The 576,716-nt window shown below is 36.0% G+C and overlaps 2 protein-coding genes, 1 long non-coding RNA gene and 1 pseudogene across 5 annotated transcripts; 3 read left to right on the top strand and 1 right to left on the bottom strand.

Annotated features, from left to right (window-relative positions):
• Positions 1-133,031: 133,031 nt before the first annotated feature.
• ZIC4 (Zic family zinc finger 4) lies at positions 133,032-152,925 on the bottom strand. Its single transcript, XM_012782814.3, has 5 exons — positions 151,115-152,925; positions 149,824-149,908; positions 143,255-143,872; positions 138,386-138,704; positions 133,032-136,258 (listed from the first exon to the last, which is right to left on the bottom strand). Coding segments are annotated over exons 2-5 (1,008 nt in total). The 5' UTR covers positions 149,894-149,908; positions 151,115-152,925; the 3' UTR covers positions 133,032-136,257.
• A 3,547-nt stretch (positions 152,926-156,472) lies between these two features.
• On the top strand, positions 156,473-161,228 carry ZIC1 (Zic family zinc finger 1). Its single transcript, XM_012782810.3, has 3 exons — positions 156,473-158,239; positions 159,687-159,850; positions 160,532-161,228. The coding sequence occupies exons 1-3, from the start codon at positions 157,258-157,260 to the stop codon at positions 160,727-160,729; spliced, it is 1,344 nt and encodes a 447-aa protein (XP_012638264.1). The 5' UTR covers positions 156,473-157,257; the 3' UTR covers positions 160,730-161,228.
• Positions 161,229-168,601: 7,373 nt separating this feature from the next.
• Positions 168,602-457,690, top strand: LOC105881236 (uncharacterized). Of its 3 annotated transcripts, none has more exons than XR_012920078.1 (6): positions 168,602-168,860; positions 286,050-286,110; positions 410,971-411,122; positions 428,258-428,359; positions 437,755-437,804; positions 446,855-457,690. It is a non-coding gene; the product is annotated as an uncharacterized LOC105881236 (long non-coding RNA). The 3 variants fall into 3 exon arrangements; XR_002223325.2 differs by lacking the exon at positions 446,855-457,690 and adding an exon at positions 438,682-446,439; XR_012920076.1 differs by lacking the exons at positions 168,602-168,860; positions 286,050-286,110; positions 446,855-457,690 and adding exons at positions 377,790-378,069; positions 378,673-378,721; positions 438,682-446,439.
• LOC142871896 (histone deacetylase 2 pseudogene) lies at positions 302,531-307,565 on the top strand (annotated as a pseudogene).
• Positions 457,691-576,716: the final 119,026 nt, after the last annotated feature.

Here is a 576,716-nt window from a genome sequence, read left to right as displayed (position 1 = left end):
AGAGCCACTGTGATTCACATCTAGAGAAAAGCCATTTTCAATCTAATAGCAGTACCCCAAAATAAAAGAATAATTGGCTGTAGCAATTGCCAGCAGCAGGTTTAGCTAGGCCAAAGGAGACTATTGCCAAACAAACTCATTTAAGAAAACTCATTCAAACAATTATTAAATATGCTATAATCTGGGTTTCTTTTAAAGTCCATTGTTATGGCTCTTGACAGTCTCTATCTGCTTTTGTTTGATCCCTGAACCTATCCATTCTGTAATGGCATTTATCATACTCCCTAGCTAACTAATAAATAAACTGTGTCTGAGAGGGCAGTGTCTTGCCCATGTTTACTCACCCAATAAGAAAGAGACTTGAGAAATCCAAAACTTAAATCCAAATATATCTGACTCAAAAGCCCTCATGTTCTCTGCATTATGCTATGTTGCCGTAAGAAATCCCAGTCCTCTAGCCACCATTCTTTTTCTAACTTCTAAGTCAGATACACCATGTAGGCTTGCATTTACTCTGTCTTTTCTTATATACCCTTCCCTCTCTCTCTCTCTCTCTCTCTCTGATTACCATCTGAGTTCTATGAGGCCTCAGCCTGCCCACACCACCTCCTTTGCTCTCATTAACCCCAGGGAGGGCAGCCTTTAAGGGCAAAGAAAGTGCTCGCTAGAAAGGGCAACAGAAGACAGTTTACACAAGTGTATGCTCACCAACTCTCCACAGCACCCACCAATTCCTCTTCAGCTAGCTAAACAATGAATCAGAAGCCAGAGGAAGCTTAGGTTTCTCTGTGAACCAAAGTCCCTCCCTGGTTCTTCCTAAACCAGGAAATACTTCCCTGGCTACACTGCCATGACCTGGGATCTTGTTAGGACCATAGAATCTCAGCCTTCCAGATTTACTGAATCAGAATCTGCTTTTCCCAGATTCCTGTGCACATCATGCTTTGAAAAACATCACTAACTTGGGACCATAAGAAAGAAAGGAACTTCTGCAGCAAAAAAAGTCTTGCACAGGTGATAGTTATCAGAGGGATACACTTAGGTAGTCAGTTGACAAATGTACAAAAGGATGGGGTGTAAGGTAAGTCTTGTCCCTGGCTGTTCCAATTAGATGATTGTGATACTGTTCTCTTGCTTATAAACCACAAAAACAAGCATGCTGGATCCAAAATCTCATTTTATGGCCAGGCGCGGTGGCTCACGCCTGTAATCCTAGCACTCTGGGAGGCCGAGGTGGGCGGATTGCTCAAAGTCAGGAGTTCAAAACCAGCCTGAGCAAGAATGAGACCCTGTCTCTACTATAAATAGAAAGAAATTAATTGGTCAACTAATATATATAGAAAAAATTAGCCGGGCATGGTGGCGTATGCCTGTAGTCCCAGCTACTCGGGAGGCTGAGACAGTAGTAGGATTGCTTGAGCCCAGGAGTTTGAGGTTGCTGTGAGCTAGGCTGATGCCATGGCACTCACTCTGGCCTGGGCAACAAAGTAAGACTCTGTCTCAAAAAGAAAAAATAATATATGTCATTTTATACAATGGATACTCACTGTATTGATAGGTTAGACATTCGAGGATTTCTTAGCTGTTTACAAAATCCCTGGAAAATGCCTTATCATGGCTGGCATTTGAAGAAGACATCAAGACTCTTGTATTTTTTAGAATCAGATAGGACTCTAGGAGAATAGGGTACTTTACAACCCTATAACAACTATATTGTGACATTTTACCAAGCCAAAGAATTTTTTGAGGCCTACAAACATTTAATTTTTCTTGAACATGATACAAAATCTTTGTTAGAATAAGAAATATGTGATTAAAATAGTTGGTGGATTTGAGTGAAGACTGACAGAAGTAAACTGATTCCATTACAAGTTTCTTAAGCAAACTCAAATGTACTAAACCAGAGACTGCATGGAAATGCAATAATATATAATTTCTGTTACTATATTAAGAGCTATTCAAATGTAATCTCTACCTTGAATCTACCTTGAAATTACCATTGAGATTTAATGATACATGAACTTGACTTTTTTGCTACATAAAGTCTGACTAGATTTTTGTTTTGGCTTTCAGTAAAATATATTTTTCAAACATTATAACCATATTGTTTTGAAAGTTTATTTCCTGGAAAAAAATGAAAGCTATATATGGCTATATCTGTAATTAAAAGTTACTGCAAATTATACCCAACACATCTTTTACTGAATCGGTGTACATTTTCTACTGTTGAATTGGTTTTGGCTAGATAGAAACATAACAAGAATGTCGTCTTCCTGTGGTAAGCATTGACTTTTCAACCTACAGGTTATAAAGTCCAGATTGTCAGCAAATGGAAGAGGAGATAAATCCTATTATGATAAAACTAATTCCCATATCGGTTTTCATAATACCAAGAGCAGAATTACATTCTTTGAATCATAATCACCACATATGTTGTTGAAGCCTGATACAGCAGTATTCATCCACTAAAAAATATATAATGCTTAGTACCTGTTTGCAGAATTTATAAAAAGTTTCTTCCATAATAAAATACACAAAAAGAAAACATGATATAAAAGAGTACATCTTTTTCAGCACTTTAACTTTATAAAGACTAGAATTTTTGACAAATTCAACTTATTTAGGTGATACTTTCCATGACACTTTTTGAAAAGTGTCATTCCTTGCAAGGAAAAAAATTTAATTAATATCCTGAATATATATTATATATATATGCATAAATATAATAGCTAATATTTATAAAGTGCTGAAATGTGTCAAGTACTTTCCTAAGAACTTAACACACACACACAAGGTTATCTCCTATTTAACAATCTTGTGACATAAGTACTATTATTAGTATTATTATCTTTTATAGATAAAGAAACAGAGGGACAGCCATATTATGTAATTATCCCTAGGTCAACAAGTAGTAAGAAGTAGAACGAGGATTTGAGCAGAGACAATCTGGCTTCAGAGGCTATACTCAAACATGTCACTTAAACACCTCTCACTTGCAAGTAAAAAATATTTTAGTGATTATTTCTTTTACCAGTAATTTACAGTATTCCTAAGTACTTTATTTCTAATATAGGTAGATATAAATGGCTTATTTATAATAGAGTTTTCTAAAAGAAATGTATTAGCATTCTAAATTTACAGCAATTTGACTCGCTCTAGAATTTCTCTATGTACATAAATCTGCACAAGTGTATACCCATATACTTCCAGCGCATCGATATATATTTAAGACAAACTCAGAGAGAGAGAGAAAGTAAGCATATGATTAGCATCAGAAAATTAAAATATGCTTAAAGGATTTTTAAGTTCTTTAATGATATTATTTTCTTCAAGAGTGAAAATTAAGTGCTTGCTAAATTCTCTAGTAATACAGTCCAAATCTATGATTATTTCTGTTTCCAGAAATTTGCCAAGTTTCATTTTTGCATGAGCTGGTAGAGAACAAAGTAGATACAACATCAAACATGTGTTAGATGGGGATCGGGGGCTTTAATTGCATTTACATATTCAGTCAAAAATTCATCCTTATATATTTGACTCTGGGTTTATGGCTGCTCACAATTAGCTTGGGAGACTTGACAAAAGATTATTTCCAAAGACAAAGAATATTGAAACACTACAAAAGAAGAATATTTTTCTACCACATGCTAAAAGGATATTATCAGTATGGCAAGGAAACACAACTGCTGAAACACTATTGAATTTCTGAAGCCATTGCTTTGGCTGTCTTTAAAGTCAGGAGCAACAGCTTTGAACAGCTAGATAGTTCATTTATCTCATGATGTTCAAAGGCAGCTGTCAAAAAGATTTCAATTGTATATAAAAATAATAAAGTTTTGCTAATTTCCATGTTAGTTTTAAATTGTTCAATGAATCTATGTTAACTTTACCATTCTCAGTGATTACTCAGAGACTCTTAGTAAGCAAGGGAGATTTTACATTAAAGATATTTAAAGGTGTCTAAGTAAATCACATTGTGTTAAATAGTGTTCCCCAAACTTGCGTGATCTTTAGAATCACCTGGATTGCTTGTTTAGCATACAGGCTTTGGAGTACCTTCCCAGACCTAATAAATCCTAGAAAGGTATGGGGAGGGGCAAGGGCAATATATGTAACCTTAACCTTTGTATCTCCATAATATGCTGAAATAAAAAAAAAAAAAATGTGTTCCTTAAGCAGTGACACCAGGTAATTCGTGTGATTGAGGAAGTTTAGGAAACACTGATTATGTAATCAAATTCAACTTAGACCCTCTTTATGTGATCGGCACTTGAGTCTGAGTGTCAACACCATCTTTGGGGAAAGGTGGTTTCTGGGACTACAGTGGATTGTATTGAGAAGTGAGGCTGCTAAATATTTCTACTTATGTTTTGACTAATATAACCAAATCAACTGACCCTTTGAAGTTCTACACTAGCACAAATAAGCATTTTCTCCAACATAAAAGCAATGACTTCGAATACCAACAATCTTTTCCATTTGCTTCCATTCCCACATAAAAATTCAGACATACTTTTATTAATGTTAAAATTCAAATTTGTTAAATAATTTTTACTGATATTTAATAATGATAAGAATTGTGTAAAATAAGTAGTAAAATCAAAAGCATTAAGTACTTTTACATTAGTATTCTGTCCAAGTAACAGCTGAAGATTTTATTTTTTAACCCTTTCTTCTTATAGTCACTTTTCTTAAATCCTCCAAAATTCTGGCTCTTTTACTTCTGAGATCCAAAATACCATAGACTTTCATGTTAAAGTAAAATTAATTCTCCCATGGGAAAATATTAGTAAGTTTTTTTAAACAGAAGGTTTTTTAAATCTATCAAAAATTAATACTATCTTTCAAACCTATTTGTACTCTCTCTATATAAAATGCCAGTATCATGGCTGTAAACATTGTTATTGAACTCAAAATATATGAAAAATCTCAAAAATGTTTGTAATTTGGGGAAGATGAATAATTACAGTTGAATTTAATTGTTTCATTTTCCATGATGGTGTTTTAATTTATTTGGAATTTATAGGAAAATGGCATTTGCAAACTCACTCAATGGTTATAAAAGTAACATGCAGATGATTGCCTCATCTGAGATAAAATTGGTTTCTTCATTATAAAGAGGTACCTGGAATAGTCAAACAATTAAATTTTAAAATGAATTCCCATAAATCTTCTAGATACATTTATTGTATGTACAAACAAAAAAATTAAAGAAAAAAAAAAGAAGTACCTGTAAATAAAAGATAAGTCAAACCCTCTCATGTACATAAACGAAATACACAGTCCATTATCATTCTTTCTGACTTAATAACTTCAGAGCAGGGGGCTTTGGGCACTTTGAAGAGAGAACAGGTCAGTCATTTTTGACCTACGCATAGAGAGCAGAACCTTAGGTTTGAGATATGACACCTAGATACGATCTCAGTACTTCACTTAGAATGGAATGCCATCTTTGTCCCTCTGTTTTATGAAATTGAATTGCACTGGATTGTAGAACTATATATATTGCATCTCCCTTCTGTGAAGCCCACCAGGGCACCCATGAAAAGAAGATGTATCTCAGTAGGGCTTTCCTTGTAAAATATTTAAATGAAAAATTGAGCATTTTAAGGCCTTCACAATCACTTTTTTCATCATGCAATAAAATATTCATAAAATGCAAAAACGCTGCAGTTGTAACAGCATTTTAATTTAAAAAATAAACAGTACAATAGTGATCTCCAAGAATGCCATGCAATAGGATAAAGGAAATACCAAGAGAAGGAAAGGAAATTATATTGTTAATCTCCTAGAATTTAATATTTAACAAAGCTACCCTTCAGTTTTATTTCAAACAGAAGCCTTGTTTATTAGAGAAATCAAGAAAAATTTAGTAAATGAAGCACAGATTATTTATTTGTTTTATAGGTTCTCAGTCTTGTAAAATAGCATTATCACTTTTATTACTTCATTGCCTTATATTATCACATGACTAAATCTACAAACCCAGAAAGACTTCTCCATTAACTTCTTAAGAAATAATTTGGATTACTTATTGAGTTTGAGTGCTGGAACATTCGATTATAAAGAGTGCTGGGGAAGACAGTTCTATTAAAAACTGAAAATATTATACAACAAAAATATTTTAGAAGTTTCTCAAAGAAAGTCCTCTTATAGATATATTCCATAACTCCTATTTGCATTGATGATATAGTGAAAGGCAGTAGACTGAGCTCAAATGCAAAGAATCTGTCAACAATTTATTTATAGAGTATGTCTAAATATAACAATATAATGAAATAATATAACACAAATATTTTAAGTACTATAGAAACAAATGTCAATGTATATTCAATCTCCATAGGGGAAGAGTAAGTAACTCATGGTCAAAGAAATTAGATTTGGGAAACATTAAATCCTTAGGTCACTATATAAGTCAGAGAAAAATTAGTCTATTTCCTACTTTAAAATTTGCAAGCACCACCACTGTAGTATACATCAAGTAAAGCCTATACATTGTTTGAACTAAATTAGCAGTTGTTTATAAGGGTCAGCCCTTTCAAAGTCACTAGCGTTCTTCAATTTAAACATGTATGTGTGTTTATATGTATTTATTTCTCATTAGGCATCCAGTTATTTGGATGTTTGCATTTTGTTTCTGGAAATAATCTTCCTAGAATATGATATATAAAGGGTAAGATCCTTAATGTTTCATCACACAAGTAAAAACACATAAACCACAGGCTATTAAACACAGGACATAAGGTTGCCTTTGATGTCACCCAACTTTATATTAAAATTAAATGTTAGAAGTCTTCAGGAAGTAGGCATACTGGGTGTGCAGGAGTTAACCTAAAAGCCAGGGTCAGAAGGAATTAAAGTCAGTAGGGGTCACCAGATGTTCAAGAAGCCCAGGACTCACCTCCCAGTTGGTGATCTGCTTCTTTGGCCCCACCTTGTCCCAGCCTGTGTGCTTGAATCATGGTGCTTCCCATTGCCCTCCTGACTCTGACCTCCAGGGCTCCTGACCTTAGTTTACTAACCTGGCTTTGCTCTGTTGTGAGCCTGACTTTGACCTCACAATCTGATTCTAATGTTCTGCTCTGTTTCTGATCTGGTTTCCTGTGTGCTCTGTCTACAGTATCCCAAGTCTTAATCTATTTTCATAACGAAATCTTTACTCTTGACCACTTTTTGTTTGATGCTGTGGCATTTTTATGGCTAAGCCTGCACCCTAGCTAATTTTTCTATTCTACAAAATAAGGAATGACCCTAGACTATCCATTCACAAATTTTAGATTCCATTGGTGTATCAAAGTTTCTAGGTTTTTAAACTATGTATAAACTATATACATTTATAGTGTATAGATTTAGGTAATTGGCCCTTAATCAACAGATTGAAGATATCAAGAGATAAGTTTTGAAGAATGTTTCATTTTCTCTATCTACTAAGCCTGATAGGATCAAGTGTGTATTTCAAAACATGTAAATCACTTTCTTTTATTTATCTTGAGATACTAAACACAAAATGTGTATAAGACAAAGTAGAAGTTCTCTTCCTAACAAATAATTAGACATAATGAAACTTCGTATCATGTGGTGCCCTTTTTGGAAATATGATGTGAAATAAAGGTGTCACACTGTGAAATTTTAATTAAAGCATAGATAAAATTCCAGTGCTTGGCCAATAATTATAACTATCCTGACTTTGCATGTCAGTCAAAGTTTCCTATCTAGTATAACTGCCAAGTAAAAGTCTGTGCATTTTTTAATACAAGTAATGAAAAAAGTCCACTATGGTTAAGTAATTGAACTAGGTTATTGCTTACACACTTGAAACTGCGATAACTGAGTAAATCCAATTCAACCTACAAGAAATCAGTCAGCAAACCCTAGATGAGTTTGCCATATTCACCACTCCGAAGAATAAAATTTATGCATATTGATAAGCCCCACATAGGGTCATAAAGTCATCACATCTACCTAGCGTTATTTGTAAATAATTGCAATTTAAATGAGCTGACAAAACATGAAGTCCAGAAAACTCCATGTTTAAGTGATGTGAGTTATCATATATCTCTGTGACAAATCTTAGTTCAGAAAATTCGGGGACCCAAATTGTGTGCTCTGACAGTCATATTGACCTATACGTGCATGCCTGGGAGTCCAGTCACAGACAGATGAACAAGATACAAAAGGGTGTAAATACTAAGGATGATTTTAGAACCACACTGAAGTATATTGTGAATATTTGTTTGTAAGCTAGCTAAAGAAGGAAAGTCTGTGAGAAAATAATATCTACTCCCTATTCGGATAAAATGGTGGTGTTTTGCAGCACCCATCAAAAAAATATAAGTGTATTTCACTGGACCTCACACTAGCCCCTAACTCTGGTATAAAAATCAAATTATAACTTTACCTCTTACAAGCCATTAATTTCTTTCTGAAAGCATAATCTTCCACAAATCTTGGAGTGCTATTAAATAAAAGAATCTTCTTTAAAAGAGGGAAATTGCCACACTTTACCGCAACTAAATAGAAGATGTAATGAAATGCCTCCCACGGAAAACAGAAGCAAAGGAAAATAGGCCAAGGATAATCTCTCACTAGAACTTGGCAGGTACTTACCACAGCATCTTAACCAGAATAGATGCTTACTGTATTTATTTTCTTCATATCCTGACTTAGTCCTAAATGAAATTTTTATGTTCAATAAGAAGGGACAAAATGAAAGAGAGGGGACCAAAAACGCAGTTGCAAACAAAGAGATAATTCCTTCAAGAGAGAAATCACTCTATGTTCTATGTCTCCCCTCTCTGGATCTCTTGCCTGCCTGGCTTAAGCTGCCTAGAACTGTCTGTGGGAGACGCAGAGGGGCGCCCTAACCCTCCATCCAATGTAACCAGGGCTATCAATTTTCAGTCCCAGTCTAGCTTAAGAAATACAATCTTGAAAGGATACAGGGCTGCAGTGACATCCTACATCTGCAAATGACCTGGCCAAGGTGGTCTTTGAAAGGCTGATGGAGAAGCTAGAGGTCACAGACAGAAGCTGCCATAGCACTCATATGAACAACCACACTGTAAACTTGAGAATGTATGCCACTGTCTTTTCTGGGACTGCTCTGTAGTTTCTAGGGGCTCCAAAGAGCAGAAACAACATAGAGGACTTCACTCCACCTCACACCCCCACAACACAGTTCTGTTGCTATTTTTTTTTTCATGTTTGAAAACTGTTGAGTAATTAGAGAATATTTAATAGAGCAAATATGTTAAAATTTATGTAAAGTCAAATTTAAGAAGAAATGTTCCAGCTGAGGAGAAGGGTACTGTATTTGCTTATGAAGCCAGTGAAAAAATCAGAATGGTTCAACCATTTTATTTAATATCCTATATTTAAAGAAACCTCATATTTTTAAATGGCTTCCCTCCCCCCCCCCTTTTTTTTTCAGTTTCATTTATATCTGAAAAAACATTCCTTAAACCTCCACCTGGAAGAAAGAAAAAAAAAAAAGGCACAGACTTGGCACCCTTTGTATATTGTGTTGGCCTGAAAAGAACCAGACCACGCTGCTGGTCCACTGGTAGCTGGTAGCTGCTTTGGTGTTCACTAGCCTTGTTTATTTTCAACCATGGCCTTGGATAACTATTACAGCTATTGAGAGTCTTCTGACCACTGAGAGAAGTAAAACCTCTTCATTCTTTTAAAGCATCTCCATGTTCTAATAGTCAGTGTTTTGTAGCCCTATAACTCTTTCTTCTTTTTAAACTACAATCAGCCTTTCCCCCCATTCATTTCAATAAGAAGTGAACAGGAGTAAAAATTACTGTGGTAATAAACCCAAAGTAAAATATCGTTGGGGCAGGGTGGGGGGTGTCCTCTAGGACAGTAATGTGGGAGAACTGGAATTGTGAAGAAAATTTCAGGGCAACTGCAGTTAAATCTGAATTGGGCAATTTCTGTAGGTTTCCCCCCCTCTTTTCTTAATTAAAAAAAAAAAAAAAAGAAGGAATACTTGTTTAATACAATGTTTGTAAGCACTTTATTTTCTCCATAACCCTTTAGAGAGATTTTGTAATATATCAGCAGAAAAAAATCTAAGCTACAAAAGTATAGTAACTTTTTGGATATGGTTAGTCACTTTTTAAAATTTTAATTTCTTGGTATATATATTATGATCCAACTTCTAAATGTTAATGTGTCTGACTATGTTTGCAAGTACTTGATCAACAAATGTCCCCTGCTTTTTCACCTATTTTTTTCATAACATTATATAGTTTATGTCCTACCTGTATTTACCTCAAGCATTTTCCCCTAATTTGATGACTAATAATTACTATTTAATTTAAATCAATCTCTTATCACATACTCTCAATGAATTTAAGAAGTAAACATATCACTTCTTTGATGTATACCATTTTAATTGTATATAGATAAATATAGATAAAGAAGGTTTTTGAGGCAGAAATGCTTTCCAACAAAAATAAGACAATTTATGATTGTGTATTCTGTCATGTAGCTTAAAAACTGCAGGTTAAGCAAATTACCATAGGGACTTTATTCTTAATTCTGCCCACCACCTAAGTGAATTATTAAGTCTGAACCTTTCAGTTAGAGCTGCATTTCTTTCTAAATACCTTCCTACTTAGCAGCCTAAAGGGACCCGTCACATCAGTAACACCTTCTATGCGCTGTTGCGTCCCAGCTTGAACACACTAAACTCGGGGGCCTTTGAAATCTTTAAAGCCAATCATACATAAGACAGATTCTATATTGCAGGGCTGGATGGCTACACTTCAGCACAAAACAATATTTCAAGCTTTCTGATATACATGTGTCACCTCTTTGTGACAAATAGCTGGTATTAATTAGGCACTAGACTTGGTGAGATTGCTGTTATTAACTGAGAGAAGATGGGTTGGATTTAATTGTGTGTGACATCAAAGTCAAGTGACTGATATTTCAAGCATCATTTAAAATGTTTGATATTGAAGTCATTGTATTCACATAAAGACTGTCTAAAAATATAAAGGAGACTGATGAGAAAAGAACTGAAATGCATTTGTACATCTATCTTATGAAGTGTATTTGATGTCATTTTACTGGTATTTTTGACCCACATATGTAATATTTATTTGTTTAGCTGCATAAAATTTTCATTTCATCATGGCCTTTAAAGTTCTCAAAATTAACACTAAGCCAAACATAATCTGTTCATACTCGTAGCTGCTCTTAAAAAGACAAGTTATCAATTTGCTTAAAATATGTTTTGATGTAAACAGAAATAAAATATGAATATTGAAAAAATTATTTTCATAAAATTAGGCTATCTGTAAAAGATAATTGAGACTACAAAAATAACTAATATACATAGGAATTTTTTTTAAAACTAGAACTTCATTAAGACTTTTATGGAAAAAGCAATTTTTCTACATTAAAAAACTGAAATACCATCACTTGAATTATTCAATTTTGATCAATTTTGCTACATTGTATTAATACAAGAAAAAAACATAAGTTAAGACCAATCTAATAAATCCAATAAAAAGTATCATTATTGTTTGTTTAATTACTTTCAGAGAAAAGATTAAGATATTTATTTATTTGACAGTTGACATAAAATACACAAGACAATTACATGAAAATCTGCTTAATTGAAATGTAATATATTGCAACAAAATACCCCTTGGGTATTGTTTTAAGAACAGAAATATAATTCATGATAGCCAAAAGTTAATGATATCTAACCTACATATCACCAAATGCTCTAATAAAACGCTAAGAAAAGTTATCCAATGTTGAATCATTCCATTTGAATAATTTTTTTATTTTTCTTCTCTTTTAATCATATAGATATGTCCTTGTGAAAATTTAGCCAAAAGGCTATAATTAAATGTTTTAAGCACACTTTAGATTTTGAAGTATGTATATAATTTCCCTTTTTTATTCTCAAAGCACTCTGAATTACTTACAAAAGTAATTATTATTAATCAGTTAATTTTTTTGAATATACTTGACTAATGATTAAAAATATAACTGTAGGAAAATATAGAGTGGTTTTTCAAATAGTAGTGCTAAAACTTCATCTTTAAAATAACATTAACACTCCCCAAATTGTAAAGCTTTATTTTAAGGTGATCATATACCTTTAATTTCATAGACAAATAGTAAGATATGCCTATGCATATATATCAATTTATATACAATAAATTCCAGGAGTAAATAAGAAGAAATCCATAATCTTTGCTTTCTGTAAACTTGATTGAAATATTATAATGAAAAAGCAAATTTTACTAGAGCCATGAACTTAACATATATTTTTTAAATGTTAACTAAATGCTTTCTAAAATTCAAGATTTTTAAAAGAATATTGAGATAAAAATAAGCTATGTGTTAAAAACTATTTATTATCAATTATTACTTTGATTTTATAAATTTATATTTTTTATAAATTTATAAAATTATAACAAAAAACAATTCTGTGATAGCTTCACATTGTCACATTTGGCCTTCAAAAGAGCTGGTTTCAAAATTACATCCAACTCATAATTAAATAATTCAAGTGATGATATTTCAGTTTTTATATGTAGAAAAATTGCTTTCTCTATAAAACTTTTAATGAAGTTTTAGTTTCAAAAGAATTTCCAATGTATATTAGTTATTTTTGCATTCTCAATAATCTTTTACAGATAAGATGATAATTTTATGAAAATTGTATTTGTAAAATAAAATCTTATTCAAATGTAAAGTACTATTAATATAAAAATCATAGGAATAACTTCCTCCTTATAATATTAAAGTCTCTGGCTTCTAACTCAGTACAAGGATACTTTTATTAACAAAATGAATCAAAGTCATTTAATAACAGTGCTTTGGATCCTCCATCCACTAGATAATAATCATATTAACTTTGCTTTACATATCATCCTATTGTTTACAAAGTATTTTCATTTTATTTTATCTGATGTTCACAATATCCTTGAAATAGGTAGGAATGTTTATGTGTCCGTGAACTATATATGAATTTTTGTTTTTCCTTCACACCCCCCCATCTCCTTCTTTATGAAGGAGACTGAAAAAAAGAGACAAAAAAAAAAAGAAAATTGTGTAGAGGTATTAAAAAGAGGTATTAGTTTAATGTGGGCCTATCCCAAGTAAACTCATTTCAAATAGGACCCTTGGAACTTAACCCAGAGAAATACTGAATGTTGAGGCCACCTGATAGCATGACATTTTAATGTGGCAGAAATGTTGGGGTTAAAGGACTTTGTTGCACCCCTCAAAAGTGGTTGTGGATGGGTCCTATTTCCCTGTGTACGGAGCAAGCCAAGGTCTAATGGGATTGGGTGATTTTTCCCCTCCATCTTTCCTAATTTTGTCCTTATCAGTGGTGGATTAGGGAATGTAGCTAAAGAAACTATGTTCACAAGTTTGATCTACTCATAAACATAAGCATGTTTCTAGATCTTTCAAACATCTTATAGACTTGTATTCCTGTTATATAGTGAGGCAGATGGATGAGTTGCCAATTCTTTCTTTCTATAAGAATAGCTAGATAGATAAACAGATGGGTAGATTGATAGATTTCTAAAACAAGACATAAGTGCAGGGAGCTAAAAACCAATTAAGGAGAAGTGTCAGTCTGATTACTCCTGGAGACAATAAAAGCTCAGGAAACTTACACTCAACCTTCAGCTGGTGCCACAGGTGGGCACCTAGGGGCATTGCCCCGGTACCTTCAAGCCTGTCAGCCTTGCCAGCCAACCTATCATGGCTTCTGCATACCAGTCCACATATCAATATCTTCCTCTGGTCAGAGCAGATCACAGTAGAACAAACAGTGGCCTGACCTTGGCAATGGCACCACGAGAGGGAAAGACCCAGTGCCTATCTGCACTTACAATAACCAGGCTATTGGTACATATCGCCAATCAGCAGTCCCTGAAAGTCTCACTCACATGGCTGCTCATGATATCTGAGCCTCCACAGTTTACAGTATCAGTTCTTAAATATTTCAAATAGCACCCTGAGTAACACTATCTATATAAAGACATTCCTCTGTCAAAGACAAAGATAAATCATAGTACTAGGACTAGGAGTGACACAATATGCACCATCTCTTTTTTTTTTTCTTTGAGACAGTCTCACTCTCTTGCCTGGGGCTAGAGTGCTGTGGCCCAATTAGAGCTCACTGAAGCTGCAAACTCCTAGGCTCAAGGGATCCTCCTGCCTCAGCCTCCCGACTAGCTGAGACAGGCATGTGCCACCACACCTGGCCACTTTTTTCTATTTTTTTTGTAGAGTGAGGGTCTCACTATTGCCCAGGCTGGTCTTGAACACCCAGACTCAAACAATCCTCCCACCTTGGTTTCCCAGAGTGTTAAGGTTACAGGCATGAGCCACCCCTGGCTATACCATCTTATCTCAACTACTAATGTCACAAATTAGGAAATTCAAATTTAAGAAAAGCTTAGCAATTTGTCTAAATTCACACAGGAAGTAGCAAAAAGAAAAAAGATATTACAGAGAAATATATGCATGCATTTTCAAAATATTTCTTTATTTGGGTCTAAATTTTTTTAATAAAATTACTTATGAAAGCTATTAATAAATGCACAAAGAGAAATAGAAATTTCAACAACCAGCAGCATAATGCCTTTTTACATTTCTGTAATACATTTTAGATATGTAAAATGCATTATAAATGTTGTATCATAACTGCCTCACATTTATCATAAATATATATTTAACAGCATTAGAAATAAAGAGATATTTGAAAATGTCTAGGAAAGTCCCTAATATATAATAGGTGTTCAAAAATATTAAATGAGTTGCTAAACTATTAATATATTACTTAGTATAATTTCTTTTGACATTTTTCTTTAGATTTATTTGCTCATGATGAATGAGCCAGAAAACCATATCTTAACCCTAACAAAAGACTCTTTCTTCCTATGTACCCACCCCTGATCCTAGCACAGGGCACTGTCACTGTCTCAGTCTTAAGATGAATGAGGCAGGTGGTGGATTCAATGTTACTGATCCTTAGAGAAACATGAGTTTGTTCCACTGCGTCAAAGCTCCACTCTAAAGAAAGGCACAAGAGGCAGATAAGACTTCAGGTTTCATCTAAGGAGGAAGGTTATGTGAACCAAAAAGGATTTTACCATTCTTTCAATATTTCACTAAGAAGAATGGTCTCCATTTCCATCCAGGTTGTTAACAAAAGATACTAGATTACCATTTCTTCTTATGTTTGAGTAGTACTCCATGGTAGAATGGAAAAACAAACACCATATTTACTCAGTACTAAATTGGAACTAATGGATCAACACTTACGTGCACATATGAAAGTAAAACTCATGGGAAATCAAGTAGGTGGGAGGGGGAAGGAGAGGATGTGTAAATTCACACCTACCAGGTACAATGCACACTAACTGGGTGAACGGCACACTTATAACTTTAATTTAAACTGTACAAAAGCAAATCATGTAACCAAATGTGTGTACCTCTATAATATTCTGAAATTTAAAAGCAAAAGTATTTCGCTTCCAATGAGCTCTTATATATCATCATAAGAAAAATTTATTTCTTAGAGGTTTGTTTCTTCTTAAGGTCTACCAAACGAAACAGAGAACTAATTGTAACTGGTTTAACAATCTTTAATATTATTAATTAAAGTATTTGTATTAAAAACAGTACAAAACTGTTAGGAATTTTTATTTTGAAATAATATATTTGAAGTTAAAATATACTGAGCAATGGAATCTGGACATAGTCAATATGACTCATTTCACAGCAAGCTAATTTAATAATATTCTTTAGGACTTTCCCCTTAAATCTGTGTCTTACACATTTCCCCCTTATATTTCTTCCCGTAAAAAAATGATAAAAATAATCATTGTAATAGGAAAAATTTACTTAATGGTTAAACAGTTCTGAGAACAGATAGGTCAAAGACTATTTACATTTAGTACCTTGGATATTGTTGGCTAAAGTTTTAATGCAGGATCCTCATTAGTTAAAAATCTCATCCATTAAGGTTACCCGTTAATATGTCTTAAATTAAATTCATTGCTTTGGGCCATCATGAACCCAAAATTCTTTTATCAAGTTGCTTACTACAATGGACTGGATTCATTGCTTTTACTATTTAAAACCACCCATTAAACAAATATTTATTAGGGAAACACTGCAGTCATAACAGCAAATTAGATAAACATCTTATTTTCATGGAATTTATATTATATTGGGAGAGAGAAATGTAAAAGTAAGCACAGAAATATTCAAGTATAGATAATTATAAAAGCATAAAAATAAAAATATACTGTAGTAGAATTATAGGACAGTGGGGCAACTAAGGTTTTTGGGAAAAATATCTCTGAGAAGATGATATTTAAGTGGTGTTCCACGTGACACTAAAAACCTATGTATGAGAAAATATTGGCAAAAAGAATTCCCAGTGAAGAAAATAGTATATTCAAAGACCTTAAAGAGGATACAATATTTAAAGCAAAGAAGCCTAGGCATGCAATGTAAATTAATCAAAGCAGGGTCATTGAGGTATCCATCACCTCAGGCATTTATCATTTCTTTGTGTTAGAAATGTTCCAATTCCACTCTTTCAGTTATTTTAAAGTATACCCTAACTTGTTGATTATAGTCACTTTGTTGATTTGATTAATTTACATTATATTCATGTATCAAAACAACTACCATTTGATCTAGCAATTCCACTACTGGGCATCTACCCACAAGATCAAAAGTCACTTTATGAAAAAGACACCTGCACTCGAATGTTTATAGAAGCACAATTCACAATTGCAAAGTTGTGGAAACAACCCAAGTACCCATCAATTCACGAGTGGATTAATAAAATGTGGTATATGTATACCATGGAGTACTATTCAGGTTTAAGAAACAACAGTGATATAGCACATCTTGTATTTTCCTGGATAAAGCTGGAACCCATTCTATTAAGTGAAGTATCTCAAGAATGGAAAAACAAGCACCACATGTACTCACCAGCAAATTGGTATTAACGGATCAACACCTAAGTGGACATATAGGAATAGCATTTATCAAGTGTTGGGCAGGTGGGAGGGGGAAGGAGGGAATGTGTATATACAAACACAATGAGTGAGATGTGCAACATTTGGGGGATGGTCACACTTGAAGCTCTGACTCGAGGGGGGAGTGGGGCATGGGCAATATACATAACCTTAACATTTGTACCCCCATAATATGCTTAAATAAAAAACAAATAAATAAATAAAAGGAAAATAAATAAATAAATAAAAGCAATGAAAGGTGAAATATCAGAAAAAAACCCTCATTGCACCCTATAAAATATACAATTATTATACGCCCATAATTAAAAATTTAAAAGAAACGCATTTATTTATAGATCAGTTTCTCAGCCAAAAAGAGCCTTTCATTTTGAAGATGGGAAAACTATAGATGACCTGCTCACCCAAGTCACTCCATGAGCTAGTTCAGCAGCCAAGCTCTACTAACGGTGGAAATTTTTTCCTCTTCATTGTTATTTTTCTATGACTTTGGGTAACTTAGGAAGGTGCAGACCCAACAGCTGACTTATTTTGTTGTCTAAATAGAGAGAAAAGGAAGGAAGGGCAGAAGGCAAGGAAAGAATCCAAGTGCAAACTGCAACTAATATATACCTACTATTTAGCTCACAAAGAGCAAGACAGTAAACTGGAAAATATCTGCTTGGCAACCCAGAGTCCTCTTCAGACTTAACTCATTGTAAGCTTCTTACTGCAATGTAAAACACTGACTCAATAATTAAAGTCCTTAAGATCATGAATGAATGTAAGCAACAATTTCTGACACAGAAATGGTCTGACGTTGACCCTGGGATCTAGGTGAACTTTTAGAATCTAATTCCTGTTACTTCTACTCCTACTTTGTTTCTAAAGTTAATTACATATATTTAATGGCTGTATTTTATTCTATTAAGACAAAGAATTTTTTAACATTTACAAATTCTAAGACTGGGCCATCATAATATACTTGACATGTATGTTATGGGCATGCATTTGCTTTCATAGAATTATGTTAACCAAGCATCTGAATATAAAATTGAGATTGTGTGCTTTTGAGTGCATAAATTCAGAGGGCACTATAGACAGCTTTAAGTAAAAAACCTCTGGTTAGAAGGAAAACAGATTTGAAAACCATAAAAAGAATGTTTATCCTGTCTTGACTATCCTGAGATATAAAAGATATTTTCCTTCTGTTTCAGAAAGATGCAAAATAAAGTCATGTGGCCAAGGAAAGCAGAGTATAGACCTTATTAGTTTATAGCGCAAGAGGATTCTTGAGCTTTGGTGTGTTGTGGTTGTTTCTTTTAAAGCATCTGCCTTGAAATTTTTATTACATAATTATGTAAAACAAACTATTATGCTTTGTAATATTTGCTCTGGTGATCGTAACATCTTGCAATTCTGTATAACATAAGAACATCCAGGCAGCTATTTAAATTGCAATCCAAGGAACTAAAGGGAAAAAATCAAGTAACGCATACTAAGTTTTTACACAGGAACCAAACTAACGTTTTAGAAATATCCCTAGACCTTATTTGTTTATATTTAATTTTTAAATTTTAATTATTATGAGTACATAATAATTGTACATATTTACAGGGTACATGTGATGTTTTGATACAGGCATACGATGTGAATTAATCAAATCAGGGTCATTGAGGTATCCATCACCTCAGGCATTTATCATTTCTTTGTGTTAGGAATATTCCAATTCTACTCTTTTAGTTATTTTAAAGTACATCCTAATTTATTGTTGATTATAGTCACTTTGTGTTATCAAATATTGTTCTATCTATCTATATTTTTGTACCCATGAACCATTCCCACTTTATCTCCCACTCCTTACTACCCTTCTTAGCCTCCAGTAACCATCATTCTATGCTCTGTCTCCAGAAGATAAATTATTTTAATACTTAGCTCCCACACATAAGTGAGAACATATGAGATTTCTCTTTTTGTGCTTGGCTTTTTTCACTGAACAAAATGTTCTCCACTTCCATCCAAGTTGTTGCAAATGGTAGGATTTCATTCTTTTGGTGGCTACATAATATTCCGTTGTGTATATTTACAATTTCTTTACCCATATATCCATTGATAGACACTTAGTTTGATTCCAAATCTTTGTTTTTGTGAATAGTGCTGCAATAGATATGGAGGTGCAGATATCTTTTCAATATACTGAATTCTCCTTTGGATATATAGTTAGCAGTGGAATTGTTGGGTCATATGGTATTTCTATTTCTAGTTTTTTGAGGAAACTCCATACCGTTCTCTATAGTGGTTGCACTAATTTACATTTCCACCAACAATGTATGAGGGTTCCTCTTTCTCTACATCCTTGCCAGCATTTGTTTTTGCCTGCATTTTTATATAAAAGCCATTTTAACTGATATCTCATTGTTTTGGTTTGCATTTCTCTGATAATTAATGATGTTGAGCATCTTTTCATATATCTGTTGACCATTTGTATGGCTTCTCTTGATAAATGTCTGTACAAGTCTACTGTCTATTTTTAATTGGATTATTTTATGTTTTCTGATTGAGTTGCTGGAACTCCTTATATATTCCATTTATTAATCCTAATGTCATATTTTCAGGTTAACAAATTTGACACACATACATATGAAACACAAACACAAACACTTCATAAATCAGGCAATACATAATACAAACTGACAAACTGAATATTCTTGAAAACTGCTAAGTTATGTGTTTCGGTAAGGTTATGCCTATACACACATATATGTATAAAATATGTAAATTTTAACACATATTCACACATTCCAGTTAGCTTTGTTTTGAGGGGAGAGGGAAGAGTAAAATTCACCCAAGCAACAAGATATTGACTTAATTCAGGTGACTGTGTATCAATCACAGCCTCAGCAGACTCCAAACAGTATTTTTTTAAATGCTATTGAACTTTTTTGGCTCCTTTTTCTATTGTTATTTTTTATTTTTTAAATTACAGTGTTCTTTAACCATAAAAGTTATACTTACTGTATGCATAAAACTTTGAATATATAGAGATGCACCAAAGAAATATTCAAAGCCTATAATCCTACAACTCAGAAATCACTGCTATTAATATTTAATGTATTTCTGTATGTGGTATCACCTGGATGCTAATCTCCCTACCTTAAGCCCATCACTATAAAATTTTGATGTGTGTACTTCCATTCTCTTTATTATAATATTGTTTGGCCTGTAGACAAGATGCAAAGCAAGCTGGATCCTTCAGGAACCAAAACCATTAAATGCCCATTAACAATGAGCAGCCTCTGTGTCAGCCAGCCCTTCCAAAGAGCTTGAGGTGCTGGTCATACTCAGAGACAGAATCACCTTTTCTTCCTGACCAGCACAACCAGAGAAGAAAGCCCAGAGGTGCTGCAACCTGTGAGTCCATGTGCAGGACTCACAGTGCACCATTAATGTTGCATTTCAAAGGACAACACCAAGATCTAATGCCAAGCTCCTGCAAGACCTCAAGTCACTTCATGTATCACAGCCTTACACTGAGAAGTGAGTTATTACAAAGTTAAAATGAGATAATACACATAAATGATGACGTACTGTAAAAATATAAGGAAGAAAAAATTTAAAAGTTGCTCCTGGGTGTGCTATTTCCCAAAACATAGTATGTCAGTGGTAAAAATAAATAAATAAATAAAGCTGATTATCATTTTCTTATTTTATTCAATAAAATCATCAAAGGTAAAGAATGAATGTTTTTACTTGAAAAAATAAAGCTAGTTCCTATTGAATTTATTAATATGCCATTTAAAAACATTTTTAAGGCCGGGCGTGGTGGCTCACGCCTGTAATCCTAGCACTTTGGAGGCCGAGGCAGGCAGATTGCTCGAGGTCAGGAGTTCCAAACCAGCCTGAGCAAGAGTGAGACCCAGTCTCTGCTATAAATAGAAAGAAATTAATTGGCCAACTAATACATATAGAAAAAATTAGCCGGGCATGGTGGTGCATGCCTGTAGTCCCAGCTACTTGGGAGGCTCAGGATTGCCTGAGCCCAGGAGTTTGAGGTTGCTGTAAGCTAGGCTGATGCCATGGCACTCACTCTAGCCTGGGCAACAAAGCAAGACTCTGTCTCAAAAAAAATAAAAATAAAAACATTTTTAATTTTTCTAAGCTTGTCATCATGTAAAAAATGTTGTAAACCATGATTTTAGAATATTAAATCACCTAATCGTACCTACTTTTCACTGATAGTGACTTATCAAAATAGACACAACTGAGTTCCAATTGCATAAGCATTTAACATGTGAAAGTTTGTAACCTTCTGAAGTAGAATTTCTTAATGAGAAATAGCATTCTAACTTTCTAATAAAATCCAAAGTGACAATCACACATCCTGTCTAGAAATTTCATTGCTGGCATGTCAGAAATTGCATGTATTCTATTTTTCAAAAAAGCCTTGGAAATATGAGAAGCCATGGGATATTTTCCTATTTTATTTAAATTACATGAGGCCCATTCAGGTTTATAATCATGAACTGACATTTCTACATTCTATTATATACAAAACTTGGTATATTATTTAAAATAAATCAAAATTTATCAAATATAAGCACTTTATCTCTACCTATCCACTTAGATAATACTGATAATTTTCTACAAAATTACAAAATTATTATTATTTGACTGTCAAAGTGGATAAAAATCCACAAGCCTCATATCTGCTGTCTACAGGAAACACATCTAACCCACAAAGATGCCTTCCAGCTGAAGGTCAAGGGATGGAAAACTATCATCCAGGCAAACGGACGTCAAAAGAAAGCAGGGATAGCTATACTATTTGCGGATAACATAAGCTTTAAAATAGAAAAAGTAAAAAAGGATAAAGATGGCCACTTTATAATGGTAAAAGAGATGATCCAACAAGAAGATTTAACAATTCTTAATATTTATGCACCCAATGCAGGAGCACCCAATTACATAAAGCCAACCTTGTCTGATCTAAATAGCATGTTACACAATACTGCCATAGTAGCAGAGGACTTCAACACTCCACTGAATGAACTGGATAGATCCTCCAAACAAAATAAGCAAAGAAATAACGGGCTTAAACAGAGCTCTGGAACAAAAATGTCTGAGAGATCTCTACAGAACATTCCACCCAAATAAAGTTGAATTTACATTCTTCTCAGCAGCCCATGGATCATTCTCCAAAACTGACCACATATGAGGCCACAAATCAGATCTTAGCAAATTCAAAAAAATAGAAATTATACCATGTGTTTTCTCTGACCATAGTGGTATAAAATTAGAGTTCAATTCCTATAGAAACACTCAACACTTCACAAAGCCATAGAAACGAAACAATCTGTTATTGAAAAATTATTGTGTCAAGGAGGAAATTCATAAGGAAATTAAGAGTTTCTTCAAATTAAATGATAACAGAGACACATGTTACCAAAACCTGTGGGATACAGCAAAATCATACCTGAGAGGAAAACTAATAGCAATAAATGCCCACATTGAAAAAACAGAAAGCTTAGATACTGACAACCTAAAGAATAGACTCAAAGAATTGGAAAAAGAAGAGCAAACCAATTCCAATCCTAGAAGAAGAAAAGAAATAACTAAGATCAAAGCAGAACTAAATGAAATGGAGAACACTAGAATTATATGGAAGATCAACAAAACCAGAAGCTGGTTTTTCGAAAAGATAAATAAAATTGATAGCCCTCTTGCTAGATTGACAAGAACTCAAAGGCAAAGGACTTTAATAAACTCAATAAGAAATGAAAAAGGAGAGGCCACAACAGACACCAAAGAATACAAAACATTGTTTTTGATTACTATAAAAAACTATATGCCCCAAAACTATAACGAGGAGGAAATGGAAAAATTCCTGGTAACATACAACCTCCCTAAATTCACCCAGGAGGTAACAGAATTTCTGAACAGACCAATCTCAAGCTCAGAAATTGGAGCAATAATTAATAACCTCCCAAATGGAAAGTCCTGGACCAGATGGCTACACTTCAGAGTGTTACCAAACACACAAAGATGAACTCATACCTATACCACCCAAATTATTCCACAACATTAAGAAGGATAGTATCCTTCCTAATTCATTCTACAAAGCTAATATCACCTTGATACCAAAGCCAGGGAAGAACGCAACAAAAAAAGAAAATTACAGACCAATATCCCTCACGAATGTAGATGCGAAAATCCTCAACAAAATTTTAGCAAATATAATTCAGCAGCACACCAAAAAAATAATTCACTGTGACCAGGTGGGCTTTATTCCAGGGATGCAAGGTTGGTTCAACATACTTACGTCTATAAATGCAATTTGCCTCATAAATAAAAACAAGAACAAAGACCATATGATTCTCTCAATAGAAGCAGAAAAAGCATTTGACAAAGTCCAACACACCTTTATGATAAAAGCTCTTAACAAAATAGGTATAGGCAGCTCATACCTTAAAATTATCAAGTCCGTTTATGACAAACCCACGGCCAATATCATACTGAATGTAGAAAAATTGAAACCATTCCCACTTCAAACCAGAACTAGACAACGATGCCCACTATCTCCTATTCTATTCAACACAGTGCTCGAAGTCTTAGCTATAGCAATCAGGCAAGAGAGGGATATTAAGGGCATCCAAGTGGAAGCAGATGAGATCAAACTCTCGCTCTTTGTAGATGATACAATATTATGTCTAGAAAACCGCATAGATTCATCCAAGAGACCTCTAGATTTGATATATGAATTTGGTAAAGTCTCAGGTTACAAAATCAATACACACAAATCAGGGGCATTCATATACGCCAATAACAGTCAAACTGAAACTCAAATCAAAAATGCTATACCTTTTACTATAGCCCCAAAGAAAATTAAATATCTACAAATATATTTAATGAAAGATATGAAAGACCTATCCAAGGAGAACTATGAAACACTAAAAAAAGAAAGTATAGAAAATGTAAACAGATGGAAAAATCTACCTTGTTCATGGATTGGTAGAATCAATATCATTAAAATGTCAAAGTGATCTACAGAATAAATGCAATCCCATCAAAGTACCATCATCATTCTTTACAGATCTAGAAAAAATAATTCTTCACTTTGTATGGACCCAGAAATAAAACCTCATATAGTCAAAGCAATCTTAAGTAAAAAGAACAAACTGGGAGGCATCAGTCTTCCTGATTTCAAGCTGTACTATAAAGCAATAATAATTAAATCAGCCTGGGACTGGCATAAGAACAGAGGCATCGATCTTTGGAACAGGACTGAGATTCCAGAGATGAAACCATCTGCATATGGTAACCTAATCTTTGATAAAGCAGACAAAAATATACATTGGGGAAAAGAATCTCTTTTCAATAAATGGTGCTGAGAAAACTGGATAGGTACATGCAGAAGAATGAATCTGGATCGCCACCTCTCAGCTCTCACAAAAATCCACTCAAGATGGATAACAGACTTAAACCTAAAGCATGAACCTTAAAAATCCTAGAAGATGTTGGAAATACCCTTTCAGACATCAGCCTAGGCAAAGAATTCTTGAAGAAGACCCCCAAAGCCATCACTGCAACAACAAAAATAAACAAAGGGGATCTGATCAAATTAAAAAGCTTCTGCACAGGCAAGGAAACTATCAAATAAACAATCTACAGAATGGGAGAAAATATTTGCTCTCTACACTTCTGATAAAGGTCTGATAACAAGAATCTATCTAGAACTCAAAATAATTAACAAGAAAAAATCAAACATCCCCATCAAGAAATGGGCAATGGAATCAACAAAAACTTTTCCAAAGAAGACAGAATAATGGCCAGCAAACATATAAAAAAATGCTCAACATCTCTAATCATTAGGGAAATGCAAATCAAAACCACAATGAGATATCACCTAACCCCAGTGAGAATGGCCTCTATCAAAAAATCCCCAAACAACAAATGCTGGCAAGGATGTGGAGAGACAGTAACACTCTTACACTGCTGATGGGACTGCAAATTAGTGCAACCTTTGTAGAAAAGAATTTGGAGATACCTCAAAGAGCTAAAAATAGAAATACCATTCAATCCAGCAATAGCATTATTAGGCATCTACCCAAAAGAGCATAAGACATTCTATTATAAAAACGTCTGCACCTGAATGTTTATGGCAGCACAAGTCACTATTGCAAGGACGTGGAAACAACCAAATGCCCGTCAATTCATGAGTGGATTATTAAAATTTGGTGTATGTTTATAATAGAATATTACTCAATTCTAGGAAACGACAGTGAGCTGGTACCACTTATATTATCCTGGATTGAGCTTAAGCCCATTATCCAAAGTGAGGTGACACAGATCGGAAGAGTGGTATCCACATGTACTCGCCATCAAATTGGCACTGACTGATTAACACTATGGTGCTCAAATGGTGGTGGTGTTCACCAGGGATTCAGGGGCTGAAGGGTAGACCCACATCTGACAGATGTGGTGAGCATTGTGGAGGGGAAGGGCATACCGCTAACACTTGCTAGGGAGAAGCAAAGATATAAAATGCAACCAAAATAAATTAAATAAATAAATAAATAAATAAATAAATAAATATTTATTTTATTTAAATAAAATAAAATAACAGAATTGCATAAGCAAGTGTTTCCCTTAACCAAACTCCAACAGTGTATCCTCACACTGGCCCGCATGATGACACTGTTTGCATGTACTTTGTTAAACGCAATGGGGAAGGATGGATTATGATTGAATTGTGAGGTGTTAAGGAGACTCCTGGAAGGACAGGTAGATGAGGAATATGGGAAATTTAGTGGCCCAAAATAAAGAGAATCAGGTATTGGGAAAAAAAATAAGAAGTACTAAAATTGACTCTAATAAACTATTAAATATTGATTCAATTATTTTAAAAATATTATAATTAAAAATACTAGAGCTATAATTTCATGCAAAGCATCAAGAAAGAGATAATTTATGGCTTATAAAAATTATTCCAAATTGCTTTTTAAAAAGATTGGAGGCTAATTAATTTTATGAGTATAACATAACCTTAATACCTCATAAGGCAGAACCACTATTTAGAAAAAGGATTGAAAAACCTCACTGGAGAATACAGGAACAAATTTTTAAAATTAAATTATTAGTAAATCAAATCATAGTTACAATGACTAAATAAAATTTACACCAAGAACAGAAGATAATCCTGAATCAGAAAAACTATTAATAGAATACAACATACTGCCAAATTAAAGATGAAAGTCATATAATCACCTCCATAGTAATAAAACAAGAACAATAAAATTAGTAAAATGTAACACTATGATACTTAACCTAATAAAGCATCATAAGCAAAACCTATGGTAAATATTATAATGATAAGTGTTTAGAAGCATTGCCATATCATTCTTAGATATTCATCAAACAGAAATGTATACATATAACCATCAAAATATATATGCATATGAATGTTAATAGCAGTATCATATGTAAAAACCCCAAATGGGAAACTACTACAATGTTCATCAGCATCAGAAAGTATAAATATGGTATATTCACTCGAAACACTATATAGCAATAAAAATGAACAAACTACATCCACATAAATCAGTGCATTCATTTTACTTAAGATTTTTATTCTTTTTTTAAAAAAATACATAATGCATAATAGAAAATATCATTTATTTTATTATCAGGTATACTGTTTCATTAGATGTTCTAGGCCACAAAAAATTATCCTAACTCCAATGAAAAAGTCTCACAAATAATGTTGGGTAAAAACACCGTATACATATATCCTGTGAATTCCATTTATATGACATACAAAACCAGGAAAAGTTAATCTATGGTATCAGGATACTGATTATTCTTGGGAAGATACAAGACTGAAAGAGGACACAACAAGGACTTTCTAGGTGCTGATGATATTCTCTTTCTTGATTTCAGGGCTGTTTAAACAGATATGTTCAGTTTGTAAACAGTCAAGATGTACACTTGTGATTTGTGTATTTTTTTTCTGTATATGTATTACATTTCAATAAAGGTTTCCAACAACTCAACTAAGAACTGTTGGCATATTTGAATGAGGAAGTATCTCTACTTTGTTTCTACATGAATCACATTTTTTCCATAAAATATGTCTGGATCATGTTATATATTGTTGCACCCCCTCCAAAAAATACTGAAAAGATAATGATCAATTTAAAGACAAGCTTTTGCAAGAAGGCTTTTAATTTTGTTTTAAACCTAGCTCATTTGAAATTCTTTTCCTCTGGAAAACCTGTCAGTGCCTTGGGAAAACCTGTGTGTGTGTGTGTGTGTGTGTGTGTGTGTGTGTGTGTGTGTGTGTGTGTGTGTGTTTGTGCACGCATGCCCATACACAATAGTAGAGAAATTCCACTCTAATTTTTTTGTTTTACTATTATTTAACTTAATGCTGATACACAGAAAATAGAAAAACACATTTGAAACCCAAATTGTGTTAGGACAATCAGGGAAACTATAAATCAAAGAATCATCAAAGGGTAAAGGAAACACATGGGAAAGCTAGTAAGAAAATCGCACATTAATTCCTGACTGGTCCCCTTAATAGCTCTGTGACTTTAGAGAAAATGCTTCACCTTTCGCAGTCTCAGTGCTCTCACCTGCACCAGACTATTCACTAAAAGAAAAAATAACTCTGGGCAAGGAAAAGTTCCTTGAAATAAGAATAGAGTATTTCAAATGAGTTTCATGAATCACTTAAGTTAATAATGCTACAATTTATATGAAATCCAACATCTGTATTTTATGGACAACTACTCTGAGATCATATTTGCATAACTTAGTTTTGTAGCATGTTATCTATGTATGTGTGTATGGTCACTCGTAAGTCCACACCCATTCTCATATTAAATGGGGAAACTGTGAGAGCACTCTATTCATTCTGACCAATTATTTGAGAAAAGGGAGAATGTTAATGTAATAAGCAAAGTTTTAGTTCATATTGATAAAAATGATACCTAACTGAATCTAGACATTTTATAAGGAACTCCCAATTTTGATGAAACGTTCAAGATGGAATTCTCATTAACCTTGGACATCGTCCAGATGCTTCTTTGATAATATTAACTACCTTAAACAACATGTGGTTTCAGCCCACTGACCCATACACTACATGGTGTGAATACACATGTGGAAGCTGAAATCAAAGTTTGAGGAAGATGGGTTGTCCAATTTCAGATGAACCTCTACAGACTCAATATTTTTGTTAGCCCTTGTCAAGTAAAATTCACATGATGGTTCTTTCTTTCTTTCTTTCTTTCTTTCTTTCTTTCTTTCTTTCTTTCTTTCTTTCTTTCTTTCTTTTCTTTCTTTTTTTTTTTTGTTACTTACCCAGATGATGGAATCTCATGTTCAATGTTGTCTTTAAAGTCAGTGGAATTGTCTGCATAACAGGAATATAAAGCCCCACATAAAGAGTTTCTGCAGCATTTTTGTAGCCAATGATGGTCATAGTTAAAATAATTTGAAGATATTTCAGCTTTAAAATTACAATTAAAAATAACAATCTGCTCTGATCATTTAAATTTCAAGAAGCAAAAAACAATGGAAGCCCCATAAAGATAGAAAAGTTTTGCATTTTTCTTTTCATTTCTGTATCTCCAGCAACCAGTACAGTGCTTGGCACATAGATGCTCAATAACTATTCATTGAATGAATGAATGATATTCTTCACTAGCAGACAGGGAAATTAATTTACATTGCTGGGTTTTGATTTCTCTACCAGTTCATTCTAAAAATTTAGATATTATATCCTTTTCCTTTTGATACTTTTATTTCCTGGCTTTCCTCCAATAATTTGTACTATTTATCATTTGAAAGAATTTTTAATCATGTACTTTACCAATTGTCTTCTTATTAAATATGATGCTCAGAACTAAACTCAGTTCCACAACTATGGTATAACCAGAAAGTGTATAGTGAATCTATTTCTTTTCTTATTCCAGACACTGTACTTTTTTTTTTTTTTTTTTTTGAGACAGAGTCTCGCTTGTTGCCCAGGCTAGAGTGAGTGCCGTGGCGTCAGCCTAGCTCACAGCAACCTCAAACTCCTGGGCTCAAGTGATCCTGCTGCCTCAGCCTCCCGAGTAGCTGGGACTACAGGCATGCACCACCATGCCCGGCTAATTTTATATATATATTAGTTGGCCAATTAATTTCTTTCTATTTATAGTAGAGACGGGGTCTCGCTCTTGCTCAGGCTGGTTTGGAACTCCTGACCTCGAGCAATCCGCCCGCCTCAGCCTCCCAGAGTGCTAGGATTACAGGCGTGAGCCACCGCGCCCGGCTCAGACACTGTACTTTTAACTTTTCATAAAAAGAATCTTCTAATTATACCAGTTTTTTGTTGTTTTTGTTGCTGTTGTTGAAAACACTATAGTGTTAGTTTATGTTGAAATTGGAGTAAACTAAATTCTTTTGACCGGATCTCACCAATATAAAAATATGCTGATGACTTTATTGGAACCCAAATGAAAGGTTTTACATTGATCACTATGATTTTAAAAATTCAAGTTTACAATTCTTACCCATTGAAATCTTTTACAAATTATCAATGCTAAAAATATTAGCCATCGTTGTAGAGTAGTACCATGCATGCCTTAATCTAAGGCCCTTACTTATAGGTTAACTGTACTTGTTCAAAGCAATTTGCCCTCTTAGAAACAATGGAAGGTTTGGAAGTCCCTAAGTAACTATAGATTTTACAACTAATCCCTAAATTCTTTCATTGATTTTGGCTAGAACTTTAGGTATTAGGTAGGATGTCTGCATTGTTAAGTTCAGAAAGTGCAAGATCACACAGAAGAGCCAAAGAGAAAAATCTGAAAAGGCAAAGGGCAACATTCAAAAGGTTCCATTTACTGGCACTGAAGCTAGAAGGGAAGTTTTGTTTACAAATGTTCAATATTCTTCTAGCAATACCTTGCATATGTGGTCTCCTCTCTTTAGTCCTAACTTCCTGCAACTTCAAAATAATGGAACACAGGGTATCATCCATGGTTGCACACCAAGTCTTCCTTATGCAAAGAGCCAGTGAAATCCTATGGAATGTTTTCATACTAACCAAAAGATTTTTCCTGAACCTTTTTAAACCACAAAAACTCTTATGATAGATTTCTTATCTTCATACATACATATATATGTGAATATATATACTTATTTAACTTCATATATATGCAGACATATATACACACACATATTTTTGGATTTTAACCTCTGTATCATATATTGATATATACATAAAGGGAGATTCTTAGTGTCTTTATATTTTCCTACTTTCTTTTAAATGGTGAATATTTTGTGTCCTACTGGGTATGGTGGCTCACGCTTATAATCCCAGCACTTTGGGAAGCAGAGGCAGGAGGATCACTTGAGGCCAGGAGTTTGAGACCAGCCTGAGCAACACAGCAAAATCCTATCTCTATAAAAATTGGAAATATTATACAGGTGTGGTGCCTCATAGCCATAGTTCTAGCTACTCAGAAGACTGACTCAGGAGGATTGCTGAAGCCCAGGAGATCAAGGCTGCGATGAGCCATGATCATGCCACTGCACTCCAGCCCAGGAAACAGAGTAAGATCCTATCTCAAAAAAAGAAAAAAGAAAAAAGAAGAAAGAAAGAAAGGAAGGAAGAAAAGAAAGAAAGAAAGAAGAAAGAAAGAAAGAAAGAAAGAAAGAAAGAAAGAAAGAAAGAAAGAAAGAAAGAAAGAAAGAAAGAAGGAAAGAAAGAAAGAACAGAACTGTGTCTTAATAATACTAGAGGGTAACTACTTAATGCATTATGATGATGATAGTGGTGGCAATTATGAAGTATATATTAATTAGCAGTATATTCACAAAAATTTTCATAAAGCAATATTTTAAGGAAAAGTGTCACACATAGAGTTATCAAAGATATTGTTTGTAATGTCAATTATAATTGCCAAAAAGGAAAAATAGTTAAAAATATTTTTAATCATGTAACAAATATTTGTTGAACACTAGTCTTGACACTAGGGATATAGAAGTAAACACAACTGGCAAGTTGCTGTCTACATAGAACTTCCATTTCTTTCTTGCCTCCAGCTCCATCCTCCTCTTGTTCTTGTCCTTCTTTTTTCCTCCTCCCTATCCTCCTCCTCCTTCTTCTTTTTCTTTCTCTGTCTCTCACTCTCTTACCTCCTCTTTTTCTGCCTCTTCCTTCCTAAGTGTTTTCTACGCAACAGGACAAATATTTTTAGTATCACTTTAAAAATAAGCATGAAAAATATTATAAGCCATGTAGCCTACATTTAAATGTAAAAATAACTATAAAAGGGTATTTGCTATTTTCTTAGCTATGACACCTTGGCTTAGCTATGTTGAAAGTTCTTTTCAACATATTGAGTCAATGTTCTCATCTAGTAATAAGAGGATAACAGTGAATGTAAAGCTCCTAATATGTTGCATTTTATGCAACATGCAACAAATCACAACCACAATCATTAGCCTATAGCAGAATGTGCTTACCAAAGTTGGCCACATGAATACTCCCAACCCCATCATTCTTCTACAATGAGACCTTGTTACTTCCCCATCAAGAGAAGTGTATTTTTTCACCCCTTTGAATTTAGGTAGGCCCTATGACAGCAAAAGTTACACTGTGTCATATCAATGTATAGTCCTTATCTAGCCTGGCAGTTTATGCTTTCTTTCTATGTAAGTAGTCTAAGCTACTCTTCTGAAAGAGAGAGGCCACAAGGAGGAGCACTAAAGTATCACACATGTAAGGGCAGAATCCATCTTTGATGTCCTTCCTACCTGATCAAACCTTCAGATGACCCAGCTTCAGTGATATTCTGACAGCCCCACCGAGCCAAATCCACTCCAAAATCATGAAAAATAACAACCAATCAGTGCTTTAAGCCACTAAGTTTTGGAGTGCTTGGTTACAATGAATAACTGGAATAGTACTGTGTGTTAAGTAGCATAGAATCTTTTCAATCCTCATTTATTTGACCTTTCTGAGTATTTATTATAGCCAAGCATTTTTTTTTCCTAAAACATCTTTTCCATTCTTTTCCACTGTCCCTCTCTTTTTCTCTCACTTTGTCTCTATTCTTCAACTTTGTCATTATTTGAGGCTCCCTACTAGATACTCATTAATCTAACTCTATATATACACATTCCAAACCACTTGATCTCAAGATCCAAACAGTCAACCACCTAGTTGATATCACTCTTGGTTGTCTCACAGTATTGGATAAGAAATGCATTACTTCTTTTCTTCCATTACTCCCCACCTTACTCAAGACTTTATCCTCTCTCTAAGCTCCTTACCTTGTAAATGCAAAAATATCATTCATCTAATTGTTCAGGCTAGAGGACTGTGTGTCCTGCTTCTCTCTTCCCTCTCACTTACCTCTTCACAGCATATAATTAGCTGACAAATCATTTATCTCTCTTAAATATCCTCCAGATCCATTTACTTCTCTCTACCTCCATACGCCTAGCTAAAGATTTCCCACTATTTATTTAAAAGACACTTTCTTTTTCTACCACTTTCATACTAGACTAGGTCCTGGCATATACTTAGATAGCACTCTATACCTTTCTTTTGTAACACTGATTATACTCAAATGAATTTTTCCACATCTGTCTTCTCTGCTACACTGCAAGTTCCAGAAAGGTAGGAATCATATATGTTTCTTTTAGTTTCATTTTTATTCCCATTTTAAGTACCCAAAGAATATTTATTGAGTGGATGAATAGATTATTGTGCACATACATCTGCCAAGTTCTTTAAATTGCTGCAAATGACTATCTAGGAGCACCAGAAGTGGTCAAGGGCTCAGTCTCTAAATGTCAATCTAAAATTTAGAATTTTATCTTAATAACACAGAATGAACACACATTTTTCCCATTAGTAGTCAGAATGCTATAGTGTTATCATCAGTTCCATCTGATATAACAAAGTATCATACACTGAGTGGCTTAGACAACATCTTCTCACAGTTCTGGAAGTTGGGAAGTCTAAGATAAAAATCCTAGCAGATTCAGTATCTGGTGAGGGCCTTTTTCCTGATTTGTAGATGGCTACCTTCTTGCTGTGTCCTCACATTGTCAAAAGAGAAAAAGAGTTCTGGTCTCTTCCTTTTCGTTAAGGGCACTAATCCCATCATGGGGTTCCACCCTCATGACTTCATCTAAGCCTAATTACTTCCAAAGGTACTGCTGCCAAATATCATGATGTTGGGTATTAGGGCTTCAATAAATGAGGGGGGCACAAACATTTAGTCTATAACATATAGAAACCACCAAAAACAAACTATGGAGAGTTTTCCTTGACTTCTGAACTTATCATGTGCTACCTTGCAAATTTGGTGTTATTTTTCTCCTACTGTGTATTTTTTGTTCTGTTTTTAAACTTTACCTTGTATTTTGGCTTTATCTTCCCAACTAGATGTGAAATTTCTTAAAAGCAAAGGCTATGACATTTATATCTTTATACACCTTTCCACTACCTCAGACGTTTGCACATAGTAAGTGCTCAAAAATAGTATTGATTTAAAGTTCCGGCTGGGCGCTGTGGCTCACGCCTGTAATCCTAGCTCTTGGGAGGCCGAGGCGGGCGGATTGCTCAAGGTCAGGAGTTCAAAACCAGCCTGAGCAAGAGCGAGACCCCGTTTCTACTATAAATAGAAAGAAATTAATTGGCCAACTGATATATATATAAAAAATTAGCTGGGCATGGTGGCGCATGCCTGTAGTCCCAGCTACTCGGGAGGCTGAGGCAGGAGGATCACTCGAGCCCAGGAGTTTGAGGTTGCTGTGAGCTAGGCTGACGCCACGGCACTCACTCTAGCCTGGACAACAAAGTGAGACTCTGTCTCAAAAAAAAAAAAAATAAAAAAAAAATAAAAATAAAAAAAAAAATAATAAAGTTCCAAATAACCCAAAGTCAATGAAATAATAATCAAAAGGAAAAGAAATCACTACATATATTATGGCCTGTTGACTTCAAACAATAGATATCCTTGATTCATAGTACTAAGAAGTCTTTAAATCCTTCAAAGGATCCAGATTGAATTTATATCAGTTTCATTTCAGAATAACAGCCTTTCAGTATTCGTGCCACCATTCCCTCTTTTCCAACTTCAGGAGTACTTCAAACCTATTGCCCTGTTCAAAGTTAAATTCATCTGGCTCCCTTAGGCCTTCCAAACAACAGACAAAGAGAAGGTCCTCTTGAGATTTCACCATAACTATTAATTCCTTAATGGCTGGACAGTCACCATGGTTTCCAAAGCACAGGGTCCATATACCTTTAAGGAAAAATGTCAAACTCTGTCTTAAAGCTGATTTTATGATTTAGTTTTTCCTGGATTTGAATGCTTTCAGCCGTGTTCCCCTCTATTTCCTTACTTATTAAATCTAAGTAATAGTTTTCCATATTCATGGAACCCAGAAATTCTATCTTCTTTTCTAAATTATAAGCACCTGTGCACTGTGATAAAGTATTAATAGATTTCCCTGGGAAACCTAGAGCCAGTGTCTCCTGGATGCCACTCTCAGGCAAGCCCTGCTGCAAAGTCAGTAGTGTGTCTTGTGTGCTCTGAAATGGGTTCATAATAGTACTTTCTCTTGATTCCTTCTACTCAACTTCAAGCTCTGGGATGGCTTTTCCACCTCTTCATCTTTATGCTACTTCAAGCCTCTAATCTTCAGAGGTTTTTTTTGTTTTTTTTTTTTTTTTGGATTCCCAATGAACCAAGATCTACTCTTTAAACTGTTACATCAGAGTTTGATGTTGTCAAGTGACTGTCTTAATAAATGGAAGCTTCTGACTTTTATAAGCAAGGAGAATGAGGATTTTTTTGTCAAAAAAAAAGTCAGCTGGAGTTTCCCAGTGAGAGTATAAAGTCTTCATATCAAACATCAATTCATGTATATAACATGGGCTACAAAGAGTCTTCTATCCAATAAATGTCTTATTAAAACATAAAATTGGGGAAAACATATTGTCTGATATTTGAAATATTTATAAGATTTCTGGGAAGAAGGTACATACCATTCTACATTAATCTATAAAACAAATTCCGTGGGGAAATATGTAAAAATATTAGAGGAAGATCGTATACTATCTTATACTTCCAGCCTTTATATCCAGAAAAGAAACAGTTCTTTCTTCCTAATTCAGACTACTTGCAATGATACTACTGTATCAGTCTCTGCTATAACATAATGTTACAAATCACATGTGTAAGAATTTCTGTTACATGTGAAAGACACTTCATTTGTTCAGGCCAAAACACATGGAATTTTTTTTTTCTATCACATATTTACAATTTTTGTGTGTGAATACAGCCACAAATTTATGTGGTGGTAAAAATCCTTTTAGCCCTTTCAAAGCTCACAAAATTGATGTCTGACATCATTTTCCACATATATTTTAACCATATATGTTAAATCAATTTAAATAAAGCATCACAAAGCAACTAAAAATATTTAATCATTGGGAGTTTTGATTGTTCAATATGTGAATGTGTTTAAGAGTCAAACATGGAAAACAACTTTAAAACACAGTCACATCATTCAAAAACCCAAGAATAAATTGATCAAGTGATGACTGAGAGCAACATGTGCCAGTCCTACAAGCTTTAGTGGAAGGAGATCGTTTGGAAGAAAAGAGTAGCCTCATGTGGACACTCCTGAGTGGCTGTTTTATTGAGCTACATCTGGCTTTCATTGTTTCTTTTTCTGCTTTACATCTATCTCACTTCCTGCCTTTTTTCATTTCCTAATTTCAGCATCTATTTTCCTTACATTTCATTCCTGTGTTAGGAAGAGAATAGAATTTCTACGTTCATGAAATGTAAAGTGCCCTGTCAGCTTTTCTCTAAATCTTTGGAAATTAATTATATATTGAGATGGTTATAATGAGAGACAAAAAGAGGAATTCTGAAAATGTACCTTTTAAAATCCAAAAATAATCAAATTGAACCTTAACATAGGTAGAAAAATCTAGTATATTCCTATTTTAAGGCTTTTCTTACTTAAAATTGTAGTGCCCACACAGTATAAAATAAAAAATAGTCTTCTAATACATTATTGTCAAAAAAGTTGTTTGTATTTATTAATTTGTATTTTGAAAGAAAAATTCTAATGTAAATATATTTAGTAAAATACAATTTTCAGTATATTAATTTTAAGAGTAGAAATACAACAAAATGTTATATTTTTCTTAGCCAGATTTATAGATTTAGCTGATAATTCATTTTTAATACAATGCCAATATCCCAAGCCAATACACACCTCATGCTTTTTAAACAAATCTAAAGGACATAAGTATACTATATGAAGCTAAACCAAGTATAGGTACATGGCTATTGAGATAAATAACCTATATATTAATAATCACTTTCTTTAAATGAGTAATAGAATAGGTAATAGAATATTGTAAAATAATAACCACATTGGTATTAACGCTTTTTTAAACATTTTTTTTTATGCCCAGACTTCTGTGAAACACTGTAACAACAAAAAAGATTAATTCGAATTTCTTGAACTAACAGTAAGGACACTTTGTAAATGTTTAGAAGCTGCCACATACATATCTACAGGAATCTACCCTCTTTGACATATATGCATGCTGCCACATCTTTTTTTGATTGACTGTTTAACAAGTAGACTTTAGTGAATTATTGATTCACATTCAAAACCTCTCCTCATTTTTATTGTCACCATAATATCATAGACCATGATAAAGTAGAAAGAACATTGGACAAGAAAAATAGGTAATATGAGGTTTTGTTATGATCTTAAGTTCTGTGACCTTAAGATCCTGTGACCAGAGCATTATTATCAAGAAACATATGGCCAGACGTGGTGGCTCATACCTATAATCCTAGCACTCTGAGAGGCCGAGGCAGGAGGATCCTTGGGCTCAGTAGTTGAAGACCATCCTGAACAAGAGTGAGACCTGTCTCTACTAAAAATAGAAAAATAAGCCGAACACAGGATCATGTACCTGTAGTGCCAGCTACTTGGGAGAAGCAGAAGGATTGTTTGAGTCCAGGAGTAAGAGGTTGCAGTGAGCTATGATGACACCATTGCACTCTATCCTGTAGCCTGGGTCACTGAGTGAGACACTATCTCCAAAAAAAAAAATTTAAGTTGAGAAGATGTGGTGTGAAAAAGGCTAACCAACACTATGAAGCAGCATACAAATATATCATAATAGCTGTGCACACAAAAGAGAAAGGAATGTTGGTTAGTGGTGAGAAAGGAATGTTGACTACAGTGGCTTGGATTGGGCATTGAGGAAAGTACATGACTTAGTTTTGCAGAGAGAAATGAGAAAAATTTCCAAACACATTGAACATAATAAAGAAAGCTAGGAATGAACATGACATATGAGGAGTTCAGACAAGGACAAAAGTAATTTAGTTATTGTAAAACCTGAGGAAACTTGGTGGATGCAGAGTTTTAGTTTTCTTAGTATAAAAAACTAAGACTTAAAAAGAATATGCTTGAGTACAGAAAATAACTAAATGAAAATGTGCAGTTTTAGAGTTTAAATGAAATGTATATTTAAATTAAAAATAAAAAGGTATATATTTGTCAAGTTTATCTTTCTACATATTAAAAATATATGCATTCCTTATTAATAAAAGCCAAGGGATCATATCAAATATTTCATGCATTTCCCAGTGGTAGAATCAGTGAGAGAATAAGTAAACAAAGGAATCTAAATTAATTTAGAATTGTAAAATTATTTGCTGCTTTGAAGCACAACTACCACAGAAGCCTAATGTGGTGAGGTCTGTTGTCACCAATTTTCTTGGAAGAATATTTCACAACAGTTTACTCTCTAACCTGCTCTTCCAATATTTCTGTTTTTATTAGAGAACAGCCAGGAAGCTAAATAAACCTGTGCAAATTCTTAAGATCATTACTAATAAGTTGACCCTGCTTTTAGATTTCTATACTTTGATCAGATACATAAAGGTTAAAATAATTTTTCTAGATAATGTTTTCTTCAATAGTTATATAAACAAAGCAATAAAATTAGAGAGCATAGAAGAACATGTTATTAAACTGCTATTATAATTGTAATATCTACGAACTGTGTAATAGGAAACAAAGCATATTTTGATAGCAAGAAAACAAAACATATTAAAAGTTAGAGTCCTGGGGAACCTGTGGCCTTGAGGCCACATGTGGACTTCTGGATCCTTGAGTGGGGCCTTTTGACTGAATACAAATTTTACAGAACAAATCCTTTTAATGAGGGGATTTGTTCTGTGAAGTTTGGATTTGGTTGGGGGGCTGCATTTGGGGATCTGGAGGGCCATATGTGGCCTTGAGGCTGCAGGTTTCCCAACCCTTAGTACTATTGTTAAAAAGCATATATATTTTAGAGACAAAAATAAAAGTTTTCTGATTGCCATGATAATACTGTCTTAGATTTGAAATATGATTTCATATAAAATCCAGTTTTAAATTTTTACTTCAATATAATATTATCTTTAAAAATATATCTAAAAGATAATAGTACCATGACCTTAGGTTCAGATAAAAAGTTTATGTCACTAACCATTTCTAGTTTTCTCTAGACTTTAACCTACTTAGATAGACTATAGGGAGTGTTAACTCTTAGTAACTTCTAAGAGTTTAAACAGAGTTTTATTAATAATAAATCCATAATTTTTAAATGGTCAATATTAGATATATTTTAAATAAAAAGCACTTTGCTTTCACTTATCATTACACCATCATGTATCTATAAGTTCATATTGTTTTTAAAATACAAATGTAAAAATCTAGAGAATCTGCTTAAAACTTCACCATTAAAGCAAATCATCATTGATTTGTTTTAGATAACATGCAAATATATTTTTTCTTAAAACAATATTTTTATTGCTTCCTTCTTATGACTGCAAAACAATCTCAAAAATTGAAATTACTCTGAAATTTTATAAAAGTCTCAAAGAATATAAACCCCTGAGCCTCTTCTCAATAATGTGCAATATTCATCTTGCTGTTTTAGGCACAGTTTTGATGATCTAACTAAAAACACACTGTCAATTTTTAAAAGGGAAAGCCTTCTAAAATGCTGCACATTCTTTATCTTAATTAGTCAAATTTTCAAAAGAGAACTAATGGCAATTTGAATTCTTATTTCACCCTCTCATACTCTACCTTTATTGTCATATTTAATCTCTTAAGTTAGTTTCAATACTTTAAGTTAAATGTAAGAATTTTCAACTTATTAGCATTCAAATAGGATCAATCTAAAAAGTGAAAACCAACTTGAAGTTTGGATAAAATGTTACCAAAAGAGAAAACAGAGTAATACCTGGAATTTTAAAATGTGATAAATGAATGTACTCTGTTCAGTGTATTCTCCATATCCTGTGTCACTAGCAATGGGTGATTTCCATTTAAAATAGATTTTTTATTTTTATATCATTATATTTCCAATATACATGAATGATTTACTTTACTAAACTCATTTAAACTATAATTTATTTATAGTAAAAAGTAATTCTTAATGATTTCAGACTTTTACTCAAGGTTCACATTTTGTGGTATTACATTAACTAATTTGGTATGCTGCACAGTACTTGTATTTACCTAACATTAATATATATTCTCAGGAACTTGGATTACAGCAACATAACTAATATTGACTATTACAGTACTTAACATGCTTAATTAAATAAATCTCTATTTGTAAAATAGGGGAAAATATGCGTGACTAGTACTGCAAATTTCAGTTTTAAGAGAAAATGGATATATTTTCTACTAGCTCAAAGATACAAGGGAAAAATTTATCTTGTGTATTATCTAATAGGCCTTCCAGAACTAAAGACCACAGGAGGTAAGGCTAACAAAATTAATATGCAAAGAAGCTCAGCACTGGGGACCTATAATTTTCTTGCAAATGGTTTCGCTTTAAGGATGAAACAGCACAAGACAATACCAATTTCTTTCTTTTTTTGCAAATAGATGAAGCTTTAAAAAAAATTAACACATGACAGCAGGTGGGAAGAATCTAGACAAGTAGATATTCAAAGTAGGGGGAATCCAAATTTGATTTGCCTAACATTTTACAAACTAATTTGAATTCATTGGTATGTTTTTTAAAAATCAACTTGGATACATATATTTAATAAATGAAGAATTGGCTATCTGTCAGACTCGAAATAAGCATTTAGAAGATTTGGTGAGTCATTATACATTTGTGAATATGAAAGGGTCTACAAAAATAAAGTTGGTGGAAAAATATTTTTTAAATATTTATATGTAATTTTATCTGTAATGAGATTTTAACTGCTATGTTTTTACTGTTGATCCTTTTATTTAACATAATATTAATGTGCTATTAATTACAAATAACCTAGGGAAATTAGTAGATAAAGAATCTTCAAATCCATTTTAAGTATTCATTCTAGCCAGAGTTTTAAAAGGTCACACAGAAAATGATATACTAGTATTTTATTTATTTATTTATTTTTATTTCGGCATATTATGGGGGTACAGATTTTAAGGTTTCAATAAATGCCCATTTCCCCCCTCCCCCCAAAAGTCTGAGTCTCCATCATGACCATCCCCCAGATGGTGCACATCTCACTCATTATGTATGTGATATACTAGTATTTTAAACAACTAATTCCCTTTACATCAATCTTCAAATGCACTAATTTAAAATTAAATAATTTGCTTTTAGTTATGGAATTAGTTCATCTTTACATGCCATTTCCACTTTTGTTCTTAATCAGTTAGCAAGATGTAGGTGTTACCTGTCTTGTAGTAAAGAGCTCACTATTATTAAAATTTTTAGATGTGCACACCCAGGAATGGTTCCATGCTGCATTATTCCTATCAATTTAAAATAGTGTCAGACAAGCCTTGAAAATAACAATTTAGTTCAATATAATTTGAAATTTTAAAATCTGGGCTTTCAAAAGGAAGGAATGATGTGGCAGATTGAATATCTTATTTCAACCTTCTCTAATTTGATTATCTAATGTGTCCAAAAACGATCTGTTATAACAATAATAGAAACTAGTTTACAACCTAATAACCCTAAAGGTAGAGCAAAATCACATGCCCTTTGTGAATTCTTCTGTGAATAAATGATTAAATTTAATTGACCGATGGTCTACATACTAAAAACAATTTAATGGAGCACATTTGAGGATTTTGTTGTTTCAATAATTAGCTTAAAAATAATTGATACAGTGGATATTAAAACATAACTATATTTTTCTGAATGTAACAGAAAAATAATAATTTTACTACTTTTTGTAATGTTTTAAACTTCTTACTTAAACACATCAGACATATTTTTACCTCTCAGTGATGCATTTATAATCAAAGATATTCATATACTAGTTTAATATAGTGTAATGTACTTTACAAAAGTGTACTAAAAAAGTCTAAATGATTCATACCCCAGGGAAGAGTTGATGCTATCAATTTAAAGTGTTTAATATACATTTATTTAAATGTGAAGTTGCGCTTTGCCTGAGGAATGAGTATTTAAATTGACAGCCTAATAAAATTCCTAAGTAATGTAGTCTTTCTCCCCCATTTACTTATTAGTCATATTTTAAAATCATTCATTTAGAGACACCAGAAAAGCATGTGAACTAATTGTTAAGGGATATAATAATTGTTTAGGGAATTAAATGTTAATTCTATGGCTATCTTCTATTTCATCATAAGTATAGAGCTTTTGTCTTCAGTCTTACTTCTTGAGACCAAACAAATTCCTGGATTAATGGCTCCAAATGAATGGTTTCATGAATAGGAACAGCCAGAATATTTTAAATAAATAATATATATTATTAACAATATGTAGAACTGTCCAAAGTTGTACTCAAATTTCATTTCTTAAACTAAAAACAATATAATGTTTAATTATAAAATAATGTTTCTAAGAATATATAAAAACAAATACTCTTTTACAGAAACATTTTAGTTAAAATTTCCCACATTATTATGCTTTATTTTATTCTCATAATATATGGGCTTTGATAAATTTAATTGTTGTAGACATCACAAAATTGAATTACTTTTCATGTAATCAAATTAGTTACATTAATTATTTGCTAGAGCTATAAATATGGAAATCCAGCAAAGAAAACTGTTTTAGCTTTTCCAAGTAAACAATTATAAATCTATTTTCCCTATGTTTTGAACAAAATGGAAATTGTCCTAATAAATAGGTTGGAATATTAAATAATTCATTAATTTAACACGTAGCATTTGTATGCCTTGCCCTCACCAAGAGTTAGCTACTAGTCAGCCAAAATCGACTAAAGTATCCACAAGCTATATGTGGTAAATTTCTACACTATTTGTAACACATCAGTCTCTCTGAAATCTAGAATTGCCAGTGTGGAAGGGTTCCAACAAGTTATGGTGCCACTTCCCATTCTCCATCTATTTAGGCACTTCATGGCCAGAAACTTTGAATACACACACACACACACACACACACACACACACACACACACACACACTTACATAGACTATATAATGCTAAAGTTTCAGGGATTACTATGCAGTAACCCAATCAGGTAAATTTAGCCTTCAAAAAGATTTGCTTTGGCCTCACAGTGGTTTTTAAATTTCTCAATTTGCTTGCATCTACGTAGGCATGCCCTCGCTAGTTAGTTCATCACAAGCCCACCATCTCCTGTGGTCTTATATTTGGCCCAATTCACCAGAGCCAGGTGCAAGTAGATATTTGGATTTGTTACCCCTGCTTTGGCCTGACAAGTACCATGTTCTCACAAAAAGACTGAATTCTCTTGACTTAGAAATAGCTCCATTGTTTTCACGCCATTCTTTCTAGCCACTTCTTTCGTATCTTAAAATAATTCCCTGCTTCTTCTAATTCTGATGGTTGACACAGAATGAAGATAACTTTATTTTTGTTAGTCTCTGGTATAGTTACCACAAGCTGTTCAGAAATATGAACCATAGTGAACAGTAACAAAAAAGATACTTACAGTGGAATATCACTTATTACTGAACAAAAATATAAAAATTAAACTTTAAGAGTGATGTTATATACCAATTGTCTATCAAGAAGTATATACCATTATTTATCAAGCAGAACATTAAATTGTTTCTCTTTCGAAAGAAAACAGTAGTAGTAATTTTGTTTTTGTGCTGGAAACAAATAATGTTCTTATAATAGAGAAGCTTTATCATTATGAAATACCATAACATTGTATATTACCAAATTTTCATGATACACTTAATAAAATAAATTTAGGAATGTATCAAAGTTATCTTTCTTTTTTCTTAATATTATCCCACAAATACATATAAAGTCATATGGAATCACTTTAACATATAAAATTAAATATGACAAAATAACATCTTTGCTTATGCTTCCTCATATTATAGTGATTTTAATATTATTAATTTTTTCAAATCATTGGACAGAATAATTTATATCTGTATACTATCCAGCTTAAACTTAATTATCTATTTAATAATTCTTTTTAAATTATGAAACATATTTCAAATTTGTATGGGGTCCATTGGACTTTCACACTGCCATAATACATGTAAACATAACAACAGATTTTCACAGATAAACTATATGAAAGTAATAAAAAATCAGAAATACAGTTTAATAAAAGTATACTTTCATAAATTCATCGTTTTTTCCATTTTCAAAGAGAAGAAATTGGCAGGATGAAAACATATTCATTCATAGCTAGGAAATGCAGCACCCAAATGTCTTCCTGGAATTATTTAGTGTAAATGTAATATATATGTGTCAATTCATAACAATATTGGGTTAAATAAATGTTGCTGTTAGTATAGTGTAATTTTCTTTTGTGATAAATGCCATTGACTTGCTGTTTACTTTTCAATTGATTTTATTTGCCAAATTATATACCAAACATTCCCATGGGCTTACTGAATATATGAAGACTAACAATGAAATATGTGCATAGTTTTAGCACCAACTTTGTAAATTGCCTTAATAATAGCTGGTATAATGTAATAGTATTTTCAACCAGTACTTTTAATTTCTAGCTCATAAAGCCTTTTCATTGAACCCCAAGGGTGTAGCTATAAAAGTAAGATTTAATTTTGTATATAATGTGGCCTAAATTAGCTTTAAAGCAATAGGAGAAACATACAGCTACAAAAGATAGGCTGAAATTATTATAACTTGATATGAATTTGTGTAACGGAATTAATTATTGTTTCTATTGTAACATAATTTGTAGTGAAAACCTGTCTATTCACAGTATACATTTTAAATCTTATTATTTTTAAAACTGTAACACATGTATAGGAAAACTTCATGGACATATAAGAAGAAGAAATCATGGGCCAAACATATTTTTTTCTATCCCTTCAAACATCCAGGTAGTCATGAAGGGCAGAGATATTTATGTAAAGTTAACCTTCTTAAAATATCTTTCCTACTTTAAATTCCTGCTAATTATTTTCCCACTGATACAAAACTGGGCAGGTTAAACATTGTCCTTTTATATGTTACATTTGCTTATAAGTAATAAAACACTTCCTTATGTTTGTATGATGCTTTACAGTGTGCAATAAATTCCTATTGTGATTTCATTTTGTCCATCTGTGAATGTTTGTGACAAGCATTATTATCTCCATTGATAAGTTTAGTTACTTGTCCAAGATTAATGACATAAGATGATTAACTCATATACCAAATACATAGTATAATTTTTAAGTATGTAATAACCTGCCAGTATTTAGTTCTAGGAAAAACTCACATGTATTTGAAAAAATGTATGACCAATTCTAATACACTATATTTCTTAGGAGTCACCAACAAATTCACATTAATCACTAACAGTATTACAAGTCTTTTCTAAATGACTATAACTTACACCCTTTTTTAAATTTCTAAAAGAAAATATTATTCAATAAGGCATAGCCATTCTTATGATGGTGAATGATAGCTATAATAGTGTTTAACATTTGTTGACCTGTATTTTTATATTCTAGACAAACATTTACATAAAGTCTCTTTCTAAATAAATTTTGATCTTAAAAAATAAGTGAAGGAAAATATTATGAATGCAGATTTCTATTTTAAAATGGTATTACCGTTTTAGTCCTTTCCTTTCTAAATTTTAATACTCTTTAAATTGTGTTTTGAAGTCATCATATTTCTGTATAAGAAACAGGCAAAAATAACATGTAAGTATTGATAAATCTAAAATCCTAATTTCTGAGTTTTAGAGTCAGCTAATAAGAACAATTAGTTAATTCATTTCATATTTCAGGGTCTTGATTTCTGCAACTCTTATGTAAAACAACTGAGATATATAAATTCTAAGTGCCACCTACAGTTCCAACATTTGTATAAATGTAAAAAGAGGCTTACATGTTTTTTCAGGACTGATGCTTTTCAATCTTTGTTAGCTTAATTCATCCTTTCTCAAAAATGAAATTGCCATATTATTTAACTCTTAATCAAATTTTAAATATTAATACACAAAAAAATCTGTAATGGGAGGATAGTAAAGAATCTGAAAGTCTGTTTAAAATGCTATGATTTTCCATGTGGAGGAGGAAATTTCCACAATAAAAATATTTAATCTCAATAAATATGGGAAATATTCAAATCTTATATACTGTAAGGAACAAAATATTTTGTCATGCTGCTTATATTACTATCATAAAATATGATACATACTTTAAAATGTGATAAGAGAATATCTAAAATTGTTTTTTTTAAGGTGGCCATTACTGCTGCATATATCAAAGTGGTGCTTAAGCAGTGGTGTGTGGGTATAGTTTTTGTCCTGGAGACTTCCATGACATGGCACCATAACAGTGCTTTGAAGGTCTGGCTGTGAGCTCACTAACTAAAAAGCCTGACATGGCATTAATTTATTACCAATCTGGGGATTTTCTTCCCCTTACTCATTTCTTTCAGGCTTGTCTTTAACCGAACATTTAATTTGTTTAGTTACTGTGATTATGCTTTGGTCACATTTGGCAATGGGAATGATCTGGAAAGCTTAGAGGGAATACATTATGGTGCCATAAATTTGAGATGGAAATATGTTTTTGTATTTCTGCCAGGAATATCAGACAGCAAGTTACTGTTTGAAAATCTGCTTTTTCAGTCTGCTCTGCTAATACAGGGGTGGGTGGTCCCAAGGTCATCTCATTCCATCCTTAAAAAGACAATCACTATTCCTGATGTGTCCTGCTTCTGTCTTTCCTGATGACTAAGAGAGGAAGAGATGAGATTTGAGTTCAAGACTTTTAGGGTTTTCTTTCTATCACTGAATTGATTTTATGAATTAACTTGGGAGCCGGTTGTTTTCTTTTTGTTTTGTCTTGCACCAACATAGATTTCTCATCACCCTAGCTTTTCATGTTTATAAAACTCTCTGCAGAAGTTGCACATTCCACACCTGAAGTGGGATGCCCGCAATCTCTCCCAGCCCTAGACCGTGAAGAATGTGTTCCTGATCTGCATCTCATCCTGACTTCCTGCAAGATAAAGAGGGATTCAGACATAAAGACTGGGAATTCCCATGAAGAGACAAAAACAAATGATGTGGTTCAAAGGAGAAGTTGTTACAAGAAGAGATGCATTCCTGATGCCCTGCAAAGGATTGTGAGCATTCTCTATCCTGCAGAAGTTGCCTAAGAGCAGTTATGTTTGCCAATTCAGTGTCTCCATGACTTATCCGACTCACAAGTGTTTATTGTGAAAAGATATGTTGCCTGGCAACAGCTTTAACATGGTGAAACTGACTTTTCTGCACTTCTAAAAAGATGTTTTATTCATTAGTTGCCTTCCTTTGCTTATTTGTGTGGGTATACCCTCACTTTCTGTATCAAATTCCATTTTCTGGTTGTGAACATCTCCCTGTGCATCTATGCTAAATGTGCCATTGTTCACCATTTATACATATCCACATTTGTATGACAAATGTGAAATTAAATGGCTGAGAGGGCCATTTCCTGGTATGTGGGGAACAAGCAGCCATCATTGAGAACTACACTGGGTTATATCAAAGATGCCTTAGTATATAAAAGTGTTTTCTAAAATCCACACATATTTATAGGTCAAGAAAGAGAGAAAGAGAGAGATTGAGAGTCTGGTGGTGCCATCCATTCCCTACGAGATTGTATCCCAAATTTCTATCCATAACAATGAGCTTTGTCAATATGGAAAAATGTCAAATAATAGCAAATGAGGTGTTTTAGACTTCAGGATGTTACAAGCATTATTTAACCTTATTGATATCATAGCCAGCCCTGTTATATTTTTTCCCAGGGCCTCAACTTATAAAAGCAAACTTGTCATTGCACTTAACAGATCTCAAAGTCTGAAAGAGCAATTGTGCACCTAAGGAATGATGACTTAGACATTTGAGCTACAATCATAAAATTTCCATTCTGAGATTATTTTGTCCGAGCCCTTTTTTTAAGTAGACTAGAATACCAGGAGAGTTATATCACTCTGTTAGTCACACAATTGCTTAGTAACTCAAGTCACAAAAGCAGAGTCCCATGCTGCACTTTCAACAATCTCATGAGATGTTCCTCCTTGTGATTTACATGAAATATGAAAATATTTTTTGCTGTAGAAAGCATAACATTGTCGAAGAAGGAAATCTGGCCACAATGGCTACCTGATATTGCAACCACTGTACTAGGTGCTAGAGATTCTACTGCTAGTAATATTCATTGTATAATAACAAAAAGAAACAACATACACTTACTTACTACCTAACATATGCCAGCATCACTTTATACACATTATTTCATGTGGGTTTCACAGCATTAGGAGGAGAGCTTTATTATCTCCATTTTACATAAGAAGACTTTAAATATTTAACTTAAATCATGTAGCTAGTAAGTGACACACAACTAGGATTTGTACCTGAGCATTAAACTATACTAAGAGTACAGAATGAGCATGTAAATATAAATGAATATAATTATTAATATATTTGTACATGAGTATATGTTACATAAAACACTTTAAAATTTAGAACTGAAAAAATTTGGGGAACAATTTATTTGCTTAATAACTGTTTCTTTGGCATATAATTTTCTAAACATTCATTGTATTAAATGCTGGGAGATTCATTCAACAAGTACATATTATTCTCCTGCAGCATTCAAGATATTACACCCAACAATGGGGACATAGTCACCAACAAGGGAAATTTGCATCCTATCTTCTCTATGTTCACACTCTTACAACTGAAGTAGACAATTGTAATGACAGCTAAATATGAGAGGAAATGGCTCTTCTGCTGGGAGTTGATTAGGTGGAGTAGGAATTAGCTAAGGCTCTGAGACAGAAAGGAATGGAGTGTGCTTCAGGGGCTGAAGAAGGTAATCATGGCTACAGTGCAGTTAATGAGAGGGAGGATAGGAGGTACGTCTGATGAGGAAAGGAGGATGCAGGGCACGAAGGCTGGGTAGGCCGAGGTAAGGATGACAGGATGGTCCATACCTTCATGGAGATTGCAGCCCAGCAAAGCACAGGATTATTGACAACTACATATTTTATAGATGGCACTTCATAAATTAGAGACCATTTTCCTCAAAATATTTCATTGCAAACATAGTATTTTTCCCTTTTTGGCATAGATTAGCAACCTAAAACATTGACAAACATTTTCAAAGACCTCAATTTCCAAGTCAATCTAATTTTTTAAATACATATACATTTATATTTGTATATAAAATAAATATGGTCTCATTTGCAGTTCTTATAGTCCTTTTTCTTTTCTAGTTTTCCTGCTCTCCTGAACTATAAATTATGTTAAGGGAAATGTATAATTGATGGAAAAATTACAAAATGTGAAATACAAATTATATTATGGTAAACTAATAATTGTCTTACACTTAGTGCTATATCAAAAAATGTAGATTTATTTTTATAAACTTGGATAATAACAACATGAAATGAGTACCCACCAAATTTATGGAAAGATAGTCATGAAAAGGAATAATCAGTTTGGTAAACCCCATTAATGTTAAACTAAAATAGAAAGAAGCGTTAAAATGGCATGTGTATGCAGCATTATATCTGCTTCTCAGTGTCCAGCTTTGTTCTTAACTTGGTTTAAAAACAACTTATTTTATATAACAAAAACAAAAATAAATAAATGTGACAATTTAATTTAAAAGATTTTGTATAGCAATAGAAATAATCAACGAATAGACAATCTACAGAATGGGAGAAAATATTTGCAAACTGTATATCTGACAATTGAAAAATACCCAGAATCTACAGGGAACTCAAGCAAATCAGGAAGAAAAAATAAATAATCCCAGTAAAAAGTGGTCAAAAGGCATGAACATTTTTCAAAAGAAGATAGACAGCCGAAAAATGTATGAAAAAAAGCTCCACATCACTAATCATCAGGAAAACACAAATTAAAACCACAGTGAGATACCACCTTATCCCTGTCAGAATGGCCATGATTAAAAAGTCAAAAAACAATAGATACTGGTGCAGATGTGGCGAAAAGGGAATACCTCTACACTGTTGATGGGAACGTAAATTAATACAACCTATATGGAAAACAGTATTAAGATTTCTCAAAGAACTAAAAGTAGACCTACCATTTTATCCAGCAATCCAGCAGTCCCACTATTAGGGATCTACCCAAAGGAAAAGAAGTTATTTTATAAAAAAAAAAGACACCCGCCTCCATATGTATATTGCAGCACAATTCATAATCACAAATATATGGAACCAACCTAGGTGCCCACCAACTGATGAGTGGATAAAGAAAATGTGATATACACACATATATGCACACACACATACCATTCAGCTGAATACTATTCAGCCATCAAAATGAATGAAATAATGTCTTTTCCAGCAACTTAGATGGAACTGGAAGCCATTATTCTAAGGGAAACAACCCAGGAACAACAACAAAATACCACATGTTCTCACTTATAAGTAGGAGCTAATCAATGGGTATGCATGGTCATACAAAATGACTTAATAGACACTGGAGAGTCAGAAGGGGGAGTCTTGTGGGGGAGGCAGGAAGAAAATTACCTACTGGATACAATGTACACTATTCACATGATGAGTATATTAGAAGCTTAGACTTCTTCACTGTGCTTTTCATCCACATAACAAAAAAACACTTATTTATCCTCTAAATCTATTTAAATATAAAAAAACTTATTTTAAAACTAAAAAGTAAATCAATTAAGAGAAAAAAAGCCATGGGTTATTATTTTGGTTTTGTACTAAACAAAGGCTAATGATGTAGGTTTTATTACTGTTACAAACTGGACTTTACTCTAAATTCTTGATGTAAAAACCAATTCAGAAATAATTGAATCTATATTTGCAGAAACCACTAAAAGTTGTTTTTAAACTACTGTAGTATTTGCATTCATAGTAGAATACTCAGACTATTCAAAACTCAAAATGTAGAGTCAATATCTGACTTTAGTGTACCATGTTAGAACTTTAATTAGATGACTACATTTTAGAATGTTAAAATTAACAGTGCCAGCACATCTATGAGAAGAATAGTTTTCATCTGCTCTTCTAACATCAATAGAATTTTTGTACATATGTTTCATCATGTTTTTATGTTTTAGTAATTCAGCTGCAGAGCCACTTTTTCATTGGCTTTATTTTTCGTGGCTGCAAGTTATAATGAAGGTAAATAAAAAATTAAATTTTCTTTTCTGAGCCCTACCTTGCATATATTTTATAGCATACATATTGCAGCCAAAGTCAATGAACAAGATAATTGCCCCAAAATTAGGATATTGTGCCTCTGCTGACATTTAAGTTTTGAATCTCATGCTTTCACTATTTAACTGACCTTTGTTCTACTAATTATGGGCATTTATAGTATCAAAAATTTTTTAAGGCCAGGCGCGGTGGCTCACGCCTGTAATCCTAGCACTTTGGGAGGCCAAGGCAGGTGGATTGCTCAAGGTCAGGAGTTCGAAACCAGCCTGAACGAGATCCCGTCTCTACCAAAAATAAAAAGAAATTAATTGACCAACTAAAAATATATATACAAAAAATTAGCCGGGCATGGTGGCACATGCCTGTAGTCCCAGCTACTCGGGAGGCTGAGGCAGGAGGATCACTTGAGCCCGGGAGTTTGAGGTTGCTGTGAGGGAGGCTGACGCCACAGCACTCACTCTAGCCTGGGCAACAAAGTGAGACTCTGTCTCAAAAAGAAGAAAAAGAAAAAAAGAAAAAAAAAAATTTTAAGGTCAGTACATTGCCTAGTTAGGGGAAAATACTAATATAATATAATCAGCACTATTTTGATATGTAAATATTCAATAATACTGACAACAATCCTCAAAACTCATAAAAACTAGATAAGAAACAGGAAACAATTTTAACAAAAGCCCAACTTAGTAATTGGCCAATGTTTTATGGGTATTAGCCAATTTATAGTCACAATGTGTATATATGTCTATGCTTTCAATACATATTTTTGAAGAATCTGCACAAAGCAAAAGCTGTCTTAATACTACCTCAAAATGGCAGGTAGAGCTAAGTCCGAGGTGGTACAGAGAGCAGGCAAAACAATAGCTACCGTCGTTTGGTACTTAGTATGTGGCAGACACTTTTACAAGCACTATTCATGCATAATCTCATTTATCAAATCCTCACAATAGCCACAACTAGGTAGGTAGTAAGTTTGCTATTAAAATTTCACTTTATAGATGAAGAAACCGAAGTTGAGAGAGGATAACACCACAAACAGAACTCCAAGACACTGCTGCAATGCCTCTTTGCATGGAAAGCAGAGGTTTTCAGCCATCTATTCTTTATTTGCTAAAGGCCTACTCTGAAATATCTTTAAATTGATTTTTTAATTTCTTTCTTTTTGTTTGTTTGTTTGTTTGCCAGCTAATTTGCAGAGGTATCATTCTCTGGGTGCCTGCTACCAAAAATATTCTTTTCAATATAGCCATCTCATGCTACTGTAAAAGTTGAACACTAGTCATCTGATATGCTGCATTTGTTGTGGATTCACTTATTGGATATGTTACTTACTAAACAAGAAAAAGGTACAAAGTATTTCAGCAGGGGGAAAAATGGTCCTATTTTTCTCTGCAGAGAAATTTCTTCTCTGCAGTCACAACTATGCAAGGTCTAAAAAACCATGACTTAAAATTCAAAGCTCCCACAAATTGGATTAAAAAAAAAAAGCAAAAAATGTCCTCAACATCCCTCTCCATAGCCATAGAGTGGTCTGTATTGAGCATCTAACTTGTGAGCTCTGACAGGATTTATCCCGCAACTGAAGGCAGTTTTTAAGACTCCTAAGAGCCCCTACTAGAGATACCTAACTAACCACTTGCACACCAATTCCCCTAGCAGGTGTGTTTTTAGTTTCCCCCCGAAATACATAAAGAACATATAGAAATCCAGGGATTTCACAGCAAATCTGAATTTACAGTATTCTCTTGAAAAATGTAATGATCAGTCAAATTTGGGTAGACTCCCACATAAGAACAATCAGCTATGAGCCAACACCTCTCCTAGACTGGTCATTGTATCTCTTGTTGATGACTGCCTTCATCACAATAGGATCTGATGCAAGATCCTATGTCACATCCTATTGTCTTACAGAAGGACCATTTTCATATGGTCCCATGGTTACCTGTGGCTCATCAGTCTAGACACTTTAGTCTGTGAACTTACTCTAATCCAAGACTTCTTCCAGCCCTGAAATTCGGTTTGTTTTAACAGAAAAGAAACTGAAATGTGACTAACACGGGTTCAGTGACTTACTCAAGGTTCCCAGTCTAGGACTAGGTAAGAGCATAACCAAAATTACTACTCAGATCTTCTGAAGTCCAGGCTTTTGCTTTTTCCAGCACACCTACTGCTTCTTATTTGCACATGAAGTGATGTGATTTCAGTACAGTGAAACGTGGGAATATAGTTCTTGAAGTTATCAAGAAAACTTACGTAGGCTCCTTATGGAGTAAGAAAACCTGGGAGTTAGGTTAAGATTCAGACAGTGCACAGTATTCCTACAAATCTAATTTACAGAAAAGATTTTAAGAGCTGACAGTGTGTATTATGAATAAGAAAGGCTATAAATGTTGGGGGGCAGTAAAGGGAAGTCATCCATATAAGTTGGGCTGCTTCTAAGACACCAACAGCTCCTCATGTGGCCTGGAGTCTTTTGCATACAGATGTGGCTATAAGGCTCTCTCCATCCCAGGGGGGGATCTTGGCTTCCTAGTGTTCTCTAAGGAGGTCTGAAGTGCAAGCTTGAATATGTGCATCTGACATAAAGCTAAAGCTAAGATATGCCTAAAGTTCATCTCAAATATTAATATAATCTTGTCCAAATTTTTATAATAAATTACTGAGCAAATGGATCCAGAACTTAAAAAAAAAATTCAGATCCTCTGTAAGAATCATACACAACAATTTACAAATGGCTAGCTAGCATACATAAAATAATCTGCTAATTCTTTTCCCAGAAATATTATCATTCAAACAGGATTTCTCACTAATTACTTAGTATTTTTATTCAGAAGCACCAATTAGGCTAGAAGTTACTAGAGAAGAAAACAAATTTAAACAGTTCCTGAACCAAAACTCTGTTGATATAAAAACTAACATATTTATTCTTGTAATAAAAATTTTACACTTACATGTTTGCACATATTATTGTACCCATATTAATTCAAACTAAGCTGAATGTATGCATGTACTTCTAGAATGCTAAATTTTAATTTGTATACAGACCAGGTAAATGAAAACAAAACCTTTATTGTCATTTATTCAATTAGTGTTTTTCTAAATGCAGAACAAGAACCTAGACTTTAATTCCCTAAGTAACTAACTATTAAATTGATTTGAAATCTGCAACACAATGCTCTCAAATATTCCATGGCTCTATAGAGAGAAGAACAACTCCAGTAAGCTGCACAATGTTGCTTAATCTTTTTGTTCTGGTTGGAGTGGGAGTGCAAGGCAGCTTACCTTCACATTTTATAAATCATCTGTGTCTTCTCAGAGGAAAAGCACTAGATTACTATAATTATTAATTTGTAATCCAAATTTTCTGAAAACCTGTTGCTTTCTCTATTATAAGTCCTTTGTTCAAAAAACATGTTCTGTCTTTAAAACCTTTAAAATATTCTCAACTGAATCAAAGTAAGAAACTATACTTTTTCCAAGTGATATCTCACTGAAGAAAAATGTGAAGGGAAATGAGTCTTCCAGTCAACATTGGGTCGTATACCTCAAACATCTGTTTCTCATAAGCTAAAGCTCCATATTTCACTTATCCTGGTGCCATTAAGATATTATGTAGGAAAAATGTAGGCTTTGTTAAATAAAAAAAAAAATTGAGGCAATAATGCCTAAGATTAAGGCGATGGGCTTTGGAGTTATTTAGACCTAGGTTCAAATCTAAGTGCCCTCCCAACACTGCCACTAAGTTTTCAACTTCTTTAAACTTTGGAGTTCCGTGCATAAAATAAGGTGATAGTATAAAGTGTTCAGCATGTTACCTGGCACTGAAAGTCATTCAGTAGATGAAAGCTCTATTGTCATTTCCACACGATTGTCATACTACAGAGAGTACTGGTAAGGCTACCATCAACCAAATTCTCATCTCATCCAACGCTGGAAGGGAATAAATAGTTGCACCTTCATTTGTTATGTTATGCACTAACCCTCCTATTAATTTACTTACTAATAAAACAGGTAACAATGATTGGAAGAAGGAAACATACAAAGTTGAACACTCCCTTACCAAAAAGTGGAGAGGCCAACGTGAAAGGATAGCAGGAAAGCAAAGAAGATATCATAGAAAGGGGGGAAATAAAAGGAAAAAAAATGCAAAAAGGAAGGGTAGTATGAAGCATCCTTAGAGTTCATTCTATCTGGACAGTCTTCCCAGTTTAGTAAAGACTTAGTTCCCAGATGCCATGCATTAGTCACTGGGCAGAAGAGTTACTGTCAACAATACTGGGAGATAGGGATGAGTGGAAAAGCTGGAATAAGACTGTATACACACACACACATGGACACTACCTTGTTCCACCAAAAATTATAGAAATATAAATATTTATATGAATGTTAAAGAATGTATATATTAATATGTATACATGTATCACACATATTTACTTGTGAGATATATATTAAAATATATATTAGAATATATATCTTTTTAAAAATCCAGATCAATATGTGCACTTAGGTCTTGATAAATTAAAACCAATTTGATGGTAAGTACATGTGTTGAAATAAAAAAAAATCCAGATCCATAGATACAAAGAGATTATGCTTTTAAAATGGCCTGTGCCTGATTTTTTAAATTTCTGTAATCACAGCAGCAGTACTATCATATACATATCTGAAGACTGAAATGCATCCTCTATACTAATGAAGAGTCCACCATGCTGATGTTCCTGGACTTGAAGCTTTATGGATAGGTGCATTTAAATTGCTCAAGAACTATTCTACAGGTGGCAAAGAATTCTTACAGATAAGGCAACCTCACTGGAGGTATACAACCTACTGTTGATGAAATTTTAGTTTTTGTTGTACTATAATTTTTTTTCTTTTTCAATAGCCTTTTTTAAAGATAAAATATTTACATTCAAATAATATATACATAATTATATATAACATAATCACATATATAGTATTAGGGTCAAATGTTCTTTAAAGAGACTTGATATCAGAGCCTAGTTGTAAAGTTTTTTTCAACTTGAATTTCTTTCTACTATATTCTCTTAAATTATATTTAAATTAATAATGTTTACTAAATAACACATGTTTTCAGGGATTATAATATCTGCAATAATAATGTGATCTGGTCTATTTAATATAACCTTTATACCACTTTGCAACTGGCATTTTTAAATATTACTTTATTATTATTGTTAATATTATTATATTACTAATAATAATATCATTTGTGATTAGATATTATGCTAAGTCCTTTACATATACCATTCTATTTTAATCATTATGCAATCCCTATGAGGTAAGGTCTATTATTATTCCCATTTCACAACAGAGAAAACTTAAACTTGAAGTAAGTGGCTTGCTTATAGTCATGTAGCTAGTAAAAACAGTCTGGTTTGAACACAAAGCTGTACAATATCAAAGCACATGAACATCACCATTCTGACTACAGTTAGTTCATATGTTTTAGGTAAAACAAATCTCCTCTTTTTGTTATTACTTAATACACTTTCCTTTTGTCCACATTAAACTGCAGAAACAATTTAAAAGAAAAATTAAATTTAAAATTGGTCAAAAGGTATCGTAATTATCTGTTTCATATTTTTGTGTATAAAGCATTTTTATCTCTTCCCACCATTTTGTTCTGGCTCCCAGGGGAAAGCAACAAAATGGCTGCTAGATTCACATATTGTTGTAGAACCAATTATGGTTTGCAGAATCATTAACTCAGTGCCTGTTCTGCTTTTCACAGTCTCTAAATGTTAAACTTAATGGAGATACATTTGCTTTGCTTTCTTATATTATAACCAGCAGTACATGCTTCCTGAAGTTACATTTCAAAACACTTTATAGATAAGGGAGGAAGAAAACGCCTACATTAGTTAGTACCTTGTTCAAAAGAAGAGTTGTTCGATTTGAAGTGACCAGTGGGTAGTATATTATTTGTCAATCCAAAGAGTTTTCTGAAAAGGCATTTATTGTTTGATGACTTATATATAAAATGACACATTTTAAACAAGTTTTATGTCTGAAACAGATATTTTCCTAAAACAATTTCCCTGCAATATTCCTAAAACTATTAATAGCTTCTAAAGTGAGGTATTCATCATTCTTGAGTGTTAAGTTACATCTATAAAATTTAGTTTTTGAAATATTCTCTAAAGGAAATAGCATGTTTAATTTTATATATTAGATTTTATTTCAGTAGATTATTTTATTTTATTTCAATAGATTATTACTTGGAGATTTTAAAATATTATATAAACTTTAAAATTTGCCTAATTTAAGAGATTAAGCAATTGTAATAGTCCAAATTTTCATTGGATATGTAGGAGATAAATGATTTCATATGTTTTAAAACATTAATCTATTTAACCTTTAGTTTTTCCCTACATATAGCTAAGTCATTTTACTGTGTCCAAGAAAAGAATTGCACTCTCTGTCTCTCTCCATTTTCTCTCTTATACACCCATGAACACTCATATACTATTTATCCATAAAATTTTTATAGATAAAACTAAACAAGAAACAGGGAAAGTTACAAAGAGTGAGAAAAACAACCTGATTAATATTATTTTTAACAACATAAGTTTTTTTAATATTATGATCATTTTGCATACACTTACAAAATAAAATAAGAAAGTATTTGGGGAAGAAAAAATACATTTTGGTGTTGTGTAAATACCTTGAAATATGTTATATATATATTTGCATGATTTTAAAATAATTTTAAGCATTATTATTTGTAATGCTATGAAACTCATCAGGTGCTTTTATGCCTCTTTATTCTAGATCCTGCCCCCTTGATTTTCCCCCTGTTGAAAGTCTATGCTCCCATCCAGACCCAATTCATTTGCCACCAATTCGATCCCACTGTGCACTCCCATAGTACTTTGCTCCACCTTTCTTAGAGGGTACCCTTATTTTGCTTGATTCCTAGTTACTGACATGTCAGTTTCCCCACTCCTTAAAGAGTTCCTTAGTAGCTTTGCTGTATAATCTTAGCACTGTGCCTGACATAAACATTTATTTGATTTAACTGACATTAAGTATAATAATTTATTTGTTTTCTAACAGATAGCCCTTATTCAGATCAAGAAATTACTAAGTCCCACAAACAGATACTTGGGAGGGGGATGATGGAGAAGGTCTCAATATTTTAAAAACCTACATTCTTAGTTTTTAATATTTAGATGAATATTTTTGTCAATAAGCTTTTAAGGACTCTCTGACCAAAATTAAACAGGCAAGCCATAAGTTGAATTCATTCCAGATAATGAGTTTACAAACCAGCTTTTCTTAAAGTTCTTTAGGTGGAGAATAACAGTTTTACCCATTTTCTGGGTTTCATGCGTATAGAAAAAAAACTTTTTAAAAGCAGACTGTTCCCTTTAATGCACATTACAAAAGCTTTCTGAGAGCAAATTAACTAGGTCTAGATTGTTCAAAAAATTGTATAGATCATGTGTGAAACCAAAAGAGAATCTTTATCTTTTTTACATGTTCTTCTGAGCTCTTCACTCTGGTTTTGCAAACCATATCCTGGAAAGCCTGCTCACTTGTCTCTATTTTCTATCTATATCTAAAGATCATAGCCAGTAGGTCTTTTTAACTAGCTTTTACTGAGAGGTTGTTATGTGCTAAGCACTGTTCTGACTTAATCTTCACAACAACCTGATGAGGTAGATGCTATTATCTTCCCCATTTTACGAATAAGAAACTGAGGGCTTGAAAGATTAAGTCATTCCTCAAAGTCATGTGGTTAGTTTTGGAGAAGAGAGAAGGTTCACACCCACATCTGTCTGACTCTGAGTGTGAACTTTTAACCACTGCTCTATAGCGCCTTCTACTGTGAATGCCTCATGGCAGAAATTATGAACAATTACTAGCTGCCTGAATGCATGAATTATTTCATCTGCTCATTTCATCATTTAATGTGCGCATGTCCATTTCTTCCAGAATGATTGTCAACGGTGTGGACCAATTCCGACCAAATTTGGCAAAAAAAAAAAAAAAATATATATATATATATATGTAGATAGACAAATATAGATATAGATAGTTATATATAGTTCCCTTTGTTATTTAGGCCATTTTCTTAAAATAGTGCTCAAGAAGAGTGTGGGGACAGAGGAAACTTCTAAAGAAGACAGGAAGATAGAACAGCTGGCAAGAACCTGAATGCCTGAAAAGAAACCGGTTAAAGATTAACTCTTAGGATAAGAGGAAACTAGGTTGGGCAGTGCCAGATCAGACTGGCAGCAAGGCTGCTGAATTATTATACAAGCTGCCCATGGGGGGGAAATCTGTGAATCACACTGTGATTAGTTGTAAGGTTTAATAATTGTCCAAATTATTAGTTAATTCCAGGAATTGTGAGTTAAGTTTAGGATGAACTCTAATGACCTTGTCTTAAATATAGAATCTCCATAATCTATTATTTGAAGTGGAATTCAGTTTTGACCAACAAAATGTAATAAAACATTTTTTCTCCACTTATGAATGAAAGAACAAAGTCTGGAATAGATGTTTAGTAATATTATAAATATAATATTTCATATTGTTCAATAAAAGTATAAGTCATTTTTCAATGTTGTCTTCGTAATAGACACTTTTTAAAAAACAATTTGTTTTACAAATTGTTATTTTATTATATGTACTTATTCTCAAATTATTCATAAAACCACTAATATCTGAAATCTTAATTTGGTTGTGCTGATGCTGTATAATTATCACCAAACATTAGATGTATAAATATAAATATGAATAGAAGCATTATGTTAGATTTGTTAATTATTTTATTGGTTAATATTTTTTTAATGAGAGGAAAGGTTCATTATTAGTAAGGAAAATTTATTATCAAATACAAATGAAAATAAATGATATTTCTGTAGGCTGGTTACCTTAACCAAAGCACAAAACCTTACCTAAGTGAGCAAATTACTGGCCTTTCTCAAGTTACAAAAATGATTATTCTATCACATAATTTTACATTATTGAAACAACTTAAGAAACATTTAACCAAAAAAAATTAGAGAAAAATTCAAGAATATTTTTGACTAGGACTTAAGGCTGTCAATCAAATTCACAGTCCATCTATGTTACTTTCTCATATTTATTAGCTAAGAGATAATAAAGTAACAATTGCTGCTTTTACTACATCAGGGCAGATATGAGTAATATCTGTAGGCCTTATCCATTGTAAATATTATAGGATTTGCACTATACCCAAGTGAATATCTTTATACTGGAATAGACCAGAGAATGCTCACTTTTTCCCAAATGTATTTTTTGTATTAGAGATAATGATACTATGCAAATTAGCAAGGCTTAATGTTCCTACCAATATTTGATGATTTGAAATCAGCCCCTGGTTAACAGATGGCCCCATCATTCTGGAACATAATTGATATCCTCTTTGAAAATCTCAGCAGAAAGGCCAATGGACATGTATTCCACCTAGTCCCTTGAGGACCTATCATTTTCAGATAGGAAACTTTTCTACACAATGGAGTTTATTAACAAAATCTTAAATTTCATACTTACTGAAAGCAAATATGTTCATACCAAATTTTTCCCAGCATTTTGATTTTTCATATTCTTTAATTTTTTAAAAAAAACTTTGTGTTGTTCTATGAAATTGTTTTAAGATTTCTAAAAAATATATTTATCATAGTAACTCACCCAGGGGTGAATTTCCTGACAAAAGTCCATGAACTTATTGAGATTTGCAGATGAGAAAAAAAAAAAAAACTGTGTAATCAAACTGGGTGTGCACCCAAAGTTCTGACAAAGCAATTGAAGCCTGGCGTGCACGCAATGATTCAAATCAAAAGAATTCATATAGCTGTTATAGCATTTTGTGGGGTGATTGTACGACATGCGTGCACACCTGTTAACTAGGAACACAATTTCACATCCAATGGCTGCCCAGTGAACAGAAACAGCTTGTGTTTGCCGTTGAGTGAACTGTCAAGACCAAATTTGCACAGGCACAAATATCAACCCAACAGTTCACTCTCACCACCAAACATCACCCAGACTTCCGGAAATAGGGGCTATCCCTGAGATCTTGAGAAAGCATGAGCCTTTCAGAGAAAGAGTGGCTGAGACCAGGTGTGATTGATGAGGCCTCTCATTTATACAATGAGATTCAATTCTAGGCTGAAATAACTAATGAAATGAAAGGAAAAAGACTAGTAAAGATTAATGAGTTTTAAGAACTGTACCCTCTGTTTCTGAAACAAATGTGGTAGTAAAATTCTTACCATGTCAAAAGGAAAGTCTTTTTTATTTTCCTGTTTTCAATCTTAGAAACTTCTAATCCTTTTGAAATTTCAACTATAATGTTTTAAATTCAGTAGTCATGATTTTGTTGGAGGAAAATAGACATATGGAAAAGAAATACAATAATGATAGAAAAAAGTATACCTCTTCTACCAGGAGAAAATCATACATTAACATCTTGGACCACAAACACCACTATGTATACGACTTTTAGCTACAATCAGTTGAGGTACAGATAATAAATTCTCAAGCATTTGGCAGTTTATCGAAGAGAAATACTCACAACATGAGCTACATAAACTCATTCTCCAAATGAGAATATTTTAAAAGATATTGACTACAGATGTTTCAAAGTAGAATTTAAGGTCTCACTGGGTGTCCCCAACTGGTGATCACTCTATTGTAAGCTTAACTCTTTAGTGAGGTCGTTCAAATTTCTGTTTTCCCTTCTCAACTTTTCACCCAGCAAGCAGTCATTGTTACATTTCAACACTTCTTTACATCAAGCACCTAATGTAAAATGGGAACAGCTGCAATTTCACTGCCCAGCCCTCTCTTCCACCCTTACAACATTTGTTCTGTTAATGTAGGTTAATTCTGCAAATAACACTTCTGTAAATTGTTCTTGCAAACTGCTACATCATTTATGTAAGGACTTCTGTGAACTTTGAAAAATTAATGCCTTTAATTTTGGTTGATGGCAACATCAGCAGAGCTCTGTAAATTGCACTTTAATGAGATTTTGCTACAGGGGATAATCTGCTACTGACAGAGGAACATCTTGAAAACATCTGTAGACCTATAATTTCTCTATGACGATTAGATCCCACCACAAGACTCCAAATACAAACCCAAAATAAAAGGGGAAAATGTAAAGTTCTAAATGAGAATACAACCTGTTCTTTAAAAGCAAGAAGCTCACTATGAAAAGTTTCATGCACTGAAAATAAATCAATTTTTTGGACTAATTAACATTTAGCTTTATTTAATTAAGAAAGACTATTACTGTCTCCACTGCTGTGCATCTGTATATAATGAAGCAAACAGCAGTAGGTATAAGACACCACTGAGGGATATGCCCAAGTAACCCAGCACTATAGGTGCAAAGGAACGTCTATTATTGTTAAGTAACTGACATCAGAGTCTTACTCTAATGTTGTCATAAATAAAAGGAAGATTTCCACAGATGCCTTCACATATGGTTTCTTATTTGTCTCTGATGGAGACTGGGAGTTGGATTAGATGCCAAAATTAAATGATTTAAATAGACAGCTGCATAATGGAAACTACTAAATAACACCTTTTAAACAGTTTCTATTTATAGCAGATCTAAATCACAGAGGGATGACAAATTTTATTTTGCTAAAGCTAACATTGTTGGTTGCTCTGATGCCACTACTTCTAACGTCCCATGGTTATGTTACCTTAACATTCACTCTAGCTCATGTTTGTGAACATGCTTTATTTAGATTGGTAACTTTTGAAATCAAATCTCATTTTCTACAGTCAAATACTACACTTGCAAAAATCTGCTTTAGAAGTATACCACATTTATTACCTTGCATAGGCTGAAATAAGCAGAAAGTGACTCAGATGCTATATTAACCTTCTATGCCATGAAATTAATTGCTACTTGTTAGAATATCAACTTCCAGACCATAATTTCCTGTCTATAATGCTTATGATTTTGTCAATTTTCATAGAAAGGAAATTAAGTAAAAACTGCAGAATTAAATGAGTACATAAAGAGACAAAAACACTTATTTATGAAAAACAAATATATCAACAGGTTTATTTGCTGTTTTGTTTGATCCTTGGGAGGCCTAACTTGTGAGTATATTCTAAAACATAAATAACAAATAAGAACAATTTAATAGATTCTCATAACTGAATCTGAACAGTCTCACTGTGTAACAAATGAGGGGAAAATATCATTACTCCATTAGCAGAGCATTTTTGCATTTTTGTGTCTACCACTTTTGTGTATGTATTGAGTACCCTGCATACTCTATGATTCCTCCACTCCGAGCAATGATCAGAGCCCAAGACAAATAACAGTTTCTGCTTTTATGCTGTATGTAAAATTGCAGCAGAAAGGGAGTGGGGTGGGATTGAGGTGGGGGTCTTGAAAGGGAAAAAAATACATAAGAAGATGACCAAAAGCAATTTTTACCTGGAAAATGTGAACAAATCAGAAGGAATGATGTTGTATGAACTGGGTATTAGGCTTAAGCACCTATATCCTGCTTCTGTCCATCCCCCGTCTGGTATTTGTGGGTGTGACAATGGGATCTCCCCCAATACTCTGAGGTCAGCTCCAGAACTTCACTTTGAGCATCATCTTTGGATGATCATTATGTTCATTTCCCTCTCTCATCCCCTTCTGAGATTTTTTTACTTGTCCTGCACCTAAATCCATTCATCAAAGGCCCTGTTCCTATCTCTACTCACATGTATACCTAAGGAGTTTGTTACACATAACTAAATAGACAGCAAGTACAAATAAACATTTGGTATTGTGGGTATCCCTCACAAGTAATATATCACTAGCTCCAGAATGAAGACATTTGGGGAAATAATTTAGATAATCTGGTAGGGTACATCTCTTAGGCATTGCTAGGTGCTCTTTAACCCAAAGAAAAACCTATAATCATAAAATTGCTTATTACCTTTCCTTCTTAGAATTAAACTTTCTCAAAATGTGACTTCTAAAGATAAAGAGCAACCACCTTTGCATTCAGTAACTAATGGCATTGCATTATGTTCATTATTTACTACAAAGAATCTACTACCCTCAAAAACTCATCCTGGAAAAACAAATGTTGTCAATTGTTTGCTATATACTATAGGTCCTACCACATTGACAAGCTTTGCTACCTTTTTCTCCCTAAAGTGGGATGGAGCCACTTGCTACACCTGCAGGATTAACCTTTTATATGAGTTTACAGATGTATTCTCCTTTTAGGCAAAAAGGATTTAAAAAATTCTAGCCAATCCTCAGGACCTAGCACCTTATAATAATGAAGTAGACTTTAGAGTTCAACAAACTGTTGTTTGAATGTCATTTTAGCCACTTCTAAGCATGGAAACTTCCCCAAAAACTATTTAATCTCCCTGAATGTTGGTTTCTTAAGCTTATGAAATGAGAATAATAATATATACATCACATTTTGGAGGATTAAATATGATTATATATGTAAAAAAGAGAACCACATATGTAGAAGAGTATCAGTAAATATTAGTTCATTTTAGCAGCACATTTCACAGTTTTCTTTTTTGTTGTTTTTTTGTTTGTTTTTATTTCAGGATATTATGGAGGTACAAACAATTTGGTCACATAAATTGCATTTGCACCACCCGACTCAAATCTGCAAGCATGCCCATCCCACAGACAATGCACCACTACACCCATTAGGTGTAAAGATACCCATTTCCTCTTTCCCCCTCCCAATCCCAGACCCATTCCCCAGAATGTTACTTCCATATGTGCACATAAGTTTTGATCAATTAGTACTAATTTAATGGTGAGTACATATGGTGCTTGTTTTTCCATTCTTGTAATATTTCACTTAGAAGAATGGGCTCCAGCTCCATCCAGGATAACACAAGAGGTATTAGTTCATCATTTTTACGGCTGAGTAGTACTCCATGGTATACATATATCACATTTTATTAATCCATTTATGTATTCATGAGCACTTAGGTTGTTTCCATATTTTTGCAGTTGTGAATTGTGCTGCTATAAACATTCTAGAGCAGATGTCTTTTTTTTTTATTTTGGCATATTATGGGGGCAGATGTCTTTTTTATAGTGTCTTTTTTTTCATTTGGGTAAATATCTAGTAGTAGAATTGCTGGATCACATGGTAGTTCTGCTTTTAGTTCTTTGAGGTATCTCCATACTACTTTCCGTAGAGGATGTACTAGTTTGCATCCCCACCAGCAGTGTATGAGTGTTTCTATCTAATCTATGCCAACATTTGTTGTTTGGGGACATTTTGATAAAAGCCAATCTCCTTGGAGTTAAGTGATATCTCATTTTGGTTTTGATTTGCATTTCCCTGATGATCAGAGATATTGAGCATTTGAAAATATGTTTGTTGGCCATTAGTCTGTCTTCTTTTGAAAAGTTTGTGCTCATGTCCTTTGCCCACTTTTTAATTGGGTTGGTTGATTTTTTTTTTCCTGATTTTCCTGAGCTCTTTATAGATTCTTGTTATGAGCCCTTTATCGGATATATAGGATGCAAATATTTTCTCCCATTCTGTAGGTTGTCTATTCATTTTAATGATTGGTTCCTTGGTTGTGCATAAGCTTTTTAATTTGATCAGGCCCCAATTATTTATTTTCGTTGTTGCCATGATTGCTTTTGTGGTCTTCTTTATAAATTATTTGCCGAGGCCAATATCTATAAGAGTTTTTCCAACATTTTTTCCTAGAATTCTTATGGTTTCATTTCATTAGTTTTCTTCCTTCTCTCATCTTTCCTCCCTTCCTAGCCAGTTGTTACTAGTTACTGCTAGGGTTACACATCCCCTAACCTAGTATATGTTTTCATCCAGCAGCTATGTCTTTTTACCAATCATTTTCAGGACCATGGAGAGATCTCATGTGCCCTTCACCACAAAATGTATTAGTTCTGCTGTGCCAGGTTTGATATGTTGATTCATTCGGTAAATTTATTCTGAGGCCATATATAGGCTCTATATTAGGTTGTGGGGAAACAGCATTCAACAAAAACAGACAAGCCCCAACACTATTTATGCTTATAATCTAGTAAAGTAGTAGACCTTAAACAAATCATTGGGCTCTTCCACCCACCCAACCAAAAATACACACACACAAATACCAGCTTGATAGGTAATATAAACAGAAAGTTCAAAGTCCTATAAAAGAGATCCTTCCTAATCTTGGAGGGGGAGGGAGTTGAGAGAAGTGACTTGTCAGGAACAACTTTCCTGAGTGGTGACATTTTTGTTGAAATCTCAGGAATGAATAAGAAATAACTGAGCAAAGAGAATGATTGAAGAAACATTTGAAAAATAATCATTCAAATAACTTAAAAAGTCCAGTGCAGCTAGGTACAGTGGTTCTCTCCTATAATCCCAGCTACTCGGGAGGCTGAGGTGGAAGGATCACTTGAACCCAGGAGTTTGAGACCAGCCTGGGCAACATACTAAAACTCCCATCTCTAAAAATCAATCAATCAAACAAACAAAAAAACCCCAGTGCAGCTAGTGTAGAGTGATGAAGGAGTAGCACAATGAGAGAAGAGTGGGAGATGAGGAGAATTAAGTAAGCAGGGCCTTGGGGCCTTGCAGGTCATGCTAAACATATAGTATAAAGACTTATAAATCTGACCCATCATTTTTACCTACCTTCTGGTTTTTTAGTGCATATTAATTATTATTTTTAAACTATAAGATCTGGCCACACTAGACCTATACAATAGATAACTACTTCACTAGGTAGACAAGGCATGAGCTCTGTTTTGTCACATTATAGTACCCATGCCAAATTCATTCATATGGATTTTCTGCTCATCACCTGTTTTTTAAGTATACAATTCCAGATTTTGGTTCCTCCTTTATCTGTCAGATTCAACCATGATTTATGTCTCAGTATGGGGAATGACTTACTGCCTTTCTCCTTGTAGTTACTACATCTTGTTGGCCAACATCTCCAAAATATTTTCCAAGATAACAGTATCATCATTTCACACTTTCAGCACAAGGATCTCTGAGCATGGCTATCTACTCAAGTTGCTATGTTCCACCCATCTATTAGGAGATTCTTGCTATGTTTGTTTGTCTTATGAAATGTTTTCTTTGATAAGAAAAAGAAATGATACTCTCCAGATACTCATTTCACTTTTTTGTGGACTTACAGTTCAGCAGTAGTTCAATGATACACCTATCCCAGTCAACAGATGTAATTACAAACCTCAATCTCATCCCATTTGTCTTTTTCATCTTTCATTGAAAAGTTACTTCTGAAATTGTCAAGTGGATTAGTTTCAAACTGCATTCTTTTAACAGAATAACCAAATATATAGAGAGAGGATGAGTTTGAGAGAAACTCTCAATAATTTGGAACTCAACTGTTCAGATCTCCCATTTAACCAAATATTCCTTAGCACTTTACTTCTAAGGCAAAGAAGCAAATAAAAGGGGGAAAGGTTTCAAACACAAAGGTAATATATATTCAGAAATAATCACAAATTTCAGTACAGTATCCTTAACCTTACATTCTTATCTGAACTAATTTTTAATGACAATCAATATTCAGAATTGTGACAATAGGAGGCACTATGAGATGCCAGACCATCAGTCATATTTACTGCATTTCTCATATACTAAGAAAGGAAAGGTCCTGGTCAGCTGCCATGTGAATAATAATACCCTCATATTTGATGAACAGAATGAAATACAGACTAGTATATTTTAGAGCTGTGGTCTAGTATAATCCGCAATTTCTAGAGAAGTAGAGATTTTATCAGGCATTGAATAGTTTCTATCAAAGATATTATTAAGCAAGCAGATATCAGAATAATAGCATAATTTGAAGCCATTTGTCAAAGAAATGTTACCCAAAGAATTTCCTTTAGAGACTGATTGAAAGCACTTCCTGTTCTGGCAGAGGCCACAAAGTCTCATTTGCTGTACATCCCCCTGATGTACTTGTTAGCATCCTACTCACAGCCCTTTTTTCTGTTTGCCAATGTTAATGGCCCTTTTCCTAACCACATCCTAAGAGAGTCCCAAACCCCATCAGTTTTCTGTCCCCTCGCCACTGTGGTTAAAATTCATATTACTGTAGTCTTTACCAATTCGCCCAGAAATCCTGAGGTAACTGCATTTCGGGTGAGTGCTAACATTTGTCTCTTGCTATAAAGAGCTTTAGGGACAAATTTATTTCAAATGCATAACGGATGTTTTAGTCACTAAATTTCTTGGGAGTTTAAATTAAAATAAAAATGATACGCTTTCTACATGGATTTTCTTGTACTTAAGCCTTTAATGCCAGCTAAATAACAAAGGGGGCCATTAATGTAAAATTCAGCCTAAAGTCAATTGTATTACAAGCACTCTTAATGCTTGTACATTCTTAATGTAACAAGAAGTCTGAAAGGCACTTAACTGGATACAGCTGTATGCAAATTTGCTTTAAACTACTGAAGGTTAGAAACAGACATTATTTTAATCTTGAAAAATAAACCACTGAATGTCTAGCATTTGGGTCTGTTAAACTCATCTACTAATGATTCCCCCATTAAACCATAATAAAGTGTTTGAAAGTTGATCCAGTCCTTTGCACATGGTAAACAAAGAGATTGGAACTATATAGTAGGCTCTGCCAAAAACCAGCAAGATGATTCTTGAATATATACATCCTCATGCAGCTGTCATTCACCCCTGCTATATTATATATTTTGAGATAACTAAACAAAAATACATGATGTTTATCTAAAACTCACAAATTTGCCTTCTGGGAATGTAGCACAATCTAGTCTGATTGAGAAAGCTATTATCCAGTTCAAGGTGAATTAGGTTTGTACAGATGAAAGAATAAAATATTCACAAATAAAAATGTGTGTCAAGATATAAAAAATTTACTTAATCAATTATAAGTGTGGTCCCACAAGGAAGTACAAAAATCAACACTATCATCATTTCCAAGCATACTACATTATGCTACCTATAGTTTTCAAGTGGAAAGCTAAGTTATACCTCTGTGTATCCATAAACAAATTATTTATTAAATAATGAGTTATATATATGGTTTTCTAAAAGAAACTAAACAAAAATCTCATTATGAAAAAGGAGGTAAGTGATGATCTCATAGAATAGAGAGCAAGAAAGGGATCATTCCTTGCTGGGTGTATTACTGTCCTTAAGAAAGAAAATGGAATATTGTTCATATTTTTAAAATGATGCCAAGTTAAAGTTCATAATAACTTGAGTTTGCTTTTTTGAAATTCTAAGATATATTTTGTACTATAAATCCCAAATAAATATACCTCAAAATTAAACATTGCTACTATAATGCCCACTGTAATTTATAATCATTTTATTAACTGAAAATCCAAAGACTTTTTAAAATAATTAATTTATTGATCTTGTCTGGCTTGTTTTCTTGATTAAGCAGATAAAGTCAAGTTATTTATCATTTATGGTCACATTCCCCCAAAAGAGGAAGAATAAAAAAAGAGAAAAAAGAGGAGAAAGGTAAGAAAAAAAACATTCATTTATTCAACAAATATTTAATTATAGTCTACTGTATGTCGGGCATTATGTGAAATGCAAGGAATATAATAATGAGCAATAAATTGGCAAAATTCCCACTTTCATGGATCTTAGAGTCTAATTAGGAATTCAGATATTAATTAGGTAATGATGCAAAAGCACATGAAAATTACACTTGTGATGTATGATAAAGAGTTTTCTATGAAAACGTATAATATGAGGTTAGGTAAGGTGTCCTTACATATATATATATATATATATATATATATATATATATACACATACATATATATATTATACCTATTAAAAATATTAATTCTTTGAGGACTACATATATTAATTATTCTATTCTACTCAGTATCAAGAACATTTGAAGGTACTGATAATAATGTACTTATTGGTTTCCTACAAACTCTTCAGAGTTGAGTTTTTATGGAATAAGCTTTTAAAACTTAAGCTATTCAAAATACCTCCATTTCCTATAGCAGAAATTATAGAAAGATAGCATAAGGAATAACAAATAAAAAGGGTAAAAGCAAAAGTAAAGGATTATTCATGAAGATTGGAAAAGAGTAGTAAACCAGAAATCTCAGCAGAGATATATGTGAGCCAGTTACATAAAATGAATGTATCTCATGATTAGAAGAGGGAGTAAGTAGGGGTGGAAAACATATGTATTTTACACTTCTGGACCTGGCTGCCAGTGAACAACAATAGATGTCTAGCACATTTATCAACCTACTGACTAGAAAACTAAAATATACAGAATATATAGTCTATATTGCAAATCAAAAAGATATACAAAAACAGTAGTTTGAATAAAATAAAGTTTCTTTCTTTCTGTGTAACTAAATAGAGGAGACAGCAGAGCAATGCTATGATGGTTTCGGTCCATTAGGTCTGCCATAAATGCAGGTTTATTCTATTACATTTATACACTATTGTCGAACTTAGCTTTTAGCTTATAATCTAAGAGGTCTACTGCAGCCAATGGGAAGGGAGACAGGGGCAAGAGGAGCCCATGCTCCTTTGAAGATATGGGCCAGAATTGGAGCACAGCACTTTTGCTTATATCTCTTTAGGAATCACATGGCCACACCTGGCTACAAAGGAGACCAGGAAATGTAGTCTTCAGCTAGGCATATGTGTGATTGGCTAAAATTGGGGTATTCTGTTTCTAAAGGAAATAAAGGGAGAATGTACTTCAGTGGACATGTAGTAGCATCAGGAACTAACAACATTCCAGATGAATATGTCTCTCAGGTCAATTCAATCAATAATTCAACAAAAATTTATTGAATTCCCAGGTACTGGGGAGAAGAGGACAAACAAGACACTCTTCATCTCTGACTTCATGTAGCTTAAAATCTATTGATAGTGAGTAATAAACTCAACAAAGCACACCTAATACACACAGAAACACACCTAACTCAGTTATCAGGTAGAGAGTTCAGAAAAAGAAGCCTAGATCTAACAAAAATGAGCAAGAGGTCTTAAGTAAAAAGGATATGCAAGAGGATTTCAGGCACAGCATACAGCATGTGCCAAAGCTGGGAAATGAAAGAAAGCATTGTAAGTTGAAGAAGCTGACATGACTTCTGTACAGCTGGACAATAGAAATTTGGAAAGACAAATTAAATTAAATACATATTATTTTTTAGGTTTAGGCTATATTAACTCAAACAATATGAAAAATATTATTGGATTTTAAATAAGTGATACCAAATAAATGCAGTAATTGCAATATTAAATTTATGCATTTTAAATAGCTGTAATGATGTCATGCTATAAAAATAAGTTAGTATAGATATTGAATAATAAAAAAGCTTCAAGCCAGGGGTGGCTCAAGCCTTGAATCCTAGCTACTCAGAAGGGTGATGCGGGAGGATCATTCAAACCTAGGAGTGAGCAAGACCTCCTCTCTAAAATAAAAACTTTCAATGGGGAAGAACAAAGCTCTGTAAATATCCTTTCATAAAGAAATAAATATGAAAGATAATCATATTTTTAATATAAGCTCTAGAAAGAGATAATAGAGAAAATTGGAAAGGGAAGATTAATCAAAAAAAATTTTTCTATCACAAAGGAAAATGAATATTCACACTCAAAAAGGCCTTTCACGGCCGGGCGCTGTGGCTCACGCCTGTAATCCTAGCTCTTGGGAGGCCGAGGCGGGCGGATTGCTCAAGGTCAGGAGTTCAAAACCAGCCTGAGCAAGAGCGAGACCCCGTCTCTACTATAAATAGAAAGAAATTAATTGGCCAACTGATATATATATAAAAAATTAGCCGGGCATGGTGGCGCATGCCTGTAGTCCCAGCTACCCGGGAGGCTGAGGCAGAAGGATCACTCCAGCCCAGGAGTTTGAGGTTGCTGTGAGCTAGGCTGACGCCATGGCACTCACTCTAGCCTGGGCAACAAAGCGAGACTCTGTCTCAAAAAAAAAAAAAAAAAAAGGCCTTTCACTACACTACTAATAAATAAATTAAGAAGTATTAAACTACACATAGTTAAATTTTATAGTATTAGTAATAATATTTAGATTCCAATAAGTTCTTTAAAAAATCGAAGTCACAAACGATTTGGAATATATATGGCATCAGATTTTTATCATCAACATTGGAAACTAAAAATGAAAATGCACTGTTTTTGAAATTTTAGAGGAAATAATTTTCAACTAGAATCCCATATCCACTCTAACTAATGATCAAATATGAAAAGAGAATAAAAGAATTTTTAGACATGCAAGTTCCAAAATAAAATATATTTGTTACTTTGGACCTTTTCTCAAGAATCTAACAGAGAATGTGTTCTACCAAAATCGGGATAGGAATCAAGACTGAGGTAAATATGAGATTCTGAAACAGAGACCCCAACATAGAGGAGAAGTTATTTATTGGGAGTGCCTGGCTAGAGATGTAAAAATTAAGCAAGTAAAAAAGTAAGACATGGCTGGGCGCGGTGGCTCACGCCTGTAATCCTAGCTCTTGGGAGGCCGAGGCAGGCGGATTGCTCAAGGTCAGGAGTTCAAAACCAGCCTGAGCAAGAGCGAGACCCCGTCTCTACTATAAATAGAAAGAAATTAATTGGCCAACTGATATATATATATATAAAAAATTAGCCGGGCATGGTGGCGCATGCCTGTAGTCCCAGCTACTCGGGAGGCTGAGGCAGAAGGATCGCTCGAGCCCAGGAGTTTGAGGTTGCTGTGAGCTAGGCTGACGCCATGGCACTCACTCTAGCCTGGGCAACAAAGCGAGACTCTGTCTCAAAAAAAAAAAAAAAAAGGTAAGACAATCTATTAATTCCAGGGAAAACAAAAAGTTATAAAATAAAAATTGTAATCATAGGATACTACTTAGTTTAAGAGTCAACAATACCTATATAGTTAAAAATAATAAGAAAAAGTTTGATATGTTAAAGGATAAGTGGAAGGACAGTATTGTGTCTCTTCTGGCCAGATGGCAAGGAACCATCTTTCTGAAATGATGTGGCTGTCAGATCAATGCCCCCTGCCAGTCTCCAGCCCACACACACCCAACCCTGCCTGGAGTGTGAGAAATGATGATCCTCAACCTTCCTTCCCTTGGAGTCAGTAATCTCCCCTTTCCTCTCTACTAGATACTGGGTGGTGGTAATTCCTTTAAAATTTGTTTCATCTATATTCTCTGAGAAAGTCTCTACTGTCTCTGTAAACTTACTTAGTAGGGAGTGAAGTTTCTCTCTGTGTTTACTTCTGGACAATTACAATAAACACACACACACACACACACACACAAGGTTTTGTTAAGCAGACCAATGCAAAAACCAATAACCCTTTGCTGACCCTACAAGGCTTAGTATTTGTTGCCCAGCAGAACTAGAAACACAAGGCCCCAATGGTAAAGAAATGAGAAGGGCAATGCAGGGAAGAGCAAAGATGCTAAAGGACCAAGAAGAGGATGAGCTTGAGAAAGCAGAGTTCATGGAGGATAGTGTCATAGGATGCACTCCAAGAAACTATACAGTTAGAGATCCTTTGCACAGAAACTCCCACAACCCTAATACCCCGTTGACTATGCACTCATTAGATTATATCACTAAAATCTGAGTGAAAGAACTGGTAAAAATTTAGATTGTGTGTCTTTCTCCAGCCAATTTTGTTGCTTGCTGCCTTCTTCCTTCCTCCACAATATGAGACCAATGTCTGGGTTTGACTACGTGATGAAGTCTCACCTTTTCCAAAATACCTTCCATACCATTTATTATCATCAGTGAGATACCAGTCTGTCTCCATACTTTAGCACTTCATTCTACATTAATCACTATAGTCTTAACATTTTCACACAAATTTATTATGAGTGCCAGAGCTATAAAAAAGTCTTATGTTCCCACATTTCCCACAACCATTAGCACAAAGCTAAGTGCCTTGAGGACACTGAGTAAATACTTTGTTCTTTATATTTCGATGTTAATACACAAACACAACAACTTACCACATGTCTATGTCCGTAAACTGTGTATCATCCATTATAAAATTATCTATATATTTAACCCATTGAGAAAACAATCTTCTGATGATAATTTTTAAATTAATTTTTAAACACTAAATTATATTTTTATTTATTTATTTTGAGACAGAGTCTCGCTTTGTTGCCCAGGCTAGAGTGAGTGCTGTGGCATCAGCCTACCTCACAGCAACCTCAAACTCCTGGGCTCAAGCAGTCCTTCTGCCTCAGCCTCCCAAGTAGCTGAGACTACAGGCATGCGCCACCATGCCTGGCTAATTTTTTCTATATATTTTAGTTGGCCAATTAATTTCTTTCTATTTATAGTAGAGATAGGGTCTCGCTCTTGCTCAGGCTGGTTTCGACTCCTGACCTCGAGCAATCTGCCCACCTTGGCCTCCCAGAATGCTAGGATTACAGGCGTGAGCCACCATGCCCAGCCTATGTTTTTAAATATATATTATATTAACTATCTTAAATGTATTAAAATTATATACATAAATTATCTTTAAAATAAAGGTAATAAGTATTTAAAATTCATCACTTTCTAATTATTTACCACATTTTACTGTTATCTTGCTTTTCAGGTTAGTTACTTTCATTATATCACTATAGTGGAAATATTATATAATTGTGTGCTACTGGACATATCTTCCCAACTCTGCTTTATTTATTTATTTATTTATTTATTTATTTATTTATTTTTTTTTTTTTTTTTTGAGACAGAGTCTCGCTTTGTTGCCCAGGCTAGAGTGAGTGCCGTGGCGTCAGCCTAGCTCACAGCAACCTCAAACTCCGGGGCTCAGCAATCCTACTGCCTCAGCCTCCCGAGTAGCTGGGACTACAGGCATGCGCCACCATGCCCGGCTAATTTTTTTTTAATATATATATCAGTTGGCCAATTAATTTCTTTCTATTTATAGTAGAGATGGGGTCTCGCTCTTGCTCAGGCTGGTTTTGAACTCCTGACCTTGAGCAATCCGCCCGCCTCGGCCTCCCAAGAGCTAGGATTACAGGCGTGAGCCACAGCGCCCGGCCTCCAACTCTGCTTTAAATGACATCACATTGGCAGCTTGAAATGGGCCAGGGTGGGAGTGTTTACAACATAAAATTTCAAAAATGCTAACAAATGGGCCTTATTATATTGTTGTCTACACTAATGAGTACTTAAAAATGTGTCACTTCTATAGCCATTACATTGTAACACAAATATTGAAGAGATATTCTTCCAATATTCAAAAACTGTTATACTATTCAACAAAAACATAATATTATTTACTAATTAGTAAGTTCCAATGCATGTCTTCATTTGTATATTGTCATCTTATCATAAACAAAAATATCAACCAACATTCATGTTGAAAATATACTTATTCTTCAATTGTAACCATAATTTGGCTACAAATCAAAAAAGTTCAACAAAAAGTAAAGAAAACACTTTGAGAATCAATTGGCTATATGAAATTTATAGTAAAGAATATTTTATATTCTTATAAATTATTATTCTTGTAAATTGTTTACATATATATATAGTTATATATAGATATAGATATATGCAGTTTTTTTCATGAAGCAAATTGTTAAATGTTTGCCAGCACATCACCACCTAGGATAATTATTTACAATGCAAATCCCCAGGCCTCAAACCAGCAGATTCTAAATAAATACATGTAAGATAAAGCCCAGAAATCTCCCTTTTAACCAATAAATTTATTCTACAGTAGAAGACTAAGGTCTGACTACGGAAGAAGAGAAAAATAAACAAAATGAGATATATCTTTTCTGAGTTGAGAAGAATTCCAGACATCAGTAGATGCTTCTTTTAAGAGCCTTACAGATAAAAGTGACCACATTCTATTGTTGATGGGGGAAATAATATTTGTTCATAATTCTGCCCTGGGTATTATTCAAAGCAAATCTAATTTGTAAATTAAAATTAAAATATTTTTCTTCAAAAAATACTTATATCCTGGCCGGGCGCTGTGGCTCACGCCTGTAATCCTAGCTCTTGGGAGGCCGAGGCGGGCGGATTGCTCAAGGTCAGGAGTTCAAAACCAGCCTGAGCAAGAGCGAGACCTCGTCTCTACTATAAATAGAAAGAAATTAATTGGCCAACTGATATATATATAAAAAATTAGCCGGGCATGGTGGCGCATGCCTGTAGTCCCAGCTACCCGGGAGGCTGAGGCAGAAGGATCACTCGAGCCCAGGAGTTTGAGGTTGCTGTGAGCTAGGCTGTCGCCACGGCACTCACTCTAGCCTGGGCAACAAAGCGAGACTCTGTCTCCAAAAAAAAAAAAAAAAAAATACTTATATCCTAAATTATTCATTTAACACTATCACTATAGTCAAAACTAATGTAGGTAATGAGAAGCCATTTCGGAATTATTCATGAAATATATATGTCAATTAGAGTTTTTCTTTCTCCTATAAAATGAATACTGCTGAAAACTATCTTCAACTATAAGATGAATATTTGGCTCACGGCATGTTTCACTGTATAACTTGGACCATTGAAAATCATAAATTCCACATTTGTAAGTATTCCATTTGTAATTATCATAATTTCCATTCCATAGTAGACAAATATTTTGAAACTTTCTTCTCTTGGTTTCATGACATAATATTCCTCTATTATATGGCCACATAAATGACTTCATCTACGGACATAGGTTTTGAAAACATCATTTTAAGCCATCTATTTATTTTGGATGAGATGCCCTTAAACATCCACTTAACTAATTTTATTCAATTCCACTAATCACTTTTAAGGTATTTGTATACAAGCTGTAGTGATTTTATTTTTTTATTATTCAACAATTTCCAGAATATAAACTTTAAGAAAGCAATAAGGGGCCAGCCAAGGAAGGCCAGCTGAACACCAAAAGAGATCAAGTATTCATACAGTTATCAGAATTGCTAGTACAAAGAGATGTATAGTAATCCACTGTTTGAGTGAATTCAAACCTATTTCCTCACCACCATCCAAATTAAAATAAACACAGACCATATTTCCATATCTAATTTTGTGCATTAGCTGTTCCCTTTCATTGCACATTGGGACATACTCAAGTTATTTAGATGGGCTATAACCTTGTGGCTTGTGATTATCTGTAGTTACCTTTAAAAGACCACATTCTTGCATTTTGACACACATTTGAATGTAAAAGGAAAATGTCTATATCAATTAAATGGAGAAGAGAATGGTTTCAGACAACATTAAGCAGATCCTGTTTTCTAGACATCCTTACTTCTGGGAGCCTGTGAAAATGAAAATATGATAAATCTTCACGTAGTGGAAGCCAAGCAGGTTCATCACTTTATCTGTCCTTAATATCTAATTCAAAAGTAACCAGCTACATTCACAGCAGGGCCTACGAGATAAATTAATTCAAAGCCCTTAGAAACCTTACAATAACTAGAATTAAACTTTCCTTGTCAAGAGCTTAACTATGCTAAAAATTTAAATTAAACTGTCTTTTTGAAAGTTTTGAAATTAATAAACCCAATTCATTCATGACACTAGAGACAACTTAAGTTTTTGTAATTAAATAATCAAAGGTAGAACCATTTGAAATGTGTTTTTTTTTCTGAATGTCTTAAAAGTTAAATAATTATGCTTTAAATAAAAAGTCCTCAGTTTTATACTTAAATAAGTTGCTAGTATCTTGGTCATAATGTTAATATACTTCCTAACATTAAATTTTTAATATATTAAAAATAATGCCACATATATTTATTTGTTACAAGCCCTTTAATAAACAAGTATACATAATAAGAAGTTTAGTTAAACATTTGCAAGTAAAATGTTTATTTTTGGAGTTTTATATTATACATATTTAGAAACCACATGTTTTTCATAGTCCTAGAAATTGATGGGTCACTTCCCCAATGTTAAATGCTTACAGTCTAAGTATGAAGAAAATCATCAAAATAAGTTGCTAATCATATTTAGTTTTATTCTCCTACTTTCTAAAAAGGAGAGGACTTTGGGAAATCTATGCACACAGAGAATTTATCATATATTATATAATTAACATTTAAGTGTTTCAAATACACATTATCCAATGTTTTATTTTTCTCCTGATAAGACATAAGTTTTTTCAATTCGTTGTTTGTTTAATGTTCAGGATGTATTTTTAGAAATATATTTAAAACATTTTTTGGATCAAATGAAGGTGTCTCCTCTTCTTACTACTGCCAAGCCTATGATTTACACACAGTTTAATTATTCAGATGTTTATTATGTTCTACATAATGAAATTTGGACCCTCATATTTTCTTCCTACATGCTCGATGCAGGCTGCAATTACAGCCACAGATATCTGTTTATTTGATGAATTTTGCTTCTTCTGCATAGTTTGATAAATATGGAAATAAGTCAAAACCTACTTTATATACAGTAATTAAAGTGAAAAATCTAGTCATGATGCAAATCCTTAATTGGACTCCAGGAGAGATATGCAGAATTTCTCTTTAATAATATGGGATGACTGGGGACAGAAAAACAAAGCACACTAAAATATGGTTTAGAAGCACAATTAATCACAAAACAGAAAACAACCAATTTAGCATAGCTCATTCAGTGACTCTCATGGCTCAGGTAATGTTCTTTTAATCATCTGGCTCTAATATTAAGGTTGTGTCATGTGCATCTGAAATAAAATACAATATATATGCTGATCTTCAGTGTGAAACGTGTTCTTTAGTCTAATTTGTAAACAGAGCCCTTTCGTAATAAAATGCTTAGACTAGTTAATGACATGTAAGTGAATGATCAAAGCAGTACAAAATGGTTTTAACTGTATTTTTTAAATTAATTCATAAGACCAAAAAAACCCCTTCATTGCTAACGATAATGTGTTAATTCTTGTACAAATTTTGTTTGGTATTAATAAAGTAGAAACAACTAGCCAAGATGTCTTTTAGGCTTATGACAATATAAAAGATATACTTGTTAAACAAAATTAAATTAATGTACCCTGGGATGGTGCAGATGTGTCTGGAAAACAAATCATAAAAAAAAAATCTAAGGAAGATCGTAAGTATTTGTTTTCATGTGCAATACACGCATTTCTCTAATCAGCTAAAAATTAACCATCGTTGTCTCCTAATTTGATTGTAAGAATATTATTCTCCATATAGGTTTTTGTAATATCTCATTAAGGGAATAATTATATGAGCAGGCTTTCACCAGAAGAAACTGGATTTATTGTGCTACTTTGTTTAAATAGAAATGCCATTATTCTGTTCCGTAGAAAATTCCTCAGTCCCATGCTAAGCAAATTAGAGTACTGCTTTAGAATTTGGAAATGGTCCCTCTCCAAAGTTACCCTGAATTACCTAAGTCTACCAAAATTGCCTATCTGTTTGCATATTGAGAGGAGCCAAAAAGAGGCTTACGGCTTTATGCCTTATAGGTGCTCGATGACATTATCACAAGGATCATTTTTCTGTTCCCCAGATGTATTCATCAGGAAAGACCATGACTGCAGCCTCCATGCTGAGAGAAGCTGAAATCAGAGAGGCTTGATGTCCAGTATTCAAATCACTGCAAAACTCTTTCTAACCCAGGATGCCTACCTTCCCAAACAGATGAAAGGAAACAAAGATAACTGGGCTTCGATGGAGTCTTCTCCTGGCTTCCTCAATGACCTGACATCTCTATGAGACACCTGCCATAAAACTTAAAGGCTACAGAAAAGATGCCCTTTGATGTCTTTTAATGACAGCCTGATGGCCTTTGATGTGGTCCTATGGCATAGGTTTTAGTTTGCAAACTGAAGCACAGTTTAATAGCAAACAATTTCTACCCCCAGTCAAGATAATATTGATGTTGCTCACCTCTAGAACACATGCTTATAGCCAAGAAAATGGAAAATGTATCTCACTTTGATATGTAGAAGAAACATGTGTGAATTTAATTATAATTTACCTGATATTATAAATATTCGAGTATACAGTAAAAAATGGATTTATAAATTTCACATTGGTTAGCATGTTTTTCTTACAGAAGAATAATAATAAGGTCCCAGTCCTCTCAGATAAATACAGCAGATTTAGAAGTAAATGTGCTATATTTAACTACTATGTACTCAATACAATTTCAGAAATATTTAAAAGAGGAAAACATGCTTTCCTAGTTACTTAATCTTTGGTTCTCCACTTCCCATTATAATTAGAAATTAACAGTTGACTAAATGATTATTTACATTGTTTTCTTTTTTCATTTCTCCTGCTCCAATGTCAAATGTTTGTAATCTCACATTCTGGAAATATTGGTTGCAGAATAAAGGCAATCAATCCTTCTCCACACCTTTAGACAAATTAGTAATTTATTCTTTTCTGCAGTTTAAATTAAACGTGATTCCAAACCAAGACTTTTCCTCATGTGATCATCAGAAGAAAGGGCAAGGAAATGTTTCTCAGCAGCCCTGGCAGATGAATTTCTAGCTATATTAGATAGATACTTTCAGATGACCTTGATCTATTTTCATTTCATCAGGTAAAATTAAAACTACAATCCATTGAAAAATTGTATCTACTTTATTTAGGTAGTAATCAAATAATCCATGGTAATTACTTGGTAATTAGTCTTTTAATTCATTTGCTATTTCAAAGAAAATTACTTCAATAGTTTTGTGATGTGGAAATTGCATTATTACTATGAAAGTCTGATATAGATTTAATTTTAAACTGTAATATAGAATTGCCTTGATATTTCATAACATTTGTAATATTAGAGAACTACAAAATACCATTTCTTTATTATCAAAGTGAAATAATTTCTCCTAAAACTAAAAAAAAAAAACAAAGTTATTCCTGACAATTTTAGCCTAAAGGGGTGTGTCCTTATAGAAAGACATTTAGTTGGGAGGTTATGACAAATGTATTTATAGATGTGTTATTTCACTAAAAGATTTTTATTCCCATAAAAAATCCTAAAAATTTCAGTCTAACTATTAGAGTGGTTGTGTTATTAGTCACACAACAACTTATTAATTGATTAATAAGTGCCTATATGGTACACGGACCTATGCTAATTATAATATTTAAAAATTTTTAAAGACTAAAATTATGCCACCCTTTTAAAAAGTTCAACAGATTATTACCATCATTGCAAAAAAGAAGGGAAGAAAAAAGAAAGAGAGAAAGGAAGGAAGGAAGGAAAGGAGGGAGAAGGAAGAAATCACCCAAACAATATTTTCTTGTGTCTGAAAATAATACTGACACCACAATGTAGAAAGGAACTCATCCTTCTCATTGGAAATATATAGGCTTAATTGCATATGTGGAGATATATGTGTGTGTGTGTGTGTGTGTATAGCCATTTTTAATCCTGTGAAGCCTCAAAAAATGCCTATAATTGGTTATTTATCTCTAAATAATTTATAGAAAAATCAACATACCAGGTATTTTAAACTCTGTTATTTTTAAGAAAATGCAGATTAAAGTTTCATTTAATATTACTTTATCCTTTAGAGTATCTTAGAGTTTTTAAATATCTAAGATGGAATGTACGAAACTATATAGTTTTTTATAGTTAACATATAAAACTATAACTATCATTTATACGTCAACATGTTTCATGTAAACTATAACCAACAAAATAGCCTTTTCTCCTCTAACAGGTTACAAATGCATAAGAGAGTACCACACTTTAAAAGACAGATAAACATGCTCCATAAAGTACATGTGACAACATAGGGCTCTTGCAGTTTCATAATCTGATAATAAAAGTCATTATTGTTCTCCGAAGGCATGTGTTTATAAAAGATAAAACAAGTATGGCTTTCACTTTCTCCCCCACCATGCCCAACACCCACAATATGGATAGTTAGGAAGGTATCTGTTAACTGTTTCATAATTTTCAAAAGCTAGCCTTTGATCAAAACTCAAAACTCCCAAAATATGTCACAGCTGTTCAAAATATTTCAAATTTTGAAAATGAAAAATCTAATTTATATATTACCAAAATTCTTGATTAATAACATCCAACATTTCTATTTCTCTCTCATACTTTATCATATGAGCATATAAATTAGAAAAATAAACCTATACTTGTTCATCATAGGATTATAATTTGACTGTGAGCAGTAGTTCCCTTTTGAAAAGATGCAATGTTAAAACTGGAAATATCTGTTAATATTCCTAAATCTTATGTAGTCCATTTTGAAAAATGTTCACTACCCAACTATGATATTCAAGGTAATGCACCACCAAAAAAAAAGTGTATTCTGTAGTTCTTGGGTGAAGTATAAGTTCGAGCCCCAGAATTTCAATCAGTATTTTGGATAACAACATACTTCACAGCCTAAAGATGGCATTATAAAGTATGTTGCTATGAAGCTAAATTAAATTTATTACATTAGTATATAATACACATGTTATGATCATAAAGTGATTAAAATGTCTTCCTCCCAGCCCTACTAACCAATAAACAGACACACACCTTGTACTAAAAAATAGGGCAAAGGACATGAACAGAAATTTTTCAAAAGACAGAATAATGGCCAACAAACATATGAAAAAATGCTCAACATCTCTAATCATCAGGGAAATACAAATCAAAACTGCAATGAGATATCACCTATCTCCAGTAAGAATGGCCTTTATCAAAAAGTCCCCAAACAATAAATGTTGGTGTGGATGTGGAGAGATAGGAACGCTCCTACACTGCTGGTGGTACTACCAACTAGTTCAACCTCTGTGGAAAGCAATATGGAGATACCTTAAAGTGATACAAGTAGATCTACCATTTGATACAGCAATTTAACTACTGGGCATCTACCCAAAAGATCAAATGACACTCTACAAAAAAAAGGCACCTGCACTCGAATGTTTATAGCAGCAAAATTCACAATTCCAAAGTTCTGGACACAACCCAGGTGCCCATCAATACATGAGTGGATTATAAAATGTGGTATATGTATACTATGGAGTACTATTCAGCTTTAAGAAACAATGGTGATATAGCACCTCTTGTATTTTCCTGGATAGAGCTGGAACCCATTCTACTAAGTGAGGTATCTCAAGAATGGAAAAACAAGCACCACGTGTACTCACCAGCAAATTGATATTAACAGATCAACACCTAAGTGGACATATAGAAATAACATTTATTGGGTGTCGGGCAGGTGGGAGGGGGGAGGGGGGTTGGGTATATACAAACACAATGAGTAAGATGTGCAACGTTTGGGGGATGGTCACGCTTGAAGCTCTGACTCGAGGGGGGGCATGGACAATATACATAATTTTAACATTTGTACCCCCATAATATGCTGAAATGAAAAAAAAATATGCTCCTGAGGGAATAATAATAAAACTAGCAAAACTTACATGGTACTTACTATATGCCAAATACTGTGCCAAGAGCATATGACACTAACATATTTCATCATCATTCATCCTTACACAGCTCATTTCAACTTTGTGCAATAAGTAGAATAATTACGCATTACCCAGAGGAGGAAACTGAGGCACAGAGAGGTTAAGTACTTTAGCCTAGGTCACACAATCAGTAAACAAAAGGACCTTTGAGACGATACTTATTTGACATCCTGAGTCAGATAAACAACATAGCTTTCTGAGTAGTGCTGCAGGCAACTAGACTTTTCCAGCTTTAACCTTCTAAGGAAAGGAGATAGATCTTGCCACAAGAAAAAAGGAAAATCAGGGAGAGATGACTAGTGAAATTGCAGTGAGGGACAGCTAGCCTCCTAGTTGACTAGATGGTTTGAGAACCACCTTTCTAAGGGGAAATGATCACAGAGCTTGAATATGCCCTGATGTAAGAGCCCTCTCTTCAACAATGGGGAAATATTGTGAGTGAAGGTAGGGTACAAGCCATGGATCACCAAGTGGAGATGAGCACTTAAAGACTGGCCCAACTCGGTATAAATCCCAAAGTCAGGGAGGGCAAGAGAAGCTGAAGCAGCATGGACAAACAACAGCAGAATAATGAAATATCCAGGGTGACAACTGCATGCGACACTTTCTGTTAGGAGAATGAGCCCATACAGCAAAGGAGGGGAGAGAGAAACAGACTTGTAAAAATTTGTGCTGGGAGTAACAAAGCTTCAGTCATTGAACATTAATATAAAGGAGAGGAAGGCTAAAAATAAGCCTCAAAACCAACAGGAGAACAGATGAGGAACAAAAGGGATATGAAAAGAGTTGATGGAGCAGAGGGCAACAACTTAGCCATCATCAAAAATATTTACCCATTCCCCATTTGAAGGCTGGTAATGTGGTCAGAAAAAAGGTTTCCCTGGAACAGTTTATAATTAATTATAATGTTTGATTGCATATTTAGTAAATGGAGTTAAGAGTTTTTCCACAGAGCTATTAGAGTGTTCTCTAGACAATCCCTTTTTAATTTCAAGTTTAAGAACCTTAATAAGGAGTTTGTCATGTTGAAATAGCTACATACAGCTGGATCCTAACAAAACACTGGTCACTGGACAGGTGTGCACATAGAGATGACATCACCCAGTTTTCCTATTTCTCCCATACTGATGGGGAAGGGTGCAAAAGATCAAATAGTGCTGAGATCCTTCGTGTTTCATGGCTTTCTGGAGTAAATTATCAAGAAATTCATTCTTTCCATTTATTTTTCATTGAGTATTAGAGTACTTGGTGTGTGCTATAAGACATAGGCATAATAGGGTCACCAAGCTGATTCCAACTAAGTTAACAATTTGTGAGATACTAAGATAAGGTTATTGTTTCAGCTTAAATTCCTTTAAACATTTTTTCCCCATATCCATCCTGTCTTTATTTTTTCCAGTTTCCTTTTTGTCAGGCCCTTTTCATTTTCTCACCCTTAAGGATCTCTCAAATGTGGTTCATATCAGCCTAATAACATCCCTCTTTGCTCACCTGTGTCAAAAATGTAGTTTACCCACACAAATACTAAAATTGATTAATGCTATCTGGTCATTAGAGTAAAATATGTGTGCCTTTCTCTTCTCCTCTGAAATTCTTTTAACCTATTTTTTATTTAATAATTTATTTAATAGATAAATTTTATTTAATAATTATTATTTTTCAAAAGCTCTAATCATATATAGGAAAGATGTCAGCTTTTCTTTCCAGTTCACATATGCATATGGAGGTATTTAGTATATTCCCTGAATAGAAGTTAACTAATTTGAAAATCTATTTGAATTCTATCCAATTATAGCATAAGACATTACAATTTAAAGTATCTCTCCTGTTATACAAATCCTTCTATTTTAGAAAAAGCAAACTGATAGAAATGAATACAAATAAAAAGCATCTTCTCTTTTAAAATTCATTATATTTGCATTCAACCCCCATGTAGTCCTCATTATCTCTTTTTAGTTGGTGCCTGTAGCCCTGTACTCATTTTTTCAATTTTCATGAAAGAATTTTTACTTGTTTCTATTACTAATACGTATGTTCCTAATATTTCAGTTGCCCCTAACATTTTTCCAATGAAGGGCCAAAAGTCATAGTTTTATTATGTTGTTTTTGATGCAGTCAACATTACAGTTAATGTCCTTTGTCTAAATTGTTCATCATTATCCCCTACGTCTTTGTTGTTGTTGCTTTACATTTTTCCATTCTCTTGAATATCTAATGCATTGATATTATTTTCTAAGACTCTCATTATTTCTAGAAATCTACTCAGAGTAACAATATATATTCTATTATTTTCCAAATTGCTTTTAAACTATTTTAGGAATGTTTGAATAATTAGATGACTGCAATACATGACTCTAAATTTCTTTTTTGATTATCCAGGGAAAAAAATCAACTTAAATATAGATAGTATACACATATTAGTGGATATTAAATTATTTCAAAGACTATATATTTTTAAATTCTAATAAAAATGATTTAAAATATATATCTAAATAGAAAAATAAAAAGCCAAGATTTATCTTACTTAGAGAAATGTCGTATTTTAAACACAAAACTTGGAGAACTAGAATTCCTACAAAGAAAATTCTAAATTTGTGTTCTCTTCATTATTCTATTTTGTCATATTTCTTTTAGAGTAGAAATAGCCAACCAGGGATGGGGTTTAAAAAAAGTTATTCTTTTTGGTCTCTATTTTGGCTTTTCCCTGGGTGCAAAAAAAATGAAAAAATATTTAGGAATTAAATGTCCTAACTGAACATATCATTTGAATTAAAAAATATCAATACATGCATCAAGCAGATAATACCCATTTTCTATATTTGTTAAATATAAATACATCAGGTGTAATGTCTGCTATTTTTACATGGCCTTAAAATTTGGATCATAAAACTATTAGCTGATTTTTGCCCATTTTGAGAAGGGAAAATTGGGTTGTGGGGAGAAATTATAATCATAAATAAGAGATAAATTTTATAAAAGGTGATTTGTAATTCTCCAACCTAGAACTAGGACAAAAATCCTAAAGCTTACCACCCAATTCCTGTTGAAAAGTACATGGGAACTTATACCATGAGTGAAAAATTATTGGTTCATGTATAATTTAATGTCATACTAAAAATACTCCAGCCAAGGGTAGTGGTGGGCACCTGTAGTCCCAGCTACTCTTGAGGCTGAGGTGGGAGGCTCACGTGAGCCCAGAAGTTCGAAGCTAGCCTGAGTAACATAGTGAGACCCTATCTCTGAAAAAGAAAAGAAAAGAAAGTGTTTATAAAAAATAAAATTCCAAATTGCATTCAAGAGGAAAATGTATGGAAAGAAATATTTTCAATTATAGCCACAAGTATTACAAAAAAAAAAAGTACTCAATCTGATTTTACTACACATGTATTTTTCTGCTCCTCCCAAAGAATGACAGTTGGTCCTACAGCAGCCTCAGGTGTGCTCTTTGAATCATGGCAAAAGTCACACTTCCCACAGTCCCAAAACTAAAACGTGAAGGCAATCACAGTTAACTGGAATAAATTTAAGGAGGGCAAGGAAAGGGGACAAATGATACCTTACAAAATAAAAGCAACTTCTCCCATATAGAGCCAGCATCATGCCAATAGCTTGCCTTTCAGAACTGTAGGTGTTATGAGATTGGCAGTATTACTTCCCAGTGCAAGCATGCCCACCATAAGGAGGCGAATGTTTCACTGAGAAGCAATAGTTTATTTTCTGATTAAAGTTATTTTTTGACACATGTCATAGTGAATTGCCTTAGCATATTGATGCTTAACAATATGGGCAGAAAAGGCCCTGGGACACAGCTAGTTAGATATTATATTATGTAATATTTTAAATACTCAGCTAATGTTACAAGTAATTAAGACACCTTTATGTCTCTAGAGAAGATTTCAGAGAAACAATCTTTCCAGACAAACTTACGGAGGAAGATATCTGATTTGAACTGGGATTGATAGGTGTTCTGAAAACACAGAGGTCACCCTCCTGCCGTTTGAAACTGCACCAATTGGAAAACCTGGGAAAGATGTTGCCAGTCACTACCCGATGTAGTCAGCCTATGGTGAAAGGCTGGCCCCAAGCCAAAAACCTTTAAAGTCACATTCACCTAATTTCCAATGAAGTTGTTTTGCTTTTAAAATTGCCCGTCTAAATTTGTATGGCAAGCCTAACATATAAATAATTATGGGAACCATTTCTGTAATTTCCACACACAGCATTACCATTGCTAGCATTGAGAGTCACTATGACTATAACCTCTTACCTCTATTTGTGAAATTCTGATTCTTGGAGTGGTTGCCAAATCTGTGGTAGATTTAGATAGTGAGAAATAACACACAGAAGCTGAAAGTAATCCGTGAGAGAAAGATTCACTTTCAAACATTGTTTTAACGTGAATTCTTATTTTTCATACTATTTTAAATAGAAACCACACAAGGGCACATTCTCTAGCAATTTCTTTTTACTTCATGGAAAATAATAATAAGTCAAGAAATGGAAAGGATATCTCTATGTCTCTGATATACATCTCTATATAACGTTACATTTCTGTGAATTAATGGTTTTGTCTAAAGCATTAATAAGTTATTTGAAATTGCAACTTAAGTGCAGAGTTGTTGTTGAGATTGGTAAAAACCAAACCTACATGTTTGTCTGTAAGACTTCAATCTGATGAAGGTATAGATTCACACATTATCTTCCTTCATCAGCCATGCATGGAAATGGAAATGAATTTTAAAAGGTTAGAAAAGGATAAGAGTGAAAAAGAGATAAGATAATAAAGGCATTAGGAAATCCCAAAAGAGCGATTAGTAGTTCACTCCCACAATAGGGAGATGAAATAGATAAGGCAGAGAATTCCTTATAAAAGTGAGAAGTAAACAAGTCAGAGGGTGGTAAAGGCTTTATTTACTGTACCACTATCACTCATAATCAAAAAATATTGTCCATGCCACGAACACAGATATACATGCAGCAAAAATCCACAAAACATTTCACATTTTACATTAGTCTAATATTCAAACTCTAACATATTCTCTCATAAGCATTATTTTTAAAAAGGAAAGACTATATTGTAAGGCTCAACTATAAGTGCTTCGCTTTTATTTATATTATCATAATTCCCCTTTTGCCCAAAATATACATCTTTTTGCCAGACACACTAAAGCTCATTTTCAGACTTATCAAATCTCTTTCTTTGCTAATGTACTCACTTCCTACAATTTGCACTACATTACTCCAAATTTGTCCTCACTCTTCAGAAGTGCTTCATGAAGACTCTCATTGTTTGCCAAGAAATTAACTCTCAAGAACAGGCAGAGGTTCCTATACAAGTGCTAATGAGCACTTGGCTCCCACACTGCAATCTAGCCAATCTTGCCAATCTCACCACAGCAGCCCTCACACAACAGTGTTAATAAGTATTTAACACCTTTAGGGAAGTCTCCCCTGTTGGGGGAAAAAGCACCCAAAGGAGAGCGTTCTAAACCTTAACCCTGGTGGTTCTCAAACTTTGGCATGTTTTTTGGCATGTCTCAGAATCAGCCAAAGCGCTTTCAAAAATGAAAATGCTGGGGCCCCTTTATCAGAGATCCTGATGTTCTGGAGCTGGGATGGGTCCTGGAAATCTACATTTATGTGTCCATCCTCACCTGTGATTATAATGCAGATAATTCATGGATAAGATTTACTCTGGACTGCCCCAGTTTTTACTTACTATCCTAGCATGATTATTAACATCACCTCATTTTACTCTCAAGGTATCCTGGTTTGGAAAGAGAGTATATAGTCAGCAACTTTGGATCCGACATTACTGTTGTCTTTAGGAGAGGAAATGGTCCTTACTGATCTGCAGATCACTTTCGACCACATCACACTTGTGCCCTTGATTTAGCAGATATTTCTGAATGCCTTTTACACCGTCAAATGTTGATCTAGGCCCTAGGACAGAGCAGCAAACTAAAGGCATGTAGTTTATAATCTGTAAGAGTTGGAAGAAGTAGGACAAAAAACAGGGAAGCAATACATGCACAAATATAATGTCAGATAGGAAATGCCCTTACAAAACGGAGACAAGAATTGAAATAGAGAATACCTGTGGGTTTGGAGCAAAAAGGGGTGGTCAGGAAAGGACTGGCCAAAGATAAGAGCTCTAGGGAAAGCAATCTGAACCATAAGAGCTTGATGCATAGGCGAAACAGAATACAAGTCAGTGTGGTTTAGGGGTAGAGTGAAGGAAGGTAAGAAAAATAACCATTATCATAATGACAGAAACATCCCATGAGCCAGACACAGCTGTAAATACATTGTATATATTAATTCATTTAATGTTTACAGTGACCCTGTGAAGTAAGTACTATTATTCCCATTTTAAGCTGAGGAAATAGAGACCTGAAAACAAGGAACTTGACCAAAGACCCACAGGAAGCAAATGATAGAACCAAGATTCACAGCTAGACAATCTGTTTGCAAAGTTAATGCTTTTGAATCATCTCTCAATGAAAATAATCATAATAGTGGTAATGACAATAATTATAATTAATGGCAGATAACCTTAAATGAGTGTTTATTGTCATACTATTTTAAGTATATTTCAGATATAATCTCATCTAATCTTCACTAAGACCTCCAAGATAAGTTTTTGTTTGTTTGTTTGTTTGTTTGTGACAGAGTCTCACTCTGTTGCCCAGGCTAGAGTGCCGTGGTGTCAGCCTAGCTCACAGCAACCTCAAACTCCTGGGCTCAAGCTATCCTTCTGCCTCAGCCCCCTGAGTAGCTGGGACCACAGGCATGTGCCACCATGCCCGGCTAATTTTTTCTGTATATTTTTAGCTGTCCAATTAGCTTCTTTCTATTTTTGGTAGAGACGGGGGTCTCGCTCTTGCTCAGGTGGTCTCGAACTCCTGAGCTCAAACGATCCACCCGCCTTGGCCTCCCAGAGTGCTAGGATTACAGGCGTGAGCCACCGCGCCCAGCCCAAGATAGGTATTATTAATATTATTTTCCCTATTTTGCTTATAAGAAAAACTGAGACACAAAGAGAGGCTTTTAATTTGCACACAGTCAAAAGGCAGCAAGTATTGGCACAGAAACACATCACAAAAAGCCTTGCAAACCACAAAAGATCATATTGAATTAGATAACTTTGGCCTCTTTCTATGCACATTTTACTCTTAAGGAGTCCAAATGATTTTATTTTCATTTTTCTTATCTTTAATATATCTTTTAAAATAGACTTTCAGTATTTGCTTTGGAATCTCTTGTAAAGCACCCAAGATTTTTTTTTTTTCAACATCTAAATTCTTTTTTTGTCTCAGAGCTATAATACCTTATGGGCTTTCCTGTTTTTTTGTGACACATTTCTACCTTTCTACATTATGCCTACTAAGTCTGATTTTGCTTTCATTTTCCCCATGTCTTTGTGTATTAATATGTTTTATATCTCTTCCTTCTTATTTATAAAGACCTGATCTTTACAATTCTAAGGTCTAAATTGAACATTTATTGAAACCCTGCCCTCTCCAAAGGGCACAGCAGGCCTGGTTTTTAAGTCTGCAAGTACACAGCAGTGAAGGGACACATAGCTGTGTGTCTCTAATACAATGTATGATCCAAGAAGTGCCTCTGGACTTCTGTGCACTCCATCAACTCACAAACCTCAGCACCATACTTCCATACCATCATCACAAGGCACACAGTTTTCTCCATACAAAACCCACTTAGGGTTTTTATTTTGCACTTACTTTTCTGTGTAAAGTTTTGTTTTAATCATCATAAAGTAAACTTCTGCATAAAACGCTAGGGCCAGAAGAGCCACTGTGTAGTGAATTCTCTTCCCTTGAAAGAAGAGTTCTAGAATTGTTGGAAAGCAAACTAAATAGAGTTGGTCCGTGTGTGCTAATTCCATAATTTTTGCAAACCTGATGATTTTCTAATGTTATTTGCCCAGGAAATGTACACCATTATCTCATTAGCGTCCTCATTATCATTTCACAAATAATAATAAATATGAAGCACAGAGAAGTGACTTACTCAAAGTTGTATTATACAAATCAAATGGCAATATCAGAAACAAAGAACTGGTATAGATGAGCAGGATGCCACCTCCATATGACAAAGAGATGGCAGTCTGTATGAAATCACGCAGTGCTGTGAGAATTGGGAGGAAATACATCCAGAGAACAATTCCCCAAAACAAAACAGAAGATGGACCATAGTTAATCTAATCAAAATATAGCAAGTGTACCGGAGAAATCATCCAGCTTTAATTTTTCAAAAAGCTTTAGCTCTCACATTAGATGGAAGATGAAAGAAAAAAATGCCTTTTGCTGAAACCTACTGCTAAATTTGGTCAATTTTGTTGTTTATCAGTGCATAAAGTCCTTGCACTTACCATTTGACAAATCTGGAGGGGAAAAGAAAACACTTGCCGCAATCAGGTGAAGTAGGTGATTAATGGTTCTGAACAGATACACAGGATTGCCTCATCCTGAGTCAATTAAGGCTTAGAAGAAAATGTGTTTAAAATCTCTGAGGATTGACTATCATGGAACAGGTGGTCTTTCTACAATTGGCATTGTTTGTGTAATGCTGAATTGCTTAGTAGATTTCTGTTATTTTTAACAAGTCATACATGAATTCAGAGGTCTTCCTTTTTTTTCAATTCCAGCTTCAACAAGAAATCACCCAAAGAAAGCCAGAGATAGCAAATATAGCAAAAATAGAATATAGCAAAATTTTAATATAGCAAAAATAGAAGCAAAAATACTAAAAATAATTTGCATTATAACACTGCACACCCACAAGCTTGGAAGAAAATTGAAACAAATTATTGAACGTGAAAAAAATGCATCAAATAAATGCAATACTTCCAAGTGACTTTCCAACCTAAATCCTTGCACCACTTTAACCCTGGCAATTGAGTCTAATATTACTTGCCTATCAAAGTTGCAAAGCACATGTAAATTACTAAGGCCAAAAGTTCTTGGGAAGAAAATATTTCTGTTTCCCAAATACAAAAATATACATAGACAGAGTTCAATTATTCTTTGTCCAAGTTTCTGTTTTAATACTTTTTCCTCCAGGAATCTCTCATTGACCATCTCTCTGATATACACATACATACTCACACAAGATTATATCAGGTAGTTTTTAAAGTGTCTTATACTCTCTTTACCCCAGCAGATGTGACGCATTATTGCCATTGTTTGTATAATGTATGTTTTTACTTATATAAAAGTGTATTTATCCTCAAGAAATGGAATAGCAAACAAAATGGCTCAAAGACTAAGGATATTTATTATCTACTTAACATGAAGGTGGGATATGGGGTGGATTAACATTGTCATCAGAGAATCAGCTTTTTTCTCTCTTTTCTCTCTGTCGTTTTCAGCTAATCATTTACTCCCTCATGGTAACAAGATGGCTATAGTTTTTCTTTAGACAGACCTAGGGTGGAACATTGATTAAGTCACAAGTGAATACCTTGTGTCCTGGTTTGCCTGGCAAAGTCTCTTTTTACATCTATTTGCATATAATCATTTCTAGTACCCTTTCTTTCATGCTCAGAAGTGTTTCTATTTGAATGAGAAATTACATAGCCACTATATTGATGTCCTGGAGCAAGTTTCTTCAGTTCATTGTGCCCATACTTTCTTTATAAATGAAGATGATACCTCTTGAATTAGATACATGTGAGAATTCAGTGGAATATTTTATGTAGAGTGCCCAACATTTATTTAATCCTAAATAGATTACATCTCTTTAGATAAGCTTCCTTGATGCCAATGATGAACTGGAAGGCAGAATTTTGGTGGTTAGAGAAAACCATTATAATTATACAGGTACAAGAAATGAAGGAGTAAAAGAGAGAAAGAAACTAAAGGCAAGCTGGCATTGAAGGACTCAAGGACAAATTGGAAGTGGGACTGAAGGAGAAACGTGAAAACAAAATTCCTTGATTATGAGCCTAAGGGACTGAAGAGTAGTGATCTTACTAAACAAAACGTGAAACAGACTTTAAGGGAGAAAGAAGGAGAAACAGAGACCTTAAATTCTATTTTGGACCTATCAAGTTTTACCAGCCATGCATTAAAAAAATACACATCTCTTCTAGGAACTGAAAATGGAACTTAGGAACTCAGGGTGGAGCTGAGACTGAAGAGAGAAATTTAAGCTACAGAAAGAAATTGTCAAGGTGGACAATATTCAGAAAGAAGACAAATAGGCCAAAGACAGAATCTTGGTAGGAGTACCTATTTTTAAAGTACAGAGTTAGAGCATGGTTTGAAGCTACAAATTAACAAAATATTCCCAACCATCTGCTCTTGAGGAAAAAATAGGGCTGGTTCAGTACTCAGAAAACTGTCTAATCTGAATGCATAGATTCATTATTTCTTCAGCTTTCTACTTCATTCCACATAAAGCTTCAATCATAAATCATGTGTATCAAACCTGAAATGAATGCTGAAAAAATAATTCAATCCTCAACACATGTGTAAGGAATGCCTGTATCCTTTTATGAAATATCATTATATTTTAAAGTTGTTCTGTCACTTGTGTTGCTATTGTCACCACTATCACATACCTAATCCAGAAGCACATGCAGAGTTATTCCTCACAACAGTCTGAACAAAATTCTCTCTGAAACCAAGGGAAAGGCCGGGCGTGGTGGCTCACGCCTGTAATCCTAGCTCTCTGGGAGGCCGAGGCGGGCGGATTGCTCGAGGTCAGGAGTTCGAAACCAGCCTGAGCAAGAGCGACACCCTGTCTCTACTATAAATAGAAAGAAATTAATTGGCCAACTAATATATATATACAAAAAATTAGCCGGGCATGGTCGCGAATGCCTGTAGTCCCAGCTACTTGGGAGGCTGAGGCAGGAGGATTGCTTGAGCCAGGAGTTTGAGGTTGCTGTGAGCTAGACTGACGCCACGGCACTCACTCTAGCCTGGGCAATAAAGTGAGACTCTGTCTCAAAAAAAAAAAAAAAAAAAAAACCAAGGGAAACAATAAATGCCCCCATCAAACTACTACCTAAGTCCCGTAGGCTCTCAAATAAAGATTGTTTTGTTTTCCCTAGAAAAGATAACAGACATTTATCTCACCTTCATCAAGAGATATAATATCAATACAAAGTTATTAATATTAAGCAGAATATAATACTAAGTTCTGCTTTACTATTATTTAATTCTCAATTTTTATTATTTGTATACTTCATGTTTAATTTTTAAATGTTTTCTCTAATTTGTAATAGAACCAACTATTAATTTGCTAGTATATCTTTTTTACATACATAAAAATATGTTTTTTAAGGATTTTAGTAATTATAATCCAATTCATTATATAATTTATCCACATTTTCTGAAATATCTAAAATTTAACATCCTCCTGAAAAAGCCGCTGGTCGTCACAGACGGCATTAAATAATCCCTTTCTGTGTCCTAATGCTTTATCTTTCTGTTCCATGGAAAACTCCAAAAAGCTGCCACCTCTATTCTGCGGTATCCTGTAGTATATATCTTTCCCTGATTTTATGGTCCCAACCTAATTTTGTACTGCTCTACAAAAAGAAAATGAATTGAAGTGTGCAAATAGCAATAGGGATATATTTTCCCAGTAAGAAAAATAAATACCTTGGAAAATACATTTCAGCAGCTTCTAGATTATGGCACTATTACATCATCAGTTAGAAAAATCTTTTGCAATGGGGTAGTATCACAAAGAAATGAAAATAAAACAAAACAAAGAAGGGAGGCCGGGCGCTGTGGCTCACGCCTGTAATCCTAGCTCTTGGGAGGCCGAGGCGGGCGGATTGCTCAAGGTCAGGAGTTCAAAACCAGCCTGAGCAAGAGCGAGACCCTGTCTCTACTATAAATAGAAAGAAATCAATTGGCCAACTGATATATATATAAAAAATTAGCCGGGCATGGTGGCACATGCCTGTAGTCCCAGCTACCAGGGAGGCTAAGGCAGAAGGATCGCTCGAGCCCAGGAGTTTGAGGTTGCTGTGAGCTAGGCTGATGCCACGGCACTCACTCTAGCCTGGGCAACAAAGCGAGACTCTGTCTCAAAAAAAAAAAAAAAAAAAAAAAAAAAAAAAAAAAAAGGTGAAGTAACCTGGTGATGTAGGAGCACCAAACCAAGATAAGTGAAGTCCTCAATCCCCAAATACAGGTATGGATGTGAATACCCCATTCTCATTTGGTGTTAAGAAGGCCAGGTCAATTCCCAGGCTAATAGAGAGGACACTTTTGGGGCAATATACCAATTATCTTTTCAAATTTCTAGCTTGGAGAAAGTAGCAACAAATTTAGATTATATGAAGTAGATGTTGGCAAATGACTGACTGTAATAGGCAAGAAGAAACAGCATTTTCCCAACTCAAACTGTGTGCTCTAGATATTTTGGCTGATTCATGAAAGCACTACACTGCCAAAGCATCAAAATTATCAGCATTTACTTGTTTGAGTTAATAAACCAATTCCCCACAGCTATTGTAAACCCTGTAACATTTTGAACCTTTTGGATAGCCACAAATTGGTCAAATATAGTTTGCTCCCAAAATTTCCCTGAGGAAATGACCTAATTTGTAGCAGTTACCTTTTTCAGTTTAAAAAGTAGAAGTAAAAGCAATATGTTTTATTGTTGTTGTTTTTGAGACAGAGTCTCACTCTGTTGCCCGAGCTAGAGTTCCATGGTGTCAGCCTAGCTCACAGCAACCTCAAACTCCTGGGTTCAAGTGATCCTCCTGCCTCAGCCTCCCAAGTAGCTGGGACTACAGACATGTGCCACCATGCCTGGCTAATTTTTTCTATATATTTTTAGTTGTCCCTCTAATTTCTTTCTACAATATTGTTTTTCTAGACTGCTAAAGAGCCTAAGTGATGTACAGAAAAATAAAATAATAATAACTATATTTTTAACTTATGTACTACTAAGTTTATAGTATTTGGATAATTTATGCTAAATTATGTTTTCAGGATTCTACCTGCTGTAGATATACTGTCCTTATGCAAGCCCTATCTACACACATATTTTGGCAGCAATCTTGGTACTTCTGGTTTATAAGATGCTCCTTTGAGATATGTGCCTATGTCATGTCACTTATTTCAGCCTCAGATTCACAACTATCAATGAACCCAAGGTTTTCTTTTCTCTCAAATGAGAGTCTGCTAAAATGGTAATTTCTCATATCATACCTACCCTACCTTTATTCCAAAGTTTCTAGAATAGAATAGGTTTCCTGGAGTGATTTGGTCCTACCTTCCTAAGGAAATGTAGTCTACAGTCAGGACTTTTAACTTCACAGTCTTCATTGAGAGCTTTTTGTTCAAAGGCAAGCATAGGTGCAATAAAGTTGCGAAAGGCACAGATATGCCTTTAAAAGAGCTTACAGTCATCATTAATGTGTATATTCCCGCAAATAAAACTTGAGTGGAAACTGGAAGCTCTATGATGTAATCTCAGGTCCTAAGCTACCTTTGTTGATTTAGAGTTAGTTCATTTCCATGAGTCTCATTTTCTTCATCTGTAAACCAAACCACGTGATGTAAGTGATATTTAGATCTACACAAGAGACAAGTCTCTCTTATATTCTACGCCCAAAGTTGTCTAAATGATGAGAAATCCACCAGACGGTCATATTTTATTTTAGCTGGCCTTTAGTGCTTATGTTTCCTCCATGATAACTCTAAATTTAGATGAGCTCCTTTTAAAAAACCCACTAATTCTTTCTGGCAATGTTAATTTTATAAAGTTCTCTAAATGGCTATTTCAATATAACAAAACAATGAAAGTGTGTAATCCTCTCTCTCAATACAAAAACAATTTATTGATTTGGTATATGCATATATTTTTCTATACATATGAGTAGAACTGGCCAGAACAATTCCATATATGAAATCAGTGTGAGTTTTTCCGGGGTTAATTAATATTTATTTATTTTTTTACTGATCTCAGCACGTTATGGGGGTACAAATCTTTTGGTTACATATATTGCCTTTGCGCCACTCGAGTCTCTCGACACTATAGAAAATTGGAAAGATACTTGTTCTTTTAGAACTAAAAGAGACTGAGTGTTCTTTCAGAGGCTACACAGAAGAGTTTTAGCCCACATATTTATCACAACTGGAAAAGGTGGTGAACTCTCCACCTGAAAAACAAACGGGCAGCTAATAAAAGGCTCCCTGGCCCCAGGAACTAGGTTGTGCTGGCTACGCCCTCGGTTTTGCAGCAGAGCATTTCAATGCAGCTTGGCACAACATGTCAGCTCCACCTCCAAAATATAATGTGTGCAGTGTGAGATAAATATCACTTTAGCCAATATGAATAAACTGCTTTTGGTAGTTTCTATTTTTATTTCAGAGTTGTGTTATACCAAAAACCATGTCCTTTTAAAGATCTATGGAGCTGATTAGGGCAGGAAAATAGTTAAGACGTGCTAAAAAAGAGGTAATTGTGAATAAATAAAGCTTGCCCATTTTACAAAAGCATAAACACATAAAGCATATTCCCAGGCAACAATAATGTAATATTATGTTTTTACATAAATATTAGCATATTAAACATGTGACTCAACAAATACCTAAAATCAAGATCTCTTAGTACACGTTTAATAAGATAGTGGAATATCTAGAATTTGAAATAGGATACCATTATTAGAGAAAGTGCCATATTATGTACATCATATTCCTTAGCAAATAATTTATCATTTGATACTTTTGTTAAATAACGATTTTTTAAAGACTATCTCATTACAGGTATCTTTACTTTTGCATAAGTGGATAACCTATAAAAAAAGGGTTTAAACTCCTATAAATCTGTTTCCATCTCTGGGTATGTATGTATACATATATGTGGGGTGAGGGGTATAGCTAGATAAATATGGAAAGCTAATATTATAAAAAAATTGAATAATTATTTTAATTTAATCTCATTTATACTTTATGATGTAATATAATACAAATTTTTTATTCTTGTACCTTAGTTGATTAAGGTCACATAGTCATATTTTCAGCATAAGGTTTGTTGATATTTAAAACAATAAATTATTGCAGAGAAACATTTCCTTTAGGAAAGAAGTTATAATTAATTCCCCATCATCATCTTTAAGCATACCAGGACAATAAAACTTGTCTGAAAAACTATTTTGGTCCACCAATTAATCAATTATGTGCCTCTTTTACAAAGTGACCAAACACATATCAAAATCTGTGCATATTTAGCAAAATTTATTTTTTTTATCACCCTTCATTCCAATGATGGTACTGTAATTTTGCCTTAAAATCTTAATGAGAGAGAGATACAGAGAGAGAGAGACAGAGAGAGAGAGAGGATGTCTCAATTTTAAAAAGCATATTAAGCCATTACAAGCAGAGTGATTTTTTAAAGTGCAGGGAAAAACTGTTATGGGTTTTTTAAATTGTTAGTAAGTAATCTATATTAATAACCAAATAATTGGCCGGGCGCTGTGGCTCACGCCTGTAATCCTAGCTCTTGGGAGGCCGAGGCGGGCGGATTGCTCAAGGTCAGGAGTTCGAAACCAGCCTGAGCAAGAGCGAGACCCCGTCTCTACTATAAATAGAAAGAAATTAATTGGCCAACTGATATATATATAAAAAATTAGCCGGGCATGGTGGCACATGCCTGTAGTCCCAGCTACCCGGGAGGCTGAGGCAGAAGGATCACTCGAGCCCAGGAGTTTGAGGTTGCTGTGAGCTAGGCTGACGCCACGGCACTCACTCTAGCCTGGGCAACAAAGCGAGACTCTGTCTCAAAAAAAAAAAAAAAATAACCAAATAATTGTTCTACTCATGTGTTTTAACATATAACAATAATATTATGGAAAAATATTTAAAACAGTAAATTCTAGGAATTATGGAATTTATTTGAGATGAACATATCTTAATTTTTAAAGTGATGACCAAAATGTGGAATATAAAATCTTCAGGGTTTAAGAAGACTGGCAGAGATTTCTCATAAAAATATGTAAAGGAGTTTGGGGTAAACAGAAAAATGTATGCAGAGAAACTTGGGGAAGAGTTATGGGCAATCAATGTGAATATTTTACTTTATAGACTCAAAATAAACAGTTCAACAGCTCCTGCCAGGTTTCATAAAATCCTACATGTTTATCAAATGTGACATTAGAACCATTTTCACCACTTTAATTCTTACTCCAGAGGAGTATATATTATGGAGCCTTGTACCCACCTTGCAGATTTAGCAAGTCCGAGGCAGCCTGTCAGGGGCTACCCCAAAATGCCTATGACTTCAGCCAGGTAAGATTTCGTAAATTAGCACTTTCTAAATTCACATACTCATCTGTCATTTCTTATGGCCCTCATCTTCTCTAATTGTACATATCTACTCTGATTCTGCCCACTCTTAAATCTGTTTTTATGTTTATAGTTATGGCATATCTTTGCGGGTAGAGTATTTTTTGTTTGTATATACACAGGGGATTATCTGTATGTGTGTGGGTAGAAAAATGGTGACTGAAACACGCAGAGCGCAGGTAATTGTAGGATTCATAACCCATTAATAAAGGCATCTTGACTATTTTCACAGAAAGATTTGCATGTTGATAAGTAACTTTCCTAAAGAAGGAACACCACTCAGGAACTTCTCAGGAACTCACTTCAGAAGCATTTTACTTCTACCAGCCCTTCACCCCATTTCTGTCTCTGCTTATAAAACACTGGTTGCCTTGGGCTCCATGAATAAATAAATATACATAAGCCCTCTAGAGAAATGTTTGTGTACACCGTACCTAGTGTCCTGTGGAGTTTTTAAAGCTGGAGGGGATCAACTAAATGAATAGCAATGCATCTATATTTTTTAAAGAAAATATTTCTAACAATCTACAAGGACTCTTAGTTTTCTGTTCTAATACTAAACTCATTCAGCCCTCAACTTCTATAAATTTCAAAGTCCATATACTTTCTTCCAAAATTACCTTCATAGAGGTCTAGTATATTGTGAATTTTTCCAACAAGAGATAACATTTCAGAATGGACCTAATGAGCCAATAGTGTGTTATCCAATCATTTTATTGCACAGCTTCCATAAGAACTCTGAAGGTTTGGAGGTAAAACATTTTTTTTACAGGGAAATGATCCAAATATATGACTGTGATCCTGAAAAGACAATTTCAGTCCTAGTCAAATGAAAGGAAATGGAAATAAATTATTTGGTTTTGAATGGGGAATCCATCTGTGAGTAGAACATCATAAATAATTGTAGCTGAGTGATCAGCAAAGTGATCCTTACCAACTTGTCAGAGAGGATACTCTTTGTTGTTAAAATCCCTAGCTTCTTGCTGCTTAGTCAGGAAATTACATCGGAAATTCATTTAATTTCATTCTCATTTGAAAAATTAATCTAATTCTCCTTTTAGGGATTGTGGGGAGCTTCACGTTTACTCACTTATTCCCAAACTTTGAGAACCTGTTTGATCGCAATGATTTATCACTAGTGAAGCACACAGATGGCACTCATTTTCCAATATTTTCCATCTTCTGGTCTTCTCAAGGCTCCCTTGATAGCACAGGAAGCTTTTCCAAGCAATTCCCTGGATATCTCAAGTTTTTGCCTAAGGTGCAAAAGCTTTCAAGGAATCACAACTGCAAAACTTGGCAAAGGAACTTTGTTTCGACTGGGGGTTGGGGGGAACCCCTGTGAGTCCCTTTTCCCTCTCTCAACCCTTTTTCTAAAATCTTGACATCCACTGGGTGGAAAAGTAGGTTAATTAGGCAGGAGTCTCTGGCTCGGCCCCCAGCGGCGGTTTTCAGGTGGTTGAGAGCCCCGCCGCCTTTCGAGCCCAAGTGATGAAAAGGGGAGGGAGGCCGCGCCGGGCGGGCAGGCCCCACACAATGGAGCAATTATTTGTCTAAAGTTCCATCCTCCGTGGAGCTCCTTGCATAATTCAAGCGTAATTAGGCCGACGGTGTTCCCTTTAAAGGCGTGACTTTGGGGGGGGTGACTTATTTACTTTGGGGCTTCACTTGGAGAGCAGCTCCCGGATGAGCTGAAAAATGATTACAGGCAGATTTGCACCATCTGCATGGAGAATTCAAAAAGTTTTTTCTCTTGCAAATCGAAGCCTTCCCAACTTTTCTCTCTCCTATCCACTTCTCATCCGCAACCTGGTGTCAGAGACTCGCATTTAAAGACAGTTGGCTGGAAAAAAAATATCCACCTCGGAATGTGTTCTCCTGCCCAGAGTCCAAGTGCTGGCTCTCACTCTGAACCTTATTCCCCCCATTCAACTGTCATTATTTCCTGGTGGCTGGGAGTAGGTCTGAGTTATGCCTTCTGCTCAGGCCTCCTTCTGCTGAGTGTCAGAATCTCCACCAAGTTGAAGTTTGGCCCTAAAATGTCCACATACAGAGGAAAAACTTGGGGTAGAACCAAACTCAAAACAGAACAAACCAGCTGTGAGGTGCAGGGGTATGCTTGACCTGGTGAAGAGAAGGTTAGAATGTTTTACTATTTTTTTAAGATTTTATTTATATGAAAGTAGTGGAGGAGGTACATGAGTGACAATCAAGAGTAGAGTTTAGAAATGGCACTACCAGGAAGAAGGTGCTTGTTTTTGTATCAGCCAGCTGCAGATACAGTTCAAAAGGTTGCACTCTGCATCATCCAAAATTGTTCATAAACACACACTGTAAATACAAATCTACATGTGTATAAGAGAGATTATTTAGCTTAGTACATATCACCTAATATATAATACATATCTAATGTAATATTTATTGCCTTATATACATATATAATCTCATATATGACATATACCACCTAATATACATATACCATTTTGTGTACTCTTGTAATATAAAAATAAAATAGAAACATGTCACTATACACCAAATATGGTGGCATGTACTAGCTGATATATATTATGTTACATATGTGGCTATGTGTGTCTACGAATATATAAATAATATAATGTGTGTGTTTATATACATAGTAATATTACATTTATGGCCATATGTTAGGCAATTCATATTACATTTTAGGATCTACTTGGAAGCCACATTTCACACTCTTTCACTTGTTGAAAAACCTGTGGTCCCTTACCACAGGCATAGACTCATTTTTCTTTCTTCCTCAAAAGCTAGAGTACTACCTATCACTTCTATGGCAATAGAAAGTTATTTTCCAAACAGTAGGTGTCCCGGCCCTAAGCCAAGAGAAGGAATTCATATTTTAGGGGAATATCATGACAACACAGGCCACAGAAAAAAATACATAGAAGTTCGATTTCTGCCCTCTCTGGGGCAGATTGGGTCAGAGCTCCAACTACCAGCTACCTGGAGAAAGTCTTAAATCTGCCTGGGGAAGATCATCTTGAACTGAGGCCATCTGACCTGGTGAAACCAGGTTGTTAGAGGCACTCTGTGTTTGGAGGAATCCTGCATATTTGGCTCTCCCTGGGGCTCCCTCCCACCCACAGATCTGGGCACCTTGGAAACCCTTCTAGCCTCTGCAGGAGATTCTGAAGGAAATGCAAAGGGAGACCCAGTATTATTTTCCTACTATTCAATTTCCTTTCTTGGGTTTTTAAATCCAGCTTTTCCTAGGCGCTATTCTGCACCGAGAAAAGATAGGTTTTCTTAACGACGCAGGGATTTGGAGAAAGAAAACTCATCGATTTCGAGCGACTTTTTGGAAAAGAAATTGGGTGGGAAGTGGACCGGTGCTGCACTAGGAAAATGCACGAGTAAACCCACCTGGTCCCCATGCTATCAGCTTCCTAGAACGGAATGGAGGAAAAGTTTTCCTTTAACCTAATTCGCTGCTCCTCCCCCACATACCCCAGCGCTGGAAGTTTGATATTGTGCAACGTCCTGCGCTGTATTGAGAACATATTCTAATGTCTATAGAAACTTGGTGGAAAGAATTTGATGAATGTGTCTAATTGGTTTAACTCGCCATCTATTCAAGAGAAGAAAAGGTCCGTCATTAGACTTAATTAAGTTTGTTTTTTTTTTTTAAATCCCTGCCTTTAGTGATCATAGAAACCGCAAGGTCCAACACCAGCATCTGCGTCATTTTAATTACCCTGTTTAGATGTTGGGGATGTGGCAAAGTTACCCGGCATTTCCCCACATCCCTCCCAGCTCCAAGCGGAGCGCCGTGAGCAGGGAAGCGCTGCCTCCATCCAACTCGGGGAGGACCAGGGCAGCGTTCGGAAAGTTGGGCTGGAGCTGCCGGCGCGCGGCCGCTTCCAGCCCCAGTCTTTTCTGCCAGGCGCACCCCCAACTGCTGGCTGTTTGAAGAATTTAGACCACTGCTTGGGCAACGATTTGCCATCGGATTTGTCCTCGGCGAATGTTTCACCAAACTACAATCATAATAATAATAATAATTAAAAACCCTGAAACTGGCCGGGCGCGGTGGCTCACGCCTGTAATCCTAGCTCTCTGGGAGGCCGAGGCGGGTGGATCGTTGGAGCTCAGGAGTTCCAAACCAACCTGAGCAAGAGCGAGACCCCGTCTCTACTATAAATAGAAAGAAATTAATTGGCCAACTAAAATATATATAGAAGAAATTAGCCGGGCATGGTGGCGCATGCCTGTAGTCCCAGCTACTCGGGAGGCTGAGGCAGGAGGATCGCTTGAGCCCAGGAGTTTGAGGTTGCTGTGAGCTAGGCTGACGCCACAGCACTCACTCTAGCCTGGGCAACAAAGTGAGACTCTGCCTCCAAAAAAAAAAAAAAAACCTGAAACGTGTGAGTAAATATTCTGGAAAGAGGGCTGTTGGAAACTTCTACACAATCAGATCATATTGGGAAGTTTGTGGTCCCCAGGTAATCTGCCCACGGGATTGTGTACTGACTGACAAGAAAAATGCACTTGCCACATCCCCTCCCTAGCTAGCCAAAATTGAGGCTTTCACCCTCATTCAAGGGTTTCATTTTAATTTCTATTGTTTTCCTGGTGCCAGAACCAGGAAGACTGATTTTTTTTGGTCCCTAGTTGGTTTTAAGTTGCCCACTGCAATCCCTCCAGCAAATCCCCCACAAGAGAAAGCAGGCAGCCAGAGCCACTATCAGAATGCTTTAAATTAATCCATTCTCCCTGTTAATTAAACTTTGACAATTAATGTTTTGATTGGCTGGAACCTCAAAGCTTTCTCCCTCACTTGTACAGCAGGAACTTAGGAGCTTCTACTACTCAAAACTTTGGCCTTCACTTCACCCTTGCTATTCTCTCTGTTTTTTAAAGAACAATTAAAGACAATCCAACTTCTTGAGCATTTATGAATAGATGGCAGGATCTTGAGTCCCTGAAATTCATGAATTAGGGTCAAAGGGTCTTATTCAGTCAGGGTGTATGGGTGTTTGTTTGTTTGTTTGTTTGTTTTTAGCAACACCTTTGATAGCATTTTAACATGTTTGGTATGATTTTATCTCTATCTTCTAAATTGAGGGGTTCACTAAATAAAGAGAACCAGAGAGAAGCCACCTAACCCAGATGAATAGTTAAAACCATTGAAGAATAAATTATCCATTATCAGGCAGAGAGTTGTTAATGAAAATGAAATTTAGAAACTATTTTTCTTAAAAATGATAACAAAGAAATTAGCTCCAAATGCCAAGAGAGGAACAGCTAACAAATGCAAGGAGGCAAGTGGCTATTTGGCAGGTGTCATTAGCCACAGCTCTGTACTTGGACACGGCTCTGCTTTGAAGTGGCTAAAGCTTGGCTCTCTAAGGATCTGAACTGCTCTGTTGACTTTGGGCTCAATGACAGCCTGAATGGCCAGTGACAGGCAGCTGGACCAAGACCCCAGCTTGGCTGCTCAGGCTATAATTCTGAAAAGTGTGTGTAGGAACCCCTATGAAATGGGAGCCAGAGTCCAAACGAAGGGTGTGTTTCAGTGTAGATGGGTCTCGAAGCTGTTAGAGGCCTCATCTCGGGAGCCACTCCTACACCAGATCACCTGCCAGCTACTTTGTAAATTTCACCTCAGTAAGCACAGGCTGGTGGAGCTCTGGCTCTACATACAAGTTGAACTTGCTCAGTCATTCTGAGAGAGTCTGACTCAGACAAAACCTGCCTAAAACTTGAGGCCCACCTACCCAACTGCCTCTCCCCTATGTTTCCAGTGCTATCCCCATCCTTGCAGGGTTGATGAAGGAATGGGGGTGGCATGGGGAGAAAGTGTTTAAATTTCAAGTTTCATTCTTAGGAGAAATGTGGTCCACAGGGAGCTGCAGAGATCGTTGAATCCTTGGGGCATTCCTTCAGGGCCCCCTGAGTGAGCCATCAAGACCCAGGACCACCACCCCCCAAAACCCATAGCTCAAGAAAAGACCCACTCTTGCCCCTGTTCCCCCTCTATCATCAGACACACTCTCCAGCTTCTCCGAGAGAGACAGCATGGAACAAAATGATTTTCCTGTTTTAACAAAATCACTCTAGCTATCAGTTTTTTTTTTTTGTTTTTTTTTTTTGTTTTTTTTTTTTGTTTTTTTTTTTTGAGACAGAGTCTCGCTTTGTTGTCCAGGCTAGAGTGAGTGCCGTGGCGTCAGCCTACCTCACAGCAACCTCAAACTCCTGGGCTTGAGTGATCCTTCTGCCTCAGCCTCCCGGGTAGCTGGGACTACAGGCATGCGCCACCATGCCCGGCTAATTTTTTATATATATATATCAGTTGGCCAATTAATTTCTTTCTATTTATAGTAGAGACGGGGTCTCGCTCTTGCTCAGGCTGGTTTTGAACTCCTGACCTTGAGCAATCCGCCCGCCTCGGCCTCCCAAGAGCTAGGATTACAGGCGTGAGCCACAGCGCCCGGCCCTAGCTATCAGTTTTATTTTGATTTTCAACCTCATGTTATTTTGTTCTGGGAAGGTATTCTATCCACCCCCATTCTAGAAAGGGAACTTTTCTTCTCTTTCTTTTCTTTTCTTTTCTTTTCTTTTCTTTTCTTTTCTTTTCTTTTCTTTTCTTTCCTTTTCTCCCCCCAACCCCCACTTCCCCAGGCATTGGATTTTTTCACACTGGCATTCTGTTACTTAAGGAGAAAAAGTCTCTGGAGGGGTTGGGCTGCTGAAAGGGAGACAGAAAGAGAAGGCCTGGGGGTAACCCTGTGCACAGCCTGCCCCAGTATGATTTTTTGCACAGAGTTGGCACTGATGCAGAGCCCCAGTCCCCAGCCCTGATGGGACAATGGATGACAGGACAGCTGCAACCTCTACAAAGGAGCCCTTTAGCAGCAACTCTGTTTACTTAGTGTCCAGCCTGACTCCAGGGCTGCTGGCAGCCAGTACAGATGCTGATTCCACCCTGGGAACTCGCTTTCTCTTCTCCATCTACAAGACTGGCCTGCATGTCCTTGCAAACAACTTGATTGACTTCTGGAATATTCATCTGCTGGCACTGGCTTTGGGGAAATCGAAGGAGAGACTCATAGGGCAAAGGCCCGTAGCCTGTGGAGAGTTGGCTCCCCACAGCCCTGTCCAGGCCACCTAGCGGATTATCTTCTCTTCTTCCCAGAGACAGCAAATAATCTTCAGCTTTTGGAAATGTATTGTTTTAATTTCCCAGCCAAAAGCAAGGTCCAGAAGAAGCTAGACAGCAGGCCCACAAGCTGCCTGTCAGATGTCTCTGCACTAGGAGAAGACATTCATCTAGCTGCTGCTATTTTATTAGTTTTAGTGCACCTTTACTGACACACCCAGGATTCATGATCCCTAACTTTTCAACTTGACTTTAGGCTTAAAAAGAATACAAATCAGGCTGAGTACGGTGGCTCATGCCTATAATCCTACCACTTCAGGAGGCCTAAATGGGAGTATCACTTAAGGCCAGGATTTTGAAACCAGCCTGAGCAAAAGGAAGACCCAGTCTCTACAAAAAAATAGAAAAACTAGGCAGTCATGGTGGCTCACACCTGTAGTCCCAGCTACTCAGGAGGCTGAGGCAGGAGGATCACTTGAGCCTAGGAGTTTGAAGTTACAGAGAGTTATGATGATGCTACTGCACTCTACACCAGGCAATAGAATGAGACCCTGTCCCCACCCCCCAAAAAGAAGAAGAAGAAAGAAAAAAAAAATACAAATCACAAGGTCATCATTGTACCAAAGGCAAATTAAACTTTTAAATATTTAAGATAGAATTTGCCCTCAAAGTGTAATAAGTCAGCTAGTCTTTCTTGCCAGAGTGTCTAAAAAATATTTAGAGCTTTCTTTTTTTCTTAGACATACAAATTAAAGGGCTCTTTGGCATGGACATGTCTAAGTTAACTAGATCCCTTCCCCCACATCTCCCTCTTTGGGACTTTCTATCTTGGAAGAGCTTCAAGGAACCCACACCTGCAAAGACAACTGTTGGGGCTGCCCCAAATTCCCCTGACCCAGGGTGCTCTATGCTCCACCCCAGTCCACACCTGGGCCTAAAGATCCTCCTGTCTCTTCCCTATCCTTGAACTACCACACAGAGCTTCTAATATTGTCCCAAGCTTCATTTGGTAAGGCAGTAAAACAGCCTAACACCTGTTCCTTTCCCCTAATTTTAGTGGATCTCATTTTTCCTGAGTGCCCCTATAGACCTGAAGGTAGGATTGGGTTTTTTGCAGGAGCTCCTTCTACAAGTAGGGCCAGGCTGACACCTCCACTGAAAAGGCTGAAGAAGGTGTTTGGAAAACCAACTGGGGCAGAGGAAACTGAGCTCCTGGTGCCCCGCACTCCTTCTTTTATCCTCTTCATGACATTGTTTGCTATGACAGTCTAGTTTAGATATGATGGGGCCAGTGCCTCCCTTGAAATGGAAACAGAGGACTGAATAAAGAAGAAAAAAGTACTTTGTAGTCTGCATCGTCCATCTTTAATTCAGAGACGCATCTATACTCCAGGGAGCTCTGCCTTTGATCTCTTTGATTTTTTTACGCCAGATCTGTTATGGACTAAAATTCCTAGGTTTTCCATAGAAACATCTCCATTCCTTCAGGATATTGATGTTTTCTTCTTCCTGGGGGTTATGATATGGTAAATCAGATTCAGAAAAGCAGGGACAATGCCAGCATTCATAGGCCTGGGGTGGGGTTTCTCTCGGCTTTCCCCCTCCCTCTCTCTCATATTCTCTCTTTCTCTTTCTCCTCTCATTCATACAAATATTTTCTCTCTGTCCCCCCTTCTTTCCCTCCCCCTTTTTTCCTCCTTTCCTTCTCCTTTTTCTTTTTCCTGCCTCATTTTCTCCCCGTTGTTCTGGGGAGGGGGAGCCAAAAGAGGGTTGTGATTCTGGTCTCTTCAAGCCCTTTCAAGCGCCTTCAACTTTGGCGGTGGCAGCAGCAGGTTGCGTTGCCATGGAGACCGTACTGTATTGCGGCGGCGGCGGCGGCGGCGGCTGCAGCGGCGGCTGCAGTGGTAGCGGCTGCAGCTCGAATCTCCCAAACAATGCCGCGCCAAGTGCAGGTCTTCTGTGCACTTTTCCCTTCTAATGGGGCTAGTGGCCTCAAATGGACGATGCATCTTGACACGAAAACAATCCTTACCCCCCCTTTTCCCCCCTTCGCTGCTTTTCCTTCCTCCCTCCACCTCTTTGATCTATTAAAAATCAAAAGAACAAAGTCACAGAGGAAAGTTTTGTTGTGACTGCCACTACACAAAATGTGGCTTTTCAAACAGGAGTGTGGTAGAACCGAGGTCTGACAATGCTGATCCCAGATTGGTTGTAGCTACAGGTCAAACCGAACAGCTCTATACAAGAGGATGCAAATTATAGCCAGGCCCGCCAAAGGGCACCAAGCCTCTCTGTCCCAAACCGGCCATAGTTTGAAGATTCCGGTGGCAGAAATGCCTCCAATCAGGCTCCAAGTGCAACAAGGGTGAGGGCTCTGAAGAGGCCTCCAGGTTAGGAGCCACAGGGACCCAGAAATAGAATATCTGCTCAATCTTAAGTTACCTTACAGAGCCTGGATGTGGCATTAGACCCTACCCAGTTCTGGACAAGCTTCAGCTTTCGCCACAGTGCTTGGCACACAGCAGGTGATCAATAAATAATTGCTGGTGGTTCTTGCTGCTGTTGCACTGCCAAACCCTCCACTAGGGGGCAGGAGAGGAGGTTTACCCAGCCAGGAGGGAGTGGTTAGAGGTAGACACTACAAACAACTAACAGCCACACTTTTCCATAAAGGATGGGTTAGATGGTTGGGGAAAAGGCCTAAGTAAACAGATACTAAATTCAATTTTCTTTTTCTGAAGTGACAGTAGCATTAATATTATCATTATGGTCAGATGTCATTTGCCACAATATATTGCTGGAGAGATCACCTCAGAACTGAAACATAAGTGAGCCTTTGTCCCAGAACCAAGACCATTGTAAGATCTTCAACAGTGAGATAATCAGAGAATTTCTTTACATAGTGTATTCAGCACCCACTACTTGTATATAACAGCAATATTAATTGAACTGGTTATTTCTGGATCCAACATGCAAACAACACATTATAGATCAATTTTCTCTAGTTGAATTTTCTATTTATTTGTTTATTTATTGGAGGCAAGATCTCACTCTATTGCCCAGACTGCAGTGCAGTGGCATGATCACAGGTCATTACAACCTCTAAATCCTAAGCTCTAGAGATACTTCTGGCTCAACCACCCTAGTAGCTAGGACTACAGGCACACACCATCATGTCCACCTATTTTTTTAAAAAATTTTCTGTAGAGATGGAGTCTTGCTGTGTTGCCCAGGCTGGCCTTGAACTACTGGCCTCAAGCTGTCCTCCCCCCTCATCTTCTCAAAGTGCTGGGATTACAGGTGTAAACCATTGTGCCTGGCCATGAATTTTCTACTTAGATAACAAGAAAACACAAATAGATAGTATTACATTTGTCCAATTTCAAGTGAATGAGAAAACTAGATTTTACATACTCCAAAAAAATTAACTCAGTTTAGATTCAACACTAAATATCCAAATTTGGGGCAAGCTTTTCTTTTTCTATATTAAAATAATCTTGGTAAAAAGCCCTTATTTGAAATAAAATTTTAAAAATACAAAGAGATTATGAAGTGCAGGGAAAGCAAACACAATTTGAAAACATTTAAAATCTGTACAACTGAATTCCTTTGTTAATGTCAAGTCTATTCCAACATTTCTCAAGGAGTTAGCGTGCTGAATATCCCGAAACATTTTAGCATGCCTGTAAACTCCATGATACAGCTAACAAAATGTAAGAGAAGAATGTTAATGCATGTCTTATTTTTTTCTAAGATATATTAGAACAGTATAATTATTTGTGATATGATAAGAAAAGAGGAAAAACATTGGGAGGAAAACGTTGGAGCTGTAGAACTGCTGCTAGGAATTAGAGAACATGGAAAAAGTTTGGCAAACCCTTGCCAAAATCTCAGAACTCTAATCACTAGATCTTAACCTCCAATGGCTGACTAGAAATTTCTGCCTTAGTCACTAAGCCTAGAGAAAATGAGATTGAAAACTGTTGATAAAATCAGCTGGGAGATCATTGTGTGAATGAATGAATATTCTTGGCCCAAGTGACCAGCATTTGAGATTTGGGATTTCTATTGCCACATAAACTCAAATATAAAATGAGGACACTTTCATCTAGCAACAGGAGTGCTCTTGGTGTGTGTTCTCTTACTAGCTAAATGTACCATAGACACACATATGCACACACAAAAAAGTTCAAATTGAGGAACTTTACATTTTTCTCTTACGCCTTTTTTCCATATTTATTTACCTTTGCAGTTCCAAATAAATTAAGAAAAGCATTCCCTAGACAATTGAAAAGGCAGAATCTGAACTGATCAAAAGTTTCTGGACCATTTTCTAGCCCTCAGGGATAACTGAACGGCTTGGTCTGTGAGGCCTCTTCACAGGCAGATGGAAAGGAAGCATGAAGTAACCATGGTAACCACTACGCAGGCTAGAAAAGGTGGTTCTATAGGGCCTGAGTCCTTCTGTCCATTTTGAATGATGCCTAAACACAAAGGTAGATAGCAAACCTCCAGCATACATACACACACACACACACACACACACACACTCACCCCAAGGGTCAAAAACAATAAGTCTATCCAGAGTGACTAGCACTTTCAGTGACCCAAGATCCAGTTCTTTCAAATTCTAAACATCATTAGCTTCATTAAAAATGGTTCGTGAGGGCTTAGGATAAGAGATATCCTGGGCATAACCTCCTTTCTTCCTCCCTTTCTCTCGCAGAAAAAGTCCTAATCTTGAAGATGATTTGGTCATTTTCTGTCTGAGAAACTAAACATTCATCAGAATGAATCCATACTTTCAAACTATATTCTTATTTGGGAAATTTTTAAGGTACTGTTTTCATCTAGTGAGCATCATTCTCCTCTGAAATTTCTGGGTTCTTTCGATTTCCCTGTGTCTTCTAACTGTACAGACAATATCATTTTAAACTGCTGAGACATTGCTTGAATTATTTCAAAACCTGTTCCCAAAGCAGCAGCCTCAGTATCACCTGGGAACTTACTAGAAATGCAAATTCACAGAAGCTGTGGGAATGGATCCCAGTGATCTTTAGCTGTGTTTTGTTTGTTATTAACAGACTACAGGTGGCTCTGAAGCTTGATCAAGAAAGAGAATCACTAATTTAAAGGATCCCCTCACTGTTCCACCCTGCTAATGAAAATGTTAGGCTTCTGAGTTTGTGTCTCTGAAGTCTGGAGATAAATGTGGAAGGAGAGAAAAGGATAAGCTCTCTAAAGCTGAGGGCTGAGAGCAGAGCAGTCAAGTCAGAGGCCCCTCTTCCCATCTGCTCCTGACACAGCACTGGCACTGGGAAGCAATTGTTTGGGTTCCTTGCCCCAGTTTCCTGTAACTGTGAGCCCTGGAGGGTGAAAAAGAGTGAAAGGGAAATAGCCACTTCCTCTCTTCTCCAGAAGCCCAAAATGGGGGATAGGGAGATGCCAACTCTCAGATAGGGGAAGAAGTTGTGGAGGAAGGAAGAGTCAGAGGAGAAGACACTGGACGTGAGGTTTTGCAAAACAGAGAAGCTCAAAGGGCACCCAGCAAAAGGCAGGGGGGGGTGTGGCTTGTGTGCATGACTGGGAATAAGAGTCTGAGTGTGGGTACGTGTGAGTGGTGTGAGGGATGCGCATATAGTGGGTGTAAGAACTGGAGGCCAGGGAAATGCCAGGAGGCATGTGAGGAATGTGAAGGCTTGGGGGAAGGGATAAGGGAGATTCTCTATTCGAGAAGGTGAGGGGGATCTGTGGAGCATTGAAAGGGTGTGCAAGAGTGTAAGGGTGTATGGGGATGAAGAGGAAGAAGGTAGTAAAGGGTATCGGACAGGTGAGGGAAGTGAGGAGGGTGGAGAGAGCTGAGATATCTGGGGGTTCTGTGCAAGTGGATGATAATGTGTGGACAGAGATTAGAGGGAGACAAGGATAGGATGGGGTATGAGGAACGATGAAGGGGTGTGAGGAAATGAGGGTTTATGAAGGGTTGAAGGAGTCTGAAATGATGAGGGGGTGTGAGGCCCTAAAAGAAGGTGGGAGAAGCTTAAGGGAGGGTGGAGTGGGAGAGGGAGAGTAGGCTCAGACTCTCTTCCAAGCCTCTGCAGAAAGGTGGGAAGGGCAGATGAAATAGGGAACTGCTAAGTGTAAGCAAAGAGTCAGGAGCCACAAAAACCCTGCTTAAGGCGGCTTGCTCCAGCACCAGCCAGCCAGCTTTCACCTAATCAGAGAATGAATCCCAGCCCTCCTAACCCTTGAGCTAGCAGTACCTGCCCAGCTTTCGCTTCCCGTGGGCATTGACTTCCCAGAGTGGCTGATTAGTACAGGCACCCGGCTATGCCCAGTTGGCAAATTAATGGGCTCCTGAAATGTCAGGTGAGAAGGAGGTGTGAGAACTTTCCCTGCACCACTCACTCCCCCTTCTTCAATTCAGAATTCACAGTTTTTAACACAAAAGAGGACTAAAACAGGAGCACAGACATCTCAAAGTCTGAGATGGCTGGCATAGGAAGGATTTCTACTCATCGAGATAGTAAATCTGACTTCCTAGCCAAAACTTGGCAGGGGCCCCTTCTAAATGCCCTTTGGAATCTAATTTCTGGACAGTATTGCCCCAGCCTCCGAATTAATTTTGTCTGGAGTAGCTAATTAGGGCTGGGTGGTGGACGCAATTAAGCATTGGAAATCAGAGCACAATTTATTTGGTCAGAGATTGTGAATCAAAACAGAGGTGAGAAGAACTCTATTTTTCTGTGCTAAGAAAGCTTAAACTTGTCACTCACCAGGAACGCGGACTCTTTGTGCACATGAGTAGCATGGCCTGGCTACTCGTGCACAAACGCAGCACCTGGAAGTGGCATATTTGGACTATTCCAACTCAGATGCAGTAATTGATAGTTAAATTCTCATGCCTCTAAACCATTTTTAAATTTTCTGTGTAGAGTGGAATTAATAGCAAATAACTGTTGAGGATTATTAGAGCAAAAAACCCAGTTCTATATAAGTTAGGGGAAAACAACTACCTTTGAGGAAATGAAATGGGAACAAGGTCTGGGGTACTCTCTACAGTACCTTCAAGTCCTAAAACCTGACTTTAGTTCTTCACTTTAATTTCACTACATAGTAAAATTTATAAATTTCACAGATCATGTTAGGTGCCATTTTATAATCAGTCAGTAAGAAAATTATTAATATAGATATTAATGTATACTACAGCATCATCTAACAGATTTTACAGTTTTGGTGTTCTGTAAGCGCAATGATTTTATCTTTAAGGAACATTGATTTTATATGAAAATGAATTTTCAGCAGAGAAGCAGCAAATACTCAACCCTTATAAGAATAAATCAGTTGCATTAATTTTTCACATGTAAATATATACTTATACTTTATACCTTTTTAACTCTAAGAAAAATAACATGACTATAAATGCTCAATTGTTTCTAGAAATGATTTAAAAAATGTGTCCTCCTTTCTTTTCATTAAAGGTGTGTTATTCATTTTAATGGGAACAGTTTTAGCAAGTGTGCTATGTTTTCATTCATATTAATAAATTGCTATGTATCCTCTTGAACACTTCTAGATAAAATCACCTAGAGATTTCACATTATAAATGCTTAATGGTATTTTAGCTCAAATTTTGGATGTGTGTCAGCAAAAGATGGAACTGACCATCTTTTATCTTCAATTTTAGTCACTACAATTGAATAACTAAATGAACAAGTGGACTTGAATTGCTGATGGCCAGGATTCATGTGAGATATGTTTTATATAATATGTAGATATTTTCTAACATGATTTCTTAAAAATATCTATTTCAAACTAAGCAAATTTGGAGATTTTTGAGCCCCTAAGCTGATTTTTATAACCATTAAACTAAACCTAAGTCCCTTATGTTCATCATCATAGATTGTGGATTCTAGGTCCCAATTCTCCCATAACTCTGAACGAATTTCATCCACCACAAGCACAGCTACAGGGAAGCAGAGATTAGAAACATACTGCTGCCTTGCATTCTCCAAATCAGTGTAGAAGATCTCGGAGAATAGAGCCCTAAAATGTGCATTTCTATTCCTTTAATTCCTAAATTCTCTAAAAGATTGGGCAATGGGGGGAAGCAGGGAAGGGAAGGGAGAGGGGGACAGGAATAGAATACCTGGAATCATTTTACTTTAAAATAAAACAAATTTGAAGAAATAGTTAAGATAATTATATACCGATAAAATGAACAAATACTTTCTGAGAATTCAAATGTTATTTCTATGCATATTTAGTTGCCCACATTTATAAACATAAAGCCAAAATACACAGGCTACCATTCATGTGTTCCATCAGCCTTAAAGAACTGCTTTGGAGTGGTTCATATCTGCCATATTGTTAATTAATTAATAAGGATAAACTTACAAATCTAATCTATTAGTTAAGAAATTCTTAAGGGGGGATTATTGAAAATTGAAAGTAGTCTCCTTAATTTTATTCTGTATTACTTATATTTACTCTTCTTGCAAGCCTTCCCATATTACAATTCTCTGCTAGGAAATTGTTCTTAAATGTAATCTCTTCTTTTGCATTCTGAGGTGGTTGTTTTTATCTTTCTGCTACGTTTGTGCTGCACCTAAATACTAAGTGGAACATAGGTCTTGTTAAAAAAAACTTCTCCCCATCCAAAAGAGAAAAGGTAAATTCTGTCCACAAATCAAGAAAAAGGTCTTCTGAGGGAAAATTCCTGACCCACCTTCTCCTCCACCTGAAGACAGTTAAAGGAAACCTGAAAAAGACCTTGCACATGTTTGGAGAAACCATAGCCACTCTCCAAATCTGTATTCCTAGGCTATGGCAGGAGTTGGTGCTATGCTGGTCAACTGCATACCTTTGGACTGAAAGAGGTAAACACTCCTCTTTTCCAAAGAAATGACCACTTCCTGAAAGAATATGGAAAATACCCCTGTTTCTCTTAATTTGCTCTCCCTATCTCAGCAGTCCTATTTACTAAGAAAATTGAGCCCTGGAAATTGGGGAGGTTTGGCCATGTTGCCGGTAATGAAAGGCATGTGGAAAATTCTGAACCTAGCTTGAAAACCATAGCAAAAGAAAAGTTCATTTTTCCCTATGTCGAAGTCCAGGAAAAGGCAAACTAGTCCTCTAAATCATTCAGATGTGTAGTGTGAGGTTTAAAAAGAGGGCTTAGACCAATTTTAGATTTTTACAAGGTGTTTTTCTCCTCCTGCTAAAGTATTTAATTTTATTGGAGGAAGTGTTCAGAACCATAAAGCTCAGGGATAGGAGAAAACTTCCTAAGTCCCAAGGGGGTCCCCAGAGCCCTGAGAGCTTCTGGGCTGGCCATGGCTTCTCCAGGAACAATAAATCCTCCAGGATCTTCAGGTTCCAATCCCAAACCTTCACATAACCAATCATCCTAAGCGTTAGTCCCTATCAGTTTTCCTCACTCTCCCTCTCTCCTTTTTCTTCATCCACATTCCGTCTTTGTGAAAAAGCCATTTGTAAGGGAATTACATTCATATGCCCATTTGATCAAACAAGAACCTGTTGACTCCCACAAACTCAAAATTTCCTTCACTATCAGTTTTGTTTCTGGTTATCTTATCGACATTTTTGAGAGAAAAAAAGGAAAAAAAAAACACTAGAGAGATATGTGTATCTCACATCTGAATGATCTCCTATTTAACCAGCAACTAGCAATCATCCGACATTAATTTATACGGTTTGTGCAAATACCTAAGCTATTTAAAAGGCTGCTCTGGGTCGTGTGTGGCAGAGAACATCTATCTGGTGAATAGGCAGTGTCACACGGTAGCATGCTCCCTTGTCAAGGCCGATTGTGTTTTAGGCAAACATTTGCGCAAACATAAAGGCAAAGGTCAAGGACTGTTCAGTCCCAGTATGTGCTAATTCACCTAGCGAACCAATGGGGCAAAAGTTGCATTTTATGTGCTCGCCCCCGCCAGACCCAGGCGCAGAAGTCGCTCCAGCTACTGAACAAAATCTCCTAGAATAGCTGCCTTGTCAATTTCTCCGGGCTTCCTCAGAAATATAACTGTCAAAGATGTGTTTGCCAACATCTGGATAAGCTCTGCCCAAGCTCTGGGGCAGCACGTGTTTATTCCACGGTTCTGGGTAAGAGAAAGATAATAATAATAAAATCTGGCTTGCAGCAGTTGCTCGCATGTTGCCGTTTAAATACTTGAATATAAGACCACTGGGCACTGGCATCTGAATATCCCTGCCATGCAGGCCAACAACATTATCCAAACCAAGAACCAAATTCCAAAGCCGCGGGTTAATGGCAGGAACGTGCCTACAACTACGTATTTATAACACATGGCTGTGAAGATGTGTGTGCGCGCGTGCACTGGGAGCTGAGTTTCTTCAGGACACTTTCCTAGATTCAGGGAACACAGGGCATCGCTTTCTGGTAAAATATGCCTCCCGTACCACACCATCTCCCACAGATTACGCCCAGTTAATTTCCCAGCCCCCGAAAAAAAATATATAAATGATTTCGAGTAGATGTCAACATGAGCAACTCGGAAGTGGAATATTTTTAGGGTTAAACAAACTCGCGCACGCTCCAACCCGTAGGGTCTACTTTGCATCGATAATCATCTGGCAAGAACCAATGGCTGAGTTTTTCCAAATCGTGCATTTCAGGGAAGAGTTTTTTCCTCTGATAAACTCCAGAGTCGCAGCTGTGCGCGTCCACAGGAAAGTAGTTTACACGTGCAAAATTCATTCCTGAGAGTCCAGCGAGCCACCGGCTCAGCTGCAGCGCGGCGCGGCACCGTGCTCGCCTGGGGCTAGACCGTCCACGACTTGTTGCCTCCGCCGCCCAAGCGCGGCTCTCCAAACCTCGGCCACTCAGGGTTTGCGGGCCTCTGGAACTATGATGACAGGGCTCAAGGAGAAAGTGCCTCCCTGTAAAACACCCACAAAACCAGAGCAAAGTCGCAGGAGGCAGTCGTCCTAGGAGGGAGCTTGGAGTTACTTTCTCTTAAAAACAACAGGAAAACTCTCCCCAGAGTGCATTTTCACTGTTCCAAAACCAAAGAGAAAACAGAAGAAAATGTAACTTACCCCGACCTGCCACAATACTACATTTTGAGCGTCCTTTTAACACTTTGATTCTTCTTTTAGTGCCGCAGCCTTTTCTTTCCTCTTGCCAGAAACCAACTTTCAAACTAGCTGCGGTTAAAAAAACAAAAAACAAAAAAAACCCACTAAAACAAAAATAAAATAAAACCAGTTTTTACTTTTCTCATATCTTGCCACCTAGAATCTATCTCAAATACTTCTTTCTTCTTTCTTTACCAAAATTCCCTAAACAGCACCTGGGCGGCTTCACAAGGCTTAAAAAAGTTTGTGTGGTTTGTGTGAACAAATGTGCTAGTATGTGGGTGAGTGAGTGTGTGTGCGTGCGCGCGGGTGTGGGTAGTTAGTTGCGTTTAAAAAGACATCGTTGTCTTTCAGAATAATAAAAGTGTGGCCCCCATCTTTGGGTGTAGGGATTTTACATGCACCTCTCATTTCAGTTAACTTTTTTGGAGCTGAGAAAAGCTGCTAGCTTACTTTCGGGAGACTTTGCTCCTTATTCATCTGTTTAGTCGCCTCAGAGGCACAAAAGCCGATCCGCGGCGTTATGAAAAATGGCCTGGGCGCGGAGAATGTCACAGTGGTCGGCGTATTATTTTAGCCTTCTTAAAAAAAAAAAAAAACTCAGGGAAAGTTTGCTTTTGATGAATTCAATAAAAGCAAAGCTGCAACGGAAGAGATTTTCAGCTAAAATCATACAGCATGGGGCAGAGCTTAAAACAGCCAGATGGCCTAAGGTAGAGGAATCCTCTCAGTTTCAAAACCCAGATCTAGAATTCCACTGGCTGAGCCTCTTAGTTTATTTAATCCTGAGTGTATCTTTTTTTTTTTTTCCTCAATTGATTTCCCCGCTCTTTTTTCCACCTTACTTTTGGTCCTCCACCCAGAAGGTGCTGGTGAAACCCCATCTTGGGATTTACAGAAGTCACTTTCAATTTCCCCCTTGATAATAGACTTAAACTTTACAGCGCGCAAAGCCTGGAGCGAAGCTAATTCTGGAGGCGGTAGGCGGTCTTATTGCAAGCCACTATCCCCGGTTCCAGGTTCAAATCTCCCAGCCTTTGACGGCTCCCAGCACCTGAGGTTTTTAAATATAAGAACAAATACGTTCATTCCCACTCTTCCTACCCCACTCCCCACCACTGACACGTAAAATCAGAAGAGCTTGGTTCACCTCTCAGTCTGTACAGTCATGGGCCCCCCCACACACACACACCTTGTACTCTTAACCGCAGAACATTGTATTCCTGATAAATTTATCAGCATCTTCCCCCTTAATTTTCTTAGGGATGACACACCATCTGTGGTGTCCACAGTGGCTCCTCCAACTTTGGAATAGGGATTATGAAATTGATAAACATCCTATTTGAGCCTGCTCTTGGTCAAATGCTGGCCAAACAGAAAAATGTGGGGAGAAGATGAGGTCAGGTGGGAGAATTGGAAATTTACTTTGAAGGTCAAAAGAAAGACTGGACTTAGCACCTGGGCCCTTTCCTGTCGATATGGGATGGAGTGTCTGAAGCCACCCATGATAACACCCCTCAGTGCCACCCCTGACAGAATTTACTTGGGTCTTGGAGTTTGGCTGTCACCTCTAAGAAGGCTTCCAGATTGACTCCATCCTAGTATGAGGGCAGCTCTCCAGGCTGAGAAACTGAGTGTGGCAAGAAGCAGGTTTTCAGGATTTGTCTATTCCTTCCCCCTCCTTATCACACCCCAGCCCAGAAGAACACCCTAACGCCCAATTGCAGAGGTTTTGGAGCATGGTGGAGGAAGGTGGGCAGAAACATCCAGAAAAGGTGGGTAGAAACACCCAACAAAAAGAAGTTTAGCACTGGGGATGTATTGACTTTCAAGAATCTACCTGGAGAAAGGTGAGGCAATCACTGGACTGGATTTTCTGAGCCCCAGCCTTCCCACTAAAGGCCGGCAGTCCAAGAAAAAACAATTGACCCTTTGGCTGTGCGCTGCTTCAAGTGACAGCTCTGCCACTTCCAGGTGGAGTGACGCAGGGCAAAGTTCTTTAACCACTGTCTCAACCCTCTGTTTTCTCATCTGTAAAATGGGTACAAAACACAATCTGTTTCAATGTTGTGTGGTTTTTTTTTAATAGTACTGTGAGTGCAAAGTGCCTCTAGAAAGTGCACAACAAAAACTGATGTGTTGTGGGTGTTGTGGCTGTTGTTGTTTTGATTATAAATACTAATCGTAGTCTTTGCAGCGGTGGTGCCACGAAACACAGCGTCCTAACCTTGCCCATGCCCTCCTTCTATAGTCCTGGAGATCCCAAACTGGGATCCAGACTTGAGCTCTGGGACCCTGAAGCTACTATTCCCAGATCAAATCCCGCAGCCCAAAGGGCCTCCCGGACCGTCCCACCTCCGCCCCAGTGGGGTTCTGGATGCCTCCCTCCTTTCCCTGCACCAGGCTGCAGAGCCTTAGGTACTTCTGGAAAACCTGAGGATATCCCAAATCCTGGTTCTCAAAAATGCCCAGACGCTGAAAGAAGCCTTCAAAGCTGAGTTGCAAAAAATCTTCTGGAAAAGACGAGGCACTCACTTTTCTACTTTTGGGGAAGAAACTAAAAACAGCCCGGAGCGGAGAACCGGAGGAAGACGCTCAGGCTGCTAAGAGGACGCACCCAGCGCACCCAGCGCATTGCATTCCTAGTTCACACCTCAAGTGTTCCCGCTCTAGAATTTTTTACAGAGGATGCTGGGAGGAAACCTCTTCTCCCCGGGGTACGCCTGGGTCTAAGGGGGCGGCGGGAGGTGGGCGAAGGGGTTAGTGCTTGAGTGGGAGTCCCGCTCCCCTCACACCCCGGTTGCTCTCAGGCCCTGGGAAGAGGACGCACAGCAGCAGCTGGGAACTCGAGACACACCTCTGAAATACACTGCCAAAATTAATGCCTCTGTATTGTAGAACAAATGAGCTAAAACTCACAAGACGAAGAAGGGCCGGTGCACTTCAACCAGCGCTTAGTGGCACGTATAGGAGAAATACTTGCCGCTTGAAGTTCCCCATTTATTTGTGATGTTCGAAGTGAAGGATGGTCGATTCCTGGGTCAGTGAGAACTAGACTTCCTGTCAACGTTTTGCTTACCTTGACGGCAATAACGACTCTCAGGGCATTTCGCGCCTCAGACTCAAAACGGAGCCTTACCTGGCACCCAAGTTAGAAGTGAAGCAGGTACCTTCGCATCCTCAAGGGAAGGAAGTACCAAAAGTCCACTTCCACCCCGGGCCCTTGGACTCTGCGCTTGCCAGGGAAGCTAGGGACAAGGGCTGCTAGCTTAGGGGGAAGGCGGTCCCTCTACCACCCACCACACCGCCGCTGCCGGCCGCGGAGGGTGACAGCATTCCCAAGCGTGTGTCACCTGGAATGTTTACACCATGAAGAATGGAGACCGGATGGAGAGCGATTCTAGGACAGAAGTTTGCGTCTTGGTCGTTAGTAAACAGAGAAATTCGATTGGGTTTTACCCAAAGGTTTCAGTAGTTTAAACTCAGAAAAATAAACTGCCTGTGGCGGACAGATGTGTGTGGGAGTCGGGTGGAGCTGATTTAAATATCCGCCCTAACAGACCGGGGACTTACTGAGCTAAAGATTTCTTGTGATTAATGAATAGGCTTTGCTATGTGATTTACAATTTTAATGAAACTATTGAGGACTCTGCCCACTTAAATACACGACCATCACGGACATGATGAATTGTGGTCTGTCCAAAGCACTTGCTTCACCTCAGCTTTTGGCATCCTATTCGGACAACACCATTGGGCCCCAAAAGTTTGCGCAGGAGAAATCCCACTCCAGTTCCCCAGCTGCCATCTCTCTTAATTCTCACTTATTCGTGGCTTTCTGACTTGGGCAGTATCAATCCAAAGGGACTCGGGCATTGGGTGGCTGACATTCCTGCTCGAGGTGAGGTTCTAGCATTAATTGTCCCAATAAATTGAGATATACTGTGCATAATGCAATGGAGCAATATGGTTATAGTCCACGTGTATGACTTAATTAAGCTATTTGCAGCTTGATGTTGCAAGTCAACGGGTGTGCAAGTGGATTAACAATTGCTGGCTCCCTTATCCTCAGGATGGCGCATAATTACTTTACTAGCGGTACATATCAATTTTTGATGATTGCAGAAGCCATGCTCGCTTCACCAAGAAGCCTCTTAATAACTCTCCATTGTGTATTTTAAAAAGTAGTGTTTGGAAATATTTTGAAGTCGCTCCCAATATTTTTATAGGTTATGGATGTAGACTTTAATGGGTGACTGTTTTATTCCTGGTGTATTTTTTTATAAAGGGGCAAAGGCTAAATCTAAATCAATGTTCGGGTATGAAATGGGAATCACCCTCTTGCCTTCCACCTGGCGAATGCCTCGAGCCTGTGCTCTAAGCCAGATTGTCAGAACAGCATGCAATAAACCAGGATAAAGGTTTGTAGGGGGGCAGCTACCTCTAAAATTGTCTCTCTGGCCATACACCTCTCTCTCACACACACACACATATACACACACCACACACACATACACACAGATCTCCTTCCACTTAAAGATAATTAAGAAGGGTAATTAAGAATTGCTCCATCCTTCCAGCACTACTTTCCCACTTCCACCAACACCACAATGTCCCAAATGGGTAAGGCTTAGAAAAGCAAGAAAGCAAGGCGTCTGGTGGCCCGCAGGGTGGTGTGTACTAACATGGGTTGATAAGATTTGCAAGAGGGCTAATAAAATTACTCAACCTGATGACAGAGACATTGACATTCCTACTTCCTGGGCCCCTTGCCCTTTGTTTAGAGTCAGATGGCACCAAAGCCCCAGCTCATTTCTACCCTGGCTGCAAATGGGTGGGGATGATGTGCATTTGTTCCATGTGATTTACTATTTGAATCTTAAGTCAAGGTTGATCATTTGACCTCTCTGGATAGAACTAAATTCATCACCTATAATTTTATTTAAAAGCCCAGTGGCCATCAATCATAATGGGAGCATGGGGAGCCAACATTTTCCAGGAAAACTTATCATCCCTTTCCAGTTCTGTGCTAAGCAGGCACATAACTGGTTTCCTCTGAGGATCCAAGACCACTGCAGCACCCAGCGATGGTTCCTTCCTCCCTCCCTCCCTCCCTCCCTTCCTTCCTTCCTTCCTTCCTTCCTTGCTTCCTTCCTTCCTTCCTTCCTCCCTTCCTCCTCTCTGGAAACAGAGCTGAGTGAGTTGGTATCCATTTCCTGATTTTTGACCAAGTTCTAAATTAGCCCCCTACCTTTGGACTCAAGAGATGGTTTGGCAAACTTTGTATCCCAACCTAATACAAAGGAAATTTCATAAAATCCTAAAAATCAGAATCAGGGCTGCTCTCCATTTTTAATAGCACTGTGGTAAATCACTTTGAAATTACAGTGTATCTCAGCCTGTGTGTATGCCGGTGTATCCATATTATTGCCTGCTGGTGATATAAATACAACAGCAGTCTTATTAAAACATTTTAGAAGGGTAAAAATTTCCAGTAGTTTTTAAAAACCCAACTCGATATTAATTCTTTAAAACTAAGGTTGCAGAGTCCCCGTTTTGAAGGTTTCCTGGTCAAAATAGACTTGTTCTTGTACCTGAAGCAGGTGATGTTTCTGCAGAGACATCTGAATGACAGCGGGAGCGAAGGACAAATCTAATAAAGCCTAATAAAGCGTGAGCGTCAAAATGTCATTAAACTTATAAAGATGAGACTCAAAATCACCAAAAAGGTAAATGTCTTCATTAGTCTGATCTCTGAAGACTGTCGAACATTTCATTAATTTATAATTTATGATTGTTTGACAAATATTGAAAAGTATGTAAATATGAGTGGGATAATGTCTTTTCTGCGGGAGGTGAGGAAATGACCCAAACTGTACGTGCCTGCAAGATTACACACAGGACCCAGCTCCCTGTTATCAAACTGTGCCGCCCCTTTAGCCAACATATTGTGCAAGTGACAAGTGAAATAGTGCAGATAAACCAATGGTTTAAAACGTAATAAAGACAACAGCCATTTGCATTTTTTACATTTTATTACAAAGGTAATTTACTATGACACATTTCTGAATGTAATTTATGAAAACATGTTAAAGCAATTACATCGTGTATACAGCCCTCAGAGCTACAAAATTCAGATAAATAATAATATTGTAGATCTTTAGAGACTTTCACTATTGAAAACATATCATAAAGGGAATCCTTTATTTTAACAACGGATTGTACAGGAGAAAATAATGGCATTAAAATTTAAATTTAAGGATAAAATCTTGAAGAATTGAAAGTAAATGAGTAATATTCTTTGCTGGAATTGCAAAATTAAATCTTTCTGATGACAGTTTGCTTATTTCTCAGGGTTTGCTATCAATAATTTTTTTTCTTTCATGGAGTCAATGTTAGGAGCAAAGTATTCAAGGCTTCTTGGGAGAGAAATATAAGAGGAATGTATGTTTCTTTTTCAAATTTTTGAGCCCATTCTTTCTCTCCATGTCTCTTTTCTAAAGCACAGGACTGTGCCAGCTTTGAAAAGTAAAAGAAAAATCTATTCTCTGATGGTCAGTACTGTCTGAACAAATCCTTCAAGCACATCAGCCTGTCAGGAGTTTTCAAAATGGGGGAGGGGGGGAAATTCCCTGAGGGAAGAAAAGTTTACATAATAAAGCATAAAATAAACTAGGGACATTTCATATCTGCTCCCTCTGTACAGATATTATACAATAATTTATATTGTAGTGGCTCCATAATATGTTCTAGAACTAGGGGTGCATGATTAGATATTATTGATTCACATTATTTTTATAAACTTTCCTTTTGGAAGGGGAGAATCTCCCTCCCTTCTGTATTTATAGGTACAACAGTTTCCTTAAACATTTTAGCTTTAAACATCAAAAGCTAAAACATCATTTTAAAGCTAAAACATCATTTTAGCTTTAAACATCATTGTAATGAAAGCCTAAAATAGGCCCTTGTCCTGCCTATGGGGGAACCACCTGAGTTTATTCCACAATCTTGAGACAATTTGCAAGGTCTGCTGTAGCTTTCCCTGAAATATCTCCTAGGAAACGTTACCTGAAGTGACAGACTTACAGACACAAACCCCCTCCCAGCTGTAGTAAAGCTCTTGAACCTAAGAAAACAGGCCCTACACTCAACTCATATCCGAACTGTGTGGCATCGGGAGTGTGTAATAGTTGAGCTGGAGTCTTCTCGTTCAGTTGGGTGTTCTAGCAGCCCACAATAACTGGCCCCCGAAACTCCACTCTTCTCCTAAGTTCCAACGGGGAACACCCTCAAATGTGAGTGTGGATGCAGAGGCACTGGCGTCTTTGAAACGTGCCCATAGAGTCCCATTCAGCTACCAAAGGTGGGCCATTGTTGTATTCAGGTGACCAACTCTTTCTCACGAGCAGTGCGCAGGTAAGTTCCGGGATTTCTGAAGTCCCTGTGTTGAACACCTGCTCTACCCCACTTCCTGCTACAGATTTGGCAACAGAACTGGCCACGCTGTTTATGCTCCTATCAGGCTGAAGGGAAGCTAGCCCCCTCTCCTATCAAGGCTCAGGCAAGTCGGCATTGTAGGCGGGCAGACAGGCAGTTGGGGAGGGAAGGTCAGCTTTCCGGGATACGATCCCTGATCCCTTCATCGCCTTTCAAAGGCGCGAGTCGCCCTTCTATCTTGCATTAGAGCCTATTCTCACTTTACCGCCAGGAATTGCTCCCTGATTCCTAGTCTAGCGCAGGCCTGGGCCTAAGTCTGAGAGCCACTCGCCCTAGTCGGGTCTCAAAGCTCCCGCATTACCTCTCAGAGCTCAAATGGGCGAGGGGGTTGGCTGTGAGTTAGTTTTAACCAGGGTTAAGTCAGTCCTCCGCTGCAGCCTTTGTTTCTCCTGGAATGTTTAGGGGCTGCATATGCTTTTGTGTTGCAAACAGCAAGCGGGGTCCCCAGGAGTCCCTGACCCGGTGCCTTGGCGGGAGCGCTGTTTCCCGGGACAACTGTGGCCGGGCCGCCTCCTGGCCGCGATCTTGCGCAGGCACGCTGCCACGCGCACAGCGGCGCCAGCGCAAACGCGCAGCTCCCTGCGCACACACAAAGACAAGTTCCTTCTTTCCTTAAAAATGAAGAGGAAAAAGAAAAAGAAGGACTAATAATAGATTTAAAAATGAGTTTCACGGATAGTAAACGACATGTATTTGTTGACTACAAGAAAGGGGCAAAGTGATGGGGGAGGGGGTTCGGTAAAGAGAGAGGAGAGAGGAAAAAAAGATACCTGCTGATGTGTCAACTCCAATGGGCAAGCAATCCCCTAATAACAAATGAAACAATGAAAGGGCTGCATTGTTTCTTATTAAGCTCTCAGTACATGACCCCGTTTATATCTGCACGGCCATGTTGTAATGACTTATAGTATATGCAAAAACAAACTTTCCCGCGGTGTCTTTGCTTCCTTCTTCTCTGCTTGTCAAGCTTTTCTTTCCAAACAGTCAGATGATTTTAAAAGAAGGCAAAGAAGAGGAAGAAAAAAAACCTCTACCACCATCACCACCCAAGAAATGATAAATAGCGTCGCATAGCTAATCGCTGGAGGGCGCGTTTACCAATTCATAATCATTTATTCTTGTTGATGTATGGCTCTTACTCCTAAATCTGAAAAGCTTCTATTTGAAGGTGTAAATAGCTTTTTTTTTTCTTTCCTGCAGTAAACCTTCCTGCATTAGCAGTGATTGATCTCATGTACAATTCGTCCCAGAGTGCTATTTTACAGGGGGAACACTAGCTTTTGGAGATTAACTGGGGAGTCTGTTACATATTAATGAAGCCGGGAGATATACTAACGTTTTGGTAATTTAGTTATTTGTGTCTATAGCTATCGTCGTTATTTTCTTTTAGACCCCTGCGGTTGCTATCCATCGAATTAAAAAGTGGTCCTTAGAATTATTTTTTTCCACTGGCAACTAAACGCCACTTAATGTGAAAAACAAATGTTGACTTCTCTCTTGAAGGAAGTGTGTTTCTTGGCAAGACATCAAAGTGTTTTAAACTGTATTAGTGGGTTATGTTAGTTTTCTTACCCGGAGCCTGCGCTGAAGTATTATAATAACTAATGGGAGGAAGAAAACAGAAGTCTTAAACCGCCTTTATCCTCGAAAAAAGTATTTGATCTTCTAGGATAGAGAGAAAGTTAAAACTCTAGGAGAAAAGTGTTCTTGGCAAGAGGTTCCCCAAAATATTTGGAAATGCAAACTGAATCAATGTTGGGAGTGGGGTTGGGGGAGGAGGAGCAGAGGTTGCTCATTGATTTGCAACCTGGTAATTAATATCCCACCAAATGAGACATCAACGTCATTAATGCCCGTGTGTTTCTGGAGAGAAATTTTGAGTGAATTCCTATCCCAAATAAAAACCATCTCCAGCAAAGAGGTTGCTTCACAGCCCAGAATAAAATGGCACTAACCCTGTTTTCCTGTAGGATTTTTACGTGGAAGGAGCGTTCCTAAAATGCTCTCTGGCTTCCCACAAAAGAAATGGCGGGAGGAGGTGTCTGCGGGCAGGAAGCCTCTCCAGATGGTCCCCCAACTTCCCTGGATCTGTGGAGAACGCAGGACGACGGCCGGGGATTGAGGGCATGGGGAGAGGAAGAAAAGTGTTTGCAAAAGGCAGTTGTGGTCAGAGTGGCGTGAGTGCCCACACCTCCCTTGTGTAAGAAAGGTGGATCACCCATTTCCACTTCCCAAGAAAGAAGTCTGGAAACTGCCTGCTGAAATTAGGAGAGCCCAGGGAATCTGCATCGTATCCCTGAGGGACACTTCCGCCCCTAGATCCCTAGTATGTGACTCCTAGCCCCACCGCCCTTTTGACCGCCAGCCCCACACCACATCTCCCACCCTCGAAAAAAGGGAGGTCCCTTTACATTCCCCTCCTGGAGCCTCTGTCACCACCCTCCTACAAGAAGCCCGGATCTGGAGTTCTGTAGGATTGGGGCCTTCCAGCCCAGTGTTTGCTGAGAGGGCAACTTCAAGAACCAACAACCTTTCCGGAGCTGGAGCCGCGAAACGCTGAAGCGTGATAGCGCCAGTTGGCCGGGGCGCGCCCCTTTTGTTTTCGGGGGGCGATTTATGTTCTTTATAAAAATGTGGTTTGGGGAAAAATAGAAAGGGCCTTGAAAACGTTGTTACAATGAAAAAGGGACAAATTAGAAGACATTTTCCGTGATCAAAGGCGAGAGGGAGAGCGCGCATGGGCATTCACAAAGCTTGACTTATTCACTCCCCTCCTTTGCAAGCCAGGGCAACAAGCGTGTCCCCCATTGACAAGGAGCCCTATTCAGACTGCAGGTGCGAAGTGGGCCGGCGTGCCCGGCCACATTATGTCAAGGTTGTTGGAGATTAGTGTTCGGCCTTAATAACTAAAGCGCTTGATTTACATTGGAAAAAAGCCCCCTCAGCCGTGAAAACAAAATCGTTGAACGCGTGATCATTGCGAGGGCGGCTGATATCCTAATACTCGCATTGTTCTCGCTGGGCCCAGGCGCGCCCTGGTCTTCTCAGGAAGAGCAAGGCCGGGGCTGCTGGTTGTTGACCAGGTCCCCAATCACACACCCCGTCGGAGTCTGGGAAGAAAAGGTGATGTATGGAAGTTTTATTGGAGTCCGAGGAAGACAGAGTGGGGACTTCCCTTTGAGTCCAGATCTGGAATGCAGATTTTAGCAAACCCTGAAATAGAGAATAGTGGGGGATCCACAGGAATGATAGATATAATGGTTGCTTGTTCCAAGGCTAGGGTGGCACCACCTTAACTATGGCGAAAGATCTGGGGAACTTGTCTTGAAGTATTATGGGAAAGAACAGTTTTACTCACAGGTAAAGAATATCTGAGGCTGAGGAGTTGAAGGAACTTACAAAGGACTAAGGCATCCCCTTAGGCATCCACATTTGAGTTGTGCTGCTTCTAAGAAGAGCATGGAGTGTTTAGACCAAATTTATTTCCTTCAAGAAAAGCCTACTTCAGAAAAACCCAGAATAATCAGCAGCCCATGCTTGGGTTTCTTTGCACTGCTCCTATTTTGTTTCCTCAAGAATGGAGGAGGAGCCACCTTGGCCTTGGTCCTATGTGTCCCTCTGTGCCTATCTCAGGGCAGATTGTGTTCCCCTATCCACTTTCTATGTCTCCCAGACACCTCCATCCCCCATTCATGATAAGTGATCCAGAGATCTGTGGTTGGGGCCAAATAGCTGGCATTTCAATATGGATATGTATCCATTCTAACTGCAAAATCTTTTGTGGAAGTCAAGCTACTACTTAAGGCAATTTCCATAAGATCTGTCCTAGAAGAAAAGGTTCTGTGGGGACAAGGTGAGAAAGCTGTTAACTATTGTCTGGCCCTGAAAAGGTCGTAAGTCAGCGTCTCAGTAGCTGACCTGTCAGGGGAAGGTATAAAGGCTTTATTCATGCAGTCCTGCAATGTTCTCAGCTCTCACAAAAGTGTTTTTATGATTCGATTTTCTTACCTCTTTTCTTAATTAAAAAGCTGAACCATTAGAATAGCACCTGCATCGGGTCCTAACGGTGCCTGCATACTAATTCCAGAGTCTTTACAGCTAGTAATTATAACATAAAATCAGCGATTGAATAAAACAGAAGGATTTTGCTCCCAAAGCCCTGCTAATCCCCTTTTAAAAGGGTCTGGTGAAATAATTCAGAACAGTTTCCGGAAGTTGGATTACCACTCCTTTTTTAAACTTTTTACAATGAAATGATATTTCACACTTAAAAGAGGCTGTTTTTCTACAACAGTTTTTTGTTGCATTTTTTAAAAAGAAAGTTGGGCAGTTTTTCTGAACAATAGAAAGCATTTCACTATGAATTCCTAACTCATTGGATGCAGTGGCAGAAAATATAGGGAAAATTTTATGGTATGTTTGAAACACTTACATTTTCTCAGGTGAAAGAGGCTGCAGTGTGATTAGGAATTGCTTATGTGCATCTGGCAACTCTCCACTTCTCTCACAGGAAATAAGCAAACATTGGGGGGGCAGGTCCCTATTTTTCGTGGTTTATGAACATTTCAGGCAAAAACACTTTTCACCAAGATGTTGGGTGTATTTTTTTAATGCTTAATTAATACATTGATGAGAGCAAAACCTAAAGGGCCCTGTTAAACCCTGAGCAAGATCTTACAGTGGCAGAAACTGTGGACCTTGAGCTGTCTGCAGTTTCCTTCTAGTTTTGGCAAAAAACATCATCCTCACCTGGCTAATCTCTCTTGCATGGGCCAGTCTTCAGTCACCAACAAAAGAAAACGGAATCAACCTTCTGATATTCTATAGAAATCATCGATCTTGCTAGTGGATTATATTTCTTTCTTTTTGCAATTATTCTACAACTACATGGTGCATCGAGAACCATAGATAATTACCTAGTTCTGGTTTATTCCCTCTGCAGACATTTCTCAAGTCTGTTCATCCCTTGTGAGGTTCAGAACAATGTATAGCCCTGTTCACCTTGTTTTGAATTGATTGCCCTGAATTTAGGCTGATGTAGAGTCTACACTGGCTCTAAAGGAGGAAAAAAATGCAGGACAAGTTTCAAAGTGCAGTCTTCCTGGTCATAGTTACATCAGATTCACTTGTGTCCTAAGGCATTTTTTTTCCTCTTGTCTTTGAATGTTTGCAAAGCCACTGAATGATTCGGGGCCCCTGACCTCCCCTAATTGTCTACTAAATTTCCCCTTTCCTGAGTGACTTTGGTATCTGAGCTTGATAGTGTTCCTAGAAAATTCCTGCTCATTTTCCTCATTGGAGATACTTGGGTAAAAAGGCAAAGGTGTTCTGATGCCCAGACAGGAAACTGGTGACTAGTGGAGTGTGTTATTGTGGAATCTCTGGTCACTTGTTTACCAAGCTGTTATTAATTTTCCCTGAATGAGGATTTAGTAACAGAAAACCATGATTGTGTAAAAGGTCCTGATGCCTTCCTGGGAGGAGAGTACTTTTGTGTGACTTTTGCCCAAAGGCCCTGTCCTGGGCCTTCCAGCTGCTTGCATTTGCCTCCCATTCGCATTTTCCTGCCCTCTACCCATGATTCTTGAAAAGCCCAATAAGGGACTCACAATAAACAGCAAAGACTTATGATAAAAATAAATCAACATGGGGCAGCTGGGCAATGGAGTTTACTGCAATGCCAGAGTCTTAACAAGTCATAGGGGTGATATTAAGGCTATTGGTTTCTTCAGCTTCGTTCCTCACTGAAATAAACTCAATTTCCTCTAATTTTTCTTGGGCCTTTAAGAAATAATTTATGTCTCTGCCTCAAGTCCTCAGTGCAATGGCTCTAGAACTCTCAGAGAACATAAACTCATGTGGCATCAGGACCCTCAGGTATCCCAGCTGCCTGATGAAGGTGCAAACTGCCTTCTTCCTATGAGGCCCCTGCGGGTGCCACATTTTCTAGGAGGGACTGGACATAGTCGTCATAGTCATCTGATTCAATCAGGAGCTGAAAGCTGGAGTTCAAGGTAAGTAATAGTAACAGCAACTAGCTCTTAACAAGTAAGTTCTAAATGTTTAAAGTATTGTCTTATTTAATGCTCAAAACAAACTCATGAAGGAGGGTCATTTTAATTTTATTTTACAGAGGAGGAAACTGAAGCACAGAAAGGTTTCATCACTTTTCCAGGCGCATAGGGCCAGTAGGTGGGTGAGCCAGGCAGGACAGTTCCTCCTAACTAAGGAGGACCACACCTGTAGTTTTTACCTGGCGATTTAATTCAGAGTAGTGAAAAGGAGGGGGAGGGGCGGGTAGGAAATCATTAGCTCCTTAACAGACTAAGCACCACCTGCCAAGGCTTCCCTGGGGACTACCACTGAGGGACAAGAGGTGGATAACTTCCCCAGAGAACAAGTGAGTGAGTTGATTCTAGGGTGAGGGTAGCCACCGGCACTTGAGGACCAGTAAATTCAATCCTGTGTCAAAGCTTACACCATTCAACAGTGCCCCAAAAAATAGAACCTCCATCTTGGGCTTCCCAGTCTCTAGAACTGTGAAAAATAAATTTCGGTTGTTTAGAAGCTAAAATAATAATGATGACAATGATGATGATAGTTCAAAGACGTCTGAGCTATCCTAGTGCCTGCGGGGCTAAAATGTCCCAGAATGCTTTCTCTTTCCTCTTCCCCTACTTTCTTAATTCCTCTGGGACGTGGAAGGTTCAACTGACAGATCTTTCCTTCTCCAAAACCCCAGAGAGGGATGCCAAGGACAGCCGACCCTCCTCAAGCTCTCTTTTCTATTCTCTGGAATGGTGCAGGCCGCGACTCCCAGTTGCCCTCGCAGTTTTCCTGGGTGGCGTGGGGGAAGCGCAGCTGTAAGGACTCCAGCCAACAGGACTGAGTCTGGAGCCCCGTAAGAGCCCTCACTGGGAATGCAGAGTTCATTCCTAATCTTGCTCCCCACTACAATACTTCTGTCGGGGAAAGGACTTTAATGAGTACTCTCTCTCAAAGAAGCTGGATCAAGGAGACGCAAGCCACAGCAGAAGCCCCTCTGACCTGTCCCTGAGGTGGGGTAGGGGTCCCTTCCACAAGAGGGACGGGAGGGGGCGCTAATTCCAGTGCTAATGTCCGTGGACCTCTGTTCTCCGTGATGCCATCGACAGGTCTTGGCTTCCCTTCGTGGCCTCCGTTTTTATACCCGTGCCTCACCCTTGTGCCTTTGAGCGCTGGAGTCCTTTCCCCCAATATTTTCTCCAAGACTGCAGTCAGTTGCCCTATGAGCTGGGTCTTTGAGGTGTTCTCTAAGGAGATTAGCATTCCCACCCCAGCAGCCACTGTGCTTCCCATTCCTTCCAGCTCCATGCCCCAGCCAGACCTACTGGAACCAACTTCTCAGGAGTTGAAAAGGGGCCGGGTGAATTGCTGTCTGATATAGCACCGCAGTAGGCGAGGGGGTAAAAGAAGAGCTGCTGGCCTCTTTAGGCTCAGTGCCAGCAATGGAGTCAGAAAGTTGGCTCTGTGATCAGGTGATTCTGACTCCTTTGAAATAAGCTCCCCAGTAGCATGACCAGATAAGAGTACACACTCATCAAGAGGAAAAACCCACCAAAGATCTCAGTCAGGGTCCAGGGAAGTGTCTTGTGGGCTGTAGCCTTCCAGTCTTAAGGCTTTGCAACCTTGAGGCCCGAGCAGCCGCTAATTCCGGAGGGATCCAGGATCCAACCAGGAAGATCCCTGCGGGCAAACTCTACCTGACACTCCAATAGAGTTTAGCTAGGGCTTGAAGCCAACTCGCCCTTTTTCTTTCTTTGTTTTGATTCCCGCCAAATACCAGGGTTTTCTCTGGGAATGCAGAGGTGGTTTGCGAAAGAGTGTGTCCTGCCCAGGGACAGACATGAGAAGACAGCCTTTCCTGGCAGACGCCAAGAGTATCCTTTTCCCTTCTTCCCTAATGTAATGTAAATTGGTTGATAATGTCAGTGTCACTGGAATGAAATTGGGACGAGGGAGGTCTCTCCCACGATGAAGGAGGGCAGCTTTGGGGGGGGGCTCTTCCATTTTGTTGTTCCTAATGACTAGATCCAAGAGATGTATCTGTGAAGCAGTATGGAAAGACCGAAGAGAGACTGGAGGCTGCTGCAGGTCCCCCAGTCTCTCCCAGGATGAAGAAGCAATAACAAGACACTCAGATTCAAAAGAGGAAAGGAACCATCACGTCATTTATTTTCAACGAAAATAGTAAAATGGAGCTCCATGTACATAAAGGCCTTTGGAGGGAAGAAGAATCACAGATTTAATTCATTTACATTTACATATTTACAACAAGATTAAGCTGTGGCTTTCAACTTTGTTTTTCATTCAACAATCACTTTCAGTCAAATACATAACAACTTATTTTTTCTTTCAAGTTAGTTCATAATTTAACTGATGCTAAGGGGATGGGTGATAAATCACAAACAGTATGATTAGAGAGGGTACCACATAGTCTCAGGTTTCATTCAGGCTTTTTTCTGCATGTGAATTATGATTACAAAACGTTTGCCTATCTGTATAAATCACATTCATTGCAATCATTACATTTCCCATAAATTAGCAATATAAACAAACATATGGAGACCTCCAGTAAACAAATAAAATCGATATAAGAGACAACATTTTGCAGCAACTATAATAACAGCATGGGTTACAGCTTGGAGAAACTTCTTCACAAACCATTTACTCAGCACACACAGAGTGGGGGGGGGAGGGATCAGCACATCCTTGTTTATTTAAACCACCTTTGAAACCACAATAGGAGGTTTGGGGAAACCTGAACAGGGTGAAAGTTTCTTTCCTGGGCACAATATAAAATGAAGAACTGCACACGTGAATGGGGGGAAGGATGAGTATTTGCATGCATTTTGGGTCACTATGTTGTAGACCAAACTTTCTGGACTCCAGTTGCCAAGATTCTGAAGAAAACAGGAAATTATTAAAATGTCTCTTTCCTTCAAGCCACTTTCCTTCCTATTAATGGCAGAAAGGGCTTGCTGATTGCTGCTAGGGGGAAGAAACACACAATGGGTCTATTTTTAGCAGAAGTGGCTTTGAAGGAGCAGGAAATATTAACAATCACTTGGCTGCAGCCTCTAGTTCCAAGGATCTTGGGCAAAAATATTGGGATCCCAAGGAGTCTCTCAAAGGAAGCTCATCTAGGTAACCCAACTTGGGCTAAGTGCAGGCCAGAGCAGAAGAAGCAGATGCACAATTATGAACTGCATGGATTTAGAGTATGTACACTCTGCCTGCACACTCTCTGCACCCCATGTTTCAGAGTTTGTGCCAAGGGCCCCCGACATATGCACATTTCACCCATCTAGGCCCTGACCCTGATGTCTAGGCATTGCTTTTGTTTTTATATCTTAGCAAGACTTAGTCCTAAAGTTATCTTTTGGTGTACCGTATGCATATTTTTTAAAAAGAAGTTTGATTTTATCTCTTTAGAAACGGTTTGAAACTAACAGGGCAGAGGGAGTTTGACAGAGAGGAGAACAAATCGCTGACAAAGAACCTTTTACGTTTCATCAGCGTTGTTAGGACGACAAGCAAGAATGTCTCAGATAATAACTCCCACTTCAAAGATTTCTCAGCTCAATAGAAAGCGGACCATCCTTTTTATTCAACCACAAGGACTGGCACTAAAGAAGACTCCACTGTTTGATTTTTTTTCCTCCGTGTTTATTTTTCCCCTATTCACTGGGGTACTTGGATAAAATAAACAACAAGACAATTAAGGGAACATGGACTTCTAACTTTCCTGCCATCTTCCCCACATCCCCTTGGCCTTGGGCTCTTGAGTTGGCAACCAGGACAAGACCAAGCCTGAGGATACCTTGCCCTAGAGAGAAACAAGTTAGAGGGACTGCAAGAAACTTCTGAGATGAAGGCGCAGAAGGGCAGTGCTGGGAACCAGAGTGGAAATGTCCCAAAGGCACAGTCTGAACTCCCCAGACTTCCCTAGGGTGGTTCCCTTCCCTTCAAGTCCCTATCAAGTCCACACCTCTATCCTGCTCAAGATTCAGAGAAGTGATTTGCACAAAACCGAGCTGGGGATGCTCATTTGTAAACCTTCTGAGGTTGCTCTAAAACCATTTACTTCTGACCCTGGAGCTTCTTTGGGACGCAGTCAGGATGCACGGAGTCCAGCTCCTCCCTTTCCTGAAAGCGTCCCCTGCGCCAAAACCTCCCACATCAGGACGCTGGGTGAACCCTTAAATGCGGGCGAGGCAGGTCCTAGGGAGGAAGTATATACTGGAGAGCGCAGTGACAGTATTAAATGGCGTGAAAGCAAAGGTCAGCGCAAATGTATCTTAATAGAGTGTCTGCAGTGAAGTGTGCCGCCTTTGAAGCGGCCGCTCCCCGCGCGCATTTCCATGGCGAGCCTAACGCGGCATGCTGATGCACCGTCAAACTCACACTTTCAACCCCAAAACCCAACTCTTTGAACAACCCGAGCTTGATTAGACCTTTCTCCTTTTCTTTCCCTTCTTACAAACCATTTCCTTGCCTTTAGAAACTCGCCATCAAACCCAAATGCGCCCTCTGATCACCGCAGAAAGCAGAAACAAAGGGGGCTGAGCTGCGATTCAAGCGGCCCTTTTCTTCCCTCACATTATTATCCATTTTTATTATGATCGGGAACAAGTGCCCATTCGCGTGGGTTTTGTTTACCGGAAATTAAATGAAAATGATTTAGTCCGCGTCAAACAAAAATATATACTTGTATACACAAGAAAAAAGGCCTGTTAGACGTAAATATTATGTCCTTAATGAAAAGCCTGGACGGGCTCCAGGCTCGGCCTTTCAGGATTTCAGTGCGACTTGCCCATTGCCATAGAAATCCTAACTTACCATGAAGATGCACCGTGGCGAAGAAACACTGCTTTGTGCGCGGGTCCTTTGATGTCGCAGGCGCGGGATGCGGGCGCTCAGCTGCGCGGAGCGAGATTACCTTTCCAGCAACGCGGTGGACATCTGTAACAAGCAAATGAAAAATTAAAGGCGATTAGTGGCAGACCAAACATTTTTATTTTATTTCATTATTTTGGATTGGGGTAGATGGCAAAACGGGCGGGGGAGGAGACTAGAAATGGAAAAGAAAAAAATGAGTCCCATTTAAGGCACGTGAACTTTTTAAACGTCAGCCATCCGCAGAAGTTGGGCAGAAGGAGCAAGTCCCGAAGATGCCCTCTGCACCTTGGCGGTAGGGCTGGTGTTTCACTGCCCTCGCTGGGCTAGGCAGCCTCTGGGCCCTCTTGTAGCGGGCGGGGGGGGGGGCGGGGGGGGGGAGGATTGCAGTCCACCTCCCCCATGATCGATTCACTAAGCATGTAGTATTTGGAAGACTGAGGTTTTTATGTGGGGCAACAGTCCCACTTAAGTTAGAATATTACTTTAATCGATAGAAGTGGTGGGGGCTTTGGGGCCTGAGTGAGAACTGTTTAACGGTATCTGAGGAGAGAGCAGAAGAAAGTTCAGCAAAGTGATAGGGCCAGGACTTGTTTGCTGCTGGGCTCAACTTTTAAAATTGAGCTCCTTAGGAGGTTCTCCCGAGGGGAAATATCCTCCCCCCAACACACAAATTCTTAGGAAACTGGAATGGGTCTACCAAAGCTTTAATTTTTTCTTTTCTTCTTCTTCTTGAAATCTTAGCTAGGATTTCGGGGCAGCCCCATTCCCCCTGCAAAGGGAAGGGGAAACAGGCCCTGATTCTTTCCCTCGTTGACAACAATAGCGAAGGCCTTCATCTCTGTGCCCCCACCCCCAACATCTGGTTCTTTTTTCTGAGAACTTCATACCCAGCATATCAAATACACATTCAATCTAGATCCCATTGGGTGTTTGCCTTTATAATATTTATTACTGCACATCAACTCTTATTAGCCCGCCCCTTTTTAAAATAAGACCAACATTGTGCGATTTTTGACAAAGACCATCACAGAAATTATGCGATTTCCCAAGACACTGCCGCCTAGGTCAGGTCCCTCCGCCAAGGAGGCCGCGACTCAGTGACGTCACCGGCTCGGATACACACCCGGAGCCCAAGCACCCTCACGATTTCACCGCCAGCGCCTCCACAGGGGTGGGGGGTGGGAAAGGGGTCTGGGAGGCCTCACAGCATTGAATCCTGAAGCCTCCCTAGCGCTCTTTTGTTTGTATTTCCTGTTGTTTGGACTCCTCCCTCACCCCAAGCATATAGTGTATATCAAGTCTGTGGACCGACAGGCAGACAAACATTTATCTGCGTGCACCGGAAGGTCCATGAGGGCCGGGCATGTTACCCCCAGGGAAGGGAGTGAACCCTCCCCCCCCCCTTATTTCCTTTATAGAGGTGGTTGAAAAATTTAGGACCTCTGTATTTGTGTTTCAAAGGATAGCGGGAGAAGGGGAAAGCGTAGGGAGGCAAAAAAGGAAAGAAATGGAAGGCAAGAAAATGGCTCTGGAATTTCTCCCGCCACTTGCCCGGATCTGAACTTTCGAGGTTGAGATCGATGGGAGAGGGGAAAGAGGCAAGAGTGAGATGCTCGGACTGAGAGCTAGGAACGCGTAGGGGTGGGAAAGGCCCAGTCCTCAAGGAAAACATTTCCCATTCTGTGAACTACGCGGGGAGTTGGTGGCTTTACGATTGCTACCTGCAGTTGCCAGGATTGCACATAAATTCTTCTAATTTTTTCCCATCTTCCTTTCTGTCTTTACCATTAACCCTGGTTTTATGCTGCCCAGTCATGAGGGCCTGTGGGACACGTGGGCAGTGGTTCTGGGTGTGAATGTAGAATAGACATGGGGACCATATTTATGCTTTAAAATAATGGACACTATATCAGTATATTCAATGAGCTCTAACAACTACTGGTGGTGGCCAGCTTTCTTTCCTTTTTTCCTACCTTCCTTCCTTCTTTCCTTCCTTGCTTTCTCGCCCTCTCCTTCTTCATGCCTCAATAACCTGGCCTAGACTCGCAGTCAGTGTACGCTGAAGCAGCTACCCCAGAAGTAGCCCTAATACCCGAGGCGGCGGCGGCAGCAGCAGGGCAAGGTGGTGGCGCGGCAGTGGGGGGAGCGGCGGGGGCTGCCCCCACGGGGCCAGAGCCCTGACACACGTACCATTCACTTAGGTCTGCGCCACGCGCCGCCGCCGCCGCCGAGGAGGCCACCTGGGGCTCGTGGCTGCAGTCTGAAGAGGGCGACACGAGGGCAGACGGTGTAGCCGAGTCGTAGCCAGAGCTGGGCGGCGGAGGAGAGCGTCCGTGCACCTTCATGTGCTTACGTAGCGAGCTGGGGTGTGTGTAGCACTTGTCACAGCCGCGCACCTTGCATGTGTACGGCTTGTCACTAGTGTGCACGTGCGAATGTTTCTTGCGGTCGCTGCTGTTGGCGAAGCGCCGCTCACAGCCTTCGAACTCGCACCTGAAGGGCTTCTCTCCTGGCGGAGACAACACAGAAACATTAGTGTTGATGGACCTTCTCCCCAGCTCGCTCTCGCTACCCTCCCCCATTCCTCTTGTATTTTCTGGAAAAGAATCACAAAAGATTTCTAGATTCCGTGGTGCCTTAAGTCAGGCACCCCCTTCTCCGCAGAGAGCGCGCCCCGGGCGCCCTCTCTTGCACGCCTCTACCCCTCCCCTTCTCCCGCCTAGGCTTAGGGGGAGGGTACGGAGGAGGAGCGACATTGACTCCATCTTAGTCGAGTTTCCATCCTCGAAAATCCTGATCCACTCGGGTATTTTCCTCCAAATTTTCTCCACTCGGAGTCAGAAGTACCTCTGCCCGGAGAATGAAGTTAACTGAGGAGTTTACATTTGCTGGATTTAAAGTTACTGCTCCAGCCAAACCTCTCTGTCCTCCACTCCCACCCCCACCCAGCGGTTGACTCCCACCCCCACTCCATCCTGGCCCAAATTGTTTCCTAAAGCTGGTTTTGTACAAACGCCAAGGCCAGTAAAATAATTTAAGGATGTGCAGCCGATGCACATGGCGTGTGCATTATGTGGATTCATGCTGCAGGGAAAGGTATTCTGAGCAATGATTCACTCTAGAGGCGATTTTTACAGGAAATGGAGCCCCCTCCCCCTTCCCTTCTACCCCCTGAGGGCAAACATTTAGCAGCATTCTTCAAATCTTGCCTAAACGGTCCGGGACCCCTCCCGATAAGCGCGCCGGCAATAATATTTTATTACGCTGCTCCGGCGGCTTCCCGGAGACCCACCAGTGGGCAGCTGGCCCTCCCAGTCCGAACTGACTTGCGAGGTCGACCGGTCTCCCTAGACCACCCCCACCCAGCTGTCCGGCCTCACAAGCCTGAGCCAAGAGGTTGGCGCGGCAGGGTCCGCCCAGACCTGAACCGGATCCGAGGTCTCTACCGCAGTCGCGCCCTTGAGCGCTGCGGCTTTGGGAAGAGACCAGCTGCTTTGATGAGGCCAGGTCCGGCTTCGCAGACCGGAGGGCAAGCGGGAGGTTGGGGTAGGCCCGCGAGGAGCTCGATCGGTAGCTGCGATGCCCTGTAGAGCCGAGGGAAGGCGCGAGCGCGCGTTAGGGTGAAAATACTAGCTGGACCCAGCCCCAGTCTGGCGCTCACCGCCGCGTGGATTCGCTGGCGTGCAGGGGAGGAAAGGACTCCGAAAACCCGGAAGCCCAAGTTCCTGCCGGAGCTACAAATGCTGCGGAAAGGGGAGAAGAAGGTATCTTGGCGCTTTGAACAAATGGCTGCCGTCCGGCGCGGCGCTCCGAGTTAAGGAAACAGCTAACTAGCGTCTCGCTAGAAGGAAGAGATGCAAGGCTGGAGGACTGTTGCCTTTGTGGTTGCTTCTCCCGCCGCTCCCAGGAAAGACAGGCACTTTGGGGCAGGTTTGAGCAAACAAAGCCCCTATTCCCGAGCCCTGTAGAGGCTCAGGCGGAGGGGTTTGCGCACAACCCGCGTCTCCGCGCAGGCTGCGGCTTGTGAGCCTGGGACTCCCGCAAAACCCAGCCTCTGGGTTCTCATCTTGCAGGGTTATTGCTAGTCCACTGGGCTCTCGCTCAGGAAGCTGCTGGCACCTGCCATTTCGAGTGTCACTGGCACCATTTTATGAAAACCAACGAGAAAGATGCAGAATAAATCAAGTGTTCCTATTTGCCCCTCCTTTTTTCCCCCTCTGATCCTTGCCAACATCTACAAAACCAAAACTTTCCTTCCTCCCTCACTTCTTTTCTTTCTAAAAATCACTTACAAAAAATCATGCAATTCTGGGCCTGCAAAAGAAAACAAGATTTCTGTCTGAGAAAGCAGAATAGAAATGGAATTTGAGGTTGGTTCCCCCTTCTCCCCGGAAATAATTCCCGCCACACACTTATCCCATCTCTTGAGCGCCTCGTTGGACATTAACGTAAAAAAAGAAACAGTAATTTCGCTCCAGATGAGGAGCGGAAGAGAAAAAGGCAGGGCACTGAGGCGATACCCGCAGCCTGGAAGTTCGCAGGCCCCTGGGAGGCCAGGTGAGGCCGAGTCGTCCGCGTCTCCCCCCACCCCCCGCCCTGCTGCCTCCGGAGCTGTAGGAGGCACCCTGGTCTCCTTGCTTGACATCCCCCAGACCCCCTCCCCCACCGACACACTGCCTCCAGTCCTTCACCCTCCCCACGTCTCTGGGCACTGCGCCCTGGGTGGGTGGGTCAAGGTGGGGAGACAGTGCTGGGCCAGGGTGGGCCCGGGGCTGCGCTGTGAAAGGTCCGGAATCTCATCCCAGAGAATCTGCAGCCCTGAAAGGCCTCCTCCCCGACCCCGCGCCAGCCCGCCTGACAAAGTTCGGAAGCGTCGGGACAGCCGGGACAGCGCCATTTTCTCGCACTTGTGGCTGGGTCTGGTTGTCCCAGCGACTTCGCTCCGACACGGGCTCTTCTCTTCTACCTCGGATCCCCAGCCTAACTCTGTCGGCCGCTGGGGAAGTGGGGGCGAGCTCCCGCCCGAGGGGTCCCGGGAGGAGGACGTCAGGCCGCAGGGGCTGAGCAGAGTGCGGGGGCCGCCCCGCGCCACCCTCGTTGCAGCACCATTGTTCCGGAATCGCTGTGACCGGCACAAAGTGAAACCTTTCGGCGGGGACAGTCGCCTCCAAAGCCAGGCCGGGGATTCAGATCAGGGAGAATCTCAACTCCTGAGAAATCTGCTTCTCTTCCCGCTTCCGCGACTCGAGGAAATGAAACGCCATTAATATTTGAAAAGGCAATTATTTTCCTGTTGAATCTAGAACTGTCTTCATGAATAATTTGTAGTGAGGTCTATTGCCATTTGAGAAACATTTTGTTGAGGTTTTTTCCCCTCCCTCTCCTCTTTTCACTACTTAGGAGGGGGGTTTGAGGGAAACATCAGAGCAGGCGAGGCTCCGAAGATTTTGTTGTTGTTGTTTTTAACCCAAGCAGTAATGAATCAGGACCGTAAGCGGAAAGAACGCACAGAGTTCTGTCCTGAATAGACCCAAACCTGAGCCAACCCCAGCGCACTGAAGTGAACTTGCTTCTGTGCTGTAGGTCGATTGCGTTAAGAATTTAACCATTTTCTGCTTCACAGACTTCAAACAGTGGGCCGGCAAAGAGCAGTAAAAGTTTGTTTGTTTGTTGAAAAATAAAAACTGTATTTCAGATGAGTTCCTTCTTCAGCTCAAGACTGTGCATCTACTCTGGGGGTTTCGCCGCCAGCTCCTGTAGTAGCAAGTCTGCGAGCCGGGATCAAGATCTCACCTATCCCCCTTCCTGGGAATAAAACTCGCGAGGGGGTATGTGAGGTGCATGCAAGGGAGTGGGAAAAACCCCGGGAAAGAACTTGGGAAAGCTGTACACTTCCAGACAGACAAGCTCGGAAATAAAGTACAATACTCAAAGTGGACTTTAGTCTGGCTTCTGTGTGTGCCAGTGTCCAGGCCCTGGACCTTCCCCTAGAAGGGAGGGTCTGGGGGGAGGCGGGATTTAGCATGCCAGCCTGAGGGAGTTCTTTGACTCTAATAATTGTTGATGTTACAGCAAGCATAAGGATGAGTAGGCAAGACGCCGAGTAGTAGGAGAAATGGGGCACCAGGCTGGAACTTACTTTATCTTCTCTGGTCCCCACTAGCCCCCTTCTCCCACCCCAAAAATGGGGGAGGGGAGAAGATGGTGACTTCTTAAACTTGGAGGGGAGCAAGAAAACTCTGGCTAAGGAGAGTACAAACAATGGCTGCTAAACTAATTAACGTAACTTCACAGGCTGTTCTGAAAGTGTGAAAACTTTCTCCTTGCAACTGCATTAATTAGAGATGCTTCTGGCCAGAGGAATTCAACTTTAAAAGCTCTTGCGTGGGACTTCTTTTTTTTCTGTTAACTAGAACTAACAGATGTGGTTGACACATGTCCCATTTTGTTTAACAGCTCCGTAAATGACATTTAAGGTGGATGGGTCCCGTTGGGTCTCTGCTAAAGTAAAAGTGAGGGTTCGCCAAACATCCCTAATGTCAGGCCAGCAAGGCTCAAAAATAGGGCCAAAGTAAGCCAATGAGACCTCCAAGTCCTAAAGAAGCCACTAAGGGCCTGATGACCGCCCCCAGTCCAGGTGGGTCAGATTATCAGGCTAAAGGGTGAAAGAGTTCTGCCACACAATTCCAAAGGGACCAGGAAAAGTTAAACAGTTGTTCCTATGTCTTTAAGACTTTGGGGAAACAGTAGTGTTTTTAAATACCTTAAAATCAAACTCCATAAGCAGAGAGCACACACAGGGACTCAGGCACGTTCACCCTTGTCCCCCAGAGCAGAAATCCCGCACTATCCTCCCTACACACAGCCTCCGGATACTTCTGTAATTCTAAGAATAGAAGCGCAAAATTAATTTTTTATGACCTTGGTTCATAGAAACAACACTAAAATACCTTCTCCCCACCACCTCCCTGCCCACCCAGTTGGAACTTGAGGAAATTCAGACCCGAGGCCCTGCTTCCCCAGAGGGTCCGAACGAGACAGAGAGCGCCCAATACTGACCTGTGTGAGTTCGTTTGTGTATTTTGAGATTTTCTGATCTAGCAAAGACCTTCCCACACCCCGGGAAAGGACAGGGGAAGGGCTTCTCGCCCGTGTGCACGCGGATGTGATTTACAAGTTTGTATTTGGCTTTGAAGGGCTTGCCCTGGCGCGGACACTCCTCCCAGAAGCAAATGTGGTTGGCCTGCTCCGGGCCGCCGACGTGCTCCACGGTGACGTGCGTGACCAGCTCGTGCATGGTGCTGAAAGTTTTGGAGCAGAGGCGCGGGGACGCGGGGCCGTCAGCCGCTAGCCACTTGCAGATGAGCTCCTGTTTGATGGGCTGGCGCATGTAACGGAAGAAGGCGCCGGGACCGTGGGGTGCGGCGAGGTTCACGGTCAGGTTCATGCCCCCGTAGCCATGAAGGGCTGCGGCAGCTGCCAGGGCGTCGCTGCGGGCCGCAGGCCCAGGCGCGAAAGGCTCTGGCCGCGCATACATGTCTCCTGGGAGCCCCAGACGGAGGAGTCCGTTCAAAGGACCGTTGGGGGAGGCCTGGGGAGGCTGCTCGTGGAGGCCCGGGAACACCGAGGGGCTGGAGGCGGCGGCGAGCTGGGGGCCATGGTGTCCAGAGCTGCTACCTGTTGTTGAGACAAATAGCGCGCATGAGAATGGGTGGCGTGGGCTGCACACTCCCAGGGCCCCGGGGGGCAGGCCCAACCCAGCCACACCACAGCTTCTGCCGTCAGCGGTAGGACTGGGAGCCAAACGGCGCCAGCAGTGAACCGGGTGAACAGAGCAAGGCAAAACGTTTCCGCAGCCGTGGGCCGGGTTGCTCTTGGGCTGAGTCCCCTGCCGCACGCACCGTGAGCTGGAGAAGGTTGGTGGCGGCGGGATAGGTGAAAGGGGCAGTAGGAAGCGGAGGGCTGAGTCTATGGGTTCCTGGGGTCTCTGCTCCAAAGGGATCTGACTTGCACCCCAAGTGCACTTTGGCGACGAACACCCCAGGGTGCTCCCGGGCACGGTGCCCTGCCAGGGAATGGAGGTGATAGAAGTGGTGATGTGGAAGGTGGTGAAAGTGGTGGTGGTTCTGTAGCGCCACAGCCATATATATTAATTTCAGTGTCCCACTTGGCTGAGAGAGGGCGGCCTGCTGCCTGCCGGCCAGAGCTCCCCGAAGCTCCCTGTGCCAGGCCGCTCACGCCACGGTCACCTGACAGTGGGGAGGGTAAATGACAACCACAGAAAACTTCTGCAAAGTTCCCCCCCCCAAGTTTTGAGTTTGGGCTTCCCCACCCCCTTTCTCTTTCTTGGTCTTTAATGCCTACGTGAAATCTCCTAAACTACAGAGGCAGCAGCGGGGAGCGCGTGAGGAAGTGAATAGAGATTCGGGCCGCAGCCCGGGCCCACCGAGAGGAACAATCGCCTAAATCGCTCATTGGCCTGCAGCCGGGCCCGACGTCAGTGATGACAGGTCCTGCCGCACGCGGTCTCTCTCTCTTTCTCTCTCCCCCCACCACCCCTCGCCCCCCCCTTCCCCCGCCCGCCCACCCCCACAGCGTCTCACGCTTCTACTGCTCATGCGCTCTGACCCGGGCACAGCTTCTTTTTTTCTCCCCCTCAGCCTCTTCCCCCTCCTTTCTTGAAAGCTGGGTGGATGGCTTTGCCTCTCGGCTCCTGGAAGTGAGCTGGGCTGGGTTATGCCTCCATTCACAACTTAGGGGAGGGGCATTGTGCTGTCCGTAATGTTTTCTCTGCAGCCGGGTTGGTGTTGCTGGGTAGCACCTTGGGTGCAGGGATGGGAAACTACTTAGGCAGTTTGCCCCAGGAACCGGGAGGTGGAGGGGGAAGGAATCGAGTGAAGGAAGCGAGGCTGCAAACTAGGGTGGTCAGGATCGGAGAAACTCCTAGGCAGGTGGCCCTTGGTCTAATTTTATTTTCTCGATTTCTCTGAAATTTCTCATTTTCCTCATCTTTCTCTTCCTCTTTGTCTCTCTTATTTTCCTCAAACCTCCTACCTTACTTTGCCTTCCTTTCTTTTCCTCTTTCCGTCGCCTTCCTCTCTATGCTCTCCCCATTTGGCCTTGCAAGCCCCAACTCCCCGGTACCTGGCGCTCAGATACTTGCAAACCCAAATATCTGGCCAGAACCAGGATTAGGCAGGAGGCGATGATGACCTGAGAGACTGGCCTCGAACTCACGCCCTCCTGAGACGCTGCTCCCTGCCACAGACGTGTGGGCCAGCTGGCCCAAGAAACAAAGGAGAGGGGCGTGCAACCAGAAGGAACAGGTTCTAGCCCCCTGATGTCCCCTGGCCAATCCGGCGTCCTGCACTCTTTACCCTGGTTTCGGAGGGAGCTTCTGAGAAAGGAGGTTTAAGGATGACTTCCACTTTCAGCTCTGGCCACTTGTTGCCTGAAGGCCGAGCCTCTGCCTGCCTCTGCCTCCCTCTGCATCACCTTAGAACTCTGCAGAGAGAGGACGCCACGTTTCCCACCCCAGACTCGGAGGGCCTGCGGGCTCATGGCCTCCACTAGCAAGAGACCCCCAGTGTTGCAGGCGCCATTATTGTGAGGTGGTTGGTCAGCTGAAAAAACTTCAGTTCTGGCCCAGTCGAGTATGCCATAAGTGGGGTGGGGGGGGCAGAAAGGAGGTGTCCTTTGTTTGCGCCCACAGGCTAGGGTCAGCTGCAACGTCTGGAGATTTAAAGGGCTGCTGGCCAGGCCCCCTGCCTAGCTCAATTTGGCCGAAAATGCCAGCTTAAGTGCTCAGGCCTCCCTGGCAGTCATAGAAAGCACTCCCCAGAGAAAGTCTTGGAATTTTTAAGAGAAGTTTTAAGGATTGAGTGAAATATCCCTTACCCCTTTAGCATATCTAAGAAGTTTGGGCAGATTCCAGGGAACTCTAACTCCTAGTTGATTGAAACCCACCCCCATCCCCAGCACCAAGGACTATTCTTACAGATTTCCTGGTCAGCAAATAAGGCTTTCTTTTAAATTTTTGGAAATAATTAACTTCTTTATAATGGTTTGAAGATTCTTTTAGACTTTCTTCATTTAATAATGCACTGTTCCTTGCTCAGGGCTGCACTTTATCTAGGGGTTAACTTCCACAACAATTTCTCTCATTTTGACAAGCCCAGGTCTTTCTGCTCCTTCACAGGAAGAGCTTGGGTAACTCTACCAATAGATGCTGTATTAAAACATGAGAAAAGAGCATTTGACTGCTAGACCACTCCTGCTCTCAAAACCAAGGGCTTCCACCCAGTGGTTTTGAAACTAGACATTGAAGGTTTGTCTTCTTTCTTGGCTTTCACCTTTTTTCACACTGCTCACTTTCTAGGGTTTACCCTTCCACTCAGAGGTGCCTCCTCTCCCATCCCTTGCCCTGTTTTCCCTTCCTCCAAGTACTGGCCAGGCCTCACTTCTAGCAGGGTGTTTCCACATCTCAATGAATTGTTTAAAGTCCCCTCCCTCACAGGTGTCTGTTGAATAATGCTGTTGTCTAGGCAATTCTGAGCTGAACTCATAAAAGGCTGCCCCCTCCAAAAGGCCTAAAATCAAAACCAAAACAAACAAAACAAAAAGAGAATGTGTTCTTCTCTGAGATCTTTTGCCCAGCTGTTTCTATAGTCCATACCTCAACACAAAGCTTAGTCAACTTTTGTGGCATTCAGGCCTAAGTGCAAGCAAACTTCTACAATAGTCCAGCAACTAAAATATTTTCTCTCCCATTTGAACTTGGGTGATCTATAACCAACTGTCCAGGATGTTTGTCAAATTCATCATCTGCTTTAGCTTTAAGACTAATTTGCACAATATGGATCCCTTAATATATACACTGTGACCTCATCTTCATTACAAGCTTTGAATAACTGTACAGACAGGACAGGGGTCTTTAGTTGTTTTAGGCTGTGGACTTCCTTGGAAGCCTGGTGAGCTTGAATTCCTAATAGTTCTGTGTTTGCTGCCTATATTCATAATAAAATAAAATGCTAACATTTCAATAAAATGTTGTGAAAATGAAGATGCATTTTTTTCCCATCCAAGTTTATGGAACCCCTGGATTCTAACCACTGGCTCTGTGGATTCCAGGGATAAGAAGATGAAGTTTTATACACATAGACTTTTAGCATTTTACACTCTTTCCTAATAACTTCACCTTTGAAAAGCTTTGAACCTATGTATGACTTTTTGTGCCAGCAGCAAAAGGGCAGACACATCTGATTCAGCCAAAATCACTGACAGTAGCCTGGCCCCATGGAGCTCCTTCCCAGATGCAGCCTTCTCTTTAAGTGCTGAAAACATCTGGACCTATCGGGGTAGATGCTTGCTTGAGTAGCCAGGGGTCAGGCGACTGGCAGGTCACTGAGGTTGCCTAATCATTGCAAGTTCTTTGGAACCATATGGTCTATATCTTGGTTGGCTAAACACAGCAATGGGACCAGACATTCTCTGAGCAGGACATTTCCCCACAGATAGCAATAAGGAAAAAAAACTTCTTTGTGTCACTAATATTTACAGATAAAGAACTTTGGGAAATTACCTAAGAATGTTCAAGGTGTATCTCTTAAATAAGCACCAAAGCAGTATCAAGTTGACCACAAATGACAGATGGTGTGATTCCAATGTTTGGAAGGCAAATTTGGTCTTTAGAGGGATCCCTTGGAGTCTTCCAGAGTCCAGAAAGCAAGGAGCCCAAGTTTCAGAGCTTATCAATTGGTCAGGAATTGTGTACCCTCAGTAGTCCTCAGATTTTTCTTCAGAAACTTACCTCTCTATATGTGCCTTCAACACCAAAAGCTGAAGCATTCTATTTCTAACCATGTGCAGTGTTGCAGCACTGGTAAGCCCACATTCCTGCTCTATTTGCAGAGAAAAAGAATATCCTACAACCCACAGATCTTTAGTAGATGTCAAAAAGATGCACTGGAAACTTTTTTTCATGGGGGCCTATTTGCAGCAGATTCCACCACCAGACCCCAAACATCCCTCAGTCTCCAGAGCTTCTGCAGACCAGTGTCTGGAGTTATTCCCTAAGCACTTTTCTTTACCTCAGCCAGACTGATGCAATGGCATAGACAAGTGATTTTTCTAGTCCAACTTTCTAGGAATAAGACATTTGGTGGTCCAACCATCTGCCAGAGCTTTTCATATTACTGATTCAAATTTCTCCCTTGGAAAGGAAAAGAGAAATGGAGGAGATTGCAGATCAATAGCTAGGCTATTTTTCCATTTTTCCATCTCTTAAGCAATGCTAAATGAGATTATTTGTTATGCCCAAAGCAGTGTCCCAAGACTGAGGGCCACTGTACAGAGGCTGGCCAAGCACAAGCTTTGTTACATGAATCTTCTGTATCTAGCTCTGCAGTCACTTGTTCAGTTCTTTCTTCCCCGTTTCTGGCCAGGTTGACACCCTAAACAAGAAGCAAATCTCTTTAGAGGCCATTTGCAGACAGACTTCAGGATTCCTGCAGTGGAAGGTTGTCTCTAGTCTTATGCAAAGAAATAATTTAAGCCCCAGGAGCCTGCCCATATGTCTAAGCCCAAATTGTGCAAAGAAGATGAAAACTATCAGGATTTTGGAAATAAAGGAGGATATTCTTCTTTTCTGCTATGGAAATTTGGGCTTTAATCATCATTAATGAAGCTGAAAATACACTTGGATAGAATTCAACTTTCAAGCAAGGATTCTGCAAAATGTCCTTTGACAGAAGATTAGGAAACATTGCTAACGGATCTTCCAAAACAGCATTAAGGAATCAAAACAACTGAATTTACATAATAACAACATATCTCTCTCTCTTTCTCTCTCAACTTCTGCCATCAAATCATCCCCAAATAATAGAAGAGAGCCATATTCTGAGTTGTCTATTCAACTATTGTAAAGACGGTTGCTTTGCCTACCAAGAAGGGAACATCTTTAGAGGCAACTATCAGCTAGTGGTGTAGTTGAAATGAAGAAAACTAGACTCTTAGAAGAGAAAACACCCAACCCTAAATCATATGCTTATTCTAAATGGAATATTAAATTAAATTCTCCACAATGAAGGTATTCCTGACAGAGTGGCTGTCAGTCACTCCCTGTTCAGACACCACATTGTGGGAACGTCGTCCCTGCCACATTGCAGAAGGCTGGTGTCCCTGGTAAAGTTGATGTATATCATGTAAACCCCATCACCAAGATCAAAGTCTGCTTCTTTCATGGAAGCCAATACATGTCAAACCTCATTCCAATCAAATCGTCCGGAAATGAATTCAAGATGAATATGTCATAGAATAATGTGACAGTGGAATTGCGGAAGGTCAGGGGTGGTTGTTTCAATGAGAGAGTCATCAAATATTAATTCTAGAACATCCAGATGAGTAGGCATTGAGGGGGATTAGCCAGCTGCCTGTGGGACGTTGTGTCATTGATTTGTGTGCAAATGTATCAAACACCAAGGTGTTATTCTAAGTTTCCTTTGAACTCAAGCAACACCCCCAAACCCACAATCCAACATAACCAAAAGACAAAATAATACTACTTAAAAATATAAAAAAAACAAAAAGACCTCAGCAAACCAATATTCAAAAGAGTATATTTAACTTACTTGACTCTTTCAGAGTATTTCTGTAAAGCCGTAACCGTTTCCTCATCACCAAGGACGTCTTGTATCTCATTTTCTGACTTTGAGCCTGTTTGGGAAGAAAACAGTAACAGTCAACAGTTAAACAATTTCATACATGTTTGTGTGGCAAGATTCTTTGGCCTGAATGTATAAATGAAAAAAGGTGTTGCTCTAAAGATAGTCTTTCAGTCTTTGACCATTTTTAAATTTGGAAGCTAAAGAAAAGGACTCTGCTAGGAACTGCCCAATATTTATTGGAAACTAATACATCTTTGGTGATAAAAAAATATTGAAAATAATAATTTTCCAGCTAGACTTTTATCTGAAATTTATTTGTTGTCCTGCCTTGCAAGTACAAGTAAGCGCTCTTTCAGTCAATGCTCAAAAAATCCATAACTTCTAGAATTTGAATTTACTGGAACCCCCATTATTTTTCAAATTTATTAATTGAATTTAATGAGGTGTGGTGAGGAAAGCCCACTGTTATCTGAGAGGATGGCAGGTTAAAATTTGAGTTAGAAATGTTGGAACTGAGAGGAAAGGAATTTCTTTGCAGATTTTCAAATCCTGTTCTCTTTATGTCCGTGTGGAACACTAGCTACATATTTCCCACATCCTCAGACCCAGCAGGAAGACCCATCACTACTTGATTTTTCAAAGTTATTATAAAATTCCCCAAATTTAAAAGGTATTGCTTTTATCATTTGGGCCAGACTGTCCCCATTTCATAGTTGAGAAGAGTAGAGATAACACTCCCCAAAGGTATATATGCATTGCTTTTCAGATTCACTTTGTGGCTAGAGCTACCAAGCCATTGGCCATCTTAAATTCTTAAACCCATCCTGAGGACCTCTATATTTGTCAGGCAAGGCTGAAGGCAGTTGAACAGCCAAACAGAAGTGATCCACCCAGCCGTGACCCTCAATTTGGCCTAGAAAGACAAACAGTCATTGAAAAGGTCTCAGGCTGGACAAACACAGCAAGTCCTCGGTCAGTGAGGATGTCTGCCTGTCTTGACACTGCAGCCTACAGAACAAGCGGTTGTTTAACTTGTTGAACTACAGGCCAAATCCAAGTGGGACTCTGTTATCTCAAAGGGTATCAAATTCTCTATGCGCAAAGATCTCATTCTCTCCCCCTCAACCCCCAACCCGCAAAGATCTCGTTCTCTCCCCCTCAACCCTCAACCCGGACTCCAACAAGCTTGACAGTTTCACCTTTCCTTTCCCTTTTTTTCTAGGTCCAGGCCTGGGAGGTAGGGGGTAAGACTCACCTTTTCCCGGAAGGTTTTATTTATTTTCAATTCTTTCTAACCAAAAGGCATCCTTCCCCAAAGGTTATAAGCTCCTTCCAGCACAAATCAGGAAAGAAAGGAGGCCCAACTTTGCATTCCTACAGAAGGGCAGCATGCTGGGCATCCTCGCTCTGAAATTTCCTCATGGCAGGATGTCTGGCACGGAAAAGTCCTGGTTGGTTGGCAATAATAGAATTTACTTTTTTCTTCTGAGGGAAATGGGTGTGAGGTTCCCTAGAGACCTCTGTCCACCCACAATGCTGCCCCAACCCAATTTCTAAGAGGTCTGGGTCACTTCTGCCCTAGGTCCTGTCAGCCCTTTGTGTATTGCAGACCCACAGACATGCAAACAAATGGTGCAGAGGTTGGTCTAAGGCAGGCAATAGGCACCTTAAGAGGCTGTCTCTGGCAGTTCTAGCACCCTGCCTGTATAAGGAACCACGGTAAACATCTCCTTTAGTTCAAATTCTGACACCACTTAGCAAACAAGCAAGCCAGTCATCTCATTAAAGGAGGGGTGACAGGATTTGGGAGCAGTCCTTGGGCCCCTGGACCTGAGGTCCCCACTAACATCAGGATATAGGAGTCTCACAAAGGTCTCTGTTTGGTTTTTCCCCAATGTTTGCTCCCCACACCAGCCAAGGCCACAAAATTACCAGTCGGGAGCACATCCTGGAGACTTTTTACAATCTGTCTTCTTCCCGCACCTTCAGAAGAGGAAAGGGTGCTAGGGAGCCCCAGTGATTGATAGTGCCAGATGAGAGCCAAGAAGATGAGGCAGGGGGTACGTGCAAAAGGCACCATTTTTATTTGCAGGCGGCGGAATCTGCACGTTGTGGGATCCACCTAGCCGGTGCAGGCCTGACTAAGGTCAGAGGTCAGCCGCAGCCAGCGACTTCAGTTCCCGACCCACTCCACAATGATTAACCCTCAGGCACGGCAGCAAAGGCGCGTCCGCCTGTCCGCTACAGCTCAGCCCTGGAGGGCGCAGAGCAAAAGCCCTAAACTGGGAATTCGCGAGCCAGAGAAGAAACGGCTCCCGACCTCTGCCCGCTGTCTGCTGCTGCCAGCTGCACCTCACACCTTTCTGGATCCCTCCATCTGGCCTTCAAGCGCCAGGGAGGTTGAACTGTGAGACTGGGTTGTGCAAGGGCCTTTACTCCTTCTCCTGTTCCCTAGAGAGAGGAACTCAGGTTCCCTAGCTCGGGGCTGAAGGCTGGGAAGCCTCCCCGTGCCTAGAGTAGAGTCTGCATCAGTGGATCACCCGCAGGATCAGCCTGGGCATTGAACCCTCCCTTTGAATCCTTTCCTCCCCCAACCTGCAGGTAGCTGAGATAGAGGAAGGGAAAGCGGTGCAGTGGCGTGGGTAGCTGTGAGGCCAATAGGTCGAAAAGCGGGGAGAAATATGACCTTAGAATCCAAAAGGAATTTCAGGGAGACAGTGCCAGCCGAGGTGTAGCCCTCCTAAGGCCCTCTCTCCATTCTTAATACTCTGCTGACTCCCAGCTGTTCCTGTGGGCGGTTGGTCGACCCCAAACTTTCAGGTCCAGCCTTCGAGCAAGTCCTAGCTTTCTTTCACAGACCAACTTAGTTCTCTTCTCACTTGCCCCTAATTTCCAGTGCCCGTGGGTCTAGCCAGAATCCTAGGAGCTGCGGCCTGCTCCCCAGAGAGCTAGTCGCAGACCTCCTTTGCAACCAGGAGAAAGCAAGCCAAGTCCCGAAACCACCGCCGGCCGCACACAGAGAGCGAATCCCAGCGGTCAGAGTCCTGAGGCAGGACCCGCCTCTGCTGTCAGGTTAGGGCGGAGAAGTTCCATCGTCTTGCTGCCAGCTGGGCTAACTTGGCTCTTTGACCCCGGAGAGGGAAAGCCAAGACCTTTCGGGCTATCCTCCTGGGGGCAGGGAGAAAAAGCTGCCTGCTGGGCCCCCCTCCCGGGAGCTGGGGGGGGGATGGGCGCGCGGGGGGAGGGGGCTGCAGGGGAGGCGCTCACTTCTGGCGAGGGAAGCTCCGAGCCACGATTATCCTTCTTGTCCTAATGTTGGGGTACCCAGGCAATTTACCAGGAGAGAAATGAAGACAGGCGGGCAACAAGCTACTCTTGGTTCCGATGCCAGTGGGAGCCCCATTTGTCCCCCTTTCTTCCCCTCCTCCTGGGAAGAAGAGATGGACTCATCCTCAGCGCTACCCTTCAGCGGAAGGGCCCCCTCCTTCCCTTAGTGTCAGTGGGGTGGGGCCTATATCCTCGGTTGGGGGGAGCAATGAAGGAGGAGATGGGGGAGAAAGTCTGGCTGGGCCTCCTTCCCCACTGGGGTTTGGGTGCCAACGGCCCCCCATGAGGGCGCTTGCTATGGCTGCTGCTGGGGGTACAGGTCTCTCCTGTCTGCCCCTTGGACTCACGCACTTACCCCACTCCACCTGTTGCCGGGGTCGCCTCATTTCTGCACATCACTTCGGGGTGGCAGAGGGGGGACCACAAACCCCTCCAAGCCTCTCTTTTGTGGTTCCAGCGAGGCGGTCATCCTTCATTTCTCCTTTTCCAGCTTTCGGGAAGCAGTTAGGGAATGTATGATGAAGCAGAAATGAGCCGTCAGGATGATATTTTAATGGCTTATATGTCACGTTGGTGCATGTGGCTTTGAACTGGAGCCGCTCGCGTTGCCTGCAGAGAGCGCCGCAAATCCCACTTGATAACTTCTACAACCCACAACTTTTTTTTTCTCACATTCACTCTTACCCTGTATATTTGGACGCGTTTCCTAAAAATACCCTCTTGTCAACGTCCCCGTTGGATTTTCCGCGGACTGAAGAGGAGAAGACTGATTTCTTTTTTGAAGAATTATTTTCCCTCTCCCCCTCCCAACGGCCACCCTTCCCCCTCAGGTCCCCTCCCTTGTTTTTTCTTTTCTTTTTCTTTGTTTTTTTTTTTTTTTTTTTGTGAAAGGCAGGCAAGGTGGGTTCAATATTTGTTTTCCCTAATGAGAGGAATACAGCCTCTAGAGAAAACTTTTCCTTGTAGATAACGTTTTCACAACTCCAGGGAAAGCAGGATCCCACTTCCCCTTGGTAGGTAACGGAAAACACTGAACTGCTCCGATATATCTTTTTTTTTTTTAACAAAGTGCATAATAATTAAAAAAAAAAAAAAGCCAAGTCCCAGCCTTTTCCCTCCACTCCTCACTCTGTTCCACTCAAAGTTGGTGGGAGAATGCTGAGCTTGTGGACTCAGACTTGTTGCTGGGAACAGAACAGTTGATTTTTTTTTTTTTTTCCTTTTCGAATTTCTATTTCCCGGCACAAGCGCAAATGCTCAGCCAGGTCCCTTCAGACACCGGGAAATCATCCTAGATACACAAGTGGACTTTTGAGCCCGAAGAACCCAAGGAAAGGGCAGCCCCGCTCGCCAGCCCCAAACGACAATCTAGTCGGTGAGAAGACCAGAAAACCAGAAAGGCGAGGAGCGGCGGACCCTGACCCTGCCTTCCTCCAGCTTGTGCAACCCTCACTGGCGACCGGGCAAAAAAAAAAAATATTCATTATCATTTTCTTCTCGCCCGGGCACTGGTGAGTTTCCTAACCCGGCCGCCTGTGAAAGGATGAGTTGAGGTTTCTTTGTTTGCAAAAAGAGTTTAGGGCTCTGATTCAGCTGCAAAGAAGCCAAATGAAGTTAGAAACAAAGGGCAAATTGAAGGATTCCGACTCTTGGCTTTTTGTGTTTTCCTTACTAGAAAATAATTAGACCTAATGAATATGCAGACGCTTAGACTAAACCCTCGGCCCAGGCTGCTGGGGTTTAAACACAGAGCTACGGAGAAATGCAACCTTCATCCCCCAACCCCCAGCATCCGCGTGCATTTTTTTGAAATGCATAAATGTTGCTCGGCTTAATTGATTGAGTCACAGGGATTTTTTTCTGCTTTTAAGTGCTATACTTCTCTACCTTTCAACAATCATTTTAATATATAGTCAATGGCTCTTTGTGGACGGGACAAAAAGCAACTAGGCGCAGTTGTTGAATAGACTTTGCGCTAGGCAAAGACAGGTTAATCGAGGGCCGCATCGCGAAAACAAGCGAGTGTTGTATGTTTGCACTGAATCCAAGTGTCTGCATTTTCCTAACTAAATCAAAGGGAGTGTTATTTCTTTTTCTGCTCACTCATCTGAAGGTAAGTAAATTTTCTCTGGCGATCAAAAGCCTGGTCGGCAACAAAGACCGCGCCCGCTTTTTCCACCGTCCTGGTGTGGCGAGTTGCGGAATTTCAATAACTGTGACAAGGGTGACTGATTTGTGAACTAGAAAAGGTTTGAATGTCACAAAATTTACATTGGTCTTATCTATTGGGGATTTAAATACCAAAAAAGTATTGGGGATCTCTAGGGAGCTCTGGGCAGTCCAGATGAACAATGGCGCGTTGGGAAATTTACAGTTTTACCTGAATGAAAGGGGCCTGGGTTGGGAACAGGAGTGCAAACGGAGAGGGTTAGCTGGGGCAGATGTGGGAGACAAGGAAAAGGGAGAAAAGAGAAAAATAACGCAAGAAAGGGAAAAAGAAAAGAAAATTGACAAAAACATTTCCCATTAAAAAAAATCAAACCTCAATAATCTGGAAAGTTAAGAGCTCTCATTCACCTGTGTTTGTTTGGCTGGGGTGGGGGGTGCGCAGGAAGTCTGACCTGATAAAAGTGAGAAAAATCAAGGCTACCAGCTATACTGAGAAATCACATTTCTTGTAAAAAGAGCGTAGTGCCCGTGTGCTCCGCAGATCTTAAATTATAAACAGGAGGGGGAACAGGCAAGAGGGAAGCAAACTTCAAAAGGAGCAAATAACAAAAGCCTCCTTTGCTGCCCTTGAAGGGGTGAACGGGGGAAGAAAGAAAAGAAAGTTGCTGAATCGGGACATTCTGGAAGTGCCTTTGCTGTATTTACCAGCCCCATCCCGCCTCCTGGTCTCGGAGACGCCCGAAGTCCGGGAACGCTCAGCGAAGAGCAGGTTCGAGGAAGGACGAGAGCGAGCACTAGCGAGAGCGAGCGAGGGGGTGGTGGGGGGAATGTATATGACTGTGAGAAGAAAAGGGAATCGTGGCAAAAAAAAATTTCCGTGAGAAGAGGGAAAAAATTTGGCTAAAAAAAAAAAGTTGCTACTCCTGGCAGCCCTGTTTGTCAAAAGGGGATGTCAAGCGCTTTACAATACCTGGGATTGATGAGGCAGGCGGGCCAATGAGCGGCGCGAAGCGCCTCGGCGCGCCCTCCGTTGGCGCGGCGGCTGCGGGCGGGGGGAGTGCGGGCGCACCAATGGGCACCCGCGTCGGCAGCACGTGACGCCTCCCCCTGCTCCCATTCATCAAGGGGGGGACGGTGTCGTCCTTTCAATTCATTTATCTGCAGGAATGATTGCTGCTATCAGTCTCGCGCTCACCGCCCGGCTGAGGAGGTGAAAGTTTCTCCCCAGGAAGATAAACCGCAAAAGACAATATTGTGCATGATTTGCGCCTTTTCTTTGGCTTTTTCTTTCTTTCTTCTCCCCCCCCCACTTTTTTTTTTTTTTTTTTTTTTGCAAAAAGCAGAGAGGGAAAAAAGGAGAGTGAAGGAGCGAGGAGACAAGCCTGTGAGAAAGGAGAGGGAGAGAGAAGAGAGAGAGAGAAAAGAAAGGGCGAGGGGCTAGTGAGAAGTGAGGAGGGGAGCGAGGCGGAGAGAGGGCGAGCAGTCGCGGCTCTGGCGCTCACATTCCTCTATGCTACAAATCCGGGAGGAAGTTTTTTTGGGGGGCTGAGATGCTCCATGCTTTTCCCCGGGCAGCCTTGACGCAGGGCCCTCTCGGCAGAGACTGAACGGCGAGAAAGTGTGAGCCGGGCCAGCTGGGTCTGCCTGGCGGGCGCTGGAGCCTGCGGTACTCGCGGCCCGCAACCGTCCGGCTTCCCAGCGTTTAGCCGGGCGAGCGCCCGGGCGCGCCTCGCTGCTGCCTGCAGGCTAGGACTTCGCGAGGTGGGTCGACTCCCCCTCCCTCCTCCTCTTCTTCCTCCTCTTCCTCCGCCTCTCTTTCCTCCTCCTCCTCCCGATTTTCCCTCCTCGGCGGGAGAGGGTGGGGGGGGCGGGGGAGGCCGGGGCTCGCCCCGAGCAGCCACGATGCTCCTGGACGCCGGCCCCCAGTACCCAGCGATCGGCGTGACCACCTTTGGCGCGTCCCGCCACCACTCGGCGGGCGACGTGGCCGAGCGAGACGTGGGCCTGGGTATCAACCCGTTCGCCGACGGCATGGGCGCCTTCAAGCTCAACCCCAGTTCGCACGAACTGGCCTCGGCCGGCCAGACGGCCTTCACGTCGCAGGCGCCGGGCTACGCAGCTGCTGCGGCCCTGGGCCATCACCACCACCCGGGCCACGTCGGCTCGTATTCCAGCGCAGCCTTCAACTCCACGCGGGACTTTCTGTTCCGCAACCGGGGCTTTGGCGACGCGGCAGCGGCAGCCAGCGCACAGCACAGCCTCTTCGCCGCTTCGGCCGGGGGCTTCGGGGGCCCACACGGCCACACGGACGCCGCGGGCCACCTCCTCTTCCCCGGGCTTCACGAGCAGGCTGCGGGCCACGCGTCGCCCAACGTGGTCAACGGGCAGATGAGGCTCGGCTTCTCGGGGGACATGTACCCGCGGCCCGAGCAGTACGGCCAAGTCACCAGCCCGCGTTCCGAGCACTATGCCGCGCCGCAGCTGCACGGCTACGGTCCCATGAACGTGAACATGGCCGCGCACCACGGCGCCGGCGCCTTCTTCCGATACATGCGCCAACCCATCAAGCAAGAGCTCATCTGCAAGTGGATCGAGCCCGAGCAGCTGGCCAACCCCAAAAAGTCGTGCAACAAAACTTTCAGCACTATGCACGAGCTGGTCACGCACGTCACGGTGGAGCACGTCGGCGGTCCGGAGCAGAGTAACCACATCTGCTTCTGGGAGGAGTGTCCGCGCGAGGGCAAGCCCTTCAAGGCCAAATACAAACTGGTTAACCACATCCGCGTCCACACGGGTGAGAAGCCCTTCCCCTGCCCCTTCCCTGGCTGTGGCAAGGTCTTCGCGCGCTCCGAGAACTTAAAGATCCATAAAAGGACGCATACAGGTACGGAAACAGCTGTACAACCCCCATCCCCCTATCCTGGGCCTGGGACCCAAAATTCGGAAGTCAGTGCCCAGGGCACAAACCCAGCTCGGTGGGTCCCCCGGGTCGGATTCCGGGAGGCAGGCAAAGTGTGCGCTAATTTTTAGTTTGGGGCTTGAAATTATGAAAAATGAAAAAAAAGTTAGAGGGCGAACGAGAAGGATATGAGGATAAAGATTTTAAAAACGAGAATCAAAAAAGATTAGGAGAATAGGAAGCCAAGCCTGGTTTGGCGGATCCCTTAGTGCGCTCAAAGCCTGGAGAGGTGACCGGCTTTGGGCAGCTGCAGAGGCGCCAGCCGTTCAGGCTGCAGACAAGTCTAAAGACTTGTTTGCTGCCAACATCCCTCTCCACACACTTCGTTGAGGATTTTGCCAAAAGAAAGGGCTGAGAAAATTGAACAGATTGGGTAAAGGGGTGTAGAAAGAAACAAAACAGAAAGGCAGGGGGAAAGGAAGTAATTTAGGATTGAAGGTGCTTTTGGAGGCTTATTCATATTTGAAGAGCCCAGTTTTGTAGTGACTGATTTTAAGAGTGGGCTGGAGGATAGCGAGAGTCGGGAGAAGACTAGGAGTCGTTTTTGTCAATTGGATTTTATGGGAGCTATTTTCAAAACACCAGATTCCCTGTTTGGGCCTTCAAAAATAATAAAGGCACAGGTCGGCAACAGTTTTTAAAAAAAGTTCCCGGGGAGCTCAGGATTGTGGTCTGGGGTCAGGCTGGACATTCTGGACCCCTTGTGCTCACAAGGCTGGAGATTCGGTCTCCTTCCCCGTTCTGGTTTGCATAGGAGAGGTCTAAGAACCAAGCTTGGAACTTCAGGTTTAATGGTCGAGTCAAGGAAGAATTTGAGGCGCGGAGCTCCCTCCGGCCCAGATTACCCTATGAAAAAGTGAATGTATGTAGGGGGTGGGGTGGGGGAGGTGATAAGGGGGTGTGGAGCGTCGGGGAGGGGGTAGGGGGAGGAGAGAAGAGCAAAACAGCTGGATAACCATCCCCAACATGAAAACTAGAAACCAGCAGCTAGGTAGAAGCAACCCGAAATTGTGTGTATAGCCCTCAACGGAAGAACCAGCTTCCAGACCTGATGCTACTTTGGAATCTTTGCTACTTTGGAATCTAAAAAAGACTATCACTAATAATATTTTTTAAAAAAACTAAAAGTAAAATGTAGATCTTAATGTATTGGAAGTTAAAATATAGTTAAGATATTTACAGTTCCATTGGACATAAATGAATTTACTGGAGTCCCAGGTTTCTAAGCTTGCAAAGTGCTAATCCGGGGCTGCTGGCTCTTTATTTTGTTGTACTTTTTTTTTTTTTTTTTACTTTTTTCCGTTTCTTTAATTTTTGAAAAATGGCCGTGGGATTTGGTCTAATCAGACCCCTCTGTTTCCTTTCGCACTAGGGGAGAAGCCCTTCAAGTGCGAGTTCGAGGGCTGCGACCGGCGATTCGCTAACAGCAGCGACCGCAAGAAGCACATGCACGTGCATACGAGCGACAAGCCCTATCTTTGCAAGATGTGCGACAAATCCTACACGCACCCCAGCTCGCTTCGCAAACACATGAAGGTAATCGCTGCTCTCTCGCCGCCCACCTTGGAGGAAGGAGCCCTCTCTGCTCTCAGGCCGGGGTCGCGCGGCGAGTGACAGGCAGGCGGTGGCGGGAGCAGAGGAAGCAGTTCCACTCTGCTGAGCGGGACTGGTAAAAGAGAGCAGGGCGGGGGCTGGAAAAGCGGACAAGAGGGGTCCAAGGCCGTTTGAAATTCACTGTTTCATAATAAAAGTGAAAATAAGTGAGCATTTGAGCAGAGGCCGTCACAGAATTTGGCCCAGAGCTAGGGAGCTAGGGCTTTAGCAGCGGGCTCACTCTGCCAAAGCTGCAGCCATTGCGGCTGGCGGCGTGGAGCGGAAGAGCTGGGGTCTTGCATCCAGGCCTGAGCTCTTGCTCACCTAAATCCGGGCAAGCAAAGTTCAGGGAGGGAACCGTTCCAGGCTCTGGCCTCTAATCGAGTCTTCGCCTTCCCAGACCTATTTTTCTTTTGTGAGTCCTGGGGGTGCTGTCCTTGCGTGGAGCACGGCCTCTGCAGGGCAGTGGAGGAAGCACCAAGCCCAAGTCCGGCTGGTCCGGCCTCCTCGGCATTCGGTGGGACCCGGGGCTGCAGGAGCAGGGGTGCGGGCGGCCTTCACCCGCTCTGGGGGGCCGCGGCGCGGGCTCATTATCTCCGTAAAAACGAGACTTTATTCCTGCAGGTCCACGAATCCTCCTCGCAGGGCTCGCAGCCTTCACCGGCCGCCAGCTCGGGCTATGAGTCCTCCACGCCGCCCACCATCGTGTCTCCCTCCACAGACAACCCGACCACCAGCTCCTTGTCACCGTCCTCCTCCGCGGTCCACCACACAGCCGGCCACGGCGCGCTCTCTTCCAATTTTAACGAATGGTACGTTTAAAATCAGAAACAAAACACCGAACAAACCCCTATTTAAGAGACTGAAACACACGTATACAGAGATTACTGAAAGAACCCTGCGAATAAAAGCAGTCCCCACACAGATCCCGCAATCCTATTTTTTTTTTTTAAATTTGCCAATAGACCTAGGGCGAGTAAGAGAGAGAAAGCATCAAGCCTTTAAAAAAAATTTTTTTTTTACTTTCTTTTTCTCTCTTTCTTTCTTTCTTTCTTCTTCTTCTTCTTCTTTTTTTTTTTTTTTTGGAGAAGACTTGGTAGCCCTGGTGCGGGGGTGGGGAGGGGGGGTCGAGGAGGAGGCGGCCGCCGGACCAAATGCCGCCAACTCAGAAGGCCAGTTTCTTGTCTGATTAGAACCGGCTCTCTGGGGCTTCCTTTTTTTTCTTCTTCTTCTTTTTTTGCTTTGCTTTCTTGTAAATACAGAATTATTAGCTTAAAACTGTACTGTTGAATTCTGTAAATAGTTATATCTTGGTTGGAGCGGGTGGGTGGGATCGTGGAGTTGTGGTCTTTGCATTGGGGAGGGGGAGGGGCAGGGCGGGAGGGGGGAGGGGGAGGGGTGGGCGGCCGAAAGCCAACTGTTTGTACTGAATGGCAAGAATGTTCTAGTAAATGTGTACCAAAATGTGAATTACTTTGTACGATTACAGTCTCCACGTCGACCTAACAGAATATTATTGGTATTAATGTGCTTTTTTTTTTTTTTTTTTGTATAAAGTGCAAACATTTCGTCCCAAAGTCTAAGTACTTTAGTGCAGTAAAATGTTGTTTCACGTCCTGTCAAGAATTCGTATAGTACGAGCCTGGATCTGCGTGTCAAACTGTTCCATTTGTTTATGTAAAGTGATATTAAAAAAGATATAAACTATAACTGTCCGTTACTTTTGGCAAAAGATACAACCACATAATGTATATAATTCCTAGTTTCCATATTTATCCGCATGTAAAGGGCCGGTTTATCCATGTTACAGCTCTTCAATATTTATGGCTAGAAGAACTCGTATGTACACTTTAGTTTCCAGAACTGTTTGGTAACCTTTCGTACCTTATTAAAGATTCTTAAATCTCAGTGATTGTGGTAGGAATTTCTTCTTCATCCACCAGCAACCTGCTGCCTCTTCTGCCTGCCTTAGTGGGTCTCCGGAAAAACTCTCCAGTCTCCCTAGCCTTCCCTTTCTGTCATTGCAGATCGTATAAACGTGATAAATGAACGCTACCCTGCTGGCTCTCTGAGAGGATGTAATTAGTATTTATATCAAAATTTATGAAACAAATTTTCGGCCGCAGTATAATTTAAATGACCTTTGCAGACGTAGAATAACAACCATAAAAATAACAGAAATAGATTGCACAGGCGACATCAATATTAATGTAGGCGAATTGTCAGAAGCTCAGGGGCTTGCTCTGCAGCGTTTCAAATGAACTTGCAGGGAAGGTTCCGCTGCCCCCCAAATTAAATTCCCCAGACTGAAACCGAGTTGCAGATTTACAATATCATATTTTAAATTGCTGTCTTCAATTAAACTATTTACGGCCATAACTAATTTTCAGGATGTCAATGCATGCTTTTCCAGGCCTTCCTTCTTTGTACAAAAGTAAACATCCATAAAGCATTTCACTTATATTTCTTCAAACATGATGCTAATCTAAATTAATTACTTCCTATTATATGTTATTATTCCTATAATTTTGCCACTATTATTAGTTCTCTCAAAAATACATCTAGGGAAGAGGTTTATTTTATGTAATTTGATTATCTTACTATCTCTTTTATTTATTTCTCATTTACTTAAGAAATTCGTTCCATTGGCTGGCGTTGATACAGTAAATTTGTAAATGAGGAGACAATATAAAAAAATCTAAATTACTTGTGCTTAATGACTGTAGCAGAACGCCTTTTCTCTAAATCAGATTGTCTTTCTTGCAGTTTAGTTTGATAGATTTGCAAGCTATGCTGCTTCCGCGAAGTTAGCTGCGCTGGTTGGAACGGAGGCTTCTTTGTTTCTGGTTGTAGCTTGCATGATCGCCCCATTAGGCAGACAACGTATCCAGAGATCACAAATCAGGCCCTTGGCTGTAGCTGCGTATGGATACGTTAGAGCCCGCAGCAGAAACTGACCTAGCTGTGGGCAATGGGGAAAGTGGACTTGCTTCTATAGTATACTATGTGTGTTCCAAAAGCCACAGGGCATATTGACTCTGAGAAGGAAAACATGAGGAGAAACCCCACAAAGTATGAAAACCTCTTAAGACACATCTATTTTAGGGTGAAATTTGACCAATTAAAGAATAAAAATGTTAAATTCTCTTTTAAAATCCTTTGTTGACTTGTCCTTTCATCTCTTGCTATTCGTATTTGTCACTTTTAGTCAACAAATTTTCTTTGCTGAGGAAGAGATTTGCTGCACTTCCTGTAGCACATCGAAAACTGGGGATGGTGGTGTTTAACTTTTTAAAAAATGGTATTCTGATTATAACAGTAATATTGACCTTTCATGAAAAGAGCGCCACCTTGCAATGTTTGGAGAGATTTAAGGAAGTTGAAGCAGGAATTGCTGCTAGCTCCAAAAAGTTGTGAACCAAAAGCTGGCCTCAATTGGCCTTAGAGGTTTGAAATTTAATAACAAGAGTACTATTTTTGAAGTGACTCCAGACATTGAGTCCAATAGTTAAAAATAGAAAGAGGGGTAAAGATAGCTCATCACTCTAGGCAAGATAATACCTGAATTAATAATCCTTGAGATCAGATTGTCTGGGAAGCTGATATAACCTGATACAAGTATCATAATCATACTTGTAATAATAATACTTTTGTAATTTTGCTAATGCCTTTAAGACAGTAAACGATAAGATGATCTTTGATTTCACCATTCCTCCAATGTACTGCAAAGTTTGAATTATAAGTCTTGTTATGTACCTGATGCCTCTATTGCTTTAATAGCATAGTATAATAATTAACTATCACACTATGACATATGATTTAAGTAGGACATTTTAAAGATAAATTTTAGGGGTAAATGTTTACTGCAGAACTACTTCATACTTCAAATATTTATTTAGACTTTGAAGGCCAAATAATTTTTCAAAAACCATTTCAGGAGTATTGTGTGTATATATTTGTGAATTATCTCACTCACAGAAAAGTAACTTTTGTAATGGAAGGCAAGATTTATGCCAGCCCCCCTCTGAATTCTCTCTTCCAATACCCACCACAAAGAAAAAGTCATTAATGATGTAGGTTGCCCAAATAATGCTTCAAACTTAAATGTAGTCTATTATTTTGCTGGTACCTTTAATGTCTGCTTCTTGAGATGTATTCTTCATACTTTTCTTCATGGGCTATTAGGTTTTGAAATACATGAATGTGAACAGCAAAATATATTGTTAGACTCTATTTAGCAGGAGCAGAAGATGCTGCAAATGGCTGGTTTCTGTGTGTAGCTGTAGATTTTGACTTAGGCTTGAAGGCCATCCTGGTTCATATTGCAACTGCATTGTATTCTGGATACTATCAAATGGCTAGAACAGCTGACAAGTTATTAAACAGTTATGTTTTATCAACAGAAAATGCCTGAGTACAAGCAATCATATTTGAGAAATGAAGAGAAATGAGTTGTGGTATGTGTGTGTACATTTATAGAGAAAGCATATAAATATACAAGCACCATTTACATGGGTACTAAGTAATTTTCAAACATTTCAGATCCTTTGTTTTCTTCTTCAAAAGCTACCCCCAACTGCTTTAAGCATTTGCAGCTGATGATTTTGATTTTTTAAAGTCAAGCATTCACGTTAACCTTTAAGAAGCAAACCACCTCCAAAAGAAAGATATAACCTTTCAATTGCCCCATCTCCTTATGGTGTGTGTGTGTGTGTGTGTGTGTGTGTGTGTGTGTGTGTGTGTGTGTATGTGTGTGTTTGCCTTTAGCTGACAATGAAAATAGCTCTAACCTTCTTTGCTGATGGGTCTGGCATTTAGATGTTTTTATTTGTTGATTGTGAAGTTTTCTCAGAACTTTTAAAGGGCTGGCAACAGGACTGTACCCCACAAATACCTCACTCAGCCCGCAAACCTTCCAGAAGTTCCTTTTTTGAGGCCAGCATTTAATTAGTGTCTGGGATCCCTTATGAGTCAATGCCAGTGTAGTTGGTAACTGAGCATAATGCTATTCACAAAATGACTTGGAGAAAGTGCTGGACCTTAAAGAGCAGATTCAGTTTAAGATATTTTGAAGAGTTATTTGTATGAAGTCTGACACACTCAAAATAAAGGCACTGAGCTTGTGCCTTTGTTTGTAGACTATATATGAAGACATCAGATCTTACACATTCCCAGGTTACACTTCTTTCCCTGTCTAACTTAAAATACTAATTGCAAATTTATCTCCTCTTCTCCAGGTACAGAGTTTTTGTCTCCTCCTAGCATCATGTTTAGTTCTTAGAACTATGTGTTTATGGTATGGGGAAAAAGTGTTGTTTTCATAAAGATGGCCACAGTTGATATCACTCTTTTTGGTTTTAGAATCCTTGAAAATAGGGTGACAATGGAAAGATTCATCCCCTTTTTGCCAGTTCAACCACTGAAGGTTCACATTGCCAGTGATGCTCTCTCTTAGCTTTTTAACCACCCCGACCATTGTCTGTAATACGTACCCGTTTGAACTGGTTAGATATAGAAAGTAAGATTTTTATGGGGTAATCATATGCCGATCTATTTTTTTTAATGGTGTACAATAGTTTGGGGCAAAAAATAAGAAAAATTGCTCACTTCTTATGTCACATGCTTTGAACCTTTTTTCTCAAAGTTTATTGCAAATATAATGGTATAACAGGAACAATATATGAATGATGTTCGTCTTAAATCTATGCAAGGCTGATTTGCTCCAGAATCTCTTCCTCAGCATGAGGAAACACAACGGGCCAAATCAGGGGTTACTTTTACTGTGCAAAATAAAATCTATCATCAGTTCTTAAGGTTGAGTCCCACTTTAGAGTGAGGAGCGAAAACAGCCTAAAATTTCCAATTGATGCCATACTAAAGGTGAGTTTTTCAAGACTAAAAAATCAGATTTAGCTGTGTAGTATGGAAATGGCATTTGATGGTGAAGATGCTAGAGACGACTGTCTGTCAACTGTCCACAGTATTTTGGCTGCCTCTGATGGTTGTAGGGCATCTGTGTAAACACATGCAGGAGAATCCACGGTTGTGAAAGTTACGGTGATATTTTCACCTACAGCATACACAAGAATCAACTATCCAGCATGGGTATAAACATATTGGAATTACATCTTTAAAAACAATAACCACCACCAAAACCACATTTTCAAAGGCGTCCGACCTTAGCAAACGTAAACATTTTAAAAAATTTTGTTATTTTACATCTGTCTTTTGTGTTACAATTCCCATTAAGCCACAGAAAACAGGGACGTAAAACGTGAAAGAAGCGCACATCGCAATATTTTTTTTTTCAATTTTTCTGCCCATCCAGGAAAATGCTAGCTTCTGGCAAAGAAAACTGAAAGTTGTGGAGAAACGTTAGGGGTGAGGTGAAGTGTGCGTAAAAGGAAATTTTTGCCTTGGAGAATTTCTTGAGAGTAAGGAAACACAGATTTCGGGGGCAGGTGTAGGGGTGACATAGAGTCCCACACAGCACCTCCACGGAAGGCTTGGCCGGCAGCGTGCGAGAGGCCCCTGCTCCACCCGGCAGCCCCGCGGGGCGCTTTCCAAATCATCAAGACAGGCTGGGCGAGCATTGCGCATGCGCGGCCCGTGGCCCGCGGTTCCACGTGCTCATGAATATGCATGACGCGCCCCCGCCCTCAAGGGCTGAGGAGGAAACCGCGCAAAGGCTCCGGCCTGTGAAAGTGGCTGGCCTGGCTCCCAAAATAGTGTGGCGGGGAAGCTGCACGTGTTTGTTTTCAAACCGCGCTGGTTTAAGAGAGTTCACACTGCTGGGCAAACACCAGAGGCTCGAGCAACCTGCGGCCACAGCCATTGGAACGGCTAGCCAAGTGGGCCTGGCAGAGTCTCCTCTTCGCCAGGCGCCGGGCCTGGGGACTGCGGGGTGTGCAAACCCCCAGTGGGCCACAAGCTTATGCTCCGGGTGGCTGGGCTCCTGGTTTACACCGTGTCCACTGATGATATCTCCCCCTTCTTCTCCTATCCCCTCCCAAGCTGAGAGCTGTCACCCTAGCTGTTTTCATATCCCTTACCTCCTCTGAGAAGACGTTCTCTGTACTGACCAGACCTCTAAACAGAGCCCAGGCCCAAGTTGGTAGGGTGGCGCCAATGGGTGTTTTCCTAGAGCCTACTGATTCTTCTTTTGCCCAGATCCCAGTCTGGGTGTCTGCTTGTCTTTGTCTCATCCTCACTCTTTCTAACTCCCCTTTCCTAGTTTCTCTTGCTCTCTGACTCTGCCCCAGCCTTCCACCGCCCCATTTGAGAGACTGGGAGCCACTAGGTTGAATTACTGCTCTAGGGTTTTCACCTGACCCTTTCCAAATACTAGTAGTCAGCTCGCATGTCTGTGAGATGCAATAGTCCTGTTAAGCTCAAATGTGCTTGGGTGGTGCAGACATGGTGATTGGTGGAAGAAATGCCTTGGCCTAGAGACTGGAAAGTGTAGAGTTTGGTGACAGAAACTGGGGCTCAGGCGCTGGATTATTGCTTTCCTTTCTTGATGAGGTTCTTGGGGTTCTGTACATTGAGCGGTATTTTGTGGCCATTGTGCTGACATTTCCAGAGTGAGTACATGCCTGGTGGAATGGCTGATACTTGTAAACAAAGGGGAGGGGCAGTGGAGGGTCCCTGAACACTCTATTTTCTGACCATCTATAGAGTTATGTCTTTGAGTGTTTTTAGTCAGAATCCTGGGTCCATGACGTCAGAAATGGCTGCTGACATGTTCCAATCCTCTAGATTTTACTTTCAACTGAACAGGTAGACTCCTTTCGTGGAGCCTAGTTTCTCACTTCCCCCACTGCCAACAGGAGATACCTTGGGTCACTGCTCAGTACACACTGAGCAGTGTGCCCGATTTACCCAGAGCCCAATTCACCCGTGCAAGTTCTGGAATACGGGGGCCATAGCATCATTTACCTGAGAACCACGACTCTCCAGGTCTTCAGCTTTGAACATGAGGACGCTGGGAGACAGGTTTTGGAAACGTTGATGCCAGGACAATGCCTTTCTTTCTACCCAACTTCTGAGTCACAGAACTCAATAACGCGAGGATGGCCAAAGAGCGTTTGCTGTGGGCCTTTTTGCCTGTCTCACCAACCCTCACCCACCGCCGCTGGGCACTAGGCTCACAGATGTCTGGCAGAAGACACTCACCCCTCCTCCCCCCAACTACAGGTGACTGGGAGGAAAGTGGCCAGGGCACAGGAATTCGAGTTTTCCAGTCTGAGGCCCAGAGGCCAGAGGGCCCAGCGTCTGGTCAAGGGGCGAAGAACTCCTCATTCCATCAAACTTCGCCACAGGGGCCACCCTAGAGTAAACCCCTTCGTGACTTGGGTCCCTTTGTGTTTTAATATGGGGGAGGGCGACCTAAACTTTACAGGCTCCTAGCTAATGAAGAACTGTGTAGGGCACTCTCTGAACAGAAAGCTCAAACCCAGCGTGGATTCCCGCGTCTTCTCCCAAAGGCCAAGGCCCAAAGAACCCTTTTCATTTGGCGAGGGACTTGAAGGAAGGGAGGGGCGGAGGCGGGAGCGGGCCGGGGTCTGCAAGCCAGCGGCCTGGCGCCGCGGAACTGTCCGGCTAATCAGCTTGGCCACCAGCTTCTGCGCCGGCAGTGCGGTTACCCTCTCCTCCGCTGGAGAGTGGGGACGCCCCTCCCCCGCCCCCAGGCGTCCCTGAGGTCGGCAGCTCAGTCTGCAAGGCGATGAAGCGGGCTCTGGGTTCTACCCTGGCCAGGCCAAGCTTAGTCTGTGGAAGCGGCAGCAGGGAGCACCGGCCGGGGCTGAGGGAAGGGGGACCCCAAACCGCACAGGCGTTTTCCCTCCCTCCCTATTCGTGACTTATCCCTGCCCCAGTTGCCCGTCTTCGGTAGGACTATCTGCCCGGCCTCTCTCAGCTGCCAACCTTGCCCGAAATCTAGACCCCAGACCTGGTAAGTCGCGTTCTCCCCCTACCCCGCCCCTCCACCTTCCCAGTGGACGCGGCCCGAGACTGCGCGCGCGCGCGTGACCCGAGGCGCGCGCCGAAAAGTTGGGCTGATTGGGAGCAGCCGCGCCAATTTGGCCTCTGCCGCCGGGGTGTATGAATGCCGAGGACTCCAGGATAGTCAGAAATGTCCCGGGGCTCCCCAGTGAGGCGAGAGTGTAAAGGGTCCAGCCCCGCTCTCCTTATCTTCCTGGCCCTGTGGACACCAAAGCTATCTTTCAAAAATAAGCTTTCTGATGGTCTGTAAAAGGGGAGTGGGGCAGCAGAGGAGGGGAATTGCCCCTTCGCCTAAGCAGTTTCTAATCACTAAGGTCTCCAACAAAGTTTACTCATGGTTTCCATTTGAATGCTCTGAAATTATTATTATTATTATTTTAAGTTAAGATTTCTAAGAGCCACCAATTCTTAAATATACGGGCCTCTTAATGACATTTCAACAATTATTTTGTCCACTAATTCCACTGTCTTTACCCTGGAAAAAAATAAACTTAATTTTTCATTAGTTGCCTTGGGACACGCCATTTACATGTCACAAATGTGAAGAAAGGAAAGAAAAAGAAAGAAAAACAACCTTAGCATTTCTATTTGGAGCTTCGTGTGTTCCACTATTGAAATGTGAAAGATGGATTTGAGTGGGGGAGGCAGGGTGGTGGAAGAGGGCTTTTGAACCACGCTGCCCTGTTGCACGGGGCTGACCTTTGGCTGACACGGCCACGGAGCCGGCCGTTCGTTAACGAGGATTTGATACATTAGACATTCGAGCTGGGCGTGTAAACCTACATTCTGAATCCAGATTTCGCTCAAATTAGTGTTCGAGGAAATGATCTTTCTAAGTCCTGAGGCTTAATCAAGTGTCAGACGGGCGGATAGCTGCCTGAAAAGGGCAGCGAAGGACATCCGGTAAAAGGCACTTCCTAAAAAAAAAAAAAAAAAAAAAAAAAAAAGACAACAGGAAACAAACAAAAAAAAAACCCAAAAAAACCTTCTTTGAATAATTCCTGAATCCTTCAAGTGGCCACTTCGAGGCAAGGCTTATAAACAAGACTAATCATCTTTTTAAAATGAATTAGGTTCTGAGAAATCCCAACACCAGTCAAGGCTGTGAAGGCAGTGTTACAGTTACGGCATTTTTTGTTGTTGTTATTCATATGTATTTTTTTTTTCTTTTTACTAGCTGGAGATACTAGAATGTTACAATTTATGTTCGCCAGTGGGGCATATGGGGAGGGGTTAATCAAGGTTTTTAAAGCCTTTTAAAAGTTGACTCATCTCGATTTAATTTGGTTGAGCTTATCCCCAGACTTTGGAGCCCAGAAAGGGAAGGCAGGCTGGCTACAAAGTCGCCGGCGTGCAGCGCCGCGGCTGACCCTGGGCCTCGCAGATGAGGCTGGAGTTGGAGACGTTGCTGCGGCCAGGACGAGGAGACCACTTGCTTAGAGAGTTAGGCGCTCCCCCCAGTATTTATTGACTAGGGGGAAAGGTGTTCCTTTATTTAAGCTGTCATTAAAGTTTTAAGTGTTCAAAACGCACCCCCCAGATAATGCTGTTCTTGTCTGTACCCTAATAACAGAGCCCGCTCACTGCTCTCAATTGGAGAGGGGCAGAAATTCGCTCCTGCCCGAGTTCCCAGCCACTCTCTGGGTGCAAGCGGAAGGGCGACGCGAAATCGTGTTCTCTCCAGCCCTGCACCAGTCAATGGCTGGCTTCCTTCAGCAGCTGTCCTGGGGAGAGGATGGCAGCGGCAATGGCAGTGGCTGTTTTCTGCACCTGAATGTTGTCTTCCGCTGCCGGTTTTTCTCTCGGGGCCGCGCAGAGGGCAGTTCCTGGGACCCGGATTTATTCCAGGGAAAAAAAAGTACAAAAACCAGCTTTGTCCTCAAAGTTTTACTCAGGAAGTCTCACTGTCCACTCCCTCCGGCCTCTGGTGTAGATGAAAAGATGGAAAACTAAACGAGAAGGGCAACGACTATCATGGAAAAAGAGATACTGTAGGGGTTCTTGGGAGAGAAATCCTTCTCCAAGTTGAAGAAATCCAGGTAGGATAAGGCCCACGAGAGCTACAGGGTTTGTTACAGACCGAATTCTGTAGACCCGATCCGGCTGGTGGCTCCCCAAACTCGAGTCCCCCGACCCTTAGTACATGGGCAACTGCGGGGATTGAACACACTTTTCTGGACCACAGAGGCCAAGACCCCCTTTGACAAATCAAGCCCTTCCACAAACTTGAGAACTCAGCGTGGGAGAGTAGTACAATGTGGTCTAAAGGTGAGTAGAAGAGTGGGAAAAGAAGGAAAGGTTGGAGGCAGGCAGGAGAGCAAGGAGAGAGCAAAGATTGTGGCTAGTTAACTGCGAGGTCCAGTTCATTTTCCCTCAGTGGTGGTTCCTAGCATCCTCCTCCCCCAGGTTTTGATCTCTAGCGTTCAGCGCACAGACGAGGCACTCCACGGGAGTACCAACTTCCAAGTCGTGTCAAAGTGAGGCAGAAACGGTGGGTCTATTTATTCATCTTTGAAGGTCCACATTTTTGGAGTCTGTGGAAAACAATATTATGTTGACCCAGGTAAGAGTGGGATGAAGGAAGCGCTCGCTGTTTACAAACTTGCTCTGCGTTTCTCTCTGGCCTCTTTTTCTAGACTCCCCAGCTTGGTCTAGCCCGAGGAGCCTATACCGAGTCTGGGTCTCCAGACCCGGTCTCAGTCTGGGGTGGCCAAGAGTCCCCCGAGCCGCAGACGCTGCCATTCTAACCGCTACAGGACTTCCTGACGGGCCGCCGGGAGTTCCTTTTGCCCCTTCTGAGGTTTCATAGGCCCTGCCCGGGCCTCTCCCCCTGCATCCCCTGCACTCCAGTCCGGGCCACCCGGGGGCTGCTCGGGACCTGACGCAGGCAGCGCGGCCGCTGACGTCAGGGGCTGCCGGCGGCTCCAACCTGAGCCCAGGCCACGGGCGACCGGCGCGGGCATCATTAATTATCAGGCACTAAATGATGCAAAGAAAGCGCAAGCTACTTAGGCGGCAGTCGATATGTAATTTTTTCTTTTGGGAGGGAGGAGCAGGAAGGGAAAAGGAGAAATGGAATGAGAAACAGCGATTCGGTTTCTCAAAGCATCATTACTAACTTCTCACCCTCCTCCCTCTAGATCTCTGCCCCTTGGGTCCACTCTTTTGTAGGCATAAGCCCCGCGCTTTCTACTTGGTTTGGGGGATTCTTGGTGGAAGTGCCAATATTTGTTCATGTGGGAACCGCTTTGCTACAATTTCCCTGCAGATTTAAGCATGAGGGGCTTAATCATCTCAATCAACCAAGGGAGGGGGGTGTCGTTGCTTCCTAAAGCTGGATTTATCTTATTCACATCACACTTTCTGTTTGGTCAGATCCTTAGCCCAAGATCTGATATTATTTTTGTTGTTAACTAAGAAGGAAACAACTACAACCGCCCCCCACCCCCCACGCACATACCGATAGGGCCAAGAGAAATGAACAGTGCAAGGCGGCTCAGAAACCGAAGCTTTCGTTGGTAACATCAAAAATAGTTTTCTTTTTTCTTTTTGTTTTAAAATAAATTATCCTGATAACAACTAGCTTAAAATAGAATTTTACACAGCAATAACTTCTTCAAAATCCACCAGTTCTTGGTTCTAGTACCAATACATTTTCTAAAGCCTTCCTCGGAGGATCACTGCCTAGTTATCACAGGGCAGAGTAGAGTCATTGTGAAGCGAAGTCTGTCTTGGACTCTTCCCTGAAAAGAAAAAGAAATTCATGCCATTTATAACGGAATTCTACAGGTGATAGGGAAGTGATTTTCTGGAAAAAGAACAAAATGAAATTAGAATTAAACTTAAAACACCCACCCAAATTTAGAGAATTTTCTATAAGTGGAAACAATTATCTGCAAATTTCAACAACTTGAACATTATCTTATTTGTCATAACTAATTTCCTTTAAATTAGCTAATTGAATTAAAAACCCATTTGAAAGAATCTGTATATAAAAATACAACTCACATGTATCACTACATATTGTCAATAAATAGCAGTTCTTGAAAATATCAAATTGTTTTCATAAATGTGAATATAAGTTTGCTGGTACCCATAGGATCAGTATAAAACAATTCTCCAGTTGTATTCCATAGGAGGTAGAAATGTCCAGAAAAGTACTTTACAAGGCAAATATTTTTAATATTTAACAGAGAAAGAACAAATGAAATTTTAATTTTCTTTTGGAAATTTTAGATCACTGTAGACAGAATTTTACTCAGAACTATGATGGTAATTAATTTATTCTGAAATTAGTACTTTATTTTTAACCAATAATTATATGGTGAACACTTAATACATACATACATACATATGTATATGTATCCCAGAAGTATGTAAGGATTATTTTATGAAATATGGGTAAAGAGGAAGCTCATTCTTATATAAAGTATAATATGCCTGTACTGTTTAAATCATTATAAAGGAGAATTTTAGAAAGTTTAAATAATTGCACTAATTCCATAAACATACACCAATAAAAACTTCCAGGAATCCTATTTTAAAAGTATTAGTAAAAAGAGATACCTGTAGACAAAAAGAAATTTGAAAAGGAACCTCATTTAGGGTAAATAAAAACAAACAGTTTCTGTGTTCAAAACTGTTTTTCTTTCTTTTATAGTTGTTACCTATTTTTATGGCTTGTAATACCTAACTTTTATTTAAAATTTCAAAAATGTGTGTTAACTGGACTGAAAAATACTTGGAGTTGAGGGCAGGAGTTAATCAGCATTCAGTAACTTCAGTGCTGTTTTTCTATTTTGTGTGCTATTTCTTTTATGTACTATAAATCTTTCTGAGGGCTCTGCTATTTTTGGTATGGGAGGTTGAAATTTATGGGTCTAAGATATATTCCAGACTACCTGTATAACACTTTGGCTGGTAAAAACCTTAGGCAATTCACTAGATTAAAAAAGTCATCTAATATTATTTATGGTTCCTGAATCAATAAATATTTACAGATTTAAGACAATAATTGAATTGAAATTTTAAGGTCATTATGTGTGTTTGTGTATGTTTTCAAATAAGTGATTTGTACAATTCAGACAATATTCTATGGGGGTTATGTGATTTTTGGTGCTGTCTCAGTCATGATTTCACTCTCTGACCTGGTAAAGTCAGCTGATATCCTTGGCTGTTAGCTTTTTTGCTCGTGAACTTCAGTGTCCTGGACAAAATGCTCCCTAAATTTTTATACAACTCTCAAAGTAGTGATTTGGCTTACTTCTGCTTATAGATTAAAAAAAAAAAACTTTTAAAAGATAAAGTTTTATTTGTGAAAAAAAATAAATCAAGGCAATCTACTTAACAGATTTAGATAAAAATGCAACTGACCAACAATTCCTATTGTAAAATCTCATTGTTAAGGTCTTTCTTTCCTGAGACCTGTTTCAGTAATAAGCACTCTATTAAACAAGGGAGGATAGAGAAAACCCATCTTTCTCCTAAAATACTGTTCTAATATTTTGTTTATGTGAATTATAAAGCACATTTTTCTAAAGCGGGGGTAGAATACACAGTATGGAAGCAATATTTAATTCAATTGTTTAAGGGCATGCATTTGGTAGAGTGTGAACTTTAGGTTCTGGCCATATGAAAATAGATGTAAAATATGACTGCTGTATTCACTGAAGGCTACACAAATCCCACTATGTAAAGCAACAAAAACAAGAGGAAAGCATAATTCTCCTGCATACTCTCGTTACTGATCAGTGTGAAAGCTAAATATATTGAGTATATTATTCAATCTGCAAGTTCTGCAGCTGGTGCTTTTTACTTACCTATCAACTGACTGCACCCAAATGGATCAATTAATTGATTAATTAATTAACCCAACAAACACTAAAGACAAATATGGTCATTGTTATACAGACTATGGCATTTCAAAAATAAATTCCAAATGCTTTCTTCCCTTTAGGAATATAATTGGAGAGACAAATACAGTAAAGGAAAATATAAGGTGAAATATGGCATTTGCCATAAGAGAAGCATAAATAAAATTTGGTGGAGAAATTTTCAACTTTTTGATTCTCTTTAGAAAGTATTGGGAATCTTTGCTCTTTTAAATGAGAACAAAATATGTCACAAACTTTTCCTCCCTCTCTCTTTCGTCCACCCCTTATACCTTCACCGTCTTGTCTCCTCTTCCTTCTTTTCTTCCTCATCCTTGCTCTGGAATCTAAGGCAATATGAAATTTTAAAGACCTTTCTCAGGATGGTGGCAGTGGTGTTGCAAGGTTGTTACCTGAATCCTCGCTAGGTCTTTGTCTTTTGGGGACAATTTTATCCTGGTGCCCATCTACAGTCTGCTAGCCTGGGCTCCCATGGATGGGCTTAGACTCTGTGAATGCTGGACCCTGGGGCTGATCAGGGATTTTTAGCTCCTAGGATGTCCATTTTCATGGTTGAAGGGGGTCAGACCATGCAGAGACCAAGTTCTTAACAACTCCAGGGAAATATTTGAAAAAAGGACACTGATTAGTCACCAGGACATTTACACTTTGCGGAATTGTGCAGAATTCCTCTCTCTTTTATTACTTCTTTTATTTAAATACAGGTTTCCTCATACCTAACAAATAAGCCTTTTTCTTGCTTTTATTATGGTTCACTTATCCATTTTTATTCAGTTTTAAAATATTTACTATAAAAGTATCAGCATACTGACTAATTTGTCATGAATTTTCAATTTGTTCTGAAATATTAACCCATGTTTTTCCTTTCCCAGAGGCTGACTTGATTCACTGACAATATTTTCCAAGAAAATTTTATTTTCTTCTTTTAACATCTGATAGTCACCCCATGAAACCAAGGAATAATTCATGTTGTCTGAAACTGGTTGCATTCAAGTTCTATAAAAGCTCTAAGTAGGACTAACTTATAAGTAATCAAAGAAGTAGAAATAACAGGTCAGTTTATATATTATTCAGATTTCTGGGTTTTGTTTTCTTTGTTGCTGTTCTTTGAGTCAATTGGAGAGTGATGTAATACAACCAGTCTGATTAGTACTTGCTAGCTATTTGGGTGAGTGGATTTGGGCAGAAGGGTTTCCAAAGGGTGTATATTTTGCCTCTTTCATATGATTCCTATTCTCTTTATCAATTTATTTTTATTATGAACAAATTTAAATGCATACAGAACTAGAGAGAATAATAGAATAAACCTCTATCACCCAACTTTAACATTTATCAACTCATGGTCAAGCTAGATTTGTTTATACTTCCATTCACTATTCTCCTTCAGTATTGTTTTGAAGCACATCCTAGACATCATATTAGTGAATACATAAATATTTATTTTTAACTGATATATATTTAATATTTGTTACAAAGCAGAATAGCTTTTCGAAGACAACTAGTATGTTTTTCTGAAACACTGGCTGGTTTGAGCTTTTGGATCATTATTCTCACTCCTTTTTACAAAGTCCTGCTTCCAATACCAGAGCCTTTATTAGCCACTGGAATCAAGAAGCTCTGTAGTTCTCTAGAGGAAAAGAATAATTCAGTTGATTATCATCATAATCAATGAAAATGGAAGCTTCAAGTGGGGAATTTCATAATTCCCAGGGTCCAGTAGTTATAATGGAACAAAATAATTCACTCAAAAGTTTCTGAGTTTAAGATGTGATGACTAGAAATTCCTTTAAAAAAATCATGAAATTTTACTGGTTTTTCAACTATTGTATTTGAAAAACTGTCAATAAAAACCATTGTACTTTAGCTTCAAACCACTTAGAACAACACCCCAATTATTAATAAAATAATGAATATGAATTTATGCATTGTGATTTAAATATAATGTTTTCTTATATTATCAAGTATATGAAGCCATATGTTGGGATAATTTTTTGGAAAGAGAGTACTTATTTTTTAGAAATCTATGCTGAACTAATAATGGATGAAATGATATGATGTCTGGAATTTGCCTCAGGTAGCTTTGAGTGAAGGGGGAGTGAGTGATTTTAAGAAGAACCAAAAATTTGATTTCTGGGTGATGGATATGTGGGAATTCATGATAATATTCTATTTTCACATATATTTGATTTTTTCTCAATAAAATTGTTAAAAATGAGACAAAAAGACAGAAAAATCTAACCACAGTGTTGCAATACCCATTTATCTATCAGCAGAGAAGTCAATTGAATGAAAATATTTGACCTTTAAAATTAGAAAGGTAAAAGTTTATTTCCCTCATCCTGGACAGCCTATGTGTATACTTGGACAAACCAATCAACCTCTCTCAGCCTTGATTTTCAAATGAATAAAATTATTCTTGCTAGTTTAAATAAGAGCTAGTATTTTTCCAGGCACCCTTAAATATTAGATATCAATTCCTAACACCAAAGATATTTAATAATTTAAACTTGCATTAACTCAAGTGTTTGCCATTTAATTGTTCTGACATCTACGGAAAGATCTAGTTGTTACATTCCACTTGTAGTTGTTTTGTGCATTGATTATGACAGAACTTCTCTCAGTATGTGGCAAAAATAATGATAGTTATAGATTTTTAAAAGAGATTATTGTTATAGCATGATGCTGGGCCATCCACTTTCCTGGTGGGAAATGTAGATTTTTGAAGTTCAGAATTAACTCGTGCTTCATTGTTCCTTCTTTCATAACTCATCTGCCCTTCAGACTTGATTTCTGAGCCATTTTTCCTGGAGTTTGAAAACACATAAGCATTCTCAGATATAATTCCATATGAAATTTGGGATTAAATGATGATTTTCAGACTTGAGTTTTCATGGGGGGCCTTTATTTTTAGTTTATGTTGTCTTTCCTTATTTCCTAACCAGATCTGGACTACTAGGGATGAGAGCAAGTGAGACCTTTGAAGAGGCAAAGTTATCTTCCTCCCAAACTTTGTTTTGCCCACAAATTGGAATTCTATCTTAGTTTTCTTTCCTGAGCTTGCTATAACCAGGTTTTCCTGCCTGGGACCCAAATCTCCTCTAAGGTATGAATCAGCCCTAGACTAAGATGTTAGAGCATCCAGTTCTTTTCTGCCTGGAACTAGTTCCTGGTCCACACATCTCCAGCAGGAGTGGTTATTCTCACAAAACTCAGAAATAATTGCTTATCTTATCTCTGTGTTACGCCTGCTGTAACAGACTTTTGCTACCAGACTATATCTGAATATGGCCAGCTTGTATGGCATCTGTTGAATTAACTGATATTCCCTAGACTTTGCAATCAGGTAATCTCTCTGTAGACCAGCATTTCTCAGAGGACTTGTATCAGAATCACCTAGGGGGGTGTTTGTTTAAATTGTATTTCTTGGGCTTTATCTCACGTCTAATGAATCAGTATGTCTAGATTAGGGGTGGTGATCAGAAATGTGCATTTTAACAAAGTGAAGTTTAAAAACCATTGAATAAAGCCCCAGACTGTTCCCTTGGATTTGAGTTTTTCTCTGGTCCCTAGTTTTCTCTCCTTTCTCCTACTTCTATTGTTGTGCTTTAAAACTGCCTGATGCCTGCAGTTTCTAGAGTCTGGACTTTGTTAGAGGTTCAGAAAAAAAACCAAAAAAACCAAAAAACAAAATGCTGGTTGGGTTCTTAGCAAACAAAGCTAGTTTTCTCAAACAGACTACTTGTGTCATTCCCATTCCTTTTATTGCGATTCATAGTCTTCTTCTAGCATTAGAATGAGAACATGCACATGTTATTCTTAATAACAATGTGCATGAAGATGCTTTTTAAAAATATATGTTTTTAATTAGTATATAATAATTTTACATATTTATGAGGCATGCAGTGATGGTCACTATGAACATCATAGTGATGATATACATATAATGTATAGTGATCAGATCAGAGTAATTAGCACATCCATTATCTCAAACATTTATCATTTATTTGAGTTGGGAACATTCAATATTCTCCTTCTAGCTATTTGAAACTATATATTATTGTTAACTATAGTCATTTCACAATGGTATAGGACACTAGAACTCATTCCTCCTGCCCAGCTATTATTTTGTAACCTTTAACAAATCTCTGCCTCTCCCTCCCTTCCCTGTGCCCTTCCCAGCCTCTGCTACCCCCTGTTCTATTTTTTACTTCTATGAGTGAAGTGCCTTTTAAAAAGTTAAAAAGCACCTTATACATGCAATGTATTATTTAGCAAATGATCAGTTAATGAACTCATAGTCTATTTGGGGGCACTGTACAACTTGCCCCCTGAACATACTACAAAGAAAATGAAGAACATATTTTCTGCCCAAAGGAAGACCATTGCGAGGGTAACAAGCACACATAATGTTATAGGAAAACAATTGGAAAGCAACATATCTGTTTCAAATCCCAAATATACTATTTAGTTATATTTTGAATGTCCTGGGAGATGTAGATTAACTATGTATTTATATATCAACCATCACATCTGTGGTTGTATCTGTGACTCTATATATTCATCTCTATCAAACATTTACTATTCACCATCTCTATGTTTACCTGTTTTTAAAGTGAATCTGATGCAATTAGAATGTAAGCTACATGAGCGTGAGAATTTTTGTCTGTTTTGTTCACTGATATGTTTCTAGTGCCCCAATATGCATTCTATATAATAGATGCTTATAAATATTTGTTGGCTGACTGACCACATGGTTGACTGAATGAAGCTCAATTAACAGAAGGTGATGAGTGTAAGAGAGATCTTACAAATGCTTATAAATTAGTTGGAAATGGTTACATAGGGGGAGGACAGCAGCACTATAAGGCAGAACTGATCTTAGTGAATATCTCTGTATTTGACAGTTTCAATCAGTTTGTTATGGGCCAAATCAGTAACCAGTGACTTGTAGTGATGGTAATTGTTATTTTCTGGTTCAGAGGAGGATTTATTTTTCCCTTTTAGATCTGAGACTGTTGTGAAGTATGACTTAATTTCTGTTTGTGGATGTTAGCATAGGAGGGAATTTTTGGATTGAAAATTTCTTCCTTTAGAAATTGTGTCAAAAGATTTTGGTCAGGCTCTGCAGCTCACACTTGTAATCCCAGCACTTGAGTGGAGGAGGGAGGATAGCTTGAAGCCAGTAGTTAAAGACCAACCTGGGCAACATATTGAGACTCCATCTCTACCAAAAAAAAATTAGCCAGGCCTGGTGGTACACACCTGTAGTCCTAGCTACTTGGGAGGTTGAGGCCTTTCTGAGCAAATAAAAATGAAATAATGAGGATATTCAAATGAGGGTATTCAAATTTGAAGACTCCCACAGAGGCAAGAATTTCTCTTGGTCTTAGCCTTCTCCTACTTTTTTACTATGAGCAAGAGTAAGACCCCTGTCTCCACAGAAAATAGAAAAATTAGCCGAGTGTGGTGGCATGCGCCTGTAGTCCCAGCTACTCAGGAGGCTGAGGCGGGAGGATAGCTTGATCTCAGGAGTTTGAGGTTGCAGTGAGCTATGATCATGCCACTGCATTTTAACCCCAGGTTGCAGAGTGGGACTCTTTCCCCCCTCAAAAAAAAAAAAAAAGCAAAGAAAAAAAGCATGTATTCAACCGTTAACATTGAGCACATTTTCTGGTATTTTGCAATTTTTAAAAAAAATGTTGGCATGTTGCCTCAGTTTGTACTATGGAAAATATATTGAGTATTTAAGTCAAGATTTCAATATTCAAGGAATAGAATTCCATTTATTTATGTATGTATGTATTTTGTATATGTGTATGCATTTTTTGAGACAGGAGCTCACTCTGTTGCCTGGGATACAGTGCTTGCTGCAACTTGAAACCCCTGAGTGTGAGCAATCCTCCTACCTCAGCCTCTCAACTACCTGGGACTACAGACACACACTACCACGTCCAGCTAATTTTTCTGGTTTTTTTTTTTTTTTTTTTTTTTTGTAGAGACAGGGTCTCTCTATATTGCTCAGGCTGATCCTAAACTCTTGGCCTCAAATAATCCTTCTGCCTCAGCCTCCCAAAGTGCTGGGATTACAGGAGTGAGCCGCTGCACCAGGCCATAGTCTATTTAAAGTTGTTCAAGTTAAAGGACATTTATTGAAAGAAAATAGCATGGAAAAGAAACAGAATATATTTTTTACATGTGAGTGGCACTGAAAAGTAGGAGGCCATATACATCTCTGTCTTCACACATCTGCTCTACTTAGTGTCCTGTTTTTCTTTTCATATAAGCTTCCTTGCATTATTTATAGCCCCTTTATCTCTTCATAAATTCACTTTATATTTGGCATTGGTTGAAAATGGCCTCAAATTCCATGTGTCCTGTGGTTCTAGTTCTTACAGTTCTCTGACTGACTGAGTCTCTTAATGACCCAATTCTAAATGTACTTCCTGTGAGGGAGATAATCTGTTAGATTGATTCCATATCTCTGCCATTGTGAATTGTGCCGTGAAAAACATTCAGGTGCAGGTGTCTTTTTTATATAATGACTTGTTTTCCTTTGGGTGGATACCAAGTAGTGGGATTGCTGGATGTAATGCTAGTTATACTTTTAGTTCTCTGAAGAATCTCCATACTGTTTTCCATAGAGATTGTCCTAATTTAGTCTCACCTACAGTATATAAACAATCCTTTTTCATCACATCCACACCAGTAGTTATTGTTTCTTGATTTTTTAAATATGGCCATTCTGATAGGGATAAGATAGTAGCTCATTGTGGTTTTAATTTGCATTTCCCTGATGATTAATGATATCCAACATTTATTCATATTTGTTGGCTATTTGTCTATCTTCTTTTGAAAAACCTCTGTTAATGGCTTTTGCCAACTTTTTAATGAGGTAATTTTTTTATCTTATAGAATTGTTTGAATTCCTTATAGATTTTGGATACTATTTCTCTGTTGGTTGTACGGAGAATGAATGGATGGAGAATTTTCCATTGGATGTTGGAGAATTTTCTCCAATTCTGTAGGTGGTCTATTTACTCACAGATTATTTCCCTTGCTGTACAGAAACATTTTAACTTAATGCCGTTTGCTTATTTCTGTTGTTGCTTTATTTGCCTTTTGAGGTCTTAATCAATCATAAATTCTTTGCCTGGGACAATGTCTAGAAGAGTTTTCTATGGTTTTCTCCAGAATTTTTGTGGTTTCAGGTCTTACATTTAAGTTTTTAATCCATCTTGAGTTAATTTTTATATATGGAAAGAGATGGGGATCCAGTTTCTTTCTTCTGTATTGCTATCCAATTTTCCCAGTCCCCTTTGTGAATGGGGTGGTCTTTCCTCATTGTATGTTTTTGTCTGCTTTGTCAAAAATCAATTGTTCATAGATGCAGGGTTTTATCTTTGTGTTCTCTATTCTCTACATTTATAACAGTACCATCCTGTTGTTTTTACCATAACCTTCTAGTATGACTTGAAATGATGTAATGTGATGCTTTTGGATTTGTTCTTTTTGCTTAAGATTGCTTTGGCTATTTGAGCTCTTTTTTGGTTCCCTATGAAGCTTAAGATTATTTTTCTAGATCTCTGAGAAATGCTGTTGGCATTTTGATTGGAATTGGGTTGAATCTGTAGACCATTTTGGAAAGTATGGACATTTTAACAATGCTAATTCTTCCAATCCATGAACATGGGATGTTCTTCTATTTGCTTATGTCATCTATAATTTCTTTAACCAGTATTTTGTAGTTATCCTTGTAGAGATCTTTCACCTCCTTGATTAAGCATATTCCTAGGTATTTTATTTTCTTTGTAGCTATTGTAAGTTGTATTGAGATCTTGATTTGACTCTCAGCTTGACGGTTATTTGTGTATAGAAGTGCTACTAGTATGTGTGCATTTATTTTGTAACCTTAGACTTTGAAGAATTTATTTATAAATTCCAGCAGTTTTTTGGTGGAATCTTTAGGATTTTCTAAATACAAAATCATATCATCAGAAAACAAGTATAGTTTGACCTCCTCTTTCTCTATTTGGATGTTCTTTATTTCTTTCTCTTGCCTGATGTCTAGAACTTTTGTACTATATTGAATATAAGTGGTGATAGTGAGCACCCTTGTCTTGTTCCAAATCTTAAGAGGAATGCCTTCAACTTTTCCACATTCAGTGTTATGTTATCTGTGGGTTTGTCATATATGGCTTTTATTATTTTAAGGTATGTTCCTTCTATGCCTACTTTGTTGAGGATTTTTTATCAAGAGAGAGTGCTGCATTTTATGTATCTAATGAGATGATCATATGTTCTTTGTTTTTACTTCTGTTCATGTGGTAAATCACATTTATTTATTTGCATGTATTGACCCATCCTTGCATGCCTTGGATACTCACTTGACCATGGTGAATTATCTTTTTTTTTTTTTTTTTTGAGACAGAGTCTCACTTTGTTGCCCAGGCTAGAGTGAGTGCCATGGCGTCAGCCTAGCTCACAGCAACCTCAAACTCCTGGCTCAAGCAATCCTCCTGCCTCAGCCTCCCAAGTAGCTGGGACTACAGGCATGCGCCACCATGCCCGGCTAATTTTTTGTATATATATTAGTTGGCCAATTAATTTCTTTCTATTTATAGTAGAGACGGGGTCTCGCTCTTGCTCAGGCTGGTTTCGAACTCCTGACCTTGAGCAATCCGCCCGCCTCGGCCTCCCAGAGAGCTAGGATTACAGGCGTGAGCCACCGCGCCCGGCCTGAATTATCTTTTTGATATGGTGTTGAATTCATTTTCCTAGTGTTTTGTCAAGAATTATTACATCTACTTCCGTAAGGACTAATGGTCTGTAGTATTCTTTCTTTGTTGTGTCTTTTACTAGCTTTGGTATCAAGGCGATAATAGCTTCTGAGAATGAATTAGAGAGGATTCTCTCCTTGAAGTTATGGAACAGTTTCAGTAGAATTGGTGCTTTGTAGGTCTGGTAGAATTCAGCTGTGAATCCTTCTGGTCTAGGGCTTTTATTTGTTGGCAGATTTTTTATTACTACTCCAATCTCGTTGCTTATTATGGGTCTATTCAGAGTTTCCTATTTCTTCCTGATTCAGGGCAGGGGTGGTGGTGTTTGTATTTCCAAAATTTATCCCTTTCTTCTAGGTTTTTTCATTTGTGTGAGTAGAGCTTTCTATAGTAGTCATGAATGATATTTTATATTTCTGTGGTATCAGTTGTAATGTCTCCTTTTTAATTTCTAATTGAGTTTATATAAATTCTTTCTTTCTATTTCTGCTTCTTTTGGCTAGTGGCCTATTGATTTTTTTTATTTTTATTTTATTATTTTATTTTTTATTTTTTGAGACAGAGTCTCGCTTTCTTGCCTAGGCTAGAGTGAGTGCCGTGGCGTCAGCCTAGCTCACAGCAACCTCAAACTCCTGGGCTCAAGCAATCCTACTGCCTCAGCCTCCCGAGTTGCTGGGACTACAGGCACGAGCCACCATGCCTGGCTAATTTTTTATATATATATATATTAGTTGGCCAATTAATTTCTTTCTATTTTTATAGTACAGACGAGGTCTCGCTCAGGCTGGTTTTGAACTCCTGACCTTGAGCAATCCGCCCGCCTCGGCCTCCCAGAGTGCTAGGATTACAAGCATGAGCCACCGCGCCCGGCCTGATTTTATTTTTTTAAGGAAACAATTTTTTGTTTGGTTGATGCCTTGTTTTTTTTTGTTTTTCTTTTGGTTTCTATTTTATTTAGTTTTGCTGTGAGCTTTGTCATTTCTTTTCTTCTGCTGGCTTTGGGTTTGGTTTACTCTTCTTTTCCTAGTTCTTTGAGGTGTGACATTAGGTTGTTAAATTGTGATCTTTCTATCTTTTTGATATAAGTATTTAAGGGTCTGAACTTACCCATTAGCAATGCTTTGCATGTATCACATAGATTTTGGAAGCTTATGATATCTTTATCTTTCAGTTTGAAAAATCTACGGATTACTATCTTAATTTTGTTATGGAGCCAAGAATGGCTCAGGAGAAGGTTGTTTAATTTCCATGACTTTGTGTAGATTTGAGAGTTACCCTTAGAATTGATTTCTAATTTTATTCTACATAGTCTGAGAAGATACATGATACAATTTCAATTTTTCTGAATTTACTGAGACCTATATCTTCTTGCTGAATTACTCCTTTTATCATTATATAATGATGGCTTTTGTCTTTCTTAACCATTGTTGATTTTAAGTCTATTTTATATAAGAATAGCTACATCTGCTTGCTTTGGTTTCTATTTGTATGAAATACTTTTTCATCCCTTTACTTTGAGTCTATGAGTCCTTGCAAGTTAGGTGAGTTTTTTGGCTACAGCATATACTTAGGTTGTAATTTTTCATACATTCAACCATCTCTATTTTTTAAATGGAGCTTTAAGACCATTTATGTTCAATGTTAGTATTGAGATGTGAGATACTGTTCTGTTAATCATGTTGAATGATACCTTGCTGTCTTGTTTTCTTCATTGTCCTACTGATTTATAAGAGCTGTGAGCTTTAACTGTTGGCTGTTTTCACACTGGTGGGTATTGATCATTCTGTTCCATGTATAAAGCACTTTTGAGTATTTCCTCTAGGGTAAGTCTAGTGGTAACAAATTCCCTTAGTATTTGCTTGTCTGGGAAAGACTTATTTATTTTTCATTTCTGAAACTTAATTTTGTAAGACACAAATTTCTTGGCTGCCTATTTTTCTTTTAAGAAGATTAAAACTGGGACCCCAATTCTTTCTGGCTTGTAATGTCTCTGCTGAAAAGTTACTGTTAGTCTGATGGCTTGTCATGTATAAATTAGTTGTTGCTTTCAGCCTGTAGGATTTTCTCCTTCATTTTGACTTTGGTCAACCTGATGACTTTGTATTTTGGTGATGTCCTAGTTGCTATGAATCTTCCAGGTGTTTGATGACCATCTTGTATCTGGATATCTAAATCTCTGGCAATACCAGGGAAGTTTTCCTCAGTTATTCCCTCCAATAGGTTTTATATGCTTTTTCTTCTTCTCCATTGGAGATATTTTTGATTCTTATATTAGCCTGTTTTACATAGTCCCATATTTCTCTAAGTGGTTGTTCATTCTTCTTTGTTATTATTTCTACATTTTTTTATTGACTGGGTTATTTTGAAAGGCTTGTCCTCAAGTTCTAAAATTCTTTCTCTGCATTGTCTAGTCTATTGTTAAAGCTTTCTGTTATATTTTGAAATTCCCTAAATGACTCTTTCACTTCTTTAAGTTCTGTTATATCTTTTTTTTTCCTTGAATGAGCCCTTTTTATTTGTTATAATGGATAAATTTATAGGACTATGGCCACTAAGGTCTATTTCAAATCACCAGCCCCATATCCTATCTGTTCTCTTTCACAAACCACTACATTATGACACTGGCTGAAAACATGTCTAATCATCAATTTATCTGTATCTATTGACCTTGTGGCAATATATTTGTGGTCTGGAGATTGACCACGTACTGTGGCTAAATGCTGTTTTTTTGAAGACAATTTTTTCACCTTAATTGATTTCATTTGTTGCTTCTTTTTAATATTTTTTTATTTCTAAATATTAAGGGGGGTACAAATATTTTTGTTATGTGGATAACTTCTATAAGGCCTCAGTTGGGGCTTTTAGTATACCCATCACCAGAATAGTGTCCACTGTACCTAATAGGTAAGTTTTCACCTCTCACCCCCCCACCCTACCCTGTTATTGGTTTCCAATGTCCTTTACATCACTTTATACCCATGTGTGCCCATCATTTATCTCCCAGTTATTAGAGAGTACATGTGATATTTGTTTTTCCATTCCTGAGATACTTCACTTAGGATAAGGGTCTCCAGTTCCATCCAAGTTACTGCAAAATACATTATTTTATTCCTTTTTATTACTGAGTAGTACTGAATTGTGCATATACCACATTTTCTTTATCCACTCATCAATTGATGGGAACCTAGGTTGATTCCACATCTTTGCAATTGTGAATTGTGCTGTGATAAACATTCTGTTATATCTTTTGTTATGTTAATCATCTCTTTAGAGCATTTTGCATTCATTTCCTGAGGGTTTCTTTTTGTGGGAGGGGGATTCTTTTTGTTGGTTTTCAACTTTCCTGTCAATCCCATTCATCTTATTTGTGTGATCCATATTCTGAATTTCATCTTACATTTCAACAATTTCCTTTAGGTTGGGGTCCATTGCTGGAGACTTGCTGTGATCTTTTGGAGGTATCTAAACAGCTTATTTTTTCATGTTGTTAGAGTTCTTATGTTAGTTTCTTCTCATCTGAATCCTCTTCTCTCAGCTCAAGAAGGTAAGTTTGTGTTCTCCTCTGCTAGGACCTCTCCTACTTATTGAAAAGAAGGAAAAATCCCTGTATAGTGCACTTGTGCCTTACTCTTCAAGATTGACCCAGCAGGAGAGAGATGGATGCACTGAGAGCCTGTAATACAGCTGTTCTGTCCATTCCCCTGTGGTTGTCAGAGTTCAAACTGGTGTTGGAGGATATTCATGCGGAGTGGTGGATTGGTCCCCAGGCTGCAGTTGGAAGGTCAGTCAGGGGCTGGGTGTGTTCCACTCTGTGGGGGTGGGTGCTGTGGGAGTTTTTGCTCTGCTCAGATCTCCTAGCAGAAGTAGCAGTGGTGACTAGGCAAGGCCATTTAGATGGTGGTTGTGGGTGCCAGGGTTGTGGACATTTTCCCTGCCCACGTCCAAGTGCAGTGGTGGCATGCAGAGGGGTGTAGCTGAGGCATGTGGGGCTGTGGCAGCAGATGACTCTGTGGAGGCACACAGTGTGCAGCATGTAGGGAGTTGGGCCATGCCAGTGCCTGGTGAACAAGGCCGAGGCAACTGGGTGGCACTCATTGGGTAGATCCACTGAGGCATGCTATGTGTGGTGAGTGAGGCCATAGTGGCTGGGCACTGTGCAGTGGGTGGTGGTGTTGAAGGACACAGCATGCAGGACAGCAGCAGCTCATAGGAGGGGCAGGGCTGCAGCAGCTGGGCAGTTCACAGCTTGTGAGGCCAGGGAGGAGCACAGTACACTGCAGGTGAGTTGTGGTGGCTGGGGCTTTTTCTTTGAGCAGAACTGGTGGCATCAGCTACAGTGCTATTCAAGTAGTGGTGCTGGTAGCATTATCCAGATGGTGGTAGTGGTAGAAGCTGCAGGCTGTGGGCACCTGCTGTGCTCTGATCTCTCAATGGGGGGTGGAGCATGGCACCCAGTCATTGGGCACATGGATGCATGAGAGTGCCTGCCCTCTCAGCTCCCTCCCTGGCCCACCAGTGGCTATGGGGAGGCAACCACAGTTGAGTCAACCCTTGTGTAGACCAGATGCTCTAGGACTGAGAGCTCAGAATGGTGTCAGTTGCAGCAACCTGGATTGGAAGCTAGCAGAACCTTGCTGTGCCTGTTGTCCAGTGCAGTGCAGATGCACAGTCTCCAACCAGTTCTCTGATCAGTCCAGAAGCCTGCTGTGGTGGAGGTGGGCCCCTCACAGCTTGGGTTGCAGTGTCCACAGAGAAAGGATGAAGCCCTAGAGTTCTCTCCTCTGACCTTACCCAAAGTGTGGGTGTCTTCCCCAGGTACCTTCCTATCCTGCCAAGCAGTTCACCCAGCTTCCCTCTCCTTCACTTTAGGTGTTTCCAGTTCCTTTTCTGATGATCACAATGATCTCTCTAGGATGACCCATTCATAAGTGAACATCTACTTGCAACTTTTGACCCTCTTTTTCAGAGCAGTGTATGCAGGCTGCTTTCAGTCTGTCATCTTGGCCCCTTCCTCTTCAAGAACTTTTCCTTTGCATTTGCAATTTGGCTATTTGGCACAAGGGGTCCAGCTTTCAGCCTGTCATGGTTTTCAACAGCCTTCCTCCCTAAGCTTAATCATTTCTAGCTTTTGATTTAAAGTGAGAGGTATGTGACTTTCACTTTCACTTGAACACTTACAAGCCATGGTCAGATTATTGACTGACCTAATTTTAATATTGTTGATGGGGAGAGACAAGGGAATGGTTGGTCAGCAGAGCAGTCAGAGCACACAAAACATTTACTGATTAAACTCACTGCTATATATAGGATGGTTCATCACACCAAAAAAATTATAATAGTACCATCAAAGATCACTGCTAACAGATCACCATAACAAATATAATCATGAAACAGTTTGTAATATTGTGAGAATTACCAAAATGTGAGAAAGAGACACAAAGTAAGCACATGCTTGACACAGCATTGTCACAAACCTTCAATTTGTACAAAATGCAATATCTGTGAACGGCAATAAAGTGAAGTACAGTAAAATGAGGTAGACCTGTACTTCTATATGACTGGCTAAACAGTAGATTGTTTCCAACAGCATCACTAGAAACATGTGAGTAATGTGTTGCACTACAACATAGACGGATAGACATCACTAGGTGATAGGGATTTTTCAGCTCCATTATACATTTATGGGACCTCTGTCATACATGTGGTCCTTCATTGATTGAAATGTTATTATGTAGCACATGACTATATGTTATGTGGTACTTGGGAAAATCATAAGTGCTATGTAGAAAAATAAATCATGAAGATATACAGGATAGAAATAGGGTGGTCATTGAACAGCTTAATGTGAAAATGATATTTGAGCCAAGACTCGTAAGAGACCATCTAGAAAAAGGGTATTGTAAACAGAGGAAGCATCAACTGACTTGCATGTTCATAAAATATCAAGAAGTTCTGTAAGTCTGAAGCAGAGTGAATAGGGGAGAGAAGAGTAAGAGAAGTCAGTGATTAAGGGATTTGGGAAACTGGAAAAGAGAGGTGGAAAACTGATCATTTAGGCTTTTGTTAATAAATTTAGGACTTTGGATTTTATTTTCAGTGAGTTAGAAGACACCATAAGGTTTTTTGTTTGTTTGTTTGTTTGTTTGAGACAGAGTCTCACATTGTTGCCCAAGCTAGAGTGAGTGCCATGGCATCAGCCTAGCTCACAGCAACCTCAAACTCCCGGGCTCAAGCAATCCTCCTGCCTCAGCCTCCCAAGTAGCTGGGACTACAGGCATGTGCCACCATGCTCAGCTAATTTTTTTCTATATATATTAGTTGGCCAATTAATTTCTTTCTATTTATAATAGAGACTGGGTCTCGCTCTTGCTCAGGCTGGTTTCAAACTCCTGACCTTGAGTATTCCGCTGGCCTTGGCCTCCCAGAGTGCTAGGATTACAGGTGTGAGACACCGTGCCAGGCCTAGGAGACACCATAAGGTTTTGAGCAAAGTAACTTGATCTGACATATTTCAAGTGCATCACTGTGGCTTCTGTTTTGAGACGAGACTGAAGGGGGTTGACAGCAGGCAGATGTTAGGAGGCTTTGGCAATGACTCAGGCATGATATCACAGAGACTTGAATAAAGAAGTAGAAGAAAAAGTGGTAAATAGTCAATATTTTGCATTGATTCTGAAGGTAGAGCCAGTGGAGGTTTCTTATGGATTGGATTTAGGATGTGAGAAAAAGGGAGAAGTCAAGGTTGACAACAAGTTTTTGACCTTGACTATTTGGAAGAATGGAGTTTTCATTAACCTAGATGTAGAAGATTATGGAAAGGGAAGTATTTTTGGAGTACGTGTGTGTACACACAACAGAATCTCAGTTTTGGGATTAAGTTAGAGATTCCTTCAGACATTTGTGTGGAGTGGTTGAACAGGCAGTTGGATTTATGAGCCATTGGCAGACTGATCATACTTAGAGTGTTTAGGCTGAATGAGACCATCAAAATGAATATAGAGATAGAAGAGAAGAGGTATAAGGCCTGAGTCTTGGGCATTCATACATTTAGAGGTCATAAAGATACAGAAGAACTAGCAAAGGAGACTAAGAAATAGTGTATGAAGAGGGAAGAAATCCTGGAGAGGGTGCCGTCTAGGAAACCAAGTGAAGAAAGTATTTCAAGAAGGAGGGAGTGATCAGCTATGCTAAATATTGATGGCAGAACAATTCAGGTGAGGAAAGAGAACTGATCATTCAATTCAGTAACATGGAGGTTATTAATGACTGAACACAAACAGTCAGGAAGATATGATTGTGGAGATAAAGGTCTCTTGCGAGGGGCTTTGAAGGAAACAATAGGAAGAGAGGATTCTGGGATTGGTAACATAATGTATAATGTTACCAATCACAAAATGGTAACATTATACATTATGCAACTTTGTCACTGAACAATATGTGCTGGAATTCATGCTGTTATTTAAACCTCTAACTTCTTTCTCTTAATCATTGCATGGTTTTTAATTCTGAGAATAACTACAAAGTGTTTAAGATGGTTGTCTAAATCAATTTTAATTCTTCTATTAATATTTAAGTTCCAAGAATCTCAATCATGCCTAATCTAAAAATACTAATATAGATGAAATGTTCAGTGGAAATCCAGAGTAAGTGGGGAAGGCAGAAGCACTTTGAATGGTCATATGGAGACAAATGTGGACATAAACCTGGCTGCAGTGGGAAATTCATCACAGAAACCAGTAGGAAATAAAGTCTTCCAAACTGGCCTCTCTTGTCTGGATTAGGACCAATGCTAAGCCTGCAAACATAGTTCTTCACCTCAACAGAAGACATCAGTTCACATCACAAAGCCTTTTGCCAGAAATATTTTTTTTTGTAAAACATATATATCACTATCATGAGACTACCTGTACCTCTCCATTTTCTTTGTGCTAAAGAATGAAGGTCTTTTCTTAGCTGTTGTGTGGGTATCAGCGTCCATGATGAGCACCTTTGCTTTCTGATGCTATTCTCTGTACTCTAAAAACAACTCATCCTATTTTGGAATACTGTGTAGCTAGAGAAATCCCTTTTATTTCTAAACTCTCTGTTAGGAAGAAAGGAGCTGTCTCATCCCAGCCTCCCACATTGCACAGCTGCTTATGAGGCTTGTAATTAATGAAGATTTGCTAACAATTGCACACCCATTGACATTTTGGGATTATTGAAAGAAGCAGAGTGAGCAGCAGTTACTGGGCTGGAGCTTCTGTGCACTTTGCCAATGGACAAAGTTTGGCTGTTGTCATTTTTATTAAGAGAATTTCTGGAAGTTCTGAACTCATATAAGTTCAGGCTAAATTACTTTGGGAATTATGAAATGATCTGAAATGTAGAAAAATCAAAGAGAACCCTTCTAAATAGAATTATCTTCCATGTTGGGCTTACTTGAAGAGAAGTAGTACTATATCCCTACAAATCTTCAGAATTTTCCAGATTAATTATCTGGGCGTGTTGATTTATATTTCCAATTGCTTATAAAATGAGAGCTTCTGCAGCCAACCTTACTTTCATTGTTTCAATGTCGAGAGCTTGATCTAGAAGGAGGGTTGAAAATCCAGATGCCTATAAGGAGCCAAAGAAGAAATGAGAGCAAAGCAGGCCAATGTTAGAAATCCCTGGGGAGAGATAAGATGTGGGGTGGATTGGAGACACAATGCTGTGCTCCAGGCAATTTGCTGCCATGTAACAATGCCCACCAAGTGCTAATATTCCTCAAAATTTTTAAGGGAAGCTAGGAGCTGGATTTTATAATAATATGACATCTTTCAGCTTGGAAATGTTGCACACTATTATAACTCAAAGTTTTTCTTAAAAAAAAAAAGGCCTCTGAAGCTCAACACATTGCAGAACAAAACAGACACATTTGCAAGCTGGATCCAACCCCAGCAGTTTGTGACTTATAGTCCAGAAGGATCAGTGGTCATGGCAATCATTTCTCTGGTTCTTCACAGAGACTTGAAAAACAACTGGTTGCTAATGATCTAAATGTTCTCAATTACAAGTTGTTCTTTCCATTTCCTGTTTTGTAACATATTTTAGATCCCATTAGCCTGATGTTTGGAACTGATAATTATAAATATAGTGACCATATATCCTGGACTGCTGAAGACAGTCCTGTCTGAGGCCAGTAGCTGTTATAATTATTAATACTGCTCCCTTTCATTCCCAACATGCCCCAGTTTGGACAATAAATTATATAGACATCTTACTTCAGCATCTCTTTTGTCTTCCTGCATCATTTTCACTTGCATTTTAATTTGCTTTTTTAAAAAAAGATATCATGGAACATTTTAAATGTATAAAAAACTGAGCAAATGGTATAGGAATTTTTCCCATGTAATCATTACCCCACTTCAACAACTTTCAATTAATGGCCACTCATGTTTCTTCCACACTCTCACCCCATTCCCTACTTCTGTATTATTTTCAGGAAAATTCCAGATTCTGTATCATTTCATCAATAATTTCTTATGCCCTTTAAGTCAATATTAGCTTAGCACCAGTCTACCCTAAATGTTTACATTTTAACCCACTGTGTTTCAAATTGTCCTTACTTTTCCCAACACCTTGAATTCTTTTTAGCCTCTTTCTTTTCCTCACTGTCCACTATGAGCCTGTCCCCCCCCACACCCCCCACCAGCACTAGTACAGAGGCATTTTATTAGCACTTTTCAGGAGTCATTAAATATTTGTTGCCACTTAGGGGGATATCAAATATGTGTGTCTAAAAAGGACAAAGATAATTTTGAACTTAGTATATTCCAGTCTTTCAACTGCATCCATCTTTTTAGATCTTGATTTGTCCAGTGGTTTGACTGTTGGATGATTTTTGATTAATTATATCACTGACCCTTATAAATTCGGAAGATTCTTCCCAGATTCCAATTATTTGAAGATCTCTGTTATGTATTGTTACTTTGGCATTTTTGGTGGAATAAGTGTATTCTGGTAATGATGTTCTTTAAAAAAAAATTGAGTTACAAATGATCATCGAGAAATGAGTATGACCTTTAAACTTGGATAACTTTATTAAAGATTCAAAATACTTTTATTATGTTAAAGCTTCATTGAATTTTGGCTTAGCCTTTGTATTAATTTTTTGGTTACTATCTATGAATATACATTATGTAATACATATATATATATAATTTGACAATACTAATAATTGGTCCCTCAAATATGCTTATTTTATTAGTTTGTGTTTTATCTGTTTGGTGACCCTGAATAAAAAGTCTTACATTTTCACTTCTTTTTAATTTCCTTCTGTGTTTTATTTATATTTTTCTTTTCTAGTCATGATTTCATTCAATATTTTATATTAAGATTTTTTCTTTGAGTCTTTTTTAAAATTGAGCCTTCATATGTTAATTTCCTTTAGCATTAATCTTCACACAGGTGCAACTTCAACATTTTCTGAAAACATACACTATATATGGATTAATAACGAGGACTAGACTAAATCCATTTTAAACACAGCTAAATTATTAAATGTATTCTTGGTGAACATATATTTCTTGTACTAAATTTAAAGTTCCTTGAGAACAGAGTCTCAGTTTTTTATATCTCTGAATCAGTGTGTAATATAGAATTTGAATGAGGTAGACTTGCCAAATATTTGTTGACTTAAAATCTAAATAGGAAAAAAACATATTTTATTTATATGTCTTTGCCAATGATAATATAAATATGTATGTGTTTTGATTTCATGTATTATAAATATTTAGAACATTAGCTACCTTAATGGAGTTCTAAATAAGTACAGAAAAGTTTTAGCCACAGTTCCACCACTCAGTAAATTAACCTACTTTTACTAATCCATTTTGCTTTCAAATCTCTGCTTAAGTATAAGGGCAGATAATTTCCAAACAGTTTTACTTATTAGCATAGCCATTTTTTTGTTTTAAAAATTAACTTTATTGAGGTATAATATACATACAATAAAATGCACCCATTTTAAATACATGTTTGGAAAAGTTTCAAGAGCTTTTCACAACCTTATATATCTATGTAACAACCTCCACAATCAAGATATAAAAAACTCCATTCCAATTAATTCCTTGCAGTCCTAGATCCAGGAAAATCCTGATATGTTTTATGTCAGTATCAATTTATTCTACTTTTTCTAGAATTTCATATCAATTAAAACATACAGTATGCATTCTTTTGCATATGAATTTACTTGCTCAGCATAATCTTCCTCATATCAGTAGTTTGTTCTTGCTGCACAGTATGCAATTGTAAAAATATGCAATTTGTTTCTCCATGTACTTGTTGATGGCTGTTTATATTGTTTCCAGTTTTGAGATATTAGGAATAATGTGCTATGAACATTTTAGTACAAGTTATTATTAAATATATGTTTTTATTTTCTTGGAATAGATCAATTTAAGAGTGGAATTATTGATTGATATGGTAAGAATAAGCTTAATTTTGTAGAAACTACAAAAAAATACCATTAAGATTTCCCACCAGAAATATAAGAATATCAATTGCTTACATCCTTATATGAGATAAAATTATTTTTATTTTCTTATTTAATATCATTTTGTAATGCTTTTTAGTTTTCATAGTTAATCTTTACATATATTTTGAAAAAATCATATATATTTATAAATTTAATTAAAGAAAGGATAGTACAGGTAAAAAGAATTACTCTTTTTCTAGCTACTGATTCAATCATCTGTAGCCCTATTGTACTTAAAAATGTTTGGCCTGGATCAGCTTTGGGTAAAATTTGGAAATGAGTAAAAATTTTACTTCAAATCTCCTCTTTCCTCTTTGAGTTTATCTCTGCTCTCTGTACCTCATCATTCCAAAGTGGCCTGTCGTTATAAATCCAATATCTATTTCAGTTTTTTATCACTTTAGGACAAACGTTTTTATACTTTATACTCTTGATTTTGTATTTTTTTAATAACCCTTTTATTGACAATTTGACAATTTTTAGAACAATGAGTTAATGCTTTTGTATCTTCTTAAGGATACAAGACAGACCAATGGTCATGATGGTGCGGTTAATATATGTAAATTTAAATATGCATACATATACGTCTATTACTAAACATATTTATATGTATTATGATACTAAACAAGTTCTCTAGATATTTTGGTATTTTTGTAAGCAAATTTAACACTCTTAACCATTATTTTCTTAATTTTTTATTATAGCATATTATGGGGGTACAAATGTTAAGGTTACATATATTGCCCATGTCCCTCCTCCCCCCTCGAGTCAGAGCTTCAGTCGTGACCATCCCCCAAACATTGCACATAGTTCAACCACTGCGGAAAGCAATATGGAGATACCTTAAAGCAATACAAGTAGATCTACCATTTGATCCAGCAATCCCACTACTGGGCATCTACCCAAAAGATCAAATGACACTCTACAAAAAAAGACATCTGCACTCGAATTTTTATAGCAGCACAATTCACAATTGCAAAGTTGTGGAAACAACCCAAGTGCCCATCAATACATGAGTGGATTAATAAAATGTGGTATATGTATACCATGGAGTACTATTCAGCTTTAAGAAACAATGGTGATATAGCACCTCTTTCATTTTCCTGGATAGAGCTGGAACCCATTCTACTAAACGAAGTATCTCAAGAATGGAAAAACAAGCACCACATGTACTCACCAGCAAATTGGTATTAATGGATCAACACCTGGACATATAGGAATAAAATTTATTGGGTGTTGGGCAGGTGGGAGGGGGGTGGAGGGGATGGGTATATACAAACTTGATTTTGTATTAATATTTAATGTGCTAATGCCTTTAGTGGAGAGAAATATATCTTAATCATGTGTTGTTTGAAGACATCCCATCTATTGGTAAAATTAGCCCTGATAGTGCATTTGGTCATTTCTAGATTTTCTCTGATTTTTGCAGGTGTCTAATTCTTGTCCTGCAAGGAGTGCATGAAAGGACAAAACTCTGTGTGTGTGTGTGTGTGTGTGTGTGTGTGTGTGTGTGTGTGTGTGAATACCAATGTGTTTTACTGTTCTGGAAAAGGGAGGTATCTCCAGAATATTCAAAATATTCTTGTATAGGTTCAGTTGGGGATGAGTTTCCTACTTTTTGAATGTTTCTAAATTCTTTAGTTCTTGTACATCTGCTTCTTTGCCTGGCTGGGTAGATACAGTATAAGTCTGATGCACTTCCCTGCCAGAATGACTTTTCATTCTCCCAGGTGACTTGAATTAGATACTATACCTCTCAATCATTCACAATTCTTAGTCACAGACTAGGCCGCAGCCAAGCAGTCAGCCTCAGGGATGATCAAGTTCAAGTTCAACTTATTAGTATCAACCCTGGCCATGTCTTTTGTTTCTGTTCTCATATTTATGTTAGAAAAATTCAGGATTCAGGCTGCTGTAAAAAACTTACCTCCTCTCCCACCTCCAAGTTTTTGACTGTGGAACAGCTAGAAAGAATTGGATTTTGGAGTAAAACAGATCCACTGTGTGAATGTTTGCAAATATGTATGTATGTATTCTTTCTTTCTTCATTTGTCCATTTATTTATTGCTGAATAAAGGATAAAAGGTATAATAAAATTTCAAACAATACAAGAGACTTAAATAGGAAGTAAAGATTCCTTCTATCTTAGGCCTCTAGAATTCTCTCCCAAAGGCATCTACAGCTAGCATTTTCCTGTGTATCAATCTACAAGTTTTCTATTCACAATCAAGTATATATTTATTTTTATATCCTTTTCAAAAGTTCAGATGTACCTGACTTATTTTCATGTAAATTGTGTCTTATATAGTGCTCCAAAATTGTGCATACCTGTGTACTTCATTCTTTTTAAAGACTATGTTTGGGTACATAATGTTCTATTGTATGGATATACATATACTATTATTTATTTATTTATTAACAAAATAGCATTTATTCTTGTCTTTATTACATTTAAAAAGCATTTATTGGCCGGGCGCGGTGGCTCACGCCTGTAATCCTAGCTCTCTGGGAGGCCGAGGCGGGCGGATTGCTCGAGGTCAGGAGTTCGAAACCAGCCTGAGCAAGAGTGAGACCCCGTCTCTACTATAAATAGAAAGAAATTAATTGGCCAACTGATATATATAGAAAAAATTAGCCGGGCATGGTGGCGCATGCCTGTAGTCCCAGCCACTTGAGAGGCTGAGGCAGAAGGATCGCTTGAGCCCAGGAGTTTGAGGTTGCTGTGAGCTAGGCTGATGCCATGGCACTCATTCTAGCCTGGGCAACAAAGCGAGACTCTGTCTCAAAAAAAAAAAAAAAAAAAGCATTTATTTTTTAGTTGACAACAATTATATACATTTATGATGCGTAAAGCAATGTTTATCTACATACAAACATTGTGGAATGATTAAATCAAGCTAATTAACATATCACCTCACACACATCATTTTTTTTTTGTGGTGAGGACATTTAAAATTTACTCTTTCAGCAATTTTCAAATGAATGTATATACTTTATTAAACCAATTTGCTATGGAGGAACCTTACGTTATTTGCTATTAAAGATAATACTGCAGTGAGCATTAATAGAGATGTATGAGGATAATTATTAGAGATATTCCTAAAGTTGATTTCTGCTTCTGAGTATTTAAATTTTGATAAAATTTTTCTTTAATGAAATTACATCAACATTTGAAAGTGCCTAGTTTCAGACTTTGTACTATCAAACTTTTTGATCTTTGCAGACAAAATTTTTCTTCTATATACAGATGCAAACAATCTCTCTTCCATTCTCCATTCTTCTGTCACCTTGAATTTTCTTGGTTTTAACACAGAACAAAATATTGAGGGTTAAAACGTATTAGGGTTAACCATAAATTTCAAATGTTGACTATGTAATCACTCCTTATAAGGGAGAAAAAGGTGTTTCTCTGGGCCTGCTTTCAATTTCCATGCTTCAATCCCTCTTTGCTTTAAACTCTGCCCACATGCTGGTGTGTGGCAGTGTTAATTGGGCATTCTGCTTTCTGAATCTCATGTAGAATGTTCATCCAACTCATTTACCACAAAATTTTTTTTAAAAAATGAAGAGAGTGAACACAACCATTAGAGTTGTTGTGAATAATTTGAGTTAAATGTAAATGTAGAAAGAAAATAAGAAAACTACTAAGTACACCTTGCCCTCTGCAATGGAATACAATACAGATTTACAATGTTAATTATTTCCACCATCTATCTATTTAAAAGCTGTGAGATTGAAATATGAATATGTCAGGTATTTAAATACTAATTTACTTAAAAATGTACTTTATTAAAATATCATTATGCATATTTTAAAGTTAAAACTCTGTGCTATGTAGATGTAGAGATAAAATTCTCATTTATTGTCCACTGAATGTGAGGGAAATTGGATTTGTCAGGAAGCTGATTGATATCTCGAAGTGTTTTGTTTTCAGTGACTGGCACTGCCGAGTTACAACCATCTATCATCTAACAGGTAATTAGTCAGATTTCTCATCATGAGCCTTCAATCCTGCTGTTTTATTATTGAAATACCACAAACCAGCAGGCAATTTGAATGCAGATAAAGTTCTCTGTCATGGTCTTAAGGACAAAGACAACATTTTGCAATTCAGCAGTAGTGAGTTTGAATAAAAGTCACTGAAATGTAAGTTTGGGTCTTATAAGAAAATAAATATGAAAAATTTAATTTGATACTCCATTTGTCCTCCATAGTGACAACTGAGAAACTTGCTGTTTACAAAAGCAACATAATGTTCTAATATAAACTTGCTTTCCAACATTTTGCAAATAGAAAGTTAAGTAGAGAAACACAGACTGTTTGATAAATAAAGTTAGATGAAATGAACGAACTAGGTCTTGAATAGCTTTCATCTATTTTCCAAGGTATTTTGAGATGGCAGATGAAAGTAATTTATAATTAACAGTAGCTAACAATATGAAAAGTTTACTCTTCTTAGATTTATTTTTGGAAACTCTAAAGATGGATTATTTGTTTACTCTTACACATGCTTTGTATTAAGCAAGCTTCCTTCTGAAATCCAGGCTACCACACTTTTGGCACCTTCTATGGTTTACAGATATCAGACAGCTGATTCACATTATTGGCATCCCAACAAGAATGGTAACTTCAAACCATGTTATTTTCCTGACTTAATACAAAATCACTTATCTTTCAGAAAAATGGATATAAAAATTCTTGAGCTTTCCAAAAAGTCATGGGACACCATAGTATCTCTTAATGAGGTATAAATATAATACCTCTTTCTACAAACTTTTTGTTGTGGGAATGAATAAATGTACTTGCATTCTCAAACCTAAGTTAAATGATAATTTTCTTTCACCCAAAAAATATTGAATATGCATCATATATGCTTTAACATTAACCAGATCAAGCAGTGGTTTAATTCAGTTGCTTAATTAGGGCTTCCGGTGAATAGAATTTACTAGAATTTTTTTTATATAATTGACTTTGATTTTAAAATATAAACTAAACTCTAGTCTTGTATGAGGATTAAATGCATATTTTACAAAGATAGTGTATAGTGTGTGTATTCAATAATCCCTATGCAATATGTAGAATATAATATCAAATATCAGATTTCTTAGATTTGTTTAAAATGATGGTATTATTAATTTTTATTTATTAAAAATATATCAGTGTATGCATATATCTTTGCTTCTTTAAATAGCATAAGCTTTGATTCTACCATTAACATTTCATAGAACCTTTTCATATGAAAACAGATATCGGTTTATTATAAATCATGATTGCTTACAGTATCTTAATGCATTAACATAACAAAGAAAACCTCTTATAGGTATTGTCACATGGAGTATAAAAAGTTGAGAGTGATTATAATATTAAATAAGCAATATTGTTATATAGATAAATTGAATATTGCAAGTACTATTACTCAAAACAAAAGGAACAAACAACAAGTTCATCAACTTGGATAAGATCATATATCTCTATTCTCACACAAAATGCAAAGTTACTAGTTCTCTGAAGATTTTATTTAGATAATAGTTATGCAACACCAAATAAACACAAACTGAAACCTTTAGTCAAACTACAGGCTTTTACAGGAGTGGAGATAGAACACACATACCTTGCTGGCTTGGCCCATGATACCTAAGGATATTGAATTTTGTTTCTGGTTGCAAATGAATGGAAATTTTAAATGTCTATATTGACTACTTGACTACACTGTGGTATAATAGCAATGGGTAATAATAACCAAGATTTGTTGAGTGGCAGGCAATACAGGTAGCACTTTAGGTGCATTGGCTTATTTCATTCCCTCATGAATGAAATACTATTGTTAGGCAGGGACCAAATCTGCAGGTGACAGATACAGGCCAGTAGGGTGGTTCCTAGGGGTGGAGAAGTTGAGGGGGAGGACCAATCTGGGGAAGGGACTGCAGGAAAACACAGAACACCTGCTAATTATTTGGTAATAGCCCACACCTCCTGTAAACTCTCCCCGCAACCAGGCCAATAAAAAGAAACCACCTGGAAATGCTGAAGACATTGGTTTTTGTCCACTTGTGGAGAGTGACCCATTCATCTCTTTAAAGTGTATTTTCACTTTGGGTAGCTTCTTTCTTTACTTTTACTTTGTATAGTTTCTTTCTTTCCTGTAATAAACTGTGTGTCTGGTATTGCTTTGTATGTGTGATCACTCCATCATTGGCTGAACTCAGTATTGGTACTGGGAACATTGAGATAGACCTAAAGCTTTTATTCTCATTTTGTGGATGAGATACTGCGGTTGAGAGAGCTTGAACATTTTCATATTTCTTATAGCTAGTAAAGTGGTAGAGCCAGAACTTGACTTTGGCACCATGGTACCAGTCTTAAGTACTTTGTCTCAATGTTTGCTAGTACCAAAGCAGAATACGGCTCTCGTTCTAAGCATTTCTCGGGCCATACATTTTGGAGTGACCATGGGCATGACAGTCTTCATCTGGGGGCACTGGTGAGTGAAGTCATCATCTTTGGCATCCCCTGACAGATGCCGCCTGTTGATACCGCTCCTATAGGCTTCCTTAAGTCACCACTGTCGGTTTTCTTTCATACATTACTTTCATCTGAAGCTGAAGCCCAAAAAGACCAGTAGATTACATAACTATTAAATGATAGTGTTAGATAACTTTTCATCTCAAGAAACATGATTTGTTTATTACACATTAAGTTATACTTTTTGGAGTATATGGGAGGAATTGTGGTATATTGGAAAAAAAGCATTAAGTTTTGAGCCAGAAAGATCTGGGTTAAAAATCTGAATTCCACCAGTTACTAGCGTTGTGTGTACTTGAGTGAGTTTCTTGACAACACTGAAACTTAGTTTTCATCTTTATAAAGTGGGAATTTATGAGAACATCTGTTCTAGATATTGTGTGTTTGATGTGTATAGGTGTTGGACACCATGCCCCCTTCCCTGTTCCCTCCCATCTGAAAGCTGCATGAACTCTTCTGCCTCATATTTCAGTAAGTTGAGACATAGCACTAAAACAACTAGAAACCTTAATCTGAGTTCTTTAACTTAATTTAGCTGGGATAAATTATAGTCAGTAAATTCCTTATCTTCAAGTGTAGTGTTGAAGTATAGTTTACAGAGTCAATTAGCTGATATTCATGAGCTTTTGGGAAGATTACCTAATAATACCAAGATTTTTAACAAACCTACCTATAAGAATGGTGGATAGTATGTAAGGATATAAGTCTACAATGCTTAGTCCTAGTACTTGCCTTAGTATTTCTTTATAATTATATTCCTTAAGGTGTGTACTATGAATCAAAAAAGGTTGAATCACCTGAAGTGTCACATAAAAATTCAGACTTCTGGTTTCTACTCAGAATAGGGTGAGTGGATTGATTAACTCTGAGGCATGGTGGTTGAGTTGGGTTTTGAAAGATGGGTAGAATTTCACCAGGGAACAGAGAACAGAGAGGATCTTCCACACAAAAGGAACTGAAGATTAAAAACCACAAATATGAGAGGTGGATTTTGAAGGAGTTCTTTTATATACTGTTCTTTGAAATATAAGTTGTTAGAGACTTTTTGGAGGCCAAGTGGGCAGTAATGGTTAAAATGAACTTTTACAAATATTTGACTGCATTTCTATTTTTTTAATAAGATACTCTAGGGAAACATTGACACAGATGTGTACATTGCAGCAAACAATTTAAATGTTCAGTCATCAAGGGAATGGGTAAATAAAACATAGCACTTTGAAATTTATTTATCAAATATTTACTGATATTCATTATTGATATTTCTGAGTAGCTATTAATATTAATAGCATGTATCAGGTACTATCCTAGGCACTGCAGATAAAGCATTGAACAAAATAGACAAAAATATCTTCTCTCAGGAGCTTACCTTATAATGGTGGGATATAGGCAAGAAACAAAAATTTAAAAAGTATAGTACTGCAAAAGATTATAGTAAGTATTATAGTGAAAAAGAGAACAGGGAATGAAAGGAAATGCAAGGTAAGGATGGGAACATGGGAAGGATGGTTTGTGATTTTATTTTATTTTATTTTACTTTGTTTTTTTGAGACAGAGTCTCACTCTGTTGCCTGGGCTAGAGTGCCCTGGTGTCAGCCTGGCTTACAGCAACTTCAAACACCTGGGCTCAAGCAATCCTCCTACCTCAGCCTCCTGAGTAGCTGGGACTATAGGCATGTGCCATCATGCCTGACTAATTTTTTTCTGTATATGTTTTTAGTTGTTCAGCTAATTTCTTTGTATTTCTTTTAGTAGAGACAGGGTCTTGCTCTTGCTCAGGCTGGGGTTTGCGATTTTAAATAGTATGATCAGAGAGGCCTCAATCAAAAAGTGGTAGTTTTTTATTTCAATACATTTGGGGAGTACAAATTGAATTCCATTATCTGTGTATATTGTATAGTGGTGAGTGTACCTATTATCTGAATGGTGTACATTGTACCAATAGGTAATATTTCATCCCTCATACCCTCCACCCTCCTTGCTTTTAAGTCTCCAGTGTCTATTATACCACTCTGTGTGTCAGAAGATGGCACTTGAACAAATATCTGAAGGATATGAGGGAGGCAACCATGTGGATATTTTGGGAAAGAGCATATACTTAGGGTTCAAATAAGTGCAAAGACCTTGTGGTGAAAGCATGACTGATGGTCCATGGAATAGCGAGAAGGCCATGTAACTGGAGTAGAATGAGCAAAAAGATAAGGTCGGAAGTGAGGTTAATTTTGTACATAAGGCTTGTAGCTGTTGTGAAGACTTAGGCTCTGACTCTGTGGAGGGGGAGCCATTGCAAGGTTTCAGGCAGAGGGGGGACACAATCTGCCTTATATTTCAATAGAATCATGCTGACACTATGTAGAGAACAGACTGAAGAGGGCAAAGGTGACAGCAGGGGAAGAAGTTTGGAGGCGATTGTAAATAACAGTTAAGAATGACTGTAGGTGTGAGCACAGTTGTGATGGTTGATGTTGTGAGAAGAGCATGGATGCTGGATATATGTGCATGGAAGTTAGGACCACCAGAATTTCCTGATGGATAGGATGTGAAGTGAAAGAAATAGAAGAGACATGGAGAAGATTCCAAGAGCTTTAGCCTGATCATTGAGGAGGAGAGCAAGAAGAGTTGCTGGGCAGGGAGGGATGGGGGCAGGTCAGGAGCACAGGTTTGACATGCTGGGTCTGAGATGTGTATTAGACATCCTGTTAGGGGTGCAGAATAGGCTGTTTGATATGTGAGTTTTGAGTTGGGAGGAAGGTCCAACTCAGAGATATAAACTTGAGAGCGGTCAGTGTGTGAATGGCATCTAAAATTAAGAGATAGAGGAGATCCCTAGGGGATTCCAGATGAAGATAATCCCTAGGGATTCAAGAATTTGGAATAATATTCAGTAATTAAGAAGAAAAAGCGAGATGATAACCTCCAAAATACTAACAACCCAATACATACAGAGTTCATGCCATGTTTGTGGCATGTTCATGCTACTGTTCTAAAATCTTTTCATTTAAACCTTACAAAGCCCTGTGAGAAAGGTAATATTATTCCCACGTTCCAGATGAGAAAACAGTGAGGAAGTTAAGTAACTTGCCTTGGCTTACACAGGATAAAGGGTCAGAGACAGAATTTTACTCTTGGTTGTTTGTTCTTAACTGTAGACAAGATTAAGTGAAAATAAGTTTCAGAATGTTGTTTTCACCATGGTATAAACACAAAAACCTCAAAAATTTTCATTTATTTCTATATACGAATGTATGTGAAAATAATTGGAAAAAAATCTTGACATATACATGTCAAACAGGAATTAAAGGTGTGGGGTGGCTCAAAGATGCTTCAGATTCACTAATAATACTAGTTGCATCTTTTGGGAAATCAAGAACTACTTGGTATGCTCCAGTTTCTTGATATATAAACAGTGTTATATTCCTACCTACTTCATCACTCTTAAACCTTATTAGATTCTCATTGGAAAAGACTTCTTGGGCCTGGCGTGGTGGCTCACGCCTGTAATCCTAGCACTCTGGGAGGCCGAGGTGGGCGGATTGCTCGAGGTCAGGAGTTCAAAACCAGCCTGAGCAAGAGCGAGACCCCATCTCTACTATAAATAGAAAGAAATTAATTGGCCAACTAATATATATATAAAAAATTAGCCGGGCATGGTGGCGCATGCCTGTAGTTCCAGCTATTCGGGAGGCTGAGGCAGGAGGATCACTTGAGCCCAGGAGTTTGAGGTTGCTGTGAGCTAGGCTGACGCCATGGCACTCACTCTAGCCTGGGCAACAAAGTGAGACTCTGTTTCAAAAAAAAAAAAAAAAAAAAGAAAGACTTCTTAGACATGAATTAGAAAAATGATGCTTAAGGATATTGCTTTAGGTCATAGGCTCTAATTTTATACCAAGAAAATTTCATGAAAACAATGTCATGGATAGACTTTAGTTTGTGAAAGGAAGTATGGTATCACTTGCTATCTACTCACTAATGTGAATTGGTAATACCTGTCTTAGGTATAAATAATTTTCACAAATGGACTTTTGGATTTTATTTTAATGTGCTCCATTATGCCAACATTTTTTTTTTTTTTTTTTTGAGACAGAGTCTCGCTTTGTTGTCCAGGCTAGAGTGAGTGCCGTGGCGTCAGCCTAGCTCACAGCAACCTCAGACTCCTGGGTTTGAGTGATCCTTCTGCCTCAGCCTCCCGAGTAGCTGGGACTACAGGCATGCGCCACCATGCCCGGCTAATTTTTTCTATATATATCAGTTGGCCAATTAATTTCTTTCTATTTATAGTAGAGACGGGGTCTCGCTCTTGCTCAGGCTGGTTTTGAACTCCTGACCTTGAGCAATCCGCCCGCCTCGGCCTCCCAAGAGCTAGGATTACAGGCGTGAGCCACAGCGCCCGGCCTATGCCAACATTTTAAGTATCTTTTGAAGGGAAATATTAATTCAATCAAAGAATTCTACTTTAAAAACTTGCCCATGCAAATATCCTTGATTATTAATTCATTGCATCATAAATAAAATATAAGTTAAATTAATTTTGACTTTGCATTCAGTTTCATCTTAAGGCCACATTCTGCCCTTTTGCATACCAGCTGATGTCCCCGGGAAAGGTTTGCAGCTGTTTCCATATCCAGCACTATAATGACTCACCTGCCAGACCTGTGCTGTACTCCTTGTGAGAGCCTGATGGCAGGATATTGATTTCTTTAAAGGCTGTTAACATTCTCAATGATGGGGGTGCAAAGGATAAAGCAAAAAGAAACAGAAAGACATAACCTTAGAAATGGTCAGATAAATCTTCAAAATAGGAATGCGTAGAGCAGCTGATCTTCTAGTTAACTGACCTATACCCCGTTGCACAATATAAGCCTGGTCTCAAAAATCTCTTTGTAGCAAAGTTTCTGTGAGATTTGGCATCTTCTGCTTGAAGCTAGAAATCCCAGCCACAGTTTCTCACTACCATTTTCCTTCTAGTAGAAATATTTGTAGTAAAATACCTAGAAATGTCCTTATATTTGAAAAAAAGTATGATTAGTGCTTCTTTCATCACATGGGCATGATATTTATTATATGATTATCATTTATTCATTTCTAAATTAATGAATAAATGAACATTTATTTGACACGGATGCTAAGCACTATGCTTAGCTGAGTTTACACAAGTGAATAAGACCAGATACTTACCATCAAGGCAGACACAATCTGGGCTGAGGGGGAGAAACACAACACAAAGGGCTACACATCATAAATGTGTTAAATGTTGTCTTAGCATATGAATGAAGATGGAAACTCTGAAGGTAGTGATGACTAATTCTCTTTTAGGCAGGGTGAATAATTTGAACATTTCAAAAAGAACTGACATTTGAGCTAAGCTTTGAGCCTTTAAAAGTCTTAAGCATGGGGATGACAAGATCAGAACTATATAGGGAAGATAGCTATGATTGCTGTGTTGAGAGGAATTGGAGATGTTGACAGATTGAAGTGTGTGGGCATAGCAATGTTAGAGAGAGGTTGAATTTGTGGGGTTGAATTTGGGCAGTGAGGAGAGAGGAAGGCATGGCTGGGAGAGAGATTTTGAAGGTACATCTCATGGTCCTTAGAAGAGGACAGTTGGTAGTGGAGGTTGAAGAAAGAAGGAAGGGACATAGAGAAGCAAGAAAGTCAAGGTTTACTCACAAGTATCTAGTTGTAGATTACCAGAAGGTTATTTTAGAGAAGGGCTACTGGAGGGAATGACTATAGATCCAGTTTTATGCATGGAGAGTATGGGTTTCCAGCATACTATTCAAGTAGAAATACCCTTTATGCAGTAGATCCAAAGATGGGCCTGGAACTTAGAAGAGAAGAGCCAGTGGGCATCCTTGTCTTGTTCCAGTTATGAGTGGGAATGCTTTCAACTTTTCCCCATTCAATGTGATGTTGGCCGTGGGTTTGTCATATATGGCTTTTGTAATTTTGAGATGTGTTCCATCTATGCATATTTTATTAAGAGTTTTTATCACAAAAGGGTGCTAAATTTTGTCAAATGCTTTTTCTGCATCTATTGAAATGATCATATGATCTTTGTTTTTGCTTCTGTTTATGTGGTGAATTTATGGATTTATCACATTTATGGATTTACGTATGTTGAACTATCCTTGCATCTCTGGGATAAAGCCAGCTTGGTTGTGGTGGATTTTGGTTTTTTTATGTGCTGCTGAATTCGGTTTGCTAGAATTTTATTGAGGATTTTTGTGTTTATATTCATAAGGGATATTGGTCTATAGATTTTTTTGTGTGTCTTTTCCTGGATTTGGTATCAAGGTGATATTGACTTTTTGGAATGAGTTGGAAAGGATTCCTTCCTTCTCTGTGTTATGAAATAATTTCTGCAGTATGGGTACCAATTCCTCTTTGTAGGTCTGATAAAAATCAGCTGTGAAACCATCTGGGCCAGGATTTTTTTTTTCTGGAAGATTTTTTTATTGCTGCTTCAATTTTGTCACTTGTAATTGGTCTGTTCAGTAGTTATATATCTTCCTGATTAAGCCTTGGGAAATTATGTGTTTCCAGGAATTTGTCCATTTCCTTGACATTTTTGAGTTTATGTGCATAGAGATTTTTATAGTATTCACAGATGATATTTCGTATTTCTCTAGTATCAGTTGTAATATCTCCTTTCTCATTTCTGATTGAGTCCTTTCTCAAGGACTTTGGGTCCTTTCTTTTCTATTTCTGGTTGATCTAGAGAGAGGTCTGTCAATTTTGTTTATCTTTTCAAAGAACCAACTTTTTGTTTCATGAATTTTCTGTATTATTTTGTTTGTTTGGTTGTTTTTGATTTCATTTAGTTCTGCTCTGACTTTAGCTATTTCTTTTCTTCTGGTAGGTTTGGGTTTGGTTTGTTCTTCTTTTTCTGCTTCCTTGAGATGATTCTTTATTGTTGATTTGTGAATTTTCTGTCTTTGTCTTTTTGATGTAGGCATTTAAAACTATGAATTTTCCCCTTAGGACTGCTTTTGCCGAATCCCACAGATTTTGATAACCTGTGTCTCCTTTGTCATTTAGTTTGAGGAATCTTTTGATTTCTACCTTAATTTCCTCCTTGACCTATAGTCGTTCAGCAGTAGGTTGTTCAATTTTCATGACTTTGTGTAGAATAGTGTTTCTGTTGGAGTTGATTTCTAATTTTATTCCACTATTGTCTGAGAAGATACATGGTATAATTTCTATTTTTTTGAACTTATTGAGACATGTATTGTAACCTAAGGTGTGATCAATCTTAGAGAATGTTCCATGTGCTGATAAGAAGAAAGTATATTCAGCGTTTTGTGGTAGAATGTTTTGTAAATGTCTGTTAGGCCCATTTGCTCTAGAGTCCCATTTAAGTCCAGTGGGTTTTTTTATTTATTTTCCTCTTGGAGGAGAAGAGTCAATTCTTGAATTCCTTATAGTATGAGTCATCAGTGTATGGCCATCAGTGTGATGGCTGAGGCCCCTTTGACTGATGTTTCTCAGAGAGTAGCTCTTTTTTTTTTTTTAAGGTGAAAAAGAAGGAAGTTTATTTCTTGTTCCACACAACTCTATTCAAGAGGACAATCTCATTAATGTAGTAAATTAGCCTGAAACTATTTTTTCTTTTTATTATTTATTTATTTCAAGATATTATGGGGGTACAAACATTTTGGTTACATGTTATGACTCTGCCACACCCAAACCCTGATTTGAGGCATACCTGTCCCCCCTACAATTCTCACCATGTCCATTAGTTGTGAGTTTACCCACCCCCAGTCCCCCGATCACTGAAGAATATTAATACCGAGTGAGCACCATAGTGTTGATCCGTTAGTGCCAATTAGATGGCAAGTTTGATTACCTCTCTAAGCCTCATTTTTAAAGACTCAGTTATTCAAGTTCACTAAATCTATTCTTCATCAGCAAAAAAAAAATAATAATAATAATAATAGTGCATACACTATGGGTTATTCCTGAGAAGATTGATAAGTCAGAGCATATAAAGCATATTGTCTGGCACCTAGTTAAGTGCTCAATACATTCTAGTTATTATTATTGGTACTGTTTTTATTTGTTTAAAAGTAGAGATAGTAGAGGGTTGTGGATGGTCAATATAATCCACTTCTCTAAGAGATATATATGGCATAATAGAAATGGGCAATACCTTAGTAGGAAAGAAAGCTTTTTTTTAAGAGGTAGAGAAATCAGTATATTAAGTTTATACAGGTGAAGAGGGAGATTGAAGACAAAAGAGAAAAACAGGAAAAATTTTGAAGCTGGAGCTTAGTGGACATATTTCTAGACCCTAACCTGGGGTCTGGCTCACATGGTTGGGGGCTTGAAGGACATGGTAAAAAGTTCAGAAACAGCTTTAAAGGAGAATGAGAAAAGAGGCTGTCCTAGCTGTCTTCTTTTATTGTCAATCTTTAAGGTCCTATTGATTTCACCAAAACCTAGATTTTCTCGTCCATTAATACCTTCATTAAGTTCCATAACATCTGACTCTATTCATGCCCTACTTCTTAGTCCAGTCTCTGTCAACCATCTTACCTTTGAAATGTACTTATTCTGGTACATTCCCAATTACACATTTCTGATGTCTCCCCATTGCCTACAGGAAGAAGAAAAATCTTTATTCCTTAGAATGCTTCTTTATTCTCATTAGTCTTCACCAATATGTACAAGGTCCCAGTAATTCTGAACTGTCATGTGCAGTTTCATTAGGTTGACTGTATACTGTATTGCCCCAAAGATACCACTTTTGAGAGTGAATGGGAGTGCTATCAAATAATTCTATCAGGTCAAGAGGCAAAAACTGGATCCCAATATCTACGATCCTCCTAATTTCTCATGTTTCTATAATATAATCTACTGTTCATTTTGCTTGAAATATCCTCTCTACCATCAACCTCATTCTCTCCCTGGTGAAACTCCACCCATCCTTTAAAATTCAACTCAAGGCTGGGTGCGGTGGCTCACGCCTGTAATCCTAGCACTCTGGGAGGCCAAGGAGGGTGGATTGCTTGAGGTCAGGAGTTTGAAACCAGCCTGAGCAAGAGCGAGACCCCGTCTCTACTATAAATAGAAAGAAATTAATTAGCCAACTAATATATATAGAAAAAAATTAGCCAGGCCTGGTGGCACATGCCTGTAGTCCCAGCTACTCAGGAGGCTGGGGCAGTAGGATTACTTGAGCCCAGGAGTTTGAGGTTGCTGTGAGCTAGGCTGACACCACGGCACTCACTCTAGCCTGGGCAACAGTGTGAGACTCTGTCTCAAAAAAAAAAAAATAAATAAATAAATAAAATAAAATTCAACTCAAATGCCAAGTGTCAGAGGTAATCAATTTCCTCTGATTTCTTTGGGTGGCTTAATTGGCCATTTTTCTTTTTTGTTTTTATAGCATATATTTTATATAATTCTGCTTTATCTCTTATTATATTGTTTTATAACTTGTTTGATTGATTCTACTATGAGCTCCTAGAATCTAGAATATTAATATATATCCTTGGCATCTGGTACAGTGTCAGGCCCATAGAAGTCACTCATAATAAAGTCATATGAATTGTTGGTATGTGGCAATTCACCTATTAGACTGTAAACTTGTGGAACCTTTGAATACTTCTGGTTTATCTTTTTATCCTCTTTTGTGCTAGCACATTGTCTGTAGATAGTGGGTCCTAAGCTATACTTGTTGAATGGAAGAATTAAAAGACACTGAAAAATACAGTTAGGTTTCAGACTATTATTATATAATTCTAAAATCCTGTCCTTAAATGAATTTAGTATTAATATTTTATAGAGTACATCTTTGTTAGATGATTTCCAATGTAAATTTTCAGCCTTGGGTTAATTTTTCAAAAATATATATTTTTTTCATTTTGGTAATGGTGATTTCACTTTGTAAGATATTAAATACTTGGACAATCAAATCCTTTTGCCATCAGTTAAAATTTAAATGTACGATTTTTTTTTATTTCACTCCTTGAATATGGAGCATAGCAACTTGCATCCTAGGACTGACTTGGGTTCCTGAGCTGAGCTTTATTGTGTGTGTAGGTAGAGATCTTGGGGAATTTTCTATGTAACAAGTAAGGAAATATTATTTTGTATAGGAAGAAGAGATGCTGCTTTGTAAACAACAGGAATATTAGTTGCTTTCCACAAATTGTCTTCCACAGAAAAAAGAGAAACAGGTCCTTCCCTTTTGATGGGGAGACAAACTGTTTGGGTTTCTGACTGAACATTTGATAGTTTCCAAATGTTCTCTGAGGGTGTTTGCAGGGTTAGCATTTTAGCTACTCTATTCTCTAGTACTTGCAGTATTCAGATAAGATAAAACACAGAAGGTAGGATTTTTATTTTGAAGTAGTTACTGCAGAGTCTTCAAACTATTTAGACTACTTGTTAAATGACATTTTATTATTTGAAGTAATTGATGCTGTCAAAGACCAAAGCTGTCATGTCCATAAGCAGTTACCACTCTGAGGAGTCAGAGACCAAGGGAATTGGGATTTTTATTGTTGGTTTTATTTTTAGCTTGTGTCAGTCAGCCATGCTGACTGAGGGCTGACACTAACGCCAGCATATAATGAGATGTCATGATTTGTTACTTTTATGTATTCACCTTGGGATAGTCATTATACCAAGTGAACAGCTCACAGTGTCTCCTCCTGTGGCTCTTACTGCCATCACTGGTTCCTGCTGTTTTATAGTCGTCTTTCTCCATCTCTTGCCAGTATCACCTCTAACCAGGGCATTCCACCTTTATTGCTGATAGGTCTTGGCTCCTGGGGGCTCAACTAATGTCTGAAGTTAAAGGCTATTCTTTCACTGACAAGTTGTTTCTCAGAGTGTAGCACAGAGCTATGCACAAAGATACTGGGAAAGGACACACCCAGTGTTACATACTGGCTTGTTACTGCCTCCACTTGTAGACAACAGAGGTGCAGTTGGTCCCATTGGGTGTAAGAGAAGGGCACTCAATGAACTATGGTGTCCAGCTATATAGCTACCTTCAGAGACAGTGTTTAAGGGTGCTGCTCAAATCTGAAAGTGACCACCATGGTTAGAAAAGACCATGGAGGACACAGTGAGCATTGTAGAGGGGTAGGGCATGCCTCTAACACTCACTTGGGTGAGCAAAGACATAAAATGCAACCATAATGTTTGTACCCTCATAATATCCTGAAATATATATATATAAAAGAAAAGACCATGATACTTTTAAGTGCCTTTTAAAATTATGAGCTATTATTTTAGTTGAGTTCCAATTGAATTAATTTCTAATCCTTATTTTATGCTTAGAAGGTTGACATATTTCTTATGCAAATTATTATACTAAAACATGTGATGGTGCCAATGGATCCTTCTCTTATACATTAATAGTAAAATAAAAAATAGTTTTTTCCTTCTGTTCTTGGCTTTCACTTAACATAATGTTCTCCAATTCCATCCATATTGTTGCAAATGATAGGATTTCATTCCTCTTTATGGCTACACAATATTCCTGTTGTTATGAAAATTCCTGTCTCTGTCTTTAGTGAATATATATGTATACATTTCTGTACTGTATATAACTTGTAAGGAAATTATTTGATCATAGGGTATATGCTTGTTTACTTTTAATAGATACTTTGTTCTACTATATATTTTTATTTATTACTAATCTTTAAAACTAATTTTAATAGTTACACAATATTTCACAAAGAGGTTATAATGTAGTTTACTTAATTCTTTCCTTACTGATTCAACATTTTGCTGGCTTACAATTTCAAAATCTCTTAAAATTATAATATTTATATTAATAAATATTATTGTTTATAATATTTTGATTAATTTTGGATATAATTATTTTTATTTTATTTGTGGAATGCTCAAATGGCATTTTAGAGAAGACATTCATAACCTACAAAGACACTTATTTATCATCAAATTTAAACCAGGTATTAAGAGAGATGCTATATTTATGAGGATGAAATAAATGCTGTCTTAGGCACTCAGAGAAACTTGTCACCATGTGGCTGTGTCAGAATATCTCTCATCTCTTTTTAAGAACAATACATAGAATACACTGTACATAGTATATAGATATTTTCCATTTAACAATACATTTGGTGTTTTTTTTTCATATTAGTACATAGAGATCTGCTTAGTTCTTCTTAATGGCTCATGTCATTTTAATTTATTGAATTGGTAATTAGCATATTATTCAAATAAATATACCAATAGGTTCAGAAATCAATAACCAGCAACTATAATTTTTAGATTTTGCTAGAATTTTCTACTATAGAAGAGGCTTTTCAGGCAGCAAGTCCCATTTTCAGTAAATCTGACTTTATATGTATGGTACATCCTTACAAAATGACAAAAATTTAACTATTTAATAATTCAATTTTTCATTGACTGGTGCCTTCACTGTTTATTTCTTTCAACAAATGGGGGGACTAACATTCTCGTATATTATTCAATTAAACCAAAGAAACACAGCAAGTGGTATTAAAGCTGGGATTACAGTTCAGGGGCTCTCCTGGTTTCAGGGACTGTTTATTAAGTCATGTTTCAATTAGGGCATCATTTCATATTCCCTGGTGCCTCATGCAAATGCAAAATGTTTAAGTTAAGGAGATTATGTTTTTAAGATCTCCAAATTGCATTTGAACATAAATTCCAGGAAGCAGACTCACCTTCAGAATGAAAAAGAATTTTATAAGAGGAGGGTCATGCAGTTAGGTATCTAGGCTCAGAGTGACTGCATTTTTTCTTCCTCCCTGAGGATATTTGGAAGTGGCCCTGAGGCCTACGTGAAAAGCTCATTGTGTGAGAAACTCAACTATGATCAAACAAGCTTGAAGTGTGTTTCAGATTTAGGAATATTTTTTTCCCCTTTTCTTCTATTTTTCTTTGTTGCACTGTTTAGGTGAAGTTTTCTATGGCCATAGAATCTAAGTCAATGCAATATGCATAGCAGGTGCTTCATAAATACTTTATTAAATTGACTTTTTGTTTGACTTATTTCTGCCTATAAGTTTCTATTTTTAAGGTGTCATCTCTTCAACATCTGTTGGCATATTTGCCAAAAACAATTGTAAAAAACCCAATATTCCAAGATAAATATGATACTTAATATTTAAACCAATAGAAATATGTGTTAAATATCTAATGAGCACCATGACAATGCATGGAGAAATATTAGTATGAACTTATTGGAATGTGTTTGGTTACTGTTTAAACAAGTACAAAGTAAGGGTGAATTGTAGTAAAGATTTTCTAACACATCCACAAGCAATGTATGTACATGTGATGTATGATATAGTCCTATAAAGCTGAAATATACACAGTATGCTAATGTTCCATTTCATAATACTTTTTCAAAATTATTAAACCATGCTGCTAAGAGCAAAACCATACTAGAATCAGTTTTCTATGCTTTTCCATAATGGGATACAAACCAGCATACCCACATACCCAATATTTACTATACGTTGAAGGGTAAGGCAGTAGTATTCAGATATTGGACAGAAGAAAAATTTTTTTAATACTTCCTGTTTTAAAACATTGCCAGGCCAGGGCCAATCATGCTTGTAATCCCCATGCTTTGAGAAGTTGAGGCAGGAGGATTGCTTGAGTTAGGAGTTTGAGACGAGTCTGAGCAACATACCAAGACCTTGTCTCTACAAAAAAAAATTTTAAAAATTAGCCGGGCATGGTGGTGTGCTCCTGTAGTCTCAGTTACTCAGCAGGCTGAGGAAGGAGGATCACTTGAACCTAGGAATTCTAGGTTACAGTGAGCTATGATACTGCTACTATACTCTAGCCTCAGGAACAAGACCAAACAAAACAACAACAAAAAAAGTGTCAACAACCAACAGCATTATTATTTTACTTGTCAAACACTGAAATGTTTCTGTAATTAGAAACAAATTACTTTTTTTTTGTAAAACAAGTGGTACATTTTTGTCATCATGAGTGATCTAGGGAAGCTGTTTTACTTTTGCTATGGGGAAAAGAACTTTAAGTCCCTGAGTGAATTCTGAAAATAGGCTGTCTCTCTAAATATACATATTTAAAAATCCCTCATCATATCAACAGCATCATAGAATTTTCTTGGTGAATTTTATCATTAATACATCAGTTAATTTTAGCATCCTGAATAACATTGAGACCCACTCTTGCCAAATAAATATTTCCTGAGCAGAATTTAATTACTTTATAATTTTCTAATTAATCAAGAAAAATGTTTTAGAAACACCAAAAATATAGTATACACATCATATTTATTCTTTTGATACTGGTATTCCCTACTAAATGAGATTTTCATAAATAGAAAATCTCTTTTATTAAAAGCATAGAAAAACACTGGATGTGATAATAATGCTGTGCATTTTAATATTTCACAATTTAGAAAGGAAAGAAGTATGTCACAGTGTTTTTGAATCTACACATGTTATTCATTAAGGAACTATTTGTAACATGGCAAATTTTTTCTCAAACTGGTGCACTTAGAACAAATATTTGTCAAGGATAGTTACAGAGAACAGAATCAAGTGTAGCTAGTTTAAGCAAAACAAGGTTTTTTTTTTTTTTTTTTTTTTTTTTTTTTTTTTTTTTTTTTACAGGATGTTAAATGGCTTGCTGAATCTTTGGGAAGGGTGAAGAAATAGACTCTAGGTTGAGCTTCCAGGGACATCTATGAGAGCCATACTCCTGAACTGTGCTGCCAAGGGAGCCACTGTTGTTGCCATGATCAGGGAACTGTTTAACTGGGAAGCTGCCATTAAGGCCCCCGGCTTCAGGCTCCATGCTGCCTTTGCCACAATTTCCACTAGTAAACTAGATGTCTCATATTGCTTCTCTCCCATTTACTTCAGATCCAAATTCTAGTCTTGCATGAATACATCTGATGGCAGAAATTGATATCTGGAAAGCTACCTGCAAGGGAGTCCGAGAAATTTAGTTTTTTGCTTTCTGGGCTCTGTAGTATACAAGGGCACATTAGACAGAGATTGGAAAAAATATTAATCAAATAATTTATACCATGAGACACAGAAAAGAACAATAAACTGTAGGAATGCACAGAATCATTACTATTAAAAGCTTAAGTAATGGCAGATGTAGTTCATTAATTTTATTTCATATTCAGGATATTGATTCCTTTTCATAATCTCCTTTGTTCTCACATAGAAGTTCAAGTTCCCAATCCTCTCCTTGACATTCAAAGTTCCCCAAATCTGACATTTCAATAACCATTCAATATCTTAACCCTCCTGACTCCTTAATACCACTCATTTGCCTCACATTTGCCCAGTACATACTTCTATGTACAGCTATACCTCTATATTCACCTGATAATGTTCTCTTTGGAACGTTTTCCCTTTTTCTTTTTCTGGACTCCTTTAATTCCCATCCAGCTCTCAAAGGTCAATACAAAGTTTTATTCCTTCAGTAGGACCTTGCCAACCACCTATTTCACAATAATAGTTTCTTAATTGTACTTGTATAGCATTAATTCTCTATATGCCATGTGTTGCCTTCTGCCTGTTGCATTGCATTATAGACTTCTTGGTCACCAGCAATAAAATGGACTCTGTTTATCTGGATGAAAATCAGGAATTCATAGAATCATGGAAAGGCTGAAGACCAGGCTAGATAGTGAATGAAAAACAAAGGTTAGGCAGCTTACACAGCAGCGAACAGTAAACCAGAGGTACAATTCTTCTCATGCTTTCACTATGCTGCAGTGAAATTTGAACTCCAATAATCTCTGTATTGTTACAGTACTTCAAGATTTGAAGTCCTGGGTGTGAAATAATGTTTCTGATTGGGGGAATCTAAGTCAAGTGCACAATCGCTGGCAGGACAGGAGCTGGGAAAGAGCTGGACTTTCCCTGGTCTTCAATGGCCACTACCTTAAAGACCACACAAAATACAGGATTGCCCAGAAAGGAATTTTGTTTATTGCACAGGCATATCCTTCCTCTCTAATGTGATCATAAGGTCTTGCCTTATGTTTCATTGATTTTCTTTCATGCCTTTCACAAGGTCTAGAAAATTTCTAGACATATTGCAATTATCTGAATACACTTGTTGAATTAAATGAAATAATAAAATACTCTTATTCTTAAGGTTCCCAGAGCTTATATTCACTAAATATCCACTGCTATGTTCAGCTTATATTCACTAAATATCCACTGCTATGTTCAGTTAAGAAAAAGGGGGGTGAGAGAAGGAGTGAATTTAGAACTTTTTCTATGTGCAATACCATCCAGTGAGAACAGAGATTGAGTAATGTGTGTCCTCTTTCATCTGTTTTCAACCCTCAGTTTTCTTCTCTTCCTGCCACCCTTAAATAACTTCATGTTTAACTCAGGTTAAAGACCGGCAAGGACCTCTACAATGGAAATCACTACCTCTCTTACTTTATTTCCTACTACCCTGTTCTCACCCTGTTCACTCCAACCCACTGACTCAAGACATCTATGCAGGGACTCGTGCCATGTCCCTCAGCGTGGAGCACTCTTGCCCCACTCTCCCCCTTGGCTGACTAGCTTGCTTTTCTCAGGTCTATTTTTAAATCTGAGAAGCTTGTCTGACAACCATCTTTCAAATTATTGCTTCCACCATCTTTCAGTGGTCACTCTTTATTATTCATGTTATTTGTTTTAGTTTTCTTTCCCGCAATTATCATCATCTGATGTATTATATTTCTTTTTTTTTTTTTTTTTTTGAGACAGAGTCTCACTTTGTTGCCCAGGCTAGAGTGAGTGCCATGGCGTTAGCCTAGCTCATAGCAACCTCAAACTCCTGGGCTCAAGTGATCCTCCTGCCTCAGCCTCCCAAGTAGCTGAGACTACAGGCATGTGCCACCATGCCCGGCTAATTTTTTCTATATGTATTAGTTGGCCAATTAATTTCTTTCTATTTATAGTAGAGACGGGGTCTCGCTCTTGCTCAGGCTGGTTTCAAACTCCTGACCTTGAGCAATCCGCCCGCCTTGGCCTCCCAGACTGCTAGGATTATAGGCTTGAGCCACCGCGCCCAGCCTTGATGTATTATATTTCTTTACTACTTATATCCCCTACCCCTTCACTAGAATATAAGCCTCATGTGAATGAGGATTTTTTTCTATTTACTTCAGGGGTTGCCACATGATAGCCCATGGACCAAATCTGGCCTGTGATATGTGTATGGGCTGTGAATTTAGAATGTATACAGATGAACATTTGCAATTAATTTGATTATAGGAACACTAACATTGAATCTCAGTCAAGCAAAATATTATGGTAGTAAAACTCAACAGAAACCAAGCAGGTGGAAGAGGGGAATGGGGACCGGGAAATTCACACCTACTGGGTACAATGCACACTACCTTGGAGATGGGCACACTTAGACTCAAACTACACAAAAACAAATCATGTAACCAAAACGTTTGTGCCCCAATATTATTCTGAAATAAAAAAAAATAAAATAGAGAAAACTAAGACTGTAAGGAATTATGAGACTTGATAGGGAAAACAGAAAAAACGAATTGGAGATGGGAACTGGTACAGATTATTCTGGCTCCAAAGCCCCTACTCTTAGCCACTATTGCTTCTACATTAGAAAATAAACAAATAAATATTAGCAAATGTGTTAATCGAACTTATTAAAATATTATCCAAAGAAAAGAATTTTGTTCTTTTCATTAGTATATCTAAATTACAGAAAAAATATACACAGTTTTTATTAGTATATTTTAAGTGCCATTAATAAAAATTTAGGGAAATTTGTTTCTTCTTTTGCTATGTAAGTGTGTACTTACATCCTCTGTTTTGTACCTTGGCCACAAAGCCTAAAATATTTACTCTCTGACCTTTTAAAGACAGTTTGCTGAATTCTGGTTTGGTTCACAGCTATATGACCAGCACTTACAACAGTCCCTGTTATATAGAAGTTTCTCAATGAATTTGTTGGATGAATAAATAAATGAATTACTGCTGGGGCTTTTGGAAGGAGTAGATTGTGGGAAATGGGCTATGAAGAGATATAAGCATAGCTTTCAATCCTATGTAAGATCAGCTGTCAGAATGAGAGACATGAGACTGAAATCAAAAGAGTGGACCACATTCAGACAAAGACAAAAGGCCCAGAGGTGCCACAGGCAACACTGCACTAAGGAGGGAGCTTATTATTTATTTACCTTTTCCATCATGTTTGTAGTAGCACAGGAATAAAACTAGGAGGTAGTGAATAAGAACATCTTCTCTGCAGTCTGACAGAGCCTAGTTAAGAGACCCAGCTCTGCTACTACTAGCTCTAGGATACTAGATGAGTTAAACTCCCAGTTTGTTTCCTCATCAGTAAAATAAGAATAAAATTAGTGACTACTGTATTGTATTTTTGAGAGATTCAAATAAAATAGCAGAAGTAGTTCTCAGAGAATGCAACAAAACTAGCTAAAATGTTTTGTTGCTACAAGTCTTTTGTTATATTTTTCATTTGTTCATTCATTTGTTCATTAACTAACTATAATGATGAAACATGTAGTCTCAATTGAGTATAAGAGAACTGATGACATGGAGGAGGGACAGTCTAAGGTGATAGGATCAACGGATTCATCATCATAGTAGGGTTAAATAATTATCAGAGTTAGGCTACCAGTTGGAAAGATGGTTTGTGATCAAAGAGTGGGATTTTTAAATTTATATTGAGGTGTAATTATTGGTAACAACCAAGTCTAGTAATGACAAGGACATAATTGATAATGATAAGGAAGCTGTCCAATAGAAGTATAATGCAAGCCACAGATGTAATAATAAATGTCCTGGTAGATACATAAAAAGTAAAAGGGGATAAGATTAATTTTAAGGACATATTTTATTTAGCCAAATATATCCAAAAAATGATCATTTCAACATGTAGTCAATATAAAAATTATTAATGAATTATGTTACATTCTCTTTTTTCATCTTTTCTTTGAAATCTGGCATGTTTTAGACATACAGTACATCTCAATTTGAAAGTTAAATATGCACTGGAAGTACTTGATCTGTATTTAGGTTTCATAACATTTATTATTATAAAAGTAAATTTACATGCTCAATTTGATCTAAGCATTCTTAAAAGTTTTTCAATTCCTAAATTACTTATCATTTAAAAAATTACATGTAAGCTAATTAAAATTAAATTTGAAATTTAGTCCCTCAGTTACACTAGCCACATTGCAAATCCCCAAACACTGGTGACCACTGTCTTGGACAGTATAGGGAGGTATAGGGCATGGCCACTGGAAGAAGCAGCTGAGAAAGAGTAGATGGCACAGTTGTTGGGAAAGATGAGATCAATAAACAGAAAGGCCAGGATATGAGAAGGTACATCTAATTGGGTAGTGAAATCACCAAGATGTATGATGTGGTGTGTTGGAGAGAGAATGGCCATGACTCAGGAATCATAATAGGAAAATGAGGGACAATGTGGATTTGACAGATGATCCACAACAAGCTAACAAGAGTTTCAGGGAGGAGTGAAGAAAGGAGAATGATCTGGAAGTCATGAAGAAGAGCCAAAAAAAAAAAAAAAAAAAAAAAAACCCAAAACACAGAAAACAAAATGAAACAGAGATGTATTTCAACTCCTAGCCAAGTGTGGAGCATGGAAAAATAAAACAGGCACTGCTTCAGAGAGCTGTCATAAAGAGAGGCCTTCAGGGAAAAGCCAGGCAAGAGAGTGAAGGGAAACTTCAGAAAATAAGTTGGGTTAAGAGAGATTTTGCTGTGACATATCAAGAGTGGCATAATATATAATGCTACACACTGTGGAAGGTTTTCAGTAGTTGGGGAAGGGTAGGCAGTGGATAAAGTTACTGGGATCAACAAAGCAGACAGAGATGAGATTCAAGTGCTGAGGAGTCTTCTGGTGGAGACTGACTTAAGCAGGCTAAAAGGCATAGTAGGAGATAAACTCTGTCCTTTGCTCATCGCTAGTGTTGGGGAAAGAGTATAGGTACCTGTTTTTTTTCTTTTCTTTTCTTTTCTTTTCTTTTCTTTTCTTTTCTTTTCTTTTCTTTTCTTTTCTTTCCTTTCCTTTCCTTTCCTTTCCTTTCCTTTCCTTTCCTTTCCTTTCCTTTCCTTTCCTTTCCTTTCCTTTCCTTTCCTTTCCTTTCCTTTCCTTTCCTTTCCTTTCCTTTCCTTTTCTTTTCTTTTCTTTTTTATACCAGCGCTTTCTTTTGTGCTTACCTTTCCAAAAGCACTTTAGGCTATATTTATATTACAGTCGTAATCAACAATGAAATTATATATATTTATTTTACTGGACCCAAGCCCCCCTCCATTTTCAGACATGGAATTATGCATATATTTTCCCCTCAATTTGTTGCCTGTGCTTTTGGTGTCATACTTATTCCATTGGTCTATATGTCTATCTCTATTTCATTACTATACAATTTTGATTAATGAAGCTTTGTAATACATTTTGCAATGAGAAAGTATAAGCTCTAACTTTGTTCTTTTTTATTTCAAGATTATTTTGGCTTTTCTCAGTACCTTGAAATTCTATATACATTTTAGAATCAGTTTTTCTATTTCTGTAAAAAACACTGTTGGGATTATGATAGGGATTACACTGACTCTGTATATCATTTTGGATAGTATTATCGTCTTGATAATATTAAATTTTACAATCTGTGAACACAGAATGTCTTCCCATTGATTTTGGTATTTTTTTTCTTTCAGCAATGTTTGTAGTTTGCAGTGCACAAGTTTTGTGCCTCTTTGGTTAAATTTATTCCTATCTTATTATTTTTGATGTTATTGCAAATGGAATTGTTTTCTTAATTTTCTTGTGGATTGTTTGTTGCAAGTATATAGAAATACAACTGATACTTTTTATGTCTCAATTTTGTTTTTTTTTTTTTTTTTTTTTTTTTTGAGACAGAGTCTCACTTTATTGCCCAGGCTAGAGTGAGGGCCATGGCGTCAGTCTAGCTCACAGCAACCTCAAACTCCTGGCTCAAGCAATCCTGCTGCCTCAGCCTCCCAAGTAGCTGGGACTACAGGCATTCACCACCATGCCCGGCTAATTTTTTGTATATATATATATTAGTTGGCCAATTAATTTCTTTCTATTTATAGTAGAGACGGGGTCTCGCTCCTGCTCAGGCTGGTTTCGAACTTCTGACCTCGAGCAATCCACCCGCCTCGGCCTCCCAGAGAGCTAGGATTACAGGCGTGAGCCACCGCGCCCGGCCTATGTCTCAATTTTGTATCATGCAACTTTGCTAAATTTGTTTATCAGCTTTAACTGCTTTTTTGCGTGTGCACATATGTGCACAGGTGAAGATTCCTTAGATGTTGCTATGTATAAGAATATGCCATCTGTGAACAGAGGTAGTTTTATTTCTTCTTTTCCTATTTGGATACCTTTCTTTCTTCTTCTTTTCTTTTCTTTTCTTTTCTTTTCTTTTCTTTTCTTTTCTTTTCTTTTCTTTTCTTTTCTTTTCTTTTCTTTTCTTTTCTTTTCTTTTCTTTCTTTTCTTTTTCCCAATTTCTCTGGCTAGAACTTTCAGTACTATACTGAATAGAAATAGTGAAAGCAGGCATTCTTGTCTTATTTCTGATCTTAGAGGAAAAGCTCTAAGGTCATTCACCATTGAGTATGACGCTAGCTACACAACATTTTTTGCAGTTTAGAATATTCTATCCACTTCAATATCATATGCCTTTTATTTGGACTATTTTTTATTCTTATTTGTTGTAGTTTCATTTTTAGAAATGCATATTATTCACGTGTTAGTTCCCTGTTTTGTGTTCTCCAAAACTATAATATTCTTTTCTATCAATCTCATCCCTCTGTTTCTTTCTTCTTAATTCAAAGAGGGCTTTCTTAATTTTGTTCCACATATTGCTGCTTTCATTTTTTCAGTGTGAGTCCAATTCTGCTCTCTCCTGAAAGGATTTTTATTTTGCTTTTACATCTTTAATCTACTCGCATTCACTTCATACTGTACATATTTCCTTTTTTTTTTTGCTTGTTCCCTTACTACGATTTTCTGTCTCTTTTTTGGGAAGACCGCATCTTTTACATTACACTTTACAATTGCATTACCTTGCAAATATATAAATAAAAATTTATTTAAATATATTGGCACACATGAGAACACCAAAGAATATTATAAAATTTTGTCTTGGATATGGCAATAGGTCTCCCTTCTATGTTCTTCCACACGTCATTATATATTAGTAGTTTGTAAATATATGTATTTAATTTTTGATTAATATATGTCTTACTTACATGACTGTAAACTTAATGCAGACAATGACAATGTCTGATTTGTTTTTTGTTCTATATCCAGTGCCTGGTACAGGGTTGATTATATAGAACAGGTTAAAAAATATTTATTGAACAAATGAATAAATGAATAGTTTTTAGAGTTATCGCTGTTTTACCTTATTCTGTGTTCTAAAATTTCATATAAAACAGGTTGAGCTGTTGCATTTATTTATTAACAAGGTGAGATCTAGTCTCACTTAAGATTTTTAAACATGGATAGCCCTGCCTTGCTCTTGTCTGTTTGAATGGTAGTTGGATTTTTGTTTGTTTTGTTTTTACACCTGGTATCAGAAGGCAAGTTAGCATTCTCTGCCAGTTTCTAGAAGGAGTTTACCATATACAGTTTTATACTCCTTAGGGTGCCTTCCTATCCATCTCCCTTTTGATCTTTAACACTCTGAACTAATGGAATATATTAAAAAACTACAGATCCCACTATGCTTTACAGTCTGGAGTTGGATTGCAGTGTCTAACATTTTTACAGCACACATGCAGGATGCAACTTGCCATTTCCATTGCCATTCTTCTACATGCTCTCTTAGCACCGGACCCCAACCTTTTCGGCACCAGGGACCAGTTTCATGGAAGACAATTTTTCCACCCCCAGGTGGGATGGGGGTGGGGAAGTGGAGCTTGGGCAATGATGACAGTGATGGGGAGTGGCTGTAATTACAGATGAAGCTTCCCTAGCTCACCCGCCACTCACCTATTGCTGTGCAGCCCCCATTCCTAAGTTTCAGGGAAGACAACTTTTCCATGGGGGGCAGGGGTGGTGGGCAGGGCAGTGGAGCTCTGCAGCCAGTCACTAATGGCCATGGAGATATATCCATCTGTGGCAGAGGGTTTGGGGATCACAGTCTTAGAGCATGTAGTGAGCACATTTGCAGGACTGGGGATGGAGAGAGTTTCACTCTCTTTCTGTGTCTCTCTTTCGGTATAAAATAGTTTTCTGGCTAATTAAAAAGCACCATCTTAAACCTGTATAATAATACAAATTGTGGGCATCTAAGCTGGAGATTACTTAATATTTTCCCCTTTTTTTCAAGTGGTATTTATTGAGATGAAGTATAGATAGTTTAAAAAACCAATGCAATATATCCCCTTCATAATTCATGGGATTTTCACCTTAATTTTTAATTTTTTTTTTTTTTTTTTTTTGAGACAGAGTCTCGCTTTGTTGCCCAGGCTAGAGTGAGGGCCATGGCGTCAGCCTAGCTCACAGCAACCTCAAACTCCTGGCTCAAGCAATCCTCCTGCCTCAGCCTCCCAAGTAGCTGGGACTACAGGCATTCGCCACCATGCCCGGCTAATTTTTTGTATATATATTAGTTGGCCAATTAATTTCTTTCTATTTATAGTAGAGACGGGGTCTCGCTCTTGCTCAGGCTGGTTTCGAACTCCTGACCTCGAGCGATCCGCCCGCCTCGGCCTCCCAGAGAGCTAGGATTACAGGCGTGAGCCACCGCGCCCGGCCTCACCTTAATTTTGATGTTAACTATTTTTTATTCAGCCCCACTTTTAGTTGTCATGTAGTTTTTGGTATTTTTTCCCTGTATATTTTAATGGGAAGTGGGAAAGCTTGTATTTGTGACTCCTTTCTAGATATCATTCTAAATTGGAAATTTCTGAATTCTCTTTTGAAATTGATAGCTGAGTACCATCTAAAAGAATAGTGAATTCAGAGAGTCCTCCAAATCTAATTTGCAAACTAAATGTTTCATCACATGATGATGGGTAAGAAATCTGAAGTCCCTGAAGAATTAAAACGTGGAACCAATTTATATATACCAGGCTGGGAGACCGGGTAACTGTCAACATGACACCATTTCTACCAAAAGTTCCTAATGAGTTTCTGTTATTATGATCTAGTTATCTCACTTTCCTAATGAAAGCAAATATACATATACATATTTAAAACTTGTTATTTTTCCATCAATATCTTTATTGCTATCACATGGGACACAGCCCCCTAAGTTAGGTCACCTTTGGTCAACGTATTAAAAAAAACTGTTTCTCTGCAGGGGCTCTGTCATTCCTGGGCTCTACAATGGTCACTGTTTACTCTGTCTCCCACAACTGGCACTCAGATGACATGCCTGACACCCACATGATGAGCTTTAATTTCTAAATTCACTGGAATTTTATTCACTTCTAAGCAGGTAGCAGCTATGGTTTCTCTATATTACATTCTTGAAACTTTGCACATTTATTTCTTGATATCAGAGTATGAAGTTTGAGAGTAATTTTCTTACTACTGTAGCAAAGTGGATATATAGGTTTCAACCTGACATGAGAATTGAAGAGATGATACGGCAAGTCAAATCATCCTAAAAATTTAATTTAGAATCCCTCAGTTTGGGCTACATTAATTTGTTTAATTTTCAAATGTAATGTTGTTAAACATGTTGTGGCAGGTGCTGATTAAACATGTGGAATAAAGACCCTCACTTCCAAGAAAGGACATCTCATTTTCTTAGAAGAGATACTTTCCATTTTTCTCAAATCTTGATATACTTAAGAGATAAGGAGGCATAGTCAGCTAGTACTAATTGTTGATGGGAATGCTTTTGGGATTATAACTATTGCTAGATCCATCTGGGATGTAGAGAGTGGTATGAAAATGAGTCAACCAATCTCAAATGCTTTCCCAGTGAAAACCAAATGGAAATGTGATACTGATCAATGTATTAGTTAGTCTGAATGGGCGACTATTTCATAGTTATTTACATATTTGTATGCCCAGCTCTGAATGGGAGAATATGATCTCTACTAGGCATCATTGTGAATAGTCAGTAAGGGCTTAATTACATACACAATGCTTGCTCAGAACCCAGTCAGAGTCAGGGTGAAGAGCAACTGTGAATGCCACCATTCTACAAGCCAAGTAAGAGAGGCAGAAACTGACTGAGAAATTCCTTTGGGTACATCACAAATTAGGGACAGAATTAGAATGAAAATTCACAAGCACTGAGGTTCCAGTCTGTTGCTTAGTCACCGAATCTTTACTCTATTCAGCCTTCAGTCATGGTTCTCCCTTTAGATTGACCGACAGATTTACTTATGAAAGTTGGTGCATATAGTGTGACGGGGAATGAGCACAAGCAAGAATCCAAGTGACGTCTCTAAATTCAGTGTTGTGGATGCTGCCAAATATAGGCTGCAAATATTTTATTCATTAATTAATCTAAATTAATTAATCTAAATTAATTCAGATTTACTTTTTTAAAAAGGGATACATGCTTTCAAAAGAAAAATTTGGTACTATAGTAAAGGAAAAAGAATAATTAACAATGCAGTTGTCCAGTTATCCCAATAAAAAATTCAACAGTTTTCCATTTTCCTTCTTTGAACATAGACACAAATTTTATTATATGCATTATATTCTAAATTTACCGGTCTTTAAACAATGCTTTGAAATTTTAATGAAGTTATTATAGAAGGATATTTAATTAATAATTATTGTGAAGTTCAGAATTCAATAGATAGAATTCTAAAGGACTGAGCACTATTCTGAAATTGAACATACAAAATATGATATAAAATCATAGCTTGCCATATAGTTCTATAGGAGCTTAATAAGTATTTGTAGAACAAATGAACATATGTATGTATATACAGAGATAATACTTTATCTATATATGTTAGACTACCCATACTTGGCTCAATTGCCTGGAAGGAGACAAGAAAAAATACCAGTCTTTAAAGGGATTTCATTATCTCATAATGTTATGTAATAATAGTAACCATTTGTTATGTACCAATTGCTATACACAATATCATTACAAATATAAATTCTATTCATACAACAACCAAGAAATGTGTGCTTTATTATCTCCACTTTACAGATATGGAAATGGAGGCTACCAGAGTTTAAATGACTTGAAGAAGTTCACACAGGTAGTTAGTAGCTAAGTTTGAACCAAGTTCTATTTGATTTCAAAGCCTTCTGCTTTGCATTGGTGCCTGCACTATAGGAAAACTTAACTGAAATAATAAAAAGGAATCTATCAAATAGTACAGTAGAGTAAAATAATATTTTTTTCTATTAGTCTTTATTAGAGACTTTCATAAATGAAACTTAAAAGCTGTTCTCTTTAAACTTCTATATATCTACCAATATGAAATTAAACAGATATTAACAGAATTGGCTAATTCTTGGAGTTATTGCTTTGTGGATATATATCCATTAGTTGCAATGGGTGATAACAAACTTCAGTTTCTGAATCTTGATAGTTTCATAAAAGATTAGATGCAGTTGAAAGCCTATGACTGAAATTAAAGTCTCTTACTTGCCAAACTCAGTTACCTATTTATAACAAAGTCTGTAGATCTATTCTTTTATGAATGCATGACACAAAAATATCTTTTTATAGAAGGAATTTTTTTTTGTAAATTGTCAAAAAAAATAAGGGTATAGTGTTCTGAATGTTCTAGGTTTGAAACATGCCCTCTACTAAACTACTCTGGTCTATATATCACTTGAAAACAGATTTTTCTGTTCATACAACAACCAAGAAAGGTGTGAATAATCATCTCCATTTAACAGATAAGTAAGCAGAGGGTTAGAGAGCTGAAGTGATTTGTACAAGTTCACATAGGTAGTGAGTAGCTGAATTTCAACCAGGTTCTATTTGATTCCAAAGCTTTCCACATTGCATCAGTGGAAACAAAATGATTTGATATGGTGTATACTTGAAAATACAATAAGCTGCACATTTTAAACATATACAATTTGGTAAATTTGACATATGTATATACACTTGAGATCACCGCCACACATGCCTCACCTGACAGGGTTTTCGTATCTTTATGTAATTCCTCCCTCTTACCTTTTCGTCTCTCCCCACTACTACTTAGGCAACCAATGACCTGTTTTCTCCCACTATAAATGAGATTAATCTGTATTTTCTAGAGTTTTATATAAACATAACTGTACAGTATATATTCTTTTTTATTGGAATAGTTTTAGCATAACGATTTGAAAATTATCGTATGTATTGTGTGTATAGTTAGTTCATTCCTTTTTATTGCAGAGTAGTAGTCTATTGTATGTATTTACCATAATTTGTTTATCCATTCACCTATTGATAGACATTTACATTATTTCCAGTGTTTGGCCATATTACAAATAAAGCTGCTAACATGTATGTATAGATTGCTCTATGAACAAGCACTTTCTTTTCTTTTGGGTAAATACCTTAGGAATAAAATGGCTAGATAATATACAAGTGTATTTTTAACATTTTAAGAAATAACCAAACTGTTTTACAAAGTTGTACCATTTTACATTCCTACCAGTAGTCCATGAGAGTTCCAGTTATTCCACATCCTCCTCTACATGTGGAAAAGCCAGTATTTTTAATTTGAGCCATTTTGATCTACCTACCATTTTGAAGTAATATTTACAAAGTAAACAATTATATTTTTTGTGGTGTCAATATTCAGACTAAGGTAATATAAGGCAAATAATGTCAAATATATAGGGCCTTCCTTGATTCATTAGTATATTGTTATATAATATTGTCATTATTTTATATTTGATAATGGCATGAACATTTGTATTTCGGGGATCTATCATTAAAATGATAATTAAACTTTCACTAAGGCAAAGAAAATGTTATTTGTTGAGTATTATTTATTTATTTATAAGTTTATTATGTTCTTGTGTATAAGATGGTGTTCCTGTAAATGATTAACCTTTTAAAAGCATAAAACCTTTTAAAGGCAACCTTTTAAAAGCATAAAATAGCCGGGCGTGGTGGCTCATGCCTGTAATCCTAGCACTCTGGGAGGCCGAGGCGGGCGGATTGCTCGAGGTCAAGAGTTCGAAACCACCCTGAGCGAGACCCCATCTCTACTAAAAAATAGAAAGAAATTAATTGACCAACTAAAAATATATGCAAAAAAATATTAGCCGGGCGTGGTGGCGCATGCCTGTAGTCCCAGCTACTCGGGAGGCTGAGGCAGGAGGATCACTTGAGCCCAGGAGTTTGAGGTTGCTGTGAGCTAGGCTGATGCCACGGCACTCACTCTAGCCTGGGCAACAAAGTGAGACTCTGTCTCAAAAAAAATAAAAATAAAAAAAAAATAAAAGCATAAAATATCAAAATATATAAAATGTAAATGGTTTATCTATAGATTCACTTAGATTTTCCATGTAGACATTTTGTCTGAAAATGGCTTTTTTATCTTTTCCAATCTTATATGCATCTTATTTCTTTTTCATATTGTATTGCATTTAAATTAAATGCTTTTTTTTTCAAGGGGTTATCTTCCTGGTGTTCATTTTGGATCAAGCATATAGCATGGTGCAATTCTGACACATGAATTCTAGTTGCTTATTATCTTTATTGTATTTAACAGAGCCTCAGTTTCCTCATGTGAGAACAGGGATAATAAAAATATTTGCTAACCACTACTGGGATGCTATGAAGATCAAATGAAGTAAAATATGTGAAAACAAGTTTTATACTGTGATATGACATTCAACAATTACATTATATACCTATTATGGAGGAGCTACTACATCTGTTTCCTTTGGGTTATTTTAAGGGAGCTATCTTACCCTTAAATAAGTTTGTAAATAGTTATTAAACTGTAAGAACTGGTTTTATTCAGTGATTGGTTCAGAGCCAGCTTTAGAAAATTTAGCATGAGAAAGTAATATAAATAATGAGAAAATCATTATCAGTTTGGGGGTTCAGCAAAATGGTGAAAACTTGAGAAAACTAAACCATATTCATAAATATATCTTTGTACATTATAATTCTTTTGAGAATAATACAATGCCTTAGTTTAGAAATTAGGTCATATAAAAACCTAAAACATGAAATATTGTCACTGTAAATGACATATAATGAACACAATGATCATCATTGCATTTATATTTTGGTAGTCTGTAGGAGTTCTACCAATAGCTAGATGACATATTTTAAAGTATTTTTCTTTTTATTTTCTTATATATATATAGGAAAAATATAAAGCCATATACTATCGCTAAATGGACCAGTTAATACTGACTCATCAGAATAGCCATCAAGAAATTGTTCTGATCTTTGAAGTAAGACTTACATTCTGATCATTGAACATTCACTCTTGTTGATCAAAGGCAAACGAGTTATCAAAAGAAGAAAGAAAAACTAGGTCAAAAGGTGAAAAACAAAATGGGGAACAAACTGAAAGAAAGTATCTCTCCTTCCTAGCTCATTAGTTAATTGTGTAGTGTCTTTTATAACATATTTTAAATGTTTTATTTATTGTGAGATGCTATGGATTATACTAGTTTTACTTCAATTTGGACTCAAAAACAGAATTTATGGTGATCTGTAATAGTAAATAATGATTTTTAAATCTGACAGTCAAATGGAACGTATACTTCCTAATAGTAGAAACGAAGTAATTCTTGCCACTAAGAATCTATTCAGAATTTATAAATTAGGATATTTTTCCATTTACTGGCATATGTTCATGCAACATGGATTAAATACTTGAACACTAACTTTACTATTAATATTATTCACACACACCCAATTCCATGGTAGATACTGTTGAAGCAAGTAGCACATAGTTCTGCCCTTGAACTCTCAAACAAATCAACAAGAAAAAAACCCAGATAACCCCATTAGAAAGTGGGCAAAAGACATTTTTCAAAAGAAGATATACAAATGGCCAACAAAGATATGAAAAAATGTTCAGTATCGCTAATTATCAGGGAATTACAAATTAAAACCACAATGAGATACCACATTACCCTTGTCAGAATGGCCATTTTTAAAAAGTCAAAAAACAGAAGATGTTGGTGTAGTGAAAAGGGAATGCTTATACACCATTGGTGGGAATGTAATTCCTACAACCTCTATGGAAATACAGCATGGAGATTTATGGTCATGCAGGAAACTCAGACTTGTGGGGGGAGGGGGGGAAAGGGCATTTATTGAAACCTTATAATCTGTACCCCCATAATATGCTGAAATACAAAAAAAATACAAAAAAAAAGAACTAAAAGTAGGCCTACCATTCTACCCAGCAGTCCCACTACTGAGTATCTACCAAAGTGAAAATAAGTCATTATAACAAAAAGACAATTGCACTTATATGTTTATCGCAGTACAATTCACAATTGCAAAGATATGAAATCAACCTAAGTACTCATTAACTGATGAATGGATATGAAACCTGACTCATATATATATATATATATATATATATATACATATATATATATATATATATATGGCCGAATACTGCTCAGCTATAAAAAGAATGAAATAATATCTTTCCCAGAAACTTAACGAAACCAGAAGCCATTATCCTAAGTAAATTATCTCAGGAATAGAAAAACAAACACTGCATGTACTCACTTGTAAGAGGGAGCTAAACTATGGGTATACATGGTCATACAAAGTGGTATAATAGAGTTTGGAAACTCAGAAGGGGAGAGGTGAAGGATAAAAAAATTACCTATCAGGTACAATGCATACTATTCAGGTGGCAGCTACACTAAAAACCCTGACTTCACCACAATACAATTTATCTATATATCAAACAAACAAACAAAACAAACAATACACCTGTGTCCCATAAATCTATTGAAACAAAAATAGATTTGAAAAAACCTGAAGTTTTTCTGAGTTTGAGCTACTTTTGTATTATTCACGGTGGATATGTATGAGTGTGTGTTATGGGAGGAGGAGAGGAGAAAAGGGAAATCAGGAAGTGGTGCTGACAAGGAAGTCATTGATCATGGACATGAGTGGGGCTACCACCCGTACTGTCCTGAATGTGAGCTATGGAGAATGGGGTGTAAGGCTGGATGTAAGGATGGGGTGTAAGGCTTGGATGTTGGCCTGTAAGACTTCTTGATTAATGGGTGGATTGAGGAAATCCTGTATATCCTCAACCTTTTCTATTATTTCTGCATCATTAAATGACATAATATATATTGGCTTGTAATGTAGTTATTTTTATACCTGTAAGAGCTCCTGCTTCTATTTTGTAAGGCTGAGATAATGTCTTAATTTATTTTAGAGTCTCAAGTGTCTGGTCCAGTGCCTTAAACAGAGAAGATGCTCAATATATATTTGTTGGATAGATGAACAAATTAATTAAAGGACACTACAAAAGATAAGAGTGCTGGAAGCCAGAGCCAGGATGCAGAGCAACATACTTTGCACAATACTATTTTGTAAGTAAAACAATTAAGGCTTAAAGAGGGCAAAAGGTTTCCTGGGGTCACATCACAAATTAGGAATAGAATTAAAAAGAAAATGCAGAGGCCCTGAGGTTCCACTCTGTTGCTTAGTCACTGAATCTTCTTTTCAGCTTTCAGTCATGGCTCTCTCTCTAGATTGAAAGAAAGATTCACTTATGGAAGATGGTGCATGTAGTGTGACCAGGAATGAGAGTCTGGCCCCGTGACATTTCCATATACCCTTAACAACATCAGCTGTGTTCAGCATCCTTCTTTATCAGTTTTTTATATTAGGATCTTTCAGGTTAAAATACAATTCTCACTTCAATTTATTCTCATACCTATGGGGATAGTATGAAGATTATTGATGCAAGACTCATATAGTACCCTGCACGCTTACAGAAGAAAGGTATTATGTAAATATAAAGCATGATTATTTCTGCCACTAGCAACAGGACCAGGTTTACCAGCACATAGTTCACGGGTTTCTGAGCCACCAGCAGATGATATACATTTTTTTTTCTCTACATGGATTAAACTGGAAAAGATTTCCTTTGGGATATTTAGACCTTTACTCTACTTAAGTATTTTTCTTTGAGAGGGTAGGTGGTGGTGGTAGAAGGAGTGTTAGAAGTGAGATTAATTTCAGATCAAATCATGCATAGAGAGCCAAACAGGAAATCCAGTATAAAGAAATAAATAAAAATAAAAATAAGAATGTGAAAAATGTGGCCTCGTTTTTCCCTTACTTGTGTTTCTTGTGATGTTGGATTTATTCTGAAACAAAGTATTATCAAATACATTGAATTCAGTTGGACTTAAATAGAGAAGAAGGATTATCAGGTCTCTTGGAAGAACTTTCTGTATCAATAGAGAAATGATAGTCTGACTGTGAGAAGTGATTTTTTTCAGAGAAACCAGTCCAAAGGTCCATCCTTCATCAACTTTTGTGGATGTTTTATCATTGGATCCAGTTTGAAGACAGTATGGCATATTAGATCCATTTGCATTAAATTAGACCTTGGAGTTACTCTCCCTGCCTTTAGCTTTTATTGAAAAAGATCACAAAAAGCAGCAACATTCAGTCTATTTCTTTCTCAGAGGTCCCAGATTAAATCCCATGGGAGAATTTCCTTTAGAATTTTGAGCTTAAGGATTAAACATTTCGGTGAGCAATTGATATGCTTTCTACTGTTAATTATTAATAATAAGAACTATGTACCTTTACAAATTTGTTTTTTTCATTGGCTGTTATGAACCTCAGAGTTAAATTGGGTATTTTGTCATTTGGAACATGTAATGATTTTGGCTACAGTATTTATTTTATATCCTCTGTTTAGTTTTGGTTTTCTAATTTATTAAGTATATTTTGCATAATATTCATTTGAACCATATCAATTTCTGTAAATAAATAAGGGTAAATACTTCTATAAAGGAACTGAATTTAATACTTCTTCTACCTGTTATTGTCTTATACTTTTGAAATACATTATATGCTGTTTTCAATGTGTCCTTTGATACAAGAGGATCCGAAGTCTAGGTAAAGATACGAAGGAGAATGGCCATGTTGAAAAAGAATCCAATTAAACACATCAGATGCTTTTTGAGTGCGGGCTATGTATTAGGTACTGTGGGGTATTATAAGCATTAATATAAACATAAACCTAGCCTAGCGTCTCAATGTTCCCACCCACAAACTAGAAAACAACAAATGACATAGTGTATAATTTATTTTATAAAAAGATTAAAATGCCTTAAAAATGAAAAAAAAACCCTCTAGAATGTTTTATGATAGTCATATTTTATAAAAAGTTGGAACTATCCAAGATAGAAACTTAAAACATTTATTTTTGAAATTGTACAGAAGCACCTCATCAACCCACTCTATTATGTGGTTAATTTTGTGTTCTGATGTTTTTCATGCTCAGCTTTTGAGCCACAGCAACACAGATTGTAATGCTGTTCCATGAACAGAATGCACAGGCAAGGGCACTGATGTTTCAGCCTGTGGCTTATGTGTTGTTTTGGGCATACCTACCCACTCTCTTATTCTCCATTAAGAAAGTAGATGGTTATGCAAGTGAAGATGACATTGCTTTAGACATAATATTGAATATGCTCTCATTTATATGAAAAATGAATTATGTACAAACCACAACTGAAAGGTGAGACTACAACATGTAAAGAAAATTGCTTTGCTATATATACCAAAAGAGGGTGCAAATGAATAATTTTACTTCTTAGTGCTTTACTGATATGAAAAATACTTTATCATTATTTCTCTTATAGAGTTTTTGCTTCTTTAAACTTAATTATTTTGGTTCCTTTCAACCATTCCTTATGTTTTATTTCTATGGCTAAGCAACTCAATGCCTTGGTAGGCATTAGTAACAAAGAACCTAAAGGATCTGTAGTTTCTTTATAAGCCACAACAATTGATGATACAACCAGTTCATTGGAGGAGGCCAGGCTTTGTTTCACTTGATTTCGTTGATAGTATGGAAATCAGGATTCTGACCCATGAACATATTACTTTTGACAAGAATATTAACCTTCTTGCACCCCTCAGGATTTCTGGTACAAGTATTTCTGAAATTTCTTACAGAATATAACTAATATAAAATCTTATGATTTTATATATTTGATTAAGACAGACAGATACATGATTTTGGTTGGGCTTTGGAAAAAATCTTACCATAATGATAATAAAACACAAGAATGGGCTACTGTATTAATCAGGATACATTAGGTAATGCTGCAGTAAAGACCTCTAAATCTCAACAATTTAAGACAACAGAGGTTTGTATTTCTGCATATCGATAAACATTGTTGTGGGTGGGAGGCGGGTCTGCTCAAATCACTCAGGGACTCGGGCTGACAGTGTCTATCATTTTATGATGCCTCCATCTCCACATGAAGCTTCAGAGTTTGCCATTGGAATCATGGGAAATCATGAATGGCTTTCAAATGGATCCATTTGGAAGTGATACTTTACATCTGCTCACATTTTATTTGCTGAATTAAGCCACATGGCTATGACAAACTTTCAAGGGGCAGGGGAGCTTAATCCTTCTGCAGGACCAGAGAGGAGGAGCACTAGCAAGATTTAGCATACTTACTGGGGTTGACAAAGGTGTCTTTGTGTGCAGACATTAAAGAAAAAATAGAAAACTATGTTTAAATAATTTATGTATTTAAAAAATATTCTTATAAGTCCATAAATATCACATTACAGAAAAAAGAAAAAAATGAATTATTAATATTACCATAACCTTAATGCAATGCCTGATAATATTTAACTGTATATTTTACACTTTCTTCTATATACTTGTTGTTGTAACTTAGTCGTAAGTATGATGATTTTATACTTTTATGACTTGTTTTTATAATTTAATGTTATAACAAAAAGAATCTCTCTAAAAGGCTAGTCTTTATAATTCTCAATGGTTACATGAAATCACATCTAGTGGACATAACATAATTTACTTAATTATTCCCCATTGTAGGGCATATTCATTGTTTACTATTGCCATTGTGAATACTGGAAGTTACAAAATCTTCAACAGCTTCAGCTCCTAAATCTGTAAAACAGGGATAATATTAGTGATTCTAACCTCAAATATTTGTTGTGAAATATATATTAGACCTTGAATGTAAATAATCTATAATCATTCCTGGAACAAATATTTGTTTTCTTCCCCTTGGATGATTTAACAAATGATGTCTACTTTTCATCCTCATTATTACTCTCACAAATTTGATTATATATTTTTCTGTATCAGGCCCAGATTTGGTCTGCCATTTCAGTATGCTTCATACCCTCCGTCTAGTTCTACCTCAGTTGGGGTCAATTTTGCCCTCCAGATGATACTTGACCACTTCTGGAGACATTTTTGATTGCCCACAACTGAATGGTGGGGGGGATTGCTACTGAAATTTAATGAGTAGATATCAGTAATCTGCTAAGCATCCTACAATGCACAGCACAGCCCTTCAATAAAGAATTATATGACTAAAATGCCCACAGTACCTTGTAGAGAAACCCCGCTTAGCTTAACTCCCTAGTTTTAGCTCCAGTTTTTCTGATACATTACAGGGAGTTTTGAACTCTGTCGCCACTGCACCTGTCTGTATCCCTCTGATGGTTCTTTGAGTTCTCTCTCCCGCTCTATTTTGAGGAGAGAAACCATGTCTTACTTATCTTAGTATTTCCCAAAGCAGGTTCTGAGCCTTACACTTAAGAAGCTCTCAGCTGATATTTACTTCAATAATGCAAGATTCTGAGCATTATTACTACATGAAAACATAATTATTTATAAATAATCATATTTTTTTCTAGGAAGCTTAGCTATGAGATTTCAGAAATTTGAAGATTTTAGCAAAAAAAGAGCCCATATATGTCTTTCTTTAAACAGAAAAAAACAGTCTTTTTAAAAAGTGAATTTGACACACATGAATCAAATTAAGCGTGATTGACTAGCCAAATAAAAAGAATGCACCATCTTTCCATTATTTTACTAATACAAAAATAAATGTAGTGTTTATCTATACTTTCATTAAGTAATGATTCAAGTATTTTTTAAAGTTAATATATAATATACTATTATAAGTGTACAATCATTTTGACATGAATTTTGTATTTCATAAGCTACTCATTCTATGACTTTTTTTTTTTTTTTTTTTTTTTTTTTTTTTTTTTTTGAGACAGAGTCTCGCTTTGTTGCCCAGGCTAGAGTGAGTGCCGTGGCGTCAGCCTAGCTCACAGCAAGCTCACACTCCTGGGCTCCAGCGATCCTTCTGCCTCAGCCTCCCGAGTAGCTGGGACTACAGGCATGCGCCACCATGCCCGGCTAATTTTTTATATACATATCAGTTGGCCAATTAATTTCTTTCTATTTATAGTAGAGATGGGGTCTCGCTCTTGCTCAGGCTGGTTTTGAACTCCTGACCTTGAGCAATCCGCCCGCCTCGGCCTCCCAAGAGCTAGGATTACAGGCGTGAGCCACAGCGCCCGGCCTTCTATGACTTTTATTAAACTATTTTGTTACTATTCTATCCTTTAGTGGGAATAGAATAATAGGATTTTAGCATGCAAACATGTATAGTATTTGTTTTAGTCTGTTTTGTGCTGCTATAACAGAATACCTAAAACTGGGCAATTTATCAAAAACAGAGATGTATTTCTTACAGTTCTGGAGGCTGAGAAGTTGTCTAAGGTCAAGGGTTGTGCACCTGGCTAAAGCCTTCTTGCTGCATCATCCCGTGGCAGAAGGTAGAAGGGTAGGAGAGCATGGGGGGTGACAGATAGAGCAAGAGAGGGCCAAACATGCCTTTATAATAAACCCATTCTTACAATAATGAATCCACTCTCATGATAACAACATAGATCCATTCATGAGAGCAGAGCACTCATGACCTAATCACCTCTTAAAGATCCCACCTCTCAACACTGTTGCATCAGGAATTAAGTTTCTAGCACATAAACTTTGGGGGATACACTTAAACTACAGCAGTGATTATAATCATTTTTATTCCAACTAGGGGTCAAAATTTTCATTACCTTCTTTCTTTATTTCTAATTTGTATTATTTTTTGCTTGAGTGACATTTCCCCCTCTCATTCAGATAGGAGATCAAGGACTCTCAAAGCGATGTTCTATGATTAGTAAATTTAGAATGTAAATTCTTATGAAAGGGATTTTTATCTAGTGACATGGTGGAAACCAGATTTGAGAGGTTGAAAATTGAGTGGGAAGTGAGGTCATGGAGTCATCAATAATGGATAATTTTATTGAAAAATTTGACCATGGAGGGGAAGAGAAGAGAAGACCTGGTAGTAGCTAGAGGGGACACGGGTGGGGATAATTGATTTTTTCACTGGAGAGAGTTCACCGTGCTTACAAGCCAGTGTCAGTGTTTATGAGGCTGTTTCCCTCTCATTCTGTCATCTGAAATCTTTTTCAGTTTAAAATTTTTATACATTTTTCAATACCCCTTCAAAATTATAATGCGAAGTATATGCACCATTCACACTAAAAAATGAATAATTATTGCAAATAATTGCAATATAATATAGCATATACATCTATATCTATAATATAGCATATACATCATAGCAAATACATCTTAACTTATCCCAATATACGATATTGCTGATTTTTATTATTACATAACTTTTGGTTTATGTTATTATTTATTGCTTTTATTTTTCCAATTTATGAGCCTATAATTGTAGGCATGTTTCTTTCTTACATTTGTTGGTACTAGTGTTCACTAAAAAAATACGTTGATGATACAGTCTTTTATATCATATTACAGAGTCTCCTTGGTGAATTTATAGCAGAGAAATTTGTGTTAGGTATCAGTTCCATGGAAAGATCTATTTATTCAAGTAAACTGTAAGCCTTATGTCTGACTACATTTTCCTTTTGGCTCTGGATGCTGGAAAGTTCAGTCTCAGAATCAAATCTTGGCTCACTTATAACATTAATATAAGAGCTTATTATATGAATTTTTAAAATACTGAATCTTATAACTAGTCTTACCTTTGTTTTTTACCTTATTTCACTTCACTCTCATTTCCACATTTTGTTTCTTGTGCTATCGTGTGCTTTCTAGATACTCTGTTGGAATTATTTGGAGTCAAATAATAAGTTATAAAAAATAATATTATTAATAGTAAGGATAAGTTTCTTTTATGCCTGTGGGGCCTACTGACTTAACACAATAGCCATACAATAAATAATCCCTGTTGTTGATGATGTTAATGATAAATATATAAAGTAATAAAAGCCCTAATGATCAGCTGAGTTGAATATATAAAAGACAAACAAAACAATAACAACAACAGCAAAACACATTCAAACCTCAGCTTCCTTTTAAAATATTCTGAAACCCATGAGGAATTTTTTCAGTTCTAGTTATTGTCTTCCTTTCAGAAGGCAGGAGTTACAGACTGCTATCATGGTAAATATGCTTCAGTGACACCTTTGTCCTCCTAAGTTGTTATAAAATGTGTGTGAATTAGAGCAGATCTTCTGATTTTCTATCTTTGGAGCTATTGTTTAGTGCTTTGCTAATTAAAAGGTATTTCATAAAGTATTATTTCTTGGCATAATGTGTGAGCCGGTTAGAAATGCATATTCACAGATCCCACCACCCAGCCACTAAAAGAGTCTTCAGTTTAACAAGATTTGCCTGTGATTTGTACTCACATTAAAATTTGAGAAGCACTCGCTCAGATTACTCTTTGCAGGCTGATGTTGACTAGCTTTAGGAATAGGATAATTTGAGAAATACACAATAGTGACTCTAATTCAAAATTTAGGTTTATCAGTTCTCTAGTTTTATTGCTTCAGAATTTTTTGAATAAAGCAGGTCAAAGTTTTCAAATAGTGCTTTTAAAAACATTTAATTAACCAGGTGTAGTGGCACATGCCTGTAGTCCCAGCTACTCTGGAGGCTGAAGCGGGAGAATCATTTAAGCCCAGGAGTTTAAGGCTACAGTGCACTATGATTGTGCCTGTGAATGATCACTGTACTGCAGCCTGGTCAACACAGAGATTGTGTCTTATAAAAACATAACAAAATTAAAGAATATTTAATTTTATTAAATCCAAATTTCCCTTGTAGTTAACTTCAAATATGTAACAGCTAAAAATCCATATAAACAGTATATAGTAATATAAATATTAATAAATACACATTTGCAGTGTGCCTATATATCAAAGACATTGAGTAAGTATATGATTAATATAGTATATGTAAATAATAGTTTTAGTGGCGAATTTGCACTTGTTCTCTCCATGACATTATTACATTTCAGGTACAGTGAGTACCTGAAATTACTGTAATTTCAGGTGAGTTCCTGAAAGGACAGTGAGTTCCAGCTTATAACTTTATGGACTTAGTTTGATAAAAATGTCCAGTGTTTTGTTTGATATCTGTCTAGATACATCTACCTATAGATCTATAGGTAGATGACAGATATATATATATCTGTCATCTATCACTAACAAGTTTCTGTTATGGCTTCTATGTCTATGAGAAGTCTGAGACTAGATCTGCATGAATATGTATTATATATATTAAAAGAATGAACTGTGGCATCTGAGTCAACTCATAGACCATAGAACATTAAAACTGGAAGAAATGTGGTCCCCACTGACTTTAAATTTGTCATTCCAAAATTTTCTTTTTTTTTCTTTGAGACAGAGTCTCACTTTGTTGCCCAGGCTAGAGTGAGTGCCGTGGTGTCAGCTTAGCTCACAGCAACCTCAAACTCCTGGGCTCAAGCGATCCTTTTGCCTCAGCCTCCCGAGTTGCTGGGACTACGGGCATGCGCCACCATGCCCAGCTAATTTTTTCTCTATATATTAGTTGGCCAATTAATTTCTTTCTATTTATAGCAGAGATGGGATTTCGCTCTTGCTCAGGCTCCTGACCTTGAGCAATCCGCCTGCCTCGGCCTCCCAGAGTGCTAGGATTACAGGTGTGAGCCACCGCGCCAGGCCTCAAAATTTTCTGATCATAAGATCTGTGTGAGCCACTTTGTCTTGGAATCTGTATACTAAAAAGCTCCCAAGGTGATACTATGGCTCAGGAAAATTTGGGAAAAAATGAAATCAATGAGTAAGTGAATATATAAATTATTTTCCTTTTAGAAGAAAAGCTCATATAATATTGCAATTATTATTATAGTCTTCTAAGTCATGTTTTTATATGAATTTAGAATTAACTTGGAAACTATATTTAGTATATTATCATTCAGAAGATTCCAAAGCCTTTTGAAAAAATATCATAAAAATTCAATCCTTTGTGGCTCATTTTCAAGTTTAAAAAACAATAAACTGAAGATATCATCCATATCACTTGTGAAAGTAGATATTTTTATGATTATGAGAGATTGCATTGAGAAATCACATACTCTTAAACACTCATGTGGAATATATCATTAACTTGTTAGTTATTTTCCTTGATGTTGACATCTGTGTGCTCAGAGTTAGGTGGCTGCAGAACCAGAATGCATAACGTCCACATCTATTAATAAGAACCTAACAGGGAAACTTCAACTTAGCTGCTGAAAAAATGAATGCAAAACAAGGCAGAGACCATAATGAGCTGGCTACTTCAAAAAATAGATACAGTGATTGTCTCTCTCTTTAGCTTAGGGGTGTACCAAATGTTTATAAACACTTGTTCAACAAACTAGATTTTCTCATATGCTTCGTGGTTCAGGAGTCAAAACCACATGCAATCTATAATAATGGACTTTTCCAGGGCACAGAGCTATCCATATTCATGTCACAGGAAATGTTTACATGGGAAAAAATGCTTTAGCATCAGAATAAATCAGTAACAGCTCAGAGTTCAAATTTCTATATATTTTCTTGACATAATAACGAAGAAAAATTCTGGTGTTGTGTAGTACACTTTAATTAAAAACAAAACTTTTCTACAAATTTTGGAAGTTCCTAAATAGCACAAATGAATGCACCATTTTGGCATATCATAAACAAGAAGCTATAATGCAGATATTGTGTACTTTTTTATCTCTAAAAATATCCATTTATTTTAATCAATTAAAATAGGATTTGGCTTGGATTAGGTTTTAGGAGTTGTGCCGTGTCAGACCACATCAGGAGAACTTGAATTGTGTTGTCTAGGTGACACAGAGGTATCTAAAGCATTTTATTCCTTAAAAAAATTATGAGTTGAGGTTTTAGTCCTTAAGAAAGCATCTAGCCTTTTTTATGTTAGAAAATACATGCTCTTTAGAATTCCTTTTATCAAAAATATATTATAATTTGTATTAATAGCTGATGATATCACTATTATTTAAGAACTTATCACAGTTGTTCTGATGCTTTTCAATAAATAAAGAAAACATTAAAAATAGGATCTTGATTATGATAGAGAAATATCAGTCAACATGCTTGTGAAAACAAATAATTTGATTTTATGCAATAAGTAATGTGAAAACATAAAATTTCATTTTATGTGCTAAGTGATTTAATGTACATATTCATTCTTTTTGGAAAAAAGTCATTTGAATTTATTCTGAGACAACCAGAATGACCATCATCAATTTTGTGAAATATGCTCTTGTACAAAGGTGGAAAAAATAATGAAATCAAAGTATATTTTCAGATTGAAGTTTCAGACTTAAGTTAGTAAAGGGACTGTTAAAAGAGCAACTATCTGAGTACATCTTTAATAAAGCATGATTGAATTAAACCATCTCCTCCTGGGATTTAGTATAGTCATCAAACAATTTCCCCTTAACTATTTACATTAAAATAATCTTAGATTTCCTCTTACTTTGAAAAAGTTAGTAGTAGAGCTACTAAATTCAAGTAAAAATGATAAGACTTTCTATTTAGATACTTATTTTTAACAGTAATTGCAGATAAAATAATAAAAATTAGTATTTCAAACAAATAGTACTGTATGTTTTCAAGTAGAAAAGACAGAATCTTGTACTATGCCCCCAAAGAGTAAACTCAGGAGAAATGGAAATTATAAAGTCCACAGCTTTCATTGGCATGGGTCTTAAATTTTGAACTCATTAGCAGTAAAACTTCATTTCCACTAGTGGAGGGGCACTTTGGCTTGAATGTGCCTTTCTAAGTTAGTCAGGATCAAACATAATGTAAAGTTTTGCATAATTTTTTTCCCTAACACTTTGAGTTGCACCTGGATGTAAATAGCTAACTAAACTAGACTAATGATATGCTCAGTGTCGCCAACAGCCATAGAGTTAGCTCCTCTTCCTGTCTGGGTTCTCCAGTGAACTTTTAAACCATTGGCTTTTAATTCAGGAACACACTCCAAGGAGCTTGTCCCCTGCTCTTTATTGCATTCCAGGGGCAGCTCCATCAAACTGCATCACCACCACTTAGCACTCTCTCTAATAAAAAAACACTCCAGGTGTTATATTGAAAGGGTTATTATCAACAGCGGATTCCAAAATTTGGTTTATGCCCTACTCTTTCAAGATTCAGGGCAGGCTGAAGTCCCAGATGTGTTTTATGAGTGCTAACATGACAACTGAAAAAGATCTGGTCTGATGCATGGAGTAGACAGCTGTATTCTGACCCAGTGTCCCATATTGTTGATTTAGGGAATCATTTTAGGAGAATCAAAGATAGTTACCAAGCCCCTTTGTGATAATGACATCTAAGGAAAAATGGTCGAGAAAGAGAAAAGTGAAACGGTTAACAATGAGACTGAGAGGGAGAGAGCAAATCAATGAGTGAAAGAATACCAACAGGACAAACAGGATTGAGGAAATAATTCTTTAGATATAGTAATTACCTTCAGAAAGGATTCACGAAGTACCTTAATTCTTCCTAGAAAAGAAAACCAAGATCTTAGGAAACAATATGGCATCCATATTCCTTTCCAAGATTATTTAAGAAAAGTATTTAATTCTAAGTATAAAATAATCAAATCCTGGTAGACAAGGCAATATATACTTATTTTAATGATAAACCTTTGTGTCAAAACCACATTTTTGTGTACATAATAGTTCTTTGAAGTCAAAGACTAAACCCTAACATGGGGTACAATGATCCTTTGCTGCCTCCCTTTCTCCTTTAACAGTCTTTTCTTTTAAGTCTTCTGGCTCTCATATTTTTATATTTCATTAGCAGTGGAGGTCCTATTATTCTCCACACATATTCTGGGTTTTTTCCCCTCATCTCAGTAGCATTGTATATCGTTTCTTCTGTATTTGGAACTTCAGCTCCTTTTTTGTCTATTTAATAAAAGCTCATTATTAAAGCTCAGATGAAGGGTTGACTCCTCTAGGAAGCCTTCCTTGATGTTCTCACCTCCACTCAGCAAATCTCTGTATACCTTGTATTTCTTTCTTTTTTTTTTTTTTTTTTTTTTTTTGAGACAGAGTCTTGCTTTGTTGCCCAGGCTAGAGTGAGTGCCGTGGCGTCAGCCTAACTCACAGCAACCTCAAACTCCTGGGCTCAAGCAATCCTTCTGCCTCAGCCTCCCGAGTAGCTGGGACTACAGGCATGTGCCACCATGCCCGGCTAATTTTTTCTCTATATATTAGTTGGCCAATTAATTTCTTTCTATTTATAGTAGAGATGGGATTTCGCTCTTGCTCAGGCTCCTGACTTTGAGCAATCCGCCTGCCTCGGCCTCCCAGAGTGCTAGGATTACAGGCGTGAGCCACCGCGCCCGGCCAACCTTGTATTGCTTGATTGTATTAAAATTGTATTAATATTTTTCTTTGTCTTTCTCCTTAACTAGTCTCTGATTTATTTGACTGCAGAAACTGGATTGAATGCAACATTAAAACACATTTTCCTGGAACTTAATGGATGTTCAGTAAAGAATGAATAACTGAAGTGCCTTTAGTAAGTTGCACGTCTATCACTAAGAAAGATGAACTTGGACCACTTTATAAAAAAATGTTTGAAATCTCAGTTTTGCAATAATTGTGGGCTCCAATGAAAAGCCTTTAATTGCTAGGTAGGCAAAGCTAGGGTAAGAAAGATGTTCTTACTGGGTACAGAGATATTGAAATAAATATTCTTTTAGAACCAGAAAAGTTGGGATATGCTATAACAACTCATTCAGAAATTGTGAATTTCATTTTGGTAGCTCTATCATTCATTCATACAGTCGTATATTTATTTTTAAGAACTTATAATGAGCTAAGCACTATGTGAGGCTTTTGGGAAACCAGGCTGCATGTAGTACATATTTTGTCTCTGAGGGCTCACAGTCTGGTCAAAGGTTGTTTTACGGCTTGCAGACAAGCCTACAGGGATGAAAGCTTTTGAGTGATGAGAACGCAGCCTAGCAAATGTAGAAAAATCTTCAAAGAGAAATAAACAACTTAAATCTGCAGACTGAACTAGAGGGATGGGGGAAGCAGGATGGGAGAAAGTGGCAAGGCAGAAGTTAGGGGGAGACATCAAGGTAGGCAAGAGCTCAAATTCAGTGTCATTTATTTCTCTGGAAAGGACTTCATTGAAGGAAGAGAAGGTTAACAGTGTAAAAGGCTACCTGAGATTGATTATGGTGGTGGAGATGGGAGGGTTACACCTTTGTTCCCTATAAGCTTGTGACACTGACCTGACATAAGCCTCAGTTTCCTCATCTGTAAAGTGAGGTAAAGGGTGAATAAAGGGTAAAATCCTTATTGTAAAGGCAAATATCAGATCAGATAAAATGTTTTCACATGCTTATTAAACTTACTAAAGACACTTCAGTCATTCATTTTAGCATGGTTTTGTGCACAGCATATAAATGCTCTGAAATGCTCAAAGGGAGGTTGTATGTCTCTAGCTGAGGTGTCACGACAAAAGACCCTCTGAGTTACCCAGCCCAGACAGAAATGGCTGAGCAAGCCTGCACGGAGCACCCAAGCACAGCATTGCCTTCCCCTTCTCTGCCTTTGTAGCTCAAATCCTTAACCTTTTATCATTATTTTAATGATGTTTTTATGTTTAATTTAACTGTAAATCACATTAACAGAGTTTTGACTGGTATGTCAGAGTGCTTAAAAATTGAGTTAAAGTCATTTTAAGAGCTAAAGAATTTGTCAAATTTGACATGTTTAGTCAAGATGATCCAGTCAAGTGTGGAGATGTTGAAGAGATGGTGCAAGATGGTATTTAATTTGTTCAGAATTTGAGCAGTGGAAATAGACCTGTAGTAAAGCTTTTGTTGCATATTAGCAACAATTAAGATAATAATTTATGGCTTTTGTTAAGGACATTAACCAAGGCAAAAATGCCCCTATAAAGCAATTAATTATATATTGTGCTTAAGTTATTTTCTAAATAACATTTTGCGATTCAGGAAGCATTAGTGAAATGCTATACTTCCTTTGTATTGCATAAACATATTATGATAATGAAAGACAGGCATTAATTTTTCTATATTTGGAAGTGGTATTTTTAGGGGTCAAAAATCCTATTTGTGATGTTTTTACTACCAAAGACTTTCTTTTCTTAAGATGTTTTTATTGCAAAATTAATGCATGTAAAAAATATGAAACAAAAAAATCAGTTGCCATTACTGTTACAATTTTGATATATTTAGTTTATTACTCTTTTCTATGAATAATATTAGTCAGGATATCATAACTGTTGAAACAGATACTCTCTAAAATATCGGTGGCTTAACAAGATAGAATCTTATTTTTCTCTCAGCAGGTGCGTGCCATCAGCGGGGATAGGAGGAATGGAAGGGTGGGGGTGACTACAGTGCAGCCTCACTCTGCTCTATGTAGTCATTCAGGGCAGAGCCCTTACTGCCTCCTACTGGAGTTTCTGGTTCATTGACCTCCAGCCAGGAGGAAGAGAAAGGGGATGACAAGTGACATGTTTGTTTACACGTCTCAGACCACAAAATAGTGAACATCATTTCTACTTACACTAAGAAATGTAATTTAGGTATGTACCCCACCTGGAGGGAAAACAAGCTTAATGTGCACATAAAATTCTTTGCCATAGCAAATATGTATGTAAACAGGCTAATATACTATACATTCTGTTCTGTAATATTGTTTACTTAGTCAGCAATATATCTCAAACTTCTTTCCTTCTTAATTGGATTATCGTTATTTGATTGTACCAAAATTTATTTGCTAAATCAATTTCTTGCTAAACATTTTGGTTATTACCAGATTTCACTAATATATACAACAGCCTGATAATAATCTTGTACTTTTGCACACAAGACTAGTTGCTTTCTTAAAATATTTCCAGAAGTGGAAGTGCTAAGTCACAGGGTATGTACTTTAAAAAGTCATTTTTCTCTTAGGTGGAAGCTGAAAGTCACCCTTAGTATCTTTTATTTTTAGTGTCCTTTTTATTTTACTGTGAGTTAAAGAATCAATCATCAAGTACTTATTGAACATCTACTAGGCAACTGACTTGTGCTATAAGAAATTCAAGAAAAATAACTAAGGTTTTTTTTAATTTATTAGGAAATGGTATTTTATTCTATATATTTAACATTAAATGAGAGTTTCAGTTTTCTGCCTTTCCTCAATTCAGTAACTGGTGAGTTTTACTGTGGTTATAAAAGGGGGTAAGGAGGGGTAAGAGTGTTTTTTAAAATTACAAAGAATGAGGTACCTACTTTATAACACATGCAAATGAAAAAATAAGATATTAAAATTTATTCTTAAAAACTCTTGTGATAATGAATTCAACAGAATTTACAGGGACAGGAAACGACAAGTCACAAAATTAGACAAAAGCAACAGAAATCTGGGGAATAAACACTAGTTTTAAGAAGACAGTGAGAGATGATCTCAGAATCATGCATCAGCTTTGGTTTAATGCATTTCTTGGAGAAACAGGGTATATAATTAGATCACACTTATCATTATAAATTATGAATTATTATGGCCAGTAGTAGCCAAAGGCAACCTTAAATTTTGTTTGATTTTAAGTATCAAGAATATTTTTAAATAAGTGTCAAATCTGAGGCATCTTTTGAACTTTCTAAATTTGCTTATTATTTTGATGATCATGTCAAATAGCTCATAAGCATTACATGCTCTTTTAAAATAATGTTTGGAAATACTCTGAAACCACATAGATTGATTTTATTTTAGTGATAACTACTATCTTTCCTTCTATTATTTAAAGTATATTTGGTTTCATCCTTTATTTTTAAGTTATGCATGTCTCAAATTTATATTATTTGCCTTGTTTATGAGTGTATTAAATGTAAATCATTTTTAATAAAATTCATTAGTTAGATTATCATTTGTTTTTCTATTATAAGAGATATAAACTTTTAGCAAAAGTTAAGATCTTGAGACTTGCTGAGATGTAGTATCTATAGAAAATTTATTTCCACAAAATGGAAATAATTAAAATCTATTATTAGATACATGAGTTATAGGTATGAGAATGTGCCCCTCTATGAATTAATGTACTTCTATGAACAAATAAATTAATACATGTTATGCAGAAATCTGAAACTTTTCAGATACATACTTAAGTCTCTAAATATTATACACAGAATGGTCCTGTCCAAACTCAAAGAAAAATATAATAGTCTTCAAAAGTAAAAGATATTATGTTGAGATAATAATTATGAACAACAGAAACAAAAAATAAATCACATGAAAAATGAATTCACATTCTTTAAAAGTAGCAAAAACAAAATTATCAATGTCTAAACTTGTCTCCCAGTTACTTGTTAATTTTAAACAATTTTTTTAACTTATACTCATTTGAGGCCATTCAGTGAGTGAATTCATTAAGCACATTTTGTATGTGAGATGCAAAATCCACTTTTCTTAAGACTTTATAATCTACTGAGGAAGACAGACGAGCAAAAAACTATCATTCAGAATGGTAAGTGCTCTTAGAGAGGGAAGTTCTGTGTATTCTGGTAACAAAAAAGAGATTGAATCTAGAATATCTAAAAAAAGCTCATTGGAGGAGAAGGTTGTCAAATCAGAAATTATTTTATATTTGCATTGAAACTAGTGATATTTTGAAGTATGCAATAATTTTTTAATTTTGAAAATTTCTAAGTTATCACCATGGATAAAGACTCCTCTGATTATTCAAAGAAGATCACATATATCTCTTTAGGTTTCTGAATGCGTTTTATGAAAAGTAATGGAATATGGTCTATATTGAACCATTGTGGTCCTTTTAGCTTATCTTTTGACATCAATTATTGATGTTACTGTTCCAGACAATATTATTTACAAATATTATTAAAGTATACACATCCTAGAACTTAAGAAAAATTTATATTGCATACATATTCATGATTATGAGGATATGTGAAAAGTTTTGGTTATTTATGTCCAATTGTATAATATTATAAGTGATCACAATCCAATCCAAATAGACTTAAAATTTCTCAGGTGAAGGTGGAGTTGATGGATTTGAATTGGCCTGAGAAAATGTCAGGAAGGACCAGAGAATCTGGAAGCAACCTGGTTTTGGAGTTGCCTGAGGTCAGGAAGACCTCTTTAGGAAGAAGGAGGGTTTCAGTAAAAGGCTCCCAACAGCTGGGTTGTAAAAAGTACAGCTGGAGCAGTTGAAAGGGAAATTGGAAAGGCCTGAAACTACAGAAGAATGAAGGTAAAATGAGATGTGCCTTGCTCAGAACAATAAAGGAAGGACAGGAACAGGTGCAGGGTTTGGATCTGAGATGCATGGCGAACCCAGTCACAGAGAAGGACTGAATGAACAACAATAGGAAATGTGTAGACATATAGCTGAAGATGTAGAAGACAAGTGCTTAGGAAGAATGACTATGCTTAGAAAGTTCTGAGAGGAATTGCATTAATAAAGATTAAAAGCTAGAGAGAATTGTATTGACAGATATTTTAATTATGCTTTCAGGTTAGCAACATACTGTAAATACCATGGAAGGAATGCTTAGAACTCTACACTGGCTACCCAAACAAATTATGTTGAGTTTGGTATATTCTAAGTGCTTAATTGCAGCATTTAAAACATTCCCTAGTCTATTTATACATGGACTAATAGGAAATCAATTTAACTTGCTCTACAAATAGTTTCAAAACATTAAAACATTTCCATAATTTTGAGATATTTTTCATCTTAATTATAATAGGGTCCTGTAGTCAATTATTTTCCTTCATTATTAACAATGAGCTTTTATGAAATTTCTGCTTGGTACAAGAGCTGCTGTCTATCTTTGGCCACCCCCATCAACAATGTATGGGTACAAGCAGAACAACAAAAACAGTGAGATAAAAAAAAAAAAGTAAAACAAAACTAGATATGAGAGTTCCAGCTGCTTCACAACTTTGCTACATCTTAAAGTTTTCAGTCTATTTATTCATTTAATTCATTTTAATTTTTTTAGCCAATCTGAAGTGTATTAGTAGTTGGGGGTATTTGAATTTGTTTTTTCTCTTGTGACAAAAAAAGTTGAACATCTTTAAAAAAAAAGTTACTGATATGAATTGAAAGGGAAAATAATATTAATCTGCCAAAATATCTTTTTTTGAAATTATGTAGCATTGTCTTTTTTTTCTTTTTTGCACTGCATAATAAAGTCTGGCAAAAAGTAAGTGTGATCTTAATTGTTATACTTGTTTATTCCAGGGAGGAGCCAATGGAGCACTTATAGTAATTAACATATTTTCTCTGGTCTTCTCATTTTGTTAATGGTATCTTATTGAAGGCTGAGCAGTAATTACTGCCCACTGAGGTACATATGCTGAAACAAATTAATGGCCAATGACCAATAATGATTATACTTGTAATTACCTATTGTGAAGTATAATCAGAAAAAAATTGAAATTAAAAACAATGTTCTTTGAAACTAAAATTAACCTGTTTTGTCAAACTGTGCTAAAAATCATATTAACAACTCCACAGATAAATGATATTCCACAACTTTATCATCATTTCTACCAATTTCATATAAGTTACAACAGATTTTTATTTTTCCAATGTTTCACATTTTTACCCAGTAGGATACGAAAGTAAAAGTGTGAAGAATAGGACACACTTTATATTTACTTTAGGCATGACTTTTAGGTATTTGTAGCACTTTAATATCATCAACATAATTTTTTAGTGATTCTAAGAAGTTAAACCAATTTTTTATAACAGAAAACAATATTTTCTTTTTCTTCTTAAGAGGAGATTGTTTTCCTTCTTAAGAGGACATTGCTTCTTGTTATTATCTGTGCTTAAGAAATGCTGGGACACTTAACAGTTTTAACAATTTCAATACTTTTTAATTCTCAAACTTTATCTCTTGTATTTGTAAAAATAAAGAGTAATCTTCCTATAGCACTGCCTATTATAACTTGGGATTGAGGGTGGTGACAGATGGTCAAACAATTTCCATATGATACAGTTAGACTTTGTAAAGTTGAGCAGCTTGAAACTCCTCTTTTTTAAAAAAAATTCTACCTACACCTTCAGCACCTATGTTGTACATGTAAAAAAAAATCATAAATTTTAGCTGAGAAGTAGCATAGTGTACTATTGGTATTCTTTGGACTGGAATATAGCAGATTTGGGACCTAAATCTGTGTCACTAATTGCCTGGCCACATTGTTGCCCAGCCTTGGTTTTCTCACCTGAGAAATGGAAGCTTTGTCCTAGATCATCTCAAAGGTCACTTATAGGCTTCATGGTAAAGGTCACTTTACACTTTACCTTTACATGGTAAAGGGCACTTATAGGCTTCATTTCTATAGTAAATGTAGTAATAAGGATCACAAGAGATTGGGAATTATTTATCATATATATGGTTAAATTCTTGCATAAAAACATCTTATTAATATTTTTAGGTGATTTTAATTATTCAGATTTCAGTTTACAGAGTCAAATCACTTATCTGTAATTTTCAGGCCTCATCAAATACTTAAGGTACAGAATAGAATAATACATTTTTGTTTACTGTAGTAGCAAACCTACATCTAGAAGTAGGTTTCCCACTGCAGTAGGAAAATACTAGCATCTAAACTGGAAAACTACTTTAAATATATACAATTTTTAAAGTAAGCTTTAAAAATAATATTTAGATAAATGTAATTTTTAGTTATAATAGTTAATAAAGTTTAATGGTTTAGTTTGTTGTAGAGTTTTGTTCGTTATGAGAATTTGAGCTTCTATGGGATCAAAATTAAATTTTTATGTATATTTATACCTTGACTGCTATTGTGTGTAAGAGTTCAATAAAGATTTGTTGAAAGTAAAAAAATGAATTTCAAAATAATTTGGTTTTGGACCATCTGTATGTTGCTATGTTGTTATAAATTGTTTTGAGTGTCGAGTATCTCTCTTCTTCAAATAAGTTGACTTTCTATATGATAATTCAAATATTTTATAATGAAGCAATTAAAGATTGATTCTTTGAGTTAAGTTTTATTATTTGGATATAAGTATCATGATGGAATTGTGATCTTACTGTTATGAGTTGAATATCACATCCAAATTACTTTTTTTCATATATGAGGAAATTAAGCATAATGAGAATGTAAATTGATAGATTATTATTATCTAAAATCTCTGCTCTAGAGATTTTAGTCTATTAAAGTTTATTAATGCCTTCTTTAGAACCCACTAGCAAAAGCTGTTATCTAGCATTAAAATTTATCAGGACTTCTGACTGGTTTTAATTTTTCCTTTCAGTTCATGGGAACTGGTCTTGTATGCCTGGCTGAACTTGGTTTAGATTTTTGACAGTTTTTTATTTGTATCCCATTTGGATGTTTTTCAAAATGTCCAGACTATTCACACTACATCTGAATAAGCATTATCTAATTGTTCAGTTCAAATTGTCTGGCATGCTTCTAATTAGTATTGTTAATGCTTGCAGATTATTCTTAATAAAATAAATCTTTGTGCCTAGAATTTTACTAGAAAAATTATTGGAAGTTTTAAAGAAAAATTTAAGTTTTTAAAAATTGTACTCTTGATTGGGGTAAAGTAAGAAATGACAGAGAATCCAAAATAACTATCTCATGATAAAATTCCTAGTCTGAGATAATTTTGGTAGTCATCCATTAATATATTTAGACCTATCAACATTGGCAAACTAAAGGTCATAGAAATGTATATAGATGATACTTAGTAGCTGCTAGTCTTGCTATACTAATAATCAGCAGTAAATTTTAATTATGTCTAAGTCCAATGTATGCCTCCACATCAGTATTTTAGCAATTAACAAGACAGTTTGCTATGATATTAATTTATAATTTTTCTCCTGTTGTAACTTCATCAGTAATGAGTGAAAAAAAAAAAACAATAGACTCTGAAAAAATTATTATCTAGAAGTATGCTGGAAAAAATACATGGTTATATGTTTCCAGCCCTGAAATCATGAAATGTTTTTGTTCATTTTGCTCAAGATCATTTAAGGAGAGTTATTTGAGAATCAGATGCAGCAAGAAATTGAAATTTATTTAATTAAAAAAAATCATGACTTTAAAAAAGTGAAGTTGCAGGAACTTACACTATAGTTTCCTCTCCCTGCTAAGCTGCTTGTCATGAACTTGAACAAGTGGATTTATCATTCAGAGGCTCATTTTTAAAATCTGACGTCCTATATTTTTCCCGTCTGGAGCATCATTAAAGTCCTTTCAGAAACTGTTTGCTGCATGTACATCAGTGTTAATGGCTTTAGTTTGTATCTATAAGTTTATATATTCTCTTAAGATTTATGTGAACATTTACAATTAAAAAAATTAAATGTGTGTATATATGCCTTGTATATAAAAGAAAAATAATTCAAAAGAATAAATTTCTTCTCTTATTTTGTTCATATATTTAACATAATTCCTACTATGTCATTTTCCTCAATGATGTATATATGGAAATTATGGTCATAAGAATATCATATTTATTATTACCTTTTTGGAAAATATTTCAACATCTCTATTCAAGGACTGACTGGATCATGTTTACGGAAGCTTTTCAAGGCATCTGTTCTTAGCCACAGCTGAGAACAGGGCCTACCGTGAAGACTGGAAGGATCCACCTAAAATTTGTTGAATTAAGTCCTTGCACCTGGATATAATTGTCATGCCGCTGTGCTGGGGTTTTCTTAAGCTACTGGTAAAACAAATTAGCTCAATTTAAACTGGCATCCAGTAGAGAAGCAACAACTCACCTCATATAATGTTTTTCAAATAATTATTTTTGTATTGCCAGTTTTACCTCATGAATATTTTCCTGGGGGCTGGGTGAGAAAAGAATGTAGCTAAACTAGAACCGTGATAAAAATTCTGCTCATATTATAGGCTTTGACATTATTGCAGTATAATTAAGATATGGGCAAATATATGATCATAATTTCAGTTAAGCTGGATTATTCACCTTGCTAAATAAAACATTAATTCAGATATTTAGTTGTGAGGTAAAGTTTAAGAAATATTGTTATATCTGTATGCAAGTCCCATAAACCATTGCCATATTTACTATGATTTAATGACATAACTATTTTTATAGATAGGGAGGATGCACATAAGAATTATGATAAACAGGAGACAAGATCCATTTATGTTTGTCAGCAGAATTTGTATGTCTCATTTGGTTATGCATTTTTCAGTCATTTATAACTGGCAAGCAAATTCACAAGCTTTCTAAAAATGCAATAAATTCAAACTTTAGTGGCTGGTAAGAATGGGACTGGTGCACATGGGCTTATGGGACTAATACCCGTATATATTTCTTTGTGTGTTGCTCACTTATCCACTTAAGACAAATTTCACAGGCACCAACTAGGTTAAGGGAAGGTTCTCAGCACCGAGGGCACAGCAGGGAAATACAGAAAGTTCTTGCCTTCCTGGAGTTTAAATTTTAACTGGGGAGACAGATTAAAAAAAGAAGAAACAAATTAAGAATATAATTTCAGTAAATATTAAATTCTATAAAGAACATAATGTGGGCTAATTAGAAAGTGTTGGAAGGCACAATTAGATTGTCTGATCAAGAGGGCTTCTCTGAGAAAGTTTTCATGTTCATGCATGTATCAATAAGCATATATGCTAGTTACATTCATATAAACATTTAGTTCTTAATATGTCTTTGTATTTGCAGTTCCTTGCACAATGTTTAGCATAAGATGAAAGAAAAATGCTCTACTTGATTGGAGATGGAAGGCATCTAGCATTTAGAAAAGTCCGTGCACATGTGTGGGGGCATATAGGTATAAAGGTTGTTGGTATTTTTTTTTTCCAAATGTAAGATTGAGAACACAACCGGTCAGTATTATAAAATGATCTATTACAAAAGATTAGCTATAAACCCCTACAGAGCCTTTCATAACCATTTTTTTCTTCAAAAACTGTGACCTCTTCTTCTGTCATAATAACTTGTACATATTGCTTTTACACACTGCATTGCCATTATTTGTATATAAGTATATTTTCGATTTCTAGATTTCCTCCTTGACAAAGGTTTTCCTTTAATATGTCTTTGTATTTCCAAAGTGTTATATCATGTTTAGAAGCAAATCAAATTTGTTTTGATAAAAGTGTGTGATAGAAGGGATTCTACTGTATTTCAATTAAAATGTTCAGAACTGATTATACAAGAAATTTTCACTTATATGTTGATATTCTGAGAGTAAAGTATTGTATTTAAGTGGCCGAGCTGAATTCCAAATTCAGGCCACTCAGATAGATGACTTGTGTTTATTGTTGATAGCAAACATTGAAGCTGTGTTTGATTACCAATGACAACACTACTGTTGCTATTGCAAATATCTATCAATTTTTTAGCCCTTTTTGATATTAGCTTTTGGCCATTACATGCATTGTTCTATCAAATCTTGACAAATGTTCTATGAGACAGGTGTTATCAACCCACTTTACAGATGAGTAATTAAAAGTCAGAATAAAAAAATGGCCTGAAATCACCAAGCTTGTCATAGATTGAAATAGACTATATAATATGTGTGCTGAGTTACAGTTATAAAGTATATTATATATAATAACAGTATTAATTTTCAAATTAAAAATGATAAAATGACTGCTTTATGTATCTAATATGTGTGTTGTTATATGGCAGTGGGATATTCTTTTGAATGGTAAAGAACAGATGTGAAGCGTCAGGGACATATATTTTGGTAGTTTGGGACTCTATGTATGTGTGAGGTATGCATAAATATTCACATAGCTATTTGATACTATTAGCTTTGAACTGACTTATATTCATTATTATGCAATGTCTTCCTCTTTACAAAACGAACTTTGGAGGACACGGTCCATTTCCCGTTACTTCTGTATCCTCGTTGCATAACATGGTCTGTAGTACAATGCACACACCTATGAAATGCTTGATAAAAACCTCCAGATTTAACAAAGCGATTTCATCACTAAAATGATTCATAGTACAGGAGCCCCTAAAATTATTACTCCCATCAGCTTTAAAAAGACAACATCATTAACAGAAGAAAAAAACAAATAAATACCTGCTATTATTATTGTTTTATTCCAAAAGAGTTAAATGGAGTTTTATTTTTATTATAAGAATCTTCGAAATTAAGTAAAAGTATAATTTTGTCTGCCTACAAAATGATACAAATGAAGGTCAGTCCTCACCACTAGTAATTATTTTATGTTTATGTGTATGTGGGTGCAGAGAAAGTAGAATCCATCTAAAATTCTTTGTAAAGTTTCAGCACACAGACTTGATTCTCTGCAGTTACAAGTGAAAAGATGGTGTGGATATCAAATTGGGTGACAGGTACAAAAATCTCAATTTTACATGCTTATGCATTTTGGATATTAGAACAAACAAGAATATGATTCTTTACTTAATGGGTTCAATTTAAGTAATTACTGAGTATAGGATAAACAAAGATCTGTCCACGATCTTTATTAACTGGAAGTAGAAAATGATTTTTGGTAGAAATTCCTTACAGACCATGTGGTACAAGCCTATAATTCTCAGAGTTAAAGAGAGATGCTTTATGAGGATGTGTTTATTCTGTTATTTTTTCTAGGGGAACACTTTGTTAATGGAATTAGGGCCACCCTAGGAGTAATCTTTCAGAATTATGTGCTGCTTCAGATGCCCCAGTGAAAGCAAGTCTCTCACAGTTCTAATATTTTCCTTAAATTAATATTTAGGCCAAAATGTGACTGTGACAGGATTTTAAATTTTCCCAATTGTCTGATCTAATCTTAGTGTTCCAGGTGTAACTCTGAAGAGAAATTAAATTATGTTTTGTTGATACTGCTGTAGAAACTTATTATAAGGCTCTAGAAGTTTCCTGTCTGTCATTAAAGATTTGTTTTTATGGGATTAGATGATATATTGTCTATTTCATAGAAAACACTATGTTTTCAAATGTTTGATGTTCCAAATTTAATTTTACTAACTGATACCCGTGGAGTGGTTATACTAAATTTATATGGGGATATATAATTGGAAACGAAGAGGTAAACAATAATTTAGTTGCTTCAGACAAAAACTAAAGAGGCATTTTTTACTTTTCCTCCTTCTTCATTACTACAAATGCTCTACATTCTGCTTTCAGAATAACTATTGTGATTCTATTGACTTCTCTGCATCTGTGCTGCTACCAGCTACCATCTTTTGTCACCTGGAATATGTACTGACTTCCCTGCCTCTAGCCTCCCACTTTAGACAGCCTGAAATTCATTCTCCATACAGAAGCCAGAAAGATTTTTCAAAAAGTATAAGTTAAATTATGTCAATCCCTCTTTAAAAGCTTTTCATGACTTTTATTCATAATGGCCCAAACAGAAAATAAGCCAATTATTTGTCAGCTACTTAATGGATAAACAAATCACTGTAATTCATACAATGGAATTCTTTCAGCACTCATGAACAACTGATACATATGGCAACATGGATGAGTCTGATAGACATTATACTAAATGAAAAAAGCAAGACACAAAGGGCTACATGATTACACTTATATGACATTTTGGAAAAACTATAGGGACAAAATATGATCAATGATTGCTAAGGGGTGGAGGACACAGAATTTTTGGGGGCAATGTGAATGACCTATTTCTTAATTGTGGTAATTATACATATTTATGTTAATACATTTTCTATAATTTTTATACATAAAAAGGATTAAATTTATTGCATTTATATATATAAAAATATAAATTGCTCTCTCCATATTATATAGAGAGAGTTCCAATCACATAGAATGCATTGTATCCCTCCAGAAAAAAATAACAAAATAAATGTATCTTCATAAAGTTCCTCCTTTTAACTCTGAGAATTGTATTAATACATGTGTTTAGTAGCTTGTGAGGAGCGTCTACTCCAAATTATATATATACATATATATAAGTATTTAGTATATATGTATATATATAATAAATCATACCTCAATGAATGTTACTTAAAAAAATAAAAAATATTTTATGGCCTCCTCCTATACTTAGACTAAAAACTCCACACCCCTGACTATATGACTGTAAGGCCCTTTGAACTTGTTTCTGCCTGCCCTTCACCTATTTTCTATCCCTGGCTCACATTGTTCTAGATTATTTAGTGAATTCTTTTAGATGTTTGATATTTAACTTTAAAAATAAAGAAATCATTAGCATTAAAAAATAATTTAATATTTATTAATGAGGATTTAAAGTGTAAAACTATATATTAATTCCTTGGCATAATAGCTATATTTTCTCATAAAAATTAAAATCCCTATCTATAAAATATCTCTATTTATGACAATAGGCATCCTGATTTTTGGTTCATGGAAAGCAAAGAAAGAAGCAATAATTCTAAATGTCTGAGGTGGTGTTAAACTTGGTCAATAGCCAGGTTTTTTCTGTCAGCTAAACATGATAGAAGGTAAGATAAACTTATGCCATATTAATTAATTAAACAAATGATCTTTTATATTTATTAGGTAACAGGCTACATAAGGGGGCCATTTTTCACCTTATAATATATGTAGATTGAATTTCATTAAATAATAAGCTCTCCTATTTTATTTACAAATGTAATTTAACATACAAACATTCAAATACAGTTATGTATTGCATAATATCATTTTGATTAACAATGGACCACATGAATGATGGTGGTCCCATAAGATTATAATACTGTTGTTTTTAGCATACCTTTTCTATATTTAGATTTGGTTAAATACACATATTATTATGGCTGTAAGAATTACAACTGTAAGAGTTATTTACAATTGCCTACCGTATTCAGTACAGTAACATGCTGTACAGGTTTGTAGCCCAGGAGCAATAGGCTATATTGCATAGCCTAGATGTGTAATAGATTGTACCATTTAGGTTTGTGTAAATACACTCTGTGATGTTAGCATGACAATGAAATTGCCTGGTCGCACAGTTCTCAGAATGTATCCCCACAGTTAAGTGACACATGACTGTACATGTATTTCATAAATACATCTTTTTGTATGTTGAATATGAGTCAATGCACCAGCATATAGCAAGTACCACATATAAAGGTATAGAGACTGTGTGCAGAAAACACACTTACATATACCCACACATCAATTTTACTCAGTTCTAAGAAAAATACACTTTTCTAAAAATGGTAACAAATAAAAGTAAAAATTCAGCTCACATGTCTAAATTAGATTTACAAAGCTTCTATAACTGCATTAAAATAGATTCACTTAAATCAATAAAATGGCATCTTAGAAATACAAGTCACATCTATTATTTATAGTACCTCATCACACTGGTCACATCTATATATTTTACACCCCAGGAGTATGTCAGACTAGACAAAATTTTTAGCTCACATGAGAATTAGCAAAATACAAATTGATTCTATAGTGGGATTATGGAACTCTAATTTTATGAGTTTTTCAATTCACTATTTCCTTCTTTCCTTCCTCCCTTATCCCTCCCTTATCCCTCCCTCCCTCCCTCCCTCCCTCCCTCCCTCCCTCCCTCCCTCCCTCCCTCCCTCCCTCCTTCCTTCCTTCCTTCCTTCCTTCCTTCCTTCCTTCCTTCCTTCCTTCCTTCCTTCCTTCCTTCCTTCCCTTCTTTCTTTCTTCCTTTATTCCCACTTCTCTTCTTAAGCCTTCCTTTGCTTCTTATGGTCACTGATTCTGGTCACTGCAAGAAGTTTCAGTTTATGACTCTCAGATACCTTCAATTCACCTGAAATTTTTGCTGTTCTACATGAACATAGTAAATATACAGATCACTGGCTAGCCTGAGTCCCAGAATGTGTTTCTTTTCTCTTAGTTAATTTCCTTTTAATGTCCAAGAACAGGATAACATTACTCAGGGAACATCTTGTGCAATGATGCCACATCCATCACTTGACTAAGAGCTTGTTTTCAACTTTATGAACCAGCGGGGTGACCTTATGTTCCCAAGAGAGGGCCTAAAATGCACTGGGCAAAGCTCTGGCTCTTGAAATGGCTGCTCAGAGTTACAGATGTTCAGGTGACTGACTGATGGTTTCCTCCTCCTGTGTGACAGCTCCTGGGAAGCTTTAGGATGTGACTTTAAATTGGAATGATTCTTGGGAGCTAGGTTGGATATGGCATAGTCTCAAGGCATCCCTAGTCTGAAGTTCTTCCAGCGGGTCTGGTGAGTTCTAAAACTTTCCTGGCAAAGCAATTTACTCTGACAGCACAGAGAAATACAAGGAAAATATCAAGGTCAAGGCCTTCCTGGGTGTAGTATATGTAGCATAGTGGTTAAAAGCTTTAGCTGTGGGGCTTTAGCTGGGAGGTTGACTTTGTTTGGGTACAATTCCTAATTCTACCCCTGCCAGCTGTATGACCAGAGCATTGGTTATCTCATTTATAGTAATAAGAATAACAACAATGACAATAATAATAATACTTCTCCAATGAGGAATAAAGTAAATTAACACAGTGGTTAGCACAGAGCAAACGTTAACTAAATGTTATCTGCTAACATTGTTGCTATTGTTTTATTGTTATTCTAAACTTTAGCATATAATTTGGCTATAGTTGAGTGATTACCAGGGATTTGTCTGTTGTATTATTTATGGGAATAATTTATAGAACAATTCAATAAAGATAAATATAAGATGCTAAGCAAATTAATTTAAAATGCATGTGGGTGCTGGAATTTAAAATATTCATCAACAATTTGTATAGAGATAGGAAAATGTGTTTTGTGTCTATTTTATTTGTTCAGTTTTGTGTACAAACATCTCATTTTCTTGATTTTGTAATTAAATATAATATTTAAGGGCACCAAAATACTACTTAACAGAGGAAGCAGCTTAAGAATTAAACTAATATATATTTTATATTTTTCTTTGATAATTTCCTGTGAGAAATTGGATTAAGTGAGAAAAATAAAATTTCCTTAGAGTTCCTTCAGCATTTTGTAATCTTTCTTACACAAAATAAGAAACCAAACAAAAACCTTGTTTATCTCTTTTTACTGTATATACTTTCTGTGGTAAACTCTATGCTAGGTGAAGGAAGCAAATTATTGAAAATACATCTTCCAGCAAATAAAAGGCAAATATCACTATGTTGTTTTAATATTAAATCCAAGATGAATTTTCAATGATTTTTTATATCTACTTCCTCATCATCCTCTTTTTCTTTATTATTTTCATTACTAATATTATTATTATAGCTGTAATTTGTAGAAATTACTAAACAGCAGAGAACATTGAACAAAGGTGAAGCAAAGTTAATTTATACAAGAAAATTCCAGCTAGAAAAGCAGGAACTTTTTCAATTACTAAATATAATGCATTATTTGTGTAGGTCATTTTTACTTGCTAAGTATTTTGAGGCATCCAAATAATTCTTATTCTTAACTACCTCTTCTATGTCTTGACCAAAGGACAAAGGAACAGCAGTTCAGAGATTAGCAAGTGTTGCTCAGCTCTCCTAGAAAAGTGTTTGTGAACAGTCTGAAGAATTTCCCAGAGCCCTGAAAAAAATGCAATAGCATCATTTAGCAGAAAGAAACAGCCCTGGATTGATGTGCTTTTGGGATTCTTCTAGCTATGTGACCTTGGGCAAGTTACTTACCTTCCTCCATTTCTTCGCATGTAAAATGAAAGGAGTAATTACCTACCTTACAAACTTGTTTTGTGAGAAGCAAAAGAGATATTTGCTAAACATCTGCTAAGTGTAAAATGCTTGTTCTAATTAAGGCCATCACAGTAGTTAAAAAGGTGCCATTGGCTTGAATTCTGACTAAAATGGAAATAATAATTGTGCCTACTACACAACGTTGTTGGGTGGAAGCTACTATATAAAAGAGGTAGGGCAGTACTTAATAGATTTGTGCTTTTTGTGACTACTAGTCTACTAACTCTTGTTTTCACCTCAGAAGCAGATCAAATGGACACACTTGATATAGATTGCAAAAATGATAAACGAAATTAATTGCAAAAATAAAGTGAAAAGAATAACCACATATTTTTATGAATATATGATTTTAAGTTCTACATGTATACAATAATAAAATCATTTCAATTACAGGAGTATTAACTGAATGAAGTAATTTTGACCCTTTAGGTTTGTGTGTTCTTTGGGCAGTTTCACGCAATCACAAAATGAGATGGCTTTATAGAATCTGACTTTGACTGGAAATAATGTTTTTAATCAAGAGTATTTTGCATTATCTGAGGGAGTTTAACTTCTCTATTGTCTCTAGTAGTTAGTGCATGTAGCACTAGCTAGATGAAATTTGACCATTCAGGAATGTTCTTTATTATATTAGGTAAAAAAAAGATTGTGTTTTATAATATGTAAAGTAATCAAGCTCATATGCTCTTCAAGGTGGGATGAAAAGAAATATTAATAGTTTTAGTCTACAGTACAAAAACTGGGCTAAAGCTTCCCAGATGTTAACAGGTACAATGAACATAATACAATCAACTACAATAAAATATTTCTCTGGTCAAATTGGAGAAACATAAGATTAATCAAAACTACCAAATGAGGCTTTTATTGCAGCATTTCTCTGAATCTTATTTATTTATTTATCTATGTATTTATCGAGACAGGCCCTATAAACTCTATCATTCAGGATGGAGTGAAGTGGCATCCTCATAGCTCACTGCAACCTCAAATTCCTCTTGCCTCAGCCTCCTGAGTAGCTGGGACTACAGGATCCACCATGCCCAACTTTAGGATCTTTACTACATTTAAGTGTATGTGTGTTGAGAATCTCTAAAGAGTTTTGTAATATGTTTGCTGTTATTATTTGACCATCTAATCATTTTCTTGAGGAGCAATTGCCAGGAATGTATTTTTGGCAAGTACTAGGCTAGAAGATCATGTGTTTTCTTGGCTTCATTTTTAAATGAGGGGAAACAAAGTTTGTCCAAATCACAGGATGGTATATGTGTTTAGAATGTTCCACCACATTCCCACCTGTTTGATCGATTCCATTGAGGACATTCTTGTAAAGCTAGCTTACAGGCAATTTCTAATAAGAGGTTAATGGCTCCTGGCTTCTCCCTTTCTTCCTCCTCCCACTTTAGAAGGGCAAGCTATCTCACAGGCTATGTCCAGAAAGATGCTGGTTTTGCCACTAAGAGTGTCTAAAATTAAGAATGGAGAACTAGAGCAAAGTACTATCTGTGATTTAAAGTATGAGGAGAAAGGGAAGACACTACAAATGAAAGTCAATAGCCACAAGTACGATCTTGGAACTCTGAAATATTACCATAGAGGGAGTATTGGAGGCATAAATAAAATCAAGTCTGTGATAATGGTGACAACTATTATTATCATGGGTTTTATTCATCATCTTTCAGGAAGAAGGGAGGCAATAGAAAAAGCAAATCACAATTGAGAATTCTGTTTTTATTTTCTATTGTTTTTGTCTTTCAACCTTGATACTATTGACATTTTAGGCCAGGTAATTTTTTATTGTGAAGGACTGTCCTATGCATTGTAGGACATTTAGCAGCATCCCTAGCTTCTACTGACCAGAAGCTACCTCACCCGAACTTCTAGTAAACAAAAGAGGTCTCTAGATGTGGCCAAGTATCTCCTGGGGGGTAAAACTGCCCTCAGTTGAGAACTGTTGGTCTAATTCTTTCCCAAGTATACCTCCTTTTTGTACTTATAAGATAAGCATAAAAATTAAAGGGCTGCTGGGTGCGGTGGCTCATGTCTGTAATCCTAGCACTTTGGGAGGCTGAGGCAGGAAGATCACTTGAGGTCAGGAGTTTGAGACCAGCCTGAGCAAGAGTAAGACCCCCATTTCTACAAAAAATAGAAAACTTAGTCAGGTGCAGTTGCACACACCTGTAGCCCCAGATACTTGGAAGGCTGAGGCAGTAGGATCATTTGAACCTAGAAGTGTGAGGTTGCAGTGAGCTATGAGGATGCCACTGCCCTCTATACCAGGCAACAGAGCAAGACCCTGTCTCCAAAAAGCAAAAACAAACAAACAACCCCCCCAAAACCAACAAAAAAACAACAAAAGAGAAAATTAAAGGGCATAATATTTAATACTATATATGTTCATATGTCCACACAATAAAACAGTGAAAAATTTCAGGAGGTATAACAATTCTGTAATTTTTTTGGTCAATTTTTAAAGTTTCCTCCTGAAAATATGGGCTCACTTCCTAGTCTCCTACTAGCTGTTTCCTTTTTCATCTTTCCACCCCAATTGATTTGCATTTCCATTGAAAGAGATATTATCAAAACTTTCACTTTTTGTCTCAAAAATTTGAAGAAGGAAATTATTAAAACTGTAGTTTAAACTGTCTCCTGAATGGTGTAATCTTTCTGGAGTCAACAACCACCAGCTGTTTAAATAAAATAAATAGTTGCCAAATATGTTGATTAAAGCTATAAACCAAATGGTATGGGATGACAGACAGTGCCTTGCCTATTTATGCCTATTTATGAATATATTTTCACATTCTTTTAGGCTGAAAATTCATGCTTATTTTTCTCTCTCTCAATAATTTTAATTTTTTTGGTGCTTGGGACTGTGTTATAAAACCAGAATTGAAGCAGTCCCTGATAGGTTAGAAAAGAAAATGTCTATGAAAATTAGCTTAGGGTTTTCTCACAGAATCAAGACTAAAAGTGTGGGTTAGAGGATTAGTTTAATTATTATTTCTGTTTATTTTTGTTTTGAATCTCCAAAATTCACTTCTGCAAAGGAACAAGGTGAATTTTAAAATTTATATAAACTCATATTGGATTTGAGTAACTTCCTAAATAATAAAATAAAAGAAATAGCTAACAAGAAAAACAAGGCTTATATATCCTGATAACCAGTTAGGTTCTCAAAGCTTATATCCATGATGTACTCATGGAATAATTTAACATTTTGATATAATATCTTCTGTTTAAGAAATATTCAAACATATCGTTTCCCAGTTTAAAATAATATAATTACAGCATTGGTAGGAAAGTGAGCCTTAAAGAAATCTACATCTTAATTTAATAGCAGGAAAATATTCTAATTTTTTGCTTTCCAAAGATTTTTTTTGAGTGTTGAGTTTTAAAATAATGTGCAATATAATCACCACCCAATATCCTTAGTCTTATTAATAATCTTGTTTTTTAAAAAGTTTTTTAGTCTTGAATGATAAAAAGCTTGAAGTACATTTTTAAATTTTACATATTATTACATTTAAGTTAATCTTTGTTTCCTTCTATAAAAAGGTACTCTGTTACCTCTGTCAGATTACATTAGAGGATTTAGGTGACATTCTTGTACTAGAGAAACTAAAAACACTTCTACAGGCTATGTATTTATGCAGCTACAATAGACATAATCCTATTTTTATGAAGAATGAATAGAACTGACTTGAAATAAAAATACCTTCCTGAAATTTCCTATATTCTATTTAGTCCAATTTTTAAAAATAACTTAAAATCTAGTTTCAAAAATTTAAATCGGATAAATCAGCACAATCCCTTGCCAAAGGTCAAAAAGATCGCAGTAAAAATCCAAACAGAATATCAATTGGGACCTGACAGGGCGAAGGAAGTGGACGATTCAGATGAATTTCTTTTTGAATACACATTTGCTCATCGTTGCTCAAAGGTCAAAAACTGAGAATTATTCTGGAATAGAAATGGTGACTATATGACCTGTTGTTTAAAGCGTGTTTCTAAACTGGTTTATAATTACCAAATTAATCTCAGAATATATTAAAAACCTATTTGCACATTTATGTACAAGTAAAAAGGGGAGCAGAGCACTTATACCTGCCTTGATACAAAGCATTGCATAACAAGTATTTGTTTTTGTAGCTATTGTGGATTCGGGAACAAGTAAATATAAACAGCAGGAAACACAAATACAGACTCAGTGCAACTGGAGGTTGTGGGGGGGGGAGCAGTATGGTGGCTTTAGAAGCTGAATTCTGCTTGAAATGAGCTTTGTCTCAGTATGCGTAAGAGGCTTTGGCGCTGTATCAGACCTCTGGGGCAACCACTCAGCAGGACAGGGATTATCTGGTGGTTTACTATAGTCTGTGCTTCCCAAGTCGTAGAAACCTTGCCTCCCTGTCATACTCTTATATTAACTCACTAGGTACTAACTTTTCCATCTATGTTTTTTTCCTTCTAGGATTTGAGGTCTTTTCTGAAGGGAAAAAAAAAAAAAAAGATAGCAGATGTTAATTCAGAATCTAAAAAGTATTTAATGAACGTGATTGAGAAGACACCAAACGTTTGACATCTATAGATAGCAAAAAAGAATAACCACGGGTAATTTTACAAGCTGAGTAATTCCCATTTTCTGAAATTGATGTTTCGTTTTTATTGGTGGCCCCACTGAAAATGTCCTAAGCACAAATTGACTGTATTTTAATATAACTGCAATTCACTCAAAGTTCCAAATATATTTCCATTGTAACAATGAGATGCTTGCTTTTTTTTTTTTTTTCTTTTCTTTTCTTCCTTTTTGAGGCTTGACAGGGTTAATTCCATTTAGCTGTGGGAAGACTATGCTGTGATGGAAACCCCATGGTTATTCCAAACGCATGACCATCAAAGAGCCAGATTAGCTGAGCGAGGGGGGAAAGGAAGCTGTGCACTTCCTGTCTCTTAATAAAGCTAAGATTACAGAAGTATTTAATAACCATTGTGAGTTTTAATAGGAAATTGTTAGAACACTTTTTGTAATTCGCTCAATCTACGGTTATTACTGAAGATTGTTGTTTAAGCTAGTTTAAATATCTAAAAAATGTTGTAAAATCAGGATCCTGTTATGCATAGCATTGCTATGTAATCAACTATAGAGACATTAAAAGTTCTTTTTGGGTATCTCATTTGCACAGAGAAGAGTGAGTTACACCACGGCTAAAGAAACAACAGCAATTGTTTTATAAGCACTGTGAAGGCAATAAAATGTGGATTCCTTATGTAGGTCCAACTGTAGCAGCTGGATTTGGCTTTATGAACCATGAAAAATAGTTCCCATCTGGAAGTTGATGTTGAATAAAGATGCAACAGTAAGACAGCATTTTACATGAAACATTTTATACATATCTAACACAATCCTTGGTACTTTCTGGTTCTAGTTGGAAAATAATAATTATCAATGACTCTAGTGTTAAATACTCAAAGCTTTCTTAATCTTTGTGTGGTCTTTGTTTTGTTCATTAAAAACAAACTAGGCAATGGCAAAATTATTTTTAAATTTTCTTAATAAATATTTAGCACTTAATAATAATTATACAATTAAAAATACAGTCACTTATTCTGAGGTTGAAAATTCCACTGGTAATGGTGACAGATTCTTCACTATTCAAAAATCTATGATGATGTGTGTAATTGGACAAAATATTGTGTAATATGCTGTATATTGGGTGGATTGCATATATTATCATACAGCATATTAGGCAATATTAATTTTCTCTTTGAATTCTTTATCAAGCCTCCTGCATAATTAATATTTGAAGTAACATATATTAACTGGTCCTCCTGAGGCTATTTTACTGTCCCCCTGCTTTTGAGAAAACATATACTCAAATATAAAATAAACGTGTACTTGTAAATAAAATGTTATAAGATTTGGATAATGTTTATCAGCATGTTCTAATCTCCTCCTGAATTTATTATGTAAATTGGTCAAAATTATTGCTTACTCCCAACTCTTTTTAGTACATGTTTTGCATTTAGCAAGGACAGACATAATTTACCTCCTTTTGCAGTTGTTTTGGCCATATTAAAATTGAGAGGCTGAGCAGATAATAAGAAGGTTGACAATATTTGTAGGATGTAATGGACATAGGATCATTTCATAAAAGTTGATCCAACTTTATAGGATGTATACTCAAAGAAGCTATTGGTTAGGATATTGCTCATTGATTATTTAAAAAAGATAAAGATTTTAAGTTCCTAGACTCTTAGTTCTTTTTTTCTTTAAATTGAACTTTTGAACACTTAATAATTTCAGATAAAACAAAACCAGCTTTAGGATATCTGCAAATTGAAAATTTCTTTGTAGCATATTTTGAAGTTCAAAGAAAATGCAATTAAGAAGGATAGAGACAAAATAAAAGGTGTAAATCTATTAAAATTTGTTAAAACTTGACACAATTTACTAGATATTTTTTTCTAAACTTTCCGTTTTTTCTTAAATGTTTATTTTTAAACTCACCTACCATCATAAAGTGAGACCAGAATTTTAATGTTATTTTTTTCCAAAGTAACTTTTCTTCGTGTGGAAACTCCAGATGCTGGGATTACCTGATTCGCATATTTCATGTTTTACACTTATCTATCAGAATGAGTAGTGGGTGGAGAAGATAAATGATTGTGAAATCCTTAGTATAATGGATAAGGGCTCAATAAATGGCAGGTAATAAGACCAAGTAATGGAGAATCTTTTCTTTATAGTATAATCACTTTTGGTTAGAATGTTAATTATGAACATTTAATTATTTGGAATGGTAATTATTAACATTCAATTATTCAATATAAGGTTAAGAACAGCAATATTCAGAAAGATAAAGAAATTTTTAAAAGCCAAAGTAGATTAATATTTGGTATGTGTAATATATGAGTTCTACCTATGTAAAATATAAAAAATCAAACTACCAGGGACTTCACAATATGTTCTATTTTGATAACTATCCCAAATATTGATTTGTTAGCTTGCTTTTTGCTAAGCCGAAAACTATAGCTTAAAATTTGTAGACTACAAAATATTATTTCAGAGTCTTTAAAAATTATATTGTTAAAATTTGAAGGAAGAATGAATGTAAGTATAGAGAAGTATTTTTAATTTCCCAATACAATTAAGAATAAATTCTATTCAAAAATGGAAAGAGAAGAACTTTTTCTATTTTTTCTTTTCTTTTTTTTTTTTTTTTTAACATTCTACTTTCCAGAATTGCTTTACCTGTTTTTCTGAAGAGATGGGCAAAATGTCTCTTACCCTGTGTTTTCTCTTTAAACCCAAACTTGAAGATGCAGCTAAAATTGTCTACACACACGCATGCATACACATATATATGTGACATTATATATATGTAGTTTTGAATGTGTATTTATAATCTTCTACTCTTTCGATGTTCATACAATTAAATTTGTATCTCCAAGTATATTGTAACCTCTTTAAAACCAAACAACACTGTATTTTCACAATTTGATAGCTCATAACTCACAGCTTTGTATGTGATAGGCACACAAGAAATATTTGTTGCTTCTCTATCCTTAGTGAAACATCACATCAGTGATTTTGTCCCTCCTTGGACATTTGGCAATGTTTGGAGACATTTTTGGTTTTCATGTGAGGGGTGGGGGTGAGAAGTAGGGGACAGTGCTACTGGAATCAGTAGAAGAGGTGAAGGATGCTACTAAACATCCTGCAATGCACAGGACACTTGCATTCTTGTCATATGCTCTTATAGGAACTCACTAGTGTTTTAGCTTAGGATCTTTAAGATGGAGAGCACCCCCTCAATGGTCAGGAAAGACACAAGATGAAAACAAAGATTTTATTACTTACAAGTCCTGGGGGTACACAGCACACCTGAAGGCCACACACAGACACACATGCACACACACACAAACACACACACGGAGGTCAAGGAGTATGTGGAGAGAGTGAACGAGATACCTGTGAGACTGCGCCTTTATTGGGGAAAACCAAACATGTTTTCCACTGAGAGTTTTAATTGTTAGGTCCAAAACAAGCAGGTATGAGTTCCTGGAGGTCACACAGTGACTGAGAGGTAGTCACTGCAGCATATCTGCAGTCCGTGCATAGTGTGAAGATCAGTAAGCCAGTCGAATAGGCTGTACATACCTGTTCCAAAGGGAGATGGTCACCAGGAGGCAGATATCTGGATTGACCACTTCTAGGAACTAGAAGGAGATATAGAACTGGAAACTGTGTCATGGGTGACTGAGCCCTGCTTCTGGTATGAGAAAGTCTAATTTATATTCAAAGTCGATGCCAAGGCAACATAAAATGATAAGAATTCACTACAACTGGATACTAACTCTTCCATCTATTTTTTTTCCTTTTGATATTTTAGGTTTTTTTTTATTTTTTAGCAAAAAAGAGTTGATTCTGGGACAAGAACAAATTATATATGCCAAATTTTTAATAGTTCCAAAGCTGAAAAACCCTATGTTATATCAAATTCCATCATCACACAGTTGAACAATAAAAAATCCAAAAAGAATTTTTGGTGGGAAAACAGAACATCTTTATAAAAATTTTAATAATATATATAATTTTTCCTTTGTCCAAAATTTTACTTAACTTCTCATAGAATGCGAAATATTAGGTACTTTTTTCTTATAGAAATCATATTAGCCTTTTCTTTGAATATTTATTTAATGAATATTCTTCATACTATGTAGATTTTACCATTTTGCCAATAGTATCTTTTCAGGTTTGAAAGAAGATACCTAGGAGAAAAGATCCAATAGAAAAAACATAGAAATCATATGTGTTTTCACAAGGAAGAAAGAAAATAAAAATTGAGGCAATTCCTTAATTTTGCATAGTTTAGATTGATTTCAACATTTTATATTCAAGTATTTTATCCCCTAACTCTCCCCCAGCCTGAGGTCTATACCTCTCTCTACTCTATTCCTATCTTATTTCCTTTTCAAATACATAGTGAAGGTTTTATTAAATTCAATTGTATTTGGGCCAGCTATAATTTTTAGAAGGGCAGATCCACTGTGATATATTTTTCTGAAGGATTACAATGTTTCCTGGGAAAGAAGTGTGAGCTCCATCTAAGGACAGTAGTTGGCTGAAATTGCAAACCATAGTTTTGAATATAGCATAATATTTTTACTCATTTTGTTTGCAAGCCTAGTCATCTAGGCTCCTCTTCCCCACATCCGGAGACTTGTGCTAGAGTTCTGGGGAAAGGACCTGTCATGAAAGCCTTTGTCTCTTCAACATAAGAACGTCACATTTGATGTTTTTGTAACACAGTACAACACAAAGTGGGATAAGGGTTGTAATAATATTCACACGTTTGTGAATGCAAATTCTATGCTGGTGTTCACATGTTTAAAAACATCCTCAGAAATTGTTTCTTAGAAAAAAGTTGTGAAAGTTGTATAGTAAGCTAAGTATGTAATTTGCATTATACAGTAGTTTTAAATTCCTAGTTCTATCTTGCATTGTAGAAACATAAATAGGTTTTTTACTGGAATCCAAACTCTGTTATAAACATACTTTAAATTTCAAAGTAATAGACTTACTTTACATTGAGATAGCTGAGAAGCAATTTAAGAGCCACCATACAAGAGGTGCATTTATTCAGATCCCAAACTTTCATAACAAATGTCCACATCTATTTCCAAAATTCTGTTCTCTATTCTTAGATGGGCTATCAACAATTTTCTCTTTTTAGCTTTTATTCTCCCTCTCCCCACTTTCTTTCTCTCTGGGATTTTTTTCTGGAATTCTTTATTCTTACAAAACACCTACTCATGCTTAGAAAAATAAAATATTTTTGTAAAATTCTTTCAAATAATTTATTTCTCCCTTTCTCCAGTTATAATTGTATGTCTGCTACAAATGCACATTAAATTGCCTTTAAAAATATTTGTCTTCACTTTGAGCTTACTCTAAAAGGGAATGACCAATGAATAACTGTAGTGCTGCTTTGAAGCATGGTGGTTATCATTTGTCATCATAGCTGGAAAATGGAAACTTCTGTTAAATTATAAAAAGTAATCCCTTATTGCTCATACACATGGAAATGACTCACTATTTTGCAAATCATCTGTCTTACTCCTACTGAGTCCGGTTTGGCCCAGTCAAACAAAAATGTGAGTAAAGAAAAATAGCATGGACACCTTTAATGCCCAATGGTACAGATTTGCAAAAGAAGTCAGCATTTAGGCTATTGATGCAGAAAGAAATACGGAGTAATGAAAATTATAGAGTTGAGGTGAGGGGAAAGATAATAAATTAATACGGTTCTTATAAGAAATTTCAAGACAAGCAAGTAGAGAAAGGATATAAGTAATATATATTAAGCTAGCTTCTAAGTTGTGTCTTTTTTTCTTTTTCTTTCTTTCTTTCTCTTTTTATCTGCAGGATCTTCGAACTGCCTAATTGGTCTTTTCTTTCTTTACATGTATAGCTCTCCAACCACATTATAGACTCCTAAGGTTAAAGATTAAATTTCATTCTTTATGTTCTCTGGGTTGAATGACCTGAAGTAGCAAATATATTCATATGAATAATCAGAAGACATGAAAAGTCTGTGGAAATATTGTAATTTTGGAAAGTTATCACTGAAATTTAAAAATATTTAAAAACTTTTTCAAAGCTACAGAGCAGCATGGAAATAATATAGCAAACATGTATGTAGCCACATACAGATATAACAGATGTTGACAGTTGGCCATACTTGAACTTTTTGACTCAAGTGATCTTCCCGCCTCAGTCTTCAGAGTAGGTGGGGCTACAGGCAACTGCCACCATGGCCTGCACTTCAGATTATTTTTAGAAATAGTTAGAATTCCTTTTTTACCTTTTTCCATCCCCTTTGCCTTTTTTTCTCTCCCAAGGCAATCACTGTTCTGATATTGGTGTGTTTATTTACTTTTCATGTTTTTTAAAATACATTTTAAGATATAATCTGTAAATAAAATAATATATTGTTTTTCATGCTTACAAATGTACATAAATGGCATCGACTCTATGTGTCCTTCCACAACTGTTGAATTTTAAGTGTTTAAAGTGTATAGAATACAATCTCAATGTTATTTTAATTACATTTGTATTTCCCTGATTTCTAGTGAGATTGAGCACAATAAATAGATTTATTTACCCTGTGAGGTTTTTAGTCTGTGAATTCATATCCTTTGCCCATTTTTGTACCAAAAAAAAAAGGAGTTATATGCGTTAGCAATATCCTTTTTCTGTTTGTAAATATTTATAGTGCCTTTATAGTATAGGCATTTTAATTATTAAACAGATGCATTTATCTTTTTGATGGGAGATATCATTTTATTTAAACAACCTTTGTGTATATATATATATATATATATATATTTTTTTTTTTTTTTTTTTTTTTTTGAGACAGAGTCTCACTTTGTTGCCCAGGCTAGAGTGAGTGCCATGGCATCAGCCTAGCTCACAGCAATCTCAAACTCCTGGGCTCAAGCAATCCTTCTGCCGCAGTCTCCCGAGTAGCTAGGGCTACAGGCATGCGCCACCATGCCCGGCTAATTTTATATATATATTAGTTGGCCAATTAATTTCTTTCTATTTATAGTAGAGACGAGGTCTTGCTCTTGCTCAGGCTGGTTTCGAACTCCTGACCTCAAGCAATCTGCCCGCCTCAGCCTCCCAGAGTGCTAGGATTACAGGCATGAGCCACCGCGCCCGGCCTGTATATTTTGAGTTAATAAATTTTTCACCATATTTTCTTTTTTTCTCATTTAAGTTGTTAGTCCAACTCAAATTTATTTTTGTGTGTGAATTGGTTAGAGATCTTATTTTATTTTATCTCATATGGAAAGCTAATTTTCTGACCTTTTCTTCTTTCTCCTTTATTCATTGCATTGTAATATCATTGGTGAATATCCTCATATCTGTGTATGTTTTTTTATGAGCTCTCAGTCCTGTTTCATTGATCAATTAATCCATTTGTACACAAATGCCAAATCATTTTGATTATGATATTATCATTTTTTTCCTCAATATGTGCTACAGCAAGTCCTATCTTTTTGTATGGGCTATTCTTGGCCTTTACTCTTTCATATTAATTTAAGGATAAGCCTATTAAATCAAAACTTGTTTATATTTTGCTTGGATTGATATTGAAACCATGCACCAATTATGGAGAAAAGGGCATCTTTATGCTATTGAGTTTTTCCAACCCTGAATAGTGTATGTCTCTCTAGTTTTTAAGGGCTTTTAATGTTCTTAATTAAAATTTGATATTTTTTTCTACCAAGGCCTCATTCTTCTTTTGTTAGATTTATTCCTAAAAACCTTATCGATTCTACTGATACTATTAATGGGATTTTTTTTTCCTACTGTAGAACAGACCAGTCTTAAGAAGTCTGAGTTCTGTGCTAGTGCATTGTTGATAGAAATGTAAATTAGTACAGCCACTATGGAAAACAGTGGGGAGGTTTTGCATAAAACTAAAATTAGATCTACCATATGATCCAGCAATCTCATTGCTGGGTATATTTCCAAATTAAAAAAATCAGTATATTGAAGAGATATTTGCATGCCTGCCTATGTTTATTGCAGTACTATTCACAATAGCCAAGATATGGAATCAACTTAAGTGTCCATCAACAGATCAACAGATAAAGAAAATGTGGAATATTATTCAGCCATAAAAGGAATGAAATCTTGTCATTTTCAGCAATGTGCATGGAACTAGAGGTTATTACATTAAAAGAAATGGGCCAAGTACAGAAAGACAAATATCATATGTTCTCACTCATATATAGGAGCTAAATTAGTTGGTTTCGTGGAGGTAGAAAGTAGGAGATGGTTACCAGAAGTTGAGCAGTGTTGTGAGGAAAGGGAATTAACAGAGGTTGATACAGTTAGATAGAAGGAATAAGTTCTAGTGTTCAATAGCACAGTAACATTTACAATAATTTACATTAGTGTAGTTTAAAATACACTATTGTTTACAATAATTTATTGTATATTTCAAAAGGGTTAGAAGAGAAGATTTGAAATGTTTCAGCACAAAGAAATAATCAATGTTTCAGGTGATGAACATTCTAATTACCCTGATTTGATCATTATACATTGTATACATGTATCAAAATACCACATGTATCCCATAAATATGTATAATTATTATGTATCAATTAAAACAAAAGAAGTCTGGATTCTGGATGCAAGTGCCTGAGTTCAAATCCTGACTCCACCACTTTCTAGATGCATCTCAGTTTATTTGACTCTAAACTGGGAACAGTAATAGCACTTATTCAATAGGGCTGTTATGAAGAATAATTAAGATAATGCATGCCTGTAATATAGCAGTTAATATATTTGAACTATTAGCACTACTCCAACTCCTATTATGCCTACATCTTAGTTTTTGCTATTATGAAGTATATTATAGTACTCTTAAATTTTTCTGATAGACATTTATGTCATGCATGAATAATGACTACTTTTTAAAATTTTTTTTTATTTTTTGAGACAGAGTCTCACTTTGTTGCCCAGGCTAGAGTGAGTGCCGTGGCATCAGCCTAGCTCACAGAAACCTCAAACTCCTGGACTCAAGCGATCCTGCTGCCTCAACCTCCCGAGTAGCTGGGACTACAGGCATGTGCCACCATGCCCAGCTAATTTTTTCTACATATATTAGTTGGCCAATTAATTTCTTTTTATTTATAATAGAGACGGGGTCTTGCTCTTGCTCAGGCTGGTTTTGAACTCCTGACCTTGAGCAATCCTCCCGCCTCGGCCTCCCAGAGTGCTAGGATTACAGGCGTGAGCCACCGCGCCCGGCTTTTATTTTTATTTTTTATTCTTTTTTTTTTTTTTTTTGAGACAGAGTCTCACTTTGTTGTCCAGGCTAGAGTGAGTGCCGTGGCGTCAGCCTAGCTCACAGCAACCTCAAACTCCTGGGCTCAAGCGATCCTCCTGCCTCAGCCTCCTGAGTAGCTGGGACTACAGGCATGCGCCACCATGCCCGGCTAATTTTTTTTATATATATATCAGTTAGCCAATTAATTTCTTTCTATTTATAGTAGAGACAGGGTCTCGCTCTTGCTCAGGCTGGTTTCGAACTCCTGACCTTGAGCAATCCGCCCGCCTCGGCCTCCCAAGAGCTAGGATTACAGGCGTGAGCCACAGCGCCCGGCCTATTTTTTATTCTTGTACTGGTTATTCTTTTTTTTGACTTATTGTGTTGGCTAGGACTTCTGATATATTGCATATAAGCACATTGCTATATCTTTATTTAAACAAGTTAGAGTTTTAAAGAACATTTTTGTCAATTTCCCCTTCTATCAATGGTTAATTACCATAAAAGTTGTAATCTACTCTTTCTGCTTATTCTAGAAAGAGTAGATTTTCCTTTATTTTGTCAAATAAAGGAAACATATATCAAGGGGTTCTTTCTGCTTATAATGTTATTCCTCTGTCACATTCACATCTTTAAATGCTACCCATCTTTAAGACTCAGTTTAAATCCACCTTCTCTGTGAAACCTGTGGCTTCCTCTACCTGGAAGTAACACCTTCAGTCTCTTACCTCTTTAACACCTCACCAGAATCTCTCTTATTTGTACTCCAACTTACATTGTGGGTTTTATACATGTTTTATTATCCCTACTCAGATCTGAAGATTTTTGAGGTCAGTCAGGATCAGAATCTCTTTTGTTTTAAATTTCCTTTCCTGCTCCTAGCTACTAGGAAAATTTGCACTTAACAAATAATAAATAAATAAATGAAAGAAAAAATAATATCTGGAACTGAGTGACAAAAGATCTAAAGTTTGTTAGGGAAAAGGCATAAAAAAGAAATCCTTATTCCTTTCTTCATAACTGGAGAAGGGGTTATCTATTGTTCTTAAAAAATGTGTATGGCCATGAGTATACACATATATAATTAATATTCTGTAACAAAGTAAGAATTTGACTACCACTGTGATTTTTGATTAATTAACTCTACTAGAACTTGTGACAGAATAGAAACATAGTACAAAAGCAGTCTCATGGGGACAACCACAATGTGCAAATAAATGGCAATCATCTCTATTTAACAGAAAACGTAATCATCTATTTAGCTATATTATGTCCAGCTTAATCCAGACCATTTCAGGAGTGTTCTTTGAAGATATGTTTCTTAAAGAAGTAAAGTGACTCAGAGATTTGTAACTATGACATTTTGAAATTTCCTCTTATTTTTGTCAATAATTTTTTTAAACTAGAGAAGGAAGTGTCAAATGAATAACATAAGGTAGTGATTTCTATCATCATTTAGTCTTTGAGTTTTCCATCCTTCATCCTGAGTTGTTCCTTCATCCTAAATGGATTTGTCCCTTTAGGATTTTTATATTCTCAGTATCTAAAGTAGTTGTCCTGGCAAATAGAAAATGTCTGGCATAAATGGCTGGCTGTTTCTTCTTTGAGAAGAAATATGACCCATTTTATTCATGAGCCATACAGACTTTGTGAAAAATGTTCTAAATATGAACACAAAATGTCCTACAAGTAGTTTCCCAAGTTCTTAATTTATGCCATCTTGTTTTAGAAACTTGATTTCAACTTTTTTTCTTCTCCAAAATATACCTGCAGAGGTCTGCAGGTTTGTGCAGGCCAGCATCTGCTCCTGAAGGCAAGGTTTCCAGCTTGCACTGACTTTCAGGATCCTCCTTCAGGCAAACACCTGGAGGCAATCATCTGCAGATGCCAGTCTGCAAGCAGATGTATATGGGTAGGACAGCAGCATTTTATGCCATTAGAACAGCTGGGAGGAGAAGAAAATGAATGTGTTCTGCTTTCCTTTGTGTCGTATAAAATCCCTAAGAGCATTCTCACCTGGAACCCATTTTCTTTCTCTTCTGGTCTTGGCTTGTTTTGATGGAGAAAGAATCTTGCCTCTCTCATCCTTCTAAGTTAAGAGAAAGTTTGTCCTTCCTTGACATCAGTCACCTTGGTTGAAAATGTTGCTCAGCAAGCATTTGCCTAAAATGTTTTCTTTTCCAGAAAGTGAACTCCTTGAAGGGATTACCTTTGATGCTGTAATTCTACTGTATGGTGCCTAGTACAAGTGTAAATATACAGACACTGGTAAATAATGATGGTTTCCAATGTACATCTTAAATATGGCTAAAAACAATCTGGTCAACTTACTTATTATTTAAAAAACACATATTTAGCACCACTAGTATTGTAAAAAGTACATCTTCAGACTTTCAATACAGTTTTTCTTTCTAGAAATAAAGAATCTAAATTCCATAAGACTAATCTTACTATAAGACTATGCTACCTATTAATCAACTATAAATACACACTCATTTAAATACAGCCTGGTAGTTATCAATATACTATACTTTCAGGTGATTTTACTTAATATTTGATTTAAAGAGCATAGTTATATACTAGTTGTTTAATCAAAAGTACAGTATAAAACATATTAATATTAATTCATTGAACAAGTTCATGCTATATGGTCATCATTCCTCTGGAACCCTTACTGGTAACTTTCAAAAATTGTTTTTCCTTCAAAAATTGGTAGTCTATTAATATTTCCAGAGCAATTACATCCTTTTCAAGCACTGAAAGAAAGCAATACATGTTATTTTCTACCATAAATGTTTGTCAATGCAAATAAATATTTTAAAAATAATTTAAGAAAGAGGACTATGTAATTCAGAATTACGATAGGATGGAAATCCTCAGTAAATATAGACTTGTAAAAATCCTTGAAATTATTAAATACAGAAATTCAATAGTTTATCACTAGCCGGGCGCGGTGGCTCACGCCTGTAATCCTAGCTCTCTGGGAGGCTGAGGCGGGCGGATTGTTTGAGGTCAGGAGTTCGAAACCAGCCTGAGCAAGAGCAAGACCCCGTCTCTACTATAAATAGAAAGAAATTAATTGGCCAACTAATATATATATAAAATTAGCTGGGCATAGTGGCGCATGCCTGTAGTCCCAGCTACTCGGGAGGCTGAGGCAGAAGGATTGCTTGAGCCCAGGAGTTTGAGGTTGCTGTGAGCTACGCTGACGCCACGGCACTCACTCTAGCCTGGTCAACAAGCGAGACTCTGTCTCAAAAAAAAAAAAAAAAAAAAAAAGTTTATCACTAATTATTCCCCAAATGAATTGTAATATCTATAGATACAAGATAGTTGTATTTTAAATCAAGCAATTTACATATGACACTTGATTTTTAAAGAATAAGCTTGATTTTTAACAGATGTGCCAGAGTGTATGCATTCATGTGGGTTTGCTCTCTTAAAATCTGAGGTCTAAAGAGAGTTACTTGAGTACAAGTCAGTTACATTGACTTGGAGCTGTTTTCTTTCCAGATCTCTACCTCATTTCACCAGACCAAGCCAACAAATGACTTCTGACATTTCTAAAAATTGAATCCACCCTCAAAGTGCAAGACTTTATCAATAGTCATTCATACATTATGTCAGAGGTTCTGGAAGGAATTTCAAAGCAGAATCCTAAAACTGTCTGGAGCCAATTAATAGTATCTACAATGTGTTACACATTATTCCAGTTGCCCTATAAACACTATTTAATTTAATCCTCCCACAATGCCAAGAGTTGATCCTTTAATATGTTTCCATGGTAACTAGTTCTTGTCTTCCTCATTGCACTTAACTGACTCTATGTTCCTTGAGGCAGGGCCTGTGTTGTGTCCACTGTCGTATCTCCAGTGCCAGAGCAGGGGTTCAAGCATAACATATACTCAGCAAATATTTGTTGAATTGATGGATATTATTGTCATCATTTTACGACTCATGACACTGAGTTTCAAAAGGGTTAGGTAAGATCAGAGTTCTAGTAAATGGCAGAACTATCACTTCAATTAGGTAAGATTTTCCTTATTGAAAATCTAGGTAGTCCCTCTGATTTTCTACCAAGTAAGAGGTTTCTACACGGATGCGGTAGGGAAGAACTGAGGGCCATTTCTGTAAACTAGATGAAGCAGTGAATATAGAATTATGTACCTAGCTCAGTGGATTCAGAGACAAAATTAAGTCTGACATGTATGATGATAACCGTTGCCATTTGCAATAACTTTATGTGGCATTATGTGGCATTATATATTCATTAATTAGTCTACATAATACTTCATTACGTGAGTCTTCATTACTGAATTTTAAGTACCTCAGAAACAACACTGAATTAGCAATTAAATCAAGTCATATGAATAAACAGTCAAGCATACAAGGAAGTCAAGATGAACATTCATGTTCTTGGGAGTAAGAACCCAGAAATTGGGCTTTCCTTCATACTATAAAGAAAACTGTTCTTTCCTTATCTCTAGGGCATTGTTTCCCATGAAGCAGCCAGACAATTCAATGACACATCCAACTTAATGGATTTTATACTTATGCTACTTTTAGTTAACTAATCAATTTACAAAAGTTGATTTCTGATTTAAGGGAAATTCGTTATTCAGATTTGATTATCCAACTTTTTTCCACATAAAATTTCCATTCTCTGGCAATGAAAAAATGTGTTTAAATGATATATTTTTCAATTACACTAAAGTTTTTCAGGTTGAGAGTAAACTAACTCAACTAACATTTTCAACTACGATAAATAGTAACCTTAATACAAACAAATAAAGAAAAAGTCAAAACAAAAAGTTTGGAGAGTAGAAAATGTGTTTTAATACCTAATTTTAACCAAATATATACTATTAAGTGAATCTTTTTATCTTCTTTTTCATGGGAGAGGTGAAAGGGAGGTAAATGTTGGAATAGGTACTTGTTTCAGAAAGAGATGTCTGAAAAACAGGCATGTTCTAGTTAAAATGGGCTTTTGGAAAGGGACAAGACTATTCTACAGTTTTTGTTTATAAGAAAAGGGACTCAGGAGGTGATTGAGCCCCCATTCGAGCCTTAAAGTAATGACCCAAAAAACAATGGCTGACGAATGGGATTTTCCTCTGTGAATTCTGATTTTCTCAGGGTTTTCCAGAAGCAATATTTTTTGAAATCTGGAGAAGAAGCTATGAGTCTTGCTGCTGCTTCTGTGATGTGTGAAGAGGGAGACTAATAACAGAAGAGGAAGCTCGTTTTTGTTGTTGTTGTTGCCTTCCTCTGAAGTGGAATTATTTTAAATGGGTGAAATGAAAACAGACCAAGTTAGTAGTTCAAATATCTAAACTGAATAGTGACTGTCCTTTAAAGAAGACATAAACATTAGAGGTATTGGTTAAGCAGAAGACATCAGGAAAAATCAGGACCTTGTCTGGGATGTGTCTGGTACAGTGATTATTTCAGGACTTAAAGCAAGAAGAGAATATCTGCACAATGGTGGAAATAAATTCATTAGGAGTCCCTAGAGGTACACATAGATAGGTGGGATCTAGCAGGGTTAAAGATCACTCAGATGGCATAGAAACAGTATATCGCTTCCCAGTGTTTTTGACTCCAGTTCGAGTTGGACGAAAAGTTGTCACCCTGTCTTTGGTAACTTGTAAGACTCAATTTGGCCATAAGTATTACTCATGAAGCAGGAATCATATGCAAGAGATAGTTACATGACATCAAGAGAAAAATATATTTAAGACCTGTATAGAAACACTGGGGGGATGCCTTCAATTGTGAAATACTTTTTAAAAAGTAGAAAATGGAGTCATACATTTTTCCTTTTTAAAAATTGTCAGTCCAAGTAATGGTGAAGAAGTACAAATGGAATAAGCTAATTTGCAAGTACTGATTTAAAACAGAATTTTTAGGGTAATCAAATGCAACTATAGTCTAGGGGCTCTAGTTATATGTTTCACTTGTACATGCTTGTGTTATTCTATTAGGCCAAATTTGTACAACACTTGTGTAATATTTCTTTTTTGTTAGATTTCAAAATTGCCTAGTCAAAAGATGCATCAAAAATTCACTTTAAAACTTCGTAAGAAGAAATGCAGATGGGAATTTCTACAAAAAAATAAAATATTTAAAATATTTGGTATTACCAAAGATGAAGCAAAATATCCACTCTCTTAAGCTGCTGTGATCATGTAAATTGGTATTACCTTTTTCACAATCTATCTCAATAGATCTATATCCATAAATTTTAACTTTTCTTTGATTCAGCAAATATAATTATTGAAATTTATTCTCAGGAAATGACTGAACACATGTATGAAGACACTTTAAATATTGAAATAGCAATATTACAATAGCTGGCAAATAATATAAATATCCATGAATTGATCAAGTAAATTATGGTGTATTCATATAATAGAAAACCCTGTTTACTAAAAATGATATTGTATTTTTATATTTATTGACAAGAAAAGTTCTTTGTAAAATATTTCAAGGGAACCATGTAGACTAAAATGCAGAATTTAGATTAAGCCAATTAAAAATTATATATGTATGTATATATTGCAAGATGTTTGGAATCATGTTTTCTAAAATGTTGAGCGAATCTTCCATGGTAGTAGGATTACAGGTGATGTTGAATGAATGTTCATATTTTTTTGTTATACTCCTTTGTTAAAACTTTGTTCAGTGAGTATATGTACTAAAACTCAGAACACCTACACCTATTTTAAATATGTAAAATGAATCCTTCTTAAATGTTTTAACTATATATACATTATTTTCAATACTAAATAAAGGAAATTTCACCGTAACTAAGGTACTGTTCATTTGCTGCTCCCCATTTATACAACTTCTATGGAATTTAATAATTAAATCCTCACCCGCTATGATACAAAGCATAAATTGAATTGCAAAAATTGATACTTGTTTGACATTTGTTCACATAATGACTTAGACATCGTAATGTTTTATAGAGCTACTAGATTATATCCAGGTTTCTTTCTTTTTTATTTTTTGGCTTTAGTTTCTGTGAAAGTTTATTATTTTATACCATTTCCTAAAGTAACATTGATACATTATTATTTTCATTGCTACAATATCCCTGGTAAAAGTCATATTTAAAGCAAAGTACTAATTTTTATTTCGAAATTTGTACACTCTTTCTTTTACCTGGGGAATTTATTTTTGATGAACAAAATATTTTAAGTTGTTGAACTATTGGTTTCAAACTTTTGAAGGATGCTTATGTGCTAATAAAGTTAGAAACAGAGCTGGTTTGTGATCAAATGTTCTGATAAAATTCTAGTTTTAATAACAGGATGGTAGTATCAAATTCCAAGAATATTTGTACAATTTGCTGTAATGGAAGTTGTAGTGGATTTTCCATTTTTGAGCTCAGGATCTTTCAGTTGTCATATCTCTGAAGATTTCAAAATTGGATACTCATTATCTTGCAGAAAAACAAAATTGAATGCCTGAAACAGTAGAAAGTAGAATGATAATTTAAAAAAACTTTTCTTAAATTATTTCTTATGATAAATAAATGAAACATACAATGTAGCATAACAGCATGTATCATTCAACATGAATAGAATGTTCTTCTATAATGCAAAATGTCAAAGTGAGTAGACAAAGAATGCTATGCCTAACTTTGCTAGGCAAATAAATACTGCTAAAAGTTTTGGGGGGAAAAAAAGAATATTTTTCAGGGAAAACAAGAACTTTAGACCTTATTTTATCTTTTTTTAAAAGATAACTTGTGTGAAGGGAAATTTTACTCTAAAATGAAAATAAACCAATTTGAGGTAAATAGTTACTCATGAGGTAATGACACTATTGAGTACTTTGCTCTTTAATATTTCTGGGTTATTTGAAAAATTTCTCATATTTTGTTTACAAAGCTCTAAATTCTTTCCACTCAGAGTTTTTACTAATTATTTCTGTTTTGATAATATACCTATGCTATTTACATCACAGTCACATCCTTCTAAATAGGTTGCACCATTTATGGTACGTCCTTGAAAAGATGGACTTGGGAAATAGGGCAACATAGAGGCTTTGATAATGGGTCTGAAAAAACAGGCTATTATAAACAGAGACCTTTGAGTTGGAAAGAAGTTAATTGTCATGTGGGTGGAATTTGATAAAAGAAATTTAAGGACTTCAGGGCTTTTATAAACCAGTGATTCTTCTGACTGGCATTTCTTAGTTAACTAGCAAAAAGAAAAAAATCAATGATTTGTAAAAACTCACTTGATTAATTGACATGTAATTTCAGTGAGCTGAATTAACACAAGGTTAATTAAGTTGAATTAACAGAAGATGAAATTGTTTGGGTCACTCTCTTATCTGACTAAAGGGTGGCTTTTACACATTTAGAAAACAAACTATCAAGAACATTTTTTCTTTCTTTTTTTTTGTTTTAGAAAATAGCTAGCCATGGAAACTTATAAATGGTTTTACTTTATATTATATTGACTTCAATATGATATTTCTATAGATCATGGACAAATGAATTTGCTTATGCCATAAAGTAAAATAAATCACTATTATAATTTAGCAAAAATAGAAAATACTATTAATATGGAATTTTATCATAAAGACATTCCATATTAAATATATCTATCTTATCTCATAAAGGGAGTAGAAAAATAGAGTTCTCTAAAACTTTTATCAAGTGTCTATTGATTATATCCATATATGGAATATCCATGTAAACTTTGATTTTATTGTAGTTTCTTTTAAATGTAAGTGAAAACTTCTTGCTGCATTTAGAAACCTGTATATTTTCAACTGAAAGTTGATTTTACTTAGAAACAGTGATTAAAGGCTTTGTCATAGAAATATGACGATAATGACATATTCCAGGACTCCTTCGAGTTAATATATAATTGAGGAATTAGATCATTAAATCACTGTTTGAAGCTACTAGGTATTCTGTCTGGAGGCCTTGGATGATATACTTTGTACATTTTTTGCTAATGGTAATTGAAATTTTCAGGACAAATTAAGCTTCTAGTAAGGCTTAGGATCTACTTTTGTGCTCTTATTTCTACTGTGCTCCCCTTCTAGTTTTGGAGATGACATGAGTAGTAGCATACCAAATAGTTTTGTGTCTTCACATGTATCTGGTTATCTTCTATTTTATGTGTTTGAAAAATTATTTATAGAAAATGTTTGTGGTGGACGTTTTTCTCCTAAAATGATTTTCTTTACTTTTTCCTGGTACATGAGAGCACTAGCAATCTCATGATGCATGCAAATTCATGACCACCTTAATCCAAATTTGAAGCTTGATCTATTTTGGGATGCATAAATGATTGGAGCAAGGCAGCAGTCTATCACAGAAATGGCTTACTTCAGTGTTCAGTAACTTCTAGAATGCAGCTCTTTGAGTTCAAGCCTAGTGGGCATTAGTTTATCAAGGTGTTCACCCTTCTGCTTAACTCATTACCTGTCTTTTCATGTTTAACAAATACAAGATGAAGACAATCCAAGGCCCATACTACCAACCTCTTTGAATCTTGGGAGGGTGATTACTATATTATTGATTCTTTAAAACTTTTAAAAGAATATTTTAAAAATATTTAATCTAATTTTTTTTAGTTATCTTCAGTGAGAGAGTGTTCTGCTATTAACAGAAGTGGAAGTCCCATATGCCTTAACTGTAAGTATTCCATCATGTAATTTCTCTTTGGGTATTCTTCCTTGTGAAATTATTTTTAAATAATTATTAGATTATTATTATTATATATGTATGTATATAAATATGTATATACGGTTCGCCAATTGTTAGCTAACCTCAATAAAATAAAAATTAATGAGGTGCTAGCTACATAGCTCCATTTCCTGACATACATGAATGTACATATGTGTATATAAACTTTGTTGTCAGAGAGATTTGCATTTGACTCTTGTGTTCACCTTTTATTGCTATGTTGTTTGTGCTACATAGCATAATAAATTCTCTGAGCCTAGGTTTTCTTGTATATGAAATAAGAATTGCCTTAGAGTTAATGAGATGGTGAATGTTACATGCATGAAGAAATATTTTCACATGATAAGAGGATGGGGAATTTCTTGTTTTTGTCTTCCACACCTAACAAATCTTTCCAGATTGAAGAATTAGTTCTTCAAGAAACAGGTCTTTACCAAGCACATTTTTTCCTCCATAATCTCTTGAGTTATTTTCAATGATTCAATAACTTCTCCTTATCAAAAGTATTATTATTGTTGTTGTTGTTATTTTACTTGCTCGTTTTCTCTAATAGATGGTAAAGTTCTCAAGAACAAGGTCCATGCTTTGCCTCTTTGTCCCCAGAATCTAGAACAATTTCTCTCACAGTATAGTGCTCAACATTTATTTGAGTCAATAAATATTGATATGTGGTTGTTTCAGGGATTGGTCACATACCTGTAAGTTTCACTTCAGTTTGAATGACAAAAAAAAAAAAAAACCCTAAATATTTCTCTGTAAAAAGTGTATCTCGCTCCTAAAATTGCATTTTGATCTATATATTATCCTTATAAGAATAATGAAATATCTGCCTAAAAACTATATAATTCTAGGAACATAGGAATTATTTTATTTCCTCATTTTTTCACTTTCCTCTTTTCTCCTATTGAATAGATGTTCTGACTGCAAACATTTCTACCTTTTTCCTCATTTCAAAGGGAGAGCTTTAAAAGTTTCCACAATTTAATAGAATATTTGCTATAGGTTTTTTTTAAATAACCATCATCAGGTTAAGAAAGCTTATTTCTGTTTCAAATATGGTAAAAATGCATATCATGAATGGATTTTGAATTCTCAGTGGCTTTTCTGCATGTATTAAGCTGATAATATGTTTATTTCCTCTTTTCTGTTGATGTGGTAGTGAATTACACTAATTGGTATGTTAAATCAATATAGAATCATGGGATAAAGTCAAGCTGGTCATGATATATTATGCTATTATATATTACTGAATTCGGTTTGCTAACTTTTAAAAAAATTGTATTCTAAATGAGGCTGAAACTGGCTTTTAAATTTCCTTTCTCATGCTGTTCTTCAGATATGGTATCAAGTTTATTTTAAAATGACTTGAGAAGGATAACATGTTTCTCTATTCTCAGAAAGAATTTGTATAAATCTGTCTTTATTTGGGCTACCATAACAAAATATCATAGACTGTGTAGCTTAAACCATAGAAATTTATTTTCTCACTATTCTCGAACCTGGAAATCCTAGAATAGGTTGCCAGTATGGTTGGGTTCTGGTGAGGGCTCTCTTCCTGATATGCAGACAGTGGCTATCTTCTCATTGTGTTCTCACATGGCAGAGAGCAAACGAGCATGTCCAATACATTGAGAGAGGGAACTCAGACTCTCTGTAAGCAAGTTTATCATAATCTACGGTACATAATCTCAACATAAAGATCCCATCCTCATGACTTCATCTGAACCTAATACTGTACCTTTCAAGGGTTCCATCTCCAAATATTATCACACTCAGGGTTAGGGTTTCAACATATGAATTTGGAGAGTGGACAAAATGTACTCCATAGCAGTTCGGAATTTTCCCAGAGTGATTGTTTAGTAAACTCATTCATAAAACTATCTGGGACTGTAGCTTTTTTTGTGGGAAAATTTTTAACATTTGATTTGATTTCTTTATTTTTATTTATTTATTTTTTTTTGAAACAGAGTCTCGCTTTGTTGCCCAAGCTAGAGTGAGTGCCGTGGCATCAGCCTAGCTCACAGCAACCTCAAACTCCTGGGCTCAAGCTATCCTCCTGCCTCAGCCTCCCGGGTAGCTGGGACTATAGGCATGAGCCACCATGCCCAGCTAATTTTTTCTATATATATTAGTTGACCAATTAATTTCTTTCTATTTATAGTAGAGACGGGGTCTCGCTCTTGCTCAGGCTGGTTTGGAACTCCTGACCTTGAGTGATCCACCCGCCTCAGCCTCCCAGAGTGCTAGGATTACAGGCGTGAGCCACCACGTCCAGCCTGATTTGATTTCTTTAAATGATTATTGGGATTTTCCATTACTTTCTTTTCTATTTCTGATTAATCTGGCTAGTGGCCTATTGATATTGTTCATCGGTTCAAAAAACCAAATTTTTATTTCATTGATGATTTATATTTTTTTAATTTCCATTTTGTTTAGTTTTGCTCTAAGCTTTGTTATTTCTCTTTTTCTGCTGGCTTTGAGTTTGGTGTGCTCTTCTTTTCCAAGTTCCTTGAGATATGACATTAGATTGTTGCTTTGTAATCTTTCTGCCTTTTTGATGTAGGCAGTTAGGTCTATGAACTTTCCCCTCAGGACTGTTTTTTCTGTATCCCATAGATTTTGAAAGCTTGTGTCTTCTTTGTCATTCAATTTAAGGAATCTTTTGATTTACATATTAATTTCATTATTCACCCAAGTATTCAGCAGCAGGTCATTTAATTTCTGCAATTTTGGTAGATTTGAGTGTTTGTCTTAAAATTGATCTCTAGTTTCCTTCTACTACAGTCTTAGAAGGTAGGTACCTGGTATAGTTTCAATTGTATTGTATTGGCTAAGACTTGTTTTGTGGCCTAAGGTATGATCATTCTTTGAACATTTCCCATTTGCTGATGAAAATAATGTATATTCAGTAGTTTTGTGGTAGAATGTTCTGTGAATGTCTGTTAGGACCATATGTTCTAGAATCTCATTTAAGTCCAGTATTTATTTACTGATTTTCTACTTCAATGATCTGTCCAGTTCTGTCAGTGGGGTGTTAAAGTCCCTGACAATTACAATGATATTGTTTATTTCTTTGCTTAGCTCCAGTAAAATTTGGAATTTAAATTTGGGAGCTCCTGTGTTGGGTGCATATATATTTAGGATTGCTATGTCTTCTTGTTGAATTGGTCCCTTTACCAGTATATAGTGACCATGGTTGTCTTGTTTTGCCATTATTGCTTTAAAGACTATTTTATCTGACATGAAATGGTTACACCTATTCAGTTTTGATTTCCATTTGCATGTAACATTTTTTTCCATCCCTTTACCTTGAGTCTATGTGTGTCCTTGTGAGTTAGATGTGTTTATTGGAGACAGCATATATTTTGGGTGGTTTTCTTTATCCATTTAGCCAGTCTATATCTTTTAAGTGGAGCATTCAGACCGTTCATGTTCAGTGTTAGTATTCATATGTGGTATACAGTTCTATTCAGCATGTTGGATGATACCTTGTTGTTTTGTTTTCTTTCTTGTGCTATTGTTTTCTTAGAGCTGTGAGCTTTAACTTTCATTTGTGGGTATCTCTTGTGCTATTCCATGTATCATGTAGTTTTGAGTATTTCTTGTAGAGTGGGTCAAGTAGTGACAAATTCCCTTAGTATTTGCTTGTCTGGAAAAGTCTCTGTCAGTTATGAAACTTAGCTTTGCATAAGTTAGGATACAAAAGTCTTGGCTGGCAGTTGTTCTTTTTATGAAGAGTAAAAAATGAGGCCCCAATCCCTTCTGATTTGTAAAGTCTCTGCTGAAAAGTCTGCTGTTAGCCTTGTGGGTTTCCCTTTGCAGGTTAGTTGTGGCTTTCATCTTGCAGCTTGTAGAACTTTCTCCTTCATTTTGACTTTGGCCAGGTTGATATCTGTGTGTCTTGGAGATGTCCTATTTGCCATGAATCTTCCTGGTTTCCAATTATCATCTTGTATCTGGATATCTGAATCTTTGGTGATACCAGGGAAGTTTCCTCAATAATTCTCTTGAATAACTTTTCCACACTTTTTGCTTTTTCTTCCTCTCTCTCAGAGTTACCTATAATTCTTATATTGACCCATTTTGCATAGTCTCATAGTACTCATTCTCCTTTATTCTTTTTTCTGCAACTTCCACTTACTGGGTTAGTTTGAAAGCCTTTTCTTCAAGCACTGAGCTACTTTTTTCTGTATGGGCTATCCTGTAGTTTAAGCTTTCTAATGTATTTTGAAATTAAATGACTCTTTCATTTCTTTAAGTTCAGTTATATCTCTTCTTATTTTGTCTATCTCTTTGGTGAGTTTTTCACTTTTTCATTCATGTCCTGAAACATTTTTGGCTTCCTTTTTTTGTTGTTGTTGTTTTCAACTTTCTCTTTTACCTCATTCATCTTATTTGCCATCCATATTTTGAAATGAATATCTCATATTTTGAAAATTCTTTTAGGTTAATGTCCATTGTAGAGACTTATTGTGATCCTTTAGGTGTGTCAAACCAGGTTGTTTTTTCATGTGGCCAGAGTTCTTATTCTGGTTCCTTCTCATCTGAAATTTCTTCTCACAACTCAAGAGAGATAAGCTTGCAATTCACAGAAGCTTGCAGTTCTCTCCTGAGAACTCTCCTGTTTACTGCAAAGACAGAGAAGTTCCTGGTTGGCACACTTGTGTACTCATCTGGAAGATTGACTCAGCACAATGTTGGCAGATGCCCACTCACTGAGTGTTAAACACTGGTGCTCTCCTGTGTCTTCTGCCTAATTGTTCCCCTCTGATTGCCATGGGTGGTCTCCGTGTTGCAGAATGAGTGAATGCCACTATGCAGTTCTGTCAGCAGTAGCAACTGTTGCCTGATGCTGGCTTGAGAGCCACTCCACTCAGATCTGTGCATAGCAGCTTTTTTCTACCTGTGTTGGCTTGGGAGCTAGCTACCACCTGCATACTACCTAGATATGCAGGTGGTAGCATTTTTTGCCCGGTGTGGCTTGAGCATAGTCCTGCTGGCTTCCTCCAGCTGCAGTGATTGGCCACCTGCTTGAGGGCTGCCCCACTCAGATCCACCTATGGCAGTGTTTGTCGGTAGGGTGCTGGCTTAAGTGTAGCTCCCTTCATACCCACAGGTAGCAGTGATTATCACCTCTTGCTGGCTTGAGAGCTGTGTATGTTAGATCTGTGGATAATGGCATTTGTTAGCCTTTGGAGCTTGAGCATAGCCCCACCCATGCCTGTGGGCAGTGGTGATTAACAGCTGGTGTTGGCTTGAGGGCTACCGCATCAGGATCTTCAGGCAGCTGCGTTTGTTGGCTGGATGCCAACTCAAGTGCATCCTTGCCCACATTGGCTGGTACAGGTGATTGCCAGCTTGCTCAGGTCCCACAGCAGCAATGAGGATGTGCAGCTCCTGCTCAGAGGACTCATGACAGTGCTCACTTCCCCACTTCTTCCTTCAGGATTGGCAGGAATGAGAGGTGGACAGCAGCACTGATCTGACCTTTCGGTAGATGCAATATTTTGGCTCTAGGATTTTAAGATGGAACCAGTTGCACAGCCCAGGTTTCTTGAGCCAATAAGTCACTGCTGTGCCTTTTCTCTGGAGCACTGCCTCTGCACAGTCTCCAACTAGTTCTCTATGTCAATCCTGTGGCCTTCTGCCATGGTGGGTCCCTCCTGTAGTTCGGTTAGCAATGATCGTGGTGGGAATGTGGAGCTCTAGGATTCTCTTTTCTGTACCTTTCTCATGTGTGTGCTCGTCTTCCCCGTGTACTTCAAAACTGCAGAGGAGTTTTCTTTCTTTCTCTTTCTTCTCCTTCACTTTTGGTGCCTCTTGTCACCTCTCTTTTGATTCACAATGCTCCCTCTTAGACAACCAATCTGAAGGTAAATATCCACTCGTCACTTTCAGTCCTCTCCATGAGAGCCTCATGTGCAGGCTTATTCTAGTCTGACACATTCCTTTATGTCCATTTATGTTTTATGTACTTTTTAGTACATGTTATACTTCAAAATATTGCAGACCTATTTGGGAAGAGCATTCCAGCTTCCTATTAATCTGACTTCTAGGACTCAGAAAGGGTCTTATCCATTATATTTTTCCCACATTATCTGAGCTCTCCATCTTCTGCTATGTACTCAATTATCACCACCTTCTTAGTTGTCTCTTTTTAGAACTATTTATGTATCTTTTACCCTCTTATTATAATACCAATATCACCAATTGTATGATCTCCAAAAGTAACAGGTATGAAACATCTCAATCACTTCTTCCTGAACCCACTTTCCTCACTAACTTTTCCCAGATTTATTCTAGCATGATATGTTCTTGGTTAATAGAAAATCTGACCTAAACAGAGCCAATAAGATTCTTTTCTTAGGATATTTTTGAATTAAGACTAAAAGACAAGGATCAGGCCTTTGGTATGCATGGATGTTAGAAGTGGTAAGATTTAGGAATACTCAGTAACCATATATCCTATCATAGGGGAAACCAGTCTGTAGGATGAGAGATCTAAGCTGACATAAAGAGAAAAGATGCCATAACATTCAGAGAAATAGAATCTGGCAACATTCAAGTCTGGCAGTCCAGCTGTCTGAGGTTCAGCTTCATACTTTCCTTTTTCAAAGATATCAGTGAATGGTCTTTCTACTCAAGCTAATTTAAATTGCTTTGTAATATAATAAATAAAACCCTACTTGGAGGATCTAGGTAACCTGCTCCTGCTCACACTCTTCAAGGTATATGGGAAGGACCAGGAGATATCTGCACTAATAATAAATTATTATAATTGACCTATAAAATGATTGTTTTATAATTTTACATGATTTACACCTGATACATCCAGAAAATTAACATTAAATTTTTTAGATTGGTGAACTACATATAATGCTTGGATATATTCAATTAAGTATGTAATGTTTAAAATATATATATTTTTAGTTTGAATATAGCTCCTAAATAATGTTAATTGACTTATGATAACCTATTGAAAATTTGCCTAAGGTTGTTTGTTTGTATTTATATTGATTTCAAAAATTTGATCAACAACATGAAATGGAGTTTCCCTTTTCTTTGTGTCATTTTAATGTGTAAATAAAAAATATATATGTCATTCTAACATTCAGAAAGTTCAGTTAAGCAAAAGATAATGAGGTAAAAGTTCAGATTTTAAAAAGGATAAAAGAAAATAACACCTTTTTAGGGAATAAAAAATACACATCAGAATGCATGCCCATTCATATCACATCATCTTATGCAGATCCATATGCTATCTAATATTTACTTAAAATGAGCAATCTCCATGGCAACCAGTGGACCAAATGATACATGAGCTGACTGTGAAGTGCAGACATTTGTATTTCTTAAACTAAAATTGATTATATAATAAACACAATCAATAATGGAATTCTATTGTTTAGCCTAAATATACGTGGGATAATAGAGTTTTAAACATGTGTTTTTCAGACTGTGGTTGATAACATTAATATTATTTTTCCATTTATTTCTTTTTCTCTTTCAGCCTGCCATTTTTTGCTTTGACAATTTAAAAATGAAGATTAACAAAAATAAAACCAATGAGATTTATTTAAGTTGGGTATGTTAAAGCAGAGGAACAGCCCCTAAAGATGTTCATGCCCTGGTCCCTGGAATCTGTGAAAATGCTATTTTACATGGCAAAAGAGACTTTGCAGATGTGATTAAGGATACAGACATTGACATGTAGAGATTATCCTGAATTACTTGGGTGGGCTCAATGTAATTACAGTCATACACTTGCTCAATGACGGGGATATATTCTGAGAAATGCATCATTAGGTGACTTTGTTGTATGAATATCACAGAATGTAATGACACAAACATAGACTGTATAGCTTATTATACACCTAGGTTATCAGCTGTAGCCTATTGCCCCTAGGGTACAAATCTGAACAGCATGGTATTGTACTGAATACTGTATGCAATTTTAACACAATAGTATGTATTTGTGTACCTGAACATCTCTAAACATAGAAAAGGTACAGTAAAAATATGGTATTCTGGGATCACCATTATACACATGGTCTATCATTGACATAAACGTTGTTATGGATGCATAACTGTACATAAGTCTTTAAAAGAGTAATAACCTTTTCCAGCTGAGGTCAGAAGGATATATGATAACAGAAGTTTCAGAGATGCTACATATCTGGCTTTGAAGGTTGAGGAACAGGGTACAAACAAAGGAATGCAGGTGGTCTTTGGAAGCTGAATAATGTAAGGAAATTGATTCTCCCTTAGACTCTCCCTAAAGGAGGGCAGCTCCAAGGACACCTTGATTTTAGACCAGTGAAACCTATATCAGATTTCTGTGTTACAGAATTGTAAAATAATAAAATATAAGTTGTATTGTTTAAGTCACTAAGTTTGTAGCAGTTTTTTATAGCAGCAATAGAAAACTAGTAAACTAGGTGTGACATTGGTGTTACTTCATAAAGAAAGAGAGGAATCAGTTAAAAGAAGAAAAAGGAATAGTCCCATGCTCCCTCATCTCTACTGCATAGAATATAATCTGACATATCCGAACAAAGCATATGTCCCTTGAAAATGATGGTGGGCCCAGCCATAGAATTTGAAAGTTACCATCAGCACCCAAGAAGAGCCTGGGATGTGTTCCAAGAGATTCATGACACTTTCTGTCCTCTCCCAGGCTCTGTTTATACCACATTGGGCCTCCTTCAAATGTATAAGCTATATTGAATCATAATTAAATGTGAAAACAGGTCCAAGCCTGCATATCTTCCTTAAAAAGACTATCCAGTCAGTTAAACAGAAATTTATTTTTCCTAAGACATTTTCAGGGTGTGGATGTGTATGTATATATTTACATACATTTTTGATAATGGAGAAAACTTTTCCTCAAAATATTATTTTTTTTTTCTGAAGGGCCTTTCTCATGGAGTGGCTGTTAGAAGAAGGGGAGATTAAGCACTTTCACATTCATTACCTCCTTGATATGAAATGGCTTATAAATAAAGACATTTTCTTTTCTAAAAATTAAGCAGGCAATAGGTGTTTAAAAGATTTTATGAATAATATCTGACAGAACTCTCTTCTTTCTCAGAACCGTATAAGTGGAACTTGTATTATGGATCATCATTTAAATGGAAGCAAAGAGGTGCCAGTATAGCAAACCATGCTCTATAAATTGGTCAAATTGAGTCCTCCAAACAAATAGTAACAAGTTTATTTATGTAAATTTTGTTTCTTTTTATAATGAAAGCAATCCTTTAAAAATAATTGATTTTCTTTATTGCCTTTTAACACTTTGTAGCTAAATATTACCTTATCTCAACAATTCTCAACATGTGTACCCATAGAGATCCCTGATATCCTTTCAAGGGGTCCATGAATTCTTCTCTTTTATTTTTTTATATTTTAGGATATTACAGGGTTACAAATGTTTAGGTTACAATATATTTTCTTTGCCCCACCTTAGAGCTTCAAGCGCATCCATCCCCCAGACAGTGGGCACCACACCTTTTAGGTGCGCATGTACCCATCCCCTCTTCCCCTATCCCATCTGCCTGACATTCAATGAATGTTATTACTATATGTGCACTTAAGTGTTGATGAGTTAATTCCTATTTTATGGTGAGTACCTGTAGTGCTTGTTTTTCCATTCTTGTGATACTTCACTTAGTAGAATGGGCTCCAGCTCTATCTGGGATAATACAAGAGGTGCTAGATCACCAATTTTTTTTGTGTGTGACTGAGTATAACTCCATGGTATACATATACCACATTTTATTAATCCACTCATGTATTGATGGGGACTTGGATTGATGCCATATCTTTGCAATTATGAATTGTGCTGCCATAAAAATTCAAGTGCAGATGTCTTTTTTATAGAATGTCTTTTGTTCCTTTTGGTAGATGCCCAGTAATGGGGTTACTGGATCAAATGATAGTTCTCCTTGTAGCTCTTTGAGGTATCTCCACATTACTTTCTACAGACGTTGTACTAGTTTGCAGTCTCACCAGCAATGTATGAGTGTTCCTATCTCTTTGCATCCACACCAATATTTATTGTTTTGGGACTTTTTGATAAGTCGATTCTCACTGGAGATAAGTGATATTTCATCATGGTTTTGATTTATATTTCCTTGATGATAAGAGATGCTGAGCATTTTTTCTTATTTATGTTGGCCGTTAGTCTATCTTCTTTTGAAAAGTTTCTGTTCATGTCTTTTCCCCACATTTTGATAGGGTTGTTTGATTCCTTCTTGCTGATTTCTCTGAGTTCTATATAGATTCTTGTTATCAGCCCTTTATTGGATGTGTAACATGCAAATATTTTCCCCATTCTGCAGGTTATCTGTTTGCTTTCCTGATAATTTCCTCAGCTGTGCAGAAACTTTTTAAAATGTTTGTATTACCCAAAGTGATCTACAGATTCCATGTAATCCCTATTAAAATAGTAACATCATTTTTGCAGAGCTAGAAAAAATAATTCTAGGCTTCGTATGGAACCAGAGAAGACCCCATATAGCAAAAACAATCTTAAGCAAAAAGAATAAATTAGGAGGCATCAATGTACCACAGTTCAAGCTATACTACAAAGCTATAGTAACTAAAATAGCATGGAACTGGCATAAGAATAGAGACATAGATTAATGGAACAGAACTGAGAACCCAGATATAAAAACCATTCTCATATAGCTATCTAATCTTTGACAAAGCAGACAAAAGCATAAACTGGAGAAAAGCTTCTGTATTCAACAAATGGTGCTGGGAAAATTAGATAGACACATGTAGAAGACTGAAACAGGATCTACACCTTTCACTTCTCTTTTCAATAACATATTTATGTGAAACAAGACTTTTTCATATTCCTCAACATAAATAAAATATACCAACAGAATCAATTCAGAAATAGATATGTGAACCTAGTTTTTCAGTTGTGACAGATGTTAAAGTAATTGCAAAATGTAAAACAATGCCACTCTTCTCATTAATATTTTTAAGTTTGGAAAATATAGTTCCTTTCTTAAAGATACTATTTACTTCAATATGTAATAATGATCTATTAATTAAATTTTGGAATGAATTAATATGTAAATATGTTTCAAATTTTTCAGTGTTAATTGTCAATATGATAAATGTCTAATGGTAGGATCCACATAAATAAAAGCTTTTGGAAGTCCTCAATTGTTTTTAAGAGTTCAAAGGGGTCCTGAGTCCAAAAAATTTGAAAAGCACTATTTAACGTCAGTTGTCCTACCAAATCTCTGACAAGATAGAGAAGGAATTCAAGGGCCAGGGAGATGGTGTTGGGAGATTAATAAGGTTTGTTATATGGATGTTAACATGTATGCAAGATGATTCATTGCAAAGTAAGAAGGAAATAGTAAATTTTCAGGGATATATATTTTATATCATCCTTTGTTTAATTTCTATAGTCATATAGTTTTATAACATACACAATAAATTTAGAAATGAGTAAGTTTTAATATATTAAGAGGAGTTTAAAATGTTTTATCCTTAAGATCCATAATTTTGAAAACTTAGAGACTGTTGATATAAGAAACTAGAGTACTTTGTCTATACTGAATAGAGTAGCGACCAAAAAGGTTTTGAAAACCTTTTTAGTGTTAGAAGTTATATATTTAAGAAAAATCCCCACAAAACCCCAAAAATCTATTTAATGAAGAAAAACATATCAAAGCAGACCTCTATCAAGGAGGTTTTGTATGAAATGGCAAATGTGGTGTTCTCTATCTTTTTGAAGGAACTTCTTGCATGGAAGGGCCATTTCTTTGTGTAGACTTTCTGATAACCAGATTTTCCATCAGCTAACTTTCCTTATTTTCCATATTAACTTTGGATATTGAATATCATATTCACTTAATTCTCTTGGGAAAAATATGAGATCAATAGTTGTCACTTCGTTACCAACATTTTCAAAGTAAATTGAGGGCTAAACTTCTAAATATTAAAAGATTATGTCTTTCATAGAAATTGAAGTACATGCTTATAACTTTTAAAAATGATATCTTTATTTATTATTTAATTTTATAATCAACCTAGCCTTAATCTGCATTGTATTTCTGTCTCCCAATATTCCATAGCACATGCGCTCTGGTTCCATTCAGTTCTCATAGACTTAACTAATACTCTTTAACCATTTATAAGTTATGTCCATTCCATCAAGGAATTAGGGTCTTATGAAGGGAAGAACACAATGTCACAAATAACTGGCATGAAAAGAAGATAATGATAAACGGCCCAAGAAACATACAAAGAACATGCTTGTTTTAGAAACTAACAGCTACCCACACAATATCTATGCTTCCCTTCTTCTTGATACCAAACGTCAAGTCTATTGTGGCCTACAAATTTCTCAGCCATCACTATAATTAATTATGGCTTTGTCACCAAGTTTACTTGCAACTAATCTGGCCATGTGATGCTCTGGTTAATGAAATAAAAGCCAAAATTTTTGAGTTGTATTTCTTGGAAAGCTCTGTATAGACACACATCCCTTTTGTCCCTCTTTCCTTTCTATATCCTGCTGTCTGAACCTTGAATAAGGTGGTTAGAGCTGCAGCAAACCACCTTAGCTGATGAAATAGCCTAAAATAGAAGCAAGAAAGGAATAGAAAAGTAAAAGGAGCCGGAGTACTTTATGATGTAGAGTTAAAAAATAAGTAAGTAAGTATTTATATTGCTTGCATTATTGAGGGTTGGGGGCCATGGAGGAATGACTCTATCATGTAATTTTGAACCTGATCCTAAACTATATGATACTCCTGGAAATTTAGAGAGAGAAAGAGAGAGAGAGAGAGAGAGAGAGAGAGAGAGAGAGAGAGAGACAAAGAGATAGATAGATAGATAGAGAGACAGACAGAGAGAGAGAGAGAGAGAGAGAGAGAGAGAGAGAGAAAGAGAGAGAGAGAGAGATACTTCTATGGGTGGTTTTAGTAGCATTTGAGCTAAGCCTAGAAGATTAAACAGGATTTTATCATGTGGTCAATGCTACAGAAATCAGTGAATGAGAAGATTTCAAAGAGGAAGTTGTATTCACAATATATCAAATTTAATGGAAAAGAGCATACTAGCCCCTTCTTGTGCCAACTCAATTAAAACACTGTGACCCTTCATATATAAGAAAGAACTAGTTCAACACCAGGTTTTTCAGTATGGCTTGCCCACTCTTAGTACACTTAGTAGTAACTCCTAAAGCACCAAATGCTTACTCAGTCATAGGCAAGCCTGCATCATTTGTTATTCTAAGACTTTTTTCCCATATATCTTGTCTCAATATAGGTGACAGCCTTTCTGATGTCAGAGAGCGGTCTTTACATTTCTAATCATGCTCATAGTCTTTGAAATTCTTACAGGCTTAATCATGAAAAACGTGTAATTTTTAACTCTCTTCAAAATTTCATTATAGAATGGACCGGCCTGACTTCCATGCGGAGCACTTGGATATAGAATAGATAAATATACAAATATGAATTCTATAGTGTCTGATAGTCTACAAAGGGCTTTATATCCATTTTTTTACATAGTTTTATAACAACTTTGTGAGTTGGGTATCACCTATGCATTTTTTTTGAGACACAGTCTTCCTTTGTCACCTGGGCTATATAGAGTACAGTGGCATCATCATAGCTCACTGCAACCTCGAACTCCTGGGCTCAAGTGACCATCCTGCCTTAGCCTCCCACACCACTGTGCCCAACTAATTTTTCTATTTTTAGTGTAGATGGAGTCTCGCTTTTGCTCAGGCTGGTTCTTGAACTCCTGAGCTCAGGCAATCATCTGCCTTGGCCTCCCAAAGTGCTAGGATTATAGGCGTGAGCCACTGTGTTTGACTACCCATGCACTATTTTATTCAATAAAATATAAGCCATGCTTAAGGCCCACTGGGGAAGTAGTACAAAGCATGTAAATAATTACAATATAATAGAGAAGTACTAACATAGAAGCCAGGGCAAGGTTTCAGGAGTCTTAACTGAGGTCATAGCAGCTTTCTGTTGGGGTGGGCATAAGGGCTCCAAGCATTGATAGGTGAAAGGAGATATGAAAGATGAAAAGTGGCTGAAACTCTGGATGAAAGGATGTGGCAGAACAAATAGCCTGTGTACAGCATGTAGGCCTGAGACAGCATGGCCCAACTGAGAATAACAAATAATTTGGTGTACCTGAAGGACAGTAGAAGTATGGAGAGTGTTAGAGAAATACAGGAGAATTATCAAGAGGCCAGAAAATGAAAAACATGTGCACTAGCTACAAAATTTCTATTTTATCTTGTAGATAAAGAATTTTAATCTGAATGGGAGAAAATTTTTGCATCCTACGTATCCGATAAAGGGCTGATAACTAGAATATACTTAGAACTCACGAAAATCAGGAAGAAAAAATCAAATAACCCCATTAAAAAGTGGGCAAAGGACTCGAACAGAAACTTTTCTAAAGAAGACAGAAGAATGGCCAACAAACATATGAAAAAATGCTCATCATCTCTAATCATCAGGGAAATGCAAATCAAAACTACAATGAGATATCACTTAACTCCAGTGAGAATGGCCTTTATCAAAAAATCTCCAAATAACAAATGCTGGCGTGGATGTGGAGAGAGAAGAACACTCCTACACTGCTGGTGGGACTGCAAACTAGTTCAACCTCTGTGGAAAGCAATATGGAGATACCTTAAAGCGATACAAGTGAATCTACCATTTGATCCAGCAATCCCATTGCTGGGCATCTGCCCAAAAGATCCAATGACACTCTACAAAAAAGACACCTGCACTTGAATGTTTATAGCAGCACAATTCATAATTGCAAGGCTGTGGAAACAGCCCAAGTGCCCATCAATCCAAGAATGGATTAATAAAATGTGGTATATGTATACCATGGAGTACCATTCAGCTCTAAGAAACAATGGTGACATAGCACATCTTATATTTTCCTGGTTAGAGTTGGAACCTATACTACTAAGTGAAGTATCCCAAGAATGGAAAAACAAGCACCACATATATTCACCAGCAAATTGGTATTAACTGAGTAGCACCTAAGTGGACACATAGGTACTACAGTAATTGGGTATTAGGGAGGGGGGAGCAGAGAGGAAGGTGGGTACATACATACATAATGAGTGACATGTGCATCATCTGAGGGATGGTCACGCTGGAGGCTCAGACTTGTGGGGGGAGGGAGAAAAAGTGCATTTATTGAAACCTTGAAATCTGTACTCCCATAATATGCCAAAATAAAAAAAACCAAAAAACAAAAAAATAAACAAAAACAAAAAAAAGAATTTTAGTCTGTAGTTAGATTTACAATTTTTAAAAATTAATTTCTTCATTAATAGACTTTTAAAAAAATCAGATTTTGATTTACAGAAAAATTGGCAGGAAGTACTGGGTTCCTATATACCATTCTCCAAACACGAACACACACACACACACACACACGTACACACGTGCACACCACACACGCTTCCCAGTTAGCATCTTACATCAGTGTGGTATATTTGTTACAACTGATGATATATTATTACATTTGTTACAACTGATGATATATTGTTATGAACCAAAACCCAATATTGATACATTATTATTAACTAAAACCCATAGTTTATGTTAGGTTTCATTCTTTGTGTTGTATACTTCTACAAGTTTTGACACATGGATAAATTAAAAGTATTACCATTGCAGTATACAGAATAGTTTAGCTTTCCGAAAAAATCTCTGCACTGGAAAGATAATTCTAAATTCAGTGCCCCAAATTATCCAGGAAAACAACAACAACAAAAAATTTGTAGGAATTTCTAAGACACATAGTAAAGCAAAGTAATGCTGCTTTTCCAACCATGGAGACATGTAATTCTGAAGCTGCTTTTGTATATTAAAAATATATACTGGCTGTCAGCAATGCAATTAAATACAACAACATAAATAATTATTTTTAGTGTTTTGAAATGACTGTACCTCTGCCCCTCAGAAAAGAAAGAAAGAGGGGACCCTGTGATTCACAAAATGCCAGATTCTCTTAACAAATCATATATATTTCCTGATTTTTCATCTTATTTTCTGGTTCGTTTGTTTATTTTTCCTTATACTCTTCCATTAAAACTGAAAATTAACTGTTTAAAGTCTTCTCCCAAAAGTTGATCAACTAATAATTATAATTATATTTTTCCTCAGTTATTCTTTTCTTATTTCTTTTTTAAAAATCATAAAGATTGCACTTGTGCCCCTCCCCCTCCCCAGTGTCGCGAGTTGGCGCCGCTGCCACCCCCCACTCCGCGCTCTTGGCCCCTCGGCCGGCCGGGCGTACCGAGCCCTCTCGGCGCCCCTCGGATCCTCCCTCCCACCCGCCCTTCCCCGCGGGATCTGCCACCCGCACCTGCCCCCCAGCCCTGTTCTCTCCCCGCCGAGCCGCGGTGGCAGCAGCAGGAGGAGGAGCCGGAGCCGGAGCCGGAGCCGGAGCCGGAGGCGGCGGTGGCCGGGGAACCCATGGCGTACAGTCAAGGAGGCGGCAAGAAGAAAGTCTGTTACTACTACGATGGTGATATTGGAAACTATTATTATGGACAAGGTCATCCCATGAAACCTCATAGAATCCGCATGACCCATAACTTGCTGTTAAATTATGGCTTATACAGAAAAATGGAAATATATAGGCCCCATAAAGCCACTGCCGAAGAAATGACAAAATACCACAGTGATGAGTATATCAAATTTTTGCGGTCAATAAGACCAGATAACATGTCTGAGTATAGTAAGCAGATGCAGAGATTTAATGTTGGAGAGGATTGTCCAGTGTTTGATGGACTCTTTGAGTTTTGTCAGCTCTCAACTGGCGGCTCAGTTGCTGGGGCCGTGAAGTTAAACCGACAACAAACTGATATGGCTGTTAATTGGGCTGGAGGATTACATCATGCTAAGAAATCAGAAGCATCAGGGTTCTGTTATGTTAATGATATTGTGCTTGCCATTCTTGAATTACTAAAGTATCATCAGAGAGTCTTATATATTGATATAGATATCCATCATGGTGATGGTGTTGAAGAAGCTTTTTATACAACAGATCGTGTAATGACTGTATCATTCCATAAATATGGGGAATACTTTCCTGGCACGGGAGACTTGAGGGATATTGGTGCTGGAAAAGGCAAATACTATGCTGTCAATTTTCCAATGAGAGATGGTATAGATGATGAGTCATATGGACAGATATTTAAGCCTATTATCTCAAAAGTGATGGAGATGTATCAGCCTAGTGCCATGGTATTACAGTGTGGTGCAGACTCATTATCTGGTGATAGACTTGGTTGTTTCAATCTAACAGTGAAAGGTCATGCTAAATGTGTAGAAGTTGTAAAAACTTTTAACCTACCATTACTGATGCTTGGAGGCGGTGGCTACACAATCCGTAATGTTGCTCGATGTTGGACATATGAGACTGCAGTTGCCCTAGATTGTGAGATTCCTAATGAGTTGCCATATAATGATTACTTTGAGTATTTCGGACCGGACTTCAAACTGCATATTAGTCCTTCAAACATGACAAACCAGAATACTCCAGAATATATGGAAAAGATAAAACAGCGTTTATTTGAAAACTTGCGCATGTTACCTCATGCACCTGGTGTCCAAATGCAAGCTATTCCAGAAGATGCTGTTCATGAAGACAGTGGAGATGAAGATGGAGAAGATCCAGACAAAAGAATTTCTATTCGAGCATCAGACAAGCGGATAGCTTGTGATGAAGAATTTTCAGATTCTGAGGATGAAGGAGAAGGAGGTCGTAGAAATGTGGCTGATCATAAGAAAGGAGCGAAGAAAGCTAGAATTGAAGAAGATAAGAAGGAAACAGAAGACAAAAAAGCCGATGTTAAGGAAGAAGAAAAATCCAAGGACAATAGTGGTGAAAAAACAGATACCAAAGGAGCCAAATCAGAACAGCTCAGCAACCCTTGAATTCGAAAGTCTCACCAACTTCAGAAAATCGTTAAAAAGAGAAAATATTGAAAAGAATGGTTTCAAAAGACTTCCGGCTTCATTTTATACTACTTTGGCATGGACTGTATTTATTTTCAAATGGCTTTTTTCGTTTTTGTTTTACTTGGCAAGTTTTATTGTGAGTTTTTCTAATTATGAAGCAAAATTTCTTTTTCTCCACCATGCTTTATGTGATAGTATTTAAAATTGATGTGAGTTATTATGTCAAAAAACTGATCTATTAAAGAAGTAATTGGCCTTTCTGAGCTGATTTTTCCATCTAAAAAAAAAAAAAAAAAGATTGCACTTGTATCAATTTCAAATGCCATGATTAATACTTTAGGTAGCAGCAACGTTAATCAAATGTAAAAAGGTATCTTACTTTTAAAAAAAATCTGGAGGTATTCAAGTGTACTTTGTGACATTTGCTCATAAAAACAGCTTAGTGCACCATGAGAATTTGCTCAAGACTGGATAAAATGAATTAACTGTCTAAATGAGACAGGAAAGCAAGGTAGAGCTTAGATATTTCTTTTGCCAACAACTGTTTCTATACTAACATGCTAATGTACTTTATGGAAAAGTGCCAAAGATGATACTATGGACTTTTGTTTTTCCTTTCTTTCTGCCTGTATGTTTCTAAAAAAAAATTATACTATCAACATATAGACTAAGTCTTTTTGCCTCATAGAAAAGAAGATAGATTAGTCATATAGTATGACACTGTCGGTTTTTGAGCAACCTGAGGATGAACTTCAGCTCTACTCCTAACTAGTTGTGACCTTAGGCAAGTTTCTGGACCTCATAGGGCCTGTATCTTTAATAGCAAAATGAAGATAATAGTACATACCTCCTAGGGTTATGTTAAGGTTTAAATACATATTATATATTAAGTGTTTAACAGTGCTTGCATAGAATAAGTGTTCAATACATAGAACTATTACTGTTATTAATATTTCTATTATTAGAAATGCTTTACTTTGCTTGCTGGATATGAGACCTTCTCTGTTATGGAGAAATATCACTTGCCACAAAAATCTTGTCAATTCATCATTTCATTTGTTAAAGTTATTTTTAAGGAGGCAATATGTCATAATGTTTAATAAATCTGCTACCCTAAAATTTTATGTCTGGTTTTGTCTGATATTATTACTACCAACTTAAGCAAATTGTCTCACAAAAAATATGAGAAGCTATACAATGTACCTTCTCAGAACACAATAGAGTAAACCTAGAAATCAATTCCAAGGTAAGCACTCAAAACTAAACAAATCATAGAAATTAAACAACCTGCTGCTGAATGGCGCTTGAATCAATGATGAAATTAATATGCTGCTGAATGGTGCTTGAATCAATGATGAAATTAATATGCAAATCAAAAGATTCTTTGAATTGAATGACCAAGAGGACACAAACTTTTAAAATGTATAGGATACAACAAAAGTAGTCCTAAGGAGAAACTTCATAGTCCTAAATACATACATTTAAAATACAGAGAGATCTGAAATTAACAGCTTAATGTCACATCTCAAGAACTAGAAAAAGAAGAGCACACCAAGCCCAAATCCAGCAGAAGAAATAAATAACAAAGCTCAGAGGAGAGCTAAATGAAATGGAAACCAAAAACATAATACAAAGAACCTATGAAACAAAAAGTTTGTTCTTTGAACAGATAAACAATATTTATAGAACACTTGCCAGAGTAACCAGAAATAGAAGAGAAATGACAAAAGTAAACTCAATCAGAAATGAAAAAAGAGACATTACAACTGATAGCACAGAAATACAAAATGGCATCCATGAATACTACATAAACCTCTATGTAAACAAGCTAGAAAACATAGAGGAAATGGATAAATTCCTGAAAACACACAGCCTCCAAGCCTGATTCAGGAAGAAATGGAAGTACTGAACAGTTCAATGATGAGCAGTGAGATTGAAACAGTAATAAAAAAAATTACAACAAATATAGCCCTGGATCAGATAGATTCACAGCCAAATTCCACCAGACCTACAGAAAAGAATTGATACCTATCCTATAGAAATTATTTCATAATATCAAGAAGGAGGGATTCCTCCTTAACTCACTCTCTGAAGCCAGTATCACCTTGATAACAAAGCCAGGAAATGCTATAACAAAAAAATGAAAACTACACACCAATATCCCTTATGTACCTAGATGCAAAAATTCTCAACAAAATTCTATCAAATTGAATTCAACAGCACATCAAAAAGATAATTTACTATGATCAGATGGCTTTTATCCTAGGGATGCAAGTACTATTTAATGTATGCAGATCAATAAATATGATTCAAGACATAAACAGAAGCAAAAACAAAGACCATGTGATCATCTCAGTAGATGCAGAAAAAGCATTTGATAAAATCAAGCACCCTTTCATGATAAAAACCCTCAACAAACTGACACAGAAGGAACATACCTAAAAATTATAAAGCCATATAAGCCAAACCCACAGCCAATGGCCCACTGAATGGAGAAAAGTTTAAAGCATTTCCCACATGAACTGGAACAAGAAAGGGTGCCCACCATCACCACTTCCATTCAACACAGTGCTGGAAGTCCTAGCCACAGAAATCAGGCAAGAGGTAGAAATAAAGTGTATCCGAATTGTGAAAGAAGAGGTCAAACTATCCTTATCTACTGATGATATGATCTTGCATCTAAAAAGCCCTTAACATTCACCACGTAACTTCTAGAATTGATAAAGAAATTCAGGAAAATCTCACATTATATCATCAATGTACACAAATCAGTAACACTTCTATATATTAATAATAGTCAAGGTGAGAGTCAAATCAAGGACTCAATACCATTGGCAATAGCTGCGAACATAATGAAATACCTAGGAATATACTTAACGAAGGGGCTGATAGTTCTCTACAAAGAGAAAAACAAAACCCTGATGAAAGAGATCACAGATGACACAAACAAATGGAAAAATATCCCATACTCATAAATCGAGAGAATCAGCATTGTTAAAATGTCCATACTGTCCAGAGTTTTATACAGATTTAGCACAATCTCCAACCAAATGGAATGTTAAATTTCACAGATCTAGAAAAAATAAGCCTACTCTTCATTTGGAACCAAAATGGAACCCAAATAGCCATAGCAATTTTATGCAAAAAGAGCAAATCACATTACCTGACTTCAAATTATACAACAAGCCTATAGTAACCAAAACAGCATAGTACTGTTATTAAAGTAGTATGTATTACAGAGACAGACATCAATGGAATAGAATCAGAACACAGAAATAAAACCATCTACCTGGAACCAACTGATCTTTGACAAAGCAGAAAACAACATACATTGGGGAAAGAAAGCTCTATTAGATAAATGGTGCTGGGAAAACTGGACAGACACTTGCAGAAGACTAAAAGAGAAGCTGTATCTTTCACCATGTACAAAAATTAATTCAAGATGAATAAAAGACTTAAATGTAAGGCATGGGACTGTAAAATTTCTAGAAAAAAGCCTAGAAAAAATTCTTTTAGACATTGGTCTGGGCAAAGATTTTATGAATAAAACCCCAAAGGCAAATACAGCAACAACAAAACTAAATAAATGGGATTTAACTAAATTAACAACTTCTTCACAGCAAAGGAAATAACCAACAGAGTTAGTAGACAACCTACATAATGGGAAAAAATACTCACAAACCATACATCTGATTAAGGGCTAATATCCAGAATGTATAAGGAACTCAAACAAATCAGCAAGGAAAAAAAAAAAAACCAGCCCCATTAAAAAGTGGGAAAAATACATGAACAGATGATTTTCAAAAGAAGATAGACACATGGCCAGCAAATATATGAAAAAATGTTCAATATCACTAATCATCAGGAAAATGCAAGTTAAAACCACAATATGATGCCACCTTAGCCCTGTCAAAATGGCCATTATTCAACAGTTAAAAAAAAAACATGCTAGCGTGGATATAGAGAGACTTGTACACTATACCCTGTTGTGGAACTGCATAACAGTATAACCTCTATGGAAAACAGTATAGAGATTCCTCAAAGAAATAAATAAAGACTTACCATTTGATTCAGCAATCCACCTACTGAGTATCTACCCAAAAGAAAAGAAGTCATTTTATCAAAAAGTTACTTGCACTCAAATATTTACCACAACACAATTCACAATTGCAAATAGATGGAATAAACCTAAGTGTCAATCAATTTATGAGTGGAAAAAGAGAATGTAGTATATATACACCGTGAAGTACTACTCAGTCATAAAAGGAAATGAAATATAATGTCTTTTCCAGTCACTTGGATGGAACTGGAAGCCATTATTCTAAGCGAAGTATCTCAGAAATAGAAAAGGAAATACTGCCTGTACTCTTTACTAATTGAGAACTAAAAGATGGGCTCACGCAGGCACACAGTGATGTAAAGAACATTGGAAACCAATAAAAGGTGGGAGGGTGGGGCGTTAGGGGTAAAACCTTACCTATCAGGTACAATGAACATTATTCTGGTGGTGGACATATTAAAAGTCCCAACCTAAGCATTATGTAACCTATCCATATAACAAAAACATTTGTACTCCCTCAATATTTTGAAATTTAAAAAATGGAAAAAAATAAATGAATAAGTTAACAATGATCCATTAATGTAATCACCACTTAAGCACAAAATTGTACTTTTAAGCATCCAAAACTCCTTCTGTGTCCTTTTTTGATAATACTTCCCAATAGAAGTAACCATGTATTTTGACTTTCATTGTCATCATTGCACTAGGCCTTTTTTTCTTAAATTTTCAAGATTTATCTATGAATCTTATACCAATATACTCTATTTTCCTCCTGTTTTCAAACCCTATATAAATGGAATCATAGTGTAAGTGTTTGGTTTTTCACATTTTTTATCTAGCATTGTGTTTGAAAGATTCATCTAGGTTTCTGTGAATAAATCTAAACTGTTTCTTCTCATTGCTTTATAGTGACCAATTGCATGAACATACCAAAATTTATTTATTTATACTACTCTGGATGGACTTGAATTACTTTCAGTTTATATACCTGTCTTCAGAGTGTACAGGAGAACTGCAATGGCTATGTTACAGTATACACAAAGTGATTTTTGCACTTAACTACATGATGCCAAACGTTTGTCCAAAGTGTTTGTGTCCATTTTGTTCATACCAGGATCATGAGATAATTCCTATTATTCCATATCCTTGCTAACATTTAATATTTTGGGGCTTTTGGGTTTTCTCCTAATCTAATGGGTATATAACATTTTCCATGATAATTTTAATTAGCATTTTTCTCATTTATAATTAAGTTGAGCAGATTTTCTTTTGTTCATAGGCCATTTGCATCCTATTTTATGAAATGCACATTGAGGTCTTTTGATCATCTTTCTATCAGTTTTCTTCTTTTGATTTACAGTTATTTGTATATTATCAATACTAGTCTTTTACTTGTTACATTTGTTACAATTGTCTTCTCCACTCCTGGAGGTTATCTTTTTACTCTCCTAGTAATGCCTCTGAAAAATTGAATTGATGTATTTTAAGTAAAATATATCAATTTTTACATTTTGTTTATTTTATTTTTGGTTAGAGTGTGTGTGTGTGTGTGTGTGTGTGTGTGTGTGTGTGTGTGTGCATGCGTGTGTTACTTAGTAAATCTTTTCCTTTTTCCAAGGTCAAGAAAATGAATTTCTCTATTAGGACTTGCTGTGGTTTGAATGAGTGTGCCCCTCCAAAATTTATATGTTGAAACTTATTCACCATGATCATGGGAGTAGAAATTGGGGTCTTTGAGAGATGGTTAGGTCATAAGGGCTCCATCCTCATCAATGACATTGTTGCTGTTATAAGAGCACTGGAGGGAACTAGTTAGGCCTTCTTGTCCTTCCACTCTTATGCCACATGAAGATACACCATTCATCCCTTCTGGAGGATGCAATACCAAGGAACCACCTTGGATGCAGAGAGTGAGCCCTTAGTACTGAATCTGCTGCCGGCACCTTGATCGTGGACTTCCCAGCCTCCAGAACTGTGAGAAATAAATGTCTATTATTACACATTACCCAGTCTAAGGTATTTTGTTATAGCAGCATAAATAGACTAAGGCAGATGTATAACTTGAAAAGAACCATAAACCTTCCAGGAGATAATTAAGAAGAGCTTCTTTATGATCATGGGGTAGAAAAAGATTTTTAAAACAGGTACAAAAATATCTATATCCTGGTTTGATTTTTGTTTTGTGTATAATGTAAAGTTGGGATCTCTTTCTTCACTTTTTTTCAATATAGATACCCATTGTTGTAGTATAATTTATTGAATATGATTCTTTTGATACTGCTCTGTATACTACCTTTGTCATAAGAGTTTTGTTCTCTTCTATTCACCTATGAATATACACTCTTTCAATTGAGAGCTGGTGGAGCAAGTCCTTGCACTTTGTTCTTCCTCTTTAAGAGCATTGTGTCTACACATGATCTTTTGCATTTCTATATAAAGTTTAGAATTAGCTCACCAAGTTACACAAAACACCCTGTTGATATTTGATTGGGATTATATTAAATCTGTAAAATATTTTGTGAAGAATTAACATAGTTTCAACATTGAGTCAATAATATATACAAATGGCCCCTAAACAATAGATATATTTCAATTTTTGAGAGTCTTTAATGTTTCTTGTTGACATTTTATAATTTTTCATGTAGAAGCCTTATACATATTTTATTAGATTTCTTCCTAAGTAGTTGTCATCTTTTGAGGTAATCATAAATGGATTTCTGTTAAAGGAAGCTATTTTAAATTCCATTTTTGTTTGTGGCTGGCATATAAAAGTGCATTAAATTTATGTACTAATTTTTATTCAACAAATTTACTAAATATTTTATTTATCTTAGTAACCTATATGTAGATTCTATTGGATTTTCTATGTAAATAATCATGTTAGCTGAGAGTAATGACAGTCTTATTTGTTCCTTTCAATTCTTAGATGAGTTATTTCTTATCTTACTGCACTGGTTATGACATAATTAAAATGTTGAATAGAATTGTGAATAGAGAATATCTTTGTCCTGTTTCCAACCTCAAAGTGAAAATTTGTAATGTTTTACCACTTATTATGATATTTGCTGTAGATTTTTTGTAGACACTATTCTTCAGTGTTCTGAAGTTCCCTTCTATTTTGGCCAGCTAAAAGGTTTTTTTTTTAAGTCTTTTTTATCACAAACAGATGGTGAATTTTACCAAATGTATTTTCTGCATCTATTAAGATGATTGTATGATTATATTCTTTAAACTGTTTATGTGGTAAATTACATTAAATAAAGTTAAATCAGCTGTGCATTTCTGATATAAAACCAATTTGGTCATGATGAATTATCATTTTTATATAATTATGAATTCAGTTTGCCAATATTTTGTTTTTAACTTTTTTTATTATGTATAAGACTGAGATTAGTCATTGTTTTTCCTTTTATGTTCTGTCTCTGTCAAAGTTAGTTGAGCTCATAAAGTAAATTGAAGAGTATAAGCGCTTTTCTATTATCTGGAAAAGTTTTATAAGTTTCAATTACTTCTGCCTTTAGCATATAGCAGAATTTACCAATGAAATTATTTAGATCTGAGTTTTGTTGGTGGGAAAATCATTGTTCTCAGACTTGATATCCTAAATGAACCAGCTTCTTCCAAACTTTTTGAAGGAATTAGTTCATTTCACTGGTATTCTCAAATTTATTGGCATTAAGTTAGCTGTAATATCTCATTATAATCATTTTAATTCTTTATATAAATAATCTGTGACCTCAAATCATAGAGTCTTCTTTAAGAGAGAACTTCCATTTTCTGAGTTTACCTTTCTGGGATTTTAGGTCTTTGATATTTTGGCCTGGTTTTGACTCATTTGTTTACTTGATATTTTTAAGAACATTTAAAAAAATTATCCCTACTCTTTTAGTTGTCTTCAATAAGAAATCTGGTTTGAGTTATTTTATACATCTTTACTGAAATTATATGCTCCTATCCTTCATGTGTTTTTTTAAAAGTCATCAATCACCCTATCTACATTTTCAACCCTTATGAATTTCATATTCCTCACCTCTGCTTTATTTTTTCCTTAACATTTATCACTATCTAATAAATGATATATGTTACATGTTGTATTGTTTATTGTTTATCTTTTCTCGTTACTTTCATCCATATAATCAGGGATTTTTGGCTGTTCTCTTTACTACTGTTTCTTACTGTGTTCTCAGTATTTACAACAGAGCCTGGCACATATTAGATGATCAAATTTTTGTTGAATGAATAAACAACTAGTTTTTGCTATTTAGGAGCTTTTAACTTAAAGCTTTATATTGTCTGATTTGTGCAAGTCCCCCAGAGTTATGCTTTTAGATTCACCAAACCTGAGATCTAGAAAGATATCAAAAATCATCAAATCTAGTCCTCTTTTGAGATTTTTTAAAACAAGGAAACATAATTGCAGAGATGATAAATAAACTTTATTTTAACTTTTAAAAAAGGTTCTTAGGCAACATTTCCTTCTTTAAGCAGAAATTGAAGGTTTATTTGATGTATAGAATCATTTAATAATTGCTGAAATATATTTTGCAGTAATTTATATTAGGGACTTTTAACATGGGATATGTGCATGGACATCAGGGATCGTGGATCTTCTAAAATTAATATAAATACATTATTTCCATATGATCTTATGCACTTTGCTGTGAAGCAGGTCTAAAGAGTCACCTGTCTCTCAAAAGTGTTGGTGGCTCTGAGAAGTTGCCTTCTGGCTCAGTTCATGTTGCTGATGAGTACTTAAGGCTTTCAGCATCCCAAAGTATTTTTTAAAAAATTGTACCAAGATAATACCCTTGATTCTGAAGATTAGAAAACAGAGTCCCATTTATGGGAAAAAGTGATCCAGATGAAGTTCCCTGTGCATTCCATGCCTTTGCTCTTGCAAGGGTCTCCTCTCTTGGAAAGAAAGTACTCTTCAAACTGAACATTGTGGGCTTCCAGGATTCTGTGATTTGGATGGAGTGGAAGATCTCTTTCACAGTCAATGTTAGATAGGAAGTCTCTTGAAGCTTGATTTTGTTATTGATCAGGGGTGGTGGCTGTGGGTAAGAAGACTATGATCTTTGCTAACTTTCAAGTATCACAGGTGAAGAAGAGCTGTAGGTTTTAATTTCAAAAATTCTCTGATTTTTTTTTTGTCCTTATTGTTGTATGGGAAACAAATCCTTTTGTATTAGGCCTTTCAAATACAATTATACCATCATGTCTATATTACCTTAAGATAGAACATTCTAAGGTATACATGTGCAGTAGTAGGCTAAAGCTTTATTAGAACCTCATGATTCACATTTATGTCCAAGGGCACTGATGGTATAGTTATTGAAAGAAAACACCCCAGGACAGCAATAAAACAAACAGCATGGAATATGTGAATCATAAACGTATTTTAATAATAGCAATTCATCAAGTATGAGACAAGGTTTAATCCAACCCATTCATTTCTTTCTTTTTTAAAAGAAAATTTTCATTTTAAAAACTGCTTTGAATTCATCCTTCCTACAATGCAGTAGACCCTTCTGCCTTTTGAGAGAACACACTGCACTGCATCCTCTGAGCAATGGACATGTCCTGAGTGTTGGTTGCCTCTTTAGTTAATTATCTTTTCTTCCATGCCCTGCCCCTAGTTGCTCCCAGCCTCTGATGACTCAGCAATTCCTGGTGTTTCTTGGGTGCTGCTGGAAACACTGGGGCTCACTTTTGTGGTGAATTCTCTGCTATATCAGCCATGCATCCCATTCAATTTGAGATAAGAGAAGTAGACTCAGACAGACTGTGATTTACTCAAAGAGATCTTCTGGATATTCCATGCCTTTTAGGCAAAGAAAATTTTATCATATTTCATTCTCTCATTGCTTGTTTAGCATATATTATATCCCAGCTTATATCCTAGGTATTGAAAAGATCAAGATGAAGAAGGCTTGTTCCAGCCTGGGTGTTCCTGTTCCAGTAGAGGACATAGATACAAAATCATGTAATGGTGAAAGGAAACATATTTTATGACAGAAGGAAAGGAGGATTCTACTCGTAGTGTGGGCTGGGATCAGTGATGGCATCTGGAGGAGGAGCCATTTCAAGGTGGGCTTTAAGGCTAAGAAGGCATTTACAAGACAAAAGAGGGTAAAGTCATCCTAGAAGGATGAAATGGCATATATAATAGCATGTTCTGAAAAGAATAAGGACTTCCGTGCAGTGAGAAAGAACAGTAGGAGACAGATTTAAAATATATTTTAGAGGTAGAAATGGTAAACCTTAGTGTTTGAATTTGAATGTAAGTGTTGACAAAAGAGCATTGCCAAAGATAACTTCGAGGTTTGGGATTCTAAGTTATTTAATTAAAATAGAGAATATTTAGTTCTGAATACATTGAGCTCTTCAGGTGTGTATGTGAAAATTATATGAAGGCATTCGGCTGGGCTACTAAAATTCTAGTCTGACATTCAGGAATATGGGTGGGGCTAATAGAGATTGGAACTGCTTCAGGTGGTCACGGGCCTGTGCAGGTTACTTGGTGTCATAAACAGAGCATCTAAGTGTACCCTATGGGTCAAAGAGCAAGACTGAACATATTTATCCTGCATCAATTTTAGGTTTTGGAAAATGGATTATTTTGCTGTGGAAATTATCATATTAAAGAGAAATCTGAGAGACAGAGAAAATTATAGTATATGTATTCTCCCTTGTTAAGGATAATTAAAATTGAAAAAGGAATTTACATTAAAGTTTTCTGGAAGGAAGAGAAATGGAGTAATCAAAACAAATCATGGCAGAGATGACATGCACGCCTGCATGTTTTTCTACCCCTGTGTTTTGATAAAACTTCAATGGTGTAAAAAAAAAAATTGGCATAGTTTGGGGGTAATGGTAATTGGTGATTTCCTTCATTGTTGAGAGATAAAAAAGAATCACTTGCAGCCCCACAGAAGATATACAAAAAGAGATATCCTCATTAATTACAGGGCCATTGATGTATTCATATTCTTTATTAAAACTTTAATTATTTGCTTGATATCATTTATATGGAGATTTCCCATTTGTTAAAGATTTTTGTGTTAAATTTAATGGTAATTTTATATCTTCAGGAAGGCATAACCTTCCTAAAGGGGGATCTGTATGCTGATAGTGTTCTATTACTTGATCACAAGTGTATACATTCGGTTTACAAAATTCATCAAGCTGTATACTTGAGATTAGTAAATATTTTTGGTATGTATTATATGTCAATAAATTGCTTATTAAAAATGATATATATTTTAGACTTACTTGTTTATTTCTTATGTTTCTTTTAAAAGCATATATTCTGCAATGAAATAATTTGATTAAAAATCCTATACACTATTATTCATTTCATCTGTTGTGTTTGGATATGTTTTCAAGTAGTAATACAAAAATTTCATTATCCTGGGAAAACTAGTTTAAAAAATACAGAATGTGCTCTATGTGTGTCAGGTGATTTAAGGTTTTCCAAACAGAATTCAGAGATTCCATTTACGTACCCAAATTGCAAACTAAAACTTAGAAAAATGCTTCCCTGAGGTGAAGTTAACTTGCCGGGACAGAAGACGTTTTTAAGGATGCCAGTTTGCCCACTGTATGGCCCAAGTGTTTATTCAGCTGAGGCTTGGATGAAAGCCACCACATCAATGTCACAGTCTCTCAGTACATGTGAGGAAAATACATGTGAGACATAGCAAATTAGGTGTCATGCTCTGAGAAGGGCGGAATGGGATTGATTTGCCACTTTTAGCAATGCTCTTTTACTGTCAGCTGTGGCTTTGAGAAAAGCATTAGAGATTCTTGTCACAGATGTTTCTTTCATAAACTGTTGTGAGAGAATGACATTCTGCAAAAATGGTTTACTACTCTTCTTTCTTCTCTTGGGGAAACAAAGTACGCTAGCAATCCTAGCCAAATGGACTCAAGGAATGCTCTTCATTTATACCACAATAGCATTAAGAATCATGACATTTACAAAGTTGATTTTAGAACTTTGTTGGCAAATCTAGTGTGTTGAGGTATTTATTCAACATATGTGCTATTGAGCAGGTTTTATAAGACTCATTATAGGGGAGGGTAGAAACCAGCCTTTGGATGTTTAAAACTAAAATTAAAAAATATTTGTATAATTTTAGCTAAGAATAGATTAAAGTAATTAATGTTTTTAGCATATTATCCTCCATGCAAACTAATAAATTGTGAGAACTTAAAAATTCTTTCTAGCTCAGCCGTTTTTGTTTTTAAGATGATTTTCATGAAGAACAATATTTGTATAAAAATATACTGAATACAATTATTTGATGGTAATTTTAAAATTAGGGAATAAGAACTGCTTATCCACTGAGAATTTTAATTCATCACTTCTATTTGTAATGTTTTTCACTGAGAATTTGGTGAGTAAATGTAAGCATTCTGTACCTAAGTATCTTCTTCTGAACAAAATACAGTTACTATAGCAACAGCAACATCACATGGGATCTAAGAGATAGAATATTTTACAAAAAGCATGCTTTCCAAGTGTTATAATAATTTTTCTGCTTTATGCTATGTACCAGTCAGAATATTTTTCTCTGATGCTATGTGGATATCCAATGCTTATTCATTAAACATTATTTTTTACTTATGTTCCAAATTGCATACAGAAGTTTTTCTGTTTTTAAAATATATGTATGTACATTGAATTATGTAAAATGTCACTAGCCAACTTAGATATTGATGTTTAAAATGGAGAATTACCTATTTTCAAAGTGAGTGGCTATCTTTTTAAATTTATGTGAAAATATAATGGGCTGTATTATTTTGAAGAGTAGGAAAAAAGAAAACTATATCAGGGCAGGTCATGCTTACTGATTGAAACACTTATCCTCTTCCACCAGGTTGCAAATATAGTGTTAAATGTTTATTTTGAAAGACTTCCATCTCTTCTACTGACAAGAAATTTCAACATTTTTTTGATTGAGTGTAAACGAGTGAAAAACAGGTGGTAAAGTTTCATTTTTGATACAGATGAGTTTAAAAGTTATATTTTCATAAGTTTTTAAAAATCAAATACCTAATAGTTTACTCATTCTGAGGTTTGTATTAAGTCTTCATTAGGTGAAAACATGTCATGGAGCTTTTCCACATAACTACATCCTAATACTATGTTTCACAGTATCAGTTCTTACTGATACTTTGAAGTCTTTCTAGAGTGGAAAGGTTAATTTTCCCTAAATTGTATTTCTGCAGTTGTTACTTCTGTAACATAGGTTGTGTTCTCTGAAAGCTTTGGCAGAAAGCAGGTTCACTGTACTAGTGTGAAAGCAGGCTCGAAATCTTTTTCTCCTCATAACTTACCTTTGTGAATTCCAGATTCACACGGTTTAAGATCATAATTTTAAAACCGAAGGTCACTGAGAAGAGACTATTAGAGGTGTGTGGATTAGCTCTTCTTTCTTCCAACCTTTAAAAAATACTATAATATTTTACTCACTGAAGATTCAAACTGAAATTGTTGGATCCACAGAAGGCTTTTATTGGGGAGGCAATGCCTAAACTAAGGGCTGTTTTGGATGAAAAATGTCTCACAAGGTTGGAAAAAAAAATAAAAACGTTTGGATGGCTATCAGACATTTCTTGAATTGCATTTGTGTGCAGATTATTTAAGAAATATGTTGATTCATAATTCCAAACTGTAATTTTGCATTTTAGTTTACAAGATTGTTTCAGGTTATGTACCAATGATTCACAGCAAATAGCTTGTCTTCTTGAGGTGTAATACCCACATCACAACTATCTTTTTTCCCCCAGTTCTAAAACAGAATTTGCTTCATTTGGTGGTATTGGTACCTAACTTCTTTATTTAGAGGTTGCTTTATTGTTGCAATAATACACTTTCTTCTACCTTCTTCTTTTTTTTTTAAGCTAACTAAGTTAGCTTAAAAAACTCATATTTAAATCCTCTTACTAAATCTTGGATATGATTTCCACGTGAAATAGTGATAAGATAGCAAGAAACTTGTAACAGGCTTCCTCTTCCCTACCACATCATGCCATGAAGTTGACCAAAATTGGGTTGAATTGGGCAGAGAATTTTGAGTATTTGTAACAGATCTATTTACAATTTTTATTTCAAATACTGATAAAATACCAATAACTTTCCATAAGCTTTTTCTCCCTCACCATGTGCCATAATGTTGTAAAAATTGTATTGAATTATCCAGACAAGCAGGTATGGATATTTTCAAATTTTTATAAGGTTAATCTTAACTTCCTCAAAGCCTTATGGTCACTGGGGTTTTATCTCTCTCTCTCAGGCTCCCCACCTGTCCCCCTCCTTTTTCCCCTCTCTCTCTCTAAGTGTGTGTGTCTGTGTGTGCGTGTTTGTTTGTGTGTGTGTATGTGTGTACCAGCAGCAAAGCTAATGAATGGAGTGAAGGTATATGCCAGTTGCAAAGGTAACAAATAAAAGGGTGAAGGGACCCTGATCTGATACTTCACTGCTTGGAATTACTCACACCATGAGTGGGCAGTGGTTCCACAGCAGCCATGTGGTAGTCACGTGGAAGACTGAGCACATAGATCTTCAAGGTTGGCTGGTCTTGGAGATGGGTTTGTTTCTCTAAATGTCTTGTCTGGAAGTTAAGGCAATGACCCCTGCCTAATGACGGTTCCATGTTATGGTGCATATCTTTGTAATTTAGTCCTGCTTCAAACAGAAGAGAGAGATGTAGGAATGGACTGAAAAAGACCATGCTTGCTCTTTTTAGTAATATAATTTTTATTAAAACAAAAGCCATTAATTAAATAACAAAATAATGAGTGGTTGATCATAAGAAAATAAAAGATATGAGGAAATAAGAAAACATAGACACCATTAATATTTTTTCTTTTGAACCCCACCTGGGACAATGAACTTACTCAAAGCTAGTGCCAGCTTATGTCACTGCTTTTCATGGTGGTTCTCCAGGATTTTCACTGAGGTAGGCCAAAGGACTTGGGTCTCAATGACCTCACTCGAAATCTGCATATTTTCTAGGTATAGATTTTCAAATCTCAAAACTTGCATGGAATTATATTTCTTAATAAATTTCTTTTAAAGAGAAAAACATATCTGCAAATCTGCCTTATCATCTTCTTTGCCCTGTACTTACTGTGGTAAGGCAGTCAATGCTTATCCTTGGGTTGTAGCTGACGTTGCTGCCACTCCTAAACTACAATCACCAAAGAAGATGACTATGCTAATGCTTCCAGCATCTCTATAGTCAGAATTTCTTCCTATTAGAAAAAGATACTTGCTCTTCTCTACCTTTGTTAACTCAACAGCTCAAGTCAATTAACATACAATAAGGATTGGACCTAACATGATTGTCCAGCAGTTTTAAGACTCCCAGATTATAGTCATATGTTCTTCTGTACTATTTCTCATTCTCTTCCCTGTACACATCATTCTTCCAACCCTCATACCCAGAATTCTTAAGAGAGGAACTTTGGAATAAGTTTCGTATGTTCAAATAATTTGTAAACTTTTTTAAGAAGTGACTTTCCAATATGTACTTTCCTTTTTAAAATGATTCCAAATTTTTCCAATTAACCTGACCTCACTTTAATCACTAGTCTATATTTCCGAATTTAATTAATATTGAAAAATTTTCCTTAGAAACAGAATTAGAAAATTAAAGAGTGACAAGGCAAATTTGCTTTGAAATTCTTTCAAGCTTTCTATGAATTATTTTAAATATTTCCTCATTTTAATCTGTTGAGAACATAGTAGATTGCAACTTAGGTTTGTATAAGACTTCTTCCAAATGAAATCTTTTGTATGTGATTATAACACACAACACAATGAATATATGCTTGATGCAAATTGTCAAACAATGTACAAATATTAAAGTAAAAATAAATCACTCTTCACCCTCTTTCTCAATCCCATATTCCTCCCCACAGAAAAGCAATGCTAACAGGTTGGTAAGTGTCCTGCAGGCCTTTTCTAAGCATATGTACACAAACATATAACTCTACAAAATATGCATATTTTTCTATGTCTGGGAGATCTTTCCATGTCAGTACATAGATTTATATCATTCTTTTGAACATGTATGCAACATAATGATTTAATCGTTTTCTTATTTTTCAAATACTTATATAAAATATTTAATAGTATAAATTTACTATAAATAACTATTTGTGTCCATGTAGGATACATTGATAGGAGTTGAAATGCAAATGCAGTTTTAAAAATGGTTAGTAATATAATTTTACACTTATTATGGTATTTCTAGTGGGCACGGAGGCTCTTATTAGAATTTTAATATACTATATTCAGTCATTGAATTTTAAGAGAGATACAAGCTTTACGAAAGTGGTTTAGGAAAGACAAAACAGTAATTAAATAAATACAGAATGAAATATCTGGGGATGAGTTGGGAGTAAGAGCAGTTTAGCCACAGAAGGAAAGACTCGAATGCTGCCCGGTTGTTTTACATGTCTGCAGGTTCTTCTGTGGCTTTACATTCTAGCAACTGAAACCCTGTAAAGACTTCGTAGTTATACATTTGCTTATATGCCAGGACTAAGTATAAATGGAAGTTATAAAACCTCTGGTTTTGGAAATCTGAAAAGTAAATAGGCATCTGTATTTCTTAAATGGTTTTTATGAAAATCCCCTCATAATTAGTGCTAGGAAGAAATCCTTGAGTGTTTTCTCATTTACATTCCCATTCACTAATTGGTTAAATAACAGTGCTAATTTTTTTTTATTTCAGCATATTATAGGGGTACAAATATTTAGGTTACATATATTGCCTTTGCCTCACCTGAGTCAGAGCTTCAAGAGTACTAATTCTGAACATAAATCTGATCCCTACCGGGGTTTACAAAAAGATTATGACTTGATATTCTTTTTTAAAAGCAATGGTAGTAACCTTCTGAACTCTTGTGACTCTGGTTTATCCCAGGCATATGATACTTATCACAAATCAACTTTTATGGAATTTATAAAGTCACTGTATTATCTCCCTTTAAGAAATTTTAAGCTTCTTGGTGGATGGGAGAATGTTTTGTTTATCTTTGTATGCTGTCCAATATTCAGCACAGTTTTGTATGCACAAATAATGCTTAGTAAATATTCCTAAGAATAATGAGTGCATAAGAGACATGTTTGCCACTGGGGCACAAGGTCATTTAGAAAACATAACACTGCAGTGAGAAATATAATTTAAGGAATGTCCTGAAAGACAAGGAATCAGAGATATTTTCTTATATAGGAATAACAATATCTTTTTATGAAAATGAGTTTTAGTGTGAAAAGGAAAAGTGATATAAAATCACAAAGAACATTAAAAACAATCGTCTCCTGAATAAAATTGATTTTGTATGCATAATATGTGTAAGTTATAGGATGTCATGGTCAAAATTCTGTGATTCTATTCTTCTATAGTTTGTAATGTGAAATTTTGATGTTTAACAAAATGTTTTTAAAGAGTGATAGGAAAAAATTTTAAGTCATTATTCTCTAAAGAAGAATCATAGTGGACTTTGAAGTTGAGTGAAAACATGACTACATGGGGATAATAAATATATCATGGAGACTGTTCCTTACATCCTCTAACACAGATGTTAGCAAAAGTAAAATGGGAGCATTGGTATTAACAGAATACAGTAGGAAAGTAGAGACAGAAATAGAATTCAATAGACATTCCTTACAACATATTCTTTTTTATCTCAAGGTATTTTATTAGTATCAATTATGAGGCTAAGTCAAAAGAAATTTACTTTGAAAGGGTTTTGACAATATTGTAGCATTTCGTAAGATACCATTCTAAGGTCTTAAAGGTAAAACGTTCTCTGCTTAACCTCCAAAATGAGGTGAATATTATTTTGACAAGCACCAAAAAAAGAATTGATAAAAGGAATCTTGTTATGTTTATAAAATGTTACAATACCATTTAAATCATTTCAAATAATAAGGGCTTCTATTTTTTCCATAGCAGACAGTTTTATTATAATTTGCTTTGGGGGCATAAATTTGTTTAGGTCAACCTTTGACATCATTCCTCACACTCTTAGGTAAATTAAACAGAGGTGATTTTTTTTTTTTTATTGCTCTTCTCAGTACCTCTTTTTTTTTTTATTTCGGCATATTATGGGGGTACAGATTTTAAGGTTTCAAGAAATGCCCATTTCCCCCCGCCCCCCACAAGTCTGAGTCTCCATCATGACCATCCCCCAGATGGTGCACATGTCACTCATTATGTATGTATATGCCCGCCCCCCTCCCCCCTCCCACCTGCCCAATACCCTTACTGTACTACCTATGTGTCCACTTAGGTGCTACTCAGTTAATACCAGTTTGCTGGAGAATATATCTGGTGCTTGTTTTTCCATTCTTGGGATACTTCACTTAGTAGTATGGGTTCCAGCTCTAACCAGGAAAATATAAGATGTGCTATATCACCGTTGTTTCTGAGAGCTGAATAGTACTCCATGGTATACATATACCACATTTTATTAATCCATTCTTGGATTGATGGGCACTTGGGCTGTTTCCACAGCCTTGCAATTATGAATTGTGCTGCTATAAACATTCGAGTGCAGGTGTCTTTTTTGTAGAGTGTCATTGGATCTTTTGGGCAGATGCCCAGCAATGGGATTGCTGGATCAAATGGTAGATTCACTTGTATCGCTTTAAGGTATCTCCATATTGCTTTCCACCGAGGTTGAACTAGTTTGCAGTCCCACCAGCAGTGTAGGAGTGTTCCTCTCTCTCCGCAACCACGCCAGCATTTATTGTTTGGAGATTTTTTGATAAAGGCCATTCTCACTGGGGTTAAGTGATATCTTATTGTGGTTTTGATTTGCATTTCCCTGATGATTAAAGATGTTGAGCATTTCTTCATATGTTTGTTGGCCATTCTTCTGTCTTCTTTAGAAAAGTTTCTGTTCAAGTCCTTTGCCCACTTTTTAATGGGGTTATTTGATTTTTTCTTCCTGATTTTCGTGAGTTCTAAGTATATTCTAGTTATCAGTCCCTTATCGGATGCATAGGATGCAAAAATTTTCTCCCATTCTGTAGGTTGTCTGCTTACTTTCATGACTATTTCTTTGGCTGTGCAGAAGCCTTGTAGTTTGATCATGTCCCATTTATTTATTTTTCTTGCTGCTGTGATTGCCTTTGGGGACTTCTTCATAAACTCTTTGCCCAGGCCAATGTCTAGGAGAGTGTTTCCAACTTTTTCCTCTAGAGTTCTAATAGTTTCATACTTTAGGTTTAAGTCTGTTATCCAGCATGAGTCGGTTTTTGTGAGAGGTGAAAGGTGTGGGTCCTGTTTTAGCCTTCTACAGGTGGCTATCCAGTTTTCCCAGCACCATTTATTGAAGAGGGATTCTTTTCCCCAGCGTATGTTTTTGTCTCCTTTGTCAAAGATTAGATGGCTGTATGAGGATGGTTTTATATCAGGATTCTCACATCTGTTCCACTGGTCCATATTCCTGTTTTTGTGCCAATACCATATTGTTTTAATTACTACAGCTTTGTAGTATAGTTTGATATCTGACACATTAATGCCTCCCATTTTGTTTTTGTTGCCTAGAATTGCTCTTGATATTCGGGGTCTTCTTTGGTTCCATATGAAGCGTAAAATTATTTTTTCTATATCTGTGAAGAATGCTGATGGGATTTTAATAGGTATTGCATTGAATCTGTAGATCAGTCTGGGTAGTATAGACATTTTGATGATATTGAGTCTGCCGATCCACGAGCATGGTATGGATTTCCATCTGTTTACATCCTCTGCTATTTCCTTCCTCAGTGTATCATAGTTCTCCCTGTAGAGGTCTTTTACGTCCTTGATTAAGTATATTCCTAGGTACTTTAATTTCATTGTTGCTATTGTGAAGGGAATTGAGTCTTTGATTTGGTTCTCAATTAGATTGTTGTTGGTGTATATGAATGCCTCTGATTTCTGTGTATTGATTTTGTATCCTGAGACTTTACTAAATTCATTGATCAGTTCCAGGAGTTTCTTGGTTGAATCCTTGAGGTTTTCTAGATACAATATCATATCATCAGCAAACAGTGAAAGTTTGATCTCTTCTGCCCCTATTTGGATACCTTTGATTCCATTTTCCTGTCTGATTGCTGTAGCCAAGACTTCCAGTACTATGTTGAACAGAAGTGGAGATAGTGGGCAGCCTTGTCTGGTTCCAGTTCTAAGTGGGAATGATTTCAATTTTTCCCCATTCTGTATGATGTTGGCTATGGGCCTGTCATATATGGCTTGTATCATTTTTAGGTATGTCCCTTCTATGCCTATTTTCTTAAGTGTTCGTATCATGAAAGGGTGTTGAATTTTGTCAAAAGCTTTTTCTGCATCTATTGAAAGAATCATGTGGTCTTTGTTTTTGCTTCTGTTTATGTGGTGAATTGCATTTATAGATTTACGTATGTTGAACCATCCCTGCATCCCTGGGATGAAGCCCACTTGGTCGTGGTGGATTATTTTTTTGATAAGTGTCTGGATTCGGTTAGCTAAGATTTTGTTGAAAATTTGTGCATCTATATTCATTAGGGATATTGGTCTGTAGTTTTCTTTTTTTGTTGCATCTTTTCCTGGTTTTGGTATCAGAGTAATATTCGCTTCATAAAAGGTGTCGGGGAGGTTTCCGTTCTTCTCGATGTTGTGGAATAGTTTCTGCAAGATAGGTACTAGTTCTTCTTTGTAAGTATGGTAAAATTCAGGTGTGAAGCCATCTGGACCGGGACTTTTCTTTTTAGGGAGATTTTTAATTGCTGTTTCTATTTCAGCTGTTGAGATTGGTCTGTTCAGGGAATCTATTTCTTCCTGGTTGAACCTAGGGAGGCTGTGTGTTTCTAGAAATTTGTCCATTTCCTCCACATTTTCCAGTTTGTGTGCATAAAGATTTTTGTAGTATTCATAAATTGTATCTTGTATCTCTTTGGGATCAGTTGTGATATCTCCTTTTTTATTCCTGATGGAGCTTATTAGAGATTTCTCTTTTCTACTTTTCGTTAGCTTAGCCAATGGTGTGTCAATTTTGTTTATTTTTTCAAAGAACCAACCTTTTGTTTTATTAATCTCCTGAATAGCTTCCCTGTGTTTAACTTCATTTAATTCTGATTCTGGTCAATCTTAGAGAATGTCCCGTGAGCTGATGAGAAGAACGTATATTCGGTGGATTTTGGGTAGAATGTTCTGTAGATGTCTGTCAGACCCAATTGTTCTAGAGTTTTGTTTAAGTCCATTATTTCTTTATTAATTTTCTGTTTGGAGGATCTGTCTCGTGCCGTCAGTGGGGTGTTGAAATCTCCGGCGATTATGGAGTTGCTATTAATCCATTTGCTTAGCTCCAGTAAGGTTTGCTTTATGAATCTGGGTGCACCTAAGTTGGGTGCATATATATTTAAAATTGTTACCTCTTCTTGTTGGACTGTGCCCTTCACCATTATATAATGACCCTCTTTGTCTTTTACTACTTTTGTTGGTTTAAAAACTGAATCGTCTGAAATTAGAACTGCCACACCAGCCTTCTTTTGGCTTCTATTTGCTTGGAATATTGATCTCCACCCTTTTATTTTTAGTCTATATGCATCCTTGCAGGTTAGATGTGTTTCCTGAAGACAGCATATACTTGGCCTGTATTTTCTTATCCATTCAGCCAGCCTATGTCTCTTGAGTGGAGAGTTTAAGCCATTCACATTTATTGAGAGAACTGATAGGTAAGGTAGATTACTGATCATTCTGTTGGGTTGGATGTTGTTTGTATGATTTCTGTCTTGAGCCATTGTAATATCTGGCCTTTAATATCTTTGGGTTTTGGTTGTTTTTATATTCGTGGGTTATTATTATGATGTTCCGTGCATAACGCTGTTTTAAGTACTTCTTGTAGGGCTGGTCTTGTCTTGGTGAATTCTCTGGGCCTTTGCTTGTCTGAGAATGTTTTTATTTCTCCTTCATATATGAAGCTTAGTTTTGCAGGGAATAATATTCTAGGCTTGGCATTGTTTTGTTTCAGAAGAGTGAGAATGGGGCCCCAGTCTCTCTTTGCTTGTAAAGTCTCATTAGAGAAGTCTGATGTTATTTGAATTGGCTTTCCCTTGTATGTTACTTGCTTCTTTTGTCTTACAGCTCTTAGAAAGGCCTCTTTAGTTGATACTTTGGTCAGTCTGATGACTGCATGTCATGATGTCTTCCTGTTTGCGTTGAATCTCCCAGGGGTCCTCTGAGCTTCTTGAACTTGTATATCAAGATTTTGAGCAAGGCCTGGGAAATTTTCCTCTATTATATCTTCAAACAGCTTGTCCAACCCTTGAGTGTTGTCTTCTTCCCCTTCTTGTAACCCTATGACCCTCACATTAGGTTTCTTCACATAATCCCACAGCTCTTGTAGGCTTTGCTCTTTTCTCTTGTTTCTCTGCTCTATTTCTGTGACTGATTTATTTAATTGGAGGGTGTTATCTTCAAGCTCTGAGATTCTTTCTTCTGTTTTATCTACCCTGTTCTTGAGACTTTCCACTGTATTTTGTAGTTCCTTGAATTGATTCTTCATTTCCAGGAGTTCGGTTACACTTTTCTTCATTGTGTCATTACTTTTCCCATATCCTGGAGCCTTTTTGTGGTTTCTTTGTGTTGGTTATTGAGTTGTTGTTGCAGCTGGGTGAGTGTTGTTATGATCCACATACGAAATTCCTCTTCTGTCATATTGGTTGCCTGATTTTGGTTGGTGTCCGTTTCTAGGGGGCTGGTGCTCCTCTTTGGGGGTGTGTTTTCCATTTGGTTCTTCATATTTCCTGAGTTCTTTCACTGATTTCTTCCCATGTCGATCAGTTGTTGTTTCTTTCCTTAGGTTATTGTTTGGGTATTCACACACCTTGTTTAGTTTCTGAGGCGTTAGGTGGTGTCTGTGGGTGAAATTGGACCACTCCCTGTATATTGAGTCAGTGGGTGCCGTGGAGAGACTGTGCAAGATGCCGTCCCTGTCAGTAGGTGGTGTTTGCTTGGAGGAACAGGCTATACTGTTGATTTTGTGTCCTGTTAACAGCTCTTGTTCTGGGCGGAGCTGGGTTGGGTAAGCCTGCCCTCAGGCCATTAGCAGGGGTCAAAGTTCTGTTGTCTGCTTCCAGGGAAAGCTGTCAGGGGGGAGCTGGAATGGTCCCGCTCAGCCAGAAAGTCTGTGTGTGGGGGTGGGGCTGTCTGAGACCCGCAGTCTGGAGCGGGCCTCGCTTCTTTCCACCCTCACCAACTCCGCAGCTACTCCTGGGCCTCTGCCAGCAGGCCAGACCACAAGCCACCAGGCATCCCTGGACTGTGATGCCGGCGGGGAGGTTCCCTGCACAGGAATGCCACCTGGGTTGGGCGCACGGCCTCCTCCTGGGAGGAGGGTTGCCCTCTAGGACGCCATCCACTCCTAGATGCACACACACCTCAGTAGGCTGTTCACGTATAACCCTTCTGTGCTAGCCCTCGGTGCAGGGGATCTGGTCTGCAGGTCCGACCTCTGGGTCTCAGAGTTCAAACTATATCCCCACCAGGGAGAGGATTTCTGGTCCCAATTCACCCACAGGGAGCCCAAGCTGGGTCTATGTCTCTCAGCCTCTGAGTCGGCACCGTTCTCCTGGGAACACGGTGCCAGCAGCACCTGGGAGGGCGAGCGGGTAGGGAGCTCACAGTCTGAGTTCCCCTGAGTCAGGTGTAGGGTCCCAAATGGGAAGGTCCCGTTCCCTGGAGGTGCCTCTGGCTGGTGGCTGTATTGTCTCTCTGGGCAGCCGCGGGTAGCGTCAGCGGAGGGTAGGAGGAGGCAATATGGGGCCTGCCGCCCGGCTCGGGTCTGTGCACACGGAGGTGCCCGGAGGAAGTTGGGAACCTGGTGCCACGTCTGCTACAGGCTCACCATTGGCAGGCGGCGGCGGTCTCTGGGCTGGTGTCCGCAGGTCTCTCCACCCGCTGGGGAGCCCACCAGCAGTCCCGAATGCAGGGGAGGGGAAACAGAAATCCACCTACCCTTGCCGCTGGTCTCCGGGCTGCTCCGGTGGTCTCAGCCTCCAGTTCTCCTCTGCAGCCTCCTCCCGTGGAGTCTCCCGGGGTCTCAGGTACCCTTCCTTCCGGCCCTTGTCCGCTGTATGCTCGTCTTCTTGCTTCTTTCCTCTAATTTCTGCTAGAATCTGTCTTTTTTGCAGAGACACTCTGTCTGGCGGTGTTATTCGTCCGTCATCTTGCTCCGTCCCCGATTTTTTTTAAATAGTGAAAATTCATGTCTTGGAATCTTCCTCAGGGAGGAAGGGAGGGCATAGATGATGATTACCACATAAATATGTGTAGTCAGTTCCTGGGAAAGAGTTAAGGGGAACTATGCCTGACTATGCCTGTAGTTTCCAGTCTTGGCATATCTGTAACTTTCTATAGCAATGGATGATGAAGGGATAGTGAGATTTCCAGAGGTCTTACTGATCTCTTTAACCAGTGACTTTTACAAAATTATGGACCTGGAAGAGATTGGGGACTGAAATTGGCCAGATTAGTTTCCAAAATTGATTGGTAAATTGTTAAAATATTGTTGGAAATTCTTGATACAAGTGACAAAGGGAATTGATTAAAACTATTGAGTATTAAATTCTGAGAAGAGCCCTTTATTTTGTCTCTTCATATCTTCACAGTGTTAATATTTTTGCTTTTTCTATACTCATATGAAGGCATAATATATTATCAAAATACAGATGAATTTCTCTTTAAACCACAGCTTTAATAACATAATTTCTAATGCAAACAACTACTTGACACTAGCTAGGGGCAAAACCATTTTTGCAAATGTGAATGAGTCTGCACTACACAATATTTAATCAAGATAAACGAGATGCCATGATTTAAAATGGTTAAGAGTAAAGTCATTCCCTGGATAGAGTAGACTTGCTTTTGGTTAGTGTTGATAAAATACAATAAAATTCCATCTAATATACCAATAGAGTTTTGAGAAGGTTTAAAATTAGGAATGGAAAACATAAATAACATTAAACTCAGTTTTTGATTCATATGGTTTTCCATCCAGAGATAGCAGAGGCATAGGCCATGCCATGTTTAGATGGAAATATTTTCCAGTGGGGTTTTCTTCTTTAATATAAGCCATCTGACACATATTTTTAGATATGGGAGAAGTGAATACATAATAATTATAGTTTTGTACTCTTTATTTCTTTCTAATGGAAAGACACACATCTTGCATCCAATAAAAGCTTTCTACTTAGCCAAAATTTGGTCAGATTTGGTGAACAGGATTTTTCTCAGAGTGAGAATAGTAGCATTGAAATTACAGTAATTTATTAGAATTTGATCCTATAAGACACATAAAACTATTTCCAAGTGCTACATTTATTTCTATCATCTCTATCTTTGACAACTATGAATCATTTAAGTTTACAAAGCATAAATAGTATTCTCCCTAGAAATAATTCCGTGGCCACATAAGATGAATTCTGTATTTTTATAACCAGTATAGCATGACCCTGGAAGACAATTTTCTCTTACTCTGAGTAAAAGGACTTATATTCACTGAAAGAACAAACCATCCTTTTACATAATATAACAATACATTCATTATGCAAATAGAACTAGTAGAGATGTTGATGATGGTAAAATTATCTTTTGCTATATTTCAGTGACATCAAAAATAGTAAACATTGGCTTTTTATTAAAGTACAAATGTCACTCTGAATGAGGGGAATTTCACATTGCTTAAAATTTTTCCTCCAAATCTACAGATAAATTAATAAACCCTATCTATCAGATTTAACTTCAGTGAAATTTGCAGTAACTGCATTAAAAAGCCCAGGTTTTGTTTGTTTTCTTGTTTATCCATTCACATTTAATTTGTTTTTACTTTTGCCTACTATGAATAGTGTTGCTGTGAATAGCAGACGGAGTTTTATTGTAATTTGCTTTTGGGGCATAAATTAGTTTAGGTCAACCTTTGACATCATTCCTCACACTCTTAGGTAAATTAAACAGGGATGATTTTTATTTTTTAAATAGTGAAAATTCATGTCTTGGGATCTTCCTCAGGGAGGAAGAGGGGGCAACGATGATGATTACCAGATGAATATGTGTAGTCAGTTCCTGGGAAGGAGTTAAGGGGAACTATTATGGTGATGGTTGCACAACTCTGTAAGTTGGCTAAATATCATTGAATTGTACACTTAAAGTAGGTTAATTTAATGATAGGTAAATAATACTTAAATGAAGCTTTAAAAATGTACAGTTTTATATATAGCTACATTATACAGCACTGACTGATCATTTATGAGATGTCAAGAAGGCTCTCTTGCCCCCAGTACAGTATATACTGTCCACTTACCTTTATCAATATCTGACATTTCCCCACCAGAGACTTAGTATTTGGGTTATGAATTTGACCATATGTAAAATGCCATTGGAAGGGATAAGAGATGAAGACTGATCTCTTTGTTGTGGGAGGCATAAATCAATGATTTGTTGATGAATTAAAATTATAGAGTTGGATATAGTCCAACAGATAACTTTGGATGCTGACTGGAATAGAATGTAACAAAAGATGGAATAAGGGTCCAGATCAGGGGAATTTCTCAGGAAGAGAAGATGTAGACTGGGTACCACCACAGAGGTCCTGGGGAAGCAGAAAGACGCTAGAAGCCTTGGAGAGGGCGCATCAGCTTCTGGGGAAAAGATTCAAGAATGGTGGTGACAACTTAACATATAAGTATTTACAAAAGCTCTTTTATATATAAGTATTACAGTCCTTACATATATAAGTACTTAACAAAAAGCTTAAAAGATTCACAATGAAATGGGGGGTTCTGCCAACCTAGTGGGAATGGTCAGACTCACAGCACCAAAGAGATGTAAACTGCTTAGAGTAACATTGTGAAGAAAGCTGGCTCTTGGATAATGTTAGAAAAAAAATGGTACAGAATGTCTCAATGCACAGAATTTCTTGGTCTATTTTTAAGTTTTATGCTACAGGTTTGAATTCCTAAGGGTTTCTATTGATTGGTAATGGGACAAATATTCCAGTAATTTTTTTGACTGAGTAGTGAATTATTTTCCAAATAACACTGTTTCTGTTGGCATCTGGCAATGCTTATTGTGGTGTTTTTTAAGGCCAAAATTCCTGCTCAGGACAATATTTCACTGATGAAGTTGTCTTCCGATGGCCACCTATCTTGTAATAGAGTATATGCCTGCAGTACAAAGACAGTCACCTCTAAATACTTAGCTGCAAGCCCAACGCCACTGGGCAAATTTTTCTCATCATCTGTATTCAATATCTCTGAATTTTAATTTATAATTCTAAAACAAGCATGAGAGATTGTAGTGAATTAAAACAACCACTTTCATGTAAGTGTCCCCATTATTATTTCATTGGAGCTAAATGAGGATAGAGCCAGTTGGTGAGTTACTCATTTAATGCAGGGAAGTAATTTCACTCTATTCCTTGCACCCCTGCAGAGTTCCACAGACTTTACCAAAATATTTTGTAGATTTCTAGTTTCTTAAGTTAAAAATAAGGAAGACTAAAACAAAATGGATAAATTTCTTTCAAAAGTCAAAAAAACTCAATTTCATTGCTCAGCATGTAACATTTTTTTCCTCTGTGTTTCAGATCATGTTGTAAAAGTAGATCTTCGTGTCTTAATGTAGAAAATTACTGTTGTACACTGAAAAAGATCATATAATAGAAGTGTTCAACTTTATGTGATTATGCTTTAATATTAAAAATGTTCTATTAATAATATATTTTTTATTTATTTCATAAGGAAAGAAACATTTAAGATGACATTTGCTCATTGATTATGAGGAATAAGGAATATATGAAAATATAGAAAAATTATATAGCAGCCTTTTTCATCTCATGAACCTAAATATCTTTTGGCAAAGAGTGCATTCAGGACGACTCTAAAGGTTAAGTGTGGCTTCCTGAAATATTTATCCAAGACCTGATAGGGATGTTATTGGTAAACAGCAGCATGACAGGAAGAGGACTTACAAAAACACCAATTTTCTTTAAAGAGGATTTCTAGTAATGTACCAATCACTGTATTGCATAGTATTCCTCACAAACGAAGAGGATTTTTTGCATTTGAAGACAGGTAACATCCAATAACTATTAAATGGAATTTCTGTTTTGCAGACTGGTAATTTTATTCAGTTGGATGTGTGATTTTTTTTTTTTATTCTTGGCTGAATAGTGTTGAGTGCTATTCAGTAGATTTAGTCATGGGATGGCCATGAAAGGTTGTAAGCATGTGGGCATGTTTTCTGGGTTTGGTCAGGAAGGTTGCATGGATGGTACCTAGAACTTTGAATATAGTAGGTGAACAATAAATGTTTGTTGACCAGATTGTACATTTTGATGGTGAAATTTGCTGAAATACAGGTTTCACGAACATTTGATCCTAAATTTTTTATGGTTATGAGGAACAAATTATTTATCATGAATGACACTCTACGAGATCCAGGCATATACTGTGGTACTTAAGGCAATACATGCTTGAGCCAGAAGCTCTAGGTTCAGATTTTGGCTCTACCACAGAGTGGCCTTGGAATAATTTACCTAACCTCTTCCCATCTCAATTTTTTCATCTGTAAAATGAGAATGCTTCTTATTTCCATATTTCATGGGATTGCTGTGAGGATTAAATGAATTAACACATGTAAAGCAATGAAAATAATGCATAATATACCCTTATACATGATAAATGCCATGCTTATTAAAAGTTTGAATTTGAATGCCTTAGATGGAAAATTTATTGTCTAGTTTTCTGAAATCCTTACCACTCTTTCAGTTGCCGCCATACATTTCACACATTTAGGTTAACTGCCTGGCCATTGAAGACTAAAATATGGGAGCTTTGTTCACAAATTATTGTTATACTGTAATTAATTTTCAAGATATAATGGAAAAGTCGATTGACCTTCACATACAAAGTGAGTTAGTAGGGTCAGCAATATCCTAAAATATCCAAGATTTGGTGTATAAATAGCTCATAGATTATTAGTTAGCTAAGTCCGATATACATTTAAGTAGAGAAAGCACAGGGCCTCAAGGTTAACCCTGGTTCCAGCTTCTGGAGTCTTATATATTTCCAGTATAACTTTTTAGCACCTCTGCCCTGCACCCAGCAATTAGTTCAGTCAAACTGTGCAATTTTCTGTTACTGACACTGACATCTTTTCTCAAAAACATTCTCCTGCAGTCTTCCATGCTGTCTTCCCAATGACCCCCTCGGAAGAACTCTTCCTTCACCTCTAAAATCTACAGCCTGGATCCCAAGATTGTAAATGTTCCTTCTTGTTTCCTACCCTGCAATCACACAGTGAAATGAATAGAAAGTGGGCTCTCAAGACAGAAAGAATAAAGTTAGAATTATCTCTCATACATTTGTTGAGTGACCTGTGAAACTTAGTTTCCTCATGTATAATGGGAAAAGTACTACCCACTTCTCAGAGTTGTAGCAAGCAGTGGCAATAATCTGTGATACTAAAAGGAAGCTCCCTTCCCTGGTAACCCTGGATTTGCTACTGTCTTAGGTCAATCAAGGCACTGCAAAGGTATGACTCAGTCATTGGATTTACGAAATAAGATGCAGGAGCCTTCTAACTTTAACTTATTCTAGTATTTTAGTTATACACCACAGTATCAGTTCAAGATAGAAGACTTACAGACTACATGAGAATCTGTAGTCTGTTCTCAAAAAATGCAATTCAGTGAGCTGCTTAAACATATGCCTTCAATGTGGCTTCTGATTGACTTCTCTGTGGTCTCTCTTCAAGCAGATGTCCTGTTAAGGCAGGGAGTGTGGCCTGAGCCACAAATGGCTTTTAAAACATTCCTGTTCCCTCTCTATGCCTTAAGCAGGAGTAATATATACATAAAAAGCAAAGAGAAGCAGGTGTTAATATATCACTGAATGCAATTATGGACACTAGGTATATTTTTGACTGTTGATCACCATTAAAAAAATGAGGGGAAAGAGAAAAATAGTCATAATCCTATTATTTCAACACATTATTTTCATTTTCCAGGTTTTAAACAAAGATTTCCTTATTAACAATCATATTTTTCTATAGTTGTAATCAAAGTGTGCGTTCCATTTTGAGGAGCAGCGTGGAATAATAGAAAAGAATATTCTGAGAGATGTGAGAGAGAAACCTGAATGAAGTTTCTTCCTAGCTGTGCTGTCTTTAGCGAAAGCTTTAACTCATTGTGCCTAACCTCTATCTGGAAGAGTAGGGGAAGGGGTAATTGTCCTCCCCATTCATTGTTATGGTGATGATTAAACAAGGGAATCTTTTGCATAATATATTTAGAGTCTGGCACATAGTATGTTTTTAATAAATGTTAAAATGTTCTTTCCCTTTTTCTTTGTAGCCTGACTATTTCACATAGTATTGTTTTGTAAACATTAGAAAGGCTGATACAATTTTATAATTATACTTTTATGTGCTTCCAAATATTTTGGTGAGTTTGTGTTTATTTTCTTCAACTACTTTCCTACTGTGGGATACTACATTTTAAGTTTTTATCAATTACAGACAATATTTCATTAGTGCAGTTATTTTGAGCTATTTCTTAGGATTAAATATCCAATATTATGGTTACATTAGGTAAAAATTATGATGACTTGTATGTTTTCTGGATGTAAGGTACTCTTATTGCTATATATAGTACAGAGTTACAAATGCGTGAATGTACCATATCAAAACTTTGTGCTTGTGTAACATGCTTCATGGGGCTGTGTGTTAGTTGGGAACAACAAATAATAGTACAGTGAGGAAAGCGGTTCTCGAGTCAGTCAATATGGGTGGAAAATCTGAATTCCTCCATTTATATGTGACTTTGGGGAATTACCTAATGCCTGTAAGTGTCCATTTTCTTATCTCTAAAAATGAGGATAATATTAGTACCCTCCCTTAGGGTTTCTGTGATAAGTAGATCACAATAAATATAGTGTCTAATGTACAGGGAACAGTGTAAATGTTAGCTTTAAATTGCTATTTATTGCAATAGCCACTGTATAGATTAAGCTGCTATAACAAACTAATTAAATATGATAGAAATATCTGACTCAGTACAATAGAGGTTTCTTTCCATCTTATATAACAGTCTAGAAGTAGAAAAGTGAAGTACTAAGAGTGAAGGATTATTAGCTTTCTTTTCAGAGATGGGACTCAGAACTCAAACACAACATTTATGTTTACATTTCAAACTTTACTGTATTTGGTTAAACTTAATATATCATTAATTATAAGACAAAACATTATTTTATATGTTTAGGATAATTAAACTATGATTCAATGACTTCTTATACCTTGTATATTTTATTTTATACTTGTGTAAACAGTTCTTTTAAGTCTATTTAGACATGGTTTTTAAAGTAATCATATACCACTTTTGTGCACTTATAAACAGAAAAATAAAACTGCAATAAATTGAAAAGGCATTTCTAAAACTTCATTACAACTTAATTTAGACTACTGAATCACTTTTTGGTTTAGAATTATTGATGCCCATGTTAATTAGAACAATATATTTTTATTTCAAAATATTAAGGGAGTACAAATGTTTTTGTTACTTGGATACACTGGATAATGGTAAAGTCAGGGCTTTTGGTGGGCCTGTTACCAGGAAAATGTTCATTGTACCCAGTATATAAGTTTTTAACGCTCACTCCTCCTTTCATCCCTTCTTAGTTTCCAATGTCCTTTATGTCTCTTTGTGCCCATGTGTACCAATTGTTTAGCGCCCACTTATTAGTGAGAACACGTGATGTTTGTTTCTTCATTACTGAGATACTTCACTTATGATGATGGTCCAACAAAGTTGATGTGACAGACATTATTTCATTTTTTTTATGACTGAGTAGTACCTCACAGAACTTATACACACACACACACAAACACACACACACACACACACACACACACACATTTTCCTTATCCACTCATGAATTGATGGGCACTTAGGTTGATTCCATATCATTGCAACTGTGAATTGGGCCATGATAAACATTTGAGTGCAAATGTCTTTTTGATAAAATGACTTCTTTTCCTTCGGGTAGATACCCAGTAGTGGGATTGCTGGATCAAATGGCAGGTCTGCTTTTAGCTTTTTGAGAAATCCCCATACTGTTTTCCATAGGAGTCGTACCAGTTTGCAGTCCCACCAATAGTGTGTAAGTGTTCCTTTTTCTCTGCATCCATGCCAGTATATGTTATTTTTTGACGTTTTAATAATGGCCATTCTGGCAAGGGAAAGAAAGGTAGTATCTCATTGTGGTTTTAATTTGCATTCCCCTAATGATTAGTGATATTGAACATTTTTTTTTATGTTTGTTGGCCATTTGTCTATCTTCTTTTGAAAAGACACTGTTCATGTCTTTTGCCCACTTTTTGATGGGGTTCCAAAGGCAATTACTGCCACAACAAAAATAAATAAATGAGACTTAATTAAATTAAAAAGCTTCTGTACAGCAAAGGAAATAATCAACAGAGTAAACAGGCAACCTACAGAATGGGAGAAAATATTTGTAAACTATATGTCTGGCAAATGATTAATATCCAGAATGTACAAAGAACTCAAACAAATCCACAAGAAAAAGCATTGTTTTTGTGCCATGAAAATTATTTTTTTGAAACAGAGTCTCACTCTGTTGCCCAGGCTAGAGTGCCATGGTGTCAGCCTACCTCACAGCAACCTCAAACTCCTGGGCTTAAGCGATCCTCCCGCCTCAGCCTCCCAAGTAGCTGGTACTACAGGCATGCATCACCATGCCCGACTAATTTTTTCTATATATTTTTAGTTGTTCGGCTAATTTCTTTCTATTTTTAGTAGAGGCATGGTCTCACTCTTGCTCAGGCTGGTCTCAAACTCCTGAATCGAATGATCCTCCCACCTCAGCCTCCCAGAGTGCTAGGATTACAGGCATGAGCCACTGCATTTGGCCTGTGCCATCAAGATTATTTGTGATATTGCCTTTCCTAAAACAGTGCTCCACTATTGTCTCTAGGATTTTACTTTAAGCCACTGACATCTATTCTCCAATGTTGACAGTTTCTTATTTGGTGAAACTCAGGAATGTATTTTTCCTGAATTACTATCTTTCTTCCTTTTTGAGGGACTTAGCAATATCTGATGCCTTTAGTTGCATTTCTTGGTGTGTAGAAGCAAGAACAATGTATACAACTTAAATGATGATGATATTCATAATAATGGCTAATAGCTTTTTTCAAAATAATACAATTTTATTTTGGCAAATATTTATTCACAATAAGGACTATATTTTCCAGCTTCATTAACAACTAAGTGTCAGATTTGAGATTTGAATTTATCTTACTTAGAAACTAAGAAATCACCCTAATACTGTTCATGGATTCTGGAAAAAGAATAGAGATTCTTGGGTCCCAAATTTTATGGGGGAAAAGCAAAGGAACCCAGGTGGATGCTGCACATGCAATGGGTTTGCATCACAGCTTAGGAATTTGAAGAGCTTACTTTTTGTCTCAGAACTAGACATTACCTCATTCTTTAAGGTTTCTTGCTAGAAGTGCAACCATAAGAAACACCCTGAGTAAATTGTGGCCAAGACCTTGAATTCTAGACATACCCCAAAAGATGGATAGGAGCATGTGGGAACCATGGAAGATTGCATGCTAGTAATATAATATATATCAGGAAACTTATGGACCTAGGTGAAGGATTTTTTGGGACATATTCCTAAGAAGCAGAATTGATTGGTCATAGTGTATGAATAAATATCCTTTGAAGTAATTTCACCATTCATAATATGGATATGTTGCCCCTACTCTTGTGTGGCTGACTTGACTGTAGTGGGCTAATGCATATAATTCACTTGGCCTAGTGACTGACATAGAGGAGATAGCCAGTCGATGGTAGATGGTAGATTTAGCTGCTGCTACATTGTGTAATCTGCCTTATCGAGTAAGAATCATAGTATGTATGCATCTTCTATGCACATATACTAGACACACACTGTCTAGACATACCACAAACAGACATGGTTGTGTTCCAGCCTCCTCAGTTTGTGACTTACAGATAGTGCCCATGTTATTATTTCAAGGAAATGCTTAACACACAAAAAAAGAATAAATTGACTTATTTGACATAAAACTTTAAATGGAAGAACTGTATTAGAATCAGGAAATTAATAAAACAGTGCCACTCTTCTCAAAGACTGTTTTGGAGACCTGAGAAATGAACACAATATGGCAGTCTTCATTTTACCTTGCAGTACAATTGATACTTATTGAAGCATTTCTGCATGGGCCATGAATGGACTTATTTCTCTGGGATTGATTTGCATGATGCTGACAGGGAAGTTCTGATCAATGATCTTATACAGTTAGTTTGTTGAAGAATTACTTCTTCTTTTTTTTGAGACAGAGTCTCACTCTGTTGCCCCGGCTAGAGTGAGTGCCATGGCATCAGCATAGCTCACAGCAACCTCAAACTCCTGGGCTCAAGCAATCCTCCTGCCTCAGCCTCCCAAGTAGCTGGGACTACAGGCATGCACCACCTTGCCCAGCTAATTTTTTGTATATATATTAGTTGACCAATTAATTTCTTTCTATTTATAGTAGAGATGGGGTCTCGCTCTTGCTCAGGCTAGTTTCGGACTCCTGACCTTGAGCAATCTGCCCGCCTCGGCCTTCCAGAGTGCTAGGATTACAGGCATGAGCCACCGTGCCCGGCCGAAGAATTACTTCTTACCCCCACCCATCCTCCTGTAGGAATCTGGGAGTCCTGCAAGGATAGAACACAAGCTACAGGAAACTGAAAATTTACAAGCAGATAATGTACAGACTAACAACAGTCTACAGGTTAGCTCAGGATTTACTCCTTCACATATAGATTATTTAATATTGTGCTAAAAAAGTTCTCTATGTTCTTAGAAAGAAAACAAAATAAAACAATAGCAGCAGCAACAAAAATCTCTGACTTGGTACTATCATCAGTGGTTTGGCAAAGAAAATAAAACAAGTGGGTAAAAATTTCACTTGTTGCGTACTCTGTTACTATTGAACTAAAATGAGATTTGCAAATTAATTTTATATTTTTACCTTTTTTATTTAAGCATTGAACAAAAACAATGGGAGTTTAATTACAGCATGAAAAATTTAGCTTAAGGGGAAGAGAGGCTGGAGAAAGAATATATCTATTATTAATCACTTTATACCAATATTGTGCTAAATGCTTTATGTAACTTACTTCTGCAATTCAGTAAGGGCTGTATTTGAAAATAATACTAAATATGTTATTTAGTTAATCATCATATTTAGAAATAATTTGTTAAGATGTTTGTGTATAAAACATATACAAAGTTAATCTTTTTTGAAAGAGAATGAATGGATGATTAAATTATGTTCCAAGTCACTTCTGAGTCTATATTTCTATATAAGTCTTATTTCGTTATGGAGGAATAAATAAATAACCACAATCAAAGTGTTTTCAAATGTGTAAAATAAATACTTGGCAATATTTTGCATTCAGGAATGGTCTCTCTTAGGCCTTTTGTCCAGCATTCATAAAGCACTAACTGACTCATTTCTTGATGTCTAAACTATTGTTAGGTAGGAAAGGAGGATATTTTTATATGAGAGATTTATTTTGATAATTGGCTTACATTATTAGAGAGGCCAACAAGTCCCACAATATGCTGTATGCAAGCTGGGAGCCAGAAAAGCTGGTGGATTAAGTCAGTCCAAATTCAAAAAGAATTAAGGGAGTTGGTGGCATAACCCCTGGAGTCCAAAGTCCTGAGAACCAGGAGCTCTGATATCTAAAGGCAAGAGAAGATAAATCTCCAAGCTCAAGTAGAGAGAATTTGCCCTTTCTCCACCTTTTTTTTCTTATATGGATGGCCCCTCAATGGATTGGATGATCACATTGGGGAGGGGAATCTTCCTTACTCAGTCTATTGATTCAAATGCTAATTTATTCCAGAAATACTCTCACATACACACCCAGAAATAATGTTTTATCAGCTATCTGAGTATCACTTAGCCTAGGCACGTTGACACATAAAATTAACCATCATAGACATTAAACGGCAAGGGGCAACCCAGGGATTCTTTCCAGAGCCTCTGCCTTGTAGTGACCCTCCAACTTCTTTTTTAATTTTCAAGACAGAGAAAGGGTTTCTCTTGGAGCTTTCCCTTCTTAAAAAAATTTTTATTCTTATTTATAATATCATGAGTACATAATAGTTGTATGTATTAGTGGGGTACATTTGATGTTTTGACACAGGCATACAACGTGTAATGATCAAATCAGGGAATTGGAGTATTTCAGCATCAGAAACATTTAACATTTCTTTGTGTTAAGGACATTCCAATTCTGTTCCTTTAGTTATTTTTAAATATACCCTCACTCATTGTTGATTATAGTCACTTGGTTGTGCTATCAATTATTGCTCATTCCATCTATCTATATTTTTACACCCATTAACCATTCCCACTTTATTTCCCCCTACCCTTACCAGCCTCTGATAACCATCATTCTACTCACTATCTCCATGAGTTCATTTTTTTTTTTTTTTTTTTTTTTTTAGCTCCCACATATTAATGAGAACATGTGAGATTTGTCTTTCTGTGCTTGGCTTTTTCACTTAACATAATGTCTTCCACTTCCACCCATGTTGTTGCAAATGACAGGATTTTATTCTTTTTTTGTGGATGAATAATATTCCACTGTGTATATATACCACATTTTCTTTATGCATTCATGTCTTGATGAGCACTGAAGTTGATTTATCTTGGTTGTTGTGAATAGTGCTACAATAAACATGGAGGTGTAGATATCTTTTTGATATACTGGTTTCTTTTATTTTGGATATATACCCAGCAGTGGGATTGTTGGATCATATGGTAGTTCTATTTTTAGTTTTTTGAGGAGCCTGCATACTGTTCTCCATAGAGACTGTACTAATTTACATTCTCACCAACAGCATAGGAGGAACACAGAAATTAACAAGATGCAATTCCTGCTCTCAAGGAGTTCACAGTCTAAAGAAAAATAGGAATGCAAACACTATTTACAATGAAACTTGGTAACTCTTAAAAATAGTTCAACCTCTGTGGAAAGCAATATGGAGATACCTTAAAGCGATACAAGTGAATCTACCATTTGATCCAGCAATCCCATTGCTGGGCATCTACCCAAATGATCCAGTGACACTCTACAAAAAAGACACCTGAACTCGAATGTTTATAGCAGCACAATTCATAATTGCAAGGCTGTGGAAACAGCCCAAGTGCCCATCAATCCAAGAATGGATTAATAAAATGTGGTATATGTATACCATGGAGTACTATTCAGCTCTAAGAAACAACGGTGATATAGCACATCTTATATTTTCCTGGTTAGAGCTGGAACCCATACTACTAAGTGAAGTATCCCAAGAATGGAAAAACAAGCACCAGATATATTCTCCAGCAAACTGTAATGAGTAGCACCTAAGTGGACACATAGGTGCTACAGTAATAGGGTATTGGGGAGGTGGGAGGGGGGAGGGGGGCGGGTATATACATACATAATGAGTGAGATGTGCACCATCTGGGGGATGGTCATGATGGAGACTCAGACTTTTGGGGGGAGGGGGGGAAATGGGCATTTATTGAAACCTTAAAATCTGTACCCCCATAATATGCCAAAATAAAAAAAAAATTAAAAAATTAAAAAAAATAGATCTTTGAAACAAGAAAAAAAGACCCTAACTTTACACAAGGAGTCAGGGAAGGTGTTGCATCAAAGTAGAGGAGAAATAACCTGAAATAAGAAAGTCACCAGGTGAATTACCAGGTCAATATGTGAGAAGGCAGCCAAAATAGAGCTAACGGGATGTTCAAAACAAGAAAGTACTCGTTTGCTTTAGAAACCCTATATGAGCTAGCATGACTGAGACCACAGGTTGGGTATGAAGAATTAGGTGGAAATAAGGTTTGAAAATGGAGATGAGAGACAGATAATGAAGGGCGTGGCCTTTCACTATTCTTCAGATGAGAGTTTCTCAGACTACAGTGGGCATATGATTTACTTGGAGATCTTATTAAAATGCAGATTATGATTCAGTTGTTTCTGGAGTCAGGCTTGAAATTTGGTCTTTCTAATAGGCTTCCACACATGCTGCTGGCCCCCAAACCTCAATTTGAGTAGCAATAATTTAGGAGATGGGTATGTGGTAAAGATTATGAAATAGGGTAAGAACTCAATTAAGTTTGTACTTTAGAAAGACAGCTCTGAATATAGGATAGAATGCAAATAGATTTTAGGTCTGTCACTGAGATGCTTTGCTCCAGTGTAAACTTATTAATTAGTGTCTGTATGAACAAATTTGATAACAATATAAAGAACAGCTGAAAATAAATTTCACCAAAGACAAACTATTTCAATAAATGCTTTTAGGTTATTAATATATCATGATTTAAATTATTAGGAAGTTATTCTCATATTTTTGCCATTTTAAACAACATAGTGAAACCTAGAGGAACACAAACTATCCTCTTTCTTACCCTACTCTTTTCTTCCTTCCTCACTATCCTTTTTCATAGTCGCCTTAGAGTTATCCAAACAGCATCAGAATCGTGCTATTATGAATATTTATTGAAGAAAAAAAAAAAAAGAACCAGCTCCTGGTCTCAAGAAGAACACAATCAGAAAGAGGAAATGCGACTTTTATAAGGTTACTATAAGAATTATAAAATTGCAAACACTACCATATCAACCCCATAGAAATGGATCACATTTTAGGACTGAGGATTCTTAAGAGCATCTGGCCCACTCTGAAATATGCAGTGATTATAAAATGGAAACACATCACCTAGAAAAGTGTCAAACATAAAAATCCTTGAAAGAATGTATATAGTTAGGAGTTCTATAGTTTTGGTCATCCCTTCACATTTTGTTGGATACTTATTAACAGTAACTGTCTCTCTGGAAAGGAAAATGAACTTCCCAAGACATCAGATAGATCAGTGGTTCTGAACATCTGGTTGAATGTTAGAATCATCTAGGAAACTTTAAAAAAATATCAGTGGCCAAAAACTCTATCCTTCCAAGAATCTGATTTAATTGGTTTGGAATGGAGTCACAGGACTAAAATTTTAAGAATATGTTTTATTGAAGTATAAATGTACATTTAGAAAAGTATATAAGTATACAGGTAGACAAACTGTAACAAATTGAAAACATCCATTATTCATCATTCAAATAAAAAACCAAAATATTGTAAGTCCCCATTGTAGCAGCCAGGATTGAGAGGCCCTGATACAACTGATGACCATACAATGCTATAGGAGAAATCTTTCCAGGGTAGAGTGAAAAGATAAAGATAAAATTTTTGCTCATCCCATAGAGAATGTGATACTTAAGATTAGAGTTGAAGGATGGCAGAATTTGGATATATGGTTTTTGAGAAGTTCATAGAAAGTTAGATCAATGTGAGTGAAGGAAGATTGGCAGGAAATGAATGTGATGTTTAGGGAAAAAGGGATAGTTCAGGTTGGGTGCACAGGAGAATGTGAGAAGGTGGAATAGAGAAAAAGTAAGGTAAAAAGTTGAATATTTATAAATATAGCCCATGTTAATAGGGTAGAGTATGTCACACATGGTATAACATTAAATTGTTTCATTTATGGAACAATGGTAAACTTGCATTTTTAAGATTTTAGGCATTTGCATTTAATAACTTTGTTTTGCAATCCAAGAAAAAATTATAAATACTATAAAATATACTATATTTTAAATATTTTTAGTATATATTTAGTATATTTAAAATATACTAAATATACTATAAAATATGGCATGTTACATTCACTTGATAATATTTTACATGCTTTTAAAGTTTTTATTTATTTACTTATTCTGAACAATTTACTTCAAGTAATTTTCAACTTTAACATTCTTTTTTTAATATGATTTTTTAATCCTTACAATATGTGCAACAATTTTAGATCTTCCTGTATCATAAGAAGGAAGAGAAAATCATTACTGCAAGCAAAGATAATCTTTTATTTCAGGTGTATATGTACTTTGAATATAAAATTCATCATAATATCAATAATTAGCCCTGTCATTTAAAAATGATAATTGTCTCATTTACATGTCTATGACTTTTAAAATGCATCATACTACTTCAATAAATTACATTCTGGATCATATCAGTATCTCTTCAAGAAAATGAAGTTAAATCTTTGTAGTAACCAGCAGCTTAATTTTCATTAGGCCAGCTATTTGATAATTAGTCATGCACCATAAATCAAACCCCAAGTCTTCAAGTTTCTTAATTGAAAATTATTATTTCTTGGCTCTCTGGCTAAAAGTGCAGCAAGTGTGAGTGTGATCGATGTGGACCCTGGCACAAACAGTTTGAGACAGTCAGAACTTGATAGATCATTGCCCCGAAGGGGCTTGTAATGGTGGATAGGCAGAAATCTCCAAATTAAAGATTTGCTTTTATAATTGCAAGTGTAGAGACAGCTCTGGTATACCAAATCCATCTCGACATTTTCAATACTTTTCTTTTCTTTTTTAAAATGTTAGCTAGAGCCTACTTACTTGCACCAGTGACTAAATAGACAATGTAAAATTATTGGAAAATCCAGCCTTTTTTGGAAAAAAAAATGAAAATATTCCCTACTGTCATGAACAAATATTGAATTTGTTGGTATTTTAAAGCAATTTGAAAACATTGTCTAAAAACACTCTGCTCATCTGACAGCTAATCTGAGAGAACAGATGGCTAGCCAAGTATTGCCCCCAGTCATAAAATCATTTCAAATATGATACTGTTGAGGCTAAATAAAAGACTTTGCAAGTAATAAGGAAAATATTGCTTCATTGAATGGCTGCAGCTTGTTGCTATTTTTCTTCTGACAATCTAGAAGTATTTGCAGAGAACTTTGGTCATGTTTGCAGTTCTTTAGTTAAGACAGCCACAGGGTTTTCCAGCATTCACTTCTTCTTTCCTAGTGGCCTGGCAGCCAGGACCTGATGAGGGACACAGCAGGGAGTACTGGGAAATGCACCATAAATTTCAATGTAGGAAGTCAAAAGAGCTAAAAAAAAAAAAACCAAAAAAATCTGGGCACCAGAACCAAGGTTGGAGTTTGAAAATCATCTGGACAAATGCACCCTGAAATAAATACAGCATTTTACCAGTTCCACATGTAAAGTGAAGTGGGTGGTTAAAGGTGGGTGCCTTGCCAATAATTCATAGAGGCTAACACCAACATTATTTATTCCTTAACAATCACACCATTATTATGTGCTTTAGTTATAAAAAGCCTTCTTTTTGGTTTTTTTTTGTTTGTTTTTTTGTTTTTTTTTTTTGAGACAGAGTCTCACTTTGTTGCCCAGGCTAGAGTGAGTGCCGTGGCATCAGCCTAGCTCACAGCAACCTCAAACTCCTGGGATCAAGCAATCCTCCTGCCTCAGCCTCCCGAGTAGCTGGGACTACAGGCATGCACCACCATGCCCAGCTAATTTTTTCTATATATATATATTAGTTGGCCAATTAATTTCTTTCTATTTATAGTAGAGACGGGGTCTCGCTCTTCCTCAGATTGGTTTCGAACTCCTGACCTTGAGCAATCCGTCCGCCTCAGCCTCCCAGAGTGCTAGGATTACAGGCGTGAGCCATCACACCCAGCCATAAAAAGCCTTCTTGATGGCACATTGAAATAAATCTGCTTGGTTTTATGAAATGAATGTAAATAAAGATTTTTGATAAATTGTGATTTGAACTAAAGTAAAAATTAGTTAGAAATGCTTGTTGAGATATGATACCTAGATGTTAATCTTAGAATTTAATCTTAGAATCTAACTACCCTTCAAAGAAAAATCCAAAATAATGACATAAATATATTTTACTATCTTTAAGTTTTTAACAATTTGTTAAAATTAACATAAGTTAATCTTATGTCTCATCTATAAAATAATGGAGTTATGATAGTTCAATTCCTACATTCTTTCCTAGTCTAACATTCTGTGATTTTGAGGAAAATTTGTGTATGAAGCCAAATTCCTTATTCTTGATTATATTGGATTTTGGCCTGTGGGAGTAATTAAAATCCAAAATTCATTTGTATAGGGTGTGTGTGTGTTTGTGTGTGCATGTTAAGGTATGTGTAGATAGCTTCACAAATTGGCTGTATTCAGGCCTGATTCCATCAACAGATGTGATTTTTTCTTGGCCAACATGGCGTTTTAAAAAATCTTGATAGTTACGAACATTTCAAAATCCAGAAATGTAACATAAGAATATAAATGTCTGACCTGTTTTTAGACACAAGAAATAAAGAAATACATTCTTTCTGCAAAAATATAGTCACCTAGAACTGAATAGCAGTTTCTCCAATATATTACAGTCTTCACAATCTTAGTTTCTTGGCTATACTAAGCCTGGTGTCAGTTAACATTTATCAGTATTCTTGCCTGTTTCCCACTTCATTCAGTATAGTCTCTTTACTCATTTATGTTATATATTGTGGTGGCCATGGTAAGGCCATGTGAAATGATACCTCCAGTAGGTTTCATTTCATGGTACATGGTGGTAATGCTGAATCGATCGTGCAAAAATGTAAGTTAAGTACATTACAGCCTGCTACTTTCTCATCTTCCCTAGCTCAGCCACTGTAAAAAAAAAAAAAAAAGAAAAAAAGAAAAAAAAAAGAAAAGAAAAGAAAAGAAAAAAGAAAAAAAAGAAAAGAAAAGAAAAGAAAAGAAAGAAAGAAAGAAAGAAAGAAAGAAAGAAAGAAAGAAAGAAAGAAAGAAAAGCAAACCTGAGGTTCTGTGAGTCTCTGACCTGTTTTTCACTCTAAGGGTGCTAGAAAACCTTTTGAAATTTGAGCAAAATTTTGAGGGTCTCTGAAGGAGGCAATGGGAGTTGCATTCACTGAATTAGGTCCTAGATTTTGATGGTTATCCTTTGCATTACTTATTTGCTGGATCAATATCAAACTGAACTTAAAACAACTTCAATGGTATTTGAGTCATGGCTCAAGCTAATCTTTGAACCTAAACTAGCCTTTGTAAACTTGGTCAACTCACCTAGTTAGCTAGTGTTCTAGATACTATTTAAAGTCCTTCTATTTCTCGGTTGGTGGCTCTGATAAATTTCTTCAGATCTCCATGCTTTTTTTCTAAAAGAACCTCCCCAGCCCTAGTAGTCTGAGAGCAGATAGTTCTGATGGTCCAACTAAGTCCCTCTTAGACACTGACCATAAAAGCTGACTTGACCAGGCCAATCAGATTCATTTTCCCAGAAAGTGGGATTGAGACTTAGAGACTGAGCCATTTAGTCATAGGGAACCAAATTAGACAATCCTGTATACCCTGCCAAACTCTGGTCAGGTAAGAATGAAGACATTTTCAAATGTATAAAGTTTCAGCTAATAATCTTCCATATACTTACTCTCAATCCAGTACTGCTGTTCTACTAGAATAGAAGTAGTTAATCAAGAAAGAGAAACATGGGCTCCATCATAGTAGAGTGACAGAGAAATGTTTCAAAATAACAGCTTTATAATTGGCCTAAAGAACAATCAGATCAGGTTTCACAAGACATCAGAGAATGTAAAGAGAATTTATGTGGGAAAATCATTTTAATTAAATTTGATTTGATTCATTTTGACCACGTAGAAAATAGTATTGGGATAAAAGTATTATAATTCTATTGAAAATTTTAGGAGTAATTAACTTTAGACTAATAGTATAACAAGGAAACCAATGCACTGATTTTAAAAAGGCAAGTACTGACTTTATGCAACATAACAAGTAAAGCTAGAGATGAAAAACAATGATAGCATGTTTGACGATCATCTGGCTCAGCAGGGAACAATATTTATATAATCCAAAACATGTACATCTAAAAAAAGTGTGCAAATCACAAAGGATTTGGACATGGTAAATGATTATGTAAGATGATATTTACCATAATGCAAAGTCAATATACAATATAAAAACTGATAGGTTATGAAATATAAGTCTAAGGCAGTTAATTAGAAATAATGAAAGCAAATAAAGAGATATGAAAAGAAAGTAATTATGGGGAAAGGAATTTGATAGGTTAGGAACTATGGGTATTTCAAGACTAGCAAAACTGAATGTACTCATTTTATAAAAAATAAAGTATTTTAAAATCTGGTAAAAATTCAAAGAGAAACAAATTTCTTTTCCACTCATAGACTAAAAAATCTCAAGCAGATAAACTATGTGGATGAATTCCTATTTTTTTTTACATACTTAGTAGTAAACTATTCACTGTATCCTGAAATTTTTGAAATATTTAACAATATATTTTAGAGATTGTCTTCTATATCCTACCTTTTATCTTTCTATCTCTCTTAACTACTTTGTTCTTCTTTAATGGCTGCTCAGTGTTCCATTTCATGAATGTACCCTGATTTATTTGATATTAGAAATCCTTATTTTAAAATGTACAAGTCTTTATGTGGTCAACATATATAAACTTTGTGTACAAACCAATTTTACATGAAATAAAACTTTAATACAGAAAATGCATAAACTCTCTTGGGGATTAAATGGGATGATGTGTATAATAAAATACTTAATTTTAATTGTAAATGCTGATAAAGAAATAAATTTTTAAGTGAATATTCACATCTTGTTTTACCTTATGTGTAAATTTGTGTTTCTGCAAAATAGTTTACTTAATATATCATTTAACATTAGTACTTATTAATGTTAATAAATATCTTTGGGTATTTAATAAACATGTAAAGCTCTAAGAGAGACATGAGAGAATTACAGTGCCTTTACTTCTAAGCATAGTTAAATTGATGAAGGGGCATCTTTTAATTGAAAAATGTAATAATTAGTAATTCCAACATATTTTTACTGAATATGTATATACATATATATTCAAAGGAAAATTAATAGCTTTCAAACACATTTGTTTAAAATATATCAATGCGAACATCTAGTAGGGAAATAGATCTTTCTTTATATGGATGGCAAAGAATAATAGTTATATTACTATTTCTTTTTCTTTGTTTCTTCCCTTTCTAATTATTGTATTTCAGATAACAGAGTCTGAAAGTACAATCAAAGATTTTTAAGGTACATAATTATCTTGGTTACTAGTGGTAGGCAAATGTAACTTTCTCCCTAAAAGTAGATCCTTTAAAAATAATCTTTAAATTGGAAAAGAGTGTAAAGCAATTCAGAAGGGCCAATGCAGATTTGAGCATTTAGAAAGCAATAAAATTTATAGGGTACAAACTCCAGAGCAGATAATAAAAAGAAAACATGATATTTGGACATATAAATGGGAATATAGCTTAAATGAAGTGAGAGGAATTTTCACATGCAGAAAGCATTAATCAGGTGTCTCTAACTAAATTTAATCCAATGCAACAAAATTTATTACACATTTATTGTGTGTCCTGGATCTTTGCTTAGTGCTCAAAACACAAAGTTATGGTCTGTGCATTTACAGATGTTATGCAATAACACCTTATTATAAAAGTATGTGTAAAATGTGATGAAAACATAAATGTGGGTCCATACTTAGGAGGACTTGGGAATGTTTATTAGAATTGCCCAAGGTAAAAAAAAAAAATAGCTTCCTTTAATGGGATTGAAATACTTATTATGGAAAGATAACTAATTGTTTTAAAATAATTTTATCTCTATATATTTATTTCTGTATCCATACCTATATCTATGTCCTCATCTATATGTATATTCAATTTTTCATGCCAATTTACATAATACATGTTCTTTATATGCAATAACCTACAAAATTGATACTATTCTTTTTCTCATTTTACAAGACAAAGGAATTGAAGCATGGTAGAACAAATAACTTGGCCAAGGTCACACTTAGTGAGCAATGAAATTGGGACATTCTATCATTTTCCAAACATGTTCTAGAATGACATTGTCTTAATAGAACTTTCTGCAATGCTAGAAATGTCTCACATCTGAGCAGTTTAATTTGATAGCCACTAGTCACATGTGACTATTGAGCACTTGAAATGTGGCTAGTGCAATTGAGCAACTAAATTTTAAATTTTATTTAGTTTTAATTTATTTAAATTTAAATAGACAGCTCCAGAACCTGGATAAGCAGGTGGAGATGTAGGAGGAAAAGGGAAAGGTGAAGGAACAAACTTTTGAGACAAAAGTGAGGAGGATAGAGCCTAACCCCATGCAGAAGAACTGGATTTTACTGGGATGAAAAGCAGCTATTCCATTGTTAGAGGAGGACAACGAGAAGAAGGATGTGCATAGAGTAGGTTACTAGATGAATGGGAAATGAGGGCATTGTGGTTACAATGAAATATGAGGCAAAGCTGAGAATGAGGGATGGAGCAGCAGGCACATATGTCAGGAGGGGCTCTAGTGGTTGATTCTATTTCTTGTATCTACATAAAGACACAATAAAAGAATGTATCAAAATCACAAAATTTACCTGACTGAAGAGTTGGGGAAACTGGATAGATGGAGGAAGAGATTCTTTATTTTATCCTACAATTCTTTATTTAATATGACAATGTATTATTCATTCAAAAAATTAAATTAAAAAATTTAAAATACTAGATGAGAAGACTTAGAAATAAGTTTACCAAGACTAATAAGTAGGATTCCTAGGAAATACTGAGAACCCTGCAGAAATTTCAGCTTTATAAGAAATAATAATAATGTGTGTTTGTTTCCTTTTTAAAAAAATTATTTTCCAGTGCATATTGTTATGAAAAATGCTAATTTCATATGAATAACAACAAAACAATTTTACCTGACAAGATATTTTAAGAAGGTGGTACATTTAAATAGATTCTATTTAATGAATCTATAGATTTATTATAAATATCTCTGCATACAATATATTTATATAAATCTATAGCTTTATACCTCTGGGGTTATTGAGGGGCATTGATGGGGGTGAGAATAATATAGTGATTGTGGATGGGTCTAGTAACATTAAACCTTAAATAGGTTATGGGCCTTTTGAATGTAGTTTTAAATAGTTTATACCTAACAACTAGACTCTGCTGATAACTAAATACATAGTAGGGATATTCCATAGTATGCTTTTTATAAGTAGACATTGGGGGAAACCTCAAGCTTATTAGATAATGATGTACTGTCAGGGAATTTTATGTTAGTAAATAATATCCAATGAAATCAGAAAGCTGGCTTTCTTTTGTGTTCCTATTTATTTCTAATAGCTGAAGAATTTTGTTATCCTATTTCGTGCATTATCTTTCCTTTACTTATTTCTTTCAACACTAAAGACTCTGTTTATTCTATGGCAAAACAACCAGGTGGCAAAAATGGAAAGGGTAAAATGGATTCTGCTTAAGTTTGTGAACATTCTACCCCCATTTTTAACAAAATGAGGCCTACTATGTGCATCACTTTCCCCTCCCTTTGATATTTAGTCTATCAACCACCCTTTCTTCTTCCTTCTAACTCTATGTGGAACTAAAATACTCTGTCAGAACATTTACTGTGAGTGTCAAATGCAAGGCAAGGTTAAAAAGGAAATGCAAAAAGAATATAGAAAATCAAAGGCCTTTGTGATCTCAATTCTATATTTATATGTATGATCTAGAGGTAAATATGTACATGATATCAAGAAGTTATACATATTAAAATTTTTGTTAATATTAGATTTTACAGTGATCATTCTTCATGTGTCTTTTACACAAAACATTGCTTATTAATGAAACACATTGCTTAGCCTGTCAGGATGCAATGATACTCTTCTGTAAATACTTTGCATGTAGGTTTTCTTTCAAGTCAGTAGAAAAATTATAAAGAAACGTGAAGAAACAACCATGTAAGATTTTAAAAGATAAGACATTTTGGTTGTTCTGGGTGAGTGTATGGGGGTGGGAGAGTCCTACCTATTCTAAGGGAGAAATTTCCTCAAACTTAGTGATAGATTCTCCTCATTTTTGTTCACAATTCCTAGACGATATGACACCCCTTTGCTTTCAGACCAAACTAAGCATAACATGTTGAAATATAAATCCCAAATAACCTATTGCTATGAAGGTGGGAACATTTTGTCATTTAATATTCAATCTCAAACATATCAGGATATTAAATAGAAATGAATGGTATTTTAGGGACTTGCATTCTACAGTTACCCTATAGCAGAAGGGGATCACTATTGTAGGCTATTATCAGAAGGCACTTAAAATGAGATTGAGAAGAAAAAATGAAACCTAACACCAGTGTCTTTTCTGACCACTCTGCATAATCTAAGGTACTTAAACTCTTCCTGCAAAATCCTGCTGCTTTTCTGTTGTTTGATATTCTGACCATTTTTGAACCCTTGAACTCTGACAGAGAGGAGGGACTTAGAGAGAGGTTGTCATCTGATCTGTGTTAGAAGGTGAAAGGAATAGCTTTCTTTCTAATAGCACTTCTTTCTGCTTAGCAGTTGGTGGGAGTTTAAAACGATCTAGGTGGAACTGGCTGGTTAAAGGTCTGGGGACATCACTTTTTTGGGAGGGCACATCTGCATGTCAAAAACCAGGCAGGTCATTAGAAGTGGAAGGTTTATTTTTCTTCTCTTCTTTCCTGCCACACATTAATAATATTTTACTACTTATTTATTCATTTTTATGATTTACTCCATGTCTTGATAGAGAACGAATTCCTGCTATGCTACTGTCCAGCCAGAAGCATGGCTAGACACTGACATTCTGAGTTCCAGCCATATTAATTGCTGGATAAAGGCTATAATCCCTCTCTCTTTGAAGCCCAAGGCTGATTTTTAGGCAACACTTCAAAAGCAGAGCACAACTGAAGAGGCATATTTCCTACCAGCACTGAATTACCATGATTGACTCAGCTTGCATTAGACTACATGTGCCTTACATATTTGGCTATCCAACAAAACAGTTTGGATTTGATATTAGTGAGTGAAAGAAAAGACTGTTTGTGATGCAAAAGCTGATCTATAACTCCTTGGGAGATATTTAGATGGTTGTTTAAACCACCTTAAAAATAAAAACACTTAAAGTATTCTTTTCTTACAGTAGAAAACATCATGCTTGAAAGTTCTCTCTGCCACCCTCTCCTCATTCTTTCCCTCTTTTGTGTTATGGCACAACATAATATAAAGCCATCAGTCCGAGTCCACTATTATTAATGACAAAAGCCTATGTAAATAAAGCATTTCAGACATTCTCAAATTGTTATAACCCTTGGAAGTCTTTTGAAAAATAATTTTTCACATTAGCTATTTAAAATTGACATCTAATACTTATAAAGGAATTGTAAATAAGATTTTAAAATAAGGAAATGAAATGTATAAATATTCTGTGAGAGACTAAACAAAAAAGATAACTACTAAAACCAAAAAAGCAATCCAAAAAACAACACAAACATGGCTCAAGTAAATAGAAATTTATGACCAATATGGAACATTTTTTATTGGTGTCTGTTTCACTTACAGCTTGTTTATCTCCGAATCTGTACTATAGGGACTTTCTCACTGCCAAGTATACTCAGTGTGCTATGTTTGAGAAAGATTAACAGTATTTCACATCAAAGGAGGACCCTGCTGCATGGTCTTACGAGATTGTCATTCACTCCCATTATGGCTCATTTGCACAAGATTTTCATGTAATATGAGCCATTGTTTTGATGGCAGTGATTTGACATGAAGACAGGGCCGAACTGCATCTCAGCCTCCTAGTCAGTCAGGCTGGGGGGTATCTTGGTCCCAAAGAACTTGCCAATCATAAAAGGCAACTGTTACTCAGTTATGGATTGGCTCTACCCCCTTGAATTCCCCTTCCTTGTTTTTAAGGTGGAAAACTTCTTGAACGTGCATGGATACCATAAAAATCAGACAATGCCTGCTTGTGCAAGATTAGATACAGTTTAACCAGACAAAGTTTCAGATACCCCATTCAAAAGAGCAAGTTATGAGCCATTTTAGTGAACTGCTTTTTCTTCTTGTGCTTTCTGCCATGCTTATTTTGATTTTAAAATAACTTCAAGTGGTGAAAAGTTATGCCTGAGCTACATTCAAAACTTTTCCTTAGGCAATATTTATGTTTTTCTAGTGATTTACTTTCATGATTATGCATAGAATACATTTTTACATATACTAGTCACTAACATTCTTTCCCTCTTTCTTTCTGCAAGTTAGATTTAAAAAAAAGAGAATGGTGCCTAATAGTGTAAATAAAAAGAAATCCTCTGGATGATGCTGTGATTTTATTTAACTAAAGATAAACTTTAACTTATTTAACTTCTTATTAAGCCTGTTCAGCATGCATCACAATATAACATATATATTTAGATGTAGTAAATATACAAATAACATAAAAAGAAATCATTTATTCTCAGGAATAAATTAAATGTGAAGAATTAAGAAAGAAAACTATATTAGAATATAATTGACTGGTAGTGTCTGGTTTGAGTTTTCTAAACTACTACATTTTAAAATTGTGATTCTCTATAGCATTTGGCATTACTGGCAAGGTGCTGGTTAGTGTTATACATTTGTTAAATGCTTTAGAAACCACCATGCATCTAAATTTTTCAATTTTTAAACTTGATTTTGTAAGTTATACCAATGTCTTATCTAAATTTTGTGTTTAGACACAGAATTGACTATAATTTGGTTTGGGTACTTTTCACTCTATTTTTAAGGTTTTTTTTTTTTTGCAACCTAATGTCATAAAATAAAAGAAAAGTGAACTTATGTGAAATCACGGTTCTCAAGGAAATGTTCAAAATAAGAAAAATCATTATTATATGCTCATTTTGTAATCATAGGAGTGAATATAAATTTTTATTTTAAAATTATTTTCCCCACTGGACCTCAAGCCATTAATGAGAGCAATATAATCAGGATAAAATTTTATATTAAGACTGCATTAAAAGTTCACCATATAGAAGTAGCATGCTCAGAAAAATATTTTTAAATACATATTTTCATAGAAAAATAATGAACAAAACCATAGAAACTAAAAATGAAATAAGCAATCAGAGTATTTTCTCTGAATTTTTTGTTTGAAAAATGTCAAACATACAAAAACATTGATACATAGTACAGCAAACACTCGCACGTCCTCTACCCAGAATCAACAACATTTTTGGTATTTACTTCACTTTTTCCTGGAACATTTGAAAGTAATGACACCCTTAAATTTTTCAGCATACATTTCTATGCTCAAGGATACTCTATTATATAATTATATTAATATAAAATTGAAACATTTCTGTAAAATCTAGTAATCATAATATTTAAAATAAATCATAGATTAATTAGAACCAGGAGATAATGAAATACACATATATCCTTAATGGCAACTACAACTTTAATGATCTATATAAACATTCTTTTCAGTTACTTCAAATTTAAATTCAGACTTAATATGTTAATACTTCCACTGGAATTTATAGATAGGTTTTGAAAAACAAATAGTAAACTATTAGCTGGATATAGTCTGCTTTATGAAACATTTTTGAAATACATGAACAACAGCGCCCTCTACATTTGGATAGCGTATGATGAAAAGATTTTACTGGTTGAGAAAAGGAACCTTTAACAATAATCATTGTGGATCTGGGGACAAATGAAATGATTATAATACATTACAAAATTACATGGCAATCTCTCACATGAGTTTACAGTATTTTAAACCATTGATTTTAGTATGGTAAATCAAAATCTGGAAACTCAATATTATACTATTTAGCAAACAAATTGAAGAAAATAATAGTCAAGAAGAAATAGAAGGTTCTCTAGGAAAATATATAAACCTACTTAAAAATAAATTTAACCATATTATTTAATAAATTTTCAGAACTAAGTTGTTAGTAGTTAAAATTTTATTATTTTCCTTTCTTGCATATTTAAACAGTACCTTATGATGTTTTCAAATTTAGAAATGGATTATAGGCTTTTTAAAAACTGCTTTCTAGTTTTCAGTATTAACTACTTAAGAAAATACAGACTAAGAATCTAACTTTAAATATTTACATGGAATAAAATAAAATTAATTGGTGTTTACGTAAGTTGTTTTGAAAATTCTTTTTCAAGTTAAGCCATAATAAAGTTGTTTATGAAATTATAAAGACATAGAAAATATAATCAGTCATTTTATATGTAGACCCTCATGTCTGTCATTAATTAGCAAAACTATCCCCAAAACAATTAGTACATTATTCCCTGAAAAATTAAAATGAGAAAAAACACACACATATTTTATAATTGAAAAAAAACCCGACTTTTGTAGCATAGAATAAAATTTAAACATACATCTGTGTTTCCTTTTTCTAACTATAAACATTTTATGGCACCTAAATTTTAATTTGTCTAAAAATCAATTAGTAAAAAAAGATGTACTTAATAGCAATAAAATCAATCCAATGTTTGTGTTTGAAAGGTTTAGTTTTTTGTTTAATTTTGTTTATTCAGTGCAATGTTTTCACTTAAGAAGTATTTTAAAAATAATATTTTGCTTTAAACACAAGTTTGATACTGTGTCACTATTAAGTTCTGAGGGCAACTTAACTATGATAGCCTAAATTAAAAATCTTTCAGTAAATTTTTTGTAAACTGTCAGTAGTCAAAGAACAGATTAAGATTGTTAAAAACTGAAACATGTTGTGTTATTCCTCATCAATTTAATGCAAGAGTTTCAATGTCTAAGTCACTGCATTTTAAATGAAAAACAATAACATGAAAATTAGAAATTAACACATATTTTCTTTAAAAATAGTCAACAACTAAAATATCTGAAATAAATTAGAATCCTGTGAACTACTTTGTCCATTTTAAGTTACAGCAAACCTAAATAGTAAAATAGCGTATAAGGAAAAAAAGAATGCTCCTTGAAATTATCCCTTTGGTATTTTCCTTGGCTTACAATGCTATGAAAAATCCTAAAGTATGTTCTAAATTTCTAAAGACAAAATGCCAGTGACTCTGGGGATCATCTTGTTCATTTTAAGAGCAAATTAAAATGGTGAAAGAATGGTGCAAATAATTGTTTCATATGTTCTTTGCTTGTGACTGCTGTAATCATCGGGCCTGATTTACAAATGTAGACTTGAAGGTTTCTCAGCTTCCTGCAGGGTAGAAGACTGTTACTTTGGCACTCGCCCTCTCGCCCTTGTAATCACCACTCAAAACTGTGCCCTGGTACTTCCAATTCCCAGTATCTTGATTGAACACCTCATTCTGTGCTAACAAGGTGTCCAAGGTATTTGAACAGGGGCTCTAGTCAGAAAATTGTTAATGGTTTTGCTCATTAAGAGTTGCTGCACTAGTTTTGGTAATTTGGTAACTGTCTAAATTACAAGTTGATCCCCCACCCCCTTCAGCCTAAAGGATGTTAAATTTAAGACAGTAACAGTAATAGTTCTGTTTCAAAATTGACAAGAGAAGTTGAGTGCTGTCTGTGATATTATGCAATAGCTTGGAAAGGATTAATAAAATTATGTTGAATGTATAGGTTTATTCTCCAGTTATTTTTAAGATCTGATTAAAGAGGAACTAAATAAAGTTGAAAATAAAAAAATTCTCACAGAGTGCACCTATGAAATAGCCAAGATTTCCTGGAAGTTTAATCAATAAAAAAGAAGGAACAAAAATTATTTCTTTCAAAATGTGAGAAAAAATAGATTTATGACAGTGTTTTAAAATATTTTATGTTAAAATAAATTTGATTAATTCTATTTTTGACACCTACCCTATTTCTATAAATATACAAGTATGTCTTACAAGCATATATAGTCTCTTTCTTAACAAAATGGTAAATAATGTTAATTTACTTTATTTACTGTTAAAATGACAAATTTAGACTTGCTGTTAAAATGATCATTAGCTACAAAGTTCATTTTTATTCAAAGATAGACAATTTTAATAGACGTATTTTTGCTGAATAGTTATTTAAAGATGAATTTCAGATGTGGTCTGAATGCTTAAAATTGGCTTTTAAAAACATGCATAAAAATCTTGAGGACATTTTTCATGAGTTAAATAAATGCATTTGACTCTATTGAAATGACTTTGATAATGCCAAATTATTTTACTTATAAAATCCATTTCTTTATATTTCTATACTTTATAAATGGTATATTTCCCAAGTGGAATTAAGAAGGCTGAATTAATTAAAAAACCAATATTTATAAATTCTTTGGTTCAGTTTAAAACCTGTGATATACTTTATCAATTCAGATTTCAAAGGGAGAACACTTCTGAAATAATTTTTTCTTACACATTGTCTATTTGCTTATTTGCTTCTTTCTTAATTGTGAAAGACTATTACTAAGTTTGGCAGCAATATCTTCTGGGATTTATTTTAAATTATTTTTAGTGATTTGGACAGTTGCCATTTTATCATAGAGATGAAAAGGTGGGAGATGAGATTCAGCTGAGGATGGAAGTTTCTCCCTATATGGAGCAAAGGGCTATTTTAAAGTGATTTATGTGGCAGTTTTCTTCTGTGTCACCATTATGTCCCTGCTGCCTGAGTGTGACAACGCAGTGTCTGCTAACATTTTGGTAATAATTTATTGGGATGAGATTTTTTTTTTTTTTTGCCTGAAGTTCAGCCGTTCAGCCTGCAATCCTTTTAACGCTCTGCTAAAAGGCGTAAGTTCTCTACAGGCTTATTTATTTTTCACTTTGGAACTGTGCACTCACACAAAAACCTGCCTACATAAATCTGCAACTTTTCTTTTTGAATTGGAAGTTGAATGCAGACCATGACTTGTGCATATAAAAAAAAATCCAGAAATAATGCCCCCCTGCTGTGTAAGTATTTTTGTTTTTCATGAATCAAGCCCAAAGTTATTTAAATTAATTCTAGCCTCATCATGGTAATAGAATATTATTTTTTGGCTTCTTAAAAATACTGATGCATGGATATAATTTTACTGGTTATTTGACTAAGTTTCTCATACATTTAAAAATTATATAACACAAAGGAAAAAAAACTGATGGCTACAGTTTCATCAGTTTCATGTTACAGACTTTAATGACTTTAATCAATCAACATGAAAATATAATTTTTGATGTTTATAATCCATTATATTTTTTAACATATCTTTGAAAATCCAGAAAACCAAGAATTTATGGGTTGTTTCTTTCTGTTTACATTGGAAGCTCTGCAATTGATTAATCAATCAGGGACTCTCTGAAATTTTGCTCTTTGAAGTTGCGTGTTAATTTTGAAATTCTATCACCCATCTAAGCTAGACACATTTGTTTGAAAATAAAGGCCCCAACTTCCCTATATGTGTGACCATAAGCACAGTCAGGTTAAATATATAATTTATTGTGCTAGACATAGATTTGGTTGTATGTGAAAAATAAATTAGTTTTTTTTTAACTTGAAATTTTAAACAGCTGATTTGATTGATCTTTTTAGTTGTTTTGGCACTATAATTAGACTTCAATATGCCCATAAATATAATAGAGTGATTTTGGTTAATATTAGTGGCAGGTAGTTGGACATTGGAATTTTTTTTTAAATCTTGGGGGGTAAATCAACAGATTCCTGCTTGAAAAGTACCATTGATTATCATAGAAATGTACTGTAATTAGGATATAATCAAGGCATAAATTGAGGAGTTAATAATAACTAATGGAGATTTCAAGCTTTTAAACTTACTTTTGTAGTTTTCTGTTGGCTGTGTTATTTTCTTGGAAAAACTAAGTACTGCTGTTTCAAAGAAGACAAAATTGTTTTATAATGCTTGGTGAAATTATATCAATGTGTATAGTCAATTTAAATAATTGGTTTCTATACCTGATCCTAAGAATTCCTTTAAATTTACTTATATTTCTTATTTGGACAAAATTCTTATGAGACACAGTAAAAGAAAATATTACTTAGCTAGATATTTAAAATGTATTGAATAGGTATTTAGCATTGATTATGACTTTAAATTGTGTTATTTTAATTATGAACACCATTTTAAAACAGGGGAGGCTCCATAAAGGGAAGATCACACAATTTTTTTTATATGAGAACTTAACTTTGTATGTGATTTGGTGCTTAATGTATTATTTGTTTTAATAAGTGTTGAGACATGTGCTCATAGTTAGCACTTTAATTTCTACAAGAAATGCATTTAATGCATTAAAGGCTAGTATCCTACAGTGAAAAGACAAAAATTTTACTATGATTTGATGGTACAAAAAATTATCTTTTCTTTTAGAGACAGGGTCTCATTCTATTGCCTAGGCTGGAGTGCGGTGGTGCCATTATAGCTCACTGTAACCTCAAATTCCTGAGCTAAGAATTACCTTTTATCTGACTAAAATATGATAAATTTTTAGGCCTGTAAAGATTTTGCATAGAGTGAATTTATTGTAGTGTTTGAGAAAGCTGGCTTCATGTTGATGTTTAGTAGAATTCACATTTTATCTCATCTGACATAGTCATTTAAATGTAAAACCAAAGTCAGTGTTAGAAAGGATGTTAAAGGTCAATTTACAAATGGGCAAAATGTGATACAGAGTTAAGGTAAAGTTGCATATGATTTTTTATTTATACATCTTTATTTTTAATACCAAAAGAGACTTTTAAAAATGAATTAATTCAATGACTTCATTTCAAAGATGAGGCAGTTGAAGGCAGAAGAGGTTCAGGAGTTTTCCCAGGGTCCCACAGCTAGTTAGCAGTCCCAGGACTAGAATTTGAGTTCCCTATTCACAGACCAATATTCTTTTCATTCTCCCTAACCCCTCTGTCGCATCAAAATTAATGCCCACTTGAGTGGTTATGCTGAATGGAAAAATAGCAGTTGTGCTGGTTTAGATTCATTGAACTGTTGGAGATGACTTGGTCCTACTCATCATGTATTTCAAACAAACATCAAAATTTGTTACTTGCAAAACATCTTTAAATCTTTCTTACACACTAACTCATGGTACAAAGATCAGAAACAAGAGCACAAGATGAAATTCTGCCAAAATTACTGTATATAGTTAGTGTTTTTTTTTTTTAATCAAAGTTATCTTGAATATGGGAAAATGTTGAAGAAAGGAAGAAATTTTTATAGGCTTGACAGTGGTTTGATTTTCATGATGTTTTGATGCCACTGGAAATAACAGATATTTTTGAGGAAAGCTCTAAGTGTATATGTGAGTGTATGTGTAGTTGGTAGGGGACACAAGGTTTATCCCTTTACTCCCTGCGCTACTATCTAATCCATACAAGCCATGATCATGGAAGGTAGGGAAACAGTTGTAAGAAACAAGTTTCTGAGATGTAGCCAGGTGATAAGGGCTGTTATACGATTGCGTTATATGGAGGTATGATCTAATACTAGAGGAATGGAGATAGGAGAGTGAATATACAATCAGAGATGGCCATGAAAGGCTTCACTGAGTTGAATTTTCAGGAAAAAAACCTCAGAGGATAAATAGGAGATCATGATACCAACAAGCAACACAGAGAAGATTATTTTAATGGAAGCCCACTATATTCTCTAGCCTCCTGGACTATTCTTTGCCCTTTGAATATGAAGTATGCCTTCATGCCTCTGTGGAGTTGCCTAATATAGTTTCTCTCTTTGTCTACTTGGAAGATGACCATTTTCCTTCAAAACCTGACTGGAGTGCTACTACACCTCTTTAGCTTCCCTGGACTTTCTCTCATGTCTCAAACAAAATTGAAAGCTATCTAACATTCTACACATCACATTTTATTCTAAATTACAGCAGCAATAAATGTTCATTTGAAAATAAGCATCCAGTCCTACCACAAGAGAAAATCATGCTAACAGTTTGATACCTTTTTTCTTACATAAAAATATACACAGATGGACATATACACATAACATGTACATATTACACATTCGTATATGGTTGAAATGATAGTATCTATACTTTTTAAAAATCTAACTTTGTTCACTTCCTATCATATTGTGACCTCTTGTCCTTAAAACTATATCTTCCTTATTTTGGTAGCTCCCCCAAATCCTTTTAGAATTGAAAAGATGTTGATTTTAGAAAGAAAACTGGAAGTGGTGGAAAAGACAAATTAGAGGGAAACTGGTTAATAGTGTCCCAGGCAACAGCTGATAAAGGGTGGAGCCAGAGCAATGGGCATAAGGAGCAGAGCTGGGTAAAGGATCAGCAACCTCAAATGTGCTAGAGAGAAGTCAACTGGAAGGGGAATCTGAACTTGACAATCAGTAAATTGTTAGTGATGTTTGTAAAGATAGTATAGGAGAAGTAAAAGGTCAGGAGCACAATGGTCCACATAGAGGAGTAAGGGAAAGATGGGAAGTTAGATTCTGCAATATGGATTCTTCCCCAAGAATTTTGGCAAAAGGAAGAGAGATAAGTAGGGAAGGAGCTTGAGAAGAAAGCAGGGACCAGAGAACTCTTTGTTCTTGTTGCTATTTGAGAAAATATAAATATAATACAGTGGGATTCAAACTAGGAGAAACCAATGGAGAGGAGAGTAATTGATGATACAAAAGAAATAGAGGTTAATTTTCAGAATGACACCTCAAGGATATATGAGTGATAGAACACACAAGAAATTGGTCAATTTTTAATCCAATTTTTTTATGTTTGTAGCTGGACATTTAAAAGTATTGAAACTAAATATATGGAAGAGTTGTTTATCGTGGGAAGTTTTTATTTGATTATAAATAAGGATTATGTGATTTTGTTGAGTACTACCACTCTTTGATTTGATGTTAATACTCAATACTTACATGTATTGAGTGCTTCCTTTATAGGGCTGCAATATTTCAATTCTCACAGTAACTTTACAAGATAAGCTTTATCATTATTCTCATTTTATAGATGAGAAATGGAGGCATAGAAAGGTTAAAATATATGCTTGATGTGACACAGCTGTTAAAAGACAAAGTCTGGATTCAAATCCAGACAGGATAATGCAAGACCCTAGATTCCTGTATTCCCACTTTGTGATTCTAACAGAATATTCACATAAAGAGGAGTTCAGGAGAATATTTACTCAGGGTTGACTGTGGTAGCTCCTGATTGCTGGAATTTGGCATGTATTCTTACTTTTGCCTTTGAGTTTTGTAGTGTTGGTTTGTTTTAAAAAACATAGTTCTTCTTTTGGTAAAATAAAATAAAAAGTCAGGATTCTAAAATATTAATATAATGAGAGGATTATGTTAGATGATTAGGAATTCCCTTCTAGCCCCATCTTGTCATGCCCAGTTGTATTATAAATTCTGATGCAAAGCTTCAGACTCAGCCCTGACATTTGTCCCACTATGGTGGTTTGGTTTCTAGTCTCTGAAATTGAGTGGTCTACCTCTAAGTTCCAGCTCTGTTCCTTACACCTTGGGTAAATGACTTAAACTCTCCAACCCTTATTTTCATCAAATGGAGGAACAATAATACCTAATTCTTAAGGAAGTTTTGAAAATATTATGACCTAATCCAGGAAAAGAATTTAACATAAGTGTCTGACAACATTTAGTTCTCAACAATCTTCTAAGTTCTTTCCATTGGTGGTGACTCCATTATGCTCCAGTGGATTTCCTGGGGACACCCACCATTGAGTATTGACACTTGTTCCATGTTAATTCGCAGGGTCAGAACCAGGCCTTATGTCTTTTTATCCTCTAGATCTAATGTAGGACTGGAACTTCTAAAGTATTCAACACATCCTATGAAATAGAATCACTCAGAAAATAATTAAGTGCTTTCAGAATTAAACACATAATTGAATGCAGACATACAAAATTTGGTACACAGGGTGGCATATAGAGCTAAGAACATTTCCCAAGACATGGGAAAAAATATGCAAATATATACTAATGATCACAGACATGTAGGTGCTGGTGTGCAAATACTCAGAGGCTAGATCAGGCATTGAGGTTGGATGAGGAACAAGGTGATCACCATGAGCAGTATAGTGAGTGAAGGTAATAGAGGGTAAGTAGAGAGTTGACAAGTGGCTATCTCAGATTCAGGCAATTTATATTTTTTTCTGTGATTTATTAGTTGTGTAGTCTTGACATAACTCTGAAACTTTCAATGATTCAGTTTTCATATATAGTAGTGTAGTGGGGTGAATTTTCTCATGCATTGTACTGCACAATTAAGAGATATTACCTAATGCTTTATAAGACATATAATTTTATTATATTATTCAAAGTTAATTATATTATGTAAATAATGTAATGTTACAAAAATGGATAATGGAGCATTAACATTAACATAACAGATATTACTAACAAAGTAAGATAATACAAAATGTTTCTTATCTTTGAAGGCAGAGTCTATAAATATGTATAAAACAAATTGAGAAAAATAAAATAAACAGTTTATTTAGATTCATAGTGTTAACTAAAGAACTGAAGTTTAAAGTATTTAAGGCTACAGAGTTAAATTGGGAATCATAAAGCATACTTTCACATTTCATTTAATACTGTTCTTTAGTATTTGAAATGACTTATCATATGCATACATAACTTTTATAATAAAGAATTTGTAAAAGAAATAATTTAGCCTAGATAATAGAGATAATGGAATGTTTTGGCTTTAAAACCCTGTTTCCCAGAGTTCTGGTTCAAGTACATTAAAGACTGTTTTAAGTGTTCAAGGTAGCTGAGAAATCAGACATCATGGTTCCTACCCTCAGTTTATTAGAGCAGTTAGTCTCTTTTCACTGTTAAGGAGAATTTTCCTATTAGATTTCATTTGAATAGTGAATTTTGTTTACATTTTCTCTTTCCTCTTCCTTCTATACTTTCTTTTTCTTTTTTTGAAAACCACTGCCAAAGTGTAAATTACATAAATATCATATCCAGACAGGTTTATATTTTTTTCTGTGATTTGCTAGTTGTATGATCTTGCCATAATTTTGAACCTCTCAATGATTTAGTTTTCATGTATAAAATGGGATCATATTGATCTTATAGAACTGTTTAAAATATAATGTGAGATAATTCATATTAATAACTCAGGAAAGAAAACATAATCATCTCTATAGATGTCAAAAAACATGGTTACAAAATTTAGCATTTATTTTTGATAATAATTTCTTAGTAAAATAGAATCAGAGTTTTTTTTACATAGATATATTTATGTTTCAAGAATAAACCTTAATAGTGAAACACAGAAACATTACATTTAGCATTATTTAATTATTTCCTGGAATTAATGGCCAATGTAATAAAAGAAATAAAAGAATGAGGTTAAATTGTATAAGAAATTTTAAAAGTTACCATTTATATATAATATGATGATTTTTAAAAAAATTTCCAAATATTAAGTGGGTACAACTATTTTTGTTGCTTGGATACACTGTGTAATGCTGAAGGGTAGGGCTTTCAGTATGCCTATCCAGGCATACTGAACACTGTCCAGGACAGTGTTTATTGTGCCCAATAGGTAAGTTTTTATCCCTCCCCCCTCCCATGCTGCTCCCCAATATTAGTTTCCAGTGTCTTTTACATCTCTTTATGCCCATGTGCACCCATCGTTTAGCTCCCACTTATTAATGAGAACATGTGGTATTTATAGATAATATGATGATTAAATAAAATATTTCAGATAATAAAATGAAAAACAATTAGAAAAATAGGTGAATGTCATACTATTGTTCTGATTAAAATACATATGCTTAGGTTCTAGACTGTCATTAATCCCTTAATGTTTATTTATTTCTTTTTGGTGTGTGTGTAGCATCATATTTATTTATTTATTTATTGAAATTTTTTTTTTAAATTTCAGTATATTACAGGGGTACAAATGTTTAGGTTATGTATCTTCCTACTAACAATGCAATTATGATTCATTAATTTAGAATTGCATTTTATGTAAAATAAGAGAATTCTTATCTCAGTGCATGACATGTAGAGGAAAGAAACTTGGGAAATAGTTATGGAAGTGGTTAATTAAAAGTAGAGAGAATCAAGCCAAAAAGAGAAGAAGGAGCAATCACAATGGTGGAGGGAGATTCATAGAATTTAGAGTTATGAAAACCTAGATGATAGTTTGAAGAAAAAAAGCATAATCAATAGAGAAAATCAGTGTACAAAAGGTGAACATAAGAAAGACTGTGGAGAGAAGGTTAGATGTGGAATTTATAAGGTCAGTGACCATGTTTGGCAGAGCACTCTCAGTAGAGTGCAGAGGCTGAAATTAGTTTGAAATAAGTATTGTGCACTAAGGAAGTTGAGGTCCAAGGAGAGATCTGTCAACTTAAGGAGACAAGGCCAATTTATCACCATCATTATCATCATTATTATTTTTACTTTGGGGTTTTTTTTTTGTTTTTTTTTTTGAGACAGAGTCTCGCTTTGTTGTCCAGGCTAGAGTGAGTGCCGTGGCATCAGCCTAGCTCACAGCAACCTCAAACTCCTGGGCTAGAGTGATCCTTCTGCCTCAGCCTCCCGAGTAGCTGGGACTACAGGCATGTGCCACTATGCCCGGCTAATTTTATATATATATATATCAGTTGGCCAATTAATTTCTTTCTATTTATAGTAGAGACGGGGTCTCGCTCTTGCTCAGGCTGGTTTTGAACTCCTGACCTTGAGCAATCCGCCCGCCTCGGCCTCCCAAGAGCTAGGATTACAGGCGTGAGCCACAGCGCCTGGCCTACTTTGGGGGTTTTTGTAGGCAGAAAGTAGGAGAAGAGTTTTAAGATGATACAATATGGTAGAGGAAATGAAGTAAAAGAAATTAGGAGTGAAAGTAGAAGAGTTAGTCTTCATGACCACTAAGAACAATTTTTTCAGAGGCCAGCATCAAGAAGGTGAGCAAGCAAAAATATAATTGGAAATTTTTGAGGTAAGGGACCATCCTCAGTTGGCTAGAATCTTCAACAGGAGAAAAGGTCATGTGCTGAGGGTGTTGGCAGTAGCCATTGGGTGAATAGAGAAAATGTGGTAAATTTTTTATAAGTAATGTAGAATAAAAAATATGAGAAGAATTAAAGAACTTCTGAGTAGGTAAGAACCCAGTGTAGGCTAAAAAAATGCAATAAATATAAAAGGGGCCTAATCAACTGCCCAGTGGACTTCAAAAATATTTTCAAAATAATTAATCTGTCCTTTTTTTGTCCAATCACCTTTATTTGGACATCAGAAATTATGCCCCAAATCATTGCTGGCAAACTTGGTTAAAATAAAGTAGGAAAATGGTTTACTATTTTAAAATAATTTTTCTTATCTCTTGGAAATTCTCTTTTCAGTTTCATGTCACTGTTGAATAAAATACATATGCTTAAACTCTAGAATATTTTTTCCCCATTAATGTTTATTAGGACCACTTTCATTACTAAAGATATAATTTTGACTCAATCATCTAAAGCTGCATTTTACCTAAAAGTCTCTTCATCCTGAAAATATTATTGTGTGTGACTCCTTTCAGTCTAATGTTGTCCATCTAAGAAGCCCACAAATGTAAACTGACAGTTTAATATTTGAGGCACTTGGATTATCTTAAGGGCTATGCACAAATCTGAGATTCCTTAATGGTCTTTTAAACATTTTATTTTTATGTAGAACCCAATATGTTTTAGCTTAATTTTTCTTGTTGCTTTGCCCACAGAATGAGTAATCTTCCACTTGCCTCTGGACCAACTCTACTCCAGCACTGAAAAGTTCTTAGTGATTAATTCCAAGTTCTTAGTGATAATGAGAGTAACGGTAAAGAAACATCCATGTCTGAATTCTGATTCCATCACTAACTAACAGGGAGACCCTGGACAAGTTATTTAATTCTGTGGGTCTCATTTACCATTTTTTCCAACATGAAACGACTTTTCCTTTTCAGTCAGACATTCTTACTATTGGAAGCCTCTATTAGTTTCTATTGCTGCTGTAACAAATTACCGCAAATGACACAAAATTACTATCTTATGTTCCTGGAGGTCAGAAGTCGGAAAGGGTTTTACTGGGTTAATGTCAAGGTGTCATTCCTACTGTAGTTTCTAGGAGAAGATTTGCTTGTTTCCTTGTCTTTTCCAGTTTCTAGAGGTTGCCCTGCTCCTTGCCTATAGTCCCTTTTCCATTTAGAAGGCCATCAATTGTATCACTCTAATCTCTACCTCACTTTGCATGTTTCCTTTTCTGCCTCTAACCCTCCTGCCTCCCTCTTTCACTTGTGATTATAGTGGGCTTACCTAGATAATCTAGGTTAAATTCCTATCTTAACTTCCTTAATCTAATCACATCTGTAAAGTCCATTTCGCCATATAAGGCAACATATTCACAGAATATGAGGATGATGACATGGACATTTTTGGTGGAGTCTCGGGGATTATTCTGCCCACCATAATGCCAGAAATGATATTCTTTATATATTTCCATATTCCCACCCACCACCTCCAGAGAAGAATATCACTTTTATGAAAATCCTTTATGAAGGTGTTTTCTTAGTGAGTTTACTTGTATAATGAATTATCTCTCTAAAAATGTGAAAATGTAAGGGCTCTATTAGTATGCTTGAACATTAATTAACAAGAACACTTGTTCTTATTTCATTTGACTTTCATAGGTTTTGTCCATCAATAACTACACAGTGGAACTGATGATTCTTTCTCACCACATCATTGTAGTTTTACAACCTATGTGTGGCTTTATACTAACCAAAAGGTTAGACATTACAATTATTTATGCTAATCTCAATTTGCTTTTGTGCTGTAGACAGTACAAATAAAGCTGCAGCAATTGATTACATATCTCTGACACCAGAAGGAACATACTGTTCCATCAATGAAAAAACTGAGTCATGTAACAGCTCAATAGTTATGTGCTGCCTCATGAGAACGACAATCAAAACCAAGTCATAATGATATGAATATTTATTGGATACCTCATCCTGGTTTAGTAATTTCAATAATCTGTAAAAAAAAGTGTAAAGGAAAGCATTTCTGTTTTTATCAAATACTCCTTTTTAAATACAGTCTATTCATATTTAAGTACTTTTATATCAGTTTTCTTATTTTTAGGTTTTATTATTCTATGGTAATTTGACTTAATCCTAAGAATGGATAAATATCATGTTTAAATATACATGTGTAATTTTTGTATGTCTGACTCGGGTACATTGTTGTCTTAATTAGGTACTGTTGTGGTAAATTAGGCTGAAAAATAGTTAGAAATGACATAAATGATGTTTTAAATAGTAAAAATAAACATCTATAAAATTTGATCATCAAAATAATTGTTTAAGGTTTAGTAATAAGTTACTGGAAGAATAGAAATAGAATGCATCATAACTTCCAAACTGTTAAAGGAAAAGATAGGGGAGAATAGAGAAAATGCTCTTAGTTCAATAGAAGACTGGAAAGGAGGGGAAAATCAGAGAAAAAATATGCCAAATATATTTAGTTATTCAGCAAATATCTAAAGAGTGTATGCTCTAGACCTCTGAAAATGTTATCCAAACAAATTGATAAGCTCAATAAGTATAAATAGATTAAACTCTTCTATTAAATGTCAAAGGCTTTCAGGTTTGATGCATTGCATTTTAAACTTGAGATATATATGAGCAACACACCTAAATAAAAACAAACAGAAAGACTTATAATGAAGAAATGGGAAAAATATATAATACACATGTGCTTCACCTATTGACATAAACTTGAAATATGTAAAGCCAAAGATAGAGAATTACAGAGTAAACTCAACAAATATGAAATCATAGTGAGTGCTTTTTTTCTTTACATGTATCACGAATCAATAGATCAATCATACTAAATTTAGCAAGGATTAAAAATTTCCAACATATAGATTACATCTTAAAATCAAAGGTTACTTTAATAATTAGTAGCACAAGGCACATCACTTTTGTTTTAGTTTTCATTAAGTTGATTGTCAGGTCACCTGATCAGTCTATTAAATTATAAAGTAAAATTTTAACAGAAACTTCTGATTCTGAAATCAAAATCCTATGTTGATCTGGCTAGTAAGCCTTAGGAGAACTGCTTTCTACCTTTCCTTCTCCTTTGCGTTTCCAGTAAAGAGTTATCAAAGAGTTTTACATTTCAGCCCTCAAAGGAAGGACACAGAGGAGAAAGTATCTACTTACCAAGGCATCCTCTGTGAGTGAATAAGGAAAACCACCCTACTGCATCTAATTCTGTAGCAGATAGATACTCTTTGCATCTAACAACACACTTGGATTGCCTAAATGAATGAGGAAATACATAACCGTTTTGAATTCCACAACTCTGTATTCTAGTCGCCAAGAAAAAAATCATAAGATGTGGGCATTCTAAATTTATTTTGTTAGGTAATCTTAATGAGAAAATCTTGTTGAAAGTAAATAAAGTGAGATGCAATATGAAAAAGTTGTGATATTCAAAACTGCATTTGATTGTTTAAATTGAGCTATCTTATTTTGTTCTGAAGCTTGCTAGATAATGTGGTACTATGTCATTTGGATTTTTTTTAGTGAAGCAAAGATTGGATATTTAAACATAAAGGATGCCTAAAACACCAGTTATATTATGTCTTTTGACTCAGGGATTGTTTTTTTAAAGTATTGTAACCAGTGAATACAATCAGCTTGTATCCACAATGGAATTAAATGGCAGCATAATGTTCAGCATATGTTAAAACATGGCATCCTCTTTTCAGATGTGAATAATAAAATTGAGCTGATCAATCAGAAAAGATAAAACTATAAAATTAACATTTCAAATTATTGTGTTTTTGGTGTTTGAGTCTACATTGTGTTACTTACTAACTGGTTGTTATGTATTAACTTTCCTATGACATATTGGTGATAACATGTAGAAAATGAGACGTTGTCTCCAAATTATTGTTAACCTACATATGATTTTTTTGTTGTTGTTTAAAAAGGTTAGTTTTTACAACACACCCCTAAACATGGTCACACTTTTGCTTATCTCAGGACTTTTAACATTTTTGGTGGTAACTGATTATTGTATAATAGGATTATTTAAACTAGCCATCAGTAAGAAGGGTGTCTTTGGACAATTCTAGAACTGCTGACCTAAGAAGTAAGAGTAAAAACCAGGATTAGAATGTCTTTTCCCTATTTAAGAATTTATTATCCTTTCTGTTTAATATTCTTTATTCCTTTTTTGTTTGTTTGTTTTTGTTTTTTTTTTTTGAGACAGAGTTTTGCTTTGTTGCCCAGGCTAGAGTGAGTGCCGTGGTGTAGTCAGCCTAGCTCACAGCAACCTCAATCTCCTGGGCTCAAGCAATCCTCCTGCCTCAGCCTCCCAAGTAGCTGGGACTACAGGCATGTGCTACCATGCCCGGCTAATTTTTTTTTCTATATATATATTACTTGGCCAATTACTTTCTTTCTATTTATAGTAGAGATGGGGTCTCGCTCTTGCTCAGGCTGGTTTTGAACTCCTGACCTCGAGCAATCCACCTGCCTCGGCCTCCCAGAGTGCTAGGATTACAGGTGTGAGCCACCACACCTGGCCGTATTTGTTATTCTTATTACTTATTGCTATATTTTTAAAACTTAAAAGACTTTGCTTGTTTAATTATTAATAATTATTTGAGAGGTTGTCTTCAGTTTATGTCTTTATTCTATTACAAATGATTGCATAGCTGGTATAAAATAGATGTTAAACCTCTTAATTCAAAGGAGTTTGAGAAAGGATGGGATGAAATACGCTATAAAACTATTTTGTTTGTTATAATTATGGGCCAATGAACTATTTTGTTTAAAAATCTCCTCTTAATGTGACTTAATAAACTTGTTCAAAAAAAGTTTAGATATTTCAACTTTAGCTAGCTGGACCAGTATTTTCTACCAAGTGAATATGGAAAACTTCTAAGAGTCACCTTCTCAATTTCAGTTGAAAATGTCATGTAACTTAATTTTACCATTACAAAAAATCAACTTTACATTTGCAGATTGGTATGTAAACCTGAAAATATAAATTACCTCTTAAAGTTATTTTTCTTTTTAAACAACATAGACTTAATTTAAATAAAATATCCCATATGTTGTTTATTCTTAATCTTTCTTAATACTTATTTTTTTTTACTGTGGCTGTCTTTAAAAATATTATTAATATTAAAAGAGAAATAATTTGTAGAATTGTTCCTTATGTTAGTCCCTTTGTTTTATGGAGTAAATTTCTGTGATTACATGTACTTTATGGACTGAAACTGGAATTACATTTTTCTTTTTATGTAATAAAAAATAAAGCTTTTAAAATTATGTATAATAATCATGCAGTAAAAATTTTATCATAAATTTTGACAATCTCTGACTTGACTTGAAAGAATACAACACTGTGGTAGACAATGACACAATTTAATTGACAATTAAGTCAGCACTTGTGCTGTATTAAATAAAATTTAAGTCTTTAGAACCAAGGACATAATAACCCAACTGTACTCTGAATGCTCACATCATTGTGTTCATTTCTGGCTCCTGCTAAAAGGAATGAAGAATCAATTTGGTGGTGAGACAACAGAATGGAAAAGATTCTAGAGGTCAGGACACATGAAGAACCATTAGATGGAAAGGAAAACAGAAATGTCTGGGATTATATGATAATAATCTTTAACAATTTACCAAATAAAAAAAGGAAGTTTACATTTTTCTGTGTGTGTACTCCAGAGAATAGGTTTAGAACCAAAATGTGAGATTGCCTGGAAGTAAAATTGCATGCAATAAGAAACAATTAAAGCTACATAAAGTTGGAATGAGATTTTGCTTCCCCTCCATGGAAGCCTGAAAAATCATTTATGAAAGGTATTTATAAAGCATCTTGGTAGAGTTGAAGAGCTAGGTTAGATTACTTCTAAAGTTTTTCTCAAACTCTAAATTCTATTTCTCTATATTTAAAGATAAAGAGTGGCAGAAATACTCTACCAAAATTTATCCTGAGCATGTAAAGCATGCTCATTATTATTAATAACAATAATAATAATGAGAGAGCTATGTTGTTATTATTTCCATTTTACAGGTGGATAAATTGAGGTAAATTGAAGTTCAACAGCTTGCTCAGCTAGTGAGTTGTGGAACTGGGATTTCAACCTGGATTGATTTGACCCCTGAGCCTGAACTACTAATGCACATATTTTATTGCCCACTAAGTAAAAAAATAAAGAGAGCTTAAATCACCAATGTTATCTCCAAACTGTGAAGAATAATTTTTTTAAGAAATGAAATAACAAAATAACCGTCTTGAGATTTCTTATGTCAAAATTATGGTGGACACAATACTGATAGTGAAATCAACAGCAATTATACTTTCTTCTGAAACTATTACTGTTATCCTAATTTATTGGGATTTATGAAGTCTCAAACACTATGCTAAACCCTTTTAGGTATTATCTCATTTTCTCCCTAAAAAATATTCCTAATAGGCTAGTTATGACTATATTTCTGCTTTACAGATGAAGAGGCTGTGGTCTAAGGTTGTACTTCAGGAAATGAGGCATGCTTTATTACTTAGAATAATTAACGATTATTCACTCAGTTTTGCCATTCATTCTATACAGAATCATTATCTTTTATCTTAGGAGTTGTTTCTAATGCAAAATATGATGTCCTTAAACTAGGATTGTGGATTACTCTTTTAAGACCATTTTAATAGCTATTTTAAACAAAGGAATTCCTATAGTCCATGGAGAATAGTCTATCAATCAATCAATCAATCAATTCCTGAACCAATCAGCAATCAATTAAGCAATCCCTGTGCTAGACATTGTGAAGGATACAACAATAAACCCTATAGTTAAGAAGCTTATGCCTTGGCTGAAGAGTCAGAAAATAAAGACTTAGGGTTAACAGTAAAGGAAGTCAAATGATTGGTGCAAATGGTAGAAGATTTTTCATGAAAAAAAAACACATTATGATGGACAGTGAATGCTAGGGAAAACTTCATGAGATTTATCTTATGTGTAGATGAATGGCTGATTTAGGTGAATAGAGAGGATCAGAAAGAGCAGCTGACATAGGTAGAAGAAATAGAATGAACACTGACAAATAGTTTGTAATAACTAGATCAGAGTGGTTTCTAGCTACTCGGTTATTTACAATTTTACAGTTTATTATAGAAGTAAGTCTTTTAAATTTTCCTTAAAAAGATATAAAACTTTCAATAACAATAAACCCTAATTGTTATTGCCAATCAGAATAACAGGGGCAAGTGTAAGATTTTAAATTTTATTTTTTAAATATTTTTTTATTTCAGTATATTATGGGGGTACATGTGTTTAGATTATGTATTTTGCCCTTGCCCCAGCCAAGTCAGAGCTTTAAGGGTGTCCATCCCCCAGACAGTGCACACCATACCCAATGCATGTGTATATACCCATCCTCTCCTCCCCTCCCATCTCCCAGACATCCAATGAATGTTATTACTATGTATGCACTTAGGTGTTGATCAGTTAATACCAATTGGATGGTGAGTACATGTGGTGCTTGTTTTTTCCTTCTTGGGACACTTCTGTTAGTAGAATGGGTTCTAGCTTTATCCAGGATAATACAAGAGGTGCTAGATCATCAATGGTTTTTTGTGGCTGAGTAGAACTCCATGGTGTACATATACCACATTTTATTAATCAAGAGTGCAATATTGTCTTCAGCCTAGCCTCCAAGAAAAAAAAGTCAGCCTCCTGCACAGCTCCATAAAATTTGGCTTTGTCTCTGTGCTTAAGTCTCTCAATCCTGGTGTTGTCATTTACAAACATGGACCACATATATGACATTTTTCCATCAGAGAGTTGAGTCTAAGTCACATCCTTTGAAATTGAGGGACTGCTTTTCCAGTAGAGTAGAGCGGACTGGACACCATGGGACTTCCAAGGCTGAACCATTAAAAGTCATGCAGTTTTGTCTTTATTCACTGAAGCAACCACTCTTGAAGTCCTAAGCTACCATGTTCTCTACAGGGAGAGGCCATGTTTGGGTGCTCTGGTTGACATAATCAGCCTCACCCTTGCCGTCCAGCTGTCGGTGCTGAGGGACCAGACATGGGAGTGAAGCCATGCTGGATCTTCCAGAGCAACCCATTTGCCAGCAGAGTACAACTCAAGCTCTGTCAATGCCACACCAAACAAAAGAATCACACAGTTAAGACTTGTCTGAATATCTAAGCCATGAAATTATGTGGTATTATGTACTAGAACAGTTGTTAAGACACTAGGTTTTGTTCGCAGCAATAGATAACTAGAAGATCTGGTCAAATATTGCCCTAGCATACCTGGAGTGTGTACTGCTTAAGCACCAGACCTTGCTTGCATAACACTTGGGTTTTTCAATGTTCCATGAGGCACTGTGGGACAGCATTAGATAATCCAGAAGTAAGTTGGATATCAAGACACTGGAGAAAAAGATATTCAACAGCAAGGAACAGATCACACTATACTATTGTGAATTTTCTGGGACAGCCTGATTCTAAATTTCTATCTCCAGAAATTATGGAAACGTGTTAGAATTTTCTATATTTTTGGCGCCTAACTTCTTAATTCCAAACTATCTATCCCTTTCACTGGGAGAGGCATAAAATCTTTTGTCAGACTATATGTCCCAATTTTGTGTTCAGAAAATAGGCCAATGTACTTTTAACTCAGAAATACAGTGCAACAAATTTGGCACCTATAATAACAGTATAGAAGCTGAAGGCCTGCTGAACAGTATAAAAAGGGAACGTGGAAGAAAAGTGATTTCTATATAAAGTTTATATTTAGTTCATATGTACAGATATTCTTGAAAAAGGTAATAATTTAGCCTAGTTTTTAAATAGTTGAAATTGTCATTATGAATTAATCTGGTAGGTGTGCATTTTTTAAAATACTTTCTTGTGGATTTCAGAAAATGTATTTTTAGTCTCATAAGAGAAAAAAATTCATCTCAGAAAGACGCTATTGAAATTCTTTGGCCCATTTTTGTGCTTGTTCATTTTGTGCCTGGTGACTTACCAGATTTTAAAATTATGGTATAACGTAATCATTGATATCATGCATATTGTATCTTTGTATTCTGGCAGATTAAGAGTGAAAGGAAGGCCAACAAAACCCCACAGCACTATAACTTAACTGGGTGTTGACCATTCCCCAAAAGGTGTTTATGGGACTAACACTGCCTTGACATGTAACTGCTTATCATATATAGTTAAACTTGCATGAGGCACCTTCTTATTAGAGATTACCAAGTGAGGCTTCATGGACAGTATGACTTTGTTTAATGAAATTAAAAAAGTAAGCTGGGTGTGGTTGCTCAGACCTGTCTGTAATCCCAGCATTTTGGGAGGCTGAAGATTGCTTGAGCTCAGGAGTTTGAAGCTTCAGTGAACTGTGATTGCACCAATGCACTCCAGCCTGGGCAACAGAGCAAGACTCTGTCTCTCAGAAAAATTAAAAAAGAAACAGAAAAAAGAAATTTAAAAAAGTAAAAGAGATTCTGAAAGTAGAAACAATATCTGACAAATAGGTACTTTTTCTTCTTTTCTAGGATATTAATATGACCTAAGTAATTCCAATATTGGTGTTAATAAATATGAAATTTTAAAAAAGCATTCCCTATATTTAGGCATGAAGTGAATTTTGCTATATTACCCTGCTATCTTTTCTCTAATTCATCATTAAATTTTCCTTAAACTTGTTTTTATTATTTCATTCATTGGATTGCCCTGTTGATCACTTGTAGTCTATGGGATTAGAGGATATGTCTCTACCCTGTCCTATAAAAGAGGAACACCATAATATTATAGTGAAAGGACCATCCTTAGGTAAAATTTTAATGTCACTTTTAATGTCACTTGTAAAGAAACTACACAGTAACTAGATATCCAAACTTTTTGAGAAAGTGTTAATTTAAAAAAAAATTTTTTGAAAGGGAATAGCCTCTTTAGGAAATAAAAAAATGGTGTCAGAAGGATGCAGATAATAAAAATGTATGACTTGGACAAAGAGTGATTCAAGTAATCGGGTATGCCTAAAGGAAAAAAGAGAAAATTAAGTAAATGAGTTATTTAACTGCCAACCTTCCTGATTAAAAGTGACATCAAAGTGCTTGAATAAAAATCTACATTGATTAGGTGCAAATAGTCGTCACCTTTTCTGTTTCTGATAGCGAAAAGAGAAAAGATATAGAAACCAAGAAGGTGGTACAGGAGGCAGTTAGAGACCTGCCTCAAGATTATAAAGGCAGCCCATTTTAAGGGTCTCACTGTTTAATTACAGCTAAGGATCAGGATTGAAGACGTTCACCTATCAGTGGTTCTCAGTTAAAGAAAAATGTAGGAGAAGGGACTCTAACCAACTTTTGTGGCTTAAACTGCAGGTGGCTTACTTGATGTTGTGTACAACAGCAACAACAACAAAGCAACAAGGGTATTTCAACTCCTAAAAGTGCTCCACTGAAAGCAAAAGCGTGGCAGGGATGGAAGGGTATCCAGCATTTAGTTAGGAAATGATTGATAGGAGTTTAGGGAGATAAGACTTTATAAGCAGATATTTGCATTTATTTAACTTGACTCTATGACTTGATTTAAATACTTTATAATATGCATGGCATAGTGGAGAATATATGGGATCACAATTGAACAAGCTACATAGAAATTCAAATCTGCTTCATGCCAGTTGTGTGATTTATGGAGTGAATATGACTGGTTATTGTAAGAAATGAATACACTTGACATAAAATGATAACTTTTATATGTGTTTATTATATTGAGTTAAAACATTAGAAAGGAAAGTATTTGTTGGAGGGTAGACTTTATTATACAGTCTCATCTATTAATGCTTGGAAAGGAAGGAACGAGGAAGGCAACATGTTTTAAGCACTTACTGTGTTTCAGGAATGGTGCTAGGCACTTGATTACTCAGTTCCTGAGAAGTCTGTGAAATGGTTACCTTATCCCCAATTTGCAGATGAAGAAACTGAGCTTCAGAGAGGTAATTTGTCTAAGTTTTTATGGGATGGTTTATAGATTAATAGTTTGGGAGTCTAACATAGATCTTTATGTCTTTAAAGATCATTTTCATTCTATTGTATCAACTTTCTAATGAAATTATATGCTATATCTGATGTGTCTTGGAATTGGAGTCATAGGATCTGAGAGGAAAAACTGTTCTTTGATCATTAAAGAAAAATCCACATAAAGACCAGTATTTATACTATGTGGAATGTGTTTTCAATTCCACTGGTATTTTTTATCCACGTCTGTTTTAGAGGCCGTATTCTTACCCCTGCCGTCCTTTCCTACAATTCCTAAATATGTGACAGTTATTAAACATCAGTTTAAATTTGAGTTAACATATTAACTCTTCCAGCAAGATTTTTTGTCACTATTATTTCTAATACTGGTATAATTTTAAAATTATATTAAAAAATATAATTTTATATTATAATTTTAATAATGGCATAATATGACTTCCAGAACCCACTTCATGAAAAGCTTTCAGGACTGATTGATGTAACTTAAATATTTCCATTTCCATGTGAAGTAAATGTTTTCTGAAATCATACCCTAAATCTAAATCTAAATTCTGTTTCAGTGAACAAAAGAATGACCAACATGAACAAGCTACTGTATCAAATTTATGGGTAAGAGAATATACTTTCTATTGCTTCACTTAGAATCATGCCATGGGGGGGGTCATTTCTGAATTCAAAATTCTACAGAATTTCTGAATTTTCCTACCGAAGATTGACTTTGGATACCTTACCATACTTTAAGAAGAAACTCAGATGCATTTGTTGCTATTGTTCTTAATGGAACACCTAGTATTTATTGACAGTGTTCATTAGTGATGATTTTCAATGAAATTGAAACCAAAGTCTTGATGGAATATACATTCATCTTCTTTTTGTCATACTATCTGTGTCAAATCCAAAGCCCAAATATGACTTCTGACCTACAGTGACATCTGAAAACATATTATCCATAGTTGTGAGATTTTAGAGATTTTAGCTAAGGACTATGCAAAGTGTCAAGATGAAATAACAGTTCAATAATTAATAATAACATACTGTTATTATGTTTAACAATAATATTGTATAAATCATAATAACATACTGTTAATATAGTTAACATACTGTTAAATATATTTCTAAATATTTAGGAAAAGCTACCCAGTAAAACACATCTTTTCTTTTTTGGTATTCAATTCAGTTGGAAAGAGACATATCCTAATTCTGCTTCTCAAAGTACAAGTATATTCCCTCATGAACCAATCTTCCCGCAGCAGGCTGATTTAGATAATCAAATGACAAAGATATAACTGAAACGGCTCCTCAAACCTTGCTTCAAGAATTGGAGCTGGGAGCCCCTCAGGGTTGCAGGGCATTTCTGAGGCTGTGTAAGCTCTCTGAACAGCTGTTTGGTAGTAGTCTCAACAGAGCTCGTTAGCACAACTCCTGGTTGAGACCATGTTAACTGGATCCCTTTACTGTCACCACCACACTCCCTCCTCTCATGTCCCTCCATTATCACTTTCCCCTCCCCAGCTTGCTCTGTTAGCACTTCTACTCTCCTGAGAGGAAAGAATTTTCTCTCTCTTTATCTCTCTTCCACCTCCCTTCGACTAATTCTTTTTCATCTCTCCCACTCTTCTCTCTTTGCCCTACCCTGTCTCTTTCTCTTTATTCTTTCTTTCATGGCTGTTTCTCTCAAACCAAAAAGGGCTCTTCCCCCCCTCCATCAAGCACTGTTCTTCACTAGTTTCAATCCCTGTAATGGAAGAATCTGCCTGCATATCTTAAGTCATCCAACTAGAGGTGTATCCAATTGGAGGGAGGTAGTAAACAGAACTGGTTAAGAATGCAGGCTTTGAAATTATACCAAAGTTAGACTTAAGTCTCAGTTTTGACATGATGTTGAATGCAGCATATGTTACTGAATCTCCTTTAGCTCAATTTCCACTTCTGTTAAATGGGAACAATGGTATCTTCCTAAAGGTAGGTATAGGAATTGTAAAAATTATTGTTATAAATGCACTTTACACAATGCTTGGAACAGAACCAGAAAGCAATGAAGAATAGCTAAAATTATTTATAAATGATACCTCTTGATCAAACAGAACTGGTCTCTAGTCCTTGGCTTTACTGAGTTCTTTTTAAGTCTTCCCTCTTTGCCCATCCTGTCAAGCCTCTCTATCCTATATGCATCTCATTCATTTATTCATTTGTTCCTTCAGAACCCCACATAGAGAATATGCTATGTTCTATTTCTAGGTACTTTCTGGAATGGTCACAAAATTAATCACTGAAATTATTACTTGATAAAATTTAAAGCATTATTTCTTCCATCCATTTTCATGACCTGTAGGTAAGGGAGGAGAAGGGATGGGGAAATATGGAAGAGATAAGGGTGGGATGTTAAAGAGTCCCTTTAACTTCTAAAAGATTTTCTATTCCCAAGGAGTAGACTTGCTGGTAGTGGACCAGCTATGCAGGCAAAGGAGCTATTCTGGGCCAGCACCTTTTTCTTTGCCTTTTCAAGAGCAAACCTGTTTCCAACATCTTGTTTGCTTCTTGGCTGCAAATAACTTCTGTGTTTATATTGTATGTGTATGTGTATGCATTGCATATATGCTGGGTGAGTGGAGTGTCAGGTAAATTAATGTGGTCCTGACATCATGCTAAATACACTCACTTTTTTTGTGAATGCTTTGTAATCTCATTTGATTCTCACAACATTTGAGGCAGGTATACTTATTTTCATTTTACAGAAGTGCAAATGGACTTTTAGTGGGGTCAAACAGCTTGCCTTAAATCACTTAGCTAGTAGATGACAGAGATTCTGCTGATGCCTGAACTCTGCCTTCACTTTCTACACCATACTCATACTGTCTGGCAGTTGAGAAGTTCTGAAACAGGGTAACTACCTATATCCTTTCTCCTCCAATAACAATTTATATTTGGAGGTGGAGATCTTTAAAAGTACCAGATAGATTATAATCTTCCTAAGTAGTGTCTAGGAGCCACTCTTTCCTCACTAGGGAGGAGGAAAATCTTGAAGGAAGATCTAGGTGCCCCCTGAACAAAATTCTGATTCCTAATCAATCTACTAAAAGCCATAAAGATTTCTCCAACTTTTGTTTGGGCAGTGATTCTCTGTCCTAGTCATCATTTTGTTTAAAGGAGGAAGTGGGGATGTGTATTTTATTTCCATTGTATTTAATTATGTTTATAGTATAATTTTTCTAGAATTTACCTGATTTTGTTTAGGTACAAATTCTAGACCAAAGTTTATATCAAAGATAAAATGAATTTGTGTTCCTGTAGAATAGTATACACTTGCTGAATACTTTAACATGAATTAATCAGTTATGCCCTTTTTAAAACCCTTATGCCTTTTTGCTTGACCACATGAATGCCTACTATTTTAATTTGTGAAACCAGTTCAACCCCATGGTCACATTTAGGGCATAAAATTCTATGGCATTTTGTATAATTGTGAACTTTTGAAATACTAGGGCCATGAAACACTATTTTTTTAAACTAGCACTATTTAGACAAAAAAAAGAAAGTACAAGTTCGTGCCTCATCAGAAAAGAATGAATATTTCTAAGTCAAAAGTTAAGCTATTGGACCTCAAGCTGAATCCCACTAACAGACATGTATGATTTATAAAAAAGCTCACTTAGTGTTTTGGTCTTGGTTTTTAATTGAAGTAATTGCCAACATTTAGAAATCAATAGATTTCGCATCCACATCCACATTCCAGTATCACTTGAAAGTTTCAGAAGAGTGTAATAACAGACCCCCAAATAGCAAATCTGGCTTCCATAGGGCACACACGCTCCATTGGCACACACTTTGCATTTTGCCAAAGCCTTCATTTGGCTGACTTATTTATTTGCTTAGCTCTTGTAGACATTTGAGATTTTTTTCTTTTATTTTTTTGGTGGGGGTTGTTTTTTTTTTAAGAGATAGAGTCTCACTATGTTGCCCAGGCTGGCTTCCAACTCCTGGGCTCAAGAGATCCTCCTACCTCAGCCAGGTCCTGAGTAGCTGAGACTATCGGCATGTGCCACTGTGCCTGGCTGGAATTTGAATTTTTGATCAAAATTTTAGGAATAGTTTTCTGATTACCTTTCAAGTAGATTAACATTTGAACTTCTTCTAACTCACCTCTTATCTCCCACCACCTCCACCTTATTTTTAGGGTGGGTGCTCAAGAGATCAGACAGGTGGCCAAATAATTAGGAAAGATGTGGGCCACCATAGTGCAGCAGCAAGGACTAGAGGACAGGTTTTAAGCTTTTTGTTTCTAAGCCAGGGAGAGATAAAAGGGAGGGCCTTCTGGTGAGGTTTGCAACTGCCAAGTACAGGAGGGCATCCCAATGTGGAAGTACTTCAACATGTCAACAAATAAGACTGCTATTCTGGTGCCTACCCATTGAATATCAGCCTTATCTGTGTTTGGGGTAAAGTGGACAATGTTTTTTGTCCTTGAATGCACATTCCACGGGTCTGACTCTGTGTTTTTTAATATGCATCTTTGCTTTAGCCAAGTGTGTGTGTTGGGGGTGGTGGTGTTATTTACTAGATTTAAGCTTTACAAACGTAACAGTGCTTTGCGCAATGTAGACAGTTCATAAATGTATTTAAATGGAATTAACTAAATTATTTATTCTGCAGGCTTTATAATGTTCATGGCTATATGATTAATGAAACTACATTTGGTTTCCTTGTGCGTGTTCCATTTTCATATACTTATATTTCATACCAAGAAGAACTCCCATCAGCTCTGTCCTATAAAAACACCTCTGACCAACGCATAAAGCATCTTATACAAACTAACATTTAACCTTTAAAATTGAAGTATAAACAGGAAGAGAATTCATGGATTTGCTAATTGTCTTATCCTGCTGTGGACTCTAGCAGGCATTGTGTCTTTAGCTACTGCCATGAATGCACACAATAATTAACGCAGAACCTAGAAAAATTAGTCTAAAAGTATAAAGGTCATTTTTAGATCACTACATACAGATAGTTCCTTTTATTTTATTCTCTGCTATAATTTTCAACTTTGAAAATTTTTAATACAGACAGAAACAATGGGAAGAAATAATTTTTAGAGGAAATAGTTCTATTAAAGTGGTGAATTAGGAAGAAAATAACATTTTTTTTCTGGCTGCATACCTATGTGTAATTGTAGAAAGGTCTTAAAATAATGGTAAATGATTCTTCCAACAAAATCCAATAACTGTGTATTTGATATAGAAGATTTGGCTCAAATATTATATGTATAATAATGCATAATACTTTCTTACTGAAACTTTTCAAGGAGCTTTATCATTGAGTAAAAGAATTTCTTTCTGTTTAGACAGCTCTGTGAATAATAATTTATACTTTCAAGGGTTTAAGAGAATATTTCTCTTTGAAACAATGGCTTTTTTTCCTAATCCAAGTGCCTTTTGTAAAAAGATGTCTATGAAGTTATTGGTTAGACACACATGGTTATTGAATTGATTTTATTAAATGAATTTGCTGTATTATTTTATATAAAAAAGTTAACATGCATTTTGAAATTTGATGATGTAAAAATTAATTTTAAAAGAAAATGGTAGTAACTAATATGAAAACTATTTGTCTTTCAAATCTCAAAAAAGCTCATCCCTGGGTAACTGCACACACACTTTTATTTTACCCTAATGTCAATAGGATTTTTTTTTTTCTTGAGACAGAGTCTCACTTTGTTGCCTGGATTACAGTGAGGATTCTTATATTTGTTTTGTTAAATTTATCTATAATTTCAAAGTCTAGATTACATATATTTAAGTTGTCTCCAAAACAATGACATAGTAGTTCAAAAGTATTGAAGCTATTCTTTTTTTTTTTTTTTTTTTTTACATGGTCATGTTTCTCTTTTTAATTAAGCTATTCTGGTAGGTATGTGATGGCATCTCAAAGTGGTTTTAATTTGCATTTCCCTTTTTTTTTATGATATTATGGGGGTATAGATTTTAAGGTTTCAATAAATGCCCTTTCCCTCCCTCCCCCCACAAGTCTGAGTTTCCAGCATGACCATCCCTAAGAACTGCATCAGTGCAGGAAGGGTGGTGCTCTGGCAGTAGTGCCTGGCTTGGCTGCCTCTACTCATCATCCTCTACAGAATGCTGGGCTGCGTCCAGGGTCTTCAGCTGGCAGAGCGGATCTTGGGCTGCTTAGCAAAGAGCTGTCAGCACCACAATGATAGTAGCAAAGCTGAAACCAGAAGCTGTCCACCGTCAGTCACATGCTGAGTAACACAGCAGGAAATACTGGAGTGAGGTGAGCAATGGGTGAATTCAGAGTCTGTGTATTCTGTGGTGTCTTTTGAAGACCCCAGGGCTAGCTACTGAGGTCATGGCTTTGCCAGCCTTAAAGGTACAGTACTTTGAAACTAAGACATGAGAAACAGCAACAGAAATATGGACATTTTCTCTTCAGTGAAAGATTAAAAGGTTCTCCGTATTTCTCCATGCTGTGCAAGCTGATTGGCTGTAAATTTTCATGCGATTTCATGACCATGCCTAGTCGAGTGCAGCTATTAATTGATTTACCCTAGTTTATTGTTTTTAAATTTAATAATATTTTTTTCTTAATTGACAAGTGAAAATTTATACCTTTATGATATGCAACATGATGTTTTTTTATTTTATTTTATTTCAAGAAAATATGGGAGTACAAACATTTTGGTTGCATTTTATATCTTTGCCTCTCCCTAGCAAGAGTTAGAGGTATGCCCTTCCCCTCCACAATGTTCACCACATCCCTCAGATGTGAATCTAGCCCCAAACCCCAGAATCTCTGGTGAACACCACCACCATAGTTTATTAAGACTCCTGTGTTAAGCTGACACTTTGGTTGCTTTCTCTCGGAAGATTTAAAGGGTGATGGTAATACATTGGTGAGTTTTCAACACATCCCTTTAAGCCTCATGCCATATTGTCCTATTGTCAAAATGTTTTTTCAAATGAAAAGTCATTGTCTGTGCCACAGGACTAAGCCCTAGAGGGGCAATTTTAGCAACTCAGGGAGTTGCCAACATCCAAATCAGCTTAGTTTTTAAGAGAAGGCCAAGTTGTTTGGTATGAATGGAAGGTTTTTGCTCCTAGACTTCTGTATATAATATTGGTGGAAGCAACATTAAACTTGGATTGGTTACTGAGCTTTGAACCTCAGTTTTCTCCATTTGAAAATAATTTCCACTTTACAGGATTGTTATAAGATTAATATAAGCTGAGTGCCTCAGAAATAGTTTTACATACAATGAAACACTACACAATTTTCAAATGGTATTTTAAAAAAATGTTTTGCCTGTAGATATAATCAGGAGCCAATGGACAGCCAGCCTTGATGGTAAGGATATCTCATGTTCCCTAGGAAACTTTTTTTTTCTACACTTCTATTCTGAACTGTTGAAATAGCTAACAATGTGAAACATATGCTTACTTTCTGAAGATTTTAAACTTTAGAGCAAAGAAAGGAATTTTTTTTTTTTTTTTACAGTATAAGTAAGTTATCTCCTGGTTCTTCTCATACTTCTATGATGATTACTTCTCTATTTCCTTCCATGAGCTCTTTTCTTCTCTTTTTTATTTTTTCTGTTTCTCTTGGCTCTTTGATTTTTTTCTCATCATAACTGTGACACATTGCCATGGACTTAGTGACTACTTATATATCAAATATTCCTCTGGTTTTGTAGCTCAGAGATTTCCCCTGAACTATATAATTTACACCTGGGTATTCCAGAGATCTCTGAACTATGCCCTCCCTGCTAAGTCCCTAAACTTCTTCTCTTTTTAAATATTATCTTCCTTGTTCACACCTCTCTCAAATACGTTCTTTACTGGATTCAGGATTATTTTTCTTAAATACAATCATGTTATCTGAACATATTATGCTTTTATTTAAACCCTTATAATTATTTTCTCTTACCTTTAGAATCCATGATCTAAAATCTCTTTCTCGCTCCAAACTCAGATCCCATCGCTCCTCACCTCACAGAATGTAGCTTTCCAAATCCGCTAGACAGCTTCTTGCCTTCATGCTAGAGCTGCTCTCTTTGGCCTGGAATGGCCTTTTGGACCTTGTGTGTTTAGCAAACTATTTAACATTCAAACAGTCAAAATATCTTTTGTAATATCTGTCACTATATCCTCTAAGAAATTTGCCCCACTACCCTCACTTCCAAACAGAGTTAATCACTTCTATTATTGTATTTGTACAATGTATTGCAATTACTTATTTATATGTCCTTCTCCTTTGTGAGACTCTGAATAATTAGAATATATGCTATATGCCTTAGTCTCACTTGTATATGGCTCACAGTTCCACACATATGATAGATGCTTAATAATGTTGTGGACAGCAATTCAATGAAGACTATAGCATTGTCACTCCATTGATTTCTAGGTTGGTTTGAGTTTATCCTAGCAGTGGAGAAATGTGGATGTGAAGAGAATATTACTTTTGTCTCTCACCTCTTCACATTTTTTTCCTCTGGAATGTATGTTCTTTGTTGAAGAGAATTCCTTCCTGGATAGAGAAAAAAGACTGTTTTCTAGTCAATACTGTCAATGAATTTTCTACCATCAAGATATAATACTTTTATTAACAGAAATATGCTCATTAAATGTTAGTATTTGCATAGAAAAATTCCATTCATTCATTATCAGTGAACACCCACTGTCTCCCACACACAGTTCTGATCACTGGGGACATAGCAGTGAACAAGGCAGGCCCATCCCACCTTCCTGGAAAGAAAGAAAGAGGGAAGGAAGCAAAGGAGTGAAGGAGGAAGGAAAGGAAGGAAGAAAGGGAAGGAAGAAGGAAGAAAGGAGAGATAAAAAGGGAGAGAAAATAAATATATTTTATTAACAGAGAGAAAGCACTTGTTATTTTTCCACAGATACTACTAATGTTAAATATATCATGTTTTCTTCCCTACAAATCCTCCTTCCTTCTCACTTTAAAATGTTTTAAAGGCTTAAAAGTAAAGGTAAATACAAAAATTAAAATATCCTGGAAGGGCTAATGATGAAAAATATTGGGAATAGAGTTTCCATACATAATTTTTAGAAAAGCGAGAAAAGCTCGGCATTTTGTTAAGATTATTTGGTATGCCAAGAATAGAAAATGAATGTGTTCTACAACAAGGCCACCACTGCTAAACTGTACGTTGGTCAAAGTAAGCCTTAAAAACTGTTTTACTCAATTTATTATAATCATGTCTGCCCACTCAGAGTGAGTATATATGTGTGGTTTGTTTAAAGGCAGCTCTTCAAAGTTAAGTTGATCTGGTTCTTATATTGTTCAAGCATGTGCTTCAATTATTTTTCACTTAAATGGACAGCATGTAATATTTAGATATCCCAAGGCGGTAGTAACTTGTACTCCCACTTTTTGGTGGTTTTTTCAACAGTTTTTTGATCAATATACATGTAATATGATTATAAGAGCTATATCTGCCCATTTTCCATTTTTTCAATTGCACATAGTGTAGCTACCTAAAATTAAACAGTTTATAGTGCATAACCACACTTGAGAATGAAAACAGAATATTTTAATGCATGTCAAGCAAGAAAAGCAGCATATACCTAGAGAAAAGTGCTTTACACTTCCCTTGAGTAATGATAATACCACTTGTATAAGTGTAAGCCAACTCTTTCTTCTTGGTTAAAAGTCAGTTTTTAACAAGGTATATCAGAGACACAAAACTAAGTTTTTCATGTATACTCACAGAGGAGTCTTACCTTGCTGAAGTAATAATCAATGAAGTTTTAGCAGCAGAATTTTAGTCCTATGGATTTTATTTTCTCCTTCATTTAGGCACAGCTTTTCTTATTTCTCTTTACCGCCCAATCCTGACTTTGGAAAACATAAAAATACACTTAGGCAAAAGGACGAGAACTATAGTTCTGGAAAATGTAGGCCAATGTTGCTGAGAGTCTTCACCAGAAGCTAATTTTAGTTAAAGAGATCTAACTATTTTCAAACCATTCACTTTCCACTCTTCCCTACCAATCTTGGAGCTCTACAGATGAAAGTGTTTCATGGAATTTGGAATTTGTGCCTGTGACAAGTTTAAAAGCGTTCTTTAGACTTTCTCTCATCATTTCATACCAAACTCAACAGTTATGCTAGGTCAAGGGTTGGTGACCTTTGGCATGCACATCAAAAATGAACTGATATGAGGGACAACATCTTGGGTATATTCCTGGTTTCTAACAAATACCCCTTTCCTCTTTCTATATATCCCTCTTTTCCCCAGGACAGTTCCATGCCCACCAAACCCTCACCCAGTTTCTCTTTCTCTTTTAGTTTGGTTTCTAGTTACTAAGGTGTTAAGTGATAGATAAGTAAATTAAGGGCAACCACTCCTAAATATATTTGCATTTAGAAGGAGACACTAGGAGCTAGAAGAGCCTCAAGGCAGTTTTGAGGCTGGAAAGAGAACAGAGGATGCTAATTTTAGACCTGGGCAGCTAGGCTTTCTACTTCATAGGACTGCCCCCCTGTACTGGAGCCAAAGTTATAAGTAGATGGTTACAAAAAGCTTCCTTAGGTCCAAACTCCACTTTAAAAACAAGTTTCTTCTATTCACAGTTTCAAAAAAAGAGTATCTTACAAACATCAAAATCTTTATTAAGTCTGTCAGTCTTTAAGCATACTATTTTTCTTTTTTAACAATTTCAATTTCTATTAAGATTTCTTTATATAGTCAAGTTTTCTAATTTTATGGCCGGTGTTACTGCTTTGTTCTGAATTATCTGCAAGATATTTTTTTCTCTTAACTTTTTCAGTCAATAACCAGATATATTTCTACAGTAATATCCAACATACAAAGTTTGAATCCCAAATTCCTAGAGATTATAATAATTTTTTTTTTACTGTTTTAAATTCATTTTGTTAATTTAAAGGATAAAACTGGGGATGAATTTGAAGCTATTCCTTTGTATGCCCAAGTTCAGTCAGACTTATGATGGCTTTGGGGAGATTTAAAAAAAACTAAATTAAAATATTGCTAAATCTTGTTTAATTTGTAGCCCCAGTCTGAGCAGTAGACCCTTTAAACTTATTTGCAACGATACACAATATAATTCATTTTTCATTTAGATAATTTAATTTACTTTTTAAAAATTTACTTTTAAATTGTATCATCCAATATATGTCTCTTGAGATTGCTAAACCTTTTCCTGATGGCTTTTCCAAGTTACTTAGATTTCCTTAAATTTTAGCTAAATTTCCCCAGGAATAAACTACACCTCCTTCCAGGATTTCATTTTTAACACATTAACTGTCATGGGAGTTGTATTTAACTGACACTAGTTTGGAGCCCGGGGCCTAGTGAAGCACATGTAACTCATATGTCTCTTTACCTTGGAAACTGCATGGTGTGCAGGCAACTCACGCTGCCATGTTATAACATGCACATTACATGATGGGTGGCTTCCTGGGCAAAACCCTGCAGTTGGTTTGTGAAAATCTTATTTGTTGATGTTCTTATCATTACAATTTAATTGCATATAACTCATACAAAGAAAACAATAAAAAAACTAAAACATTTTTTATTAAATTAGAAGGGATAGTTTTGTTTTTGAAGTTTTTATTCTATTTTCTTAATAAAACAACATGGCCCCAAGGAAAAATAATTTTTTTCTAGTGTGGCAGTAAATGTGTTAAAATGAATAAACAGGATCCCTGTTTTACCATCCAAGTCATGGATAAAATGTATAAAAGCATTTGGCCTCAGTACCGTCTGCTGTGGAACATATCCAAGCAGCCTTCTAAATTGGTGTTCCAGAATGTATGAATAAGAAATATATATTTCTCTAATGCTTGACCACAGCCACCACAGTCTGGGAAATGAACACTGAATTTCCAACTCCTTTGCCCGGGTTGGACATCTCACATTACTGAGGCAGAGATAGGCAGGCAGAGTATAGATGAATGTCCTTGGCAATGTTACAATGAGACAGAAAGTTTTTTTGGGAGACTGGAGTGACATGGGGTGAGGAAGACAAATTCCTGAAAGGCAAGAGCCTTATTCAGTATAAAATGGATTGAGAATGGTCAGTGAAGTATCTTATGCCATATTTGAAAAACTATCCGACATTAATTTGCAGAAATTAATGTTTACCTACATGTATAAATTGTTTACCTACATGTATGAAGGTAATTTATGACAAATATCAGAATAGATTGAGAGAGAGAGTGAGACAGAGAACTTGAGATTCAGTCAGATGATTGACTCTTGGTTCAACTGAATGACTTTTTATTTAGCAGTGAGGAACCACAAATAGCTCAGTGTCACAATTGGTTAGGGATGAGATAAGGCTAGAACCCATGTTTATTAAGTAAGAGGCCCATGTTCTTTCCAACACAACACCATCCTCACATAACATTCTTAATCATTATCTGTTAGTCTAGCAGGTTCTTTCAGGAACAATCATTATCATTTCACTACAGTTGAAATTTATTTGTCTGAATTGAATCTCTTCTTAATAAGTTAACTGCTTTTGATAGGGTCTGACAAAAGTTTTATTAAAATTAACAATCAATTTACATTGATTTCATCGTTCAACTTTATTACCTTTCTGTCATACTATATTTATTTGTATCCGACTTTTTCTAGTTTTTTTTAGTAAATTACGGTAAAGAGGCAAAAGAATGTAACCTTCACATTGCCCAGATTAGATGACTATAATTTTTCAATTGTATTCTTGAAAGTTTAAAACATTTTCCAAAATGCAGTTAAAATGCTGAATTCTGGCTTTATCGAATATGACATTTCCATCAAGAAAGGAAAAAAATTTACACTCAGAGATCTTCTTTTACAGTTTTCCCTCCTATTTTAAACAGTTGTCTTTCTAAATTAGGTATATATTTTAAAAATATAGTATGGTGTGTTTTATAGCGGTAAATTGTCAAATACTGTGCATGTTCCTGACAGGAAATATTTTGAATTTTAATAAGTGTCAAGAAAATCCTAATTTTCTGCTAATAATTTTCATGGCTCTTAATTGGAGGAATTGTTCAGAGACTGACTTCTGGCTCCTGTTTCTTTACCACAATCCATGGACTTCCTGCACCAGGCACTACAAGTATGTTCAACATAGTCTCTGACCCTGTACTTTTAAGTCATTGTACTAAGTCAGCACAGTGAGCAGTTGAATATTTATAGAAGTCTTTCCTAAGTGTGTATGGCTAACAATAACTTAGCTATACATGAAACTGACTGCAAACCTCATAAATATATTCCACTAAGCCAAAGTTAATAGATCTCCAGCTCAGCTTCCATTAGCCAGATTTCAAATATTCCTACAGTTTTTCCAATAGAATGGTGTATGGTAAATGATTCTCTGGGACAAAATGTATGAGTGTGAGTGTGTGTGTGTGTGTGTGTGTGTGTGTGTGTGTGTTGTAGTATATAAAGCATTTATTGTAGATTTACAGATGTAAAAAAATGTGTAGCACACAATTTATAAATATAAAATATGCAACTCTATTATAAATTCCATATAACCAATGGATTGTAACAGAAAATTTGCATTGATTTTTTTCCCAAACTGTTGTGTTAGTGGTCAACCTACAGTTTCAATTCAACTGTAGGTTTGACAAATGCAATTGCATCTCTTTTAGTGTAAAAGAATGAAAAAAATAGCAAAAAACATAAATTTTAGCTGAAGGAAATGATAGCCATTGAAGTCTTTATCTTTATCCTCTTCTCCCCATTGCCAGGCTCTGACTAGCCCCTATTAGAAATTATTTTTCAGGCACTTTTTTTTTTTTGCAGATGTGATTTAAAAATTTTTTGTATTATTATGGGTACATAATAGTTGTACATATTTATAGGCTACATGTGATGTTTTGATACAGGCATATAATGTGGTTAATGGGTGCAAAAATATATAGTTAGATAGAATGAACAATATTTGATAGCAAAACAAAGTGACTCACATAATCCTTCCAGGCATTTTTAATGGAAATGGCCTCATGTGGTGGTTATGAGTCTTATTGCCTAGAATCCATTTCTGGCTGTGTTACTACTCTCTATGTGATCTCAGGCAAGTTGCTTTACACCTCTCAATTTCTTAATTTGAAATTAGGGGCAAAAATAGCTTCTGTATTGTAGGGCTTGTATAAGGATTAAATTAGCTAATATGCAAAATTTGCCACTTAATTAACATTAATCAGGACTAAAAGAATTAATAAATATATCTTAGCATTTAGTACGTAGAAAGGAATAATACCAACATTTAACAAAAAACATAAACTTTGCACAAAAAAGAATTTATAAATTAAAAAGGGAAAACATCACAAACTTCGGAAATATACTTCTGGTATAATGCAAACTGTTATTTGAGGTCATCACTCTCCTTAGCTTATGTTCATTCATTCATATAGTCACACATTTAGCAAGTGCTTATTTAGCAGACAAGGGTATATTTCACCATGGATATATTTAAGGATGAATAGTTGCATTCTATTCTTAAGAAGCTCAGATTATAGTAGTCAAAAGTACACACACACACACACAGAAAAACAAAGAAAGATGACATCTGTTAAGTGTATGAGCAGATACAAAAAATGTATCTGTGAGTTCAGAGATGGGAGAAAGTTACATTTTAATCAGTGTGGTCTAGAAAAGGAATCATGGTGGTAGAGGATTTGGCCTGATTCATTGAAGCAGAAAGGACAAAATGGTGACTTAAAGGGTGAATTTGTTACAAGGTTTAAACACATACAGTATTTTAAAGGGATTTTTAAATTTGCCAATATTTAAACATTAGAATTTTTCTCATAAATGTTCCTATACATATATTTTTAAAATTTAGAACATTTGGCAATGCATAATCTTCATTTCAGCATTGCCACAGGCATTGGAAGCAAGTAATAGTTGCCTCTTCAAATCCCCTCTCTCCGCTGCAGTGGTAGCAGTAGCAATATGTACATTCAAACTTGTAAACTGGATTCCAAACCTGCAGCCACTGAAGAATCAGAGGTACACATGAATTAAAGATTCCCATTTCAGGTTTATACAGTGCTCGCTGCACAGGGCCTGCCACTCAGAGTCACTCATCTCCCTGTTTGGTTCTTTGTCAAGAGGCAGAAATATACTCACAATGACATGTCACATAATTGAACTTACCAAACCTCTCCACATGTAAATCAATCACATCCTGCATTACTTAAAGTGGACTGGCCATAATTTTCCAGGGTCTGAATCATATCAAGGGAAAGTTCAAACTCAAATTAATAATGCCATTTTTGAGCTGTTCTCCTTTTTCCCACTGTTCCTGTCTTTATAGTCATGTGTTCTTTCTTTTTTCTTTCTATTGTGGAAAAAATATTGTTTTACATAACATAAAATTTACTATTATAGCCATTTTAAGTGTACAGTTCAGCATTAAGTACATTCACATTGTTGTACAACCATCACTACTATTCATCTCCAGAAGTGTTTTTATCTTGCAAAACTGAAACTCTATATCCATTAAATAATATAAATCCCCATTTTCCCTTTCTCCAACCCCTAGTAACCACTATTATACCTTCTAACTCTATGGATTTAACTATTCTAGCTACCTCATATAAGTGTAATTATACTACAGTTTTCTTTTTGTGACTGGCTTATTTCACTTAGCACAATGTTGTCAAGATTTACATGTCTTGTAGCATGTGTCAGACGTTCCTTCATGTTTATGGCTGAATAATGTTCCATTGTACGTATGTACCACATTTTAAAAAATTCACTCATTGGTAGATGCATATCAAATTATTTCCATTATTTGTTATTGTGTAGAATGCTCCTATGAGAATACATAGGTGTGCAAATATATGGTTGAATTCCTACTTTCAATTCTTGGGGTAAATGCCCAGAAGGGGAAATTTTGGATCATATGGTAATTCTATGTTTATTTTTTTGAGGAATTATCACATGATTTTCCATAGTGGTTGTACCATGTTACATTCCTATCAGAAATAGACAAGGATCCCAATTTTTCCACTATAGTCATGTATTCCTTTATGCCACCTCACCTCCCAGTAGCAGGAACTTCCTCTATGTGACAAGTTTGAGGTCTACTTTAAGACATGGTGTGACAAAAGAATATTAAGGTAGATGTCAGAGTGAGATTCAACTTGAGAATTCTACAGGACTAGGGAAATATCTCTGTAGTATATGCTTTTGCTAGGTGTGTGGAAAGCCCTAATCTCCCTGCTTCCAAGGAAAAGAAGTTTGATCTCTTCTAGCTGGAGAGATTTAATAGGTGTTAAAATGATTGAGACTTGAGCTAGAGGAATTATAAAATTTTAATACCTAGCAGAAAATATCAAATACAAGCATACTTAAAAATTCTATACAACACAGGAGGAGGAAATTGGGAATAAAGAACCATTAAAATGAATTTCTGATGTGGCATTAAAAAAAGGGCTGGGGGGGCACTATTTTCATGGCCATATTTTCCAAATTACATAGCAAATATATTAATGGTAGTGGTGTTGGATATAGCTTTTAGATACAGCTTTTAGTTCACATTCCACTTGCTTGTGTAGTCTGGAAATTCAAGGAATCTAAAATTCATAAGAGGGCATAACTATATTTGGAGAAGAAAATGTTTGGGGGCTTGATAATCTGCTCAGCTCAAGAGACTGTGATAATGGGAAAATGATTTGCAAGGCTTTATACCAGGTGTCCTATTATAATAGAACCAAGCATTTTGAGGATAAGGAAAATTGCCCTCTATTAAGGGGGAGGCTTAAGACAAAAAAATCCTAATTTCAGATAAAGTAGAGTGGTATCCATTCTATTTCCCCAGCTTCAAGACAGGGATCCTAAAATGTCAGGATGCAACTTATAGGTATGTTACTGAGTGAACTTCTACCAGAGAGTTTGGCCAAGGGTTTATGTTCTAGTATAGAAAGAGTGAATGCTCTGATGTTAAAAGCCCTACTTCATGGAGTTGGGGTCTATAGAATCACCAAGAGAGCTGATGTGCTACTGACTAAGGTCTGTACAGCAAGCCTTACACCTGGGTTCATTTACGCGCCACTCCAGAAAGACGAAAAAATGGTGATCTGTAAGATCCTTCTGCTCTAGCATTTTAGGACTCTTCTTACATTGCCCAAGCGTGGTTCAGCTTCCTTTAAAGTTGCCATATGTATTGTTTTACTACCTCTGATTTGGGATGGTTCAATGACTTATCACTGCTATATTTACATGTATTCATTCCAGTTAAATCTTTATCTATCCTAATCAATTTTTATTTTTATACCTAGGTTTTAATACAACTTTAGTTTTTAAAAACTTGATTGATTTAGGTACTGCTATGTTACCTTACCATTTTCACTTGTTTTTTATATTTTTTCTTTAGGAGGTAGCATCCACCTAGTTTAACTGTAAGATGAAGTACTCTTGCTTGTAGGAGATCGGTAATTTGTGAACCCTCACAATACCTGTTATTTAACCCAAGATATTAACCTTTGGAACAAAATGTGTTCTTCTCTTCAATCAGCAGATCCCTTTAATGTTCCCAAGCCACACATAAGCTGTGCTCTAAAAACAGATTAGAATTGACAACAATTAGTCACATGTCTGAATTTTTGATGGAAAATAAAAATGAGCTACTGTGCACAGAAGTCCAGAATTCATCTCTCTTTCGCCTAAGGTTTTCTTTCCTCAATATCCCTTCTCAGTTTAATATGAGATTGTTGACTTAACAATGATGTATTTCAAGCTGAAGGCAGAAATGAATTTTGCATTAATAAATTGTTTTGAGATGGACTCAAAGAGTATTTCATTATATAAGAAGGGCAGCTATAAAACATGTTTGGTGGTCTTTCCATCATTACTACCTGTGGCCTATTTGTGGAGATGATATTTATCAGTATGACAGGGAATATTAAGCAAGTGATAGACAGTTATTAGCTGAAGTCCTGATATATTTACACCATGGGAAAATGCACTTGGTATTTTCTTTCTGGCAACTGGTCTGCTGTTCATAATTTGATGGAAAATTGATTAATCACACATTTAACTCAATGCAAGATCCTCTGCACTGTAATAAATTATGGCCATTAATCAATAAGTACAAAGTAATTCCAGGAGTCTGGAGACATGCTGGTTTCTAATAGAAAAACTTGCACTTAGGCCTTTCTGCCAGTGACCACTTCATCTGAGGTATTTTGCACCTGCCTCAATCCAATTAGATGACATAATTAATGAACCTCAATGCTCCTGATAATTTGTTATACAAAAGAAAGAATGTTTTGGCACATCCATTAGAACCTGATGTACAATACTTTGCAGAAAAGGAAAAAAAAATGATGAACCAAAGCAACAGAGAGCTTATGCTGGGAATCTTGGAGTTCAAGGGTAAATGTGGGACGCTTCATTCTTACTCCATGTTGGGTGAAGATTCAGTTGCACTTGTTAAAACAAGCCAATGGGATCTTTTTTTTTTTTCCATTAGAAAAGTGAACTTGCCTGTGTACAAAGTTTCATGCCATCTTGTTTCTTCTATGACAAATTAAATGGTATGATTAGAATAAGTATTCAGGAAGTATTGTTTCAGAGGCAATCTAATAAATGTTTCCTTGGTTAAGTATCAGTTTCAGTTTTACATATCACAGTCATTTTGCACCTGTTTTATGCAGCTAACAATAGGCTCTCAATAGATTTTAGTGAGAGAAAGCCTGGGAAGATAAAAAGAAAACCAGTTTGCAGCTAATTCTGTCACTAGGAAACGCCAGGAGTAGATTGTGTTTAGAGACTTTGAAAAACAATTAGCTATGGATTATAGGACTAAAAGGCCTTTCCTAACTGTACCTGGAAAATACTTTGCCCATTTAATGCCTTCTAAGCTGTCACTGAGCTTGAACTTCAGTCCCAGTGATTAATGAAAAGCTGCAGGGCACAGCTAGAAGCTAAAGTCTCAATTATGAAAAAGCAGTAACTAGTTTAATGTGCTGATGCTTTTATACTTAAAGTGACAGCTATGAAAAATGGCAATATTTCCAATCATGCTTTAATAATTTATCATTCATTTATTGGCATGTCCAATGTGCTTTACTCCCACTGTTCTTTTTCTCTTTCCAGGCTCCTGGTGTTATAACACTGAAGAACACAATATGGTTTATTTCCTTAAAAAGCAGACCTTCCTTTTTGGAAGCTAGGACCCATAAGTATAAAGGATTATATCTCTATCTATCATCTGTCTATCATCATCTATGTAATTTCCAGTTAGTGCCACTAACTGGAATAAAGTTGTTGAAAACATCATAGTCCAGTGACCCCTGTCTACTTTCAGGTCACAAACTGGCACCTTAATTCCTAACAGACACTTTGAATTTTGTGCCTTTGGTTACAAGAGAAACTAGACAAGGTTGGTGGAGGAATCAGTTCAAGTCTATCTTTGCCAAGGGAAATAAATCCAGATGTGCAGATGGTGGGCAAGTATAAGCAAATTATAGATCAGTAAATGACATGGGGGGAAGATACATATTTTTTGAGGGGAATAGTACTAAAGTATCTTATAAAATTATTTAGATTCAATTTTATATTTTTAATTTCAGCAATAAATTAGTCCATATCTATAGTCATTCCTTGATATAGTTTTATTAGGTTATATTAGACTTTGTTTACCATAGTATGTGCAGGGTTTACCATTGTGCCTAGCCTAGCACCTGATGAGTGTAAAAGTAAACAAATGAATAAAGTGAATCCACAAAGCTGGGCTGCTATTTAATTTCAATCAAATTTCTCAAGTATTGCTTGAGTGCATACTGTATAATCAAACATAAGTGTACAAAATGAGAGAGACTGCAAGGAATTTGCAAACCACAAGCATATTTATAAGCATTTCAAATGGAAATCATAATATAACATCATAAAGTTTTATATGAAGTCTTCGTTGATTGGGTGGTACAATATTCTACACTCTCCTTAAATAGAATGAAGGCAAAATAAATATATTTAATGGTTCTTAAGTTGCAACTGTCTAGGATTTTTTCTAAATTTGGCTTTTTTAAAAATAGAATAGATTATTAGTACTTGTGAAATGCTTAAAAATAATATGGATAATATTTAAAAATTGCCTTAGTTTAATTTGTTGTCTAGATGTTTTTCTTTCCTTTTTAATATTCTTGTAATTAAGCAACGTATTTCCCCATTTTAAAGCAAACATCATAGCAATATATATAACTTGTTAATAAAACAAACTATTTTGGGGGTATAATAAGGAAAGGTTTAATTAAAGTATAGCTTTTTTATTATCTTATGGAGGACAACATATTTTTAAAAAATTACTATCATCACTGGTGCTAGGTACCAGGCCTTCAGGCTTCACATCACAAATCTGTAAAAGAATATATCTACAAGTGAGATCAACCTTAAGCTACAAAACAGGCGGCAGTTTTGCTAGTAAAATATTCACTTTAAACTAAAATGGGGTTAATGTACTTCCTACTTGTTTGTCTCTGTGGAGGGTCAATTTTGACTCATATGCCAGTGCTACTGTGTGAGTCCACTGATAGGAGTAGCACACATTGCCATTTCTTTGGTAAATAAGGAAATGCATTTGATATGTTTCTGTAAATAAAGCAAACACATGACAGCCTTTTCACAGGGCTGAGCTTACCAAAACTGTGAAAATAAAACTGGAAGCTGGTTTACATCCAACAAGCTATATGTTTTTCTTAGGATAAAAGACCAAAAACAGAATTTTTAGTTTGAAGACCATGAGTATTAAATACATTTTGAGGAAACAAACCTCAATACAACAATATAAATATAACATGCTATTTAACTTATCTAACTTTATTTTCAAACACCTCAAATCACTTTCCAAGATTATCTTTAAGTTTAAAGTAGATCACTTTCTGTATTTAGGCCTTTATTTTGGTACGGATCTATTTCTTGAGCATATTCAGGATTAATATTTGATAAGTCATATTTTCCCACTCTTTTCTCCAAATGTCTGTGAATTTTCTAGCACACACTGAAATATACCGTGGGTGTTGCCCTGTTCCTCTCTGTAGACATTGATGTAGGCATCTGTCCACAGACATTTCCTTCCTCACATAGGTGGGTGCACACACACATCCTAAAGAAACACACATACATGTACACATGAAACCACATTCTATTTTGTATGTACAAATGATTCCAGTCCTTTGATCAGGCTATTAAACCTTTTTCCCTTTAATCTAGACTAGTCTCTTATACAACTTGAAGGAAAAAAACTATGGTTTTCTTAATAACTTCATTGCTTCTCCTTTGAGGGAAAGGAAGAAAGAGGAGTTTAAAACCAGTTGCTTGGAGCATGCTGAAGGAAAAAAGTATCCCCTCGGTGGCAGAAAATATCTTCTAGACCCTTTGGGTAAGGATGATATGATCCCATTATAGAATTTTGGAATTTTCAATTAAACTGCTCCATCTAGAGGTAGTTTCCCCAATGTTATGGGGTGGTTTGCTCGGATCCTCTTTCCACCAGGGCAGACAAGGTTAAGATGTGGGAGTCCTGCCAGAAGCTTAGGTCCAGCTGTAGGATTTTATCTTCTGCATCTGTCTTGTGAGTTCACTTCATTAGCCACTTATTTGGATAGATTGTTCTCAATATAGCAGATAGTTTTCTTCTGGGAACTATCTAAGCAGTCGTTATAGGTTTCAATTTTAGAAAAATTTTAACTATCATCGTTTTGATAATTTAGGTGGTCTATATATGTACATTTATGGTCTTTTAGTATTAATATAAAAATAATAATGATAATTATGATCATGGTGATTGGTGACATTCCTGATATATTTGTATATATTAACTAAATTTTTATAAAAACACTATAAGTTGGTTGTTATTACCCCATAAAATACATGGGAACACTGATGCATAAAGAGCTTAAGTATCTTGCCTAAGTTTAAATAAGTGGTCAGTGGCAGAGCTGGGATTTGGACATAGGCAGTCTTATCCCAGAGAGTTCACTCTTAATTGCTGTGTTATACGTATTCTAACTAACTAGTATGAATGACTTTCTATTTTATGACATAGGTATTTCATGGGAGAAATGAGGTCATTACAAAGTAGCTACTGTGATGAGGTCTCTAGCAACTGAAAAGTATACAAAACCCTTTCTATCATAATTTCTCTTTCTCATACATAACCCACTTTGCACTCACTCCTTGTCTCATGATCATAAATAATAGGAGGGAGAAGGGAGACTCATTAAGCTTTTCATGATGATGTGTTCCACTACCTGGTGACATCCATGTTTTCATTTCTGTTCCAGCCATTGGATTCCCCTTCCTTATCCTGCTTCTACTTTATCTCATATTACATCAAAATTGAAAGTGAACATTATTTTTTAGAAATTAGCTATTCATACCTGTGCAAAATATTTCCTTCACAGCACCTATTTCTTAAATTTCTGATTGGATTCATATCCAGCATTCAAGAATTTTCCCATATGTTTGGATTTTATCTTTCCATTCTTGGTTCTGGAAGAACATATTTTACTCCTGCTTTTAGATCTTTAAACCGGATGCCAAATCTCCAAAACTCCATATACTGTTTACTAGGGTAGGACATAAATGTAACAAGCTTTCATTTTTGGTATCCTTTGGATATTTTATGAGTTGTTTCATCAGCTAATTTTATATGTTCTTTTCTTTAAAAATTATCTGTTTTCATATTTCATGCCATTGATTATTTTTTATTTTTCAGGAATCTAAGACTCTAACATTCAGAAAAAACAATTTAAAAGTTTTAAATATAGCATGCTAAGCTATTAGAAAATACCTTAAAAAATAACTTTAAAAAAATCCCATATTTTTAAGAATTCCATCATAAATATTTACTTGGTTAAGAAAAAAGAGCTAGAAAATTGAAGGCTTCAGACCTAGAATAAGAGGTTACATTTCTTGCATGATTTAAAATAATAAAATAGTTTTTATAATGAATCAGAAAATCAAATACAGACATACTAATTGAATTTGGAATTGAATTTAGAGCTAATCAAATTCAGTAGGTTTATGGACCATCAAAACAAACTACTGCACAACTCACAACTGTCAACAGTAGACCAAAAAAGGCAGAGCTGAAAAGGCACCCATAACAATAAAACAGATGTTTATTTTTATATTGGAGCAAAATAGCTTTTTAAATAAATTTTCTGATTGCCATTATGTTATAACCAATTGTTATGTTATAACCAATTGTGGTCCATATTGCATGTCTTAATTAATTGTTAAAACATTTTTAGAAATCAATAAATGATTGGTGTTCGTTTTTAAATAGTGTTATAGAGCTGGCTTGTACTAGCTTACAAGAGCTGATTGCTAAATTTTCAGAAACTTTGAGGGCCAATGATTAAACCTAGCCATCATTAAAAATTAAAAGATATAAATTTACAAATAAACTGGGTAACTGTGATGGTTAATTGAATAAGTCAACTTGACTGGGTAAAGAGATGCCTAAATTGATGGCAAAATATGATTTCTGGGTGTGTCTGTGAGGGTGTTTCTAGAAGAGATTAGTGTTTGAATCAGTAGATTGAATAAAGATCTGCCCAGTGTGGGCTGGCATCACCCAATCTATTGAGGACTTGGGTAGAACAAAAAGGCAGAGGAAAGACAAATTCTTTCTTTCTCTTTGTGTTGGGATATACATCTTCTCCTATCACTTCTTGGGCCTTTGGACTTTGGGACTTATACCAGTACTCCCTCCCCCCATGTCTTAGTTTATTTGTCTGGCTATAACAGAGTACCTGAGACAGGGAAATTTATAAAGAGCAGAGATTTGTTTGCTCACTATTCTAGAAACTGGGAATTCTGACATCAAGATGCTGGCACTTGGCAAGGACCTTCTAACTGTGTCCTCACATAATGGAAAGTAGAAGGAAAAGAGAGAAAGAGAATGAACTCACAGCCTTTTTTAAAATGAAGTTAATCCATTCATGAGGGTGTAGCCCACATGACCTCAACACCTCCCATTAGATTCCATCTCTCAACACTGTTACATTAACTAGTAAGTTGCCAAAACATGAACTTTTAGGTGATGCATTTTAACCGTAGCATCCTTCCTCCAACCACTAATTCTCAGGCCTTCAGACTTGCGCTGAATTACACTACTAGCTGTCCTGGTTCTCCAGCTTGCAGACAGCCTATTGTAGCCTTCATAACCACATGAGCCACTTTCCATAATAAATCACTTCATATATCTTTATATATCCTGCTGGTTCTGTTTCTCTAGAGAATCCTAATACAGCAACAAATACTAAAAATTCACTACTTCCTAATTATTTGCTACATTTTTACTATCATCTTTGTTATTGGTGTTATTTATGTCTATGTATGGTGGAAATGCTATATAATAGTGTCCAATAGCATATTTTTCCCAACTCCATGTTCAGTGATATCACAGTGCTAACTTGAAATTACCTAAGAAAGGGAGGATTTACACCACAAGAATTGAAGACTTGTATAAATTAAGGCACATTTTAATTCTCCCACTCACCACCATCTAGAACTGGTTGTTAAACTTTGACCAGCCCATCACTAGTTTTGATAGAAATCTAATTAATGTAATAAGATTTTACTAAAATTGATGTTCTCAACATTCATCATAAACATTACCAGGAAATTAATTGGACTTTATGATCAAGAATATTTTTTTCTTTTTACAATCAGCAACAATAATTCCAACAATTGGAATTAATAAATCAATTTAATACTTACTGTAAATTAACATTTGGCTGGTCAGCAAATATTGCTGGTCTCTGTGCTACTGGTTGCAGTGAATAGTCCTCTACGAATAGCTGTATGAAAGTCTCCAGTGGTATTGCATTATGCTCTTTACAGTACTGTCCATTTTACCCCACATAAGAATCTGTTTGGGAGGATCAAATGCATCTAAAAAAATTTCTCTGACACTTAAGTGGCTGATAGAATTTGCTTTTCTTAGCTATTAAAAAGTTTTAGCTTGTAGAAGTGGTGACTCTTTTAGCCAATTATGTTCCCATCTTTAATTTGATACTTAAGAAGCTCAGAGACAAACCTACCACTCTTTTGAACAATTGCACCGGACATTCTGATGTGCACTTTTGTGTAGCAATGATAACATTGGCTTTATTTTAGTATTCTCTTTATTTTCTGTTTTGCACATTTTTTCTATTTATAGTGAATATGTATGGAACTGTCTGACCAGTACCTTTTATCTGGGACTTTCCCCTTCCACACAGCCTCATGGATCCACTTAACCTGACTGTCGGCCATAGGTGACCAGGTCCTGGGCTAAATGAGTCTCTTTGGTTTGGATTTGGGGCAGAGAGAGACAAGTCAGTTTGTCTCCAGGAATCTCTAATAAAGTTAAAACTTGGTGTTCTTGATGACCCCATGCTACCTCGTGGACCAGAATAAAGGAAGGCAATGAACAGTGAGAAAGCAGGATGGAACAGATGTTGTGTAAGAGCAGTTAAAACACACTTAAGGAATGTGCTGACTACATTTGATTCTCATGTCTAGCTGGTCCTGAGGCAGATCTGCATTCCTGTCCTTGGATTTTCTAAGCTGTCCTCAAATCCTTACAATAAATTCTCTTTGGATTGTTACTTCTAGCTGCTTTTTATTTACTTCCAAACAAAAGGCTCCTGACAACCACATTAAATTTTATTCCACTGTACATATTTATGTTAGATAACTCTGTCTGCTGGTAGTGAGGCAGATGTAAATAAATAAAATATTTATAATCAGTGCTACATTATTCTAATATTTTATATTAACAAAGTTTTCCAAGTGATATTAAGAAAAACCCCTTATGAAGATGAACCTAGGTACTTCTCAGTTAAGTACATGGAAAAAAGTCTATATCTTGCCCTTTACAATGGAGAAGAAAATGATTTTGCAGTTTTGTTTTGTGGCTCAAAATTTTACTACTTCCACCTTAGCCCTCCCTCCAACGATTTCTCCTTCTCTTCCTTCTCCTCTTAGTTTTTTCATTCTTTCGTTTTCTTCTTCATTCTGGCTTCATTGATTTTCTTTTCCACTGGCCACTATAATTAAAATTAAGTGTGAACTCTTACCATACGTACCTCATTCTTCTTCATAGTCTGCTATCTGGTCTATGTTCTAACTTGGTGTATTAATTTTCTACCACTGCTGTACCAAGTTACTGCAAACTTAGTGCATTAAAACAACAGAATTTATTATTTTAAAATTCTGTAAGTCAGAAGTCTGTTATGGATCCCACCAGACTAAAATCAAGGTGTTGGTAGTCTGAATTCCTTTCTGGGGGCTTTAGGGGAGAATCTGTTACCTGTTCATATCAGTTGTTAGCAAACTTCAGTTCATCATGGAAATAGGACTGAGATTCCAATTTCCTTGCAGCCTGTCAGCTGAAGAGTCTTTCCATTAAAATGAGGCTGAATATTGTGCCTTAAACACAGAAGGCATACAACAGTGTTGGCTGGATGCATCTGTAAAAGTAAAAAGGTGTAGAAAAAAATGTCTAGAATACATACTTTAAATCCAAATTTTTAGCTACTTAATTAGTGCTGCTCTGGAAAATAAAATACAAACTAAAATTTCAGTTGTTCCTAACACTAGAAATTTAACAATTGGAAAGATAAAATCTATTTTTTGGATAGTATTTACCCACCAAGTGATGTCAGGCTCCTGAAGACTTTTAAATTACTGAATAAACAAGTTACCACCAGTAAAGAGTTCAGATATTCACAGGAAGCCCATTTGGTAAGCTTGTTTCAAGATCATTTTTAATGCTTTTTCATTATATCAGTTATAATTAAACTACTTCATATATGTAATTATGTGGCACAGTAATGGAGACAATATATTATGGAACTGTGTAAAACAAGTCTTACAGATTTGTACTTCTTCAGGGCTCTGTTAGTACTTAATCTGCTGCTTACCACCCACTGAGCTGGCCTGGAGGAAGCTGCCTTTTGATCTCTTTTATGAAATGACCTTTGAGGGCAAAAATAGATGAGAATAAACCTTAAAAGGTTTGTTATAAATATTCTGTTTGGCATCATGTATTTTTCCAAAATGCCAGAATAAAACACTTAACTAAAAAGGGTAACTTTAATGTCTTAGACAAATAAGACTAAGCTCACTATTAGAGGGTGCTTATCATGTGTGCTAGTCAACAAATTTGCCACAGAACTCCCCACAATTCCCTTAGCCATGAGCTAGGGGCAAGCAAAGGTGAAGAAACTTCCCAAGCTTACAATCCTAGAGCTGGTCTTTTATTACTTTAGCATCCTTTTTGCCCTATAATCCTCAGTCTTTGCAGTCTGTGTAACCAGCCAATGCTTCCATCTGTCACTAGGAGCAACATATGTACTCAGAAGGGAGAAACAGTTTATATTAATGATGCCAACCTGCTCTGTCCTTTAATCAGAGAAGTCTTATTTAAAGCCTGAGCAATGGCTGCAGGTGGACACAGCTTATGACTGCCAAATGCAATGGGTTCTGAGACTATTAAAATATATTTTTTATTTAGATTAGATATAAGAACAATGTTTGTGATAAAACAATACTAGATTTATCTTGAAAACATTATGGAAGGAGGGCTGATTCCTTTTTTCAGTGTTTAGATTCCTAAATTAGATCAGCCAGCTCATTTTCCATCACTTCTTTACTTATTCAGCAAATACTTACTAATGACTCACTACATGAGAGGTGCTAGTTGCTAGAAAGAGAACAAGGGTCTAAAACTCTCTGCACTGATTTACTGTTACAGATCAAAGTTTCTACAATTTTCACCATGTGCAAATGCTGAATTTTCTTCATGTGCATGTTTCCATCTTTAACGTCTCCTAAAATTGGATTCCATGTTAGTTTATTTTTGACTAAACTACCGCCTGCTTTTGTTGTGGAGGGGCCTACAAGATGTAAACCCTTGATAGTACCATTTCAGAGAAAGCAACTTCACTAATAGCTTTGCAGAAAGGATCAGGTGGAACCCCAATCATAAAAGTAAAACAGTGAAATGGAAGAGTCCAATTGTGTTGGAATGTTTATGTTGGGATGCATAAAGCTTTGTCAGGCAGAAAGTTAATATCATGTTAATAAGACAGTAATGATCAGAAGTGTTTGAAATGACTTAAAGCCCTCAACAAGGAAATCAGAGGAAAAATGGGGTTGTAGAAAACTTTAATTATTCAGAATATAGGAGAGAAATGGAAACAGGAATCCTAAAGCAGAATGTAGATTTACGGAAATAACAAAGAGAAATTTAACACCTGGTCTAAGAAAAAATGACAGCAATTTGAAGAAAGTTACACATACACACACCCTCCCCTACCACCCTCTCTCTCCCACTCAACTCCATCTCTCTCTCTCTCTCTCTCTCTCTTACTTTCTCTCTCTCTCTCTCTCAAGATATACCAGGGAACAAAGTCTTATGTGATTAAAGGAATGAGCTACTGATTAGGATAAATAAGAAATAAACGCAGAGAGTAAAATTGGGGAATCTGAGAAGATAAAACTTTACTAAAGTAGAAGCAGAATATTTGGAGAAAGATTATTTAAAATTTATTCCATGTTTTTATTTTACATAAATGACAGTTTGCTTAACTTCTGAAATACTATAGTTTAATAAGTATATAAAATTTTTAAAAATGTCTAAAATATGTTATAAGTTCAAATATGTAATAACATGTAAATATCTGAAAAAGAAAAGAATTTTTGTTTTTGACCTGATATTAATAAAAATGGCATAGATACATTAAATTTATCTTTAATATTATTGACACTTACATGGCTTATATAGATGTGTTCCAAAAGGAGAAAAAATAAAAATTAAAAAAATATATTTTGACACTATTAGCTATGAAATGCCAGAAAACTTATCCATATGATTCCTGGTAATAATCTATGATATCATTATTCCTTTAGATATATTTACATATACTTGAATAGTTTGTGCCACTTAGAAAAGTTAAAATATATCTAGGCTCTAATTTCTTGTGGCATAAGCGTATATTCTCCAGAAGATTAAAGTTAGTATGTAAGCCTTTATTTATTCAATGTGTTTGATGAGTGGAAAGGAAGGAGAGTAGCATGTATTTAATAAACAATCAGCACAGGTTGTTTACAACTTATTCTATTTCACAGCAATAGCTATTGCTAGCATTTAGTGTGTGTTCTTTTCCTATATTCTTTTTTTTCATTGAACACATATCTATATATTTGAACTTTTAAAAAAACACACACCATACAATGTAATCTTATCTAGTAATTTGCTTTTTACTCAGTATATTTTGAATGTCTTTCAATATCAGCAAATAAAATAATTACTATATTCTATATTTAAAAATATATCATAATTTACTAAAATATTGATGAGAATTATGTTGTCACCAATTTTCTTCTCCTCAACCTACACCTTCTACATTCATTTTTATACTTCTGTACGCATCCTTAGGTATGCTGAGTCAATATCATGCATATTGATAATTATGTTAAATGTTGCTAAAAAGTTTCTGAAGAGATTGTGCCATTTTATGTGCTTATAAGCAATGTAGGAGAGTTTTATTTTCCTAAAGTTTAAAAAAAATTCCATTATTTCTAATCTTTGTCAATTTGATTTTGGCCAAAATGACATTTTCCATTAACATTTCAAATTTGCAATTTTAACTAGAGAAGAGGTTGAACATTTTTTGTATATTTATAGGCTCATTTTATTTCTTCTTTTGGGTAGCCTTTTCAACTCTATCTTTTTTTTTTCTATTGACATGTTTGTCTAGTTTTTAATTGACCTACAAGAACCTTTACATATTAACAATTTTTTTCTCTCACATAATTTAAATGTCTCCCTCAGTTAAGCAAACAAAGAACAACTTAAAAGTCTTTGTTTCTTAGTGAACAAAGTAAGTCCAACCCCTAGATAATAAAGAAATTCTTCTTGTTTACTTTAAATTAAGTAAAAGGAAAAATGTTAGGGCAGCTGTTTCTGCATTCTCTTTTAAAATAAAGTTCTAGAATAATTTGAGTTAACTTATGTCCAAGATATGTTACCCACTTCAGGAATGTGTAAAGTGCAGTATTAATTACTTTTACAATTATTAAATAATACACTGTTTAAAATATTGGGCATTTTAGAAGAATTATTGAAATAAGAAATATAACCAAAATGACTGAAATTTAACCTTTGAAAGATTGCATTTTTAAGTCCATATTGTGACTTGTCTGATTTTGGATACAAAAAAAAAAAAAAACCTTGATCCCTAGGGAAGCACCTGCAGTAGAAGTGACTACCAGTTGTCGTTTTCCCCAGAACACCCATAGTATAATACATTTCATTCGGATTGTTGACATCCGCGTGGTTCCTATGAAAGATTTTATTTTACTTCTTTCAGTGAATTGAGTCTTTCCACTCTGTTTTTATTTGCTGACAGTAGAAAATATGTCTACAGTTAATTCACCTAATGAATGGGGTGGGAAATTAATTCTATGGGGACTAAGATTGTTTGGTTTGTCATGAGACATACTCGACATTTACAGGTTTTTCCCTTTTGTGCTATAGAAGTACACTGTTAAAAGATTGTGCTATAAATCCGAAAGCATGTTTTGCAAAGTTCATATCTGCATTTCCTACCTTTAATATTAATAGGAGTGTATCTTTAAAGTGAGTAAATTGAGAAAGTGGCTGAAACTATAGTTTATAAAAGAAGATTAGTGGGTTTAATATGCACTGGAGAGTAAAAGAAAAATCTTATTACTGTATGGAGAAATTACCTCATAAAGAAGCTAATACAGCAGGCTAGGGAATAATTTTTAACAAGGTTTTTATGATGCGCAAGTGTAGGCAAGTTAATGAACTTATCTTTCTAGTTATTTTCAGATTGTAACGATGTTCTTCTTTTCCAGTTCTTGTGCTTTAAAAAGTAAAATACATTTAATCACCTACAATAAAACTAATTCATTACTTTAATAAATCAAGTACAATCTTATACTGTACATTTAAATGCTGTTGCAATAATGCTGGAAACCAGATCAGGTGCTAATGTTTAGCACGGATCAGAGCAAAAGGTAACCATGGAGCTTATTTATTATTTAAATTAAAGTGTCTCATTTTTATAGTGCATAGTCATTTTGGGAAGATTTGACTCCCCTTTCAGCTATTGGATGCAGGAAGTGAAGACAAAAGAATGGGAAAATACTACGTTTTAATCATCACACACTTCTTTGCAGCATGACCATGTAGTCTTTGAAATTTACACAGAAATTCTGAAGAATTGTATATTGTACAGCAGAATAACTTGGGGATAATCCAGTAAATACAGGATGCCCCGCTGCCAGCATCTTGTTTGGAAGAATTAGGGATTATTTAGGAAGAGCATGTCTGCATTTTTCTGCTCAAAGACAAAAGACACACTGCTGAATCCTCGTACTAATTGCTGAGATACTTTCTATACTGAAAATGCAATGAATTTGTTAAGATAAGATGAAGGAATAGGTACATGAATAAAGAAATAATGTTAAAAATAAATCCTTTGTACTATTTAATCTAAATTAGATTTAACTCAACAGATTCACCATCACCCCAATTTATGATATGTAAGGTACAAACATACGTGCATGTGCACACACACACAAATACTTTATTTTAATTTTAACTTTTCTTCAATGTTGGAATCCTAAAGAAAATAATTTGAATTATGAGGGTCAGTGTAAAATTCTACACATATGCCATCTTAGAAGCAGAACTAGCTTAGATAAACTTGTGAGGTAGGCGCACACACTCTCCTGATTTTACCAACCTGACAACACAGACTTTCATAGCCCCATTTAGGATCCATGTGCCCTGCAGCCAAACAATGTCTGCAAGGGTCCCTTGTTATAGCATCTGTGCTGAATGTCACTCTGTCTGTTGGACATGTCTTACTTCTTTTTACTCTTCACCTGTCTCCAAATCAATACTTTTCTGTCTTTTACTGCTCTCTGGCACCTTCTCTGTTAAATCTCAGTGTGTCAAATTTAATTTAAGTAATTCATACTAAAGGGCAATAGCTGATAGATTACCATCTACTGATGGTAAAATGCTTACTCATATACTCTTATATAATGCTGGCCATAGGAAATTCAGGCAAGGTAGGAGCCTGGTGAAGAAGGTACTATATTTTCATCATTGTTATTTAGGGTGTCCTTAAATTACTCCATACAAGTAGCAGCCCACTCTGAGTTTCTGTGAGGTTGACTTTGCCTAATAATTAATGTTAAATAATAGTAAAATATACTAATATTTGAAAAAGTTGTTTGCTCTACACAAAGTAATTTACAAAATATTTTGTATAATTATCTATTGCTAATACATATTGCATGTGCCTATGTCTGAAATAAATCTAGCAGAGCATCAATGGACATATTTACTGCATCTAAGAATTCACTGTTGTATACATTCCATCTAGTTCTGTCTAGTTGTTTGAGTTGCAGAAATTAAATTTCCTACGTGATATCCAAATAATGGCAACTCAATCAATCCAGTTTTCAAGGGTTATAAACGAGTATAAGGGTAAAATTGATAGCAAATTATTTTTGGTATGATAAAATAAATATATATTGATATGTTTTTCCATATGGAGGGATTTTATTCCCAAAGCAATTTTTGGTTGTTGGATAGTTTGATAGATTAAATATGCTACCTGCTACAGTTTTGGTGGATCAGTCACTGGTGGGAAAAATGGCATAACCACCCAGAAGGTTATCTGGAAGGCTGACTCTCACTCTAGGGGTAAAGTTGGACTGTTGGATAGTGTCCCACAGTCAGCAGCGAACTAAGCTCTTTCTGTATAATATTCATCTTTACATTGTAAATCATTCCTATTGTCTCTTTTCTCCCCAGGTAAATCCTCTCCAAATCTTCAATAGTATTGTGCTACTGTTTTAAGGAAATGAGCATCTCTGGATGTTTTTCTCCTACGCCAAAATCAGAAAACTTCTCATAAGAGATAAGATGTATAATAGAAAGAAGGTAGACAGAACATAGAAGAGCTGGTAAGTGTGTGTTCCAGACCCAGGCATCAGTGCAGTGGGAAAAGAGTTGACCACTGTGGGATTGGCAGTGAGGGTGGGCTTGGGTGGGTCTACAGTCTGCAGCCATGCCCACTAAGAGGCACTTTCCAAAACTTTCCTAAATCAGAGAGGTGATCACCTGGCTGAAGCCCAAATGCCTGATACAATAGTGAGACTAACTCAGTAAAAAGATCAATTGTTATATAAAATAGTAAATTTCATTGTTTTTTATTGATACAAAAGAAATTAATTCCCTAATTTTGAAGATTTAGGCTTCTAAATTTTTTCTTCCTTCTTTTCCCTCCCCTTACCTCCCTCTACTTTCCCTCCCTCCCTCTTTCCCTCCTCCTTCCTTCCTTCCTTCCTTCCTTTTTTCCCCTCCTTCTTTTCTTCTTTCCTTCCTTGTGATTATAAGAAATATCAAAATTTCTGCTTAAGATAAATTCCAGAAATAGTATTATTAGATAAAAATACATTAAAAAATCAAAGGCGTTTAAAAATATTTTTTAAAAATTCCTTCACAAAAATTCTCCCATCTTGCCCTTCCTCCAGCAATATATAAATCCCTACTTCTCCATCCCCTCTCCTACACTGGATATTATCATATAAGAGTATTTTTCATAAATCAATAGCTATATCTTGGTATCAAGAAAAGTACTTATCCAAACTCAATATTTCCCAGAAAGTGGATCGGAACCCCCTTGTAATAAGTTACAAGAGGGGCAATGCTATTTCTAAGGTATAATTTTACATTCTATTCCCTGAATTATCATTAATACTGGGATAGTCCAGCAAGATTCCTTATTTCTTAATGTGACCAAAAGCAAAAAATCTCAATATGATAAATTTAATGTGCTGGTTCCTTAGTCATTAAAAAAATTCCTATCTCAGGCTATATTTTGGCATTAAAACTAACTAATTCATTTTAGGAATTATTTTTTTTTACAGTGCTTTCCTAGCACAAGAGTATCATCATCAGAGGCCTCCAGACTTAGTTGTCCTTTCTTTTCTTGACAGTTTTCTATAGGTAGTCAATTTAAAGGTTGGTCACAAGTGTACCTGGGTATAAGGTCTGTAGCCAGCTGATGTTATCATTAGTGATCGTTCACAAAGAAAGCAAATATCTCAGAGGGAGTCCACTTGCAATAATGGCATTTAGGGCCAAACTGCATGCATGCATGTGTGTATACACATGTGTAATTTTTCCTGGAGTAGGGATGAGAGAATAATTTAAAAATGAATAAATGTGCAAATGAGAGATTAATCATGAAATGAGTTTTTTCTTGTAAAATAGTGCATTATTATTTGATTTGTGATATTACCAAATATAAGAAGCAAAAAATTTCATCTATGATATTTGTCCATTCTTTGAAAATGGGCTTTTAGCAGATGCCATAGCTTTATCCTTTGGTCGTGCTTAACAAATATGGCATATCTGCCCTATGCTACTCCAAATCTGCAAAGTCCACACCCTGATTTAGTCCGTTTTTGTTCAAAAGCTTTTAGGAGCCTGCTGAACATATTGACTCATGAACATGTGGTATATGTTACCTATCTTGTTTTTGTTAATGTATTCCACATGCTCCTGGCCCATTTTATGAAATAATATCCTTTGTCTATTCTATTTGTCCCCATTTCCTACTGTTCTGAATATAGCCATTCTCTTTCATGTTATTTGCCACTGAGAATATTTAATATGTTTTCCATTCATAAATTTATTTTACTGATAAATTATGATGCTTTCAGTATTGTTTAGCATCACAGAGGGCTAATCCTTCCTAAGCCATATTTTATAAATATTTTAACTTTAAAATAGGCTTTAAAGACAGAGATTCAATTGGCAGGGAAACAGTCTATTTAAAATCTGTTACTTATATAAACATCAAGTAGCATCACACATTCTCATTTGCTACTAGCTGTTGCTTATTTGAAAAATCTTTTACATGGATAATCAACCATGTATTACAAATCCATTTATTAAAGCAGATTTGTGTAGAGTGTCTCTGGACAGAAGGCAAATGGAGGGTGGATGTATTCATACACAAAAATGGAGAAACCAAGCCCTTGACTATAATACAAACTGGAGCACACCTTTTATCCGATAAATGAATGAGTTATGCTAATCTGAGTACTCTCCTGATTCCTTATCTAGCTCACAATATAATGCAATCCCTTAAGATGTACAGGGACTAAACACTCTCCCTCTATACCCTTCCTGAAATCAGAGGTTTACTTGTAATTAGGGCCGAGAATCACTCAGCCAGAGCTGTCAGCCTGCCTGGTTACTGACTGAAGCAGTTTCTCAAGCAGCTTTCAAAACTGTTGAGAAATCTGTCAATGAAGATGCAGCTGGGGAGACTCCACACACAGCCAGACTGGCCTTGCCTGGCTCAAGACTGGTCACACAAGTCGTGTTTCCATTTTTGGGTTTGGCTCCAAGCCCCAGGAAATGCCTGCCCCTTTTCTACTCTCTGTGGGCCACAGTAGGATACTGAAAGATTTTGGGCCTAGGGTTTAGACAAAGGCCCAGAGGTAGCTTTGGATCCACCATGAACTAAAGGCAATTCACTTCACTCTCCTTTTCTACAGTAGCTAGATAGACAATAATCTTTATCTTGCTTTATTCATAAAGTTATTGTGGGGATAAAATTAGATAATTTGCATAAAAATATTTCAAGAGTTTGTGTTCAACTTCGTGCTTTTCTCTTTTTACATATTTTCAGCAATAAACTATATATATATTTTAATATGCCAACATATTTTTAATAAGTTCTACTTAGATATAATATGAACATATTCTAGAGAATGTTTGCTGGCAAAATTAAAGTAGCAATGATTACTAGTAGTGGGAAAAGGCAACTTGTTTGCAAATGTACATAGAATAGGACCCCAGCATGAGGTAAGTTTATTTTTAAAGGTTTGAGAAATAAATCCGTGCAAACATATACTTTTTGAATCCTAACCAGACTCTGAAAAAAATCCAATATAATAATATTTGCCCATAATCTAGATGCCAGTGATGTCAATCCAGTGTGTTTTAGGAATCACCTGCAGCAATGAGACAGTTAGGAAGTGACCCTGAGGAAGAGCTTTGATGAGGTCTTCTTTTGAGATGAAGAACGCTTTCCTAAGCAGAATAATAGGATCCTGGCACCTCTGTAATTTAGGAACTACTTGTATTGTTCTTGTTTACGCCTGTAAAAAGAGAAAAAACAGAAAGTAGGAGATGGGAGCTGTCTCTTCTTCTAAAAACTTGCTTGCCATCCCTATGAATAGTTAATCCCTTTATTAGTTGATCTTCAGCCTTCTCCTGGGCATCATAGTACCAGTTCTTTCCTTAAATTGACCATGAAATGGTTTATTTGCATATCTTGCCCTTTTTTATGCTCTCAATCCTTCTAAAATCAAACCACTATTCCATCTGAAAATGGTATTCTTTTATTAGTATTATAGAAGTATAGGCTCTTAAAAATAATTATTAACATATCTATTTTTCCTAACAGAAATTATAGGAAACCAGTGGCTGCTGGAAATCATACAGGAGGAGAAAGAACCTGTCATCCTCTGGCCAAATGATGAACCTATTTAAGTGACATGTTGGTTACATTTCTAATGATGTGTTAAATTGGCCTTAGGTGACCAGGTCATAGGTTAGTAGAGGGCAATATTAGTTGGGGAAGAGTTTTGAGTCTCCTGGAGCAATAATCTCCTTCCCCTCCAATTAAAGGCAGTCAACAAAGGCACATATATTGACTGTGTAACTTTTAAAAAATCTAGAATTTAAAATTTTTTTATGTATTTTACCCTCATTTATTGGCCTATGGTAGTCTCTATTTTTTTCACTTCAAGACTTACCTCAAATTCTGTTTATTTCTGAGATTAAAACTACTGTGGGTCTTAATGGTATTAGAACCAAAAAAAGACATTTCATAGAGCCCATAAAATTTTTCTCTCTGGAAAGTAAATGGAGAGGTGGATACGACTTTCTCCTGAGATGCAGGAAAGAGATTAGTTTGGGAGTAAAACAAAGTCATGAGAGCAATCCCACAACAATGCAGGTAAATACAGTTTATTATTCAACAGTCAACTTGAATATTAGGTAATGACAGAAGATATGGTCATTTCTCAGTCTTAAAATCTGGACTCCCAGCAGCTAACCTTAAATTTGGTAGGAGACTTGAAACAGAATACCTGTTCCCACTTCCTAAACTCTCTTATCCACCATGGCTCAAAATGTCAGCAAAATTACTGACGTGTTTTATTTCTTCTCCATAACCGGTTAGTCATCAAGCAGTCCTGAATTTTCTTTTGAAATGTCTTGACATTTATTCTTTCTCCTTCATTGATGTTGATATATCACCCCAGAATAAACTCTTCTCATTTTGACTGTCAATTAACTGAAATACTCTATTAATATTTGATTAAATAACCATTTGATAGTATAGCATAGTGATAGACTATTGCTCTATCATGGAATAGAAACACAAAAATAATCAGAGACCATTAAAAAATGTAATTATGGCAGAAAAACTGACATAAATAGAAATATTTCAAAATAAAACTATTTATTGCAACAACTGTGATAGTTCCAAATATATTAATACTAATGGGATCACTTACAAAACTGAGACTGATATTTCCACAGTAGTCTAGAAGCTATTACATGTAGGCATTTTCCATGTCAATTATTTATCAATTGTGATAAATGGTTCTGATTGATTTGTATCAATGTGGACAGAGCCTGTAGTCTTGATTATTCAATACGCTTCAATTGTTATACATATCAAAACTACTACTATACTACTAATAATGAAGTTTCATCTTGAGGAAGCCTGTAATTCAGTTTTGGTTATTCCAACATCTCTTTTTACACTGCCTTAATGCTGCCATTTTGCCACCAGAGTAGAAGTGCCAAGTGTGTCCTGCTTTTGAAAGAAGCGTAGTGTTTAGGTTTTTGTGTGGTTTTTGTTGTTGTTGATTCATGTTGTTGTTGTTGTTAGCAGTTTTAGCAAAAGGTAGAGTTTGGAGAAGATGAAGAAATAAATAGCAGAAGTAAGTGGAGAAGAAATTAGGTGAATTTCTATGAAATTGGGTATTGGCTATATTATTAAAAGATGAGGGAATATTTGAAAATTATAAACAATTATTTTTCTTTTGTTTGTTCTAAATCCATGGCTTCACTCTAGTGAGTTATGCATTCATCTGCCTTGGAGCATCTATGTGTAGAGTTTAGACATGTTACAGAAGGCACTCCTATGGAAAGAACAAATGCAAAATAATATTATGCCTCAAGACAATAGCTTCATAAACCGGGCTATTGCCTTGAAAATTTATTTTCCAAATTCCTATTCCTCCTCCCTTAGCATATTAAAAAATTAACACTGAGCTCCTGAAACTTTTGTTACAGGAAAGGTTCTCCTTAGATTTGCTGTTGCTGGGCTAAAGAAGGCTCTGGCTTAGGGAAACTTAGGAACGTGTCTACTGTGGAAGAACAGGAGGAATAAGACAGAGAAGGAAAAGAGACAGCCAGTCATGAATCTAGGGCCTTGACCCAAAGGCAAAAAGCATGTTAAAATAAGGTAGGATAACCCCTGGAAGATATTTGCTGAGAAGACAATCTTGGAGAAATCTCAGTTTATTTAACCCTATGCAAAGAAAATATTGGCACCATATTTTGTTTATATCAATAGGACTTTAGATTGCATAGGGATATGTACATAAACTTTAGTTAGTACTTAGTATAGTCCCTGGTATGTGGTAGATTCTCAATAAAAGTTTGATTAATGAAGGTATATTTAGATAATGTCTCACATTGGGATACAACTCTCGTATATCACTGGTATTTTGCAAAAGTTACAGAGAAAACTGTAATGTATGTTTTTTGTCATTTTGGCTTGGTAATATTTGCTCTTGGAACAAAAAAAATTATAGTATAAAGGATATTTATAGATCAGCTCTAGAAATAAATGTGACAAAAATGCAAGTTCAAAAATTATATATTCTATAGGGAATTTTTAAAATCAGTTTTTGGGCAAAGGGGGCATTCTTTTTAAATATGGTAAGTATCTGAAGAAAAAGGCAATGCCCCACATTTTGTTGCTATTCTCAACTGATGCCAATTTCCAAGCCCTGGCTTTCATATTCTCACCAAAAGCTGTGAGCTGCACACATATGAGGAATTCTTTGACACTCAGTGAGCAAGTCACAGGTGTCTCATGAGTCCTTAATGACAGCCAGCTTTCCAAAATGCAGGAAAAGAACAGACAAGAGCAGAATGATAATGCAATTCAGTGGTGCCATGTACTTTAAGAATAAAAATTTAAAAAAGCAAAGTCCCACCAAAAAGATTTTCAGAGTTTCATTTAATTATAATGTACAAGATGATACTGGAAGTATGAGTGAACTTTGCCTACAAGTTCACTTCGGTTTCTTTCTTTCTGTCCCTTACTTTCTTCTTCTTCTTCTTCTTTGTTTGCCTATTTCTGATGCAACAGGACACAGGCAGCAAGTGACACAGGGGACTGCACTGCAAAGTGAAGTACAGCTAGAACGGAATGAAGTGTTAACGGTTTCTTTTTAAAAATTCATCGGACATTCACACCCAACTTTATAAATCAATGAACAGTGTATGCAGTACTTCAATCAAGGAAGTGAGGAAATGCATTAATGGGTGTCAGAAAACAGATTACTAGGGCATCACTCTAGAGCCAACAGTCCTGTGAAATGGCAAAATTCAACTGTGAAAGACAGTTCTTGGAGATTCATGGTGTCTGCTTCTAATGTTTTTTTTATTAAAAAACTACTACATAAAATATTCAGCCTTCATTATTGCATTTTGAAATCATAATATGTAATTATTGTTATTATTATTTGTGAGAGATCCAGAGATAAATGCTGAGATAAAGGAAAATTTGTCTTGATTGTTTTTCCTTTAAGTTCAAGATTTCATTGATAGTTGAAAAAAGTACATGATATTGGAATAAATGCAATATATTTAAGAGAAGAGATGTTAAATTTAAATTACGTATAGGTTTTCTAAACAGAAGACAGGGGAGTTTGGGACTGGAAGAGCTATGGGAAAATTGCAGACACTGAATAAAATCCGGACTCCACACCATGAATCGCACAGTCTGGTTTGTGCTTGCTTCTCCATTTTTCTTTCCTTTCACACAGCTATCTTCATGGGATTGTGACTTGTACAGTAGCTGTCTTAGTTAGTTTGGGCTGATATAACAAGTTACCATAGTCTGCGTGTCTTAAGAAAACAAATATTTATTTCTCACAGTTCTGGATGCTGAAATGTCTAAGATCAAGGTCTTGGCAAACCTGACCTCTGACGGGGGCTCCTTCCTGGTTTGTAGATGGCTGCCTTCTCATTGTATCCTCACATGGCAGAGACGAGAGGGAGAGAAAAAGCAAACTCTCTCTTGTCTCTTCTTTATAAGGGCACTAATCCCATAATGAGGGCTCCATCCTCACAACTGAATTACCTCCAAAAGGCCCCATCTCTAATTGCTATCACATTGAGTATTAGGGTTTCCACATATACCTTTTTTTTTCCGGGGGAGAGGTTCATACACACCCCACACACTTGACTTTTCTTGTCACAGAAAAGCAAAGGGAGTGGGCTGTGGTGACCCATTAAGCATTCATTTTAGTAAAAGACTCACAATGAGGATAGTATAAGTAGTTCTGAGTGCTTTGGTAAGCTCTAAACTTATTAATATCTGTGAAGATATGACAATTATGACCTATCTTAGTTCTTTAGTCCTTTCAGGATATTTTAACAAAATATGATAGACTGGGTAGCTTATAAATAACAGAAATGTATTTCTCAGAGTTTTAGAGTCTAAGAAGTCCAAGATCCAGGTAGTGGCAGGTCTCTGGTAAGGGCTTATTTCCTGGTTCATAGATGATGCCTTCCTGATGTGTCCTTTCACGGTGGAAAAGGCAAGGCAGTTCTCAAGAGCTTCTTTGATAAAGACACTAATCACACTCATGAGGACTCCAGCCCTTGGATCTAATTACCTAATTGTTTTCCAAAGGCTCTATCACATTGGAAATTAGGTTTCAACATAAGAATTTTGGGGAGACACAAATATTCAGACCACAGCATGACTAGAATGATTTTCACATGTCAATATAAATAAATAAACACAGTTTCAGGAAGCAAAGTGTGAATTTTTATGTTGTATAAAAATCATTAGGTAAATGTATATTTATCTTTCTTTCTTTCTAAATGCTAAATTCCGCAAAAAACATGCTGATCTAATAAAATGGGCTGCATGTGACTTATCACAAAAATAAATATAACTCAAATTGGAAGTATATAGGAAGCCAGTTATTTTTAACCATAGCGGGGTGAAGTATGAATGTAATGACATTCTGTCAACATTACCTGTCATGTTGAAGGAGACTGTTTGTTAAGTAAAGCTATAAACTTCCTGTCATAGGGATATGTGTTGCTTTGTAATTAAAAATTATTTTTAGTAATGAGGAAGTTATGACTATATTTTTGTTACAAAGCAATGCATGTATGTAAAGTTAAATGTGAACCATTTACCCTTAGTGGGATCCCCTCACACTCCAAAGTGGTACTGCCTTTTCACTATGCATAATGCTAGCACTACCAGCATTGGATTATGCTGCCTGACTTGAAGACCTTCTTCTGTTTTGTATATGTATTTACATCTCTCTAAATATAGTTACTTACACAAATAAAATTATACTATATACATCTATTTGTAAAATTCTTAATGAAATCTGCAATGAACAATTTGTACACTTACATTTAGGGTATACTCTCTCCGTTTGTACTTACTAATAAAAGCAATCTACTGGTTCATTGGAGAACCCACTACTCTTTTCTCCCTATTCTTTACATTCTGAGTAGGATTGGCCCACCTGTGCTTCCTGGACAAACCTTGATTGGTTTGTGTAATCAGTATATCCCTCCTCCAGGCCACAGTGACTGGCTTCTGGAAGGATACCAAACCCATACGAGCCAATGAGAAAAAGGTGAAATTTCAGAGAATCCTTGTTTCTTCCTTTTTTTTCTCATGGAAATTTCTCAAGATATATAGTGGGTTTTTTTAAATTTCAGCATATTATGGTGGTACAAATGTTAAGGTTCTGTATATTGCCTATGCCCTCCCTCTCCCCTCGAGTCAGAGCTTCAAATGTGACCATCCCCCAGATAGTGCGCATCTCACTCATTGTGTTTATATATATCCATCCCCTCCTCCCCTCTCCCACCTCAATAGATGTTATCCACTTAGGTGTTGATCCCTTAATACCAAATTGCTGGTGAGTACATGTAGTGCTTGTTTTATCATTCTTGAGATACTTCACTTAGTAGAATGGGTTCCAGCTCTATCCAGGAAAATACAAGAGGTGCTATATCACCATTGTTTCTTTAAGCTGAATAGTACTCCATGGTATAAATATACCACATTTTATTAATCCACTCATGAATCGATGGGCACTTGGGTTGTTTCCACAACTTTGCAATTGTGAATTGTGCTGCTATAAACATTCGAGTGCAGGTGTCTTTTTTTGTAGAGTGTCATTTGATCTTTTGGGTAGATGCCCAGTAGTGGAATTGCTGGATCAAATGGTAGATCTACTTGTATCGCTTTAAGGTATCTCTATACTGCTTTCCACAGAGATTGAATTAGTTTGGAGTCCTACCAGCAGTGCAGGAGCATTCCTATCTCTCCACATCTACGCCAACATTTATTGCTTGGGGACTTTTTGATAAAGGTCATTCTTACTGGAGATAGGTGATATCTCATTGCAGTTTTGATTTGCATTTCTCTGATGATTAGAGATGTTGAGCATTTTTTTCATATGTTGGCCATTATTCTGTCTTCTTTTGAAAAATTTCTGTTCATGTCCTTTGCCCACTTTTTGATAGGGTTGTTTGATTTTTTCTTGCTGATTTTCCTGAGTTCTAAATAAATTCTAATTATCAGTCCTTTATAGGATGTGTAGCTTGCAAAAATTTTCTCCCATTCTGTGGGTTGTCTGTTTGCTCTATTGACAGTTTCTTTGGCTGTGCAGAAGCCTTTTAATTTGATCAGGTCCCATTTGTTTATTTTTGTTGCTGCTGTGATTGCCTTTGGGGTATTCTTCATAAATTTTTTGCCTAGGCCAATGTCTAGAAGAGTATTTACAATGTTTTCCTCTAGAATTCTAGTAGTTTCACACCTAAGGTTCAAGTATGTTACCCAGCATGAGTTGATTTTTGTGAGAGGTGAAAGGTATGGGTCCTGTTTCAGTCTTCTACATGTGGCTATCCAGTTTTTCCAGCACCATTTATTGAATAAGGATTCTTTTCCCTGGTGTATGTTTTTGTCTGGTTTGTTGAAGATTAGTTGGCTATCTGAGGATGGTTTTATATCTGAGTTCTTAGTTCTGTTCCATTGGTCAATGTCCTTGTTCTTCTCCCAGTCCCAAGATGTTTTAATTACTCTAGCCTTGTAGTATAGTTTGAAGTCTGGTAAATTGATACCTCCTATTTTGTTTTCATTGCCTAGGATTGATTTTGCTATACGGGGTCTTCTCTGTTTACATATGAAGTGCAAAATTATTTTTTCTATATCTGTGAAAAATGATGATGGTATTTTGATAGGGATTGCATTGACTCTGTAGGTCATTTTGGGTAGTATAGACATTTTAACAATGTTGATTCTGCCAACCCATGAACATGGAATATTCTTCCACCTATTTACATCCTCTGTTATTTCCTTCTTCAGTGTTTCATAGTTCTCCCTGTAGAGGTCTTTTACCTCCTTAGTTAAATATATTCCTAGGGGCTTCATTTTCTTTGTTGCTATTTTGAAGGGAATTGAGTCTTTGATTTGGTTCTCACTGTTACTGTTGTTGGCATGTATGAATGCCTCTGATTTCTGTGTATTGATTTTGTATCCTGAGACTTTACCAAATTCATTTATCAAGTCAAGGAGTCTCTTGGTTGAATCCTTGGGGTTTTCTAGTTATAATATCATGTCATCAGCAAAGAGTGAGAGTTTGATCTCTTCTGCTCCCATTTGGATGCTCTTAATTCCGCTCTCTTGTTTGATTGCTGTAGCAAGGACTTCAAGCACTATGTTGAATAGAAGTGGAGATAGTGGGCAAATTTGTCTTGTTCCAGTTCTAACTGGGAATGTTTTCAATTTTTCCCCATTCAGTGTGATATTGGCTGTGGGTTTGTCATATATGGCTTATATGATTTTTGGGTAAGTCCCATCTATGCCTATTTTGTTGAGCATTCTTATCTTAAAAGGGTGTTGAATTTTGTCAAATGCTTTTTCTGCGTCTATTGAGAGGCTCATATGGTCTTTGTTTTTGCATCTGTTTATATGATGAATTACATTTATAGATTTGCATATGTTGAACCATCCCTGCATCCCTGGGATGAAGCCCACTTGGTTGTGATGGATTATTTTCTTGACAAGCACCTGGATTTGTTGGCTAGGATTTTGTTGAGAATTTTTGCATATATATTCATATTGGTCTGTAGTTTTCTTTTTTGGTTGCATCCTTTCCTGGTTTTGGTATCAGGGTTATGTTCACTTCATAAAATGTGTTGGGGAGGATTCCATCCTTCTCAATATTGTGGAATAATTTCTGCAGGATAGGCACCAGTTCTTCTTTGTAGGTGTGGTAAAATTTGGGTGTGAAACCATCTGGTCCAGGACTTTTCTTTTTAGGAAGGTTTTTTTATTACTATTTCAATTTCAGTACTTAATATTGGTCTGTTCAGGAATTCTATTTTTTCCTGGTTGAGCCTATGAAGGCTGTGTGTTTCTAAGAAATTGTCCTTTTCCTCTACATTTCCAGTTTTTGTGCATAGAGGTTTTTGCAGTATTCATTAATTATATCTTGTATCTCTGTGGCATCCATTGTAATTTCTCCTTAATTGTTCCTGATGGAGTTTATTAGAGATTTTTCTTTTCTTCTTTTCATTTAGTCTAGCCAAATGTGTGTCAATTTTGTTTATTTTTTCAAAGAACCAATGTTTTGTTTTATTAATCTTCTATATGGTTTTCCTATTGTCAATTTCATTTAGTTCTGATTTGATCTTAATTATTTCACTTCTTCTGCTGGGTTTGGGGTTGGTCTGTTCTTCTTTTTCCACTTCTTTGAGATGATTCATTAGGTTGTCTATTTGTGGTCTTTTTGACTTTTGGATATGGGTATTTATGGAAATAAACTTTCCACTCAGGACTGCTTTAGCTGTGTCCCATGGGTTTTGATAACTGTGTCTCCTTTGTCATTTATTCAAAGAATTTTTTGATTTTATTCTTGATTTCCTTATTTATGAAGTGATCATTCAGCAGAAGGTTGTTTCCATGACTTTGTGTAGAAATGAGAGTTCCTGTTAGGGTTGATTTCTACTTTTATTCCATTTTGATCTGAAAAGATACATGGTATAATTTCTATTTTTTAAAATTGAGACATGCTTTGTGTCCTAGGATATGGTCAATGTTAGAGAATGACCCATGAGCTGATAAAAGGTCATATATTCATTGGTTTGGGGGTAGACTGTCCTGTAAATGTCAGTCAGGCCCATTTGTTCTAGAGTTCTGTTTAAGTCCATTATTTCTTTGTTGATTTTCTGTTTGGAGGATCTGTCCTGTACTGTCAGTGGGTGTTAAAGTCTCCAACTATTATGGTGTTGTTTATCCATTTGTTTAGGTCAAATAGAGTTTGCTTTATGAATCTGGGTGCACAAGGTTGGGTGCATGTATATTTAGAATTGTTATGTCTTCTTGTTGAACTGTACTCTTCACCATTATATAGTGACCTTGTTTGTATTTTATTACTTTTGTTGATTTAAAAACTAAGTTATCTGTAATCAGCACCACCGTACCAGCTTTCTTTTGGTTTTCGTTTCCTTGAAATATTGTTCTCCACCCTTTTACCTTTAGTTTAACTGCATCCTTGTAGGTTAGATGTGTTTCTTGAAGGCAGCAGATACTTGGCTTGTATTTTTTTATCCATTCGGCCAACCTATGTCTCTTGAGTGGGGAGTTCAAGCCATTCACATTTATTGAGAAAACTGATAGGTGGGGAAAATTTCTGTTCATTATGTTGGGTTGAACTTTGTTGCTTTATTTTCTCTCTTGAGTCATTGTGGTATCTGGGCTTTGATCTTTATCTTTGAGTAGATTTACATTTGTGAGTGTTTATTGTGCTGATCCATGGGTAACACTGTTTTGAGTACTTCTTGAAAGGCTGGTCTTGTCTTGGTGAATTTCCTCAGTCTTTGCTTATGTGAGAATGTCTTGGTTTCTCCTTCATATACAAAACTTAGTTTTACAGGGAATAAGATTCTAGGCTAGGCATTATTCTGTTTCAGAAGAGTGAGAAAGGGGCCCCAGTCTCTCCTTGCTTGTAAAGTTTCAGTAGAGAAGTCTAGCATTATTTGGATTGGCTTTCCTTTGTATGTTACTTGCTTCTTTTGTCTTACAGCTTGTAGAAGGGCCTCTTTAGTTGATATTTTGGTCAGTCTGATGACTGCATGTTGTGACATCTTCCTATTTGCATTTAATCTCCCAGGGGTCCTTGGAGCTTCTTGAACTTGTATATTGTGATTTTTGCCAAGGCCTGGGAAATTTTCCTCTATTATATATTCAAATGGCTTGTCCAACCCTTGAGTGTTGTCTTCTTCCCTTTTGGGTAACCCTATAACCCTCACATTAGGTTTCTTCACATCATCCCACATCTCTTGTAGGCTTTGCTCTTTTCTCTTGTTTCTCTACTCTATCTCAGTGACTGATTTATTTAATTGGAAGGTGTTATCTTCAATCTCTGAGATTCTTTCTTCTGTTTGATCTACCCTATTCTTGAGGCTTTCTACTGTGTTTTGTAGTTCCCTGAATTGAATCTTCATTTCCAGGATTTCAATTTGATTTTTCTTCATTATTTCAATTTCTTTAGTGAATTTTTGTTCCGGGTTCTAGAATCCTTTTGCGTTTTCTTTGTGTTGGTTATCCAGTTTTTCTTGCAAGTCATTGAATTTTCTTACGATCCATGCTTGAAATACTTCTTCTGTCATTTTAGTGGTCTGATTTTGTTGATGTCCATTTCTAAGGGGCTGGTACTCCTCTTTGGGGGTGTGCTTTCTGTTTGAGTTTTCATATTTCCAGAGATCCTTCGCTTATTTCTTCCCATCTGGATCATTTGTTGCTTTTTACTTTTAGGCATTCATTTGGATAATGACATGCCCTATTTAGTTTCTGATCCAGTAGGTGGTGTTTGTGGATGAGATTTGACCACACCCTGTATGATGAGTCAGTAGATGCTGTAAAAGAGTGTGCAGAATGTCTTCCCTGTCAGTAGGTGGTGCTTGCTGGGAGGAGCAGGCTACACTGTTGTTTCTGGGTCCTGTAACCAGCTCTTGTTCCTCTGGAGGGGCACTCTAGTGTCTCAGGTGGTCAGTGGGGCTGTGGGACTTCCAGGTGTGTCCTTTTCTCTCAGTGAGGGTTGGTCTGGGAGTGAGTCTGGATGGAGCTGGGTTGGGTAAGCTTGCCCTCAAGCACCACAAATGCTGTTAGTAGGAGTCAAAGTTCTGTTCTCTGCTTCTGGGAAAAGCTGTCAGGGAGGTGCTGGAATGGCCCCACTTAGTCAGACAGTCTGTGTGTGGGCATGGGGCTGTCTGAGACCTGCAGTCTGGAGCAAGCCTTGCTCCTTTCCACCCTCCCCAACTCCATGGCTTCTCCTGGGCCTCTGCCAACAGGCCAGACTTCATGCCACTGGGTCTCCCCTGGCTGTGATGCAGGCCAGGAGGTTCCCTGCACTGGGTCACCACCTGGGCCGGGCACACGGTCACCTCTGGGAGGAGGATTGCCCTCAAGCATGCTGATCTTCCCCTGAAGGCAATCATACCCCAGTAGGCTCATTCACAAATATCCCTTCTGTGCTCTGGGCAATGTAAGACCTGGGTGTAAGGGATCTGGTCTGCAGGTCTGACCTCTGGGCCCTGGAATTCAATCCCTGACCCCACCAGGGAGAGGAGTGCCAGTCCCAATTCACCCATGGGGAGCCCAATCTGGGTTGATGTCTCTCAGCCGCAAGGTCTGCCCCGTTCTCCTGGAGTCCCTGGGCCAGGAGCACCTACAAGGGCTGATGGTTAGGGAACTCACAGTCTAAGTACCCCTCAGTCAGCTGAAGGGCCCCAAAAGGAAAGGTCCTGTTCCCTGGAGATGCCTCCAGCTGGTGGCTATATTGTCTCTCTCAGCAGCTGAGGATAGGGAAGGGGAGGGGAGAATGAAACAATATGGCGCCTGCCACCCTGCTTGGGTCTGTGCACACAGTGGTGCCCCGAGGGAGTTGGGAGCCTGGTGCTGCGTCTATTACAGACTCACTGCTCACTGGTGGTGGTTGTCTCTGGGCTGGTGTCCGTAAGTCTCTACAACTGCTGGGGTGCCCACCAGCAGTCCAAGATGCAAGGGAAGGGAAAGTTAACTGCAGCACCAGCCATTGCCACTGGTCTCCAAGCTTCTTGCGAGGTCTATTCTTTCATTTCTCCTCCACAACCTCTTCCCATGGAGTCTCTGTAGTCTCCAGTACTCCTCCTTCTGACCCTTGTCCGATGTATGTTCGCATGCTTGCTTCTTTCTTCTAATTTTTTCTAGAAACTGTCTTTTTTGCAGAGACACTCTGTCTGGCAGTGTTTCTCATCTGCCATCTTGCTCCGCCCCCATCCATCATTGTTTCAATATTGCCTATTTAAAATAATATTACACAACATTAAGATATTATACCCTAGGTTCGGTGTGTTGCCTGTGATATTTTTGATTTTTTTATATTTCCAAGCAGCATTGGCCACCCCTCATTCCCAAAACACATGTGCACTTTTTGGCAAGCAACCTGGGCTTCTACTTCAAATAAAGAATATTCAACTTCTTTCATAACGTCTTTCTGGGTAATAATGATTGGCAAGAATGACATCCAATCAAAACTTTATTACCTAATTTGAGATGGATTTAATGAGTCCAGTCCTTCTCTGGCCTTCCTGAGTGACATTAAACAGCAAGCTATAATAATTATTAGGTGAATATTTCCCTTAGGAACTACAGGTTTAATTTATTGCAAACTTATGCAGTGATAGTTTTTCCCTAGAAAGGTTTTGAAAGATCTTGGGGTGATATTATTGAGAGTCATGTTCATCCTCCACCTTTTAACCTAAAGAGAAATAAAAACATTACTAAATATAAAGAAAGTATAAAATGAACTCCATGCTTGAAAGAAGATGATCAAGTGTTTCTTAGAAAAGATAGAAAAGCCAATTCTTCAAAAAGACCTACCAGAAGAAACTCACTTTTCCACTGGAAATGATCACGGTGAGGGAGGATGTGGTCTTATTGCCCTTGGAGTACATGAAACAAAGTCATCCCAATGCTCGATTGAATTTAACAACTTTTTAAAAATGTATAGCTAAGTAGTTTGAAGTGAGTTTTAATCAATTATAGTCAAAATCCTGACTAATGAAGAACTCATGAAACAAAGATAAGACATGGCTTTTTATCCTCAAGGAGTTAGGAATGTACTAACAGGGACAGATAATGGAATGGAGGACTAGACTGCAGGACTAGAAGTGTGCAGAACAGACACTTAAAAGATCTGCAAAGTCATTATGAATGAGCTAATGCCTGAAACTGAATCTTAAATAGACATTAGTGTTATGTGAATGAAAGGCAATGGAGAAGTTCAGGTAGAGAGCAGGTTGTGAAAATGCACGGGAATGAGAGAAAATTCCTGTGCATTTCAGGGATTCCCATGGGTTCAGGGATGTTAGGAGAGTTCTCCTTTATTCAAAATATATTGGTTGTGTGCATATATCTATGGGGATCTCATGATTAAAACAGACAAGATTCTTGCTCTCAAGAATCTTACATTATAGTGCTGTGAGAAAAGATAAATTGGCAAAGGAACATAATATATGAGGTAATTATGAATGCTATAAATAAAAATAAAGCTGATTAAAGACAATTGTAGAGTGAGGTGGGAAGTATTGTTTGATGTATATTGGGTAAAAGCCTCTTTGATAAGATAATGTGATGAAAGCTGCTAATGTCTCCTAATATTCATGTTTTCTTATTCCTTAGGTTATAGGACACTTGAGTTTTAGCTGGCCACATAGCCACACAGCTAAGATTACATGTCCCAGCCTCCTGTGGAGTTGGTGATTAAGCTCTGGCCAATGGGATGTAAGTGAAATGACATGTAAAAGTGAGCACTGCCTCTCTTTGTCTTTTCTCCTTTCCCAATGCTCAGAAGGTGAACATGATAGTGTCAGTTGTAGTGGCTGTCTAGACCTAAAGATGGAAGTTGAATTTTGAAGATGGTTAAGAAAGATGATTAAAGATGTCTGAGTCTCTGACACTATGAGGCAGCTACAACAGCCTTGGACCAGTAATACTCAGATTCATATGTGACAGAGAGATAAACTTTTATCTTGTTTGATTTATTATTTTGGACTTTGTTATGACAGCCAAACCTATATTCAATTGAAGAGAGATGATATTTGAGCATGCTTGAAATAAGTGAGGAATCATGAGGTTTTATGGACAAAAATCATTTCTATTAAGGGAATAGCAAGAGCAAAGGCCCTCAAATGGATTGTGCTTAGAAGTTTAAATTACAGCAAGGAATCCAGTGTAAGAGGAATAGGATAAACAAGAAGGATAGTGTTAATTGTTGAAGACAATAGATTTATAGGGACCAAATCACTTAAGTCTTTTTTTTTTTTTTTTTTTTGAGACAGAGTCTCGCTTTGTTGCCCAGGCTAGAGTGAGTGCCGTGGCATCAGCCTAGCTCACAGCAACCTCAAACTCCTGGCTCAAGCAATCCTCCTGCCTCAGCCTCCCAAGTAGCTGGGACTACAGGCATTTGCCACCATGCCCGGCTAATTTTTTGTATATATATTAGTTGGCCAATTAATTTCTTTCTATTTATAGTAGAGACGGGGTCTCGTTCTTGCTCAGGCTGGTTTTGAACTCCTGACCTCGAGCAATCCGCCCGCCTCGGCCTCCCAGAGAGCTAGGATTACAGGCGTGAGCCACCCACTTAAGTCTTATAGTTCATGGTAAGGACTTTAGATTTTACTCTGAGTGACACCAGAAGCCACTGAAAATTTTGAGCAATGAGGATCATGATCTAATTTGTGTTTTACAAAGTAATTATGGCTGCAAGGTGGAGAATGTTTGTGGGGGCAAGAATGTAAGTAGTAAGACCAGTTCAGAGGCTGCCTAATCCATGAATGATAATGTGGCTTGGACAGGGTAGGAAGTTGGAGAAATTTAGCTTTTTCTTTTTTGAGTCAATAGAATTTGCTGATGGCTTAATATTGCAAGAGTGGGGAGGCTTGCAGTTTGGAAAAATGAAGGTGCCATTTAGGAGATTGAAAGTCAGTGAGAAAGCAGTTTCGGAAACTTGGAAATGAAGAGCTCGCTTTTGGACATATTGCATTTGAGATGTCTATTAGACAAGCAAATGGAGATGAGAGCAGGTATTTGGCAGGGAAGAAGTCTGGAGTTTGAGAAAGAGGTGTCGGATCCTGAGATACATTTGGAAAATATTAGCATATAGATGGGATTTAAAGTCATGAGGCATGAGATCTCAAAGAGACTGTGGGTAGTCATAGAAGAGTTCTAAGAATGGAGCTCTAGAGCACTCTGTAACATTTAGGAGGTGGGGAAAGGAGTCGAAATCAGCAAATGAAACTGAGAAGGAGCAGCTAAATAGGGAGGAGGAGAACCTATAGAGAGTGATGTCTAAGAATCCAAGAAAGAAAGAGATTCAAAAAGAGTAAGTTATCCACTATGCAAATAGGTCAAATAAGTTGACAACTGAATATTGACTATTGAATTTAGGATGTAGAGGTCATTAAATACCTTGACAAGAGCAGTTTGTGTGCAGCGGGAAGCAAAAATTTAAATGAAGTGAGTTTAAGCAACAATTGTCAAGTTAAAGGGAGTTGTGTATTTGGGGGTGTTTTTTGAATGGAAATTTTTAGGAATTATTTTTATAGAAATTCATAAAGGAATCATTATGATTAAATATTGATTTTTTTAGCCTTCTACATGTGGCTATCCAATTTTCCCAGGACCATTTATTGAATAGGGATTCTTTTCTCCAGTGTATATTTCTGTCTACTTTGTCAAAATGAGATGGCAATATAAGGATTGTTTTATGTCTGGTTTCTCTGTTCTGATCCATTGGCTATGTCTCTGTTCTTGTACCAGTAACATGCTGTTAAGGTTGCTATAGCCTTGTAGTATAACTTGAAGTCTGGTAAAGCGTTGCCTTCTGATTTATTCTTATTGCTTAAATTTGCTTTGGCTATTCAGGGTCTTTTCTGGTTCCATAAGAAGCATAGAACTATTTTTTCTAGATCTGTGAAAAATGACATTGTCATTTTAATGTGAATTGCATTGAATCTTTAGATCATTTTGGGTAGCATATTGTTAAATATACAATATATGTATTGTTATATTGTTAAATATATAAGTATATTATTAAATATACTACCCAAAGTATTTAAATATTGTCAATAAATCAATATTTAACAATATTGATTCTGTCGATCCATGAGCATGATATGTTTTTCCATCTGTTTATATCTTCTGCAATTTCCTTCCTAAGTGTTTCATAGTTCTCCCTGTAAAGATATTTTATCTCCTTAAAGATATTGTTAGATATTTTATTTTCTTTGTTGCTATTGTGAAAGATATTGAGTCTTTGATTTTATTCTTCAGCTTGACTGTTGTTGGTATATAGGAATGCTACTGATTTGTTTACATTGATTTTGTAACCTGAAAGTTTGCTAAATTTGTTTATCAATTCCAGGGGTCTTTTGGCAGAATCTTTGGGTTTTCTACATATAAGATCATGTTTTCAGCAAAAAGCTATAGTTTGACCTTTTCTTTCCCCATCTGGATATCCTTGATTTCCTTTCTTGTCTGATTACTCTAGCTAGGACTTCCAGCACTATGTTGAATAGAAGTGGTGATAGTTGACAATCTTGTGTGGTTCCAGCTCTAAGTGGGAATGCTTTCAATTTTTCCCTGTTTAGTATGATGTTGGCTGTTTGTTTGTCATATATGGCTTTTATAATTTTGACCTATTCCCTGTCTATGCCTATTTTGTTAAGTGTTCTTATCATAAAAGGGTGCTGGATTTTGTTAAATGCTTTTTCTGTATCCATTGAGAGGATCATATGGTCTTTGTTTCGCTTCTATTTATGTGGTGAGTTACACTTATAGATTAGCATATGTTGAACTATGCTTGCATCTCTTGTATGAAGCCTACTTGGTCATGGTGGATTATTTTTTTGATCTGTAGCCGAATTCAGTTTGTTGGGATTTTATTGAGAATGTTTGCATCTATATTCATCAGGGAAATTTATCTGTAATTTTCTTTTTTTGTTGTGTTCTTCCCTGGCTTTGGTATCAAGGTGATATTTGCTTCATAGAACAAGTTGGGAAGGATTCCTTCCTTCTCAATGTGATGGAATAATTTCTGCAGTATAGGAACCACCTCTTCTTTGAAAGACTGGTAAAATTTTGGTGTGAAACCATCTGGGTTGGCACATTTTTTTGAAGTCTCACAAGAATGGAAAAAAAAACACCACATGTACTCACTAGTAAATTGAACTAAAAGATCAACACCCATGTGCACATATGGAATTAAAACTCAACAGAAGGTGGGAGGGGGAGGAGAGAAAGGGTAAATTTACACCCAACAGGTACAATGCATGCTACCTTGGTGATGACACACTTATAACTTTGACCCAAATGGCACAAAAGCAAATCATGTCATCAAAACATTTGTACCCCCATAATATTCTGAAATAAAATACATAAATACATATTGATTTTATGCTAATGAATAAATAATCTGATCGTGAGGAAAGGCAAATGATTTGGGAAAGGGAGGAGACAACTATAAAAGTGAGGTCCTTGATTCTGGGGGGGAGGCTTTAGTATACAGGTGGTGGATTTGGTCTTAGAACAATGATTTTATCTATTATGACAGAAAAAAAAAGACAAAATATATGCATGCAGATACAGACAGGTTTATTGACTTGGTAATGGCAGCTGAATTCCTTGTTTAGCCAGAAAGGGAGTGAATCAAGGAGGGCATGGGTGTTAAAATGCAGCAAAACTGAAAATTCAGTGGAAATGACAACTTAGAGCCCAAAGGGAATATGAGGTACCCCAAGATTTCACAGAAACCTCAGGAAAGCCATCAGATTTCTTTAGATGAAATCTGGGTTGTTTCAAAAACACAAATTCTCTCTCTCTCTCTCTCTCTCTCTCACATCCCTCTTATTATGTTCAAATGAACATTTGATCTAAAGTCAGATAATCTAATCCAGTATTTTTTTTAAGTATAAGACCTTGCGGAAAATTGTATCTTCTGTCTGACCTTTCATTTTATATGCAAAATAGAGGTAATATTGCAATACATATAACTTATGAACACAGATATATCTATCCAAATCACTTGTAGATGTCTCTGTTTGATGTCCTATTGATCTTCTAGATATTCAAAAGTGAAATAATTTCTTCTCTAATTTATCCACCATGTTTGAATGAATGGACACTGAGATGGGCCAAATTTCCCAACTCTTCCCTTGCAATATTTAATGTAGAGCTTTCCTCCTCTCTCCCACCATCTCAAATTTAATTCATTAATAAATCTTGAAAATTCTACCCCCTAAATATAATGTCACCTTACCATAATTTATGTTTCTGATATCAGAAGTCTAGGTCTTTGTAAGTAAAATGGCATGAGTGCATATATTTTCCTTTAATTTAGTTTTTATTATTTTCTAAATTGTGTTTGTTGTGGTGGTGGTGTTCTAATTTTTTTCCTCTTCCACAAAGTTTTGATTTTATTTTCTTATATTTAAAAAATTAATTCCTCAGCCATTTGGCACATCTTGTTCCATTTTTTTTGTATATAGTTCATAACCCTTTATATAAAGTATTTACTGAATATGTACCAATATATACTAATGTATACTAAATGTGAGATACCTTAGGTTTTGTTGTTGAGTATTGACCTTCAACTTTGGACATGTGTTTCTGCATCTGGATTTCCTGCTTGTACCAGCTTTTGAATAATGAGTCACATAGCCTTATGAGTAATTGGATCTTCTGTGCAATTAGAACTTTTTCCTGTATTATAATCTATATCATGGTTGAATTGAACAATGTGTAATGAGTCATTTTTCTGAGGCTTTTAAGGAAGTTATTTCTGAAGGTCTGCCTAAGAGGCTAAAATATGTCTGAATTAAAAGCAATGACAGGCTGCAATCAGGACTATAAAATAAAGGTGCTCAGTAAGCAGCCCTATTACAATCAGAAAGTGAAGGAAACGGATCTCTGTCTTGTGTGCAGAAGCAGAGGAAATGATGAATACCTTAGGTAACTCATTCTGTGCAAAATCAATCTTTCACTGTCAATTTTAAATGAACTAATTTGTTCACAAATCTGCTCAGTCAGTTTGGAAGCATACTCTGTTCCTTCATATTAGCAAATCCTTTAATCTTGACTAGTCCACTGAGTAAGAAATCTAGAAATGTGTTAATATGATTGGACATATGTAGTAGGATAAGAATTGATTCTTTTAATTAGTGTCTGCTCAAGTTAGAGTCCCTTTCTTGGCTGAACTATTGACCCACTAATATATCAAGAGATTATGTTATGACTAACATATATCCAAAGTTCAATTTAATGCTTTCTTTATTGGCCAATATTGCAGTAAACTTTCTATAGACTAAATCCATTATTTCTTTTTCAAGAAATGTTTAGCTTTAGGTGTTATACGGAAAGCTGCAAATGTATAAATGTCTGAACATTAACTCTTTACACCACAATATAGGTACAAATTGTGCAATTACACAGCACACATTATTTTAGAATCTATATTCATCATAAATTTAATTGTCATCTATTAAAATGAAAAGATGTCCCTTATCATTTCTGCACAAGCTTCACTTTTAAATAATTGGAATTTGTATGCAAATTTCCTCCATGGTGTTATAGAATAATATGAGGCAGAAATTCAAGAAGTACTGTATGAATATAAGATTTTGTTATGAGATATGGAAATAAGATATTCTAAGTATAATGACTCTGTTATTTTACATATATTGGTAGTTACGGAATAGGCATGTGAATTTTGATTCAGAAAGGAAACAATATGGAAATTCTGTGTAAAATGGATGGCTATAAAACCTAAAGATACATTTTAAATCTATTTTATTTTTGCTGAAGTACATTCATAAAAATACATTCTTAAATGAATTATATCTGTCTATATTAAAAGAAAAACTATTGATGAAAATGTTGACTTATATATACATCCTATAGTATTTTTTTAAAATCCATGTTAAAAGATAATATCTTATAAAGATTATAAGTTTGGCTATTTTACCAGATTTTAAAATATTTTTCATCACTTTAAACACTTAGAGAATAAACATAGTATTGAACAATGAGTTTGAGAGAGACTATATTCATATATTTTACACACACTTTGGAGAGAAAGGTTGAAGAACTGAGTATATTTTAAATCCTTCAGCAAATATTCATTTTACATCTTCTTTGTTAATGTCCAGCAGTACATATTTTGTGGGATTTTGAAAGCTGTTAGATATAGTCCCTGATTTAAATGGAATTATAATTTGAACTTTAATCTCAGAGGCTATGCATTTTTTGTAATGCGAACATTGAGTTTAGACTTCATGCCAACCCAATTAAGACTTATCTCTGTCCTCAAAACTGCTCTACTGGCAGTGTTTTCCATTGCATGCAGTTGTGGCAACTGCATTCTTTTAGTTGATCAAACCAAAAACTTTTGAGGTTATCTTTAACTCCTCTTCTTCCCTCTCACGTCACACAAAATTTGGTAGGAGTTACTATTGTCTCTATCTTAAACTTCATTCAGAATCAAAGCTTTCAACTCATAGCTCCTCTCTGGTCCCAGCTACCACCATCTTTCCTTTGGATGCAGCAGTCCTCTCCTTATTCCAGGTTTTGCTTTTCACAGTTTCAGTTACCCACAGCCAACTTTTGTTCAAAAATATTAAATGAAAACTTCCAGAAGTAAACAATTCATAAGTTTTAAACTACACGCCATTTCGAATAGCATGATAAAATCTTGCACCATCCCATTCTGTCCTACTTGGGACATAAATCATCCCCTACAGATAGGAGGGACTACTATACTGTAATAGGCCCTTAACTGTTATCCTTGCCTCTATCTTTGCCTCTCACTCCACCCAATGTTAATATATTAACATTTCAGAGTGTTCCTGTTAAAATTTAAGTCAGAGCCTATCATCCCTCAGTTCAAAATCTTTTAATGTTTCTATTTCATTCATCACAAATAGCTAAGTATCAATACTTACAATGGCATAAAAGTCCTCAAAGAACCTGCTGCCTCTTATTTCTAGCTCTTCTCAGCTCCTTCTCATTTCTCTCCCATTCTGTTACAATCACATTGGCCTCCTAGCTATTCCTCAAGCACACTACCCATGTTGCTGAGTTGAGGCCTGGGCACCAGCCGTTCCTTCTGCCTGGGAGGCCCCTCATCGGATAGCCATGTGGCTAACACTTACACTTCCTTCAAGGGTACTCAAATGTCTCATCCTCAGTGAGATCTGCCATGACAACCCAATCTAAAATCGAAAATTTTCACTCCACAATTCAAATCCCCCTTGCCTTACTTTATTGGTTTTTTTCTTAGCACTTATCAATTTATAATGAACTACATAGTTTATTTGTTTACTACATGGGTTGTTTAATATCTGTTTCCTTAGAATCTCCATTTTATGTGCTGATAATATTCCAAGCATCTAAGTTAATGTCTGGTACATGGTAATGCTCAGTAAATATTTCTCGAATAAAAAAAGAATTAAAATTTGTGCTAAATTGTAATTTGAATACAAAATATTTGCAGTTCTTAAGAATGTGACTAACTTGTCATGTTATTATATTGCATTTTCTTAGTATTTAGTTTCCCCTTTTATTTCTAAGGGCATAATATGGATTTTCTTATAAAGCATTGATTATGTGACTCTGCTGATGTCTTATTGGCATATAATCATAATGCTGTAGAATGGAGCAAGTATGTACATATTTGTCTCATTAGTTTTATCTGTTGCTGCTTGATCTCTTGATCTGTGGTTACAAACTTAGTGATCTTTGCTTTCTAACTCTTTCAGTGTGTTTAATAAGAGCTGATGATCTTATGTCTCATTTGCAAATTGTTCTGAAATAAAAATTATTGAACAATCTCTTATTTACAAATCTAGATTTTCTATTTGTTCAAGATATATATATATATATATGATGAAAACCTCAAGTATTTTTTATTTGTTTTAACATCTTCCTCCTAATCTAAAAACTGTACTCTTCCCATTGTAATTTATTGATGGTTACTATTTAAGTTTAGATCCTTTCTAGTTGTTCAATAAGTGCTTGTGGGTTAACTGACATCTGTTTCTCTTTTGGTATTAATTATTCAGTTTGTTGAGAGAGACCAACTAGAAGAAAAATGTTGTCTGGTTATTGACAATGCCTTTGGTCCTTGGGCTTCCCTATTATATTTTACTATGATAAGCTGGCATCTAATAGAAGGTATAAATAACTCTAATATTTTTTAAGACTACAAGTTCTAATTATGTGAACTGGTATAGCTGTTTTGAAAATTTCAAATTACATTCTGTCGGTGAGGCTCTGAAAAAAATGGCACTCTTGTGTGTGGCTGGTGGGAATGCAAAAGGATAGAATCCTTTATAGAGGGGAATTTGATCTTATCTCACAAAATTACATATAATCAGAATCTTGGGTCTAGTCCTCCAAAAGCTGACCCTCCAATGAAGATTCGTATACAAATGTGTAATTAAGGAAGTGCTCCTAAGAGACAGAGCCAAGTGAGTAAGCCAAAGAAGATGAAGACACCTTGCAAGGGTTCAGTTTCAGGCAAAATCTTCAGAGAGAAGCTCCTGCCTGATTTCACAGGGGTGCCTGTGGCATAGGTGCTAGGCTTTGATATCAGTTTGCTAAACTCACCCCGGAAAGATATGTGTTCCTAGGTACTTCTAGCAATCTGAGCATGCAAGACAAAACTGCTCCAGTAGCCTGAGGGCAGTCCTCCAGTGACAGTGGCAGGCAGACTCACAGAAACTGAGAGAGGAAGGGAGAGAGGGCACAGATTGTGCCTGCTATATACAGCAATACCATCTCTAAGAATGTATTTCAAAGGTAAACTGGCAATAATGCAAAATGAAGACTTCACAATTATTTATCGGACCAAAGAACATAATCAACCCAGATATCAATCAGTAGGAGACTGCTTGGTAGATCCATGCATTTGAGAACTTTGCAACTGCAAAGAGAATAAGGAAGATACCTGCCTACTGACATAGAGTTTTATCTAGGTTCTGTTGTTAAGTGAAAAAAGCAAATATTCTGATTTTTATCTGAGAAAATGGTGGAAATATGAATATTTATATGGATTACTTGCTTATATTTAAAAAATAAATATGGAAAAATAACATTTTAATTAATAATATGATTACTTTTAGGGGAAGGAAAAAGCCAGAATGAATGGGACAGGGATGGAAGAAAACCTTCTGTGAGTATATATTATTATAGAATTGTGTAACTGTTTAACATGATTGAAAACCAAATTTACATGTAAAAATTCCCTAATATTAAAAAACAACTGAACCAAGTGAACCTAACTTTATATCAGCTGGTGAAATAACCACGAAGAAAACAGACTTTGAAACACAGTACTTTGGATATACTTGGTTTATCATACTCAAAGGATTAAAATAAAACTCAGACTTTACTTAATATTCTTAATTTTACTAGTAATATTCATATTTTAATTTTGAACTTATAGGTGCATTTGGAATAAATTATGTTAATATCATTGGAAACTATACATTTTTGATATTAAAAAGATAAACTTATAAAATTAGAGAAGCTAAGTAAATCTCTATAATAACTTTAAATTCAAAATATCACTATTAATACAAATTTATTTTTATTGTGTATCTGTGTGTGTATATATATATACATATATATACACACATATTTTTTTCTCTACCTTTGTCACTGAAAAACAAATCATGAAAATGCTACAGCAATGAGCATCCCTAGCACCCAGGTTGTGGTCTGAATATCATTTGCCACTGAAAGGAGCCAGGGTCCAGGTTTCCTTGGAGAATGGCTGATTCTGGAGCTGAGCCAGGGAATGTCTAAATAAAAACTGAACATTTGTTATACCAGAAAGAAAGGGAAGTCCTCAAAGATTATTAAGCAAACATATGTCAAAAGGATAAGGAGCCAATTTCAAAGTACTCCTTCTGGTATAAAATGGGATAGTTTGGACATTAAAAGAAATCATGGCTGAAATTTATAGAAATACAGCAAATATGGAAATATCTCTATATTCTCCACTTCATTGACAATTCTCCAATGTCAGCTGATTTTTTTTTTTTCAGAAATTGGCAAGCCAATCCCAAATTTAACATGGAATGCAAGAGACTTACAACAGCCAAAACAATCTTGAAAAAGAAGACCAGAGTTCATGGATTCATACTTTCCAATTTTAAACCTTATTACAAAATTATGTTAATAAATACAGCATGGCACTCGCAAAATGATAAACTTATGGATCAGTGAAATAGATTGTGAGTCCAGAAATAAACATTAACATTTATGGTCAGTTGATTTTTGACACAAGGACCATGACAATTCACTAGGAAAAGAATATTCTTTCAACAAATGATGTTGGGACAATTGGATAACCATATACAAAGGAATGAATTCAAATCCTTATCTCACACTATATACAAAAAGCAACTTCAAGTAGATCATATAGCTACATGTAAGAGCTAAAACTATAACACTGTTAGACAAAAATATAGGAGTGAATGCAGGATTTGGGGTTAGGCAATACAATCTTAAATCCAATACCAAAAACATAAGCAATAAAAAGGAGATCAATAAATCGGAGTTCATCAGAGTTAAAAACTTTTGTGCTTCAAATGACATCATCAAGAGTGTGAAAAGGAAATCCACAGATTGTGAGAAAATACTTGAAAATCATACAACTCATAAGGCATATGTATCCAAAATATATAATGAACCCTCACAAAATAATAAAAAGACAACTCAATTATGAAAACGGGCAAAAGCTTTGAATTGACATTCTCTAAAGAAGGTTTGTGAATTAGTAATAGGCACAGATAAAGACATTGAACATCATTAGTCATTTGGGAAAGGTAAATTAAAATGATAATGAGATATCACTTCTGCCCCAGAAGAGTGGTTATAATAAAAAAGGCAGACAATAACAAGTGTTAGCATGGATGTGGAGGGATTGGAAACCTAATTCATTGCTGGTGGGAATGTAAAACTGGTAGCCACTTTGGAAAAAAGTGTTTAGTAGTTTCTGAAAATATTAACATAGAGTTGCCATATGACCTAGGAATGTCACAACTAATTATATACCCAAGATAATAAAAATACATGCCCACACAGCAACTTGTACATGGAGCTTCATAGTAGCATTATTCATAATAGCTAAAACACAAAACAATCAAAATTATTATTAATAGGTAAATGGATAAACAAACTAATAGAACATAATTTATCAATAAAAAGGAATGAAGTATTAATAGATGCTATGACATTGGTAAACCTCAGAAATATTATGCTAAATAAAAGAATAAGTCACAAAACATTATCTATTGTATAATCCCATTTATATGAAATGTCCATAATAAGCAAACTACAGGGACAGAAAGTAGACTAGTCATTGCCTAGGCTGAAAGTGGAAGTAGGGAGAATGGGAAATGATTTCTAATGGGTAAAGTTTTCTTTCTGAGATTATGAAAATGTTCTATAATAGAGTTAGATTATGGCAATAGCTGAACTCTGTAAATATACTGGAATCCACTGAATTCTTACCTTAAAAAATATATATATGAGCTCATAATAATACCTAAAACACACAATGAGTTACCAGTGGTAATTTCCAAGGTACAAGTTTACCTTATTCAGAAAATTTATAGAACAAAATAATAAGTTACATTTGTCAAATTGCCAATTTAGTCTATGCAATATTTATTTGTAATGTTGTTTCAATGAAATGTAACCTGAAAATAATTTATACGAAGTCTAAAATATTAATAAGTTGTAGATTATAACTTTAACAGTGTTCCTGACAGACAATACTGCTAAAAATCAAGTCTATAAAATTTGTTTTATGTATTATATGGATTCTAATATTGCAAATAATATTTACATTTTTTCCTTCAAAAGTTTATATGTTTCCTTCTCTGAACTTTTCTCTTTGGTTTCTTTGCTTTATACTTCATGGATTCAATTGCTCTCAGGAAATAGTAGGGCTCCTGAAAGAATTTTCAGTGTTAATTAGAAACCAATTTATTCACATATATATGCACACAAAAAACTCATGAAACAGTTCCTTATCCTTATAATAAGCATTAATTTTAAACCTGAAGTTTTCAGCAAGATGCTTTCTCATGGCCATGAAAATCAATCAACACCAGCAAAATACCATATGTCATTAACAAAGATGTATGTTAGATGGAAGCAAAAGTAAATTTCAATTTAGAGTAGAAGTGGAGAGAACTAGAAGTGGATAAAAGAATAATCTGGATGATTGATTTTGAATAAACATGAATAAGAATTAGAACTCAACTTTCCACTCTTAAATTTTACACAGAGATATAATAGCTTTAGCAATGTAATATCTTTTTGTAGGACAGTATTATCTATCTGCATATATGCACATGCACACACACACACACACACACACACACACACACACACACACACACACACACATTCAATTGTATTTCGGTCCCTATTTGAATTCCAGAAATAATCCTAAAATCTGCATCCGGAGGCTTCAAAAACTCAGTTTCCGTTTTACTGTTACTGGAAAATGGCACGAGGGAAATACTGGCAAGAAGTAAAACTGGTCAGTGCATCTGCCATCCCCAGGTGCTGTCTTGGTGGGACTCGTCAGTGCTCTCCGCCTTGTGCATTGATGCTGAAGACTCCCCCTGACCAGATCCTAGTCATTTGCCAGGTTCTCCCAATCATGAGGAGTTACACTGGCAACTGATCCTCATGCTCACCCTGCTGTCAAAGCATTCCAGTTTTTAATCACTACATGACTTGTCAGATTGAATATGAACCACATGCCTACAATACAACCTCCCTAATAATGAGAATGCCAAAAAAAGGAAAACTTTGGACATGTCTTCTGTCACTGTTCACATTCTGAAACTAAGTTTGAGAAAGCTCTTCAACTGAAAATTATGTTTGCACATTGAGAAACTAAATTGTTATTCCCTTAATTTACTCAACAAACCAACTGTCAAAAGCATGTGCTTACAAATGAATGTTTCTAAGATTCTGGCTGACTTTTATAGAGTATATTTCCACTGTAGAAAAGAAGCCATCTCCCATGATTAAGGAAAAAAGCAGCCAAACTTTACTTCCAGATCTGTACACCACACCTGTCACTTCCTTACCTACTGGGAGACATTATCTTCTTGGCTATATTTAGTTGGAAATGCTAAAGCATATTTTAGGAATTCTTTTTAAACTCAAAATGATGAACTTTATTTTCTTGAGAATGGTACTTGAATCACAGTCTCAGTTATTTTTCCCCAGAGTTTGAGATTTGAAATTGCTACAGCATTGAGAATTAATATAAAAATAGAAGGCAAAATTTTATTAATTAAAAATTGCAATTAATTGACTTACACTTATGTGTAGATATTAATCCTATGTTTTGAATGAGTTTAGAAAAGATACACCAAGTGCTATTGTTTACTGGATGGTGGCAAGGATTTTCTGTACATGAAAATGATGTCAGCTAAAAGACTCATCGGGCTCTTTGTGGGAAACATCCAATATGTACGTTGATAACAGCAGATAGCCAGTTCTAATTCTATAGCATGTCTTCTGCATTTTACTGAAATCAGGTAAAAGATAAAATCGTCTTGTAGCCCCCATGTGGAGTGAATATTTTGGCAATAAGACATTCCTATAGTTGGCTTAATTCATAAAATTAATTAACTTCTATCCCAGTTTCTTGAAGTATTTTTTTTCAGTATATACATTTGGGTGTTTTTTAGGTGTTTCTGTTTTGAATGCACCATGCAGCAAAAAGTTTTGATAAATTAGTCTATGATTCTGTTCTTAAAACAACACCTCATCAAGAACTTTATTATGGGAAGTGTGAGCTAAATAGTCAAATCTTGAAAAAAGCACTAAATGTATAAGATTCTTATTACCAGATCTTTTGCATTGTAGCTAAGTGTCACAATCCCTCAAACTGGAAAACATTTTAATGATTTATGAAATTGAGACTTCATTAGTCTTCTTTGGAATTGTCAAGCATGTCTCATCTGAATATAAAAGCTCAGCTCTTCACTTGTCTTTTAAAAAGAAAACCAAGGAACAAATTCTACCTACCACTTCCTTCTACTTGCTGTAAGCCAGTCCTGAACTAAGTAATATCTTGAAAAGGAAATTAAAGCACATCTTTTTAAATACCAAAATTCATTTACAACTTTAAAGTTTATTGAGTAGAGCTATTTACAAAACCTTTACCTTGTTTACCTTGCAGGACTATGACTGCCTGTCAATAGACATAGGCTGCTTGGGGGTATCACCATGTCTTATTATTCTTTTTGTCCACAATAGGAGTATACAGTTCTTGGTTATGAATGAAGTAGGTATAAACTAAATGAACTTTAAATTAAACTTCTTGCAAAGATAGGAACTAATTCCACCCCTAAAAATTATTATCCATAACAACTTTTTAATTACATGTATTGAGAGAATATCCCTTGTTTTTTTCTTTATTATTTATTTGTTCTATTATTTTTATTTATTCTTTATTATTTCTTTTTCTTTGTTATAAACACTGGAATTGAATTCTCTATAACATTCAGACCCCTAAATTCTCTACCTATTACAGCAGTGCAAATCTTACAAATTTGCAGAGCTTCATCAACTTACCAAACTTCATCAACTTACCAGGAAATATTCATGCCTAGTGAACTAAAAACCTAGAATAGTTCCCACTTAAACTGGACACTGAAATTGAAACCCTTAAAACTAGATTTTTTTTTTCTTTTTAACTAAACTCAAAGTACACACCAGTAAAAAGGAAGAGCTTGATAGGATTGTATTGAAATTCCTAAGTATGGTTGGGAAAGGCCATTAAAATAATATTTGAATTAATTGGCTATTTTTCTCCACTTGGTAATAAAACAAATAAACTGATTGTGATATCACATTATTCATCCACATCAGTGGTTACATGTTAACCTCAACCATCTTTATGTTTACTATAAAAATTCATATACTAGGTTTGGAGGTTATGTAATGAAGGAACTAAATTGCGTGCATTGTGTGTACTTTTCACTTTCTTGCCTTTTAGCATTGTTTTCCTATTTACCTAGAAGAGTTTTTTGTTTTGTCCAAACCTTTTTATATACTTTAGAAGCAAAGTTCTTCCCTTTGAGAGTGCTGACTTTGTGCATGGTGCTGACTAAGGAGACCCTGAACCCTATTACCTGACATCCTCTGCAAATCGCACCATTGAAAATGATTCACATAGTTATAATAATGTTTACATTTATTTACACATAGTTTTTAAAACTTTTGAAATTTAAATTAAATTATAAGTAAGAGGAATATTTATGAAATGTCAAAGTATACTAGTCAGGAATGGAAGGTCTTCTTTTCTCATTCTTTTGTGTAATGCCATTTGATACATTTTCAAAACAATTTTACTTTTATTTCTAGATATTTGGAGAGTACCATAAGCACTTCATAGTTTATACTCCATTGAGGAGAAATATTTATAATGTATTGGTAAAGCTGCCAGTTTTAGCAACAAATAATATAGGACACCAGTCAGATTTGTGTTACAGATAAATAGTGGAATTTTAAAACTTACTTGAGACATACTTTCCTAAAACATTATTCATTGTTTACCTGAAATGCACATTTCACTTGGTGTCCAGTATTAAATCTAGCAATCCTATTGTTGATCTTGGTGAAGAATCTATTAAAAATTTATAGTAAAAATACTTATAGAAATAAGAAAGGTACAACAATAGAAACACTATGATGAATTATTATCACATATGTCAGATATCCCGAAGGCCAGATAATAGCTGTCAAAAGTAGAATACACAGAGTAAAAGAACAATCTAGGGTGATTTAATCTGTGTCTCATTGTCATAAAAGCGTTCCTTCATTGACTACCCATGACATTTCAGGAACTAGCTGCACTAGTTACAAGTGTACATACAGCAGCGAACTTTGAAGCTGGATGGGAGACACAGCCATGGAAGAGACAAAATTATTAGTGAAAAGAAGAGAGGCCTCGAGCAGAAACTTAAAGACCCCTGCATGTAAAGGCTACCAGACGAAGACCAGCCTATTAAGAGACTGAGAAAGGGCATCAAATAAAGGAGGAAGCATTCTGCACTGACCATTCCTTGCCAGAGTCCCTTGGAAAAATGGCTGACTTCAAGACAAGGGAAGATAGATGACCTTGAAGTACGTCTGGTGCCAGAAAGAAGTACTGAAAAATTGATGTGGAAATGGCACAAGGATCCAGGAGACAACTTGAAGAAACTTCCATGAGCACAAACAATAGTAATATATTATAACTCATTAAATAAAATTAGATTTCATGATCCCCTATTGATAATAATAATAATAGATAGACAAAAAGAGAAAGGAAATTTGTTCCTTGTAGGGAAGTGCTGAATAATAAATATAGAAAGATGATGGAGTTAAAAATCACCATTTTGCAATTAGCATTGTAAAAATTGATTAAGGAAAGAAATGGATGGTATACCTAGGGTGACGAGGGAGGTTAAATGAGGTTCAGAATATTTACATAATATTAAGAATTGCCCCACACATTATTTATTACAGTTGATCCTCATTATTCACAGATTCCATATTTGCAAATTCACTTCCTTGCTAAAATTTATTTGTAACCCCCCAAACAATATTCATGGATGTTGAAGTTACTTATGAATATGCAGGAGCAGTGAAAGATTTGAATTGCCTAATGTACATGTTCTCAGCTGAGGTGAAACAAGGCAGCACTCCATCTTCTTATTTCAGCTCTTCTATAACAAAGCATTTCTGCAAAGTATATTTAGTGTCAGGTTTTTGAGTTTTTGTGCTTTTTGTTGGTTATTTTGCTGTTTAAAGTGGCCCCAAAGTGTAGTGATGAACTCTCTTTCTAGTGTTCCAAAGTATGAGAAGGTGTGATGTGCCTTACAGACATAGTACATGTCTTAGATAAGCTTCCTGCAGGGATGAGTTACAATGCTGTTGGCTGTGTGTTTAATGTTAATGAATTGACTATATTATTAATAAATAAGGTGTCTTTAAACAAAAACAGACATAAATCAAAGTTATGTACTGATTGGCTGACAAAAATGTTGTGATTAGAAGCTTACCAGAACCTGACCCAGATTTAGCAATGTTTCAGTATTTGGTCATTTAGTATTCACAGCAACTTTATAGAACATAACTACCATGAATAATGGAACTTGACAATAATTACAAAGGGAGAAATAATAAATACACCTTGGAGAAATTGGACAAAGCTTTAACCAAGTGATCCAAATTAATATCACTAATAAGGGGCAAATGAACATCATGGTCCACCAGATTTGATATCCTGAAAAGCATATGACAGTCTTTATGCAACATTCAAGCCCATAATGTTTAAAAGTTGAATTCAATATTGAGGAAATGCCAGAGAACTCAAATTGAAGGACATTATATAAAACAATTGTCTCATATTCTTCAAAATATCAACCACATGAAAATCAAAGAAAGACAGAGGAACTAGTCCATATTAAATAGACAAAAAAAAAGAGACATACAATTAAATGTATTGTGCAATTCTATACCAGGAAATCCTGTCCTGGAAAAAATTCTATAAAAAATTTTTTTAAATGGATTATGTTATATATAATAGTTTAATATTAACACTAAATTTCATTAATTTGATAATAATACCATAGATATGTAAGAGCTATGCTTATTCTTAGAAAATAGATATTGAAGTTTCATGGGATAAGAAGGAATGATGTGCATAACCTGAGCTCAAAAGATTCAGACAAAATGAGCATTTCTATGTCTATATCTATCTGTCTAACTATCTGTCTGTCTAGAAAAGGAGAAAGAAAGAGAGGGCATGTGCATGCAAATGTGGTCTAGGTAAAGGAAAATATTGATACTATTCCTGAAACTTTTATGTATTTGGAATTACTTCAAAATATAAAGTTTAAAAAAAGAGGCAGAAGAAACTCAGCAGGGTGTGCTTGTCAGTGGAGGCCAGAGAAGAGGAAGTGGTCAGCCATATCAAATGCTATAGAGGTAAGTTGAATTTAGCAACAAGTTGTTAGTGATTCCAGTTTCATTGGATTTGCTGAGACAGAAGTCTGTTTGTCAAGGGTGCAAATGAAGTGGTGTGTGGAATTACAGACACTAATTTTAGGAATTTTAGCTGTAAAAGAAAGGAGAGAAATATGGTAGAAGCTGGAGTGAGAAAGGAAATTATTTTATTTGTTTGTTTTTCAGTTGGAGAGATGTGAACATTTTTAAATGTTGATGGAGACACAGCTCTGGCCAGTGAGGAAGAAGAGGAAGAGCTAAAGACAAATGGAAGAGAAATAATAAGAGAGGGATGGCTCTAACGTAGAGTGGAGAAGGAATAGCAAGCACAGGCAAGATAGGGCAATTTTGAATTCTACTTAACAGAAAAATGTGTCTTTTAAAAAAACTGAAATGGTATTGAACATCTTTGGGAAAATGTCTATTCAGACCCTTTCCCAATGTTTACATCAGGTCATTTGTTTCTGCTATCAAGTTGCATATCTAATGTAAATTGGAATAACCATTTTGGAAAACAGTGTGGAAATTCCTCAAAAAATGAAAAGTAGGACTACCATATGATCCAGCAATCATACTTCTGGATATACAGGTTGAGTATTTATTATCCAAAATACTTGGGACCAGATGTGTTTTGAATTTTAGATTTTTTTTTTGATTTTGAATATTTGCATACACATAGTGAGATATCTTTGGGATGGAACTCCCCCCCCAAATTGAAATGATATTATTGATATTTTTCATCAGCAGACATTATTAGCATCTTTTGATTTATGAAATCTTTCGGATTATATTAAGGGAAGGAATATGTCAACATAGAGAACATATTTTAAAACTAAAGATGCTGTAGGATATTTTCAAATCTGGCAAAAGCAGTGTTTGGTTTTTAATATTGTGTTATGTCAAATATATAGAGATATTAATTACAGTCATATGTTTTAGACATCTTTTCTTTCTTTTCCAAAATATCTCCCTCGCAAACATGTCATTTCTCCTCAGTTTGGCTCTTATCTTTGGAGAGATAAATGTGTAAATTTCTCCAGTTCCAGGCCCTCATTTCAACCTTTCTTCGGGAGTTGCACATTTGGATATTTCACCTTAAATTTCATAATCTTCTCCACCAATATGGCTTCTGTAGATTTTTTATTATATCTCATTGAGGTGAAAAGATGGCACACTTAAAAATCTTTTGATAGACATGGTTTGTTTCCCACGAATGAGAAACTGCTTAATTCAGACTTCTACTCCTCCAAGAGGCTGAGCCAAGGATCATGAGTCCTGAGGAGAAAAAAAGTGTTACATTTAACTTATTTTTTGGTTATAAAACTAATTGAGGAAGTAGTTATTTAACTTTTATGAGTAGCCTAAAAAAATTCAAACAACACTATTGCAAAATCTATTTTAAAGTCTCATTAAATGCTAAATTAATAGTTAAAATTCAACCACATAAAAAAATATTCAACTGTGACACTTGTATGAGAACCTGAGCTGAAATTAAATAAGTGGAAATGCTTTGGCTGCTTTTGATGCTAGATTTTCCATCATCAGCTTCACAATAACCCCAAGTAACTTTTTAAAAAGTTTGAATAGATTATGTATGGGATGTTAATACTAACGAGTAAGACAATTCTAACTGAAAACTAGGGTAAAACTGAATTCAATATTTTTGTTTGTGTGGGAACAGGAAGAAGTGGTAGAGGAAGATAGAAAAAGAAGAAGGATACAGGGACAAGTATTGTTCTACTAAAAAAATAGAAAATTGGGATCTTTTTTCCAAGTATTATGTACCAGAATGTTAGTTGACTATTAACTCTCTGCTTATTCTTTGAATTGTTAGAACCAAAGCCATGTGACATTTGCTTCACAGCTTCTTTGTATGTTACATTTTTAATTTTCTTTGGACAAAAGTCCATGGCAACTTACTTGATTGGGTCAACAAATAGACAAGGTTTTAGAATCCCAGAATTTATCAAGCGTAAAGGGACCAAATTACTTGATTATTAAATTAGAATAATGTGTGTTTTTAGAAGAAGTCATATTTTAAAATTTTTACTATAAGGTTACATTTAAATGGGAAGTTCGATGGGAAATTGTAATAATTTTGTTGCTATTTCTCCAGGACTGTAAAAACGTGTATGGATAAAGTTAATCTTGCTCCTCCAGATCCGTGGTATCCCTTCTTAAAGTCCTTTCATGATCTGTGACCACTAACATTTACGAAATCACTTCAAAAAGGCATTAACTATAGAGGACGAAACAAATACAATTTTAAATATCCAAACAGATCTGCCAGAAAAATCCTATTTACAAAGTAATAGTTCCTTGTAAACTTATGTTCATTTGGCTATGGAAATTTGAGAAATGTGTTATTGCTTGGATCATTTTAAAAACCACGATTTGAAAAAATATGGTGGGAGTTGTAATTCTAATTAAAAACCAGGCAAGCCCTTAGGTGGGAGTCACAGTAAGCAGCCCCGAGTTTTTCCCAAGCCTAACAAAAGAGGCAAGGACTTGCCACTGCTTGTGCCTGCCAACCCTGTATTGTTAAAGGAATCAAAATAAAGAGGCAGGGAGGTCAAGGGTTAGGAGCTCATATTTCCACTCTACATGACCCCGTCTCGGAGCTGGGGGTGCTCTTGTCATCTGTTTCTGAAGGTCTCTCAACACAAGACTTTCCTCCACTCCTTTCAGGAGACTCCCGTGTAGACTACGCTGGTGATTAATGAAAAGGGCTCACAGGAGACCTTCTTAAAATGCTTTGGACAAAAGCATCCTCAGCACGAAGGCTTCAGAAGAATACCTGCAGACATTACTGTCTTGAGAATGCAGTGGAAATAGCTATGTTTTCCACCAGTTCCATCTTTTTATGACATATCAAATAACTTGATTAATGATATGCCACTTTCTATTTTTGTTACAAGCTGTCACCAGAATACTTAACTAAAACTTTCACACTTTATGAGTTGTGAAATGGTTGGTTGATTTTTACATTATTTTCATTATTTCAAAGTAGGATAAGGTGACTGTGGGATTGAATCCTGAAGTTTCAGTTAGCCTGCAAAGAGTGGAAAACTATAATCATGTTCTAGCAAATAAAATTTAAATGTATAAAATAATTTATTAAAATCTGACAAATTAGAACATAAATTATTAATATTTACATTGTGACATTGTAGATGTCTGAATAAAAACCACACAAAAATATGCCTCATTAAAATCCAAAGTTTGCAATCATCACATTCTCATTGACTGCCTTGCTAGAGATTTCTCAAGAGATTATTAAACATATTAAGGAAAATTCAAAAGTGATTTTAAAAGATATTTTTTCCTGAACACTTATATCTCAGTGAAATTAAACATGCTGTGGCTTTTTTTTTTTTTCTAGTGGTTTAAGACAGTGAAATAAGACATAGGCTCTAGCTCTAAGAGCTATCTGGGGTCCAATTTCTGGAAACCCTAATGCCTAATGCCTAACCTACAACTGTACTGATTAGGACAGTGGCTTGCCAATTCCACACTGTTTGCACTAATGAGCCTACAGAAAACTAGGAATTATCAGTTAAAGCTGCTGTTAAGCTGCTCCCTTCACAGTATATCAGCTACATGACTTTTCTTACTATCCTACAATTCAATATAGCATCTCTCAAAATAGTTGGCTTCCAGTTCACATAGAAATTTGTTGTGGTGGAAGAAAGGAAAGGAGAAGAGGCCATTTTTGCCTATGACTGGGTATAAAATGTCCCCTCTCCAAGGTTGTAATTTTAAATACTGAGTTCTACCGAATACCATTCGTTTACTCTGTCCGTATGGAATTATCTAGAAATACACCTTAAGAAATTTATCCTTTCTTCTTATTTTTCATTCTTATCAGCTTTCTCAAGCAAAAGAAATTCAGATTTTCTAACCACTGAAATGCAAACCACAACTATGAGACTGTAAGGTAATTCTGGCCAAACTGAAGATAACAGGAAGAAAAAACAAAAAATAAAACAAAAAAACACCTTCCTTTCATTAAATTTACCCATATAACTAGAAGCAAAACACTTTTTGCTGTTTTAGAAAGGATTTAACTAACTTCCAAAATAATCATTGCTATGGAGAGAAAAATATATGTAATTTGGGGCTTATGATAACATTATCTAGATAAACTGAATTGTAATTACAGAATAGCTTTAGTTTCAAAATGTGAGAATTTTCAGGTTACTGAAAAACTGATACAAAGGAAAGGGTTGACACACACATACATACAAGTAGAAGAAAAATAAATGAGAAAAAATTTCCAAACTGTCTAGAAGACTTCTTTGATTATTTCTAGGGATCATTAGTCAAATTTAAAGTTTTAACTCATATTCCTTTTCCTCTGAAATGGTTCTTTGATCGCATTCAGCTAAATGTACCTTCTGCCTCCTCTGCTATCCACTTTCATTCTTCCTGCTTCCCTCCTTCTCACCTGCATCTTTCTCTCCTGTCCTCCTACGGTAAGTTAAGTGAGTGTGGTATGATGGGTGAGAACCTGAATGCTTGGAGCCAAACTTCTTGGATTTGAGTCTGAAACTTGACTCTATTTTTATAAGTTGTGTGAGCTCAGACAAATTATTTAATCTCTCTATGCTTTGTAAAATGGAGAACATAATAGTTCCTACACTGTAGGCTTGATACGAAGGTTAAATTGCTAATTTTTGTAAAGTCTTTTGAGCAGTACATGGAACATAGGAAGCACTCTGATATCAATAGAGCCATTTTGAATGCAGGCATTTGCTATATCAGCTCTTTGAGGGTGGGGGCCAAGTTTTCTTTCTTCTTTTTAAAAAAATTTCCTAAATTACTTTGTTCAGTGTCCAGTAGTAACAGCCAGTGAATACTGTCAGTTAGTGAATACTGACTGACGAAAACTATTAAAGTGCATATATTGCTATGGCTAGTTTTCTCATATTACAGTCTGTCTTTGTTGGACAGAAGTTTTGTTCTGCTCTCCTTTTTTTGCTTCAGTTTCTTCATGGCTTCCACCTAGAATGAGCTCAGCAATCTGTCTGCAGCTGGAACCAGAAGATGGAGCACAGGTTTTGAGTTGATAGGCCCTTCCCGAAAAAGGAGAAGAATGATAAGATGGAATTCACATAAGCAATATATGTCCCAGTACATTTCAATATGACCTGCAATATGAAAACGTACAATGTTTTCAAGATCTTTGAACTGACTCTCTATAATATGTACACAAGTAAAAATAATGTTACTTTAAAAAATAAACTTTAAATTAGGCAAATAAATCATTTGTTTCTTAAGGAGAAGGAGCTAAAGTTTTGCAGAGAGAGGGGGCCAGCTCCTTTTCACCTCTAGAAATGATCTCTAATCATGCCAGAGCAATGATTCCACAAATATGTTTAAATGTCAATATGAGTGTACATCAGGCCTAGATACTGTTTGGTGGGTGCCTCTGTTGGCAGTCACACACATGGCCTTTACCAGTGAACACTGTCATATTTATTTGTTATAATCACTGCTTTAACAGGGTCAGATAAGCACCAGTAAAGATTTTTAAAATGATATTTGCTCCCTTTGTCTACAAACTGTCAGCACCTTTGCCTTTAAGCACTCTTGCTTTGCACAATATAGGTTATTAGTTTAAAGATTTGAATTAATGGGATGTTAAAAAGTGTGGGGGTAGAGAGCTAAATGCCTGTAACTAAAGTGAAAAAATGAACCATTTTCATTGCACAAGGGAGAGCTGTCGCTGACTGGCCACAGGAGTTAATAAATGAATATGTTCCTAGAGATTGTCTTCCCATTTAAAATGCTGGCCCAGCAAAATTCCTAATTTTATGTATTAATGACAATTGATGTCAACGATTAAGGAAGACCATGTTAATTAGTTGACCAGCTACTTGGCTTATTTGAGGTTTAAATAAAACACCTTTCATAAACTCCAGATTGACTTTCTGCTTTGCAAATATTAGCCCTTGTTTACTTGTTAGCCTTTATGACATACACATTGCTGTATCATGCTAGATGAAGGAGCTTCCCATTCAGGAAACCCAAAATTGTCTAGCATTTTGGCACTCTTATGGAGAATTAGTGCCAAGGGGAGACAAAACAGAACATTAGTGAAGATTAGTAGAATTTTTTAGGAAACCTTCCTTTTTTTGTCTTCTCTCTTTCTCACCTTTTACCTATTAACCTTCAAATTATTTTAGCATTTTTTGGTGATGGATTATTAAAAGTGGTGCATTTTTCAATGTCTAGCTAGTAGATTGTTTATGACGGTTTTTATTTTTTTCCGAAAGCCATACCATATTTAAATTTCTACATGTTAATATTGCTATGGTTTAAACTTCAAGCAGATAGCATGTATAATTCTTAAAAACCTGTTTTCCATAGGCACATTGATTTAGTAGCTTTGTTGAATATGTTAGAGGGCTCTTAAGCCATTGTCAAACATTTCTGGGAGTTGATAAGACATAGATTTAAAAACTCTTATAAAGAATTCTATCATTCACAACTGTGATGTTTTGCAAGGCATTGGTCTCTGGGCCTTCATGTCTGCCCCTAAAAATTAATGGACTTGAACCAGATGATTTTGCCAGTTGCCTCCACATTGGAATCATGTTAGACACTGTGGATGAACAGGAAATCTGAGGCCCTAGCTCTTGTGGCTTGACTGGAACTACATAATTGATATGAGAGGAAAGATGGGCTTGAAAGCAAAGCACTCGAAGGGATATAAAGCACTCTGCATAAAGGGCATCAGGTATAAAATAAAGCCCATAAACCACAGTCTCCAGTGAAGTTGTAGCTCCAACAATATGTGTACTTTTTAAATTGCAATCTGTAGACTCAAGCCCTACAATTCAAGAACTCGTGCAAAGTGACCATAAAATTGATTGAATAAACATGCTTTAGGAATCATTTTTAAGGATTAGGTAAGATGTCATGTCCTCCCTGTACTTTCATTGAAATAAAAATAACTTTATATCTGGCTTGTTAATATGGTCACATTCTGGAGGTACTTTCTTTGCAAGTAGCTCATAAAACCAGTGATATTCTAAAATAATAATAAAAAAAATCTGTCTAAATATGTCATCTATCACCCTTAGTTAACAGTTCAATCAGTTATGTGACTACTTCCACTCATACTAAGAACACTAGAGAAATCTTTTTCCTAATTTAATTCAACAAGCCACCCCAATGCAATTGTCTGATTCCCAAGTCTTTCAGTTAGCTGTGGAACTAAAGTTCTTGGTTAAGTCAAAACTATTATACACATAAGTTGCCATAAATAACAAGTCATTGAGAAGTATGTGGGTCATAAACATAAAAAATATAATATGAAAGACAGTTTCAAACATATGTTGCTTCATTTCTGTTCAAATAGTCTGGATAGCCTGTTAAGATGCTCCAACTTCCTGTAATAGAGAGTGAAATGAACATTTTTCTAAAAAATGTGTCCCTCTTGGTTATTTAATGTAGCAGAACAATAGCAAAATAAAATACCAGCAGAATATCTGATAATTTTTTATTGAGGAAACAGGGAAGTTAAGATGAAATGTAGTACTCCTCAAGTTAACAGGAAAATGCACTTATAGCTTTCAGGCCCACCTAAAGATCCTCTACCATTTATCAAAAAAGTCTTCAATTTTCAAAAGCCCTCTAAAGACCTCCTGGGACTATAAACAAAGGCCATATTGTATCCTTGGCTGAAGCTTGTTAAGTGGCTCATGAATAATACTAAATGCATCCTCCCCATAAATCTCCTTGATGTAGGACTACTGTTATCCAGCCACAAACTTCACTGATATTCATCATAAACTCAGAGATGGGAGATTTGCAACATGCATCTAAATAACTGCTTCCAACATCCCATCAATGTGATTCTCTTGAAAACTTAAAGTGAGAGAAAAGAAATGCTGCTACTTTTTTTTTTCCTTTGGTGCAGTGAGTTGAAAACACTTTTAATATTATTTGGGCTGATCTTTCAGAACAATGATTTAAGGTTATGAGTCATTGGAACCTACATTTGCAATAGCATTCATTCAGAGTAACTAGAAAGAACTGAGTGTTGTGAAGACTTATTTTAGAGATTCTGGGCTTTTTATTCTTTAACCTTTTTGTCTTTTTTCTTTTTTTTTAAAGAGAAAAATGCAAATAATGTCTTTAGGTGCCCATGTAAGTTGGCAAGGGCTTGAAGGTGTTCCTTTTAATGAACAACCTAATTTTGACACTAGTTGAGGCAAAAAAGTAGAAATGGCTGGCAAATAAGACCAGGTTAACCAGTGATGTTTCCTGTAGAAAAAGGAGGAAGTCTAAGGAGAAATTTCATATTTACAGTCCCCATGTGATTTGCAGAATTTAGTGGTAAATTCAGTGTCACTTGAAAGGAAGCATTACTTGTCTTTTTTCTTTAAAGTATATTTATCATGTATAGCTGTATAGTTTCAACAGAGAAAGGATTTATTTAACATCTCACAATGGACTCTCGACTTTCAGGATAAGCATAAGCACATAGAATATTTTCAATATAGAGAAGAAGTGACCATGTAAAATGTTTTCCATTCACTGTCCTGTGATTTAGATCTACTAGGAAAATATTTTAATACATATAGTAATAATTCAGTTATGTCTTGTTCTTCCCAGGAACTATGGATAAGGTTAAATTTGCTTTTCAGTTTGATAACGCTTCTATAGAGAATGTAACTTACTAAATGCTTCAGTCTTAGTAACTTTTTGGAGTGCATATAAATTAAGCTATGACTATTTATTTAGACAGGTGCATATCAGTCTCCAGTTGTATATGTATATAAATTTTGTTTAATTCTTCTAGGAGTTGGACAATATAGCTCGTCTGCTTGTTCATGTGCTATAGGCTAACTATAATTATTTTGGAATAAAACAAAGAAAACTTCAAAATGTAGCATGTTCTTATTGTAGTAATCTAAAATGGCAAGGTATTTGCTGGTATAGAACAAGAATATTAGATAAACTGATAATTATTTTGTTGCTGGTGTTTTTAGACTTGGGGTTTGTGATGTTTAGGTGGAATTATCTAAGAACACATTTGAAACATGGGGATATTATTGTTATTATTGAATAAGAGAATTTATGAATGCCAAAAACTAATAGTTTTTATTTGAATAAGTGGTTGTATGGAGGAAAATTTAGTTCAACAGAAAAGAATTCTTCAGCATTTTCCCTTATACTGATCATGGGTAGTTTAGTACTTAATTTGAATGATAATTATTTAGTGCTTACATGAATCTATATAAAAAAAATAAGTTTCAAAAGATTGAACACTCAGTCAAATGCTTTATAGAATCATAAATAAAAGAAGCATAATTATACCTTCCAGCCTACTCCCCCTCCTCCAAATCATTTTTTTGTTCAGGGGAAGTTTTCCAAGCTTATACTCATGGGCAATAGAGGTCATATTTTGCATCATTGGCCAAGTATGTCAAACTTGACATGCAATGTCAGCTGCATTCCAAAAGAAAAGGATATTCTGTTGATACAGCTGTAGCAGGATATGGTTTTCTTTGTACAGAAGCAATTGTTTCTTTATTGAAAATAACCAAACTGTGAGGGTTAATCTCCCCAACAAACCTGAGGGATATTCAGGATATATCTAAATATTAGAAAAACAAAATGAACTGCTTAATATATTTTAAAAAATATTTTGTTTGAATGCATGTACATATTTGTCTGTCTATTTGCATACAACCATTAAGTTATTTGTCTGGAAGTGGTGATGATGTCACTAAGAGCTCTATAGCATAAACAGTGTCTATTTTCCACTAACAATAGCTAATAATTGACACTTTGAAAGTTTTCCTTGTTTTAGAACAGGAGATGGCATTTTTTCTTCTGTAAAAGTCCAGATAGTAAATATAGGCTATGATGGCTAAATAGTCTCTGTTGGAATTTTAACTCTGTTGTTGTAGCACAAAGACAGTGATAGACAATACATAAAAGAATGACTGGGGCCAGAAGGGACGGCTCATGCTTGTAATCTCAGCACTGTGGGAAGCTGAGGCACAAGTATCACTTGAGACCAGAAGTTTGAGAGCAGCCTGAATTAGCCAGGTGTGGTGGTGTGTGCCTGTTGTCCTGGGTAGTTGGGAGGCTGAGGCAGGAGGATCACTTGAACCTAAGAGTTTGAGGTTGCAGTCAGCTGTGATCATGCAATTGTACTCCACTATGAGCAACAAAGCAGGAACTCATCTTTGAGAAAGAAAAAAAAAAAACAACAATGAGTCCCTGTTCCAATAAAACTTTATTTGTGGATCCTGAGACTTAAATTTTATACAATTTCCACATATCACAGAATATTATTCTCCTTTCCATTTTTTTAAACCATTTGAAAATGTAAAATTCTTCCTAGATCATGGACCTTACAAAACAGGTGCTGGGCTGGATTTGGCCAGTGGGTTGTAGTTTGCCAACCTCTGTCTTAGAAGAATATTTGGACAGACATTTACTTCACAGTTTGGTTCATTATGTATAAATTTTGTTGTCATATTTTGTTCTTAATGAATCAGGTTCATACATGTCTTGAAATGTGTACATATATACATTATATAATTTCATATATATCCCTTTAAGTGCTTTTCTTTTTCTAGAAAGGTCAAAAAGTTTAGCTTAGCTTTTCTTTAAGTCTTTTATTTTTTAAATTTCAAAATAGCAAGGGAGTACAAATGTTTTAGGTTACATGGATCATTTTTGTAATGCTTGAGTACTGGCCATAGGTATGCCCATCACCCAAATAGTATTCATGGTACCCATTAAGTTGGTTTATTCCCCTCTTTACCGCTTCCCCCTTTCCACTGAGATTGCACATGTGTGCTCATCAGTTAGTTACAAATTTAATAGTGAGTACATGTGATGTTTGTTTTTCCATTCTTGTGATACTTCACTTAAGAGAATGGTCTCCACTTCCATTCAGATTGTTGCAAAAGGCATTATTTTATTTTTATTTTAGGGCTGAGTAGTACTCCATGGTGTACATATACCACATTTCATTAATCCACTCATTAATTGATGGGCATTTGGGTTGATTCCACATTTTGGCAATTGCAAATTGTGCTGCAATAAACATTCAACTGCAGGTGTCTTTTTTTTTTTTTTTTTTTTTTTTGAGACAGAGTCTCACTTTGTTGCCTAGGCTAGAGTGAGTGCCGTGGCATCAGCCTAGCTCACAGCAACCTCAAACTCCTGGGCTCAAGCAATCCTTCTGCCTCAGCCTCCCAAGTAGCTGGGACTACAGGCATGCGCCACCATGCCCGGCTAATTTTTTCTGTATATATTAGTTGGCCAATTAATTTCTTTCTATTTATAGTAGAGACGGGGTCTCGCTCTTGCTCAGGCTGGTTTCGAACTCCTGACCTCGAGCAATCCGCCCGCCTCGGCCTCCCAGAGAGCTAGGATTACAGGCGTGAGCCACCGCGCCCGGCTGCAGGTGTCTTTTTGATAAAATTATTTCTTTTTCTTTGGGTAGAAGATCTTCAGTAGTGGGATTGCCTGACCAAATGGTAAATCTACTTTTAGTTCTTTGCGAAATCTCCATACTGTTTTCCATAGAGGTCATACTAATTTTTAGTCCCGCCAACAGTATATAGTCATTCCTTTCTCTCTGCATCCACACCAGCATCTATTATTTTTGGACTTTTTAATAAATACCATTCTAACTTGGGTAAGGAGATATTTCATTGTGGTTTTAATTTGCATTTCCCTGATGATTAGTGATGTTGATCACTTATTCATGTGTTTATTGGCCATTTATCTATTTTATTTTGAGAAGCGTCAGCTCATGTCCTTTGTGCACTTTTTAGTAGGGTTGTTTGGTTTTCTTCTTGCTGATTTACTTGAGTTCTTTGTAAATTCTGGTTATTAGCCCTTTATTGAATGTGTAGCTTGTGAATATTTTCTCCCATCCTGCAGGTTGTCTATTTGCTCTGTTGATTGCTTCCTTAGCTGTGCAGAAGCTTTTTAGTTTAATCAAATCCCATTTATTAAGTTTGTTGTTGTCATGATTGCCACTAGGGTCCACTGCTATAGCTCCATTATGTTCTCTTGGGGGTGTCAAAGTATTTTGTTTTTTCATGTTGCCACTAGCTTCTCTTCTCTCAGCTCTGGGTTAATAGGAATGCAGGGCACCTGTTCTGCTTTGCTAAGGACTGTTTCTAACCAAGTCCAGGAGTGATGGCTACTCAGTTGCGGGGGGTGGGGGGTGCGGTCCTGAGTGATGTGTTGTACCTCAGAAAGGTTCTGCTGGCCCAGTGGTAATGGTGGGGATTCCATAGTGGGGCCTTCAGGTCCAAGTACAACTCTGGAATCTCGGGGCTGGAGTTGCAGGCCTAGTGGGGGCCCTAGAGCTACAGAGGCAGAGCCTTGGACTCAGGCACAGTAAGAGCTTCAGAATTGACTCTGGGGATTTGGGGGGCAGAGCCATCTATATGGGGGGCTGTTCCATCAGTGGGGGACTGCTGATGCCAAGTCATACAGGCAGGGGGTTGTCTCAGTGGTCCAGGGTCTTCATAGGTAGGCCAGAGACGCTAGTCAGCCAAGGTTCTCCCCAACACCTAAGACCCACTGAGGCAGTCACACAAGGCTTCCCAAGTGATACCTGTGGCACCTGAGGTTCTCTCTCTGTTTGGCTCGCATGCTGGGGAGGAGGCTTGCTCAAGCCTCAGTCACAGGCTCAACATGGGGGAATGTCTGTTCCCTCCCTGGTCTGGTGGGGGTGATGCTAAGGTTACTGCTGGATGGCTGGGTCCTGAGCAGACCTGGCCCCATGCTCCAGAGCAGTCAGGGTGTCATCAATTGTAGAAACCTGGGTTTGGCAGGCACCAGATCTCTGCTGCATCTGCTCTCCAGTGAAATGTCTCTGCACAGACTCTGAGCAGCTCCCTGACCAGCCCAGTGGTCTGCAGGAGAAGAGGGAGACCCCTCACAGAACAAGCTGCCTGTAACTTTTGTTTCTCTCCTAATAAACACTGCCCCCTGGGTTGCCTCTATCCTGCTGTCTTCACCTCTTTCCAGCAGTGTGAATTGTATTGGGTCCCAGCTAATCTCTGAGATGGTGGATGGTACTTATAAGTAAGAATCAACTACATCCTATTTGATTGAGTTGGCAGATGCTGCGATGAGCTATAGAGTTGTTCTCCCTGTCAGTGGTTGATGCTTGCAGGAAAGGGCCAACTGTGGAGATGTTCTTTTGTGCCCATGGTGAGCTCTAGTCCCTCAGGTAGAGCACTTGAATATCTCAGGCTTTGGGAGGGGCCCTGTAGCTTCCCAGGAGTTTGCTTGATCTCCACCACAGCAGAGAAAAGCAAGGCAGAGGGTGGTTAGGTTGTGTGAACCTGGAAGGTTTTGCAAAGACTCAACGGGGCTCAGAGATTATTTTCCTGGCTCTAGGGGAAGCTGCTGGGAGGAAAGTAAGGGCAGGCTCTTTAGACTGGTAGGATTGCTCATGGGGGAGGGGCCTGAACTGAATACTTGGTTGCTATGGAACCCTAGGGGGATTTTCTCCACCAGAAGACTCACCCTAGTCCAATAGTATGGATTCCTGCAGGGGGGGTTGGCACTCCCCCAGATCACAGCATCTCAGACCCCCACACAGTGTTTCTGTCAGTTCTGTCCATGTAGGCTCGCTTACCACCCAAGCCCAGCTTCTAAACCTCCCCCCATGTCCCCCAGCAACCCACTGGAGTGGCAGGGGTCAGGGTGGGAACCGGATCCAGCCTGCATGTCTGATCCACTGGGTGCATCTCCATGCATGACACCAGGCAGAGAATTCCCAGAATGGGCACCCTGAGTCCACTGCAATTCCTCAAAGGGAAAGGCATGGGCCTCACTTTCTGTGGAAACCTTAGCCTGGAGTATGTGCCAGATGGCGAGAGGCAGCTGCTTGCCAAATTCTTGGCTCAAAGTACTCTCCAATTTGCACTGGATGAAGGAGGGGCCACAGTTCCCTGACAGCCCGAGTGCCCAAATGCCCCATGTTTGGTTGCTCTGCCTCCCTACATTGAGATCTTCCCCACCAGAGGACCCACCCTAATCCAACGGCTTTCCTGGAGGGTGATGGGTGCTCTCCCAGATCACTATGTCTTGGACTCCCATAGTATTCTCCCATTGGTTCTCTCCACGTGGCTTCCTCTCCCCCTCAGTCCAGCTCCCAAGCCTCCCCCGGCATCCCCCAACAACCCACTGGAGTCCATGGGTCACCAGGTACAGTCTGTGTGTCTGACCTGCTGCCGTATGTCTCTGCAAAATGTCAAAGAGCAGGAAGCTCCCAGACCAGACGCCCCTGATCAGGTCCTCAAAGGGAAAGGCATGGGCCCCAGTCTCTGTGGAAACTTTAGACTGCAGGATAAGCCATTTGGGGAGATTACCACTTACCAAATTCTCAGCTCAAACTGCTCTCACAGTTGCAGTGGGTGTAGGAAGGGCAAGGAAGAATAAGAGTCTCAGTGGAAGAAAGCTGGCTCTCCAGTCTCTTGGGTCACTCGCCTTGAAGGGGAACCCCTCACTGGAATGTCTAAGCTCTGGAATCATGCAAGTTCTCCCCACTAGTCCATGTTTGCTACAGTGCTTGGGCTTATGGAAATGGGAAAGATTCCAAAAACTTGGTGGCCCACTGGTCACCAAACGCGTGTAGGAGAAAGAAAGGGATCCCCCTAACCCCTTCAGTGGGCTCCAAGGCTTTCTGGTTTGATCCTTAGTGGAGGATCTTTTTTTCCTCTATCTTCTTCCTTTTGTACTTTGCAGTTTTACTCCACGAGGATCCTAGCAGGCTCTAGCACTTCTTGTTATGATCTGCACCTGAGCTGCATCTCCTCTCCCTTCTCTTTATCTGAAACCCTACCTTCTTTTGGGGATGGTCCAGCAAGCAATGTCTCTAGTCAGCCATCTTTTAGTCTTATTGAGGCAGACTAGTTTATCGAGATAGTTATTTGTGTTTTGCTTTCAGTGCGGTAAGTATTCTCCCCATCCTTTCAGCTTAAGAAAATAGCCAACATTTCAACATTTTGGGTTATTTTCACACAAAGTAATTAATAGCATCAGACAATTTCTTTCCTAGTGAGATATTTAAGCTGGACTGTTTGGTGAAGGGGGTTATAGGGTTGAAAGAAGTAGAAATAGAGTCACTGATTGATCCTAAGAATGATGCTGACGAATTGCCAAACTTGGAGCAGATCAAGCAAGGAAAACTTGCCAGGAAGTTCAGACACTTTGACCAAGGAATGCTGAAGGCTGGAGGTGGCACTATATGGCCTTGACCCCAGTGAGTCTGTTGTCACTCAGCTAAACCACTGCAGGTTGTCTCTGGGTCAGCCAAGACAAGAGTGCTCCAATCTGGGTAGCAGAAAGAGCAATGGTTGTGATGGCTGCTACTATGGACTCAAACCCAGAATCCTCTCACCGGTTCTTTAAGGCAGAAAATAAGTCCCATTCTATAATTCTGGCATGACTCTAGAAAGAAAGGAGAGCTTTTTCAAGTGTGATTATACTGAATATTCTTCCATCCATGCAGGTGGTATACTGGAAAATACGTAACTTTTAATAATAAAAGTAAGTTATATTTGTTTGACTCAAGCATCATAGAAAGAATTTTATAATAGCTACTTAGGGCTTAAATATTAAAATGTTAATTATTATATATTGAATAGATTAATAAATGTGTACTGTATTTAGAGTCTCTTCTGGAATAATTATATTTTTTATCTTCAATGGAGTTTGTCAAAGTGGTTAAGAGCATGGGATTGGAAGTTAGACATATCCATCCCTTGCCAGTTACTCTGTGACAAGTTACTCAGCTTCATTAAGCCTTAGTTTTCTCCAATGGAAAAATGGGCATAATTTTACCTCCTTGTAGAATTTTGTAAATATTTAATTCGGTAATTAAACTTAAAATTTTAGTAGTGATATGAAATAATAGTCAACATATATTATTATAACTACAAATGTTATTACTTTTATTTTTTTAGCAATCCATTTGAAAAGTAATGCATGGTCATAATAAAAATATTATGTATAGACTTATAATATTTGTCTATCCTTTTCCACATTAACAGTCTTAATTTTCAGAGAAAGCCACATAAAGTAATAAGTCACTGTTAATGATTCTTTTTTCCTAAATGATACAACTGCTACTTTTTATTGGCTTATTAATTTTATGTATCTGTTGACTTCACATTAAAATAGATAAATATTTAGCTAAGTTAAACCACTCTTACCTCCTCTCTTCCAATTTTGATATAGATGTACATATAACTATTTTTGCTTTTTTTCTATTTGCTATTTTTGTAACTGTAAGAAATTTTGTTGTAACTTTATTTCTTGTTCAATCGACTATAGAAACTATTTTTACACTCTTCCCTTTATAAAATGAAGAACTCTTATGTTTTGTTCTGTAATTGCTATTTAATATTCTGTTCTGATTTTATTGTTTTGACTATCAACCATCCCAAGTACAAGATATCCGATTCCTACTTCCTACCCTCACATATAATTTCAGGAACATGAATTTCTTTTGTGGTTTAAAAAGACAATTGACTTGATGACTTTTGGACCCTATATCCCTAGAACAAAGACTGTAAAAACAATTTTTATATATATATATATACACACACATATATGTGTATACATATGTGTACACACACATATACACAGAATACAAATATACAAAGGTTATGTCTGTTACATCTTAAGAGAGTAGCATGCAATTAAAAATTTTTTCCAAAAAATTTCAATTTTGTATTTATTTTTGCAATATTATTTATAATAATTGCTTATGATGGACTCTCTGTATTTAATATTAGTTTTAATATTTACTTACTAGGACTTTTACACTGCAGCTTTTCATTCTTGAGTTTTTAACTTTTATTTTTCTATTCATTATCTGGAATGACCTCTCAGAAATTTTGCTGGGAAGAATAGATAAATATTTTTATCTTAAATCTAGCATATTTGAGAATATCTTTCTGTTTTAAAAAGGAAAACTATCTTGTTTTAAACAAAAAATGTGTATTAACATATATATGCACACATACATAAAATTCTTGAGCCCCTTTACCTAATGGCATAGTAGACGTGGCTTTCTTGTCATGTGGCATTTACTCTTTCTTTAAGTAAACTCTGTATTGAAGAATAGCATAAATACATAAAAATACAAGAATTGCATGACATATAACTTGATAAATTTTCAAAAAATTTCTGTTTTTTACTATATATAAATGGAATTATAGAGTATTCTTTTGTGTCAGGTTTCTAAACTTAATCATATGTTTTTGAGATTATTCCATGCTATGTTAGATGTAGTTTATTTATTTTTGTTGCTATTTTATTGCGTGAATGAAATGTATCATTGTTTATCTAACCATTTTATTGTTAATGAATACTAAGTGTTTATAGTAACCAATAATGCTGCTTTGAACATTCTTGAACATCTTTGATGTCCATATATAAATATTTCTGTTGTGTAGAATTTCTCTGTCTTAAGATATATGTGTGTTCAGCTCTAATATGTATGTTCTGCCTAATCATTTCACCAAATTATATTCCCATTCCCGTATTTGAGTTCCAGTTCCTCTACATCCCATCAATACTTGGTACTGACTGTCTTTTTAATTTTTAACTATTTAGTTAAGTATATAGTGGTAGCTCATTGATTTTTGTGTTAACTAAGATTTACGCTTTGTTTTTCTATAAGAGAAGTCTTTCTTTTTTCTTACTCAGATATTTTTGTAAACCTTTACTATATCCTTACATTTTACTTCTTTCTTGCTTTCTTGTTTTTTCTACTTCTCCTCCTCTTTCTCCCCCACCCCTTCTCTTCCTTCTTCAGAAACAAGGTATACACTATTCTTTTCTACAAGAAGTATGCATAGATGAATCTTTCTCAACTTATGAATGCTTATAAGAATCACTTGTGAAAAAATTTTAAAATACAGTTGTCAAAGTATCACTCCATTCTCAAATCAGAATCTTCCAGGATTGATCTCATGCATATATATGTTTATAAACATACACTTAATTACAAATCATTGGTTTTAAACTCACTGATAACTTTTAATATGTAGAATGAAGTCTTACTGATACCTTTTAATACATACAATGTAGTTTTATATTTTGGAGACAGGATCTCACTCAATCATCCAGACTGGAGTGCAGTGGCACGGTCATAGCTCACTGTAACCTTGAACACCTGGGCTCAAATGATCCTCCCACTTCAGCCTCCCAACTAGTTAGGACTCTGGGTATGCACCACTATGCCCAGCTAATTCTTTTATTATTAATTTTTGTAGAGACAGGGAATCACTATGTTGCCTAGGCTGGTCTTAAACTCCTGGCCTCAAGCAATCCTCCTACTTTGGCCTATCAAAGTGCTGGGATTATAGGTTTAAGCCACCATGCCTGGCCTGGATGAAGCATTTTTTTAGATCAGGAAAGTTTTCTTCCATTATGTCATTAATTATTTTATCTGTTTCTATTATTTTTCCTCTCTCGAATATCAGTAATTATAAGGTTGGACCTCCATTATCTCCCTTCCAAAACTGTATCTTCTTTCTCAGTGTTCTAATGTCTATACTTTTCCTTTGTTTTACCAATCAGAGTACTCTAAACTCTATACTTTTTTACTTGAAAATAACAATGCAAATAGGATTGTTCTCTTATTGTGAAAAGATAGTTAAAATTTCCAGTATATAATTCCCACACTAAATTATACTTGAGATTTATTTTGTCAGTGTGGGTGCCATATAATATTCTTTTATTGAGTAAGACTCTATCATAATGAAACCTGTAATATCTGAAACCTTTTTTTACTTGAAAGGGTTGACGTGCTATGATGATATCTTTTTTCTTAACTCAAGCTAATGTATATAGAAGTAACTGAGGAGATGTAAGAGAAGAACTTCTCTAAGGTTGAACTTTTCAGGAATTTGTGAAGCCTTTTTTAGAAGGAATTCATCCAGTGGGAAGAAAGAGACCAAACACACCATGGATTTATCATTCCCTGATACAGCAGTCAATGAAAAATGAATGTATTTAGTTTACACTTTCTTCCTTTACTGATGACGCAAAGCTCCAACATACACACATTCACTACCACGGCACTTGAGCCAGACCATAACAAATGGAGGCTATAACTGTAAATTCTTTAAGACTTTGAAAGCATAAAACTCAAAGCATTTAGAACAGCAAAATTCTAAAGGTGGACAGTGATTCATATCACTTTGGCATGAAACACTTTATCATTTCAGAACAAGGAAGTTTACAGAATACACAATGTGGCCTTGCCATGTGTATGACTTATTAGCAGCTTTTATGGACTTGGAACCAGTGTCCAAAGTTCTCAGTGGTGGGACTCAGTGTTCATACCATATTTATTTTAGCTTTTGCAGAAGTAGTACTCTCAGCAATAAATATTGGCACCATCCATGTAGACCTTGGGGAGCATCACCAACTTCTGGAGCAACTTTGTCATCTCCAGCATCCTTGACAACAGATTATGAACCAGAATTCAAAGTTAAGCCAGAACAGACCATAATGCCAGTTGAGAAGCAGGAAATAACCCTTGGAGAACTCCACATATAGCAAATGGAGATTTTTATGGGAGACTGAGAATGTAGTGTTTATTTATTTTAATTAATATTGCCTGTACATGTATGTGTAATCCCTGGATGGTAGAGCCGTAAGAAGCACAAGTCATACTTTACAATGACCCCATTTATTTTTTTTATATATTTAGGATTGGACCTACCTGATATATACAGAAGATGTCAGATTTGCAATACTTCCTGTTTGAAGTTCTTTTTCAGTGTTTTGAAAGTGTATTTGCATCCCATTTTGGGGATCTTTACACTTCTGTGGACCAGCTCTAGCCACATAAATATGAAGATGGATATGATCTACAGTAAAGTTTTATAATCAAACAAACCATTGGCCATTTCATTAATGTATTTCAGATGTTTAAGATTAGATTATGTAGGACATTGAAAAAGCTATATTCATTTATTTCATATAATACTGTTATTTTATGAAAATCACTTAGACCTAAGTTGGCTTTTTACTCTATTATAAAATACAGTAAAATTTCAGAAATAAATAAAATAATAGACTGGTATAAGTGGAAATTCACTAGCTGTGCTGATATAGAGAACTATTTAATCATTGACTTTTCTAATTAAAAAAATCTTCATGTATTGTACTTTTATAAATGATAGTTTGAAATAAGGACATTAAAGGCAAAAAGGACATAAACATCTGAAATTCATGAGACTTTCTTTCTAAGAAAGTAATCATCAATAATTGATATGCCAATTTCCCAAAACTACGCAGTGCTTACCACAGCTTACAAAAACAACCAAAAATTTCCACAGTTCAGAATTCAGAGCATAACTCTACTTATCCCAGAGAAAGACAGAGAAATGCTCCAGGAAGCCTGGGGACTGGTAGTCTATCAAGGTTTTGCTGGTTTTGATGAAAATTAGTGTGATATGATGCACAGATGAAAGAGCAAATGGGTTTTCTTTACTTGATGAAAGCAGTGAATTCTGAAATTATGCACAGCAGGTACAGATGGAAGATACTGCACAGATTTCAAAAGATATCTCACATAGTTTTTATGCTGAAACATTTGCTTTATCTTTTCACCTCATAGCCTTTTTGTGGGGAGAGGAAGAGCAAAAAGTGAGCATATTAGTCTAAGGAGATCTTACTTTGGAGGGAAAGGTGAATGATGAAAAGACTCATAAATCACACTGCTTATTCTTCATTCATCCATTCATCAAGCAGATATTTATTGAGTCCCTACTATGTGGCAGGCACTGTTTCATAGAATATTTCTAATATTCTTCACTTGACTAAAATAGCATTGTGAAATCAGGGTCATTTACAGGCAATATTGTGAAACAAGTAAGTTTCCTATAGATGTTCTCTCTCTTGATACTGCCTTTTCCGCTTCCAGACTTATCATTCATTGATTCCACCTGGTAGCACATTGCTCTCTCCTATCACTTACAGTTTCTCTTAATTATCAGATTACAAAGGCTTAAGTATTCCAAATCCCATGCTAACACAATACAATAGACAATGTGTGTTTGAGTGTCTGTTCATGTGTTTGTGTGTGTGAGTGTGTGTGGAAATGTATTTTGGAGTGAGAATTCTACATGGAGGCCTGTAGATCACATTATATTTGCACCATCATCTATCTCTAAAATCACGTTTGTGGACCCTTCCTTGAAATCCTTGGGGACAGAAGCTACTTATATTTCTTTGGTATCTTCGTGGAAGATTCTCAATAGATATTTTCTACCATGAGTTAGAAATTTCATTTATTCATTCATTCAATATTTGAGTCTTTACTCTGTGTTGTTCTAGGGGTTTGGGACACAAGAATGAACAAACTAGATCAGGAAAAAAAAAAATCCCGAAAACAAAAAGCAAAACCTTGACCTCATGGAGCTTGTATTTAGCGGCTATAAGATGACAATAAGAATAAACATAAATGAGTAAATTCTACAATCTTTAAGAATGTGATAATTTCCAAGAGAACAAAAAGAGACCAGTAAAAGGAAATTTGGGCATGCTGAAGGGTGGGCAATTGCCATTTTAACTAGGATGGCCAGGGCAGACCTCATTGAAAAGGTGACATTTGAGCAAACACTTGAGGGAGGTGAGAAAAGTAGCTGTTTGGCTATTTGGAGAAGAGAATTCTTGGTGAAGGTGAAGTCTATGCCATGACCCTGTGGTGGAGAGTGTCTGGCATGTTCCAGGAAGAGTGGAGAAACGGGAACAGGGTGAGCCGAGGGAAGAGCAGGTAGGTGTGAAGTCTAGAGGGACTGTGTTGTGTGGGGCCTTGTCAAACATTGAAAAACCTTTGGCTTTTACTCTGACTCAAATGGAGAGTCATGCATGGCTTTGAACAGAAAAAGTACATGATCTGATTTATAATTTTAAAGGATCCTCTGGCTGGCGTGTGGTACATGGAGAAGCCAAGTGTGAAAACAGAGAGACCCTTTGGGAAGCAAATTCAGAAACTGAAGAGAATGTAGGTTTCTTTCTTTTGTTTGCTTTAACTGGATAATTCTGATTCCCTCAAGACAATCTCTTCATTTCATATAGCCTCCACAGGCATAACATTTTCACGTACTTGTAAATAATTGTCCTGGCATAAAACTGATGAATCCTGTGCTCAAGGGCTGTGGGGCCCCAATCTCAAGGGAAAGGATAAGCAGGGAAGGGTAATTCAGGTTGGACGCGGCTGCCACCAGTGTTCTCCCTTTAGAAGGGCTGAGGAATCTGTAACTACACCACAATGATAATAATAGTTCCTGAGATCCAAACCAAACCAATTAAATCAGAATCCTGTGGTTAAGACTTAGTCGCTAGTACAATTTAGAAGCTCCTTGAGTGATTCTAATGTGTAGCCAGGGATGCGAGACAACAGGATACACATTTGAAGCTCAAGGAGTCCATCTTCTACATATGGTTTCCAAGATTCCCCCAGCCATTTCCATTTGCTTATTACCCAAATGGGAAGGCCAAGGGAATAGTATATGCCTGGCTAGTGCCTGTTAAGTAAATGGCAGATGTTGCACACCTCAGTTCTTTTCACATTTCACTGATGAGATATGAATCTTTTGTCCACATTAGTTACAAAGGGGCTGGGAATGCAGTTGAGTCAGGTATCAATGTGGCGACAGTGTGTGCTGTGGGAAGGGGAGGGTAAAAAGTGTTTGCCATACTATCTCAAAATCGCAAAGGGGAAGATAAGTTTAGGGTGACTTGGTTTAGGTCAGTTTTTTTGGGGGGACGCCTATAATCCAGCCAGTTATAGATGAAAACTGAAGTTAAATAAAGCTGAGAAGTTAAAGCACTTGGCTTATGGAAGATTCTTCTTTCTCATCCATTCTGTATTCATGTAACCTTTGCAGTGAACTGAGTTGACTATGAACATTAGAATAGCAACATAAGACTTGTCTCAATGGTTGTGTTTCCATAGTTTCTATCCTGACACTGACACAAAAAACCTAGGTTATGAGAGGGACTGAGGGAGGGGAACACAAGTTATTGTTGTCTTATGGTGGTAACCTTTGCTTGTTAAATACATAACCTGGTTGTCTGCCATTGTCCTCTACTAGAAAGCCACCATTATAGATTTTCTTAAAGGTAGGGAGTTGGAAATAGAGCATCAGGGTCTGAATCTGTTCTCCGAATTGTCTATCACAAACAGTAATTGTTATGTGAAAAGGCTGGAAATTCCATACATGATCATTGGGTGCCCTGGCAAGCAGCGGTATCAAAAGCATTGGATGCTGGCACAGGGAAATGCCATGCTGAACGAATAATGGTGAGCCCTATGTTGTCGTGCACACCTCAAACACAAAATAACTCTCTGTAGAAGTGAGTGAAGGAGGAGAGGAAAGAAGAAGAGAAAGAGAAAATCAAATTTTCACCTTAAGATAGTCAACTTGAGGTATGGAGATCTAAATAAAGCCTGCTCATATCATCTCAGGGTTATTATACAGTTAAGAGCAAACAAATCCCACAATCTAGGATTCACAGGTGTTTCTTTTGAGCCTATAATTATAACAATTGTTCTCTTAATCAGAGAGATTAATTAACTTTTCCAAGGTTACATAGATTCATACTCAAGACCGGCAACCTCATCAGATGTTGTCTTTTAATCTTGCCTGATTGGTTTTATTTTATTATCTAACTTTCCATAGGTTTCTAAAGTCTCTTTTAACTCAACATTAAGTGGCATGACTATAAGGACCCTGAGCATTACTGCTCACAAGTCTTTCTATGTAATTTTCCTAAAAATATTTATTGAATAAATGCATGCAAATGAAATATATAAAGTTCCACTCATCTACATACCAACCAGAATATACTCTTTTAAAACTCTAGCTATTCTTACAGAGTAGCATATCAAATTGTGGGAAGTTTTAAGAACTATTTCCCCCAGGGGTGGTCAGGTTATCTCTCTTGGGTTCATTGCTTGAGCAAGTATTTTTCCCATTGATTCAGAACCCTTTCAAAGTGACATATCTTCAGCTGGGTGAAAAATTGGCTTGATTAGAACTAAATGGGTGCAATTCTTCTAATGTAACTATGTATAACATCTGCTGTCATTTATTTTTCTTATTAAATTGTAACAGGTGAGCCAGGCTGGCAGCTTAGTGATAGTATTACTGCAAAGAGGCAGGCCAATTCCCAGTCTAAATGCCAAACTATGTAAAGAATAGAAAAGCTAAGTTAGGCTTTAGGATCTTTAATGGATATTATGGTAGCCTATGATGCTGATCATCTCAAGTAATGGTGAAACATAGCTGTGACATTTGGGAATATTTTCTAGAATTAAAGAAAGAGACTTTTATGGGGAGCTGTTCTAGTTTCAAATGGATTAAGAGTATATTAAAAGAGAATAGTAGGTTATGGTAGGGAAAATGAGATTTTGTATATTTCTTTTCCACTGATACACCTTTAACATGTAAATAGTACCTGAAACATAGTAGGTGCTCAGTAAGTACCTATAGAGTTTAGTCAAATCATATGTGCATCACTTCTGTCTCCACAGAAGGGTTTTGGAAGGTGGAATTAGAAAAAGAGGCAGCAAAGTTATTTGCAGTATAGCTTGAGACCTAAAGTTCAAATATGCCCAGGCCATACCATACATCTGAAATTAACACCCTCCTTTGGCACACACTCTCCCCTAATCCCAGTGATACCTACTTATTCTTCCAGGTCACACATTTCTACTGGAGCCATTTCCAAATTTCTTCACCAGAATGTGATCTTTGTACTTTTAGCTCCTTCAGGAGTCATGCTCTGTGTGGAACATAGCATTTAGCACCTTTTATTCTTGTCTTTATTTTCTGTATTTTAGCCTCATCTCTCTAGCTTGACATAATGCTTTTACCCATTAAATCCATTTCTTCATTTTGAGGCAGGAGAATAGATGTAATGTAGTAATGGAAATACCAGTGGTTTTTAAAACTTAACAATAGTGTTCTAAACAAAAAGGGAAACAAATCTATCATGTAAAATAAATTTTCAGAGAAAAGAGACCACAGTTTCAAGAAGAAAATTCTGGGAAATAAAAGGTGATCTTGCCGGGCACAGTGGCTCACGCCTGTAATCCTAGCTGTCTGGGAGGCCGAGGCGGGCAGATTGCTCAAGGTCAGGAGTTCGAAACTAGCCTGAACAAGAGTGAGACCCCATCTCTACTATAAATAGAAATAAATTAATTGGCCAACTAATATATATAGAAAAAATTAGCCGGGCATGGTGGCGATGCCTGTAGTCCCAGCTACTCAGGAGGCTGAGGCAGGAGGATTGCTTGAGCCCAGGAGTTTGAGGTTGCTATGAGCTAGGCTGATGCCATGGCACTCACTCTAGCCTAGGCAACAAAGCGAGACTCTGTCCCAAAAAAAAAAAAAAAAAAAAAAAGGTGATCTTATATCCTATATTCTGTATTCTGATTGAAAAAAACAGTAATGAGAAGAGAAGGAAAAAGAGGGAGAGACCTGAGGTGCAAAGAGAAAAGGAGAGAGAGAGAGAGTGGGTAAAGCTACTGTGGTATTTTTGGAATAAGGAATCTTCTCTAATAATATAAGAATTTTTAAAATTTGTATTATTTTAACTATTAAAGAGGTTTTTGAAATTTATTAAGAGGGCTGATATATTTTTTAAAGGAGAAACAAACAATATCACCTTATAACAACAAAGCAGTTCAGTAATTGTATCCTTCAGTCTCTTTGAGGGTGAAAAAGAAAGTACCTTTTACCCACAAAATTAGGTGAATAGCTTGTTAATTTAAAATACTCTTTAGCATTCTATTTCTATCAAAATTCACTGGTAAAGTTGGGGTACTACTATATAAAATATTGAAAATAATAAGGTAAAATGCTAAGTGGCGTTTACCAAGTCCCAATGCTTCTGCAGTAGGGGAGCTTCCTTGCATAGAAACAATTGCTCTATAACTACAATCTTTTGTAGATTCATATCAGGAGCAGAAGGTGTTCAATCAGAAAGTTACTAGCCATATTTACAAGTATTTGACTTTTAAATTATTAGTTAACAACTTCATATGCAAAGCAGTTTTCTATATTAAAGTTTTAATCTAATTTCAGAGATCAGGTACTTTACATTAGGAAATAAAATACTGTAACAAAAATGGTCTAGTGTATCTGAGAAGTGTGGGTCCTCTCCATTAGAATAGTTTTAGGTTTTAAGTGATGTCATGCTGAATCCCCAACAAAAATATTAACATTTGATCCAATAGTGTTTCCATTGTCAATCTAAGTATGTACTACCCTAACATGAAACTACACTTGGTATTTTGTATAAAGTATAAGAAATATACCATCAAGCTTTACATATACCTGGACTAGCAATCTATAAACTTTTGTATTTGTGCATCCTTTACATTATAAGTGTTTAAGAATGTACTCCCAATATACCTATTTTAAAAACTAAAAGCATGTACTTTTATATGTAATATAACATATATTTAGAAAGCATAAGAAAAACTAAAAATGATGAAGTAGAACTTCTACTTACTTATATTTTTATCTGAGAGAATTGACTCCTGCTGATGCTAAGTTGCATGCACTCTACTTTGGAAATCACTGGTCTGAAAACTGTGTCATAGTCCTAACAATAAATATATATAAGAAACAAAAGAAACAGGCCAGTAACTATGGTAAAAAAGGGGCTCTTAATAATATTAATAAAGAAACATTCCATGGGGAATGTTGGCAGGAACAGCTCTGGAGATATAACAGTGGTATGATAACTAATATCTCATGAGACTTAGAAGCACTGTCAAGATTTCTTATCTTGCTTCATGAAAATGATAAACTGATTACATGGTGTGTGCACATGTATGTGTTGATAATTGCAGAATAAATAAAAAGTTATTATGTAATAAAATTTTAAAGGTCACCTACTGTGAAATTTGAGTTCAAGAAGACTGGCCAAATTCTTATGGTAAAGCCTGATTCTTTGCCAATGACACAATGAGGAATGCAATGAGTTAAGACGAGCCAGCTTCATTTTGTCTTTTGTGCGTTTCTAGTGCTTTATGCTGTATCATAACACCATAATTTAAGTATAGCATTGGCTGAGAATTTCCTCATTTATTTTTCAAAAGTAATGCTGTAAAAAACACTTCCAGGGACATTATAAATCACATACTACTAAGCTGAGACACTTAACTAAATCCAGAGGCATTCTTGCCTTTCAAGTAAATATGAATTCTGTCTTGTTTAAATATGTACCCAGAATTAGTACTGTAAATTATTTTTGCATTTTGTCACTAAACACACACACGAACACACACACACAAACATTTCAACATGGGTATTATATTAGAAACTGACTGTAACTAAATACTTAGGCACTTCCAAAGAAGATTTAAAAAAATGAATGAATATGAATTTCTTTCAAGCCATTAAAGTCCACAGTATCAATACAGTGCCAAGTGGAAACAACATTTTCCACGTATATTAGAAAGGCAAAATAAATGTGTTTTAAAATTAAATTGAATACTTTGGCTTTCCAAGATTAATAACAAATGAATTCTCCATTACCGACAAATAGCCATACTGATTCCCATTTAGAAATAGAGGCCCAACAGCACATGTAAGTGACTATTTAGATATCTCACATTTAATTATCTTCAGGGGTAGCACATTATTGCTCCTGAGAAGAGAGTTCTGAAACAGGTCAGTCCCCAGCAGGCACCTGGACATTATGGGGGTACCAGAGTGTCACTCCAGCACTGAAAAATGTCCTAGGAATATCTGAACACCAGGGGAGAGAGATTTTTTAATGTGACTTAAAAAAAATTCCTCTTCTTAAGCTTCCGATCCTCCTATATCATCATCCCAATGACATGACCAGTTGTCATTTTACTTTCTGTCTACGTAACCTCGTGCACAGCTAGGAAATAATGATTTAGGACTTGAAATTCAAAACATAATAGTGTTCCCTTTTTTCATTCCTCATTTTACTCAACACCCCTGCAGAGTTGATGCAAGTACTGAGCTCCCTTTGAAGTCAGCTTGCATCATCTTTGATGGAGTATAAAGCAATAGGAGATACTGACTGCAGTTTTGAGCATCTCAATTCTCATCTCAGATGATGCTGATACATTTGTCATTAAATATGTGGTGTGAATAAATTCTTGCAACAATTGCCAAGCAGTTAAAATTGGCAGGAATAGCCTACATATTTCTACTATAAAAGGATAGAAAATAAAAACATTAACCTGTTTTTAAAGCAATTTATCCCAGATTCCACTTAGATAATTCTTATTTGTGAGTGATTTTGTACCATATTCTTGTTATTTGGTTCATTTTCCCTAATACTTTTGATGCTTTGTGAAAAGTTATGTTAGAAAGACATATTTAGATGCCAAAAACATTGGAGATCAAAAAGAATGATGTTATTCTTTGTTTATATAATAGCAAAATAAATAGTGTCTTAGTCCATTTTCTGCTGCTATAACAAAATACCACAGACTGAGTTATTTATAAATAACAGAAGTTTAATTGGCCCATGATTCTGGAGGCTGGAAAGTCCAAGAGCATGGCATCTGGCAAGGATTACCGCATGGTGGAAGGCCTGTCATGATTAGTGAACAAAACAGAGAGAAAAATGGGACTGAACTTATTCTTTTATCAAGAACCCACTGCTGCAATAACAGCATTAATCCATTTATGAGGTAGAGCCCTCACGATCTAATCACCTCTTACAGACCCCACTTCTTAATACTGTTATAATGGCAACTAAACGTCAACATCAGTTTTGACGGTGGCATTTAAACCATAGCAATAAGTATCTGGATGAACACTGGTAGTGTTGGCTTTTTAATACATTTCGCTCTTGGAAATAATTCTATACCACTAAGAGAAGATGAGAGTAATATGGAGCTAACAGAAAAAGAGCAAGGCATTTGATTGTGAAATTCTATGTGCATTTGTGGTAGGCATTACTACCAATTACCAGTCTCTGGACCTTATCTTCTGTGAGGCACATGGGAAAACTGTACATTTCTGTCCCCTTGAGGTTGGGTTTTAACCATGTGATATGTTTTGGCCAATGAAACATGAACACAGGGGTTGCATGAAGTATTTAATTACTTAAACTTTCTTCTTGTTATTCTTCTGCAGAGATGATGATGGAAGCATGTGTATTGCAAGATGAAAACAATCTGGAATGTAAAATGAGCACATAGGGTATAGCTGCTATGAAAAGTGACTGAGGAGACTGCAGTGAAATTGCATGATCAAAAGTTTAACTTTTGTTGTGTTAACCATTGAGATTTTAGGGTTGCTTATTACCACAGCACAACCCAGTCTATCCTGACTGGTATATATATGTACAAACTTTTAAAGAAAAGTGAATTTAGTAATTAAATCACACAAAGTGAAAGGTATCAACAATCTGTGAAATATTCCACAACATTTATATAATTTCCATTGGCCTCAGTGGAATATATCATATATAGATCTGCAGTAATTGTCTCTAAGTCTTCTCTAAGCACTCACATTCCACTCTTATTAGGATAATTGTATTAATTTCTATTTCCTTATGCCCCTCTAAAATTAGGTTTTTTAAAATCATATTTTTATAACTATTTAAAATAAATTTTGATTGTTGGGGGAAAGGAATTTCAAAGGAGAGAGACAAGCATGTAACAACTTTATAAGAATTTTAGACAGCATAATTAATTTTAGAGAATATCTAGTTGCTCTGGATGGCTGCATCATCGGTTATAAGGAAGCCTGGAGTAGAGAGGAGAATTATGGCAGACAATGTGTGTGGACAATTCTTTCCTGTGTTTCCTTACATCTATATATCATAACAAGAGATTATATTCCATTAATTTCTACATTTCCATTAAAAAGACAATCTGGATCCTAAAAGGAAAAAATCGGCTACCAGAAATATAAGATTCTCAGAGGGCTTAGCAAACTGTATGCTAAATTGCAGACAGACATCCTAGTTTCCTTTGAATCAGTAACTTAAATCTATCCCTTATTTTTCCATCTAATTTTCAGTAGGTCACTCTCAAGTCAAAATTTAATTTTATGTGGTTGAAGTTGTAGAGCCAAAATGAAATTGCATGCTGTAGGGGGAAAAAATTTAACCTACTTTTAATAGCCCCTTTGAAAGATACTTTGAAGACATGACTTACTCTCATAGTATGTTGACTATCCAAAGAATGAATTATTATATCCTTGTCAAATTTTAAATATCATGCTGTTAAAAATATTAGTCACACAGGGGGCTGCTTGACACCAATGTCACAGAAAATCTCTGGTCTGTATGAAAAGGCAGAGTCTGCAACTTAATATCATGGTTCCATGGAGCTCTGTCTTCCATGGGCAGCAGCTAAAGGATGGGGGTGGGGGTGGGAAACTGCTTCGAGTTTCCTTGGAACGTTGGCAGAATTCTGCCAACTGCATTCTACTTGCTGTTCCAGCTAGCTGAGGGGGCCTTGGGTCTTTCTCCCCGCCGTCCTCTCCCAGCAGAGCTTTAGAGGAGAGTCTAAAAGAAACGAAAAAGCTGTCATTTCAAGTGAGGAAGATTTTTTTTTTAATACATCCAAGAAATGTGAGTTGAGATCTAGACTAGAGCTTGTAAAGAAAATGATCCAAAGAATTTCTTTTAAAAGGCAGGTTTTTTTTTTTTTTTAAGCCTAAAAAATAAGATTAGAAGCTGGCTTGGATGAGCCCAACTGTGATTAAAAAAATAAACCTTTTATAGTTAAGTCAAGATTTTTTTCCCCCTTTTTGTTCTTTGACTTTTCCTTACAGGGAAAGGGGCAATCTTTACCTAATCAGAGCAAAGCAAGAATCACTGAGGCAGCGGAAGCATCATGTAGGTGAAGGTCAGGCCAATTTTCACCCAACTAATGCTGTTTTATCACTCATTGAACAAAGATTGGGGCCTTCCTTTTCTTGATCCTTTTGTGCTTTCCCCTATTACTTCAACAGATCTGAACAAACCGGGGATTCTTCATCCAAAAGTCCCATGTAGCTGCATTTATTTCAAATCCTCCAAATTTCACATCTCTATGTTACAGCAACTTAAGGATGATATAAAACCCACATGTTTAGGCAGTAAGATAAAGTTAACTAAAAACAGAATTAACACAGAACACAGTGATCATTTTCATTGGAACTTAGCCATTTATTTAGAGCTGAACTTCATGTCAGCCCTATTAATCCCAGCTACTTTTTAGTTTGAAGGGGTTCTTTTCTGTCTTCTGTGTGTCTGCAAAACATGAACAGTGTTGATGAAACATTCAGTTACAAACTGGATAATGTTTTGCTTGGCAACTTGGGTAAAGGGTCAGGCTGAAGAGCCAAGATTATAAAACAAATACTCATCCTAGAGATGTGTGGTGTCCAAAATAAATGTATAACTGCTCCAATGCTGGAATACTCCAGGTCACATTGTACCAGGCTCATTTGCTTTCATGAGTAGATTTGGTATTTTCAAAATGGAAGCTATTAAAATGAGGAAGTGGGCAAAACATCATTTTACAAAGATGAAGTTAAGAATTAGTTTAATGATTTTAGAAAAATCATTATATTTTAAAAGTGTAGTATTTTTGACTTATAAGCTGCAGTATGGCACTGCTTCTTAGTCCTGACAGCTGTGACTAAGTTTCCCCATATCTATATAACTCTAAATTATCCTTGCTTTCTTATCCTTGTCCTCTCTTCTACCTTTCTCTTTTTCATCCTCCTTTTCTCAAATCTTTACTTGCCAATTACTTCTGTCTCCTTTTTTACCTCTTTCCTTTCCAGAAGCCAGGTTGGGGGTGGCTGCTTTCAGATTGAGAAATTCATCTGGATACTTTTCCCCTCTTAAAATGGCTCAAATTTTTAAAGTTAAAAATTGCATAGCTTTGTGAATATAGTGAAAATGTTAATTTTGAGCATACGGTAATTAATTTCTAAGTACTAGTGATCTGAGTTCCTCAGAGCAGGGTAGATGAGAAGATGCTACCTCTTTTATTCCTAAAATGTGCCCAAACTTGATCTATTATGATATGGAAGGCAAGGCACTATATAAGTCAATGATTTTTATGCTTTGAACTAATGGCAAAAATGTAAAATGCCACTCCTACTCCAGTTGTCTGTTCACTGTTCGTCTCCAGTAATAAATACTTGGTATTCTAATATACTGAGGAAGAAAATGGGCTGAAGATAAGGCATGCACACAGCTGGAGACAGGAAACAAACTATGGTGCCCTTGCTGAGGAGCTTTATAGAACCCACCAATTACTTCTGCTAATCCTTCCCACATAGCATCTCTCAGCACCACCTCTTCCTGTTCATTGGACCAGCCAGTGCTCACCGAGGAAGGCCCTAACCATCTAACACTCTGTTATCCAACAAAGCCTTGTTACCAGCCTCCTTGCCTCCCCTCACCCCTTCTTATACCTGAAATAGAATGAAGCCACAACTATCATCCTTAAATTCATCCTTGGACACTCTCCCAAGATCAGAATTTCATGTTTACTTATTTAAGAGTCAAAGTAGGAAGAATTAGCAGAACTAGCTCATGGATTATATAACCCTCCACAGCAAGAACAGTATCTTCTTTCTGTTGTTCACAGCTGTGTAAATGGCTTATCCTTTATTTTCATTATTCAGACCCCTGTGACACTGTGTGCTCATCCCCCTGAAATGAAACAAAGAATTGAGGCCAGAGGGACGAGGGTTGTGAGGTGGGGAGTAGGACAAAGAATACTGGAGATAAAAATCATGAAGGAGTGGAGAAGGGTGGTTTATCCTATAAAAAACAAACTCTTTTAAAGCTCTTATCTGGGAACTTTATGCACTGAGAGAATCAATATTTATATTTAATTATAAACACTTTGTATTCATCATAAAAGGTCCAGAGTTATTTGGTGGCATTTTATTAGAAATTTGGTTCATGTTACTCTCTAGCTTGAAAAAAAAGAACTTAAAATATTGCTATTTTTAAAAAAATTTTTGAATATACTTTTAACCACTCATTTTAAATTGGTGAGCTTTCACTCTTAATTTGCTACCCATTATCCAGGGTTCCATTTATCTTCAAATGAAACAATTTCAAACCACATTTGTTATTATTATTATTAAAATATTTTAGTAACTTCCAATTCTATCACATATATGGCTAAAATAAAAATGCTTACTTAGTAGCTTATTATTTCATTCACAATGCAGTTTTCAGAAAACCAGTAATGTTCTATTCCCAGTGAGAGACAGAACATATTTTAATATTCTTAGTCGATGTTTGTATGCTCAGTTAACCAGCCCTTGTATGTTCTGTCTCTTCTAAGGGTTGTAGATATTTAAATATGGTAAATGCTCTATGTCAGTGCTGCTGTTGTGGAGTTAATTCATTTCCTTTAGTGGAAGATCAGTTCACAATTACTTCAGGACAGTCTATACAAGCCATCTTAGCTGGCCATTAATTAAGCAATAAGACATGACAGGCAATATATTTCTGGACCATTTAACATATCTCTTGAGGGATTTTTAAAGCCAAAGGCTAAAGGTCAAGTGACTTTAACCATTTGAGAAGTTCACTGTCAGGAATTTTGTGTTACTACAAGGACATTTGAATATGAATTATTGAAACTAAGACAAACATAGGATTTTCTTAGTGAATAATTAGGAAGTTGAGCCCAAAATAAATTTTTACATAAATCTGTGGAGTGCTATATGTTGTACTGTAGTTTGCCATGTATTACCTCATGTAATTTTCTCAAGAATCTGGTGAAGTACCTATTATCCTTATTATACAGTTGAAGCATGTGAAGCTCAGAGTTTTATGACTATGTTTTGCACTATGATTTAGAATTCTGAAATTAAATATTTATTGGATTACAAGATCCTGAGTTAGCCAGATTTAAAGCATTGTTCTTTCCCATCCAAACTCTAGCTTTTTTTTGATGACAGCAAAGATCATTTTAGAATGCATGGCTGTCCCATGAGGTACTGGGAAACCACTTATCTAGACTTTATGTCTCCTATTAGTGAGTTCTGCAAATTCATAACATTATTTATTAGGTATATGATTAATTCCATAAATTAAAGAATTTATGAAGAAGGCCCCAAAAGCTATCACATCAACAAAAATAAATAAATGGGACCTGTTCATTAAAAAGCTTCTGCACAGCCAAAGAAACTATCACTAGAGTGAATAGACAACCTACAGAATGGGAGAAAATATTTACATGCTATACATCCAATAAAGGGCTGATAACGAGAATCTATATAGAATTCAGGAAAATCAGCAAAAAAAAAAAAAAAATCAAACAACCCCATTAAAAAGTGGACAAAGGACATGAACAGAAATTTCTCAAAAGAAGATAGATTAGTGGCCAAGAAACATGTGAAAAATGCTCAACATCTCTAATCATCAGGGAAATGCAAATCAAACCCACAGTGAGATATCACTTAAATCCAGTGAGAATGACTTTTATCAAAAAGTTCCAAAACAACAAATATTGGTATAGATGCAGAGAGATAGGAATACTCATACATTGCTGGTGGGACTGCAAACTAGTACAACCTCTATGGAAAGTAGTATGGAGACACCTCAAAGAACTAAAAGTAGAACTACCTTTTGATCCAGCAATCTCACTACTGGATATCTATACAAAGGAAAAAAAGACATTCTATAAAAAGACATCAGTACTTGGATGTTTATAGGCACAATTGCAAAGATGTGGAAACAACCCAAGTGCCCATCAGTACATAAGTGGATTAACAAAATGTGGTATATGTATATCATGGACTACTACTCAGCCATAAAAAATGATGAACTACCTGTTGTATTTTCCTGATGGAGCTGGAGCCTATCTATTCTTGTAAGTGAAGTATCAAAAGAATGGAAAAACAAACACCAGATGTACTCACCCTTAAATTGGTACTAATTGATCAACACTAATGTGCATACATGGGAAGTAATATTCATAGGATGTCGGGCAGGTAGAAGAGGGGAGGAGGGGATGGGTAAATCCACATCTAATGGATGCAATGTGTGCTGCCTGAGGTATAGGCATGCTTTTTATGCTGTCCAAAGGCAGTTTATGTAACCAAAGCATTTGTACCCCTGTAATACTCTGAAATTTTTTTTAAGTATAAATACAACAGTTGACAAGTCATCTAAAAGAACTTTTAGGCTTCACTGGAAAATATTAAAGATTTTTCTAGAAACTTCCCCACCATACTGAGATTCTTTCTTGATAACGTTGTCCTATTTATGCACCCTCGTCCATCTCCCTTGACCCAGACATACATTGTCCACATCTGCCTCATAAATGCCCTGCTCTACTCCACTGTTGCTGTATATATAGGTGTACTCCCTATAAATTTCTTACTGCGAAAAGAACATGGTCTGCTCTCTTTTCCTGCTAATTGGACTTTTCCTTTAAGTTATATCTGACTCCATGCTTAGCACTCAGAATGCTTCAGACTTGACCGCTCAATTCTATCTAATTTTTCTGAGTTTTTCCTACTTTGCTTATTCCCACTTTTCTCTGCTCATTAGTTTTAGTAGAGATATCCTGACAGACATGTAATTTAATTTTATATTCCACAGGCTTATCATGATAAATATACATGTTCAACAAATAATTTTTATTGGCTAAATTGATGTATGAATAATTTTAAAAAATCTAAAACACCAAGAATTTCAAACTATGACTAAATATTAGGCAGCACAGAATGTTCTTTGATACTGGATTTGATTTTTAAATTTTTTTATCCAGCCATTTTTTAGTTTCCCGAACTTACTGTCCCTTTTAATATACCCATAGTGTTAACTGGACTTTGATTTTTTAATCTTGATTGAGAAAATTTCTTCTATTACCTTCCATAATACAATACCTACCTTATTTTTGTTCTAATGACTTCACATTTCACTCATTCATTTATTCAATATTTACTGAAGATTGACTATGCTTCTTCTGTCCTTTTACATATTATCAAAGTTAGAGTTTTGGCAGGACTCAATCCGGCTTCAATGGTTATACTCAGCTAAAACTATTCCCTGATTGTAACCCTATGTCATCTTTCAGTCTTAATTTCCAAATTTGTAATGTTTTGGGTATGGATGTATGTGTGTGTATGTGTGTACATGTACTTGCACATGTATGTGTATGTGTAATTTGTTGAGTAAATAGTTATTATACATATGACACTGTAAAACACAAGAATGGCCTTTGGTCATTATTTTGGTCAAACTCATAGGAAAACAACATGTATGGTTTCTTGTCATCTCTATTGCCTAAAATCAAAGGAAACCACTGGAAATCTGATCATGTAGATTTTATCATCTAAATCTAGGCCAATTTAATTGAAACAATAATTGATGTTCTCTTGGGTTTTTGGGAAGGAATTCTGCTTTGATATGCTGTTGAAGGGAGTAGCTGTTTCTATAGGACATGCGTTGGTGAGGATGTATGCAATGCTGGAGCTGCTGGCAGTCTTCTTGTGAAGCTAAGAGGAGTGCCTGTGTGAGAGGAGTAGACCTAAAGAGAAGATGGCCTGAGAGGCGGAGAAGAGAAGGTTGCCTTTCATGTCATATTTCACACTTTAAGATTCACTTTTGCCCCCAAACCGATTATCATTATTCATGTTGATCGATAATAATTCTGTCTACACTCTTTCTTTAAACCAGTTTGGGTCTTTGCCTTTACTGATTTTTTTTTTTTTTTTTTTTTTTTTGTCACTTGCAACTAATGTGGTACTAGTAAGATGTCCGTAAAATTTTTGGTATAGTGGAGATGAATTATAGGTCTCAAATAAATTACCTTCTCCAAAATCTATTACTACCTGAAATATTGACCCAGTACTCAGATTTATTCTGCAAGAAACAAATTTCACTTTTGAAATTTCCCTTTATATGTTTGAGTCATCCACATTTTAAAATCTCTGCCCATATTTGCAATCATTTAGTTTCTAGTAGGTTCCAGGGACTTACATATGATGAGATTGGTAAAGAAGAAAGTGTATTTTCAAAATTAAACATTAATCTATCCTTGATGATCTCCCTGAGAGAGCAATGCAAATTACTAAAAATGAGTTGAACCTGGATCAACTATGGCTCTCCAAATATAAATTTATGGCAGAAGTAGACTTCTAGCAGTTTCCTCAGGGTTCTTTTGTAAGGTAGATTAGGTAGAATGTTTACCACATGTCTTTCATGGTTTCACTGTTAGAGAAGACTTCCCACAATCAAATTATAGTGTTGCATACAAATTTACTCAATAAAGCATTTTTTGGGGAAGTCTCAGGCTGCATAGTGTCCTTATGATGAAGTATGCGAGTGCTACTACCTGTTTAGATGAAGTTGCATGGAGACCATACATTTTGAGGTCCAACACCGAAGCCAAACTTCAAGGAGTACTTTGTCAATCTTTTTCCAGGCATCTAAGGTCTGCACAAATATCAAGCTTTTATCTTTAGAATGCTTTTTCAGACCATTGCCAGGAAAACCTGATCTGCTATATTACTGCAGATGGCTGTCTCTAATACACCAATAGTTATTAAAGCCTCGAATCATGGGTTCTTAGATTTTTTCCCCCATTTTTTCCTTTTTTATTTGTAAAAGGCTTCTATAAGAATTACTGTACATGCACAAAAAGGCCCCATTTAGAAAATAGTTTGTGAATTCACATTCTGTACAGTAATGGTCCATATAACTGTATTAAGTCAGCTCCTTTAATAGGGAGAGTGCCTTTTTAGTTTGTAAGAAATCTGCCCCCGCTGAGATTTGAACCAGGTACCCTTGGATCTAAAAGCATTTGCTTTACTCTATAGATAAAGTGAAATCTTCTTAAAAGGGGTGGAGGGAGTTCTCTTTGACTTTGGAGCCATATCTTTGACGATTATATTTTTCTTTCTGAATTACTTTCTTGGTTTCTTCCGTCAATCCTTTGTTTTATCTGTTCTAAGGTTTTTTCATTTGATCATTTGGCTAGCATTAGTCTTAAAAAATATGAATATAAACCTCTGTATCTAAGGTCAGCATTTAATACTGAATTAGGGCAATGTTGTTGAATAATCTGTAAATGCCAGTTTTCAGGATTAGAGAGTCTGTAATATTCTCCCATCTCCAAGAGTTCAATAATCTAAGTTATTTGTGTCATATTTTAAAATGAACATTTTTCTATGGAGGAAAAATGACTCTGTGGTACTTTGAAATGAATATTGTATGTGTATTGTTTGATGGTTACCATTCTGCCAACAAGGTTTCTAGAATTCATTTCTTAAATACACATTATGGTAATGAAAGAAAAATTTAATTTCTTACGTACTCTCAGAGTCTCATTTTATGTCCACTAGCCAAATTCTAATGGTCTTCCAATTTGTGATGTAATATTCCATCATCCTTTGGAAACTTCATCACATTCTATAAGGTTTCACAAGAAAAATATAGATGCATATGAGCTTTTATAAGATGAACTTGTTCTATACTCAAAACTACATTGTATTTTAAGTGTTTTCTAAACAGAACAGAGTGTGGGAATCCCTAATAAATAGCACAGATGGGACAATAGGCTATAATATTGCAGTAACCAAAGTGACTTTTCCTCTTTCTTTGTCATAACAGAATTCCATTCAGATTACAATAGCCACAGGAAACAAGGTTTTAGATCCTCAGTTGCTGTTGCTTCATCATTAAACACTTCAAATGCTCACAATATGCCAGATGCTTTATAGAATGTATAAAGAGTAGTTCTTGCATAAGAGAAAAATGTTTATTCAATGATGACAATGGACATATTATAGTTACTCCCACTGGAACCATATGTAAAACAAAAAGGGTTTGGGGGACAAAATAGAATTTAGCAAGGCATGTTTTCATTTTGTTGCAATGCCAGTGCTAATTCTTCACCCATAGCTCTCTGAGGCCAATTTGGTAACAATCTATAGCTGGATTTGGTAATTTATTCAAGATGAGAATGTGACAAAACTTTATTATTTGATATGATCTTTGAAAAACAGAGAAGCTTGTGTGGATTCTTTCTTGGATAGTCAATTGCAATCCAGCGCTAAATTCCTGGAGTCCCATTGTATTAATATTTGTCCTTGAATTAAGTCATCAGTTATAGCTAGAATTTTGAAGTTCAAAAGCAACCTGTAATCAGGCTAAGCACACTGGAAAGTTTTTGTGTCAGATAGTAGTGCCAGTTCTCCACTAGATCAGGTGAAAAACCCTGAAAATAAGTGATGTTTATTTACCAATACTCTGTTTTGTGTCAGACCTAGTTAATGACAAAACATATATATGAATTTCCAGCAAAGTACTTACAACATAACAATCATTCAATAAATAATTGTGGAATAAAGAAAAGGTCCAAAAACTGTGGTGAGAAAATATAAATCAAGATTTCTGACCATAAGAAAATAAAATTAACATTTGCAAACCAGTTAGAATGATAATTAAGAAGCATGAAGTCCGAATTTCCATGTCCCTTACTTAGCTTTTACATATCCTAAAATGTCAAAAATAATCTTTCTTTCAGGGCCAACATTAGGCATTTTTAAACAAAATTGAGACAGGATCTTGCTCTGTCACCCTGGCTGGAGTACAGTGACACAATCATAGCTCACTGCAACCTTGAACTCCTACGTTCAAATGACTCTCCAGCTTCAGCATCCAGAGTAGGAAATGGAACTACAGGGTGTGCACCATCATATTCAGATGATTTTTTTCAATTTTTATATTTTGTAGAGATGGGGTCTTGCTATGTTGCCTATGCTGGTCTTGAACTCCTGGCCTCAAGCAATCCTCCTGCCTCAGTGTCCATAATCACTGGGATTACAAGAGTAAGCCACTGCACCTGGCCAAGAAAGGTTAAGTTGGTTGGAGAAAAATTTAAAAACTAATAAATTCAATGGTTTAAAATGGAAAATAGAAAGTAAAAATGAATCTAAAACGATACTCTGATCAAGAAACAATGGATTACAGAATGAATGAGCATAAATGAATGAGGAATAAATGAAGAAGATAATTCTGTGATAGAATGTATAAGAATTGAATTGGACATGGAAATTAGAATAGGAGAGTAGTCACTAATACTTAAAAGTTTATATCCTGAAGTTGCAATTAAGCAAAATGGAGAAGAAGAAGTTCCAATTCAAAAAATATCTGGTGACATATAATCAAATGTTATTTGATGTTCAGAGGAGAGAGCAATCAGGGGTTGCAGTAGTTAAGAAAAGTTTTCACTGGAAGCTTTGAAAATTGAATAAGAATCCCCAGTAAATATGCAAGATAGAATGGATAAGCAATGTGCAAATAAAAGAAATAAAAAACTCTATTTGGGTGTAGGTTTTCTAATAAAAATGTTATTACGGATTATTGTGTTCTTTAGATAGTACCCAAGATGATCAAGAATAAAAAGAACTGAAGTTTAGATTCACATAGGATATTATTTAAGTTAACCCAGCCTTCTAGGAAGAGACTTTTTTTGAATTTGACTTTTTTTCTTTTTTTCAACTTATTTATAAATTAACAAACAGTAAAATTCACTATTTCTGGTGTACAGTTCTAGGAGTATTGACAAGTGCATAAAGTCATATAGCACCACCAAAATCAAGATAAAGAACATTTCCATCACTCCAAGAGATTTTCTCTTGCTGTCCCTTTGTAGTCAGCCCTTTCCCTACATCTGATTCTTGGCAACCATTTTGTTAGGCACAATTTTAAGATGACATGCACCTGTGGTCATTATAATTTCTGTGATTATGTTGCATTATATTTGTGGGCCTAATATAATAACACAAAATTTATATAATAACACAAAATTTTTTAAGGAAAAAATCCCTTAAAAGTAGAGTTTTACCAGGTGGTAACAGAAAAGAAAGTTAGAGATTTGAGGCAGGAAGGAGATTCAAGGTGCCATCGCTGGGTTGCAGATGAAAGGGGCCATGTGAAAAGGACCTTAGAGGCAACAAGGAAATGAGCACTGAGTCTTACAATCATTAGGAACTAAATTCTTCCAACAACCTGGCTGAGCTTGGGAGTTGCTTCTTCCCTAGCAGCCTCCAGATCAGAGCCCAGCCCAGTAATGCTTTGACTTTGACCTTGTAAGAACCTAAGCAGGGAACCCAACTGAGGCTGTCTTGGACTTCTGACGTAATTAAATGTGAGCTAATAAATGGATGCTGTTTTAAGCTGCTGTTTGTAATAATTTGTATGCAACAATAGAAAATAAACAGAGTCACACAAATTTCTCAAAGAGTATGAAGCCTTTTAAGACTGGTCATTTTCATCCAACATAACACATTTGAGATTCACCTATATTGCTATGTAAATTACTGGGGAGTATTCCATCGGATGAATATGCCACAGTTTGTTTATCCCTACATCACTTGAAAGACATTTGGGTTGGTTTCTAGTTTTTGGAGATTAGAGAAAAGCTCCTCTTATGATTAGTATGCAGGTTTTATGTGAAAATAAATTTTCTCTTGTATAACTACCTGAGGGTGGGATTCCTGCATTATATAATATGTATATGTTAAAAGTTGTAAGAAGCTACCAAACTGTTTTTCTTTTGTAAAGTCACATATCATTTTGCACTTGCATCAGCAATACTTTCAGTATTGTCAGCTTTATTTATTTTGGACATTTTACTAGGTGTATGGCAATGTGTCATTGTTTAATTTGATTTTAAATACATTTATCACAAACTTTAGAAATTTTTGCACAACTTATCATTTTCATAAAATTGTGACATAAACATTAGCATGTTTTAGCTTCTTCATTGGAAAGTCACTTTTTGAAAATATGCCCTTGGTCGAGACTATTACATTTTTAGATAATGATAGTTCTCCACCGAGATACCAAGAAAGCATATTTGGACTCAGATTCATTCATTTATTCAACATTTACTGATAATAGGCATGATGGTAGGTATTAGGGATAAACGATGAGTGGCATATGGCCCTGTGCTCTAGAAGTTGATAGTCTTGGGGAAGGCAGACACAAAATGTATAATTGTAACACAGTCTGGTAGTTGTCATGATGGAGATAAGTGAACAGCGTTATTAGGTCACAGGCAAGGAAGCAAAGAATTCTGTTTGAGAGAGAAGGTTAGTGAGGTGATGAGATACAACTATGTATTTGCAGTAATTGAGACTGAAGACTTAAATTAGCACCGAGGATCTATGTAAAAAATAGGCCACTGGTATTCAATTGGAATAACTTTGTATAATCTTTGTAAAACAAATCAACTTTGTAAAACAAAGATGTTTTCTCTCAGCTTCTTTCAGATTTTTGGAATCCTTCCCAAATATTTGTGCTGGCTATATCGTTAAGGATAATATATGACATGATTTTTTAGATTTCCAATAGGAAAGATTCTTGTTCTTACAGATATATTTTCATGGCAGAAACACAAAACTGGACATAACAAAGATGTTTTGGAATTTTAGTTTTTTGGGAGGCACCAATAAAAACAGTTAAATAAGCTTTCTTGGCAGAATTTTTGATACTTTGATGTTTCCTTTGTCTTGAAGTTAGTCAGTGATTTATGCAGTACATATATATGAGTTTGCATGTGTGTGTGTTACATAAACCAACAAGCATGTAAGTGACTACCTCTGCTAGTGCTGTGATCTTGGAATCTCACATTCAAGAACAATTAATCTATACCCTAACATGCATAATATTGTACATGTTAAACATAGTAAAAGAGACATTTGTAGTCGTGTTTTTCTAGTACTACCAGTATTTCCTATATCCATGGCCAGAGCATATGTGACAGAACTGTATGTGTGAAGAGCAACTGAGAGTAAACAAAATTGTGCCAAACAAATTAGGGATTGTACATAATTGAATAAAAGTAGGGCTAATCATCCAATAATTATAAAAGCATTGTTTAAAAAAATTCTCACACATAAAACCTCAGTTCTAAAGAAAACATTTGGGTTTCATTTGATTTTAAATTTCAGAGGAGTTTTTGTTGAGGTAACATTTACTTTTGAGGTGTGTAATCTGGGCTCAGCAGGTTGTAATGCTATAGCCTTTGATGTTCACCAAGTTTGTTTATGAACTGTGCTAGAGATCGCAATCCAATATCTTCAAGGAAAATTCAGAGACAAACACAGGACATCTTTTTCTTTCTGCTCATACTAGTGTTTTTACTTCCAGAATGTAACCAAGGATCTGTTAGAAATGTAAGTAAGATTGCCTTTGTGCACCAAAGAGAATGTGATTGGTGTACCAATATCAAAAGCCAGCGCACTTTAGGTAATACAAAATGTGCTATAGTGTACACAATATCCTGAAGCATTTCTAAAGCTGCCTGAAGCAGATCATAAGCACTGAGTCTACAGAATTATGAGTGATTTGTGCACGCCAACATGTTTTCAAAATATTAAGTATGTTTTCTTTTGTTTGCTTTTGGTTTTTGGCAGGCTACCAGCTTAAACTAGGTTTGTGAGAGCTAGTGAGACACCATATTGCAATTTTTGAGAGCTCTTCTTTTGATGGCTTGCAATAAACCACACAGGATATTCCCATTGGGGGGCAGAGAAGTTATAAACTGTCACAAAGATTACAATTTACATGATTTGGAGCTTGGGGATCTCTTGTTTAGATTTTTAACTCCAGCTAATCACAGATTTTTCTGTTTTGAAAACAATGATTTGAATGTAAACCAACTCAAAGAGGCACAATAAGGCAATTTCAGCAAGCTAATTAATTTCTATAAAAAAGAGAAAGAAATTTCACATGCTCTGAATTTGTTTTTGACGTTGGCTCAAGAACATACACTTCATTTGCAGAATCAGTCAAAACCAGTTTTACTGATGAACATAGAATAGAGCTCAACTGTCTGTGTCTAATGATGACATCTAGCCAGGTAGCACTGAGAAAATATATTAACACTCATCCAAAAGAGGTAATTAGAAAGTGTCAGATGAAAACACTTAAAAAAAATTTTTTTAAAAAACCTCTGCTATAGATAAGAAAAGGATTTTTATTTTCATAAAGCAACTAATTTAGAATTTTAAATGATAGACTTATCATCTCTGTTATGTTCAAAGTAGACAGAATGATGGCAGCTCTCAAGCTCCTTTTATTTATTTTTGCCCTCAAAGATATTCTTCTTGAATTTTCTACAAATGCTACCATCTTGTCAGAATCACTTTCCAAGGGAAGTAAATGTCTCAAGAGTAAATAAATCAGATGAATAATCCATTTGGGTGTCTTGTAAAAGTAAATGTAACCTGTCTGTAAATATATGTTTTATGAATTTTTATTAACAAAGTTGGAAATGTACACTCTAGTGATCTAATTTTAGGAATCATTGTACATGTCTCTTATGCAGTTTATGAATAGCCTCCTTTATATCTTTAAACAAAATGTAAACCATCAGTGTTGAATGGGAAACTCTTTACTACTCTTTAATTTAACAAATATTTATAAAGAACCAGAAGTCAATCATTTTAGTCCATTTCAATGATATTATTCCAGTTGGAGCCACCATCACCTCTCACTTGAGTCATTGCAGTAGGCTCCTAATTGACCTCCCTGCTCCCGTCCTCATTGTCTTAGAGCCTATTCTCAAAAAGCAGCCAGAAAGATCCAGTTAAAGTATAATTCATCTTATGGCTTTTTTTGTCCCAAATTTCCCAGTTACTTCTCATTTCATTTATTTATTTATTTGTATATTTTTTATTTCACTATATTATGGGGGTACAAATGTTTAGGTTACATATATTGCCTTTGCCCCAGCCGAGCCAGAGCTTTAGGCATGTCCATCCCCCAGATGGTGCACACCATACCCATTAGGTGTGAATATATTAATCTTCTCCTCCCCCTCCCACCTGCCCGACACCTTATGAATGTTACTACTAAACGTGCACATAAGTGTTGATCAATTAACACTAATTTGATGGTGAGTACATGTGGTGCTTGTTTTTCCATTCTTGTGATACTTCACTTAGTAGAATGGGCTCCAGCTCTATCCAGGATAATACAAGAGGTGCTAGATAAAATGAGATATATGTATACCATGGAGTTCTACTCAACTTCTCATTTTATTAAGAGCAAAAGACAAAATATAAATCTTTCTACGGACCTCAAAGACGCCAAAATGACCTGTTCCCACCCTCTATTCCACTTTTCCTCTGTAACTGCATCTCCCACCTCTTTTACCCCTTTGCTTATGCCATTTTAGACCCTTAGCAAATTAGGCCATTCCTAAAGTGCTCCAGGCACAATCCTGCCTCAGGATATTTGCATTTGCTGCTCCCTTCTGCTTCATTTGCATTTGTATTTGGAATGCTCTTTGCCAGGTATCTGCAAGATCCACTCTCTCACTTTCCTCAACTTTTGACTCACTTGTCCCCGCTCATTGAAAATTTCCTTCGACATCCTAGGATTCTACACCTCTCCAACCCCTCCACAAATGCACACATCCTCTCTGCCTTTCCTTGGTTGATTTTTTTTACCTCCCAACACTTAACACTATTCCAACACTCAACACTATATAGACTATGTATTTTACTTTTTAATCTTATTTATTGTCTGTCCCTCCCACTGGAATATAAACTTCATGAGGGCAAAGAGTTTTACTGTTTTGCTTATTTCTTTATTCCTAGCATTTAGGAGAATGCCTGACATAAAATATAATACTCTAGGACAGGCATCGCTGTAAGTGCTGGGATCCAGGAGCAAACACGATAGTTGAATTCAAGAGTTCTTGTGATGTCAACTTTCTAATGGGAAAATAGATAATAAATAAGTAAACAGGTAAATAAGTTACCATCAGATTAGGGACAAATGCTTTAAAGGACATGATAGAGAGTGGTCATGGGTAAGGGATGCCTTGGCTTGAGTGGTCAGAGAAAGCATTCCTGAGAAGTAATACAGTAACGATTGAGCTGAAGTTGAAGGACAAGAATCAGGGCAAATAAAAAATGTGTCAAGGCTAAGTGGGATAACATCAGAGGGAGCAGGACTTAATCACATTCGTTATTAATCAGCAGAGTTTATTTTTCATTTTTGGCTAAATGGTATGCTGGTTTCTAAAGAACTTAAGATATGATACTTACTATAAAGATATTAATTATATACCTGGGGGATACAACACTCACTAATATGAGGCAACAAATAATAAAAGATAAAATTTCAATTAAGAGGCACAAGATATGAGTGAAGGTTGTAATGATCAGGGCTAGAGAATGCGGAAGAGCGAAGGAGAGTGAACACTGGAAAATTTCTGGGCAAAAGGACGGAGGTGAGAATGAGTATCGTGTGTGGAAAGAAAAATGAGGAAATGTGCTTTACTGTAATTGAGGTATTATAGTGGAGAAGAGAACTTGGGGTATATAGAAAGGGAGGCCTTAAAAGCTAGACAAACAAGTTTAGGACTCCTTTGCTGAAACCACAGGAGGCATGCTGGATTCTTCCATTTCACTCATTCTCAGATCCAAGATCAGCAAAACTGATAGGTTCTGCCTCCAAAATATATAGCCTGAGTCCCCCTTTTCCAGTAATTACATTATCCAAGCCACCATCCTCTCTCATTCTCCCTGTTTCTACTCTGTGCCTCTACATTACATTCTCCACATAATACTGTACATTGTCTTTTATAAATATAAATCAGACTATGTCATTACACTTTTGCTTCAAAGTATTTCACTCATTCCCTTTACAATGAGAATAAAATTGTAAGTATTTTATTTGAATGATGCCTACACATATTGCATAACCTACCCCCACCCCCCTCTCCTTCTCAATCTTTTAAAAGGGCTCATTTTGTCTTGTGTTCAAGCCACGCCTTCCTTATGTTCCTTAGTTTCTAGAAACTGTGGAAGGAAACTTAACAGGCTTCAGAAATTTAGCTTTTTGTATGCCCTCTGCCTTAAATATTTTTCACCCCTCTTTTTTTTTTTTTTTTTTTTTTTTTAGACAGAGTCTCACTTTTGTTGCCCAGGCTAGAGTGAGTGCCGTGGCATCAGCCTAGCTCACAGCAACCTCAAACTCCTGGGCTCAAGCGATCCTCCTGCCTCAGCCTCCCGAGTAGCTAGGACTACAGGCATGCACCACCATGCCCGGCTATTTTTTTTTTGTATATATACTTTTAGTTGGTCAATTAATTTCTTTCTATTTTTAGTAGAGATGGGGTCTCGCTCAGGCTGGTTTCGAACTCCTGACCTTGAACAATCCGCCCGCCTCGGCCTCCCAGAGTGCTAGGATTACAGGTGTGAGCCACCACGCCCGGCCAATTTTTCACCCCTCTTAACGTAGCTTTCTCCTTTTCCTCATTTGGGACTCACTTTAAATGTCAAGTCCACAGGGAAACCATCCCTAACCATTTTATCTAAAATATTCTTTTTATTTCAGAATATTACAGGGATACAAATGTTTTGATTACATAAATTGCTTTTGTACTGTTTGACTCAAAGTTATAAATGTGCCCATCACCCAGAGAGTGTGCATTGAACCCATTAGGTATGAATTTACCCATTCCCTCCTCCTCCTCTTATCTAAAATATATTTAATAATACCACCACCCACCATTCTCATAACTTACCTAATTTCCTTGTCTTCCTAGGTTTTAACCATTATGTGAAAATACTTTTTTGTGTATGTGCCTGTTCATTATTGTTTTACTCTACCAGAACGTAAGCCCTGTGAGAGCAGAGATTCTACTTATCTTGCTCCTTGCCATAAACCCAGAGCCTAAAAACCACTTTTATAGGCATATCTGGAATGCAGTAGGTAGATAATAAGTTTAGTTGGAAGAATGAATACAAATGGAAAATCATTGAAAACTTTTGACCTATTTATGAAATTTGGATAGCATAGTTTAGAGTAGGCTGGCAGAGAGATCCTGAAGTATCTGGACTGGAAATAGGAATTGACAACTATGAGAAATTTCAAAGGAAACAAAGGGGCCCACTCAGTGACAAGAGATGGAGAATTGCAGTGAAATCTAAGGAGAATACATCCAAGATGATTCACTCAATCAATAAGTCAAAAATAACTTTTAGAAAGATTCCGGTGGCTAGATTAAAGAGTTATTGTGAGATGTTAGTTAATTAGCTAACGTTGCTCTATGATTGTGGATTAATCTGTAAACACATTTGGGTTTTGTTGTTGTTGTTGTTGTTATTCTGGCTTATTTTTACAATATTGTTGCTCGTATTATCATAAATTTGTTAATTGTGGGCTCAGAATGAGGTCTGATGTACTCCCCTGGATTAAATTAGGCAATTTTGGAAAATTTGTATCATATCTTTGGAGACACCAGGGTATACTGAGTAAGCTGCCGTCCCCTGCTTCCCAAACTGTTTCCCCACACAAGCTTTCCATGAGCCTCTAACCTTAAAGAAAGAGCTAATGAGTCTTCCAAACTGTATCCTCTTTCCCAACTTCTTTCTATCAGAACACCTGTTAGTCTCTGATTTATCGTGAATGGGTTGTCTGGAGAATTGACTTATTCCAGAGGCAAAAACTCACCTAATGGGTACAATGAACACTTTGGGTCAGGTGATGGCCACATTTATAACCCTGACTCAAGCCATGTAACAAAAACATTTGTATCCCCTTAATATTTTGAAATTTAAAAAAAATGAGAAGAAAAAAGAAACTGAATCTTCCTTTTTTGTCTGTGTGTGTGTAACATTTTTGTCTTTCTTGATCTGTACTTTTCATCTTTCCTTTATTTTCTTAAATCATTGTTATATGAAGATGACATATAAAATCTAAATGTGCTATTTTTAAATATATTATTATAATACTTGTCAAGTCATATTTTCTTATTTTTTAAATAAAAAAATCTAAGGCAAATTGTATTCTCATTCTGTAAGCCAATGTTTGTGTTAGATAAATTTTTGTTTAAGGGGCGTAAAATCATTTTTTTTCTTTGAGTCAGTGATTTTTTTAAAAAAAAACACAAGTATTCATTTGCCTCCTTTTATAATACTGAAGGTTTTTATTTGACACACATATGTTATCTTGGCCATAGAACACATTAAACTAAGTGATTTCTCGTGACTCTCTTTATTCAATTAACTATATTATTAGAAAGATTCAAGGGGCACAGAGAACTTGAGTTTTGAGAAGGTGCAAAGAGAGATGTGAAGAGCAAAGAGAAAGGGCCACCCAAGTAGTGAAGATCCTGGGAAGACAAAATGAGTACTTTTGCTGGTAGGTACTTTGGGGAAGTTATTTAGCCACTCTATATCATGGTTTCTTCATCTCTAATATGGCTATTGTGATCATATAGCATTTTAAGAGTTGCTGTGAAAAGAAAAGTGCTTGGAATTTTACATATATTAAGTTTACCCACTTTAATATGTGAAGTTATTATTATTGTTTTTATTGGGCAATATTGTTATTATTTTTATTAGGAAGATAGTTCTAGATGAAGAATAAAAAAAAGAGTGAAAAGAAAATAGTTAGAAGGAAAAAACACTTTATGCATAATTCACAATTTTCTCTATAGTTGAGCCTGTTTAGACATTTAGACTTTTAAAATTTCTGAACTCTGTTAAAATGAGAGAACTCCTTTTTAAATGTTTTCCTCTTTCTGTAAAGAAATATGCCTATAAATATGTAGGTCTCTATTTATCCTAAAGCAAATAGGCATCAACTTGAACCTGAGGCTGTCTGTAATCACTGCTGTTCTCTAACATTTTTTTTTTTGCTAACTTTTAATGCCAATGGCTCCACCCAGAGATGACTCTTACTGCCTTCCTGTCCTCACTACTGACTTTCTTCTCAATCTTATACAATCTATCTTAATTGTTACCATAACAATATCAGTCCTTTTATCACCATCAAGCCCTTCTCAAGAAGGGACTGCATTTAGAAAAATTAGCAGAATAGAGGTAAGCTCTGGAATCCACAAAGACTTAAGTGTAAACCTTCCCAAATTATTTAACCCCCCTGGGCCTCAATTCCTTGATCTCTAACATGAGAATGGTCAAGAATAAAGGGCATACAACACAGGTCCAGTCACATAGTCTCTGACAGTGAATTGTTTTTATTGTATAACTCATCTTATGTGCATTTTGAAATAAATGAACTGAAAAATGTCTGAAAAAATATCAGTCCCATTTTTGTGCACTAAATTTGAAAAGAGGCCAAGAATTGTGTTAAATGGGCAGGTTGAATTAATCAGAAACAGTATTTGTATTGTTGCCACTTGACAGCATCACATTCTGGCAAACAGAAATACAAAATAGGCAACATCATTGTTTATGCTGTACATATATCAGAATTTTCTGATTAATTTTGGTTATGATTGCAGTATCAATTTTTAATCATCAATATTAAATTTTTAAAAACCCTATCACAATGTTGCTCAAGTTCTCCTTAAGTTATGCTAACAATATTTCTGAAAATCTGAAAACTTCAGAAAGATGTTTAGATATGATAAAAATTCTTTGAAGAGGACTTAGACTCCTCACAATGTCCTATGCTATTCTTTTAGAAGAGGAAGTTTTAGACATAATGTTGAGAAAAATAAAAAGCACCTTTTGATTCACATACTTTATTACATAACTAGGCAAAGATGTTTGAAAAAAAGAAGAGAAATGAAGAATGTGTGTGACATGACATGGCTGCAAGATTAAGAAACAAAATCAAGTGCCCTTAAGCCACATTGGCTAGAGACTTATGCAAGTCAAAGACAAAACATTTACATTTATTCCTATGGGAAAATTCATCTTAAATCATATGCGTTTTGAATTATGTTAGGTCTTCGGGAACACATCCTTTTCATAATATTAGACCACCCTGTATCTTTAAACTCAAATCCCATTTCAGTCCCTGTATGCTAGTGCAGTGTTTAAACAATTTGTTTAAATAAATACTCCTTATAAAGCTTGCATTTGTAAACTGATGACTTATTTTTTAAAATACCTCTGATATATATTTCTAAACGAATGAAGAAATGCATCCTGAAGTGAAGAGGCACATTTCCCTCTACAAGCTCAGGTGTGGTCTTAGGCTCTATGCTCCTTATAGAGCTGCAAGAAATTCCCTTACCTATCCTTCATATATTTAGCCTTTGTTTGAGGTGCTGATTTGGCAGAGTCTAGCAGCTTTCTGATACTCCTTTGGTATATAGGTTACAGGTCAGGGACTCCAAGGCCAGCTCAGATGTGACACTTGCAAGGCCAGAGATGGGATGCTTCTTGTTTACTAAAGCCTGCTGAGGAACATTCCTAACTCCATCACTTCTCCATCAATTCTCCACACCTTTGAACTCGGCTTAGTGCTTCCTAGAGACATGGAGGGTGGGACATAGGTCCATGACACAAGTGTATACTTGATAGAGCTTTGTGATCCTCAGCAACATGTGACTGTTTTGGTATATTCTTTACTCAAGGTTCTCAAAGTTAGCAAGGGAAGGAGCTCTTGGGCAAGGCTGAGCAGTATATCTGCCTGAAGTCCTAGAGATTATTGAAGCCTATACACAGCTAATTCATTCTTACAGTATATTTATCAATAAAGACATTGTTCTGCCTAAAAAATAACTATTGTCAAACATTTGCAAAAATAATAAACAAGCAAAAAGTGACAAAGACTCAAGTAGGATAATAATTTGCTCTTATTTTAAAAATGAGCTACTACCATTACTTAAAAATTGGATGCTATGAATATTCCAAATGGATGTTATTTCTGCCAAATGCTATAGACATAATGTGTGAAAAAGTTTTTCCCAAATTACACAGTATATATGCTCAGCATATATTTTCTATTCTCAAGGCTGCCAATCTAACTGTTTAAATAAATACTGCTTGGAGAGCTTATGTGAATAAGAGCTTTATTATCTAAGCTGCTTATTTTATGAAGTCTGTCTTTTTCTCAAGGTTTATTGCAAATATACAGGTTCTCTCTGTTTTATAATTTTTACCATCAGAATCACGAACCACATTTATAGACATAAAAATGAAACACAGGTTTTATTATGCTCATTTTTACATTGAAGTTTATCAGATCCATTTGAATCCACAAATAAATGAAACTATAGGACTATGAAAAAGTAGTTCTCTACATGATTTTCTTGTGCAATCTTAGTATTATATGAATCTCCTTATAACAAAGAAGTTATTTTTCCTTTAGCAATACACAGCATTGTTTTTTAAGTGAATCAGAAAAAATAACTTACCAACATTTCACTATAAAACTTCTAAACAGGAACTGATTTATGATAATAATAGTTTAATGTTTTGTTATCCTGAGTGATATTAAAATATGTAATAAATAATAATGGCATGGGCACCACAGACAGAAGGGGTATTGACCAATTGGAATTGTCCCATATAAATAAATACGGGACAATAAATGATAGTGGCTCTGATATAGCCCTGTTCGTTGCTCCTTATTCTGTGATTTAGATGGGGCTTTTTTCTAGAGGAGAAACACAGAAAAGAAAGGTGATGGATAGTTTTTTGCCTTTCCATCTACTCTCTGTAGGACAAAATACTTAGTTGATAAATTGTGGACTGCAATAAACTAGGATTTTTAAAGAGTATCAATTTTAAATTAATTCAACCAAGAAATCTTTGCTGAATATATGAATTTGTTCAAATTCTTCCAGTACATGAGATATCATTTATAAGTTATTGTGCTGGTCAGAACATAATGACATACAAGGACAAGCTTGAAAAGTACAAAATTGCACCAAGAAAATACATTGTCCAAATTTAGATTGTGGCAGTCAGACACTCCAGTTCAGAATCCACTACCTTAAAGGAGTAGCCCATTTTTTTCCCCCTGGTGAGAAAATAATCATATTGATCATTTATTGTCTGCCAGTTATTGCTGGGGGCATTTTACATACCTTAGATTAGAGGTGTATATTCTGCAGGGTTAGGTTCTAAAGTTACCTTATAGAGACAGACTCATTAATAACAAAATTATCCTCAGGAATCTCTCACAACAACATCACCATGGAGACTGAAATTCCATCTCAATAAATCTGGAGCCTGCTTTTTTCCTTCAGCTTTGGGACAGATTGTTATTTCTTGGTTAATTCACAAATGAAATAATTAGCTTATACTTAAAAAGAAATGTTTATCTTGGAACACTATACAAATAATGTGAGATGGCAAGATACTTGCACTACAAGAGATGCATTGTACCAGAGACCAATAGAAGGAAGCATGGATTCATAGCTCTCAGACTAGGACATAAATGCTTTGAATATAGAAGTAGGTAGAATCTCCTACATCTTCCTTTCTTTTTTTTAAATTATATTTATTTTATATTTCAGAATATTATGAGAGTACAAATGTTTGGGTTATATATATTGCCTTTGCCCCACCTGAGTCAGAGCTTCAAGGTTGTCCATCCCCCAGATGGTGTGCACCACACTCATTAGGTGTGACATACCCATCCCCTAGTACCCCTTCCCATTTGCCTGACACCTGATGAATGTTACTGCCATATGTGCACATATGTGTTGATCAGTTAGTACCAATTTGGTGGTGAGTACATGGGATGCTTGTTTTTCCATTCTTGTGATACTTCACTTAGTAGAATGGTCTCCAGCTCCATCCAGGATAACATAAGAGGTGCTAGTTCACCATTGTTTTTGTGGCTGAGTAGTACTCCATGGTATTATTTCTTATTCTTTCTTTATCCAATCCACTCCTGAGGCCTATATGTGTGGTGTTGAATTTGCTTTGCCACTAGTTGAATGTGCATTTCGTATTACTCTACTGCATCTATAATACTTGCAACCACCTTGCAAGGTGGGGTAATTATTCTGATTTAAAAGAGTAAAAAATCTGAGGCTAGGAAAGGTTAAAGAACATGTGGAAATTACACTGCTGGCAGGGCTGAGTTTGAAGAGAGCACTGGCTCTGGGACATCATGTTCCCAGTGGTGCATACAACCCCTGAGCTAGTGCTCTGGCACCATACTGGTTATAGAAGCCCCACCAAAGCCCTTTCTCCATCCTGGAAAAGCCTCATCTTCAGACATTCTTTAGCAGCTCTGTTTGGAAACTTGAAATATTGCTAAGTCATCTATCTAACCCATGGAATGATAGGATTCTCATTGCATCTCTAGATACAGGGTCTGAAAAAAAATGCTGTGTCTTAGATATTCATTCAAATTCAGAACAATTATAGTTTATAATAAAAATTTTTTTTCTTTTTTTTTTATTTCAGCATATTATGGGGGTACAGATTTTAAAGTTTCAATAAATGCCCTTCCCCCCCTCCCCCCACAAGTCTGAGTCTCCAGCATGACCATCCCTCAGATGGTGCGCCTATCACTCGTTACGTATGTATATACCCGCCCCCCTTCCCCCCCCCTCCCCAATACTCTATTACTGTAGTACCTATGTGTCCACTTAGGTGCTACTCAGTTAATACCAGTTTGCTGGAGAATATATCTGGTGCTTGTTTTTCCATTGTTGGGATACTTCACTTAGTAATATGGGTTCCAGCTCTAACCAGGAAAATATAAGATGCAAGAATGGATTAATAAAATGTGGTATATGTATACCATGGAGTACTATTCAGCTCTAAGAAACAATGGTGATATAATAAAAATTTAAAATAAAAATTCTAGCTCTTAATATTCTAACTTCTCTTATTTCTCAGGATTATCAGCTATTAGGTTGAACCATATGAAATTGCCATTTTTATGGGTGAAAAATGTTGATTATAAGCAATTTCATGGGGTCCAAACTAAATTTATCACCATGACTTTTATAGTAGAAAAAGGCTTGTGAAACAAAGTAGTGTTTTCAGATCACCTTATGATACATAATCTTCTGGAGACTACTATCAACTCCAGTTTTTGTTTGTTTTACTTTTTGTTTATTTGTTTTTCTTTCTCTCTCTCTCTCTTCATAGCAATGATCAGGATCTGTAATAGCTTGATCTATTTTTTTTTTTTTACTTGTTTATCCTCTGTCTTTCTCCAGTAGAATTTTCTTTCACCACCTAGAAAAGTTTCTGGAACATAGGAATCACTCAATAAATATTTGTTGAATAAAATAAACTTAATGGTTTAAAAATATATGCCCCAAATGTTGAATTTTTAGATATATTTTCTATTTGGAGCATTGCTATAAAACATACATTTCCAATTCTCCAATGTCCCTTTGAAAAAGATAAATTAATTCATTTCATTAGTGATATTGTATTGCCTGTGGCATGACTTGTCATTGCGGCTGCAATAGACTAATGATTGGATAACAAGGGTTTATTTATCATGGAACCAATTTTTGCTACTGAACTGGGGTATGAATAATGGTATATCAGCATTTATGTTATAAATACTGTTTTAGAGTTTGTTAGTTGGTCATAAAATTCCTCCCTAGGCTGAAACAACTAGTAGGTAAACATTGCATATATCATATACAATATATCAAAATAAAAATGCAGTGGTCTTTTCTTAAAGAACAAACATTGCATACAAAATATTTTTTATAAAATAAGAGTGAAGCTATTAAAGAACCTCAATCAGTCCTTTTTATCATTTATATTTCTTAACGACACTCAGCACCTTGGAAATAATGGTAGGATTAAAATAATCTTGTTGAGATAATGTGTGTTCCAACAGGAACAAGATGGAAATCAACTAGAAAATTCATTCAGAGGAGAAAATGAGATTTTTCAGATAATATGAGGAAGCAAGATGATTTAATAACTGTATGGCAAAAAAATAATTGGGGACCAAAAAGAGTTGCCAAGAAGTACAGCTCTGGCTTCTGGTATTCCTCCATGCCAGCACTCTTGACATTGAAGCGCAATATGACCTCTCACTAGTATAAGAGATTGATTTTTACAAACCTTCTGTATAAGTCATTACTATTTGAGAAAATGCAATTTGGCTACAAAAATATCTCCCACGTCCAAAAAATTTATTTTGTAAAACATATTTTTTTGGTCAACTGAGAATACTCAAAAACTCTTCCTCAGTCTGTGGATGTGCCAATCAAGTGACTGCTCCTATGGAACTAATGCACCCATTACAGAAAAACTTAGTGAGCAGCCCAGGGATGGAAGGCCATCCTGGAGCTTCTGGTTTTCTAGAATCTCAGGGTAGGCAGATTTTGCAAACATTCAGCCTTAGAACAAATGGTGACCTGTTTTGAAAACAACAAGTATTAACAGTTACTGTCCTGATGACTTACATAAAATATTTTAAAATTTCCTCTGAAATGATGAGCTTTGTGCCATTTTATGGGTTTTGCATATTATCTTAGTCTATTTGGGTTGCTATAACAAAATGTTATAGACTGGGTAGCTTTTATAAACAGATATAAACAGAAATTTATTTTTCACAGTTCTGGAGGCTAGGAAGTCCTAGGGCAAGACACTGGTAGATTCAGTGTCTGGTGAGGGCCACTTTCTCATTCATAAATGATGCCTTCTCCCTATGTCCTCACATGGAGGAGGGGTAAGAGGGTCTCTCATGGGCCTCTGTTTATAAGGGCACTAATCTCATTCATGAGGGCTCCATCCTCAAGATCTTATCTCTTTTTTTTAACGTATAATGGGGGTTCAAGTGTTAAGGTTACATATATTGCCCATGCCCCCTCCCTCCTCGAGTCAAAGCTTCAAGCGTGTCCATGCCCCAAATGTTGCACATCTCACTCGTATTTGCCAACGTATACCCAACCCCTCCTCCCCCTCCCACCTGCCCGACACCTGATAAAGGTTATTCCTGTATGTCCACTTAGGTGTTGATCTGTTAATAACATTTTGCTGGTGAGTACATGTGGCGCTTGTTTTTCCATTCTTGAGATACTTCACTTAGTAGAATGGGTTCCAGCTCTATCTAGGAAAATATAAGAGGTGCCAAATCACCATTGTTTCTTAAAGTTGAATAGTACTCCATGGTATACATATACCACATTTTATTAATCCACTCATGAATTGATGGGCACTTGGGTTGTTTCCACAGCTTTGCAGTTGTAAATTGTGCTGCTATGAACATTCGAGTGCAGGTGTCTTTTTTGTAGAGTGTCCTTTGATGTTTTGGGTAGATGCCCAGTAGTGGGATTGCTGGATCAAATGGTAGATCAACTTGTATCGCTTTAAGGTATCTCTACTGCTTTCCACAGAGGTTGAACTAGTTTGCAGTCCCACCAGCAGTATAGGAATGTTCCTATCTCTCCACATCCATGCCAGCATTTATTGTTTTGGGACATTTTTATAAAGGCCATTCTCACTGAAGTTAAGTGATATCTCATTGTGGTTTTGATTTGCATTTCCCTGATGATTAGAGATGTTGAGCATTTTTTCATATGTTGACCATTATTCTATCTTCTTTTGAAAAATTTCTGTTCATGTCCTTTGCCCATTTGTTGATGGGGTTGTTTGATTTTTTCTTGCTGATTTCCCTGAGTTCTAAATAGATTCTAGTTATCAGCCCTTTATCAGATGTGTAGCTTGAGAAAATTTTCTCCCATTCTGTGAGATGCCTGTTTGCTCTCTTGACAGTTTCTTTGGCTGTGCAGAAGCTTTTTAATTTGATCAGGTCTCATTTGTTTATTTTTGTTGCTGTTGTGATTGCCTTTGGGGTCTTCTGCATAAATTCTTTGCCTAGGCCAATGTCTAGAAGAGTATTTCCAACATTTCCCTCTAGGATTCTAATAGTTTGACACCTAAGGTTTGATTCTGTTGCCCAGCATGAGCTGATTTTTGTGAGAGGTGAAAGGTGTGGGTCTTTTTTCAGTCTTCTACATGTGGCTATCCAGTTTTCCCAGCAGAATTTATTGAATAAGGATTCTTAATCACCTCTCAAAGGCCCCATCTCCTAATACCATCACCTTGAAGGTTAGGATTTCAACATATGAATTTTGAGGGACACAAACTTTCAGACCATAATGTACGTGTTTTATGTACCTCAAGTGTTCTTAATACTCGCTTATCCTTCCAGGATTCTATTTCTATATCATTTTCTTAGAAAAGACTTCCCTATCCTCCACCAACTCCACCCTGATAGACACAGACACACACACACAGACACACACACACACATACACACACACACATCCCTTCCTATTATACTTTTCCATAGCATCCTTTTGTATTTCCTCCTTAATACATGTATGTAACCATTATTAGCTCCATAAAGGCAGACATGACTTTTCATTCTGTTGTTTCATCCCCTGAATCTAGCAGAGTACATAGCACATAGTGGATGCTTAATAAATATTGCTCAATGCTTGACTCTTTGAACTTGTTTTCATTCTGTCCCTCTATGTTTTTCTTGGAAAAAGAATTAAAACAGATACAGACTCTATGTTCCTTTGTGGCACTGCTTTGTTTTGTTTCTAGCCTTAACCCTACTCTCCTGCCAAACCAACCATTTGTCATCTCCTGTAGCTGGCTCAGTAGCTGCCAACTGCAGCTGCTGCTCTGAGCTCGGCTCTTTTACATGATCCATGGTTGAGGCAAGTTTCTTCAGCATCAAAGTTTTAGTTCTATTCAATCAGCATTTTTTGAGCATCTGTGATTTTTCTGGGCACCATGCTAGGAGCTTAAATATAAAAATGAAGAATATGCGGTTTTATATTTGAGGATCTTTGAGTCAAAGGGTGGGGAGAGAAACACATGGATAGATCAATGCAGTGAAATGTGCTAATGTTACAGTCAGGGTGTTACAGAACTTAGCCTAGACTAGGGAAAGGGTTTTTTTTTCACTGCTTTTGACTTGCTGCCATGCCAGGGCCCCTGATAATGATATATCAGTATATTCAGTGATTCTCTCATGAGAAATAAGACTCTATAGGTGGAATCATGAGAATATCACATCAGGTAGTGATATGATATTCCCATGTTCTTAAATACTCACATAAAGTATTTAAGAATACTTTATGTATTTATCACTACATGATGTGATATTCCCATGATTCCACCTATAGAGTCTTATTTCTTAAATACTCACATAAAAGTTCTTAAATACTCACATAAAAACATGTTTAGGGAAGAAACTTCATAGATCTCATTCTTAGTCTAGGTTTATTCTTAATGCACAGTTCTAGGCTCTAATCTCTAATCGGAGATACTTCTTCAGTAGGTTTCATTTCTAAGATGCATTCTAGGTATTTCTGATGCAGTTGGGCCACAGACCTAGTCCTTTCTCACTTTAAACAAGAGGAAGGAATAATTATATTTGTAGGAAAATACAACGTCTAAGCAAAGATTTCCTTTATTGTTCTAAGTGAAGGATAGAAATGCAAAGCTGGTTCTAGAGGTCAATGGATTTGATCCTGGTACCTACCCCACTCCTTAAGGACCAATATTTTTGAAATGCTCACACACAGTAGTTCAAGGTTGTTAATGGAAATTCAAGGAAAAAGTAACCATTGGTTTTTAGGCTTTTTTAGCAGCATGAAACATCCAAATGTGCCATTTCACTGAGCTCTATTTAAGGAGCCTTCAGCTATCATCCCACTTGGGTTTGATCCTTTGTTTTTAAGGACTTTATTTATTTACATTTTAGGTACTTCATCACATTTATTATAATTACTTAATTTTTTCTTGAAATATATTCTGTTGGAAGATAGAATCTGAGCTCTGAGAGAGACTTCATCTCTGAAAGCATGGTGAGAGATCAAGTTAACTGGGTAGCCAGAAACCAAGAGTCCTGCCTGCCTCCAGGAAACTTATAGCTAACGTTTGGAAAGCACCTCACATGTTCCAAATGCATTTTACACACACTATCTCATTTAACCCTCACATATTTCCCATAAGTCAGGTTTTTGTAACTCTATTTTATAGACAAGAAAATAGACAATCAAGTGATTGTTCAAAGATCACAGGCCAAGTAGAGAAAAACAGCAGTCAAAAGAAGGACCTCTGCTTTCAAATTCCATAGTCTTTATACATCTTCTGAATGCAACAATGTCATTCCTCATGGGCTGTTTTGGTCTCCTCCAGGCCAAAGATTTTACTTATCTTTTTATTTACACCCCCAATAGCCATTCTACCTGGCATATAGTGAAGTTTAGCGAATGTATTTCTTGCTTGGATTGAATTTATTCTCTGGGCAAGAGTATGTTTAGTAGTTACCTTATTTTCCTTTTAAAAAATGGCATTTCACAAACTTGTTTTCAAAGTCCAGGAAAAAACAAAAAATAACATAAAAGGAAAATAAACAGGACAACAGAAAGAACCCCATGTTTCCCCTAGAAAGAAGGCAATGACATTTAAGCTTCAATTACACTTCCAGCCACGCTGTGAGCAGCCACACCAGGGCCCAAGTTCTCTTGCTGATTGAGAGCACATTTTGAGCTCCCCCCATTGTTCCTGGCAACCATGCTCCTGTGTAGCAAGCAGGATATTCAACTTGACAAGGCTCTTTCTTTCTGGATCAGGGAGGGAGCAAGGTTCTTGTCAGTTTGAATCATGAGCCCACACTTGGCAGAGCCGAGTGGACAGGCACAGTGGGGGAAGGTGCCATGTGCACACTATCCCTGCCCTGTCATGTGGGCCTCTTTCCCCACTTTCCAAATAATTCAAGTGGCTTCAAGCTATCCTGCTCTGAGAGGGCCTCTTTCCTATTTGGCCAGCTGATTTGCTTCTGCCACTGAATCTCCTCGTTATCAAGCTGCTAAAATTTATTTAACTTTAAGGCTCCATCTCTCTATGTACATTTTTTCCAGAGCTGCAGCTGAGAATATCCATTTCTGTAATTTTTAAGGTTTTACTGTTTTAAAACACATTTCTAAGGATAAAAATGCCTTTTTTAGAGTCCACATCAAAGTGCTTTCAGAAGTCATCAAAGAAAACTTAAAATCTAGCAAATGCTACTCTAAAAACAGTTCGTATTTATCATTTTTTAAACTGAGCTTTAAAAGAATGACAAATAGAATTATTGAAAGTTTGGAAATTCTGATTATGTAATGGTGAAAACAAAAGCATCTTATTATTTCATTCCTTTACCCCTAAAAGTTCACACTTTAGTTGTGTTTGTTTTAGGAGGAAAAAAGAAACAAACTTTTATTGGTTCAGGATCCTAACAGATGTCTGAAAAGTAAGTAATCTGGCCCCAATTTTCCTTTCACAATGTTGAGAATGATATTTTTGATTATTACATGAATGTGACATTTTGCTGTTTTTGCTTTTTAAAATTATGTAATAGCAGTAAAGATTTTTTTTTTAGTATGTATAAATCTTTCTTTAGGATACTTTATGGCTGTAGACTCCATCATCACTGGTGATGTGTGATTTAATTACAGGGTTTTGTGATGTTGACTATTCAGTCAACTTACCAAATATATCAATAAACCAGATAATTAGGAGAGGAAGAAAAAGAAAATGACTAATAATGTTAAATTCAGTCAACATGGTTGTCCCGGGCTTTCAATAATTTTTTTCAACAATGTTTCAGCTGAATATAAAATTCAAATAATACATGCAACACTTTGCATAACAAACTCAAATTCCTGCCTAGTTATTTGACACTAAAGGAAACTTGACCATACCTTTACATGTACATCTAAATTTTAGATTGCATTAAGAATTTCTAAAAGATAATAACCATAAAATATATTGTTCTTTGGACCTGTTGGCAATATCTTCTTATCCTTTTATAATTGCCCATGTCTCAGTTGTATACTGCTGGCCCCCTTTACCAGAAAGTTAACAGGGGCAATGTGTTGTTATTATTCTCTTACTGACTTAGCTTTGCTTTGTTTGTAGTTTTTCCCACTGGTGTAGCTTTATGAATTACTCCAGGACATCAAATCATCATTCAATTATTTTTTGAGTACTTACTAACCCAAATAGAGTAGTACCTAAAAGGGCCCTATTATGCTGGATATATTTTTAGTTATAATTCCTGCCCTAAAAGGTTTTGCTATTTAAAACCAGTAATATATACAACACAGAAGTTAACATTCATAAAATTTAGAAAATAACTCATATATGTGTAATTTATCTCTTAAAATTGGACCTATATGTGATAAAGGAGAGTGGAGAGCTGAGTCAAGTGATAAGATTCAGAACAGTCAAGCAGAGATTATAGTGCAAAGTAGAAAAATTTAGAAAGCAAGAAGTTCAGGGTAATGACAATTCCTCCTGCTATAAACAAATGTTCATTGAAATTGTTATTAAATTATTTAGGGCTGATGAGGTGTCTGTACCCAGTGTATGGATGAGGATTTCATATTAATTATAACAAGAATATATTATTTAAAACCTATTTTGGTGACTAACCCCATAGTATTCAGTCTGAGGATTTGATTATTCCTTCTGAGGCATTCTTACCTTCTTAGCTTTTAAAAGGAGAGTGAGAGGCCAGGCATTGTGGCTCATGTCTGTAATCCTCATACTTTGGGAGGCCAAGGCTGGAGGATTCATTGAGTCCAGGATTTCATGGTTTACAGTGAGCTATGATTGAGCCACTGCACTGCAGCCTGGGCAACAGAGTGAGACCCTGCTTCCAAAAAGAAAAGGGCAGGTGAGTGAGAAAGGACACCTATAGCAAACTCCTTTGTGTTGCTATCATCTGGTATCACCAGAATTATGTTGAGTAGTAGAGACTACCAGTATCTTAGAGAGGCCCCACATAACTAAATGATGACAGTACAGCCAGGGCCAGGAAGGGAAGGCAGTGATAAGAAAATGAGGGGAAATCACTGAAATCTCATTCTTCAATTCAGTGAATAAATTTCCCAAGTGCAATTAATGTTGATATGATACAAAACAAAGGTTGGCTAAAAGTTTGATTTGATCCTTCTTTTTGGTTTCTTTAATTGTGATATGTAGCTATGTATTCTCATAAAATGTTTTCAAAAAGTTAAAATAGTTCAGAGATTATCAGGTGAATTATCCACAGTGGAGGTAATAAGACACATTTTAAAATAGATTATAAATTCACCTGTAGAAGGCTAGACTTTGAACTAACTGGGCATATTAACATGTGTTATAAGTTAGTGGTTTTGTGATTTTTAAATTATGCCACTATACATAACAGAGCGTTGTTTGAGAGACTTCACTTAGTGGTTTGGAATTAAACCAGACCTGTCATCTAAAGGAGAAAAAGGCAATTCCAATTTCATCTTGATAAGCTCATATGAAAATAAGGAAAAACAAATGTGACACAGTTGCAGTAGCCTGACCGAGATAAAGTGCTTACAAATACTTTATGTTTGCAATATAAAACTGCTTACTAATAGGAGAACCTTATTTGTTAAAAAGTGCCAAATTGCCTTTGATATAAATTGGTAATAAAAGTTCCATAAAGCTAGTATTTATGATCCCTGTAGGTTATAATGACATGCTTCTTGTGCTATTACTTTAACAGACACCAGAAAAAAAGCTATACAATGTGGTCACTTTCCTTAAATAACATGTACAATGTGTGCACAATCAACTAGGGTATTGAATCAACAGTTTATAGGACCTGGCTACACATCTTGGAAGTAATACTTTATATAAAATCTTCCTATTTTTTCCAGAAGAGAATGTCATGTGTGCTCTGTATCATGCTACCATCCATTGCCATACCAATGTAATATGTAAAATTAATAAATGTCATATTTTAGTCAATACCATACAGTATTCTTTAGAGGCAAAAAAGAATATAGCTGAGTTAAAAAATACAATAAATGGTTAAAGTCTGAGATTGATGAAGTGAGACACTTTATTACACAAGGTTAAGGAATTTCCCCTTGGGGAAAAGAAAATGCAACATGACTCTACTGATGTATTTGAAACTAACACATTGGCTACTAAATGTAATGATGAAATTCCCATAATTTCAATCTCTACTGGTAATTAGGAAATATAAGAATAACCTGAAGGAATATAATCTCAACATATTGCAGATCATCAGGCTAAGAGAAGATTATAGTGATATTTTGAAGTCAATATAGGATTTTAAGTATGATTATTTAATAAATATTACTTTGAGAGATGCACATATACGACTATTTCTAATGTCAATCTAGTGTTACTGAAATATTCCTGTAAAAGAATAATATCAACAGTAAATTTGAATTGCCCCTGTATAACCCATTCTAGCCAACACATTGACCTGTTGACTATTAAGGGAGTACATTTTTGGAGATAAATGCCACAGCGTGACTCCACTGAAGCTAATGCAAGGTTTGACTGCAAGCCTGGGAAAATATTTTTAAGCAGGTTTAGTTATATGATATCACTTCAACTATGCCACATATGTGGCTGACTATCATATCTACATGCTGAGGTGGCCCATTCACAAGGTTTCCTCTTAAGAAAATGTTCTGTATATATTTTTTATAGAAATAAATGGGATTTTTGATATACCTCATATTTAGGAATAGATCCAGTAACAAAATAGAAAGTGATATTACTTTAGGTCAGATATGCAAAACTTGAAATAATGTGATAGGGAGAATTCCAAGATGATACCCACAAATCCTGCCTTCTCATGTACATATCCTATATAATCCTCTCTCCTTTAGTGTGGGTGGGACCTCTGAATATCATAGGCTATTACCTCATGATTCGGTTACATTATTCGGTAAAAGTTAAATGATTCTGCAGGTATAATTAGGGTCCTTAATCAGTTGATTTTCAATTAATCAAAAGAGAAATTAGCATGGGGAGGCTTTAACTAATCAGGTGAACCATTTCAAAGAGAATCTCAAGGAAAGAGACAAGAAGTTACAGGAGACTCTCTTCTGTTGGATTTGAAGAAGCAAACTGCTGTGGTGTGGTTAGGGCCATTTGGCAAGGAATGGGTTTCAGTCCTCACAGCTGCAAGGAACTAAATTCTGCCAAGAACCAGGGAGCTGGGAAGATGATCTCAAGATCATATAAGATTGCCCTTCAGCCAACACCTTGATTTAAACCTTGTGATACAAGAAACCAGCTAAGCTGTGCTCAGACTCCTAACCCACAGAACCTGTAAAATTATAAAGAATAAATCTGCATATTTTAAACTACTAAGTACAAATTTATTCATCACACAGTTGTTCTTATTCCCAGCAAAGTCTCTTACTGAATTGAAGTCCATGTCCTTCAGCTTTGTGTTCTAAAGAAACAGAAAATACTAGGAAAATTCCTTCTTTGTAATTACTTAGTAACTTTTACCTCAGCTCTCTAGTCTATATGTCAAGAAATCTGAATTCTTTTAACCTTTTCATGTAAACTTTTAAACTCTACATAATTTTAATATTTCCATGATACATGTTTTTAGTTCTTATAATGTTTTCTTCTAACACACTTCAATTTTCTCACATAGACTGTGTTAACTTAATCTGGTTCAAGATCCAATAAAGAATTTGCCACTGATAATAGAATAGAGGCATTAGCATTTGGAGAATAGCCTATTAATTTGGCTTTTTACCTATTTGTTTGTTACTTTTTTCCCAGTATATTAAGGAGGTACAAATGTTTAGATTACATATATTGCCTTTGCCCCTCACCCAAGTCAGATCTTAACATATGTAAACATATATAGCTATCACTTTCCCACTTAGCACTACTTTGATGCAACTCATAAGTTTTGATATTTTGTGTTTTCATTTTCATTTGTCCCAAGATGTTTTCTAATTTCCCTTGTGATTTCTAATTTGAATCACTGGTTGTTTACGAGTGTGTTGTTTAATTTCCACATATTTGCAGTCTTTCCAGTTTTCCTTTTACTATTGATTTTTTAGACTCGTTCCATTAAGATGAGAAAGGATACTTGGTATGATTTAAATCTTATTACATTTATTAAGACTTGTTTTGTGACATCATATGTGGTCTATCTTGGAGAATGTTTCATGCACACTTGGAAGAATATGTATTCTGCTGTGGTCGAGTAGAGGAGTGTTCTATACCTGTCTGCTAGGTCCAATTGATATATAGTGTTGTTCAAAGTCTTCTATTTCCTTATTGATCTTATGTTAGGTTCTTAGTTGTTTTTTATTGTGTAATTTAAGTGAGTCATCATATTTACATAATGCTATACAATTTGCTTGATTTTCTTCCCCAAATTTCCTGATTTGTTTCTGAGTTAGTTTTTTTTTTTTTTTTTTTCTTGTTAGGCGAGGAGATGTGAGTCATCATGTAAACTGTTATAGAAATAAGAAAATGATTTGACTGTAGAATGACAGTACAAATGCCTTCCTTCAGAGCTTTCTAAGTGATTGACTCAAGCATCATCATCTAGCCAAAGTTGTCAGTTTAACTCTCCAAAGTAGGAGGTCAGACACCTGAGATTTCTCATAGTGAGTCCTGGTGCTGGAGAAATGGAGCAAGGATACTATTTTGCTTAGTGTCACTGTGAGAGGAAAACACGCTAACACTTAGTGGATAGATCATCTGCATATCTTAGAATAAAGTCTGCTCTGCTACATGTGCCCATTTCCTTTTCTGTGGAGCTATAACTTCTGTAGTCAGGCTCTATCATGAGACAGGGTATTTACTGCCAGGCACATAGGTCCTCTCATTTGGGTTAAAGAAATGAACTTTAAGTATCATACCTGTTGATTCACATCTTATCTATATCTATACCTCTATCATCTATATCTATATCTGAATGACAGAAAGAAAAGAAGCACCACCGTATACAAGGGAAAAACTAATATGAATGGAAGACAGTTAATATAGGAAAGAAGAAAATATTAAAATAGGAATAATTAGTATCCTCATGGATACTTTAAATAATACCACATCCATTAAAATAACTCAACAACAACAGGTGAAATAGGTAGTACTGAAAAAAAAATTCCTGGAAGTTAAGCTTAATTCTCCATATGTCATTTTATCCTTTCATTTATAAACTGACTAATCTAGTGGTTATAGGAGACTAACCCAGTGGTTCTCAAAGTGTGGCTCCTAGACCTGTAGCATTATTATTACCTGAGAACTTGTTAGAAATGCAAATTCTTCATAGACTTGCTGAGTTAGAAACTTTGGGTATGGTGCTCTGGAGTCTGTGTTTTATTAAGCCTTGCAGTTGATTCTGATACATGCTAAAATTTGAGAACCACTGCTTGACTGCACATTGAAATCACCTAAGAAACTTAAAAAGTACTGGTGCCTGGCTTCCGTCCCAAGGAATTCTGATTTAATATACTTGGGGTGTAACTTGGGCTTTGGGGGTTTTAAAAGTGCCCAGGTGATTCTACTGTGCAGTAAAGTTGAGAACCAATGATTTATATCCACCAGGCATTTTAATCCCTCTCCAGATCTGGTTAAAGTAGTGTTTTCCAAATGTGTCTGCTCATTGGAGTCACCTGGGGAGCTTCACAAACACTGATGTATGTAGCATCCCCTCAAATTTTAATTTAATTGGTCTGGGTTGTGGCCTAGTCTTTAAAAAAACAAAAACAAAAATCACATAATTCTAATATGCGACAAATTTGGGAACCATTGGGTAAGAGACTAAATTCCTAGTTTTAAAGATAAATTTCTTAGTTCCAAAAATCAAATTCTAGATCTAAAGCAGTTGCTAAATTTATGAGCTGTATAAAGACTAATTAGATATATGAGTATAACTAAAGTAAGATTTAGCTACCTTACAACATCTCTAAACAAAACAGAGATTTAAAAAAATGATCCATAGCCCAAGGAAAGGTAAAGAGAGCACTCCTTCCTAACCTTGGCAGCACATTAGAATTCCATGGGAGCTTTAAAAATTTCTGATACTCAACTTACCCCAATTAAACCAATTAAATCAGAACCTCTGGGTGTAGCTGAGCATTCAGAATTGTTTAAATTAAATCTTAATGTTGCAGAGTAATCAAGGATTCAGTATTATTTAAATCTCCAAGGAGGTTCAAAGTGTATGTGAGGTTGAGAACCATAGGTTAGACTGTATCATCACTTCAAGTGAGGAAGAGATTTGCTCATTCCAGCTTTCTTACAGGTTGTGGAGAAACTGGACCTGCCTTATGGGCTCAGAGGAGGAATAACAATGTCACCTGTAGGTGTAATGACATTGGCACCAACTAATACCACAGGCTGCATTGCAGAGGGACATGGGACCTTTACTAATATGTGGGTATCTAGTGTACTTTAGGTTCTTTGAGTGAGTGGCTTGACACTTGGTCACTGGATGCCCTCTGTACTATATAGTATTTAACTATAAGTTAAAGACTAACTTTAAATTAAAGCTACTATATAGTCTTTTAATATTATTTCTTATAAAACGTTTGTGCCTAATTTGAACTGCTACAGTAAAACTAAATTGCAATAGCTTGCTAGTGTGTTTTCAACCAGTGGTGATTTTGTCCACCAGGGAATATTTGTTAATGTCTGGAGACATCTTGGTTGTCACAACTGCAGGGAGAGAGGGTCAGGGGGTGAGGAAGGTCTTATACTGGCATCTAGTGAGTAAAAGCCAAGGATGGCTAAACATTCTATAACGTGCAGGATATCTCCCTACGCCAACAAAAAATTAGTGAGTCTATGATGTCAACAGTGCTGAGGTTGAGAAGGCTGCTTTTGTGTAAAGTCTGTAGGCTTCAACTATTTCAGGACAAAAAGTAGATCAAAGTCAGAAAGTCCATTACAAAGAAGAATTTTCTGGAGGAGAGTTCAGAGAATCTCCAGAATTTCTTGCTGAAAAAAAAACAAAAAACTTTGAAGACCATACCTTGTTCATATGAAAAGAAGAAACTCAGGCATGTAGTGATTTTGAATCAACAAATAACTGTGATCACAGCATCTATTTAAAGTTTACTCTACTGTTTATCAAAGTAAATTCGAATTTACAATATCAAATAGATTCTAACAATGGGATCCCATTTCTTTGTAAATGTATTTAGACCAATTGACAAATCACCTAGAGTTCTTACTTTCATGGTTTTGCTCCCTCATCTCTGAGCGCCCTTCCCTGTTCTCTGTTCAAGGTAATCTAACTTCATTTTTTAAGTGACATTTGCTAAGATCAAGTGTCCATAATATCCTGTGTGCATTTTTATCATAGTACTCACACAAATAAATGATTATTTTAAAATGTGCATATGTGCATCTGACTCCTCCATAAGTTGTATTTTTTGAAGGTAGGGCATTTGCTCTGTAGCTTCAGGACCTAGTAAAGCCCCTGGCACATTGTAGGCACTGAAATTTTTGTTAAATGAAAAAAATCAATGGTGGCACATTGAATCATTAGTTGTTCCTTACTAGGAAGACAATTATCTTGGATTAACTCTTATGTAAGAAAATTAGGTCTATCATATCAATATAGTTATGAAGATCACTCAGCCACAAAAGTCTACATTTGTACTTACACTCATTTCTCAGTATTACTTCCTGCCTCTCTTAGTCATTTTCCACCCTCAAATTTAGAGATTAAGGTCGTTGAGCACAAACAACAAATTATTTGTTTTCTCCCCAAAAATACTGTGAAAATCTAAATAAAGTGAATTAGCAAGAAGCCATGGAGTGTTTTTAGGATATTGTTAAAAAATGCATAGAAATTACATTTTTATTACTTAAAAACATTTTTGCAAGAAAAACAAGCAGCTTGAACTTTTGACTTCTGAAAATATGTTTTATAGCTTCTTCTAGCTATATCTGCCAAAGTCCTAGTTCTAGGCACTTGTAAGATTTTTTAAAAATCATTTGTGCCTATTCATTTTGATTAAAGGAATTGGAGGAAAAAAGTAAGTAAGCCCTTCCAGAAAGGGCTGCAGAAAGTGTGTCACTATTAACACTAACATTTAACATTAATCATCAACTTAATTGCTGAGATTTAATTGTTCTCATGAGGTTTTCATAGTGACTGCTTCATTGACCATCTTTTTCTACAAAGAAAATACAGGTACTGACTCTGAAATTCTATATTATTTCCAGAAAAAGATTCAACAACGATAGAGAAAGCAAATATTTTTAGTTCAAAATATGTATTTGTGAGACTTTTAGAGAAAAGTCACCGAAAATCTAAGAATACTTTCTGTTCTACCAGTACCTGACAGCTAAAGATCTCAATGCAGCATTTAAGGCATATCAGAGTCAGCAGCTAGTCAACAAACCTCTAATAAAACTTTCTTTCCCTTCACTTACATTTAACAAAAATAGAAAGACCATTGAAATATAGACTAAAGAAAAACAAGACTGTAAACTAAGTCTGACTCACTACAGACTTTTTATGTCTTCCCTGGTGTTGGATGTCAATTGTTTGTGTACTTTTGTTGCATTTTTCTAAGTTCTCTTCCTGTACTGCCAAGATAATTTTGTATTGAGGAGGAGGAAGGAATGAAGTTTTGTGTTTGGGAGCTGAGAGACTGGATTGCTATATATGTACATTGCTACTGACTTGTACTGTACAATTAACATCTACATGGCATTCTATTCTCTGTATTCCCCATAAATCATCACTGGATACAGGCTAATTCTAAGTAGAAGCTCTTAAGTGCTATTTCCTCTCATTATACCCACCACAGCTATATTTATGTGTGTGTATAAATATATATATTTATGTGTATTGTTCCAGAGGCAAAGTTTAATGGTTCTAGGAAACCACTAATTGTGTAATGTGGTGATAGATGTCATAAAAAGAAAAATATAAGATGAATTTTTCAAAGTTATACACACACACATATGCATGTGGGGATATGCTTACTGGATATTGAAAAGAAGGAAGTATGAAGACTCTGTTTGGAGTGACATTTGTCCACATGTGTTTGAAGACTGGCAAAAACACATAGGCATGAGGAAATACAAAAATATACATTTTAACTTTCTCTCGACAATGTAAGTGGGTCAGTTACCTATAAATTAGGGTGTTTAGCTAGATTATGCAGATGATTTCTTATTTCTAAGAAATTTTAGAGTTCCATATATATATTTTTTAAGTGGTGCATATGCTCACCAAATTTTTCTTTTGATGGTGAAGGCTGGAATCTATATCTCTGTGGTCCTCCCAAGGTTGTCCAGATTTTATTAGAAAATAGAAATGGGAACCCTGATCTATCTTTTTCTTTTTATTCATCACTCGACAGATTTTTCTTCAAATTCTCTATGAATCATTCATTGAACCTAGAGGTTCTGTTCAGAGGTTTAATAAGGGAAGAAAGTTGTAGAAGCTGTTTTATAAAATAAGAAAATAAAAAGCTAGTGAAAAAATAGTGTTATAAACAAGATTCACAAGGCCGCAGGACAGAGAGACAGAGTCACCCAGGCTGTAATTATCAAAAGGAGTTTTATTGTCTAGCTCGAGCTAGGGTCCGAGCCCCCAGAGTGCCAGCGCAGTGTCCTCTTCTCTGGGCAGGGACCCTCTTTTGTGTGTTAGCCCCATTTTTATAACCCAGTTGTTCACACACTGGTCAAGCATCTGCCCCCACAATGATTCGTACTTCATCCTGCCCCTGATAGGCTCTAACCTATTCCGGATCCTAGCTGAGAGACTCTGGTTTCCGTGTTCTTTGTTTTTTTCCTCTGCACCCCATAATGTACTCATAATGACTTGTGGTTAGCAAACAAGCAGTAAACAGAAGCTAGAAGGTGTCCATTGTCCTTATAGCCCAGTATCTTACAGTAGCTCTATCTCTTTCAAACGACATTACCAACAAATGACAACACATTCTTCCAATTTTGTAATTTGCAACAAATAAGCTTAATTTAAAACATTTCAATACTTAAAATTCTATCCAAGTTGAATATGTTTAATATGTTTCACAAGTGGAATTACTTGTATAATTGTTTTAACATAATGCTATCACATAATGCATTTCTGGATACACAGTAGTAGTCAAGAAATTGTCCATGGAAAAATGTTACCCCACAGAAGGAGTATCAAACGTATTTTTTTCCAAAAATAAAAAATGGCTAAGAGATGTATTATTTTTAAATTAAAATTCTCAATTCTAGTATATAAATTCTATCACCCATGGTTCTTGGTTGCAGACAATAGAATCTACTCTGGTTAGTTTAAATAGTAGAGGAATATTAAGAAATATGAGAAATGTGACAGAAATTTTGGAAGGGATGAGGGAATGGATTCTACGTTGAGCTTACAGCGATAATTTCAATTATGACACTGCAAAAATACTACTGTTCACACCAGAACCAATGTTTTCACTGAAGTCAGGCTTTTCCTTTGTCTTGTTTCTATGACAAGTAAACTGCCACAACCAGTATCTCTGTTACACACCATCTCTGTCACTCTACACCTACTGCACTGGCTCTTTCCTCGACTATCTTGCTTCAAAATTAAAGCTTAATACAAATACATCTAATTAGTGGAAGATGCACTTAGCACAAAGGAGAAATGTGTAGGCTTTTTGAAATTCTACCTTGGAAAGGTTCACAATGTGAGAATAAGGTTCAGAAGATTTGCAGTAGGCACAAATGACAGATACAGGCTAGGAAACAGTCATTAAGCAAAATGAAATGAAACAAAACAAACAAACAAACAAAAAGCTCACTAAAACCCTAAATACTGTAGTGTGTTAATATTATAATGGTTTTACTATGACTGTAGTTACAAATTGAGGTCTGAGGGCCAGACTAAGAAAAACCAGAAAGTTAAGTACCTGGCCAAAATTGAAATAATTCAACAAAAAAATCAGGACTTGTTGATTATCCTGTGCTGAGTAATCTAACTTAACAAATATTTTATACTTCCTCAATATGACATAGAATTCTACTCCAATATGGAAAGTCTAACTTAATCCACTCAACACAATTTAAAAAACTATATCTCTTAGTTGCTATTTAATAGTTTAGACCACAAGGTCTGTATCAAGCCAACAGAAATCAAAAGGTTTCAGTTTATGTAGCTTTTGGGCAGCTGAAATTTCCAATTTATTTTGAAACAGTCCTCTACACAGAGTATATGTTGGCATAGTTAAATCAGAATGACCTCCCCATAGACACAGTCTTAATTCTCCCTAGTAACAACTAACTGTACCTTCTCTCACAACGGAGGCAGCTTCTTCCATTATCCATTTGGGATGTGAATGAATATACAGTGGTACAAAAAGAATATAAATAATAATATAAATGAAATATATAAAATATATAAATAAACATAATGTAGAGAATAATATAAGAATACAGGGAGTTTATGTCTACAGTAAAATTTAGTTTTATACTTGACAAATAAAAAGATATAATCCACATTTGTGCTTCCCAGAGAATGAAAGCATTATAATGGAACATTTGTGGGCCTAATTCAATTTTGCCAGCTTTCTTTCCTTTGGACCTAATATGTGTGCTAAATATCTTATACAGATAGCAGCATGTGCTCAAGGTTCAGACAAGCACATAATTGCTTAAGGAAAACAATTATTAGCATTAGAAAACACTTAATCTTAATGTTTTCTTTTTCTGTGCTATGCATAGATCTATGTAAGAAGCATGCATATGCATTTATGGCTACTCCAATATTCCTTTTACAATTTATGCCCCTCAAAATGCTTTCTAAGGCTTACCTCATCTTTATCCCAAGGGAAATCTCTGTATTGGATCTCTTTCCCTCACCTCCATACCAATCTCTTCCCTTTCTGTGTTCCTTATGGCTGTAGTCACCTTTTACTTTTGTGTGTTGTTGTTGCTTCTACCTCATCTTTCCCTGTTCTGCTTTCTTTTTCTTGCTTTTGTTCAATCTGTTTATGTTCCTTTTAAGATAACTTTTATAAAGGTTTTCTTGAGTTCACTGCTCGTCCATATAAATTCAGACAAGGTATTCATCCAATAAACTTTCAATAAGGTCAGTTCTTTAGTTGGTAATTGTGGCCAAAAGAATGGTATCCAGAAAATGCTGGAATGATGCATCCTACATGACTGAAATGGACACATATTTATTTCACATGGGCTGGAATATTTGACTTGAAGGGTTAAAAAAGCAGGTTGTTAATTCTAAATTTTAGGCCATTATTTAATAATATTGAAGAAAAAAAGGAAGACAAGTATTTATGTTTAAGAAAGTTTTCAGAACAAATATATGATAGAGACCTTCACCAAATAAAAAATGTTCAATCTCACACAGATATTTTTGAGGAAAGGGTAGGACTGAAGGAAGGAGCTAACTCAACATTCAGGAGGTGACAGCATGCAATAAAAAATGTGAAGATTGGTTTTTCCCTAGGAAAAAGAAGGTTCAGACTCTCTAAAGGTAATTATAATTTTTACCCATTTATATTTATTATTTGGCAGAATAGGTGCTGATAAATAAGGAAATATAAGAAAATAAAATGGTTTTCATTGATTATTTGATTTTTTTTTGAGACAGAGTCTCACTCTGTTGCCTGGCTAGAGTGCCGTGGTGTCAGCCTAGCTCACAGCAACCTCAAACTCCTGAGCTCAAGCAATCCTTCTGCCTCAGCCTCCCAAGTAGCTGGGACTATAGGCATGTGACATCATGCCCAGCTAATTTTTTCTATATATTTTTAGTTGTCCAGTTAATTTCTTTCTAATTTTAGTAGACATGGGATCTCGCTCTTATTCAGGCTGGTCTTGAACTCCTGAGCTCAAAGGATCTACCCACCTCGGCTTCCTGGCGTGCTAGGATTAGAGGCGTGAGCCACTGTGCCTGGCCTGATTAATTGATTTTTGATAGGATAGTTCCTAACTGTTTAGCTCATCTGGCAAAGAATATGATATTTCCAGAGCATATCCTCAAAAGTTTCATGAGAGAGAGAGAAAGACACAGAGATACAGAGAGATAGTATTTACTTAGTCATGAATTCAGCTAGGTTTTTGAAGTTCATAGGAGAGAAAACGTATCTTTTTCTCAACCATCACAAGGTTTGTAGCTGAGACCCCCATAACAAAAGACAGATTAACAAGAGAAAAGCATATTAATTTAGGTTTTATGTGACACAGGAGTTTTCAGAAATGAAGGCCCAAAGAAATGGGGAGATCTGTGTATTTTAATGGATGGTTATGTGGAAGTATGATTGGAGGGCAAAATGGCATGATCTAATTGTAATAAATTGGAGGAGCAGGATACTTAGCAAGGCCTGCTTGTTCAGGTTCTTCTTGGCATCCCTGGGGGACAATCCTTTCGTTGGGAATAGAACAGGTCACTTGTCACTTGATGGTCCTCAGGGGAAAATGGTGGGAGAAGATCAGAGAGTGACTTTCCTAGGTCTTATGGCCTGCTTCAAGGAAGAAGAGGCAAAGGGTAGTCCAGTTTCTATGACCTACTTCAAGGGAGAAAGGGCAAAGAGGTCAGAGATACACATTCTTGTTTCTGCAGTTTTCTCAGTTTCCAAGGTGCCATATTTTGGGGTAGTTTTTTCTGCACCCCATCAGGTTGCAAAGGCAAATACAGCATAGCTATCTTCAGGTCTTTTATTTTAGCAAGGAATCACTTCTCTGGGAGGGAGCAACTTTTTCTGTCTGAAGGATCAGGGAATTCTTCACAGAAGAGTTTTTGCCTGAATAGGGGTTTTAAAGCAGTGTTTCTTAGTTCTTGTTGAAGATTAGAAACAAATCACCTGGGAAGTGCTTAAATCACACCAGTGTCTAAACATCTTGTGAGTGCAACTTGCCACCTCCTCCATGATCATAGGTTATTCTAATGTGCAGCCCGAGTTGAAAATCACAGGTGCAGTGCTCATTCTTTTGCATAGAAATTCTCAGGATCTCAAAAAGAGTCTAGGAGGACTTCCATGTTTGTTTCTTTGTTTTTTGCTTGGGTGACAGCAGCAGCACCCGAGTTTTCTACTTTACATGTGGTTAAAGGGAATAGCACATACTTAATCCATGTCCTCAATGAATGTTAAATAAAAATATATGAATGCAGAGAAACACATTATGTTAACATTGACAGAAAAATAGAAACACTATCAATCAATAAGCGAACTTCCTTTAATGCCGACAAGAAATTTAATTTAATTGTTGGTGAATTGTAGGGTTAAGAGTCACATACAATCAACTAAATTAGATTGAGCTTTGAGAACACACTTGAAAATTTATATGTAGTGTGGCAAAGTTAAAGTCAGTTATTTTATGACCATTCTAGGTTTTAATAAACTGACCTAGAACTGCATGGAAACAGCTCTGATTGGCAACTGGATCCCCATAGCTTCTCTTATTATATTAGATTTTCTCTAAAGCTAGAAATGGAGGGAGGCAACTAAAAAATTAGTGTATTTTGTTTAGTTGAGTCATATTTCATAATTTAATAACAATATTTGAGAAATAAATGATAAAATTGTTTTAAGGAATGCTGTGAATGTAAAGTATGTACAAACATAATAATGTACTTAATGAACTATAAAAATAAAAGGCTAGATTAATATCCTGTGAAACTTTTGCAAGTTAATTATGATACAATGAGAGGCAAAGGCATATGTATTTTACTTAGCTCTGTGTGGGAAGGGGATTTTATATATCCCTGGTTCATAGGTGATCACTGCATGTGCCGAATCATAGAAAGAAAACGGGCCATGATATTCATTAAGGGCAGAGTGGGGAAATTAAAAAGTGAAGCAATTATGGCAAATGCATGTGTTGTTTGTAAGTTTCAATCATTTATGTAAATATTTTAATGACTCCCAAGTGATATATATGATATGAAATAAAATTATCTAAAAATGAGTAAAGTTGTTTTATGGAGAGTTATAAGTACATAAAATGATAGTCACTGGAAATTGGAAAACTTTCCTAAACATTAGCAAAATAAATAGTGTACGTAAGTCAATACATAAAATGATTAGTTTATTCATTGCTTAGTTAAGTAAAACTATTTTAATCAAAATAGCCATGTCTTTTCTAATAAATGGAAAATTAATGCTTAGGTCAAACTTTTCAGAAAATTAAGAAAAAGAAAAGAAAGATCTTTTTTCCCTCTACCCAGAAATATCCACTATTGTATTGGCTGTGCTATTTTGGCTGTGCATGCATTAAAAAATAGTCTAGGTTATCTGCCTTTCATTATACAATTAATTTCATTCATTGTATAATCTACTCTTTTTCTCATAATAATGTAGTGTATATACTTTTTAATGTCAATCATTTAAAATGGTTGCAAACTGCCTATTATTGAATATTTTCTTACCATTTAAAAAATATGAACAAAACTTCACAAGCATCCTTGTGCATATACATTTATATACTAATCTAATTACCTAGAGTAACTATCTGTTAGTACTATCAAATTATATTACTAAATTGACATCTGGAAAGGTATCAATTTATAATTCACACCTACATTGCTACTGAAAAAAGTCCTAACCAATCTCTTAGCTGAAAAACATCTATCTGAACAGGTTTTAACTTTTTAGGGGGTGTTTAAATACTCTAGTCATGATCCTACTCATCACTACAGTTTCTATGGCTTTACTGTTCATTATAAAGTTTTCTATAAATCAATCTACTACTCTGTTTCTTAAAAAACTGTTCTTACCTTAAAATTATAAAGATGCTTCTCAAATTTTTATGTGATTATTTTTCCAATTAAATCATTAATTCATTTGAGATTTTTGGGTTTAAGATATGAGGAAAGAATATAATATTTTTAATTGGAATCAAATGGTCCCAATATCCTGTGTTCCTTCCCCACTGATTAAAAATTCCAGTTTTATTATATATTACATCCTCGTATTTACTTGAGTCTATTTCTGAAGTCTCTACTATATCTACTGATTTTTGCCCTTTTCCTGTATCAGTAACAGTTTAATTAATTATATTTTTATAACAGGTTTCTGATACCTAGTAGAGCAAATCCTTCTCATTTTCCTTTATTTAAAATTATTTTTCTGAATATCTCACATATTTATGATTTTAATGAATTTGAGATGATCTTATACTTTTTAATCTAATTCAATTGGGGTATTAATTAGAATTGATTACATTGATAGGTTAACTTTCAGAAAATGTTTATCTGCCCAACACATACATCCAAGAAAATGGCACGTGACTATACATTAAGGCTCTTTTTAGCTCTTATGTTAAATTTTTAAAGTTTCCTTTGTATAATTACTGATTATTTTTATTAGGTTTATTCCAAAATGTTTTATATTTTTTCTGCCTGTTGTTATTGTGGATAGATCTTTTTTTCTAATACATTTACATAATAATCTTATATGTTTACTTTGAAATTGACTTTCTTACTGAATTCTTTAAATTTCTGAAACTTTCTTTTAGTTTTCCTGGATTTTCCATTTATCAGATAGTTTATTCTTTTCATATTTATTAATTCTATTATACTATTGGGCTCTGAAGCAACATTATAAATAGTAGTGTGAGTATGCTAGATCATTTGCTCCTTGATTTTAATGAGATTGTTCTAATTTGCTGTTAGGCATAAAGCTTGCTATAATGTGCACACACATACACACATTGGTGAATTTTATAATAAATGTCTTTTTCTGTAATTATTTTATATGATTAAATATCCTCTTTAACCATTAAGAAGGTAAACACTATAGATACCAAATTCTCACGGCACTAGTTGACAATTCCAAAATTCCTGTATGTTCAGCAGAAAAATTTTAACCCTTTTTTGTCTCATCAAGTGATTTCTAATTTGGGATAGTACATTCAAGTAACTGAGAAAAAAATTAAAGCTTTAATTTTAATAATCTAAGTCCTTTTTAAACAACTGCATAGTATTTTAGTAGAACATTATATCCATTTTATATTAAATCTTTTTAAAAATTTTATATTATTTTTAATTGTCAAATAATAATTGTATATATTTATAGGATACGATGTGATGTTAGGGTAATGTTGCTACTTTCTGAGATCAGTCACCTTAAGCTATGGTTGATTTTTACGGTTATAATTTTGTTCTCCTAATCACATTGATTACATTGATGCTATGACATTTGGTGCATGAACATCTGTTCATAAAGTTAAATTTCATTAGTCCTATAATTAATAAAAATATTCCATGTTCCAATTTAATGTTTTGACATTGAATATTTTCTGATATTAATATTGTACACATTGTTTTTATTTTTATGCTTATCTGTTGTATTTTTACCCATCCATTTTGAGGTACTTTTATTTATGTTCTGCATTATGTTTAACATAAAAACTCTAAAGATTATCCTAATACAAATTTATATACTATCACTACTATTTTAGATATTGTTTTAGAAGGGTTATCCAATAATAGACCCCATTCATCTGAACAGGGTTAGGCACATATATTATTATTTACAGATTTTATGATTCATAGAGTTCATTTTCTCAAATTTCTTTAAGTTCCCAGAGACACTTTTTTTTTTAAATGTGCCTTTTAGTTTTTGGCCTTAGTATTACAAAATGTCTTTGTCATTTTTCTTTCACATGTTGTGATACTTTTTTCTCCCCTTGGATGACATTTTTCATTGGCTCCATAAAATTTTATTTCCTATTTCTTACTCATAGCTGTAGTAGAGTTTCACATTTGGCCAGAATTTGTATGAGTGGACCCTTGTTGAACTTTCTCCCAATTAAACCAGCTTCCCATTAGACCTTCAGATGGAAGGCCGGGTGTGGTTTACTATTTGTGTTCATTTAGCTGTCACAAGTACTGAATGAAAATGAGGTAGGGCAGCTCAACAGCAGCAGGGTTTTATGTTTTCTCTGATCACTGTCCTCCATCCTTGATGGTGTGGTAACATCTACCTTTGTGCCTAGATAGGATTCTTCCTGATCTCTGTGGTTCCACACATATAAGAACACCTCAGCCTGACTAGAAGTGGATGAGAGACCTGTGGCTCCAACTCTTTTGTTTAATGTTTGATTGACTTGTATATAAATTATTTTTTTGTTTTTCCCCAAAATATCCTTTGGGCAAGAAGAAATGACCTAATATATGAACTCTTATAAAACCTTCCCTTTTAGCAGGATATATCTCAATTATTTGATGTTAATTAGGGAAATTACGTGACTTTCCCTTGAAAAATTGAGGGAAGATCTTAGCCTGAAATAACCATAGTCAATACTAGAAATATTTCACACATAGCTTCAGCACTTGTGTCCTGGCAGTATGACAAATGTAGGCTGTCATTATAAATATTTTAATACTTGTTAGTCAACCATGAAAAGCAATACAAAAAAAAAGAAGAAAGCAATGGAGTAAATAGTTGCCTTTGGAAATTATTATATAAACACGAAGCTATATGACCCTGTTTCCTTAAAAAAAAAAAAAGCTTATATACAAAAAAGAATGAGAAAATAAAGACTATCTTAATGGTACTTGGGTGGGTTCTGATGTCTCAGGACAAATTTTACACTGGTAGTATCTTAAGTAGATTTAAAATGTTATGCCTCAAAATAAAAATACTTATATGGAAGTAGAGATGATACAATCTAGAAAATGGATGACTACAAAGTAGTTCTATGATAAAGATATCGTTGATTTGAGAAGCTTGAAAACAATTGTTTCAGAAGTTCATATTGAAAAATATCTTTAAGTACTGTCTTTTCATAATTTATTTGTTTTTTGGTGATTTCATTTTATATTTTGATATTTATTTTAATAGATTAGGTGGTACAATATTTTTTGTAACAAGGATGAATTGCATGGTGGTGAAGTTTATGTTTTCATTATACCCATCACTTGAATAGTGTATGTTGTACCCAATAAGTAATTTTTCATCCTATGTCTCCCTTCCACCCTACCTTATAAGTCTACAATGTTTAATATATCACTTTGTATGACCATGTATACCCATTTCTTAGCTCCCATTTACAAGTGAGAATAGGTGTTATTTGGTTATTTGTTTCCAGGTTACTTCATTTAGGATAATGGCCTCTAGTTTCATCCTAATTACTGCAAAAGATATTATTTCATTCTTTTTTATGGCTGAGTGGTATTCCATGGTGTGTGTGTGTGTGTTTGTGTATATATACATATATATATGCACTCCATTTTCTTTATCCACTTATCAGTTGATCGGCACTTATGTTGGCTTCATATTTTTGCAATTGTGAATTGTGGTGTGATTAATATACAAGAGCAGATATCTATTTTTTTACATATTTTATGATTTTATTTATTTATTTATTTAATTTCAGAGTATTACGGGGGTGCAAACACTTTGATTACATACTTTGCCTTTTTGATATAATGACTTCTTTTTCATTAGGTACATCTCTAGTATTGGGATTACTGGATTGAATGGTAAATCTACTTTTAGTTCTTTGAGGTATCTCCATACTACTGTCCATATATTGATTCTTCCAAAGCATGAGCATGAAATGCTTTTCCACTTGTTTGTGATATCTATGATTTCTTTCACTAGTGTTTTGCAGTTCTCCCTGTAGAAATTTTTCACCTGCTTGGTTAAGTATAAGTATATATTATTAACAGCTTTGTAAATGAGATTGAGTTCTTGATTTGACTCTCAGCTTGGTTACTATTAGTGTGTAGAAATGCTAGTGATTTGTATACATTGATATTGTAATTTGAGACTTAATTTCATTTATTTTTTCTAGGAGTTTTTTACAGAAATATTTAGAGTTCTCAAGGTATTAAGATCATATCATCAGCAAAAGAGATAGTTTGACTTCTTCTTTTCCACTTGTTTCTTTCTCTTGTATTATTGCTCTGGCTAGGACTTCCAGTACTATGTTGAATAGAAGTAGTGACAGTGGGTATCTTTGTCTTGTTCTAGTTCTGAGATGAAATGCTTGCAGCTTTTCCTTATTCAGTGTGATGTTGGCTGTGTGTTTGCCATATATGGCTTGTATTATTTTGAGGTATCTTTCTTCTATATGTAATTTGTTGAGTGCTTTTATCATGAAGGGGTGTTGGATTTTATTTAATGATATTTCTGTGTCTGTTGATATGATCATATGGTTTTTGTTTTTAATTATGTTTATGTGGTGAAACACATTTATTAATTCATGAATATTAACTTATCTTTGCATGCCTGGGATGAAAACTACTTAATTGTGCTGAATTATATATATATATATATATTTTATTTCAGCATATTATGGAGGTACAAATTTTAAGGTTTCAAAAAATGCCCTTTCCCCCCCTACCCCCACAAGTCTGAGTTTCCAGCATGACCATCCCTCAGATGGTGCACATCTCACTCATTATGTATGTACACACCCCCCTCCCCCCTCCCACCTGCCCAATGCCCTATTACTATAGTTCTTATGTGTCCACTTAGGTGCTGCTCAGTTAATACTGGTTTGCTGGTGAGTATATGTGGTGCTTGTTTTTCCATTCTTGGAATACTTCACTTAATAGTATGGGTTCCAGCTCTAACCAGGAAAATAAAAAAGGTGCTATATCACCATTGTTTCTTAGAGCTGAATAGTACTCCATAGTATACATATACCACATTTTATTAATCCGTTCTTGGATTGATGGGCACTTGGGCTGTTTCCACAGCCTTGTAATTATGAATTGTGCTGCTATAAACATTCAAGTGCAGGTGTCTTTTTTGTAGAGTGTCATTGGATCTTTTGGGTAGATGCCCAGTAATGAGATTGCTAGATCAAATGGTAGATCCACTTGTATCGCTTTAAGGTATCTCCATATTGCTTTCCATAGAGACTGAACTAGTTTGCAGTCCCACCAGCAGTGTAAGAGTGTTCCTCTCTCTCCGCATCCACGCCAGCATTTATTGTTTGGAGACTTTTTGATAAAGGCCATTCTCACTGGAGTTAAGTGATATCTCATTGTGGTTTTGATTTGCATTTCCCTGATGATTAGAGATGTTGAGCATTTTTTCATATGTTTGTTGGCCATTCTTCTGTCTTCTTTAGAAAACTTTCTGTTCAAGTCCTTTGCCCACTTTTTGATAGGGTTATTTGATTTTTTCTTCCTGATTTTCATGAGTTCTAAGTATATTCTAGTTATCAGCCCCTTATCAGATGTGTAAGATGCAAAAATTTTCTCTCATTCTGTAGGTTGTCTGTTTACTTTCATGACTATTTCTTTGGCTGTGCAGAAGCTTTTTAGTTTGATCATGCCCCATTTATTTATTTTTGTTGCTGCTGTGATTGCCTTTGGGATCTTCTTCATAAATTCTTTGCCTAGGCCAATGTCTAGGAGAGTGTTTCCAACATTTTTCTTTAGAATTCTAATAGTTTCATACCTTAGGTTTACGTCTGTTACCCAGCATGAATTGATTTTTGTGAGACATGAAAGGTATGGGTCCTGCTTCAGCCTTGTACAAGTGGCTATCCAGTTTCCCAGCACCATTTATTGAAAAGGGATTCTTTTCCCCAGCGTATGTTTTTGTCTGCTTTGTCAAAGATTAGATGGCTATATGAGGATGGTTTTATATCAGGATTCTCATATCTGTTCCACTGGTCAATATTCCTATTTTTGTGCCAATACCAGATTGATTTAATTACTACAGCTTTGTAGTATAGTTTGATATCTGGCATATTAATACCTCCCATTTTGTTTTTGTTGCCTAGAATTGCTTTTGATATTTGGGGTCTTCTTTGGTTCCATGCAAAGCATAAAATTATTTTTTCTATATCTGTGAAGAATGCTGATGGGATTTTAATAGATATTGCATTAAATCTGTAGATCAGTTTGGGTGGTATAGACATTTTAATGATGTTAAGTCTGCTGACCCATGAGCATGGTATGGATTTCCATCTGTTTACATCCTCTGCTATTTCCTTCCTCAGTGTTTCATAGTTCTCTCTGTAGAGGTCTTTTACATCCTTGGTTAAGTATATTCCTAGGTACTTTAATTTCTTTGTTGCTATTATGAAGGGAATTGAGCCTTTGATTTGTTTCTCAATTAGATTGTTGTTGGCGTATATGAATGCCTCTGATTTCTGTGTATTGATTTTGTATCCTGAGACTTTACTAAATTCATTGATCAGTTCCAGGAGTTTCTTGGTTGAATCTTTGGGGTTTTCTAGATACAATATCATATCATCAGCAAACAGTGAAAGTTTGATCTCTTCTGCCCCTATTTGGATACCTTTAATTCCACTTTCCTGTCTGATTGCTGTATGTGCTGAATTATCTTTTTGATGTGCTTTTAGATTTGGTGTGCTAGTGATTTTTGCATCTATGTTCATCTAGAATTTTGGCCTGTAGTTTTCTTTTATTGTGCCCTTTACTGGTTTGGTATCAGAGTGATACTGCCTTCATAGAATGAGTTAGGGAAGACTCAATCCTTATTATTTTGGAATAGTTTCAATAGGATTGGTGCCTGTTTTTTTTGTATGTCTTATAGAATTCAGCTGTGAATCTGTCTGGTCCTGGACTTTTTTTAGGGGGATTTTTTTATTACTGATTCAATCTTACTACTCCTTATTAGTCTGTTCAGGATTTCTATTTTTTCCTGAATCAAACTTGGAAAGTTGTATGTTCCCAGTAGTTTATACATATCTTCTACATTTTCTAGTTTATGTGCATAGTGGTATTCATAGTAGTCTTGGATGATCTTCTATATTTCTATGGTATCAGTTGTAATGCTTTCTTTTTTATTTGGTATCAAGGTTATAGTAATTGTTCTTTTTCTTTTCTTGCTTAATCTAGCTAGTCATCTATCATTTTTGTCTTCTCAAAAAAACCAACAAACCAACTTTTCATTTCATGTATCCTTTGTATTTTTTTTTTGTTAGTCTGATGAGTCTACCCTTGTAAATTACATGATGCTTTGTCTCTATCTCATAGAATTTTCTCCTCCACATTGACTTTGGCCAGTCTAATGACTATGTAACTTGGTAATGTCCTTTATTCAATGAATAGAATTGAGCTGTGAATTCAGCTGTAGAATTCAGCTGTGAATCCATCTGGTCCTGGCTCTTCCAGGAGTTCATTTGAGCTTCTTATTCTGGATGTTTAAACCTCTAGCAAGACCAGGAAATTTTCCTCCATTATTCCTTCAAATAGATTTTTCAAGGTTTTTCTTTTTCTTCTTCATGGATATCTATGATTCTTATGTTTGGGGATTTTACATAGTCCCACCTTTATTTATAAATGTATTCATGAGAATGGCCATTATTAAAAAGTAAAAAAACAATAGATGCTAGCATGGATGCATAGAGAAATCCATGCTTATATACTGTTGGTGGGATTGTAAATTAGTACAACCTCTATAGGAAACAGTATGGAGATTCCTCAAATAAATAATTGTAGACTTACCATTTGATCCAGAAATCGCACTACAGGATATCTAACCAAGGGAAAAGAAGTCATTTTTCAAATGACTCAAATGTTTACCACAGCATGATTCACCATTACATAGATGTTCAATCAACCTAAGTGCCCATCAATTCATGAGTGGGTAAAGATAATGTGTAGTGTATATACCATGGAATACTACTCAGCCATAAAAAAGAATGAAATAATGTCTTTAACAGCAACTTGAATGAAAATGGAGACCATTATCCTAAGTGAAGTATCTCAGGAATGGAAAAACAAACACCACATGTATTCATTAATAATTGGGAGCTAAATGATGTGCACACATGGGCACAAAGAAATGTAAAAGACATTGGAAACCAAGAAGGAGGGGGATAGGAGGATGAGGGGTAAAAATTTACCTATTGGGTAAAAAGAATACTATTATGGTGATGGGCACATTAAAATCTCCAACTTAAGCATTATCTGAGGTATTCATGTAACAAAAACATTTGTACCTTTAAATACCTTTTTTATTTTATTTTACTTATTTATTTTTAACCTTTTTAATATCTTGAAACAAAAAAGTATTCATGGAACTAACTCTATAGAGAAATTAATTTTAAAGTAGATATATGACTATTTTATCCATATCTCTAAAAGTTTTTAAAATCAAATTGTTTAGAAATTTTTAGATCTTCTCATTTGGGGTAAGAAAATAAAAATGGGTTTGCTGAGCTCTGTTATGAAGGGTCTGCTTTGTTATTTTTGAAACAGAATAAACAGGACTGCTTATAATGTTTGTGAAGCCCAGGAGAAGATGGCAAATGGAAGCCCATTACCACATGTAGTGATTATTTAAAATTATAAAACAATCTGACAAAACATATTTCTATCATCTTATGTTGACAAATATGCCTTCATAAAAACAAAATTAAAAAATAATTGTAAAGTAATCATTTTCACGTGATTAAAAAGTCAGCAAAATACTAACAAATGATTGTACTTTATTATTGCACATATTTAGATGATCTGGTAATAGGTAAGCAATGTTTAGATGAGTTATAAAACAAGGGCTGGCACAGTTAATAAATTCTTATATTTTTTCATGAAATTTGTTTTATTGCCTCTATTTCAGCAAAATTACTAATTATTATACTATTGTATTTGAGATATTATATAGTTTGTGTTATAAGTATAATGTTAAATTAGACAGTTCTTAAGGCATTGTGGTCCCTAGTTTTCATTATTTTAATTTTGAAAAAAACTTTACTTTGCCAAACTTTACATACCACATGTTATTGGTTGAATCATGCCCCACCCCCATCCCACAATGTATATGTTGAAGTCCTAATTCCCAGCACATCAGAAGCTGACCTTATTTGGAGGTGTGGTTGTTGCAAATATAATTAGTTTAGATGAGATAATTCTGGCTTAGGCTAGGCCCTTAATCCAATATAACTGGTGTCTTTATAAAAAGGGAAAATTTGGACAAAGACTTATTTGGACAAAGAACATCATGTAAACATAAAGGTAGAGACTGGAGTGATGCAACTACAAGCTAAGGAATGCCAAAATCACCAGTCAACCACAAGAGGTAGAGGAGCATGGAATAGATTCTCTCTCACAGCCCTCATAAGGAATCAACCCTGCCAATACATTTATCTTGGTTGGACTTAGAACTGGACTTGGACTACAGAACTGTGAGATAATAAGTTTCTGTGGTTTAAGCTACCCAGTTTGTAGTACATTGTTATGGCAACATTAGCAAATTGATATATCATATTTTACCTCTGTAATGGTATAAATGGAGTAACATAAAACTTGTTTCATTGGTAAAATATGTTATGTTTTCTCCATACAAGCCACTCTACTTATATCATGCTTTCACCATCTCTTAAAATCTACAATCATACAGTTCTTCTTTCAAATGTTTACATATTGACATATTTTAAAGAAAAATTAAAATAGCAATATGTTGCTCAATTCTTTCAAGTTGCTTTTCAAATAAGACAAAACTTGATCTAATATATCCAGCAACTGGTCTCTATAGAAATTAAATCTTAGTAAATAATTTATTAAAACAAAGCTACTCATAATTCTAGCATTCAATGTCCACGTAGCTGCTAATACCAGGGATCTGTATTTAGCTTCAAGTATATTACCTTTAGACCTACATTTATACAAATCTAAGAGGAATGTGAATTTTTTAATATTGTGAAATGTTTCTCAGCCACTCTGTACAACTGTTATAATATCACAACTATATTGTAAATACCTTTGGGACTAAGAATTAGAACCTGATGAAAAGTAAGAAAATTGGGGGGGGGGATGATGTTATGGTAAACAAATCTTTATTGTGCAAGAAATATTACATTCAAACTATCTGAGATGAAAGTTTAACAAATTCATTCATTCGTCTTTTTCTCTTCCCCAAATTCTTCAGCTACACAAATCCTCCCTGAACTGTAAAACAGTACCCATCTCATATGGCACAACTGTGAGCCCTCGAGATGTTCAAATGAATTCAACAAGAGCTGTGGATGAGAGTTATCCTGAAATCTCAGAGCTATTAGTCCCAAGAGCAAATAGGTAGCTATGTGGTGCCACTGCTGAGCATTGAATTATTTGTGACAGAGGGGCCCCTAGGTGTTTTAATGAATTTATTTTTATGTGTTTCTGATATACAAAACCCCCTAAACTGTGGGGCCCAGGACAGGAGTGTCCCTTTTCTCAGTCTTTACTGCTCCCATTGAAGAGCAGTACAGGGATAAGGTCCCATAGAGTCTTTATACTTTTCTCATGAGTTTCCCATATTTCTTTCGAGGTCATCTCTTCAACCTGAGTTTTTAACAGAGTCATTTAGAATTGTCTCACCTGTTATCCTCTAGGGAGTTAAGAAAAATGGGTTTCACTTGGTTGAAACACTATGTCCTCTAATTGCTTTGCTTCAAAGTTAATATATGTCTGACATATCATTTTCAGAGGGAGTGTGCTGTGTGTGTGTGTGTGTGTGTGTGTGATTACTGCCATTTTAAACTTTTATTAAGAATAGAATAATGAAATATGCTCTATTTTTAGTTCTTTTTATTATTTGGATGTGTTTTTTTAAATTTCAACATATTATGGGATTACAAATATTTTTGGTTACATGGATCGCTTCTGTAATGCTCGAGTCAGTGTGCCTATCACCCAGATAGTGTTCATTGTACCTGTTAGGTAGATTTTCACCTATCTCCTCTGTCCCCCTCCACCCTGCTTGATTTTACTTGAGATTTACTTCCCTCTATGCACATGTGTGCTCATCAGTTAGTTCCAATTTAATAGTGAGTACATGAGGTGTTTGTTCTTCCATTCTTGTGATCCTTCACTTAGGAGAATGATCACCAGTTCCATCCAAATTGGTGCAAAAGGCAATAAGTCATCCTTCTTCATGGCTGAGTAGTATTCTGTGGTATACATATACCACATTTTGTTAATCCACCCATGAATCGATTGGCATTTGTGTTGATTCTACATCTTTGCAATTGTGGATTGCACTGCAATAAACATTTAAGTGCAGGTGTCTTTTTGATAAAATTAATTCTTTCCTTTGGCTAAATACCCAGTAATGGGATTGCTCAATCAAATAATAGGTTGACTTTTAGTTCTTTGAGGAATCTCCATGGAGTTTTCCGTAGAGGTTGTACTAATTTACAGTGCCACCAATAGTGTATAAGCATTCCTTTCCCTCTGCATCCATGACAGCATCTATTCTTTTGGGCTTTTTAATAAAAGCCATTCAGACTAGGATAAGGTGATATTTCATTGTGGTTTTAATTTGTATTTCCCCTGTCATTAGTGATATTGAACATTTTTTCATATTCATTGGCCATTTATCTATCTTTTTTGAGAAGCTTCTGTTCATGTCTTTTGCCCACTTTTTAATGGGGTTGTTTGATTTTTTCTTGCTGATTTGTTTGACTTCTTTGTGGATTCTGGTTATTAGTCCTTTATCAAATGTATAGCTTGCAAATATTTTCTCCCATTCCATAGGTTGTCTATTTGCTCTGTTAATTATTTCCTTGGCTGTACAGATACTTTTTGAGAGAAGAAAAGAAAATCACACAGTCTTTCTACTGCCTGCTTTAAATGTTACTGATTACATTTTAAAACCCAGAACTATTTATGGCTGAATGTATAAAATTCAGTATATTCAGTGTAAAAAGGCAGATTCAAGTACTTAATTGGATTATAAAACTTCACATAATAGAAAATCACAATGTATTTAGACCTTTCAGAAAACACAAATTATTTGTGGCTCCTATGTTTATTCATTTTTATTTTAGATTATGGTCTGAAGCATTTAAGTAATTATTAAAATTAATAATATAGTTAGGACTATAGCAGTAACCTGGAGATGAAAGTGTATACCTTTTGTCTGTCAGATGGAAAGTACCACTCAGAAACTGTTTAGATGTAACAATGGCACCATTATGACAGAACACAGTAGTGGGATCATTTACAGGATATTTCCTCAGGTTGAAGAGTGGTAGTGTGCAAATGACATATTAACAAAGACAAACTTGTTTTATTTAGGTAGTGTTAATTAGTGCCTCATATAATTATTGACATCTGGTCTGGTTTTCACCTGCTTTCCTTTTGCTGATAAATCCAATCTCCATTTAGGTGAAGTCAGCAAAGTAGGCTTCAATGTAAATAACAGTATATATGGGAAAATATATAAGCTTTGAGATAATTACCAAAATGAATTGATGGTTACTGAATAGAACTCAACCAGTGAAGATAGGTGACATAAGGAAAAACAATACATGTATATTTATATCCAGTAGAATCTTTGTAGACCATGGACTTGGGAGTTCAGACAGGGTTCTGAAGAGTGTATCTATAGATTCATCCCATTTCAACATAGAAAATATTATAACTTACTTAATTGGAAACAAAAGAAGTATAGCAGTTCTGGGAAACAGGTAACAAGTTAATGGAATTTTCTGATTGGTTAAAAATTACTCTGAAATAGTTTCAGAGTAGTTTCAGTTTACTCTGAAATAGTTTCAATACTTACGGGTTAGAAAGCCTTCTAAAATAAATATTTAATGTCTTCTTCTACCCTAGTGAATAGCATGCAAATATTTTCTGGAGATTGAAGATTTCACAATGCCACTGCCTCATTCTGTACAGTAAAATATTTGGTGCTGCACATGCATATCCGTGGATTAAAATTTCATCTAGAGGGGCTGTAGCACAAACTCCAGTAGTTATTCTTTTGCACAAATTTCTGTCTGTTTTGCTGCCACTTACTTTTTTCTAAGAGACTTGTGTACACAGTTGAAATCTGCATTTGTCTACTAAGTAGTTTTGCTGTGCAATCCCATTTTCTTTTTTCTTTTTCTACTTAAACTCATTTTTATTGCAAATGCAAACTGTCTTAGTCCATTCTGGCTGCTATAACAAAATGCCATAAATTGAGTGGTTTATAAACAACCGAGATTTATTTCTCACACTTCTGGAGGCTGGAAGTCCAAAATCAGGGCCCTGGCAGACCCAGTGCCTAGTGAGGGCTGGCTTTCTGTTTATAGATGGACAGACATCTGTTTTCTTTTACCCAATTAAGAAAATCTCACTGACAGTTCTCACTCTTCTCTATATAATCATTTGTTTTTCCCTCTACAGGGTCATTTCTGGTAATATACAAATAGGGTATCATTTCCTTCATCTAAAAATATTTTCTCAAACTATTTTTTTTTGCCAGCTGCCTCACCAATTCTCTGAGCCTTTTCCACAAAAATCCTTCAAATAATGGTACATATCTGCTGCCTTCATTTTTTCTTTTCCCATTTCCCTTTACCTCCTTTCCAATCATGCTTTTGTGCCCACCACATCACCTAAACCTAACTTCTCAGGAACTTCTGCATTGCTAACTTCAGTAGTCATGTTCCCCATCTTCTTTTTACTAGAACCTTATCAGCATTTGCCCAGCTGATCATTCTGCCTTCCTTGGCACACTTTCTTCCCTTGGCTTTCAGAGTACCACAATTTCTTGGTTTTCATCCTACCTCAATGCTCATTCCTTCTCAATCTTCTTTTGCTTACTTTTTCTCTTCTCTGGAGCTTTAAATATTGAGATTTTTCCCCATCTACATTTATTGATGATCTCATCCAGATTCAGGACTCTAAACATTATCTGTAGGTGTGAGGCTATCTGTGGCTAGCCTGTGCTCCAGCTCGGACTTCAGGAATTGGAAGAAAAGGTGAGTGGCAGCAGGCATGTGAGACATGCTCTTTATTGTCAGGGGAATACAGCATTGGCAAAAGAAAAGCATGGCTGAGAATATATGAGCACTTACATATGGCTCTGAACAATAGTGGCAACATGCCATAGGAAAGCGCAATCACATGGGTTCACACAGGAGACAACACATTGGTTACATGAGTATGCTGACTCATGCCTCCCCAGAGGGCCAGCTAGCCAGGGGGACTGGGCTGGAAAAAACACTGCATCAATCACCTTAGTTTGGCCTAAGAAACCTGTTGCCTATACAAATGTATTTTCTCTTATAGTAGGCCAGAACCTCCCAAATATATATTTCCATCCCTGACCACTCTCCTAAACTTCAGACATGAACATTCAACCACCTGCTTAAAAATCTTCCTAAATAGATAGGGAGTCTAACAGATAATTCAAATTTAACATGCCCAGATCGAGATTCCTAGTCTTCCTAAAAAAATCTACTTACAGTCTCATAATTATGCCTTTTTCTTTCAGTTGTTAAGGTGACCGACCATCCCAGTTTACCAGGGGCTGAAGGAGTTATTAGGATGGAGGACTTTCATTGCTAAAATAGGAAAGTCCTGAGCAAACTGGAATGAGCTAGTCACCCTACCAGTTGCTCAGGTCAAATACCTTAGGGTCATCTGTGATCTTTATCTCACATTGCTTATATAATATATTAGATAATCCTGTTGGCTCTTCCTATAAACTGACAGGTTCGAATCACCTTGATTGCTACCACCTGGTCAAACTACCATCCTCTCTCCAGTGGTTTACTGAGGCATCCTTCTAACTGGTCTTCCTACTTCCACCCTTCCATCTTGATATGGTTTGGATGTTTTTAGCCTTTTCAAATCTCATGTTGGCATTTGATCCCCTGTGTTGGAGGTGGGGCCTGGTGGGTGGTGTTTTTGTCATTGGGGCTGATTTCTTGTTAATGGCTTGGTGCCCTCCCCAAGATAATGAGTCCTTCCTTTATTAGTTCATGTGAGAACTGGTTATTTAAAAAAGCCTGACACCACCTCCTCCATCTCTTACCCTCTCTCTTGCCATTTGATGCACCTGTTCCCCCTTCACCTTCCACCTTTATTAGAAACTCCCTGAAACTCTCAACAGAAGCAGATGCTGGTACCATGCTTCTTGTATGGCCTACAGAACTGTGAGCCAAATAAACCACTTTTCTCTATAAATTACCCAGCTTCAGGCATTTCTTCTACAACAGTACAAATGGACACATCTCCTATCACGAATTCACAACACAGCTGCCAAAACAATCTTTTAAAAATATAAGCCAGATCATGACACTCTTTATTCCCCCAACCCTGTAATCTCTTCCTATTTCAGAGTAAAAGCCAGAAATTTTACAATGGCTTATAAAACCTACATGATCTAACTCTAACTCCTGCTCCATATAGACCCACCTATAGTTGATCAATTACCTCAACTCCTACAATTCTTTCCTTTGTTCAATCTGCCCTGACACATTAGTTCCCTTGCTGTTCTTTATTCCTGCAGACAGACTATTGTGTTAGGATCTTTGCATTGGCTGTTCCTCCTGCTTGTAACACCATCCAGGTATCTCCATAATTAACACTTAACACTTTATACTTGCTACAAATTTTGCCCCCAATTTTACCATCTCCATGATGATCACAGCATTAAAGATTACACTCTCCTCCATTCCCCAGCTCTCTTTCTGTGCATTATATTTTCCTATTATTCTTTTAATCTTTAACATTCCACATAATTTACATGTTTGTCATATCTATTTGTCTGTCTATCCATGCTAGAATATAAACTCCAGCAAATTAGAGTATTAAAAATATCTTTCTCAGCTGATACATACCAAGTACCTAAAAGAGTACTCTATGCAAGAAGCACTCAATAAGTATTTATTGAATGAACAAATGAATTTATTTGGTTTCACCTCAAAAAGTACTTTCTAAATTCCTCTGACAGTCCTAACTGCATCCCAGATGCTTATAGAAAATATTAAAGATGAATGAGACATTGTCCTTGAATTTGAGGAACTTACTATTTGGAGAGTTAAGATACAAGTATTAAGAAGACAATTAAGTATTACAATATGTGGTAATAGCTACAAACATTGTGATCATGAGGAAACCTGAGTTTCCTTATCTGAAAAATTAGTTGCTTATTCCAGGAGTTGCCTAGACACACTTTCAATTCTAAAATAATATTACTTTATGGCTTCATAAATTATAAATGTAATTGTACTACGGAATCAGGTAGGTATAGACAAATCGCTAGAAGAAGCTACATAAATCAATAGATATGGGAGAAACTGAGAGTAAAATGTATTACAGCATACTCTACAAACCCAGGGGGAAAAGAACAATAGTATCAAATATTTCCAAGTGGAAAAGGAGCTTACCCTGAGTAGAAGTAATTGGATAGATTTGAGGATAAAAGGGTACCCTGGGAAAAATTATCACAGCCTCCAAGATGAAGGTTAGTACAAGAAAATCAGTGTGTAGACCTGGGAAAACTGTATCTCACTGGGAAATCCAGGCCTTAGGAATCAGTGAAATATTCGAGAACTGTCTCCCCCACCTTCTTTGACCTTCCAGAAGAACAGAGATTTACTCTAAGAAAACTTGGAAAAACAAACACACCTAGAAACAGAAACAAAATTGAGCAGGACTGAAATGACTGGTAGAGATACAGGCCAAAGGACCAGATAGGGGTAAGATGTAGAAAGGAGAAAGTTTCCAACAGGTACTTTAACAGCAAAATATAATGTCAAAAGAATAAAGCACTGTTTGAGTAGGCAAGGATTGTAGAGCTCATGGGCTAAGTATAGGGCTGGAGACTAAAAATCTTCCTGAATAGACTTAGATCTGTGTGAATAGAACATATTTTGAGCCTTTCTGGGAGCAACATAAAGAGGAAACCCTTAAGCCATGATATTTAGAAAGCTATGCTATTACCCATTTCTCTTCTAAGAAGTCTCTTTTTAATAGCCCAGGAAAATTCATCTCACTTAAAAATGTGAGAAAAATGTAATCTAACTCTAATAAAAGTTACTGTTAAAAAAGTAATAAAATTATCATGATAATGTTCCAACAGACAATGAGAACACGTCAAAAATGTAGCCTCAAAATAGATAGAAACCCTGGCATAATATTTCAAAGTAATACAAAGAAAACATCAGAAGCTTTGAAAGAATGTCACTATTAAGAAATTCAGTCCGGGCATGGTGTCTCAATTCTGTAATCCTAGCACTCTGGGAGGCTGAGGCAGGAGGATTGCTTGAGATCAGGAGTTCAAAACAAGCCTAAACAAGAGTGATACCCCATCTCTACTAAAAATAGAAAAATTAGCCAGGCTCAGTGGCTGCACCTGTAGTCCCGGCTACTAAGGAGGCTGAAGCAGGAAGATTACTTTGAGCCCAGGAGTTTGAGGTTGCTATGAGCTATGATGATGCCACTACACTCTAGTTGGGGTGACAGAGCAAGACTCTGTCTCTAAATAAATAAATAAGAAATTCAAAATTATATGGCTAGCAGATAAAAAGATAAGAGGGAAGGACTGACAAATACCAAAACTGGTATTTTGGAATTGGAAAAGGATAAAAAAAACTTTACAAATAAAGCTAAAATAAGGTGAACATAAAAGTAAAGTGGTGATAGGAAGACCGCTGTAAAGGAAGTACAATAAATAGTTAATAGTGAAAAACAAAACCAAACCAGTAAGACTCAAAGAAAGATATTAAAAGGATTTTAAAAATTAATGGAGTAAACCTGTAAAGCTGATCAAACATGTATTTAATAGTTGTTCCGGAAGATGGACATTGAAACAATGGAACAGACAAAATTATTCTAAACCACAGTTCAACAAAATTTTCTAGAAAAAAAAAAGAACTGGTTCTATTGAAAATTCACACTCTCCTTGTCCTTGGAATCAGAACAGTCAACACCAAGTTGTAGATTATACTATAAAGATAAAGAAAAATTGCCTTCCGAACTTCAGAACCACACATCTTTCATCCCCACTCCCTACCAACAACACGCACAAACATAAATCAAGCAACAAATAATGGAAAGAAAATGAGATTAGTACCAATTTCTCAGCAGCAACATTTTAAGCTACAAAACAGAGAAATGACATTGTTACTGTACTGAAGAAAAGCATTTGTGAGCTTTTTATACCTGGCCAAACATCCTTTTACTATTGATATAAAGACCATAAAAAGTTCTACAAAGAACAATACTTGAAAGAATATTTTTCCATAAACCTTTTCTAAGGAATCCATCACAGAAGGAGTTTCAAAAAGACATAATATGTGGACAGTTTCTTCATAAGGTCTAGAGGCATGGCAGTAAGCATTTGAAGACCCGAACACGGAGAAAAAGATGGAAAAATATAGTGTGCATATTATAGGCTCTGATAGTGTATAGATAATACAACCAATTACAAACTAGGGGAGGGGGCAGGGAGAAAGGGTAGAGCAAAAAGAAATTAGTATAATCTTACTGATTGACTCACTGATATTAGGAATGAAAATATATCATTAAAAATTAATAAGGGCTTGAAACTTAAGTATATTTTGCTTTACATGCATTAATATTAAGATTATACTTATGACTAGCAAGAGAGGAAAAGAAGCAGTTCTTGGCTGACAATAATATTAATAATAGAAAGAAACTGTTTCAGAACAAAGTATGATTTAAAGCATTATAGATAGGTATTAGTATAAAACTAACCATTAGAAAGAGTCCAAATCTTCCCAAATAGCAAAGCAAATAACTGGAGGGAAAGAGCAAACAGCTAAAATAATGGAACATACACATGCATTCATGCTTCTACAACATAATATTTTATTTTAGAGTGAGACCAAATGTATCAGTTCTAGCAATACATTTTAGTGGGCTTAACTTACATAATATAAGAAAAAGACTTTCAGATTGGCTAAGAAAGTAAAATTCAACTTTATGCTGTATGCAAAAGACACCTAAAATAAAGTGAATTGAAATGGGTGAAGATAAAAGCATGAACAAAAATATACCAAGAAAAGGCAAGAAAGAAGAAAGCAGGGGCCATGATCTTGATCTAAAACAAGGTAGAATTCAGGCCAAGTAGAATTAAACAATACAAAGTAGGACACTCTATAATGCTAAAGAGTACAATTCACAGTGAAGATATTAATATCTATTCACCAAATACCAGTAGCAACTTTCATAAAGCAGAAACTACAGGTGATGAAAGGAGAAACAGACACACATTAAAAATAGGAAACTTTAGCACACTTCTCTCAGATCTAGATAGATCAAGGTGGAAAAATGTTAGGAAAAATGTAGAAGACCTAAAAACCATAAGATAAAATCTAAAAATATATAATAAGCACTTTCACCTGATAGCAGAGACTATACCTTTCTTTCAAGTGTGCATAAACCCCTATTAAAATTAACTATATATTAGGCTATAAATATCTCAAAAAATAGAAATACAAACATTAATGAGCCATATTGCAATAATAGTAATAATAACAACTAACAGGCAGTTTCACCAGAAACTATTTTTAAAAGTAAACATTTACACCAAAGAAAAAATACAAGCCAAAATTCTGAATTTCTAGAAAAGAATAATGATGAAAGCATGATGCATTAGGTTCTAATAAAAACAAGAATGTCATTAAAAAGCTAGTAGAACATCTTGTTTGGGGAGAGCACAAAGCATAAAGGACTAGAGAGAATGAAACTTTAATATCAGTGAGGCTGACATGTAAAAAATGGATAGAGAAGGAATGGAAGGTCAGAGACCAGGTAGTTTAGATTAAAATGGTAGCAGAGGAAATGGAGAAAACTAGGCATATTTTAGATTATTTTTGGATGCCTTTTGCAACAACTTGGATGGAACTGGAGACCATTATTCTGAGTGAAGTATCAAATAATGGAAAAACAGATACCACATGTACTCATTATTAAATTGGAACTAACCAATCAGCACTCATGTGCACAAATGGAAGTAAAACTCAATGGAAATCATGCATGTGAGGGTGGGGAGGAGGGGATGGGTAACATCATATCTAACCAGGACAATGTACACTATCTGGATGATGGGCACACTTACAACTTTGACTCAAGCAGTACAAAAGCAATCCATGTAACCAATATATTTGTATCCTTGTAATATTCTTAAATTCAAACAACATGAAAACTATTACATACTATTTCAAAATAAGTGAAAAGACATTCAGAAAATTATTCAAGACATGAAAGAAAAACATAAACATGAATTAGAAAAACTCAAAAAGTTACGGAAGTTAAGGAAAAATAAGAAATGTAAGAAAAAAGTCATCTTAGAAATGAAGACTAAGATGGTAGAAATACAAGAATAAATAAAGCAAGAAAATATGCCTTAAGACAATTTGAAGAATAAAGAAAGCAGTAATTTTTTAAATGAAAAGGAAACAAAGAGACAAGTCACCAAGTTAGGCAAATAAATCCAACATAGGAATCAAAGCAATAGTAAGAACTGTAATTCAATATATTCTTGATGTAAAAACACAAATTTAAAGCTACATATTTAAAAAGTGCAGTTTGTACCTGAGAATATCTATCCAGAAAGGCTAATATCAAAGCAATTTTTTAAAAATTATTGGAATTCAAAAGAAAAAATAAAGAAAATATCTCATGTATATTTAAGAATAATTGCAACTAATAAGTGAAATAAAATTAGATTGTCATCAGAACCTTTGAAAACAATTCTGTAAATCCAAAGAAAATTGAGTAATATATTTTATATACCGTTTAAAAAATATATTTTATATATTCAAGGAAAGAAAATGTAAATCAAAGATATTTTAGATGTAGCAAAACTTATATTCAAGTTTAGAGGGCAGAGGCAAAAAGTTATTAAAATGTTAGAGAGCAGGGAATATCAATCCCTTGATCTTTCCTAAAGAGTGTACCAAAGGATCAACTTTAGATAATCAAAATTACTAGAGAGAAGTCTACACAAGAACTGGTGGGGAGCATTAAGTACTTAATTCCTTATAAAACGAGCATTATATTCAGATTAAAAGAAAAGATTATAATAGGCAACATCAATATGAGCTGACAATGTAGATACATTACAAACCTAAAAAATGGAGAGAGCTAGGGGAGGGCATATGCAAAAGTTTTTGGAACTATTCAATAATCATATATTTTAGTCTCAGTCTAGTGTGATTCCAAGACTATTATGTGTTTAAAATGGTATAAAGTGATATAAAGAAAACAGATATAGAATATTCCAATTCTATTATATCCAGTATCATTGAAAATCAAAATTCCTGGTGTGGAAGACAGGAGATACTGATGATACATGGAAGAGATGAAATAAAAACTTTCTAGCCCGGAATTAGACTTGGATCTCTTTTGTAAAAGATATATATGCAATTTAAATATTCATCCTCCTTGCCAAATGCCTAGCAGCAATGTCTGACAACCAAACCAGTAGCAATGAGCATGTATAATTTCCAGATACTGTTCTTGAAAGAGTGAAACATTTTTCTTGTTAGAGTTTTTTTCTTGTTGACAAGACTTGGAATAATATAAACAACTTCCTTTTCCTTTCTTCCTTCCTTCCTTCCCTCCTTCCTTCCTTCCTTCCTTCCTTCCTTCCTTCCTTCCTTCCTTCCTTCCTTCCTTCTTCTCCTCCTTCCCTCCCTCCCTCCATTGCTTTTTCCCCTCTCTCTTTCTTATTACTCCCCACTCCTTCCCTCCCTCTCTTCCTTGCTTTTTCCCTCTGTCTCTCTTTCTTTCTTATTCCTCCCTACTCCTTCCCTCCCTCTAGTTCTTTTTTGAAAAAAGGTTGAAAATTTTAAACAGTTTAAAATTCTGAAGAAACAAATTACTTTTTCCTCCTCTTTACTCTAGATAACTGTTTTTGAAAAGATGTCTGTCTAAAAAACAAACACACAAAAAACTCTTCCAAAAATTGGCAATTTTCTTTAGCCAAAAATGTTGAATATTACAATAAAATGCTAAAAATAAGATAAATAATATTCACTTACTTAAAGACACAAAACAAGCATTTAAAGTAAATTATTTCATAAAATGGAAGTTCATGGACTAAGTAAAATGATATTGACAAAATAAAAAGTGAGAAACATTGCCGTGGAGGAATTTTTTATACAAAAATTATTCGGAAAATATGTTTCAGCTTTATCAAATTCTGGTTTTGCTACTGTGAAGAAATTATTGTTGATTTGTTCCAAACACTTTAAGAATAAAAATTTTTTGGCTTCTCAGGTGACCTCTTGTCTTAGTCCATTTGTGCTGCTATAACAGAATACCTAAGAATGGGTAATTTATAAAGAACAAGAATTTATTTCTCACGGTTCTGGAGGCTGGGAAGTTGAAGATCAAAGCACCAGCATTTGGTGACTTTTAAGAGCTTTTCTGCTGCATTCACACATAGTGGAAGGTGGAAAGGCGAAAGAGGCCAAATGGTGAGTGAAACCTCATTTATAAAGGCCTTAATTCCATTCAAGAAGGAGAAGCTCTTCTAGCCTAATTACCTCTTAAAAGACTTACCTCTTAATACTGTCACATTAGAACCACCTGAATTTTTGAGGAGACACATTTAAACCACAGCACCTCTTAACTTATAGATTTGTTATTTTATTAACTTATAGATTAAGATTATTAACTTTACTAACTTATAGATTTTTATTTTATCCTTTCTTAACACAGTTTCTAATTTTCTCTTCTGATTCTCTTAGCTATCAACTGATTCCTGCTTTCAGGCATTGCAAGTTTACTATATTGCCTACTTTAGTTGAAAGCCATAAAGGAATTGTCAGCATTACTGAATACGTCTTTAGCTTGTATACCTGCTATGTTCATTCTCAACTATTTCAAAAATTTGGAAATTTTCCTATTTCAGTATCATTATGTGCAGATGAAAAAATGCACATGTCCTAAAACAAATGTACATTTAGATGTTTACTTTATTAAACAAATCTTCAGTGGAGAGTGACTCTTTTAAAAAATAAATATAAATATTAAATCCAGTATTATAATAATAATTGTCATGCTTCAAAATGAATTCCTATAGTCTGAATGTTTTTGTTCCTTCCAAAATTCATATTGAAATTTAATCCCCAATGCAACAGTATTAGGAGGTGTGGCATTTGGGAGGTAATTGTGTCACAAGGGCTCCACCCTCATGAATAGGATTACTTGCCCTGATAAAAGGGCTTGATGGAAGAAGTTTGTCCTTCTTTGCCTTATGAGGGCACAGAGTTCCTCCCCTCCAGACAATGCAGTATACAGAGTGCTACTTTGGAAACAGGACTCACCAGACACAGACATCAATGCCTTCATCTCAGACTTCTCAGCTTGCAGAACTGTGAGAATATAAATTTCTGTCCTTTATAAATTACCCAGTCTGTGATGTTCAGTTATAGAAACACAAATGCACTGAGACATTATCCTATGGGTTATATGAGTGTGTATTATTTACCCCACATACCCATGTTTTATCCGTTAGGGTGCTCATATTCTAACATCATTGTACCAGAGAGCAAGTCATCCTATGTTATGAAGTCCAGGTTTTTATTGGGTTCCTCTCAATAGTTATTTCTGAGAATCCTGGAGGAAGGATTGCTTGTTCCACAAATTCATCCTGGTTGTCCCTTGTCAAGTTAACCAATCAGCTCATTTTGGACCACTCTTGCAATTACTATAAATAACATTTTATTTCTTTGAAACTGTTTCTCCAGGCCATAAGTATAAATAGGTAATATTTCTTAATTTCCTAAAATACCATTTGTCTAAACCTCAATGATATCTTGGCAATAACAAAATGAAATGACAATGTGGAAAATAAAAATTTCAAATCAAATCCTGTCTGTCTTAGTCTGTTCAGGATGCTGTAATAAAAATGCCATAAACTAGGTGGCTTATAAACAACGAACATTTATTTCTTATAGTTCTGGAAACTGGGAAGTCCAAGGTTAAAGTGAGGGCCCTCTTCCGTCTCTCTCTAGATGGTGCCTTCTAACTGTTTCCTCACATGTTAGAAGGGATAAACAAGCTCTCTCAGGACTCTTTTTTAAGGGCACTAATATCCCATCCATGAGGGCTCCACCCTTAAGACCTAATCACTTCCCAGAGTTCCCATCTTTTAACATCCTGGCATTGGGGATCAGGTTTCAATACATGAATTGAGGAGGGGGCACAAACACTCAGACCATAGCACTGAGTACCACAACCTGTAGAGACTAAGAATAAAACATTTCCTAAAATAAGATCTCTATCTCCTTAACCTGTCATAAGTCAGTAGTCAGGCTACCACTCCCTAACTGAACTGCTTTTTCCCCTAAATAAACGCCTTCCAATTTCTCTGTCCCAGTGAGAATTTTTCATTTATCAAATAAATTGTATCTAACAGTAAACTCCCACATAACAATAAATTAAGTAAGGTATAGTTCATTTCTTTCATGTAAGAGAATTCAGGATGCAGCTATCCAGGACTGGAATGGGGACTCAAGGCTCATACTTTGGTTCTTTGCCACCTTAATATGGCCCTTCATGCTTCCAAGTTGGATATTTAAACTCTAGTGGCCACTGTTCTATGCCACCCAGAAGGAGAGAGGGAAAAAGGCCTGCTTACTCCTTTGGATGACTTTTCCCTTTGATAGGGTTAAGCAAAATGACTGCTTATCTCTCACTAGCCAGAACTTATTTAAATTACCTTCTTAACTGCAGACCACATGCCTCCCCAAATCAGTTTGAAGTTGTGTTACCAAAGAGGAGGAAGAGGAGTATTTAGTAGGCAACAAGAAGTCTCTTCCAAAGAGAGGATAAAATCAAAATCTGTTTCATCTTTGGCTTAAGTCTCTGGCCCACCTCTTCACTATTATAGCCTGAAACACAACAGGGATCCCAAAAAAGAGATCTCTACATTATTATGCAGAAAATTATAGCTCCTCATAATCTCAAACTTTCCATGCCATAGTAAGATTTTATCTTTTCATAGGTAAAGGATCATTGAGTTTCACCAAACGGAAGAGTTGTCTGTCTTCAAAGACAAAGCCTTTTGTCCTCGTTCAAATTTAACAGGGTAGGCCGGGCGCTGTGGCTCACGCCTGTAATCCTAGCTCTTGGGAGGCCGAGGCGGGTGGATTGCTCAAGGTCAGGAGTTCAAAACCAGCCTGAGCAAGAGCGAGACCCCGTCTCTACTATAAATAGAAAGAAATTAATTGGCCAACTGATATATATATAAAAAATTAGCCGGGCATGGTGGCGCATGCCTGTAGTCCCAGCTACTCGGGAGGCTGAGGCAGAAGGATCACTCAAGCCCAGGAGTTTGAGGTTGCTGTGAGCTAGGCTGACGCCACGGCACTCACTCTAGCCTGGACAACAAAGCGAGACTCTGTCTCAAAAAAAAAAAAAAAAAAAAAAAAAAAAAAAATTTAACAGGGTAAAAATCTTCCAAAGTAGTTGACATTTTCCAAAATAGTATGTGTCTGTGTATACATACATACATATGTACCTACATGAGTGTGTATTTATATAATATGAGTATATTTATCTATCTCTACATGAGACAATGAGGATATGCAAATGTTATAACTTATTCTTTCTGGCTAGTAAGTTCATGTATTGATGTTAAGATTTTTGCGTTTGTAAAATTTCCAGTGATGAATTTTTATAAACTATAATAAGAAAAATTATGTTTACAAATCTATAAATTAATGTTTAATAGATATATGTCAGTGGAATATTTCTGGTTCAGGAGAAAATATCATCTAATCTATAAAGAGGAACTATAAATTATAGGTTTCTGATGATTAAGCAATCATTATTATAAGTAATAGCTGGGTGGGATTCCTAAGTTGTATTTAAAAGTAATGGATTTACCCTCTTAAGTACACTTGTTTAATAAACTTGCAGTTTAGAGACTTCTTAATTAAGTGTCTCTTGGGTGTACTGGGCTCTATAAGCTAACAAAATATGGAATTCTCCTTTTGTACATTACATGTTGTTAATGCTAATATATGTGCTTTGCAATGTTTTTGCAAATTTACTTTCACTCTTTGTATTTGTGCTTCTTTTTCTTCTTTGAAAGCAATCATCCATTAGAAGATAAAGTAAAAAGAAATGTATGTGTATGTGCCTATATATCTTTACTTATGTGCATATATAGTACATATAATCCATATATAAAACATATAAACTTTCATATACATGTATGTGATCATATATTTATGTGTGTATGTGTTCATATGTGTATAAGTGTATCACAGAAACTTTAACATCCCAATGTTTTGCTTCCATATGTTTCCAAAGCCTCATTTAATCCTAATTAAATATGTTAGACATATTGATATAGCTATTGACATGATCGTGCCAGTCAGAATATTTAATTAATGGCTGAGAATATAACCTAACAGAAGCCATCATCTATACGGTTACTTGCCTCCACTCAAGTGTGACATTGCAAACATTAACCATTCAGTGTGTTATGCCCACTGAGTAATCAGAATAGATATCTATTCAGTCAGAACAAATGTCCAACATTAGTGTATCCCAGATAAATATCAACCCTTCTCTTAAAGTGTTTTGTTTACATGGTACAGGCCTTATATATTTTCTAAGAAGTTTGGAGTAGTTTTTAACAGTGAAACATAAATCTGGAAGAATTTTCCATTCCATCAATAGATGAGCTCATGGACAATGAATGCCCAGCCTTTCTCTTTATATTCATTCTCAAAGTGCTCCTAGACTTCAAAAAGAGCTCTGTGAGGAATGGAGCAACAGAAGGAACAGAAAATTCATAGACTTTCAAGGCTATGCAGCTAATTAGAAATTGTTTTCTTTCTCCATCATAGTTTTCTTGACTGAAGTTGAAGAATCCCAAAGAGTAAGTTATAGAATGATTCCTAGGGACAAAGGAAGCCAAACTGGAAATATGATCATGGTGAACTATGAGCCATTTCCTAAGGAGAATGTGATCATTTCCATTTTCTAATTTGTCTGTATTTTGATGTTTTTAGATATATGACCATACCAGGAATGAAATGAGTGCTATGGATCTCTGATTCAATATTAATATTAATAAGTATATTAACTATAGGGTTTAATGGTTTGCTTCACATAAGATTAGCATGTGGTTATTACAAAATATTACAAGATGTAATAACATATAAATAATTTTAAAATATGTATAGGTTTCTTTTAATTTCAAGTGATCATAAACTTAGGTACACAGGCTTAAATGAACAAGAAAATTTATTGGGTCATATCATTTAAAAGTCTGGGGAAAAGACCTGGCTTCACACATAGCTTGATCTAGAGACACCAAAAATGCCAACCTTTCTACTCTGCTGTCTGGAGTACTGGCTCCATTATCAGATATCTCCTCAAGATGGTAGCCATCTTTGGTTTAAGCCCCAACCCCCCACCAAGGTATATCACTTTTAATAATCACATAAAAATATCATTGCATCTTTTTTGAAAGTAATAGGACACATGACTAGTCAGGAAAATGCATTGCTCTACCTTGTCATGTATGATTCCATGCAAGAGTGGCTAAGGGCAGAGTGTATTACCCCAAGGTAATACCATAGTATAGTCAATACAAAGTATGAGTGAATTGGCAGCAATGACAACATACTTTATGATTCATGTAGACTAGAAACTTTATTACCCATGAACCCTTGTGAAAAGGACTACAAAGTATCTAATTCTGAAAGAAGAAAAATAAACTCAGGAGGAAGGATGTAATACAAGAAATAGCATTTAGCGTAGAAATGGATGAAGTATTTTAGCAAGATTAAGAGACGACTTTTGGTAGACAGTATAATGCCACCCGCCAAAAAAAATATCAATGTCCAAATCCCTGGAACTTGTGACTATGTTACCCTACATTCATAAGGAACTTTGCACGTGTGATTAAATTAAGGATCTTTAGATGGGGGTATTATCCTGGACTATTTGTGTGGACCCATTGAAATCATAAGTCTTAATAAGAGGGACACAGGAGGTCATAGAGGAGAGAAGATGCTATCTTGTTGGTTTTAAAAATTGAGGTAGGAACCATGAGACAAGGAAAGTAGGCTACCTCTAGAAGCCAGAAAGAGCAAGGAAACAAATTGTCCTCTGAAGCCCCCAGAAGGAATTCAGCTCTGCCAACATCCTGATCTTAGATTTCTGTCTTCCAGAACTATAAAAGAATGAATCTGTGTTGTTTTAAGGCACTAAGTTTGTGGTAAATTATTATAGCAGAAATAGAAAACTAATATGCTACTGATTGCAAAAACTAAGTTTGCTAGATTTAACAAAAAATGACAGGATATCCAGTTAAATAACCTTTTTTTAAGTTTATTTGAAACTCAAATTTAACTGAGTACCCTATATTTTACATTGCAACACTAGTAAAATGTAAACATTTTTTTATGTTGGTTTTTTTCCTTTGCTTTAATTTTGTTTTGTTAGGGTATTAAGAAAATAAGAAAACAAAAACTTAAAAAAATAAACAAAATTAGAGAAAATATTTGATGGATAGTTTAAATAATGGCATGTGTTGGTAGAATTCTTCCTCCGCAAAAGTAACATTTTAAATGGGCTCAAGTGACTTTGCTTAGAGTGGAAGATATCTTTCATGCCTGTAGGAGAGAGACAGAAGAGTATTCCCTGAAATGAATTAAGTGTAAAAATGATTTAGACTTAACATGAGGCAAGTTACTTATCCTCTCTTAGTCTTCATTTCTTCATCTATAAAATAGGGAGATAAATAATACATTCATTTCTCATTGTGGTGGGCTGGGGATTAATGCAATAATGTGTGTAAGTTGTTTGAACCAGTATTGATCAAATAATAATCAGTAGACAAGTATTTAGCTATTATCATGACATCTACCAGCAAACAGTGACATAATTATGTGTATATATATATATATATATATATATATATATATATATAAAACACAAAACCTTATATCCTTGGGGCACTGATTATTCCAACTATATTCTAAACAATTATATTTAATTGATGTGTGTTTACATGATATAGGCAACTCTCCTTCAGTCTCACTGTTTTCCTTATATTTTCTTTGGGTTTCATTGTAAGATCATCTTATATTTTAATGGCGCTTTTTACACACCTAAAATTCACTTCTATTCCATCCTCCATTTCACCAGTGAAAATATAAGTTACCTGTGTCCAGGATTGACTACATTGTAGACACTATGTACCTGATTTTACATTTTATTTAAGATGTATTTTTTAGTTTATTGATTAATTAGAATAAAGAGGCCTGGCCCATATCAGTGATGAGTGGCACCTGGCCATGTTTGATGAGAATTTGGACCATAACTTACTTTATGATAGAGAATTAATTTTGCAAATATTTTAATCTTTTAAAAATATCTCTTTTTAGTTGTGTTAACATGACGCAATTATTTGAAAGGCATAATAATTTTATTATTTTGCCAATAATTGCTAAAGGATGAGATTAGTGATTTTATTAAAAACCAGAATGATGAGGGGGTGGAGCAAGATGACAGATGAATAACACCGCCAGACAGAGTGTCTCTGCAGAAAAGACAGATTCTAGCAGAAATTAGAGGAAAGAAGCAAGAAGACGAGCATACAGCAGATGAGGGACGGAGGGAGGGGTACCTGAGACCCCGGGAGACTCCACGGGAGGAGGCTGCGGAGGAGAACTGGAGGCTGAGACCAACGGAGCAGCCCGGAGACCAGCGGCAAGGGTAGGTGGATTTGCTGTTTCTCCTCCCCTGCATTTGGGACTGCTGGTGGGCTCCCCGGGGGGTGGAGAGACCTGCGAACACCAGCCCAGAGACCGCTGCCGCCAGCCAGCGGTGAGCCTGTAGCAGACGTGGCACCAGGTTCCCAACTTCCTCCGGGCACCTCCATGTGCACGGACCCGAGTCGCGTGGCAGGCGCCATATTGCCTCCTCCTCCCCTCCGCCGACCCTACCTGCGACTGCCCAGAGAGACAATACAGACACCAGCCAGAGGCACCTTCAGGGAATGGGACCTTCCCATTTGGGACCCTACACCTGACTCAGGGGAACTCAGACTGTGAGCTCCCTACCTGCCCACCCTCCCAGGTGCTGCTGGCACGGTGTTCCCAGGAGAACGGTGCCGACTCAGAGGCTGAGAGACATAGACCCAGCTTGGGCTCCCTGTGGGTGAATTGGGACCGGAAATCCTCTCCCTGGAGGGGATACAGTTTGAACTCTGGGACCCAGAGGTTGGACCTGCAGACCGGATCCCCTGCACTGAGGGCTAGCATTGCCCGGGGCACAGAAGGGTTATACGTGAACAGCCTACTGAGCTGTGTGTGCCTCCAGGGGCAGATCGGCGTCCTAGAGGGCAACCCTCCTCCCAGGAGGAAGCCGTGCGCCCAACCCAGGTGGCGTTCCTGTGCAGGGAACCTCCCCGCCGGCATCACAGTCCGGGGAGGCCTGGTGGCTTGTGGTCTGGCCTGCTGGCAGGGGCCCAGAAGTAGCTGCGGAGTTGGGGAGGGTGGAAAGAAGCGAGGCCCACTCCAGACTGCGGGTCTCAGACAGCCCCACCCCCACACCCAGACTTTCTGGCTGAGTGGGACCATTCCAGGCCCGCCCTGACAGCTTTCCCTGGAAGCAGAGAACAGAACTTTGACCACTGCTAACTTCCTGAGGGCAGGCTTACCCAACCCAGCTCCGCCAAGAACAAGAGCTGATAACAGGACACAAAATCAACAGCATAGCCTGTTCCTCCAAGCAAACGCCACCTACTGACAGGGACAGCATCTTGCACAGCCTTTCCACAGCACCCACTGACTCAATATACAGGGAGTGGTCCAATTTCACCCACAGACACCACCTAACGCCTCAGAAACTAAACAAGGTGTGTGAATACCCAAACAATAACCTAAGGAAAGAAACAACAACTGATCGACATGGGAAGAAATCAGTGAAAGAACTCAGGAAATATGAAGAACCAAATGGAAAACACACCCCCAAAGAGGAGCACCAGCCTCCTAGAAACGGACACCAACCAAAATCAGGCAACCAAAATGACAGAAGAGGAATTTCATCGGTGGATCATAAGAACACTCACCGAGCTGAAACAACAACTCAATAACCAACACAAAGAAACCACAAAAAGCGTCCAGGATATGGAAAAAGAAATAGACACAATGAAGAAAAGTTTAACCGAACTCCTGGAAATGAAGAATCAATTCTAGGAACTACAAAATACAGTGGAAAGTCTCAAGAACAGGGTAGATCAAACAGAAGAAAGAATCTCAGAGCTTGAAGATAACACCCTTCAATTAAATAAATCAGTCACAGAAATAGAGCAGAGAAACAAGAGAAAAGAGCAAAGCCTACCAGAGCTGTGGGATTATGTGAATAAACCTAATGTGAGGGTCATAGGCTTACCAGAAGGGGAAGAAGACAACACTCAAGGGTTGGACAAGCTGTTTGAAGATATAATGAGGAAAATTTCTCAGGCCTTGCTCAAAATCTCGATATACAAGTTCAAGAAGCTTAGAGGACCCCTGGGAGATTAAATGCAAACAGGAAGACGTCACGACATGCAGTCATCAGACTGACCAAAGTATCAACTAAAGAGGCCCTTCTAAGAGCTGTAAGACAAAAGAAGCAAGTAACATACAAGGGAAAGCCAATTCGAATAACACCAGACTTCTCTAATGAGACTTTACAAGCAAGGAGAGACTGGGGCCCCATTCTCACTCTTCTGAAACAAAACAATGCCCAGCCTAGAATCTTATTCCCTGCAAAACTAAGCTTCATATATGAAGGAGAAATAAAAACATTCTCAGACAAGCAAAGGCTCAGAGAATTCACCAAGACAAGACCAGCCCTACAAGAAGTACTTAAAACAGCGTTACACACAGAACATCATAATAATAACCCACCAATATAAAAACAACCAAAACTCAAAGATATTAAAGGCCAGATATTACAATGGCTCAAGACAGAAATCATAGCAACAACATCCAACCCAACAGAATGATCAGTAATCTGCCTTACCTATAAGTTCTCTCAATAAATGTGAATGGCTTAGACTCTCCACTCAACAGACATAGGCTGGCTGAATGGATAAGAAGATACAGGCCAAGTATATGTTGTCTTCTGGAAACACATCTAACCTGCAAGAATGCATATAGACTAAAAATAAAAGGGTGGGGATCAATATTCCAAGCAAATAGAAGCCAAAAAGAAGGCTGGTGTGGCAGTTCTAATTTCAGACGATTTAGTTTTTAAACCAACAAAAGTAGTGAAAGACAAAGAGGGTCATTATATAATGGTGAAGGGCACAGCCCAACAAGAAGAGATAACAATTTTAAATATATACGCACTCAACTTAGGTGCACCCAGATTCATAAAGCAAACCTTACTGGAGCTAAGCAAATGGATTAATAGCAACTCCATAATCGCCGGAGATTTCAACACCCCACTGACGGCATGAGACAGATCCTCCAAACAGAAAATTAATAAAGAAATAATGGACTTAAACAAAACTCTAGAACAATTGGGTCTGACTGACATTTACAGAACATTCTACCCCAAATCCACTGAATAAACGTTCTTCTCATCAGCTCATGGGATATTCTCTAAGATTGACCATATCCTAGGACACAAAGAAAATCTCAAGAAATTTAAAAAAATAGAAATCATACCATGTACCTTCTCAGATCACAGTGGAATAAAACTAGAAATCAACCCTAACAGAAACTCACATCTCTACACAAAAACGTGGAAATTAAACAACCTCCTACTAAATGATTAATTCATAAATGAAGAAATCAAGATGGAAATAAAAAAATTCTATGAATAAAATGACAATGGAGAGACAAGTTATCAACTCCTCTGGGACACAGCTAAAGCAGTTCTGAGAGGAAAGTTTATCTCCATAAATGCCTATAACCAAAAGTCAAGAAGATCACAAATAGACTATCTAATGAAACTACTCAAAGAGCTAGAAAAAGAAGAACGGACCAACCTCAAACTCAGCAGAAGAAGTGAAATCAACAAGATCAAATCAGAACTAAACAAATTGAAAACAGGGAAGCTATTCAGGAGATTAATAAAGCAAAAAGTTGGTTCTTTGAAAAAATAAACAAAATTGACACACCATTGGCTAAGCTAACGAAAAGCAGAAAAGAGAAATCTCTAATAAGCTCCATCAGGAACAAAAAAGGAGATATCACAACTGATACCAAAGAGATACAAGATACAATTTATGAATACTACAAAAATCTTTATGCACACAAACTGGAAAATGTGGAGGAAATGGACAAATTTCTAGAAACACACAGCCTCCCTAGGCTCAACCAGGAGGAAATAGATTCCTTCAACAGACCAATCTCAACAGCTGAAATAGAAACAGCAATTAAAAATCTCCCTAAAATAAAAGTCCTGGTCCAGATGGCTTCACACCTGAATTTTACCATACTTACAAAGAAGAACCAGTACCTATCTTGCAGAAACTATTCCACAACATTGAGAAGAACGGAAACCTCCCCGACACCTTTGATGAAGCAAATATTACCGTGATACCAAAACCAGGAAAGGATGCAACAAGAAAAGAAAACTACAGACCAATATCCCTAATGAATATAGATGCAAAAATTTTCAACAAAATCTTAGCTAACTGAATCCAGACACTTATCAAAAAAATAATCCACAACAACCAGGTGGGCTTCATCCCAGGGATGCAGGGATGGTTCAACATATGTAAATCTATAAATGCAATTCACCACACAAACAGAAGCAAAAACAAAGACCACATGATTCTTTCAATAGATACAGAAAAAGCTTTTGACAAAATTCAACACCCTTTCATGATACGAACACTTAAGAAAATAGGCATAGAAGGGACATACCTAAAAATGATACAAGCCATATATGACAGACCCATAGCAAACATCATACTGAATGGGGAAAAATTGAAATCATTCCCACTTAGAACTGGAACCAGACAAGGCTGCCCACTATCTCCACTTCTGTTCAACATAGTGCTGGAAGTCTTGGCTACAGCAATCAGACAGGAAAATGGAATCAAAGGTATCCAAATAGGGGCAGAAGAGATCAAACTTTCACTGTTTGCTGATGATATGATATTGTATCTAGAAAACCCCAAAGATTCAACCAAGAAACTCCTGGAACTGATCAATGAATTTAGTAAAGTTTCAGGATACAAAATCAATACACAGAAATCAGAGGCATTCATATACACCAACAACAATCTAATTGAGAACCAAATCAAAGACTCAATTCCCTTCACAATAGCAACAAAGAAATTAGAGTACCTAGGAAAATACTTAACCAAGGACGTAAAAGACCTCTACAGGGAGAACTATGAAACACTGAGGAAGGAAATAGCAGAGGATGTAAACAGATGGAAATCTATACCATGTTCGTGGATTGGTAGACTCAATATCATCAAAATGTCTATACTACCCAAACTTATCTACAGATTCAATGCAATACCTATTAAAATCCCATCAGCATTCTTCACAGATATAGAAAAAATAATTTTACGCTTGGTATGGAACTAAAGAAGACCCCGAGCAATTCTAGGCAACAAAAACAAAATGGGAGGCATTAATATGCCAGATATCAAACTATACTACAAAGCTGTAGTAATTAAATCAATATGGTATTGGCACAAAAATAGGAATATTGATCAGTGGAACAGATGTGAGAATCCTGATATAAAACCATCCTCATATAGCCATCTAATCTTTGACAAAGCAGACAAAAACATACGCTGGGAAAAAGAATCCCTTTTCAATAAATGGTGCTGGGAAAACTGGATAGCCATCTGTAGAAGGCTAAAGCAGGACCCACACCTTTCACCTCTCACAAAAACCAACTTACGCTGGATAAAAGACTTAAACCTAAGGTATGAAACTATTAGAACTCTAGAGGAAAAAGTTGGAAACACTCTCCTAGACATCGGCCTGGGCAAAGAGTTTATGAAGAAGTCCCCAAAGGCAATCACAGCAGCAACAAAAATAAATAAATGGGACATGATCAAACTAAAAAGCTTCTGCACAGCCAAAGAAATAGTCATGAAAGTAAACAGACAACCTACAGAATGGGAGAAAATTTTTGCATCCTATGCATCCGATAAGGGACTGATAACTAGAATATACTTAGAACTCAGGAAAATCAGGAAGAAAAAATCAAATAACCCCATTAAAAAGTGGGCAAAGGACTCAAACAGAAACTTTTCTAAAGAAGACAGAAGAATGGCCAACAAACATATGAAAAAATGCTCAACATCTCTAATCATCAGGGAAATGCAAATCAAAACCACAATGAGAGATTACTTAACCCCAGTGAGAATGGCCTTTATAAAAAAATCTCCAAACAATAAATGCTGGTGTGGTTGCGGAGAGAGAGGAACACTCCTATACTGCTGGTGGGACTGCAAACTAGTTCAACCTCTGTGGAAAGCAATATGGAGATACCTTAAAGTGATACAAGTGAATCTACCATTTGATCCAGCAATCCCATTGCTGGGCATCTACCCAAAAGATCCAATGACACTCTACAAAAAAGACACCTGCACTCGAATGTTTATAGCAGCACAATTCATAATTGCAAGGCTGTGGAAACAGCCCAAGTGCCCATCAATCCAAGAATGGATTAATAAAATGTGGTATATATATACCATGGAGTACTATTCAGCTCTAAGAAACAATGGTGATATAGCACATCTTATATTTTCCTGGTTAGAGCTGGAACCCATACTACTAAGTGAAGTATCCCAAGAATGGAAAAACAAGCACCAGATATATTCTCCAGCAAACTGGTATTAATTGAGTAGCCCCTAAGTGGACACATAGGTACTACAGTAATAGGGTATTGGGCAGGTGGGAGGAGGGAGGGGGACGGGTATATACATACATAATGAGTGAGATGTGCACCATCTGGGGGATGGTCATGATGGAGACTCAGACTTTTGGGGGGGGGGAATGGGCATTTATTGAAACCTTAAAATCTGTACCCCCATAATATGCTGAAATAAAAAAAAGAAAAAAAAAGAATGATTAAACTGAGTATTGGCATTAGCTTTTATTTTTTATTCTTTTAATAAAATTTTGAATTATTAATTTTAAGATAAAATTTATAAATTCAGCATAAATAATATAGTATGTACTTCAAATGGCATAGTACAATTTTTTATAACTGGTAAAGCATCTGAACTTGAACATTTTTCTTGGAGATGCCATTGCCATTATTTGTGTTCTGTTTACCTATACTCACACACAGCTTTGTGGAAACAAAGCTTCTGAGCTAAATGATCACAGAAACACAGTTCCTAATGATTTGTTATTTTCATAGCATTGTTAACTCTGCTATAAAATTTATTTGTTCCTAGGAGATTCATTAATATCTGGAATACAATTTTTATTCAAAACATATAGGAGTCTTTTTATTTGAGAGTAATTTTGGAGTAAAAAGGGAATTAATAGTTGATTTAAGTTCCCCATTTTGCAAGTAAAGAAACTGAGTCTTAGGGACATAAGGAAGTTTTAATTTTTTGAATTGTGATTTTAGTAAGTAATACTTAAAGGTATAGCATTTTGATCTACATTATTTTTATGTCTTGGGATTCCAGTTTTTTTGATGATTAATTTTATTTAACAAACTTTAATGTGTTAAAATATCCAGCAAAACATTGAAATAATGTACTTTTTAATCTTTCTCACATATCATTCATATTCCATTTCCCTGATGCCAGGTATAAAAACCAGGAAGTACTCCAAAAGGAACATATATTAGTGGCATTATTACCCTCCATTTTCTTTAAATATCTGTGACCCTTTCTTCCTCTTAGAACATCTATACAAATTACAAATGGAAAAGAAATAGCAATTGCAAGGATTTTAATACAGATTTTACAGCTGAAAAAATATTTCGATAGCTTTGACTGGCTTTAACTTAAAAAAAAATTATTGTGACACTAGCAGACTCTGGAATCAGAAAGTTGTATTTAAAGTGAATTTGAGCCTGAGACATATTAATAATGATAAGCTAGCATCTAAGCTCCACAGGAAATATGTGTGTGTACATACTTAACAAACAAAATATATGTACACACAGCAAATACATATGCACACATACACACACACACACGCAATTTTTCTTAATGTAATGGTCCTGCAGAGCCAAGCCAAGGAAGATAGACTTACCTCATACTAATCCATGTTTTCTAGCTTCATGGGGGCTTAGATTATTTTCTATTGAGCTTTCTTATCCACTGCATTAAAAGAAAAAATCAAAGACTAATTTGCTAAGCCACAAAGCCTGGCTCTCCTCAACCAATTTTAAGCTGTGGATATGCTGAATATGAAAGAAAGACATGAATGAAAATGAACACATTTTTTGAATTATAAAATTCCTAATAGAATGTAGATTCTTTTCTTGAAATGAATACTCTTATGTATGTAGATGTGAAGACATTACATGCATAATATATCTATATTATATACTTGTATAGATCTTAATGTATGTATCTTAAAATGTGTTTTTATATAGTCTGACAGTAATTCTTTCCATCATAAATTGATATTATATTTGAAATCATTAAGTTCCTTGAGCACCTGGTTAATCTTTAGCTTAAATTCTGTATCAGCCAGGTGTCCTCTTAGGGATCACATAAAGATTGGACCTCATTTAAGTGTGAAATAATCCTGTTGCTTCTATCTGAGAGTGAATGAGTTTAGGATTAGATCAGATAAAATACACTCAAGCTAAAGTGCACAAGGTGGATTATGCAAGAAAAGAGGATTTAGTGAAGAACAGATCCACAACTTTTTGTTAACACAGAGAATGGTAGCTTTTGTAAGCAACATTTGTGGAAACTCAACTGGAGCTTTAAAAGCTATGCCTTTTGTTGTACATTTCTCTGCATACATTTGCTTTGTAGTTGGGAGTGCTAACTTTAGAAGCCATGCTGGGCCAGGACTCACGCTCATTTTGCCTAATGAAAGGCTAAGGATGTACTTTTACTCATACATTCTTGTTTTGTCTTCTTTGAAGTTTATTAAGCTCTCCTGAAAGATGTGAAGTTCATTAGGTTATTATTATGACCACGAATTAAATATCTGTTCCCTGGGGAGTGTTAAGCTTCAAGTATAAGCTATACTTACTATAATATTTACTTAATTACTAACATACTGCTTCTTGTTCTTAATATAAAAAAGAAAATATACCTACAAAGTTCTATTACAGTATGTTCTGAATTTAATGATAATATTTGTTTAATTATTAGCATCCTATTGCACCTTTTCAAAAGTTACAAATTATATATACAGCTAACAGTTACATAGGCAAGAGATGTATTAAGCATTATGGTAAGATTTTTCACTAAAACTTCTAAATATCACAAGGCTGTGTAACTTTCTGAGCTAAAGTTTTTCCTATATTCAGAGGAATATTCCCTCATCTCTAAGTTGCCAGATACCATGCTGAAATGACACTATCTGTTTATATGTGACATCCTTAGTTCTAACATTTCTGTTTTAATATAATTGTCTTTCAAATGGTGAGAGAACTAGACTTTTTTTTTGTATCCTTTGGTTTTAGTTTGTGATAGAACCAATCAGTGACACCTCTAATTTAGGGATTAAATGATTATCATGTCCATTCCACTCAATTATTTCTACCTTATTACAATTAATTTGTTCAATATCTGTGCTCTCTGATCAACTAGATTATTAACTATTGGATATTAGTGAATACTTCTCACACTTGCTTGTACTTGTAGTGCAGCATCATGTGTTAAACATTATGAGGTTTTCTTTTAATGTTGTACTTAAAAGTGATAATGAAGTAGATATGACCGAAAGGCAGGTAATTCTTGAGGTCTGGATATAAAAATTATTATTTAAATTAATCAATTGATTGAGAGACCATTTTAATACAACTGATTTCTCAAGAATGAGAATATCTTCTCTAGAATGTTGTTTTGCTGCAATTCATTCCTAATAAAGAAGTATTTAAGCATATTTACCCTTCCATGGAAATGTTGCATGTATATACATTGGAAAATAAAGAACCCTAATCTTAGTATAATGGGATGTGATTCAATATAAGAAGAAAAATATGATGACTTCAAAGTGTCTCTACCATCAGTCAAGCAAAAATATGTATTTTTTACCAAGATAATCTTTTATTATATATGTACTTTGAGAAACTTACCTTAAAATGCCTTTAAAATTTGAGTAATAAAATTTAAAGTTAAAAAAAATTAAAGTTAATAAATTAAGCTAGTAGAAGATGATAGCAGATGAATGGCTCATTTGATATTTATTATTTACTATATGTAATGTTGTATAAGACAATGAATGAAAATAAAAATAGCTCAACTACTGTAGCAGGATATGGAAGGACTTCAAGGAGAAAGATAGATTTCTGATATCTTCATTTGGATATTGAATAATTAGGTAGTAATTTTTCCAGATAAATAATGTATTGACTTTGCTTTAGCTACCAGGAAATCTGAGCCAAGTTCATGGCCCAGGTTTCTTACCTCTACAGGAATGCTTAGCATGAATTTTTACATGCTAATCTTCCTAGTGGATTGCTTTTTCTTTAATCACATTTTTCTTTAAATCACATTCCTTCAGTTATTTATATCATTCTTTTGTACCACAGACATTTATGTAGGCTTCTTTAAATTTTCTGTGGAATAGAACAGAAAATAAATACATAAACAATACTATGAAAGATCAATCACAATAGATTTACTTAGTTTTACTTACTCTTTACATTAAAATTTTTTCATTATATTTCATGAAGTTCAATTTGTATACATTTTCTCATCTACCTTTGAAATATATTACAGTTTAGCTAGAGATTTGAATAAATTTTTATATTGCCATTATATTGCTGAAATAGTAACCACAATTTACAATGTAGTTCTCAAAGAATGGACAATTGGTCAAGTGGTCTACAGAGAGTTTGTTACTTTGGGAAGAAAAACTTATACATTTTTTCACACATATTTTAGAAATTTGAAAAAGAAATCTGATAAAAATTATTGAAAAAATCCTACCACTTGCTTAATAATCTTTACTATATCAAAGGTTGTGAGTATATTGCAAATAATATGCTTATCAGTTTAACTCAGCTGCATTTATTTATTAGGAACTGCTTAACCTGGGTAATTTTTTTCATATCACTGTATATTATATTTGAAATATGTTAAATCTATATTTTTTAATTTTAACTAGTGGGTTCTGTTATCTTCCCAATTTTTAAAAATTTTCAGCGGTTCAAAAGTGATCCTTTAAAGAGTCAATGTCTTGAAAATCAAAATGCTGGACCCAGAATAATGTCATAGCTTTAAATATTGAACAAACAATGCTCTAGGGAAATTATAAAATATAAATTTTTTATGTATAGAAACCAGAGACTGTTTTATGGTGTCTTTGAAGAAAACTGGGAATGAAAATTTTGACACATAGTATCTGAAAGCTGAGTTTTATTTGACCAACTAGGGGCTATCCTAATTTTCAGGATATTTTCTGTTATAAAGTATGATCAAGTAGTGAAATAAAGACAGAGTTTTATGTCATTTTCAAAATTACAATAACCTCACTGGTAAAACAATCAGATTTTCCCAAAACAATCAAAAAATCATGCTCTTCAGCATATTGACGAGTTGTTTCACTGAAATAGAAGATGACCAAAATTTACTCTTTTCTTTATAGCAAAATCACTTGCAAGTCACATCTTGCCAGGAAGTATACAAACCATCTGCAAAGTGACAAATATTATGCTCAGAAGAAAACAAGGCAAGCTGTTGGAAAATCTCCTTTATCAAATGCTATTTTGGGGGCTTTGTATACCAATAGCACACAATTGGGAAGAGAAATACTACATTGGGTAGGCAGGAAGAGATTTCTACTCGTAGTAGGATAAAATCTCTGGGTATGGAGTAAGAATTCACTCTTACGAGTAATATATATTCTTAAGAGTGAATATATGTTCAAGAAATGGCATATACTCAATAAATTACTATTATTCTCATCTTTGAACACCTACACTATAGAAGAAGAGCACTTATTTTATGAGCCATGGTGTAGATTGGAGAAGGTACTGCTTCTGTCTCATTTCTGAGCGAGCACAAGCCATGCGTGCATCAGGCAAGGCATTGCTGAATGAATTAAAGTGGCCCTGCCAATCCACATGCTGCTTTGCCTACATACTGCTTTATTCACAAAGGCCAGTTAGTAGTTAACAAAATGTCTCCTGATTTTGATTTAATGCTGAAGGAAATGGTGAAGATTGTGGTACAATGATGCTAAACATTTGAGAAGCCCTCAAATACTAAATGCTATACTCTTATACTGGCTTACTAGAATTATCGCTAGAACCTTTACTAATTATTTTTCAAAATCATTCTTGTGTCACTCTAATCTAAGTGTTGGCAAACTTACTCTGTAGAGGGTTCAATAATAAATACTTTCAGCTTTACAGGACATATGTTCTTTGTTGCAACTGCTCACCTCTGTCATTGTAGGAGGAAAACAGCCATAGACAATATATAAATATTAAGTGTGCTATGCTTGGATAATAATTTTTTACAAAAAGGAAAAAAATAGTGGGATGGATTTGGCCATAGACTATAATTTGCTGACTCCTGCTAATGCATTTCTTACTTCTTCCAGGAAGATTCATGTAATAAGCAAATTTTATCATAGCATACCTCTACTTAAAAGCCCTTTAAGGGTCCATACTTTGTCCATTATAAGGCCCAAATTCTTTAGAGTGATATTCAAGATCCTTTTTTATCTGAGTCCTCTTCCCCCTTCTCAATCTCAACTTTTGCTTTTCTCCCACATGCCCTTTATTGAATCAGCCAAGTCATAATTTCTTCAATGTGCCATGCTTGTTAGGCCTTTGTGCCTTAAAAGAAATGTATACCTTGAACATGCCTTGACTACAAAACTTAGCAATTGTACTATTATTACTTGTTCACATGTCTGGCCACTGGATTACAGTGTGAACCCCTTAAGGGAGTGAAGTATATTCTATTGATTTTTTTACAGATAGTGCCTAGAATGGTGCTTGGCCAGTTCGAGACACTCAATAAATGGTTGTTGACAATAGTTCAGTGATTAGAGCTCATCCAACAAAGGATGGATTAACCCTCAAAGTATTAAATCATCTATTCAAGTAAGTATTAAGGCTGAAATCTGGAGACTATTCACATGGAAAAGGAGTTTTAGGTAAACTTTAGACTTAAGAGTCAAGTTACAATAGATTTGGTGCTCTCTTAATTTAAATCCAACTCTGATTATTTGACACATTTGTATTATATGAACTTTCCCCCGCATTTTTAACAAGTATTAAAATGTTAGTCTTCATTTATAGAGTGGGATTTATTGAGGCATTCTAATTGTATGTATCTTCATTCCCTATACAATCATTCCAGAGAAAATTTTAGTAAAGCTTGAGAAAGGAAAAAAAGAAAGAGTCCAATTTCTATTTCTAATCAAAACGGAATAGCAAGGATTGGATTTACCATTGTAGTTGAAATAAACAAAAAAAAATGGGCAATATATATGAAACAAAATTCGCAAGACATTGGGCATCAGGCAACAAAGGATAATAATCCCTCCCTGAGAAATAAAAAACAAATGAGTTAAGCATGACAACTTGCTACCTGGAAAATTTTCCAGATTGCAGTGTAGAGGGGAAGAATGATGCAGGGGAAGTTGGCAATCTCATGAATTCACAACATCATGCTTGGAATCCAGGAAGTTCATAACCACCTTAGGAGAGAAAAGAGCTGCACAAAGAGAGAACTCTAGAGATCTGCAGAGGTTCTCCTTGAGTATTTGGCTGAATACTAGTTAGTAGTTGTGTGTGAAGAAATGTTCTGAAATGGGGGAAAAAACTACTTAATAGGATTAGAAGAAACAAATCAGAGAGAGCACAAAGGACTGGAAATAGTGTCAGTTCCTACCGGAATTAGAAATGAAAAAAATCATAATTCACAGGACATTAGATTAGGTAGGTTACTCAGAGAGTTTGGCTTTAATAACGAGGTAAAAATTGGCCCTAAACTAAACCTGTTCTGGCTCTGCATTATAATGAAATTGGAAAAAAGAAAAACCCATGAGAATCAAACTATTTCCAACTAACTTGACCACTTCTCAGAATAAACCGTAACAGGATGATATTCACAATGTCTGGCATTCAATAAAAATTATCAGGCACGCAGGAAGCAGATACAAAATAGCTCATAATGTGGAGAAAGAGCAATAACTAACTAGATGGGGGACACAGGGAGACTCTGTCTCAAAAAAAAAATATCAATCAATATAGTTCACCATATTAACAGATAAAACCATAAGAAAACCATATAGTAATCTCAGTAGGTACAGAGAAAGTATTTGATGTTATCAAACATACATTTCAGATTAAAAAATATTCCTTTCAATTTCCTTTTTTTTTTTTTTGTCACCCTGGCTAAAGTGTAGTGGCATCATCATAGCTCACAGCAGCCTCAAATTCATGGACTCAAGTGCACAGCATGATGCCCAGCTAATTTTTCTATTTTTAGTAGTAACTGGGTCTCACTCTTGCTCAGACTAGCTTCAAACTCCTGACCTCAAGCGATCCTCCCCCTTTGGCCTCTCAAAGTGCTAGGATTATAGGTGTGAGCCACACTGCCTGGCCAAAAATTAAGGACTCTAAGCAAACTGGAAACGGAAAGAAATTTCCTCATTCTGATAAAGAAGATATTCAAAAAACCTAATTTAACACTATACTTACTGGTGAAAGACTAAATACATTTCCCCTAAAATCAAGAAGTCAAGAATGTACACTTCTACCAATTCTACTCATAATTGTACCCAAGGCAATAAGTCAAGAAAAAGAAATAAAAAGTATCCATATTGGAAAAGGGAAGAAAAATAAAACTTTCATCATTTACATATTATATGATCATATATGTAAAAATTCTGATGGAATCTATAATAAAAGCTACTGGAAATAATTTGAATGCAGCAAGGTGAAAGATATAAGATAAATTAAAAATTAAATTGTATTTCTGCATACTAACAATAAAAGTTGAAATAGAATAATGCCATTTATGATAGCACAAAAAATATAAATAAATCTCAGGAATAAATCTGAGAAAAGATGTAAAAGACCCATGTTCACTGAAAACTATAAAATATTGCTGAAAGTATTAAAAACTGAAAATAAAAAAATATACTATGTTCAGTATATCTTTTTATTGGATATGGATCCAACAGTTATTAAAATGTGTAATTCTTCCCAAATCTATCTTTAGCTCTAATGCAATCTCAATAAAAAATACCAGCATAACTATTTTGTAGAACTTGCCAACCTGATCCTAAAATTTATATAGAAATAAAAAGAACTTAAAATAAGCAAAACAACTTTCCTTTTGATGCAAAAGTTTGATAAAATCATAATAAAACACTAAATCTTATTAGGGTATAGAGGGGCCTTACATAAAAGGTTGGCTGTCTGGAGAATGGGGCATTCTACATTATATCTTTTTGCTATTTAATTTCTAACTAAAATTAAAACTTTTTTCTCCATGATGGGAGTAGCATAATACACATTCTGAAAAATACCTTTTAAAATCTAACGATACTGTATGGGCAATGTTCTGTGGAAACTTACTCTCTTAATATTAAATTTTATTATCTTGTATATTTATTATTTAATTTGAGGACAGAGTTTTATGTATTTGGTTTTTCTTGTGTTTGCTACTACCATAAAATTCAGTGACTCAAAAAAAAATTAAAAAAAATAAAGAGCAAAGTTGTAGTATTGACACTATCTGATTTCAGGGCTTGTTATAAAGATACAGAAAACAAGCCTTTATATTAACATTAAGATAGACAAATATATTAATGGAACAGAAGAGAGAGTCCAGAGATAGCCCCATACACGTGTAGCCAATTGCTGTTACAAAAGCAATTCAGTAGAGAAGAGATTGTCTTTTTTAACCAAGCTGGAACAATTGAATTCCCATAAGTGAAAAAATGAACTCAAGTTTTCCATATTTCATACCATATGAAAAATTAAACTCCACATTAATAATAGATCTTAATGTATAACTTAATATTATAAAACTGCTATATAAAAAAAAAACCAGAATACTAGTCTCGGTTGAGTATCCCTTAACCAAAATAAGGGACTAGAAGTACTTTGGATTTCATAATTTTTGTGTTTGTTTTTGGAATATTTGGATATACATAATGAGGTATCTTAAATGGTACCTAAGTCTAAACATGAAATTCATTTGTGTTTTATATACGCCTTATATATATAGCCTGAAAGTAATTTTATAGAATATTTTTAAATGATTTTGTGCATAAAACAAAATTTGTGTACATGAAGTCAAGTGTAGAATTTTCTACTTCTGACATCACATCAGCACCTCAATGAAATAACACTATTCACCAGATGTCAAAATTAAAAAGCTAATCACACCAAGTATTGGTATAAATATGGAGCAATTGGCACTCTCATTCATGGCTGGTAAGAATATAAAATGGCACAACCACTTTGGAAAACATCTTGGCAATTTCTTACAAAGTTAAACATACATCTCCCATGTAACCCAGCTATTCCACTCCCATATATTTATCCAAGAAAAATGAAAACGTATGTACATACAAATATTTGCATATGAATATTCAAATCAGCTCTATCTAGAGTAACCACACTCTGGAAAAACTGAAACATTCATCAATAAGTGAAAGGATAAAAAACCTAGGGCTTATCCATACAGTGAAATATTATAAAGCAATACAAAGAAATGAACTATTGAACTATTTGACAGTTATACACATGTATAAATCACAAAATAACTAAAAAGAAGAAGACATACTGTTTGATTCCATTTATATGAAACCCTAAAAAATGCAAACTAATTTATACTAAAAGGAAGCCAATTAGTTGCTGTCTGTATGTGGTGGTGGCATGGAAGGAAGAAGGGAGAAATTACCAAGGGGCAAGAGGAAATTTGGGGAGATGATGGATAAGTTGATTATATTAATCATGGTACTAGTTTCATGAGTGTGTGTGTATATATATATATACATATATATATATATATACACACATATGTATACACACATACATATGTATATATGTATGTGTGTATATATATGTACACACACACAATAAAACTTAACAAAATAGTAATTCATAAGTATGCACAGTTTGCTATATGTCTATTATGCCTTTAAAAAGCAGTTAAAGAGGCCGGGCGCTGTGGCTCACGCCTGTAATCCTAGCTCTTGGGAGGCCGAGGCGGGCGGATTGCTCAAGGTCAGGAGTTCAAAACCAGCCTGAGCAAGAGCGAGACCCCGTCTCTACTATAAATAGAAAGAAATTAATTGGCCAACTGATATATATATAAAAAAATTAGCCGGGCATGGTGGCGCATGCCTGTAGTCCCAGCTACTCGGGAGGCTGAGGCAGAAGGATCACTCAAGCCCAGGAGTTTGAGGTTGCTGTGAGCTAGGCTGACGCCACGGCACTCACTCTAGCCTGGACAACAAAGCGAGACTCTGTCTCAAAAAAAAAAAAAAAAAAAAAAAAGCAGTTAAAGAAAAGGCAGTTAAGAGAAAAAGGGAAAGACAGTCCTTACTCTCAAGGAGCTTTCAATCTTGAATCTTTTGGGGAGGGTTGCATGGCTCTGCAATAGCTTTTTAGCAAAGACATTGAGATTTAAATAGTATTATTTTATTTTTTAAAGGGTAAATAAGAACACTTGTCAGTTTGACAGATAAAGATTAATTTTCATTTACTTAGGTATGCAATATACCAAAACTTCTTCTGTATTTGGTGTTCCTAATGAACACATTGTTGGCCCCTAAGAAGATAAACATGTACAAATGTGATGTCTATGAAATAATGCTCTGAGGCAGATTCTGACCTTTCTCTGGTAGATAAAGTTCTATACAGTTCATCTTCTATGAATTTCACAGCAGGTATAGAATTGACTAGTTAGGAATTTACTACAGAATCAAATATGACATCATAATGTCTTTAGGAAACACTTGTTTTTCAACTTTATAAATCTTTCCCATGAGAGGTAATTTTTATTTGAGTGTCGTGGATTTTATATGCTAATGCAGAAAGCTCAAAGTTAACCCCGTGGAGGACTGCAAGTTGCTAATTCACTTTTACTTGTTTTTTCCATTCACACATTCACTCATTTATTTCCTCAATAATCTAAAAGGAAAGATTGTTCTTCTGATGCTCCCATCTTCCTTGGCTGCTTTTACCCATCTTCCTCTCCTGTTTATGTCCTCAGATGCTCTTTCCTATTTTCTCTCTCTTCTTTTTTTTTTTTTTTTTTTGAGACAGAGTCTCGCTTTGTTGCCCAGGCTAGAGTGAGTGCCGTGGCGTCAGCCTAGCTCACAGCAACCTCAAACTACTGGGCTTAAGGGATCCTCCTGCCTCAGCCTCCCAAGTAGCTGGGACTACAGGCATGTGCCACCATGCCCGGCTAATTTTTTGTATATATTAGTTGGCCAATTAATTTCTTTCTATTTATAGTAGAGATGGGGTCTCGCTCTTGCTCAGGCTGGTTTCGAACTCCTGACCTCGAGCAATCCGCCCGCCTCGGCCTCCCAGAGAGCTAGGATTACAGGCGTGAGCCACCGCGCCGGCCTCTCTCTCTTCTTAATTTGCCTTCCCTAACTTGCTCCAACTCACTCCCAGCCCCACTTCTTATTCCCCACCAACCTTAGAATGACTGTACTTGGGAAAGTTTAGGGAAAACCTATGCACACAAAGAGATAACTAGTTGTTATTTTACATATGTTAAACAATCATGATTTCTGACATATTAAAGTATAATTTTATTTTTATGTCTTACAATTAGTTTAAAATTTTTCATTAAAATCAATGTTTCTCTCCATTGGTAGACATGGTCAGATTTCATGAAGTTTGTGCTCACTCTTAGATAGTCTTGGTTCAAAAATTAGAAAGTATTAAATCGATGTTATTGAAAATACTTCAATTTTCTCCAAAAGTTAAAACTTTCTTTCCCTTTTCACAAGTTAAAACTTGTAGTTAGTGTTTGCTTGCATTATCATACAAAGATAATGATTCCATTTTCTCTCTTTTTTCCTACTTACCTTGTTTATCACTTGATAGCCGCTATGTTAGGCCATTTCAGGTTCCAGAAATGGAGAGGAAGGAAAGGTGAGAACAGAAATTTTCTTAGGAAGCTTGATGGACTCCCACTTTCTGAGTCTGAAAGATTACTAAAATCAACCCTTGCTGTGGATTTAAGGGTTCTTTAGAAATTCCTATTGATGAATCCATTCATGAAATTCCTCTAACTCTGGATCAGAGATGGGGAAACTTTTCATGTTGGAAGGCTGCATTAATTTAGCTGTGATCAAATAAGGCTGTATTCAAGAAACCTCAATTAGATATAATTAAAAATGTGCATTATTTTGTAAAAATCTAACTACTGTGAACTCAATAATCTCAAAAAATGAAAACTATTTGCTAATTTTAAAGTTAACTAACCTTTTAATGACTTTGTTTTGTCTGTGTTTTGTTGGAAAACATTTGAATATTTGGTTGCAGCATGGAGGTCCACAGTTTCAGTTGATCCTCTAGATGGGTATCTGTCATTTGTAACCTTAAGGGCATCTTGATTTGGGTTAAGTAGGAGAATGTAGATTCATAGCAATAAGTGGTTGAAAAGCAAGAAAGAATTATTGGGGGCATATTGCTGAAGGTGTGGGTCTTTGCATTTTTCCATATTTCAATTGGATCTTTCTTAGCATCAAATAATGACTTTAAAATGTCATGTATAGAGAGCTCAATCAATTGCATCTGTAGCTCTCTCAGTGCCTTGGTGATATCAACTAGATGAGGCTGAAATGCTAATTTGAATGTGATGCCATGATTTTCAAAGTCAGTTAACTTTTCATTGTATTCTCTACTTAATAGGTCTATTACAGCTGCACATTCTTCAAATGATTCACATATATTATTCTAGTCATCAAATGAATGACCTTTGCTAACTGAGGAAAATGTTCATGTGAAAGTTTCTTTGGAAGAAGAGGTGTTTTGAGAAAAGATAGCTTTTTTGAAATGCACGGATTTTTTTTTCCCACATATGATATATAGATTTAGTTTTACTTTGCAAAGAAATATTCAAATCATTTTGATTTGACATGATATCACACAGAAATTCTGAATTTCTATAGAAATCTTCTCTCAATAACTCACATTGCTTATTCTTTTCTTCATAAAATTTAATTATGTGTTCTCACAGAGATAAAATTTTGGCTAACACATCTCCCTGTGCTTTAGAATGATACAGCAAATCCACACTGAAAACCTCATCGGTCAACTTTGACATGTTACGAAACTGACAATGCTGTGTTGCATTTGCACAAATATAGTTAACAATATGACTTGTTGCAAAGTGTCACTTAGAATAGTAGCTTTAGCACAGAGATTTTGTTGATGCAATGAAATGAGAGCATCTGAATCTGTTAATACTTCTTTTTTTGTCTATGCAATAAACCATTCATGTTTTCCTGTCATGGAAGGTGAACTGTCTGTATATACACTCAGTAAATTTACCAAATTCAGTCCAACTTCATGACATTTATCTTGAAAGTTTTTGAAGATATTCCCCATGTTCTATTTTCAAGAGTGCCCAAAGCAAGTAACTCTTCATAGCAAAGAAAATCTTTTATGATCCGAATGAAGTATAAAACCTGTGCCAGGTCAGTAGTATCAGTTGATTCATCCAAAGTGATTGAATAATATACATTTTCCTTTTGAAATATTGCATGAAGTTGTTTTGTTAAGTTGAAGGCTAATTCATAACGCCAGTTATGGTTCTTGAAAGAGGCAGTTGTTTGTGCTTTGAAATGTTATTGGAGTCTAAACATCCTACAACATTGACCACACATACTTTCACAAATTCTACATCACTAAATGCTTTCCCTTTTTTCTCAAGTATATAACCTAATTTGTAAGTTGCTTCAGTGGCTTTATTTACAGGTCTTATTGCTACTTGAAAGAATTGTTTTTGCTTTTGCTTTTCATCTTTCAATTTCTACAGTATAACCTTTCATACCTCTCCCTCTAATTTAAAATATTTGTGGTCCTAATGTGTGTTATAATTCTGGTAAGCATTAAATTTCTTTAATGTTGATGTTGCAGTATCACAAAGCAAGCAAATCACCTTAGCTTTAGCAGAAAAAAAGATATTGTAATTCTCAAGCATCATTAAAAAATCTGTTTTCTTCCTTCAGCATTCTCTTTGTCTTCTTTGACATGATGGGCTGTTAAGCAGACAGAATTTAAAAATACTGTTGAGCTGTGCAACTATTCACAAATTCCACTTCAAACAGAAACACAGTGCACTGTTGTTAAAAGCTGATAACAGACTGGCTCCTATAAACTGTTGCCAACCAGCCTCTGTGTGGTAGTTATGCCAGTCAGGCAGGGAAGGTTAGAACTGAATCATGATGGTAGCAGCCTTTGATGTAGCCTTTAATGGCTTACTAATGTTCTAATTGTGTGAATCAATCTGAGAGGATTATTTGGTTGAAACTCATTTTATTTTTTGATATTTTAAATACATTCATTTAAAAAATAAAATAAAAATATAAAAGATGAACAAAATGTATTAATAAAAATAAAATGATTTGTTTTGTAAAATTTGGATTCAGTCAAAAGGCCACACTTAAAGACCTAGAAGGCCATATGTGGCCTTAAGGCCACAGGTTCCCCACCCCTGCTCTAGATAGAGACTATTCTATATTTAGTTGTCTATTACAATTCATTCTGCAGATCCTACAGTTCGAATTTGCTGTCAGCTTCATGCAACCCTTAGGTCCTCCTTTTGGAAAAGATATGACTATACTATATTAGTTCTTTGTCCTTAATAGTCCATTTGGAGTAAGAAATTCCCATGCATTGCTTTTATTGACAAGGCAAGTATTCCCTTGTAAAATCTCTGTACAGGCATTCTTCTCACACCAACTTTAGAATCTGATATCTATCACATTGGGTTTTGAGTTAAAACTTCAATTTTGACCAGTATTACATTAATTAGGTTTAAAGTCTTACATCTCTTGTGATCATTTTCACCTTAAAAACAATCAATCCTCCTGACAAAGTTATTTCTTCTTATAGAATTTAAGACCTTATTGAGAGTGTGTACTTTATACACACACACACACACACACATACACGGGATGTAGAGAAACAAAAATTCTTCCTAGAAGCCTGGACATTATTCCAAAAGGGCAGCTGCTATAAGATTTAGTTGTAATGTTTCTCCAAAGCAATTCAAACTAGGAAAAATAATTTTAAAAAAGAAATCACAATTGCTTTACAGGATTGAAAAATCTATCCTCTTCTTTCCCTTTCTTCGGTGCTCACTTGGTTTGTAGGAGCCATCCATTTTTCAGCATCCAGTGAAATGGTGGCAAGTCTGAGAGTTATCACTCTGTCTTTTTCAGGGAAAAGATGGTTGTTCAGAGGTGTCTCAATTAGAGGCATAATTTTTAGTGCCCAAGCAGAGGATGGACGTTTACCTAGCAGGATTAAAATAAAGCCAATCCTACTCATAAATCTCCCTATGTCTTGAACTACCCAAGTAGCCTAGACCAGAGACACAAGCCACACTCAGAGTCACCTGGAAGGCATTGGTTATGACACGGAGCAGGATCCAGGTGACTGGTCAGAAGTCAAAAAAAGACCCACAAAGGACTAAATCTAGATAGGTTGTCATGATCTATTTACTTTATTGTCCCTTTCTACATGTAAATATGGGGTTCAGCAACTGGAAATGAATCTTTCATTTCAGATGGGTTGGATCCAGGTTAAGGGAGATAGCTGAGAAAGCGAGTGCTGGCAAAATGTGAGAAGAAAAAGAGGATTATAAACGTTACTCGATATCAAATTTTCTATTTAAACAATGGAATACTGAGAAACTAGCAAAAACAGATATCAAAGGTGGAACTTGTTCCATGAAGGGATATATATATATATATATATATATATATATATATATATATACACACACAGCGGTCTTCCAGCACAGAAGGAGCCAAGAAACCAAAAAACAGGACAACCAAATCTAATCTGTCAGTAATGGGTGATTTATTTGGGGAATTTACTGACAAAAGCATGATCTTCTACAGGTGCAAGACAGGTAGATCTCTGCACCACACCCCACCAGACTTATATCTTGGGAACAAAAAAAGGCTTATTTCTTTGGGAAAAGGTGCATGTCTGGAAGGACTGTGTAGGTGGCTGAGAGAATGCTACAGGTGTCACAGACTATGATGTATGTAACATTAAGGGTTGTTTTGGAGGAAAGGCAAAACTTACAGTAGATTGACATTTCTACATGAAAATTAATATATCAGCTAGACATCTTGGAGGCATTCCTGGACTCAGGGTTAGTGAGAAGTCACGTGGAGAATTAGCATGTAAAATGAGTTACTCTTCTTCCCACAGTACTTTTAATGCTGGTTTTTGTCAGCATTCCTACTATTAGAGAGAATGGTCTCAAAATCCCCATGATTACTTTGGGCCAAAAGGCAAGTAACAATTTTATTCACAACAAATTCAAGAAAGATTCTTTCCTTGTATTCTTGGTAAGGATTTATTTTCTAAAACTGCCTTCCAATTCTTCTGGATTAAATTTGTTTTTATTGAATCTTGTTGAAAATAAGAATGACTTTTGCCCTGTGCAAAGCTGACAAGACGTTGGCACAAATCTACAGGTCCAAACATAGAACATAAAGGCAGTGGTTATATTAAAATTTCTAGATATATTAATAAGAATCAACTGTTGTGCCTAAATCCT

Source organism: Microcebus murinus, chromosome 1 (assembly GCF_040939455.1).
Source record: "Microcebus murinus isolate Inina chromosome 1, M.murinus_Inina_mat1.0, whole genome shotgun sequence".
NCBI classification, from domain to species: domain Eukaryota; kingdom Metazoa; phylum Chordata; class Mammalia; order Primates; family Cheirogaleidae; genus Microcebus; species Microcebus murinus.
This window is presented reverse-complemented; position numbering and strand designations above follow the sequence as displayed.

What these genes read in the sequence shown, in the direction of transcription:
- ZIC4 (XM_012782814.3), bottom strand. Translation starts at nt 149,893, where the DNA reads ATGAGATACAAGACGTCCTTGGTGATGAGGAAACGGTTACGGCTTTAC. An exon ending in AAATACTCTGAAAGAGTCAA is followed by an intron (nt 143,873 to 149,823) that starts GTAAGTTAAATA and finishes TCTCAACAACAG; the next exon opens with GTAGCAGCTCTGGACACCAT. An exon ending in ACACAAACGAACTCACACAG is followed by an intron (nt 138,705 to 143,254) that starts GTCAGTATTGGG and finishes TGTCTCCGCCAG; the next exon opens with GAGAGAAGCCCTTCAGGTGC.
- ZIC1 (XM_012782810.3), top strand. Translation starts at nt 157,258, where the DNA reads ATGCTCCTGGACGCCGGCCCCCAGTACCCAGCGATCGGCGTGACCACC. An exon ending in CCATAAAAGGACGCATACAG is followed by an intron (nt 158,240 to 159,686) that starts GTACGGAAACAG and finishes CTTTCGCACTAG; the next exon opens with GGGAGAAGCCCTTCAAGTGC. An exon ending in CGCTTCGCAAACACATGAAG is followed by an intron (nt 159,851 to 160,531) that starts GTAATCGCTGCT and finishes TTATTCCTGCAG; the next exon opens with GTCCACGAATCCTCCTCGCA.